The sequence below is a fragment of the Hyla sarda genome, chromosome 6, assembly GCF_029499605.1.
Source record: "Hyla sarda isolate aHylSar1 chromosome 6, aHylSar1.hap1, whole genome shotgun sequence".
In the NCBI taxonomy this organism is placed as follows: Eukaryota; Metazoa; Chordata; class Amphibia; order Anura; family Hylidae; genus Hyla; species Hyla sarda.
Genome location: NC_079194.1, coordinates 225019320 through 225596035, shown reverse-complemented (window position 1 = coordinate 225596035; position 576716 = coordinate 225019320). Strand labels below are relative to the sequence as shown.

The 576716-nt window shown below is 43.5% G+C and overlaps 3 protein-coding genes and 2 long non-coding RNA genes across 13 annotated transcripts; 2 read left to right on the top strand and 3 right to left on the bottom strand.

Annotated features, from left to right (window-relative positions):
- Positions 1-63362: 63362 nt before the first annotated feature.
- Positions 63363-90730, top strand: LOC130276776 (uncharacterized). The gene is made up of 3 exons (XR_008845238.1): positions 63363-63549; positions 86272-86453; positions 90453-90730. It is a non-coding gene; the product is annotated as an uncharacterized LOC130276776 (long non-coding RNA).
- LOC130276777 (uncharacterized) lies at positions 77437-88149 on the bottom strand. The gene is made up of 4 exons (XR_008845239.1): positions 88044-88149; positions 87567-87768; positions 77604-77750; positions 77437-77522 (listed from the first exon to the last, which is right to left on the bottom strand). It is a non-coding gene; the product is annotated as an uncharacterized LOC130276777 (long non-coding RNA).
- A 49786-nt stretch (positions 90731-140516) lies between the features above and the next one.
- EIF3M (eukaryotic translation initiation factor 3 subunit M) lies at positions 140517-166474 on the top strand. The gene is made up of 11 exons (XM_056526621.1): positions 140517-140645; positions 143877-144009; positions 144094-144232; positions 149493-149616; positions 149703-149797; positions 152701-152784; positions 153209-153308; positions 154757-154838; positions 164261-164404; positions 165762-165822; positions 166233-166474. The coding sequence occupies exons 1-11, from the start codon at positions 140604-140606 to the stop codon at positions 166351-166353; spliced, it is 1125 nt and encodes a 374-aa protein (XP_056382596.1). The 5' UTR covers positions 140517-140603; the 3' UTR covers positions 166354-166474.
- Positions 166475-169486: 3012 nt separating this feature from the next.
- CCDC73 (coiled-coil domain containing 73) lies at positions 169487-419920 on the bottom strand. 9 transcript variants are annotated; one of them, XM_056526613.1, is made up of 18 exons: positions 419598-419920; positions 402722-402879; positions 374052-374123; positions 373382-373453; positions 366959-366994; positions 356174-356248; positions 338050-338088; positions 256616-256751; positions 249886-249965; positions 226489-226617; positions 203015-203074; positions 199990-200094; positions 194145-194255; positions 187529-187657; positions 186469-186670; positions 180371-181717; positions 176766-176842; positions 169487-171204 (listed from the first exon to the last, which is right to left on the bottom strand). In XM_056526613.1, the coding sequence occupies exons 2-18, from the start codon at positions 402854-402856 to the stop codon at positions 170971-170973; spliced, it is 3039 nt and encodes a 1012-aa protein (XP_056382588.1). In that variant the 5' UTR covers positions 402857-402879; positions 419598-419920; the 3' UTR covers positions 169487-170970. The 9 variants fall into 9 exon arrangements, with proteins under 9 accessions (XP_056382588.1, XP_056382591.1, XP_056382590.1 ...); XM_056526611.1 differs by having other exon boundaries at positions 169494-171204; positions 180371-181753; positions 419598-419919; XM_056526612.1 differs by having other exon boundaries at positions 169499-171204; positions 180371-181753; positions 187529-187648; positions 419598-419917.
- A 64958-nt stretch (positions 419921-484878) lies between these two features.
- Positions 484879-557775, bottom strand: LOC130276772 (solute carrier family 13 member 1-like). Its single transcript, XM_056526610.1, is given in 18 exon segments — positions 484879-487823; positions 487940-488077; positions 489449-489610; positions 490756-490877; positions 492913-493013; positions 495137-495238; positions 498005-498103; positions 503149-503268; positions 505026-505174; positions 506750-506788; positions 507534-507579; positions 510489-510525; positions 516928-517103; positions 527292-527428; positions 534650-534778; positions 557202-557414; positions 557417-557494; positions 557497-557775. Coding segments are annotated over 18 exon segments (2022 nt in total). The 5' UTR covers positions 557530-557775; the 3' UTR covers positions 484879-487682.
- Between the last annotated feature and the right edge of the window lie 18941 nt (positions 557776-576716).

Genomic DNA, 576716 nt, shown 5'->3' with positions numbered 1-576716 from the left:
TGTTAAGTTACTTGATTGCAATAATAAAACGATACCAGTTTCCCACTTGTCATTTATCTCTTTATAACATTGGTGGATTGTGCCAGATATCTGGATTTTTTTTTCTTATCATGCACCAGTTTCTTTTGTAGATAACAGCTTTACCTGCACAGATGATTAACAGCTATATCCCTTCAGCTATACCAAGTGACACATCAATTCTACATTGACAAACTAAGCGCCGCTGAATCTCATTGGCGTGTTTGTTACATTTAGTGTTATTTGACTAAAGGTGACCTCAGCCTTCAACCCAGAGGTGTAACTTGTAGTTTCTGGGTCCTGATGCAACATCATGTGGTAGAGAGTCCCATAGTCTTACTGCTTTTACAGTAAAGAATCTCTGTCTGTGATAATGGTGAAACTTTCTTTCCTCTAGCCCTAGAGGATGCCCCCTTGTCATGGTTACCGGCCTAGGTATAAAAGATCACTAGAAAGATCTCTGTACTGTCCATTCAAATATTTGTACATTTGTGATCAAATCGCACCTAAGACGTATTTTCTCTAAACTAAATAATCCCAGACTTGAAGACCTGTCTTGCTCCTGTAATCCTTTGTAGATGTGATTTGGGGCCTCCTTAGGCCCCAGAGCCCTGGTGCAACTGCTACCATTGCACCCCCTATAGGTATGCCCCTGCTTTGAACATTTTAGGCTTCTTTTACACTGCCATTGTGACACGGCAGTGTGACATCCGTCGGAGAGCATGGGGAGAATAGTGGGAGGAAAATACATCATGCAACAATTTTTCCTCCCACTACTCCTGTCAAAAAACAACGGCGCCCGAAGGACCCCATAATAGCAAATGTGCTGCCGTTGGGACCAGTTGTTGTCCGTTGAGCCCTGTCATGAGAACGGCCATTCGAGGGGCCTTACAGTTATTTTTCCTGTACACCCACTGTTTTTTTTCCTGTACGCCCACCTACAACAAAGAAGAACATGTACCAAGATCCGGTTAACACTTTGCAAGTAGATAACACTTTCATTTCATTCTGCTTTAACATGGCAAAGATAAAAAAAATCAGCTAAAACACAATAGAACCTGAACTTCATATGTTATTCTGAGATCAGAAGGAGTGTGCACAAAGGGAGTAAGTCTCCCACTGCCCCCTACTTTAAACTTTGGCATATTGTCATCAACATCTGAAGACTGGAGAGTTGGATCCTGTTAGGCCCTCTCCTCCGAGGGATTTGAATCACTCTCCGCTTGTCTATATTGTACTTCCTCTGTAACCTTACAAGCAATGTACAACTGTAAAAACAGGCAGGAGACCAGCTATCTGTCAAGACTGTGAAGGAACTTAGCAAAGTAATAAATAGTGCCTATGACCTCCTGGTGGCCTTTACTAGAACCAAACTATGCACATACTCCATCCTACAGTGAACATTATTGGTCTGAGAATTCCAACATGTATTCGAAAGAAAAATGAACCCGGATTAATGAACACAGAGCTTATTATCCAGCACTCCATGGTGTGGGCCCAATAGCTGTTCTTCAAACCCGTCCTGTAGCGTTGATGCAAAAAATTTGGACCTCTTTTAATACAAAAAAGTTAATATGAGATTAGAAGTTAAGGTATGTGCAGACATAAATCATGGCACGGCTAGGGTGACTGGGGATGGGCGCTTATGGCACCATTGTCGGCTCTGGATGAATGATGTGTTTTATGTTGAAGGCCCATTATCAGCTGGGCTTCTTTTGATGTTCTTTTTTTTTTTGAGGACCAAGAGATAAAGGCAGGAGAAAAAAATGATAACGTTATGGGTGAGGAAAGAAAACAGCACCTTGCATGGTAAAAGTCAAGGATGAGAAAAGGATCCTGTCTTGTTTCATGCATATTCTGAGTTATTCAAAGTTTAGTAGAAGTTTTTAGAAGTCAATAAAGTGATGTTAGGGGGGGGGGGGGGAAGGGGCGTGGGCATGGAAACATTCTTGTCTTCAAAATAAAACAGGTTTAACAAGGGGTGCATAGGTGAAGCTCAACTACAATATATCATATAATTAAAAGTTATAGTAATAGTAGTATATGAATATACAGAGATTCCAAAAATATTCACCTCTTCCAACCTTTTACAGCAGTTACTAAAATAGGGCACATCTGTTTTGTTATTTGTGTCTGGTGATGATGATGTGTGTAACACTCACGTTTCAGAAGACAGGAACCCCGGTGGATGTGGATCCGCTGGACCTGTGTGGCAGAGGACTCGGACTGTACCAGGGAGCGGAGTCTAAGGTGCCGCTGGTTTTCACCAGAGCCCGCCGCACAGCGGGATGGACTTGCTGCGGCAGGCGGCACCCAGGTCCCTACCCCTGGCACGGCTCGACCACACAGGCGGCTGAGGAGATACGAGGCACAGGAGGCATGAGACAGCTCGTACTCAGGATAGCAGAAGGTCAGGGCAGGCGGCACAGTAGTGTAGTCAGGAACGTAGCAAATGGTCAGTAGGCAGGCGGCAAGGAGCAAGGTCAGGTCACGGAGCAAAGGATCAGATACACGGCAGGGAAATAACAGGAATACTTTCTCTCAGGCTCAAGGCAACAAAGATCCGGCAGGGAAGTGAGGAGGGTGGAGGAATTTATCAATGAGTCACAGGTGAATTACACTAATGAGTGCACTGGCTCTTTAAATCTTAAAGCTCTGGCACGCGTGTGCCCTAGGGGATGGGGACACACGCGCCAGGGCAGAGAGGCAGAGGCGGGGGCAGCAGAAGCACCAGGTGAGTGACAATCTGGGGCTCGCATGCTGGCGCGTCTTGCGATGTAAGTCCCAGCCCCGCCGCCAGCAGCAGGTAACGGGACCATGCGCTCATGACCAGCGTGTGCGGCCAGAGCGCATAACATAACAATGATCAGGATGTCCCCAGAGATCAGCTGAAATCTTCAGCGAACCTAGGAGCAACTGTTCACCTTTTCTGTAGTGCCATCACAGGGCAAATTAAGAATTACACATTTCCCATTAAAATGAGCGAGCTGTCCATAGAAAGCACAGACACGCTGAGTCCTCCGGGATGAAATTGCTCTTTGCAGTTGCCCTTTAATTTGGCTAATAGGGGAGGATCTTGAATGGATGACCCCAATTTATCACAGGAGTACTCCGGTGGAATTTTTTTTATTTTTTTTTTAATCAACTGATTCCAGAAATGAAACAGATTTGTAAATTACTTCTATTAAAAAATCTTAATCTTTCCAGTACTTATCAGCTGAGGTATGTTCCAGAGAAAGTTGAGTTGTTTTTACTTTTTGACCAGAGTGATCTCTGCTGACACCTCTGTCCGTGTCAGGAACTGTCCAGAGTAGGAACAAATCCTCATAGCAAACCTCTCCTGCTCTGGACATTTCCTGACATGGACAGAGGTGTCAGCAGAGAGCACTGTGGTCAGACAGAAAAAAACAGCTAAACTTCCTGTGGAGCATACAGAAGCTGATAAATACTGTAAGGATTAAGATTTTTTTTTATAGAAGTAATTTACAAATCTCAAATGTGCAGGAGAGCTTTAGAAAATAAGCGGCACTCACCACGTCCAAGCTAGCGACAACTTCTTTATTTCTTTAACGTGCAGTAAAACATACAGGTGCAGGGAGACAGGAACGCCGGAGAATCCGGCAGACTGGTCACAGCCCTATCGTATTTCTGCACTTCGTCAGATCATCTCGTCCACTGAGAGCTCACCAGGTAAGTACCTGTTAGGCTCCACCCATGGGCGGTCATTTCTGTGATACATATAAGTGCAAGTGCAAAAATACAAAACGTATAAAAACATTTAAAAACAGAAACTAGACAGGATTCACAATACTGTGGCAAAAACAGGGTTAAAGAAATATACTACAGGCTTGAACCAGCGACTTGCGTCTGTCAGAACTGTCTATGCTGTAAATTCTCTCAATCCCAAAGAATTTTAGTGATTTTGGGTCCCCTCCATGCATATTGATTACATGATCGATCACTCTTGGTGATCCCTTTCTTGACTTGACAGAATACAAATGTTCCCGAAATCTGTGGTGCATTGGCCTGGTAGTGCTACCGACGTAAAATCGGCCACAATCGCACACCAGGTCATACACCACAAATTTCGTCTTGCAACAGAAAAATTCCCTGCATTTAATCTCCACACCTCCAATTGTTATAACTTTATTACAAATCAAAGAGGGGCACCATTTGCACGCTCCACATTTATAATTACCCTTCGAGCTGCTAGATTTGAACAAATTCGGGTTATGTTTACTAGTGGAGAATTTACTTTTGTAAGAACGTCCCCCAAATTTTTCGCCCGTTTAAATGTGACTAGGGGCATTTCCTCACTAAAGTTGGATAGGACAGAGTCCCTTTGAATCAAGTACCAGTGCTTATGTACTTTTGGTAAAAGGGTAAAAGTACTTTTGGTACCTAGGATAAAGGGGAATTAATTTCTCTGCTGTCTTCTTGGAAAGAACTCTATTATCTACTGCTTTTATGAGTTAAGATTGAAGTTTGGAAGAGATTTTAGGAATAGGGTTAGAGGGAAGTTTTTCATAATTTTTAATGTCCCCTAATTGGCGTAACGATTCTTTAATATAATACTCCTCAGTCATTAAAACAATATTTCCCCCTTTATCAGCCTTCTTGAATACGACTCCCTTTAAAAGAGCGCAACCAAGAAAGCGCTTCTTGTTCATTTTTATTGAACTTTTACTAAGATATGTGTGATGTTAATTTTTTCCTTCTTTTTTTTTTTTTTTTGTGACCCACCAAATGTATTAAATGGTCGCAGGGTATTTGATTAGTTTTGAGGAGGATACACATTTTCTGAAATTTCACTCTTACATACACCAAAAAACTACGCTGTGTCTGGGCTGGTGTAGTTTAGAGACTTTCCAGTGGTTTTGCACCTTTTTTTTTGCACTTTTTTACAAAAAGTCTTTGTTGATAAATTCATTACCACTGCATAAAACTAACCTCAACAGCTGGTCTGTACACTTTTTTTTTTTTTTAAAGTGTAAATTGAAAAGGCGCCAAAAATAGCTTGAGGTGCAGCGCTGCGCCAAAATAGAGAAAAATCTACACACAAAAACAGCTCTAAAGACAATAATAAATGACCCTAAGCACACAGCCAAAACACAACAGGAATGGCTTAGGGACAAGTCCAGGAATGTCCTTGATAGTCCCAGCCAGAACCCTGACTTCAACCCAATTGAACATCTCTGGAAAGACCTGAAAATGGCTTCCACCGACTGTCCCCATGCAGCCATTGCACTATTTTCGTTTTTCCTTTTTCAATAAAGTAGCAAAGATTTTTCTCATTCTGTTTTTACTTTGTCATTATGGGGTTTATCACAACATATAAAAGTGTTAAAAATTGTGAAAGGGTCTGAAGACTTTACAAATGCATTATAAACCATTAACTTTTGTAAAATCCATATATCAACCTGCTGTGGCACATATACACACAATAACACACTGTATACACATTCAGGCTAGGTTTCCACTTAACTTACACTTAAAAAAACGCCAGAAAAACTGCCAAAGGTTTTTCTGGCGTTTTTGCCTTTGAGTGGAAATTGCATTTTTGGCCCCTTTGGTGTTTTTTTTCTAAATCTGTTGGCTACCAAAAAATAAAAAAGATGCAATAGGGATGGGAAAAAATATGTTCAACAAAATGTTTTTTTTTTTAATAGCAACATTTTAATAAATTTTTAACAAAGTGTGTGTGTTTTTCACTTTTTTTTCTCTATTTTTAAATTTTTTCTAGGTAGTACTACTACTCCCAGCATGGAACACACTGTTCCATGATGGGAGTAGAAGTACCTGTACTAATAGAAAGATCGCCCCGGGTGTCACTCCTGACACCCAATGCGATCGTCTATTGCAGAGATGCAGAGCAGCTCTATACAGCGCCCGCATCTCTGCTCTGTACTCCGGCCGGCCAGTGATGTGAATAGATATTTACATCACTCATTTATATTTTCCACCCAGAGGGGGGATTGGCTGGATGGTTGCAGCCAATCACAGCTCTCAGAGGGAATTATGAATAAGTATATGTATATATATATATACAGCAGTGCAGGGGACCATAGAAGAGCGGCCGCCCGCATCTAAAAATTATGCAGAAGGATCTCAACAGACCCAAGGCGATCTGTCAATTAGTACAGGTACTACTACTCCCATCATGCAACAGTGTGTTCCATGCTGGGAGTAGTAGTACTGCCTAAAAAATGTAAAAAAAAGTGAAAAACACACTCACACTACATTTTTATTATTGTTGGTACATTTTAGTGCTCTGCCCGCACACATAAATTGATCCCTGTTTAAAAATTAATAAAAATTTTGTGATAAATTTAGTTAAATACTATTTTTTCCATCACTACTTTATCTTTTTTATTATTATTTTTTAATGGTACCCTACTACATTTTTTTTAAAAAGGTATCTCCATCACTTTTTTTTGGATCGCTAAAGTCCAAAAAAGAATACAAAACGCTGGCAAAAACGCCAAAGTTAAACCCCACCTGGCGTTTTTCTTGGCGTTTTTTTACTCCCATAGTCTTCTATGGGAGGAAAACGCCAAGATTTTCCTTAAAAAACACCAAAGTCTCAACAAGAGGTCGTTTATGAAAAACTGCCAAGGAGCCAAAAATAGCAGAAAAACGCCAAAAGGATAAAAAATAAAAAAACACCAAACTGAAAAACGCCAAGTGGATATGGCATTTTGCAGTTGCCTATTGACTTGCAGCTAACATCTGGCCTCACAAAAAAAAGCCATGCGGCATATTGGGCTTTTTTATTGATTTTTACCAATCAAAAACCAAGTGGAAACCTAGCCTCACACACACAACATGTGCTACATGCACAAAGATATAGATAATACACGTCTGGGCATGCTGGAAGTTTTGCAACAGCTGGAGACACGCTAATTGGAAAACACTGCCTTGAGGCTAAGTCTCCACTTGTTTTTTTGCACTGCGTTTTTAGGGATTAAAAAAACGCCTGAAAAATCGCCAGTGCAAGTGACGTCATAATGCGTTTTTTCTTGAGTTTTTTCTGGCGTTTTTTCCGGCGTTTTTTTCATTTGTGTGGAAATTGCACCTTGGCGTTTTTTTTTTTTTGGTACCCAAAATTTCTTGGGTACCAAAAAAAAAAAAAGGATGCAGCAGTGATGGCAATTTTTTTATTAAACGCAATGTATATATTTTATAACCCAATTTTTATAATTTTTTAATAAAGTGTGTGTTTCACTTTTTATTTATTTATACATTTTTAACATTTTTTATATAGTACTACTACTCCCAGCATGGAACAGACTCTGCTCCATGCTGGGAGCTGTAGTACCTTTATTAATAGACAGATCGCAGCAAGTGTAACTTCTGACACCCGCTTCGGTATGTCTATTAATGCAGGTACTACAGGTCCCAGCATGAGGCAGAGTGTGCTCCATGTTGGGAGTAGTATTACCTGCAGTTATGGAAAGATCACAGCGGGTATCACTCCTGACACCCGCTGTGATGCTCCTGTATAATGTATAGAAGCGTCCGCTCTCCTATGGTCCCCTGCACGGCCGCATATATACACATATTCCTATTTCTCACAGAGAGCTGTGATTTGCTGGAACCATCTGGCCAATCACAGCTCTGTGGGAAGTATGAATAAGTGTAAATATACGTCAGGGCAGGGGACCATAGAAGAGCGGCCGCCGCATCTATATATTATACAGAAAGATTGCAGTGGGCAATCTGTCTATTTGTACAGGTAGTACTACTCCCATCATGGAACAGTGTTTCCATGCTGGGAGTAGTAGTACTAACCAAAAAAAATGTAAATAAATAAAGGAAAAAAGTGAAAAACACACACAATACATTTTTATAATTGTCGGCTACATTTTTATTTCCCTGCACACATAAATTGATCCCTGTTTAAAAAGTAATAGTTTTTTTTTTCAATAATATACATTTCGTTAGATACAATTTTTTCCTTCACTACTGTATATTTTTGAAGAAAAATTTTTAATGGTACCCTACGAAATTTTATTAAAAACAGCTATCTACATCACTTTTTTGGATCGCTAAAGTCCAAAAAAATATTAAAAACCGCCTGCAAAAACGCTAAAGTTAAAATCCACATAGCGTTTTCTCAGCGTTTTCTCACTCCCATAGACTTCTATTGGAGCAAAACGCCACGATTTTGACAAAAAACGCCGGTTTGAGGGAACTACAGCGTTTTTTTACAAAATGCCAAAGAGCGGAAAAAAACGCAGAAAAAGGTGAAAAAACGCCAAAAGGATTAAAAAAACGCCAAAGTGAAAAAACGCAAAGTGGAATTCGAAATTTGCGATTTCTCATTGACTTACAGCTAACATCTGGCCGCAGCGTTTTTTGACCAAAAAAACACCATGCGGCAGAATTGGCGTTTTTCTTTGCGTTTTGCTAAAAAAAAAAAAGACAAGTGGAAACTTAGCCTGATGGTTTTAGTCACCTTGCTGTGAAATATAAGATACAAAAATAAGGTCCCCTTGGCCTTTCTTCCACATCTATTACAATCATTTGTGATCTCCAGCTTACTTCTATTCTGTGCTAGTGGGCAGAAAACCCTTCCTCCAACATTTTTTTTCCAGTTCACTGGTAGAAAGCATGGGATATGATGCCTTATAGGCCGGCATTTATCATTGTAGGTGTAAGTGAAGCATGTTTCTACACCTTTTTTTTGTGTGCTGGTAATGTATAATAGAGCTGTTACGCCGAGCGCTCCGGGTCCCCGTTCCTCCCCGGAGCGCTCGCCTCATCTTCGTTGTTGCAGCGCCCCGGTCAGATCCACTGACCGGGTGCGCTGCGGTCCCGCCTTCAGCCGGGGTGCGATTCGCGATGCGGGTAGCGCCCGCTCGCGATGCGCACCCCGGTCCCCGTACCTGACTCGCTCTCCCTCGGTCCTGTCCCGGCGCGCGCAGCCCCGCTCCCTAGGGCGCGCGCGCGCCGGGTCTCTGCGATTTAAAGGGCCAGTGCACCAATGATGGTGCCTGGCCCAATCTTCCCAATTAGCTTAATTGGCTCCCACCTGTGCACTTCCCTATATCACCTCACTTCCCCTGCACTCCCTTGCCGGATCTTGTTGCCTTAGTGCCTAGTGAAAGCGTTCCCTAGTCTGTTCCTAGTCCGTGTTCCTGACCTCCTGCCGTTGCCCCTGACTACGATCCTTGCCGCCTGCCCCCGACCTTCTGCTACGTCCGACCTTGCTTCTGCCTACTCCATTGTACCGCGCCTATCTTCAGCATCTTCAGCAGCCAGAGAGGTAAGCCGTTGCTAGTGGATACGACCTGGTCACTACCGCCGCAGCAAGACCATCCCGCTTTGCGGCGGGCTCTGGTGAAAACCTGTAGTGGCTTAGAACCGGTCCACTAGCGCGGTCCTCGCCATCCCTCTCTGGCACAGGGGATCCACTACCTGCCAGCCGGCATCGTGACAGTAGATCCGGCCATGGATCCCGCTGAAGTTCCTCTGTCAGTGGTCGCTGACCTCACCACGGTGGCCGCCCAGCAAGCCCGACTGATCGCCCTTCTAACCCGTCAGCTGTCGGAAATGTCCACCATTTCGCACCAACTTCAGTCGCAACTTCTCCAGCAATCTTCTCCTCCGCCAGCTCCTGCACCTCCTCCGCAGCGAGTGGCCACTCCTAGCCTCTGCCTGTCCTTGCCGGACAAATTTGATGGGGACTCTAAGTATTGCCGTGGCTTTCTTTCGCAATGTTCCCAGCACTTGGAGATGATGTCGGACCAGTTTCCTACTGAGAGGTCTATGGTGGCTTTCGTAGTCAGCCTTCTGTCTGGAAAAGCCCTGTCATGGGCCGCACCGCTCTGGGACCGCAATGACCCCGTCACTGCCTCTGTACACTCCTTCTTCTCGGAAATTCGAAGTGTCTTTGAGGAACCTGCCCGAGCTTCTTCAGCCGAGATTGCCCTGCTGAACCTGGCCCAGGGTGTTTCTTCCGTTGGCGAGTACGCCATTCAGTTCCGTGCTCTTGCTTACGAGTTGTCCTGGAATAGTGAGGTTCTCTGCGCGACCTTTAAAAAAGGCCTATCCAGCAACATTAAAGATGTTCTGGCCGCACGAGAGACTCCTGCTGACCTACATGAACTCATTCATCTTGCCACTCGCATTGACATGCGTTCTTCCGGATGGCGTCTGGAGCTTCGCCTGGATATGGACTTTGTTCGCACGAAGCGTTTTTTCTCCCCGGCTCCTCTCTCCTCTGGTCCTCTGCAATCTGTTCCTGTGCTTCCCGCCGCGGAGGCTATGCAAGTTGACCGGTCTCGCTTGACACCTCAAGAGAGGACACGATGCCGTATGGAGAACCTCTGCCTGTACTGTGCTAGTACCGAACACTTCCTAAGGGATTGTCCTATCCGTCCTCCCCGCCTGGAAAGACGTACGCTGACTCCGCACAAAGGTGACACAGTTCTTGATGTCAACTCTGCTTCTCCACGCCTTACTGTGCCTGTGCGGATATCTGCCTCTACCTTCTCCTTCTCTACTATGCTCTTCTTGGATTCCGGATCTGCAGGAAAATTTTTTTTGGCCTCTCTCATCAACAGGTTCTACGTTCCTGTGACCAGTCTCGCCAGACCCCTCTACATCTATTGTTTTTACAATAAAAGATTGGACTGTCTCGTACGTTTCCACACAGAACCCCTCCTAATTTGCATCGGACCTCATCACGAAAAAATTGAGTTTTTCTTTCTCAGGTTCTTTGGCCCCAAGAAGAGGGGGAGACCCAAGGGGGGGGGTACTGTTACGCCGAGCGCTCCGGGTCCCCGTTCCTCCCCGGAGCGCTCGCCTCATCTTCGTTGTTGCAGCGCCCCGGTCAGATCCACTGACCGGGTGCGCTGCGGTCCCGCCTTCAGCCGGGGTGCGATTCGCGATGCGGGTAGCGCCCGCTCGCGATGCGCACCCCGGTCCCCGTACCTGACTCGCTCTCCCTCGGTCCTGTCCCGGCGCGCGCAGCCCCGCTCCCTAGGGCGCGCGCGCGCCGGGTCTCTGCGATTTAAAGGGCCAGTGCACCAATGATGGTGCCTGGCCCAATCTTCCCAATTAGCTTAATTGGCTCCCACCTGTGCACTTCCCTATATCACCTCACTTCCCCTGCACTCCCTTGCCGGATCTTGTTGCCTTAGTGCCTAGTGAAAGCGTTCCCTAGTCTGTTCCTAGTCCGTGTTCCTGACCTCCTGCCGTTGCCCCTGACTACGATCCTTGCCGCCTGCCCCCGACCTTCTGCTACGTCCGACCTTGCTTCTGCCTACTCCATTGTACCGCGCCTATCTTCAGCATCTTCAGCAGCCAGAGAGGTAAGCCGTTGCTAGTGGATACGACCTGGTCACTACCGCCGCAGCAAGACCATCCCGCTTTGCGGCGGGCTCTGGTGAAAACCTGTAGTGGCTTAGAACCGGTCCACTAGCGCGGTCCTCGCCATCCCTCTCTGGCACAGGGGATCCACTACCTGCCAGCCGGCATCGTGACAAGAGCAAAACATTTATTAAATGGAGCATTTGATAAATTTTGTGCAGGTCACATTTTCTGAAATTTCTCTCTTCACATTCACCAAAAAGCTAAGCTAAGTCTGGGCTGGTGTCGTTTTGGAGACTTTTCAGTAGCTTTGCACCTTTTGTGCGCCTTTTCACAAAAAAAGGCGCAGTTTATAAAACCCTTCCATATCATGTGTATTGCCAAAATCAGTGGATTGCAACTCAAAATCAGCAGAAATGTGTAAACCAAAAGGCCCAAATAAATCCTGCTTGCACTTTTTTGGAGCCTTTTCTAGACACTAATGACAATGACAAATGTTTTAAAGTAATTTAATGAATCCCATCCCTGTAACTGTATGGTGGTCAGTTTAGGGGTCTTCTGTACACCGTTCTGGGTCACTGCTATTGAACTGCCGGCCTTCCTAAATAAAGGTGGTGCTTGCATGTAGTGAAAAAATGGACAATGATTAGGAGAAAATCTGCTGCAGTCTACAAAAAGTATGATTTTGCAGACAATTGAACCAATGATCGCAAAGCTAAAGAATCCACACAAATATGAATCCATACGTCACTTTTGTGGAGCAGAACCTGTATCACAGATAAAGGCTGATCTATTTTTGATAGGAGTAACTTGATGGGATTATGCGCAATCTTCCCCAGGTACTACAGACTGGTAAACTTAATGGTACTTTGTGGGAAACCTATTTAAGGGGCTTATAAACAACTGCATACAGGAATACCTATGGGATAATAGTATTATAAGTGATAACCAGCATGGGTTTACTAAGGATAGAAGTTGTCACACCAACCTAATTTGGTTTTATGAAGAGATTAGTAGAAGCCTCTGTAACTGTGGATACAGTGTTTGGTCTTTGGACTTTGCAAAAGCATTACGCCTATGCCTGATGGGTAGATTAAAGGGGTTATCCATGATTAGAAAATTAGAGCTGATATTGTCCAAAAATGCACCTCACATGTCCTCAGGTTGTGTGTGATCTAACAACCTGGCTGTATTCACTTCAATAGAACTGAGCTGCAAATAAGCTGAGGGAGACAGTGTGGTCTAGCAGGACAGAGGGATAAGGGGGGGGGGGGGGCTGAGAGGTCTGGAGGAGGACAAAGAGATCTGAGGGGGGGGGGGGCTGAGGGTACTAATGGGGACAGAGGGCTCTGGAATGGAAAAATAAGTCTGAAGGAGAACAGGCTCTGGGGGGGGGGGGCTGAAGGGGTCTAGAGGAGGACTCAGAGGACTGAGGGGTCTGGAGGAGGACTTTGAAGTTGGGGGAGGGGGGGGGGAATTTGGCGTCTGGGGGACTTGAAGGACTTAGGGGTCTGAGGAGGAATGAGGGGTCTGGAGGAGGACTTAGAGGTTGGAGGGAAGGAGGGCTCTGGAGGAGGACTTAGGGGTCTGGGGAACTGAGGGGTCAAGATATGGATTTACGGGGTATGAGAAACTAAGGGATCTGGGGGGACTGCAGGGTCTGTGAGGGACCTAGGGTTCTGGGGGGAATGAGGGAACTGGCAGAGGACTTAGGTGTCTGGAGGGAAAGCGGGGTTTGGGGTGGACTGAGGGGTCTGGGGGACTAGGGGTCTGGGAGGACTGAGGACTCTGGAGGGGACAGGTAAGACTTAGGGGTCTGGGGGGACTGAGGTTCTTGGTGGGATCCAGGGGTCTGGAGCAGAACACAGGGGTCTGGGGAATAGAGAGGTCTCGAGGAGGACTACAACATCTGGGGGCACTCAGAGGTTTGGGGGGGACTGAGGGGTCTGAAGGGACTGAGGGATTTGGGGGGACTGAGGGGCCTGTAGAAGACTGAGGGGACTGGGGGAACTTAGGGGTTGGGGGGATAAGGTGTCTGAGGGGGACTCAGGTGTCTGGAGCAGAACACAGGGGTCTGGGGGATAGAGGTGTTTGGAGGAAGATTACAAGGTCTAGGGGACTGAGGGGTCTGGAGGAAGAAGTAAAGGTCTAGTGGGGACTGAGGGGTCTGAAGGAGGACTGAGGGGTCTGGGAGGGGCTAAGGGGTCTGGAGGAAAACTGAGGGGTCTGGGAGGGACTGAGGGGTCTAGAGGAGAACTTAGAGGGGTACTCCGGCAGAAAATGTTTTTTTATTTTTATTAAATCAACTGGTGCCAGAAAATTAAACAGTGTAAATTACTTCCATTAAAAAATCTTAATCCTTCCAGTACATATTAGCTGCTGAATACTACAGAGGAAATTATTTTCTTTTTGGAACACAGAGCTCTCTGCTAACATCATGACCACAGTGCTCTCTGCTGACATCTCTGTCCATTTTAGGAACTGTCCAGAGCAGCATATGTTTACTATGGGGATTTTCGCCTACTCTGGACAGTTCCTAAAATGGACAGAGATGTCAGCAGAGAGCACTGTGGCCATGATGTCAGCAGAGAGCTCTGTGTTCCAAAAAGAAAAGAATTTCCTCTGTAGTATTCAGCAGCTAATAAGTACTAGAAGGATCAGGATTTTTTAATAGAAGTCCTTTACTAATCTGTTTAACTTTCTGGCACCAGTTGATTTAAAAAAATAAAAGTTTTCCACCGGAGTACCCATTTAAAAGGGTACTCCACTGGAAAAAAAAATTTTTAAATCAGCTGGTGCCAGAAAGTTAAACAGATTTGTAAATTACTTCTATTACAAAATCTTAACCCTTCCAGTACTTATCAGCTGCTGTTAAGGAAGTTCTTTTCTTTTTGAATTTCCTTCCTGTCTGAACACAGTGCTCTCTGCTGACACCTCTGTCCATTTTAGTAACTGTCCAGAGCAGGATAGATTTTCTATGGGGATTTGCTACTACTCTGGACAGTTCCTAAATTTGACAGAGGTGTCAGCAGAGAGCACTGTCGTCAGACAGAAAGGAAATTCAAACAGAAAAGAACTTCCTGTGAATCATACAGCAGCTGATAGGTACTGGAATGGTTAAGATTTTTTAATAGAAGTAATTTACAAATCTATTTAACTTTCTGGCACCAGTTGATTTAAAAAAATGTTTTACAGTGGAGCACCCCTTTAAGGATCCGGGGGTACCGAGGAGGACAGTACAGTGGTGGAAATTAGCCAAACGGAGAAGAATCAGTGTGTGGCAGTATACAGGGGCATAGTGTTTGTCAGGGTTATATGTATTTAGAAGGCACAGTGTGTGGTAGTATTACATTCCTGGCAGGGTTATACTGATTATTGTCTTCATGTAGTAGATGAGGATCTGCTGAGAGAAGAGAAGCCAATGATGTCCAGGTATCAAACTCTGCAGGGAAGATGTAGCTAGAAGACTTGACTGCAGTCTGGACCAGATGAAGAAGAAATGAAAATAAAGTACAACAGAAAAGACATCACCTGTGAGTCAGTGATATCATTGTGTATTCTGCCTGACTGTCCCATCAGTGCTGTAGTAATTTGTAAGCTATGCAGGGATGATGGGTGTAACTGTACCCTAATCCGTGGCTCTACAGTTGTAGCAAAACTACAATTCCCATCATGCCTGAATCTCTTCAGGCATAATGAGAGTTGTAGCTTCTTCAAATGAGGTGATCTAAAGGGTCCCAGCAGTTGGACCCCTATCAAAAAAACGAGCTACTTATCTAAGATACCCAGGCCTATTTTTGGTCACAGTCCAGGCCTGATTGTAAGAATAATATAGTGAAAAGCTGTTTCAGGTAGAACACCCTCAAGGGAACCCCCCTCCCACTTGAAAAAAAAAAAAAAAGGTTCAATCTGCAGAGATGACAAGTAATTTTTACAATCTGTGAATCGGTGGAACAGTCTACATCAGTAACTGGTCACACCTAAAACAGTAAATGGTTTCAAAACAGGCTTAGACAAATTCGTAAAACAAAAGGTTGTGCAGGAATAGAAAGCCTGAACTGATTTCTTCCTAAAACAGCACCATGCCTGTCCTCAGGTTGTGTGTGGTATTACAACTTGGCTCTGTTCACTTCAATTGAACTAAGCTGCAATACATCACCCAACCCTGAGGAAAGATGTTGTGCTGTTTTGGGAGGAAATAAGCTCTAGTTTTCTATTCCTGGATAATAACCCCATTTAATGTGTTTGTAGTATAGAATTCTTGTCTATAATTGCCCACATCCCCACCCCTTCATCCACACATACCCTTCGTGTCATTCATCTTCTTCCCTCATTGGTTGAAATTGATAGACACATGCATTTTTTCATCCATACTAACTATAAACTTTAATAATATTGGAACTGCGAAGCCATACACAGGAAAGAATATTTTTACAACAGTGCAACATTTTGTTCAGTCTGGTATTGTTGTTCAGCACCATTCAAGTAAATAGCGCTGTACTGCAATACCATTCCCCTTTTTCTAATCCTCTGCAGTAAATTTCACCTTTTAAGGAATTTTCCTAGATGATTGGTAAATAAAAAGTAATTCACTTTGTAAATACTTTATGTTACTGTTTTAAATATTTAATGTTCATTTGTCAGTCTCCATGTGACCTAACAACTTAGTTCTAAGGGCTCATGAACATGGGTATATTGTGGTCTTGTAAAACTTCCAAGTTGTATGAAGCAGTACAAAGTACAATACCTATAGACTTCTATGTGTTAGGACCTGCGCTCCAGCCGCACACGCGGGTCGTGAGCGCATGGCCCCATCTCCTTCTCCGCACTCCCGCACTCCCTTTACCAGTTCCTTCAGTGTCTTCAGGCTCTCAGCTACGTCTGCCTTTACCTTCTAAGTATGATGTTGATTCCAAGTTATGCAAAGGCTTCGTTACACAGTGCTCCATGTGATAGTGGCCTTTGTCATTAGCCTACTGTCCAGAAAACCCTGGCCTGGGCTACACCCCTTTGGGACCGCGGTGATCCGGCATCCTCCAATTTGTTGCCCTTTTTGGCAGAATTTCGCAGTGTCTTTGAGGAACCCGCACATGCCTCTTCTGCTGAGACAGTTTTGCTGAACCTCTGTCAAGGGAATTCTTCCGTTGGTGACTACGCGGTTCCGTACGCTAGTCTCAGAACTAGCATGGAATGATGAGGCCTTGTGTGCCACTTTCAAAAAAGGACTGTCAAACAGGATTAAAGATACCCTGACAGCACGTGATCCTCCATCTTCTTTGACTGAACTTATCCACTTGGTCACACGTATTGATGTGCGTTTTGCTGAGAGGCAGGAAGAACTGCGCTTAGAGAGGGAACCTGTCCGAACACGAAGATATCCTCACCTTGCACCCGTGTTTCAATGTCCACCTCTACAGTTTCCTGCGCCTCTTACCGAAGAGGCTATGCAAGTGGATCGTTCTCGTCTTACACAACAGGAGAGGTAACGACGACAGAGTTAGAATTTGTGCTTGTATTGTGCTAGCCCGGAGCACTTCTTCAAGGACTGTACAGTTTGTCCACAGCGTCTGGGAAACGATCGCACCTAGGGTATGTGGGAGAGGTGTCCCTGGGTGTGAATACTACCTCTCCTCGCTTAACTATTTCTGTACAATTCTTCGCTTTAGCCAAGTCTTCCTTCAGCGCTACAGCATTTTTGGATTCAGGATCTGCAGGTGACATTATTGATGCTTCTTTGGTTCACAAGTATCATCATCTTCCTGTCACTCGCCTTGCCAAGCCCTTGTTCATCTCTTCTGTTAATGGACGAAATCTGGACTGTATGGTTCACTTCCGTATTGAATCTCTAGTCATGCAAGTGGGAGTATTGCATAAAGATAAGATTGAATTCTATATACTTCCACACTGTACTTCAGAGATTCTTCTTGGTCTTCCTTGGCTGCGACGCCATTCTCCGCAACTGGAGAAATTATTCGCTGGGGACAATCCTGTCAAAATTTTTGCCTCCAACCAGTTCAGCTTAAAGTTGTTACTCGTCTTCCTCTTTTACCTGGCCTGCTGCCACCTTACCAAAATTTTGCTGATGTAGCCTGCAAGAAGCAGGCTGAGTCTCTGCCTCCACATCGTCCTTATGACTGCCCTATAGATCTTCTGCCTGGTACTACTCCTCCCCGTGGAAGGATTTATCCTTTAACAGTTCCTGAGACCAAAGTCATGGCTGAGTATATCCAGGAGAAACTCAAAAAGGGATTTATCTGTAAGTCCTCTTCTCCCGCCGGAGCAGGTTTCTTCTTTGTGGGGAAGAAGGATGGCTCACTCCGTCCATGCATTGACTACCGGGGACTTAACAAAATCACAGTCAAGAATCGTTACCCACTACCTCTTATCTCTGAACTTTTTGACCGCCTTCGAGGTGCCAAGGTCTTCTCCAAATTGGACTTACGTGGAGCATATAACCTCATTCGTATTCGCAAGGGAAATGAATGGAAAACGGCCTTCAATACTCGTGATGGACATTTTGAGTATCTTGTAATGCCTTTTGGTCACTGCAATGCTCCAGCCGTTTTTCAAGAGTTTGTCAATGACATCTTTCGGAATCTTCTCTACACCTGTGTTGTCGTATACGTTGTGACATCCTGATCTTCTCTACCAACTTAGAGGAACATCGTACTCGTGTTCGTCTTGTTCTTCAGCATCTACAGAAGAATCATCTTTATGCCAAACTGGAGCAATGCCTATTCGAGAAGTCTAGTTTTCCATTTCTTGGCTACATTGTCTCTTATCAGGGCCTGCAGATGGATCCAGAAAAATTGTCTGCAGTATTGGATTGGCCTCGTCCTTCTGGCCTACGTTCTATTCAACGCTTTCTGGGATTTGCTTACTATTATCGTAAATTTATCCCACATTTTTCTTCCTTGGTTGCTCCCATAGCAGCTCTCACAAAAAAGACTTCTAATCCAAAGTCTTGGCCTCACGAGGCCGAATTGGCCTTCTCCCATTTGAAGTCTGCTTTTGCCTCTGCTCCCGTGCTTGCTAGACCTGACCCGGAGAGGCCCTTTGCTTTGGAGGTTGATGCCTCATCTGTTGGAGCCGATGCCGTTCTTACTCAGAGAAACGCCAAGGGCAAGACTGTAACTTGTGGGTTCTTTTCCAAGACCTTCTCTCCTGCTGAGAGGAATTACTCCATTGGAGATCGTGAACTCTACGCTATCAAGCTAGCTTTGGAGGAATGGTGACATTTATTGGAGGGATCATCTCATCCGGCCAGCATTTACTCCGACCATAAGAATCTTCTATACCTTCAGTCTGTTCAGCGTTTGAACCCCTGTCAGGCAAGGTGGTCTCTGTTCTTTTCTAGGTTCAACTTCTTTATTCACTTCCGTCCAGCAGAAAAAAACATCAGGGCTGATGCTCTCTCCAGGTCCTCTGATGTCAGAGGTTTGGAGTCCACGCCTAGGCATATTATTCCTCCTAATTGATTTTTTTCTGCCGCTCCTGCTGACATTCAGCAAGTTCCTCCTGGAAAATCCTTTGTGCCCGCCACATTGAGATGCAAGGTACTGAAGTGGGGTCATTCTTCCTTGACAGCAGTTCATCAAGGAATATGTAAGACTCTACTTCTAATCTCTCGGCACTACTGGTGACCTTGAACGTGATGTTTCTGATTTAGTCCGTTCTCATGTTATTTGTGCCTGTGACAAAACTCCTTGGCAGAGACCCGCTGGACTGTATGAACGCTATGGATTTTATCACCGATCTGCCACCATCTCGCAATAACACTGTCATTTGGGTTGTTGTAGATCGGTTTTCCTAGATGGCACATTTTATTCCACTACCTGGTGTTCCTTCTGCCCCACAGCTGGCAAAGTATTTCTTGCTGTATATCTTTCGTCTACATGGTCTTCCTCAGCATATTGTCTCGGATTGTGGAGTGCAGTTTGAAGTTTTGGCGAGCCCTTTATAACCGTCTGGACATCAATCTGGACTTCTTCTCAGCCTACCACCCTCAGTCCAACGGTCAGATGGAGAGGGGGGATCAAATTCTTGAGACTTACCTTCGTAATTTTGTTTCAGCTCGCCAAGACGACTGGGTCGACCTTCTTCCTTGGGCTGAATTATCATACAATCATAAGCATTCCGAGTCCACGAGGTCGTCTCCTTTCTTTGTTGTCTACGGACTCCATCTCCTTTCTCCTCTTCCTCTCCTAGTTCCTTCCGGTGTGCCTGCTGTTGATGGGTTGGTCCGTGACTTCTCCACCATCTGGCAACTAACCCGACAGTCATTATCTCTGGCTTCCACACGGATGAAGGCGCAGGCTAATAAGAGTAGAAGACTTCCTCCATCCTTCTCTCCTGGTGACATGGTGTGGCTTCAAGATCCCCTCCTACAAGCTTGGTCCTCGCTACCTTGGTCCCTTTCAAGTTCTGCTAAATTAATCCTGTCTCTTACAAACTCCGTCTGCCTGCTACGTTACGGATTCCAATTCCTTAAACCGGTTTTCTCAAAATAATCTTGCCCCCACACCAGTCTCCAGTTCTCCTGATGTCTTCAAGGTTAAAGAGATCCTTGCCACAAAAACCATGAGGGGTAAACAATTTGATCTGGTGGACTGGGAGGGTTACGGTCCTGAGGAGAGATCTTTGGAGCCTGAGGAGAATATTCTGAACTGTGACCTTCACAGGAGTTTTCTGAACCATAAAAGGAGGGGGAGACCAAAGGGAGGGGTACTGTTAGGACCTGCGCTCCGGCCGCTCACGCGGGTTGTGAGCGCATTGCCCTGTCTCCTTCTGCTGCTGGCAGGGCTGGGATTCGCATCGTGGGACACGCTCGCATGTGAATCCCAGCCTGTCACTCACCTCCTGTTTCTTCTGCCTCCTCCCCGGCCCCTGTTCCGGTGCATGTGTCCCCGCCCCCTAGGGTGCGCATGCCGGAGCTCTGAAATTTAAAGGGCCAGTATGACCTTTAATTAAGTAAACACCTGTGGCTCACTTAATAAATTTCTCCTCCTCCCACACTTCCCTGCCAGATCTTTGTTGCCCCAGTGCCTGAGAGAATGTGTATTGCCTTGCCATGTATCATACTATTTGCTCCGTGACCTGGCCTTTGCCGCCTGCCTACTGACCACTTGCTACATTCCTGCATATGCTACTGAGCCGCCAGCCCTGACCTTCTGCTATCTTGACCATGAGTTGCCGAATCCTACCTGGGCCTCGAATTCCTCAGCCTCCTGTGTGGTCGAACCGTGCCAGGAATAGCGACCTGGGTTTCGCCTGCCACAGCAACTCCATCCCGCTCTGGTGACAACCAGCAGCACCTTAGACTCCGCTCCCTGGTACGGTCTGTGTCATCTGCCACACAGGTGCAGCGGATTTACATCCTGTCTGCTGAAACGTGAGTGTTACACTATGGTTCTCTTCTTTAAACTGATTCTCATCCAATGCCAGAACAAGGCTCAAGTTCTGCAGGGATGCTTAAAAAAAGAAGTTCCTGAACATTTTTCACTGCAGGAACACTGTTCCCATTAGCCGGTGTCCTGCAGGACCAGCCCTTGTGTGGAAAACTTGAGTTCCAATTATTTTATCTCAGGACTTGACTCCTGTGCTATTCAGAATTGATCCTATCTCAACAGCCAATAAAACTTCACAAAATTAAAATGTTAAAAAAGAGAAATAAAACAATTTACAAAGTGACATCTTTTTATATAGACATACTATACATTGTTATTATGGTTTTAGCAATTAAAGTGGACCTGTCAGCAGGTTTTTAGGGTATAAAGTAAGGCCATAGCTGTATAGGGTTTTTGGTCCTAAATCTGTTAATTGATTCCTCTAGTTTTGAGATATCAGAGTTTAAAAAGCTATGCAAATTAGGCTTTAGAGCCCACTGGACATTCCCCTAGATTTCTAGAGTCCAGCACAGTTTGGCATTAGTAATTCTTCAAGCAATCTTGTAATGTGAATGTATCAAGCAGAGCAGGACCAGGGTAGATTTATATCCTCTGGAAGTAAACAATGAAGGCTCCTTTCGAAATAATGGAAATAGAAATCTTCAAAACAGTAAGACAATGGTGAGCTGCAGTCCTGCTGTAGTAAAGTACAATAAAGTGAGTTCCCACCTTAGAACAGAGTAAGAACATTAGACGGTTATTTGTGTCTCTCTCTATTATTTTGCCGTAAATCTTATAAATTCTGGAACTAATTACACAGAGGATATGTCTCAATTTGTTCTGCATTAATGCCACAGCCAGGGCTATAACCAGAGATGATTCTCAGCTCCATGAAGTTGATGAACTGAGACTAGAACAGGGCTAAATAACCATCTGGAATTTCAGTCTGAGGTTACAGGGAAGAGCCCCTGACCCCACGTTCAACTTTTCCAAGAGAAAAACTAGTACAGAATATACACGCTGCACCTGTGGGAATAAGATAGTCAAAACATGCTAATTGTTTTTATTATTATTATTATTAATATTATTATTATTGTTATTATTATTAAAAAGAAATTGTCATTATGAAAAACTGTTTGTATTTTGTAGTACTACTGAATAAGATGACTTTTTCAAATATACATTTATTAACCTCTTAAGGCCTGCGCCCGCTCCCACGATATAGCGCAGGGTCATGCGGTGTCCCCGCGTCATATCAGGTCAGTCCCAGCGGCTAACGGTAGCCAGGACCTGTGGCTAATACCGGACATCAACGATCAGGGTGACTTCCGGTATTAACACTTTAGACGCGCCGATCAAAGTTAAAATGTTAAAAAAATACATCCATGCAGCTCAGTCGGGCTGATCGGGACCACCGCAGGGAAACCGCGGTGTGCTGAGAACACACGAGGAGGGTCCCTACTTTCCTCCTTGGCATCCGATCCAGGCTTGAGCAATCGACCGTCGAAAATACTGACCAATGCAATGCTAGGGCATAGCATTGATCAGTGCCTGCAATCAATGTATTGCTTGTTATAATCCCCTATGGGGGCTATAACATTGCAAAAAGAAAGTGGGAAAAAAGTTAATAAAGATGATTTAACCCCTTCCCTAATAAAAGTTTGAATCCCCTTTTCCCATTAAAAAAACTGTAAAAAAATAAATAAATATAAACATATGTGGTATCACCACGTGTGTAAATGTCCGAACTATAAAAATATATTGTGAATTAAATGGCCCGGTCAATGGTGTACACATAAAAAAAATTCCAAAGTCCAAAACAGGGAATTTTTGGTCACTTTTTATACCATAAAATATTTTTATATAAAGCGATCAAAAAGTCAGATCAAAACAAAAATGGTACCAATAAAATCTTCAGATCATGCCCTCATACACTGCCGTATGCAGAAAAATAAAAAAGTTATAGGGGTGAGAAGAGGACATTTTTTTTAACGTTTTAACTTTCGTGCATGTAGTTATGATTTTTTCCAGAAGTAAGACAAAATCAAACTTCTATAAGTAGGGCTATATATTTTTTTTGTATGGACCTACAGAATAAAGAGAATGTGTCATTTTTACAGAATTAAAAAAAAAATTTTTTTCACACAATCATTTTTTTTTTTTTTTTTAGATTTTTGGGTAAAAGCAGTTTTAGTTTTTTTTTTACCAATGTGAATATGGCTATATTTTGTGTTAAAAAAAAAAAAAGCAGAAGAATCTCAGCATTTGAGCTTTGTCCCTGACTCAGACTGCTGTTTACTGCCATTTGCCTATCTCGTCCAAACTAAACAGCCACACCAATGGTCAGAAGCCTCATGATGTAGACATCTTCCTGCCTGTTTTCTTTTTTTCCATGACACCATCAGAACTGTCCCAATATATAGTATAGCCTCACCAAGGTCAAAACTTAATACAAACCCATTGGTTTTTCCGTTTATACCTGAGACCTTGCAACTATAATTAGTCGCATGACACCGGGAAGGAATAACGGTTTAATGGGCCCAATTTGGACATTTCCACTTAGGGGTGTTCTCACTTTTGTTGGCAAGCTTTAGACATTAATGTCCATTTGTTAAGTTATTTTGAGGATTAGAGAATATAGAAAAAAGGAGAGGACAGCGCCTCGTGTAATTCCGTGGGATCAAAGGGTCCCTAAGTAAATTAGAATGGTAATGTAGTCACCTTGGGTGAACCTTGGTTTCATGCGTATAACCCCTCCGTGTTGGGGTACAGATGTTCGATCAGGAGCTGCAGCCCACTGGTAAAGGCCGATGTCCTCGAGGGGTGTCGGCAAATAGGCAGGAGTAGAAATGGAGGGAAATAAAAATGGCAATGGCGCTGCTCGATCAGGTGAATTCACAAGGAGTTCAGATGTAAAGAGTATCAAAGTTTAATGACACAAAATACAGTAGGACAGAATATTTACAGAGTACAAGACATGTTTCTGGAGTAACTTCTCCCTTTTTCAATTGTGAGGAATAGCTGTCTGATGGGATAGTATCATGTACAGGTAAATGTACAGTTGAATTTGGCACCAAAGGGGGAGGTCAGAGTTTGCATGGGTGGTCATTTATGTGAATGCCATATGGTAAAATAGAGCTTTTACAGAAAATGTTATGGGGGTACCATGTACTGTGATTAAAAACATACGGGGGACAAATATTTAATAAAATGATTTGAAATAAGTATAGGTGAATTTTTTCATATTTATGTCATGTAGTTTTTTTTAACTCTGTTATGGAAGTCTCAAAACGAGCCTTGGTTCCGCTCCGGCTGGGGTGAGGTTTTGGTTGTCCGGGTGTGTGTACCGGAGAATCATTTCCATTCATAAAAAGAGCGACCAATGAGATTGCGGGACCAGACTTACATCATGAAGTGTATAGAACAATGTTCGGCATATGCCTGCCTTTCCATTCATAAGAAGAGCAACCAATGAGATCGCGGGACCGGACTGACGTAATAAAGTATGTAGAACAATGTTCTGCATATGCTAGTTGAGGGCGACCAATCCGGAAGCTTATAGAGCAAATGTATGGCCAATCAAATCTGTTCTCTATGGTGCAGTGGGACAAGCAGGGCTCTGTACACTGAGGACAAGCAGGGCTCTGTACACTGAGGACAAGCAGGGCTCTGTACACTGAGGACAAGCAGAGCTCGGTACACTGAGGACAAGCAGGGCTCTGTGCACTGAGGACAAGCAGGGCTCTGTACAGTGAGGACAAGCTGGGCTCTTTACACTGAGGACAAGCAGGGCCCTGTGCAGTGAGGACAAGCAGGGCTCTGTACACTGAGGGCAAGCAGGGCTCTGTGCACTAAGGACAAGCAGGGATTTGTACCATGAGGACAAGCAGGGATTTGTACCATGAGGACAAGCAGGACTCTATACACTGAGGACAAGCAGGGCTCGGTGCACTAAGGACAAGCAGGGCTCTGTACACTGAAGACAAGCAGGGCTCTGTCCACTGAGGACAAGCAGGCCTCTGTACAGTGAGGACAAGCAGGGCTCTGTGCACTGAGGACAAGCATGGCTCTGTACACTGAGGACAAGCAGGGCTCTGTGCACTGAGAACAAGCAGGGCTCTGTACCGTGAGGACAAGCAGGGCTATGTGCACTGAGGACAAGCAGGGCTTTGTACATTGAGGACAAGCAGGGCTCTGTGCACTGAGGACAAGCAGGTCTCTGTATACTGAGGACAAGCAAGGCTCTGTACACTGAGGACAAGCAGGGCTCTAGACACTGAGGACAAGCAGGGATCTGTACATTGAGGTCAAGCAGGGCTCTGTGCAGTGAAAACAAGCAGGGCTCTGTGCACTGAGGACAAGCAGGGCTCTGTACAGTGAGGAGAAGTAGGGCTCTGTACCTGAGGACAAGCAGGGCTCTGTACACTGAGGACAAGCAGGGCTCTGTGCACTAAGGACAAGCAGGGCTCTGTACACTGAGGGCAAGCAGGGCTCTGTGCACTAAGGACAAGCAGGGATTTGTACCATGAGGACAAGCAGGGATTTGTACCATGAGGACAAGCAGGACTCTATACACTGAGGACAAGCAGGGCTCGGTGCACTAAGGACAAGCAGGGCTCTGTACACTGAAGACAAGCAGGGCTCTGTCCACTGAGGACAAGCAGGCCTCTGTACAGTGAAAACAAGCAGGGCTCTGTGCACTGAGGACAAGCAGGGCTCTGTACAGTGAGGAGAAGTAGGGCTCTGTACCTGAGGACAAGCAGGGCTCTGTACACTGAGGACAAGCAGGGCTCTGTGCACTAAGGACAAGCAGGGCTCTGTACACTGAAGACAAGCAGGGCTCTGTACACTGAGGACAAGCAGGCCTCTGTACAGTGAGGACAAGCAGGGCTCTGTGCACTGAGGACAAGCATGGCTCTGTACACTGAGGACAAGCAGGGCTCTGTGCACTGAGAACAAGCAGGGCTCTGTACCGTGAGGACAAGCAGGGCTATGTGCACTGAGGACAAGCAGGGCTCTGTACCGTGAGGACAAGCAGGGCTATGTGCACTGAGGACAAGCAGGGCTTTGTACATTGAGGACAAGCAGGGCTCTGTGCACTGAGGACAAGCAGGTCTCTGTATACTGAGGACAAGCAAGGCTCTGTACACTGAGGACAAGCAGGGCTCTAGACACTGAGGACAAGCAGGGATCTGTACATTGAGGTCAAGCAGGGCTCTGTGCAGTGAAAACAAGCAGGGCTCTGTGCACTGAGGACAAGCAGGGCTCTGTACAGTGAGGAGAAGTAGGGCTCTGTACCTGAGGACAAGCAGGGCTCTGTACACTGAGGACAAGCAGGGCTCTGTGCACTGAGGACAAGCAGGACTCTGTACAGTGAGGACAGGCAGGGCTCTGTACAGTGAGGACAGGCAGGGCTCTGTACACTGAGGACAAGCAGGGCTCTGTGCAGTGAAAACAAGCAGGGCTCAGTACAGTGAGGCTCTGTGACACACTCCTGGCACACACAGCAGGAGGATTGACAAGCCAGGAGCCTGCACAGAGCCCTGCTTGTCCTGTTCATACTCCCTGTATTTGGTCTTCTCATAGAGACACACAGGCAATAGCTGCAGGAACAGCATTTTTCACCCAAAAATATACACATTTGTTACAATGTATATTACAAATACACATATAATGGTATTATCTACATTATGTAAAACATTTTTGCTAACAACAGGTACACTTCAAATACATAACATTGCATCAATATTAACCATTCATTTGAGAATGTGAATACAAAATTCATATCTAACAAAAGAATAAAAAATATAAACATTTTTATCATTCTGTGTGTGTGGAGGGCCCCCCCCTCCACACACACAATGCACAATGGGGGGGGGGGGGGGGGGGGGGAGTTCCACAACTTTTATGTTTTCTTTTTTGTTTAAATTTTGGAAGCTCCTTAACACCTGACTGGCAGCCAAGGAGAAGAGGACAGAAACTGCAGACAATTTGAATGATATAAATCTCCGGGATTTGTGGGGGGAAAGAAATGAGAAAGATCCAAATATACATCAGAAATCACCTACTGCGCTTTATGTGGTCCAAAGGAGAGAATGCCTAGTGATTAATGATAATGTTTTTAGAATAGCGAAATGCTATAATTCTACACAGATGGCAGTTTTCAGTGAGATACAAAATGCATTTTGTGATAAATAATATATAGAACTAAAGTTGAACATGACAAATGATATCAGTGGGATCTCACGTATGTACATATATCATCGCCTTAGATGTTAAATTCCAAGCTATAACTCATTTGTGAGGATACCTTCACATGTTTTTCAACATATCTTTCACTTATACCTTTTTTTATTGCTGCCCCAAAAAGTTTTTAGTTGGCTTGAAGAATATTTAGTATTGTTAACTTTTTTCTTTTGTATTTTAAAATGTATTACATTTAAATATGTAATAAATTATGTACATCTAATACTATGTATGCTAGAATACTTACGTAATTCCATAAAATGAGAAGTAACCACAGAATAACACTCTCATGCTTATTAGAAACATGACCTGTAAATAGTCTTCTATAGGTATGAGGTCATAGACCACCATAAGGATTTATTCAGCACCATATTCTCAGTACAGTGGTCCCTCAAGTTACAATATTAATTGGTTCCGGGACGACCATTGTATGTTGAAACCATTGTATGTTGAGACCAGAACTCTATGGAAACCTGGTAATTGGTTCTGAAGCCACCAAAATGTCATCTAAAAATAGTTAAAAAAAGGGAGAATTAAAGAAAAATAAGTAGATAACTAATACAGATAAAGCAAATCCTTATATATAAAAGTAAGAAAGATCTGCTGGGAGCTGTAATCACTGTCTATTTCAGTGTTTCCCAAGCAGGGAGCCTCCAGCTGTTGCAAAACTACAATTCTCAGCATGCCCGGACAGCCTTTGGCTGTCCGGGCATGCTGGGAGTTGTAGTTTTGCAGCAGCTGGGGGCACCCTGGTTGGGAAACACTAGTCTATGTAGAGGACAGGAGCTTCTTCAGGGTCTTGTACAGAACATGCAATGTCCTAAAAAAAAGTAACATGGAGTCGCCCTTACTTGGTGTCCAAAGGAGCAGCTAACCCTGGTACAGGTAAAGAGTACAGAACATGTAATACCTCCCTGTACTGTAGGGGGGCGCTACCAGACACCAGTCAGTGCATACGCTTCAGTAATACAGGGGTTTTACCAGTAAATTGACGATTCTGATTGGTCGGTTCTTCCGGCCATTGACACGTTTCACAGATCTGGACTGTCCGTAGCATTGTATGTTGAGTCTGGTTTCAACTTACAATGGTCCAGAAAAGACCATTGTATGTTGAAACTATTGTATGTTGAGGCCATTGTAGGTTGAGGGATCACTGTATTTGTTCTAAACATCATTATACACAGGCCTTCTAATTAAAACGGGACAGGCAGCCTGTCTATAGTAGCCTCCAGATACCAGGACTATGATTTTTAGGGAAAGAAAGATCAGGAAAAATTGGAAGTCAAGTGCCTGATTCTTTTGTCTGTGGAGAGATAGGTGCCCACTTGTGGTGTCTGGCAGTGGTTTACTCCCCTTTTTATATTGAGAACACATGTATGCTCGAGTGTATGGGGTTATAAGGAGAAATAGGTAATTGACCAACAGCTATTGAAGATATTATTATGATGATAAATATTTTTTATTCACTTTTTGTGGCATTGCTGGGGGGGAAGGTGACAACCAATCGGGTCATTTCTGTGCCATTGACATATTTTCTTTAGTTGTCAGGTCAGTACCACAATGCTACCCAATTTGTGAAGTTTTTGTTCTGTCTTGCTATTTTTAAAAAAACTGACAAAACATCTTTTTATTTATTGCTTTAAATCACCATATTCTCTCCCCTATAGCTTTATTATTTTTCCACCTATGGAACTGTATTGGGCTATGCACAATTTTTCTGCACTGTGATCTATAGTTTGAATCTGCATCGATTTGGTGTAGATCAGACTTCTTGATCACATTTTATAAAAAGTGATGTGACAAAAAAACTGCAATCCTGGAATTTAGAGGTTTAATTTTTTGTTTATGCTATTCGATGTATGGGATCTATAATGTCATATTTAATCGTTCGTACAATTTCACACGCTGCAATAACAACGTTTTTTATTACTTTTATATCTGAATATTTATATTTTACAGGTCAATGTTATACTTTTGCATTACGCTGATCCATTAGGCAACCTGTAGCAATAGATGCCAAGTGCCACAGAGGCCTAGTACAGACCTTATGTCGTCATGACAAGGGATCTGCGATCTGCTGCCATGACCCTCTCCATACAATCTTAAAGGGGTATTCCAGACCAAAACTTTTTTTTATATATCAACTGGCTCCGTAAAGTTAAACAGATTTGTAAATTACTTCTATTAAAAAATCTGAATCCTTCCAACAGTTATTAGCTTCTGAAGTTAAGTTGTTGTTTTCTGTCTAACTGCTCTCTGATGACTCACATCCCGGGAGATGTGCAGCTCCTATGGGGATATTCTCCCATCATGCACAGCTCCCGGGACGTGACATCATCATTGAGCAGTAAGACAGAAATCTTCAGAAGCTAATAACTATTGGAAGGATTAAGATTTTTAATAGAAGTAATTTACAAATCTGTTTAACTTTCCAGAGCCAGTTGATATATAAAAAAAAAGGTTTTGCCTGGAATACCCCTTTAATCCTGCCATATCATATATATATATATATATATATATATATATATATATATATATATATGTTACAGTTAAAACTAGTTTTTTCCCTAGTGAAAACTAGTTTTGACTAAATGCCTTTGTAAAAACTAGTATTGACTGCTTTCCGCCAGTGAAAACTAGTTTTGACTGAACGTCTATGTGAAAAATAGAATTGCTTGCTAGAATTGACTGCTCTTCCCCAGTGAAAACTAGTTTGACTGAACGCCTTTGTGAAAACTAGAATTGACAGTTAAAACCAGTTATTACTGAACTCCTTTGTTGAAACACCAGTTTTTATTAAACGCCTTCTTACAAACTACAATACTTACTGAACACCTTTGTACAAACTAGAATTTACTGCTAATCAAAAACTGAATGTCAATTGAAACTGGCTTAAAGTGGAGAAAACTAGTTTTACCAAAATGACTCAGTTCAAACTGTTTCCATAAAGGTCAAAGTTCATCTAGCTTACACTTGGCACTTGAGATCAAAGTTGATCTAGCTCACACGTGCAAAGTTTATCTAGCTCACACGTGGTGCTTGAGAATGATTCTTATTGGTTGTGTGACGTCCCCTGACTCGTGGTTGGTTGACCACACCGCCTCCGCATATACGTGTACCCCTCTGCTAAGCATGCTCATGCGGGTTGACCACGCTGCCTCCTCTAAGGATGCTGGTACGGGTCGACCACGTCGCCCTTGCATACCTGTGTACCCCTCCGCTAAGCACCAAAACAAAACTTTGATATGCTGTACATCTTGGCAATATAATAGTTTTTCTAACATAATTCTTAAAAAAAAATTCACATTTTATTAAAGAAAACTGTCTTTCAAAATCGCGTCAGTAGGGGTCTCTATACCTCCTGGGACACTGATGAGTCCCCCAGCAGCAGCAGCTTGTCCAGGAGTCATGGACAAGAGATGGCTGATGGACAAAGCTGCGGATAGGACTAGCGTTCTGCTTTGCTCACTCCCCGCCTGTCACTTTGTCTGAGGGAGCGAGCGTACATGAATTTACAGCATCAGTGCTAGAGCCTCTGAGAATCGCAGCACAAGACCAGGAGACGTCTCTAGATTAAAACATTTGGGGCCTGTTCCCCAAATAAAAAGACAAGTGCCCCAAATGTCAGCTGCTGAGTGAGTCCATATATCAGTGATAACCAAGCTGGAAGCCTCCAGGATGCAAAACTAAAACTCCCAGCATTCTCAGATAGCCAAAGGCTGTCCGGGCATGCTGGGAGTTGTAGTTTTGAAACACTGCCATACACTCAGCAATCTTGGTCTGCCTGCTCAGCTCCTCCCCCTTCTCCACCTCGCCCCCTGTTGTGCATGTGATCTCAGACGTACAAAGAGGGCTGCTGGGGTCAGAGGAAAGATTTGAGAGTGCAAGAGAACAGAAGGTTAGCAAGTTATAAAAGATAAGAGTATAAATACTGTGCCCTGGCCCCTGCCATTTTATACTACTCCACCCCAACACAGTGACATCACTGCTTATTTACTCTATACTGTAATGTCAATGTGTGCATTATCTTAGTACTGTGACATCATTGGGATTATCCCTGTAAGGTGACATCACTCATTACTGTGTATTGTCCATGTACTGTGTGTATTATCCCAGTACTGTGTGCATTATCCCTGTACTGTGGCATTACTGTGTATATTATTCCCATACTGTGACATCACTGTGTATCTTATCCCTGTACTGTGTGCATCATCCCTGTACTGTGACATCACTGTGTGTATTATTCCTGTACTGTGTGCATTATCCCTGTACTGTGACATTACTTTGTATATTATTCCCATACTGTGACATCACTGTGTATCTTATCCCTGTACTGTGTGCATCATCCCTGTACTGTGACATCACTGTGTGTATTATTCCTGTACTGTGTGCATTATCCCTGTACTGTGACATTACTTTGTATATTATTCCCGTACTGTGACATCACTGTGTATATTATGTAAGAAGAAAGAATCACAGCGCAGCACTCACCCTTCCAGTGGTTTATTTCAGATCCATAGACAATCCATAAAGTGATCCAGGTACAGTGGGGTTCGTGGGGAGGACAGGAAAGAGAGCTCCGAGGAGCCCTTGTGGCAACTTTTCGCAGCAAAAACCGCTTGGTCACGCCTTGGAAGGATAGGGGATAAGATGCCTGATCGTGGCATCGCCCCGTGTGACGTCACGCTCCACCCCTCAATGCAAGCCTATGGGAGGGGGCGTGACAACTGACTAAGCGCCGGAGTACCCCTTTAAACTACTTCAATGTATTTGTAGCCTACCACTTCTGCAGGAAGGCTGTTCCATGCATCCACTACTCTCTCAGTAAAGTAATACTTCCTGATATTACTGCAGAAACCTTTGCCCCTCTAATATAAAACTATGTCCTCTTGTGGAAGTTTTTCATCTTTTAAATATCCCCTCCTCCTTTACCGTGTTGATTCTCTTTATGTATTTAAAAGTTTCTATAATATCCCCTGTGTCTCTTCTTTCTTCCAGGCTATCTATACATGTTGAGGTCCTTTAATATTTCCCGGTAAGTTTAATCCTGAAATCCATGTACTAGTTTAGTAGCTCTTCTCTGAACTCTCTCTAGAGTATCTATATCCTTCTGGAGATACGGCCTCCAGTATTTCACACAATACTCCAAGTGAGGTCTCACCAGTGTTCTGTACAGCGGCATGAGCACTTCTCTCTTTCTACTGCTTATACCTCTCCCTATACATCCAAGCATTCTGCTAGCGTTTCCTACTGCTCTATTACATTGTCTTCCTACCTTTAAGTCTTCTGAAATAATTACTCCTAAATCCCTTTCCTCAGATACTGAGGTCAGGACTGTGTCAAATATTCTACATTCTGCCCGAGGGTTTTTACACCCCAGATGCATTACCTTGCACTTATCCACATAAAATGTCAGTTGCCAAAATGCTGACCATTCTTCTAGTTTGACTAAATCTTTTTCCATTTGGCAGATCCCTCCAGGAACATCTACTGTGTTACATATCTTTGTGTCATCAGCAAAAAGACATACCTTACCATCGAGACCTGAATAACAAATTCTTTACCTGTTCTAAAGCAGCGGTCAGCAAAAACACAGATGTTGCAGCAAAAACACAGTCTCCTGCAGTATCTCTCCAATGCACTTAGAATAGCAGCACTTTGAATATGCAGCTAAGGAATTAGGCCAGATAATAAGTATGTGCCTAGATATACACACACTCCCTCACAAGCTCCTCCCCCAACAACAAATGTAACACCTTAATGGGCTATGTTCAATAGAAAACACACAATAGCAAACACCGGCATAACAAATTCCTTACAGTGGGTTCAAAAGTTTGGGCACCCCAGGTAAAACTTTTTATTAATGTGCATAAAGAAGCAAAGGAAAGATGGAAACATCTCCAAAAGGCATCAAATTACAGATTAGACATTCTTCTAATATGTCAACAAAAGTTAGATTTTATTTCCATCATTTACACTTTCAAAATAACAAAAAAACAAAAAACTGGCGTCTGCAGAAGTTTGGGCACCCTGTAGAATTTATAGCATGCACTGCCCCCTTTGCAAAGCTGAGACTTGCCAGTGTCATGGATAGTGATGTCGCAAACATAACATTTTCGATTCGCGAACTTCCCCAAAAGTTCGCGAACCGGCGAACCGGGCGAACTTCAATGGGCAGGCGAATTTTAAAACCCACAGGGACTCTTTCTAGCCACAATAGTGATTTAAAAGTTGTTTCAAGGGGACTAACACCTGGACTGTGGCGTGCCGGAGTGGCAAAACTCCCATGGAAAATTACATAGTTGATGCAGAGTCTGGTTTTAATCCATAAAGGGCATCAATCACCTATTATTCCTAAATGGTTTGGAATAACATGATTTAGCCCCTTTTAGGTAGCACATAGAGCCCCCCTTTAGGCATCACATAGTTAGATTCCCCCCTTTAGACAGCACATAGATTCCCCCATAGTTAGGCAGCACATAGTTAGAGCCTCCCTTTAGGCAGCACATAGTTAGATTCCCCCATGTTAGGTAGCACCTAGTTAGAGCTCCCCTTTAGGCAGCACATAGTGGGATTTGAACCCAAGGCCCCAGCGCTGCAAGGCAGCAGTGCTAACCTCTGAGCCACCATGCTACCCTTAGCATACATCTAATAATAAGGCCAGAAAAATAAGGTATGTACACATGCCTGAAAAATTTGGTATTGTTGCAGCTGCTTCTGTAGCAGCGGCCATAAAAATTGCAGCACCATAACAATTACAACAGCAGAGGCCAGAAAAATTAGGCATGTACACATGGATGAAAAATTGTGTATTGTTGCAGCCGCAGCTGTAGCAGCAGCCAGAAAAATTGCAGCACCAGAAAAAGTCCAGCAGCAGAGGCCAGAAAAATTAGGCATGTACACCTGGCTGGAAAATTTGGTATTGTCGCAGCTGTAGCAGCGGCCATTAAAATTGCAGCACCATAACAAGTGCAGCAGCAGAGGCCAGAAAAATTAGGCATGTACACATGGATGAAAAATTGGGTATTGTCGCAGCCGCAGCTGTAGCAGCGGCCATAAAAATTGCAGCACCATAACAATAACATAGCACGTGGCATCCACGGACACATCGTCATCATCAACACCTTCAACGCTATCTGACACCTCAAGAAAGGAAGCAGCAGCGGGTACAACATCATCATCACACCGTACGTCCATGTGTGTAATGCTGCCTGACTGAGACATATCCCTGTTAACTACAACCTCTAGAAATAACGGTTGCGCATCACTCATGTCGTCAAACTGATGTGTAAATAACTCCTCTGACGGATCAAGTAAAGCTGCTGCGGTGCTAGTGTTGGTGGTGGTGGCAGGCGGGCAAGTGGTAGCATGAGAGGTGCCCGAAGCTAAGCTAGAGGAGGAGGACGGTGCGTCAAGGTTCTGAGTGGAAGCTGTAGTAGATTGGGTGCCTTGTGATAGCCAGTCAACTAAGTCCTCAGAACTTTGGGGGTTCAGGGTATGTGGCCTCTGAACAATGGCCATTCTAGGGCCAAAGGGAATCCCACCACCACGATGGTCCCTGCGGGATGGCCTTCCTCTGCCTGTAATTTTTTTGGTTAAATTTGCACAAGTGTCACACCTAATGTGATTTGCACTAGGGTGACACAATTTGCCCTGCAGGCAAAAAAAATGGCAACTGTGACGTGAACTGACAGTGACGACTGATTTTATTTAACAGCCAAAAAAGGTATTTTTTTTTTAATTTGCACAACTATCACACCTAATGTGATTTGCACTAGGGTGCCACAATTTGCCCTGCAGGCAAAAAAACTGGCAACTGGGACGTGAACTGACACTGACGACTGATTTTATTTAACAGCCAAAAAAGTATTTTTTTTTAATTTGCGCAACTGTCACACCTAATGTGATTTGCACTGGGGGGAAACAATTTGCCCTGCAGGAAAAAAAATGGCAACTATGACGTGAACTGACAGTGATGACTGATTTTATTTAACAGCCAAAAAAGTTTTTTTTTTTTTTAATTTGCACAACTGTCACGGCTAATGTGATTTGCACTAGGGTGACACAATTTGCCCTGCAGGCAAAAAAAAAAAACTGGCAACTGTGACGTGAACTGACAGTGACGACTGATTTTATTTAACAGCCAAAAAAGGTTTTTTTTTTTAATTTGCACAACTGTCACACCTAATGTGGTTTGCACTAGGGTGACACAATTTGCCCTGCAGGCAAAAAACTGGCAACTGTGAGTGAACTGACAGTGACGACTGATTTTATTTAACAGCCAAAAAAGATATTTTTTTATTTATTTGCACAACTGTCACACCTAATGTGATTTGCACTAGGGTGACACAATTTGCCCTGCAGGCAAAAAAACCACACCACCTAGCAGCAACCTAGCTATCGCTTTCCCTATACAGCAGGAGCAGTTTCTCTGAACCTCCACTTCCTAAGCCTGCAGCATGCTGAATGAGGCTAAAATGGCGTGCAAGAGGTAGGAGGGTCTGGAAGGGAGGGACTGCTGCTGATTGGCTGTAATGTGTCTGCTGACTCTGACTCACAGGGACAAAGTTTACTGCAATGTTAAAGTATAGGGGGCGGATCAAACTTCACATATGTTCGCCCGGCGATGTGAACGCGAACATGCTAAATTCGCAGGGAACTGTTTGCTGGCGAACAATTCGCGACATCTCTAGTCATGGATTGTTCTCAATCATCATCAGGAAAGGTGATGTCAATCTCAAAGGTTTTAAATGCCCAGACTCATCTGACCTTGCCCCAACAATCAGCACCATGGGTTCTTCTAAGCAGTTGACTAGAAATCTGAAACTGAAAATAGTTGATGCTCACAAAGCTGGAGAAGGTTATAAGAAGATAGCAAAATGTTTTCAGATGTCAATATCCTCTGTTCGGAATGTAATTACGAAATGGCAGTCATCAGAAACAGTGGAAGTTAAAGCAAGATCTGGAAGACCAAGAAAAATATCAGACCAGCTCGCAGGATTGTGAGAAAAACAATTCAAAACCCACGTTTGACTGCACAATCCCTCCAGAAAGATCTGACAGACACTGGAGTTGTGGTACACTATTCCACTATAAAGAGATACTTGTACAAATATGGTCTTCATGGAAGAGTCATCAGAAGAAAACCTCTTCTATGTCCTCACCACATAAATCAGCGCTTGAACTTTGCAAATGAACATATAGACAAGCCTGATGCATTTTGGAAACAAATGAGCAAAGGTACTTTTGGAGAAGAAGGGGAACAGAATTGAATGAAAAGAACCTCTGTCCAACTGTTAAGCATGGGGGTGGATCAATCATGCTTTGGGGTTGTATTGCAGCCAGTGGCACAGGGAACATCTCACGAGTAGAAGGAAAAATTGATTCTATAAAATGTCAGCAAATTTTGAACGCTAACTTGATGCCATCTGTGAAAAAGCTGAAGTTAAAGAGAGGATGGCTTCTACAAATGTATAAGGATCCTAAACACACCTCGAAATCCATGGGAGATTAAATCAAGAGACGTAAACTGAAGGTTTTGCCATGGCCTTCACAATCTCCTGACCTCAATATAATTGAAAATCTATGGATAGACCTTAAAAGAGCAGTGCGTGACAGACAGCCCAGAAATCTCAAAGAACTGGAAGACTTTTGTAAGGAAGAATGGACAAATATACCTCAAACAAGAATTGAAAGACTCTCGGCTGGCTACAAAAAGCGTTTATAAGCTGTGATACTTGCCAAAGGGGGCAGTACAAAATATTAACTCTGCAGGGGGCCCAAACTTTTGCAGACTCCATTTTTTTGCTTTCTGTTATTTTGAAAGTGTAAATGATGGAAATAATTTGTGGACACTGCAGACTATTTTTTTACAGGGTTTGCGGACAGCAAACAGAGGAATATTGCATATTTTGTTTTATTTGCAGGATTTGCGGACATTTGATATCAGACATATACATAAAGAAACATTGTATGTTCTTTTCCACAGGAATTATTAATATCCTCTTGTATATATTGAGTTCATATGCGTATATATAGTATATGGAGGTGGTCTTAATTGATCTATTAACATTGACCATTTGGTTAACGTGATTTGGACAAGCACACAGTGCCAACTATGTTGCATATTAACCTCCTTTATAAGGCTTATATTGTGGCAACCAAATGGGTATTGATATAATTGTGTGTTAAAAGGGTACTCCTTTAGCTTGCTGTCGGAGCTCCGCTTTCCAGCGTCCGGAAGTTATTGTTCCGAACTATGTGTGTGCGGGCTTCCATGTTCAGAGCCGCCCCCTCAACGAAAGTCTATGGGAAGGGGGTGTGACGTGTATGAGGACTTGAGAACCAAAATTGTGGAAAATCTGATCTCAAGGTCACAAATCCATCTCCAGAGATCCTCAGGAGAAGAAGCTAAGAAGGTAGAACCTGAGACCGCTTCTTAGCTTCTTCTCCTGCATATCGTTACGCTCGTGAGTCAGCGTGGAAAGCTGCTGCAGTCTTTCGGATTATACACCTTTGAGAGCATTGTGCCTTTCCAGCACAACTGTACTAAGTGAGCGAGTTTTTTTTTACAAATACTCCTTCACCTTTATTCCACATTGATTCCACACAGGAAACGCTCCGTGTTCTTTGATTTTATCTCCAGAGATCTAGATTTGCCTTTGTCCACAATGCACAACATTATCAAGAAATTTGCAACCCATGGCACTGTAGCTAATCTCCCTGGGTGTGGACGGAAGAGAAAAATTGATGAAAGGTGTCAACGCAGGATAAACCGGATGGTGGATAAGCAGCCCAAAACAAGTTCCAAAGTTGTCCTGCAGGCTAAGGGAGCATCAGTGTCAGTGCAAACTATCCATCGACATTTAAATGCAATGAAACACTATGGCAGGAGACCCAGGAGGACCCCACAGCTGTCACAGAGACTACATTTTGCCGAAATATACTTGAGTAAGCCAAAATCCTTCTGGGAAAACGTCTTGTGGACAGATGAGACCAAGATAGAGCTTTTCGGTAAAGTACATCATTCTACTGTTTACCGAAAATGGAATGAGGCCTACAAAGAAAAGAACACAGTACCTACAGTGATATGTGGTAGAGTTTCAATGATGTTTTGGAGTTGATCTGCTGCCTCTGGCACTGGGTGCCTTGAATGTGTGCAAGGCATCATGAAATCTGAGGATTACCAATGGATTTTGGATTGTACTGTACAGCCCAGTGTCAGAAAGCTGGGTTTGAGTCCGAGACATTGGGTCTTCCAGCAGGACAATAACCCCAAACATACGTCAAAAAGTACCCAGAAATGGATGGCAATAAAACTCTGGAGAGTTCTGAAGTGGACAACAATGAGTCCAGATCTAAGTCCCATTGAACACCTGTGGAGAGATCTTAAAGTTGCTGTTGGGAAAAGGTGCCCATCCAATAAGAGAGACCTGGAGCAGTTTGCAAAGGAAGAGTGGTCCAACATTCCGGTTGAGAGGTGTAAGAAGCTTATTGATGGTTATATGGTTATAGGAAGCGACTGATTTCAGTTAATTTTTCCAAAGGGTATGCAACCAAATATTAATTTAAGGGTGCCAATAATTGTGTTCAGCCCATTTTTGGAGTTTGGTGGGACATTATGTCCAATTTGCTTTTTTTCTCTCTTTTTTGGTTTAGTTCCAATACACACAAAGGGGAAAAAAACATGTGCATAGCAAAACATGTGTTACTGAAATCCATTTCTGTGAGATTTCATTTTCTAGAAAAATTTCGGAAGGTTAGGGTTGTCATCATTTTCTACAGCACCAGGTATTAATGCATTAATAAGGTGCATAAGTGTTACGCCGAGCGCTCCGGGTCCCCGCTCCTCCCCGGAGCGCTCGCAACATCCTCGCTACGGCAGCGCCCCGGTCAGATCCACTGACCGGGTGCGCTGCGATACCACCTCCAGCCGGGATGCGATTCGCGATGCGGGTGGCGCCCGCTCGCGATGCGCACCCCGGCTCCCGTACCTGACTCGCTCTCCGTCGATCCTGTCCCGGCGCGCGCGGCCCCGCTCCCTAGGGCGTGCGCGCGCTGGGTCTCTGCGATTTAAAGGGCCACTGCGCCACTGATTGGCGCAGTGGTTCTAATTAGTGTGTTCACCTGTGCACTCCCTATGTATACCTCACTTCCCCTGCACTCCCTCGCCGGATCTTGTTGCCATCGTGCCAGTGAAAGCGTTTCCTTGTGTGTTCCTAGCCTGTGTTCCAGACCTCCTGCCGTTGCCCCTGACTACGATCCTTGCTGCCTGCCCCGACCTTCTGCTACGTCCGACCTTGCTTTTGTCTACTCCCTTGTACCGCGCCTATCTTCAGCAGTCAGAGAGGTTGAGCCGTTGCTAGTGGATACGACCTGGTTGCTACCGCCGCAGCAAGACCATCCCGCTTTGCGGCGGGCTCTGGTGAACACCAGTAGTAACTTAGAACCGGTCCACTAGCACGGTCCACGCCAATCCCTCTCTGGCACAGAGGATCCACCTCCTGCCAGCCGGCATCGTGACAGTAGATCCGGCCATGGATCCCGCTGAAGTTCCTCTGCCAGTTGTCGCCGACCTCACCACGGTGGTCGCCCAGCAGTCACAACAGATAGCGCAACAAGGCCATCAGCTGTCTCAACTGACCGTGATGCTACAGCAGCTACTACCACAGCTTCAGCAATCATCTCCTCCGCCAGCTCCTGCACCTCCTCCGCAGCGAGTGGCCGCTTCAGGCCTACGACTATCCTTGCCGGATAAATTTGATGGGGACTCTAAGTTTTGCCGTGGCTTTCTTTCACAATGTTCCCTGCACTTGGAGATGATGTCGGACCAGTTTCCTACTGAAAGGTCTAAGGTGGCTTTCGTAGTCAGCCTTCTGTCTGGAAAAGCTCTGTCATGGGCCACACCGCTCTGGGACCGCAATGACCCCGTCACTGCCTCTGTACACTCCTTCTTCTCGGAAATTCGAAGTGTCTTTGAGGAACCTGCCCGAGCCTCTTCTGCTGAGACTGCCCTGCTGAACCTGGTCCAGGGTAATTCTTCCGTTGGCGAGTACGCCATACAATTCCGTACTCTTGCTTCCGAATTATCCTGGAATAATGAGGCCCTCTGCGCGACCTTTAAAAAAGGCCTATCCAGCAACATTAAAGATGTTCTGGCCGCACGAGAAATTCCTGATAACCTGCATGAACTCATTCATCTAGCCACTCGCATTGACATGCGTTTTTCCGAAAGGCGTCAGGAGCTCCGACAGGATATGGACTTTGTTCGCACGAGGCGTTTTTTCTCCCCGGCTCCTCTCTCCTCTGGTCCTCTGCAATCCGTTCCTGTGCCTCCCGCCGTGGAGGCTATGCAAGTTGACCGGTCTCGCTTGACACCACAAGAGAGGACACGACGCCGCATGGAGAATCTTTGCCTGTACTGTGCTGGTACCGAACACTTCCTGAAGGATTGTCCTATCCGTCCTCCCCGCCTGGAAAGACGTACGCTGACTCCGCACGAAGGTGAGACAGTTCTTGATGTCAACTCTGCTTCTCCACGCCTTACTGTGCCTGTGCGGATATCTGCCTCTACCTTCTCCTTCTCCACTAAGGCCTTCTTGGATTCCGGATCTGCAGGAAACTTTATTTTGGCCTCTCTCATCAACAGGTTCAACATCCCAGTGACCAGTCTCGCCAGACCCCTCTACATCAATTGCGTTAACAATGAAAGATTGGACTGTGCCGTGCGTTACCGCACGGAACCCCTTCTAATGTGCATCGGACCTCATCACGAAAAAATTGAGTTTTCGGTCCTCTCCAATTGCACTTCCGAAATTCTCCTTGGACTACCATGGCTTCAACGCCATTCCCCAACCCTTGATTGGTCCACAGGAGAGATCAAGAGCTGGGGTACCTCTTGTTTCAAAGACTGCCTTAAACCGGTTCCCAGTACTCCCTGCAGTGACCCTGTGGTTCCCCCTGTAACCGGTCTCCCTAAGGTCTATATGGACTATGCTGATGTATTTTGCAAAAAACAAGCTGAGACTTTACCTCCTCACAGGCCTTATGACTGTCCTATTGACCTCCTCCCGGGCACTACTCCACCCCGGGGCAGAATTTATCCTCTGTCCGCCCCAGAGACTCTTGCTATGTCTGAATACATCCAGGAAAATTTAAAAAAGGGGTTTATCCGCAAATCCTCCTCTCCTGCCGGAACTGGATTTTTCTTTGTGTCCAAGAAAGATGGCTCCCTACGTCCTTGCATTGACTACCGCGGACTTAATAAAATCACGGTAAAGAACCGCTACCCCCTACCTCTTATCTCTGAACTCTTTGATCGCCTCCAAGGTGCCCACATCTTTACCAAACTGGACTTAAGAGGTGCTTATAATCTCATCCGCATCAGGGAGGGGGACGAATGGAAAACTGCATTTAACACTAGAGATGGACACTTTGAGTATCTGGTCATGCCCTTTGGCCTGTGCAACGCCCCTGCCGTCTTCCAAGACTTTGTTAATGAAATTTTTCGTGATCTCTTATATTCCTGTGTTGTTGTGTATCTGGACGATATTCTGATTTTTTCTGCCAACTTAGAAGAACACCGCCAGCATGTCCGCATGGTTCTTCAGAGACTTCGAGACAATCAACTTTATGCCAAAATGGAGAAATGTCTGTTTGAATGTCAATCCCTTCCTTTCCTAGGATACTTGGTCTCTGGCCAGGGACTACAAATGGACCCAGATAAACTCTCTGCCGTCTTAGATTGGCCACGGCCCTCCGGACTCCGTGCTATCCAACGTTTTTTGGGGTTCGCCAATTATTACAGACAATTTATTCCACATTTTTCCACTATTGTGGCTCCTATCGTGGCTTTAACCAAGAAGAATGACAATCCTAAGTCCTGGTCTCCTCAAGCGGAAGACGCATTTAAACGGCTCAAGTCTGCCTTTTCTTCTGCTCCCGTGCTCTCCAGACCTGACCCATCTAAACCCTTCCTATTGGAGGTTGATGCCTCCTCAGTGGGAGCTGGAGCGGTCCTTCTACAAAAAAATTCTTCCGGGCATGCTGTTACTTGTGGTTTTTTTTCTAGGACCTTCTCTCCGGCGGAGAGGAACTACTCCATCGGGGATCGAGAGCTACTGGCCATTAAATTAGCACTTGAGGAATGGAGGCATCTGCTGGAGGGATCTAAATTTCCAGTTATTATTTACACCGATCACAAGAATCTCTCCTATCTCCAGTCTGCCCAAAGGCTGAATCCTCGCCAGGCCAGGTGGTCTCTGTTTTTTGCCCGTTTTAATTTTGAAATTCACTTTCGCCCTGCCGACAAGAACATTAGGGCCGATGCTCTCTCTCGTTCCTCGGATGCCTCGGAAGTAGAGCTCCCTCCGCAACACATCATTCCTCCTGACTGCCTGATCTCCTCTTCTCCAGCCTCCATCAGGCAAACTCCTTCAGGGAAGACCTTCGTCTCTCCACGCCAACGCCTCGGAATCCTCAAATGGGGTCACTCCTCCCACCTCGCAGGCCATGCGGGCATCAAAAAATCCTTGCAACTCATCTCTCGTTTCTATTGGTGGCTGACTCTGGAGACGGATGTTGTTGATTTTGTGCGGGCCTGCACTGTCTGTGCCCGGGATAAGACTCCTCGCCAGAAGCCTGCTGGTCTCCTTCATCCTTTGCCTATTCCCGAACAGCCTTGGTCTCTGATTGGTATGGACTTTATTACAGACTTACCCCCATCCCGTGGCAACACGGTTGTTTGGGTGGTCGTTGATCGATTTTCCAAGATGGCACATTTTATTCCTCTTCCTGGTCTTCCTTCAGCGCCTCAGTTGGCAAAACAATTTTTTGTACACATTTTTCGTCTTCACGGTTTGCCCACGCAGATCGTCTCGGATAGAGGCGTCCAATTCGTGTCAAAATTCTGGAGGGCTCTCTGTAAACAACTCAAGATTAAATTAAACTTTTCTTCTGCTTATCATCCTCAATCCAATGGGCAAGTAGAAAGAATTAACCAGGTCCTGGGTGACTATTTACGGCATTTTGTTTCCTCCCGCCAGGATGACTGGGCAGATCTTCTACCATGGGCCGAATTCTCGTACAACTTCAGAGTCTCTGAATCTTCTTCCAAATCCCCATTTTTCGTGGTGTACGGCCGTCACCCTCTTCCCCCCCTCCCTACTCCCTTGCCCTCTGGTTTGCCCGCTGTGGATGAAATAACTCGTGATCTTTCCACCATATGGAAAGAGACCCAAAATTCTCTCTTACAGGCTTCATCGCGCATGAAAAAGTTTGCCGATAAGAAAAGAAGAGCTCCCCCCATTTTTTCTCCCGGAGACAAGGTATGGCTCTCCGCTAAATAAGTCCGCTTCCGTGTCCCCAGCTACAAATTGGGACCACGCTATCTTGGTCCTTTCAAAATCTTGTGCCAAATTAATCCTGTCTCTTACAAACTTCTTCTTCCTCCTTCTCTTCGTATTCCTAATGCCTTTCATGTCTCTCTTCTTAAACCACTCATCATCAACCGTTTCTCTCCCAAACTTGTTTCTCCCACTCCTGTTTCCGGTTCTTCTGACATCTTTTCTGTAAAGGAGATACTGGCCTCCAAAAAGGTCAGAGGGAAAACTTTTTTTTTGGTTGACTGGGAGGGCTGTGGTCCTGAAGAGAGATCCTGGGAACCTGAGGACAATATCCTAGACAAAAGTCTGGTCCTCAGGTTCTCAGGCTCCAAGAAGAGGGGGAGACCCAAGGGGGGGGGTACTGTTACGCCGAGCGCTCCGGGTCCCCGCTCCTCCCCGGAGTGCTCGCAACATCCTCGCTACGGCAGCGCCCCGGTCAGATCCACTGACCGGGTGCGCTGCGATACCACCTCCAGCCGGGATGCGATTCGCGATGCGGGTGGCGCCCGCTTGCGATGCGCACCCCGGCTCCCGTACCTGACTCGCTCTCCGTCGATCCTGTCCCGGCGCGCGCGGCCCCGCTCCCTAGGGCGCGCGCGCGCCGGGTCTCTGCGATTTAAAGGGCCACTGCGCCACTGATTGGCGCAGTGGTTCTAATTAGTGTGTTCACCTGTGCACTCCCTATGTATACCTCACTTCCCCTGCACTCCCTCGCCGGATCTTGTTGCCATCGTGCCAGTGAAAGCGTTTCCTTGTGTGTTCCTAGCCTGTGTTCCAGACCTCCTGCCGTTGCCCCTGACTACGATCCTTGCTGCCTGCCCCGACCTTCTGCTACGTCCGACCTTGCTTTTGTCTACTCCCTTGTACCGCGCCTATCTTCAGCAGTCAGAGAGGTTGAGCCTTTCCTAGTGGATACGACCTGGTTGCTACCGCCGCAGCAAGACCATCCCGCTTTGCGGCGGGCTCTGGTGAACACCAGTAGTAACTTAGAACCGGTCCACTAGCACGGTCCACGCCAATCCCTCTCTGGCACAGAGGATCCACCTCCTGCCAGCCGGCATCGTGACAATAAGGTACATAAGGAAGTTATGAAAACATGACTTGTTCCCACCAGAGGAACTTTCCAGCTAAATATATAGCTAAATACTCATTTTAGGCCTATATGAGTAAAAGCACTGTTATGCCAAAAGCTTTGATAGGGGAGGGCTGGGTGGGGCTGCTGAGCTGCATGGTCGCACGCTAGAGGAGCTCCTCACTTCAGCCCACTAAAGTGACTTTTCCACAGCGAAATACCGGCTCTTTGTTACACCTGAACCTACCGTAACATCACTGAATATGCCCGTGAAAAGCGGAAAGCATATCAAGCACACTCTGCTGCAAAAATTGCCGAAAAAAAGTGAATATTCATACTTTCAAATATATAGTGAATATATTTGCAAATATGCGTTATTCGCGATAAAAATTTGAAATGTGAATATTCGCGCCCAAGACTATAGATGACTAGCAAGGGTCATATCAGGCACAAGGACACAGGGGGGGGGGCAGTTTAAGGTTGCGTCATTTCCATTTTTATGGGTGGTAAGGACCTGGGCAGAGATGTTATTACCACAAGTTTTGCAAATTTAACACACAAAGAAATGGAAAATAGGATAAGGGCAGTAAGGCTTTCTATTGGATTGTGGCTGTGTCAGAAAGTGGCTATAGGTAAATAAAAGCGCAACTGTCATGAAATGTTAGTGTAATAACCTGCACACAGCCTTTGTACTGTGTGCAGGTGTTGTGTACAGCAATTATTTTACCTCATATTTGCAGGCTTTCGTGACGCAAAAAAGTGCTTTTAATCAAAGCCACTGACAGTCGGATAGGCGTGGTGTGAGGTACGCGATGCCCTGCCGCCACCACGCCCACCCACACGCCCACTTTGTATCTCAGTGCTAGGATCACTGTGTGATTGGCACACAGGTCCCAGCGCATGCGCCCTTCAACTAATGTAACGTGCGTGATGCTGCGTGTCATCCAGCAATCGCTCGCTCCTCCAACGAGCGCTCACTCCCTGCACCTAGCCTTGTGCAGGCGCACTGAGGAGGACGACGGCGGCGGCAGCGAGCGCTTGCTGGATGACACACAGTGCCGCGCACGTTACAGTAGTTGAAGGGCACATGAGCTGGGACCTGTGTGTCAATCACACAGCGGTCCCAGCACTGAGATACAAAGTGGGCGTGTGGGTGGGCGTGGTGGCGGCAGGGCATCGTGTACCTCGCACCACGCCTATCTGACCGTCAGTGGCTTTGATTAAAAGCACTTTTTAGCTTCACGAAAGCCTGCAAATATGAGGTAAAATAATTGCTGTACACAACACCTGCACACAGTACAAAGGCTGTGTGCAGGTTATTACACTAAAATTTCATGACAGTTGCACTTTAACCTTCATCTACACCATGGACAGTAGCCCAGCATGTTTATGCTACAGTAATAATCATTTAGACTATAGCAATGTTAAACACTATGTGATGGAAAATGCAGTCGGAAGGTGATCATCAAGAGCTGACAGAATTTGGGCACCCTTATCAATGTAACACTTTGTTTTCTAAAGAGGACATCTGAGTTATGACTCAAAATAACAAAGTATAATAGTTTTCTGAGCCAAACACTAAAAGTTGGGGTCCCGCCTAAAAACGGTTTGACCACTCATGCTCACAAAAACTAGGTGGCAATTACAACTGACGCACACAGTTGATAGATCATTTTTGGACCATAGTTTTCATTTCTAATAGTTAATACTAGAAGTATTACCTAAAATATACTAAGGCCATTTATAGCTAAAACTAGAAATAAAAATAGCAAAAATAGATTAAAATTCTGTATGAGCTATTTAAGGACTTTCCTAGAAATGTCTCCAGTGACTCATTCCTATTTCATTAGTTCCCCGGCTGCTGGAGTCTGCCATCTGCTGGGGAGGCTACATTAGTATTTGTACTACTACCCCCATCATGGAACAGAGTCTGTTCCATGTTGGGAGTAGTAGTACAGGGGCTGAAGGATTGATCACACAAGGTCTCAATTATGACACCCGATGCGATCAGCAGTTATAAAGCAGGGGAGCGAGCGGCATGCTGTGCTACTCTGCGATGTATATACTGTTTAAACTTTCATTTTTATATCCCCCGCCGGGAGCCCTGTATGGCCGGCACCGAGGAGCCATTCAGGGCTCCCAGCAGGGTTTTTAAACTACTACTGTGTTAACCCTAAATGTATGCCCCTGTGCATATTTATAATAATTTATTGGCCCCAGTGTGCATACGTTTATTCCCCCCACCTTGTCTATATCCCCCGTGTCCATATGCCCCCCAGTGGTCTTATTCCCCATCTGCCTGCTGCTTCTCATCTTCTAGGAATAATGCAAGAAAAAGACAGACCAAAAAGGTTAGGGAGAAAAAAAATAAGTGTGTGATAACAAAAAATCAATAATGTACCACTGTAACACCCTCCCTATACGTATTAAACCCGTAAATGTGACTCAAAACTAAACATAGCAAAAAGAAAGCAAAAAAGCTCCAAAAAGAGTCACTTTAATGAAAAGGTAAAAACAAATTTTATTGGTATGCACTAAAATTAGATACACACAAAGAGGAAGACAATGCATCACAAAAAACGGCACCACCGGATATCCTGCAGGGGAGATGGTGGTAAGGGGATATTGCACATAAATCCGTAATCAAACAGTACATATAAATATAGATATAAGCACCATTATGAATAAAAGTAGTATATATACAAACAGTATAAGAAGTACAACACTGTTGGTCAATAAGGTGCTATATATTGCATAGTATAGACGATCTATACAACAGAAATAGAATATATAGTAGTGCAAATAATGCTGGCAAGATACCCACAACAGATATAGTGATCACTAAGAAAATGCAGGAACCGGGGTGCCGCCACTCCAACGCGCGTTTCGGCATGCTGACCTTCGGGCCCCCGGCGGGGGATTTAAAAATGAAAGTTTAAACAATATATACATCTCAGAGTAGCGCAGCATGCCGCTCGCTCCCCTACTTTATAACTACTGATTGCATCGGGTGTCAGAATTGAGACCCGGTGTGATCAATCCTTCAGCCCTTGTACCACTACCCCCAACATGGAACAGACTCTGTTCCATGATGGAGGTAGTAGTAGAAACACTAATGTAGCCTCCCCAGCAGATGGCAGACTCCAGCAGCAGAGGAACTACTACTCCCATCATGGAAACTAGCCTTTTCCATGATGAGAGTAGTAGTAATCCCTCAGCACTGCAGGAGTCTGCTCAGAAGTAAGTCAGTTGCTAAGGACGCTGCACAGCAAGGAACAGACATGCGCACAACAAGTAAGAGGATAGGTGCTGCGGAACCGTTCTGAACAGCTATTGGCTGATCATTAGCCAATGACTGCCACAACTGATGGCTCAGTAAAAAAAATATGTGCAAATGTGATTACCATATTCATGAGGGGCAGGGCAGAGCGGCAGCTGGGAGGAGGTGCAGCAGATAATGTCACAGCTAAGTAAGTGACGTGGCGCTCACAACAGGGCCGACATGAAGTAGGCTAGAGGAATCGCCAGTCACCAGAATCCCAAACTAAGAGGTCACAAAAGAAGAGCTACAAAGACAATAGACCATCTAAAATGTGCAGGTAAGCACAACTCCCTGCAAGGCACAATATACATGAAAACCCTCAGTAGTGGAGTAACCACTTATCATGTTTCGAACACACTGGCGTCTGTGTCTGTTGCGTCATAAGAAAAAATATATGTTTATGATGTCTGTTGGGTTTGCTAGACTGAACAATAGGTGTCCACTTTATGTAAATTCTTCCAAATGCTATTAAGGTACAAAAAATAAAATAAAAATGTCTCCACAAAGATTAGACCACACTAAATCTTTACTCAAAACTCTGAAAGTGTCTGAGAACTGGTGTCATCTGTTGTGTGAAGCCAACTTATAAAACTTTATTTATCTTCTCTTTATATGACAATGAAGCAATCTCTCCTGTTTATTTTTTTAATGGCTGCCAAAAAACAAAAAAAGTAGAAATAAATAAAGTCCAAGTCTTCAGGCAGATTTATATATCCAGGGTGTATTTAATTTATTTTATACATTACAAAGCTGCTCTAAGCATAGAGTTTATTGGCATAGATCGTCTACAATTATCGTTTATGTCCTTTTTAGTTTTGTTGTGCAAAATACTACGGGGCCAAATAATCTCGTTCTGTGCAAAAGCGGAAAACATTTCTTTTTATAAATATTGGGCTTCATGAAGATTTCAAACGCAACCTAAGGCCCCTTTCACACTACAAAATTACTCCGTTTTAAAGATCCGTATGAAATTCCGTCTGAAAATCAGCTGTAAAACGGCAGTTACAAAATCCTATTAGAAAATCCCATTATAGTCTATGGCATTTTTCTAATAGCCGTTTTAACTCGTTATAGCCCATTATTAATAACGCCCGTTATTTTGTGACGGACGATAGTAACAGGAGATTTTCTTTTAAAATTAGAAGGGGTGTGTGCGAGACAAGGGGTGTGTGCTCAAGAAGGGGTGTGTGCGAGACAAGCACTGAGCTCGCCCTCACTCACCAGTGATTCACTTCCTCCCTGAGTCTGCTGTGCTTTGCTGTATGTTGTCAATCCAATCACTACTCTGTAACACCATCTACTCTGTTTTTAGACAGGAGTCTGATAGACAGGACAGGAGAGAGCACAGTGGAGTGCTAGTCCCACCCTCACTTACTGGACTTTGTCCCTGCCTATGCTTCAGCTGGGACAAAGATAATGTTGCAGCCTGACAGGATTATGTTCTGGATGATATGGAGACAACTAGTGGACTTTTTTTCAAGCAAATTTCTAGTTCAAAACTAGGAGGATTTAACTAAGTATTATGGGCATTATTAGGGGGGATTTATCAGTGCTAATACCACATTTTCTTGTGTAAAACATTGCAACTTCTTGTCCAAAAATTTGCAACTTTTCAGCCCCTTTACACCAGGCTCACCACTTTTGGGAAAGTAGGTGGAGCTACACAGCAAGGGCATGGGTGGGACTAATGTGGCCCTCCACATTTACTATAATTTATACTAGAAATTGTTGTAAAGTAATGTGGCTCAGAGTGGGAAAAGTTGCAAATTTGTGTGCAAAAAGGTGACTTTTTGCATTTACTCCTCCTCCACCCCTCCCCAAAGCCATTCAAAGTCTACAGAGTCTAAGAAGCACTGAGAAGTGCTGAAACAAAATAGCACAGCTGAATACCTTTGTCCCTTTATTTTAGCACTAAGTGGGGGTCTTCGCACCTTGATCTCCACTGATCAAAACTTCTGTCAAAAGTGTTTTTTTATTTATTCTATAGCTACTCTTTGGGTAAAGCTTAGGGGTCTGAGGGGGAGGTGCATGACACTTCAGCATTTGCCCAGGGTGGAGGTACACACCAACATCCATAGTCTTAGTTATGCTATATATGTAAATCAGGGATACAAAAGTGAAATAAATCACACGTCAAAGTAATTCTAGAAAATCCCATTTTTTGTTTTGAACTAGGAGGAGCCAAAATGTATTGCCTTCAACAAGTTCTGCACATTTAAAGGACAGTATAAAATCCCTTCTGGCAGTATCCGTTCTTCCTTATAAATGTCTGGAATTTTACTATTTGCGATTAAAATTTTGTAAAAATTGGATCATTTCCAATATTAGTTACATGAAGTTAAGAAATATGGAAGTAGATGCATTGACAAAAAACAACAGTGGTACCACCAGCTTCATGGACATAAATTATCCCCGTCCTTCTACTATAGCAGTGGGATTGACCTCGAGGTTCAAGTTAAATGCATTCAGTTCAATTAAAACTGGGAAATGGAGATTTTCATCAGGAGAGTATTAGTTTTTTTGCCCTTAGCAGAAAGCAATAAATTAATAATAACTGTAGTGGTATGCACTAAATGCAGTGTCCGGCTAGAAGTATGTGCACACTATCTCTGGACCTTTTATCAATTTACCAATTAAGACATTTTTTAAGAGTGTTACAGATAATGAAATATGGAAGGCGGGCCCACCACAGAGATAGCTCACCTGCTTCATGGCAAAATATCAAATACAGATCTCATGTCGATTGCACAATATACTATTATAATAAAACAATGCAAAATAGTTAAAGCATACCTGTCATATCAAAGAAAAAAATATGTTACTGACTAGGTCATGCAGATTCTTTACATGTCTTTTTTATGTGTCTAGCTTCTGTATTCAGCTCACAAATCCCTCTGTTCTGCTGCTTACTCATTCTGACATCCACTGCTCAAGAAGGGGTGTGTGCGAGACAAGCACTGAGCTCGCCCTCACTCACCAGTGATTCACTTCCTCCCTGAGTCTGCTGTGCTTTGCTGTATGTTGTCAATCCAATCACTACTCTGTAACACCATCTACTCTGTTTTTAGACAGGAGTCTGATAGACAGGACAGGAGAGAGCACAGTGGAGTGCTAGTCCCACCCTCACTTACTGGACTTTGTCCCTGCCTATGCTTCAGCTGGGACAAAGATAATGCTGCAGCCTGACAGGATTATGTTCTGGATGATATGGAGACAACTAGTGGACTTTTTCATAAGCCATGTTTTCTATAAAAAGGAAATATCATTTTTTATGAAGTATATAATAAAGGTTAATGTGTTGCTAAGATGTACAACATATAAAAAGTTTTGGTTCTGACAGGGCCCATGTGGTGGCCCAGTGCAGGAGTTGTCATCCTGTACACCTGCCCGTCCTGTGTGGCGGCTACCCTTTAAGTGTTCCCCTGGGTCCACATCCCTCCTCAGGACTTTAAAGTGTTAAATGCTCTTATGTTATATGATGGTTAATCTTTTGAGGCGTTTTTCTCTTTAAATACTGTTGCTAAGACCACTGTTACCAAGGAAGGTGCAAGTAAACAGGTGACTTGTTGGTAACCTATGAAATTCCTCCAAATTGCTCTCATATATATCTGGGAGGAGTTGTCTAGTCAGTTCAGTTTTCTGCTGAGGTACAGTCAAGTGAAGACCTGAGAGTTGTCTGGTGTTCCTAAGGGAAGCAAAGGCCTGATCACGCAGCCATGCAGCTACTACCAGTAACCTCTGCAGGTAAAGGTCAAAGCCAGGCGGTAAGCACAAATACAGGGGACAAGTCTAGTCAAGATAGTCAGGTCTGTCAAGTCACTAAAGTCTGTGTGGGTTGCATAATTCCTTTCAAGTCCACTACAAGTCCCAGCGAGCCAAAAAGCTACCTAAAGTTCACTGAGCATCTCCTTGGGCCTGAACTGAGCTGTAAAGCCTCAGTAAAGTGCCATTGTTCCATAAACTTGCATCGGAGTGATTATTTACCCCGCGCCTGGCCCAGAAACAGGCGGCCATACCTCGGGTGGTTTAGAGGATAACCACACCCTGGTGTCACAAAAAAAGGGTCAATACCATCTGCACAGAGGGTTAATAACATCTGCCCTTACCAACACCCTCACCACACCCATTTATGGGGAATGTAATACAAATTGATTATAGGTGTAAGAAAATGTTAATGAGAAATGGAACCGAGAAACAGACACAACACCAATTTATGGCTTTTCTGAATTTCCTCCTATCAAGGAGTTATTGACTAATATTGGAACCGTTGGAGCTGTTTTTTAAGAACTTGTGCTGCCTATATCACTATTGACAGATTAAAATATGGACCCAATTGATCCAAGTCACTTTATAATTTGGTATGATGTATGCTGGATCTGATGATATTTGATGTTGTGGGCATAGTCTGGGGGGCAGATTTATCAAAACCTATCCAGAGGAAAAGTTATTGAGCTGCCCATAGCAACCAATCAGATTTCCTCTTTCATTTTTGAAGAGGCCTCAGAAAAATGAAAGAAACGATCTGATTGGTTGCTATGGGCAACTCAGCAACTTTTCCTCTGGACAGGTTTTTATAAATCTCCCCCATGGGTGTCCTGGGGTTAATACCTAAGAGTTTGTGATGGGTAAAGGGGTCCATTTAACTCATTCATTACTGTCCCATGCTCATCTGTCTCTCGCCTGTGTCTTCTGGACACGGGAAGCTGCGATAGATTGACGAAATACCCAAGTGTGGACTGGAGGTGCTCATAGTGTGACTGAATTATGAATGGCATTTCTACCTCACTGTGACTTATGGGCCCTATGATTTATATTTTTTCTTCTGTGTTATACATTCTTTACATGAAGAAACCTGTTCCCATTATGTGAATGTGTTGAGATGGTTGATGCAGTGTCCACTCATTGCACAGTGCATACGTCGGCATGCTTCTATCCGTTCCCATGACACTGATCACGCTTCCTGCTGATTGGCTAGAACACAGCTCCGACACAGTTCTGGTATACACAGAGGAGTATAAGTGCCTGCGCTGTTGGTATTACTTCACGCTGGAGATCGGCAAATTAAAGGGATACTCCCCTGGGAAATTTTTTTTTTTACTCAACTGGTGCCAGAAAGTTAAACATATTTGTAAATTACTTCTATTTAAAAATCTTAATCCTTCCAGTTCTTATCAGCTGCTATATGCTCCACAGGAAGTTCTTTTATTTTTTAATTTATTTTCTGTCTGACCACAGTGCTCTCTTCTGACAACCCTGTCCATGTCAGGAACTGTCCAGAGCAGGAGAGGTTTGCTATGGGGATTTCCTCCTGCTCTGGACAGTTCCTGACATGGACAGAGGTGTCAGCAGAGAGCACTGGGGTCAGACAGAAAATTCCTCTGTAGTATACAGCAGCTGATAAGTACTGGAAGGATTAAGATTTTTAAATAAAAATAATTTACAAATCTGTTTAACTTTCTGGCACCATTTGATAAAAAAAATATATATATTTTCCAGTGGAGTACCCATTTAGCGTGTAATCATTTATCAATTATGGACTGTTTATGCTTGATCATTTGAGATATGAGTTATGCATATTACATTTATTTCTTACATTATATTTGTATATTTTTGGATTAATTCTGTAATGTATATATAGTTATTAATGGCCAGTGATTTGTCACACTTGCACATTTGAGAAAGGCAGCATGAGGCTGTTAGAACTCTCCTGTAAACACTACTTAACATGGTATAAACTTCACTCCTGCTTTGCTGGAACTTCTGTGTGCTGTGTTTTTTTCTCTGATATTTGATGCAAAGGTCCCTTCCCAGAGCCTATATACCTACGTACACCACCATTTTGTTTGCTCTTTGTGGATTGATGTGCTACTTTTCTGGAAATATTCTGTCTGGAAATAACTCCAGGGGGGAGATTTATCAAAACCTGTGTTAAGGAGGAGTGGTGCAGTTGTCCATAGCAACCAATCTGATCGCTTGTTTCATTTTTCACAGGCCTCTTAAAAAATGAAAGAAGCAAATCTGATTGGTTGCTATGGGCAACTGCACCACTCTTGCTTTACACAGGTTTTATAAATCTGCCCCCTTGTCTTTTGTAAAAAGAGCGTTGAGGGCATTGTCTGTGACCTATGAAAAAGTCACTGTGCAAGGAGAAAATCAAAAGAATCAGGAAGACAGCACCAGAGATGTGTGTATCCCCCAGGTACTGTTCCACAAAAAATGGACTCTCACCTGGGAGAAGTGTGTATGAGCCTGTCACCCATACAATGGGATAATATTCGAGGAGGAGGATGCTCTGCTGGTTCTCTATAAAGATTTCTTATTTTCAGAGTTTAGACATATACAATATAAGAACTGCCTTCTGGATCTCCAGATAGAAGTGCTTTTTAACTGTCTTTATTAAAGTTCAATAGCATACAGAACAATAATAACATAACAAGGCACAATCTGATTAAGAAGAAACTCACCCCTGAAATGCGTTATTGTTTTGCATGCTTTTGAACTTCAATAAAGACATGTTAATTGGCACCACCTCTTCTTTATGGAGATCGATAGGGCAGTGCATGGAGAGGATTTCCTCTCCTTGAGAAGTGACCTGCCTTCCGAAAGGACTAACTGTGACCTGTTAGGCTAGGTTCACACTACGGAATTTCCACCTGCAATTCCGCTTTGAAATTGCAGGCAGAAATTCCACTTGCTAAAATGTATAGTGTAGTGAATGGTTTTCCTTTCAGGAATTCACACTTCGGAATTTGTGCAGCGGAATTTATGAACGGAAAATCAGCTTGGAAATTTCCGCCTGAAGAATGCCGTTGCTCATTCTTCAGGCGGAAATACTCGCGGAACACATTGCAGTCTATTGGAAATTTTCTGCCCGGAGATTCCGTAGTGTGAACCTAGCCTTATACTTGCCTATACATCAGCAGTAGATTTTGTGCCTCCTTGCACAACAGTACAAGTTGAGCCTAATACCTATCTAGTTATGCCCATACAAATAGTACTCAGACATGGAGCGCCTATCTATTTTCTACATAACCTGGTAAACTCAACTTATTTGTATCAAAAATATTAATATGGCTAAAGTTCACACGTTTCATGTTTTCTTGTACTATCCTGCAACTTTCGTTGATATTATTAAGGGAAAAGTATCACTAGAAATGAGTCAATATATTAATGTGTAAACTAGACCAGCATTTTCCCTGTTTTCAAATTTGATATGAACAATCCCAAACTTGATATTAACACAAGCAATAATGTATATAAATTGTATATTGTATAGAATTATATATGACCATTAATGTGTTTCTTGTTCCTTACGTGATGCTGAGCACTGGATTATTATCTTTTGGCTGATAAGTTTATTTTTATTATTTTTAGACATAACATAAATCTGCTGTGCTCTCAGCATTGTATACAATTGTGTCTAGAAGGAACCATTGTGTCTTAAATCCCAAGGTAAAGCTCCTTCTGATCAGATAATGATGGTTAAAGGGAGCTGAATACAACCCTATAATATGAAAATATGAAGAGAAACCTTACAATACAGCATGTAGGGCAATCCCTTTCTGTAAATACATTACATTACATATCTTGCTGAGTTTCCGCATATCATCCAGAGCTTTATTCAAAATTCTGCTAGTTGTTTAGATATATTTTATGGTATTGCAGACATATATTTCTACTAGTTTAGCTGAGCGCTCATAATTCAGAGGGAGACTGAACCACCTACCCAGGAGACAAAGCCACAGAGAAAGCTCTACACAGGCAGGAATGATGAAAGATTTCAGCTCTGAAGCCTGCTATATAATTAATGCAACTCTAGATTATAATATAGGGATCAGGGCAATATTAGTAATGCAATATATTAGAATATAAATTGTTAAATATTTAGGGACCTGTTGTCATTTGGTCATAGATAGGTCTAGATAAATGAGTAGGGTTGTGTCTGTAAAACAATTGTTCATCCGACAGTTGTTTGTTCTATGGTTGTTCAACCATCAATCTACTTTTATCTATTTATGGCCACCATAAATACATATGCAAACACTGCCCTCATATTTATCCAATCTACAGTCTTCTGTTTGTTTCTTAAAAGTCACTAAGCTTTTCTCCTATCCATTGTTATTAAGGCAATGAACATAATAAATAAGGAACCAAATTTTGGACCCTAAGGCATACCGCTACACAATTTATTAATGTAGAACTGTCTTAACATTGCCTGAGAAAAAATAAATCAAAATAAAATGTTAAAACTTGAATAGTTGAACACCCCTGTTATCATTTTGGTCCTTTAGGATTTTGACAATGAAATTAACTATTGTATTGGCAGTATAACCAAATAGAGAAATGTCACGGAATGTTTCCAATTGTCCAGTTTGTGACCAGATTTAGGCGCTTAACTGTGTATGAGGTTGCTGGGGCTAGGGGTTGCATGGGGTACCAACAATCCCCCCTGTACAAACAAGCCCCCTCCAGTGTATTTATAAACACAAACTGCTGCAAAACAAATCTGAAAGGAAACCTAGCTTGATCTCTGACCATATTCCCTGTGATGCATAGTTTAAACAGATTGTCCCATTAAGAAAAATAGGTCTAAACTGATGCATTATGTAAAATGAAACATATTTCCTATGTCCAGATATTACTAATAATGTCCTGTTTGAGAGATATAAGCGTACTTATCCCATTGTACCTGCATTCTTTTGATAACTGTTGCCCTTGGTTATAACCCACTGAGGTTAAACACTTCTCCTGAAGGGGATAACAGTTGGCCTCCACTGTGCATATAAGCAAGGGGGATTGTGGGAAAGGGTGTGTTCTGTTGCCTGGGGTGACAGTTGAAAGAGGAAGGAAGAAAGTGATCAGATCTATGTGGGAGAAGTACAGTACAGGGATGTAGGTTACTTCACTTAAAATAGCACGTTTGTCTTTCTTTACATATATGTATGTGATGTGTATCTGATTTTGCCAACTTTGCTTTGTGGGACAACCCCTTTAAGCATACTGCTAGAAATAGAAATGGGAGAATCATATGTCCAATTCTAACAGAGTATTTGGATATGGAAGATGGAATTTCGGTTGATGTTGAGAAGGACACAATTGAAGGAGTTAAATTCAAAAGGAAGTCAAACATTTTAGTGATTAAGGAAGGACCTTGTTCTTCCAGATAACATTCCACACCTATCCTTTCATGTTTCCAGCCAAGAAATTGTTTTCAAAATCTACTTTGGAATTGGCAAAAAAACACCAATTTTTTTTCTACTTTTGCATAGCTGCATTCTATCACCATGATCCAGACAATTTTATACATGACTTTATGGCTGACCGCTAAAATCTCATGCTTTTACTTTCAACAGGCTCTTATTTAATACGCCTGCAAGGACTTCTTATCTCAAGTAGAGAAACATTAAATGCAAGATGACCACCTGGACATAAACTTTTTCTCAAAAGTTTCTTTTATCCTGAAGTTTACACATTCTAGAGGACATTATTCAGTTTTCCCGCTATCTACAGTACAAATATGACAACGGAACAAGAAGTCTTATATGAGAGCGGAAAGATGTATGAATTCTTGTGACCTAAGAGGACATCACAACAGCTTACTGTTTTTACATGGCTGTAGTATCCCAGGACTGCAATGTGTGTATTTCTTAGTATAATTAATCAAAGCTAAGGAACTAACAAAAACAGAGTGGGTGCGGGATCATTTATATGTGACCAACAGAGTTCCCATGAAAGAAATTAGCTTCATGCTACAATGACACTTACTTATTTATTAATTGTTTTACTTAGTTAATTTTATTTATTTTTAACTTTTTTAATTTAAATTTGATTTTTTATCAGTTTAAACCAAAGGCTGTTTATCAGCTAATTACTTTTATTTGAATTAGTCTTTCACATTTTTACTAATTGGATATTAAAGTATTTTCATTATGATTTGCAAATGTTTATTGTTTAACTATAACAATTCAAAATATTTTTATTTATCTCATTAGAGAGAAACATTTCATCATAAAATACAGACATTACACAAATAGTTACAATCATAATTAATACATTACTTACATTTATATATGTACATAATGCATAAATTATCATTTACATTTCCTAGAACATATACAGTTCTTATACATTTACATTTTATACATATCCTAGAACAATTGTGTATAATCTACTACAAATAATAAAAATAACTATTACTTAGTTTTGTCCATTAATACACATGTATTAAAGTTTTACATTTTATTTATTTGTAAACCACAGCCAACATAAATTAAGAAATTAAAAATACAGAAAAATAGCACTGGTAATTTAAATGGTTACAGGTAAATATATTTGCTTTATTGATTTAATTTATTATCATTGTAAGACATAATTTTGCACTTAAAAAAATGGAATTACGATTTTAGAAATTCAGCCTCATAATATTGTGAATACAGTATATGACCCTTTTATCATTTAGTTCCCTTTTCAAAGAAAGGCTTTAATGACAATAAATAAAAAAATAAAACATTTAACAGTTTAATGTTTTCAGGCATCTTTTATTTAAAACATATGCATCTGTATAATTGCAGTAAATTTGCATCAATTTTTGCTAAATGAATGTGCTCTATGTAAGTCTATGAAAAAATGTTTATCTGAGCGCATAGTATATAAAAAAAACATGTATTTTATGCATTCGTAAAAATAAGTGTTATTTTTACGAATGCAAAAAATAAGTCCTATTTTTGGTGGATTTAGGCACAGATTTTTTAAAACAGCATTTTTGACACAATGGCTCAGATTTACTATTGTTGTAGCTTTCTTTCCATTTTTAGATTCTATCTGACTGGATTTTTGTCTCCAAACTTACTAATTTGGTGCATTTCTTGAGAAAACTGTGGTGCACTAATAAATAGTGGGGCATTTTACTTTAATCAGGTTTAAACCATTAACAGAAAAATATTATAGGTAGATTTCAATGTTGAATATGTGTTAAATTCCATGTGAAAATCAGATTTCCTATTGAAAATTCAGCAGAATTCTGGCATTATTTGTGCCAAAAAACCTGGCTTACATTACTTGCTTTATATTTATTATGGTGTTTGGACAATTTTTTGGCTATGTTCGCACAGTGTAAACCTAAAAGCAAAATGGGGGAGATTTATCAAATCATGTGCAGAGGAAAACTTGCTCAGTTGCCCATAGCAACCAATCAGATCGCTTCTTTCATTTTTAGTAAGGCCTGTCAAAGTGAAAGAAGCGATCTGATTGGTTGCTATTGGCAAATCAGCAACTTTTGCTCTGGACAGGTTTTGATAAATCTCCCCCAATACGGCCATAAAATAACTAAAATTCTACAGTTTTTTTTTTAAATAATAATGTGCACAATGAATGTCTATGGAAAAGTGCCTGTCACACAGTTTCAAAAAATGGCTGTAACTGAAATTAAGGCCTATTTTTAAACAGTGCAGCCGCCTTTATATAGATTTTCATTATGCACATTATTAGATTAAAAAATATGGTCCTATTTTATTCTTATTTTATGGGCATTTTTGCTTTTAATTTGAGGCTGGGTTCACATATATCAGTCGTCTGGCACAGTTTCCCTCCAGCATGCACCGAAGGGAAACTGAAGCTAGAACTGATCCCATTCATTTGAATGGGACAGTTCACAATCATCCAGCGTCTCAATTTTGACGCTGGATGGTTGGACTCGCCGGACGGCACCGGACAGGGTAATGCAACTTGCTGTGTTTTACTGTCCGCTATGCAGAAACATTGGACACCAGATGTCATACAACTGATGACAACTTGTCATCAGTTGTGGCATCAGTTGCATCTAGATTTACTCTGAATTCACCTATGCCGAATGCGGGACATATGAGCCTTACACTGTGTGAATATCCCCTTAGGCACTTTTGTGTGTCACTCAAAAGAGTATGCAGCCTAGTGAAAAGAGGGTGTGGCATATGTGCCAATAATTGCACCAAAATTGTGGTGTAACATTTTGGAGTAAAGTAAACCAATTAATAGTTAGCCATTAGACTAGACTAAGATGCTCTATATAAAAACAGCCTGAGCCACTGTGATACATCTGGTACATTTGGGGATTGTCTAGTCTAAGTTTTCACTGTATATGAATGAGTAAATCTGAGAGAATTAGTAAATCTGAGCTAGTCTAAACAAGTTATGAGGGTCATTCTCTTAATTATTTGTTATATTTTATAAAGGTCCTAAAAATGTATGGGTATTTAATGAAAAAATTAGGAAAGTACTCAGAAAAATATGATCATCCAATCAATATGTACTTACTATTTTCCAATATCACCCCAACATTAATCAGAGTTGATTTTTGAATGCTTGACATTTTCTTTTATTTAATGGCATTTTGGATTTAAAGAAACTTGTGTTCTAAAATCTACATCTAGTAAATCATTTACATGATTTATAAAATCAAACATCATGTATTATAGTCTTTATTTGTGGCCTTAAATATTTTATGATCCCAATGCTTCTTATTATAAAAAAAGAAATAAAAAATAATAATAGAATAATTAATCTGTATTAAAAAAAATCTCCTTTATTTTCAGTCTAAAGCCCTTATTCAGGTCTATGTGTCTCTTTGGTTACAGACTACAAACACATGCTTTGTAGTCTTACTCTGCAGTCATTCTTGTTTCCATCTGTCACTTTAAGCAATTAGAGGACAAACTGAAGGGAGTATCATTTAAGATTTGACTACTCCCTTTCTTTTTTTATATGTTGTAAAATTACACTATTTTGTATTTTTTGTATATTTATATCTTGTTTAAAATAGAAATGTTGGTGAATATATTTGTGGTTTCCTAATAACAATTAGAATGGAAATAAAGTAAATATTCCAAATATGATAATATAGTTTGGAAATACTAATCTGTGGCCCTAGTATGTGGTTACACTAAATTCTTCACTTAATAGTACAGTCTGACATGCTATATACTATGGAATTTGATTAAAAATTTGCCTTAAAGGAGTCTGCAATCATAGACAACGTATGCCCTATCTGCAGGATAGGGGATAAGTGTCTGATAAGCGGGGTGGGGGTGGATGGGTCTGAATGCTGGGACCCCCCGCGATCTCCTGTACAGGGCCCCGGCTCAACTTATCCCCTATCTGCAGGATAGGGGATGTGTCTGATCGTGGGGGTCCGAATGCTGAGACCCCCCACGATCTCCTGTACAGGGCCCTGGCTCTGTCGTGGCTCTCCCCATGCAGGAGGAGTGTCGGCCGCAGCATGGCACCGTGGCCAACATGCCCCTACATGTATCTATATGGGAGAGGTGGAGATGCTGCGTTCATGCATCTCCTCCTCTCCCATAGAGCTAAATGGAGAAGGCGTGTCTGTTGCCCACTTAGTGAGATCGCCGAAACAAGCATTAGCCGTGTAGAGCCGCTGCAATGCCGGATCACCGTGTGGGAGATCGCTGGGGTCGGACCACCCGTGATCAGACACTTATCCCCTATCCTGCGAATAAGGCATAAGTTGTATATGACTCCTTTAAAAAATTGACAGACAGATGGGTTTACTGAATGGATTTGTTCACTTAACAGGACGCTGATGCCATATTACAGTTGCACAGAAATCTGTTGCAGAAATGTTTTTCTTTTGTCCTTTATATCTTTCTTTCAATTTTTTTAACCCCTTAACAACAATGGACGTAGATGTATGTCATGGTGACGTGGTACTTAGCGCACCATGATGTACATTTACGCGCCGCCATGATCACAGTGCTCGCGTCATGCCCAGCAGGCCCCGGCTGCAATCAGCAGCCAGGGACCCGCCGGTAATGGCGAACATCCGCGATCGTGCGGATGTCCACCATTAACCCCTCAGATGCTGTGATCAATACAGATCGCGGCATCTGCAGCAGTGCGGTACTTTGAATGGATGATCGGTACTGCCGCGGCGATCCGGTCATCCAGCATGGCGGCCGGAGGTCCCCTCACCTGGCTCCGGCCGTTTCCTGGTGTCTTCTGCTTTGGTCTGAGATCGAGCAGACCAGAGCAGAAGATGACCGATAATACTGAGCAGTGCTGTGTCCTATACATAGCACTGAACAGTATTAGCAATCAACTGATTGCTATGAATAGTCCCCTATGGGGACATAAAAAGTGTTTAAATAAAAGTAAAACATTTTTTAAATAAACATGTAAAAAAAATGTGAAAAATCCCCTCCCCAATAAAGAAGTAAAATGTCAGTTTTTTCCATTTTACCCCCCAAAAAGCGTAAAAAAAAGATGAATACACATATTTAGTATTGCTGCGTGCGAAAAAGTCTGAACTATCAAAATATATTGTTAATTATCACGTATAGTGAACGCGTAAACATAAAAAAAATTTAAAAGTCCAAAATTGCAGCTTTTTTGTCACATTTTATTCCAAAAAAAATTCATTAAAAATTTATAAAAAAGTAAAACCTAAGCAAAAGTGGTAGTGATAAAAACTACAGATCATGGCACAAAAAATTAGCCCTCCTATCGCCCCATATACGGAAAAATGAGAAAGTTATAGGTGGTCAAAATAGGGCAATTTCAAACATACTAATTCTGTTAAAATAGTTTGAGATTTTTTTTAAGCAGTACAATTATAGAAAAGCATAAAACATGGGTATCCTTTTAATCGGATTGACCCACAAAATAAAGAAAACATGTCATTTTTACCGGAAAGTGTACAGTGTGAAAAAAAAACCTTCCAAAATTTGATATATTGCGGTTTTCTTTTCAATTTTCCCACATAAATAATGTTTGTTTGGTTGCGCTGTACATTTTATGGTAAAATAAGTGATGTAATTGCAAAGTACAATTGGTGACGCAAAAAACAAGCCCTCATATGGGTCTGTAGATGGAAATATAAGAGAGTTATGATTTTTAGAAGGCGAGGAGGAAAAAACGAAGATGCAAAAATAAAATTGGTCTGGTCCTTAAGGCCAAAATGGGCCTGGTCCTTAAGGGGTTAAGTACACTAATAAAGTCTGTACATTCACTCAATATATCAAATTGTTTCCAATATGCTACTCACACTACCCTCTACAAAGTCACTAACTCCTGGGTCAGTAGTGTGGTTTATCTTTCTAGTGTCTAAGAAGTCATAAGTTTTGTGTTAAGACATATAAGTTACAGCACCAGCATTGTATTTGGCTGCAGTTTTCTTGACCTGTCCCTCAGAATGATTATTGACATCCTCCTCTGACCCCTTTTATCAATAAGTTGTTTATGTTCAAAGAATGTTTTTCCTCGATCACACCAGTCTCCATACACCCTTGACACGGTTGGTGGTTTGTGAAATCACTGGATGGTCCCAATTTTATTGTGGATTCACATTGGAAATGATTTTGTGGTGCCCTTCCCAGTCTAATGTCTAATTTCCATAAAATTAAGCATCAATCTTGAATGGACAGGTGATCTGGATCATGTCATCACGTGAAAATATATTACATTCATATACATATAACATGCATTTTCTGTCACAGGGTTTGCAAGTGCTGTGTGTTTAAACACAACTGATGTACTGTTCTAAGAGTGGAATAGTTCACTACTATATCTCAGTAAATAAAGGTATGTCTGTCACACAGCTGTCACATTCAATGTTTCATGTTTGGGGAAAAGCTAAGTGGCAGAAATGGTATCCTGGTGTTTCAGACTGTGTAGGGCCTGGAGAGACAGTGCATGACTTATGGTGCCCATACACTTTAGACAAATGTTGGCCAAACTTATCAACTTTGGCAGGTTTGTCCAACTGTCTAATTTGTTTGGAGGCCTCTCAACTGATTCCCAACAGATGAGGGTCAGGTAAGTTGGATTTCAGCTTTGTTCTCAGAGAAATAAGTTGAAGTGAAATATGTGGCTGAGGCTTACCACAGACAACAAATTCATGTGTATGGGGAGGTCGGAGAAGATAACTTTTGACCAAAAGAATGATTATGGGCACCTTAAGAGTCTGGTACAACATAGTGTAACTTTAAGGTAATGTTGCTTAAATAAGAGTTCGAAGAACATTCGCTAAAATCTAAATTTGTAAGTAGAAGCCCATCTCACACCCCTATTCCTTATTTTATGCCGAGGAATGCCTTTGAGGTGTCTTTTATTACAATGAATTTTGCTTACGCATGAAATAAAAATTCAGGTACTAAGAAAATGTCTACTAGCTCCGGTAAAACATTAAGAATTGTATACACTCATAAGCAGTAGTGTTGAGCGGCATAGGCCATATTCGAATTCGCGATATTTCGCGAATATATGGACGAATATTCGTCATATATTCGCTAAATTTGCATATTCGTAATATTCACGTATTCAAAATGTATGAACTTTATATCAAGTATACCAGTGTTACTTGATAGAAGCAGCAGAAGGGAGGGATCAATATTCGCCCGGCGGTCTCACACACTAGTATTAGAGAGGGATCATCACTGTGATGTATACTGTAAAAAAAGCGAATATTCGTAATTTCGAATATATAGTGCTATATTCGCGAATATTCGCTAATATGCGATATTCGTGAATAAAATTCTAATCGCAAATATTCGCGAGCAACACTAAATAGTGTACTTGGTACCATAGTTTAGGTTTTTCTACCCTCTGAATTTATTTCTTGGGAGCAGCACATCACAGCAGAAAGATACTGCAGTATAGAGAGAATAAGCGACTACAGCTGACTATAGCTGCTTTCAGTGCACCTATATACTATGTGGTATATGTTTTTTTACTGAATTACTCTGCATAGAATAGCACAGTTTACTATGGTTTATTTTATACAACAAACAAAAAGTATGCTGCCATTAGAGCAGATCATCGAAAGATGACACAGGCAGATCTGTTACAAACCAGACATTAAAGCCAGACAGACCTCACTGACTTAAATGGGGCCATCAGGACTCTGGAATGGTGTCTAACATTTTACCGGGAAAATTAGCACAGCATGTTCAAATATTTTTGACTACTATTTTTGTACTATTTTTGAGAGAACCTGCACTACAGATGCCCAGTGTATCCTTTAAGCCCCTACTCTACCATTGTTAACTTCACTGTTGAATACCAACCGAATCCAGGAGTATTACTGCTTTCCTCATAGTGTGCCCTACATAAAATATATATATAGTCATGGCCATAAATGTTGGCACCCCTGAAATTTTTCTAGAATATTAAGTATTTCTCACAGAAAAGGATTGCAGTAACACATGTTTTGCTATACACATGTTTATTCCCTTTGTGTGTATTGGAACTAAACCAAAAAAGGGAGGAAAAAAAGCAAATTGGACATAATGTCACACCAAACTCGAAAAATGGTCTGGACAAAATTATTGGCACCCTTAACTTAATATTTGGTTGCACACCCTTTGTAAAAAATAACTGAAATCAGTTGCTTCCTTTAACCATCAATAAGCTTCTTACACCTCTCAGCCGGAATGTTGGACCACTCTTCCTTTGTGAACTGCTCCAGGTCTCGCTTATTGGAAGGCGCCTTTTCCCAACAGCAATTTTAAGATCTCTCCACAGGTGTTCAATGGGATTTAGATATAGACTCATTGCTGCCACTTCAGAACTCTCCAGTGCTTTGTTGCCATCCATTTCTGGGGGCTTTTTGATGTATGTTTGGGGCTGGAAGACATTGTCCTGCTGGAAGACCCAAGATCTCTGACACTGGGCTGTACAGTGCGACCCAAAATCCATTGGTAATCCTCAGATTTCATGATGCCCTGTTCACATTCAAGGCAGCCAGTGCCAGAGGCAGCAAAACAACCCCAAATCATCATTGAACCTCCACCATATTTCACTTTAGGTACTGTGTTCTTATCTTTGTAGGCCTCATTCCATTTTTGGTAAACAGTAGAATGATGTGCTTTACCAAAAAGCTCTATCTTGGTCTCATCTGTACGCAAGACATTTTCCAGAAGGATTTTGGCTTAATCAAATTAATTTTGGCAAAATGTAGTTTTGCTTTTTTATGTCTCTGTGTCAGCAGTGGGGTCCTCCTGGGTCTCCTTCCATAGCGTTTCATTTAAATATCGACACTGATGCTCCCTGAGCCTGCAGGACAGCTTGAATATCTTTGGAACTTGTTTGGGGCGGCTTATCCACCATCTGGACTATCCTGCCTTGACACCTTTCATGAATTTTTTTCTTCAGTCCACGACCGGGAGATTAGCTACAGTGCCATAGGTTGCAAACTTCTTGATAATGTTGTGCACTGTGGACAAAGGCAAATCTAGATCTCTGGAGATGGGCTTTCTTGAGATTGTTGATATTTTTCCACAGTTTTGGTTCTCAAGTCCTCACAATGCAAAGATTAAGTGAACTTCTCTCCTTTTTATCTGCTATCAGGTGTGATTTTTATATTGCCCACACCTGTTACTTGCCCTAGGTAAGTTTAAAGGAGCATCACATGCTTGAAACAATCTTATTTTTCAACAATTTTGAAAGGGTGCCAATATTTTGTCCAGACCATTTTTGGAGTTTGGTGACATTATGTCCAATTTGCTTTTTTTCCTCCCTTTTTTGATTTAGTTCCAATACACACAAAGAGAATAAACATGTGTATAGCAAAACATGTGTTACTGCAATCCTTTTCTGTGAGAAATACTTAACTTTCTAGAAAAACTTCAGGGGTGCCAACATTTACAGCCATGACTGTATATGTATGTATATATATATATATATATATATATATATATATAAAGCAAGGTGGCTCACGGGTTCAGTGGTTAGCATTATTGCACAGCAGCTTTAGGCTCCTGGGTATTTGTATGTTCCAGGAAAAAACTTTTTTTTTTTTTTATATCAACTGGCTCCAGAAAGTTAAACAGATTTGTAAATGACTTCTATAAAAAAAATCTTAATCCTTTCAATAATTATCAGCTGCTAAAGTTGAGTTGTTGTTTTCTGTCTGGCAACAGTGCTCTCTGCTGACATCTTTGCTTGTCTCGGAACTGCACAGAGTAGAAGAGGTTTGCTATGGGGATTTGCTTCTAAACTGGGCCGTTCCCGAGACACGTGTCATCAGAGAGCACTTAGACAGAAAAGAACAACTCAAATTCAGCAGCTCATAAGTACTGAAAGGATTAAGATTTTTTAATAGAAGTAATTAACTGTAACAGTAATCTGTTTAACTTTCTGGAGCCAGTTCATATATATAAAAAAAAAAAGTTTTTCCTGGATAACCCCTTTAAATACATAACAGAGATCAGACGGCTGGTTAATTTGCGCCTTGGGCGGCTCTCATGTGTTTAGTTGGAGGTTCCCTCCAAATATATGTCCCAATTCACACAATAAAGGAAACATGTATCTCTGAGATTGCGTTATATGTTTGTATTTTATCCAATCATTTCTGCACTTCATACAAAGTTTTCAAACAGGATACAAATATATATTCACCCGGTGCCAAAGTCTCTGGAAATCCTTAAGGAAACGGCGTCTTTAACTCTTATTTCCCCATCTGAGGTTTCTCGTTCCTGGATGTCCTTATTTGCCTTTCCTCTGGGTAAAGATGGAACACTCATACACCTGTGAGCTCCAGTAGTCTGGTGACGTTTCAGGAGAGTACGTTGCTTTTTAACCTGCAATTGAGAAAGGGGTAACATAACCCCGAAACGCGTCTTGCTTGTCTGTTCTTATATGTATGCACAAATAAATGTGAATACTTTACCATATCGGACTCTATCTGAAATTTGATCTCAGAAGGGCAGCCCTGCTGCAGAACATCTTTTTCCTTCTCCAGCAATGTTATCTCCTGCCGATCGCCACCCGAGGTGTTCGGACAAGTTCCTGCAGGCTGCTGCCCGAGATCTCCCGTCTTACCCCACACGGAGGGGTGACACGCCTTTTCCAAAAGTCCCCTATGTGAGCGCATATCACACGGGGGTAAAAGTGGGAATTATACCCACGGAATCACACGAGGCGCTGTCCTCTCCTTGTCTTCTCTCTCCTTTATTTTATGCTTCAGGAGAGTTACCTACCTTTCTCAAACCTGACGTCAGTGCACCCATCCACCATGTTGCATACACAATTGATCTCGCAAGATCTCATATCTGTAATTTAAAATCACATGATATTAATGTACTGTATCATGTTTAACTAATACATGATTGTTTTCGTGTGATTTTAAATTACAGATATGAGATCTCGCGAGATCAATTGTGTATGTGACATAGTGGATGGGTGCACTGACGTCAGGTTTAAGAAAGGTAGGTAACTCTCCTGAAACATCACCAGACTACTGGAGCTTACAGGTGAAAAGATGCCATTTTCTAAAAGATTTCCAAAGACTTTGGCACCGGGTGAATATTTGTTTGTATCCTGTTTGAAAACTTTGTATGAAGTTCAGCAATGATTGGATAAAAGACAAACATATAACACAATCTCAGTGATATGTTTTTTCTGCATAGATTTTCTCCCATGCATTAAAAACATGTTGATTAGAATTTAGCTTGACAATCTCTGTACAGTACTGCGGAATATGCTGGTGCTACAAAAATAAAGAAATGTTACTATTATTCTTTACAGGATTCCTGAGTCATTAACTGACATGTTAGTGACTCCATATTTGGGCCATAGTAATAGGCATTGACCTAACAAGTAGCATCTGAAACCAAAATGTGAGTCACGGTGATGATTTATTTTCTGTGTTAGATTTTTCTTTTCTCAATCTCTCAAACTTTTAATTCCTGAGGTGAAGGACACGGGAGTGGGGGAGTGCATTATTTTGCTTCTGGATTCAGTACTAAGAGTCCTATCAAGGCCAAGTAGAGAGTACAATGAGAATCAGCCAGATTCAGCTCATTCACCGGAGAGCTTTCATTCTTTACCAACACCTGCTAGACTTCAGCAAGCTTATATTTAAAGACAAATGTTTGGTCTGCAGAACTAAAACAAGAATTTAATTGTTCTCCGCTACGGTCACTCACTTAGATAAACAGAAGAACGCCTATCTCGGAATTCTGGGCAATTAATTGATATTTTATGAGAAGCGCCCTTCAAAGAAACAGCTTGTGCCCTACAATGTGATTATGTATATGCAGTATATATAACCCACAATTCAGGGTTCTTTTAACTCTGCACCTGTTGATATGGATGCCTCCTTGTATTCCAGATTATCACTCTTACATTATATCAGTCACAATCAGTTTTAAATAGGCACTGTCAGATCCAAAAACTTTGTATGTATTGTAATATGGTTGTTTAAATTTTTTTAATATTTTATATAGAAAACAGCTACTGAAAATCCCACCATTAGGGGTCCCCATACCTACTGGGAAACTAACCAGTTCTGCAGCAGCAGGCTTGTCCATGAGTCATAGACAAGAGATGACTCCTGGACAAGACTGCAAGAGCAGACACAACAATCACCTCCCACCATCGCAAGGAAGGGACACACTCCTTCCCCTGAGAGGATTTCTATCACCGTGAGTTAATGAAAAGAGGTGTTATTATAATAAGTATAGGTGTTATTTGATATACATGATCAGGATTAGGTACTGAGTAACATATAAATTCTTTTTTTGTGGGATCTGACAGGTACACTTTAATTTTTCCCTCTAAATTTTTATAATTTGTTTACATAAATTGTAAGCTCCCATGTAAAGATGTACTATCAGAGGTAATATATAGAAAAATGGGCTCTGTTGTGGCACTTTTATTCTCTACACACATTTCTTCTAGTATTCCCTACCTATTCAGCAGAGGTGCAGCCCTATAAAGAGTTCCCTTATGCTATAGAGACTATACCCTGTGTTTCCAAACCTTAAAGAGCAGCTTTCATGAAGTTTGTGGCATATAACCTAACAACAGTGTGTGTATTTTGTGTTTAATATGTATTCACCATTACTTTACCTTTTTTATTGCAGCTTTTATTACCCCAAAAAAACACTTTTCTGTGCAGTCACCAACAGTCCGATAGGCGTGGCCAGGGGTTCGCTATACCCGGCAGCCACCAAGTCTATCCTCTGAATGTCAGTGCTGGGACCGCTGTGTGATTGCGCGCCAAGTAAATTCTCGCTCGCTCTCCCAGCATCTCCGTGCGCCTGTGCGCTGCTAGAGGCGCTGACGTGAATTTTCAGAGCAAGTGCTCGCTCCCGATGTCTGCCGCCTCTGTGTGCCTGTGCACTGCCTTACAATACACACACTCTTGTTAGGTTATATGCCCCAAACTTCATGACAGTTGCGCTTTAAGGGTGTATTCACATGTACAATATCCTGTGCATATTTGATACACAGGATTTGAAGCTGCAGATTCTGGCACAGATTGTAAGTTAGCACCGTTACTGTTGTTTTTTAAACACAAGATCCATCACAATTTTTTTTTTATCTTAAAGGGATACCCTACCCCTAGACATCGTGTCCCCTATCCAAAGGATATCTTGGATAGGGGGTTAAGATGTCTAATCCTAACTGAGGTAAGATGAGGTACCGCATCTGGGGACCCCCGCGATCTCCGTGTTGCACCCGACATTCGTTTAGTGCGTCGGGTTCAGTGCCGGAGGCTTGTGACATCATGGCCGCGCCTGTGCGTGACATCACGACCATGCATCACGACAATGCAAGTCAATGGTAGGGGGCGTGACGGCCGTCACACCCTCTCCAATAAACTTGCATTAATGGGGTGAGCCTGTAACACATCACGAGCGAGGCATGACCGTGACGTCATGAGCCTCTGCCCCGCATCGCCAGTCAACTGGCACAGAGCGAAGTTCGCTCCTTGCGCCGGATGTCTGGGGTGTAGCAGCCAAGATCGTGGGAGTCCCCAGTGGCAGGATCCCCACGATCAGACATCTTATCCCCTATGCTTTGGATAGGGGATAAGATGTCTAGGGGTGGAGTATCCCTTTAATATATGTATATCTTGAATGGTCACATTTTAATTAAATTTAACAGTGAAAATTTCCCATTACTGATAGAAGTACCATGCTGTCGAGACAATAGAACAATGCAGCTGGTCTGTCATGATCTGACATGATGAACATTAAAGACAGTGTTGGGTTCTGTACATGAAAAGACTGTATAATCATGACATGATGAACTCATCTCCCTGCTAAAAGAGATGAAAAGCTGCAAAAAGTATTTTATAGAAAGTGGGGGGTGGAAGAAGTTCCCTGAAAGAGATTTATAGCATGTCTCTGACCAGACTTTTCATTATAACCTCTCTAGATTCTTCATGCTCCATCTTTCAACTTACTAGCCTATGGGAGTTTTGCACTATACCTTAAAGACCCGAGAGCCTGAAACTAACACTGTATATCTAAAACCAATGATGTTCCTTCCTGAAAACACAACAAGATTCTATTCAAGCAAAAGTCATTTTACTAAAATTGAGAGAAGTTCAATAATAATAGCCTTTACATAGCACCAACATATTATGTTCAGCTTATACCACTAGCAATAGGTATTGTCTCCATTTTTGGATCTCCAGGTGGTTTCAGTTTTTGACAGGGTCTTCATCTTCTCATAGAGTGTATCGTAGGTTGGGGTCTTCAGATTTGTCCTCCTAGGAGCAGCTTATGTGGATATGAGTTTAAAGGGTTTGTACATGCTACAAGTTGTGCAGAGTCATACTACTACACCAATAAAGGTGTGCCTAAAACTCCATATGTCTTGTGCCATTGTGGAGCTTCCTGCAAACAACATGTCATGATCTTGATAATTTTTTTTAATTTTCCTACTTCCTTCCCCCCTATCATAATAAACCACCCTGCCTTTATTTATTATTTTTTTAGTTTTCTACCTTGATATTGTGCTGTATATTCTGCTCAGCCTTAGTCAGCTCCACATGCTGGAAAGTGTTACCCAGCAGGACTGACATCATCTGAAGCCCTGCAGGGGAGAATTTCCACCCTTTCTGTGCTATGCTGCTCTGAACATACAGCCTAGAGAAGTTCAGTGTGTGATGGACTGTGATTGGCTGAGACCGCATACACCCCCCTCAGCGCTGAACTCTAACTGAACTCTACAGTGTGCTCAGATCTGCCCAGCAGCTGCAAACGAGACCAGAAATATCCAGCACAATGTTTACCACAATATTTAGCACTATGCACTAATGACTCACTGAGGCATCATGACTCTACAACAGTGTATCCCAACCAGGGTGTCTCCAGCTGTTGCAAAACTACAACTCCTAGCCTTTGGCTGTCTGGGCTTACTGGGAGTTGTAGTTTTGTAACAGCTGGAGGCACCCTGGTTGGGAAACTCTGCTCTACAGTCTAGCTCAGCTAGGAAAAGGGAGCTGAAATACATATTCAGCTCTTTACACTCTATACACTGTGCTGAGCTGCGGTCCTACCTGCATTTCCTGACTTTTGTTTCTGCCAGGCTGCTGCAGGAGACAATTTGCAAGCAAGACTGGAGGCAGGGCCAGAAGGAGGACCCCTGGTAGCCAAAATTTTTATCAGTTAATTTAACACATAAAGTTACAACATTTTATGAATAAGTATGGCATATTAGAAAAGAAATTCAAATAGGCTAATGTATAATATATTACATTTCATTAATGGTGACAGGTCAAAGAATTTAGGGTTACATTTATAAAATGCGTCCTCTTTTTGTCTTCTATTCTAAATTGCACGATTCGATGCATTGAATAGTAATTCCAAAAGGAAAACACTTTCCCAAAGGCTTAAAGCGAACCTGTCAGATCCCACAAAAAAAAAACAAAAAAAAAAACTATTATATGTTACTCAGTACCTCATCCTGATCATGTACATGTAATTGTTATGTCTCTATTACTCATATTTCATTAAAAAAAATAGCATATTATAGCTGCTCAATGTATTTTCCATCTTGTCAAAGGGAGGGGGTGTGTCCATCTCTTCCCTGCACTGTGATGACTCTTCCCCCTCCCTCACTCTGCCTACAGCTTTTGCAAAACAACAACTCCCAGCATGCCCAGATATCCTTTGACTGTCCAGGCATGCTCTGAGTTGTAGTTTTGCAACAGCTGGAGGCACATGTTTGGTAAAACTCTGTGTTACAGCAGTGTAGCTGCAAGCTGTGTTCCTCATGCCGCCTCGTCAATCAGCCATCTCGTGTCCATGACCCTTGGACACACTCATGCTGCTGTGGGACTCATCAGTGTCCCAGGAGGTATGGGGACCCCTAACGGTGGGATTTTCAAAGGCAGTATTCTTCAATAAAATTTGAATTTCTTTTAACCCCTTCATGACCCGGGGTTCTACCGTTTTTGCACTTTTGTTTTTTCCTCCTTACCTTTAAAAATTCATAACTCTTTCAATTTTGCACCTAAAAATCCATATGATTACTTAGTTTTTGTGCCACCAATTCGACTTTGTAATTACATCAGTAATTTTACCCAAAAATCTAGGGTAAAACAGAAAAAAAAAATCATTGTGCGACAAAATTGAAGAAAAAACACAATTTTATAACTTTTGGGGGCTTCCGTTTCTACACAGTAAATTTTTCGGTAAAAATTACACCTTCTCTATATTTTGAAGGTCCATATGATTAAAGTTATACCCTACTTATATAGGTTTGATTTTGTCGTACTTTTGGGAAAAATCATAACTACATGCAGGAAAATTTATATGTCTTAAATTGTCATCTTCTGACCCTTATAACTTTTTTATTTTTCCACTTATGGGGCAGTATGAGGGCTCATTTTTTGCGCTGTGATCTTTGTATTGATTGGAATTTTTGATCCCTTTTTATTCATTTTTTCATGATACAAAAAAGTGACCAAAACTATGCTATTTTTGGACTTTGGAATTTTTTTTTGCGTGTACACCATTGACCGTGCGGTCTAATGATATATTTTTATAATTCAGACATTTCCGCATACGGCGATACCACATATATTTATTTTTATTTGCACTGTTTTTTTGGTTTTTTTAAATGGGAAAAGCATAGAATTGATCAGTGTTTCTGCCGCTTGACTGCTCCTGCTTGGATCGCAGGCACAGAGCAGTCCTTCGGCGATCGGACATGGAGGAGGAAGGTAAGGCACCCTCCTTGTGTCCTCCAGCTGTTCGGGACGCCATGGCGAACAGCCCACTGAGCTAACTGGCACTGATTGGCTTTCACTTTAGACGCTGCGATCAACTTTGAACGCTGCATCTAAAGGGTTAATAGCGCACGGCACAGCTGCTACGTGCTATTAGCCAAGGGTCCTGGCCATTGCTAGGTGCCGGGCCCAACCCGCTATATAACGCCGTGGCCCTGCGTTATTGAAAGGGAGAGGACCCAGGACGTACCGGTACGTCCTGGGTCGGGAAGGGGTTAAAGAAGTATATTAGAAAAACTATTGTTTTGCCAAGATGTACACCATATAAAAAGTTTTTATATCTGACAGCTCCGATTTAAGTAAATGGAACAGAGCTAAAATGCCCAACACTGCTGATAAACATGAATGGCCTGCCCACCAAAATACCAAATAATCCTCCTGAAGGCCAAGGCTCTGACTCTCGGAATCATTTCTTCTTTATGCCAGCCCTTAGAAAATAGAGCTGTTATACAGCTGTGTGCATGAACCTTAAGGGGGGAAATTGCAGTTCTTCAACAAAGCGGGAATTCTCATATTCTGTTCTATGTAACATTACAATTAGGAGACCCTGGAAAAAATATTGCAGAATTTGTTAAATATGATCTCTATTCTTTTGGAGCAAACCTATACGTTTTCCCCATGGGCCTCTTGCTCTAATATTGTCCTCTGGATTGCATCCGTTAATGTGAATTGAGTGTCTCAGCGTAATATATTCTAAGGTCTCAAGTGCATTGTAAACTAAAAATAAAGAGTTGTACATTTGCTGACTTCAGCGCAGGGCTCACTCTGTCACTTTTCTGTGGTTACTTTGAGTTGTTCTGGATGCTGATGTGCTCCTTATGGCAACACGCTGGATGCCTCAGCTCCTCTGCTGGTTTTAATACTTGTCATAGCTAAGGAGCCACAGCTGTTTCTACTTAATAGGACAAGAAAAAGAAAAATTCAAGTGAATGAATTAAGGGCTTTTTGATACAAAACTAGGTAAAGAAAACAGAAGCGTTTAAATAGTTTTAGAAAAAATGTCAGCTCGGTAACCACAGCTCCACTGACTTATTGCCAGGAGATGACTTTAATTTGTAGCAGTTGCTCTTTGGCCTTAAAGACACATTGATTTACAAGAAAAGATGATGGTATTCTGGCGAGGGCTTGCTTTTATGACCAGGCACTTTTAGCAAAAATGAGAATACAGTGTGATGTAGTGTACCAAGCACAACAAAACACCCCTTATCATGCGGGAAGACTCATAGTGGGTGGGGAGTCTCTTCTTTGCACTTTCCTTTTAGACAAAATCAGTACATTCAATATGTATTCTGACAATTTTAGGACCAGAAAGCATAGTAGATTGGAAGTTGCTACTAATTCCTTGCCACACAGATGTCCTGAGTTAGAAGTGTCTAAGGACCTATAGGAGTAAAAGAGGATCCTTTGGTAGACCATGGCACAATAATAGGCCTGGCAGAGTACAACCCCTTTTGGACCTGATTTTAGCCAACCATTTGCTACCATAGCTGACCAAACAATCACCTATTACAATCTATTATTGATGTGTTCAATGATACATATAAGGTTTCTTATGCAAATAGAAGTGAACATTACACTTGTCTTGTATAGATGGAGAGTGGACTCTGAAAATCCTGTCCTTTATTGGGTCCAAGGAAACCAGGTCTGACACTGCTTAGAAAAATATTAGCTTGTATGCTCCACACATGAATTGTACAGTTAGGGTATGTTCACACTGTGTAATTCCCACAGAATTCCGTGAGCGTAATTACACACAATAAACATCAACATAAGTGTGAATGGGTCTTCCACAAGACCCATTCACACTGAAGAATTTAAATTGATCCACGTAAAGAAAAAACATGTTCATTCTTTGCGGGGAAGTCCATGAGCCCTGCATTGCCATCAATGGTGATGGCGCTGGTTCATGCAGTCCTACCACCAAAGTATTTTGGCGGCGGTCGCCAGATGGGCTCTCTGCTCACAGAATCCTCAGTGTGAACATATCCTTATACATGTATAGTGTGTTAAGTATACAAAGTATACAGGTAAGTATAAGTATGAAGTATATATATTATATTAAGATAGGCAGCTTGCATCACTGGCAATATTGGCTTAGACATAAGGGCAGAATTTGCAAAGTTAGAGTTCTTTTACTTTTCCTTTACATTTTCATTGGTTTCATCAAGATACTTTGTTATTTTCCCACCTAAAGTGTAGAGTTAAGCTCCTGGGCCTCAGTGTAAAGTCTATTATCCACACTTCATGTGCCATTATATATATAAGACAGCATTTTTATATAATAGATAAGCTTGCGGTTCTCTGCACCCTCTAAGGCTGGGTTCACATATGTCCGGCATAGGTTAACTCAGCCTATATCTCGACTCAACTAATGCCACAACTGATGACAAGTTGTCATCAGTTGTATGGCATCCGGCGTTCATTGTTTCTGGACAGCAGATAGGGGAATACAGCAAGCTGTGTTTCCTTGTCTGGTGGCCTCCGGCGTGTCCAACCATCCGGCGTCATAATTGAGACGTTGGATGATTGTGAACTGCCCCATTCAAATGAATGGGATCAGTTATAGCATCAGTTTCCCTCTGTTGCACGCCGGAGGGAAACTATGCCAGACGTCGGATATATGCAAACCCAGTCTAAGCTAGGCTTCCTATACTCAAAACAACACTTAGGCCTGTTTTACACATCTGTAGTTTAGCGATACTTTAACAATCTTCATTACAATTTTAAGACCCAGAGTTACCATGGTTCTACTGAAGCGCAATAGATTGCTAATAGGGTTCCAAGGTAATAGTCATTAGATCCATGTGAAGTCTGTGTGTTTTGGCTGTAATATTGACACTAAGGGGTGCATTTATCATTTAAACAGTTGTGAATTTTTTTTTTTACAAAAAAGTTGTGCAAGGTCCTTGTGCAAAAATATGTGACTTTTTGATTATCTTTACCACGCTCGCAAGTTGGCAAAGCTTTAGGTGGAAGGGTGGGGCTTTACTTGAAGGGGCAAGAAGGAGGCGCAAAGGGGGCGTGGGCTTGCTAGTCAAATCAGTTTAAGCTTGATAGCAAGCGTAAAATGTGTTTGAAATCTCCGGCAGCTATGAGCTCAGGGAGAGAGAGCACAGGCAGTCTGATACCCAGGGATTAATGTAGAGGCACACACCTCTACAAAAGTCCTGCGAGCTTGTGTGCTGGCAGGGCATTCATTTAGACATCTGAGGTGCTAGTCTTGATGAATGCACTAAATTGTGAAACTAGCTTAAATGGGCACTCTCATAAAAAATGTTTGCTAATGCACTCCTTATGGTAAATACAAAATATTTCTAATATACTTTGTTTAAAAAAATTATGTTTTATATGTGTTTAAAAAAGCTGCCGCTATGTGTATCCCTATTTGTCCAGAGCACATTTCCCCCTATCTCTTGCACAGACTATGGACTCCTGCTGGCCTGGCCTCCAAAATGTTGAGGGGGGGGGGGGGGGTGGCAGCCTTATCCAATCATAGTTCATCTCACACACTGAACTGCTATGGGCTGTGTGTATAGTATAAAATCACAGAAAAATCCTTTGGGAGCGGTCCCAAAAATTCTCGCCACCAAAGCACCTCCAACTGTAACAAAATTGTAAGAAAAATTTACAATGGTGAGAGGTTTTATTACAAATCACTCACACACTTGATACGCCTGTAATCCAATATACCATGTGGACCCTTGTCCGCTGCAATCCATTTCGACCAGCTCCAAACCGCCCCGAAGTGGAGAAAATAAAGCTAAAAATACAAAAATTGGAGAGTGGACAATTTACACTTAAAGTTTATACAGTGAATTTCCAATAGCTTATCCGCACTCACTTCAGGGGTCTATGCGTCCGTGACTCCCCTCAATTCCTGCTAGCCTTCAACCAATGTACTCGTTGCAGGGATTATTCCCCTTCCTCAGGGATATACTGTTCCTTAACTGTGGCCATCTTATATACCTCATTTTCACCTCCTTTTCACCTGGAAGCACATTCCCAATGGGAAACATTCCTCAATTACTTTACAAAATACAAAAACCTGCCTTTTACTCTCTTATATAAAAACATTCAAAGACACTCAATGACTTCATTAAACCATTCGGGACCAATGTGTTCAGCTTAAAAATATAAAAACGTTCTCTTCTGCATAGAGTGCGTAAACCTGCGTAAACCTTTTCTATTTGTTCTACGGGAATCACTCGGAGCAACCCTGGATCCGCATTATGGCGCATAGCAAAGTTCCGTGAAACGCAGTGTTTTAAATATTTATGTTTCATATTAAACCTATGTGAGTTTATGCGTTTTCTGAGTGTCTGTGAATTGGGTCCCGCACAGACACTCCAACACATAAACCACATAGTCACTTGCACAGTTTAAATGGGATTTAATAGGAACACTCTCACCTGTTGATACACTTACTATACTTTGCTTGCCATCTTCTATGTGTGAGCATGTACCACATCTCTTTTGATTACATTTATAAGAACCTTTTTGCTGTGTTTCTTCTTTTTAATCCTACTTAAAGGGGTATTCCTCCCCTAGACATCTTATCCCCTATCCAAAGGATAGGGGATAAGATGTCAGATCGCCGCGGTCCCGCTGCTGTGGAGCCCCGGGATTGCCGCTGCGGCACTGCGCTATCATTACTGCACAGAGCAACTTCGCTCTGCACGTAATGACGGGCAATACAGGGGCCGGAGCATCGTTACGTCACGGCTCCACCCCTCGTGACGTCACGGCCCGCCACCCCTCAATACAAGTCTATGGGAGGGGGCGTGGCGGTTGTCACGCCCCCTGCCATAGACTTGCATTAAGGGGACGGGCCGTGATGTCACGAGGGGCGGAGCCATGATGTAACGATGCTCTGGCCCCTGTATTGCCCGCTATTACGCACAGAACGAACTTGCTCTGTGCAGTAATGATAGCGCAGTGCCGCAGCGGCAATCCCGGGCTCCCCAGCAGCGGGACCGCGGCGATCTGACATCTTATCCCCTATCCTTTGGATAGGGGATAAGATGTCTAGGGGAGGAGTACCCCTTTAACCTTGGGTATGAAGGGGCTATCTCTTGTGCCACAGTTTTCGCTAAGTTCCCTAAAAAGGGTATTTAAAAATGTTTTTCTAAACAGGGCCCCTTAAATGATCACTGTAATTTACAACTACTTTTTTACTACAGTAAAGGGACGCTGAACATCAAAGTAACTATTCAAAAACAATTAGTTTTGGCAACCAGGGTCTTCTCTCTGGAAAAAAAACTAATTACCCCCTCTCCCTCTGCCCCCCCCCCCACCCTTGTTGTCAGTGGCATTCCATCTCTATCAACAGACAGCTCCAGTCTCCTACATACAGTGATTGCCGGGCCACAGCAAAGTTCAGGTATAAGCCTGAACACTGAACAGCGCGTTTAGTGGAGGAATAGTAGGGGCAATAGATGTTTGTATAGTGAGGTAAAAGGGGGCATTCATAGCATTAATTTGTTAATGTTCTTAGCAGTCTCCTAACTAAAGCCCTCCTTTCTGTCATACATATGAATCCATAACAGAGAAGAGGGCTTTAGCATCAATACTATCAAGGACTAGACATGTCTGGGGGGAAAGTAAGAAAATAGAAGTTCTCTATTTTGTAGTGCTGGCAAGCTTCACGCTTGCAGGACGCACACTCCTTGTTGAGGACTGCTGGAAGTTGTGCAGAGCAAACAGGGACCCTGAAACTAGCTTATTGGAGGAAAATATAAGCTAAAGGCTATACTAGCCTAAAGTATTTTTTTCCTCAAATGACAGGTGTGCATTAAGTTTACTTCCAGGTGCAACAAATCATATACTTTTATATATGTTCTTAGGATATGATATTATCAACACTTTGAGGCAGCGCTGCCTTTGACTGTGGTTTGAGACTTCCTGCAGCCTTATACTTTTATAAGGTCATGGGGCTGCTCATGATTTCTAATATTCTTATTTTCAAAGCAGCTGGTGACGTATCCCATATATAACCCTAATAATAATTTTTGCGTTTACAAACAATTGTCATTTATAGAGTATCGATAAACCAAGACAATGCCATAAACCTGGTTATTTATGAACGTGACTTACTTACGCTTCCCCTGCCCAGAGATAGCATTTGTCCAGATAATCAGTGAAAATAGAATGTTTGAGAAACTATTGTAAAACAAAGCAGATGGCTGAAACCCAAGTCCTATAAAAACAGAGATATTTCCTAAATTTTTTCCTGATAGCGTAATGAGTAATAATTCTTACGTTTGTGGTGCGGTTAACTGAAAGTTACACACAAATGAAAGTTCACAAATGACTGTTACCTTTTTCATGTTTTCGTCTAAGTCTATTTACACATATACAGTATTCCAATAATCTGGCACCAGTATTGGACAAGAGTGGCAAGGGCCCAGCAGCGGAATGGGGTCTGGGTGCCCATCCTACAAATACTGGACATGAAAATATTACCTTATCACTTTTAGGTCTCATGTACATAAATGTACCCTCTTATGATTAGATGGGCAGAATGGCAATGACAATGCAATAAGCATGTTGTAAACGTAAGTTATAGTGTGTTTACTATCTAAGGCCCTGCTAGTACTGTTATGTCAAGGTGTGCTAAGGGGTTGAACCATTAAAGGGGTACTCCGGTGGAAAACATTTTTTTTTTTTAGGTCTTTATAAGTCAACTGGTGCCAGAAAGTTAAACAGATTTGTAAATTACTTCTATTAAAAAAGTCTTTACCCTTCCTGTACTTTTTAGCGGCTATATGCTACCGAGGAAATTCTGTTCTTTTTTAATTTCTTTTTTGTCTTGTCCACAGTGCTCTCTGCTGACACCTGATGCCCATATCAGGAAATGTCCAGAGCAGCATAGGTTTGCTATGTTTTTTTTTCCTGCTTTGGACAGTTCCTGATATGGACATCAGGTGTCAGCAGAGAGCACTGTGGACAAGACATAAAAGAACTTGAAAAAGAACAGAATTTCCTCTGTAGCATACAGCTGCTAAAAAGTACAGGAAACATAAAGATTTTTTAATAGAAGTAATTTACAAATCTCACAGTGAGAGAAAGAAAATCGCACTCACCCGAATCTTCAGCAATCTAGTAGCTTTTATTGCATGTTAACGGCAGTGAACAAACAAACATTCATGGCGGGGAGCGAGAGTCAGCCGACCCTCCTGACGCGGGACACACCTGTAGGAGCGACTAGTTTCGCGTCACGTGATTGACGCTTCTTCCACCTCTGGTACGTCCCTCACAGGTAATGTCCATCTTTATATCCTTACAGGTGTAGGAAGCCATAGAAACCAAACAATCGTGTCATATCAACTATCACCATTAAAAACATTAGGATACAAAAAGGGATTAAAACCAATAAGAATAGTAGACTTCACAAAAATGCAGAATAGTCATTACGTTCATTTAAACCCATATTCCCGGTGGCATTTAGTTTCACTATCCAGAGTGCTTCTCTGCGTAACAGATAGTTGTCTTTATTCTCTCCGGGAGGGAGACTGGTAACCCTTTAAAGTCCGGCAAATTTTAGGCCCTCAGTCCTATTTCCATGGCATTCAGCCATATGTGAAATTAGTCGAGGAACTCTTTTGCCACTTTTAAGGGAATACCAGTGTTCCCTAATACGGGCACATAGTTTACGTTTAGTTTTGCCCACGTAGAAAAATCCACATGGGCAAATAATACAGTAAACTATGTGAGTGGATTGACATGTAATAAACTGGTTGACAAACACATTATTACCTCCAATGATAAAGTTTCGTTTTGCAAGATTGTATCAACAATATTTGCAATTACGGCAGGGAAAATTACCTTTAGGTTCTGTTTTGTTAATCCAGTTTTTATTAGTAGCCTTTTTGTTTTTTCTCTTTTTAATAAAATCACCTATGGTGGTAGATCTCCTGAAAGTTATAATCTGTTTTTCTTTTGCCTTGGGACCCAATTCATTATCTTGTGAAAAGAAGAACCAATTATCAACAATATTTTTCTTAATAACATTGTTGATAGGCGAATTTGCTAAAGAAAATACAATTCTATTGTCGTTGCTGTTAGCAACCGTGTTCACATTTCTCCTTTTCTTTGGAAATAGCAATTATTTTCGTGTTTTTTGTTCTGCTTTGTCTAGAACTATTTGGGGGTAACCCCTGTTTTTTAATCTGTCAAAAAGTTCTTTTGCCTGTTCTTCATATGTTATAGGGTCGCTGTTAATTCTTTTTAAACGTAACAACTGGCTATAGGGAATATTGTTTTTAATATGCAATGGATGAGAACTATTTTAGTGTAATATAGAGTTCTTAGCAATGGATTTCCTATAGCCAGTTTCATTTTCAATGGAAAGTTTGACATCGATAGAATTGTATTTTCTTTTGCGAATTCGCCTATCAACAATGTTATTAAGAAAAGTATTGTTGATAATTGGTTCTTCTTTTCGCAAGATAATGAATTGGGTCCCAAGGCAAAAGAAAAATAGATTATAACTTTCAGGAGATCTACCACCATAGGTGATTTTATTAAAAAGAGAAAAAACAAAAAGGCTACTAATAAAAACTGGATTAACAAAACAGAACCTAAAGGTAATTTTCCCTGCCGTAATTGCAAATATTGTCGATACAATCTTGCAACACGAAACTTTATCATTGGAGGTAATAATGTGTTTGTCAACCAGTTTATTACATGTCAATCCACTCACATAGTTTACTGTATTATTTGCCCATGTGGATTTTTCTACGTGGGCAAAACTAAACGTAAACTATGTGCCCGTATTAGGGAACACTGGTATTCCCTTAAAAGTGGCAAAGGAGTTCCTCGACTAATTTCACATATGGCTGAATGCCATGGAAATAGGACTGAGGGCCTAAAATTTGCCGGACTTTAAAGGGTTACCAGTCTTCCTCCCGGAGAGAATAAATATAACTATCTGTTACGCAGAGAAGCACTCTGGATAGTGAAACTAAATGCCACCGGGAATATGGGGTTAAATGAACGTAATGACTATTCTGCATTTTTGTGAAGTCTACTATTCTTATTGGTATTAATCCCTTTTTGTATCCTAATGTTTTTAATGGTGATAGTTGATATGACACGATTGTTTGGTTTCTATGGCTTCCTACACCTGTAAGGATATAAAGAGGGACATTACCTGTGAGGGACGTACCAGAGCCGGAAGAAGCGTCAATCACGTGACGCGAAACTAGTCGCTCCTACAGGTGTGTCCCGCGTCAGGAGGGTCGGCTGACTCTCGCTCCCCGCCATGAACGTTTGTTTGTTCACTGCCGTTAACATGCAATAAAAGCTACTACATTGCTGAAGATTCGGGTGAGTGCGATTTTCTTTCTCTCACTGTGATATTGCATATACCACTTGGATATTCCTAATCAGCACCCCCGACAACAGCATCTTTATATCTACAAGACCAGAGTTTGCCGCAGAGTGTGTATTACACCTTATGACTGTTTGTCTCTACATTACCTTCAGTGCATTGCCTGCCTATTGCTTCTTCACTATTGACTAATTTATAAATCTGTTTAACTTTCTGGCACTAGTTCATTAAAAAAAAAAGTTTTCCACCGCAGTACCCCTTTAATGTTGCAAATAATTTAGTTTTTTCCTCCTTTTAAGAGCCATTATGCTTACATTTTTCTGTTGAAAGAGCCATATCAGGGCTTGTTTTTTGTGGGAGCAGTTGTAATTTTTAATCACGTTTCATTTTACAATATAATATATCATGGAACCAATGTACTGTGGTAGACTACGGTGAACAAGATACCTGTAGAAAGAAATCTCTGTTAAAACTAGATACAAGGTGGGGACCACTCTAGCTTAGGGTCCAACAGGGGATTCTCCTGCTTCAGACTATGAAGTTGGTACTTCTCTGGTGAAATCTACAGTCTTTATGGACAATGATAAAAATATAAAATATGAATACCGAATTAGTAGATTACAAAGGGTATATGACTGATTGACACAACACTTTGAAGGAGTAGTTCGGCGCGCACTTTTCTTATTTTATCTTATTAACGCGCTGTTCAATGTTCAGGCTTATACCTGGAAAAAAGAAGAGAGAAAAAGCTAGTGGCCATGAATTATTGCATGAATTAACCCATGTGTCATTTCTGTTTTAAATGGTTTTAATTATATGTGTTTTCTTGGGTCTTTGTGATAATTTGTGTATAATAAACATTCATTATATATGATCATGTTGGATGGTGTGCAATAATTCATGGCCACTAGCTTTTTCTCTCTTCTTTTTTCTAGACATTTGCATTAGTGGTCCTTTTTTGCACCCAGTTATATTTATTGGCGGTGCCCGTTGTTTTTCTTTCTTGCATATACAGGCTTATACCTGAACTTTGCTGTGACCGGGCTGCAAAAATAAAGAAAACAAATGTTCTCTTGCCTGCCTATGTGCCCCCGGAGCTCCGGTACAGGTGTTTGGTCGCCGGGCTATTTGCTTCTTACTTCCTGTTAGCCTGGCACGTCACACCAAGCTTCAGCCTATCACCGGCCGCAGCGATGTCCCGCCTAGGCCGGTGATAGGATGAAGCTCCGTGTGACGTGCTGCGCTAACAGGAAGTAAGAAGCAAACAGCCCGGCGACCAAACACCTGTACCGGAGCTCCGGGGGCGCGTAGGCAGGCAAGAGAAAGTTTGTTTTCTTTCTTTTTTTTGCAGCCCGGTCACAGCAAAGTTCAGGTATAAGCCTGAACATTGAATAGCGCGTTAATAAGATAAAATAAGAAAAGTGCGCGCCGGACTACTCCTTTAAGAACTTTTTCTATCCAAATATATAAATCCTTTTTACAAGGGCGCAGAACCCCAGCACAAGGGACTTATAGGAAATAATTTTGAAACCGTCTTTCCATTTACATTTTAAACAAAAATACTGACACAAGTCAAATAATGCAAAATACTGTCAACATAAAAGGGAAAGTGCTTGCAAAAGAAAATATGGCCCTAATAAAAGAGTTGTATATTGTATCAGTGTAATAAACTTACCTTGCCCTGCTCCGGCACCGCCTTTGGTTCTCTCTCTGGTGGTCGGAGTCTATGCTTGTCGTCCTGGTCCTACGATGTCACTGTGTGACACTTCTGGCCTAGCCAATAAGTAGGGATGAGTGCCAGGTTAATCAGCCGTGGTGCCAGCGCTTACGCCTCCCAGTGGCTTGTACCTTAATCATATGATGAGGTTTCTTCCAGTCACCAGTGTTTCTGACTTCTGTATTTCTTGTGTTCATGACCTGTTCTGCTGTAATCTGACCTTTGCTTGTTTCCTGGCCCTTCTCATACCTGCTGAATTTGTACTTCACTTTCCTCCTGGTTTGATTTAGCTCGTCCTTCCTATTTTGATTAAGTACTGTGCTTCTCTAGGTCTATGTGGCTTGTCCCTGATTTACCCTTTTGTCAGCTGATTTTGTACCTTTTTGTCTGTGTTGTTGACCTGGCCTGTCATCCAAGGGACCGTCACCCAGTTGGAGGCCACTGTTTAGAGCAGACCGTCTATGTAGGTAGGGAAAGTGGTTGGGGCAAGATTAAGGGCTGGACTGATCCCAACCCCTGACATGACACATATTATAAAACTCCAGGAAATTCAAAGTGGAAAGCAGCAAAAGATGTTTATTGTTCCTAGTGTAAAATATGGTGCAAGTATAAAGAAAATAGTAAAGTAATCAATGGAAAACACATGGGTGCATTAAAGAATATTTAAAAGAGTTCTATTGTTTATTTTATATTTTTCTACTGAAACATATAAAAAGAGCACCAGAAAAAATCAATCAGGTTTCCTCATCATTTTTGATATGGGGTTATCGGTCAGATAAATGACCAAGGGAGATTGTGATCATTATCTCAACACTATTTCCTCATTTAGCCAATAAAAAATTGGCAAAGTGTGTTAAAGCTTTTTATCAATTCAGTCACAACTAGTCTGGATCTCAAATAGTCTGGACTGAAAAATCTTGGTGGAAATTTCCATCCTGAAAAATTTATATCTCACTGCTCTTCGAGAAGATTTAAGCTAAATTGATTAAAGGTAAAATATTATTTATCAGAAGTTAGGTCCAGGCCTCAAAGAATTCAGGTGTCATAAAAGCCTGAGAAGGTGGAACAAACTGATGGTTCATGGTTCCATAATTTTTTCCTCTACTTGATGTAAAAAAAACACATGCCAACAAATAAAGTTTATATTTAGTTTGTGGGGTTATTTTCTGTATAAAACCTAAGGTATACCCTAACATGCATTTTTACTAGACAGCACTAGGGGCCTTAAGGTGCCCAAACATTTTCAATAACTGGTGGCTGAAGGAACAAGAACAAAGGAACATTTGGCATGGCTGAATTATCTTTTTCTATTAGGAGAAAAGGGGTATGCCACAACCGGGGTCTGGAGGCCCCCATTCAAATTAGACAGTGTTCCAAACCCGCTGAAGGCAGCGGGTTCAGGACCTTTACTTTGTGATTTACAAACTGTCAACCTGTAACCATCATTATTCTTACCTTTAGGAGCAGTGATCAGTTCTGATTGGAACATCTACATTGTTGAGCGGCTGCTCTTTCTCATCCTGACTGATAAAGGAGGGGCCAGGCTGTAAATTCCACCTTGATCAGGCAGACACAACTCTTAAGACAGCACATTATCGGGACATTCTGTTACATCCAATTACAAATGAAAGACCACAACTATGGTATGTTCACATAGGCAAAAACTGCTCTGAAAGGTTATACCTCAAAATCATTATGCTGTGCGGCTTTGGTGCTAATTTTGATGTAGTTTTTGATATGGCTTTTCATGCATTTTTTCCAAGATCCTATTGATTTCAGGATAATCCTCCATGTGAAACTGTTCTAAAATGTGACATCACTTCTTTTTTCAGTGTAGGTCTTTTTCAGTGGATTTTTTCTTAAACTATGTGGTTTATTAAACATTCCTTATTGAAGTCAATGGGAGATAGAAACCATGTAGTTTTTAACACAGTTTTTGTCAATTTTTTTTGCCCTGTGAACATACTCTATGGGCCCATGCTCATAGTGGTAAACTGCTTGCAGCAGCCTCCCATTGGTTTCAATAAGATTATGCTACTCTGTTCATATGTCAGAAGTTCTGTAGTGGAACTTCCAACACAGATCCAGACTCTGCCGGAAGAATAAACATGATAATTCTTTAGTCAATGGGATGTGGATTTCCAATGCTTCTTTCTGCTGTAAAATTCCATAAGAAATAAACACTGATTCCAGCTGGCACTGATCTGCTTAAGAAAGTTCCTCAGTGTGCATGGGCCTGTAGGATGCAATAGTACAGGAATGGTTTAGTACAGGCTGACAGGTGTGTGACATGCTCATCCATACAAGCATATAGTTACATTTCCACACATATCACCTGCCTTGAGGACGATCAGAGGTTAAACATACATAAATGTCTATATTCGAGTAACTGCTGAAATAAAGAGCTGAGCAATAATTGTGCAACCACTCCTGTAAATTACGGTTCTTGTGTTGCAATAAACTAGAACTAACATTTTATGCACCAGACAAGAAAGCCCTTCTAATACCTTCTCTTAGTAAAACAGTGGGGGTCCCGCACACCCCTAACCTAAAACATTACTGCACAAATTGGAAACGTATGTGTAAGCCATGGTGGTCTCCAATGTTTCAACTCATAAAAGCTCTTTGACTTGGTGTCATCATTCAAAGCTTTTCATTTCATTAGCAGCAGCCGGAGCAGACACACACACAGACAAATCACTTCTCTTATAGAATATATATACATATCATGAAAGTGAAAAGTAGCCTATTTTTACCCCGTAAAACGCATGGCCCAGTAAACTCTGAACCTGCGGTGGCCTTTGTTTCTTGTGACCCAGGAGAGAGTGATTTATCCCCTTCTAACAATTCCAGACATGAGGAGGTGAAACATACTGTATGCGTCCAATTCAGCTCTTGAGTTGTGACACTTGCTGATCACGGTAACGATTTTCTTGTAGGCATTCTTCGTCTAGAGGTCTGTAGGACAATATTAGAGTTTCAGGGAATTTTCCATTTATTTTTAAGATTGACCTTTTATTTTTATTTTAAACATGGTTTTGACTTTTTTTTTTTTAGAATGATAGATATATGTAAGGAAATCCTGAAATATTTTTATCTTTACACTGGACATCCTGTCACTAATGTTTGTGCTGTGTACACTGTGGGCAAGAGCAGTTGCAGTAATATTACCATAGAGAGCAGTAGTATAATAGGTAATAATATAATAGGTAAGAGGTCACACTCACGCTCACCTGCCACAGCCACCACTGCACTAGGCATTTTTACTGGTACTCATCTTCTACTGGGGCCTTTATTGTCACCTTGCAGGTACTGGAATAAGCTGGACAGATGTACCTGTCGTTAATAAAAACTTTTTACATAATGTAGATAATACCATTATATGCATAATTGTACTATACATTAATCTAAAACTTTGTATATTTTTGGGTGAAAAATGCTTGTCCGTGCAGATATTGCCTGTTTGTCTCTGTGAGGAGTCCAAATACCGTAAGTGAGGGTAGGACAAGCCCTGTGCAGGCTCCTGAATTGTCAATCATCCTGCTGTGTGAGCCGGGGGGGGGGGGGGGGTCATAGAGCCTCAGTGCACAGAGCCCTGCTTGTCCTCAGTGTACAGAGCCCTGCTTGTCCTCAGTGTCCAGAGCCCTGCTTGTCCTCAGTGTACAGATCCCTGCTTGTCCTCAGTGCACAGAGCCCTGCTTGTCCTCACTGCACAAAGCATTGCTTGTCCTCAGTGTACAGAGCCCTGCTTGTCCTCAGTGTACAGAGACCTGCTTGTCCTCAGTGCACAGAGCCCTGCATGTCCTCAGTGTACAGAGCCCTGCTTGTCCTCACTGCGCAGAGCCCTGCTTGTCCTCAGTGTCCAGAGCCCTGCTCGTCCTCAGTGTCCAGAGCCCTGCTTGTCCTCAGTGCACAGAGCCCTGCTTGTCCTCAATGCACAGAGCCCTGACTGTCCTCAGTGCATAGAGTCCTGCTTGTCCTCAGTGCACAGAGCCCTGCTTATCCTCAGTGCAAAAAGCACTGCTTGTCCTTAGTGTACAGAGCCCTGCTTGTCCCTCAGTGTACAGAGCCCTGCTTGTCCCTCAGTGTACAGAGCCCTGCTTGTCCCTCAGTGTACAGAGCCCTGCTTGTCCCTCAGTGTACAGAGCCCTGCTTGTCCTCACTGCACAGAGCCCTGCTTGTCCTCACTGCACAAAGCCCTGCTTGTCCTCAGTGCACAGAACCCTGCTTGTCCTCAGTGTACAGAGTCCTGCTTGTCCTCAGTATACAGAGCCCTGCTTGTCCTCACCTCACAGAGCCCTGCTTGTCCTCACCTCACAGAGCCCTGCTTGTTCTCACTGCACAGAACCCTGCTTGTCCTCACTGCACAGAGCCCTGCTTGTCCTCAGTGTACAGAGCCCTGCTTGTCCTCAGTGTACAGAGCCCTGTTTGTCCTCACTGCACAGAGCCCTGCTTGTCCTCACTGCACAGAGCCCTGCTTGTCCTGAGTGCACAGAGCCCTGCTTGTCCTCACTGAACAGAGCCTTCCATGTCCTCACTGCACAGAGCCCTGCTTGTCCTCAGTGTACAGAGCCCTGCTTGTCCTCACTGCACAGAGCCCTGCTTGTCCTCAGTGCACAGAGCCCTGCTTGTTCTCAGTGTACAGAGCCTTGCTCATCCTCAGTCTACAGAGCCCTGCTTGTCCTCAGTGCACAGAGCCCTGATTGTCCTCAGTGCACAGAGCCCTGCTTGTCCATTAACACTTCCTGTATTTGGTCTCGTCACAAAGACACACATGCAATAGCTGCAGGGACAAAAATATACAACTTTTTTAAACAATGTCTATTACAAATACACATATAATATTTTCTACATTATATAAAAAGGTTTTTGTTAATGACAGGTACACTTTAAGAGGTGGTCTACTGTTCTGATTTCTCAGTATATGACACAGCTTATTTCCTGACCATATCTTTCTGATGCCTATCCTGACTTTGTGACCATTTACTCCAACAAGGGAACTCTTCCTTCCCTGTCCTACTCATCTTTTGCTTGTAAGTGAATGCCACCTGCCCAAGTCTCAGCATGTCTATCTACATTTGTCTTCTGCTTTGGTACTGTGCTTTAGATTTGTCTGTCATTGACTATTTAAGGCAATTCCAAGGGTAGCAACCTGAGGAATCACCCTAAAGAAGTCCAGATCCCTGTATAGAGGATAAAGTGAAAAAAATATATTTCGTACATATAAATTGGCTAAAATTTAGCCAATTGTTTGCATTTTAGAGACCATTTTTTATTATTTTGGTAGCCCCCCCCCCCCCAAAAAAAAAAAAAAAATCATCCAAAAATAAAAGAAAATCTGCTAATTCATAACCAAATTTTTTAAATTAAAAACCCACTTTTCCGGACATCTTACAGCTAACAAAACAGCCGATATTACTGTGTGCACATGGCCTGAACCAGGATTATTTTCTACAGGGCTACTGTTCAGGATTCAAATGATTATATATTATTCCCACTTCCTTCATCAATTACTAATGGTGAAGGGTTCACTTAGCAGTTTCATTATCCTCACTTAGAATCACTGAGAAGCTTTCTAGCTCATAAAGGAAGTCTCCATCTTAAGTGCTATCTTGATCCTCATTCATATTTTCTTTTAATAGATTTGCAAAGATGCTATCACCAGGTTCTCTATTCACTCAAGCATAAGTGAAAATTTTTGTCTCAACTTTGGATTAACACGACACTAATTTATGGCTGCAGCAACACAACCTTTTATCTGGCACCATATATCTCAGTGACAGCTGTGGCATTTCAATGAGAACAAAAAAAAAAAAGGCAACTCAGCACTGTTAATAGGATTCTTCAGCCCGATGGTTCATTTGTGGAAAGTGTTTGTTTTAATCAAGAAAATAGTTTGGCAAAGTGTTGTTTAATAAAGTGAAACAGAAGCAATATGTTATTTTGTTATTTTGTTCCCAGTTAAAGGAACACTCTGGACAAAGGTGATACTCTGTGTTCTGTTTAGTGACGGTTCTGAGAGGGCGGTGTACTATGCAGGGGTTTTAAATCCCTGTGTCATACTCCTCAGGCCCTGATCTAGGTATAACATATTGATCACTTAGATAAAACCAGGGGTCAAGTCCTGGGAAAAAAGTGCGGGAACTCCCAAGATTCCCACTTAAGGGCTGGTCCTGCAGGACTTTTGCTAATGGGAACAGTGTTACTGCTGTGGAAAAAGTGCAAGAACTCCATTCCCACGTGTTCCTGCTGGACTCGAGCCCTGGATACAACCCATTGCAAAGTACAGCCAAAGAAGAAAAAGCCTCTTGTCTGGCCAGACGTTTTCACTGCAGTAGCCACTACAGGGGGAATGTAGTATTACATGAAATGAGGTTATCTCTTATGAGATAACTTTATTTAAGGATGCAGGGCGTATGGGTACGCCCCAGTTCATGAGTCCTTAAGGACTCAGGGCGTACCTGTAAGCCCTAAGTATTTCCGGTCCCCGCCGATCGCCGAGCAGGGACCGGACTGGGATGCCTGCTGAAATCATTCTTAAGGATAGTATCGAGGTGCCACCTACTTCTATCTCCTGCCATTGGTCGGTTAGGACTGACCAACCAATGGCAGTTGGGGGCAGGGGGGTTAAAGTTGAAATCCCCGCTCTTCCCAGCCCTGGATGTCCGGGCAGAGCGGGGGGAAGATGGCGGCGGGTGCTGGAGCAGCGAGGGACCGGCGATTGCGGCGGGACCGGCGGCAGGCAGCGGCGGGATCGGTGGCAGTAAGGAGGGGGCGGCGGAGACAGCGGTGGAGGCAGCAGTGAAGATCAGTGGATAAGTGATCTTCACTGCTGCATTTTAGGAGTTACCAAACTACACCTCCCAGCATGCCCAGACTACCAAAGGCTGTCTGGGCAAGCTGGTAGTTGTAGTTTTGCAACATCTGGAGGGCAAAAGTTTGGAGACCACTATACAGTGGTGCCCAAGCTGTAGCCCTCCAGATGTTGCAGAACTACAACTCCAAGCATGCCCAGACTGCCCAGGCATGCTGGGAGTTTTTGTTCTGTAACATCTGGCCCTTCAGATGTTGCAGAACTACAACTCCCAGCATGACTGGACAGTGTCAGCATGCTGGGAGTTGTAGTTTTGCAATATCTGGAAGAGCACAGTTTGGACACCCCTATACAGTTGTGCCCAAACTGTAGTGCTCCAGATGTTTCAAAACTACAACTCCAAGCATGCCCAGACTGCCCAGGCATTCTAGGAGTTGTAGTTCGGCAAAATGTGGCCCTTCAGATGTTGCCGAACTACAACTCCCAGCATGCCTGGGCATTCTGGGCATGCTTGGAATTGTTGTTTTGCAACATCTGGACGGCTACAGTTTGGACACCACTACACAGTGGTCTCCAAACTGTTCTCCTCCAGTTGTTGCATAACTACAACTCCCAACATGCCCTTCGGCTGTCTGGGCATGCTGGGAGCTGTAGTTTTGCAACAACCGGAGGCACACTGGTTGGGAAACATTGTCTGTTTCGTAACTCAGTTTCCCCACTCGTTTGCCTCCAGCTGTTGCAAAACTATAGCTCCCAGCATGCACTGACAGACTGACAGCTGGAGGAACACAGCTGGAGAAACACTGAGTTAAGTAACAAACTCTCAGTGTTTTGCAACAAGTTTGCCTCCAGCTGTTGCATAACTACAACCCCCAGCATGCACGGACAGCCAAAGGGCATGCTGGGAGTGTTAGTAGTATGCCTCCAGTTGTTGCATAACTACAAGTCCCAGCATGCCCTTCAGCTGTCACTGCATGTTGAGAATTGTAGTTTTTGCAATAGCTGAAGGCACACTGGTTGCGGAACACAGTTTGTTACCTAACTCAGTGTTTCGCAACCAGCGTGCCTCCAGCTGTTGCAAACTACAACTCCCAGTATGCCATTTGGCTGTCCGTACATGCTGGGAGTTGTACTTTTGCAACAGCTGGAGGCACACTGGTTACGAAACTATGAGTTAAGTAACAAACTCTCAGTGTTTTGCAACCAGTGTGCCTCCAGCTGTTGCATAACTACAAACCCCAGCATGCACGGACAGCCAAAGGGCATGCAGGGTTCATTCACATGGGCGGGGGTTTACAGTAAGTTTCTCGCTGCACGTTTGAGATGCAGCAAATTTTCCGCTGCAGCTCAAACTCCCAGCGGGAAACTCACTGTGAACCCGCCTGTGTGAATGTACCCATAAAACACTACACCTACACAAAATAAGAAGTAAAACACTACATATACACATACCCCTACACATTTACCCCTCTCCCCACCAATAAAAAATGAGAAACGTCTGTTACGGCACGGTTTCTAAAATGGAGCCTCCAGCTGTTGCAAAACAACAACTCCCAGTATTGCTGGACAGCCATTGACTGTCCAGGCATGCTGGGAGTTTTGCAACAGCTGGAGGCACCATGTTTGGGAAACCCTTTGGTATCGGAGGAAGTGTAGTTCTAGCATACGGGTCCGTCCCTGTCAGGCCCAAGGCCTGATTATTAAAATCCTATATGTGTATTATAAGTTATGACTGTGTGTGATGGATTGTCCAGGACATGGGTGAGAGGTCATTCGGACGGTGTGTCCTTTTGTGTATTGCATTTTATTGGGGGCCTGGCTGTTTGTTTGTATCTCCTTTGAAGTCAGAGGCCATTTGAAGCAACAGAGATGCCCCCCTGGTGGGATCAGAGGGGAGGGGGGAATGGAGTCTCCCTCCAAAAAGGCAGATATATAATATTTAACAATGCTAGACTCAGGGTGTTCAATGCTGTTCAACAAGCTGACAAGACCATCCTAAGAACAGGACTCTCACTCTCATGAACTGATACCATCATCCTGTAAGAACTTCATCTTTTGTTTTCTGAACTTGTCTTGCAAAACTCTTTTATATATTTATGTAACTGTATGTCATTTGTTTCTGTATTTTTATATAGTCAGCACTGTGATACCTTTTATCAGATTAAATATTTAATTCATCAGCTCTGGTCTTTGATCTCTAAATATATGAGCTCACCTTTCTGAAGGAGGCTCTGGTAAAACACGTTTATCTAAGGGTTAATTTGGTGACTTGCTGGGACTTTTAGTGGATACACAGAGGTCTGGCGGCTTTAACCCTTGCACCATCACACTCTCTCTAGCGTCTTAACTGGACCGATAGGGTGTGATCGTGACAACTGGTGGCAGCGTCGGGATACATCTAGAGATTTTCAGTGCTTGCTGGATTTTACCTGTAAGGAAATCTTAGCACTAACAAAGAAATTGCATACATATTCTTGTGTGTAAATTCCAAAGACAGAGCTCAGTGCTGGTTTAAAAGACATACAAAAAGAGTGCAAGACAGTTCTGTCCTCCCCATCTCCTGTTTTACCTCCTCTGTCTCATCTCGGAAATATGGAGGCATATCGCAAGCAGTCCAAGCCTGCACTGGAGCTAATGTGCCAAGAAAAGGAGATCCCTACTGCAGGAAAGAACAAGGAACAACTTATTGCTGATCTTGTGGAGTATGATGCCCGTGCAGAAGAGCTGAGTGACATGAGACAAAGTCCTACAGCTGGAACTGCCATCCAAGGACAGTACTCCACATGAGGTCTTGGACTCTTATATGCGGACTGCCTTACAACACCTTGGGAATGTGGATGCCAATATGAAACTCCAACTGCTTCTCCAGTACCAAACTGCAGAGAGGCACAGATACGAGCTGCAGAGAGAGAGAGGCCACAGAAAGAGAGGCCCAGCGAAGGCATGAACTGGAGGTTCTGAGGCTGAGAGGGGATGCTTCATCCGCATGCAGTGATGTGCAGGATCATGGAGACCACAAACCTTGCTTGGAACATTTCCCCATGTTGGAGAAAGATGGTGATCTGGATGTGTTCCTGAGGGGATTTGAAAAGGTTTGCCGGCAGTTCCATCTACCTAAGGAAGAGTGGGGACGATATCTAACCCCACGGCTGCAAGTGAAAGCTCTGGATGTGTTTGCTTCGCTTTCCTCTGAGAGTGACCAGGACTATGAGGCAATAAAATCTGCCCTGCTAAAAAGTCCAGTGACTCCAGAGGCTTATCAGAAAAAGTTACGGACTTTGCAACAAAGTTCCACAGAAAGCTGCACTCAACATGCAGGTCAGCTAAGGACTGCATTCAGGCAATGGACTGGGGGCCTACAAGTCACTACCTATGAGGCCCTGGAGGACTTGATGGTCCTGGATCAGTTTCTCCAAACACGGAGCTTTGAAGCCAGAGAGTGAATATTGGACCGCAAGCCCAAGACAGCAACGGAAGCAGCAGAACTTGGAGATGACTTTGCCAACAACTGGGCACCAACAGCAAAGCGTGGATCTGCACAAGCCGGAGCAAGTACCTGGGGGGAGCCACACACCCACACAGCACCACCAGCAGCACCAAGCCAGCCAGAAAATTCTTGCCATCAGCACCAAAAGCAACAGGAGCCACATTGGGTCAGGGGGACACCCGCCGATGTTACAGATGCAACAATATTGGGCACCTGAGTGCCATTTGCCCCAACAAAAAGAATTCTCCACCAGTAGCTGGAGGACACACAGCCGTTCTTCTGGTGTCCGGAGCGGTGGAGAAAAGAGCGGATAACCTGCAGAGTGTAACTGTGGGTGACCGGGTGACAGTGGGTTTGCGAGATTCTGTAGCCTCCTTTACCTTGGTGCGGCCTGAAGTGGTGGATACAGAGGACATCATCCCTGGAAGAACCATGGCTTTAAAAGGAATTGGAGGTGTGCGGCCTGCTGTGCCCATGGCCCGTGTGTACCCGGATTGGGGTAAAGGCAAAGGTTTGAGGGAGGTGGGGGTCTCTGAGGACATAATAAATAATAATAATTTTATTTATATAGCGCCTACAGATTCCGAAGCGCTTACAATTATGGGGTACAAACAAAGACAATTATCAGACATAATATTACACAATAACTATTCAAACAAGAGGTGTGGGGATATGTTGAGGATATGTTGAGGCCAATTAAAGTATGTTATAGGCCTGTCTGAAGAGATGTGTTTTCAGGCCACGTTTGAAACTATGGATGTTGTTGTTGAGTCTGAGGGATTGAGGTATAGCATTCCAGAGAACCGGTGCAGCACAAGTGAAGTCTTGGAGACGGGAGTGAGAAGTTCGGATTATAGAAGATGTATAGTGTGAGATCATTAGCAGATCGGAGAGAACGTGTAGGATGGTAGACGGAGATGAGAGAGGAGATGTAGGGAGGTGCAGCATTGTGGAGAGCTTTGTATGTGAGACTGAGGATTTTGTACTGTATTCTGGACTGAATTGGTAACCAACGTAGTGACTGGCACAGGGAGGAGGCGTCGGTGTAGCGGCTGGAGAGGAAGATGAGTCTGGCTGCGGCATTAAGGATGGACTGAAGAGGAGAGAGTTTGGAGAAAGGAAGGCCTATTAGTAAAGAGTTACAGTAGTCGAGGCGGGAGTGAATCAAAGCAATAATGAGATTTTTTGCAGTTTCAGTAGTGAGAAACGGGCGGATTCTGGAAATGTTTTTGAGATGCAGGTGACAAGAACGTGAAAGGGACTGAATATGGGCAGTGAAAGACAGATCAGAGTCAAGTATAACTCCAAGAGAGCGAGCCTGCTGCCTGGGAGTTATGGTAGTCCCACATACCGAGATGGAAATGTCAGGGTTAGGTACAGTATCAGTTGATGGAGAAAAAACAAGAAGTTCTGTTTTCGAAAGATTTAGTTTCAGATATAAAGAGGACATGATGTCTGAGACAGCAGAGAGACAGTCACTGGTATTCTGTAGGAGTGCAGGGGTGATGTTGGAGGAAGAGGTATAGAGTTGGGTGTCATCAGCATAGAGGTGGTACTGGAAACCAAATCTACGGATTGTTTTTCCAATGGGGGATGTATAGAGTGAAAAGAGTAGAGGACCCAGGACCGATTCCTGAGGAACCCCAACAGCAAGGGGAAGAGGAGAAGAAGTAGAGCCAGAAAACGAGACGCTAAAGGAGCGGCCAGAGAGATAGGAGGAAAACCAGGCGAGAGCAGAGTCCTTGAGACCGATGGAGCGGAGACTACTGAGGAGGAGTTGGTGATCCACAGTGTCAAAAGCCGCAGAGAGGTCCAAGAGAATCAGTAAAGAGAAATTGCCATTTGATTTGGCCATCAGAAGATCGTTAGTGACTTTGGTTAGGGCCGTTTCTGTGGAGTGAAGGGAGCGGAAAGCAGACTGTAAGGGGTCAAGGAGAGAGTTCTCGGAGAGATAGCGGATAAGGCGGCAGTAGACCAAGTGTTCCAGGAGTTTGAAGCTAAAGGGGAGATTTGACACAGGTTGATAGTTGGCTGCACAGGACGGGTCCAGAGATGGTTTTTTCAATAGTGGGGTTATGATAGAGAGTGTTTGAAAGAGGAGGGAAAGACCCCAGAAGAGAGGGAGAGGTTAAAGATTTTAGTTAGGTGACAGCTGATAGCAGGAGAGAGAGACTGGATGAGGTGTGAAAGCATGGGGTCACTAGAGCAGGTAGTGGGGAATCCCTGTTAATGTTCTGCTGGGGAATGATTTGGATCGGATGCTCTGTCATTATGCTCCAGAGGACACTACCTGCACACCGGATGGGCTAGGAGAGAGCCCTGTTCATTCTGAGGTACTGTGCGAGACTTTTTGAGACACTGTGTACTGTGGTAACTGGGAGGGAGTGCAGGGGATTGATAATTGTTTACCTGTGACTAAACCAGTAATGTTTTCCAAAAGTGAAATGGGGTGTATTGTAAAATGTGGTGACAATGCATTGCCAATGCCAAAACCTAGTGGAGATGGGCTAGGGGGAGGGGTTGGTGTGCCCCTGGTGACATGTAAGGATGAGGGACCAGCAGTGAGTGATATGTCCCAATCCTGTGAGCCTAAGGAGGAGGAGGGAAGGAGTGATAGCCCTGTGTATGATGCCTGTATTGTATGTCTGGAACTGAGGGGGAGGAAGGTAAACTCCAGGGAGGCATACCAATGGTGGCAGTGGTAACGCGTCAGCAGCATGCCAGGGCTGCAGCTTTAAAAGGAAGGGAGGATGGTGATGCAAGGGACAAGCTGTGTGACTTGCAAGCCCCAGCAGAAGAAGGTGGAGATGCTAGTTCACCTGGGGGAAATGTGCTCCCTGATACCACGAGATGGGGGAAGGGAAATTAGCATTTCCGGGAAGATCTGCGCAGTGACCCTTCCCTTGAAGGGCTGAGACAACGTGCTGAGCATACAGATGTTGACACAGAGGGGCATCGGGTATATTGGGAAAATGATATCTTGTACTGGGAGTCCCTTTTCAAAGGCATGCTAGGGGCCCAGGAGAGAGAAAGGCAGTTAGTGGTTCCTAGGCAGTACAGGAAAGAGCTGCTGAGGATGGCCCATGAGACCCCCCTGGCAGGACATTTGGGAGTGGCCTATGCGGTCATAGAGAAGGAATGTCTAGCTGTGGTCTGGGCTTTGCAAAAATTACAGCCATACCTGTATGGCAGGGATTTTACTGTCATAACTGATCACAACCCTCTACATTGGTTGGACAGAGTGTCCGGTAACAATGGCAGCTTGAAACAAATGCTAAAAACATTTGTAGAATCAGAGGGCAGAGACTGGGAAAAGTATTTACCCCATCTGTTATTTCCTTACAGGGAGGTACCCCAAGAGTCTACAGGTTTCTCGCCCTTTGAGTTATTGTATGGTCACAAAGTGCGGGGGCCCCGAGATTTAGTTAGGGAAGAATGGGAAGGGGGGCTACCTGCCCCTGAGACTTCTGTGGTGGAGTATGCTCTGAGATTCAGGGACAGGATGCAGACATTGACTGGGCTGGCACATGACAACCTCACAGCAGCACAGTCCAGGCAGAAGTACTGGTATGATCACAATGCAAGGGACCGGGTCTATGAAGTGGGACAGAAGGTAATGGTTCTGAACCCCATCAGGCAGAATAAGTTGCAGGCTGCCTGGCACCACATATGTAGTCGCCCTTGATGAGAAAGGTCAGAGGCAGAGACAGTACCACATTAATATGGCATACTATGACCCTGAGAAGGTGGTACTCAGTGTATGCAGTGCACCAGAGGAAGGGCTGGGTAGTTATTCCCTACTAGACCTAGTGTAGGAAGCTAAGAGCCAGGGATCCCTTCAGGATGTAGAGATCAATCCACAGCTCTCAGAGGAAAGAAAAAGACAGCTAAATGAGGAAATAGGCCCCTTCAGTGCCATCTTTGCCTGGGAATGCAGGGCCTGTGGTGTCAAGAAGAGAAATAGATGGTTAAGGGAGACAGATCTATCAGCCTGGATAGGGAAGATCTCTCTGTCCCCATCTTAAGGGGGAGGTGTCAGGCCCAAGGCCTGATTATTAAAATCCTAGGACATGGGTGTGAGGTCATTCGGACGGTGTGTCCTTTTGTGTATTGAATTTTATTGGGGGCCTGGCTGTTTGTTTGTATCTCATTTGAAGTTAGAGGCCCTTTGAAGCAACAGAGATGCCCCCCTGGTGGGATCAGACGGGAGGGGGGAATGGAGTCTCCCTCCAAAAAGGCAGATATATAATATTTAACAATGCCAGACTCAGGGTGTTCAATGCTGTGCAACAAGCTGACAAGACCATCCTAAGAACAGGACTCTCACTCTCATGGACTGATAGTGTTGAGCGGCATAGGCCATATTCGAATTCGCGAATATTCGCGAATATATGGACGAATATTCGTCATATATTCGCGAATATTCGCATATTCGTTATATTTTCGTTTTATTTTCGCGTATGCGAAAATACGCGCATGCGAAAATTAGCATATGTGGAAATTTGCATATGCGAAAATTAGCATATGCTATTTTTCGCATATGCGAATTTACGCACGCCAGTCTCACACAGTAGTATTACAGCCTTCTTTACACCACACAAGCTGGAAGCAGAGAGGGGTGATCACTGTGATGTGTACTGTGAAGAAAAAAAAAAAAAAATTACGAATATTCGTAATTACGAATATATAGCGCTATATTCGCGAAATTCGCGAATTTGCGAATATGCGATATTCGCGAATAATATTCGAATTGCGAATATTCGCGAGCAACACTATGGACTGATACCATTATCCTGTAAGAACTTCATCTTTTGTTTTCTGAACTTGTCTTGCAAAACTCTTTTATATATTTTTGTAACTGTATGTCATTTGTTTCTGTATTTTTATATAGTCAGCACTGTGATACCTTTTATCAGATTAAATGTTTAATTAATCAGCTCTGGTCTTTGATCTCTAAATATATTAGCTCACCTTTCTAAAGGAGGCTCTGGTAAAACACGTTTATCTAAGGGTTAATTTGGTGACTTGCTGGGACTTGTAGTGGATACCCAGAGGTCTGGCGGCTTTAACCCTTGCACCATCACACTGTCTCTAGCGTCTTAGCTGGACCAATAGGGTGTGATCGTGACAGTCCCTATGCAAATCCCGAAAATTGTCCTCAAATGCACATGGCGCTCTCTCACTTCGGAGACCTGTCGTATTTCAATGCAACAGTTTAGGGCCACATATGGGGTATTTCCGTACTCGGCAGAAATTGCCTAATAAATTTTGGGTTGATTTTTCTCCTTTTACCCCTTACGAAAAGGTAAAATTGTGGTCTACTCCAGCATGTTATTGTAATTTTTTTGTATTTTTTACACTAACATGCTGGTGATGCCCCATACTTTTCATTTTCAAAAGGAAAAGGAAAAAAAAAAAGTCCTCCAAAATTTGTAACGCAATTTATTCTGAGTACAGAAATACCCCATATGTGGATGTAAAATGCTCTGCGGGCGCACAGCAGGGCTCAGGAGTGAGAGCACCATGTACATTTGAGGTGATTTGCACAGGGGGTGGATGATCGTTACAGCAGTTCTGACATAAAAGCAAAAAAAAAAAAAAACACCCACATGTGACCGCATTTTGAAAACTACACCCCTCATGGAACGTAACAAGGGTATAGTGAGCCTTAACACCCCACAGGTGTTTGAAGAATTTTCATTATAGTTGGACGTGAAAATTAAATTTTATTAATTTTTTTCACTAATACTGGTGTTATCCCAACTTTTTCATTTTCACAAGGGGTAATAGGAAAAAAGCCCCCCATAATCTGTAACCCCATTTGGAAATACCCCATGTGTGGATATAAAGTGCTCTGTGGGTGAACTACAATGCTCAGAAGAGAAGGAGCACCATTGGGCTTTTGGAGAGAGAATGTGTCTGGAATTGAAGGCCATGTGCGTTTACACAGCCCCCATGGTGCAAGAACAGTGGACCCCACCCCCCACATGTGACCCCATTTTGGAAACGACACCCCTCACATAATGTAACAAGGGGTGCAGTGAGCATTTACCCCCCATAAGTGTCTGACAGATTTTTGAACAGTGGTCCATGAAAATGAAAGAGTTAATTTTTCATTTGCACAGCCCACTGTTCCAAAGATCTGTCAAACACCAGTGGGGTGCAAATGCTCACTGCACCCCTTATTACATTTCGTGAGGGGTGTAGTTTCCAAAATGGAGTCACATGTGGGGGGTCCACTGTTCTGGCACCACGGGGTGCTTTGTAAACGCACATGCCCCCCCCCCCCCACATATGGGGTATTTCCATACTCAATAGAGACGGGGTTAAAAATTATGGGAGGCTTTTTCTTCTATTACACCCTGTGAAAATAAAAAATTTGGGGTAACACCAGCATTTTAGTGAAAAAAATATAAAATATTTCATTTTCACGTCCAACTTTAGTGGAAATTTATCAAACAGCTGTGGGGTGTTAAGGCTCACTGTACCCCTTGTTATATTCCTTGAGGGATGTTGTTTACCAAATAGAATGCCATGTGGAGTTTTTTCTTTGCTGTTCTGGCACCATAGGGGCTTCCTAAATGTGACATGCCCCCCAAAAACCATTTCAGAAAAGCTCACTCTTCAAAATCCCATTGTCGCTCCTTCCCTTCTGAGCCCTCTAGTGCACCCACAGACCACTTAACCTTCGCAGATTCGGTATTTCCTTACTCAAGAGAAATTGCGTTACAAATTTTAGGGTGAATTCTCCCCTTTTACCCCTTGTAAAAATTCAAAAACTGGGTCTACAAGCACATAGAGTGTAAAAAATTTTGATTTTGAGTTTTCTCCTTCACATATCTGCTATTCCTGTGAAACACCTAAAGGGTTAACAAACTTTCTGAATGTCATTTTGAATACTTTGAGGGGTGCAGTTTTTATAATGGGGTCATTTATGGGGTATTTCTATTATTAAGGCCCTTCAAATCCACTTCAAAACTGAACTGGTGCCTGAAAAATCCAGATTTTGAACATTTTGTGAAAATTGGAAAATTGCTGCTGAACTTTGAAGCCCTCTGATGTCTTCCAAAATAGTCAAAATAGTTCAGCGGCAATTTCTTCAACCAGAGAACTCTTGCTTAGCATTTATTCACGACAAGCCGTCTAAGCCATTGAGCTATAGGCTACTACTGCAAGACAAACTTACCTGAGAATCTTTTAGTACATGTAAGCTTGATGGCAATAAATTGACAGGTAGCATCATTCTTATTTTATCTATTAAATCTGTTTTTTATTTTTGCTACTACATGAATGAAAACAGGTAAGTACTTACACATTGGCCCTAATATACTATTGTAAACCAGACCAGTTTTGCAAGGTTGTGCGCCAGAATTTGGCGCATTGCGCTACACACTGGGTTCTGCGCATTGCACCACAAATTGGGTTCTGCACATTGCACCACAAATTGTGTTCTGTGCCAGAATTTGCACCCAAAAAATGAAAAACCCGACCAACTAACTATTTTACTTTTATTGTAAAGGGAGAAAAAGGGGCGTGTCCCCAATATGTCTGAAAAATCCCAACATATTTACTAAAGTTTCCACAGAAAATGTGGGGGATTTGAGCTCTGAAAAACCCCACAGCTCAGAGCATGTGTAAAAAAAGCAAATGTAGGGAAAAGCTCAAAATATAGGGAAACATTAGTAAATACCGTGGAAAAAATACCTGTCGAGATTCAAAACTCACAAAGAAAACTACACTCCACTCTTAGTAGATCAGGGCCATTGTAGTAGTTCTGGAGGGCAATGGTTCTCATTCAGGAGACCCAGATGTCACGTGGAGTTCTTCAATAAAGCCCCATTAACATTAGATAATCCACAGGGAATATCCACAAGAAACTCCAAGCAGATTCCGCCTTGCACTTCCATTGATTTCAATAGGTTTTGCAGTTAGTTCACACATTGGAATTTCTATGACAGAACTTATGACAAGTAACTAGATTCCAGCAGAAGATTAAACATGTTTAATCTTTCAGCAGAATCCACCAGAGAAGTCCGGCGCTTATGTTTGTGGCAAATTGCTGTGGACATAGGTGCCGATTCTGGATCATTTCTGCTGGCGCAGAAAGCTAGTACAGAGTTCCAGTCACAGGTCAAGTCTAAGGCCATGTTCACGTGTCAGAATTTTAGTGCGGAATTCTGCTTGGAATGTCCACATGGAAGTTCCACTGCAGCAGAGACCCGTTGAATTCAACAGGATTATGCTGCGCTGTGCACACGACAGAATTTCTATGGCAGATATTTCTTATCTAGGGATGAGCGAATCGAATCTGACTAATCCGAATTCGTTAAAACAGGATTAGATACATTCCTGGAACAAAATAGCATTAATGCTTATGAAGAAATATAAAATCCCATCCCTTCCCCAATATCGCGCCACACCCCTACCCTTCAATTCACTGGTTGAACTTGATGGACGTATGTCTTTTTTCAACCGTACTAACTATGTAACTATGTCACTATGTTACGAATTTCAGGAAGAATTTGATTTGCAACGAATGCAAATATCGCCGCGATTCGATCGCGCGAATCGCTGCATTGTTGCACAGAAAAGCATTTTTCCAGCAGCGATTCACCTCCCAGTCACATCAGCGTTCTATTACAGAGAGGGACAGAGAGCAGTGTGTTGCACAGAAAAGCTTGTTTACAGCAGTGATTCACCTCAAGCCCAAATCCAGCCTCAAAGCACTGATAGGGAAGGGAGTGAGAGAAAGTGTAATTTTGAGTGTAGTACACAGCGACTGTGTACTGCAGCACTTGTGTTTACTGCTGGTGTTGTACACAAATATTTTTTTAAGCGTACTGGAGCGCATTGTCATACCACATATGTACATCTAAGTGGTGTACTATTTTGTGCCTGTTAAAGTCCTAAGGGCCTAGATACTGTGAAAGGCCAGCCAAAAGTACACACCGGCTGGTGTTGTAAACAAATACTGTTTTAAGTATACTGGAGCACATTGTCCTCACCATATAAGTGCATACCACATATGTACATCTAAATGGTGTACTATGCTGTTTCTGTTAAAGTCTTAAGGGCCTAGATACTGTGAAAGGCCAGCCACAAGTACACACCTGCTTGTGTTGTAGACAAATATTGTTTTAAGCGTAGTGGAGCGCATTGTCTTCCCCTCATATACGCACTAAGCATGTCAGGCAGAGAAGTGCCAGGATGTGCACAGAGGAATGGCAAAGGCCTAAATTTATCAGGCAGAGGTCACAGCAGATTAGGGGCGAGTGGCAGCAGTAGTCGCAGTGAGAGGACTGATCTCCTGGTATCAGTCGTTTCTCGACCAGCAACCCATCTGCCATCATCGATTGGCTAACACAGTCATCCACTTCATCACAAGTGACATCTGACAACAGTCGGTGGGTTCCTCAGAAACAACCCTCAGTTGGCATGGCCCGGGAGCAGTCCCTGTCTCCCATTGCCTCTGTCCTATGCTGTTCCCTCCCCAACAGAAGTATCTTATGCTGTGGGTTCAGCTTCACTATTGGGTGAGGGCGATCTACTAGAGGACAGTCAGCAGCAACTGCCCAGCCAAGAAGTGGAGGAGACATCCGCAGTTTCCTCCACTAGGCGGGCAAGTAGTGATGAGGAGAGTGGCGTGGGAGGTGGTGTTGCGAGCATACAGGCTCCTGAAGCAGACACTGTTGAAGAACCTGAGGAGGACATCAGTGACGTGCAGACACAACTCGATGATGATGAAGCCGATCACACTTGGGAACCGTGAGCAGAAGGGGCTTCATCATCATCAGGAGAAGAGGGTTGCAGATTGTCCGTGAGGCAGCAGCTGAGCCAGCAAGGTGGTAGCATGGATGGCAGTCAGCGTGGTGGCAGAAGTGGAAATTCTGGAGCCAAACGTGCCCAGGGTAGACACTTGCTTCGCGGCAGCCTACCTTCCTAGGAGGTAGTGGAACAGGGATTCCTGGAGTCAGCGGCAGTAGCAGTTAATCAGTGCGGACTGTTGGTGGGAAAATCAGCTTCTCGGCGGTTTGGCAGTTTTTCATCAAGTATTAGGAGGATGTTAACCTGGCCACATGCAAGATGCGTCAGCAGAAGGTGAAGCATGGCCAGGGTCCCAAAGTTGGCACCACGGCCCTGCGTCAACAAATGCAGCATCACCATAAAGCGGCCTGGGAGAACCGTGACTCCGATGTGATGGTCCAGCCTGCTGCATCACCCAGTGGGACGCCGCTCCCTGTTTCAGCCAGCCAAGGCTTCAACACCTCAGCCGAAGGGAGCTGTGTGTCATACCCATCTTCTGTCGCTCCAGATGCTTCTGCTCCTCCTACATTGAGTCAGTCATTCCGCCAGCAATCCATCGGCGAAGCCATGTCCAAGAGACAACAGTATGCGCCCACTAATCCAACAGCTCAGAAGTAGTGTTGAGCGGCATAGGCCATATTCGAATTCGCGAATATTCGCGAATATATGGACGAATATTCGTCATATATTCGCGAATATTCGCATATTCGTTATATTCTCGTTTTATTTTCGCGTATGCGAAAATACGCGCATGCGAAAATTAGCATATGCGGAAATTCGCATATGCGAAAATTAGCATATGTTAATTTTCGCATATGCGAATTTTCGCACGCCAGTCTCACACAGTAGTATTATAGCCTTCTTCACACCACACAAGTCTTAACACCACACAAGCTGGAAGCAGAGAGGGGTGATCACTGTGATGTGTACTGTGAAAAAAAAAAAAAAAAAAAAAAAACGAATATTCGAATTGCGAATATTCGCGAGCAACACTACTCAGAAGCTGAATGTGCTCCTGTCCAAGTTGCTGGTGCTGTAGTCCCTCCCTTTTCAAGTGGTGGACTCTGCACCTTTCAGAGAACTGATGGCTTGTGCCGATCTGAGGTGGAGAGTCCCAAGCTGTCATTTCTTTGCGAAAAAGGCAGTACCAGCCCTGCACAATTTTGTGCAACAGAAGGTGGGCAAGTCCTTGAGCCTGTCGGTGTGTACCAAAGTGCACGGCAGACGTCTGGAGCTGTAACTATGGTCAGGGACAATACATGTCCTTTACGGCCCACTGGGTGAATGTGGTTCCTGCACAGCCACAACAGCAACTTGGACAAGTCACGCCGATTCCACCTCCACACTCTCATGCCGTTGGTCCTGTGGCAGTGTGCGTCTCCGCATCCTCATCCTCCACCGTGTTCTCAGCCTCCACTGCACAGACAAGTCTCAGTGCCCCTCCAGCATACCATGTGTGCAGGGCACGGCGAACGGAGTCACAGAGGGGAGGAACTGCTAAAAGTAATTCATGAAGAAATCATATCATGGCTTACTCCACGAAAACTGGAAATGGGAACCATGGTGACAGACAACGGGAAGAACATCTTGTCTGCACTGCGACAAGGTAGCCTGAGCCAATGCGCGCTGCATGGCACACGTGTTCAATCTGGTTGTGAAACGGTTCCTGAAGTGTTCCCCCATCTGCAAGACATCCTAACAATGGGAAGGAAACAACACGTGTTGGAAACGATGGCTGGTCAGGGCACTGGAGACGTGGCGCCTACATCTCACGGCCACATGAGCCCTGTGGGGCTGAACTGGAGGAGGAGGAGGGGGAAAGGCACAGTGGAGCACAGTTTAGGTTTCGCGAGATGGGCAGTTTTTCCAGTCATCTGACAGGAGAGGAGGAGCAGGAGCAGCTACAGGAGCTAGAGTGTTAGGAGGAAGGCGAGACAGAGGACCCAGACACACCGTGGCAGTATGCAGTGGAGATGGCATCAGGGAGTCCCTTGGAGTCACTTGCACAAATGGAACGATGCATGCTCAGTTGCTTGTGTAGTGACCGCAGAATTGTCAACATTCAGGATGACTTCTGGCTCTCCCCCTTATTGGACCCTTGCTACCAGCACAAAATGGGGGCTGTTTTACACCCACCTAGAGGGAGGACAAACTGACCTACTACAGAGACATCCTGCTTAGTCAGTTGGCAGATGTCTATCTGCACCTTCGTCCATCCTCTCACAGGTCTCCCTCTGCACTTACCTTCCACTGCCATGGCTGCTGGGGAGGGGTGGGGTGGCAGAAGCAGTACCAGGTCCATCAGCAGCAGCCTGAGTCTACAGTTGCTGATGAGTAGCTTTCTTCACCCGCATAGTGAAGCAACTCATCAGCAGCAGGTAGACCTGGAGCAGGACCTGAACTAGCAGGTGGTGACCATGCCAACACACCTTGAAGATCCACTGGACTTCTGGGCAGCCAAACTTGATTTGTGGCTGCAACTAGCAGAGTTTTCCCTTGAAAACTTGTCCTGCCCGGCCAGTAGTGTGCCTTCAGAGCGGGGTGTTCAGTGTGGCGGGGGCCCTAGTAACCCCAAGGAGAACTTGCCTGTCCACGAAAAATGTGGAGAGACTGATCTTTGTGAAGCATCAGAATAGATTGACCATGGTGCCACACCAACACTTCACAAACATGGATAGTGCTAAACATATTTAAGGTGCTGCTCACCAGTTACAGATATTCCTCCACATCAGACCACAAGTTAGTATTGAGGATATGCATTAGCTAGAACTTTTCTTAGGATAAAATATATGTATCCAAATTTTTTAAATCAAACAAAAAGGAAAGGTGTGCAAAAAACTCCATCTGCCACCTACACCACCAAATATTGATGTGATGCAAAGAGCTCTAAAAAGGTGGAAGGAAACAACGTATGGTCCATTGTAACCGGTGGGGGTAAAAACTTCCTCTGTAAGGCCCTACTCTCGCATTATTAATTCCCTTCTTGGCAAGTGTTATTCGCCCTAAACAGGAACCTCTCCCTATTTTCCTCTACAAACACTGCCATTTCCCAGGGTTTTTAGGCGGAAATAGAGAGAGTTTCCTGTGTGTGGCTGCCCTCTTTAAGATGAGTAACACTTGCCAAGAAGGAAATTAATAGGGTGAGAGTAGAGCCTTACAGGGAAAGTTTTTACCCCCACCTGCTACAATGGACAATACGTTGTTCCCTTCAACTTTTTCGAGGAAAGTGTTCCTCATCTTAAAAAGGGCGGCCCCACACAGGAACCAATCCCTATTTCCAGCTAAAAACCCTGGGAAATGGCAGTGTTTGTAGGGGGAAATAAGGAGATTTTTATGCTTACCGTAAAATCTCTTTCTCGGAGGATTCATTGAGGGACACAGACCTTGGGTATGTGCTGCTGTCACTAGAAGGCTTGACACTATGGTAACAAAAAGAGTCGGCCCGTCCCAGCAGGATATACCCTCCTACAGGCACCTGAGCTAATCAGTTTTAGTCCCAGAGCAGTAGGAGAGGACCGACAGGTAAGAAAAAAAACACGAACTGTCCGAGGGAGCCACAGAACAAAAATTCATTGAACACACCCTCGGACAGGTAACCAAACCAGGAACACCAGAAGAAAAAAAGGGTGGGTGCTGTGTCCCCCAATGGATCCTCCGAGAAAGATTTTACGGTAAGCATAAAAATCTCCTTTTCTCTATCGGCTCCGTTGGGGGACACAGACCTTGGGACGTACCAAAGCAGTCCCTTGGGTCGCTAAAAGAAACCCAGTCAGGTGGAAGGCTGGACCACTGCCGCCTGCAATACCTTACAGCCCAGACTAGCATCAGCAGATGCAAAGATATGAACCTGGTAGAATTATGTAAAAGTGTGCAAAGACGACCAGGTGGCCGCTTTACAAACTTGCGAGGCTGAAGCCCTGTTGCGGAGAGCCCAGGATGCCCCAACAGAACAAGTGGTAAGAGTTGAGACCCTGAAGGGTGGGGTCTTCCCCTTGCAGCGATAAGCTTCCGAAATAGCAGACCGGATGCACCGCGAAATGGTGTCCTTTGAAGCAGTCCGGAGCCATGAGAATGGTGGGAACAGCCTCCGCTGTGAGCTTCCTCAGGACCCTGGGAAGGAGAGGAAGAGGAGGGAAGAGATAGGGTAGGGCAAAGTCTGACAAAGGAATCACCAGGGCGTCTACGGCCAGACCCAAGGGATCCTGGGACTTCGCCACAAAGCAAGGAACTTTCTGGTTGTGGCGGGACGCAAATAAGTCCACGTCTGGAGTGCCCCAGAGGTGCAGACCCCTGCAAACACCTCCGGATGAAGAGACCACTCGCCGGGGTCGGCTGAGGATCGGATGAGAAAGTCCGCTTCCCAAAGAGAAAGTCTACTTTCCTTCTGAAAAAAAGCGATCCTTTGGGAAGGAAGCAAACTCGATCGACCAGACATTCCGGAAAAGCAATAGACGGCCTCCCACCTGAGAAAAAAATGCGGGTGGAGTCGTCCCTTCAGGCAGAGGTAGGTTTACAGGTGCCTGCCTTGGCCACGAAACGGCCGGAGCGGTTATCCAATTTCCAGGGGGGACGGGTCTGGAAAGAGGGCGTATTCTTGTCCCGCGAGGGCGCCGTTCTGGCCGCTCTACTAGAACCAAAACGTCCGAAAGGACTGAAAGGAGGTCAATTTCCGAAGGAAAGTAGCATTGCAAGACAAATTTTGAGGTAGCACGGAACTCTTACCACCCGTCGCCTCTGAGATCATTTCATCTAGGCACTTACCAAACAGTCAAGAACCTGTAAAAGGAAGGTCCATTAGAGAATTCTTAGGAGCGGCATCAGCGTCCCAGACCTTGAGCCACATAGAACGACGAAGGGCTACCAGGTAGCCTGTGGCAAAAGCCGCACATCGGGCCGACTGCATGGAAGCCGAGCACAGATAGTCTACAGCACTGGAGAGTTTGAGTGCTAAGTCAGTCAGTTCCTCCGTTGGGGATCTGGAAAGAATACCCTGGCGGAGTTGAGAAGCCCAGACTGAAAGGGCTTTTGAAGCAAGGAAGAGCCCGCTGCTTCAAAGACGAATTTTGCCAGAGTCTCTACCCTCTTGTCCGCCGGGTCTTTGAAGGAAGCTGCGTCTGCAAATGGCAGAGTAGTTGCTATTGACAGGCGGGAGTCCGATGGATCCACCGTTGGAGGAGAGGTCCACCGAGCAATAAGGTCCTTGGCGAAAGGAAACTGCATTTGAACCTTCTTAGTTTCTTGAAAATGCTTGTCAGGATGCTTCCAGGCAGAGGAGCGGCCCTTGGAAGAGGGGCACTTACAAGATGCAAGAGCAGAGAAGCGATACCTATGAGGGGAGCGCCTATGCTTGCTAGCGGACTCTGGAGATGAGTCGGATGAAATACCCATAGTATGCTTGTGGGAGCGCTTAGAATAAGGAGAGGGAGAGCGGGTCTCTCTAGAGGGCCGGTGTAAGGAGGACCTCTCCAAGGCAGTCACCACGGAATGGGAGACCTGAGCCAAGTCGGAAATAGACTGGGAGAGGGAAGAAACCCATTCCGGAGGGATAGCAGAGCCCACAGGGTCTGGAGAGAAATCCTGAGTAGAAAGACCAGGAGGGTTGGGGGGGTGCAGTGGTGCAGGCAGAACAAGTGGGTTCAGCAGAACCAGACATTTTATTGCAGCCCTTGCAGGTAGCCCCAGTTAGCTGTGTAGAGGGAGGGACAGTTCTGGGCTCGGACATAGCAAAATAAGGTAAAATGAAACAGTCAGCAGCAGCTGTGAGAAGAACTCCGGTCTGCAGCGGAGTAGAGAGACAGGAGAGGAGGAGCGAAGGACCAATGAGAAGAGTGGGGCCGGACTAGGCTAGGACGCCTCTCATTGGCTCTAGGAAAACAACTCTGCACCTCATAGGGCACTATTCCTGCCGCCATGAGTGGGCAGAGCTAAATACCGGCAGAACCCGCAGTTAAAAGAAGAAAATTGCCCGCATAATAATGGCGTTTGAACGCCTGAGGAACAGGGAGAATGGGGAAAGAGCCGCCGGCAGCGTGCGGCTGCTGACAGGATAAAGGAAGATCAGAGTTCCGGTCGCATCGAGCTAAGCAATGCGGCCGGAGCAAGGTGTCGGCGCTTGCTTGTGAGCTCGGGGAAGAGCTGTCAGCAGTGCGCGGCTGCCGAATAATGAAAGTAAACTGAGAGCTGCCAAGGTTCCGGTGCCTGTACACAAACAGGCGCTGAGGAAAGATTGACGCAGATGAAAGGTACAGTCCTACACTACTGATTTTAGAAAAAAACTTTCCCAATGTCCCAAAAGGAAGGGTAGGGGTTGCCTAGCAACAATAAAGAAGAGTGGGCTCAAAGTAGGGGTCTCCAGAGGATGAAAGTCCCTAAAACCTGAAAGAAAAAAAAAGGGGGGGGGGGGGAAATACTCACCTTAGTCAGAAAAACTTACCTAATGAAGTCTTCAGTCAGCTTTAGTCACCTGCATCATGCCGGGCTGTAACAGCGAGACGAGCAGGGAAGACGGGGGACCCGGACCCATGAGGTACAACCCCAGGCGCAGACTGTTGGCAAGAAGTGGTTAACAGTACAGCCACGATGTCTATGCCCCTTCTTCGCAAATGGGGAAACAGTGAACGCTGTGTTCCTGAGTCCCCACCTGAAAAAAGGAAAAGAAAAGGGAGAGAAAAACCTAAATAAACGCCCCTAATACCTAAAAAAATCAAATAATTGACCGGGTCTGGGAAACCCCAGACCAGCCTCTGCCTCCTATAGACACTAAGCTAAAACTGATTAGCTCAGGTGCCTGTAGGTGGGTATATCCTGCTGGGAGGGGCTGACTCTTTTTGTTACCATAGTGTCAAGCCTCCTAGTGACAACAGCCCATACCCAAGGTCTGTGTCCCCCGATTGAGAAAGGGTCCTGTGTGGGGCTGCCCTTTTTAGGGCGAGTTACACTTGCCAAGAAGGGAATTAATAATGCTAGAGTAGGGCCTTACAGGGGAAGTTTTTACCCCCACTGGTTACAATGGACCATACATTGTTCCCTTCCACCTTTTAGAGGTTGGTTTAAAAAAAAAAAAATTGTGTCCATATATTTTATCCGAAGCATATTATTAAAAGTTAAGTTTTACGTAATGCATATCCTCAATACTTGTGCACACTAACACTTTTACAAAAGAGACCATTTTCTTCTACCTGCCTGCCTCAGCTACAATTATGATCTTGCCACCCGCCTGATGCCACACATCTGATGCCAAGTTCTCCTTTTTTCACCCACCTTCGTCACTGGGCACTGGTATTGCCACCCACTGCACCACAAAGTCACCAGGTCACTTTCAGGACTCCTGATGCTGCTGCTGCCACCTCCAGGCTGTCTCATTCTGCCACCATATGTTCTCCTCGTGCTGATGCAACCTCCAGGCTGTCTCATTCTGCCACCATATGTTCTCCTCATGCTGATGCCAGCTCCAAGCTGTCTCATACTGCCACCATATGTTCTTTTCATGCTGCTGCCACCTCTAGGCTGTTTCATTCAGCCACTATATGTTCTCTTCATGCTGCCGCCACCTCCACGCTGTGTCATTCAGCCACTATATGCTGCGCCAACTCCAGGCTGTGTCATTCAGCCACTATATGGTCTCCTCATGCTGCCGCCACCTCCACACTTTGTCATTCAGCCACTATATGGTCTCCTCAAGCTTCCGCCACCTCCAGGCGGTGTCATTCAGACACTATGTGGTCTACTCCTGTTGCTGCCTACTCCAGGCTGTGTCATTCAGCAACTATATGTTCTCCTCATGCTGCTGCTGTCACGATTCAGCTGGCTGGAGGTGGATCCTCTGTGCCAGAGAGGGATTGGTGTGGACCGTGTCGGTGGACCGGTTCTAAGTTGCTACTGGTTTTCACCAGAGCCCGCCGCAAAGCGGGATGGTCTTGCAGCGGCGGTAGCAACCAGGTCGTATCCACCAACAACGATTCAACCTCTCTGACTGCTGAGATAAGCGCGGTCCAAGGGAGTAGACAAGAGCAAGGTCGGACGTAGCAGAAGGTCAGGGCAGGCAGCAAGGATCGTAGTCAGGGGCAATGGCAGGAGGTCTGGAACACAGGCTAGGAACACACAAGGAAACGCTTTCACTGGCACAATGGCAACAAGATCCGGCAAGGGAGTGCAGGGGAAGTGAGGTATAAATAGGGAAGTGCACAGGTGAAGGTACTGATTAAAACCCATGCGCCAATCAGTGGCGCAGCGGCCCTTTAAATCGCAAAGACCCGGCGCGCGCGCGCCCTAGGGAGCGGGGCCGCGCGCGCCGGGACAGCACAGACGGGGAACGAGTCTGGTAAGCGGGTCGGGATGCACATCGCGAGCGGGCGCGTCCCGCATCGTGAATCGCATCCCGCATCGCGAATCGCATCCCGGCTGAGAACATTATCGCAGCGCACCCGGTCAGCAGGTCTGACCGGGGCGCTGCGAATGGGAGAACGCTGTGAGCGCTCCGGGGAGGAGCGGGGACCCGGAGCGCTCAGCGTAACAGCTGCCATCTCCACGCTGTGTCATTCAGCCACTATATGGTCTCCTCATGCTGCCGCCACCTGCACGCTGTGTCATTCAGCCACTATATGGTCTCCTCATACTGATGCCACCTCCAGGCTCTGTCATTGTGCCACTCTGCGACAGTGATTCTAATAGCGGCGCCTCTGATCTGCATGTCATACTGAATAACAGCATTATTTCACTAACCCAGCACACACCCTATGCGTGTTACAGCAAGGCAAAGTGTTCTACGCCCCTATTGAGGCTCGCTGTAGGCCAGAAATAGGCGTTTTTAATGACGATTCACCGCAAATAAATTCGGACCGATACACATTTATTTTTGGTAAATTCAGCTAATCGGCCGAATTGAATTTTTTAAAAATTCGGTCATCTCTATGCTTATCCTTCAGCTAAGTCTCATCAACAAGCCGGGCAATGCCAAAGAGAGAACATATAGCATTGTGGCTCGGTGGTTAGCACTGTGGCGGCGCTGGCGTCTGTTCAAATCCCACCAAGGACACCATCTGCAACAAGTTTGTATCACCATGATCTCACCATGTTTGTGTAGGTTTCCTCCCACACTCCAAGAAGTTACTGATGAATTTAGATTGTGGGCCCCAATGGGGACAGGGAACCAATTTGAGTGTACAGTGCTATGTAATCTGTATGTGCTATATAAATTAAGAATTATTATACTGTATCAATAAAGGTAGACCTAGCCTCTGAGTTTAGCACATAAAACAAGGGAGAAACAAGTCCGAATATCAGTCAAACTACAAGTCTCAGGACAACCCCATCTTAACCCCTTAAGGACTGAGCCCTTTTTCACCTTAAGGACTCAGCCATTTTTTGCAATTCTGACCACTGTCACTTTAAACATTTATAACTCTGGAATGCTTTTAGTTATCAATCTGATTCAGAGATTGTTTTTTTGTGACATATTCTACTTTAACTTAGTGGTACAATTTTGTGGTAACTTGCATCCTTTCTTGGTGAAAAATCCCAAAATTTGATGAAAAAAATGAAAATTTTGCATTTTTCTAACTTTGAAGCTCTCTGCTTGTAAGGAAAATGGATATTCAAAATAAAAATTTTTTTATTCACATATACAATATGTCTACTTCATGTTTACATCATAAAATTGATGAGTTTTTACTTTTGGAAGACACCAGAGGGCTTCAAAGTTCCGCAGCAATTTTCCAATTTTTCACAAAATTTTGAAACTCGCTTTTTTTCAGGGACCAGTTCAGGTTTGAAGTGGATTTGAAGGGTCTTCATATTAGAAATACCCCATAAAAGACCCCATTATAAAAACTGCACCCCCCAAAGTATTCAAAATGACATTCAGTCAGCGTTTTAATCCTTTAGGTGTTTCACAGGAATAGCAGAAAAGTGAAGGAGAAAATTCACAATCTTCATTTTTTACACTCGCATGTTTTTGTAGACCCAATTTTTGAAGTTTTGCAAGTGGTAAAAAGGAGAAAATTTTTACTTGTATTTGAAACCCAATTTCTCTCGAGTAAGCACATACCTCATATGTCTATGTTAATTGTTTGGCGGGCGCAGTAGAGGGCTCAGAAGGGAAGGAGCGACAAATGGTTTTTGGGGGGCATGTCACATTTAGGAAGCCCCTATGGTGCCAGAACAGCAAAAAAAAAAACACATGGCATACCATTTTGGAAACTAGACCCCTCAGGGAACATAACAAGGGGTAAAGTAAACCTTAATACCCCACAGGTGATTCACAACTTTTGCATACGTAAAAAAAACAAAAAAGAAATTCCCTAAAATGCTTGGTTTCCCAAAAGTTTTACATTTTTAAAAAGGGTAATAGCAGAAAATACCCCCCAAAATTTGAAGCCCAATTTCTCCCGATTCAGAAAACACCCCATATGGGGGTGAAAAGTGCTCTGCTGGCGCACTACAGGTCTCAGAAGAGAAGGAGTCACATTTGGCTTTTTTGAAGGAAATTTTGCTCTGGGGGCATGCCGCATTTAGGAAGCCCCTATGGTGCCAGGACAGCAAAAAAAAAACACATGGCATACCATTTTGGAAACTAGACCCCTTGGGGAACGTAACAAGGAGTAAAGTGAACCTTAATACCCCACAGGGGTTTCACAACTTTTGCATATGTAAAAAAAAAAAAAAAATTTACCTAAAATGCTTGGTTTCCCAAAAAAATTTACATTTTTACAAAGGGTTAAAGCAGAAAATACCCCCAAAATTTGAAGCCCAATTTCTCCCGATTCAGAAAACGCCCCATATGGGGGTGAAAAGTGCTCTGCTGACGCACTACAGGTCTCAGAAGAGAAGGAGTCACATTTGGCTTTTTGAAAGCAAATTTTGCTCTGGGGGCATGCCGCATTTAGTAAGCCCCTATGGTGCCAGGGCCGCAAAAAAAAACACATGGCATACTATTTTGGAAACTAGACCCCTCGGGGAACGTAACAAGGGGTTAAGTGAACCTTAATACCCCACAGGTGTTTCACGACTTTTGCATATGTAAAAAAAATTATTATTTTTTACCTAAAATGCCTCTTTTCCCAAAAATTTTACATTTTTAAAAATGGTAAAAGCAGAAAATACCCCCCAAAATTTGTAACACAATTTCTCCCGAGTACGGCGATACCCCATATGTGACCCTAAACTGTTGCCTTGAAATACGACAGGGCTCCAAAGTGAGAGCGCCATGCGCATTTGAGGCCTAAATTAGGGACTTGCATAGGGGTGGATATAGGGGTATTCTACGCCAGTGATTCCCAAACAGGGTGCCTCCAGCTGTTGTATAACTCCCAGCATGCCTGGACAGTCAGTGGCTATCTGGCAATACTGGGAGTAGTTGTTTTGCAACAGCTGGAGGCTCCGTTTTGGTAACAGTGGCGTACCAGACGTTTTTAATTTTTATTGGGGAGGGGAGGGGGGCTGTGTAGGGGTATGTGTATATGTAGTGTTTTTTTCTTTTTATTTTGTGTTAGTGTAGTGTTTTTAGGGTACAGTCGCACGGGCGGGGGGTTCACAGTAGTTTCTCGCTGGCAGTTTGAGCTGCGACAGAAAATTTGCCGCAGCTCAAACTTGCAGCCGGATACTTACTGTAATCCTCCGCCCATGTGAGTGTACCCTGTACGTTCACATTGGGGGGGGGGGGGGAACATCCAGCTGTTGCAAAACTACAACTCCCAGCATGTACGGTCTATCAGTGCATGCTGGGAGTTGTAGTTTTGCAACAGCTGGAGGCACACTGGTTGTGAAACACAGAGTTTGGTAACAAACTCAGTGTTTTGCAACCAGTGTGCCTTCAGCTGTTGCAAAAGCTACAACCCCCAGCATGTACGGACAGCGGAAGGGGATGCTGGGTCTTGTAGTTATGCAACAGCTGGAGGCATACTACTTTGGCTGGGGATGCATGGGACTGTAGTTATGCAACAGCTGGAGACACACTGGTTTGCTACATAACTCAGTGTGCCTTCAGCTGTTGCAAAACTACAACTCCCAGCAGTCACCGACAGCCAACGGGCATGCTGGGAGTTGTAGTTATGCAACCAGCAGATGCACTACTACAACTCCCAGCATGCACTTTAGCTGTTGGTGCAAGCTGGGAGTTGTAGTTACACAACAGCTGAAGGTACACTTTTCCATAGAAAAAATGTGCCTCCAGCTGTTGCAAAACTACAAGTCCCAGCATGCCCATAAGGGCATGCTGGGAGTTGTGGTGGTCTGCCTCCTGCTGTTGCATAACTACAGCTCCCAGCATGCCCTTTTTGCATGCTGGGAGCTGTTGCTAAGCAACAGCAGGAGGCTGTCACTCACCTCCTGCTGCTGCTTGATCGCCGCACAGGTCAGTCCCGCCGCCGCCGCCGTCGTCGCTCCTGGGGCCCCGATCCCAACATTAACGCCGGGGATTGGGGTCCCCAGCACCAGGGGTGCACGTCCCGCACCCGCTCACGTCCTCCGGAAGAGGGGCGGAGCGGGTTGCGGGAGTGACACCCGCAGCAGGCGCCCTGATTGGTCGGCTGGTAATCCGGCCGACGAATCAGGGCGATCGTGAAGTGGCACCAGTGCCACCTCACCCCTGCAGGCTCTGGCTGTCCGGGGCCGTCGGAGACGGCCCCGAACAGCCTGTAATTCCGGGTCACCGGGTCACTGGAGACCCGACTGACCCGGAATCTGCCGCAGATCGCTGGACTGAATTGTCCAGCGATCTGCGGCCATCGCCGACATGGGGGGGCATAATGACCCCCCCTGGGCGATATGCCCCGATGCCTGCTGAACGATTTCAGCAGGCATCGGGCACCGGCTCCCCTCCGGCTAGCGGCGGGGGGCCGGGATTTGACAGGACGTACTCAAACGTCCTGAGTCCTTAAGGACTTGGAAAAGGGGCCGTTTGAGAACGTCCTGCATCCTTAAGGGGTTAAATTTGCAAAGTACTAATTACTTCTGTACTGTGAACAGTGACAATTTACCAATTGCTCCTTAACTACCAAGTTTATCTCAAGTACTGTATTTAAAATCTGATGTATTCAAAAGTGTTATTTTTCTGTGTTGAAACTGCATCTGCAGTAAAGTTCAAGTTGTTTTCTAGCTTTAGAGGTGCTATTCCTGAGGTCCTGGCTTTAGAGGTGTTATTTCCGAGGTCCTGGCTTTAGAGGTTATATTCCCAGGGTTTTTTTTTTATTATTACAGAAGACAGATTTTTGACGACAGGGTTTTGTGGGATTATACAGCAAAACACGGTTGCACCACTCATGCCACGTGTTACTACAACCCTCATCATTCACTATCATCTACATACACAACCCTACTTCTGACATCACAGAATTTAAATTTGCGCAACCTGAACATAAAAGCTAGTTATCCATCCGGCCACACCACATCTGTACAAGAAGTATTAAGCTAAATTCAAGATATCCAGTCGGGCTTTTGTAATATTGTCAGCAATACATGGACATAACATACCGTAAGTTCTTTCTCTGCCCAGATTCCTCTCTTCAGTTTTATTTATCCCCTGGCTTCATAAGGGTTAAATCTAATTTTGAAGTCCAGTCATCACAGCTATCCAGAAATACTGAGGCCCTTTGAAGCACTGAGCTAAGTGTATCCCATAAGTTACAGCAAAAAAGAAAGTTTATTATGATCAAATGAAAATGTTTAATGGGAATTGATAGAATCTTTCATGAAAGGGACTTTCCATGCAGCCAGCACATATCCGGATCCATTTAAGTGTAGTAACCTTCCTGTGGCCCTCATTACAGGCCTTCATATATACGGCTCAGTATAAATAACCAGGCCCCTTGTTATGGATGTAACATTTTTATAAGCGGTAATACATTTGTCTTCCTCAGATCATTTGGACAGCTCCATACTACAGACACTAAGCTGTCCATGTAGATCAGCGGTCTCCAAACTCCGGCCCTCCTGATGTTGCAAAACTAAAACTCCCAGCATGCCCAGACAGCCACCGGCTGTCCGGGCATGCTGGGAGTTGTAGTTCTGCAACATCTGGAGGGCCGCAGTTTGGAGACCACTTGTGTAAATGCTAGGAGTAATGGTGAACAGTCACCGGTCAGGTAGGGTAAGTGTATGAGTTGGATTTTGCTGTGGAAAATTTCTACAGCAAATCTGCAAAAAAATAAAAATAAAAAAAAAAATAAAAAATAAAACTGACAAAAACAAGATAAAATTGCACAAACTTTTGCAGATTTGCTGCTGGGGATTTCTTAATCAGGAATAAAATAAAGAAATAAATGATTCATTAAAAATTGACATACATCTGCAACAATAAATTACTTGAAAATTTCAGTGCAGATTTGGACTTCCCCATTGGTGTCATAAGAGAAAATCTGCAACAAATCCATGCGCTGTCAACAACAGGAATCGACACACTACAGATTTTTCAAAATCCAAGCTACAGGTCAATTTCTATGTGGACAAAATGTGCTCAAAACAGGTCAATTTGTCTGCTATTGTATCCCTCCAAACATGTTTCCACCACAAATCCACAGAAAAAAATGTACAAACAATTTTTGTTTTTCGGCCGTGTGAATATAGCCTCAGGATCCACTTCTTTCATGCACAATCATTTAAACTGTTACAAACTACGCAACTATTTATATTCAATATAAGGGGGGGAAGGGCACCTCCCTAGCTAGAACAGTCCAACTGCTATTGGGCTAGAGGGAACAATTGGAGGGGGGGGGGGGGGATTTAGATCCTTTTTGGTGTAGAAAAAATCACAGAAATATCTCTTGATACACGTTTATTTTTCACCTTTTAAAAAGTCGCAGGTTTGTCAACATTCTTTCACTTTGTCATAAACCTACACCAGCCCAGACCTGGCTTAAAAAACTGACTGGACAGAACTTTAAAAAAGTTGCAAATTTTTTTGCGCAACAGGCTTAGAAGTTGTAGAAAAGTCGTATAGGAGTAATCATACAAAGAGGGTTTTTTTTTACATGCGACAAATTGATTAAACTCATGTGATACTATGATAAATAGGATGCACATAAGCAAAACCAAAACAAAAATAAATGACTTCAAAACACACTTTCTAAAGACACACAATGATAAATGTCTCCCAATATATGTTAACTTTAAAGGGGTACTCCGGTGGGAAATTTTTTTTTTAAATCAACTGGTGCCAAAAAGTTAAACAGATTTGTAACTTACTTTCATTTAAAAATCTTAACCCTTCCAGTACTTATCAGCTGTTGTATACTACAGAAATACTACAAAGAAATTTGTGAAGTTCTTTCCAGTCTCCACAGTGCTCTCTGCTGACATCTCTGTCCGTGTCAGGAACTGTCCAGAGCAGGAGAGGTTTTCTATGGAGATTTGCTTCTAATATGGACAGTTCCTAACATGGACAGAGGTGTTAGCAGAGAGCACTGTGGTCAGACTGAATAGAACTACACAATTTTCTCTGGAGCATACAGCAGCTGATAAGTACTTGAAGGCTTCAGATTTTGAAATAGAAGTAATTTACAAATCTGTTTAACTTTCTGGTACCAGTTGATTTGAAAACATTTGTTTTCCACTTGTTTCCACCAGAGTTCCCCTTTAAGGCTATGTTTGTGTCGACGTTGCCCTGACAGCAGAGGTCCGGCATAACATGCCGGCGCTAGTATCGCTCGGAAATGCGCCATCTCATAGATGGTAGTGCATTTCCATGCAGAGTCCGCAGAAAGAATAGACATGTCTTTTCTTTTTGCAGATACTGGAATTTGAATGTGAACAGTGCAGCAGAATCCCTTTGAAATAAATGGGACTCTGCTGCTGCGGAATCTCCATATTGGAATTCCACAAGGAAATTCCATTGTGTGAACATAGCCTTAACCCCTTAAGGACTGAGCCCTTTTTTAAAGGGGTGTTCCAGGCAAAAACTTTTTTTTTTTATATATCAACTGGCTCCAGAAAGTTAAACAGATTTGTAAATTACCTCTATTAAAAAATCTTAATCCTTCCAATAGTTATTAGCTTCTGAAGTTTTCTGTCTAACTGCTCAACGATGATGTCATGTCCCGGGAGCTGTGCATGATGGGAGAATATCCCAATAGGAACTGCACAGCTCCCGGGACGTGAGTCATCAGAGAGCAGTTAGACAGAAAACAACAACTCAACTTCAGAAGCTAATAACTATTGGAAGGATTAAGATTTTTTAATAGAAGTAATTTACAAATCTGTTTAAGTTTCCGGAGCCAGTTGATATATAAAAAAAAGTTTTGGCCTGGAATACCCCTTTAAGGACCCCTTTTTTGCAATTCTGACCACTGTCACTTTATGCATTAATAACTCTGGGATGTTTTTACCATTTATTCTGATTCAGAGATTGTTTTTTCGTGACATATTCTACTTTAACATAGTGGTAAATTTTCATTGTTACTTGCATCCTTTCTTGGTGAAAAATGACAAAATTTCATGAAAATTTTGAACATTTAGCATTTTTCTAACTTTGAAGCTTTCTGCTTGTAAGGAAAATGGATTTTCCAAATAAATTTTATATTTACCGTATTTATCGGGATATACCACGCAACGGCCTATAACACGCACCCTCATTTTACCAAGGATATTTGGGTAAAAAAAGTTTTTTACCCAAATATCCATGGGAAAATGAGGGTGCGTGTGTGCGCGTTTATACCCCGATACACCCCCAGGAAAGGCAGCGGGAGAGAGGCCGTCGCTGCCCGCTTCTCTCCCCTGCCTTTCCTGGGGTCTAGAGCCCTGCTGCCGGCCCTTCTCTCCCCCTGGCTATCGGCGCCGCTGCCCGTTCTGTCCCCCTGACTATCGGTACCGGCGCCCCATTGCCGGCGCCGACAGCCAGGGGGAGAGAAGGGGCAGCGGCACCCATTGCCGGCGCCGCTGCCCCATTGCCTCCCCCCATCCAGTGCGCTGCGCCCCATCCAGTGCATAGCAACGACGCAGGGGACGCACGCCGGAGGCCTGAAGCAGCGCGGACCCAACCCCGGAAACAGGTAATTATGCCACCGGGGATGGGGGGAGGCAACGGGGCAGCGGCGCCGGCAATGGGTGCCGCTGCCACTTCTCTCCCCCTGGCTATCGGCGCCAGCAATGGGGCGCCGGTACCGATAGTCAGGGGGACAGAACGGGCAGCAGCGCCGATAGCCAGGGGGAGAGAAGGGCCGGCAGCAGGGCTCTAGACCCCAGGAAAGGCAGGGGGAGAGAAGCGGGCAGCGACGGCCTCTCTCCCCCTGCCTTTCCTGGGGGTGTATCAGCGTATAACACGCACATAGACTTTAGGCTAAAAATTTTAGCCTAAAAAGTGAGTGTTATACGCCGATAAATACAGTATTCACATATACAATATGTCTAATTTATATTGACATCAGAAAGTTGACATGTTTTAACTTTTTGAAAACATTAGAGGGCTTCAAAGTATAGCAGCAATTTTTTTAATTTTCACGGAAATTTCTAAATCTGAATTTTTCAGGGACCAGTTAAGTTTAACCCCTTAAGGACAATGGACGTACTCCTACGCCCCCGTTTCCGGGTCCTTAAGGACCGAGGACGTAGGAGTACGTCCTGTCCTTTCCCGGCCCCCTGCCGCTAGCCGGAGGGGAGCCGGTGCCCGATGCCTGCTGAAATCGTTCAGCAGGCATCGCGGCATATCGCCCAGGGGGGTCATTATGACCCCCCATGTCGGCGATGGCCGCAGATCGCTGGACAATTCAGTCCAGCGATCTGCGGCGATTCCGGGTCAATCGGGTCTCCAGTGACCCGGTGACCCGGAATTACTGGCTGATCGGGGCCGTCAGAGACGGCCCCGAACAGCCAGAGCCTGCAGGGGTGAGGTGGCACTGGTGCCACCTCACGATCGCCCTGATTCGTCGGCCGGATTACCGGCCGACCAATCAGGGCGCCTGCTGCGGGTGTCACTCCCGCACCCGCTCCGCCCCTCTTCCGGAGGACGTGAGCGGGTGCGGGACGTGCACCCCTGGTGCTGGGGACCCCGATCCCCGGCGTTAATGTTGGGATCGGGGCCCCAGGAGCGACGACGGCGGCGGCGGCGGGACTGACCTGTGCGGCGATCAAGCAGCAGCAGGAGGTGAGTGACAGCCTCCTGCTGTTGCTTAGCAACAGCTCCCAGCATGCAATATGGGCATGCTGGGAGCTGTAGTTATGCAACAGGATGAGGCAGACCACCACAACTCCCAGCATGCACTTATGGGCATGCTGGGACTTATGGTTTTGCAACAGCTGGAGGCACATTATTTCTATGGAAAAGTGTACCTTCAGCTGTTGTGTAACTACAACTCCCAGCTTGCACAAACAGCTTAAGTGCATGCTGGGAGTTGTAGTGGTGCATCTGCTGGTTGCATAACTACAACTCCCAGCATGCCCGTTGGCTGTCGGTGACTGCTGAGAGTTGTAGTTTTGCAACAGCTGAAGGCACACTGAGTTAAGTAGCAAACCAGTGTGTCTCCAGCTGTTGCATAACTACAATCCCCAGCATCCCCAGCCAAAGTAGTATGCCTCCGGCTGTTGCATAACTACAACACCCAGCATGCCCTTCCGCTGTCCGTACATGCTGGGGGTTGTAGCTTTTGCAACAGCTGAAGGCACACTGGTTGCAAAACACTGAGTTTGTTACCAAACTCGGTGTTTCACAACCAGTGTGCCTCCAGCTGTTGCAAAACTACAACTCCCAGCATGCACTGATAGACCGTACATGCTGGGAGTTGTAGTTTTGCAACAGCTGGATGTTCCACCCCCCCAATGTGAACGTACAGGGTACACTCACATGGGCGGAGGATTACAGTAAGTATCCGGCTGCAAGTTTGAGCTGCAGCAAATTTTCTGCTGCAGCTCAAGCTGCCAGCGAGAAACTACTGTGAACCCCCCACCCGTGCGACTGTACCCTAAAAACACTACACTACACTAACACACAATAAAATATAAAGTAAAAAACACTACATATACACATACCCCTACAATAAAAATGAAAAACGTCTGGTACGCCACCGTTTCCAAAACGGAGCCTCCAGCTGTTGCAAAACTACAACTCCCAGCATGCACTGATAGACCGTACATGCTGGGAGTTGTAGTTTTGCAACAGCTGGATGTTCCCCCCCCAATGTGAACGTACAGGGTACACTCACATGGGCGGAGGATTACAGTAAGTATCCGGCTGCAAGTTTGAGCTGAGGCAAATTTTCTGCCGCTGCTCAAATTGCTAGCGAGAAACTACTGTGAACCCCCCACCCGTGCGACTGTACCCTAAAAACACTACACTACACTAACACACAATAAAATATAAAGTAAAAAACACTACATATACACATACCCCTACACAGCCCCCCTCCCCTCCCCAATAAAAATGAAAAACGTCTGGTACGCCACTGTTTCCAAAACGGAGCCTCCAGCTGTTGCAAAACAACTACTCCCAGTATTGCCAGATAGCCACTGACTGTCCAGGCATGCTGGGACTTTAACAACAGCTGGAGGCACCCTATTTGGGAATCACTGGCGTAGAATACCCCTATGTCCACCCCTATGCAATCCCTAATTTAGGCCTCAAATGCGCATGGCGCTCTCACTTTGGAGCCCTGTCGTATTTCAAGGCAACAGTTGAGGGTCACATATGGGGTATCGCCGTACTCGGGAGAAATTGTGTTACAAATTATGGGGGGTATTTTCTGCTATTACCCTTTTTAAAAATCAAAAATTTTTGGGAAACCAACATTTTAGGTAAAAATTTTTTTTTTTTTTTTACATATGCAAAAGTTGTGAATCACCTGTGGGGTATTAAGGTTCACATTACCCCTTGTTATGTTCCCCGAGGGGTCTAGTTTCCAAAATGGTATGCCATGTGTTTTTTTTTTTGCTGTCCTGGCACCATAGGGGCTTCCTAAATGCGGCATGCCCCCAGAGCAAAATTTGCTTTCAAAAAGCCAAATGTGACTCCTTCTCTTCTGAGACCTGTAGTGCGCCAGCAGAGCACTTCTCACCCCCATATGGGGTGTTTTCTGAATCGGGAGAAATTGGGCTTCAAATTTTGGGGGGTATTTTCTGCTATTACCCTTTTTAAAAATGTAAAAATTTTGGGAAACCAAGCATTTTAGGTAAAAAATTTTTATTTTTTTTTAACATATGCAAAAGTCGTGAAACACCTGTAGGGTATTAAGGTTCACTTTACCCCTTTTTACGTTCCCCGAGGGGTCTGGTTTCCAAAATGGTATGCCATGTGGTTTTTTTTTGCGGTTCTGGCACCATAGGGGCTTCCTAAATGCGGCATGCCCCCAGAGCAAAATTTGCTTTCAAAAAGCCAAATGTGACTCCTTCTCTTCTGAGACCTGTAGTGCGCCAGCAGAGCACTTCTCACCCCCATATGGGGTGTTTTCTGAATCGGGAGAAATTGGGCTTCAAATTTTGGGGGGTATTTTCTGCTATTATCCTTTTTAAAAATGTAAAAATTTTGGGAAACCAAGCATTTTAGGTAAAATTTTTATTTTTTTTTAACATATGCAAAAGTCGTAAAACACCTGTAGGGTATTAAGGTTCACTTTACCCCTTTTTACGTTCCCCGAGGGGTTTGGTTTCCAAAATGGTATGCCATGTGTTTTTTTTTTGCGGTTCTGGCACCATAGGGGCTTCCTAAATGCGGCATGCCCCCAGAGCAAAATTTGCTTTCAAAAAGCCAAACGTGACTCCTTCTCTTCTGAGATCTGTAGTGCACCAGCAGAGCACTTTTCACCCCCATATGGGGTGTTTTCTGAATCGGGAGAAATTGGGCTTCAAATTTTGGGGGGTATTTTCTGCTATTATCCTTTTTAAAAATGTAACATTTTTGGGAAACCAAGCATTTTAGGTAAAACATTTTATTTATTTTTTTACATATGCAAAAGTCGTGAATCACTTGTGGGGTATTAAGGTTCACTTTACCCCTTGTTACGTTCCCTGAGGGGTCTAGTTTCCAAAATGGTATGCCATGTGTTTTTTTTTTGCTGTCCTGGCACCATAGGGGCTTCCTAAAGGTGACATGCCCCCCAAAAACCATTTGACGCTCCTTCCCTTCTGAGCCCTCTACTGCGCCCGCCGAACAATTAACATAGACATATGAGGTATGTGCTTACTCGAGAGAAATTGGGTTTCAAATACAAGTAAAAATTTTCTCCTTTTTAACCCTTGCAAAAATTCAAAAATTGGGTCTACAAGAACATACGAGTGTAAAAAAGGAAGATTGTGAATTTTCTCCTTCACTTTTCTGCTATTCCTGTGAAACACCTAAAGGGTTAATACACTTATTGAATGTCATTTTGAATACTTTGGGGGGTGTAGTTTTTATAATGGGGTCATTTATGGGGTATTTCTAATATGAAGACCCTTCAAATCCACTTCAAACCTGAACTGCTCCATGAAAAATAGCGAGTTTGAAAATTTTGTGAAAAATTTCCAAATTGCTGCTGAACTTTGAAGCCCTCTGGTGTCTTCCAAAAGTAAAAACTCATAAATTTTACGATGCAAACATAAAGTGGACATATTGTATATGTGAACCCAAAAAAAAAATATTTTGAATATCCATTTTCCTTACAAGCAGAGAGCTTCAAAGTTAGAAAAATGCAAAATTTTCATTTTTTTCATCAAATTTTGGGATTTTTCACCAAGAAAGGATGCAAGTTACCATAAAATTTTACCACTAAGTTAAAGTAGAATATGTCACGAAAAAACAATCTCGGAATCAGAATGATAACTAAAAGCATCCCAGAGTTATTAATGTTTAAAGTGACAGTGGTCAGAATTGCAAAAAACGCTCCGGTCCTTAAGGTATAAAATGGCCTGGTCCTTAAGGGGTTAAAGTGGATTTGAGGGGCCTTTCTGTGAGAAATACCCCATAAATGACCTCATTATAGAAACTACACCCCTCAAAGTATTCAAAATGACATTCAGAAAGTTTGTTAACCCTTTAGGTGTTTCACAAGAATAGCAGCAATGTGGAGGAGAAAAATCTAAATCTGCATTTTTTACACTAACATGTTCTTGTAGCCCCATTTTTTTTCATTTTTAAAAGAGGTAAATGGAGAAAATCCCCCCCAAATTTGTAGCCCAATTTATCTCAAATATGGAAATACCTCATATGTTGACATAAAGTGCTCTGCGGGCTCACAACATGGCTCAAGAGGGAAAGAGAAACTGTGGGATTTTTTTAAACAAATTTTGCCCCCATGGTGCCAGAACAGCAAAATAACCCCCACATGGCATACTATTTTGGAAACTAAACCCCTAAAGGAACGTAACAAGGCATATAGTGAGCCTTAACACTTCACAAGTGTTTGATGACTTTGCGTTGAAGTTGGACGTGAAAATGGAAAATTTGATTTTTAACACTAAAAGGATGGTGTTACCCTAAATTTATCTTTTCACAAGGGGTAATAGGTGAAAATCGACCCCAACATTTGAAGCCCAATTTATCCTGATTAAGAAAACGCCCCATATGTGGATGTTAAGTGCTCTGCTGGCGCACTACAATGCTTAGGAAAGAAGGAGCAAAATGTGGCTTTTTGAAAGAGAACTTTGCTGAAATGGTTTTTGGGGGGCATGTTGCATTTAGAAAGTCCCCAGGGTGCCAGCACAGCAAAAAAAACACCACATGGCATACTGTTTTGGAAACTACACCCCTCAAGGAATGTAACAAGGGGTATAGTGAGCCTTATCACCTCACAGGTATTTGACAACTTTGCGTTGAAGTTGGACGTGAAAATGGAAAATTTTATTTTTAACACTAAAAGGATGGTGTTCCTCCAATGTTTTCTTTTTCACAAGGGGTAATAGGAGAAAATGGACCCCAAAATTTTAAGCCCAATTTCTCCCGATAACAAAACGCCCCATATGTGGATGTTGAGTGCTCTGCTGGCGCACTACAGGTCTCAGAACAGAAGGAGCGCCATTGGACTTTTGGAGAGAGAATTTTGCTGAAATTGAAGTTGGGGGCTATGTACTTTTACAAACCTCCCATAGTGCCAGAACAGCAGAAATCTCCCACATGTGACACCATTTTGGAAACTACACCCCTCACAGAATTTAATAAGGGGTGCAGTGAGCATTTACACCCTACTGGAGTTTGACAGATCTTTGGAACAGTGGGCTGTGCAAAAGAAAAATAAAATTTTTCATTTTCACAGACCACTGTTCATAAAATCTGTCAGACACCTGTGGGGTGTACATGCTCACAGCACCCCTTATTAAATTCCTTGAGGTGTTTAGTTTCCAAAATGAGCTCACATGTGGGGGGGGTCCACTGTTCTGGCACCACGTACGCTTTGTAAACACACATGGCCTTCAATTCCAGACACATTCTCTCTCCAAAAGCCCTTCTCTTCTGAGCATTGTAGTTCGCCTGCAAAGCACTTTACATCCACATATGGTGCATTTCCATAGTCAGTAGAAATGGGGTTACAAACCTCTAGCTGTTGCAAAACTACAACTCCCAGCATGCCCTTTGGCTGTCTGTGCATGCTGGGGGTTGTAGTTATGCAACAGCTGGAGACACACTGGCAAAACACAAAGTTTGTTACTTAATTCAGTGTTTCCCAACCTGTGTGCCTCCAGCTGTTGCAAAAATACAACTCCCAGCATGCATGGTCTGTCAGTGCATGCCGGGAGTTATAGTTTTGCAACAGCTGGAGGCACACAGGTTGGGAAACACTGAGTTAGGAAACAGACAGTTTCCCAACCAGTGTGCCTCCAGTTGTTGCAAAACTACAGCTCCCAGTATGCCCAGACAGCCAAATGGCATGTTGGGAGTTGTAGTTATGCAACAACTGGAGGAGAACAGTTTGGAGACAACTGTGTAGTAGTGTTCAAACTGTAGCCTTCCAGATGTTGCAAAACTACAACTCCAAGCATGCTCAGACTGCCCAGGCATGCTGGGAAGTGTAGTCCGGCAACATCTGAAGGGCCAGATGTTGCCGAACTACAACTCCCAGCATGCCTGGGCATTCTTTGAGTTGTAGTTTTGCCACATTTGGAACGCTACAGTTTGGACACCACTGTTTCGTGGTCTCCAAACTGTGTTCTTCCAGATGTTGCAAAACTACAATTCCCAGCATGCTGAGACTGTCCAGGCATGCTGGGAGTTGTAGTTCAGCAACATTTGAAGGGCCAGATGTTACAGAACTACAACCGACGTAACTGACCAATGGCAGGGGATAGGAGGAGGTGGCACCACTGCCACCTCGCTCCTATCCATTAGGATGATCGGGGATGTCTCGGACATCTCCAATCATCCCTATTTTCTGGGCTATTGGTTCACAAGACACCCGATAAGCCTGGAATCGCCGCAAATCGCCGATCTGAATTGATCAGGTCTCCCCCAGGCTTTGTCACGGGATGCCTGCTGAATGATTTCAGCAGACATCCCGGTCCAGTCCCCAACCGGCTAGCGGCGGGGAACAAAATTCCCACGGGCATACCCATACCCCCTCAGTTCTTAAGGACTCTAAAACGGTGGCGTATGGGTATACCCTCAGTCCTTAAGGGGTTAAATTATGTTGTGTGAAGTTCTAACCTCTGGGACTATACACACCCCTCCATCTCAATTTAACCCCTTAAGGACCCAGCCAATTTTCAGTGTAGGACCCGGCCATTTTTTGCACATCTGACCACTTTCACTTTAAGCATTAATAACTCTGGAACGCTTTAACTTTTCATTCTGATTCCGAGATTGTTTTTTATGTCACATATTCTAATTTATGTTAGTGGTAAATTTTCACCGATACTTGAATAATTTCTTGGTGAAAAATTCCAGAATTTGATGAAAAAATGTAAAATTTTGCATTTTTCTAACTTTGAAGCTCTCTGTTTGAAAGGAAAACACACATTCCAAATAAATTATATTTTGATTCAGATATACAATAGGTCTACTTTATATTTTCATCATAAAGTTGACATGTTTTTACTTTTGGAAGACATCAGAGGGCTTCAAAGTTCAGCAGCAATCTTCCAATTTTTCACAAAATTTTCAAAATCGGAATTTTTCAGAAGCAGTTCAGTTTTGAAGTGGATTTGAAGGGCTTTCTTATAAAAAAAAAAATACCCCATAAATGACCCTATTATAAAAACTGCACCCCTCAAAGTATTCAAAATGACATTCAGAAAGTTTGTTAACCTTTTAGGTGTTTCACTGGAATAGCAGCAAAGTGAAGGAGAAAATTCTAAATCTTCATTTTTTACACTCGCATGTTCTTGTAGACCCAGTTTTTGGGGTAATAGGAGAAAAAGCCCCCCAAAATTTGTAACCCAATTTCTCTACAGTAAGGAAATACCTCATATGTGTATGTCAAGTGTTCGGCGGGCGATGTAGAGGGCTCAGAAGGGAGGGAGCGACATTGGGATTTTGGAGAGTGAATTTTGCTGAAATGGTTTTTGGGGGGCATGCCACATTTAGGAAGCCAGAACAGCAGAAAACCCCCACATGGCATACCATTTTGGAAACTACACCCCTCAAGGCACGTAACAAAGCCTTAACACCCCAGAGGTGTTTGACGACTTTTCGTTAAAGTCGGATGTGTAAATGAAAAAAAAATGTCACTAAAGTGCAGTTTTTTCCCCAAATTTACAATTTTTACAAAGGGTAATGGGAGAAAATGCCCCCAAAAATGTGTAACCCCATCTCTTCTGAGTATGGAAATACCCCATGTTAGGACGTAAAATGCTCTGTGGGCGAACTACAATGCTGAGAAGAGAAGGAGTCACATTTAGCTTTTGGAAAGCAAATTTTGCTGAAATGGTTTTTGGGGGCATGTCGCATTTAGGAAGCCCCTATGGTGACAGAACAGCAAAAAAAAAAAAAAAACACGGCATACTATTTTAAAAACTACATCCCTCAAGGAACGTAACAGTGAGCCTTAACACCTCACAGCTGTTTGACAACTTTTTGTTAAAGTTGGATGTGTAAATGAAGAAAAAAATTTTTTTCACTAAAATGCATTTTTCCCCCCAAATTTTACATTTTTACAAGGGGAAATAGGAGAAAATGACCCCAAAATTTGTAACCCCATTTCTTCTGAGTATGGAAATACCCAATGTGTGGACGTCAAGTGCTCTGCTGGCAAACTACAATGCTTAGAAGAGAAGGAGCGTCATTGAGCTTTTTGAAAGATAATTTGTTTGTAATGGAAGTCGGGGGCCATGTGTGTTTACAAAGTCCCCCGTGGTGCCAGAACAGTGGACCCCCCACATGTGACCCCATTTTGGAAACTACCCCACTAACAGAATTTAATAAGAGGTGAAGTGTGTATTTACACCCCACTGACGTTTGACAGATCTTTGGAACAGTGGGCTGTGCAAATGAAAAATTATATTTTTCATTTTCACGGATCACTGTTCCAAAAATCTGTCAGACACCTGTGGGGCGTAAATGCTCACTGGACCTCTTATTACATTCCATGAGGGGTGTAGTTTCCAAAATGGGGTCACATGTGGGGGGGTCCATTGTTCTGGCACTATGGGGGCTTTGTAAGGAAACGTGGCCTTCAATTCCGGACAGATTTTCTCTTCAAAATCCCAATGGCGCTCCTTCTCTTCTGAGCATTGTAGTTCGCCCGCAGAGCACTTTACATCCACTTATGGAGTATGTTCTTACTCAGAAGAAATGGGGTTACAAATTTTTGGGGGCTCTTTTCCTATTTTCCCTTGTGAAAATTAAAAATTTAGGGTAACACCAGCAACAACAAAAAAGTTGTTTTTTTTTCATTTTCCCATCTAACTTTAATGAAACCCTGTGGGTTGTTGAGGCTCACTATTCCCCTTGCTACGTTCCGTGAGGGGTGTAGTTTACAAAATGGGGTCACATGTGGGTATTTATTTTTTTGCGTTTATGTCAGAACCGCTGTAAAAGCAGCCACCCATGTGCAAATCCCCAATTTAGGCCTCAAATGTACATAGTGCACTCTCACTCTTTCGTTGGTACCCTGGAAGCAGGTAAACTCTCCATGTCAGAAGAGGGCCTTGATACATACGTTGGTACCTGTGCAGGAGGCAAACTCTCATTGCTCCGAGAGGGCCTAGGTACGGTCTTTGGTGCCCGCAATTTAGGCTTACTTGCTTGAACTTAAGCAGGACTTGACTCTCGACAATTTGTAGAAAATGAAGAACTTGGCTCTTTGCTGTACATAGAAGATGATGAACTTGACTCTTTGCTGTGCAGAGAAGATGATGAACTTGACTGTCGAAGCTCCTCCTCCTTGGGTGCGTTGGTGGAGGCTTTAGAAGCAGACCTTGTCGGCCTCAAGTTGAAGGGATCGGACTCCCAATCCGTTGATGGGAAATATTTGAAAGGAAGCTGTGTTGGGGCTGTTGATCTGGTGACCGCTGCAACCCATTCTCCACGAAGGCTCTGGACGGGGGGGTGTACTCCACAATTTCACCCACCTCCAAAGTGTAGAATTTTTTATGGAGATATGGCCTTTGCACTGCTCGCCGGTTTACGAGGATGGTCTGCCCAGTGTGGCAGTCAAGGAGTATCCCATAACCTCTGACCTTGTCGACCTTGGCCACAGTTGCTCTTCTTCTTTCTAATGGCTCCTCCCCTTCTCGGGGGTGATCCCATTTACGGATGTACAATGCCTCCATTTCTTTGGTATTTTCTTCATACCGCACTTTTTCTTCATAAGGCAAATGCACGTGCTTGGGAGCATAGAGTTCTTTGTATCGGGCCTTTAGCTTTTCCATCAATTCGGCCAGCTCGGCTTCTTGATGGGCCCTTTCCCTTTCTGCAATTGGGATTGGTGGGAGTGGCTTCCCAGATAAAGGTTGAAGTACTCTGTGCATGTATTCGATCAGCTCCGGCTCATCTCCGAACACCCATTGCGGTAATTTTGGTGAGCACGGTATGTGTATAGCAAAACATGTGTTACTGCAATCCTTTTCTGTGAGAAATACTTCATTTTCTATTATTGTAAATGATGGCATTGGAAACAAACTGAACATCAGCACTCGAATATTTCCAAAACACATCTTGTTCTCAGTAATGGTGGAGGTCTCAGAGCTCGGTCCCTCACCTACCACACTTTTATGACCTGTCCACCTGACAGGTCATATATCTAAAAACTACATAGTCAAGGGACCACCACACATACATAATGTACTTCTCGACATCAAATTCACTATTATGTATACCAGTGTTTCCCAACGAGGGTGCATACAGCTGTTGCAAAGCTACAACTGGAGGCACGCTCATTGGGAAAGACAGATGTACTCTTCCATTAACCCATGCCTATGCAAAGAAGCCCCGTTCTTCTAAAATACAATTTACAAAAATCATATCATTAGAGGAATTCCCAGCTCTCTTTTTTTTCATAGTGGCTCTAAATATTTTCCAATAATTGTGAGCGAGCGTGTGATTCATGGTTTGTATAAACACATCTGTAGCAGGGTAGCAGTACCAGCCTCAGGATGCCTGCTCCACTAAGTAATCATCACAGCTGCTGCTCTCCTGGCATACAACTCATTCACATTCCAGGGAGAATGTCTGACTTGTGAGTTACTTCTGAGCAAGAGGAACAGACGGAGGCGAATACATGGCTGAACAGCACAATGTTATCTGGTATCTCAGGAACACCGCTTTGTTTATTGCAACGTAGCAAAATCTGCTATTAATGGCTTATTGCAATTTACTACCACCAAGTGGCATTGCCCGTGACTTTTTCACTTTGTCAGCAGTCTCCAGCAGTGTCCGTGTAACATAGGTGCCAGGATAGGTCCACATTATTCCATTGAGCTGGATCCTATAAAAAAGTTTACTTGAGATATATATATATATATATATATATATATATATATATATATATATTTATTTATTTTTATTATTATTCTTTTTTTTAAACATGGGACCTTATATATAACGAATGCCACTAACTATATATGGGGAAAGAGAGAAAACTATGGGAGACAGAGATGTCGCTAATAGTGCCGTTATCCAAGGTATTAAAGGGATGCAGGGAACAGTGGGGTATGGGAACTGCTCACCTTATAGTGTTGCGCAAGCAGGCAAAACACTGCTTATCACTTGTAGGATTTTAATCCAATTACTGGGAGCAGTTTGCCATCGGAATCGTTAAGCAACGGTGCAGGAACATGCAGAGTAGGCGAGGATTAGGGTTTCCCACCAGGGATGCCCTTGTCCGTAAAAATCTGACTTCTGGCTTGGAGTGCTAACCCAGGCATGACAAGATGCAGGCTTTTTTTTTTTTTTTTTTTTTACACAAACAAGAAAACAAATGGATGCCGTGGACAACGCATTTCAAAGGGCTCCCCCTTCTTCATCAGGTCCAGGTCAGGTCCATGGACCTGATGAAGAAGGGGGAGCCCTTTGAAACGCGTTGTCCACTGCATCCATTTGTTTTCAAATTTGTGTGAAATAAAATTCACTAACAAGAAAGCCTGCATCTTGTCATGCCTGGGTTAGCACTCCAAGCCAGAAGTCAGATTTTTACGGACAAGGGCATCCCTGGCGGGAAAACCCTCATCCTCACCTACTCTGAATGCCACTAAATGGCATCTGTCATAGGTATATGGTGGATATATACATCAAGGACTTCACCGGTGAAAACTGCTAACACAATGTAATATAAGTAGTAAATGAATTTTTTTTTTTAAATAAGAACATAATAGAAGCGGTAACTGCATCACAGTTTTAAACCTAGCCATGCACCTCAGATAGGTATCCTTCTTGATCACCCCATACACAGTTGGCCCAGTAAAACTAGTGTGAATGGGGACTGGAGAAAGCTGCTGCCATAAATTTCTGGTGGTGGCATATCCCCCCAAGAACAAAAGAGTATTGAAACAAAAGTGCGAAGTCCTTCCTGTACAGAAAAACTGGGGTCATGTTGCAAGACTGTTTACAGTCCCATTTAGAGATGAGCGAACTTACAGTAAATTTGATTCGTCACGAACTTCTCAGCTCGGCAGTTGATGCCTTTTCCTGCATAAATTAGTTCAGCTTTCCGGTGCTCCCGTGGGCTAGAAAAGTGGATACAGTTCTAGGAGACTCTTTCCTAGGAATGTATCCACCTTTTCCAGCCCACCGGAGCACCGGAAAGCTGAACTAATTTATGCAGGAAAAGTCAGCAACCGCCGAGCTGAGAAGTTCGTGACGAATCGAATTTACTGTAAGTTCGCTCATCTCTAGTCCCATTGTTTTCAAAGGGATTCTGCATCATTCAAACTGCAGAATATTCTTGCAGAAACACAATATTTAGGACCTGCCAAAAGAATGAACATGTTGAGTCTTTTGGTGGAGTTCTGCCCAGACTACATTGTGCATAACTGCGTGGTCCTACTGCCGATGTATTTTGTTGGTACCCACTACAGACAAATTCTCTGCCAGGATTTAGTTCCTTGTCAGGAACTTCCAATGTATGAACTAAACAGCAGAATCCCACTGAAATCTATAGGGGACTGCAGCAAGAAATAATTTGCTGCCCGCACCCCACCTCCGGATATGCTGCTTCCTGGTTCTGGTGCTTTCCTCTTCCAGGTGCTGGGGTCAATACGTAATTTGCTGCTCAGCCTATCACAGGCTGCAGTGTGTCCTGCCTCAGCAAGTGATTGGCTGAGTGGCAAACTAATGTATTGGGTCCCAGAACCAGGAAGAGGCTGAGCCAAATCCATCAGGGTGCTGCTCAGCCAAACTGCTGATGACACAGTGATTGCCTGAGCGGCAAATGATGTATTGGTTTCCAGCACCCGGAAAAGAAAAGCACTAAAAACAGGGAGCAGTGTTCACCATACTGTATCAATAACATTATATATGAAAAGTTCTAACAATTCTCTGTGCGCTATTTTTGTTCACTTTTTCTTCAGACAAGAGGGTGTGTGATTTTTTAATTAGGGGGATTTTTTAAATAGCTTTAGTTTTTCAGGGCACTTGTATGAGTAATCATTCAATTTCTGGTACCGATCACTGCAATGCTCTTGCATTAAAGGGGTTATCCAGGAATAGAAAAACACAGCTAATTTCATTCAAAAACAGTTACAGGTCTGTCTCTGGATTGGGTGTGGTTTTACTTGGCTCTATTCACTTCAATGGAACTGAGCTGCAGAACCACACCCAACCTGGAGACAGAGGGTGAGCGTTTTTTTTAAAGAAAGTAGCTGTGTTTTTTCTATTCCTGGATAAATCTTTTAATCCGTTGTGTCAGTGATCTGCTATGGCAGACTGTAATAGCAGATCACTGATGGCAGCCATTGAGTATGTTTAAGGCTGTCATGACAAAAGATTGGCTCACAGTGAACTACTACAGGATTTATAACTGTTTAAAAGATTTGACAGCATCATCTAAATAGTAAAATAAGTGGCATTGAAGATTGCTTTTGCAGTCCCTAGTCATATTTCAAGCGCACCTGTCACATTGAACATGCAATTCAACCTATTGAATTTATCTCTGCTCATTCTGGGTTTAGGAGTCCAGTGGGTGGTTCTAATCAGTGATTGACAGATCTTTGCACAATTATACAAGGAAGACTGTTGATCACTGGTAAGACACCCAGTGGACTCATATGCCCGGATTTATATGAATAAAATACATGTTTTACTGAATCTTTTTGCACAAACATGTCTACGTAGAAAGGTCTGTCTGTGGCATGCGTATGGGGTAGTCAGAAGATTGCTACCTTTACTATATAACGTTGGTGTATACTATACTGTACTGGTATTTACTAGGTACACACTTATATACAGAAGTAGAGTACAGTCCTTATACAGTATATAGTGCCGTACATACACTGGATACAAAGGTCCAGCACACTCCACACCTATTATATATTATCCCCTTAAGGATGCAGAGCATCCAGGTACGCCCTCGTCCTCTGGTACTTAAATGAGCACTGTCAGATACAAAAACTTTTTATATGTTGTACATCTTGGCAAAATGTCAACCTTTCTAATATACCTCATAAGAATTTTTTCTTTTTATAAAAATCATGGCTTATAAAACCATGGCTTTGTCCAAGCTGAAGCACAGGCATGGACAAAGTCCAGTAAGTGAGGGTGGGCTAGCACTGATAGGACTGGAGAGAGCACAGAGGAGTCCTATAAGACAGGAGAGAGCACAGAGGAGTCCTATCAGACAGGAGAGAGCACAGAGGAGTCCTATCAGACAGGAGAGAGCACAGAGGAGTCCTATCAGACAGGAGAGAGCACAGAGGAGTCCTATCAGACAGGAGAGAGAACAAAGGAGTCCTATCAGACAGGAGAGATCACAGAGGAGTCCTATCAGACAGGAGAGATCACAGAGGAGTCCTATCAGACAGGAGAGAGCACAGAGGAGTCCTATCAGACAGGAGAGAGCACAGAGGAGTCCTATCAGACAGGAGAGAGCACAGAGGAGTCCTATCAGACAGGAGAGAGCACAGAGGAGTCCTATCAGACAGGAGAGAGCACAGAGGAGTACTATCAGACAGAAGAGAGCACAGAGGAGTGCTATCAGACAGGAGAGAGCACAGAGGAGTCCTATCAGACAGGAGAGAGCACAGGAGTCCTATCAGACAGGAGAGAGCACAGGAGTCCTATCAGACAGGAGAGAGCACAGAGGAGTCCTATCAGACAGGAGAGAGCACAGAGGAGTCCTATCAGACAGGAGAGAGCACAGAGGAGTCCTATCAGACAGGAGAGAGCACAGAGGAGTACTATCAGACAGGAGAGAGCACAGAGGAGTCCTATCAGACAGGAGAGAGCACAGGAGTCCTATCAGACAGGAGAGAGCACAGAGGAGTCCTATCAGACAGGAGAGAGCACAGAGGAGTGCTAGCCCACCCTCACTTACTGGACTTTGTCCATGCCTGTGCTTCAGCTTGGACAAAGGCATGATTATATAAGCCATGATTTCTATAAAGAGGAAATAAAATTTTCTGGGGGATGTTGCAGGCAGCAGAGCGTCTCCAGACTGTCACGTCTGTCACATGTGCTCAGTGTGAACCGGCTTTCATCTGTGAAGAGCACAGGGCAATTTGCCAATCTTGGTGTTCTCTGGCAAATGCCAAAAGTCCCTCACGGTGTTGGGCTGTAAGCACAACCCCGACCTGTGGACGTCGGGCCCTCATACCACCCTCATGGTGTCTGTTTCTGACCGTTTGAGTGGACAAATGCACATTTGTGGCCTGCTGGATGTCATTTTTTTAATGGTATACACTCTGCGGTAAAAGTGATGTTATATTTATTCTGTGGGTCAGTACGATTATGGCGATACCCATTTTATATCGCTTTCTATGTTCTTTTTCCTTTTCTGAGCAAAATTATTTTTCTGCCATTCATTTTCCAACAGCCGTAACTTTTTATTTTTCATCCAACACCATTGAGTAAGGGCTCATTTTTTGCGGGATGAGCTGTACTTTTTATTGGTATAATTTTTGTGTTACGTGCTACCTTTATAGTTTTATAGTACACGTCATTACGGATGTGGCAATACCAATCATGTATATGACTTGTGTTTTTGATCTTTTTTGGTGATAATACAGGGCTTTTTTGGGAAAGGGTCATTTTTTTATACTTCATACTTATATTGAAGAACTTTTTATTTTATTTTTTTACACTTTTTACAGGTTATACTATGGTGCAATACATTTGTACTGCAGCACAGTATGACCTGATGAGCTGCACACTGTACAGCCTCTGGCTGGATCTCACAGGCTTCCGTAGCAGGCATACATGAGGTCATGATCTGACCTCCTGCTGCCAAAGCAACCAACGGTGATCCGCGATCGCATCGCGGCGCCGCTGTTGGAGAACAGGGGGAGAGCGCTCCCCCTGTCAACACCATAGATGCCGTGATCAGGATTGATCACGGCATCTAGGGGGTTAATGCTGCTGGGACCGGCGCAATTGCGGCCCAGGCAGCTGTGGCGGGACTCCGGCTGTGATTAACCCGCGGCAGTGCAGGAGATCGCTATGACGTATTCATACGTCCAATTGCGCGAACGTGTCGGATGATTGGACGTATGAATACGTCCTATAGCGGGAAGGGATTAAAGGGGTATTCCAGGATCTTTTTTTATTTGATTATGCTACAGGGGCTGTATAGATAGTGTAGTTCATAATATAGTGTCTGTACCTGTGTGTGATGGTTTTCTCACTATTCTTCTGTGATTATCACCCCAATATTTATTTTTAACAGCATACAGCTTTACTTAAGTCTTGGGATTTCCCAGGTTGCAGTGCGTCGAGACCTGGCATGACTAGTCAGGTGATCAGAGGGAGTCTGTACTGTTTCAAGGGGTGTAGCGACCGCTGGGTGGGAGAGAGTTAATTTTGCAACAGCTGTGGGCACCCTGATTAGGAAACACAGGTGTATTGCATTGAAGGGATCACAGGTGTGTTTTAATGAGTGGGGTGGCTGATGTGCGGGAGGGAGAAAAGTGACCTCGTACTTACAAACTATGAAACTATGGGATGTGTAGTTTAGAGAACGAAATTAAACAGGAACTACCCAGTTCTGGCAGGTACATACTACTAAAATCACCTGAATAAACCATTTAAGGTCAAAATGTGCTGTGTCCCTAAGGGGTTTTATATATATATACACACACAGTGATCCCTCAACTTACAATGGCCTCAACATACAATAGTTTCAACATACATTTTCTGGACCATTGTAAGTTGAAACCAGACTCAACATACAATGACAATCTGGACAAAGACAGTCCAGATCTGTGAAACTTGTCAATGGCCGAGAGAACTGACCAATCAGAATGAGCAATTTACTGGTAAAACACCTGTATTACTGAAGCGTATGCACTGACTGGTGTCTGGTAGCGCCCCCTACAGTACAGAGAGGTATTTAATGTTCTGTACACTTTACCTGTACCAGGGTTACCTGCTCCTTTGGACACCAGCTAAGGGCGACTACATGTTAATTTTTTAGGACGCTGCGTGTACTGTACAGGACCCCGAAGAAGCTCCTGTCCTCTACATAGACCAGTGTTTCCCAAGCAGGGTGCCCCCAGCTGATGCAAAACTACAACTCCCAGCATGCCCAGACAGCCTTTGGCTGTCGGGGCATGCTGGGAGTTGTAGTTTTGCAACAGCTGGAGGCTCCCTGCTTGGGAAACACCGACATAGACAGTGATTACAGCTCCCAGCAGATCTTTCTTACTTTTATATGTAAGGACTTGCTTTATATATATTAGTTATCTACTTATTTTTCTTTAATTCTCACTTTTTCCTATTTTTGGATGACATTTTGGGGCTTTAGAACCAATTACCAGGTTTCCATAGAGTTCTGATCTCAACATACAATGGTCGTCCCAGAACCAATTAATATTGTAACTTGAGGGACCACTGTATATATATATATATATATATATATATATATATATATATATATATATATACATACACACACACAGCACAGTCTGTACCCTGTTTTGTGTTGCAGTGTCAAATCTCTATATGATGGGTATATACTGTGCAGTATATGGCACCGGGCGCTTCCCAAGCAACCCCACCTGCCAGCCCCGCCTTCAACCAAAACTTTTCAAGCCATTCAAACCAAAAATATGGCCGCGCTTCCCGAGGAGAATGACATCAACAGTGTGCTCCACTGCGCATGCTCGTTGTACACCGTCGGCCTCTTGGCGTCACACTTTCTAGTCCTGACCCGGAAGTGCTCGTCGGCTCTTCTCCCTTTTCCGGTGCTTAGGCGGCGTGCGATAGAAGGCCGTACAGCCATGAGCGTCCCGGCTTTTATTGATGTGTCCGAGGAGGATCAGGTGAGGAAACCCCTGGCTCCTAATGTTAGGGCTCTGAAGGGTGAGGCGGCAGGTGACACTGCTGTGCGGGCTCTAGTCTATACGGCAGTATCTAGGACTGTTACGGGCATATGCCATCACATAATACCGCAATTCAGTGTATGACCACAGTCCTAAAACATAGGATAGTGTTTCCAAACAGGGTGCCTCCAGCTGTTGCAAAACTACAACTCCCAGCGGCATGCTGGGAGTTTTATATAGATATACCTGGGCGTAATGCTGGGAGTTGTAATTTTGCAACAGCTGGAGGCCCCTTGGTTGGGAAACCCTACCATAGAGGTCAATACACAGCTAACCATAATGTTGCAGTGCTCAGCCTAACACTACTTTAAATTCAGTGATTGGGGAGGGGCTTAGTTCTTGCACCCACCCATCAGAACATCTGTCATGTCACTGGAATTTGTGTAACATCCAGATTGTGCTGCAGATCCCCCCCCCCCTGCCATATTGAAAATGGTGAAGTCCTTGGCGTTTCATGAGAATCCTGCCTGGATTTATCAATCTGTCTTAAACCGGAATGGTCTGATGTTGTCAATAAGAACCAATCAAAGCTCGGATTTCATATCCTCATGAGCTCTGCTGAAATGAAAGCAGAGTTGTGATTGGTTGTTACGGGCCAAACCAGACGGTGTGGATTTAAAAAAATCTTGGCCCGAGTTTTTAATATCTCCTGATAACTTAGGGGGCCCTGAGTCTTTTCACTTTATTAATGAAGCGCCTTGTTTTTGAGAAATTAGGGTTTTTCTGATATTTCATTATAATTTCTGTGATGTTACAGTGAGGGGCGTGATTTACATACAGGGTGTGCTGTACACTGGGGGGGCTTGTAGGAAGCTGTGGTAGAAGGATCTTGTGAGATGTACGTTCTCAATAAATCCAACAAGGGGGTGAGGGGGTTAACAATACATGGCTCTTTGTATACGTCAACTGGTGTCCAGCTATGTACAACAGTGGTCTTCACACTGTGGCCCTCCAGATGTTGCAAAACTACAACTCCCAGCATGCCCGGACAGCCGTTGGCTGTCCGGGCATGCTGGGAGTTGTAGTTTTGCAACAGCTGGAGGGCCACAGTTTGAAGATCGCTGACATACAACATACACAGCTCTGCTCTGGCAGTTCAACATATGCAGCTCTGCGAACAGATTATACTACTGCCTATTGACTTCAGTGGGCAGCAATTTAATCTGTATGGATTTTCCACAGCGGACAATCTGCGAGTGTAATTTTTCAGCTGTGGGCAACCTCAGTTATTGTGCATTCACACCACGTTTTATTACATACGGGGACCGGATCCTGCTCTGAAATGGGGAAACTGGGCGCTCCCGTATCCCAGCTGGACCCGGCCCCAATCTCAGTAGTTTGAATGAGGCGACCTGAGTCAGCTCACCGAAAACCGTGGTATGCTACGGTTTTAGGTCCGGTCACCAGATATTAGGGCTGGGCGGTATGGCCAAATATGTGTATCGCGGTATTTTTGTAACTTACGGCGGTTCCACGGTATATAACGGTATTCCCATCCCCCCCAAAAAAAAATTTTTATTAGCCCAGCGCTGCGCTGTCCCAATCGGGGTACTACTCGCGTCACCCGCAAGCACTGCCGGCGCTGACACTCTATACCAGTGGTCTTCAACCTCCAGATGTTGCAAAACTACAACTCCCAGCATGCCCGGACAGCCAAGGTAGTTGTAGTTTTGCAACATCTGGAGGTCCGCAGGTTGAAGACCACTGCTCTATACTGTATCCCTATGCCCGGGCTGCAAAAGGTAAACAAAAATAAACTTTAAAGCATGTTCCTACGTCGGCCTTACGCTCTTCCTGGGGACGTGAATGTCGGACAGCCGTCAGCCTATCACCGGCCGCAGCGATGTTCCGCCTCGGACGGTGATAGGTTGAGCCCACTGTCATGTAAGAAGCCGGCCGGTGATAGGCCACTGTCATGGAACATCGCTGCGGCCGGTGATAGGCTGACGGCTTTCTGACGATCCATTCCCTAGGAAGCAGGTCCGGACCGACGGGGAAGATGAGTTAGTTTACCTTTTGCAGCCTGGGGATAGGGATACAGTATAGAGCAGTGGTCTTCAACCTGCGGACCTCCAGATGTTGCAAAACTACAACTACCTTGGCTGTCTGGGCATGCTGGGAGTTGTAGTTTTGCAACATCTGGAGGTTCAAGACCACTGGTATAGTGTCAGTGCCAGACGACCACAACAAACAGGAGGACGAGGAGGGCAGCGCTTGCGGGTGACATATGTGAGTATTTACCCCGATGGGGACAGCGCAGCGCTAGGCTAATAATTCATTGGGGGGCAGAACAGCGCTCGCAGGCCACATATGATTAGCTCCCCGATGTGGGGACAGCGCAGCGCTGGGTTGACAATTCATTCCCAAGGGGGAGGGGCCAAACCGGTATTGCGGTATGGGTTAAAATTCATATTGTGCAGCACAAAAATTTCGGTATGAACCGGTATACCGCCCAGCCCTACCAGATACAGGCAACAATGAGCCGACCGGAATCACAATCTGACTCCGGTCAGCTCAATCAAATGAATTAGATGGGGCCAGGTCTGGCTTGTATACGGGAGCGCCCAGTTTTCCCATCTCCCAGCAGGATCCAGTCCCTGTATGTAATACACGTGGTGTGAACCCAGCCTTACAGTTAGTTACACGCAGACATACCCTTACAGCTTCCCATGAGATGCCAATGCAGAGCTGTATATGTTGTACACATCTGGGCACCTCTGTGAGTATATACAAAGAGCCATGTACTTTTACCCCAATCATCACCTACACTTGGAGAATCTCGGACATGACACAAGATCCTGCTGCCAGAGCCTCCTACACTCTCCTGTTTAGTGTCCCCTGTATGGAAATGAAGCCCCTCCATATAACATCGCACACAGTATTTTAATGAAGTGCTCGTCCCCCTTATGGATTCCCCGAAATATTGTAGGGGCAGAAAAAACTGATTTCTTGAGAATATGGGGGGGGGGGGGGGGGTTGTATTAGTAAATTGGAGACACTGCTAGACTTCCCTAAGGTAACGAGATATTTCACACTCGGTCTTATACACCATCTTTTCTACTGTGTAGAATATTGCAGTGTCAGCCACAGCCGCCTGCTCTGCCTCCAGGGCTGCTCTTTGGTGATAAGGTTTTGTGGTCTCCTTTAAATAAATATACATCTTCCTTCCAGGCTGCAGAGCTTCGTGCATATTTGAAATCTAAAGGTGCAGAAATCTCCGAGGAAAACTCCGAGGGGGGTCTACACATAGACTTGGCCCAAATCATTGAGGCTTGTGACGTCTGCCTAAAGGAGGATGATAAAGGTAGGATGACCATCGTCACATGGAAGGTGTTGGATGGTGGATATGCCTTCTTGTGTGTCATCTAAGGATGTTTCTCCTCCACAGATGTTGAGAGTGTTATGAACAGTGTCGTATCGCTGCTGCTGATATTGGAGCCAGAAAAGCAGGAATCTCTTATTGAAAGCCTATGTGAAAAACTTGTCAAATTTCGGGAAGGCGAACGTCCATCATTAAGGCTGCAACTGTGAGTAATCCCTTTCCTGTGTTGTCTACGGCAAAGGCTAGATGCAAATGCAGACTTCTCAAGGGTCACCTCATCCAAGGGGTTTACGCTAAATTGTTCATCCGCTGCTGGTCTTATATGAGCTGTCACAAGGGCAATGATCAATGTGAACCAGTTTGATCATTCTTGAATGTCCTTTCATTACATTTACTAATGAGGATTTAGCATCTGGTCATGGGAACCACACGTGTAGTGACCCCCATTCAAAGCATCATAGATCCCTGTCATACTTTCAGTTTGGGTCTCTACATCTGCGGTCAGGGCAGGATTTGACCATATAATGCTACGTTGCTTGGGCTAAATTCACACTTTGTTTGCAGTGTCTGCTTACTTAAAGGGTAGCTCCCACCATCATGATTTTTTTTTTCTGTCCCTGCCTATTGCCCTTCTATCCCTAACACCCTCCCTGCCTTTATTTTTTTTACTATTTTTAAAATGGCATTTAGTCTGCCTGGTAGTGTGCTCACTACCAGGCAGACTTCCCCAGCAGGCACCACGTCACTGATGCCTGCTGGGGGGGGACTTCCGCCCTTAGTTCTCCCAACAGGGTGCCTCCAGCTGTTTCACCACTACAACTCCCAGCATGCCCTGACATCTATTGGCTGTCAGGGCATGCTGGGAGTTGTAGTGGTAAAACAACTGGAGGCACCCAGGACAGGAGTTTCATGGGGGAAGGAGTTAGCCAGGAGCCGATGCGGGAGGGACGGATGCGGGAGAGACTCTTCCTGCCGCTCGGTAAGTAAACCCAAACAACCCCCATCTCCCCCCCCCCCCCCCCCCCCCCCGTACCTTGCAGCAGCGCCCCCCATCCTCCCCCGTACCTTGCAGCAGCGCCCCCCATCCCGCTCATACCTTGCAGCAGCGCCCCCCATCCCGCTCGTACCTTGCAGCAGCGCCCCCCCATCCCCCCGCACCTTGCAGCAGCGCCCCCCATCCCCCCGCACCTTGCAGCAGCGCCCCCCATCCCCCCGCACCTTGCAGCAGCGCCCCCCATCCCCCCGCACCTTGCAGCAGCGCCCCTCATCCCCCCCGTACCTTAGAGCAGAACTCCCCCGCACCTTGCTGTAGCAGCCAACCCCCCCGCGCCGCCCGCACCTTGCAGCAGGGCCGTCAGCCGATGCGGAGCCCTGGCTGTTACTGCGCCTGCGCAAAATTTCGACTGATGCCCTGCCGGAATCAGTCGGAATTTTGCTGTGACGTCACTCTGCACTGCATTCGGCCACTAGGAGGGCGCCCCCTAGTGGCCGAATTTCAAATTGCTTTTAAAATGTTTTAAAAGCATTTTTTTTAATAAAAGTATATTAGAGATATGTTGTAGTACTTGAGTACTACAACATATCAAAAATTATTTTTCATGACAGTGCCCATTTAAATGTAAAACACACTAGTTTTTGTTGTTGTTTTTTTCCCCAAGTTATTTTGGTGCATAGTGTCTCAGACATGTCTCAGACAGTGTGCACCAGTAAAATCCAACTAATCCAACATTGCCGAAAAAGGGGCGTAGTCTGTCAAAGGGGCGTGGTTTCACAACCCGACTTATTTACTATTGAATTCACATAAAATCCTGTGAATAAATGGCTGGAAATTTCCACCTAAAAATAGCTGGTCAGAAAATGTTCCCGACTTGTAAATCTGTGATCCCCATAGTAAATTGAGTGGAATCCTGCAAGTCTGAAACAACATTTCACACTAATAAAATCCCAACAATCTTGAGGCCCAAAAGGTTTAATGTGAGGAAGACAAGTCCTCCAGACATATACCTCTAGCGTAAACTGCAACCACAGTGTGGTTGGTATAAGGGTGAAAACAATCTGGGGGGCCAAAAAACTGCAGCCAGATGTTAACTGGGAATCCATAGAGAGATAAATACCAAACCCACATTGTAAAAGATAAGGATAAAAAGAGGCGCGCTCCTAGTGTGATATCGTCGGTGGGCAAGCAATCAAGCGCATGTTAAAGGGGTATTCCAGGCAAAAACTTTTTTTTATATATATATCAACTGGCTCCGGAAAGTTAAACAGATTTGTAAATTACTTCTATTAAAAAATCTTAATCCTTCCAATAGTTATTAGCTTCTGAAGTTTTCTGTCTAACTGCTCAATGATGATGTCACGTCCCAGGAGCTGTGCATGATGGGAGAATATCCCTTGCATGATGGGAAAATATCCCCATAGGAGCTGGACAGCTCCCGGGACGTGAGTCATCAGAGAGCAGTTAGACAGAAAACAGCAGCTCAACTTCAGAAGCTAAAAACTATTGGAAGGATTAAGATTTTTTAATAGAAGTAATTTACAAATCTGTTTAACTTTCCGGAGCCAGTTGATATATATAAAAAAGTTTTTTGCCTGGAATACCCCTTTAACCCCTTAAGGACGCAGGACGTAAATGTACGTCCTGGTGAGGTGGTACTTAACGCACCAGGACGTACATTTACGTCCTAAGCATAACCGCGGGCATCGGAGCGATGCCCGTGTCATGCGCGGCTGATCCCGGCTGCTGATCGCAGCCAGGGACCCGCCGGCAATGGCCGACGCCCGCGATCTCGCGGGCGTCCGCCATTAACCCCTTAGGTGCCGGGATCAATACAGATCCCGGCATCTGCGGCAGTTCGCGATTTAAATGAACGATCGGATCGGCCGCAGCGCTGCTGCGGGGATCCGATCATTCATAACGCCGCACGGAGGTCCCCTCACCTTCCTCCGTGCGGCTCCCGGCGTCTCCTGCTCTGGTCTGTGATCCTATACATAGAACAGATCAGTATTAGCAATCATGGTATTGCTATGAATAGTCCCCTATGGGGACTATTCAAGGGTAAAAAAAAATGTAAAAGTAAAAAAAAAGTGAAAAATCCCCTCCCCCAATAAAAAAGTAAAACGTCCGTTTTTCCTATTTTACCCCCAAAAAGCGTAAAAAACATTTTTTATAGACCTATTTGGTATCGCCGCGTGCGTAAATGTCCGAACTATTAAAATAAAATGTTAATGATCCCGTACGGTGAACGGCGTGAACGAAAAAAATTTTAAAAAAGTCCAAAATTCCTACTTTTTTAATACATTTTATTTAAAAAAAAATTATAAAAAATGTATTAAGTTTTTTATATGCAAATGTGGTATCAAAAAAAAGTACAGATCATGGCGCAAAAAATGAGCCCCCATACCGCCACTTATACGGAAAAATAAAAAAGTTAGAGGTCATCAAAATAAAGGGATTATAAACGTACTAATTTGGTTAAAAAGTTTGTGATTTTTTTTAAGCGCAACAATAATATAAAAGTATGTAATAATGGGTATCATTTTAATCGTATTGACCCTCAGAATAAAGAACACACGTCATTTTTACCATAAATTGTACGGCGTGAAAACAAAACCTTCCAAAATTAGCAAAATTGCGTTTTTCGTTTTAATTTCCCCACAAAAATAGTGTTTTTTGGTTGCGCCATACATTTTATGATATAATGAGTGATGTCATTACAAAGGACAACTGGTCGCGCAAAAAACAAGCCCTCATACTAGTCTGTGGATGAAAATATAAGAGTTATGATTTTTAGAAGGCGAGGAGGAAAAAATGAAAACGTAAAAATTTAATTGTCTGAGTCCTTAAGGCCAAAATGGGCTGAGTCCTTAAGGGGTTAATGCACCTTACCGTTGTGTGTTGCGCTGAGGGCACAACACCTTTGTAGGCTTATCAGATCGCTTGGCGCCGGTTGTGGTCCGGATGGTAGATAACCAGATTGGTGGTGCAAGGTGGCTACCCCTACGTCCTTTACCGTGATTGGCAGGTCCGGTGAATTGCAGAAGTAAAAGAGATAAAAAAAATCGGACGAGGACGGCGCCTTCCTTCGGAAAGATTCAAAATCAAAACTAGCCCAGGTTTGGATTAAAACCATAAAAAGGTAGTTTATTTGGTGCAACTTAAAAAAGTTTCAAACCCGGGCAGGGTTCGAAACTTTTTAAGTTGCACCAAATAAACTACCTTTTTATGGTTTTTATCCAAACCTGGGCTAGTTTTGATTTTGAATCTTTCCGAAGGAAGGCGCCGTCCTTGTCCGATTTTTTTTTTTTTTTTTTTTATCGCTTTTACTTCTGAAACCCACATTGTATGTTTTTACCATTGGCGTTTTTAGACTGTGGCAATTTCTTTTTAGCATGCAATGGCTTTTTTTTTTTCTTTTTCCCCTCCCTTCCTCCTATAGATCTCTACAGGTGGGGAAAAGGCCCCCCCCCCCCCCCCCCTCCAATTCTTCAGTAGTGAATTCAACATTTAAATGGACACTGTCAGATACAAAGACTTTTGATATGTTGTAGAGCATGTATAACCAATAGGTTTTACAATTGCTTTCATATGAAAAATTTCAGTATTAAATACTGAAAAAGCCAGTCAAACAACTGCCCCCCCCCCCGCCTGCTTAGACACATACTAGTCCTGCTGTGTCCATGCGTCATCACCTATGTCATGGACACACTTCCTTGATTGACAGCTGTGAGTGCAGGGCTCACAGCTGGAGGAAAAATCCTCCCACTGTCATCTTGTGTCCTGCTACAAGCTGGGAGTTGTAGTTTTTCTAATGCTAGGGGAGATGTGAGCAGACCCCTGAGGGAGGGGGCGGAAACCTGCACAGTGAGGCCACGCCCCCTCCCTTTGAGAGGAATTCAGACTAGTGAGCCAAATTTAAAAGTGTAATAAAAAAAAAATAAAGGGGCTATATACATAAAAATTAGATGTACATGGTCAGGATTAGGTACTGAGTGATATATAAAAAAATAATTTGTTGGATCTGACGGGTACACTTTAAAGTCATGTTCAAATAAAGGGAATACAACACCAAATCAAAAAACACCTATACTAATATGTCCTCTTTCTGAAAATAAAGACACAAAAACTTTGAGGAGAAAATAGGATGGGGGCATTTTTTAAAGCCTAGCATTCACACCCAGATGACTGTTTAGGGAAGTGCAGATAGTCAACCGAATGGTAAAATACCCAAATAAATCAAACAACAAAACAAATAATAGCTCCAGAGGCTTAATTGCAGAGAAAAAAACCCTTTCAATAGGACAGCATGCAGTGTTTTCTATTAAAATAAAGGTACAAATATCAGTGTATTTGATATTGATTGTATTGATGTATTTGAGTGTATTTGATATTGATGCATGTTTAGCCAGCAAATGCTGCATTATTGTATCTTTTGTCTTATTACAAACATTTCTTCGATTCATTGCAGACTAAGCAATCTTTTCCATGGCATGGATAAGAGCACCCCAGTCAGGTACACAGTGTACTGTGCCCTCATAAAGGTAGCCGCCACCTGTGGAGGTATAGTGTACATTCCTACAGATCTTGACCAGGTCAGTGCCCTCCTTATCTGATAACATACATGATAAAATCATTTGTCAGTGCTGCATATTTCTTACTGTATTTTATATACTTTCAGGTTCGGAAATGGATCACTGACTGGAATATCAGCACAGAAAAGAAGCATGTTATGCTAAGGCTTCTCTATGAGGCACTTGTAGACTGCAAGAAGAGGTACTTAGTGTACTATGTGGGCATATTTTGGGATGGTGGCAAGGAGGCAGCTGTTTTATACTCTGTTAAATTTCTTCCTCCACTAAAAGAGGATCGGGGTCTCTTTGTTAAAATTGTATAGTAGCATCGATAGACAGAGGTGTGTGGGGGGGGTTTACTGGGCCAGCTAATCTCATACATTATGGTGATTGGCTCCCCCTCCAGGAGGTATAGGGCTTGCTAACCAATCTGATGGTCTAGCTACTTCATCAGATGGGTGGGGACAACATTATACAGTGTGCAGTACTAAGATTGGGGCCATACATACATGGCTGGGGTATATATTTAGCTTTCATTAAACAGGATTTCTTTCATGCTAGCTGGAGCTGTATACATGCCCCAGCCATTCAGTATTGTCGCACACTTTATAAAACTGTTCCTGCTCATCTGCTGGAGTAGCAGCAATTTTTCACTTTTTCCTCCTTGCCTTTTAATATTGATAACACTTTGAATTTTCCATCTATGCACTGTACTTTATGGATAAATGTTATCTCCTGTAGGTCCATAAGTATGTGGAGCCCATCTTTTGCAGCCTGACAGGGAGAGAAGCATGTGTCCAAGTGCTTCTCTCTTGTTCTAGCGATCGGTGGGTGTCAGTCTGAACACCCAGACCCTGACCGATCAAAACTTTTGACATGTCTGTGTCACAAGGTTTTGAAAGTTTACCTAAACATGTTAGAAGTTGTGATCTCTAGAATGAATGGACAGCACCTTTTTGTTTCTGCTCAACTTAGACTTTCATTGCATCCATACACCACACTCTCTGCTTCAGATAAAAAAACAAGCAGAATCAAAAGGGAACCGTGCTCAGTTAAAGGCTTCTGTCCCTTCATTCTAGAGTTGGTGGGGGGTCTCGGCAACACAACCCCATTGATTACAACTTCTGAAATGTTCTTTACACGTCAGAAGTGATCTCAAAGTTTAGGCTTACTTAAAAGTGACAGTGACACTTTAAAGGAGAACTCCAGAGTATAAAAATTGTCGCCCATACTGCCTGCAGTAAAAAAAAAATAAAGATGTACATACCTTCCTCCGTTCCCCGGGGCCTCCGGTAACCGGCTCCGGTATCCGCCGTGATCCTCTTCCTGGTTACCGGTGGTCGGAGAGTCTTACTGCGCTCAGCCAATCACCAGCCGCAGTGAAGTCCCGACTCGGCCGGCCATAGGCTGAGCGGCAGTATGACGTTTTCAGCCCCGGCAGCAGGTGCCGGTGTAGTTAAGAATTTTGTGTCCTAAAGCGTTCTCATACTGACGCTCATCCTATCGCCGGCCAAGTCGAACTTCGCTGCGGCTGGTGATTGGCTGAGCGCAGTATGATTCTCCGACCACCGGCAACTAGGAAGTGGATCGCGGCGGAGACGGTTACCGGAGGCCCCGGGGGAGCGGAGGAAGGTATGTAAATCTTAATTTTTTTACTGGCGGCTGTATGGGTGACAATTTTTATACTCTGGAGTTCTCCTTTTAAGAGCCTTGGCAGATCTAGCATATACGTCAATGCCATCTGAACCAGTGCCCAGTGATTTAAATGTAAAATTACTTTTTGGGGGCTTCCGTTTAGTCAGCAGTCAGCTTTGATCGCTGCATCTGAAGGGTTAATACAGAGCATCACCGCGATCAGTGATGTCCTGTATTAGCCGCGGGTCCCGGCCATTGATGGCCGCCGGGACTGCCGCGATATGACGTAAATGTACGTCCTTCGTCGTTAAGGGGTTAAAGGGGTACTCTGGGGAACTAAACCTATAGCCCATCTTTTCCCTCTCACCAAGCTATGTATTCATCTAAATATAATTCATTAGCTATATAGAGCAGTTTTCCTCTTTCAGCTGTCACTTACATGCAGGGAGTGAGAGAAAGACGTCATTTTCAGATCCATGTTGTCTCCTCAGTGAGAGCTAGTCCCATCTCTTCAAGACAACACCACGTGTTTTCTGTCTGGTCTAGAGCTCTGGCTTCACTGTCACACCTCCCCTCCTCTCCCTGTGCTCAATGAAGATTCTCAGTCTCCTCAGCCCTGCTTTTTTCCTGCATAAATCTAATCCCTGACTGCTGCCATTCAGAGTATAGCATGATTTATTGCTGTGGGAAAGGATAGTTTAAAAGAAAAGACATGTAGTGTGTGAGGCTGGCTGTTTACAACACAGCATGCACACAGATAGTGAAAGTAAAAGCAGTTGCCTGGCAGCCATTACACAGAGCTGCACTGACTTCTGGGAGTTGTAATTTGTGCTGCACACAAGGAAAAAAATATTTAGGAGATATCAGGGGCCAAAAGAGCTGCCAAAACCACATGGATAACTACAGGAGACACAGAACAGGTATTGTGGTGGCTTTGGGGCATTTTTATTTTTCTTAACTTCCCCTGAGTACCTTGTTAAGAATATTAAAGAAATCTAGGAGACACATTTCCCGTAAAGTGTATGTATGCCTTACAGTTGTTCTTGTAATCCGTATGGGTTCCAGTATTTTCTAGCAGTTATCACCTATGCATTGTTAATTTTTTTGGTTGGAAGAGCAATTGTGATTAGTGGGTTGACTGAAGAATTAATATTGAAAAAATGAGGAGTCACTGTTTAAGACACCTTGAAGGGCCCAACATGTCAATCTACTTTACAGGTGGCTTAATTGTCTAAAGGATGCAAAAATGAACACTGGTCATCTAGTCCTCCTGCTGGTAAGTTGAATCCTGGGGATATGTGTATACCCAGTGTTCTGCCAGCAGGAGTTACATATGATTTGGATGTGGGAGTCTTTCTGTCACCTCTTGTTTCTTCTCTTTACTGTAATGATTTAGATTCCTTTATCACTGCATGTGTGTAACAGAGTATTGTATGCACATGATCACTGACATAAACCTTGTCTTTACAGTGAGGAAGCTGCTAAAGTGATGGTGGAGTTATTGGGAAGTTACACAGATGACAATGCATCTCAGGCCCGTGTGGATGCACACAAGTAATATATTAACCTAATTCTTTTCTAGGCTTTAGGATGGGTGCATTGCTAAGTACTGCATGGTCTTAATATTATGTGGTAGGTTGGCTATGTACAATTTGAAGCCCTAAAACTAAGGGGAAAAGTTCTTAGAATGGAAAGAAGGGTGGCAATTGAACTTTTGAAGACACTAACGTGGATTCTAAAATTGCCATGTAACAGTAATGAACATATCTCCCTTGGTTACCTGCCATGTTACAGATGTTCATGTACAGAAGGAAACTCAGGATACCATTCTGCTAGCTGCTGACTTGTGACCCAGGATTGCCTACTACCTCTTTAGTTATTAACTTGTTTATTATTTAACTTTTTTGAGGGAGGAAAGATGTAAGTGTACTGTAGTTATATGCTTTTCTAACATAGGACTTATTTTTGTCTGACTTAGATGCATCGTGAGAGCATTGAAGGATCCCAAGACCTTTTTGCTTGATCACCTTCTTGCTTTAAAACCAGTGAAGTTTTTGGAAGGCGAGCTCATTCATGATGTAAGTAGCAATATGTTTCCTTAATGTATAATTGTGGCTTATCCAGAAAATCAGTAAAGGGTGCATGCCTGTTTAAAACCTAGCTTTATTGTGTTCATACAAAAATATATGTAAAACTCCCACAAACGCCAAAAAGAGGGTATGATAGAGCTAACATGAAAGCAAATGCTGGAAGGGACAATTGTCTTACCATAGGGTTGTGGTCAAGTGTTCAGTGAAGTTGGTACAATACAAGGAAAAGAAAAAAAAGGGAGGCAGAATAACAAAAACCCTGCTAATCCCTGTGTGTGTGGGTGACAGAATCTTCAAGGGAGTAGGTAGGTAGAAAACACAGGGCGGGGTGATTGTGAACGGAGTGAGTCTAATATATGATGCAAAACAGCACAGCAATTGCTAATCTAGAAAAGGGTAATTATAACTAGGGGATAAGTGTCTGATCACGGGGGGTCCAAACGCTGAGACCCCCACGATCTCCTGTACAGGGCCTCAGCTCTGCTCCTGTAATGATGTTACCCACCCATCACGGAAGATGGTCAAAACATACCCACTCCATTCATCTCCATGGGAGAGACAGAGACACAAAGTTGTCTCCACCTCTCCCATAGAGATGAATGGGGGGGGACAGGTTTAGACCAGCTTTCGTGCTGGGTACAACATGCACATTAGCAGAGCCTGGGCCCAGTGTGGGAGGGAATACATTTTTCCCGCAGCATATCTCCTTTAAGTTCACTCACCAAATTCTATTTACTGCTTGACTGTCTGATTTACTACCGGCTCTGGGTGGCAGCAATGGGGATCCCTTTTGCGCGCACACACACACAATTTATTTAGAAGTCATTACATACAACCGTCCTCTACCAAGTACATGTTGAGACAGGAAGACTACTGGATGTTACTACTGTAGTGGATGTATCATCTGTAAATACAGACAGGAAAATCCTCTGTTAGCAATGTACCCTGGCTTTGAATTAAAAGATCCTTCAAAAGGGAAAAAGCAATCACTACAGGAATACTTGGCAGCCTATCTACTATCCTCACCATCAATATGTTCATGCAAACATTCATACACTGGGGTGCAGTGGTTATAGTCTCTAGAAAACTACCAATACTGCTCCCAGCATACATCAGTAACCCCCAGAAATCCACATGGCAACCAATCAGATCGCTTCTTTCATTCTTATCAAGGCCTCTGAGAATTGAAAAAGGCAATCTGATTGGTTGCTATGGGCAACTAGTCAACTTTACCTCTCCACAGGTTTTGATAAATCTCCCCCATTGATTTATAATTGTCTTATGTTTCACATCAATTCACTTAGTCTTGTACCATCTTCATTTTACATTATTTTATTCATGTCAGTGCATTAAAATATTAATGGTTAGTTATATATGTGTTGTCTTCACTTGTTTGTGAAAATATATTAATCAAAATCTTGTTGTTTTTTGTTCAGCTCCTGACTATATTTGTCAGTGCTAAGCTTTCTTCGTACGTCAAGTTTTACCAGAATAACAAAGACTTTATTGATTCACTGGGTAAGTGATTCCATGACCTGTGAAGTAATGGTAGATAAGGCTGAGTGCCTGGACTGCAAAGATCCAATTAAACTAGGGGAAAGTTTTAACAGATGCAGCTTATGTACAAAATTTTAGCATTTTTATAATATGTATTTTATAGAAGTACCTTAGTGCATTAAAGTAAATCTGTCATCCGTTTCACCTGCACTAACCTGGTACAGACAGGTAGTGTAGGTGACAATACTTGCCTGGTATGTAGCCATATAGCTAACCTGTATCTAGTCAAATAGACGTATAGTCCATTTAGTGCTGGGCGGTATACCGGTATGAACCTGATACCGTTTTTTTTCCTCCCACGGTATGGATTTTTGCCCATACCGCTATACCGGTCGGGCCCCTCCCCCACCCTCCGAGTCAATAAAAAAAACTAAACTTACCCGTAATGGGGGGTGGTCCGGGCCATCCATCCTTCCTGTAGTGTCCGGCGGCATTCCGGGTGGAGGGTGAACCGGTCCGGGCTGTCCTTCTCCAGGGGTCCTCTTCTCCACTCCGGGCAGGCTCTGGCCTAGTACGCTGCATAGACGCCGTGACGTCGGGTGCGTCGCTGCGCACAGGCGTCACTGCGCAGCGGTGTCTATGCAGCGTTACTAGGCCGGAGCCTGCCCAGAGTGGAGAAGAGGACCCCCGGAGAAGGACAGCCCGGACCGGTTCACCCTCCACCCAGAATGCCGCCGGACACTACAGGAAGGATGGATGGCCCGGACCACCCTCCCCGGACGGTCCCTGCAGCAACTGGGAAGGTGAGTCAGGGTTCTGGGATGGACAGGGGTCTGTAGAATATACTATACCTACAGTAGGCCCTCCAGCTGTTGCAAAACTACAACTCCCAGCATGCCCGGACAGCCAACGGCTGTCCGGGCATGCTGGGAGTAGTAGTTTTGCAACAGCTGGAGGCACCCCCAGTTGGGAAACACTGACCTATACTATACACTACTATATAGTCCAACATGCTGAGAGTTGTAGTCTTGCAACAACTGGAGGCTGTAGGGTTGTTTGTTACATCTATTTAAAAGGGTACTCCACTTGCCCCAGTGTTCAGATCATTTAGTTCCAAAAGCCCATTTAGTTCCGCTACGCCACCTCAATGCAAGTCTCAATGTAGAAAAATACTGTGATACTCATTTTTGGTCATATCGCCCAGCACTAAGTCCATTTGTAAAACATAGTATGGTTGAAAAAATACATACGTCCATCTAGTCCAACTAGGGAATTGAAGGGAAGGGTGTAAGGGAATAAAGGAAAGGGATGTAGTTTTATAATTCTGCATAAGCATTAATGTTATTTTGTTCTAGGAATGTATCTAACCCTGTTTTAAAGCTGTTAATTGTTCCTGCTGTGACCAGTTCCTGAGGTAGACCGTTCCATAAATTCACAGTCCTCACGGTAAAGAAGGCGTGTCGCCCCTTTAGACTAAACCTTTTCTTCTCCAGACGGAGGGAGTGCCCCCTCGTCCTTTGGGGGGGTTTAACCTGGAACAGTTTTTCTCCGTATTTTTTGTATGGGCCATTTATATACTTATATACGTTTATCATATCCCCCCTTAAACGTCTCTTCTCAAGACTAAACAATTGTAACTCCTTTTAATCGCTCCTCATAGCTAAGATGTTCCATGCCCCATATTAGTTTAGTCGCGCGTCTCTGCACCCTTTCCAACTCCGCAGTGTCCCTTTTATGAACAGGCGACCAAAACTGAACAGCATATTCCAGGTGAGGTCGTACCAATGCTTTATAAAGGGGGAGTATTATGTCCCTGTCCCTTGAGTCCATGCCTCTTTTGATACATGACAATATCCTGCTGGCTTTGGAAGCAGCAGGCTGACATTGCATGCTATTCTGTAGTCTGTGATCTACAAGTACACCCAGATCCTTCTCTACCAGTGACTCTGCCAGTTTAATCCCCCCTAAGACATACGATGCATGCAGGTTATTAGTACCCAGATGCATAACTTTACATTTATCCACATTGAACCTCATTTGCTAAGTGGATGCCCAGACACTTAGTCTATCCAAGTCATCTTGTAACTTATGCACATCCTCTATAGACTGTACCGTGCTACAAAGCTTGGTGTCATCTGCAAAGATAGAAACAGAGCTGTTAATACCATCCTCTATATCATTGATAAATAAATTAAACAACAGCGGGCCCAGTACTGAACCTTGGGGTACACCACTAATAACAAATTATTATTAGAGTACGAATTATTGACCACCACTCTCTGGGTACGATCCATGAGCCAGTGTTCAATCCAGTTACAAACTAAAGTTTCCAAGCCCAAGGACCTTAACTTACCTGTCAGACGTCTATGAGGGACAGTATCAAACGCTTTGGCAAAATCCAGAAACACTATATCCACAGCCATTCCTCTGTCAAGGCTTCTACTCACCTCTTCATAAAAGCAAATTAGATTGGTTTGACATCTTCTATCCTTAGTAAACCCATGCTGGCTATCACAATACCAGACACCAGAGAATCTCTAAATATCATGAACAGGGGTACAGATATTACTGAACTTACCTCTCTAAGAACTCTTGGGTGTAGTCCATCCGGCCCTGGACATTTGCTTACATTTACTTTACTCAACTTACCTTGTACCATCTCTACATTAAGCCAGTTCAATACATTATATGATGTGTTACCAGCACTGAATGGCCAATGTCAGCTCCTTTTTCTGACCCATCAGATTTGAATTTTTTGAAGGCTATTTTTTTGTTGTTTATTGCTTTTAACCTCATTTGTCAGCCATGTAGGATTTAGTTTTAATCGTTTATATTTGTTCCCCTTTGGTATATATTTAGCTGTATAGTTATTTAGAGTTGATTTAAAGATGTCCCATTTACCTTCTGTATCAGTATTTGAGAACACCTCCCCCCAGTCTATGTCCTGTAGTGCAGCTCTCAGCCCAGGGAAATTTGCCTTTTTAAAGTTATATGTTTTTGCCTTCCCCGTCTGTCTTTGTTTTCTACATTTTAAGTCAAAAGTAACTATATTGTGGTCGCTATTACCAAGGTTTTCCCGCACAGTTACATTACCAACCAGCTCTGCATTGTTGGAAATGATCAGATCCAACAAGGCATCACTTCTTGTTGGGTCCTCCACAAACTGGCCCATAAAATTATCCTGCAATAAATTTAGGAATTTTCTCCCCTTTGTAGTTTTAGCCAACCCCCGGCCCCAATCTATATCTGGATAGTTAAAATCTCCCATTATTACCACTGTACCTGCCCGGGCGGCCCTCTCTATTTGTTTATACAGCCGATCTTCTATCTCTTCAGTGATATTAGGGGGCCTTACATGCCAAAAAGCCTTCCTTTTTGACCCAGAGCTATAAATGCGCAAACTTGGAAAGGTTGAGTGTGCATGTTTAAGTAGGGCGCTCAATCCTCTTATCCCTCAAGAACATAAGTTTGAGGATCTTTAAGCCACACCTATACACATCCGATCACTGCTCTCCAGCTGTGGAAAAACTACAACTTCCAGGATGCATGATGGGAGTTGTAGTAATGGCCGAAGAGTCTCAAGATAAGGAGAATTGTATTAGATTTTTTTAAAGAAACCAGTAATCACTTTCATGCTGCCTGAACCACAAGTCATTGGGATAGTCCTTGGCAGTCCCGCATTTTATCTCCCCATACTCACACACGAAGAGAGAAATTAGTTAAGGCCATTGCGGCAGGGAGACACTACTGACTTGTAGTATAGGCAGCATGAAAGTATTGACAGCTTCCCTTTAAAGTGTCCTCCAATTATGATCTGACGTCAGGTATGGAAACTAAAGTGCTCACTGGGTGGTATGGAGAGAATTGTGGTTCCTGTTAAATTGCATTGACTGCAAACTATTGATATCCATAGACGATGGTGGGAACAGACAGGTGCCTCCACATTTTTTACTTCTTATGCAGCTTGGGTGATTAAGTGTCAAAAGACTTGTAAAGAAAACAGAAACTGTGGACTGGTGTATTGTACAACTTGGCGATCCTGTGTCACTGTTAATTTGTTTCATAGCATTCGCCTGTGTGATGGAATGTAATGTCAGCAGCTCTTTTATTTACAGACCAAGGAAGAAGGGAGTAGTCATTAACACTGGGACGCTCCCCCATCCATGTGTAATTGACTGTTTCAAAAGAGCACAGGTCCATCAGCTATTGTGCGCATTACAATTACATTTTCCATATTGAATCCCCCCCCCCCCTTTCCCCCGTCCATTCAGTCACTCCACTACCTTTCTGTGGAAAAGGGTCAGAGCCAATGCCAGACAAGGTAAATGATGCATTTCGGAATTAAAATGCTCTACAATTCTGACATGAGACTGGGAGCAACAATATACTGGCAATGATGGTCCGGTTATTCATGTAAGGGGAACTAGTTTATTTTATTTATTTTTTGTTCTTTTTACTTCTCTGCAAACAATGTATGTAAAAGCTTAGCAGGCTACTATATTCCTTACCTTTTAATAATGGTGTAAGCATAGTTAAACTATTAAATTGTGCCAGAAGTACATACTCTCTTGGTATATGTTTGTCTGATAGTAATCTGTAGGACTGTTACAGTGCATGTAGGAGAGAATCAACTTTTTATGTAGATAAATTGTAATATAAAAGGTTTAGCTATACTTTAAAGATACAAAAACCTTTTATATGTTGTGCATCTTGGCAAAACATTAACCTTTCTAATATACTTCATAAGAAAACTTTATTTCCTTTTTTTTAATTTTTTTTTATAGAAACCGTGGCTTATAAAATCATGGCTTATAACAAAATCATGGCTTTGTCCAAGCTGAAGCACAGGCAAGAAAAAAGTCCAGTAAGTGAGGGTGGGCTAGAACTTCTCTGTGCTCTCTCCTGTGTGAGAGGACTCCTCTGTGCTCTCTCCTGTCTGAGAGGACTCCTCTGTGCTCTCTCCTGTCTGAGAGGACTCCTCTGTGCTCTCTCCTGTCTGAGAGGACTCCTCTGTGCTCTCTCCTGTCTGAGAGGACTCCTCTGTGCTCTCTCCTGTATGAGAGGACTCCTCTGTGCTCTCTCCTGTCTGATAGGACTCCTCTGTGTTCTCTCCTGTCTGATAGGACTCCTCTGTGTTCTCTCCTGTCTGAGAGGACTCCTCTGTGCTCTCTCCTGTCTGAGAGGACTCCTCTGTGCTCTCTCCTGTCTGATAGGACTCCTCTGTGTTCTCTCCTGTCTGATAGGACTCCTCTGTGTTCTCTCCTGTCTGATAGGACTCCTCTGTGCTCTCTCCTGTCTGAGAGGACTCCTCTGTGCTCTCTCCTGTCTGAGAGGACTCCTCTGTGCTCTCTCCTGTATGAGAGGACTCCTCTGTGCTCTCTCCTGTCTGATAGGACTCCTCTGTGTTCTCTCCTGTCCGAGAGGACTCCTCTGTGCTCTCTCCTGTCCTATCAGTGCTAGCCCACCCTCACTTATGGGACTTTTGTTCATGCCTGTGATTCAGCTTGGACAAAGCCATGATTTTATAAGCCATGATTTCTATAAAAAGGAAATAACATTTTATTTTTAAGTATATTAGGTTGTTTTGCCAAGATGTACAACATATAAAAAGTTTTTGAATCTTTCAGTGCTCATTTAAATTATAAATAACCCTTTAGTGTCTTAAATATGTGGGGAATCTGTATTACTTTCATTAAAATATATTTACATATCTAAATAAAAATTTTATGTATATGTCCACGGCACAAATCAGTGTATAACAACCAAATTTCTGCTAAAGGTGAGCAGCAGCTCCACATGAGGATTCATTCTAGTGTAGTTCAAAGGGGCTAACCCTTGGTTTTGCCACATGGAATAAGAAGGATGACATTTTTGTACATGGCGTGTGTTTTATTAAAAAAAATTTTTGTAAAAAAAAAATCTTTTTGGAAATTTTCCATAGCATAGGGATTGGATTGCATTCGATTTAACATATAATGTGACATGGGAACGGACCCTAATGTTAGTTTCAGATGAGCAAAATTAAGACTGAAGTCTGGACCTGACCAGGGGTCTAACTCGCAGGATCATAGTGAGCTATTATGTTGTGAGTTTGGGTAAGGATAGAACTTGTGGCCATAATACGTGAAAATACATCCTTATTACGCTTGTCTGAAACTGGCCGCAGAGAGTGGTTTGCAACAAAGGTAGAAATCAAAATGTATATAAAAATAAAATAAAAACTACCACCTTGGTTCACAGCAGTTTCATTTTTTTTTTCAACCAATTGTACTTTGTAATGACATAACTCATTTTACATCTATGGTGAAACAACTATTTTTGTTTTCATTGGATTATTTGATCACTTTTTTTTCTGTTATATTTTTTTCTGGTATAGTAAGTGACCAAAAATCAACAATTCTGGATTTTGGTATGTTTTCTAAAGTGTAAACATGCAACAATACCACACATTTTATGTTTTTTGTTTTGCGTTATTTCATTTGAAAAATTGGTAAAGGGGGTGTTTTAATCTATTCATTTTATTTTATTTTTTGTCCCCATAGGGAACTATTTAATGCAATATTTCTTATTCATACACTGAACAATCCTATGGCATAAGCCCACATTGATCAGTGTAATCGGCGGTCAATTACCACAGGCTGCTGAGGCTGCCTGCAGTGTTGGAGCGTTGTTGGACGGGACAGAGCTAGTTAAGGCACTTCTGGCTGTCCTCTAAGTTGATTGGGACTCCGCAAATTTGGTCCCAGTCAGCTCCTTGCGCTAATTGCAATGGCTTTTTCCTTTTAGATGCCTTGACCAATTTTGGCTCACAAAAAAGGTTTTTCAATGTCTAGTAATAGTCGTAGGTCTTGGCTACTGATAGCTACTGGGACTCACCAGGTATGAGTGTGTGCTTTAAACAGGAGCAGGCAGAAGGTGTACATTTATGACCTTTGTCCTCAAGAGGCTAAATAGGCACTGTCAGATCCAAAAACATATGGTGATACTGATGAAAAGTAAAGACCTTTTGTAATATGGTTGTTTAAAATGTTTTGAATAACTAATCAAGAAAACTGATCCTGAAAAAGCCACCACTAGGGGTCCCCATACCTACTGGGACACTAACCAGTCCTGCAGCAGTGTCATGGACAAAGCTGCATGAGCAGAGACACCAATCACTTCCCACCATCACAAGCGACATGTCCCCTTCCCTTGAGAGGATTTCTAACACTGTGAGCTAATGAGGTATTTTTTATAATACATATGAGATAGAGGCATAAAAATTAGATATACAGTATGTGGTCAGAATTAGGTAACATATTTAAATTTTTTAATTTCTTTAGAATTTTGTCTTAAAGCAAATGGAGAACATTTTATATAAAATCTCTCACCTGCACAACTCTGCAAATTAAAATGAAATAGAAATAAAATGAAATAAAAATGTAAAATGAATAAAAACAAAAAGCAGCATGTTCAGCGCCCAAAAATAGGTTTTCCGTAAACATATATATAAGCTACATAGAAGCAGCACTACATTGAAAGCAGTGCTGGAGAACTGATGACATTGCAGAGCAGCGCAGCAGTTTCCATGCTAGCAGTGCATTACTGAGCATTGGATAAAGTTCATTGTTCTGGGAAGTTTATTTTAGATGGCATCTTGTGTGATTTGTTAGTTCTCTGGCAGGAATGTGCTGATTTTTTTGATTACTAATTAGAATTGAAGCATCACAATTTGTCATCCGCATCGCCCTCTCTTGTTCACCTAATGTGTCTGTGTAAGCTTCGGCCCTGTTTATACTTTACATAGCTAATCAGCCTTCATTTGTTAATTATGTTAATTTGTGCTAATTGATTCTTAGACTTTGGAGATGCTTGACCAGAGGCCTTTTGGTTGCTTAAATTCTTTCTGTCCCATAGGTTGTCTGCTCTCCTGCTGTAATTACTGTAATTAACACTTCATTAGTTTTGTAACATATGTAACACTATAAACCCTGTGAGTAATGCATCCCAATGCAGGGCATATCAACTAACACAAGCAAGTAGGTTTCAGGAAAGGAAAACAAATAGCAAGAAAGGTACAAAACAAGAATTTTCAATGCATTTTTAAGTACTTTGATCTGTCATATTGTATATAAATATATCCACTGATCTGCAGCTTGGGCATCACATCCAACTAAACATTGTAACTCTCTAGACTGGCACCCATCGTGTATACCGGTTCATACCGAATAGCGAAATTTTTGTGCTGCACGATATGAATTTTAACCCATACCGCAATACCATTTTGGCTCCTCCCCCTTGGGAATGAATGAATCAGCCCAGTGCTGCGCTGCCCCTACATCGGGAAACTAATCATATGTGACTTGCCAGCGCTGTTCTGCGCCCCCCCCCAATTATTAGCCCAGCGCTGTCCCCATCGGGGTAAATACTTGTCATCTGCAAGCGCTGCGCTCCTCTTCCTCCTGCTTGTTGCGGCCGCAGGCGCTGACACAGTATAAAGCAGTGGTCTACAACCTGCGGACCTCCAGATGTTGCAAAACTACAACTCTCAGCATGCCCGGACAGCCAACGGCTGTCCGGGCATGCTGGGAGTTGTAGTTTTGCAGCATCTGGTGGTCCGCAGGTTGAAGACCACTGCTCTATACTGTGCGGTATCCCTATGCCTGGGCTGCAAAAAATAAACAAAATAAACTTAAACTCACCCCCTGTTGGTCCGGTACCGGCCTCACCAGCTTCTTGGGGACGGGAACGTTGGACAGCCGTCAGCCTATCACCAGCCACAGCAATGTTCCGCCTCGGCTGGTGATAGGCTAAGTCCTCCTATCGGAACATACGTTTATTTTTTTTACCTTTTGCAGCCCGGGCATAGGGATACAGCACAGTATAGTGTGTCAGTGTCAGCGGCTGCAACGAACAGGAGGACAAGTAGGGCAGCGCTTGCGGGTGACGTGAGAATTTAGCCCGATGGGGGCAGCGCTGGGCTGATAATTAATTTTTTTGGGGGGGGGGGGGAGGAGGAGGAAATACAGTTATATACTGTGGAACCGCCAAAAATTACAAAAATACCATGATACACACATTTGGTCATACCGCCCAGTCCTACCATCGTGTATGGACCAAACTCAGCTGCCCAGCCTGCATCATACTCCCAAACATCCTGACCTAAATATACAGGGATGGCAGGTATATGCAGCTTAACTGGAGGTACTCTTTAAATGGGCACTGTCAGATTCAAGCACTCGGCCATGTGGTTTTCCCAGCTATATCTAGAGACCCTAACTGATCAAAACTTTAGACATGTCTCTGACACATCAAGTTTTTCCAAATCACAGATGAAGATGGATGTCAATGTGAATTATGTGAACAAAACAAGCCTCATATTATGATAAATATATAGAATAAATATACTATAAAAAACGATCCGTGTGTACAGAATTACGAAGTCTAATCCTTTATCTCTTCAGGTCTCTCACATGAGCAAAACATGGAAAAAATGCGTCTCCTTACGTTTATGGGAATGGCTGTGGAAAACAAGGAAATTTCCTTTGACACTATCCAGCAGGAGCTGCAACTTGGGGCGGATGATGTAGAAGCATTTGTAATCGATGGTAAGTTCCCTCTTTCTTTTTAATTTAGATTTTTGTATAGTCATATATGTCAAGTAAGGGACTGAGCTAACCTATAAGGGACTCTTCTGTCCTAGCTAGTAATCTATTGTGGAACTGTCCTGTCAGGATGTATGCAGATCAGCATAGAAATAGAAGTAAGGTTGGCTGGACATCTCCTTATTATGGGAGAATTGTGTTGAAGGGAGATTAGATACATAATACATTTGATGGGAGCATGCCACAATTTCTCTGTTCATACATTATCTGACAGTAAAGGCTGTATGATATTGGAGACAAAGGAGTTGCACTACAATCTGTTATGGAGCTGTCATACTTTTCGTGTGCATGAGCCCTACAGTGGCAGTTTTGGGTAGTTGCTGGCGATATTTACTGGGACGTGAGAAATTCACTAGGCTTGTCACATCTTCATGTCTTTTTGGCATGTACGGTAACTACTACAGTCACCCCTCGACCAACGATGGCCCCGACATAACAAAATTTCAACATGTGATGGCCTCTTAGAGGCCATCGCATGTTGAAGGCAGCATCAACATACGATGCTTTTGTATGTTGGGGCCATCGCATAAACTGCTATCCGGCAGTGCAGACTGCTTCAGCTGCCGCCGGATAGCCGTTTACGGTGCCCCGTGAGCTCCGGTGATGTCCCTTACCTGTCCTCGGGGCTCCGGCGCGTCCTCTTCAGGATCCCCTGCATCGTCGGCGCTCTCAATCCTCATCATCACGTCGCTGCGCACGCCGTCCCGTCATCCAATATCAGTGGCGACGTGATGGCGGCGACGGAGAGCGCGGATGCCGGGGAAGCAGAGGCCTTGCCAGAGCGGCGGGGACACCTCGGGGAGGCAACGACAGCGATGGACGGCGACATCCCGGGCAGCGGTGACTGTCCGGAGCGGCGGGGACACCTCGAGGACGCGGCGATGGACGGCGACATCCCGGGCAGCGGTGACGGTCCAAAGCGGTGGGGACACGTGAGTACAACTTCCTCTAACAGTGGTCTACAACCTGCGGACCTCCAGATGTTGCAAAACTACAAAACCCAGCATACCCGGACAGCCAACGGCTGTCCGGGCATGCTGGGTATTGTAGTTTTGCAACATCTGGAGGTCCGCAGGTTGTAGACCACTGTCCTATACTAAACATTGCACGGATCCCTCAACATGCAATGGTTTCAACAAACGATGGTCTGTTTGGAACGGATTACCATCGTATGTTGAGGGACCACTGTACTAGCAAGGATCCTTTTAAAAATATTTAGCTTATGAAAGGCCAATATATTGTTACTTTTTTTTTTTATTCTATTTTTTAACATTTGTCACCCTCATGTTTGTAATTGCAGCCGTGAAAACAAAGATGGTATACTGCAAAATTGACCAGACACAGAAGAAAGTTGTTGTGAGGTAAGGCAATCATTTCCTTGCCGCAATGTGCAATCTAGACCTTTTTTTTATTTTATTTATTTTTTTATTTTTAATTATTTCACATAATATATCTGTTTAATATTTGAGCCGTTTGCCATCATGTGCTTGTAGTTAAATGCTGCCTATTTATCATAATTTTATTAAAGCCCAGAGCTGAATGTGATTAGCTTATTTAATGAAAGTGTCCTATTTTCCAGCACATTTCACTTAATGACCGTGACAGTGGCCTGAATGCTAATAAGCTGCGCCGCTCTCTATAGTCGGCCTTGTAAAACGGGAATTGTACTTTGGAGCTGGCGGCTCAGAATAAAATGATTAATCTACAGCTTGAATAATTGCAAACGGATCTCGGCCAGATTGTAGAATTTATGTTTTTTATTTTTCTACAGTCACAGTACGCACAGAACCTTTGGGAAGCAGCAGTGGCAACAGTTGTACGATATTCTCAACTCCTGGAAGATTAACTTAAATAAAGTGAAGAACAGTCTCCACAGTATTTCTGATGCTTGAACACAAACGTGAGCAGCGTAACAGCTCTGGACTAAGACCTTTTCAGCTGTGCCTCATGTGGATGTTAAATCAAAGCGGGGTGTTATAAATTGGTCTTAAATAAAGCTGTTTCAGATCTGTACCCTTTTCTATATTGAAATGCAGCCAATGATGTTTTCATTGTGGTTTCTATTGTTTTATATCTACTGAACCTGGATGCAGCCTTCAGAATGAAAATATGAATTGTAAAAGAGAGACGTGACACTGTCGGAATTATTGCAGTCTGTCAGCGTCTGCCCCATTGTTTCACATTAACAATATTGTTGCATTCTGTTCTATGCCACCAATTGTGGATTTTTTTTTTTATCAACTGGTGTCAGAAAGTTAAACAGATTTGTAAATTACTTCTATTTAAAAATCTTAATCCTTCCAGTACTTATTAGCTGCTGAATACTACAGAGGAAATTATTTTCTTTTTTGTAACACAGAGCTCTCTGCTGACATCATGACCACAGTGCTCTCTGCTGACACCTCTGTCCATTTAAAGAACTGTCCAGAGTAGGAGAAAATCCTCATAGAAAACATATGCTGCTCTGGACAGTTCTAAAATGGACAGAGATGTCAGCAGAGAGCACTGTGTTCCAAAAAGAAAATAATTTTCTCTGTAGTATTCAACAGCTAATAAGTACTGGTAGGATTAAGATTTTTTTTAATAAGTAATTTACAAATCTGTTTAACTTTCCGGCACCAGTTAAGTTAAAAACATTTTATTTCCAGTTGAGTACCCCTTTAACACATCGGACACCTGCAATTGCCCTGTGGGAGGTCCGATGTGTGTCTGTGCACCCCTGCAGTACTTCAGATGCTGTGATCAGTATTGTTAAGGGTTAATGGTGGACATCAGCAATATCGCTGATAATATATAAAAAATAAATAAATAAAAAAAAATCCACCAGAGTACCCCTTTAATGGAAAAATAGGCATTGAATTCCTGCTATGTAATGTAGGTGATATTTTGGCTTAGGTATTTATCTAATTTTTTTTAAGGCAGTATCATAGATAAATGATGATAATCTTCTGTCTTTGTCAGGAAAGTTATTTTGTCTTTTCACACAGCTTTCCTGAAGTCCTGAATGTGTTTTTTCTCCTTCAGAAAAACAGCCACAAGTAAATCTGAACATTGTCTACTCCAGGCACTGTTCGTTCATATGCAATCCTAAATAAAAATATTTTGCTTTTCATATTTCTCTTTGAAATGTAGAATTTGAGAGATCAGATATTTCATATTATACTTCGTTTGGGAAATTACACATCACAACCAATACTGTGCTCCTGTTCTGCTTCTGAAATTCTCTTTGCGTGTAAAACCAATTTATAGTAATAGGAAGAAAATTGCAATATTTAAGGGATTATCTTAGTGCTGGGCGGTATGATCAAAAATGCATATCACGGTGTTTTTGGAAGTTATGGCGGTTCCACTGTATTTTACGGTATTCCACACTTGGGAACTAATCATGTGACCCACGGGGGCTGCTCCCTCTGTCCTCCTGTGAGCCGCTGGCACTTAAAATGAATGAGTTGCATGCCGCTGTGCTTATTCCGGTATATTCCATATTCCTGTGCCTGGGCTGCAAAATTAAACAAAATAAACTTTGACTCACCTTCCTACATTCACCTGTTGCTCCGGTTCACTGGCCGCAGCGATGTCCCGCCTCGGCCTGGGATAGGCTGAGCGCACTCATCTAAGGAGCCGGACCAGATGTCCTTTATTAATAATTTCAAGCGCCACGGCATGCAATTCTTTCATTTAAAACGCCAGCGGGTCACATATGATTAGTTCCCCGATGTGGGGGACAGCGCAGCGGCTGATAATTCATTGGGGGAGAAGCAGAGCAGCGCCTGCAGGTCATTTATGATTAGTTCCCCGATGTGGGGACAGCCGCTGCGGCTGATAATTCATTCATTTGAAGGGGGGGGAGAGGCCCGACCAGTATTGCGGTATAGGAAAAATTCATATAGTACAGAGAAAAAAAACTGTATTCGGTATATCGCCCAGCACCCAGTGCCCTATCAAAAAATTGGCGGGGATCTCAGCACTGAGACACTATAACCGATCAAAACTTTTGACATGTCTGTGTGATGTCAAAATAATTTTTTTTTTTTTTTTTTTTTAACACAGTAACTCATTAACCTCTTGAGAGGGACTGTTTTTCTGTTTTTGCACTTTCGTTTTTTTCCTCCTCTACCTTTTCAAAAAAAATCATAACCCTTTCAATTTTGCACCTACAGACTCATATGAGGGCTTTTTTTGCCACCAATTTTATCTTTTGTAAGGATGTTTAGAGGGCTACAGTTTGGAGATCACTGTGCAGTGGTCTCTAAACTGTGGCCCTCCAGATCTTGCAAAACTACAATTCCCAGCATGCCCACACAACAGTTTGCTGTCTGGGCATGCTGGGATTTGTAGTTTTGCAACATCTGGAGGGTCAGTCATTTGTCATCAGTCATTTGGCCCAAAAATCTTTGGCGAATCCAAAAAAAAAATCATTGTGCGACAAAATTGAAGAAAAACGCCATTTTGTAACTTGGGGCTTTTGTTTCTACACAGTGTATTTTTTCGGTAAAAATTACACCCCTTTTATTCTGTAGGTTTATATGATTAGAACGATACACTACTTTAGATAGGTTTGTCTTCTGGAAAAAATCATAACTACATGCACAAAAATTAATACGTTTAAAACTGTCTATCTGTCCTCCATAACCTTTTTATTTTCTGCATACGGGGATGTATTAGGGCTAATTTTTTTGATGATCTGAGGTTTTTATCTGTACCATTTTTGCGCTGATTGGACATTTTGATCGCTTTTTATTTATTTTTTATTGTATAAAAACTGACCAAAAATACGCTAGTTTGGCCTTTTGATTTTTTTTTACGTGTACGCCATTGACCGTGCGGTTTAATTAATATGTTTTATAGTTCCGACATTTACGCACATGGCGATACCATATGATTTATATTTTTATTTACACAGTTTATTTTTTTTTAAATGGGAAAAGGGGGGTGATTTCAACTTTTATGGAAGAGGTTAAATCATCTTTATTAACTTTTTTTTTTTTTGCAATGTTATAGCCCCCATAGGGGACAATATCATGCATTATGCTGATTGCCAGCACTAATCAATGCTATGCCATAGCATTGCATTGATCAGTGTTATCGGCGGTCGATTGCTCAAGCCTGGATCTCAGGCTTGGAGCGATCAGACGCTGAGGAGGAAGGTAGGGACCCTCCTCGAGTGTCCTCAGCTGATCGGCCCGACTGAGCTGCCAGGATGTATTTGTTTTTTTACATTTTAGATGTAGCGATAAACTGTGTGACCCCGTGTTATATCACAGGCGCAGGGCGTACAGGTTCGCCCTGTGTCCCCAAGAGGTTAAAGTGCATATATCCGTTGCAGGAAAGTGATTTGTTAACACTATTGCAGAAGAATTTTGACACCTGCCACGTTTTCTTAAGTGCAGCAAAAAGAACTGAAACTGCCTCATCAAACAAGGATCCAACATAAAATGACTTTAGTAAAGTGTCATACAGTAATAGACATGCTTACCAAGGATCTGTGCTTGTGTTGGTGGCAAATGGCTGTGTCCCTCATCACTCTGCTGGCTTGTTTTGGGGAACTGGCTACTTCTGGTTTCCTTGACCTCCCTCAGACTACAATCCCCAGTAATCACATCTGACAAGCCCCTCCATCACCATCTCACTGTTATTAACAAATATATATTTCTTTATTGGGACATTTAGGGAAGAAGAATGATGCGTGTTTACAGCATGCTGCCCCTGTGCTAAGCAATGCCACAGGCAGAGGATCAGACAGGGAATGAACAACAGGTACTATAACATCACTGTGCAATGGTCTCCTGTGGAATGAGGGGTTACACAACATTTCTGGGAAGGGGTGCTGTAGGAGGTAGGCAAGATGAGAGGACTGTGAGGGAAAACAATGCATTCTGGGAATTGTAGTACTGAGCAACTGCTTAACTAGAATAAGTTCTAGGATATCTTCCTATAACTAGTATCTACTGAAAAAATGAGCAAGTACACAAAAAAATACATATGTTTGCATATTTTTTTTCCTTTTTTTTTTTTTATTCAAACCAGTGGAACAAAGTACAGGATTATGGCATGTTGAAATACATTTTACGGTAGGCTCACATGGTATAAAATAGATGTTTAAATATACATGTATATTTTTTAGAATACAGCTCTATATAAAATGCATGGAATCAATATCACAGAAGTGCCATACACACTAAAGACGGCAGTAGACCCGACCCTCTGCAACAAATACATGACAGAGCACATGAGCATATCCGGAGGGGTAGTTGATAACCTTCAAGTGTACGGCCAACTTTAACTCCGGCAGCTGTTCCACACTTAGTTTTGGTATGAACAGAACTCAATAAGAACTTTTTTTTTTTTTGCTGCCATACTGCTTAATATGCAGAGCAAATTAAACAGAGTGGACCTGCTGAAACTACACTTTAATTACTTATCAGAAACTTTTGAGAAGTGGAGAACCAAGCATGAACAGATACATGTACAGACGTACCTAATGATTACAGTTTTAATGTGCTTTCCATTTATTCCCTGACTAGAGTGTCCTCATGCTTCCTTTTCCTTGACCCATTTAATGTGTTATTCAATAAGAACTTTTCAATTGCACTTATCTGACTCTGTATGCTACATATATCGTCGTCGTCGTCTTTGTTACTTCCAGTGACTTCCGTGTGTGTCGTGTGTGGCAGGTTGATAAGATGTGACTTTGTAGCATCAGTGACAACAGGACAAAAGTTTGGTTTTTCAAGCATATTTGACTACAAAAGAGAAGAATACAAAACAAGAAAAGATTGTTACTGTGGCAGACTAAGGCTCTTCTAACACCATATTTATGGTGCATATTTGCTGTATGCATTAAAGTAGACCTGTCAGATCCCACAATAGCCTGATGCTGCTGCAGGACTGGTTAATGTCCCAGTAGATGTGGTGACAACTAGTGGTGGGACTTTTAGGAGCAGTTTTCTATATTAAATATTCAAAATGTTTTAAATAACCACTTTACAAAAGGTCTTTATTTCTTATCAGTAAAAACATCTAAAAAGTTTTGGGGATCTGACTGCCCATTTAAGAAATCTGGTCCATACAATAAAAGGATCAATAGATCCTCATCAGCCAAGGGAGGCCTTTTGAATTATTTCTGTCCAATTTTCCACCAATTTGCTGGAGGGAACAGTGCAGACCTCTACTATTTTACAAAGCAGGGTTTGTGTTCTTTTTAACATGAGAAACTATATGACAGATGCCATAAAGAGGTTACTGTTAGAGAGTACCTCCACCAGTCATTGTAAAACACATTATGAGAAGAGCCTAACTGTGGTCATATCATTTGTCATTTTTGCAAAAATATTTACCAGAAAAAAATGTTATTTAACTGTACAAGAAAAGTATACCAATGTAAAATAATGCTGTTTTTATACATTGGTAAAGAAGGAAAAAGTCCAGCACAGGTGTCTTCCGATAAGAGCCTTTGTTCTTTATTTGAAGCCTGCAATATAAATAAAACAGATCGTGACGCGTTTCAGTCGTCCAACACAACCTTAGTCATACATGGCTTTTATCGGAAGACACCCATGGCCCATGCTGGACTTTTTCCTTCTTTACCTGCTTATTTACATGATGCTGGTAAAGGGGAACTCTGGTGTAAACAAGTAGAAAACAAATGTTTTCAAATCAACTGGTGCCTGAAAGATAAACAGATTTGTAAATTACGTCTATTAAAAAAATGTTTTATTCTTCCAGTGCTTGTAAGCTGCTGCTAGCCACAGTGCTCTGCAGAGAGCACTGTTGTCAAGCTGGAAAGAAATTTAAAAATGTATCTGTAGTATATCTGTAGTATACAGCAACTGATAAGTACAAGAAGGGTTAAGATTTTTAAATAGAAGTGATTTACAAATCTTAAATCAAGGAAGGGTGGAGCCAGCACTGTGTAAAATATACTTCTTTATTGTAATCCAAGTTAAAAGTCCATGGAAGGCAAGGAAAAAATGAGCACAAGGACAAAAGTACATGGTTTGAGCGACTCAGAAGTCCAACGCGTTTCAAGCCATTTGCCCCTTAGTCATGGCATTAGTAAGGGCCAAATGGCTTTCATTACCTCAAAAAATGCTTTCGATCAAAGCCACCGACGGTCAGATAGGCATGGCGCAAGGTACGTGATGCCCCGCCGACACGCCCACCCCCTGTATGTCAGTGCTGGGATCGCTGTGTGATTGACACACAGGTCCCAGCGCATGCGCCCTTCAGCTAATCTAATGTGCGTACCGTGCGCGCGTGTCATCCAGCTAGCACTGAGCAGGCGCACTGAGGAGAAAGACGGCGGTGGGAGCAAGCGCTCGCTGGGGGAGTGAGCGCTTGTTGGATGGCACGCACTTTAGATTAGCTAATGGGTGCATGCGCTGGGACCTGTGTGTCAATCACACAGCAGTCCCAGCCCTGACAAACGGGGTGGGTGGGGTATCGCGTACCTCGCACCGCGCCTATCTGACCATCAGTGGCTTTGATCAAAAGCATTTTTTGGGGTTATGAAAGCCTGCAAATATTAGGTAAAAACATTGCTATACCCACCACCTGCACACAGTACAAAGGCTGTGCGCAGGTTATTGCACCCTGATTTCATGACCGTTGCGCTTTAAGGGGTGAGCTGGTGTGGATTTCTCTATTCTATAATTGTGTTTATACATTTACAAAAGTTGCAGCACAAAAACCACAGCCTTTTGCTCTTTTACACTTAATTTTTGCATTGTCTGGCGGTTTACACCAAGGCATCTGACAAACATAAACTCTCATTAACCCCATCCCACTATAGAACATATGCATATGTCCTAGCACCCGACATGTTCCCACGCTGGGACGTATGCATACCTCCTAGCAATCTGCTGCACTGCCGTGGGCAGTGCAGGAGATCGGCGGTTGGACCCGGCAAAATTAACCCCATAGATGCTGTGATCAATCCTGATCGAGGGTCGCACAGAACATGAGCTTCTGTCTGCCTGCTATGGGAGCCTGTGTGATCCAGCCACAGGCTGGATTACACAGGCTGTACTGTGTGCAGCTGATCGGGTCATACTGGGCTGCAGTACCAATGTATTGCCTATATAAAATAAAAAGTTCTTCAATTAGAGTATGAAGTGTAAAAAAAATGCCCCTTTCCCAATAATAGCCATTTATTATCATCAAAAAAAGATCAAAAACACAAATCATATACATAATAAGTATTGCCACTTCCGTAATGACGTGTACTATAAAACTATAATGTAAATTATCTCCCACTGTGAATGCCGTAAAAAGAAAAAACGCAAAATTCGTCAATTTTGGTACAAATAGAGGAATAAAAAAGATCAAAAGGTAGCATGTATCGCAAAAATGATACCAATAAAAAGTACAGCTCGTCTCGCAAAAAAAAAAGCTGTTACTCAATGGCGTCGGAACAAAAAATAAAAAAAGTTACGGCTGTTGGAACATGAATGGCAGAAAAAGAATTTTGTTCAGAAAAAGAACATATAAAACTATATAAAATGGGTATAGCCATAATCGTACTGACCCACAGAATAAATATAACATCACTTTACCGCACAGTGTATACCATTAAAAAAAATTCAGTTTTTCACAATATTTTGGAGTTTTTCACAAAAAAATGCAAAACAAAAATGCACCACTTATATAAAGTACAATATGTCACGAAAAAACAATTTCAGAATCGCTCCACTCAGAAATAGTGTTCTAAGGTTATTACCATTTAAAGAGACCTAGTCAAGTTTAAAAAAATGAGCCTGATCATTAAGGTAAAAAAATGGGTCCATCCTTAAGGGGTTAAAAAAAAACATACTGCGCAGTATACATTTGCTCAATAATGCTTCATAGGTTTGTATTATTTTTAATCCAGCAAATAAACGTAAACCACCCAAATGGACAATCTTCTGCCCTCCATAAAAGAGATGGGGTATATGTACACAGTTGCCATACGTGTCTGGTGAGAAAAATACACTTTCTTACTCATACATTTTTTTCCCCTTTGGTGGCACTGTATTAACTGATGTGTGTTTCAATCATATTTATGTCTCCATTGTCAGAATGATGTCCATTTGTTAAAGGAAAAGTACATTTTATATAAATTTATATACCAATAAGAGTTAGATTAGATTTACCAGAAAAAAACTAAAACAAATTGAGAATCTTTATTTCTATAAGCACTAATAGTTGGAGATTAACATAAAATCACATTATTTGAGTGAGGACAGAGAACCTGGCTGCACATTGCTGCATTTAATGAACATGAGCCAACAAGGACACAAGCTGCAGATTATTACAAAAAAATCTGCACCAATGTATTGTGATTTGTGAGCACATTGAGTTTTTTTTGCTGCTTCAGATTTTACCCACTATTATAGGGTGAAATTATTATTTTTTTTTTTAAATCAACTGGTGCCAGAACGTTAACCCTCTTAAGGATTTAGCGTTTTTCCATTCTTGCACTTTCGTTTTTTCTTCCTTACCTTTTAAAAATCATAACCCTTTCAATTTTGTACCTAAAAATCCATATGATGGCTTATTTTTGGTGCCACCAATTCTACTTTATAATGATATCAGTGATTTTACCCAAAAATCTATGGCGAAACTAAAAAAAAATCATTGTGCGACAAAATTTAAGAAAAAAACACCATTTTGTTAATTTTGGGGGCTTCCATTTCTACACAGTACATTTTTCAGTAAAAATGACACCTTACCTTTATACTCTAGGTCCATCCATACGATTAAAATGATACCCTACTTATTTAGGTTTGATTTTGTCTCCCGGAAAAAAATCATCACTACGTGCATGAAAGGGAATACATTTAAAATAGTGACCCCTATAACTTTTTTATTTTTCCGCGTACGGGGCTGTATGAGGGCTAATTTTTTGCATCGTGATCTGAAGTTTTTGTCGGTATCATTTTTGTTTTGTTTGAATCGCTTTTTGAACATTTTTTATTCATTTTTAATGGTATAAAAAGTGACCAAAAATAGGCTATTTGGACTTTAAAATTTTATTACGCATACGCCATTGACCGTGCGGTTTAATTAGCGATATATTTTTATAGTTCGGACATTTACGCAAACGGCAATACCACATATGTTTATTTTTATTTACACAGTTTTTTTCACTTTTTGTTTGCAATGTTTTAGCCACCGTATGGGACTATAACATGCATTATACAGATTGCAGGCACTGATCAATGCATTGCCATAGCATAGCATTTATCAGTGTTATCACCACTTGACTGCTCCTGCCTGGATCTCAGGCACGGAGCATTCATTCGGCAATCGGACATGGAGGAGGCCGGTAAGGGACCCTCCTCATGCTTCCTAGCTGATCGGGACACCTCGGTGGTCCCGATCAACCCGACTGAGCTGCCGGGAAGCTTTCACTTTCACTTTAGACGCAGCAATCAACTATGATCGCCGCATCTAAAGAGTTAATGCCAGACATCTGCCTGAAGGGTGATGTCCGGCATTAGCCACGGGTCCTGGCTGCTGATAGCAGCCGGGACCATGCGGGTATGATGTCAGCTCAGCTCCTGAGCTCGCTTCATAACCCTGCCATGTCGAAGCGCCGTTTATAAACGGCGCTTTGCAGCATGGAGTTAAACAGATTTGTAAATTACTTCTATTTAAAGATCTTAACCCTTCCAGTACTTATCAGCTGCTGTATGCTCCACAGGAAGCTCTTTTCTTTTTTAATTTATTTACTGTCTGACCACTGTGCTCTCTGCTGACACCTCTGTCTGTCTTAGGAGATTTGCTCCTACTCTGGACAGTTCTTGACATGGACAGAGGTGTCCGCAGAGAGCACTGTGGTCAGACAGAAAAGAAAATAACTTCGTGGAGCATACAGCAACAGATAAGTACAGGAAGGGTTAATATTTTTAAATAGAAGTAATTTACAAATCTGTTTAATGTTCTGGCACCAGTTGAAAAAAATAGTTTTTCACCGGAGTACCCCTTTAAGTGCTCGGGCAATTCTGTGAGCAGGGCTTAAGTCAGCCTACAAAGTGTCTATATGGACCTGTAGGTACACATAGGAAAACATCTGGGTGTCACTTGTACTCTTATAAAAAAAAATTATTAAATAATTTTGTTGCATGTACATTTTTTTCAGAGAATTGTGATTGATTACATTGAAACCCAGTGATGCCCTTCTCTACTCAATACATTGTACAGTACTATGGTGGCCTAGTGATCGTACTTGAAAGTCTGAAGTTTCTAGCTGCTTGCAGAGATGTTCATAGTTGTAGGGTTAGATCAGGGGAAAGCAAACAGTGATGATTTGTAATTGACTTACTTTTTCAGAGGTGGTAGCCAGGATGGGAGCAGAGGAATGGTGTTCTGCATTCCATTCTGCACTGTGATCCTTGGGAACTGGAAGAAAAGTTGTGGACGACATGTCAGATATCTGCCTTAATTATTGAACCGGATGAATAATGATTTGAAAGGATATATGACAATAAACATTCCAGAATAAATCAAGGACTTTCAGTTGCACCAGCTGACATTTTTCCTTGTTTTTGACTAATCAGATTCAGGCCCCTTACACAAGGCAAAGTCATGTGCGCGGAAATAGTACAACTCACTCACAGTACAGCTCTGTGAGCTGCTGTACAGGATCTGTCGTGTGCCATATGAATTAAGCTATCCTTACGAAGAATCAATACTTCTAGGGGAGAAAACTCTCATAGGAAATAAAAATATGCATTATTTCATCCAGGAAATAAAAGGAAGCAATCCAAATTAACACACTCTTCGGCCCTCCATTAGGATATGGCATCTGACTAAGGCTTCTTTCACACTGCTGTTAGCACACGGCAGTGTGACGGTCCTCGGGGGATCCCAGAGAAATAGCGGGAGAAAAATTGCTGCGCCATTTTTTTTCTCCCCTAGTCCCGCTACAAAGTAACAATGCCCGGAGGACCCCCGTTATAGTAAATGAGATTCATTGGGACCCATTATTGCCCATTGTGCCCCTTCCTGATAAAAGCCATTAAAGGAGTACTCCGGCGCGCACTTTTTTTTATTTTATCCCGTCCTGCTGCAAAATAAAAGAAAACACACTTTCTCTTACCTGCCAACGAGCCCCCGGAGCTCCGGTACAGGCGTTCGGTCCCCGGGCTGTATTCTTCTTACTTCCTGTTAGCCCGGCACGTCACACGGAGCTTCAGCCTATCACTGGCTGAGGCGGGACATCGCTGCGGCCAGTCATAGGCTGAAGCTCCATGTGACGAGCCGGGCTAACAGGAAGTAAGAAGAATACAGCCCGGGGACCGAACACCTGTAACGGAGCTCCGGGGGCTCGTTGGCAGGTAAGAGAAAGTGTGTTTTCTTTTATTTTGCAGCCCGGACAGGATAAAATGAAAAAAGTGTGCACCGGTGTACTCCTTTAACCCCTTAAGGACCAAGGACGTACCGGTACGTCCTTGGTCCTGCTCTTCTGATATAACGCGGGGTTACACAGTAACCCCGCGTCATATCATGGCGGGCCCGGCGTCATAGTGAAGCCGGGACCCGCCTCTAATAGCGCGCAGCGCCGATCGCGGCGCCGCGCGCTATTAACCCTTTAGCCGCGCGCTCAAAGCTGAGCCGCGCGGCTAAAAGTGAAACCGAAAGTTGCCGGCTAGCTCAGTCGGGCTGTTCGGGATAGCCGCGGCTAATCGCGGCATCCCGAACAGCTGACAGGACAGCGGGAGGGCCCCTTCCTGCCTCCTCGCTGTCCGATCGCCGAATGACTGCTCAGTGCCTGAGATCCAGGCATGAGCAGTCATCCGGCAGAATCGTTGATCACTGGTTTCTTATGAGAAACCAGTGATCAGCATAGAAGATCAGTGTGTGCAGTGTTATAGGTCCCTATGGGACCTATAACACTGCAAAAAAAAAGTGAAAAAAAAAAGTGAATAAAGATCATTTAACTCCTCCCCTATTAAAAGTTTGAATCACCCCCCTTTTCCAATAAAAAAAAAAACACAGTGTAAATAAAAATAAAAATAAACATATGTGGTATCACCGCGTGCGGAAATGTCCGAATTATAAAAATATATCATTAATTAAACCGCTCGGTCAATGGCGTGCGCGCAAAAAAATTCCAAAGTCCAAAATAGTGCATTTTTGGTCACTTTTTATATCATTTAAAAATGAATAAAAAGTGATCAATAAGTCCTATCAATGCAAAAATGGTACCGTTAAAATCTTCAGATCACGGCGCAAAAAATGAGCCCTCATACCGCCCCATACACGGAAAAATAAAAAAGTTATAGGGGTCAGAAGATGACAATTTTAAACGTATTAATTTTCCTGCATGTAGTTATGATTTTTTCCAGAAGTCCGACAAAATCAAACCTATATAAGTAGGGTATCATTTTAATCGTATGGACCTACAGAGTACATATCAGGTGTCATTTTTACCGAAAAATGTACTACGTAGAAACGGAAGCCCCCAAAATTTACAAAACAGCGTTTTTTTTTCAATTTTGTCGCACAATGATTTTTTTTCCCGCTTCACCATAGATTTTTGGGCAAAATGACTGACGTCATTACAAAGTAGAATTGGTGGCGCAAAAAATAAGCCATCATATGGATTTTTATGTGTAAATTTGAAAGAGTTATGATTTTTTAAAGGCAAGGAGCAAAAAACGAAAATGCAAAAACGGAAAAACCTCCGGTCCTTAAGGGGTTAAAGGCTGATAAAAAAAAAAGAAAAGAAAAGCCTAACGGCCTTAACATGTCGCTTTAATTTTTTTGTCTCACTTATACAGTTTTAGCTGTGTGCAGAGTACCTTAAAATAAAATATAAAAAACAACACTTAAAAAGTGTTTAGAGGATTTTGTTTAAAAAAATAAAAAATACACGCTAAAAAGGTAGCCTACGAGATCTCTCTATTTTAATTCCCAGTGTGAGTAGGACTAGGTTTTCAGTCTTTAAATGAAAACAATGAGACTATGTTGACACATGTAGTACATGTTAGAATATGTGCAATGCATGCCCATTGTTTCAATGAAAACATGTACCACACATTTTTTGAGTGCACATGCTATAAACACTGGAAGTAGCACCACTTATTCCAAAAATATTTATTGGGAATCCGCAAGGTAGATGCAGGATGCCGATTAGCTCAATTTGAATGGGGCTATATGGTATCCCTGACCACAAATTAAAATTGCAATCCAAAGTTTGCTCTGAGAGTTTCGGACACATATTGCATGGAGTGTTTTTCCCCTACAAGAAAGATCCACCATGTGCACATACCCTTTATGGTCTAGATTTATCAGTGCTGTCTAATAGTGTAAACTTTAGCTAAACCGTCTAAGGACATGCTAAATTTATCATGGTGGCTCATGCTGTTTTAGAAATTTGGTGTTACTTTAGACTTGTCTTACTTTTTATACCAACTTTATGTTGGCTTAAAAATCCTACACCTAAATTTTAGTGCACCTTGACAAAGTACTGGAAAAGGGGTGGCTTTATTGTAAAGAACATAGCCAAAAATGCAACATAAAGTCACACCCCTTTAATGTGTTTGCTGCAAAGAGTGTCTAAAACATAAAATACATGATAATGGACAACACAATGTCATGTTGGATCTGTGGTATGTCCCCAACAGACACCCCTGATTTGTAATGGGGTTCTATTATAGTGTCTGTTATCTTACTGCAAGACTAGTGCTAATGCTGCACCATAAAATATGAAGAAATTGCTGACTAAACATAAAAAGTTTCTTTTCATTTTGGAGCTCCAGGGAGAACACCTTTGATGTATTCACATACAGTATTTTTGGCAAATTCCTTATTTTCTTCTGATGTGTGCAAAAAAATGTTTAATTCAAGTAACATAATTGCATATTTATTGGGCTTTTTTCTAGCATTTTTCTCCCACACATCCCACCAATCGTGATAACTCACCATGCTCTGCTCTGGAGTACACAGCCTGTTCTGACAGCTTAGAGAGATTATGATGAGTCCTATTGCTAAGTGAAATGTTTAGACTATCCCTCAAATCTGATCCTAGTAAATAAACTGACTTTGGCAGGTTGGATAGGTTAAGGCTTTTTCCATCAGGTATGTATTTTTCCTCCTTCGTTGCTGCAAGCTCTGTATACGATTTCTGTACTACTTGAGACATGCACCCAGCAGCTACATTATCATTTTCCTGAATGCAAACCTCGTCTACACCCATGTTCACTGGGTCACTAGTTTGACCAGTTGGCTGATCGTGGTCATCACTGTGCAATTCACCGTTTACATTTGTGTCACATTCAGTTTTTTCCTCCAGAATGCTGTCTTTTCCAGTGTCCCCTGAACAGCTTTCTCTCCCATTGGTATATATCTGCTCAACTATGAACTCATTTGGGTTCTCAGTACATTGTAATGACTGTACTGTGCAGTCTTCATATAGTTCCAAAGCTGACTTTAAATCTGAATTTCCCACTTGGCCTAGAGAACTATAAGAAGTAGTACAGTGAGCTTCTTGGTCAAAACATTTTCTCTTACTTTCTGCTCTGTCAATAGTGTTGACACTTGTATTAAGGGTAGTCCCTATATCCATGCAGTGCTTGGCTGCATCTTCAAAGTTTGAGTCAACTCTTTGATTTTTTTTGGAAAAGAGGGAATCTGTCCATATTCCAAGAGGATCCTCATCTGTCATCTTTATTGGTTCTGCCTGTCGAATTTGATCGTGTTGGCCAGATTTTATGCATATCTCTAATGAGTCCCTGTACAGAACAGGTAAGAGACAATTACTTTCGTCCCCAAGAGCACAATTCGGATTGTCTCCTGTCGGGGAGATATCTCCAGTTGCAGGCTGCTCATTTATTAACTCTTTTATACTTTGATTAAGTAATTGTGATTCTTTTGAGCATGTCTCATTTATAAAGACACCTCTGTCATTGTCTGGCCTGTCTGGCTTATCAATAACAATATAAATGTCTTCACTAGAATCATCTTCAGGTTTACAGTGGCTGGAGTCTGTCTGCTGACTTGCATCTTCATTGCAGACAGTTTGAGGTTTATTATTGTCTGGCAGCATGTTGATGGACTTTGCCATGACTTGTGTCTGTAACGCTGCACCGTCTTTGTCCATGCTCTTTTCATACTCATTAATAATATTCATACATGTCCTGTCACTAGGAATCTCCTCAGTACATTTGCCATCACAAGACTCTTTTGTACTTCGCTCAACAGTTGGATAGCTTTCTTTGTTCTCTGTGAGCAAGCTCTCATCATTCTGTTCTTCACAAAGATGTCCCTTATCTGCAATGTTATAAACATTTTGAAGGCTGTTTGCATCTGTGTTAAAACAAAAAGTAAAACTTCTTACATCAAAACGTTGAATATATTATTATCTATAAACAGCACAAAACATTTCTGTTTCAAAATTATCTAAGAATCTTAACTTAACGTTTATTGTTATTATTATTATCAATTGTGGTAAAACCATTGTAAAACTGCATGTAGTTCAGCATTGAGGTGGTGGCGGGGAGCTTGAGCTTAATATGCAGTTGAAAATAATGGTAGAGCAGGGAACTATCCACTCTGTACCATGTGATTCCCTAGGATGCTGACTTTATAGGCAGGAAGAGGCCTCAGCCACTTCACATGATACACACAGCATGCACACTGCATACACTATACACACAGCATGTACATTGCACACACTACACACACACAGAAAGCACACTCCTGATGGAGGCATATTTACTATTGCAAATGCGCCAGAATTCTGGAGCAATTTTCATGAACTGGCTTGCACAACAAGACTTACACCACATTTACTAGGTTTCAAAAAAGGAGCCATATTATAAAGGGAAAGTATCATGACGTGCATGTGACTCTGTGTTCAAAAATTTTGGTGTAAAGTATGCCAGCTGATTTGCCAAATTTATCAAGTAGTCTGAGCCACTGTGATAAATCTGGTGCATTTTTTAGACTGTCTAGCCTAAGTTTACGCTAAGTATTAGACACAATGGGAGAAATTTATCATTAGCAAATTTTTTGTACAACAGTAAACCTGCTGCGCAAGTGTGTGGTTTTTCTAGTTGCTACACAAAATTTATTATGTGGTGCTGGTTACTTCATAAATTTGTGCAATTGACAGGAAGCCCCTGGATAGTACAAAAAGGGTTAAAAGCTCACGCACATTCCTATATCAGCTGGTCACTAGAGTAAATTTGGACAACATTTTTCACAAAAATAATTATTGTGCAGTTGATAATTCAGTGCATCAACCAGTCCATCTGCTAACTATGCCCCCTGCAAGTGCACAACAGGAAAAATTAGGAAGCCAGTGCTGACAACATAAAATAAGTGCAAAAATAGACGATAGTTTCATCACAAGTCAATGCGCAATATAAAAAGACACTGTTCACACAATTTTGCAGGCACACTCTAGTTGATAAATTTCCCCCTATTAGGTCATCTCCCTAAGTGACCAACTCACTGATTATAGAAGTGACATTAAAGTGTTCTCCAACCAAAGAATATCACTGAATAAGACTAAAATGTAATGTTTATTATTTTTAGAATAAAACCAGAATACCATCAAAATATGCAAAACAAGGCCACCGATACATGTGACTCAGGTCATCCTCATTGCAGAGGGATTATTACCAACATTGGTGAAACCACCAGTGTTGGAATAAAAAATGGCAAACAATGTCACCTATAGCGCACCTAGGTAAAGGGATCAAAAAAATAATGTACCACAATTATTAAATGAATCATAATATGCGATTCTTCCTAAAAGGGAGGCGTGGAAGAGGGTGGGGAAATGGAAGGGGGTGGGGCCTAATGGGTGGGGGAGGGCCTGGTGTAGATGGCTCCTACCTACTTGTCCCTAATGTATATCCCTTACTCTATCCCTACACCCTAGGCAGAGTGAACGCCCTGATAAGGGGCGGCTCCGCACAGGAACCTAAACCTCCTCTAGCATACAATGTCCCTGATTATAGACAATTAAGATATGAGGCGCTCACTGTCTCACTAAAGGGATGCTGTCTAGCTAATAGGATAGGAGAAGGGATAGATAACCCTGCAAAAGCCTATTGCTTGATACACCCTGTACAAGGCCTATTGAGAAGAATACACTGATACATATATTCAGTTCCCACTTCTGACATATGGCCCACATTAGATGATCAGGGAACACAAGTGTATGTAGATGTTACTCACAGGTGATATTTTTGTTATACAATGCAACCAATATTGAGACATACTCCTGTTAGCTAGAGGAGGCTATGCATACGTGTGAAACACTAATAAAAGCCACCCACATAGGTAAAATAACTGAAAGAACCACTAGTGAAAATGAAAAAAACTAGTAGACATAAATTATCAGTCACTAAGTCACATAAGCATATTAACAAGATTTAGGATAAACAGCTTGTGACTTTTCTGATCCCAAAAAACGATCAGTGCCGCTATTCCCGACGCGTTTCTAGCCCCGGTTCGTCAGGGGACGATAGAGAGCTTCACTGATATCAAGAATTCTATGATAGAGTGATGGCTGATAATGCGAGACTGGCATGTGATGGAGCAGGGAAGACCATGATGGTTCAACGTCCGTGCTGCCTTTATATATGGCACGCAGGCACCACCGTAATAGCTTGTTTAACCAATTATATACCTTTGGGTACTATGTGCAGATCTGCTGGATGTTTGGCAAGTTCTTCTCAAAGCGCCGGCACTTCCTCTGCGGCTCCGATGGTATTGCGCTTACTTCTGCTCATTACGTCACGATGACGCTGGTAGTCAGGTGACGCAGGTCTGTTCACATGACCCGCCAAACCACCTGACTCCTGGTGACATTCGCCAAGCTACTCGCTTGGTGTTCTATTGAGAAGCGCTGCCCTGTGTTGTTGATCACGTGATCGCAACTTGCGATCACCTGACCAGGTCCTGTCCCGGAAGAGCTCGCAAACTAGTATCCCAGCGTGCGGTCACATGATATAATCATGTGACCGGACCAGATATGGAGGCCGGGATGAAGTAAATATAATTTGTTGCTATGGTGAATAAAGCATTCATATAGGGCGCAAAAAAATTTACATCCACACCCCCCAATTCACTATATAGAATATGTAGAGATAGCAAATTGGGACTTTCTGCTGAAAATCTTTTTCTGAACACTCATTGGATAATAACAAATCCAAAGGTAAGTATGACTGGTCTATTTATACCCAAAATAGATGAAAAGCCTAGCTCCATATATGCATATCTAGAAAAACCTATAAGATGATATGTTAAAGGCAACTATTGTCCTTCTACAAACTACCCTGTATCCCGATAATGCGATGACTTAAAGGATACTGGGATTAACCATCTTTTTTTGTAATAATGTACCATTAACATATTTTATTGCACTTTTCAAACACATTCACGTGTCAATAAGGTAGGACTGTGATGCCATTTTGAGGTTATTATATGTGAGGGGGACACGATAAGACCACCCTTACCCTCATAATCAAAAAAAGATATGTTCTGTTTGATGCAGGGAGCATAAATTCTAAATGAAACAGGTGAATGAAAGGACTTGATTTAATCCATATGGAGTAGACGATCTAAACCTATATATCCACTGGGTCTCTTTCTGTAATAGTCGTCAATCGGTGTCCTTTCCCCTAGTTGAGGGGCGGAACACTTCTAGAGAGATGCTTGGGACACCCCCATGGACTTCTAAAACATGTCTTGCCACCGGTGTATCCGTTTGTGAATCACATCGTTGATGTGTTCACATATACGGCGTCTAAATTCGCGTTTGGTTCTGTCAATGTAGTCTAATGAACAACTACATTGGCATAGTTATACAACCCACTTCGTGTGACAATTGACAAAGTCTCTGGTATGACTGGTCTGTTACTGAACTAATATTTATCTTGGTTCGGCGGATGTAGGGGCATGCTTTACAGCCACTACATCCAAAGTTACCCAAGACATGGGGTTGAAGCCAGGAATCCGCAGCCTTGGGACGGTTGTAGTAGCCGTAGACCAACCGATCTTGTAGGCTACGGCCCTTGCGATAGGTTATTAGAGGTCGCAACGTTGACCAGTGTCTGCAAAGAATGTCATATATGTCTGACTGGTGTTCATCATAAGTCCCTATAATTCGAGTAAAATCATGGCTGTTCTCACGGGTCTGAGGTGTTAGCAAAGATGTACGATTTTCATACCTTGCATGTCGGAATGCAGACCCTAAGACATCCATGGGATAACCTCATTGAAGAAATCTATTCTTTAATTTGCCAGCATCCTTGAAAAAGTTTTCTTCTGAGGAGCAATTGCATCAAAACCCTTAAATATTGGCCCTTAGGGATCCCTTTTTTCTGGCCTAATGGATGGAAACTGGACCAGTGAACTGGACCATCTTCCTCAGTGGGCCCCACATCATAATAAATGCTTTCTGTTCTCTATTTGCAATGTGTAACAAATTACAGTGCATTTGGGGTGTGGTTAGCAGATGCACTGTTTGGTGCACTGAATTTTTCACTAGTTTTTTTGGTTGCACAAATGTACTCCAGTGACCATTTGGCATAGGAATGTGTGTTAACCAAACACATGCCCAGCAGGATTTCACATTTTGAAAAAATCTGTTCTAACAGTAAATTCTCCAGTAAAAGTATAAAAGTATTTAGGTTGAGATAAATCATTTGGGATAAATCAATATAACTTTTCATTTGTACAGTTTTTCTGGTAGGGTTTCTGGGTCTTATTAAAAAAATTGTGCATGAGTAGATTTTGAAAAGGATGCATAAATGGGGAAGACACATATCAACAAACTTCCCGTATCCTACGTCACCGAGGGATTGCAGTACATGCATAATGTTTTGTGCAAAAAGTTTTTCCGCAGTTGATAAATGCAATGTGCACACTAAGTTACACCACCTCCAAGTGTAAAAATACAAAAATGAAAATATTAAAATTGTGCAAAATCAATGATAAATGCCCTTTTTAACATCGGAAATTGAAATAATCAGTATGTAAATAATATACACAGAGAAGAGACTGACCTTTATGTACAATGTCTATTTTGCTTCCATCTATCTTTTGTATTTCATTACTTCTCAGTGATAGACTAATATCATCAGAGCTGCCCACGTAAGCTGTTGTTGTATAAGCTGCTGGATCACTGGGGGTTCCATGTTTAGTCATGTTGTCTTCTATATTGCACATGACTATGTCCATGCTGTATATAGTCCGCTGCTCTTCAGCCTGTAATAGAAAATAAAGGAAAATTCAGTAAATGATCTACACAGAAGCACAATGTAGTGTAGTTTTTACTTTCATCTAGAGATATTCTTTAAAATACTTAAAGGGAAAACATCTGTGTCACATAGGGCAGGGATGAGAGCAGCCCTGAGCTCACCCACAGCCACACACTTTCCCTGCTTAATTGAGTAAGCAACAGATCGTGAACTGGGCGGCAGTCCTTGTTCTGAGTAAGTGCAATGGCATAACAAAGTCCAAACAAAACAATGCACAGATGTTAGGGAAGCAGATCAGGATACAAAGGGCTAACAGGCAAAATGCAAGAAACAACACAAAGGGGATAAACACACAGATAGAGAGTGGTCAAACAAGCCAGGTCCAAACCGAGATAGCAGCAAAGGTGCCAAATCAATAACCAGAGAATAGTAGTGTCACAAGCCGAAATCAGAATACACAGGTTTAAACAGGCAAGGATTATACAATAGCTAGTGCAAAATAACTGAACACAAGCAAGGACTGAGCAGACAAGTTGGTATTATTTATAAGCAACTGAGAAGGGCACAGACACTGAGACCAGATATAATTGACTCTTGGTTCAAGCCCACTAATAGGCTCGTGCCTCCTCACAGAAACGCATGTTTTAGCCAAACACAGTCAAAACCATATCCCCTTCATTACAATCTGCATCGAGTTTGTATGTTCTACCCATGTTTGGGTGGGTTTGGTAGGTGAATTTGGAATTTATATTGTCAGCCCCAATGGGGACAGGGACTGATGTAAGTAATGACATTCTGTCTACAGAACTGGGAAATATGTTGGTGCTACATAAACAAATATAATACAAAAGTAAAATAATTCTACCTGTATAATAGTTTCCGGTGTCTTCTGCAGGGATTCACTGTTGCATTTTTGCAGATTTAACTGCTTCATTAATTCCAGTTCTTTTTTGACTGTGTCACACTCTTTCTCCAAGTGTTCTTTCTGAAAAAACTAGCAAAGTTATGCCTAAAAACAAACAATACTTTCTTTTGCCACCTAAATACATCAAGTTATGCAATTTATTTCTAGAATGTTTATTTTAAGGAAACTGTTGGTTCAGCTGCAGTTATGTCTCTGGATATTCTAATATATAATAAGTTTTACTATTATTACATATTTTTTACTATGAATGTTTTGGAAGGTAAAATGTCCCCATTCATTATGGGAATCAATGGTAAAGTGGTATTTCAGTACAATATGAGTAAAGTATACTAGGGGCCACCTGTTCTATCGATCAGTTAGGTCCCCACTGGTCCCCCATTAATCTAACATTCATGTTAATGGATGGAATCTGTCAGCTGCATTTGCTGCCAAAAGCTGCAGACACCCTTGGATAGGTGTAAGGGTATAAAAGCAAACTCTGGAAGGGGGGGGGGGTTGGCAGAGTAGTTGTTTTCCAGGAATATCTGCTCTTGGACACAGCATGATTTGACCCAGGCTATCATCAATTTTGTGGGAGACCATGCCGCTGACTCAACTTCCCCATACCTTCAATGTGGGGCAATTAAATGCATTCTCTGAGGGGTATTGATCAAGAACGGTTCTAGGCTTAAAGCGTACCCGTCAGATCCAACAACATTTTTTTTTTAAAATATATCACTCAGTACCTAATTCTGACCATGTACATCTAATTATTTTTATGTGTCTAGCACCTTTATTAATTTTTTTATTACACTTTTAATTTAGCTCACTAGTTTAAATTCCTCTCAAAGGGAGGCGGCTTGGCCTCACTGTGCAGGTCTCCACCCCCTCCCTCAGTATGTTGCCTGCTCACATCTCCCCTAGCATTAGCAAAACTACAACTCCCAGCTTGTCCTCACTGTCAGTAGCAGGAAACAAGCTGACAGTGGGAGGATTTTTCCTCCAGCTGTGAGCCCTGAACCCACAGCTGTCAATCAAGGAAGTGTGTCCATGACATGACATGTTCAGTACAAATCAATAGCATCTAAAACTATCCTAAAAAAGCATCAATACCTATAGTTTCTATACACACAATATAATATCATCTGTAATAACGTTAAATAATAATAACATTTAATACTGAATATTATACAATACATTATACATAAAAACAACTAGAATATATCAATACAGGATCATAGATATGTACCTAAAATACGCAAGAAGCTCAAAAAAATTATCCCGGCGGGGTGGGATTTGCATCGCGGGACGCGCCCACATGCGAATCCCAGCCCATCACTCACCTGGTGCTTCTCCTGCCCCCGCCTCTGCCTAATTCCACCTGTGCCTCGAATCTCCTCAGCCGCCTGTGTGGTTGAGCCGTGTCAGGGGTAACGACCTGGGAGCCACCTGCCGCAGCAAGTCCATCCCGCATTGTGGCGGGCTCTGGTGAAAACCAGCAGCATCTTAGACTCTGCTCCCTGGTACGGTCCGAGTCATCTACCACACAGGACCAGTGGATCCACTATCATCTGTGTTCCAGTCTACTGAAACGTGAGTGTTACAACTGCGACTTTCTGTGCGACAATTTTAGTTGGGAAAAAACAGTCTAAATCCTTTGATAAATCTCTCCCTATGACTCCCTATGTTTAATGTTCCATCTATGCTTATTAATATGGGATCGCACCGTCTGAACGGTGCGACCCACGTATTGTAGATTACAACTACAGAATAGCAAATAAATCGCATTGTTGGTTTCACAGGTAAGATTACATTTAATATTTTAATTCTTCTTTGTCTGATGCTATAAAAAACTTGATGTCTTATTAATTAAAGTGCAGCAAAGGCACCGATTTTTTTTTTTACACGGAGCACAACTAAAACTAATCTGAATAGATTTATTTTCTTTTTTCAACCTACCACATTTCTAAGATTTTTTTGACACCTATAGGTAATATTAGGACTATGAGGTACCAAATCTTTTAATATAGGATCATTTAAAACTATAAACCAATTTTTTTGTAAGATTTTTTTAATATTCATTGCTTCATTTTTATAATTTGTTATGAAGTTAAATCTAAATTTATTTTTCTCCTCCATGATTCTTTGTTTTTTGTGATGACTAAATCCGATAGTTTAAATTTTTTTACTCTTTTATAGGCGTCAACCAAAATGGATTGAGGATACCCTTTTTCTACAAATCTATTCCTAAGAACAGCAGCCTGCGCATCAAAATCACAAACCAAAGTGCAATTTTTACGGATACGCAGGTACTGTCCATAGGGTACCCCCTTTAGCCAATTGAGGTAATGTGCACTGCTAAAATTCAGAAAACTATTGATTTCAACTTGTTTAAAAAATTTCTTAGTCGCTATCTGCCCTGTAGTGGTTTTAAAAATCTCCAAATCCAAAAATTGTATGGAACTAATTGAATAATGAATGCATTGTAAATTGAAGGCCCCATGAATTATGATTTAATTCTTCAACAAATTGTTCCGTCTGTGCTTCAGTACCACACCATATAAAAAAACAAATCATCTATGAACCGACAAAAAAAATACAAACTAATTCACTAAAAGACGGGGACTGCACCATGACCAGGGATTCAAATAGCCCCATAAACAAATTAGCGTAACATGGGGTGAAACGAGTCCCCATGGAGCAGCCCCTAGTCAGTCTGTATATTACCTCATTAAAATAAAAAATTGTGTCCAATAAAAAGCTGGATTGATCCTTACTTAGACTAGAGTCTTAATCAAAAAAGTCACGATTAACTGCAACACCTAGAGTGGTGTTAATGTTGGAATAGAGGGAGCACACATCCAATGTCAAAAATGAAAAAAAAAATGGGGTTAAATTAATATTACTAATTTCCTTATGAGTTGAGCGGAATCTCTTAAATATGATGGCAATTGTAATACATAAGGCTACAAAATAAGGTCAGAAAAATGGGAAAGATTGGCAGTCATAGATCCAATCCCTGAAATAATAGGGAGACCAGAGGGTTTTATTAAACTCTTATGTAGTTTGGGTAAATAATAAAAATTAGGTAAATTATAATTTTTTATTGATAAGAAGTTGTGCTCCCTCCTATCAAGTAGAGACATATCCACTGCCCTATTAATTAAACTGCAGCAAAATTCAAAGTATTCCATAGATGGATCATTCTTTAAAATCAAATACAGTAATAGTCAGTATCTGATAGAATACGTATTGCTTTACATATGTATGCAGTACAATCAAGTATGGCTACTCCACCCCCCTTTTCGGTGGGACAAACTACAGTTGAAGTGTTATTTTGTATAGTTTTTATTGCCCTTCTTTCTGACATTGTTAAATTATCAGACTTTTTGAAGGCAATGGATTTCTCACTAAGTATATTAAACTCCTTCATAACAACCTTGTAAAATGTGTCCAAATGGCGATTCATGTCCCGCTTCATCATAGGGTTGCCATTTGGACAATTTTTACACTGTTGTTATGAAGGAGTTTAATATACTTAGTGAGAAATCCATTGCCTTCAAAAAGTCTGATAATTTAGCAATGTCAGAAAGAAGGGCAATAAAAACTATACAAAATAACACTTCAACTGTAGTTTGTCCCATCTGTGGGAGATTTGCCAAGTTGCATGTGATTCCGGTTCCCTCTATCCTGGTCAGCGCCAAGTTTATTCCTGCAATTCTTTGACGCCTCAACCTATTGACATTTCATACACCAGGAAGGCTGCAGATGGGACATCATGCAGTTACATACACTTTCCATTGCTGTGTATGCAGGTACACAACCTGTAGCGGTAAGTGGCTGCTCCCCCCTCCCCGGCTCACCATTCATTAGTGATACTCCACTATGGAGCGCCTTTTTTCTCTAGGGTGTTAAGAAGTAAACAAAACTATACTCCTTGCATTAAATCTCCCACAGATGCCGTGACACCACGGGTGGTATATTGTCCATTTTCCACTCTTACTTTTCCACTCTTTAAACCTCCCTCCCGCATAACCGTCTGCCCCTCTCATCAAGCCCTCTCCCCTTTCTCTTCACTCCCACAGGACTTCATAGAGGTGCACACAGCCAAATTCTAAAAAACTTCTCTAATGCATTTATCCATGCTGAAGGTCCTCTACCTAGATGCCAAAATGACTTTTGATTGGATCTCCTGGTCAAAAATCAGTGCCTGCTCCATTGTCTATTCTCAATGGTATACATCAGGCATGCCCAGTATCTCCACTTCTCTATGTCCTGGTAATGGAACACTTGTTAGTCTCTTGTACAGCAGATCCTGCTCTTTGCTGTGTGGTTATTGGTGGTCAAGAATAGAAATGTAAATTTTTTGTGTAATTTTCCTCTCTCCAACTCTTTGCATTTTTACCATGGCCTGGCTGTGGGTGCTCTTAAGTCCTACGATGTCCTTTTGTCACAAGGGCTTAGGAGATGAGCTTTATACATTTTTCACAGGGGTACCATGTGCCAACCGCCCTTGAATATGCCTTATCTGTGTGCAATTTTTAATACTAGCAAACTACCCCCCTCATGAATAGTAGGCGTGTGTGGTTGTTCATAAGTATTTTGCACCTGTGCGACCTCCCCTCATAGCATTGTGGTTGACCTGCATCATAATGGGAATAGGTGCCTAGTCTGCCCTTGTATCAGTAACCTATAACCCGTAAGTGTGGACTTTTTTCTGTGATTTTTTTTTTGTGATTTATATCTTTTTTGTGTGTTTTTTCTATGATGTTAGTGTAGGGACTCGCAAGAGACTTAGAACCCTTGACGTGGGTTGCAAGCCAAAATATCAACTATATATCATATGAGGATATATATATATATATATATATATATATATATATATATGCATATATATTTTGGGATGTGGTCTGGCCTTGTGATGCTAGGGGAGCCCGGCGTGTCAGTGCGTTGTGGGGTGCACATAGAAGATGCTGGGCAACCCGCTTGATCGAATAGTATGGACGTCACTAATAGGTTGTAAGCTAGAATGTTGCACTACACGTTATCATGTTGCTGCCACCCTTGTATATGCATTATCTGTGTGCAATTTTTAATACTAGGCAGCTACCCCCCTTATGATTAGTAGGCATGTGTGGTTGTTCATCAGTATTTTGCACCTGTCCGACCTCCCCTTATACTGTATAGCATTGTGGCTGATCTGCATCATAATGGGAATAGGTGCCTAGTCTGCCCTTATATCAGTAACCTTTAACCAATAAGTGTGGCCTTGCTTTAATTTCTACTTAGTCATTCCATTGCAGTATTCTTGTCTTGTATGGGCAGGGAAGGAGTGCACACTATTCTCGCCCACTCCCCTATTCCTGCCTACTTATGTACAAGTCCATAACCACAGTGACAGTCCCTCCCTAGACAAGTGTGGAACGTAATTGTCAAAATAATAAAATACAAGAATACAGGCTCAGGTCAAGGAACAGTAGTTAACAGACAGACTAACAAAGCAAAACTAACACACTCACACAATAAGTCCAAGTCCACTATCCGCGTCAAAAGCCAGGAGTTTGTCAGAGTACAAAAATCGCTAATACCAGAGAGATGAGTCAGAGAGCGGAGCCAAAGGATCAAAATGCCAGCTATAACAGATACAGTAGAAAGCTAGCTAGGAGTAATAAACTGAGCTATATAGCAGGTAGCGATTGGAAGTAGACTGCCAGCATAAATAGGCCCAGACCAGGTGCTCACATCAAGGTCAGCTGACCAGTCAAACAGCAGGGCGTAGTCAAAGGCAAAACAAAACAGAGTGAGAGCTGTCAGAACCGTTTAACCTCACAGCTCCTGACAATTCTTTATTTAATATACTGCATTTAAGCACTTTATTCTGCATGTTTGTGTGTTCTCATTTATCATCGCTCACCTGGTCTTACTTTTTTAGATGTTTAATGTTTATTTCTCAATAAACTTTCCTTTGAATTTGAAAAAAAGCAAACATTTTCTGACCACCTTTTTATTTTTTTTTTGCATCCATGTGTCAAGGAGGTGGGGCCAAGAAGCTCAAGTAGCGTAGCCTGGCTTACCTCCATACTTGCCCTCACCTCCCAGAGCCCTCTTGATTGACATAGAAGGCTCCTTACATTAATCAAGGAGGGGCTGGGAGGTGAGGGCATGAACTAAAGATCACTGGCTTTGTTTAACCTGGTTCTGCTATTTTTGGAATCCTAGCCACCACAGCCAAGGCACTTGGAGACAGAGGCCTCAGTTCTACAGATAGGTGCACATCTCATCTCTACTAGACATTAATTTCATATCCTGTGAATATGCCATAAATATCTGAAATCGGAATAGCCTTTTAATTTGCTATTCCTAACTCTAGAACAACATGCTTAGGCTGTTTTAAGTACCGGGGCACATGCTCAACTACAGCTCTTTTTAAACTCCTTTTTTGCTTTGGTGTTGCATCTAGGGACATTGTGCCCCCTTTCCAGGGACCCCACCAATCTAGCATTTTTTTTTCATTATAATAATTATCTCCTGAAGCTTTGTATAAACAGAGAAAAAATACACGCTCAAAGGTTTCTACCTGTGCTTTCCACTCTGACAAAGCCTTCTGGTGCTCACTCTGAAGCGCCAGGAAGTTTTCCTCATTTTCTGTTGCCTTTGCCCTTTGAAGCTCATTATCTCTTTTAAGGGTCTGCAATAAAATTAATTATCCAAAAAATAATCAATACCACATTAATGAATTTTGATGTGTTTTATGTAGCTTGGACCTTTTGTTTCTAACATGCTAGAAGTGCCACACAGATCAGTGATAATGTGCCATCAACAATAATTTTCATAAATTAACAGAAAGGTACTTATAGTTTAGCTAACAGGAAACAGTGGGAGTTTAGAGAGAAGAAATAGTAATAAAAGGATATAAAAACACTTGCCATTACTCAGATTCACTGCATGAGTTTTAATGTGCGCCCAGCAAAAAATCTAATATAAGACATAGGCAAATATGAAATGTAATATAAAGAAATAGGTAATAAATGAAATTATTTTGGTGTACTTATTAATGGAATGCACAGCCTAATGGTTATATGAACTGTCTACATAATGAAACATCCATGTTCACATGTACTATTTACATTTACTTCCTAAAACATATGGCATGTGGAGACACTTTAGAAGTGTTTTCCGAGCAATGCACATCATGACTTTAACACTGCCAAAGACGAAGCTTTTATTTCTGCGTTTGCTCAACACTAGCATTGCTGTCATGTTGATAAATTGAGGTAATTCTGTATGAATCAACAGTAACAGTTCACACACAATTCAGGTTCTCCTGGAATTTGTAGTTTAATCATATTTTTTCCCGGCTGTAAGGATAAAAGGCTTTGCCTCCATGACAATGAACTGATTCCAACCTCTAACAAAACGTAAACACTACTTTAACAGACAATGACTGTCAATGTATGAAACAATGGATCAATTATATTTATGGGCCTAAGCTTTTATTTTTTGGATTCACATCAGAGTGACCAGTCAACTATGAAATTATAAAATGTAACAAAGTTACTAGCTATTTTGTCTTTTGACCAGAAATTACCAAGGACGTTTCTTGAGATAAAACAGTTTTGACAAAGTTTTCTTTATAAAAGACTGCATTAAAGTGTCTGATAAAACTCACTATTTAAAGGGCAACTAATCTTATTTTTTTCTTTTGCATGAATTATTAGTACATGTGAATATCTGACACATTGTAATATATCTTATGAGGAGAAAATGTAATCTTCCTTTACCTCTCTGAACAGTCAATATTACTGTTCAGACATCTAGCGATGCAGCATCATAGCATCATATTCTCCCCTATTTTTCCTAAGATCATATGGTAATTAGAGACATCAGCCTCAGTGTCCAATATGTGTATTAGGGGTCACCACTGCAAACTTCTTTTTTTTAACCCTTAGAGGATACGCAACATACGTGTACATTGCTGGACCTTGGTAGTTATCACACACCATGTCGCCCAACATGACAATTGGAACCAGTCAGCTGACGGGACCTCATGGATAATAATGGACATCAGCGATATTGCTGATGTCCACCATTAACCCTTAACAATACTGATCACAGCATCTGAAGTACTGCAGGGGTGCACAGACACACATCGGACCTCCCACAGGGCAATTGCAGGTGTCCGATGTGTTAAAGGGGTACTTAACTGGAAATAAAATGTTTTTAACTTAACTGGTGCCAGAAAGTTAAACATATTTGTAAATTACTTCTATTAAAAAAATCATAATCCTTCCAGTACTTATCAGCTGCTATATGCTCCATAGAAAGTTATTTTCTTTTTGAATTTCCTTTCTGTCTGAACACAGTGCTCTCTGCTGACACCTCTGTCCATTTCAGGAACTGTCCAGAGCAGGATAGGTTTTCTATGGGGATTAGCTCCTACTCTGGACAGTTCCAAAAATGGGCAGAGGGGTCAGCAGAGAGCACTGTGGTCAGGCAGAAAAGAAAATCAAAAAGAAAAGAACTTCCTGTGGATAACAGCAGCTGACAAGTACAGGAATGCTAAAAAAATTTTTTAATAGAAGTAATTTACAAATCTGTTTAACTTTCTGGCACCAGTAGATTAAATTTTTTTTTTCCAGTGGAGTACCCCTTTAAGATGGCCACTGGAGCTCCACCCACCTGTTCCTGATGACCGCTGCGTTCTTCTTCTCTGGTCTGCCTTTTAGCAGACCAGAGAAGTAGAACACAGATAATACTGATTAATGCTATTCCTATGCATAGCACCATTCAGTATTTGCAATCAAAAGATTTAAATAAAGCGTTCACTGTAGGGACCAAAAAAGTGAAAAAAAAAAAAAGTTTTAATAAAAGCGAATAAACCCATCTCCCAGTAGAAAATTGCATTTCTCTCTTTTGCCATTTAACCAAAGAATATATATATATATATATATATATATATATACAGTAGCCCCCCGACATGCGATGGCCCCGACATATGATAAAATCGACATACGATGGCCTCTCAGAGGCCATCGCATGTCGATGTCAGCATCGACATACGATGCTTTTATATGTCGGGGCCATCGCATTAACTGCTATCCAACAGCGCAAAATGCTTAAGCTGCTGTCGGATAGCAGTTTAAGCATCCCTGGCAGGCTCGCTTACCTATTCCCGCTGCTCCGGGTCCACTTCGCGATCCTCCGGTGTCTTGCGCATCTTCTCCAGGGTCCGGGCCTCGCTTTCCGGTGTCGTTATTACGTCACTACGCACACCGCGCCGGCGCAGCAGCGTAATAATGTCACCAGAAAGCGAGGTCCGGACCCTGCAGAAGATGAGGAAGAAGCCGGAGGATCGCGGAGAAGACACCGGAGCAGCGGGACAGCACCGAGAGCCCCTGGGACAGCATCGGGAGCGGTGAGGACCTGGTCCGGAGCGGCGGGGACAGGTGAGTACAGCTTCCTATACTTTACATTGCACGGATCCCTCAACATACGATGGATTCGACTAACGATGGGTCGTTTGGAACTAATTACCATCGTATGTTGAGGGAGCACTGTGTATATATATATATATATATATATATATATATATATATATATATATATATATAAATTCAACATATTTGGTATCACCTTGTAGGTAAATGTCCAAGCTATTAAAATAAAATGTTAATGGTCCATACGGTAAACGGTATAAATGTAAAACAAAGATCAAGGATCCTAAAATTGCTGCTTTTGGTCACATCGCATCCCAGAAAAAAATAAATGAGAAGTGTTCACAAAGTCACATATACGCAAAAGTTGTACCGATAAAAACTGTACAGAAATAAGCTCTCATACAGCCCCATATATTAAAAATGTTAAAGTTATAGGGGTCAGAACAGGGCAGTTTAAACATATTTATTATGTCCTAAGATTGAGTTTTTTAAAAGCAGTACAATTTTAGAAAAGTATGTAACTATGGTTATTTTTTAATTGCATTGACCCACAGAATAAAGAAAACATGCCAGTTTTACCGTAAAGTGTACAGCGTAAAAAGGAAACCCTCCAAAATTTGCAAAATTGCGCTTTTCTTATCAGTTTCCCCACACAAATAATATTTTTTAGGTTGCACCGTACATTTTATGGTAAAATAAAAGGTGTCATTACAAAATACCATTGGCCACACAAAAAACAAGCCCTTATATGAATCTGATGATGGAAAAATAAAAAAGTTAAGGCGAGGAGTAAAAAATGAAAATGCAAAAATGATACAGTCTGTGCCCTTAAGGTCAAATTGGGCTGTGTTCTTAAAGGGGTACTCTGCCCCTGGCATCTTATCCCCTATCCAAAGGATAGGGGATAAGATGTTAGATCGCCGCGGTCCCGCTCCTGGGGACCCCGGGGATCGCCGCTGCGGCACCCCGCTATCATTACTGCGCAGAGCGAGTTCGGGCGATACAGGGGCGATACAAGCGATACAGGGGCCGGAGCAGCGTGACGTCATGGCTCTGCCCCTCATGACATCACGGCCTGTCCCCTTAATGCAAGTCTATGGCAGGGGGCTTGAGGACTGCCACGCCCCCTCCCATGGACTTGTATTGACGGGGGCGGGCCATGACTTCACGAGGGGCAGAGCCGTGACATAACGATGCTCCGGCCCCTGTATTGCCTGTCATTACGTGCAGAGCGATCTCGCTCTGCACAGTAATGATAGCGGGGCGCTGCAACAGCGATCCCCGGGGTCCCCAGCAGCAGGACCCGGCGATCTGACATCTTATCCCCTATCCTTTGGATAGGGGATAAGATGTCTAGGGGCGGAGTACCCCTTTAAGGGGGTTAAAAAAAAAAAAGACTTTTTTTTGTTTTTTACATTGCTGTGTATTGCAATTTTCTGACCCCTATAACTTTATTTTTCCATCTAGGAAGCACCTTTTTTCAGCAGTGAGCTGTGATTTTTTTCTTTAATCTTTTTTTTTTTTTTCTTATTCCATGTTTTGTGCTGCCCACGAACATTCCACCCGGAGAAACTGTAGGTGAAAATTCCGTAGTGTGAATAGCTTTTATGAGTAACAGTGGGATAACTGTACCCATCAGGTATGGAGCTGTTCCAGCCCTTAAGCCTGCTTCCTACTTCCCCACAGATTCTATGTATGTCATATGTTGGAAAGGAGTTAACTTGCTGTGAATTTGGAACTGTATTCCATAAAAACCGAACTTACCACAGACATAAATGTACGTCCTGGTGCGGAGGTACTTCGCTCACCAGGACGTACATTTACATCCTATAAATGACAGTTAGCATTGGAGCGATGATAGCTGCCAGCGACCCGCCGGTAATGGCTGACATCTGCGATCACACGGATGTCTGCCATTAACCCCTCAGATTCTGTGATCAATACAGATCACGGCAGCTGTGGCAGTGCGGCTACAGTTTTGGCTGATCTGACCAGCTAACCCACGGGGATCAGACCAGCTAACATGGTGGATGGATGTTCCCTCACCTGCCTCTGCCGCCTTCCTGGCATCTTCTGCACTTATCTGCCAGCAGATTAGAGCAGGAGACCGCTGATAATACTGATCAGTGCTATGCCCTATGCATAGCACTGAACAGCATTAGCAATCAAGTGATTGCTATAAATAGTCCCCTATGGGGACATGAAAAGTGTAAAAAAAAAAAGAAGTTAAAAAAGTTTTTAAAAAAGTAAAAAAATTCGAAAAATCCCCTCCCCCAATAAAAATAAAAAAAATGTATGTTTTTCCCATTTTACTCCCAAAAAGTGTAAAAAAATAATTAATAAACACATTTGGTATCACCACGTGCGTAAATGTCCAAACTATTAAAATATAATATTAATGATCCCACACGGTGAACGGCATGAACTTAAAAAAAAAATCCAGGAGGAAAAAACGAAAGTGCAAAAATGGAAAAACCCCAGGTCATGAAGGGGTTAAGGTCTAAATGGGCTTGGTCCTTAAGAGGTTAAGGACTTTATAAGAGCAGAATATCATATCATAAAAATGATATGGTGTTAAAAGTAGGAAATACACTTTAAAAACTATCCTTAAAGGGGAACTCTGGTACTTTTCTTCTTTTCCCATATCCACAGGTTAGGAAATAAGTTTCTGATAACAATGACCAACCCCCCCCCCCCCCCCCCCAATCTCCTGCCCGGCACCCGGGAGTTCTGAAGATTTGCATTCAGAACACCGTCTATCCTGGTGCATGAAGCCGCAGTGGTCGACACGTCCCCTCCATGCACTGTCTATGGGAGAGCCGGAGATACACAAGCGCTAAACAGTGTTCTGAACACAAATCTTCAGGACTGGTTTTCCCCTTTAATACCAGGCATTGCATGGATGCAGACTGTCGTTCGTCTATATATTTGAAAGGTAATATTTTTATACATTTTGAAATGATGACCAAAAATGTAGTACGTTACCTTGTTATCTTCCATGAGTTCAGACAGCTGGTTTTCCAAGCTAATGTTGGTTTGAGTATGTCGTTGAACTAAAGTTTGCATGTTGCTCAATACTCTTATATCCAGCTAAGAAACAAGATTTTAGTAGAATTATTTGCATTGTACAAAACATTTGAAATAGGCAATGTAAATGTTTTCATAGTTAAATCCACACTTATTGCTAGTTGATTTCATACATAGAGCCGGGGTGCCATGCAGGAGATCTCGTCTGATCCCAGTGTTCAGACTTCCCGCGATCAGACACTTATCCCCTATCCATAGGGGATTAATTGCCCTACTCCACAGCACTCCTTTAAGCAGTCAACCGAACACACAGAAGTCATCAGGTTCAGTTGATTTTTGTCTAAGGTGTAGGGGCACCTCAAGACTGTAACTGAACTGCAGCCAGCTGTATAGTCTCAAACATGGTGCACACTAAATGCAAAATACTGTAAGACAAAGGCTGTCCTGTAGTTGGAAGCTGATTTAAAGGTAAACAAGGAGATTGCAGTTCTTGGAGCATGAGTTTAACAATTCTGCCAGATGGAGGAATAGCTAATAGCATTTTTTTTAACCCCTTAAGGACGCAGCCCTTTTTCACCTCAAGGACTGAGCCCTTTTTCGCAATTCTGACCACCGTCACTTTACGAATTAATAACGTGAAAACGCTTTTGCCAAATATTCTGATTCTGAAAAAATTCTGATTGTTTTTTCGTGACATATTCTACTTTATTTTGGTGGTAAATTTTCGCCGTTACTTGCATCCTTTTTTGGTGACAAATCCCCAAATTTCATGAAAATTTTGAAAATTTTGCATTTTTCTAATTTTGAAGCTCTCTACTTGTAAGGAAAATGGATATTCACAATAAATTTTATTTTTATTCACAAATACAATATGTCCACTTTATGTTGGCATCATAAAATGGACATATTTTTGCTTTTTGAAAAAATTAGAGGGCTTCAAAGTAGAGCAGCAATTTTCAAAAAATTCATGAAAATTGCTAAATAAGGGACAGATGTTACAGAACTACAACTCCCAGCATGCCTGGGAAGTCCAGGCATGCTGAGAGTTGTAGTTTGGCAACATCTGGAGGGCTACCTTTTGGGCACCACTGTAACAGTGGTCTCCAAACTGTCTGGGCATGCTGGGAGTTGCAGTTTGGCCTTCCTAGTGGTTGCCACAGTATAGATGACTTTACTTTCACTTTCAATTCCCCCCCCCCCCCCCACTGTAGTTTTTCTACCTGACCCAGGATCCAGCAGTCTCCAGCGACGATCGGGGATCTCCAGGCATCTTCTCCTGCAGGTACCGGCCTCCATCTTCTTCCCACGATCCCCTCGACATCCAGGGGTGGGCAGAACGGGGGGTTGCAATGGCAACCCACTGTCCTGCTCTGCCATTGGTCAGAATCAGTTCTGACCAATGGCAGGGGATAGGAGGAGATTGCAGCTCTGCGACCTCACTCCTAGCCCTCAAGATGATCGGGGCTGTCCCTGACAACTCCGGTCATCGCTATTTTCCGGGTGATTGGGTCACCAGAGAACCGATCAGCCCGGAATAGCAGAAAGTCGCATGTCTGAATTGACATGCGATTTTCTGCGATCGCTGACATGGGGAGGTCTCAGGACCCCCCCCCCCCCCCGGGCGATGTGGCGGGGTGCCTGCTGAATTATTTCAGCAGTCATTCCGGTCCGGTCCCGAACCAGCTAGCGGCAGGGGACCGGAATTCCCAGGGGTGTATGCATACGCCCCACGTCCTTAAGGACTCGGGATGCAGGGCGTATGCATATGCCCGGCGTCCTGAACAGGTTAAATCAACTGGTGCCAGAAGGATAAACAGATTTGTAAATTACTTCTATTAAAAAATCTTAATCCTTCCAGTCCGTATTATCTGCTGAGTACTAGAGAGGAAATTATTATCTTTTATGAACACAGTGCTCTCTGCTGAATCATGAACACAGTTCTCTCTGCTGACATCTCTGTCCATTTTAGGAACTGACCAAAGCAGCATATGTTTTTGCAATGGGGATTTTCTCCTACTCTAGACAGTTCTTAAAATGAACAGATGTCAGCAGAGAGCACTGTGCTCGTGATGTCAGCAGAGAGCTCTGTGTTCCAAAAAGAAAATAATTTCCTCTGTAGTATTCAGCAGCTAATAAGTACTGGAAGGATTAAGATTTTTTTAATAGAAGTAATTTACAAATCTGTTTAACTTTCTGGCACCAGTTGATTTAAAAAAAAAAAAAAAAAAAAAGTTTTCCACCGGAGTACCCCTTTAAGTTTCTATTGACTTAAGACCAAAGAGCTTCTAATAGTTCAAGAGGAGGAAGACAAGATTGGTGCCTATGCGAAAGCTATGGAAAAGAGTAAATACACCATCAATAAATATAAAGTGGCAAGACACCAACATATAGTTCATGAAGAAGACGAAAAACAAAAAGATTTCTGTTATGTTGTAAATTGTATTTTTTTTTATTATAGAATACAAAGCTGTCACCACGAAACTGCAACATGCCCATTGTAAGTCAATGGTCCTTACCGAGCACTCCTATTGTCTAGTGTTGAGCGGCATAAGCCATATTCAAATTTGCGATATTTTGCGAATATATGGACAAATATTCGTCATATATTCGCTAAATTCGCCTATGCGAAAATTCGCCTATGCGAAAATTCGCCTATGCGAGAATTAGCATACGTGAAAATTAGCATATAAAAATATATGCAAGAATTAGCATATGCAAATTTTCGCACATGCAAAAATTCGCACGCCAGTCTCGCACAGTAGTATTAGAGCCTTCTTACACCACACAAGCTGGAAGCAGAGAGGGATGATCACTGTGATGTGTACTGTGGGGAAAGAAAAAAAAAAAAACGAATATTCGTAATTACGAATATATAGTGCTATATTCGCGAACACAGCATTGCGAATATTCGCAAGCAACACTACTATTGTCTATTTTACAACGATGCAACAAGCATGCAACAAAATTTTTTTAAGGTTTTTACCTGCTTTCCTTTTTTCATACTGATATGTTCCTCCATGAGTTTTTTGTTTAATTCTTTTTCCTGTCAAAGAATAAATGGCAGATGTCAGTGTAAGCTTTAACCCTTTAAAGGGGTACTCCACTGGAAAACATTTTTTTAAATCAGCTGGTACCAGAAAGTTAAACATATTTGTAAATTACTTCTATTAAAAAATCTGAATCCTTCTAGTACTTATCAGCTGCTGTTATGAGCCACAGGAAGTTCTTTTCTTTTTGAATTTCCTTTCTGCCTGACCACAGGGCTCTCTGCTGACACCTCTGTCCATTTTAGGAACTGTCCATAGCAGGATAGGTTTCCTATGGGGATTTGCTCCTACTCTGGACAGTTCCTAAAATGGATGTCAGCAGATGGTCAGCAGATGGACAGTGGTCAGGTAGAAAATAATATAAAAAAGAAAAGAACTTCCTGTGGCTCATAACAGTTGCTGATAAGTACTGGAAGGATTAAGATTTTTTAATAGAAGTAATTAGAGATGAGCGAACTTTTGAAAAATTCGGTTGGGCCGATTTGCCAAATATTTTGAAATAAATCGGTTTGATTTAAATGTATTCGTTCGCGGTGAATTTATATTAAAAATGGCTATTTCTGGACTACAGAGAGCCTCAATAGGGGTGTAAAACACTTTGCTTTGTTCTAACTAGCTTTTGGAGTGTGCTGGGGTAGTGAAATAATACTGTTATTCAGAATGACATGCAGATTACAGGCATCACTTTTTGAATCACTGCAGCAGAGCGGCACAATGACGAGACCATATAGTGGTTGAATGACAGCGTGGAGGTGTTGGCAGCATGAGGAGACCATATAGTGGCTAAATGACACAGCGTGGAGGTGTTGCCAGCATGAGGAGACCATATAGTGGCTAAATGACACAGCGTGGAGGTGTTGGCAGCATGAGGAGACCATATAGTGGCTAAATGACACAGCGTGGAAGTGTTGGCAGCATGAGGAGACCATATAGTGGCTGAATGAAAAAACTTCAATGTAGCTGATGCAAGTGCTAGGCAGGAAAGGTACCAGGTTATGTAGCGCGATCCACCACTCAGGCAGCTTCTTATAATAAAAGGTTCAGTTTATTTAGCCAAGGTTTAGACCCTCTTAATCAGATGTACAGTCAGTGTATGGTCATGGTTAAACAGAGCAGGTTTTTAAATGTGACAAAAGGGCGCCAAAAGGCCCCTAGGCTCCGCCTCCTAGTGGGCGTGAGTTTTTTTTTACATAGACAAAATCAAAAAGAGTTAAAAGATACATTAAAATAACATAAAATCAGTGACTTCAACACTGTCAAATGCAATAAGTAGTGTATATGATTTGGAAAAGCAGATAGGTATTAGATAGTCCAAGCATACTGGGAACATCAGAATATGTCAGTCAGCGCTCCGCTGTCACTAGCGGAGCCGCCGGTAGTGTGCGCATGCGCCAACTAAAAAAGTCGATAGTGATGACGGATACCTATTGATGTAGTGTAGCGGCATGGCATGTGTGCCGTTGATATACTGGAATATCAAGGTGTGTGTGTCCGCATTCCGCTGTCACTGGCGAAGCTGCTGGCAGTGTGCGCATGCGCGAACTCAGAAAGTTAATAATGATGACGGGAACCTATTGGTATAATGTAGCGGCGCGACTTGCATGACGTGGATACATTATGGCAACTTGTAATTGGTGTGAGCGCTGCAGGGAGCATTACCACAATACTATCCAAGATGCCGGAATTTTAATACTACGGAGATAATAAGGAAAATGAGATTGGAATGAACTATAATAGAAATAGAAATGTGAGTATGAATGCCGATATGGGGCTGTATGTATATATAGTTGTCATTACAATTGTATAATACATAGAATGGTCAGCATATATATACAACCAGCAATAAAATTATCAGCATATATAGTTAGTAATACATTGTCGTCATATATAGTTGGCAATATAAATGTATACATAACAGTAGACATATATCTGGATAACTACTTATTTACATTTATGAAACAATTATAATAGTTGGTTTATAGACAGTGTCATATTAGCACTGTATTAATATAGTGGGCAAGGAACATACAGAAGTGATATACCAAAATATATACAATATCCATAGACATATATATATTGCCCTGAGGCGGCCATGTTCAATAAAACTATGAGCACTTAAAAATGATATTAAAATAAGGTGTAGCGACCATTGTAGTATGTATGATAATATAAATAAACATAATAAAATATGCATATTACTTGGTATAAAAAAGAAGAATAAATAAATTCCTATAAATAATAGAAATAAGCAGCAGTAACAGCCTGTAACAGGTGAAATAGATATAAGTATACGGGGTTCATATTGTAATGGGGAGTCAGGCAGAGAAACCATTTAACTGGAGAAGATACACAAATGTCATTATCTAATGATTTTTCCCCCCTGCGGATAAATATGAGTGTGTGTAGACACAAATTTTATCTTACAAAATGTGACGAAGGAATGTGTGGACGTGGTATAAAGCCATAATGTGGGTGTTAAAGGGTTAAAAGTGTGATGATGGCTTCTAACGGATGATGTCCATTACTTTGTTCAGTCCATTAGGTGTTAAAAAATTTAATTTATATATCCAAAATGACTCTCTTCGCTGAAGTTTTTCAAACCTATTATGTGTATCCTCTGGAATGTGTTCTAGAATAGTTAAGGAAAAAGCCGAAAATTCCTTATTGTGGTGTTGGGCTGCATGTCTGGAAATGCTGTGTTTAATGAATCCTTTATGTACATTAGATCTGTGTTTATTCATACGTAGTCGCAGCTGTTGAATAGTACGACCTACGTATTGTAGTTTGCAATCGCATTCCAATAGATAAATCACGTGAGTAGTGGAGCAATCCATCCTAGTTTTGATAGGAAAGGATCCCCCTGTAGAGCTGCAGAGGAAATCCTTTTTGCCGTTGGTAATATTTGTACAACATTTGCATGTGGTCTTGTAACATTTATAATTTCTTTTAGACGACTGGGTGCCAGTATGTTCTTCAGAGTCTGGGCACGCCGATAAGTAATTGAGGGTTGGTTGGGGATATTGTTTTTCAGGAGGGGGTCTTGTAATAAAATTTTCCAATGTTTGTTCAAAATATTGCAAATATTCTATAGAGGTTTTGCAACTTTTTCCAGATAGAGTAATATTGAAATTATTATTATTGAGATAGGTTGTAAAATCCACAAATTCCTCCTCTGTTCCTCTCCAAATGAATAAGAAATCGTCGATGTAACGTTTGTAAAATGTTATCTTATCCTTCCAAGGGTGGTTGGTGTAAATGAGGGATTCCTCGTATGTCCCCATATAGAGGTTAGCAAATGCTGGCGCAAAACGGATGCCCATGGCAGTCCCCTGGGTTTGTAAGTATAGTTTATCATTAAAGGTAAAGTAATTATGATGTAAAATATAGTGGATTCTATTGCAAATGAATTCTTTTTGAACTGATGGCATTAAAAGGTCTTGATGTAAGGTTTTCCTAATGACACTTATACCCTTATCATGTGGTATGTTGGAGTATAATGAAGAGACATCTAGTGTGGCCCATATGAAGTCAGATTCCCATGTGAAGTCCTGAAGTAATTCTATTAAGCTGGGCGTGTCCTTGAGATATGAATCCAGTTTTGCCACATATTTTTGAAAGATGATGTCAATGTACTGAGAGAGATTGCTGGAAATGGAGTTGATGCCTGCTATAATTGGGCGGCCTGGGGGGTTAACTGTACATTTGTGTATTTTGGGAAGGTGGTAAAAAATCGCGGTTTTTGGGTTTTTGATGGTGATGAAATCCTTCTCCTTTTTATTGAGAATTCCATCATCAAAGGCTTTTTTAACAAGGTTAGTACAGGTGACAGAGTATTCTACTGTTGGATCATGAGGTAGAGTGGTGTAGTACTTCTCATCTCCAAGGATCTTCATCGCTTCCTGTATATAGGCTTGTCTGCCTTGAACGACGATGCCTCCCCCTTTATCTGCGTTTCGGATTATAATATTAGGGTTTTTAGAAAGAGACTGCAGCGCTTCTTTTTCCTTCCGATTCAAGTTTGATTGAAAATGATCATATTTACTGAGATCTCTCAGGTTCGATGCAACAAGTTTGTAAAAAGTCTCAATGAAGGGACCCCTATGATGAACCGGATAAAAGGTAGATTTGGGTTTGAGGGGAGTAGTGATTGGTGATGGATTCAATCCGTGTTGGATATCAGATTCTTTGGGTTGATCTGGATATTGAGTGTTAGGCATGTTAAAGTGTCAAGTTAAAGTTAATTTTCTTGTAAATTTAATTAGATCAACATAAACATCAAACTCGTTGATTTTACCAGCTGGATAGTATGATAAACCTTTATTAAGGAGTTGTAATTCTATTCGATTAAGAATATGTGAGGATAAATTGAAAATGTGTTTATACTCAGTAGATATTAGTGTTGGTGAACCTTGTTTTTCTTTGATATTGGGATATGGGTTTCTTTTCTTCTGGCACCTCCCGCCCCTTTTTCCTCTTTTGTTTTTTCTCTTTCTTCTTCCAGAGTCTTCCGTTTCTGCGCCCTCCGGTTGTAGAAATTGGTGATGTAGGTGGTCATAGGATCTTTCTTTATGGGATAGGTTGGGGTCAGGGTTAGGGCCGTTGGTAATTCTAAAAAAAAGTGTGGAGTGAGTGGAGGAACGATTGTGGGGAGAACTGGGGATGAGAGGGGATGGGTTGTTCTCTGTAGTGGAAATAGCTGTAGAGTCTCGTTCGGACTGTTGAGTTTCACAGATGGTGATAAGGGATAGATCACTGGCTGGAATATGTTCAGATGAGTGCAGTTCTACTGGCAGTGTATCTAGGAAAAAAGTCGGTGGTAGAGATAGAGATGGACATATTTGAGCTTGTTCAAACAATCTATCTAACTCCTTTTTATTTAAAGATGTTTGGGGTGCCAATTGATGATTGTTGGGGGGTTTATGAATGCCAAGTGTTGTTGGCATCTGTGTTAGTATAGTTTGTTTGAGAACTGTAAGCTCTTGTAGAATAGTGGCTTGATCCGATAATCTTTTGGGTAACAATGGGAATTCAGATAGACCAATTTCTTTGTCAGGATTGTCACCTTTAGCCGGATGGATTTCCTCTGATGTTTCTTTGGGTTATCCGATTGGAAGTATTTCTAGTGGGAGCCTTGTGAAATCTACTATTGGTGAAGGCTCTGGTATTTTGTAGAACGGTGGGAGATGATTGATGATATTGTGCTGAGTTTGATGTTCTGTTCGGATGATTCCTAGAATATTTATTGTGGGATTGTGATGTTTGGTTTTTCTGTACCCTTCTATATGGTAGTTTTTCTCGTTTAGGTGTATCTTGTCCAGAGGAGTTGGTGGAATTGGAATTTTCCACCACCTCTTTATCCTTAAGCCAGTACTTGATGTTCCCGGTCCTATAATCTGATCTGTCGCGATTTAGTTTGTGGACTTTCTTGTCCAGGATTTCTTTCTCAATATTGAGAATCCTGAGGGTTAAAACCCGATCGAATTTGGCAAACTCACTGTGGTGTCTGTTAGCAAAGAGAAATTGAACTTTTTCGGCGATTTCATTGTTCAAAGACTGACAGACGGCTTCTCTTTTAGTGATGAGAAGTTGTATGGTATTTACAGCAAAGTCGTGCATCATAGTGTTTCAATGATCCACAAACTCCAAGTCCTCCTTGAATGCTGGTTCTGGACATAATCTGAGACCATGTGGTATGATGTTCTCAGTGATGTATATACGGAGGAAGCATAGGTCTATATGATGATGCATTTCTGTTTTGAGTGCTTTCTCTAATTCGAAGAACAGCTTAGGGAGGTCACAGGGTGGATCAGGATGATCTATAAGGTTAGTGTCAACCCTATCGGGTTCATTTACAGGAGTATTTAGTGCTGATAATTGGTCTATCAGGCGATCCCGTGCTGTTAAACGGTTAGCACAGTAATCCATATAGAGTGTGGTATATATATATGGAATAGAGAATAAAGGACTAAGTTGATCTGATTAGATGTATGGCAGGACCAAGAGTGACTGTAAAATTATCAACAATTCACACTATAATTTACCAATATGCGTAATTTGATTAATCAAGTGGTACCATATGATATAATACAATTTAAGATGTAATGCAGTTAAGTCCAGTTCAAACCAATATAGTGGTACTCTGCGATAAAAAGATATTGGGCAGAGTCAGTAGTGTGACATCGGTCTGTCAAGCAGTCTAATCCCAGTATCCTGCAGTACAATATGAACAGAAAATATCACCTGGGTGGTAGTAGGGGATTCAGAGAGTCCTGAGATCCATATAGAAGTAATCAATGCACTCTATGCCCAGTTTGTAGAGGTTCTCAAATTCTCAAGGTGAATATTCCTTGTTCCCTCCAAAAAACAGTGGAAGGGGGGGGGGGGGGGTGCAGGATTCTGTTCACCAATCGGGGTCCAAACAGCTTGGTCCGAATTAGACAGGATATATTCTATAGAGAAAAAGATAGAGCAGAGCTCCTCATAGGGCAATACGTTTTTTCAGGTGTATATGTATTTGGTGATGCTATAAACAAGTATATAGTCTTGCTCACCTTGTAATGTTGTGTATAATGACACAACAGCAATAAGCGCGTGGTTTTAATTGGTGGTGGAGCAGCTTCCTGGGACCGGCAGCAGGTTGGCCTGTCCGAGGTATCAGATGCAAGTGCTAGGCAGGAAAGGTACCAGGTATTATATCATATAAGGTATTATATCATATGGTACCACTTGATTAATCTAATTACGTATGTTGGTGAATTATAGTGTGAATTGTTCATAATTTTACAGTCACTCTTGGTCCTGCCATACATCTAATCAGATCAACTTAGTCCTTTATTCTCTATTCCATATATATATATATATATACCACACTCTATATGGATTATTGTGCTAATTGTTTAACAGCACGGGATCGCCTGATAGACCAATTATCAGCACTAAATACTGCTGTAAATGAATCCGATAGGGTTGACACTAACCTTATAGATCATCCTGATCCACCCTGTGACCTCCCTAAGCCGTTCTTCGAATTAGAGAAAGCACTCAAAACAGAAATGCATCATCATGTAGACCTACGCTTCCTCCGTATATACATCACTGAGAACATCATACCACGTGGTCTCAGATTACATCCAGAACCAGCGTTCAAGGAGGACTTGGAGTTTGTGGATCATTGGAACACTATGATGCACGACTTTGCTGTAAATACCATACAACTTCTCATCACCAAAAGAGAAGCCGTCTGTCAGTCTTTGAACAATGAAATCACCGAAAAAGTTCAATTTCTCTTGGCTAACAGACACCACAGTGAGTTTGCCAAACTCGATCGGGTTTTAACCTTTAGGACTCCCAATATTGAGAAAGAAATCCTGGACAAGAAAGTCCACAAACTAAATCACGACAGATCAGATTATAGGACCGGGAACATCAAGTACTGGCTTAAGGATAAAGAGGTGGTGGAAAATTCCAATTCCACCAACCCCTCTGGACAAGATACACCTAAACGAGAACAACTACAATATAGAAGGCTACAGAAAAACAAAAAATCACAATCCCACAATAAATATTCTAGGAATCATCCGAACAGAACATCAAACTCAGTACAATATCATCAATCATCTCCCACCGGTCTACAAAATACCAGAGCCTTCACCGATAGTAGATTCCACAAGGCTCCCACTAAAAATACTTCCAATCGTAACCTCACCACACCAGCCAGACAGAAGCCAAGGGTCCCTACACCCAAACCTATCAGGGACGAAAACCACCTAAGTGCATAACCCAAACAAACATCAGAGGAAATCCATCCGGCTAAAGGTGACAATCCTGACAAAGAAATTGGTCTCTCTGAATTCCCATTGTTATCCAAAAGATTATCGGATCAAGCCACTATTCTACAAGAGCGTACCGTTCTCAAACAAACCATACTAACACAGATGCCAGCTTGGCACACTTGGCATTCATAAAACCCCCAACAATCATCAATTGGCACCCCAAACATCTTTAAATAAAAAGGAGTTAGATAGATCGTTTGAACAAGCTCAAATATGTTCATCTCTATCTCTACCACTTTTTTCCCAGATACACTGCCAGTAGAACTGCACTCATGTGAACATATTCCAGCCAGTGATCTATCCCTTATCACCATCTGTGAAACTCAACAGTCCGAACTAGACTCTTCAGCTATTTCCACTACAGAGAACAACCCATCCCCTCTCATCCCAGTTCTCCCCACAATCGTTCCTCCACTCACTCCACACTTTTTTTTAGAATTACCAACGGCCCTAACTCCGACCCCCAACGTATCCCATAAAGAAAGATCCTATGACCACCTACATCACCAATTTCTACAACCCGAGGGCACAGAAACAGAAGACTCTGGAAGAAGAAAGAGAAAAACCAAAAGAGGAAAAAGGGGCGGGAGGTGCCAGAAGAAAAGAAACCCATATCCCAATATCAAAGAAAAACAAGGTTCATCAACACTAATATCTACTGAGTATAAACACATTTTCAATTTATCCTCACATATTCCTTAACAAAGGTTTATCATACTGTCCAGCTGGTAAAATCAACGAGTTTGATGTGTATGTTGATCTAAATACATTTACAAGAAAATTTACTTTAACTCGACACTTTAACATGCCTAACACTCAATATCCAGATCAACCCAAAGAATCCGATATCCAACACAGATTGAATCCATCACCCATCACTACTCCCCTCAAACCCAAATCTACCTTTTATCTGGTTCATCATAGGGGTCCCTTCATTGAGACTTTTTACGAACTTGTTGCATCGGACCTGAGAGATCTCAGTAAATTGGATCATTTTCAATCAAACTTGAATCGGAAGCAAAAAGAAGCACTGCAGTCTCTTTCTAAAAACCCTAATATTATAATCCAAAACGCAGATAAAGGGGGAGGCATCGTCGTTCAAGACAGACAAGCCTATATACAGGAAGCGATGAAGATCCTTGGAGATGAGAAGTACTACACCACTCTACCTCATGATCCAACAGTAGAATACTCTGTCACCTGTACTAACCTTGTTAAAAAAGCCTTTGATGATGGAATTCTCAATAAAAAGGGGAAGGATTTCATCACCATCAAAAACCGCGATCCTTTACCACCTTCTCAAAATACACAAATGTACAGTTAACCCCCCAGGCCGCCCAATTATAGCAGGCATCAACTCCATTTCCAGCAATCTCTCTCAGTACATTGACATCATCTTACAAAAATATGTGTCAAAACTGGATTCATATCTCAAGGACACACCCAGCTTAATAGAATTACTTCAGGACTTCACATGGGAATCTGACTTCATATGGGCCACACTAGATGTCTCTTCATTATACTCCAACATACCACATGATAAGGGTATAAGTGTCATTAGGAAAACCTTACATCAAGACCTTTTAATGCCATCAGTTCAAAAAGAATTCATTTGCAATAGTATCCACTATATTTTACATCATAATTACTTTTCCTTTAATGATCAAATATACTTACAAACCCAGGGGACTGCCATGGGCATCCGTTTTGCGCCAGCATTTGCTAACCTCTATATGGGGACATACGAGGAATCCCTCATTTACACCAACCACCCTTGGAAGGATAAGATAACATTTTACAAATGTTACATCGACGATTTGTTATTCATTTGGAGAGGAACAGAGGAGGAATTTGCGGATTTTACAACCTATCTCAACAATAATAATTTCAATATTACTCTATCTGGAAAAAGTTGCCAAACCGCTATAGAATATTTGGATTTGGAACTATCCAATCATAACAACAAAGTCATTACAAAACCTATTTAAAAAAAAGTAGACTGTAATAGTCTCCTCTCTTATAACAGCAGCCATTATAAAAAATGGAAGCTCAACATTCCATATGGCCAATTTTATAGAGTCCGTAGGAATTGCTCTGACATCTTGGATTATAAGGAACAGAGCAAAATCATAAAAAAGAGACTCTTGGAGAAGGGATACCCATCAAAGGTCATCAAAGCAGCATATCAACGAGCTCTAACAGGCCCTAGAATAATAGTGAAGAAGAAACCCATCACAGTGAATGATCATCCCATTGAAGCAAACCAAGACTTTTTTAAACATAACTTTATCACCACTTACAGCGCATCACATAACAGCATCCGCAATATTTTGAACAAACATTGGAAAATTTTATTACAAGACCCCCTCCTGAAAAACTATATCCCCAACCAACCCTCAATTACTTATCGGCGTGCCCAGAATCTGAAGAACATACTGGCACCCAGTCGTCTAAAAGAAGAATTTACCAACAAAATCAAAACTAACCATTTCACTACAGGAAATTATAAATGTTACAAGACTACATGCAAATGTTGTGCAAATATTACCAACGGCAAAAAGGATTTCCTCTGCAGCTCTACAGGGGGATCCTTTCCTATCAAAATTAGGATGGATTGCTCCACTACTCACGTGATTTATCTTTTGGAATGCGATTGCAAACTTCAATACGTAGGTCGCACTATTCAACAGCTGCGACTACGTATGAATAAACACAGATCTAATGTACATAAAGGATTCATTAAACACAGCATTTTCAGACATGCAGCCCAACACCACAATAAGGAATTTTTGGCTTTTTCCTTAACTATTCTAGAACACATTCTACAGGATACACAGAATAGGTTTGAAAAACTTCAGCGAAGAGAGTCATTTTGGATATATAAATTAAATTCTTTAACACCTAATGGACTGAACGAAGTAATGGACATCATCCGTTAGAAGCCATCATCACACTTTTAACCCTTCAACACCCACATTATGGCTTTATTCCACGTCCACACATTCCTTCGTCACATTTTGTAAGATAAAATTCGTGTCTACACACACTGATAATTTTCCGCAGGGGAAAAAAATCATTAGATAATGACATTTGTGTATCTTCTCTAGCCAAATGGTGTCTCTGCCTGACTCCCCATTACAATATGAACCTCGTATATTTATACCTATTTCACCTGTTACAGGCTGTTACTGCTGCTTATTGCTATTATTTATAGGAATTTATTCTTCTTTTTTATACCAAGTAATATACATATTTTATTATGTTTATTTATATTATCATACATACTACAATGGTCGCTACACCTTATTTTAATATCATTTTTAAGTGCTCATAGTTTTATTGAACATGGCCGCCTCAGGGCAATATATATATGTCTATGGATATTGTATATATTTTGGTATATCACTTCTGTATGTTCCTTGCCCACTATATTAACACAGTGCTAATATGACACTGTCTATAAACCAACTATTATAATTTTTTCATAAATGTAAATAAGTAGTTATCCAGATATATGTCTACTGTTATGTATACATTTATATTGCCAACTATATATGCCGATAAAGTACTACTAACTATATATGCTGATCATTTTATTGCTGGTTGTAAATATATGCTGACCATTCTGTGTAATATGCGATTGTAATGACAACTATATACACATACAGCCCCATATTGGCATTCATACACACATTTCTATTTTTATTAAAGCTCATTCCAATCTCATTTTCCTTATTATCTCCGTAGTATTAAAATTGCGGCATCTTGGATAGTATTGTGGTAATGCTCCCTGCAGCGCTCACACCAATTACAAGTTGCCATAATGTATCCACGACACGCAAGTTGCGCCGCTACATTATACCAATAGGTTCCCGTCATCATTATTAACTTTCTGAGTTCGCGCATGCGCACACTGCCAGCAGCTTCGCTAGTGACAGCGGAATGCCGACACACACACCTTGATATTCCAGTATATCAACGGCACACATGCCGTGCCGCTACACTACATCAATAGGTATCCGTCATCACTATCGACTTTTTTAGTTCGCGCATGCGCACACTACCGGCGGCTCCGCTAGTGACAGCGGAGTACCGACTGACATATTCTGATGTTCCCAGTATGCTTGGACTATCTAATACCTATCTGCTTTTCCAAATCATATACACTACTTATTGCTTTTGACAGTGCTGAAGTCACTGATTTTATGTTATTTTAATGTATCTTTTAACTCTGTTTGATTTTGTCTATGTAAAAAATCCTCACGCCCACTAGGAGGCGGAGCCTAGGGGCTTTTTGGTGCCCTTTTGTCACATATAAAAACTTGCTCTGTTTAACCATGACCATACACTGCCTGTACATCTGATGAAGAGGGTCTAAACCTTCGCAACGCGTTATGTTTTGGCTAAATAAATTGAACCTTTTATTAAAAGTAGCTGCCTGAGTGGTGGATCGCGCTACATAACCTGGTACCTTTCCTGCCTAGCACTTGCATCTGATACCTCGGACAGGCCAACCTGCTGCCGATCCCAGAAGGCTGCTCCACCACCAATTAAAACCACGCGCTTATTGCTGTTGTATCATTATACACAACGTTACAAGGTGAGCAAGACTATATACTTGTTTATAGCATCACCAAATACATATACACCTGAAAAAATGTATTGCCCTATGAGGAGATCTGCTCTATTTTTTCTCTCTAGAATATATCAATGTAGCTGAAGCATGAGAAGACCATATAATGACTGAGTTACACAGCGTGGAGTCATTGGCAGTATGAGGAGACCATATAGTGGCTGAATGACACAGCGTAAAGGTGTTGGCAGCATGAGGAGACCATATAGTGGCTGAATGACACAGCTTGGATGTGGCTGAAGCATGAGGAGACCATATAGTGTCAGCATGAGTAGACATTAGGGCTTCATAATACCTAAGATTAAAAGACAAAATTTGACATTTTAATTGAAGATTTATGTTAGCTAGTGCTACCATAAAAAAAATCTTTAGGCCCAGACCCAGGCCCAGCAGCATCAGTAAACCATATATTTGCTGAATGACATAGCCTGGAGTTGGCTGAACATCAGGAGACCATATGGGGGTACATTTATCAATGTTTGCTTATGTATTCCTTTTTTTTAGTTATTTTTTTTCTTACTTAATTTTTTTTGCTTATGTGCGACTTTTTTATCAACTGGTTTCAGCCTGTTGATAAATTTCTTTCACATAAGCACTTTTCTTTTTTTTTTTTAATTTGCTTTGGTAGTGGCTTTTTCTGCTCCATGTCTGAGCTGGAGTAAATTTAGTAGGTTTTTCATGTGATGCGACTTTTTTGCGACCGTCGCACTTGATAAATCTCTGACCACTGCACGTCAAAAATCACTTTTTACTTTGGTAAGCAAGTTTCTTTTTTTTTTTTTTTTTTTTGCTTAGGACACTGCACAATCAAAAAGTCGCACAAAAAATAGAGTAGTCGCACATGCAACTTTTTTACAACAATTTTAAGCAAAGAAAACATACTAAATGCTTTCATAAATGTCCCCCATAGTGTCTGAATGGCACAGCCTGGAGTTGGCAGAAGCATGAGGAGACCATTGAAATTAAAGATTTTTAAATTTAAGATTTTGAAATTTTAATTTCACTACTCTGCCTGAAATACTTATTGTGTATATGAGGGAAGTACTAGTCTAGAACAGCAGCAGAGGTGTACTATTTTCTGTCCTTTCACAGTATATAGACCTATGGCAGATTAACAGGTACAAAAAAGTACACTACTTAGATGTAGGTATGTGGTATGCACTTATGAGATAATTAACCAAACCCCAAGGCCGCAGCCTGGGGTGCAAACACCTCAAATTGCTCCCCCCTAAAACATAACTTTTAATAGTGTATATATTTAAAAAGTAACAAATCCAGAAGGTGATGATTAAAAATACAGTGTCACATGGGAAAATAATATTGGAGCAACATTACTCCAGTATTCAGGGCTCTGCAGAAGCCCAACATCCCAATTGTGACACTAATTAGAACACAAAATTGCCGCCTCTACATGTTTCGCCGTCACCACGGCGTTCTCAAGAGGCAATATGTGGCAACATCCATGCACTTATGAGGGCAGAAAAATGTGCTACAGTATGCTTAAAAATATTTATTTTTACCTGTGTCCCAGATTCCAAAATTCCTTTATAAACAGAGAATGTCAGAATATCACCTGACATTCAAAATAAGAAAATGATACATACGTTCTCTGGAGAAAAGGATCCTTCATTAGATGACAATATGAGTATTGTGTGTTCCAGTGACATTAGCTCATCGGAGGAACAGGAAAACATGATACAACTTAATTCTACAACTGAAGAACCAAAACAAACAATGAACGACTTAAAGCCTACTGGGACTGAGGAACTTCAAAATGGTAAATCTACCACCTGGGATAGTCAGTCAATTCCAACAGCTGATGATCAGTATCTACAGTTCTCTGTTTCTGCTAGTACTTGGCAATATTCCTTTTATTACTGGTATCAACTTTGCAATAATGCTGGTAGAGTAACTCAAGGATACCCACATGTTACCCACACAGTCAATATATGGAGACCATATAGTGTCTGAAGGGCACAGCCTGGAGTTGGCTGAAGCATGAGGAGACCATATAGTTGCTGAATGACACAACCTGGATCTGGAAGCAGAATGATCCAGCTAGTGCTTCCATAATATTTTTTTTAGGCCCAGACCCAGGCCCAGCAGCATCAGTAAACTATATATTGGCTGAATGACACAGCCTGGAGTTGGCTGAAGCATGAGTAGACCATTGAAATTAAGTGACAATAGGGCCTAGCAATCTCTAAGAATAAAATATGAATTTTGACATTTCCATTGAAGATGTATGGTACCTAGTGCTACCATAAACATATATAAGTAATGTCCTAGGCCCAGCAGCACCACTAAACCATGTAGTTGCTGAATGACACAGACTGGAGCTGGCTGAAGCATCAGTAATCCATATATTGGATGAATGGCACAGCCTGGAGGTGGCTGAAGCATGAGGAGACCATATAGTGGATGAATGACACAGTCTGGAGTTGGCTGAAGTATGAGAAGAGACCATATAGTGGCTGAATGAGACAGCCTGGAGCTGGCAGCAGCATCAGGAGTCCTGAAAGTGACCCAGTGACAGAGGGGTGCGGTGAGTGGCAATACCAGTACCCGGTGACGAAGGTGGGTGAAAAAATGAAGTGTTGGTATGGCACCATGGTCAATCTACTCTCATGCATCAGGCATTGGTGGATAGAAATTCTGGCTGATCCATGCCAAATTCATCTTCACAAAAGTCATTCTATCCACATTTTTCGTGGACAGACGAGTTCTCCTTGGGGTGACTATGGCCCCCTGCCGAACTAAACACCCGCTCTAAGGACACACTACTGGCTGGGCAGGATAGCTTTTCCAGGGCAAACTCTGCTAGTTGCAGCCACAAATCAAGTTTGGCTGTCCAGAAGTCCAGCGGATCTTCAAGGTGTGTTGGCATGGGCATGTCAAGGTATGCCACCACCTACTGGTTCAGGTCCTGCTCCAGGTGTACCTGGTGCTGATGAGTTGCTTCACTATGCAGGTGAAGTAAGCTACTCATCAGCGACTGTAGACTCAGGCTGCTGCTGATGGAGCTGGTACTACTCCTGCCACTCCACCCCTCCCCAGCAGCCATTGCAGTGGAAGGTGAGCGTATGGGGGCCCGATTCAGACATGCGAGAAGATTGACGATGGCGCCGATAGGCATCGGCCAACTGACTACATAGGATGCCTCTGTAGTAGGTCACTTTGTCCTCCCTCTCAGTAAAAAAGGCCCCTATTTTGTGGCAGTAGCGTGGGTCCAATAAGGTGGAGATCCAAAAGTCATCCCGCTGCCGAATGGTGACAATTTGGCTGTCAATATGCAAGCAAGTGAGCATGCATCGTGCCATTTGTGCAAGTGACTCGGAGGGTCTCCCTGCCTCCACCTGCACTGCATACTGCCATGGTGTGTCTGGGTCCTCTGTCTTGCCCTCCTCATAACCATCTAGCTTCTCTAGCTACTCCTACTTCTCCTCTCCTGTCAGATTACTAGAAAACCGCCCATTTGGTGAAACCTAAACTGTGCTCCACTATGCCCCTCCCCCTCCTCCTTCAGGAACTGCTTCACAACCAGATTGAACACGTGTGCCATGCAGGGCGCATGGCTCAGCCTTCCCAGTCGCAGCGCAGACAAGATGTTCTTCCCTTTGTCAGTCACCATGGTTCCCATTTCCAGTTTTTGTGGATAAAGCCATGCTCTGATTTCTTTACAAAGGACTTTTAGCAGTTCCTCCCCTGTGTGACTCCGTTTGCCAAGGCAAACCATGTGAAGAACAGCGTGACACCTCCGTGCCCTGCACACATGGTATGCTGAAGGGCCACTGTGACTTGTCTGGGCAGTGGAGGCTGAGGACATGGTGGAGGATGAGGAGGTGGAGTTGCACACTGTCACAGGACCAACGGCCTGAGAGAGTGGAGGAGGAAGCGTCGTGACCTGTCCAAGTTGGTGTTGTGGCTGTGCAGGAACCACATTCATCCAGTGAGCCGTAAAAGACATGTAGTGTCCCCGATTATAGTTACAGCTCCAGACATTGGCGCTGCCGTACACTTTAGTACACACCGAAAGGCTCAAGGACTACCTACACACCGAAAGGCTCAAGGACTACCTTTTCTTCCACAAAATTTTGCAGGGCTGTAACTGCCTTCTTCGAAAAGAAATGACAGCTTGGCACTCTCCACCTCGGCTTGGCACAAGCCATCAGTTCTCTGAAAGGTGCAGAGTCCACCACTTGAAAAGGGAGGGACTGCAACACCAGCAACTTGTACAGGAGCACCTTCAGCTTCTGCGCCATTGGATGAGTGGGCGCATATTGTTTTCTCTTGGACATGGCTTCGCCAATGGATTGTTGGCGTAATGGCTGACTAAAAGTAGGAGGAGCAGAAGCATCTGGAGCGACAGAAGGAGGGTATGATACACAGCTCCCTTCGGCTGAGGTGGTGGAGCATTGGCTGGCTGAAAGAGGGAGCGGCGTGCAACTGGGTGATGCAGCAGGCTGGACCACCACATCGGAGCCACGGTTCTCCCAGGCTGATTTATGCTGGGGAAGCATATGTTTATGCAGGGCCGTGGTGCAAACATTGGGACCCTGGCCACGCTTCACCTTCTTGCATGAACCTCCTCCGGATGCCTGATGAAAAACTGCCTCACCGCAGAGTAGCTGATTTTCCCACCAACAGTCCTCACTACTTGAATGCTACTGCCGCCGTCTTCCACTACCTCCCGGGTAAGTAGGCTGCCACGAAGCAGGTGGTCTCTGGCCACTTATGCCTCCATGCTGACTGGCAACCACGCTACCACCTTGCTGGCTCAGCTGCTGCCTCACGAGCAACCTGCAACTCTCTTCTCCTGATGATGAAGCCCCTTCTGCACCCGGCTCCCAATTGCGATCGGCTTAATCATCATCAACAAGTGTCTGCATGTCACTGATGTCCTCCTCAGGGTCCTCAACAGTGTCTGTTTCAGGACCCTGAACCCTGGTAACAACGCCTCCCACGTCACTCTCCTCATCACTACTTGCCCACCTAGCGGAAGAAGCGGCGGATGTCTCCTCCACTTGTTGGCTGGGCAGTAGCTGCTGACTGACCTCTATTAGATCGTCCTCAGTGAATAGTGGAGCTGAACCCACAGCATAAGACCCTTCTGTAGGGGAGGGAACAGCATTTTACAGAGGCAATGGGAGGACAGGGACTGCTCCCGGGCCATGCCAACTGAGGGTTGTACCTGGTAAGAAAAAAGAAAAGAGAAGGACCGCACCTCGTGTATTACCCAAGGTACCAGGAGGGGTAGAGGGTGGACTGTACCAGCCTTTCGGTTGGCCGCTCACCTAAAGGTAGAATTTCAGAGCTTATCACCCCTGGAAGGGGGTATAGTCAAAGCCTGTAGTGAACTGCAAAGCTCAAAGGGTCACAGGGAAGGAGGAACCGATTCTGTTCAGTAGAGTAGGTAAGGGAAGTAAAAAGACCAGTGCTTCAGGCGCTGTTCAGAGTTTCATTGGTTGAATGAATATTCAAATGCAGGTATCTCATTTAAAGTGCCATTAGGCGCTATGTTTATTTAGGAAGTCACCAATGACCCGTTTCGGAGGTAGAACCCTCCTTCCTCAGATTGGCATTGCCTCAACTGAGGGTTGTGTCTGAGAAACCCAACGACTGTTGACTGGGGGTATCAGATGTCACTTGTGATGAAGTGGATGACCGTGTTAACCAATCGATGACGGCAGATGTGTTGCTGGTTGAGACTCGACCGCTAGCTGATGCCTGGAGCTCTGGCCTCTCGCTGTGACTCCTGCTGCCACTACTTAAAAAAGTATATGAGTACAACACCAGCCGGTGAGTACTTTTGCCTGGACTTTCACAGTATCTGGCCCTTGACAGATTAATAGGTTTAAAATAGTACACTACTTAGAGGTAGGTATGCACTTATGAGGGCAGAAAAATGCACTACAGTACGCTTAATAAACGTATTGGAGTAAAGCACCAGCCGGTGATTTCTTTTGGCTGTCCTTTCACAGTGTGTAGGCCCTTGACAGATTAACAGGTGCAAAATAGTACACTACTTAGATGTCTGGATGTGGTATGCACTTATGAGGGCAGAAAAATGCTGTACAGTGCGCTTAAAAAAAAACTTATTTTAGTCAAATGCCAGCTGGTGATTACTTTTGCTTGGACTTTCACAGTATGTAGGCATTTGGCAGATTAACAGGTACAAAATAGTATACTACTTAGATGTAGGTATGTGGTATACACTTATAAGGGCAGCAAAATGCGCTACTGTAAGCTTCAAAAATTATTTGAGCAAAACACCAGCCAGTGATTACTTTTGGCTCTCCTTTCACAGTATGTAGACCCTTGACAGATTAACAGGCACAAGATAGTACACTAGATAGATGTAGGTATCTGGTATGCACTTATGAGAGCAGAAAAATGCGGTACAGTATATTTAATAAAACGTATTTTAGCAAAACACAAGCTGGTAATTACTTTTGCCTGGACTTTCACAGTATGTAGGCCCTTGACAGATTAACAGGTACAAAATAGTACACTACTTAGATATACGTATGTGGTATGCACTTATAAGGGCAGAAAAATGCGGAACAGTACGCTTAAAAAAAAAGGATTTTTGCACAACACCAGGAGAACACAACAGTGCTGCAGCACAAAAAAGCTGTTTACTAAACACAAAAAGTCAAAGACTATTAGGAATTGACTGTTGGGTATTATACCGTCTATAGACTAGTATAACCAGCAGATGATTGGTTGTGGAACAAAGACACAAAATTGCGCTGAAAAATTATTCCTGCCTCCTCTGCTGAGGTTTATGAAGTTGAGGCGGCTTGTTGAAATGTATGAGGCAACACACAGCTATCTGCCTCTCTCTGTAATACAATGCTGAAGAAAGTAACTGGGAGGTTTATGGCTGCAGTAAAAATCCTTTTCAGTGAAAAAAAAACACTACTCTCTGTCCACCAGTACACTGATGTGACCAGGATGTGAAACGCTGCTGGAATGAGCTTTTCTGGGTAACACACACAGAGCGATGTCCGTCCTGTTTGAATGCAGCGCAAAATGGCTGCCGTTTATATAGGGCTGTGTCATAGGGGTGACTGGCTGCATCCTGAATGTAATTCAGGGTCATCCCGCCTACTTCCCTTCCCTCCTTGCCTTCCCGCCTTCCCAGCATTCCTTGCCCCATGCACTGACATGTGGATCTGCCATTTTAGGAGCCTGGACCGCAGTAAATGGAGTTTAATGAAGCGATTTGTGCGATAGAATAGCGGTGATATTCGCATTAGTTGCAAATCGAATATTTCATGAAATTTGTAACGAATTCCGGTTCATCAGCTTCAATTCGCTCATCTCTAGAAGTAATTTACAAATCTGTTTAACTTTCTGGCACCAGTTGATTAAAAAAAAAAAATGTTTTCCAGGGGAATACCCCTTTAATGACACCACCTGTTTTTACCCTAAAGACCAGGCCCTATTTTTCAAATCTGACGTGTCTCTTTAAGTGGTAATAACTTTTAAATGCTTTTACTGAGTAATTTTGAGATTGTTTTTTAATGACTTTATTTTAGTGGTAAATTTTTGTTGATAAATGCAGCAAAATATTATAAAAAATGTAAAAATGTCTGCTGTTTTTTTTCCTCTTTTTTTGTATTGCCATGTTCTACCGGCCTTAACATTTTTTTTTGTTGTCTGACGCTATGATGTGAGGGACTTTTTTTTGCAAGAGGAGACGTACCTTGTGCTTAGATTCACACTTGAGGTGACTGAGGAGCAATCTGCAAGTCGGACCTATGTCTGCCATAATTTGGTTCCTGGTTTTATTTATCTGGCCAGGTAGGTTAGTTGATAGGACCCGCACCATTTGAGAAACCTTGGTGTGGTGTGCGGGCTCAAGCGTGTCCTTCATATAAGGATATACTGGCTAATGTCTCAATTTTACATCAGTTTTGAGGATTAGCTAATGTCATTGTTTACATTAACCACAGTTGTGAAACCACATTGTGATCCATAGGTGCAGGTCCTCCACTCCAACGCAGGTGCACAACTGCACTTGGGGTAGAGCACCTTGTATCACCTTAGATCACATCAATGTAAGTGTTTGTTTAAAGTCAGTCATGTTTAACGCATCCACATACACATTTATCTGGTGTCAAGATGCCATTGTGGTACTTGTGACCGTTTGCAGGCATCCTCCATTGTATGCAATTTTTGCTGGGGATCGTCCTTAGCAACGGTTTACAAGTGCAGGACCTCCGCCCCAGCAAAGGTGCACAACTGCACTTGGGGTTGAGTTTTCCTGCTATAACCATGTTCATGCAAATATAAGCTGTTATGTCTTTGCTTAGGGCTTATACTAATGCACCCTTTTATCTTGCTGGGTAGCATTAGGGTTTCACCTGTGAGGCCTGCTATAAATGAACCAACCAGGGTGGGGCTTGTAGCTTGTCTACTCCCTCCCATTGTATGTGTGCTTAGATTCACACTGGAGGTGACTGAGGAGCAATCTGCAAGTCGAACCTATGGCTGCCGTAATTTGGTTACTGGTTTTATTTATCTGGCCAGGTAGGTAAGTTGATAGGACCTGCACCGTTTGAGAAACCTTGGCGTGGTGTGCGGGCTCAAGTGTGTCCTTCATATAAGGATATACTGGATAATGTCTCAATTTTACATGAGTTTTGAGGGTTAGCTAATGTCATTGTTTACATTAACATTTACATTTGTGAAATCACATTGTGATCCATCGGTGCAGGTCCTCCACTCCAACGTAGGTGCACAACTGCACTTGGGGTAGAGCACCTTGTATCACCTTAGATCACATCAATGTAAGTGTTACATTAATAGTTGCCCAACAATTGTGCACACATAGATATTTTCCTAAGAAAAAACAAAACCTCACTTTCTTAAATATTTAGGTTTTAAGTTTAATAACATGTTTGATTGGCAAAGTTCACTAATGCTGTACAATAATAAAATTCATTCTCAAGATAAACTTGCCTAATATTTGTGTACACAGTGTAGATAAACCTAGCCATCTAGCTTGTCTACACCTTTTCTAATCTGAAGCAATATTTCTTTATCTTTTAACTTTGCTATAGCAAACCTTATACAATATTTTGCAGGATTGAGAGTCAAGGCAACTAACAGTTCTGCTAACTCTGCAAATGAACACATAACAAATTGGTATAGCTTTATGCTAAGTTATGGTTAGTTAAACCTTAAAGGTTCGAAAGCAAAATCAAGAATTGAGTAATGGATTTTTGTCAGGTACAATGTTGTCATGAAGACCGTAAGTGAATTGAAATCACCAAATGCATCTACTGTATATCTTATACAAAAAAGAAGGTTGCAACATCACTCTTGGTCAAAAAATTGAGGCTTTTAGCGCAATTTATGATCAAAACGTGTCCCCCGTCACCCACGGGTAAGTGGCCTCTTGTCAAATGGGACCTTAATATGCTTACTCCACTCACCTCTGCTGGGCATATTCATCTGACTGGGTGACATGCAGGATCCACTATAAATTTAAAAAACCTCCTGTGAAACAGGGAGGGGTGTACTGCTAGAGAGGGTGCCACCTTAATGTTTCCTGAATATTGTGTATATGTATGGGGACAACATATTAGATAACTTGAAGCCACTCAAAGTCTTTTAATAGCAATATATAATAATGTTCCTGCCTTGCCCACTGCATACTAAGCCTGGTACTTATAGTACTACTCCTGGTCCAGACATTTATGTTCTGAAGATTACACTTTTACCTTCCATACAACTTCTGGTCCAGACACCTGGCTACTCCAGATTATGTCCCTGCCTAGAATACTATTCCTGCCTTAATACTTGGAGTGTTTCTGTTTTTGACTATTCTACACCAGGACGTTGCATTGCTCTCTTCTGGCCCTAACTCGGCCTGCTCCAGACGACCCTGATTCTATCTCCTGGTACAACAACCTGGTCTGTTCCTGGTCCTGATCCTTGTATCTTCTACTTCTGTCATTGGCCTGATGTTGAGAGCTGATTCTAGTATCTCCTGACAACATCCCTGACCTGCTCCTTCACATCAGTCCAGGGATTGACCTTGGCCTCCTCCTAGATGCCTTTCTTAAAATCGCTTTGTTCCAACAATGGCCAACATCTGATACTATGACTAAGGTATTACTTCTGAAATATGTCAGATGTTAGTTTCCATGAACACTATTGAATGTTATTTTTATAATTCATGAATAAAAGGAAGATTTTTTGCACAGCAACACTTTGGGGCTGGACTTTTTTTTATTTCCTTCATCCAATGGCCAGTAGCTGGTTGCTTTTTTTTTTCCAACCTTGGACTTGCTCTGGACTTTGTTTCCTGTCTTTCATAGTTCAAGTTTCTGGTCTGTGCTGGATCTCGGAGTTTCAACCCTTATCAAGTTCTTTGATTCAGTATTGATACTGTAGGTGTGAATACACCCTATATAAAACTTCATGAGAAAACCCCTCATGATCCTAAAGGATCTGACTTTACAGCACATTTTTTTATAGGAGAAACTGATGAAATTTCAATGACAAGAAGAAAGGTTCCCAGAATTAACTCAAACAAAATTCAGGGACACAATCATTTTACTAGAAGAATTAAGGAACTGTCCTATAATAAGAGGAATCCAGATCTGAGAAAGTGAAGCCTTTCTCTGACTTGACTTGTCTGTATTTGTTAACATGTGCTTAAGAACATAGAAAATGTACTTGGCAAATACTTCTCTGGGAAAAGAGAAGATCATTTTTCCTTTTCTAGCATGAAAGGGCCGCTATAAACATTCAACAATTACCAGAACCATTTTACTGTGCAGACACCAAGGCAACATAAGCAGATACATTACCAGAAAGGATGCTATCAGTTTGTAACAAGAACTATTAGAAATATGTTTTTATTCCTCATCATACAGAATGCCTGGAATTTTATGAAAAACTACATAACATTTACTTTTATTCATACCGTCTGAAGTCTTTCTTTCAGTTCGTTCACATTCTGCTCTTTTTCAGAAAGTATGATGTTCTCTTCGTTTGCTCTTTGCTTATAGATTACTTTGTAGTTCAGTAAGTCAGAAGACAGTCTCTTTATTTCCTTTAAGAAAGACAATTTTATAGCAAGTAAACAATTCATATTCAACTAAACATCTCTAACTTCATTTCATAGAAATGAAAGAAAGCTTAAAGTGAAGCTTTAAAGCCCTGAATTCCCTGCTGGTAACTTGTTAAATAGTACAAGCTTGTTAAATAGTTATCAAGCTCATTTCCTCGTCCTCCTGAACTCATAATTTATTTTGAAAACTACTAAAAGTTCATCTTTAAAGACAGGATGGACTATCAGCTCACTCCCTTAAAGCTGCCCATAGAAGTATTTGGAGAAAGGAGGAGTTAGTTGCAGAGTAAGACAAAGGCAAAGAAAGACACAAAAGCTGCTGAAAGCTTTGGTGTTGTATTTCAGTACTGCTTTATAATATCCTCCATGCTGCTGCTGTTTGTGTGGGTGTGTTGTACTGATATAGCCCAATAACAAAACCAAACACAATAAACCCCTAGGCCGAAGAACAGGATCATTAACACCTAATCTGAAAATCCATCCCTAAAACTTCTAATCAGTACATATAAAACTAAGTTTCAGTGATCTACTAGATGGGATTTAAAACCCCGTGTTACAGAGTATACGGTTAAAGGGGTTATCCAGGTTTATACATTTTTCACTATCGTGCCCCTAATGCCAATTTATGTCTTTAGTGTTTTACTTGCCTAACAAGTGGGGTGATTGAACTCTTTTTTATGATTTCATGGTCCCCCTGGGTTCAGCATTCCATTGGACTCTGGATGACTGTTGTCTCGAGCCTTTACCGGGATCCTGTTTGGCTCGGGAAAACAGCTGATCACAGAGGGCTTGGCTTCTAGCCTCTGATGACGTGTGCGGTCAAGCTGTACATACTGCTCCACTGGCATTAAAAACATCCTCGGCAGTCACGTGATCTCAGCCGTCTGTAGCCAGCGGGGGATACATTGAACATCTGGCTTATCAGGAAAGACAAGAAGAAGACAAGCACCCTGTGATCAGCTGTTTTCTCGTGCCAAAACACGATCCTGGGAAATGGTTTGAGACAACAGTCATCAAGAGTCCAAAAGAATGCTGAACCCGGGGGTCAATCCACCCCACAGAAAAAAGTGTCAATCCACCCCACACATGTAAGGCAAGTGAAGCACTTAAAAAATAACTTGGCATCACGGGAACAATAGTGAAAAATAAAAACAACCTGGGTAACCCCTTAAAGAATACACATCCTGTCCTTTTTTATAAGGGAAAGACTCCCTTATGTCTTTTATGATATAAAAAACAAGCAAAAGGCGCCTTCTGTGTAAATCCTTCTAACAAAGGGAAAGTGTAAAGGTGAGCGAAACACTGACTCACCTGGATGGGTTGTGCAATTACCGACACAACATGTACAGAGGTAGACAAAGAGGCTGCAGCAACTTTCTCCACCACGCTCCAGGCGTGAGAAAAAGAATACCACTCCAAATTCCACCGAACAAGGAGGATCCAATGGGCGCTGCCTCACCACAGAGAGGGGATACAATACTGTTCAAGTAGGTTGCACAGTATTGTATCCCCTCTCCGTGGTGAGGCAGCACACATTGGATCCTCCTTGTTTGGTGGAGTTTGGAGTGGTATTTATGTATTTTATGAGCAGAGTCTGCAGAACTCTGATCTGGTAAGGATGTGTGCTAACTTTGATAGGGTTAAAGAAAGTGTGACCAGTATGATTTATAGGTATATAATGTTGCACGCAAGTATATCCTTAGAGTCACCCTAAAGGATTGCTCACTTGTTCACAAACCTAAACAGCCTATCACAAATCAAGCTATAACACGTGATATATATGAAAAAACATTGTGATGCTGTCATGTTAAAGCCCTTGTTAAGGCAGAATGGTGCTTTTCTAAGTAACTTGTAAATCTATTTTCCTTCTTCCCTCAGTAGAAGTGTATTAATATTACCTTTCCTAGGGGGTGTCAGTGTTATTTCAAATAGAACTTACATGTTGGGAGATACAACATTTGAACTTTTGTTGTTTATTCCAAATACAGTTTGAGACAACTTTAATAAGTCACATAAATTATGCTCCTGCTGCTCCAGTTGATTAACTGTCTGACTCGATATGGCTGTTGATAGACTGGATTGACAAATGTCTTGATCTTAGATAAAAGTAAGCAAAAACTAGTGTCTGCGAGGGTATGAATCAATAGTCTTGTTGGTTAACCATGTGCTAGACATCATAAGAGACTGTGGACCATTTGGTCCTTTAAGTTAATGCCCCAACTGTGGGTGACACTGGGTCTGTTGCCAATCTAGGGTAGTAAGTAATTTTACGATATGAGTAAATTCCAAAGATGGTGCAAATGCCCATAATGTTGTTGGCATACCCATCAAAAGTACCAGTACACCTGATCTTATGCTGTTGCTCACAGGGACATGATTGTGTTATTAGAGTCTTTCTATCACTGTTTGATTAAATGCAACAATAACACTGTTGCAACAAATGAAATGCAACAATAAATCTATTGTACAGAAAATGGCTCTCTTGTTGAGCGTCATTACAATGTACAATTGGTTGCCCAAGAAACAAGCCTTCATATAGGTCTCTGGATGGAAAAATAAAAGAGTTATGGCTCTAAAAAAGCGAGGAGGAAAAAACGAAAATGCAAACATTTAATTGGCTCAGTCCTTTAAGGCCAAAATGGGTTAAAAATGTATATGTATACGAAGATTTATGAAGTGAAATACTAACAGCACCATATTGCCAGAGAAAAAAGAAAAATATTCCATAGAAACCAGTGTGATTGCACCTATATGATATAAATGGTACACTGTGTGTGAATATTGGTGCCACATTTGATATTATAGTCAAATAAAGAACATAAAGTACAAGTCATAGTAGTACACAAGTACAGTATTGTGACTGCAGTTGATCAGCAACTTTAGCAATAAGGAGATTTATTATAACAAGACAACTAACTGCCCCCCCCTCCTCCTCCCCCGCATTGTCTCGCTCTGTAGAGCTTCCTCAAAGGTCTGGGCTAATGGCCCAAACCTGTGAAAACCGCAGTCGATAATCGTACAGCAAAACCATAGCAATTCATAGTAAAAAAAATGCATGCTTTTTTCTGATACTTACCCACCTGACCTTCAAATCATGATAAAAACATGAAAAAAAAAATCACTATGCAACATGTGGTAAAAACATGAAAACATGCACTGTGTGAATCCAGGTGGAACAGGAAATTTCTTAAGACATCCAATAATGATTTGCAGGTTGCTTAAAGATTAATACTATTTAAATAGGTAAACAGGCTTCCAGGCTTCAATGCCATACATCATATTAAGCAATTGCCTATTATCAATACAAACATGATAGATTTATTGTACTGCTGACAATATAGAATGTAGCGGATGACAAACTTTAAAAAACAAGTAATTGAAACGCTCCAAGCACTGGAGAAACTTTCATCTCTTTAAATAAGTTATAGAGTCTTTAGCCATAAATATTGTGCCCTTCTCTTGCTCACCCCTCTCGCTTCCCTACAGGGGTAGTCTGTTTTCTATCTCTCTCTCCTTGAGTGCTCTGACATCCACCCAGACAAACAGCAGAGGTTATGAATGCTGTTTGACGATAGTATCAAGAATTCAGCATAATGCCACAGTGGTAACCAAGCATTTAGTGTAGTAATAGTTTTATCTAGCCACAAAGTTTGGTCTGTTTAACTTTTCTCCACAAAACTGGAATTCCATCTTATCACAGACCTGGATTTTAGCTGCTCTGGACAAAATCAAATAACGATATAAAGAAAAATAAAGATAGTCCAATGGCTAAAGATTCATAAACACTGGATTCAGACTATACTTATAGAACATTACCTTTACACGTGAGTGTGTAAATAACAAGTACAAGAGTGATAAAAAAAAAGCCACAAAGGTTAACATAAATCCCAGTCTTTTAAGAGTAAGACACAAAGTTTCACAGAAAAAAGAAGTTTAATGGACGATATTCTTAAGTAAATGTACAGGATCCATATAAATATTAGGCTTGTGTATGTTTTACATGTAAAATCATTACTTATAAAGATATAAAATCCAAACACGCAATATGAATGAAAGGAATTGTCGAAACAACTTTAACTCCTTGCTATTGTAGGCAGTTTTGTCCCCCTAAGACTACAGCGATTTTTCATTCTTGTTTTTTTCATTTCCTCCATGCATTTTATTAGCCAATTTTCTACCTACAGGGCCACATATGGGCTTGTTTTATTGCGGGACCACTTTTACTTTGGGATGACAACACTCGTTTAACAAAACAAAAAATAAATTGCAAAGCCAAAGAAAAAATTCTGAGGCACAAATTAAAAACCTTTAGAGTTAAAATGATCTCTATTCTGTAGGTCTATATGATTACAACGATTTATATGGGTTTTGCTTTATTTTACTACTTAATAAAACTTTTTATAAGAAAATAAGTATGCCTTAAATTGCCATTTTCTGACTCCTATAACTTTAGTATTTTTATGAGAACAGGGCTGGCTGTGTGTGTGCTCATTTTTAGGGCTGTGATCTGTAGTTTTTATAGTTTTTATTGGTATTGGTTACAACTTTTTGTTTAGATGGGACTTTTTGATGACTTTAATAATTTTTTTTCTCATATATTAAGTGACCAAAAACCAGCTATTCTGGTGGTTTTTTTTTATTTTTCCGCCATTTACCATGCCCCCAATCTCCAGATACCGCTATTTATTACATTTAAATGCCATGAATGCCTTTGATTGTGGCATCTAAAGGGTTAATGCCTCGGTGTAATTGCTGATGTCCGGCATAAGCAGTGAGTTCCGGTTGCTGATATCATCTGTTACTCACCAGGAATGCGGCAGTGCTTCATACACCTGCATTGCTCCTTTCCTTGCTAGGCATGTGTTGCTACTCTTTCCTTGCTAGGCATGTGTTATACAATGAAGAAACTTTCAAGCAAAAGCCAGCTCACCCCTGGTCCGGATATTGAGCACGGAAAAGTGCGGACTTGCACTGAAGCACAATGAAAGAATGGAACGGAATCCAGCTCAAATGTAGATCAAATATGCGCAGCTTTATTTCGACATCACGCCCAAAGCAACAGGTACAAGTCGGAAATGACGCGTTTCGGCCAGGTGCTGGCCTTAGTCACCTTAGTCAACTGGCCGAAACGCATCATTTCCGACTTGTACCTGTTGCTTTGGGCGTGATGTCGAAATAAAGCTGCGCATATTTGATCTGCATTTGAGCTGGATTCCGTTCCATTTTTTCAATGTGTTGTACAATGAATACCTCCTGCTTATCCAAGCTGTAACTGCGACTGTGCAGTTACGAGCACAGATAGTACAGCGTGATGGGAGTCCAGCTCCTGTACAGTATACAGCCTTGCACTATGCCAGGATGAAAACTCTCACCCTCCGCCTTCTAGATTTGCCAACAAAAATAGTAATTTACCATCTAGCTTGCTGAATGCTCAAAATGGGAAAGTTTGAGGGCTTGGTACTGGAGAAACATAACAATGTAGTTGGTGTCAGTAAGCCCTGGCTAGACTCCTCATGTGACTGGGCTATCAATATGGAATTTACACTGTTCCAGATATTTAGAAAATGTATTGGAGGATAATTTATCCTATTTATTTATAGGTATTTTTGGTTTAAAGGGTACCTCTCATCAAATAAACTTTTGATATATTTTAGATTAATGAATGTTGAATAACTTTCCAATAGCATGTTAATGAAAAATATGCTTCTTTCTATTGTATTTTTCCCGATCAGTCCTGTCAGCAAGCATTTCTGACTCATGCTGGAGTCCTAAACACTCAGAGCTGCCAGCCTGCTTTGTTCACAGCCCGTTTGGCTGTGAACAAAGCAGGCTGGCAGCTCTGAGTGTTCTCCTTTGTGAACAAAGCAGACTGGCAGCTCGTAGTGTTTAGGACTCCAGCATGAGTCTGAAATGCTTGCTGCCAGGACTGGTAGGGAGACCCCTAGTGGTCATTTCTTCAAAGTGGAAAATTGAATACAAAGAAGCATATTTTTTAATAACATGCAATTGTAAAGTTATTCTGCATACATTAATCTATAATATATCAAAAGTTTTTTTGATGAGAGGTACCCTTTAAAGTGTAGAAAACAAAGGCATGTTGGGAGGGCAAGAACATATGATTTTTAAAAGGCAAATTTCCCTGTGCTAAGAGCTGAACTTCAGGACATAGACTGGGATGAGTTTTTGTCAAATACTGATACAGATGATAAATGGGAGATTTTTTAAATCTACACTGAATAACTATACTGCTTAATTTATTTCCTTGGGAACAAGTATAAACATTTAAAACTAAATCCCACATGGCTGAAAACTATTGTTAAAAGAGAAATAAACAACAAAAAAATAGCGTTTAACCCCTTAACGACAAGGGGTTTTTCCGTTTTTGAACTTTCGTTTTTTCCTCCTCACCTTTTAAAAATCATAACCCTTTCAATTTTGCACCTAAAAATCCATATGATGGCTTATGTTTTGCGCCACCATTCTACTTTGCAGTGACATCAATCATTTTACCCTAAAATCTACGTCGAAACGGGAAAAAAAATCATTGTGCGATGAAATTGAAGAAAAAACGCCATTTTGGAAATTTTGGGGGCTTCCATTTCTACGCAGTACATTTTTCGGTAAAAATGACACCTTATATTTATTCTGTAGGTCCATAAGATTAAAATGATACCCTACTTATATAGGTTTGATTTTGTCGTACTTCTGTAAAAAATCATAACTACATGCAGGAAAATGTATACGTTTAAAATTGTCATCTTCTGACCCCTATAACTTTTTTATTTTACCGCTCATGGGGCGGTATGATGGCTCATTTTTTGCGCTGTGATCTGAGGTTTTTAGCAGTACCATTTTTGTATTGATCAGACTTTTTGATCGCTTTTTATAAATTTTTTCATGATATAAAAAGTGACCAAAAAAACATTATTTCGAACTTTGGAATTTTTTTGCGCGTACGCCATTGACCGTGCGGTTTAATTATTGATATATTTTTATAGTTCGGACATTTATGCACATAGCAATACCACATATGTTTATATTTATTTTTATTTACATGATTGTTTTTTTTATGGGAAAAGGGGGGTGATTCAAACTTTTATTAGAAAAAGGGTTAAATGACATTTATTAACTTTTTTTCACACTTTTTTTTTGCAGTGTTATAGCTCCCATAGGGGGCTATAACATTGCACACACTGATCTTATACCCTGTTCACTGTAAAGCCATAGCTTTTCATTGATCAGTGTTATCAGCGGTCGATTGCTCAAGCCTGCATCTCAGGCTTGGAACTATCAATCGCCAAAGGGACACGCCGGAGGAAGGTAAGAGGACCTACGCTCGCGTCCCAGCTGATCGGTACACCGCATTTTCACTGCGGTGGTCCCTATCAGCCCCAGTGAGCAGCCGGGCAGCTTTCACTTTCGTTTTAGACGCGACGTTCAACTTTGAACACCGCGTCTAACGGGTTAATAGCGCGCTGCACAGTGATTGCTGCCGCACGCTATTAGCCCCGGGTCCAGGCTTCAGATACATGCCGGGACCGACCCGATATGACGCAGGGTCACCGCATGACCCCGCGTTATATCGCAGGAGCCAGCCAAGGATGTAAATATGCATCCTTGGTCGTTAAGGGGTTAAAAAATACAAATCACGGGGCTTAGCTTTAGCCTTTAAAAATTACAAAGAGCTTAATAAAAAGGAAAGAAAACAGAGGCGCAAGTAAACTAATAAGGGGCATTAACCCCTTAAGGAACAAGCCCATCTTCACCTTAAGGACCAGAGCGTTTTTTGCACATCTGACCACTGTCACTTTAAGCATTAATAACTCTGGGACACTTTCACTTTTCAGTCTGATTCTGAGTTTGTTTTTTCGTGACATATTCTACTTTATGTTAATGGTAAATTTTCGTCGATACTTGCATAATTTCTTGGTGAGAAATTAAAATTTTTTATGAAAAAATAGAAAATCTTGCATTTTTCTAACTTTGAAACTCTCTGCTTGTAAGGAAATTAGACATTCCAAATAAATGATACATTGATTCACATATACAATATGTCTACTTTATGTTTGCATCATTAAGTTGACATGTTTTTACTTTTGGAAGACAACAGAGGGCTTCAAAGTTCAGCAGCAATTTTCAAATTTTTCACAACATTTTCTAAATCAGAATTTTTCAGGGACCAGTTCAGTTTTGAAGTGGATTTTAAGGGCCTTCATATTAGAGATACCCCATAAATGACCCCATTATAAAAACTGCACCCCTCAAAGTATTCAAAATTACATTCAGAAAGTTTGTTAACCCTTTAGGTGTTTCACAGGAATAGCAGCAAAGTGAAGGAAAACATTCAAAATCTTAATTTTTTACACTTGCATGTTCTTGTAGACCCAGTTTTTTTATTTTTATAAGTGGTAATAGAAGAAAAAGCCCCCAAAATTTGTAACCCAATTTCTCTCGAGTAAGGAAATACCTTATATGTGTATGTGAAGTGTTCGGCGAGCGCAGTAGAGGGCTCAGAAGGGAAGGAGCGACAACAGGATTTTGAAAGCAAATTTTGCTGAAATGGTTTTTGGGGGGCATGTCGCATTTAGGAATCCCCTATTGTGCCAGAACAGCAAAAAACAAACAAACAAAAAAAAAAAACACATGGCATACTATTTTGGAAACTACACCCCTCAAGGCACGTAACAAGGGGTCCATTGAGCCTTATCACCCCACTGGTGTTGACGACTTTGTGTTAATGTCAGATGTGTAAAAAAAAAAATTCGCAAAAATGCATTTTTTCACCCAAATTTTACATTTTTACAAGGGGTATTAGTTGAAAATGTCCACCAAAATGTGTAACCCCATTTCTTCTGAGTATGGAAATACCCCATGTGTGGACGTAAAGTGCACTGCGGGTGAACTACAATGCTCACAAGAGAAGGAGCGCCATTGAGATTTCGGAGAGAGAATTTGGTTGGAATTGAAGTTTGGGGCCATGTGCATTTACAAAGCCCCCCGTGGTGCCAGAACAGTGCACCCCCCACATGTGACCCCCATTTTAGAAACGACACCCCACTGGTGTTTGACAGATCTTTGGAACAGTGGGCTGTGCAAATGAAAAATTACATTTTTCATTTTCACGGACCACTGTTCCAAAAATCTGTCAGACACCTGTGGGGCGTAAATGCTCACTGTACCCCTTATTACATTCCGTGAGGGGTGCAGTTTGCAAAATAAGTTCACATGTGTGGGGTCCATTGTTCTGGCACCATGGGGGCTTTTTAAACACATGTGGCCTTCAATTCCGGACAAATTTTCTCTCCAAAAGGCCAATGGCGCTGCTTCTCTTCTGAGCATTGTAGTTTGCCCGCAGAGCACTTTACATCCACACATGGGGTATGTTCTTATTCAGAAGAAATGGGGTTACAATTTTTTTCCCTATTTTCCCTTGTGAAAATGAAAAATTTAGGGTACCACCAGCATTTTATTGGAAAAAAAATGTTTGCTTCATTTTCCCATCCAATTTTAACGAAAATTTGTCAAACACCTGTGGGGTGTTAAGGCTTACTATACCCCTACATTCTGTGAGGGGTGTAGTTTCCTTAATGGGGTCACACGTGGGTATTTATTTTTTTACGTTTATGTCAGAACAGCAGTAAAATTTGATATTTTTTACTTTTACATCTTGTGAAAATAAAAAGTATGGGGCAACACCACATGTTAGTGTAACATTTTTTACACTAACAGGCTGGTGTAGACCCCAATTTTTCCTTTTCATAAGGGGTAAAAGGAGAAAAAGTCCCCGAAAATTTGTAGTGCAATTGCTCCCGAATACGGAAATACCCCATATGTGTCCCTAAACTTGAAATACGACAGGGCTCCGAAGTGAGAGAGCGCCATGCGCTATTGAGGACTAAATTAAAGCTTGCATAGGGGTGGACATAGGGGTATTCTACGCCAGTGATTCCCAAACAGGGTGCCTCCAGCTGTTGCAAAACTCTCAGCATGCCTGGACAGTCAGTGGCTGGCCAAAAATGCTGGGAGTTGTTGTTTTGCAACAGCTAGAGGCTCCGTTTTGCAAACACTGCCGTTCAATACGTTTTTCATTTTTATTGGGGTGTGGGGGACAGTGTAAGGGGGTGTATATGTAGTGTTTTACCCTTTATTATGTGTTAGTGTAGTGTAGTGTTTTTAGGGTATATTTGCACTGGTGGGGGGTTACGGTGAGTTTCCCGCTAGGAGTTTACACTGTGGCAGCTCAAACTTGAAGCAGGAAACTCACTGTAAACCTGCCCGTGTGAATGTACCCTCTACATTTACATGGAGGGGGGGGCAAACCTCCAGCTGTTGTAAAACTACTCCATGCATGCTGGGAGTTGTACTTGCAACAGCGGGAGGCACACTGATTGGAAAACCTTCAGTTAGGTTCTGTTACCTAACTCAGTATTTTCCAACCAGTGTGCCTCCAGCTGTTGCAAAACTACAACTCCCAGCATGTTCTGATCACCGAAGGGCATGCTGGGAGATGTAGTTATGCAAAAGTTGGAGATACGCAACTACAACTCCCAGAATGCAGAGACAGCTGTTTGGGCATGCTGGGAGTTGTAGTTTTGCAAGATCTGAAGGGCATCAGTTTAGAGACGACTGCACAGTGATCTCCAAACTGTGGCCCTCCAGATGTTGCAAAACTACAAATCCCAGCATGCCCAGACAGCAAACAGCTGTCTGGGCATGCTGGGAGTTGTAGTTTTGCTACATGTGGAGGGCTACAGTTTAGAGACCACTGTACAGTGGCCTCGAACTGTAGCCCTCCAGATGTTGTTAGGCAACTCACCGGCTTCTGTAGTCTGCACCAGGGAGCTAGCCACATGTCATCGCCGCTCGCTGCTGCCACTGTCACGATGCCGGCTGGCAGGTAGTGGATCCTCTGTGCCAGAGAGGGATTGGCGTGGACCGTGCTAGTGGACCGGTTCTAAGCCACTACTGGTTTTCACCAGAGCCCGCCGCAAAGCGGGATGGTCTTGCTGCGGCGGTAGTGACCAGGTCGTATCCACTAGCAACGGCTCACCTCTCTGGCTGCTGAAGATAGGCGCGGTACAAGGGAGTAGGCAAAAGCAAGGTCGGACGTAGCAGAAGGTCGGGGCAGGCAGCAAGGATCGTAGTCAGGGGCAACGGCAGAAGGTCTGGAAACACAGGCAAGGAACACACAAGGAACGCTTTCACTGGCACTAAGGCAACAAGATCCGGCAAGGGAGTGCAGGGGAAGTGAGGTGATATAGGGAAGTGCACAGGTGGGAGCCAATTAAGCTAATTGGGAAGATTGGGCCAGGCACCAACATTGGTGCACTGGCCCTTTAAATTGCAGAGACCCGGCGCGCGCGCGCCCTAGGGAGCGGGGCCGCGCGCGCCGGGACAGGACCGACGGAGAGCGAGTCGGGTACGGGGACCGGGGTGCGCATCGCGAGCGGGCGCCACCCGCATCGCGAATCGCATCCCGGCTGGAGGCGGTACCGCAGCGCACCCGGTCAGTGGATCTGACCGGGGCGCTGCAGCAACGAGGATGAGGCGAGCGCTCCGGGGAGGAACGGGGACCCGGAGCGCTCGGCGTAACAGCCACCGATCGCCACCCGCTGCCAGCGCCGATTTTAAGTGACCTCCGGCGCCAGTCACCGATGGTTCCCCTGCTCTGTCCGGACTACAGAGGGTGGGCAGAGCGGCGGAACCGAACTTTAACCCACCCGCCCCCGATCTGCTATTGGTCGGTCGCTTCTGACCCACCAATAGCAGAGATAGGAGGGGTGGCACCACTGCCACCTAACTCCTATACCTTCAGGGGGACCGGGGGTGTCTTGGATCCCCCCGATCCCCCTTATTTTCTGGGTCACTGGGTCACCAGAGACCCAATGACCCGGAAGCGCCGCAAATCGACGGTGTGAATTCACTGGCGATTTGCGGTCTAAGGACCCCCCTGGGCATTGGTATGCCATTGGTCCTTAAGTACCAGTGAGCAAGGGCGTACCCATACGCCTGTGGTCCTTAAGGGGTTAAACATCTTAGCTATGAGGAAAGATTTAAAGGGGTACTCTGGTCCTAATACATCTTATCCCCTATCCAAAGGAAAGGGGATAAGATGTATGATCGTGGGGGTCCTGCCATTGGGGACCCTCGCAATCTGTCATTCCGCACCCACCTTTGTGAGCTCTCCGCAGTGCTGGAGGCTCCGAATGCGATGACCACGGGGCCAGAGTATCGTGATGTCTGCCCCCGTGCATAGCCCCCCCCCTGATAGGATAGGATAGGTGGAAAAAAAGAGACCATCATTTCCAGGCGCTGCTAGCTCAAACATCAGAGTCACAGAGTCTCTTGTCAAAGATCCACACATGGATAACTTTTATTGTAATAAAACAAAATAAAATAGATGACGCATTTTGAGGGTATACCCCTCTTCCTCAGATCAGCATAACAATACAGTGATTAACAACATTATTATTATTTATTATTATTGTAATAAAACAAAATAAAATTGATGACGCATTTCGAGGGTATCCCCCTCATCCTCAGATCAGCATAACAATACAGTGATTAACAACATGTTTAAATACAGTGTGAACTGATGCCAAACAGGGTGTAGGAGTGACCCAGTGGTCAATGGTCATGTCAGACACAACATACAAGCAGTATACAGTACAAAAGGAATGGTGGAACACATGTAAAATCAATATTGGATGTTAAGGAACAGTAGAGGATGTGTATTTAAGTCGTAGGCAACAAGGATCGCTGGAATTTTATTCCATTTTATGCGCTTGTGCAGCACTGTAGATCGCCAGAACGCGTCCCACTATGAAGCTGGGGTTGCTATAGAGGCGTTTCTAGGAGCCGCGGTCACGTGACATGGCCGGGCCAGTGGGAGGACGGAAAGTGCGTACAGACTTTCAGAGCAGTGGAATGAAAGCGTGGGCATCAGGCAATGGACCTCGAAACTCGTCATCTATTTTATTTTGTTTTATTACAATAAAAGTGATCTATACGTGGATCTTTGACAAGAAACTCTGTGACTCTGATGTTTAAGCTAGCAGCGCCTTTAATTGATGGTCTCTTTTTTTCCACATACTCTGCATACTACTAGAGGACAGCTCCCGCTGACCCCTGAAGTCCTTCCGGCTGAGCAGCAAGTTACATCACTATACCTCCTCATTGATGTGATATGCGCTATTTTTTGTGCTTCAAGGTGAGCAGCCACCTATAAGGGGCTTGATTTCTTTATAGCCACCTTACCATTGGGTAATACATGAGGCGCCGTACGCGGTCTTTTTTTTATTTCTACATTACCACAGGATAGGATAGGGGATAAGATGTATTAGGGCCTGAGTTCCCCTTTAAGGGGAGACATTTAAGGGGAGATATGGGAAAAAACTCTTCCAGGTAAAACCCCCTGAAAAGACAATGGGACACTCCCTCATTCTGGAGAAAAAAAGGTTTAGGGCAGGGTCACTTGGGGAGCATCTGCAGCGTATTTCAGGCTACGGATGCACCAAAGGCAGTCACAGTGGGACTGCAGAGCGAGCTCCCAGCTGCGGCCAGGAAGTTCTGCATGTCCACTCATAGCGGCAGATTTCTTAAGCGGGAAATCTGCCACTAGGAGCAGACACACAGAGGTGCCCAACCGCAGCTGGGAGCTCGCTCTGCAGTCCCTCTGAGACTGCTGTTGGCGCATCTGCAGCTTTTAATACGCTGTGATGCACCCTGTGTGACCCTGCCTTCAGGGGCGACAAGCTGTCTTTACAATGAAAAATGTCAATTTATTTAACCTCTTAAGGACCCAGGGCTTATGGATACGCCCTTACACCCTGGGCCTTAAGGACCCAGGGCGTATCCATACGCCCTGGCGTTTTCCGGTCCCTGCCGCGCGCCGGGCAGAGATCGAAACTGGAAGCCTGCTGAAATGCTTCAGCAGGCATCCAGGGCAAACGCCGAGGGGGGCCACGTCTGCCCCCCATGTCGGCGATCGCCGCAAATCGCGAGGGAAATCACCCCTGCGATCTGCGGCAATACCGGGCTGATCGGGTCTCTGGGACCCGACCACCCGGTAATTTTGCATGATCCCGGTTGTCACAGACAGCTAAAGTATAGGAGCCAGGTAGCAAGCCTGCCACCTCCTCCTATCCCCTGCGATCCGTCGGTTAGCTAACCGACCAATCGCGGGGGGGGGGGCGATTACTTCCTCCCGCCCTGCCCGGCCCCTGGAAGTCCGGAGAGGACGGGAGGAAGACTGGAGGACGCGACGGGGGAGTGCTGGGGCCCGGCCCCGGTACTTACTTCGTCCCTGAAGACCCGGATCCCGGCGATGAAGACGGCGGCGGCGGCAACAGTTGAGTTCCTCTTCAGCCGCGGTCGGGCCCTTTACAGCAATGCACGTCGCCATAAAGCGACATGCATTGCTGTAATGGGACCCTGTATAACTCAACTCCCAGCATGCCCAGACAGCCCATTGGCGTCTGGGCATGCTGGGAGTTGCAGTTTTGCAACATCTGGAGGTCCATAGTTTGGAGACCACTGTGCCCGTCCAGATGTTGCACAACTACACATCCTCAGCATGCCCTTACTGTCCAGGCATGCTGGAAGTTGTAGTTCTGTAACATCTGGCCCTTCAGATGTTGCAGAACTACAACTCCCAGCATGCCTGGACAATTTTGGCATACTGGGAGTTGTAGTTTTGCAACATCTGGAAGGGCACATTTTGGGAACCACTGTATTAGTGGTCTGCAAACTGTAATCCTCCAGGTGTTGCAAAACTACAACTCCAACATGCTGGGAGTTGTAGTTCGGCAACATCTGGCTCTAAAGATGTTGCCGAACTACTAATTCCAACATGCCTGAGAATGTTTGGGAGTAGTGGTTTTGCAACAACTGGAGGCGCACTGGTTGGGAAACATTGTCTGTTTCCTAACTCAGTGTTTCCCAACCCGTGTGCCTCCAGTTGTTGCAAAACTATAACTACCAGCATGCACTGATAGACTGTGCATGCTGGGAGTTGTAGTTTTGCAACAGCTGGAGGTTCCCCCCCCCCCCCTGTGAATGTACAGGGTACATTCACATGGGCAGGGGGCTTACAGTGAGTATCAGGCTGCAAGTTTGCGATGCAGCAAATTTTGCACGGCAGCTCAAACTCGCAGCGGGAAACTCGCTGTAATCCCCTGCCTGTGTGACTGTACCCTAAAAACACTACACTAACACAAAATAAAATAAAAAGTAAAAAACACTACATATACACATACCCCTACACAGCCCCCCTCCCCTCCCCAATAAAAATGAAAAACGTCTGGTACGCCACTGTTTCCAAAATGGAGCCTCCAGCTGTTGCAAAACAACAGCTCCCAGTATTGCTGGACAGCCGTGGGACTGTCCAAGCATGCTGGGAGTTTTGCAACAGCTGGAGGCACCCTGTTTGGGAATCACTGACATAGAATACCCCTATGTCCACCCCTATGCAAATCCCTAATTCAGGCCTCAAATGCGCATGGTGCTCTCACTTTGGAGCCCTGTCGTATTTCAAGGCAACAGTTTAGGCCACATATGGGGTATTGCCGTACTCGGGAGAAATTGCCTAACAAATTTTGGGGGTCTTTTTCTCCTTTCACCCCTTATGAAAAGGTGAAGTTGGGGTCTACACCAGCATGTTAGTATAAAAAAAGAAATTGTTTACACTAACATGCTGGTGTTGCCCTATACTTTTCATTTTGACAAGAGGTAAAAAGGAAAAAAAGCCCCCCAAAATTTGTAAGGCAATTTCTCCCGACTACGGAGATACCCCATATGTGGACGCAAAGTGCTCTGGGGGAGCACGACAAGGCCCAGAAGGGAGAGTGCACCATGTACATTTGAGGTGATTTGTACAGCGGTTTTGACAAACGCAAAAAAAAAAAAAAAAAAAACACATGTGACCCCATTTCGGAAACTAAACCCCTCACGGAATGTAATGAGGGGTGTAGTGAGAATTTACAGACCTTTGGAACAGTGGGCTGTGCAAATTAAAAATTTTGTACAGCCCACTGTTACAAAGATCTGACAGACACCAGTGGGGGTAAATGCTCACTGTACCCCTTGTTGCGTTCCTCAAGGGGTCTAGATTCCAAAATGGTATGCCATGTGGGGGTTATTTTGCTGTCCTGGCACCATAGGGGCTTCCTAAATGCGACATGCCCCCGAGCAAAATTTGCTCTCAAAATACCAAATATGACTCCTTCTCTTCTGAGCATTGTAGTTCGCCTGTAGTGCATTTCTGGTCAACTTATGGGGTACCTCCATACTCAGAAGAGATGGGGTTGCAAATTTTGGGGGGTATTTTCTGCTATTAACCCTTGCAAAAATGTGAAATTTGGGGGGAAACACACATTTTTGTGAAATAGTTTTTTTTTTTTTTTTACATATGCAAAAGTCGTGAAACACCTGTGGGGTATTAAGGCTCACTTTATTCCCTGTTATGTTCCTCAAGGGGTCTTGTTTCCAAAATGGTATGGCATGTGGTGTTTTTTTTTGCTGTTCTGGCACCATAGGGGCTTCCTAAATACAACATGCCCAACCAAAAACCATTTCAGAAAAACGTACTCTCAAAAATCCCCTTGTCGCTCCTTCGCTTCTGAGCCCTCTACTGCGCCCGCCGAACACTTTACATAGACATATGAGGTATGTGCTTACTGAGAAATTGGGCTACAAATATAAGTATAAATTTTCTCCTTTTACCCCTTGTAAAAATTCAAAAATTGGGTCTACAAGAACATGCGAGTGTAAAAAATGAAGATTGTGAATTTTCTCCTTCACTTTGCTGCTATTCCTGTGAAACACCTAAAGGGTTAAAACGCTGACTGAATGTCATTTTGAATACTTTGGGGGTGCAGTTTTTATAATGGGGTCATTTGTGGGGTATTTCTAAGATGAAGACCCTTCAAATCCACTTCAAACCTGAACTGGTCCCTGAAAAATAGTGAGTTTGGAAATTTTGTGAAAAATTGGAAAATTGCTGCTGAACTTTGAAGCCCTCTGGTGTCTTCCAAAAGTAAAAACTCGTCAATTTTATGATGCAAACATAAAGTGGACATATTGTATATGTGAATAAAAAAAAAAATATTTTGAATATCCATTTTCCTTACAAGCAGAGAACTTTAAAGTTAGAAAAATGCAAAATTTTCAAATTTTTCATAAAATTTTGGGATTTTTCACCAAGAAAGGATGCAAGTTACCAAAAATTTTTACCACTATGTTAAAGTAGAATATGTCACGAAAAAACAATCTTGGAATCAGAATGATAACTAAAAGCATTCCAGAGTTATTAATGTTTAAAGTGACAGTGGTCATATGTTCAAAAAATGTCCGGGTCCTAAGGTGTAAAATGGCTGGGTCCATACTTAATCCTTTAAGAACTAAAATTTTTTCTTCGTTTTTGTACTTTTGTTTTTTCCTCCTCCCCTTCTAAAAATCATAAGGCTTTCAATTGAGCACCTACAGATTCATGTAAGGGCTTGTTTTTTGCATCCCCAATTGTTTATGTTATGACATCACTTATTTCATAACATAATCTGTGGCGAAACAAAAAAAAATTATTTGTGGGATGAAATTAAAAAAACGCCATTTTGCTAATTTGGGGGGCTTCCGTTGCCACGCAATTGCATTTTCGTTAAAAATGACACCTTTTCTTTATTCTTTAGGTGCATATGGTTACAAGGATACCCAATTTGTAGGTTTTATTTTATTTAACTACTTAAACAAATCCTAAATACATGCACCAAAATTTGTATGTTTAAAATTATCATTTTCTGACCCCTATAACTTTTTAATTGTTCCCGCATACGGGGCTATTCGAGGGCTAATTTTTTGCGCTGTGGTCTGTAGTTTTATCGGTACCATTTTTGTTTTGATGGGACTTTTTTATTAATATTTTTATGGTATATGAAGTGACCAAAAATGCACAATTTTGGACTTGGGTATTTTTTTACGTGTGCGCCATCAACCGTGCGGTTTAACTAACCTTATATTTTAATAGTTCGGACATTTATGCACGTGGTGGTACCACATACAATTATTTTTATTTTTTATTATATTATTTTATTTAAAAAATGGGAAAAGGGGGGGGATTTTAACTTTTAATAGGGAAGGGGTTAATTAACTTTTATTAACTTTTTTTACACTTTTTTTTAGCTACAACATGCAATCTTCTGATTGCATATACTGATCAATGCTATGCATAGCATAGCATTGATCAGTGTTCTCGGAGCACTGCTGCTCTAGCCTGATCGGACGATGAGGAGGCAGGTGAGGACCCTCCTGTCATCCAGTAAGCTGATCGGGAGATCGCGATTATGTCTCGATAGTCCCGATCAGCTATGCTGAGCTGCCGGGATACTTTTGGTTTTGTTTTAGACGCCGCAATCATCTTTGATCGTGGCGTTTAAAGGGTTAATGCCGTGCCTGGCATTAGCCGTGGGTCCCGGCTGCCCATAGCAACCGGGACCCACCGGGTTTAACTCGTCCTCCACTGGTGAGAACAGTTTAAACTCCATTAGCGGGACCAAGGCGTACAGGTATGCCCTGAGTCCTCAAGGATTTGGGAACGGGGGCATACGTGTACGCCCTGCGTCCCCAAGGTGTTAAGGAACTGGTCATATCAAAACATCTTCAAAACAGGCTTAGATACATTCTTAGAACAAAATAAAATTAATGCATAGGCAGAATTATAGAATCAAAGTTTTGTCAATTGGAACTTTAGGGACCACAAGTTTGTGTCACTAAGGATGATGTATTGAGGGACATAATCTGTCAGTATTCCTTAATGTATCCTGATTGGGGGTACCTTTGGTTACATTGTGGCATGCTTTTTTTTCTATCTTTTTGATCACTGCAGGGGAGGCAACACCCTGACCCAGGTGCGTCCGACCATCCCTGTCACTAGCTGCTTTTGTGAGCCCAATCTGCAGTGCAGAGCGTATGATTACAAAAACAGCTAGTGACAGGGATGGTCGGACCCCTGTGGAGGATAGAGCTCTCGTGGGGGACTTATCCAGCTCCTCTTCCTCCTCTGCTGATCTGCAGCTTTCCCTGCACGGGTAGTTTTGGCGCTGGAGTCAACCTAGCTAGAAAACACTGATCTATATATCTATCTATCTATGTCAGTGTTTCCCAACCAGGTGCCCCCATCTGTTGAAAACCTGCAACTCCCAGCATGCTGGGAGTTGTATTTTCTATTATAATTTTTTTGCAACCAGGGTTGCCCAACCAGGGTGCCTCCAGCTGTTAGAAAACTACAACTTCCAGCATCCCATGCCAATGTGGCAATTGGTATCTCTGATTATAATACTGGAACCACTTTCTACCGCACTGGGTGACACCAACCCTAGCAACGCCACTGTATAGGGCAAATGTGTGTTTGATGACAGGTTCTAAGTATACTCTTAAAAGTTTAGTTACACTTTATTTTCTGGAGTTGTAGTTTTGTAATACACAACGTACAGTGTTTTTCAGCAAATCTGCAGCAGCTCTAAAGAAAAATTAAAGACGTAAACTTAACCTTAGGTGGTATTAATTAGAGAAAAATTTGATTTGTCCGAAAAAAATCGGTTTGGTCTGAATTTATTTGCGGTGAATATCTGTTGAATACGGCTATTTCTGGGCTGCAGAGAGCCTCAATAAGGGTGTAGAACACTTTGCCTTGTCGTGACATGCATAGGGAGTGTGCTGTGTTAGTGAAATAATACTGTTATTCAGTATGACATGCAGATTACAGGCATCGCTATTAGAATCACTGCCGCAGAGCATCTGGATGTGGCAGCAGGGTTGGGAGACCATATGGCGTAAAAATTGAAGAGATCAAAGAGATTTTTGAAGTTTTTTGGGGACCCATTCTGGTGAGCATTGAGCTGGCGGTCCGCCGCGAGGTAAGCTACCACCTGTCCCAGCCTCTGCCTCTCAGTGCCCCCCCCCCCCCCCAACTGTCTTACTCTGTGTGGAACTGCAAATGTTTCATTTAATTTAATTGAATTCTTGTGGTAATTCCACATGTAATATATGACAACGACCATGGTGCCTCAGTCTTGAAAAGATTACATAGATTTTTTTAAATTTAAATAGAAGATTTTGAATAGATTCACAAGTTTAATGTGCCAGCAGCATGAGGCGATCACATGACGGCACAATGACAGAGCCTGGTAATTGGAATGAGCAGACTTTAAATCCTTTTTTGAGGGCCCATTGGAAGGCAAGCAGCCGCAGCTTCAATAGTGTATAATTGCTGCTGTGTAAACTATGGCAAAGCTCCTAGTTTTATCTTAAAATCGAGCTGGCAGTCTGCCGCGAGGCCAACTACCGCCTGTCCCAGCCCCTGCCTCTCAGCGCATCCTCATGCTGTGAGTGTCCACTTGAAAAGGGAGTGACTGCAGTACCAGCAACTTGGACAGGAGCACATTCAGCTTCTGTGCTATTGGATAAGTGGGCACATAAAGCTAGAAGTGGCTGCAGTGGAAAAGCTTGTACTTGTACATTAAAATCGAGCTGGCGGTGCTCCGCGAGGCGAGCTACCACCTGTTCCAGCCTCTGCCTCTCAGCACCCTCCTGATTGAAAGTACGATTGTTTCATTTAATCAGTTATGGTTCATTGTTATCGCTCCAACCTGTTTCATTGGATTCTTGTGGTAATTCCACAGGTAATATATGACAACGACAAAAGGACCTACCAATTGAAAAGATTGAAGAGATTTTTTTAAATTTTAATTGAAGATTTATATAGATTAACACTTTAAAAGTTTAATTTAATGTGCCAACAGCATGAGGAGACCATATGGTGGAACAATGACACAGCCTGGAGGTGGCAGCATCATGCGGAGACCATAATGTGGCAGAATGACACAGCCTGGAGGTGGCAACAGCCTGTCGAGACCATGGGGTCTCAGAATTGAAAACATTAAAGATATTTTGTAAAATTGAAATTGAAGATTTTATATAGATTAAAGTTTTATAAATGTTATTTAATTTGCCAACAGCATGAGGAAACCATATGGTGGCACAATGACAGAGCCTAGAGTTGGCAGCAGCATTAGGAGACCATAACGTGGCAGAATCACCCAGCCTGGAGGTGGACACAGCCTGACCAGACCACAGTGCCTAACAATTGAAAAGATTAAAGATTAAAATTGAAAATAGATTAAGATAAAGTTTCATTAATGAGGAGACCACATGGCCACGGTGTGTCTGGGTCCTCTGTCTCGTCTTCTTCATCACCCTGTAGTTCCACAGCCTTCTTCTGCTCCTCCTCTCCTGTCAGATGACTATAAAAACCACCCATTTCTTAAAACCTTGCCTGTGCTCCACTGCCCCCCTCCTCCTCCAGTTCATCCCCCACAGGGCTCATGTGGCCCTGAGATGTAGGCACCACATCTCCAGTGCCCTGACTGGCCATGGTTTCCAACACGTCTTGTAGGATATGAAACAGTGGAATGACGTTGTTCATCCCGTAATCCCGGCTAATGATTAACTGACTAATAATGTGCCTTGCTCAAAGGGCCTGAGCAAACGGCAGGTGTCACGTACGAGCTGCCACTGGATGACATTGAAGTTACACAGGGGAGTCCCCTATCCACTTGGATCATTGTATAGTCGGTCCGACATATGGAGGGTAGAATTCCAACGTGTGGAAACGTCGCACATCAGACTATGTTGGGGATGCCGTTCTGAGGCTGCAGCTCAAGGAGGGTGTGCTTTGCAGTGTATGAGTGGCTGAAGTGCATGCAAAGTTTTCTTCCCATTGTTAGGATGTCTTGCAAATGGGGGGAACACTTCAGGAATCGCTTGAAAACCAGATTGAACACGTGTGCCATGCAGGGCGCATGGCTCAGGCTTCCTTGACGGAGTGCAGACAAGATGTTCTTCCCATTGTTAGTCACCATGGTTCCCATTTCCAGTTTTTGTGGGGTAAGCCATGATTCTTGATGAATAACTTTTAGCAGTTCCTCCACTGTGTGACTCCATTCGCCATGGCAAACCATGTGAAGAACAGCGTGACACTGCCGTGCCCTGCACACATGGTATGCTGGAGGGGTACTGAGACTTGTCCGTGCAGTGGAGGCTGAGGAAGACGGTGGAGGATGAGGAGGTGGAGTTGCACACTGTTGCAGGACCAACGGCCTGAAAGCGTGGAGGTGGAAACGGCATGACCTGTCCAAGTTGCTGTTGGGGCTGTGCAGGAACCACATTCACCCAGTGGGCCGTAAAGGACATGTATTGTCCCTGACCGTAGTTACAGCTCCACACGTCGGCGCTGCCGTGCACTTTGGTACACTTTGGTAGAGTGGGGTAGTGGGTGTTAATACCACTACCCGGTGATGAAGGTGGGTGAAAGAAGGAGAACTTGGCATCAGATGTGTAGCTTCAAGCGGGTGTCAGGATCAGAATAGTAGTTGAGGCAGGTAGGCAGAAGAAAACAGTCTCTTTTGACAAAGTGTTGGTGTGCACAAGTAAGCATTGAGGATATGTATTAGCTTTAACTTAACTTTTAACTTAAGATAAAATATATGGACCCCAATTTTTTTTTAAATCTAACAAAAGGAAAGGTGTGCAAAAAACACCATGTGCCACTTACACCACCAAGTATTGATGAGATGCAAAGACCTCTAACAGGTGGAAGGGAACAACGTATGGTCCATTGTAACAGGTGGGGGTAAAAACCTCCCCTGTAAGGCTCTACTCTCGCCCTATTAATTCCCTTTTTGGCAAGTGTTGCTTCTATTGTAAATAATAGCTATATTTTATTTATCACATTAGTGCACTGCTCACTTTGTCATTCCTATGTAAAAGTCATGTAGTCTTCAGGAAATCCTTGTTGAGAAACACTGCACTACTTCCTCATAATGACTCATTATGGTGGAATTTGTTCACATGATTCTAAATCATTACTTTCTTGGAAGTTATCATTCTTTCCATTTCTGCTGCATACAGAATTAGAATATTTTTTACACATAAAACTTATTATGTAAGGCCCTGTTTACAGCTCACAGCTGCATTGATATGTCCCATGTTCTCAGTCATAAGAGCTAAACAACAAAAAGGAGGGACACTAATGGACCCCAATGACCTTAAAAGGTTCTATTAATTTTCCGTCATGGTGTATGACATTCTACTAGGCAACATAATGCTGCAGGTATTCATGTCAATGTTTTACTGTTATGACTGATCAGTGTATGACTATGGGCAACTTATATTTAATCATGACACTTTCAGAAAGTTCACCTCTTTTAGATGTTCTATCTCTTCGTTTTTTTTGTTTATTTCAGTGTAGTTCTTTTTATTGTTTAGAATTGCAGTCTGGACTGAAAAGAAAATAAATAAATAAGAAACACAAAACACTACCATAACTAAATAACTAATAAATAAGCAGTACAGTGACCCCCCGACCTACGATGGCCCCGACATATGATGAAATCGACATACCATGGCCTCTCAGAGGCCATCGCATGTCGATGTCAGCATCGACATATGATGCTTTTTTTATGTCGGGGCAATCGCATTAAGTGCTATCCGGCAGCGCCAAATGCTTAAGCTGCTGCCGGATAGCAGCTTAATGTTCCCCGTGTGGTGCGGTAAGTATTACTTACCCCTCCACGATGCTCCGGGGTGCCCTCCGGGTCCAGCGCTGGTCTTCCAGCGTCTTCTCGGCCCTCTCCGATGACGTCAATACGCTGCTGTGCACGCCATCCAATAGGAATGGCGTACGCAGCGGCGTAATGACGTCGCTACGCAGGCCCAGTAAGGCCTTGCGGAAGACAGAAGAGGACCGGAGAAGACAGAAGAGGACCGGAGAAGACAGAAGAGGACCGGAGAAGACAGCGGAGAGCCCAGCTGAGGCCCGGGATCACCATCGGGAGCGGTGGGGACACCATCGCGAGCAGCGGGGACAGGTGAGTACAGCTTCCTATACTTTACATTGCACGGATCCCTCAACATACGATGGATTCGACAAACGATGGCTCCTTTGGAACGAATTACCATCGTATGTTGAGGGACCACTGTATATGGCACAAGACCATTGGGTCCTGTGACTGGCTGCAGCAATGATGTGGGTACATGGAAACACATGTGCAGACATGTAACCAAAACCTGGTGAGGAAGACCTGACAAGGACCTAAACCAAACAAGGAATAGATGAAACAATGTTGAATAACCGTCACTTGTTTAATGCTGCCTAAACCATGAACAGCATAAAATAGGTGCAGTGAGCAGAATCCTAGTCCTTATGTTGAATGCTGGTAATTTTCACCAGCCATTCCAATATCTTAAGCTTTGCTTGCATCCTGTACCAGTGAGACAGAGCTCTATTATTATTATTTTTGGAAAGTCCTTCACTTCAGAGATAAGGGGTTAAAATACATATCATAATACACACACAAGTACAATGAACATGAAGCAGTAACTATATACTGTGACATAACCGGGATAGACAGGTTCCTAATAAAGGTCAAGTGCATCTGACTATCCTGATCTGTGTTTTGGGGGACTGTCATGTATTAACATCTGCCATACTGGTTTTTGCTATGAATGTTGTGAATAGCTAGGTATGGTAGTTTGTAGATTTTAACAGCTGTGCTTTGATGTAAACAGGGAATTGATTTCCTAGACATTCGGTAAGCACAGTTAGCATTTCAAGGTCTACAGAAATAAAGGATTTTTAATGCATTCTCTTAACATCTCAAGGAGATGGCCTCAATCTGTGCAGCACCTAGATACCACAGGTGGCCTTGGGTAGTAGTGACCTCTGACAACAGTTATGACCCTCTGTGCTGGGGGATGATTGGTTGCTAGGGTCATGGTGGGAAAATTCCCACCACCACGAAAGACACTGCGCACAGTAGATATGATTAGGCTATCCATCTATAACATTTATAGAATTATTTAGTATTACAAACACAACAAATAAAAACTTAATCTAAATATACAAAAATAAAGCACAAACAAAATTTGAATTATGCCCCTTGTACATGTCTCTTATGCATGTATGTACATTTTATAATTTTTATTTACATTAATGTAATATTGTAAGTTGTGCTTAGGTGTTGTTTTTACTTTCAATAAAAAGACGGCTATATGACTGATCTATTAAGAAGATTTGTGTACTATCACATATAAGGTGAAGCAACAGCTAAAAGATAATAGTAGGGAACCAATGCAATACATTGGATGTTTGTACTTAATACTTCCATGCTTAAGGCCAGCCCTCCTGGTTCCCAGTTTAGTCAGTTTTTTTGTAACAGCGCCACTTGATGGATTTGACCTTTGTAGCTCCATAATGGATTTGCAGTTAATGGCCTATTTGCATCCTCATCCTTTCAACTGTCCGAAAAACTGACACGCATTTGAGATTACTTAAGTTGTTTTTGTTGCTTGCATCTTGGTGGCTCAGTGTTTGTAGCAGTGGCGGACTCAGAGTCTAATCTAGGGAGGGGCACTATCAGGCTATATTTGCACAGGGGAATGTCCACACGGAAAATCTCAGCACTTGGAATAGTTTCAGGAAGGACCTTCCCGGGGGTTGGTTGTGCAATTGGCCAGTTGCCCCCCTACTGGATCCGCCCCTGATTCATAGTATAGAGCATTGCATAGCAGGATCACTGTCCTTTTTTTTATTTTTTATTAAAAAAAACATGTGAACACCTGATCCTTATGAAGATCTTACATATCTCAGTGAAATTTCCCGTTTTTTGCTCTCTACGGGGGAGATTTTTCAAAACCTGTGTAAAGGAAAAGTTACTGAGTTGCCCATAGCAACCAATCAGATCACTTCTTATATTTTTAACAAGGCCTCTGCAAAATGAAAGAAGCGATCTCATTGGTTGCTATGGGTAACTAGGCAACTTTTCCTCTGCACAGGTTTTGATAAATCTCCCCCTATAATCTTATTCTCAATGGCATCCAGTTTTTTCAGGATATTTTCCTCCAGGTCCTTAAACTACTTGTGTTCCTCAAATACTTTGAGGTTAGCTTTATTGGCCTCCAGCTCTAGCTGTAAACTACAAAGTTCAACTGTTTCCTTCTCCACAATTTATGTAATAAGTATTTTAGAGCAGTCCAACAGAGCCGCATCCCACTTTGCTTCAAAGTGGGGTGAATAAACCTTTATAAGGCTAGGTTTCCACTTGTTTTTTTACAAAAATGCCAATAAAAATGCCCATTCTGCCGCATGGCGTTTTTTGTGTGAAAAAACGCTGCGGCCAGATGTTAGCTGCAAGTCAATAGTAAACTGCAAAATGCCAAATCCACTTGGTGGAAATCCTTTTGCAGTTTTTGGGCTCCTTGGCAGTTTTAAAAAACCACCTCTTTTTGATGCTTTGGCATTTTTTTGGGAAAATCTTGGCGTTTTTCTTCCATAGAAGTCTATCGGAGTGAAAAAACGCCAAGAAAAATGCCGTGGATTTTAACTTTGGCGTTTTTTCAGGCGATTTTTATTCTCTTTTGGACTTCCAAAAAAGTGATGGAGATACCTTTTTTTTAATTAAAATTAAGTAGAGTACCATTAAAAAATTATAATAAGAAAGATACAGTAGTGATGGAAAAAATTGTATTTAACAAAATTTATCTTTTTTATAACAAAATTTTAATACATTTTTAAACAGGGATCAATTTATGTGGGCGGGTAGGGCACTAAAAATGTAGCCGACAATAATAAAAATGTAGTGTGTGTGTGTGTTTTTAACTTTTAATTTTTTTAAATTTTTTTAGGTAGTACTACTACTCCCAGCATGGAACACACTGTTCCATGATAGGAGTAGTAGTTACCTGTACTAATTGAAAGATCGCCGGGGTCTGTTGCGATCCTTCTGTATAATGTATAGATGTGGCCGCTTTTCTATGGTCCCTTACACTGACGTATATAATATACACATATTCATATTTTCCGCAGAGAGCTGTGATTGGTCAGATGGTTCCAGCCAATCACAACTCTGTGGGAAATAGGAATATGTATGTATATATACATCAGTGCAGGGGACCATAGAAGAGCGGCTGCCCGCATCTATACATCATACAGGGCGATCACAGCGGGTGTCAGGAGTTACAATAGCTGCGATCTGTCTATTAATGCGTGTACTACTGCTCCCATCTGCTGTTATCTATCCCTAACTGCAGGTACTACTGCTCCCAACTCTGCTCCATGCTGGGAGCAGTAGTACCTGCATTAATAGACAAATCGCAGCGAGTGTAACTCCTGACACCCGCTGTGATCGTCCTGTATAATGTATAGATGCGGGCGGCCGCTCTTCTATGGTCCCCTGCACTGACGTATATATACACATATTCCTATTTCCCACAGAGTTGTGATTGGCTGGAACCATCTGACCAATCACAGCTCTCTACGGAAAATATGAATATGTGTATACCGTATATATGTCAGTGCAGGGGACCATAGAAGAGCGGCTGCATCTATACATTATACAGAAGGATCGCAACGGACCCTGTCGATCTTTCAATTAGTACAGGTAACTACTACTCCTATCATGGAACAGTGTGTTCCATGCTGGAAGTAGTAGTACTACCTAAAAAATTTAAAAAAATTTAAAAAGTAAAAAACACATGAGTAAGGGGGCGTTCCCCCGAAACGTCGCGTCAGACCTTGATGGCTCCCGACTAGTGATTTCTATCTCTGCTGTGACGGTTGTATGCCGAACTGTTACATCTACCTGCTGCAAGCTTTGAATATACAGTCTTGAATTTTATGAAGATGCTAAATGAAGAAAAAATAATTACTAAACATTGAGTGTCTAAAATCTTATATCTAAAGTGATTGCTGCACTGCTCATGGTCTTACTTGTAAGGATTTATGTCTGTGTGTTGAGTTATTTTGAGGGGGCACAACATTAAACAATGTTATACAGACTGTGCACTCACTACTTTACATTGTAGCAGAGTGTCATTTCTTTAGTGTTGTCACATGAAAAGATATAATAACATATTTATAAAAATGTGAGGGTTCTACTCACCTATGTGAAAAATTGTATATGTATTTTTTCTAATACACTTTACTTTGCTGGGTATGTCCACATGGACACTCTTTGTGTAGTATATGTCTGTATGCACTAGACATATTTTTACTTATCTGGACTGTATCCCAATTTTGTAGAACATTAGGATAACCAACTGGTGGATTGCAAGAAAATATGCCAAACACTCTATTACAAGGTTATAAAGAAGAGGCAACAGGGGGCACCCATTACAGGTACCATTCCAAATAAGAAAGTGGGAGGAGATAGAGCACTTTACCTGCATTAACAAGTATGTGTAGAGGTCCTGAAAAACACCCCTAAAACATGATGCTGCTACTGCCATGTTCCACTGCTGGAATGGTACTGGGCAGGTGATGAGCAGTGCCTGGTTTTCTCCAGACATGATGCTTAAAATTGAGTCCAAAAAGTTCAGTTCAGTTTCAACAGACCAGAGAATCTTGTTTCTCACAGTCTCAGTGCTTTGTATGCTTTTTTGCAAACTCTATAAGCATTTCTTTCCACCTCATGGCTTCGGGTTTTGTCTTTCCAAATCAAAAATTCCCCCAAAAATTTCCATATTCTCATTATGGGATACTGAATGCAGATTGATTTTTTAGTGCATGGTTTCAACATAACAAAATGTGAAAAAAGTGAAAGGGTCTAAAGAATTTCCAAATTTATTGTAAGACAACTTTTTCAACTGATCCCAGGTAACCAAGTATTTCTGATCTATCAGTTTTCTTAGAGCCTGCTGCGTCTAAAGCAGAAAGGAGTGCTTGTGCTTAGCTTCCAATGTAGTGAGTTTAGAGGCTAGGGAAGCTATATCCACATACCTCATTTTCTTGAGACTAGAGGCATAGGTGATAAGCAGTCCTCTCAGAATACACTTAAATGGGAACGCTTTCTCGTCATCGGTTGGGGTCTAAACACTCAGATGCTGACCAATACATTTTTCTCTAGACAGGTACACTTTAAGAGCCTCCTATTTAGTAGGTTGGCAGAACGGGTCATCACAGTGATTTTCTTAAAACTCAATAAATGCCTGATCTGTGAAGCAGGGTACATCAAACAGTAAATTATCAGTAAGTTTCTGTGAACGCTTCTCCTTAGAAACCTCCCACATTAACAAATAAACTCCCTTTTTTGAACAATCCAAACAGTAGGAACAGACAGCTGGCACTGCATAGCATGTAATTCAAAATCCAAAAGGACTCAGGAACAACAGGGAGGGGGTCTAGTCAGAAAAGGGAGAGCAAATAAAATATCCACAGAAAGATAAGCAGAGTAGCACTCACCCAAGTATGTAAAACTATCTTTGTTTAACCATCAGAATACAAAAATGTGGAGGACCGTGCTGTTCAGCAATGCCATGGGAGAGTTGATTCCATCAGACTGACTTTCTGCTATCTCAGTGTTAAAAATAGGGAGGGGGGTGAAATACACATCAACTTAAAGAGTGGACCGCCTCCTATTGTGTGTGTAAAACAGTTGGACCTATCATAACTTTACTAGTAGCAGCTAAATGGTAGAAATTTTTAATAAAGACTATTTACAAAGTTGATTCATTTTGCATTCAAGAAACAATACAAAAAATGTTCAAACACATTTGGCACATGTACAGCATAAAAATGTGGCATAGTTTTAATAGATAGATCTGGTGGATAAATGTATGCTACATTTAGAAAGCATCTGCCCATAAATTTTTGCTGGTTTTCTTCATGTCCAATAGATTTTAATATGGGCCAATAGATACATTTTTTTTCATCTGTGTTTATTGGAAAAAATGCACAAAAACTTGTGCCAGGCACAGGGACACGAGCAATAAATATGTGACCCTAAACAACAGAAAGGCATTGAAGGTAAAGTACTGGCAGTAAAGTGTTTGTAGATTCAATTATGGAATTTGTTGAGCCATTAATTAGGCTGAATAAAATCCATGATGAACTGACTTCATACAACTTAATACAGTTTTACTATATAGGATTTACCAGTTTGCTCCAGCTTTTCATGAACCTCTTTTATCATTCCAAACTGCTGTGTCACATTCCCAATACATCTTTTACATTCACTGAGTTGTTTAATGTGATCTTCCTTTGCTAATATGTGTAACTGTAGTTTCTGCTCCTGTATGGAAAATATAATGTACAGGGGATGAGTGGAAATCAATAATAATTTTCTCCATATATCATATCCAACTTTTATTAATTAGAGCCATTGTTATATATATATATATATATATATATATATATATATATCTCTTAATTTAATCAACTTTTTCTATTAAGAATTTTTTTTTTAATGTACATACAGGAAAATATACTGAACAAAATACACAAGCAAGCTTATCCAAGCATCACCTCTTACAATACTACACTCTTCGTTTTTTTATGTCTCAGATCTCATTTAATTACTCTTGACCTGATGCTTGTTAAACACCATCACACTTTTCTATTAAATATCTATTAAATAAAATATATTTAAATTTTGTTCAATGTCTAGTTTTTGAGGTCTGAAAAGAACTATGAAGGCATAAAGATCAGCAGTAAAAAGTGACTATAATCAAAAGGAATGGGTAACATAACATAGGAAGAGAAGAATGTGCAATGCTCATTTTTCATGTTTTATAAGGTATGAAATTAAACACAGTGCAATAAAGGGAATATCACCATAAGCAAAGAAACAACAGCTATTTTAAAATTACCTCCAACTCTCGCACTGAATGTACTGTGAGAAGGTTTTCATTGACATTCTTTAATTACATAATAAAATTGGCAATATAATACTTAGGGCAATTACAACATCTAGAAAATGAGCTTGTCCTGGCAGTAATGTTGTCCTGGTTGTACTTATTTCAAGGTGTCTCTTAAGAAAGTTCCAATTCATAATAAACACTATTCATCTCATGGACAGATAAAACTAAATTGGTGCAAGGCATCAAACAACAGGAGTGTTAAAAATAAAATAAACAAGTATCCAAAAGGGTGTAGCAGAACAGAAAAACAAAGTATTTTAGGGAAAGAATACTCTTTCTGCAATGTAGAGCCAGCACGCAAAACTTACCCTTTAAAGGGGTACTCCGCTGCTCATCGTGACATCATGAGGGGGCTATGACATCACGAGCTCCCGGCGCCGGCTCCAGCATTTGGAACAGTTTGTTCAAAATGCTGAGCAGCGGAGTACCCCTTTAAGGAGTTTCAAGAAGGCTCAGAAAGAACAAAAAAACTTATTTTTTTGATAGCATGATTTATTGTTAGGGCCCTTTTATACGGATCATTTATTAGCCAAACAGACCAATATTGACTTGTGTAATAGGGCATCAGTGATCTGCAAATGAATGAGCATATGTTTGTTTGTCGGCTGATCATTAAAAAATCATCGGATGTCTCTCCATGTGATAGGGGACAACCCACAGCTGAGTGCAGTAAAGGGACTGTAAAAGGATCAATTAATTCCCATCGCACTGTAAACAAGTGCCAATCTATCAGATTCTTAGGCACTCATGTACTGTACAGCATTAGACCATGTTACCAGGCCTTAAGACATCACTTCAATGCAGAAAACATAATCTTTTAATTACTTACTCCCAATATAGTCTTCTACATCTGCTTGTGGGGCAGAACTTAGTTTTTCAGGATATGAGGGTGTAATATTTCACCTTGGAGAGACTGTCAATATAGTGTAGAAGATCCTACAGACTAGGAAATGTTCCGGGAAAAAAAATATTTAAACTAGAACTCCTCCAGAATAAAAACAGTTTGCTCTCTATGGGAGAGATTTATCAAAACCTTTGCAGAGGAAGAGTTGCCCTGTTGCCCATAGCAACCAATCAGATTACTTCTTTCATTTTTAACAAGGCCTCTGCAAAATGAAAGAAGCAATCTAATTGGTTGCTATGGGCAATTGGGCAACTTTTCCTCTGGACAGGTTTTGAATATCTCCCCCTATGACCTTATATTGGAGGTAGCTATCCTGTAATTCAGTGCTCAAACTTTTAAAGCGTCTTGAAATATAATCACAGATTATCAGCCAAACCAAAAGGAGCAACCTGTGGAGCAATCTTGTTCTTGCCCTTCATCAGTAGAGAGAATTATGCTGGTTCACTGTATAAGAGGCCATGAATGCTGCCTTGTGATGTATCTCCTTGGGAAAAACTGCTAAACTGGTGCATAGAGACTTATAGGCCATGTAATGGTCCGATATACAAAGTAGCTCTCCTCCTCTGTGGTGCCAACTAATGGAGGATGTATAAACCAAGTCCAGCTCACCTCTCCAAGTACGATGCACGGACCTGTGCCCGGCTAGGCACACAGCAGTACTTGAAAGTAGACTATGGTCCAGCAATAGGTGAGAAAGGCAGCTTTATTGAAGATCACATCACACACATTAAAACGACTATACCATTTGGTTTGGAGTGCATGCGCTGTTCCTCAGTGACCTTTCTCACATATTTCTGGGCCAACTAATGGAGGTAGCTTCTATGTAAGTCAATGCATAACCATGGATGAATAAAACAGAAATTGGAAAAGGCTCACTTAAATTCTGTATACCTATAACCGAGCAATCCATTTGACAATTAAACCCACAATGTCCCAAAAGTGAATGAATATATGTAGAAGAGTACGGTGCTCAAGGTTAAACAGAATCATGGTCTCAATAAGCATATGATAAAAAAAATGTATTAAAAAATGTATTATCTACATTTTTATCAGAATAATAAATGTATCATATTCTTAATTTACAATATCCTTAATAAAGTAGATATGCATTAATGGGAATGCTACCTACAATAGTATGCACCAAAAGACAAGCTCTTTTATTTCTGAAAGAAAGCTACTTTGTAGCATTACATGGCTTATAAAACTTGCTACACGAGCTTGAATCTGAAATCTGAATAACAGGGATTGTGAGTTATTAGCCCGGGAAGCGGGCGGCATTGCGCTCCTCAGCCAACCCGGAGATCCATCCATTTCTTTGGTTAGAAGTTTATGCAGAGAAATAGACGGATCTCTTGGCCAGCCAGGGGTGGAGAGAGATCAACTACTTTTGACATGTCTGATTGACATGCTGAAAGTAATTTTTTTTTAAATGTAAGGCTTTAACTTTAAACTTTAAAAGATTTTTGTAGCAAACAGTCCAATGCATAGCAGCACACATCAGAACCAGCTCTCACCTCTTAGTTGAAACTAGACACCTCAGCATGGACGGAACCCAGAGTGGGACTGGACGAACACAGAAATCAAAAGAAGGCCCAGCTGGAGGGTCTTGGTAAAACTTGACTTTTATTAGAAAAGCATAAAAACAGTAATCCACCAACAGCAGGTACTGAACGCCTAGTACCTTCTGTCGGTGGAATATTGTTTTCAAATTTTGAGTAGAGATGAGCGAACTTTTCAAAAATTCGGTTCAGCCGATTTGCCGAATTTTTGCGAAAAGTTTGTTTTGGGCCGAATAAATTTGTGGCGAAACTGTTTTAAAAACGGCTATTTCTGGCCTACAGGGAGCCCCAATAGGGGTGTAGAACACTTTGCCTTGCTGTAACATGCATAGGGAGTGTGCTAGGTTAGTGAAATCATACTGTTATTCACTTTGGCATGCAGATTACAGGCATTGCCATTAGAATCACCGCTGCAGAGCATCTATGTGGGGAGACCATAAAGTGTAAAGATTGAAGAGGATAAAGAGATCTTTTATGTAATATTTAATGTAATGGCGAGCATCAAGCTGGCGGTCCTCCGCCAGGCGAGATACCACCTGTTCCAACCCCTGCCTCTCAGTGCCCCCCTGATTATGAAAGTACGAATGTTTCATTCAATCAGTTATGGTTCATTGCTATTGCTCCAACATGTTTCATTGGATATTTGTGATAATTCCGCGTGCGTAAATATCCGAACTATTAAAATAAAATGTAAATGATCCCGTACGGTCGGTGAACGGCGTGAACGGGCGTGAACGTAAAAAAAGGCCAAAATAGCTGCTTTTTTTAATAACATTTTATTCCCAAAAAAATGAATAAAACATTTTATAAAAGTTTTGTATAAGCAAATATGGTATTAATAAAAAGTACAGATCACGGCGCAAAAAATGAGCCCTCATACCACCGCTTATACGGAAAAATGAAAACGTTATAGGTCTTCAAAATAGGGGGATTTTAAACGTACTAATTTGGTTAAAAAGTTTGCGATTTCTTTTAAGCGCAACAGTAATAGAAAAATGGAAAATCATGGGTATCATTTTAATCGTATTGACCCAGAGAATAAAAAACACATTTCATTTTTACCATAAATTGTACGGCGTGAAAACAAAACCTTCCAAAATTAGCAAAATTGCGGTTTTCTTTTTAATTTCCCCACACAAATAGTATTTTTTTGGTTGCGCCATACATTTTATGGTAAAGTGAGTGATGGCATTACAACGGACAACTGGTCGCGCAAAAAACAAGCCCTCATACTAGTCTGTGGATGAAAATATAAAAGAGTTATGATTTTTTGAAGGGGAGGAGGAAAAAACGAAAACGTAAAAATAAATATGTCTTAGTCCTTAAGGTCCAAATGGGCTGAGTCCTTAAGGGGTTAAAGGGATATTCCAGGCCAAAACTTTTTTTTTTATATATCAACTGGCTCCAGAAAGTTAAACAGATTTGTAAATTACTTCTATTAAAAAATCTTAATCCTTCCAATAGTTATTAGCTTCTGAAGTTGAGTTGTTGTTTTCTGTCTAACTGCTTTCTGATGACTCACTTCCCGGGAGCTGTGCAGTTCCTATGGGGATATTCTCCCATCATGCACAGCTCCCGGGACGTGACATCATCATTGAGCAATTAGACAGATATATATAAAAAAAGGTTTTGCCTGTAATACCCCTTTAAATCTCTATTGAAGCTAGATTAAAAAATGTAAGGCCCAAGCCCAGAAGCATCATTAAGCCAAGTAGTTCCTGAAAGACACAGGAGCAGTCAGGCGCAGGCATAAGCAGTACACCCAAGGGTTTCATAACCCCTTACATTGAAAGATCAATGTTGAAATCTCAATTAAGCATTTGTTTTAGCTAGTGCTACCATACCATATATTGAGTTAATATCCCAGTCCCAGCAGCCTCAGAAAATGATATATTGGCTGAATGACACAGCCTGGAGGTGGGGAAAGCATAAGGAGCCCATATAGTGACTGAATAGTACAGCCTGAAGGTGGCTGAAGCATGAGGAGATCATATAGTGGCTGAATGACACAGCGTGGAGGTGTTGGAAGCATGAGGAGACCATATAGTGGCTGAATGGCACAGCCAGGAGTTGGCAGCAGCATGAGTAGACACTAGGCCTTCACAATCCCTAAGATTAAAAGATGAATTCAGAAATTTGAACTGAAGATTTTGGATAGCTAGCGCTACCTACCATAACAACATTTTTAATCCCAGGCCCAGCAGCAGTATCATTAAACCATATATTGCCTGAATGACACAGCCTGGAGTTGGCTGAAGCATGAGTAAACACCAGGGCTTCACAATCCCCAAGAAAAAACACAAGAATTTTTAAAATTTAAAATGAAGATTTTGGATAGCTGGTGCTACCTACCATAACAAAATTTTAATTTCCTGACCCAGGCCCAGCAGCAGTATCAGTAAACCATATATTGCCTGAATGACACAGCCTAGAGTTGGCTGAAGCATGAGTACACACCAGGGCTTCACAATCCCCAAGAAAAAACACAAGAATTTTTGAAATGTAAAATGAAGATATTTTGGATAGCTAGTGCTACCTACCATAACAACATTTTTATTCCCAGACCCAGGCCCAGCAGCAGTATGAGTAAACCATATATTGCCTGAATGACACAGCCTGGAGTTGGCTGAAGCATGAGTACACACGAGGGCTTCACAATCCCCCCCAAAAAAACACAAGAATTTTTGAAATTTAAATGAAGATTTAGGATAGCTAGTGCTACCTACCATAGCAAAATGTTTATTCCCAGACCCAGGCCCAGCAGCGGCATCAGTAAACCATATATTGCCTGAATGACACAGCCTGGAGTTGGCTGAAGCATGAGGAGACCATTGAAATGTGTGATTTTTTTTATTTAAATTTAAGAATTTGAAATTTAATTTAATGATTTTGAAATTTAACTGGTTCCACAAGGTAGCACCCTTGATCTTTTTTCCTGAGCCAAAATGAAAGACGTCAAGTCTATTCTTCATCCTCAACCTGAGTTTAATCTTTCTAAAGTAGAATTCCAGGCAATGAAGGCTCTCGAAAAAAGAGATGACATAGTGGTAATTAGAGCAGACAAAAGGGTCAGTTTAGTCATTCAGGAGAAAACAGAATATATTAAAGAAGCAGTAAGGCAGTTAGCCGACAGACTTACATATGCCACTTTAACCACCGATCCAACCCACAAAATAATGAAAAATCTAAGGTCACTTCTGCATAAATATGTAGAAAAAGGGGCTATTTCTAGGAAAACAGCGGAATCTCTTATACCTGAATGTCCTAAACCCTCTAGGTGGTACCATCTTCCGAAAGTGCGCAAGTCACTGAGCCAGCCCCCAGGCAGACCCATCATGGCAGGGATTGGCTCAGTGACCAAGCATTTATCCCAATATTTAGATTGGCTACTGAATCCCCTTTTCACATCTATTCCTTCATACATAAAGGATATGAGCCATTTGCTTAAACTCATAGGGGATATTCAATGGGAAGAAAATTACAAGTTATGCTCTATTGACGTAGTCAGCCTGTACACCCGTATCCCGCACGATGAGGGTGTACAGGCTGTAGATGAATTATTGCAATCAACAGATATACCGGCAGTAGTAGGAGAATTTATAAGAGATGGTCTTAATTTTGTTCTAAACCTATGGGGACCCAGGTCTCCTGTACCTATGCAAATGTATTTTTAGCTTCATTTGAGAAAAAACAGATCTACACTTCTATGAACTCCTACAAACAATACATCAAAACATACGCCAGGTATGTAGATGATATATTAGTCATATGGTCAGGGACCGAGCAGCAGTTTACAGATTTTGTACAGTTTTGGAATAATATAAATACAGTAAACATGAACTTCACACATCTTTATGGTGGTGACACTCTCGAATTTTTAGACATCAGACTATTAATCAAAAACAATACACTCATTTCAGAAGGTTATAGAAAATCAGTAGCTAGGAACACTCTGCTCCATTATCACAGCTCACATAAACATACAGTCAAAAAAGGTATACCCTACAGACAATTTATCGGATTGAAACACAATAACACTGTCACGATTCGGCTTACGGGTTGTGGATCCGCTGTGTCAGCGAGGGATTGGCGTGGACCGTGCTAGTGGACCGGTTCTAAGAGGCTACTGGTTTACACCAGAGCCCGCCGCAAAGCGGGATGGTCTTGCTGCGGCAGTAGCAACCAGGTCGTATCCACTAGCAACGGCTCAACCTCGCTGACTGCTGAGAAGGCGTGGGACAGAAGGACTAGGCAGAGGCAAGGTCAGACGTAGCAGAAGGTCGGGGGCAGGCGGCAAGGTTCGTAGTCAGGATGGATAGCAGAAGTTCAGGTACACAGGCTTTGGACACACTAAACGCTTTCACTGGCACAAGGCAACAAGATCCGGCAAGGGAGTGCATGGGAGGAGATCAGATATAGCCAGGGAGCAGGTGGAAGCCAATTAAGCTAATTGGGCCAGGCACCAATCATTGGTGCACTGGCCCTTTAAGTCTCAGAAAGCTGGCGCGCGCGCGCCCTAGAGAGCGGAGCCGCGCGCGCCAGCACATGACAGCAGGGGACCGGGACGGGTAAGTGACCTGGGATGCGATTCGCGAGCGGGCGCGTCCCGCTGTGCGAATCGCATCCCCGACGGCCATGACAGTGCAGCGCTCCCGGTCAGCGGGACTGACCGGGGAGCTGCAGGGAGAAAGACGCCGTGAGCGCTCCGGGGAGGAGCGGGGACCCGGAGCGCTAGGCGTAACAGTACCCCCCCCCTTTAGGTCTCCCCTTTTTTTTGTCCGGTGACTGCCTCCCCTGGGATGAGGACACCGGGAAAGAATGGATGGTTTCCTCAACGGCAGGCAGTACAGCAGGAGTTGGAATGGGGAGGGAGGGCAGAGGGTGAAGCTTGGCACGGGGCAGGGAGACACAAGGACGGGAGCCATGAGGAGGCACAGAGGCTTGCCTGACGGGACTGGGAGGGGGGGAGAGGCACTTCCTGTGGCAGGCAGAGTCCCAGTACTTGATCTCCCCGGTGGTCCAATCAAGGGTGGGCGAATGAAGCCGGAGCCATGGCAGACCGAGGAGGACCTCAGAGGTACAGCCGGGGAGAACGAAGAGCTCAATCCTCTCGAGGTGGGGTCCAATAGACATGAGGAGGGGTTCTGTGCGGTAACGCACGGTGCAGTCCAATCTGGCTCCGTTGACCGCGGAAATGTAGAGCGGCTTGACGAGACGGGTCACCGGGATGCTGAATTTATTCACAAAGGACTCCAATATAAAATTTCCAGAGGCACCAGAGTCCAAGCAGGCCACGGCTGAGAGGGAGGAGTTGGCTGAAGGAGAGATCCGCACGGGCACCGTGAGACGTGGAGAAGCAGACTTAGAGCCAAGAGACGCCGCACCCACGTGAGCTGGGTGCGTGCGTGCGTTTCCCAGGCGTGGAGGACGGATAGGGCAATCCACCAAGAAATGCTCGGTACTGGCACAGTACAGACAGAGATTTTCTTCTCTACGGCGATTCCTCTCTTCCTGGGTCAGGCGAGACCGATCCACTTGCATGGCCTCCTCGGCGGGAGGCCCAGGCGTAGACTGCAAAGGATGCTGTGGGAGAGGTGCCCAGAGATCTAAGTCTTTTTCCTGGCGGAGCTCTTGGTGTCGCTCAGAAAAACGCATGTCAATGCGGGTAGCCAAATGGATGAGTTCTTGGAGGTTGGCAGGAATCTCTCGTGCGGCCAGCACATCCTTGATGCGACTGGATAGGCCTTTTTTAAAGGTCGCGCAGAGAGCCTCGTTATTCCATGATAACTCGGAAGCAAGAGTACGAAATTGGATGGCGTACTCGCCCACTGAAGAATTACCCTGGACCAGGTTCAACAGGGCAGTCTCGGCAGAAGAAGCTCGGGCTGGCTCCTCGAAGACACTCCGGACTTCAGCGAAGAAGGACTGGACTGTGGCTGTGGCAGGATCATTGCGGTCCCAGAGCGGTGTGGCCCAAGACAAGGCCTTTCCTGAAAGAAGGCTCACTACGAACGCCACCTTAGACCGTTCCGTAGGAAACAAGTCCGATAACATCTCCATATGCAGGGAACACTGAGACAAAAATCCACGGCAGAGTTTAGAGTCCCCATCAAATTTGTCCGGCAGGGACAAGCGGAGGTTAGGAGCGGCCACTCGCTGCGGAGGAGGTGCAGGAGCTGGCGGAGGAGATGGTTGCTGCTGTAGCAGAGGCAGAAGTTGCTGTAACATGGCGGTCAACTGCGACAGCTGCTGTCCTTGTTGGGCAATCTGCTGCGATTGCTGAGCGACCACCGTGGGAAGATCAGCGAGACTTGGCAGCGGCACCTCAGCGGGATCCATGGCCGGATCTACTGTCACGATTCGGCTAACGGGTTGTGGATCCGCTGTGTCAGCGAGGGATTGGCGTGGACCGTGCTAGTGGACCGGTTCTAAGAGGCTACTGGTTTACACCAGAGCCCGCCGCAAAGCGGGATGGTCTTGCTGCGGCAGTAGCAACCAGGTCGTATCCACTAGCAACGGCTCAACCTCGCTGACTGCTGAGAAGGCGTGGGACAGAAGGACTAGGCAGAGGCAAGGTCAGACGTAGCAGAAGGTCGGGGGCAGGCGGCAAGGTTCGTAGTCAGGATGGATAGCAGAAGTTCAGGTACACAGGCTTTGGACACACTAAATGCTTTCACTGGCACAAGGCAACAAGATCCGGCAAGGGAGTGCATGGGAGGAGATCAGATATAGCCAGGGAGCAGGTGGAAGCCAATTAAGCTAATTGGGCCAGGCACCAATCATTGGTGCACTGGCCCTTTAAGTCTCAGAGAGCTGGCGCGCGCGCGCCCTAGAGAGCGGAGCCGCGCGCGCCAGCACATGACAGCAGGGGACCGGGACGGGTAAGTGACCTGGGATGCGATTCGCGAGCGGGCGCGTCCCGCTGTGCGAATCGCATCCCCGACGGCCATGACAGTGCAGCGCTCCCGGTCAGCGGGACTGACCGGGGAGCTGCAGGGAGAAAGACGCCGTGAGCGCTCCGGGGAGGAGCGGGGACCCGGAGCGCTAGGCGTAACAAACACTATGGAAGAATCTTACCACAAACAAGCAGACGATCTGGAAATGAGGTTAAAACAGAGAGCGTATCCAACGACACTCATAAAAAAGAGCAGAGAGAGAGCAAATAACCTAAAAAGACAGGATCTTCTAGATAAAAAATCAATTTTAAAAAAAGAAAAAAGATTCCCATTCGTCTTCGATAACACGCCAATGAATCAAGCCATAGAAACAGCTATCCGACGGAATTGGTATGTTATTGAAGCCGACGAAGATATAAAGGAGATTGCAGTCAGAAAACCTATGATTACATACAGAAAGAATAGAACGATAGTAGACAGCATAAAAAATAAAGATCAAAGGAAACAGAAAAAAACTTGGTGGGTGATTTTCTGCCACAAGGCAATTAATGCTGCAAAAACTGCAGTTTCTGCAGCTATAATTTGGCAGCAAAAAAATCTAAGAATAGGAGCTATTTTGCATTCAGTAATTGATTTTACGTTCTGTTCTGTCCATGCGGCTTTTTCTACCTGCCAGCATTCATTCATTTCTTTGCTGCATATGAACATTGTGAACCTGTTGAACTACTACTAGCCAGAGCCCCTCCTACACTATAGAAGCAAGAACCAACTACACGCCCTAGTCCATGTACCTCCAGCAGTTGTGAAGCCGCAGTGCCGAATGGACATTCTCTGTGCTTACTGTTAAAGATCAAATATGTGTGACTTGTCTTTCCATAAGCAGCAAAGAAAGAGGGATAACTGATGACAGCAAGGACTTATATAACCTTGCAGACTGTTGATTGGCTAAGCATTATTATTTTCCTCCTGTCACAAATAACATCCATTATTCGTAACGGGCTATAATTGGTGAAAACGGATAATTAAAAAATCCCATAGACATGAATGGGATTTTTTAACGGCCATTTTTAAGGGATGTAGCCTATCAGCAGCCAGTCACCCCTATGATGTCACAGCCCTATATATTCGGCAGCCATTTTGCAGCTCGTCATATCATTCATTACACTGCATACAGATAGGACGGACATTGCTGTGTGTGTGTTACACAGAAAAGCTCATTCCAGCAGCGTTTCACATCCTAGTCACATCAGCGTTCTGTTGGACAGAGAGCAGTGTTTTTTTCACTGAAAAGGATATTTACTGCAGCCATAAACATCCCAGTTACTTTCTTCAGCATTGTATTACAGAGAGGCTGTAATTGTATTACAGAGATAGCTGTGTGTTGTCTCAACAACATCTCAACTTCATAAACCTTAGCAGAGGAGGCAGGAATAATTTTTCAGCGCAATTCTGTGTCTTTGTTCCACAACAAATCATCTACTGGTTATACTAGTCTTTAGATGGTATAATACCCAGCAGTCATTCCTTATTGTCTTTGACTATTTATGTTTAGTACACAGCTTTTTGTGCTGCAGCACTATTGTGTTCTGCTGGTGTTGTGCAAAAATCCTTTTTTTAAGCGTGCTGTACCGCATTTTTCTGCCCTCATAAGTGCATACCACATACCTACATCTAAGTGGTGTACTATTTTGTACATGTTAATCTGTCAAGGGCCTACCTACTGTGAAAGGACAGCCAAAAGTAATCATCGGCTGGTGTTTTACTCAAATAATTTTTGAAGCATACAGTAGCCCATTTTTCTGCCCTCATAAGTGCATACCAAACACCTACATCTAAGTAGTGTACTATTTTGTACCTGTTAATCTGTCAAAGGCCTACATACTGTGAAAGGACAGCCAAAAGTAATCACCGGCTGGTGTTTTACTCCAATGCGTTTATTAAGCGTACTGTAGTGCATTTTTCTGCTCTCATAAGTGCATACCACATACCTACATATAAGTAGTGTACCATTTTGTACCTGTTAATCTGTCAAAGGCCTACATACTGTGAAAGGACAGCCAAAAATAATCACCGGCTGGTGTTTTACTCCAATACATTTATTAAGCATACTGTAGTGCATTTTTCTGCCCTCATAAGTGCATACCACATACCTACATCTAAGTAGTGTACTATTTTAAACCTGTTAATCTGACAAGGGCCTAGATACTGTGAAAGTCCAGGCAAAAGTACTCACCGGCTGGTGTTTTTACTCAGATACTTTTTTTAAGTGTACTGTAGCGCATTTTTCTGCCCTCATAAGTGCATACCACATATCTACCTTTAAGTAGTGTACTATTTTAAACCTGTTAATCTGTCAAGGGCCTACCTACTGTGAAAGGACAGCCAAAAGTAATCACCGGCTGGTGTTTTACTCCAATACGTTTATTAAGCGTAGTGTAGCACATTTTTCTGCCCTCATAAGTGCATACCACATACCTACATCTAAGTAGTGTACTATTTTGCACCTGTTAATCTGTCAAGGGCCTATATACTGTTAAAGGACAGCCAATAGTACACACCTGCTGCTGTTCTAGACAAATACTGTTTTAAGCCTAGTGAAGCGTATTGTACTCCCCTCATATACACAATAAGTATGTCAGGCAGAGTAGTGAAACTTGAATTTCAAAATCTTTAATTTCAATTAAAAAATCTTAAATTTAAAAATCTTGGTCTCCTCATGCTTCGGCCAACTCCTGGCTGTGGCATTAAGACACTATTGTCACGATGCCGGCTGGCAGGTAGTGGATCCTCTGTGCCAGAGAGGGATTGGCGTGGACCGTGCTAGTGGACCGGTTCTAAGCCACTACTGGTTTTCACCAGAGCCCGCCGCAAAGCGGGATGGTCTTGCTGCGGCGGTAGTGACCAGGTCGTATCCACTAGCAACGGCTCACCTCTCTGGCTGCTGAAGATAGGCGCGGTACAAGGGAGTAGGCAAAAGCAAGGTCGGACGTAGCAGAAGGTCGGGGCAGGCAGCAAGGATCGTAGTCAGGGGCAACGGCAGAAGGTCTGGAAACACAGGCAAGGAACACACAAGGAACGCTTTCACTGGCACTAAGGCAACAAGATCCGGCAAGGGAGTGCAGGGGAAGTGAGGTGATATAGGGAAGTGCACAGGTGAACACACTGATTGGAACCACTGCGCCAATCAGCGGCGCAGTGGCCCTTTAAATCGCAGAGACCCGGCGCGCGCGCGCCCTAGGGAGCGGGGCCGCGCGCGCCGGGACAGAACAGACGGAGAGCGAGTCAGGTAGGGGAGCCGGGGTGCGCATCGCGAGCGGGCGCTACCCGCATCGCGAATCGCATCCCGGCTGGCAGCGGAATCGCAGCGCCCCGGGTCAGAGGACGTGACCGGAGCGCTGCCGCGGGGAGAGTGAAGCAAGCGCTCCGGGGAGGAGCGGGGACCCGGAGCGCTCGGCGTAACAGTACCCCCCCCCTTGGGTCTCCCCCTCTTCTTAGAGCCTGAGAACCTGAGGAGCAGACTTTTGTCTAGGATGTTGTCCTCAGGTTCCCAGGATCTCTCTTCAGGACCACAACCCTCCCAGTCCACTAAAAAAAAATTTTTCCCTCTGACCTTTTTGGCAGCTAAAATTTCTTTGACCGAGAAGATGTCCGAGGAGCCGGACACAGGAGTGGGAGGAACAGATTTGGGAGAAAAACGGTTGAGGATGAGTGGTTTGAGAAGAGAGACGTGAAAGGCATTAGGGATACGAAGAGAGGGAGGAAGAAGAAGTTTATAAGAGACAGGATTAATTTGACACAAAATTTTGAAAGGACCAAGATAGCGTGGTCCCAACTTGTAGCTAGGGACACGGAAGCGGACATATTTAGCGGAGAGCCATACCTTGTCTCCAGGGGAAAAAACGGGGGGAGCTCTTCTTTTCTTATCCGCGAACTTCTTCATGCGTGATGAAGCCTGTAAGAGAGAATTTTGGGTCTCTCTCCATATGATGGAAAGGTCACGAGAAATTTCATCCACAGCGGGCAGACCAGAGGGCAAGGGAGTAGGGAGGGGGGGAAGAGGGTGACGGCCGTACACCACGAAAAATGGGGATTTGGAGGAAGACTCAGAGACCCTGAAGTTATACGAGAATTCGGCCCATGGGAGGAGATCTGCCCAGTCATCCTGGCGGGAGGAAACAAAATGTCGCAAATAATCACCCAAGATCTGGTTAATCCTTTCTACTTGTCCATTGGACTGGGGATGATATGCAGAAGAAAAATTTAATTTAATCTTGAGTTGTTTACAGAGAGCCCTCCAGAATTTAGACACGAATTGGACGCCTCTATCCGAGACAATCTGCGTAGGCAACCCGTGAAGACGAAAAATGTGTACAAAAAATTGTTTAGCCAACTGAGGCGCAGAAGGAAGACCAGGAAGAGGGATGAAATGTGCCATTTTGGAGAATCGATCAACGACCACCCAAATAACAGTGTTGCCACGGGAAGGGGGTAAATCAGTAATAAAATCCATACCAATCAGAGACCAAGGCTGTTCGGGGACAGGCAGAGGATGAAGAAAACCAGCGGGCTTCTGGCGAGGAGTCTTATCCCGGGCACAGATAGTGCAGGCTCGCACAAAGTCCACAACATCCGTCTCCAGAGTCGGCCACCAATAGAAGCGGGAGATGAGTTGCACAGATTTCTTGATACCCGCATGACCTGCGAGATGGGAGGAGTGACCCCATTTGAGGATTCCGAGGCGTTGGCGAGGAGAAACAAAGGTCTTTCCTGGAGGAGTCTGCCTGATGGAGGCAGGAGAAGTGGAGATCAGGCAGTCAGGTGGAATGATGTGTTGCGGAGAGAGTTCAACTTCTGAGGCATCCGAGGAACGAGAGAGAGCATCGGCCCTAATGTTCTTATCGGCAGGACGAAAGTGAATCTCAAAATTAAATCGGGCAAAGAACAGAGACCACCGGGCCTGGCGAGGATTCAGCCGTTGGGCAGACTGGAGGTAGGAGAGGTTCTTGTGGTCGGTGTAGATAATAACAGGAGAACTTGATCCCTCCAGCAGATGCCTCCATTCCTCAAGTGCTAATTTAATGGCTAGAAGCTCTCGATCCCCGATGGAGTATTTCCTCTCCGCTGGAGAGAAGGTCCTAGAGAAAAAACCACAAGTGACAGCATGCCCGGAAGAATTTTTTTGTAGAAGAACAGCTCCAGCTCCCACTGAGGAGGCATCAACCTCCAATAGGAAGGGTTTGGAAGGGTCAGGTCTGGAGAGGACGGGAGCCGAAGAAAAGGCAGACTTGAGTCGTTTAAAGGCGTCTTCTGCTTGAGGGGGCCAGGACTTGGGATCAGCATTTTTTTTGGTTAAAGCCACGATAGGAGCCACAATGGTAGAAAAATGTGGAATAAATTGCCTGTAATAATTGGCGAACCCCAAAAAGCGTTGGATAGCACGGAGTCCGGAGGGGCGTGGCCAATCTAAGACGGCAGAGAGTTTGTCTGGATCCATCTGTAGTCCCTGGCCAGAGACCAAATATCCTAGAAAAGGAAGAGATTGGCATTCAAACAGACATTTCTCAATTTTGGCATAGAGTTGGTTGTCACGAAGTCTCTGAAGAACCATACGGACATGCTGGCGGTGTTCTTCTAGATTGGCAGAAAAAATTAGGATATCGTCCAGATATACAACAACACAGGAGTATAACAGATCACGAAAAATTTCATTGACAAAGTCTTGGAAGACGGCAGGGGCGTTGCACAGTCCAAAGGGCATGACTAGATACTCAAAGTGTCCATCTCTGGTGTTAAATGCCGTTTTCCACTCGTCCCCCTCTCTGATGCGGATGAGGTTATAGGCGCCTCTTAAGTCCAATTTAGTGAAGATGTGGGCACCTTGGAGGCGATCAAAGAGTTCAGAGATGAGGGGTAAGGGGTAGCGGTTCTTAACCGTGATTTTATTAAGACCGCGGTAGTCAATGCATGGACGTAGGGAGCCATCTTTTTTGGACACAAAGAAAAATCCGGCTCCGGCAGGAGAGGAGGATTTACGGATAAAGCCCTTTTTTAGATTCTCCTGGACGTATTCGGACATGGCAAGAGTCTCTGGGGCAGAGAGAGGATAAATTCTGCCCCGGGGTGGAGTAGTGCCCGGGAGGAGGTCGATAGGGCAATCATAAGGCCTGTGAGGAGGTAGAGTCTCAGCTTGTTTTTTGCAGAAAACATCCGCGAAGTCCATATAGGCCTTAGGGAGACCGGTTACTGGAGGAACCACAGAGTTACGGCAAGGGTTACTGGGAACCGGTTTTAGACAGTTCTTGGAACAAGAGGACCCCCAACTCTTGATCTCCCCAGTGGACCAATCCAGGGTAGGGGAATGAAGTTGAAGCCAGGGAAGTCCAAGGAGAATTTCCGAGGTGCAATTGGGGAGGACCAAAAGTTCAATCCTCTCATGATGAGATCCGATGCTCATAAGAAGGGGCTCCGTGCGGAAACGTATGGTACAGTCCAATCTTTCATTATTTACACAATTGATGTAGAGGGGTCTGGCGAGACTGGTCACCGGGATGTTGAACCTGTTGACGAGAGAGGCCAAAATAAAATTTCCTGCAGATCCAGAGTCCAAGAAGGCCACTGTAGAGAAGGAGAAGGCAGAGGCAGACATCCGCACAGGCACAGTAAGACGTGGAGAAGCAGAGTAGACATCAAGGACTGTCTCATCTTTGTGCGGAGTCAGCGTACGTCTTTCCAGGCGGGGAGGACGGATAGGACAATCTCTCAGGAAGTGTTCGGTACTAGCACAGTACAGGCAGAGGTTCTCCATACGGCGTCGTGTCCTCTCTTGAGGTGTCAGGCGAGACCGGTCGACCTGCTTAGCCTCCACGGCGGGAGGCACAGGAACAGATTGCAGGGGACCAGAGGAGAGAGGAGCTGAGGAGAAGAAACGCCTCGTGCGAACAGAGTCCATATCTTGGCGGAGTTCCTGACGCCTTTCGGAAAAACGCATGTCAATGCGAGTGGCTAGGTGAATAAGTTCATGTAGATTAGCAGGAATTTCTCGTGCGGCCAGAACATCTTTAATGTTGCTGGATAGGCCTTTTTTGAAGGTCGCGCAGAGGGCCTCATTATTCCAGGACAATTCTGAAGCAAGAGTACGGAATTGTACGGCATACTCGCCAACGGAAGAATTACCCTGGACCAGGTTCAACAGGGCAGTCTCAGCAGAAGAGGCTCGGGCAGGTTCCTCAAAGACACTTCGGATTTCCGAGAAGAAGGAGTGTACAGAGGCAGTGACGGGGTCATTGCGGTCCCAGAGCGGTGTGGCCCATGACAGGGCTTTTCCGGACAGAAGGCTGACTACGAAAGCCACCTTAGACCTTTCAGTGGGAAACAGGTCCGACATCATCTCCAGATGCAGGGAACATTGGGAAAGAAAGCCACGGCAAAACTTAGAGTCCCCATCAAATTTATCCGGCAAGGATAAGCGTATCCCAGGAGCGGCCACTCGCTGCGGAGGAGGTGCAGGAGCTGGCGGAGGAGATGACTGCTGAAGCTGTGGTAGTAACTGTTGTAGCATAACGGTCAGTTGAGACAGCTGTTGGCCTTGTTGCGCTATCTGTTGTGACTGCTGGGCGACCACCGTGGTGAGGTCAGCGACAACTGGCAGAGGAACTTCAGCGGGATCCATGGCCGGATCTACTGTCACGATGCCGGCTGGCAGGTAGTGGATCCTCTGTGCCAGAGAGGGATTGGCGTGGACCGTGCTAGTGGACCGGTTCTAAGCCACTACTGGTTTTCACCAGAGCCCGCCGCAAAGCGGGATGGTCTTGCTGCGGCGGTAGTGACCAGGTCGTATCCACTAGCAACGGCTCACCTCTCTGGCTGCTGAAGATAGGCGCGGTACAAGGGAGTAGGCAAAAGCAAGGTCGGACGTAGCAGAAGGTCGGGGCAGGCAGCAAGGATCGTAGTCAGGGGCAACGGCAGAAGGTCTGGAAACACAGGCAAGGAACACACAAGGAACGCTTTCACTGGCACTAAGGCAACAAGATCCGGCAAGGGAGTGCAGGGGAAGTGAGGTGATATAGGGAAGTGCACAGGTGAACACACTGATTGGAACCACTGCGCCAATCAGCGGCGCAGTGGCCCTTTAAATCGCAGAGACCCGGCGCGCGCGCGCCCTAGGGAGCGGGGCCGCGCGCGCCGGGACAGAACAGACGGAGAGCGAGTCAGGTAGGGGAGCCGGGGTGCGCATCGCGAGCGGGCGCTACCCGCATCGCGAATCGCATCCCGGCTGGCAGCGGAATCGCAGCGCCCCGGGTCAGAGGACGTGACCGGAGCGCTGCCGCGGGGAGAGTGAAGCGAGCGCTCCGGGGAGGAGCGGGGACCCGGAGCGCTCGGCGTAACAACTATATGGTCTCCTGATGCTTCATCCAACTCCAGGCTGTGTCATTCATCCAATATATGGTTTACTGATGCTGCTGGGCCTTTGTCTGGGCCTAAATTTTTTTACTGGTAGCACTAGCTACCCTAAATCCTCAATTTAAATTTCAAAATTCCTCTTTTAGTCTTAGGGATTGTGAAGCCCTAGTGTCTACTCATGCTGCTGCCAACTCCAGGCTGTGCCATTGTGACACTATATGGTCTCCTGATACTTCAGCTATCCCCAGGCTGTGTCATTCAGCCAATATATGGTTTACAGATGCTGCTGGGCCTGGGTCTCAACATTTTTTATGGTAGAACTTGCCACCCTAAAAATCTTAAATTTCAATGGTCTCCTCATGCTTCGGCCAACTCCAGACTGTGCCATTAAGACACTATATGGTCTCCTCATGCTTCAGCCAACTCCAGGCTGTGTCATTCAGCCAATATATGGTTTACTGATGCTGCTGGGCCTAAAAAAAAATTATGGTAGCACTAGCTACCCTAAATCCTCAATTTAAATTTCAAAATGTATCTTTTAATCTTAGGGATTGTGAAGCCCTAGTGACTACTCATGCTGCTGCCAACTCCAGGCTGTGCCATTGTGACACTATATGGTGTCCTGATGTTTCAGCTATCTCCAGGCTGTGTCATTCAGCCAATATATGGTTTACAGATGCTGCTGGGCCTGGGTCTCAAAATGTTTTATGGTAGCACTAGCTACCCTAATTCTTCAATTTAAATTTTAAAATTAATCTTTTAATCTTAGGTATTGTGAAGCCCTAGTGTCTCTTCAGGCTGTGCCATTCAGACACTATATGGTCTCCAGCGTTGGGCGCGAATATGCGCATTTCAAATTTTTATTGCGACTATTGCAAATTCGCAAATTTGCGAATATATTCGCTATATATTCGAAATTGCGAATATTGGCTTTTTCCCCGCATATGCGCATATTCGCATTTGTGATTATTTGCATATTTCTTCTTTTCACTTGTGGACCAATTAGAATGATGCAAATACACTTGTCAGAGGTTATCAACAACATCCCTAGCAACCAATAGTAAAATTGCCCACCCCCTCACTGGTGTCAAATACGTGATTATGCGAATATTCACATATGCGAATATTTGCATATGTGAATGTGCAAATATAACGAATATTCGAAATTCGCGAATAAAGGACGAATATTCGTCTATATATTCACTAAGTATTGCAAATTTGAATATGGGCAATGCCGTTAATCACTAATGGTCTCCTGATGCTTCAGCCAACTCCAGGCTTTGTCATTTAGCCAATATATGGTTTACTGATGCTGCTGGGCCTGGGTCTGGGCCTAAATTTTTTTTTATTGTAACACTAGCTACTAGAGATGAGCGAATCAAAGCTGATGAACTCGAATCCGTTTCAAATTTCAGGAAATATTTGATTAGCAATGAATGCGAATGTCATCGCGATTCTATTGCGCAAATCGCTTCATAAAACTCCATTTTACAGTGTTCCAGACTCCAGGGCATCTATAATGACGGATCCACATGTCAGTACATGGGGCAAAGGACCCTGGGAAGGCGGGAAGGCAAGGCGGGAAGGGAAGTAGGCAGTATGACCCTGAATCACATGCAGGATGCAGCCTATCAGCAGCCAGTCACCCCTGTGATGTCACAGCCCTATACAATCGGAAGCCATATTGCAGCCAGCCACTTCATTCATTACACTGCAGATAGGACAGACAGCCTGTGTGTGTTACAGTAGAAAATGCGCATTCCAGCAGCGTTTAACATCCTCCTAGTCACATCAGTGTTCTCGCGGACGGAGAGCATTGTTTTTTTTTCACTGAAAAGGATTTTTACTGCATCTGCAGGCATTAACCTCCCAGTCACTTTCTTCAGCACAGTATTACAGAAAGGGGCAAATAGCTGCGTGTTGTTCAACAAGCTGCATCAACTTCATAAACCTTAGCAGAGGAGGCAGGAATAATTTTTCAGCGCAATTAGGTGTCTTTGTTCCACCAAAAATCCTCTACTGGTTATACTAGTCTGTAGATGGTATAATAACCAGCAGTCCATTCCTAATAGTCTGTGACTGAGTGCGATTTTGTGTTTAGTACACAGCTTTTTTTTTTAGCTGCAGCACTGTTGTGTACTACTGGTGTTTTACAAAAATATATATTTTTTAAGGGTACTATAGTGCATACCACATATGTACATCTAAGTAGTGTACTATTTTGTACCTGTTAATCTGTCAAGGGCATACATACTGTGAAAGGACAGCCAAAAGTAATCACCGGCTGGTGTTTTAAAAAAATGACTGAGCTTTTAGGCACATTGTAGCTCATTCTTCTGCCCTCATAAGTGCATACCGCATACGTATATCTCAGTAGTGTACTCTTTTGTACCTGTTAATCTGTAAAATGCCTACATACTGTGAAAGTCCAGGCAAAAGTACTCATCAGCTGGTGTTGTACTCAGATACTGTTTTAAGAGTGCTGTAGAGCCTTTTTCTGCCTTCATCAGTGCATAAATAAATTACAAAGTTTTTAGGCTCATTGTAGCACATTTTTCTGCCCTCATAAGTGCATACCACATACCTACATCTAAGTAGTGTACTATTTTGTACTTGTTAATCTTTCAAAGGCCTAGATACTGTGAAAGGACAGCCAATAGTACACACCTGATACTGTTCTAGACAAATACTGTTGTAAGCCTAGTGAAGCGTATTGTACTCCCCTCTTATACACAATAAGTATGTCAGGCAGAGTAGTGCCAGGACATGCACAGAGGAGTGGCAGAGGCCTAAATTCATCAGGTGCAGGCAGAGGTCGCAGCAGAGTAGGGGTGTGTGGTAGCAGGCGTCGCAGCGATAGGTCTGAGCTCTCGGTGTCAGCTAGCAGTCGTGTCGTGACCAGCAACCCAGCAGCCTTGATAGATCGGTTCACTCGGTCATCCACTTCCCCCCAAGTGATGTTCACTCGGTCATTCAGTCATCCCCATTGACATCCGACACCCCCAGTCAACAGTCGGTTGGTTCCTCAGACTCAATCCTCAGTTGGCATGGCCCTCATGCTGCTGCTGCCACCTCCAGGCTCTCTCATTCTGCTGCTCTATGGTCTCCTCATGCTAATGCTACCACCTCCAGGCTCTGTCATTGTGCCGCCATATGGTCTCCTCATGCTGATGCTGCCACCTCCAGGCTCTCTAATTCTGCTGCTCCATGGTCTTCTCATGCAGATGCTGCCACCACCAGGGTCTCTCATTGTGCTGCTCTATGGTCTCCTCATGCTGATGCTACTGCCTTCACGTTCTGTCATTGTGCCACCATATGGTCTCCTCATGCTGATGCTACCACCTCCAGGCACTGTCATTTTGCCTCCATATGGTCTCCTCATGCTGATGCTGCCACCTCCAGGCTCTCTAATTGCGCTGCTCTATGGTCTCCTCATGCTGATGCTACCGCCTAGGGGCTCTCTCATTGTGCTGCCATGGATACTGCAAAACATAATTAAGATGCTGGTCCCCAGTTTCAGAAATTCCTTGCATTAGGGTAACTTTAAGGACTACTGATGCCCCCTCCAGGCTGTGCCATTCAGCCACTATATGGTATCCTCATTCTTCAGCCAACTCCAGGCTGTGCCATTCAGACACTATAGGGTCTCCCTATACTGCCACAAACTCCAGTCAGTCATTCAGCCACTATATGGTCTCCTCATTCTTCATCCAACTCCAGGCTGTGCCATTCAGCCACTATATGGTCTCCTCCTACTAATGCCACCTTCAGGCTCTGTCATTGTGCTGCCATGTGACTCCTTGTTAGATTTGGTCCTTTGTACCCTTTGTGTCCGGGACACTAAAACTTGGGAGTTAAAAGTTCAATTTCAAAATCCTCAATTTCGATTTAAAAATCTTAAATTTCTATTTAAAATTCTTAAATTTCAATAGTCTCCTCATGCTTTTGCCAACTCCAGGCTGTGCCATTCATACACTATATGGTCTCCTCATGCTTCAGCCACCTCCAGGCTGTGTCATTCAGTCACTATATGGTCTCCATATATTTACTCTGTATTGTAGGAAACATGTGGGTATCCTTGAGTTACTCTCCCAGCATTATTGCCACATTGATACCAGACCAGAAATAAAAGGAATATTGCCAAGGACTAACAGAAACACGGAACTGTGGATACTGGCCTCCGGCTGTTGAAATTGACTGACTATCCCAGGTGGTAAATTTACCATTTTGAAGTTCCTCAGTTCCAGTAGGCTTTAAAGGTATACTCCAGTGAAAAACTTTTTTTTTAAATCAACTGGTGCCAGAAAGTTAAAAAGATTTGTAAATTACTTTTATTAAAAAAATCTTAATCCTTCTAGTACTTATTAGCTGCTAAATACTACAGAGGAAATTATTATCTTTTTGGAACACAGAGCTCTCTGCTGACAACATGACCACAGTGCTCTCTGCTGACACCTCTGTCCATTTTAGGAACTGTCCAAAGCAGCATATGTTTGCTATGGGGATTTTCTTCTACACTGGACAGTTCTTAAAATGGAGATGTCAGCAGAGAGCACTATGGTCATGATGTCAGCAGAGAGCTCTGTGTTCCAAAAAGAAAATAATTTCCTCTGTAGTATTCCGCAGCTAATAAGTACTTGAAGGATTAAGATTTTTTAATAGAAGCAATTTACAAATCTGTTTAACTTTCTGGCACCAGTTGATTTTAAAAAAAAGTTTCCACCGGAGTACCCCTTTAAGTCGTTCATTCTTTGTTGTGGTTCTTCAGTTGTACAATTAAGTTGTATAATGTTTTCCTGTTCCTCCGTGCTAATGTCACACAATACTCATATTGTCATCTAATGAAGGATCCTTTTCTTCAGAGAACGTATGTATAATTTTATTATTTTGAATGTCAGGTGGTATTCTGACAATTTCTGATTATAAAGGAATTTTGGAATCTGGGACACAGGTAAAAATAAGTATTTTTAAGCGTACTGTAGCACATTTTTCTGCCCTCAAAATTGCATACCACATACCTACATCTAAGTAGCTGTCACGATTCGGCTGGCTGGAGGTGGATCCTCTGTGCCAGAGAGGGATTGGCGTGGACCGTGTCGGTGGAACGGTTCTAAGTTGCTACTGGTATTCACCAGAGCCCGCCGCAAAGCGGGATGGTCTTGCAGCGGCGGTAGCAACCAGGTCGTATCCACCGGCAACGGCTCAACCTCTCTGACTGCTGAGATAAGCGCGGTACAAGGGAGTAGACAAGAGCAAGGTCGGACGTAGCAGAAGGTCAGGGCAGGCAGCAAGGATCGTAGTCAGGGGCAACGGCAGGAGGTCTGGAACACAGGCTAGGAACACACAAGGAAACGCTTTCACTGGCACAATGGCAACAAGATCCGGCGAGGGAGTGCAGGGGAAGTGAGGTATAAGTAGGGAGTGCACAGGTGAGGATACTGATTAGGCCTGCTGCGCCAATCAGTGGCGCAGTGGCCCTTTAAATCGCAGAGACCCGGCGCGCGCGCGCCCTAAGGAGCGGGGCCGCGCGCGCCGGGACAACACAGACGGGGAACGGGTCAGGTACGGGAGCCGGGATGCGCATCGCGAGCGGGCGCGTCCCGCGTCGCGAATCGCATCCCGGCTGGGAGTAATATCACAGCGCACCCGGTCAGCAGGTCTGACCGGGGCGCTGCGAATGAGAGGATGCTGCGAGCGCTCCGGGGAGGAGCGGGGACCCGGAGCGCTCGGCGTAACAGTAGTGTACTATTTTGTACTTATTAATCTGTCAAGGGTCTATATACTGTGAAAGGACAGCCAATAGTATACACCTGTTGCTGTTCTAGACAAATACTGTTTTAAGCGAAGTGAAGCGTATTATACTCCCCTCATATACGCAATAAGTATGTCAGGCAGAGAAGTGAAATTTCAATTACAAAATCCATCATTTCAATTTCAAAATCATAAATTTCAATGGTTTTGTCATGTTGCTGCCAACTCCAGGCTGTGCCATTCAGCCACTATATGGTCTCCTCATGCTTCGGCCACCTCCAGGCTGTACCATTCAGACACTATATGGGCTCCTTATGCTTTTCCACCTCCAGGCTGTGTCATTCAGCCAATATATTGTTTTCTGATGCTGCTGGGACTGTCTTGGATATTACTTACAATTTTTTTTTTATGGTAGCACTAGCAAACATACATGCTCAATAGAGATTTCAACATTGATCTTTTAATGTTAGGGGTTGTGAAGCCCTCTTATATACACATCCTGCTGCCTGATCCAGGCTGTGTGTTTCAGGAACTACTTGGCTTACTGATGCTGCTGGGCTTGGGCCTTACATTCTTTCATGATAGCAGGAGATAACATACCTCTTCAATAAAGCTTTCAACATTGATCTTTCCATATTAGGGGTTATGAAACCCTATTGAGTACTCCTGCTGCTTGCTCTTGACTGTGTCTTTCAGGAACTACTTGGCTTACTTATGCTGCTGGGCTTGGTCCTTAAATGTTTGGATGTTAGCACTAGCTTACATCTATGCTTAATTGAGATTTCAACAATGATGTTTCAATGTAAGGTGTTATGAAACCCTCTTGTGTACTGCTGATGCCTTCTCCTGACGGTGTGTTTCAGGAACTACTTGGCTTATTGATGCTACTGGGCTTGGGCCTTACATTTTTGGATGTTAGCACTAGCTTACATACATGCTTAATTGAAATTTCAACATTGATCTTTCAATCTTAGGGGTTATGAAACCCTCTTGTGTACTCCTGCTGCTGACTGATCCTGTCTGTGTCATTCAGCAACTACATGGTTTAGTGATGCTGCTGGGCCTAGGGCATTACTTATATATGTTTATGGTAGCGCTAGGTACCATACATCTTCAATGGAAATTTCAAAATTCATCTTTTATTCTTAGAGATTGTGAGGCCCTATTGTCTCCTCATCTGCCGCCAACTCCAGGCTGTGCCATTCAGACACTATATGGTCTCCAGTGGCGTACTAAGGGGGGGGGAAGGGGGCGCGGGGGGCGGCCCGCCCCGGGTGCACCTCACAAAGGGGGTGCCAGGGGCCGACTGACCCACCACCGCCACTACTACTGAGGATCCGGGACACTCGTCCCAGATCCCCAGCAGACAGTGGTGCCTTCTCCTGTATGCGCGATACACGCACATACAGGAGGAGGCGTCCCCTCTGTGTGAGCCGCATCTGCAGCTACACAGAGGAAATGTGACCTCCGCCCCCATGCAGCACGCAGTACAGGCGCCGGTGACGTCACTCATCGGCACCTGTACTGTGGAGGGGAGAAGACGCGGGCCCTGCAGCTGAGGAGATCGCTGCGTGGGATATCAGGTGAGCATCCTTTATTTTTCTCAACTCTGCATACACCTATGGGGGGGGGGAGGGTTACTCTACATATACCTATGGGGGAGGGGGGGTTACTTTACATATATACCTATAGGGGAGGAAGGGGGGGTACTCTACATATACCTATGGGGAGGGGGGGTTACTTTACATATATACCTATAGGGGAGGAGGGGGGTTACTCTACATATACCTATGGGGGAGGGGGGGTTACTTTACATATATACCTATAGGGGAGGAGGGGGGGTTACTCTACATATATACCTATAGGGGAGGAGGGGGGGTTACTTTACATATACCTATGGGGGAGGGGGGGTGTTACTCTCCATATATACCTATAGGGGAGGAGGGGGGGTTACTCTACATATACCTAAGGGGAGGGGGTTTCTCTACATATACCTATGGGGAAGGGGAGGGGGTTACTCTACATATACCTATAGGGAAGGGGGGGTTACTCTCTACATATACCTATGGGGAAGGGGAGGGGGGGTTACTCTATATATACATATGGGGAAGGGGAGGGGGGTTACTCTACATATACCTATGGGGGAGGAGGGGGGGGGTTACTCTACATATATCTATGGGGGGAAAGGGGGAGGTTACTCTACATATACCTATGGGGGAGGGGGGTTACTCTACATATATACCTATAGGGGAGGAGGGGGGGTTACTCTACATATACCTATGGGGGAGGGGGGGTTACTCTACATATACCTAAGGGGAGGGGGTGTTACTCTACATATACTTATGGGGAAGGGGAGGGGGGTTACTCTACATATACCTATGGGGAAGAGGGGGGGGGGTGTAGCTGCATATACATATGGGAAAGAGGGGGGTGTAACTGCATATACCTATGGGAAAGGGGGGGTGTATCTGCATATACCTATGGGAAAGGGGGGGTGTAACTGCATATACCTATGGGAAAGGGGGGGGGTGTAACTGCATATACCTATGGGGAAAAGTGGGGGATGTAACTGCATATACCTATGGGAAAGGGGGGGTGTAACTGCATATACCTCTGGGAAAGAGGGGGGGTGTAGCTGCATATACATATGGGAAAGAGGGGGGTGTAACTGCATATACCTATGGGAAAGGGGGGGTGTAACTGCATATACCTATGGGAAAGAGGGGGGGTGTAACTGCATATACCTATGGGAAAGAGGGGGGGTGTAACTGCATATACCTATGGGAAAGGGGGGGGTGTAACTGCATATACGTATGGGAAAGAGGGGGTGCAACTGCATATACCTATGGGAAAGAGGAGGGGTGTAACTGCATATACCTATGGGAAAGGGGGGTGTAACTGCATATACCTATGGGAAAGGGTGGGGTGTAACTGCATATACCTATGGGAAAGAGGGGGGATGTAACTGCATATACCTATGGGAATGAGGGGGGGGGGTGTGACTGCATATACCTATGGGAAAGAGGGGGTGGGGTGTAACTGCATATACCTATGGGAAAGGGGGGGGGCGGTAACTCTGCCTATACCTGTGGGGAAAGGGGAGGAAAGGGGGGGTAACTCTGCCTATACCAATGGGCAAGAGGGGGGTAACTCTGCCTATACCAATGGGGAAGAGGGGGGGGGAATCTGCCTATACCTATGGGAAAAAAGGGGTTTAACTCTGCCTATACCTTTGTGAAACTGGGGGAGGTGGTTTTTAACTCTGCCTATACCTACAGGGAAAGGGGGTGGGGGGACTCTGTTGCCTATACCTAAGGAGAAAGGGGGGTTAACTCTGTTCCTATACCTATTGGGAAGGGGGTTTAACTCTGCTGCCTATACCTACAGGGAAGGGGGGCTACCTAACTTTATACCTGGATGCCTAACTACTTACCTACATACCTAGCTACCTAACTATGTACATACCAGGCCTTCATACATGGCTGCCTAACTAGCCCCCTATCTACCTAACTTGTCACCTACCTACATATCTGGCTTCCTGATCTACCTACCTAGTTACCTATTTACCTGGCTACCTACCTACCTGCCTGTTTACTGTGCAGGACACCAAGGAGGGCATTATTGCAGTTTGTGGGCCTATAGATGGAAAGATTGTGTAGACGAGTACACTGGAAAAATGCAGAGTCTGACATGTTTTTCCTGCAGATGTTAAGAGATCAACATGGCGGTCTTATCCAGATGGAGAAGAAAAGGAAAGAGGACGCCGCTGATCAGAAAAGATGTAATTGTGAGTCCCAAAATGTAACTGCAATCACTTATATGGTGTACAGATCCTGTTTACAGCTGATATCTACCGCCATATGGTCCTGTATATAATCACTTATACAGATCCCTTATAGCATACTGGTCTGTGTATAGTCGTTTTATTCAGTACAGTATGGCGGTATTATCCAGTTATTGTGTGGTGGTATATATTTGCTCCTTGTATACCAGTATTATTGGTCATGGAAATTTACCCATGTTAAAGTGTTTCTTATATATATAAATTGTAGTTTATTGTGTGTGGGATTTAGGTGGAATAGGAGTGTGGCAGAATATTGATGAGCTGCAGAGCCTAGTAGGGGCCCTTGCTTTTTTTTGGTCTGTGGGCCCTGAGTGTTGTCAGTCCGCTCCTGGGAGGGGGTGTAATTAAGGGGGGGGAGGAGGGGGTAAATAAAGGGGGGGAGGCAGGGTGTAAATAAAGGGGTGGGTGGGAGGGGGGTGTAATTAAGGGGGGGGGTGCGGGTGAGGGGGGGGTGCCAAACAAAGGGTCCGCCCCGGGTGCCAAATGCTCTAGGTATGCCCCTGATGTTCTCCTCATGCTTCAGCCAACTCCAGGCTGTGCCATTCAGCCACTATATGGTCTCCTCCTACTGATGCCACCTCCAGGCTCTGTCATTGTGCTGCCATGTGACATGTGACTCCTTGTTAGATTTGGTCCCTTGTACCAACACGCCGGGGCCGGGACACTAAAACTTGGGAGTTATAAGTTCAATTTCAAAATCCTTCATTTAAATTTCAAATTCTTTAAATTTGAATTTCAAAATCATACATTTCAATGGTCTCCTCATGCTTCTGCCAACTCCAGGCTGTGTCATTGAGCCAATATATGGTTTACTGATGCTGTTGGGCCTGGGTCTGGGCCTAAAAAATGTTATGGTAGCACTAGCTACCCTAACTCTTCAGTTTAAATTTCAAACTTCATCTGTTTTTTCTTTGGGATTGTGAAGCCCTGGTGTCTACTCATGCTGCTGCCAACTCCAGGCTTTGCCATTCAGACACCATATGGTTTACTGATGCTGCTGGGCCTGGGTCTGGGAATAAAAATGTTGTTATGGTAGCACTAGCTACCCAAAATCTTCGGTTTAAATTTCAGAATTCATTTTTTTAATCTTAGGGATTGTAAAGGCCTAGTGTCTACTCATGCTGTTGCCAACTCCTGGCTGTGCCATTCAGACAATATATGGTCTCCTGATGCTTCAGCCAACTCCAGGCTGTGTCATTCAGGCAATATATGGTTTACTGATGCTGCTGGGCCTGGGTCTGGGAATGAAAATATTGTTATCGTAGCACTAGCTACCCAAAATCTTCAGTTTAAATTTCAGAATTCATTTTATAATCTTAGGGATTGTGAAGGCCTAGTGTCTACTCATGCTGCTACCAACTCCTGGCTACGCCATTCAGCCACTATATGGTCTCCTCATGCTGCCAACACCTCCACACTGTGTCATTCAGCCACTATATGGTCTCCTCATGCTTCAGCCTCATCCAAGCTGTGTGATTCAGCCACAATGTGGTCTCCTCCTGCTGCCAACACCTCCACGCTGTGTCATTCAGCCACTATATGGTCTCCTCATGCTGCCAACACCTCCACGCTGTGTCATTCAGCCACTATATGGTCTCCTCATACTGATAACACCTCCAGGCTCTGTCATTGTGCCGCTCTGCGGCAGTGATTCTGAAAGCGACGCTGGTAATCTGCCTGTCATTCTGAATAACAGTATTATTTCACTACCCCAGCACACTCCATATGTGTGTTAGAACACAGCAAAGTGTTCTACACCCCTATTGAGCTTCTTTGTAGGCCAGAAATATCCGTTTTTAATATAGATTCACCACGAATAAATTCGCAACAAATTTTAAATCGAAACAAATTCGGCGAAACAGATTCGGCGAATCGGCCGAATCCAATTTTTCAAAAGTTCACTCATCTCTACGATCTGCCCTAAATCTTCAATTTATGTTTCAAAATGTGTTTTTTTTTATCTTGGGTTTTGTGAAGCCCTAGTGTCTCCTCCTGCTGCTGCCAACTCCAGGCTGTGCCATTCAGACACTATATGGTCTCCTGATGCTTCAGCTAACTCCAGGCTGTGTCATTCAGCCAATATATGGTTTACTGATGCTGCTGGGCCTGGGTCTAAAAAATGTTTTATGGTAGCACTAGCTACCCTAATTCTTCAATTTAAATTTCAAAATTCGTCTTTTAATCTTAGATTTTGTGAAGCTCTAGTGTCTTCTCATGCTGCTGCCAACTCCTGGCTGTGCCATTCAGACACTATATGGTCTCCTCATGCTTCAGCCAACTCCTGGCTGTGTCATTCAGCCAATATATGGTTTACTGATGCTGCTGGGTCTGGGCCTAAAAATGTTTTATGGTAGCACAAGCTACCCAAAATCTTCAATTTAAATTTCAAAATTTGTCTTTTAATCTTAAGTATTGTGAAACCCTAGTGTCTCCTCATGCTGCTGCCAACTCCAGGCTGTGCCATTCAGACATTATATGGTCTCCTCATGTTTCAGCCACATCCAAGCTGTGTCATTCAGCCACTATATGGTCTCTTCGTGCTGTCAACACCTCCACGCTGTGTCATTCAGCCACTATATGGTCTCCTCATGCTGCCAACCCCTCCAGGCTGTGCCATTCAGACACTATGTGGTCTCCTCATGCTTCTGCCACATCCAAGCTGTGTCATTCAGCCACTATATGGTCTCCTCATGCTTCAGCCACATCCAAGCTATGTCATTCAGCCACTATATGGTCTTATCATGCTGCCAACACCTCCACTCTGTGTTATTTAGCCACTGTATGGTCTCCTCATGCTTCCAACGTGTGTTTTGCTTGTATTTAATATTTTTGCTTCCTCCTAGGCTAGTATCCTTATCACTCAGTGGCGTGCACGCTAGCTAGGAGCCTATTAACTAGAGAGTCTGTGTATCACCCAGTCATTCTGTTTAATCCGCTGTAATGGACAGAGTGGAAGCACCCAACCCAGCTAGATCTGGGTTCCAGGTTCAATTCTGTGTGTAAAGTGTACCCCTCAGAGTTCTGACCTGAGGCTACCAAAGTTGATCCTGCTGTAGCTAAGCCATCTAAAAAGCATTTTATACCTCCTTGTGTGATCAAATGGACAAAAAAGTGCAATCTATCCTAAACAGACTTATTCTGTTAAGAGAACTTATTCTTTAAGAGAAGAGAATATCTATTGGCAAGTCATTTTAAACTGTGGAGGACGTGTCTGCCACAACAGTCTCTCATGTCATCTCCATTGTTTACAGGGTATCTGTGACTTTTGGCTTAACTTCTTGAATTTTTTCTGGTATGTATTTTGACATCTCCTGGTTTTGATGCGGATAGTGGACATTGACTTATTCTGTGTGAGTGTGTTAGTTTTGCTTCTGTTAGTCTGTCTGCTCCCTACTGCACCCTGACCTGCGTCTGTATTATTGTAGTTTATTATTTTGACAGTGACTCCCATCTAGTGATGTCGCAAACATAACATTTTCGGTTCGCGAACCGCGAATGCGAACTTCCGCAAATGTTCGCGAACCGGGCAAACTGCCATTGACTTCAATGGGCAGGCGAATTTTAAAACCCACAGGGACTCTTTCTGGCCACAATAGTGATTTAAAATTTTTTCAAGGGGACTAATACCTGGACTGTGGCGTGCCGGAGTGGGATCCATGGCAAAACTCCCATGGAAAATTACATAGTTGATGCAGAGTCTGGTTTTAATCCATAAAGGGAATAAATCACCTATTATTTCTAAATGGTTTGGAATAATGTGCTTTAGCCCCGTTTAGGCAGCACATAGAGCCCCCCTTTAGGCATCATATAGTTAGATTCCCCCCTTTAGACAGCACATAGATTCCCCCATATTAGGCACCACATAGTTAGAGCCTAACCTCTGAGCCACCATGCTACCCTTAGCATACATCTAATATCCACGGTTGCTAAACTGGACAGAGATGTGAGGAGAGAGTACCAGAAAAATTAGACATGTACACATGCCTGAAAAATTTGGTATTGTTGCAGCCGCTTCTGTAGCACCGGCCAGAAAAATTGCAGCACCATAACAAGTGCAGCAGCAGAGGCCAGAAAAATTAGGCATGTACACATGGATGAAAAATTTGGTATTGTCGCAGCTGTAGCAGCGGCCATAGAAATTGCAGCACCATAACAAGTGCAGCAGCAGAGGCCAGAAAATTAGGCATGTACACATGGATGAAAAATTGGGTATTGTCGCAGCCGCAGTTGTAGCAGCGGCCAGAAAGATTGCAGCACCATAACAAGTGCAGCAGCAGAGGCCAGAAAAATTAGGCATGTACACCTGGCTGGAAAATGTGGTAGTGTTGCAGCTGCTGCTGTAGCAGCGGCCAGAAAAACTTCTGTTTGTTTCGCCAGGCAGAAAGTGCCCTAAAACATTACGGCTTGAACCCTAGTTGGTGGCGGATAAGTCACGCAAGTCATCCGGCATTCAGAGTTCAAATACAGCAGCGTGTGGACCATTTTTAGCACAAGGCAGCTCATCTGATCAGGCCTTGTTCAGTCAAATGTATCGCCCAGTGTCAGTCCCTTCAGGATCCATCCCTTATTCATCTTAAGAAAGGTGAGGTAATCCAGACTTTTTTGACCAAGGCGATTCCTCTTCTCAGTGACAATACCTCCTGCTGCACTGAAGGTCCTTTCTGACAGGACACTTAATGCAGGACAGGCCAGAAGTTTGAGCGCAAATTGGGATAGCTCAGGCCACAGGTCAAGCCGGCACACCCAGTAGTCAAGGGGTTCATAGCTCCTCAGAGTGTCGATATCTGCGGTTAAGGCCAGGTAGTCTGCTACCTGTCGGTCAAGTCGTTCTCTGATGGTGGACCCTGAAGGGCTGTGGCGATGCGTAGGACTTAAAAAGCTCCGCATGTCCTCCATCAACAGCATGTCTGTACAGCATCCTGTCCTTGCCGGCGTGTTCGTGGGAGGAGGAGGAGGAGTACTTTCACCTCTTCCCCTGTTAGATCCCTGTTGTGCTGTGACATGACCCTTATACGCTGTGTACAGCATACTTCTTAATTTATTTTGGACCTGCTGAATCCTTTCCGCCTTGCTGTAATGTGGTAACATGTCAGGCACTTTATGTTTATATCGGGGGTCTAGTAGCGTGGGCACCCAGTACAGGTTCCCAGTTCTCCTTCATCCTTTTTATACGAGGGTCACTCAACAGGCACGGCAGCATGAAAGACCCCATTTGCACAAGGACGGATGCCGAGCTATTCATGTCCCGTTCCTCGTCCTCAGTGATGTCAGGGAAGGTATAATCTTCTTCCCCCCAGCCACGTACAACACCACGGGAACCAGATAGGTGACAAGGAGCACCCTGGGATGCCTGCTGTGGTTGGTCTTCCTCCTCCTCTTTAAAGCCACATTCATCCTCTGACTCCTCTTCCTCACAATCCTCTTCCAGCATTGCCGCAGGTCCAGCAAGCAATGCTGATAAGGCTGTTTCTGGTGGTGATGGTGTCCACAACTCTTCCTCTTCCCGCTCATCTACTGCCTGATCCAGCACTCTTCGCAGGACACGCTCCAGGAAGAAAACAAATGGTATGATGTCACTAATGGTGCCTTCGGTGCGACTGACCAGGTTTGTCACCTCCTCAAAAGGACGCATGAGCCTACAGGCATTGCGCATGAGCCTCCAGTAAAGTGGCAAAAAAATTCCCAGCTCCGCAGATGATTTCCTAGCACCCCGGTCATGCAAATATTTGTTGATGGCTTTTTCTTGTCAGAGCAGGCGGTCAAACATTAGGAGTGTTGAATTCCAATGTGTCGGTCTGTCGCAAATCAAGCGCCTCACTGGCATGTTGTTTCGCCGCTGGATATCTGACAAGTGCGCCATGGCCATGTAGGAACGCCTGAAATGGCCACACACCTTCCTAGACTGCTTCAGGACATCCTGTAAGCCTGGGTACTTGAGCACAAAGCGTTGTACAATCAGATTACACACATGTGCCATGCACGGCACATGTGTCAACTTGCCCAACCTCAATGCCGCCAACAAATTTGTTCCATTGTCACAAACCTCCTTGCCGATCTCCAGTTGGTGCGGAGTCAGCCACTGGTCCACCTGTGCGTTCAGGGCCGACAGGAGCGCTGGTGCGGTGTGACTCTCCGCTTTGAGGCAAGTCAACCCCAAGATGGCGTAACACTGCCGTATCCGGGATGTGGAATAGCACCTGGGGAGCTGGGGGGGGGGGGGTGCCGGTGATGTGGAGCAAGACGCAGCAGTGGAAGAGGACTCGGCCGAGGATGTTATGGAAGAGGATGGAGTAGGAGGAGTAGAGGAGGTGGCAGCAGGCCTGCCTGCAAGTCGTGGCGGTGTCACCAACTCCTCTGCAGAGCCACACATTCCATGCTTGGCAGCCATCACCAGGTTTACCCAATGAGCAGTGTAGGTGATATACCTGCCCTGACCATGCTTTGCAGACCAGGTATCAGTGGTCAGATGGACCCTTGCCCCTACACTGTGTGCCAGACATGCCATAATTTCCTTTTGCACAATGGAGTAAAGGTTGGGGATTGGCTTTTGTGCAAAAAAAATTCGGCCGGGTACCTTCCACTGCGGTGTCCCAATGGCTACAAATTTTTTAAAGGCCTCAGACTCCACCATCTTGTATGGTAAAAGCTGGCGGGCTAGCAGTTCCGACAAGCCAGCTGACAGATGCCAGGCTAGGGGATGAATTTGAGACATTGTCTTCTTGCGCTCAAACATCTCCTTGACAGACACCTGACTGTGGGCAGATGAGCAGGAACTGCTCAAGGCGAGAGACGGAGAGGCAGATGGTTGAGAGGGGGCAAGGAGGGCAGCAGTGGTTGACCTGGCTAAAGATGCTGGACCAGGAGGAGGATGGCGGCTTTGACTTTGTGTGCTACTTGTACTGACGTGTTGATCCCATAGGCGTTTGTGATGGGACATCATGTGCCTTCGCAAAGCAGTTGTGCCTAGGTGGGTGTTGGACTTCCCATGACTCAGTTTCTTCTGGCACAGGTTGCCAATGGCCTCGCTGTTGTCAGAGGCAGACACACAAAAAAAATGCCACACTGCTGAGCTCTGCGATGACGGCATTCTGGTGGTGGCAACAGTATGCGTTGATTGGCGTCCCGTCTGGCTGACCCGGGTGCCGATGCATGCTGTCTGACTGTGCCACCAGCTCCTTGCGACGACCTCCCCCTGCTTCCAACTCGTCTCCTCCTCCTCTCTGTCTCCCCATCTGAACTTTCCCCCTCTTCTTCTCTTCTAGCGGGCACCCACGTGGCATCAACGGACACATCGTCATCATCAACACCTTCACCGCTATTTGACACCTCAAGAAAGGAAGCAGCAGCGGGTACAACATCATCATCACACCGTACGTCCATGTGTGTAATGCTGCCTGACTGAGACTGTTAACTACATCCTCTGGCAATAATGGTTGTGCATCACTCATGTCTTCAAACTGATGTGTAAATAACTCCTCTGACGGATCAAGTAAAGCTGCTGTGGTGCTAGTGTTGGTGGTGGCGGCAGGCGGGCAAGTGGTAGCATGAGAGGTGCCCGAAGCTAAGCTAGAGGAGGAGGACGGTGCGTCAAGGTTCCGAGTGGAAGCTGTAGTAGATTGGGTGTCTTGTGATAGCCAGTCAACTAAGTCCTCAGAACTTTGGGGGTTCAGGGTACGTGGCCTCTGAACACTGGCCATTCTAGGGCCAAAGGGAATCCCAGCACCACGACGGCCCCTGCGGGGTGGCCTTCCTCTGCCTGTCAATTTTTTGGTAAAATTTGGTAAAGTGTCACACCAAATGTGATTTGCACTATGGTGACACAATTTGCCCTGCAGACAAAACAACTGGCAACTGTGACGTGAACTGACAGTGACGACTGATTTTATTTAACAGCCAAAAAAGGTATTTTTTTTTATTTGCACAACTGTCACACCTAATGTGATTTGCACTAGGGTGACACAATTTGCCCTGCAGGCAATAAAAAACTGGCAACTGTGATGTGAACTGACAGTGACAACTGATTTTATTTAACAGACAAAAAAGGTATTTTTTTTTTATTTGCACAACTGTCACACCTAATGTGATTTGCACTAGGGTGACACAATTTGCCCTGCAGACAAAACAACTGGCAACTGTTACATGAACTGACAGTGACGACTGATTTTATTTAACAGCCAAAAAAGGTATTTTTTTTTTAATTTGCACAACTGTCACACCTAATGTGATTTGCACTAGGGTGACACAATTTGCCCTGCAGGCAAAAAAAACTGGCAACTGTGACGTGAACTGACAGTGACGACTGATTTTATTTAACAGCCAAAAAAGGTTTTTTTATTTTTATTTGCACAACTATCACACCTAATGTGATTTGCACTAGGGTGACACAATTTGCCCTGCAGGCAAAACAACTGGCAACTGTGACGTGAACTGACAGTGACAACTGATTTTATTTAACAGCCAAAAAAGTTTTTTTTTATTTTATTTGCACAACTGTCACACCTAATGTGATTTGCACTAGGATGACACAATTTGCCCTGCAGGCAGAAAAAAACTGGCAACTGTGACGTGAACTGACAGTGATGACTGATTCTATTTAACAGCCAAAAAAGGTATTTTTTTTATTTGCACAACTGTCACACCTAATGTGATTTGCACTAGGGTGACACAATTTGCCCTGCAGGCAAAACAACTGGCAACTGTGACATGAACTGACAGTGACGACTGATTTAATTTAACAGCCAAAAAAGGTATTTTTTATTTTTATTTGCACAACTGTCTCACCTAATGTGATTTGCACTAGGGTGACACAATTTGCCCTGCAGGCAAAAAAAAAACTGGCAACTGTGACGTGAACTGACAGTGACGACTGATTTTATTTAACAGCCAAAAAAGGTATTTTTTTTTAATTTTATTTGCACAACTGTCACACCTAATGTGATTTGCACTAGTGTGACAATGAGCAAAAAAGCTTGCCAGCGGAGTTCCCCTTTTAAGCAGTGGTCCCTAATCAGGGTGCCTCCAGCTGTTGCAAAATACACGGACTGATATATTTCAGCCCTTTGAATACTGTAGTAGTTAGTTGCTTTAAAGAAAAAAAGCTTGCCAGCGGAGTTCCCCTTTTATGCAGTGGTCCCCAACCAGGGTGCCTCCAGCTGTTGTAAAACACACGGACTGATATATTTCAGCCCTTTGAATACTGTAGTAGTTAGTTTCTTAAGGAACTTAAGTTTTATACTGGAGTACCCCTTTTAACCAGCGGTTCCCTCCCAACCAGGGTGCCTCCAGCTGTTGCAAGACACACGGACTGATATCTTTCAGCCCTTTGAATACTGTAGTAGTTAGTTGCTTGAAGGAACTTAAGTTTGATTCTGGAGTACCCCTTTTAACCAGCGGTTACCTCCCAACCAGGACTGATATCTTTCAGACCTAAAAAGGGCTTTTTTGGGTGCTGTCCTTAAAGCAGATGTTACACTAGAGCTTTAGAAGTAAACTGGACCCTGAATACACCACCTAACAGCAACCTAGCTATTGCTTTCCCTATACAGCAGGAGCAGCTTCTCTGACCCTCCACTTCCTAAGCCTGCAGCATGCTGAATGAGGCTAAAATGGCATCCGTGCAAGAGGTAGGAGGGTCTGGAAGGGAGGGACTGCTGCTGATTGGCTGTAATGTGTCTGCTGACTCTGACTCACAGGGTCAAAGTTTACTGCAATGTTAAAGTATAGGGGCGGATCGAACTTCACATATGTTCACCCGGCGATGCGAACGCGAACATGCTAAATTCACCGGGAACTGTTCGCCGGCGAACAATTCGCAACATCTCTACTCCCATCACTTGTCTAGGCAGGGACTGTCAGCTAGGGCGGGTATGTAAGTAGGTAGGGATAGGGGAAGTGGGCAAGAATAGTGTGCACTCCTTCCATACATGACACAAATATTTCTTCCCACAAACAGCAGACAATCATATCACCTGTAGTATATGAATTATAGTACACCACCAAACACCGCCCAATAATATTAGTGACACATTAACAGATATGAAAATGTTTCCACATAATAAACCTTGGTAGTATCTCCTGGAAACTCAATCCTTACATTCAATATATTAATTTATAAAAGTCTTCATTGTGCTAATGGGCACCAAACTACAAACTGCTTTAACTAGAGCTACAGAGAATCCTATTAGAAAATTCTAAGCTAAGGGCCCTCCCATAGGAACGATTAGCTATCTGGAAGAGTGGACAATAACTAAAAAACTTTTCTCTATCTGGAAGACCTAGCAAATCTTCATGTTACAGATTCAGGCTGCCACTGTATAATGCTTCATGTATGTGGTGCTGCAGGGGACGTGAACATCCGTTTATGGATCTCTCCATATTACCCCTGATTGCTAGGGGTACTTTAATGATAATGCCACACAGTTATAATAATAACCTCACTGACAAGATGCCTTTTCTTGCAATTAAGCTGTAGGTGTATGATAACATATAGTATTTTAAAATGTTAAAGGCCTACATCCTTGTCTGACATCAAAGGGGTTGTCCAGAGAAAACTATGCTTTCCCCTATCTACAGAATAGGGGATAAGTAGCTGATGGTGGGTGGTCTGACCGTTGGTTCCCCTCATGATCTCTGGAACGGGATCTTGCCTCTTAACAATGGCAGCAATGACAAAAAATTACATACAAAGTACATCACACAATATAAGAAAAAGTCCAAAATGGTTCTTGTACTTTTCTTGTCACCCTGTTTCATTCTCCCTAAATCTGTCTCTATTTCTATAAAACTTAAAAAATTCTTAGTCTCCTAACATATCCAAAATGGTAATTGCAAGTAAATAGTCTTGTACCAGACATAATACACACACACTATAAACTTGAAGTGGGGATTTAAGATGCGCAACATTCTGAAATTATTAACACATAAGATATGTTTATGTTATATTGGGTGTTGATGTTTAACTTTCTTTCAGGTCAAAGGACAAGTTATTCAATTTGGCCATATTCTGTGTGAAACCAGTCTAGCGTTAAAGATGATTTTCTGCCAAAATGTCAGGGTACTTAAAGCTAAATCAGACATTTGTTTCTGAGCCGGTTAATTAAAATCCCCGTTTGTATTAGTCTGACAATATTATCCTTTTTCTTTCTAGCCGAGCAGAAGATGTTTTGCAGCTTTTATTCAATCAAGCTTGGCAGCATGTCCAATGTGAAGCTTTAGATATCCGTCATTACTGCTAAAGACCAGATTTCACAGGGAGTTCTGTTTTCATTCAATTATTTTCCTTGCCTGACTTTGAAATTATACTAATAAATTGTGGAAGCAGCAGGGAAATAATTGATAGATCTCAGTCATTGATGAGACAAAATTTCATAATTTGAACTATTCTGCAAATACATGTACTGTTACGCCTAGCGCTCCGGGTCCCCGCTCCTCCCCGGAGCGCTCACGGCGTCTCTCTCCCTGCAGCGCCCCGGTCAGTCCCGCTGACCGGGAGCGCTGCACTGACATGGCCGTCGGGGATGCGATTCGCACAGCGGGACGCGCCCGCTCGCGAGTCGCATCCCAGGTCACTTACCCGTCCCGGTCCTCTGCTGTCATGTGCTGGCGCGCGCGGCTCCGCTCTCTAGGGCGCGCGCGCGCCAGCTCTCTGAGACTTAAAGGGCCAGTGCACCAATGATTGGTGCCTGGCCCAATTAGCTTAATTAGCTTCCATCTGCTCCCAGACTATATCTGATCACCTCCCCTGCACTCCCTTGCCGGATCTTGTTGCCTTGTGCCAGTGAAAGCGTTTAGTGTGTCCAAAGCCTGTGTTACCTGAACCCTTGCTATCCATCTTGACTACGAACCTTGCCGCCTGCCCCCGACCTTCTGCTACGTCTGACCTTGCCTCTGCCTAGTCCTTCTGTCCCACGCCTTCTCAGCAGTCAGCGAGGTTGAGCCGTTGCTAGTGGATACGACCTGGTTGCTACTGCCGCAGCAAGACCATCCCGCTTTGCGGCGGGCTCTGGTGAAAACCAGTAGCCTCTTAGAACCGGTCCACCAGCACGGTCCACGCCAATCCCTCGCTGACACAGTGGATCCACAACCTGTGAGCCGAATCGTGACAGTAGATCCGGCCATGGATCCCGCTGAGGTGCCGCTGCCAAGTCACGCTGACCTTCCCACGGTGGTCGCTCAGCAATCGCAGCAGATTGCCCAACAAGGACAGCAGCTGTCGCAGTTGACCGCCATGTTACAGCAACTTCTGCCTCTGCTACAGCAGCAACCATCTCCTCCGCCAGCTCCTGCACCTCCTCCGCAGCGAGTGGCCGCTCCTAGCCTCCGCTTGTCCCTGCCGGACAAATTTGATGGGGACCCTAAACTCTGCCGTGGATTTTTGTCTCAGTGTTCCCTGCATATGGAGATGTTGTCGGACTTGTTTCCTACAGAACGGTCTAAGGTGGCGTTCGTAGTAAGCCTTCTTTCAGGAAAGGCCTTGTCTTGGGCCACACCGCTTTGGGACCGCAATGATCCTGCCACAGCCACAGTCCAGTCCTTCTTCGCTGAAGTCCGGAGTGTCTTCGAGGAGCCAGCCCGAGCTTCTTCTGCCGAGACTGCCCTGCTGAACCTGGTCCAGGGTAATTCTTCAGTGGGCGAGTACGCCATCCAATTTCGTACTCTTGCTTCCGAGTTATCATGGAATAACGAGGCTCTCTGCGCGACCTTTAAAAAAGGCCTATCCAGTCGCATCAAGGATGTGCTGGCCGCACGAGAGATTCCTGCCAACCTGCAAGAACTCATCCATTTGGCTACCCGCATTGACATGCGTTTTTCTGAGCGACACCAAGAGCTCCGCCAGGAAAAAGACTTAGATCTCTGGGCACCTCTCCCACAGTATCCGTCGCAATCTACGCCTGGGCCTCCCGCCGAGGAGGCCATGCAAGTGGATCGGTCTCGCCTGACCCAGGAAGAGAGGAATCGCCGTAGGGAAGAAAATCTTTGTCTGTACTGTGCCAGTACCGAGCATTTCTTGGTGGATTGCCCTATTCGTCCTCCACGTCTGGGAAACGCACGCACGCACCCAGCTCATGTGGGTGTGGCGTCTCTTGGTTCTAAGTCTGCTTCTCCACGTCTCACGGTGCCCGTGCGGATTTCTCCTTCAGCCAACTCCTCCCTCTCAGCCGTGGCCTGCTTGGACTCTGGTGCCTCTGGGAATTTTATTCTGGATTCTTTGGTGAATAAATTCCGCATCCCGGTGACCCGTCTCGTCAAGCCGCTCTACATTTCCGCGGTCAACAGAGTCAGATTGGATTGCACCGTACGTTACCGCACAGAACCCCTCCTGATGTATATTGGACCCCATCACGAAGTGATCGAGTTCTTCGTCCTTCCCAACTGTACCTCTGAGGTCCTCCTCGGTCTGCCATGGCTCCGGCTTCATTCTCCCACCCTTGACTGGACCACCGGGGAGATCAAGAACTGGGACTCTGCCTGCCATAGGAAGTGCCTCTCCCCCCCTCCCAGTCCCGTCAGGCAAGCCTCAGTGCCTCCTCATGGCCCCCGTCCTTGTGTCACCCTGCCCCGTGCCAAGCTTCACCCTCTGCCCTCCCTCCCCATTCCCACTCCTGCTGTACTCCCTGCCTTTGAGGAAACCCTCCATTCACTCCCGGTGTCCTCGTCCCAGGTAAAGCACTTCTCGGACAAAAAAAGGGGGAGACCTAAGGGGGGGGGTACTGTTACGCCTAGCGCTCCGGGTCCCCGCTCCTCCCCGGAGCGCTCACGGCGTCTCTCTCCCTGCAGCGCCCCGGTCAGTCCCGCTGACCGGGAGCGCTGCACTGACATGGCCGTCGGGGATGCGATTCGCACAGCGGGACGCGCCCGCTCGCGAGTCGCATCCCAGGTCACTTACCCGTCCCGGTCCTCTGCTGTCATGTGCTGGCGCGCGCGGCTCCGCTCTCTAGGGCGCGCGCGCGCCAGCTCTCTGAGACTTAAAGGGCCAGTGCACCAATGATTGGTGCCTGGCCCAATTAGCTTAATTAGCTTCCATCTGCTCCCAGACTATATCTGATCACCTCCCCTGCACTCCCTTGCCGGATCTTGTTGCCTTGTGCCAGTGAAAGCGTTTAGTGTGTCCAAAGCCTGTGTTACCTGAACCCTTGCTATCCATCTTGACTACGAACCTTGCCGCCTGCCCCCGACCTTCTGCTACGTCTGACCTTGCCTCTGCCTAGTCCTTCTGTCCCACGCCTTCTCAGCAGTCAGCGAGGTTGAGCCGTTGCTAGTGGATACGACCTGGTTGCTACTGCCGCAGCAAGACCATCCCGCTTTGCGGCGGGCTCTGGTGAAAACCAGTAGCCTCTTAGAACCGGTCCACCAGCACGGTCCACGCCAATCCCTCGCTGACACAGTGGATCCACAACCTGTGAGCCGAATCGTGACATGTACATTATAGCCCATCACATTAAAACAAAAAAAAATGTTTGTGAATTGGCAGCTTGCAATACTTAATTTGAATTTGTTCACTGAAAATATGTTCAATAACATTTCTGACCTTGAGATCCCTCTGTAAAATCTAATTTGAGTAAGGCTTTAAGCAGGAGCAGTAAATTTTGCACCAAGGAGTTTTGATCTTGTAGTGTAAGATAGGGAATGGCCTTTTTGTTCTCACAGGATAGAATCCAATCCCTTACTTAATTTGAATTATTGACTGGATCCAAAAACAATGAACAGTATAGAGTCTAAACTAAATTTGAATTATTGACTGGATCCAAAAACAATGAACAGTATAGAGTCTAAACTAGTCTATGTAGACTTTTCAGTGCTATGCTATTTCCGTGATTTCCATTCACTTCTAGATATAGCTTGTTAAACAGCTTGCCTGCCTGTTTCTTCAATCCCAATTGCCTGCTGTATTCTGATTTTCTGAAAGTGTATTAGCATCCATTGCTAATATGTAAATGTCAGCAGTGTGCCAAATGGAAGCTGGACACAGCATACCAAGTATCCCTGCCTCCGTCCCCACTGCACTTATATGCCCGTTGAGGTGGGCGTGCATTTAGGAGCAGAGGGAATGAAGGCAGGGATGCTGGGTATCCCAGGTCCTGCCTCCACTGAGCAAAGAATGTCATTTACATATTAGCAACAGAGGTCAATACACCCTGTATTTCCTAAACGGCGGTTATATATAATTTTATTCTGGTTCATCCGCACTAAGGGGGGAATTTATCAAGCTGTTTAGACAGTTTTTTGCCCAGGAAAAGTCGCCGGCCTGTCCCATGTGACTTTTCCTGAAACATTTCATTTAGACTGTTTAATATTTCTAACCGTGAAGTCATCTAATTTAGATCACTTTTCGCAGAAAAGTCGCACATGATAAATTAGTGACCACTGCACAAAGTCACACTGACCAGATTTTAAAGAAATTACAGGGCAATTCAACCCTGCACTTTTAATACAATTGTCACATGGCCCGCCACTGCTCTGCTACATTTACCCAGAGCAGTTCAGCTGGCATTCAACGTCCGTGCACCAATTGATATACTTGAGTATATCGGGTGAACCAGCTGTCAGTTTTCCTTTAAACCATTTTTGTATTTTGTCAGTTGCATGGCATAATCAGTTCAACATGGGTCTCTATGTATGAGGTACAAAATTGTGATGTGAAATATTAGGATTTCACAAAGAGTGCATTTAGCGTGATCAATCTTATCATTCCTGAATTGGTGTATTAGCCTCTCCCTTTTTTTTTTTTTTTTACTCCTCTTTTACTAATCAGATAAGACCACCCAATGCAAAGATCAGTAATTGAGACTTCGTAATTTAGTAGGTTGATAAATTTTGCTCTTAGATCATCTTCTTCATGTCAGGGTGCATATTTGTTATCAATTTATGTCCTCCCCTGGATTAAACATTTTTTGTGAGTTCTCAACAAGCTGTTATTTTACATTTTTATGGACTTCTAAGTATCGTCAGCTGGTAAACATCATACAGAAATCAATTTGAATGAAATACTACTGAGCTTTTTCTGGATAGGCTACAAATTTGCAGAGAACAGGTACAAAAACATATTTTACAAAAAAAAATTATAATCTGTATATAGTGCATATCATGCCCTGGGTTCCACTTATAGCAGTCTTCTCCAAAATCAGTGCCTAATTTGCTTTGGAAAGTAAATACCATCTGATTTACTAAAATGTAGTGCTGAACTTCTCAGACAGATTCCACCTGAAAATTGAAATTTTCCACCTGAAAATTGAAATTTTCCACCTGAAAATTGAAACATGTTAGTCAGTACCACCTACTGTATATTTATTATAAAAATACCTCTTTTTATTAGCTCACAGTGTTAGAAATCCTCTCAGATGAATGGAGTGTGCCCATCCCTTGCTGTGGAGGGAGGTAATTGGTGTGTCTGCTTATGCAGCCTAGTCCATGAGCCATCCCTTGTCCATGACTCATGGACAAGCTGATGCTGCTGCAGGACTGGTTAGTGTCTTAGTAGGTATGGGGACCCCTAGGGGTGTTATTTTCATGGGCATTTTTCTTTATTAACCCCTTAAGGACTCAGGGTTTTTCCGTCTTTGCACTTTCCATGTTTTCCTCCTTATATTTAAAAATCATAATTCTTTCAATTTTGCATCTAAATATCCATATGATGGCTTATTTTTTGCACCACCAATTCTACTTTGTAATGACATCAGTCATTTTACCCAAAAAATCTATGGCGAAACGAAAAACAAAAATTTGTGTGACAAAATTGAAGCTAAAACTCCATTTTGTAAATTTGGGGGCTTCTATTTCTACGTAGTACATTTTACGGTAAAAATTACACATTCTCTTTATTCTGTAGGTCAATACAATTAAAATGATACCCTACTTATATAGGTTTGATTTTGTAGTACTTCTGGAAAAAATCATAACTACATGCAAGAAAATGTATACATTTAAAATTGTCATCTTCTGATCCCTATAACTTTTTTTATTTTTCTTCGTACGGGGAGGGTACTATTTTTGTATTTATTGGACTTTTTGATCGCATTTTATAAATTTTTCATGATATAAAAAGTGACCAAAATACGCTATTTTGGACTTTGGGATTTTTTTGCGCATTATGCCATTAAACGTGCGTTTTTTATTAACGATATACTTCTATAATTCAGACATTTCCGCACGGGGGCATACCACATATGTTTATTTTTATTTACAATGGTTTTTTTTTAAATGGGAAAAAGGGAGTGATCAATACAGATCACGGCATCTGCGGCATTGTGGTACTTTGATTGGATGATCAAATCGCCCGCAGCACTGCCACAGTGATCCGATCATCTGTAATGGCGGCCGGAGGTCCCCTCACTTGGCTCCGGCCGTCTCCAAGGGTCTTCTGCTCTGGTCTGAGATCGAGCAGACCAGAGCAGAAGATCACCGATAATACTGAGCAATGCTGTGTCCTGTGCATAGCACTGCACAGTATTAGCAATCAAAGGATTGCTATAGATAGTTGAAAAATGTAAAAATAAAAAGTTTAAAAAAAGTGAAAAATCCCCTCCCCCAATTAAAATGAAAATTGTCCGTTTTTCGCATTTTATCCCCAAAAAGCGTACATTTAACCCCTTCCCGACCTATGACATACCTGTACGTCATGGGTGGCAAGGTGTTCCCAACCCATGACATACAGGTACGTCATGGACATTACTGCCGCTACTCGCGGCATCCCGCAGCGCCCGGAAAGATGGTGGCTATCACTGATAGCCAGCCATCTTACCGTGCGACCACGGGGGTTTCATCCCCCACCACCACCAGCGATCGCTGCTATCAGCTGGTCAAATCTGACTAGCTGATAGCAGCGTTTCGCTATGAAAATACTTAGCAGCGCGGTGTGTGAGTTCCGATCACGGGGATCGGGACACACACCGCTCTGCTAAGTGTCCCTGACCCGTCCCCCGGCGTCACTTACCCGTCCGAGCGGTGTCCCGAGCGGTCCCGGCGTCCTCCGTGCGATCCCGGCGTCCTCCGTGCGGTCCCGGCTGCGCTGCGTCCCGGAGGTGAGTTTCCGGCAGCAGTGCGGCATCTTCATTGGCAGCAGTGAGATCACCGTAAAGCGATCTCACTGCTGCCTCTGAGAGTTTCAAAACTGCAACTCCCAGCATGCCCAGACAGCCTTTGGCTTTCTGGGCATGCTGGGAGTTGTAGTTTTGCAACATCTGGAGGTCCACAGTTTGGAGACCACTGTATAATGGTCTCCAATCTGTGCTCTTCCAGATGTTGTAAAACTACAAATCTCAGCATGCTCAGTCTGTCCAGGCATGCTGGGAGTTGTAGTTCTCTAACATCTGGAAGAGCACAGATTGGAGACCATTATACAGTGGTCTCCAAACTGTGGACCTCCAGATGTTGCAAAACTACAACTCCCAGCATGCCCAGACTGCCCAAGCATGCTGGAAGTTGTAGTTCGGCAACATCTGATCCTTCAGATATTGCCGAACTACAACTTCCAGCATGCCTTGGCAGTCTGGGCATGCTGGGAGTTGTAGTTTTGCAACAACTGGAGGCACACTAGTTGGGAAACATTGTCCGTTTCCTACCTCAGTGCCTTCAGTTGTTGCAATTGTTGCAAAACTATAACTCCCAGCATGCACTAACAGACCATGCATGCTGGGAGTTGTAGTTTTGCAACAGCTGGAGGCACACTGGTTTGGAAACACTAAGTTTGGTTGCAAAACACTTGAAAGTTTATTAACTTAGTGTTTCCAAACCAGTGTTCCTCCAGCTGTTGCAAAACTACAACTCCCAGCATGCACGGACAGCCAAAGGGCATGCTCGGAGTTTGCAACAGCTGGATGTTTGCCCCCTCCCCCCAATGTGAATGTACAGGGTACACTCACATGGGCGGAGGTTTACAGTGAGTGCTGCAAGTTTGAGATGGCGCAAATTTTGCGCTGCAGCTCAAACTTCCAGCGGCAAACTTGCTGTGAACCTCTGCCCATGTGACTGTACCCTAAAAACACTACACTACACTGACACTAACCTAAAATAAAAAGTAAAAAACACTACATATACACATACCCCTACACAGCCCCCCTCCCCCCAAAAAATGAAAAACGTCTGGTACGCTACTGTTTCCAAAACGGAGCCTCCAGCTGTTGCAAAATAATAACTCCCAGTATTGCCGGACAGCCATTGACTGTCCAGGCATGCTGGGAGTTTTGCAACAGCTGGAGGCACCCTGTTTGGGAATCACTGGCGTAGAATACCTCTATGTCCACCCCTATGCAAATCCCTAATTCAGGCCTCAAATGCGCATGGCGCTCTCTCACTTTGGAGCCCTGTCGTATTTCAGGGCAACAGTTTTGGGACACATATGGGGTATCGCCGTACTCGGGAGAAATTGCCTTACAAATTTTGGGGGGCTTTTTCTTCTTTAACCCCTTATGAAAAGGTGAAGTTGGGGTCTACACCAGCATGTTAGTGTAAAAAAAAAAATTTTTTACACTGACATGCTGGTGTTGCCCTATACTTTTCATTTTTACAAGAGGTAAAAGGGAAAAAAGACCCTCTAAATTTGTAACGCAATTTCTCCTGAGTACGGAGATACCCCATATGTGGGCGCAAAGTGCTCTGGGGGCGCACAACAAGGCCCAGAAGGGAGAGATTTCACCATGTACATTTGAGGCGATTTGCACAGGGGTGGCTGATTGTTACAGCAGTTCTGACAAACGCAAAAACAAATATCCACATGTGACCCCATTTTGGAAACTACACCCCTCACGGAATGTAATAAGGGGTGCAGTGAGAATTTACACCCCACTGGTGTATAACAGATTTTTGGAACAGTGGTCTGTGAAAATGAAAAATAAAATTTTTGATTTGCACAGTCCACTGTTTCAAATATCTGTCAAACGCCAGTGGGGTGTAAATGCTCACTGCACCCCTTATTAAATTCCATGAGGGGTATAGTTTCCAAAATGGGGTCACATGTTGGGGGGGGTCCACTGTTCTGGCACCATAGGGGTTTCCTAAATGGGACATGCCCCCCCAAAAACCCTTTCAGAAAAACTCACTCTCCAAAATCCCCTTGTCGCTCCTTCCCTTCTGAGCCCTCTACTGCGCCCGCCGAACACTTTACATACGCATATGAGGTATTTCCTTACTCAAGAGAAATTGGGTTACCAATTTTAGGGTGATTTCTCTCCTTTTACCCCTTGTAAAAAATCAAAAATTGGGTCTACAAGAAAATGCGAGTGTAAAAAATGAAGATTTAGAATTTTCTCCTTCACTTTGCTGCTATTCCTGTGAAACACCTAAAGGGTTAAAACACTTACTGAATGTCATTTTGAATACTTTGGGGGGTGCAGTTTTTATAATGGGGTCATTTATGGGGTATTTCTAATATGAAGATCCTTAAAATCCACTTCCAACCTGAACTGGGCCCTGAAAAATTACGATTTTGAAAATCTTGAGAAAAATTGGAAAATTGCTGCGGAACTTTGAAGCCCTCTGGTGTCTTCCAAAAGTAAAAACTTGTCAATTTTTTAATGCAAACACAAAGTAGACATATTGTATATGTGAATCAATATGTAATTTATTTGGAATATCCATTTTCCTTTCAAGCAGAGACTTTCAAAGTTAGAAAAATGCTAAATTTTCTAAATTTTCATGAAATTTTTAGATTTTTTACCAAGAAAGGATACAAATATCAGTGAAATTTTACCGATAACATAAAGTAGAATATGTCACGAAAAAACATTCTCGGAATCAGAATGATAAGTAAAAGCATTCCAGAGTTATTAATGTTTAAAGTGACAGTGGTCAGATTTTCAAAAAATGCCCAGGTCATGAAGGTGAAAATGGGCTGGGTCATGAAGGGGTTAAAAAAAATAAAGATATTTGGTATCACCGCGTGCGTAAATGTCCAAACTATCAAAATATAATGTTAATGATCCCGTGCGGTGAATGGCGTAAACGTAAAAATAAATGAAAAAAGTCCACAAATGCTGCTTTTTTGTCACATTTTATTAAAAAATTTTAATAAAAAATGATCTAAAAGTTTTATATATGCAAATGTAGTATCTAAAAAAAAGTACAGATAATGGTGCAAAAAAATGAGCCCTCATACCACCCTATATACAGAAAAATGAAAAAGTTATAGGTGGTCAAAATAGGGCGAATTTAGATTGCTGATTTTGTACAAAAAGTTTTAGATTTTTTTTTTTTAGCGGTACAAATATATAAAAGTATCTAGCCATGGGTATCATTTTAATCGTATTGACCCACAGAATAAAGAACACATGTCATTTTTACTGTAAATTATACAGTGTGAAAACGAACTCCTCCAAAATGTGCAAAATTTATGTTTTCATTTAAATTTCCTCCCTAAAATTTTTTTTGGGGGGGTTTGCCATGCATTTTATGATAAGATTAGAGGTTTCATTACAAAGTACAATTGGTCACGCAAAAAACAAGCCCATATATGGGTCTGTAGATGGAAATATAAAAGAGTTATGGATTTTAGAAGGCGAGTAGGAAAAAACGAAGACGCAAAAATAAAATTGGCCTGGTCCTTAAGTGAAAATGGGCTTGGTCATTAACCCCTTAAGGACTCAGGGTGTTTCCATTTTTGCAGTTTTGTTTTTTCCTTTAACTTTTTTTTCACTTTTTTTTTTTTTCAATGCTATAGCCCCATAGGGGCACACACTGATCTTTTACATTGATCTTTGTTATCTCATAAGATAATATTGACCGATGATTCTGCCGCTTGACTGCTCATGCCTGGATCTCAGGTACTGAGCAGTTATTCAGCGACTGGCGACACAGGAAGCAGGTAAGGACCCTCCTTGTGTCAATTTTACAGCAGCGGACCCAAACAGCCCAGTGAGCTAAGCGCCAGTACTTTACTTTCACTTTAGACGCATTGATCAACTTTGAACGCTGCATCTAAATGGTTAATAGAGCGATAGCCGCTCGCTATCAGCCACACCTTGGCCCCGCGTTATAGAAAGGGAGCGCCCCGCATCCTTAAGGGGTTAAATATTCAAAGATTTTAAGTTCACATTTTAGTTCATGTTAAAAAAGAGGTCTTTAACCTCTTAAGGATGCAGGGCATACCTGTACGCCCTGCGCCCGTTCCCGGTATATAATGCAGGGTCACACCGTCATAGCTGGTCGGTCCCAGTGGCTAATAAAAGCCTGGACCCTGGGCTAATAGCATCTGGCACTGCATGCTATTAACCCTTTAGATGCGGCGTTCAAAGTTCATCGCTGCATCTAAAATGAAGGTAAAAGCTTCCCGTCAGCTCAGTCGGGCTGATCGGTACCATCACGGAGGGTGCCTTACCTGCCTCTGTCACGTCCAATCAGCGACTGATTGCTCCAAGCCTGAGACCCAGGCTTGAGCAATGGACCACCGATAACACTGATCATCACCATGTTAATGCATGGGGCTGATCTGTGTATAAGATTGGTATATGCAGTGCTATAGTCACTAGAGGGGGCTATAACACTGCAAAAAAAAGTTAAGAAAGACCATTTAACTCCTTTCCAAATAAAAGTAAGAATCATCCCCCTTTTCCCATTTAAGAAAAACTGTGTAAATAAAAATAAACATATGTGGTATTGTCTCGTGCGGAAATGTCCAAACTATAAAATATATCGTTAATTAAACCGAACGGTCAATGGCGTACGTGCAATACAATTCCAAAGTCCAAAATTGCGTATTTTTGGTCACATTTTATATCATGAACAAATGAATAAAAAGCGATCAAAATGTCTGATCAATACAAAATGGTACAGATAAAAACTTCAGATCATGGCATAAAAAAAGAGCCCTCATACCGCCCCGTACGCGGAAAAATAAAAAAGGTATAGGAGTAAGAAAATTACAATTTTAAACGTAAAAATTTTCCTGCATGTAGTTAGGATTTTTTTCAGAAGTAATACAAAATCAAACCTTTATAAGAAGGGTATCATTTTAACCGTATGGACCTACAGAATAAAGATAAGGTGTCATTTTTACCAAAGAATGCACTGTGTAGAAATGGAAGCCCCCATAATTTACAAAATTGCATTTTTTCTTCAATTTTGTCGCACAATGAATTTTTTTCTGTTTTGCTGTGGATTTTTGGGTCACTGCAAAGTAGAATTGGTGGCACTAAAAGACAAGCCATAATATGGAATTTTATGTGCAAAATTGAAAGCGTTATGATTTTTAGAAGGTGATGAGGAAAAAAGGAAAATGCAAAAACGGAAAAACCCTGCATCCTCAAGGGGTTAATTTTTATCAGTAGCAACATATAAAACATTTTTGGATCTGACAGTGCCCATTTAAGTATGGTGGTAGCTTAATGTAGCAAAGTACAGATATCTTCTTATTGAATAATGAAGACCTTATCCAGAGTGCACCTCACATTTGGCTGAAGGTTCACCTTCCAAAAATGCAATAGGAGGCATATTTTATTGTCTGAGTGTATCAAGTTCTTTTTACCCCCATTTGCCTGGGTGTACGTCATTTAAACGTCCCTCACATTTATCAAATTTTTGCATGTTCTTCATAAATAGCAAAGTAGTGTGATGACTGGTTCTTCCAGAACCTGTAGGGTTAATTATTTCTAGCCCTGTTATTTATTTTGATTGCTGGGACTACTCCTCTGTGCTCCTGGGTGTGGTTAAGCTTGCTGAACCAATTAGAATCCTCTTGTTAGCAGCACAGGGATATGTAAGGAAGTATTTCTCAGTCATGCCTTGCCTGTGAAAGTTCTTTTAACTGCAACAACTATTTCTGTACTCATACTGTCTGATCTGGTTCTGTGACTTTTTGGCTTGGCTTTTGACCACTCTTTGGCTCTCTGTTATTGTACTCCATTGCCTCCTGGCTTTGACTCGGCTCGTTGACAATTCAGTGTGTTTTTCTGTTAGTTTTGTGTGCCTCCAGCAGTTCCCGACCGGTCAGTTTTTGTAGTTTATTGTTTTGACCTGAGACTGTCCCTCACTTATTTAGGAAGAGACCAGCACCGTGGTTGTGGACCCGCTGCCTAGGGCGGGTACGTAAGTAGGCAGGGACAGAGGGAGCGGTCGAGATCAGGGCTGCACTCTAACAAAAACTTAAATGCCCAGGGCGGGAAAAGGGGTTAAATAAACCAAGAAAAACCTCCAAACCCCAGTCACCAAGGTGACGGGGTAAAAAACCCTTATTGAAAATTCCCTCCCTAACTGTAAATATAAAACTTCACTTTTATTTCACTATTATTAAAAAAGTCCCCTGTAGTGAATAAAATTAGCAGGCTATTCCCTCAACTAGTGTAACTTCTCCTATCTGGAGTTCACAGTAATATGTACTTGACAGTGGCTGCAGACCACTGTCGATTGGGGAAAGTGCTGCAAATAAAATGTAATCAATCTGTCTCCCCTACATGTTTCGTGGTATGACCCACGTCCTCAGGGGTTAAGAGACAAATGGCCACGTGTATATGCAAGTGCTTCCTTTTATAACGTCCTCTGGACACCCCCCATACCTTAGAGCCAATCATGATCACACATGAACTTACCTGTTCCTATGCCACCTATCACTTGACCGTTTATTGCAGGTCACTGGGGTTAAAGGATAACTTCCGGCGCTTGTTAATGACATTCATGGGTCGCCGCACTTACCCGTATTTTCCTTTTGTTTACATGTTCCGTTACGTAGATCGCGCATGCGCCCTATCTCCGGGCTCACTGTTCAATGCGCGATTAGCGCTGTGAGGACTCGCGCATGCGCGCGGACTTAGACCCATGTCCGTAACTCAGAATGTCAATGCGCATCTGCACGGACTTGGAATCTGGCTGATAGAACGTTATCTACCCAGTAATGGTGACATATATAGATCACAAGGATCTCTTAATCTATATATTAGGATTAAGGTATTAGATGAAGGAGATTTATAGGGATCTATAATAGACAACCCATATAATCATTTGGCTGTACACTCTAATCTCTATAGTTGTATATCTAACAAGTGTATTAACAATTAATTCCCACTATTGATGAAGTGGTGGTATAGTTTAACCCTAGATGGCTTATAATTAATTATTTATTTATTTATTTATTTATTAATCTATACACTTACACTAAAAACAAACTATTTAGTTGTCTTCTATCTTTTTAGGGGTTAGTTATATGTCTATCCATATATACACGTTTTATGCCAAAACCAATGAAAGAATGGGGGAACGCATTAGTTATATATCGATCAAAAAAATATAATAGATATGATAGTTGAATTTGCCCAGAATAATACCATTGCCAACTATAAATGAAAGAATTATTAGAATTGTACCATTTCTACTCATAAAAATGCCGCGAAGGAGAAGCCTTCATTAAGGCCATAGGGACTACGTGTTCCCAGTCTGTAGATCCATCTGGATTCTTCTTGTAGCAATATTTTATCTATATTGCCTCTACGTGAGCCCAGTTGTTTCTGACAAATACCCCAAAATTCGATCTCAAATACATTCTGACCATGAACTGCCCTCATGTGTCTAGCAAGTGGCGTATCACTGTTTTTACGTATAGTACTCAGGTGTTTGGAGATTCTCCTCCTAAATTCTTGTGTTGTCTTACCGACATATAGTTTGTGACAATTACAGCGAGCTGCATAAATGATGTTTTTACTTGAACAGTTAATAAATTGTCTAATCTGATATTGACGTCCATCAAGTGGATTAGAGAACTCTTGAGTCTTGGGTAAGTATTTGCAGAAACTACAATGGCCACATGGAAAAGATCCTGTAACCCCCATCCGAGGTCTATTATGGGTCTCCTCCAATGAGGGTAAATGACTCCGGACTAAAATGTCCTTAATATTGGATCCTCTCCTAAAGGTTACTTGTGGTCTAACCCCTACAACTCCTCTTAGATCTGGATCTGAATATAGAATCGGCCAGAATCTGCGTAAGATATTGAAAATCCTAGTACTGTATGCATCATATGTACCAATACATCTGATTTTATGTTCTGTAGCTACTCTATTTGAGGTTAATAGTTGTCTCCTATCACTGTTGTTTGCTCTCCTGTGTGCCTTCTTGACATGGGCTAAAGGGTAACCCCTTGCTCTAAACCTCCTGGATAACTCTCCAGATTCCGCCTCAAAGGTCTCTTGAGTAGAGCAGTTACGCTTCGCCCTTAGGAACTGCCCTACAGGGATGCTTCTTCTCAGAGTGACAGGGTGCCAGCTTTGCCAGTGTAAGAAATTATTCGTCGATGTAGGTTTGCGAAAAACCTTTGTTTGAATCGTGTTAGTCTCATCAATCATAATAGTAAGATCTAAAAAATTAATTAATTAGTCTACCCCCAAACTCTGAAGTGAAGTGCATACCAATATCATTGTGATTAAGAGCTTCTAAGAAGGATGTGAATAAGGTGCACCTTCTTAGAAGCTCTTAATCACAATGATATTGGTATGCACTTCACTTCAGAGTTTGGGGGTAGACTAATTAATTAATTTTTTAGATCTTACTATTATGATTGATGAGACTAACACGATTCAAACAAAGGTTTTTCGCAAACCTACATCGACGAATAATTTCTTACACTGGCAAAGCTGGCACCCTGTCACTCTGAGAAGAAGCATCCCTGTAGGGCAGTTCCTAAGGGCGAAGCGTAACTGCTCTACTCAAGAGACCTTTGAGGCGGAATCTGGAGAGTTATCCAGGAGGTTTAGAGCAAGGGGTTACCCTTTAGCCCATGTCAAGAAGGCACACAGGAGAGCAAACAACAGTGATAGGAGACAACTATTAACCTCAAATAGAGTAGCTACAGAACATAAAATCAGATGTATTGGTACATATGATGCATACAGTACTAGGATTTTCAATATCTTACGCAGATTCTGGCCGATTCTATATTCAGATCCAGATCTAAGAGGAGTTGTAGGGGTTAGACCACAAGTAACCTTTAGGAGAGGATCCAATATTAAGGACATTTTAGTCCGGAGTCATTTACCCTCATTGGAGGAGACCCATAATAGACCTCGGATGGGGGTTACAGGATCTTTTCCATGTGGCCATTGTAGTTTCTGCAAATACTTACCCAAGACTCAAGAGTTCTCTAATCCACTTGATGGACGTCAATATCAGATTAGACAATTTATTAACTGTTCAAGTAAAAACATCATTTATGCAGCTCGCTGTAATTGTCACAAACTCTATGTCGGTAAGACAACACAAGAATTTAGGAGGAGAATCTCCAAACACCTGAGTACTATATGTAAAAACAGTGATACGCCACTTGCTAGACACATGAGGGCAGTTCATGGTCAGAATGTATTTGAGATCGAATTTTGGGGTATTTGTCAGAAACAACTGGGCTCACGTAGAGGCAATATAGATAAAATATTGCTACAAGAAGAATCCAGGTGGATCTACAGACTGGGAACACGTAGTCCCTATGGCCTTAATGAAGGCTTCTCCTTCGCGGCATTTTTATGAGTAGAAATGGTACAATTCTAATAATTCTTTCATTTATAGTTGGCAATGGTATTATTCTGGGCAAATTCAACTATCATATCTATTATATTTTTTTGATCGATATATAACTAATGCGTTCCCCCATTCTTTCATTGGTTTTGGCATAAAACGTGTATATATGGATAGACATATAACTAACCCCTAAAAAGATAGAAGACAACTAAATAGTTTGTTTTTAGTGTAAGTGTATAGATTAATAAATAAATAAATAAATAATTAATTATAAGCCATCTAGGGTTAAACTATACCACCACTTCATCAATAGTGGGAATTAATTGTTAATACACTTGTTAGATATACAACTATAGAGATTAGAGTGTACAGCCAAATGATTATATGGGTTGTCTATTATAGATCCCTATAAGTCTCCTTCATCTAATACCTTAATCCTAATATATAGATTAAGAGATCCTTGTGATCTATATATGTCACCATTACTGGGTAGATAACGTTCTATCAGCCAGATTCCAAGTCCGTGCAGATGCGCATTGACATTCTGAGTTACGGACATGGGTCTAAGTCCGCGCGCATGCGCGAGTCCTCACAGCGCTGATCGCGCATTGAACAGTGAGCCCGGAGATAGGGCGCATGCGCGATCTACGTAACGGAACATGTAAACAAAAGGAAAATACGGGTAAGTGCGGCGACCCATGAATGTCATTAACAAGCGCCGGAAGTTATCCTTTAACCCCAGTGACCTGCAATAAACGGTCAAGTGATAGGTGGCATAGGAACAGGTAAGTTCATGTGTGATCATGATTGGCTCTAAGGTATGGGGGGTGTCCAGAGGACGTTATAAAAGGAAGCACTTGCATATACACGTGGCCATTTGTCTCTTAACCCCTGAGGACGTGGGTCATACCACGAAACATGTAGGGGAGACAGATTGATTACATTTTATTTGCAGCACTTTCCCCAATCGACAGTGGTCTGCAGCCACTGTCAAGTACATATTACTGTGAACTCCAGATAGGAGAAGTTACACTAGTTGAGGGAATAGCCTGCTAATTTTATTCACTACAGGGGACTTTTTTAATAATAGTGAAATAAAAGTGAAGTTTTATATTTACAGTTAGGGAGGGAATTTTCAATAAGGGTTTTTTACCCCGTCACCTTGGTGACTGGGGTTTGGAGGTTTTTCAGGGCTGCACTCTATCCCATGCCCAACGTGACATTTTCACAGGCCTAAACTACTGCATCTGTTTTTGTTAGTCAAGGACCCCATGACATCTCTGGTTGGTCAGATGCAGGACCTAACTCAGTTGGTCCAGGACTTAGCTGAAAAGGTTCAGCAGCAAGAATCCTCTCAGTCCCAGTCTAGAATAAACCAGGACTTGAATGAGAGGTTGCAGGAGCAGGTGATTTAGAGACTGTTGTCCAAAATCCAGGAGCTTGAATCATGACATGCTACTGTGGAATCTCAGGTTAATCTTCCCAAGCGTTTTTGAGGGAACCGGAAAGAATTAAAAACCTTTTGTGCTAGTTGTAAGCTTTACTTTTGGTTAAGACCCCATTCATCTGGTACTGAGGCCCAAAGAGTTGGTATTATGTCCCTTCTGCAAGGGGGTCCCCAAGAGTGGGTATTTTCTCTTGATCCTGATGCCCCTGAGTTGTCCTCTGTTGACTCACTGTTTGCAGGATTGAATCTTTTATATGCAGAACCCGACTGAGCAGCGTATGCTGAGTCTCAGCTGTGTACATTAAAACAGGGACGTAGATCTGTTGAGGAATATTGAACATATTTTAGAAAGTGGTGTGTGGCTTCGAAATGGAACACCCCAGCTTTGATTTGCCAGTTCAGACTGGGGCTGTCTGACATCCTGAAGGATATGCTGGTGACCTACCCCTCTCTTGACACCTTAGACCAAGCTATGACCTTAGCGGTCCATTTGGATTGACGTTTGCGTGAACGCAGATGAGAATGCACATGACATTCTGCCGCTAAGAGCAGACATGCTGTGATGTGCAGGTCACAGGGCGCATGCACAGTATATACGCACACATCACGGCTGCTTTCGGCCTAGGGAGCACATAATTCCTTAGATATTAAGCTCAGAAATTCTTATGCAGCAGAATTCCATTGCTGTCAATGGGATTCTGCTGCACAGTGCATACTACAGAATTTTGCTGCTACTGAACTTCCGCTGATAAAAGAATGATCCTGCTCAGAAAGAATGATTTGATCTCTGAATTTTTGCATCCAGAGATTCTACAGTTTGAACCCAGCCTAAATAATTTGCATGTCCCTGCAATACTTAAAGTTTTCATTTTTAAGAAATTAAAAAAGATTTCTAACATTCCGTTTTCACTTTGTCATCATGGGGTATTGAGTGCAGAACGATGGAGGAAATTAGATTTTTTTAAACTGCAGCACAGGGCCTCAACATAACAAAATGAGAATAAAGTGTGATAAAAAGTAGGGGATAAGATATTTTTTACCGGACAGCTTCTTTAAAATCTAATATTGTATAGGTCCCTCCCGTGCTGCCACAGCAAGTCTGACCCAATGGGACTCCACAAGGCCTCTGAAAGTGTCATGTAGTACCTAGTACCAAGATGTTAGCAGCAGATCCTTTAAAGGGGAACTCCGGGAGAAAAAAAATGTTTTCAAATCAACTGGTGCAAGAAAGTTTAACAGATTTGTAAATCACTTCTATTTAACCCCTTCCCGACCCATGACATACATGTACGTCATGGACAGGAAGGTTTTCTCCATCTGTGAGGAACATGTACGTCGTGTACATACCGGCCGCCACTGACAGACAGTACCGTGTTCACGGTAGAAGTTATAGTAATGATGAGGAGAGGTTTGGCAGGGGGTTATGGGGGTGATGAGGACACAGAGGATAAGAGGGGGTGTATATGTATATATGATGTATATGCATGTGTGGCAGTATTATATTCAGTGGATACAGTGTGGAGCAGTATTCAGGGTACAGTGTATGGCAGTATTATATTTAGTGGGTACAGTGTATAGCAGTATTATATTCAGTGGATACAGTGTGAGGCAGTATTCAGGGTACAGTGTTTTGCAGTATTATATTTAGTGGGTACAGTGTGTGGCAGTATTATATTTAGTGGGTACAGTGTATAGCAGTATTATATTCAGGGTACAGTGTGTGGCAGGATTAAATTTAGTGAGTACAGTGTATAGCAGTATTATATTCAGTGGATACAGTGTGGGGCAGTATTCAGGGTTCAGTGTTTTGCAGTATTATATTTAGTGGGTACAGTGTGTGGCAGTATTATATTTAGTGGGTACAGTGTATAGCAGTATTATATTCAGGGTGCAGTGTTACAGTATTATATTCAGGGTACAGTGTGTGGCAGGATTATATTTAGTAGGTACAGTGTGGGGCAGTATTATATTCTGGGTACAGTGTGTGGCAGGATTATATTTAGTGGGTACAGTGTATAGCAGTATTATATTCAGGGTACAGTGTGTGCCAGGATTATATTTAGTGGGTACAGTGTATAGCCGTATTATATTCAGGGTACAGTGTGTGGCAGGATTATTTTTAGTGGGTACAGTGTGTAGCAGTATTATATTTAGTGGGTACAGTGTATAGCAGTATTACATTCAGGGTACAGTGTGTGGTAGGATTATTTTTTGTGGGTACAGTGTATTGCAGTATTATATTTTGGGGATACAGTTTATAGCAGTATTATATTCAGGGTACAGTGTGTGGCAGTATTTTATTCAGGGTACAGTGTGTGGCAGTATTTTATTCAGGGTACAGTTTATGGCAGTATTATATTCAGGGTACAGTGTGGGGCAGGATTATATTCAGGGTACAGTGTGGGGCAGAATTATATTTAGTGGGTACAGTGTGTGGCAGTATTATATTCAGGGTACAGTGTGTGGCAGGATTATATTTAGTGGGTACAGTGTGGGGCAGTATTTTATTTAGGGTACAGTGTGGGGCTGTATTTTATTTAGGGGACACTTTCTGGCAAGGTTAGAATGATTACTGTCTTCATGCAGAGGATGAGGATCTACTGACAAAGTGAGGAGCCAATGATGTCTGGATGTCAGACTCTGCAGAAAAGATGGAGCTGGAGGAAGACCTGGTCTCTGGACCAGATGAAGAAGAAAAGATAACAGAGAAGATATCACTCAAGTCAGAAGACGTCAATCAGGTCACTGATATCATTGTGTATTCTCCTGACTGTCCCATCAGAGCTGTAGTCACTTGTAAGTTCTGCAGTGATGATGGATAAAACTGTGTCCAATCTGTGTCTCTCCAGCTGTTATAAAACTACAACTCCCATTGCCAGAGGCTCAGACATGATGGGAGTTTTAGCTTTCCAACAGCTGGAGAACCACTTCAACCGAGGTGATCGGTAGGGGTCTCAGCAGTCAGACCCCCACCAAAAAAATGGCCCTGGGGGGGGGGGTAGGGAGCCCCGAGGTAATTTTTTGCATTGCATCGGTGCCCTGTGGTTTCTAGCTACACATATGGGGGCAACTATTAACAGAGGGGCCTACCCAAACTATATGGAGCCCCCTATATAGTTTGGGTAGGCCCCTCTGTTAATAATTGCTTCCATATAGTTTGGGTAGGCCCCTCTGTTAAAGGAGTAGTCTGGTGAAAAATAACTTATTCACTATCCAAGGATATGTGATAAGTTATTGATCGCAGGGTGCTGCAAGTGCTGGGACCCCCCTTGCGGGGCCCTGGCAGTTTGCTGGAAGCTAACATCTGTACCCCGCAGGAAGCCGCGGCCAGCACACCCCCTCCATGTATCTCTATGGGGTACATGGAGGGGCATGTCGACCGGCGCTCCGTGCGGGGTTAAGCATGCCCCCCTTCCAGCCGTGCAGGAGATAGCGGGGGGCCCAATGCTCGGACCTCCGCTATCTATAACTTATCCCCTATCCTTGGATTAGTTATTTTTTACCAGACAACTCCTTTAATAGCACAGTGTTATATAACACCGCACTCTGCTCCAATCTAATTAGAAATATATAATTAGAAAATAAAATAATATTGTGGGCAGGCCACGGGGGAATTAAACTGTACAAGCTGTGCGAAAGCATCTCTGGGTACACTCATAAATTTAGAGTGTACGAAGGGAAAGACAGCATTATTGCACACCCCCGAATGACTCCCCTCCCCCCCACCCCTGTCTTGGAGTAAGTGGGAAAATTGTCATGGTGTACCCACTTTTAGACAAAGGGTATCACCTTTACAGGGACAATTTTTATTCAAGCCTGCCTCTCTTTCAGTGCCTTGCTGCCAGCGCTACTGTAGCTTGTTGCACTGTTTGCAAGAACCAGCGAGGCCTCCCCAAAAACACATATTGCTCAACCACTGCCAAGAGGCGAGAGGAGGGCACTTTGCAGCAATTACCTCTTGCTGCTAAAATATAAAGACAAAAGAGATGTCCTTATATTGACATCCATCCATGGCAGCGGCTCCACCACTGTCCCTGTACGAGGCACAAGTTCCACCGTCTCCAAGCCAGATTGCATTCTGGATTATAACAAATACATGGGAGGGGTAGACTTATCCGATAAAGTCCTCAAACCATACAGTGCCATGAGAAAAACAAAGGCCTGGTACAAAAAGCTTGTGGTGCACATTGTACAGATGGCACTGTACAATGCATAGGTGCTATCACATAATGCAGGTGGGACAGGGAGATTTCTTGAGTTTCAAGAAATTGTTATTAAGGCCCTCATTTTTGGACACAGAGAGGATGAGCTCCCAAGTACCTCATCAGCGGAGTACAACCATAGTGTACCTGGCCAACATTTTCCCATGTTATCCCCTCTAGCGGAAAAAAGGGAAGGACCCAGAAGAGATGTAGAGTCTGCTACAAAAAAGGCATCAGAAAGGACACCACTTTTCACTGTGCCCCGATAACCCTGGCCTGTGCATAAAAGATTGTTTCAAAGAGTTCCACAAATCCCTAAATCACTAAATGTATCTTTTATTAACCCTACTATCACCTTTTTTTTCACCATTCTCTGCTGTTTCTATACGTCCCCACATCTAAAATCCAACCTCAATTTGGCAACCATAACCCATTCCATAATCATTTTAATTTTACCCCTAAAGCATTCAGTATGCTGCAAATTTTTTCATTGTACCCCAAAACCATTCCAGCAAATTGTTCGGTACAGTATGCCACAAATGTATTCATTGTTCCTCAAAACCATTCCAGCAAAATCTATGTAAGCTAAGCACAACGTATTTGGCACTTAAATGGCATATCTCTGACACAATCACAATTTTCCTTTGCACAAACCCTAAGAGCATTAGCTTTTGGAAAATCTCTGTTGGACCCTTTTATGAATTCCATGAAGGGTGTAGATTTTAAAATGGGGTCACGTCCCTGTGGTTTCCACAATTTTTACACCTCTAAGCCTCTGCAATAAAAGCACAATGCAATATATGTGACCAAAGCAGACCTGAACTTGGGCTTGTTGATATCTCTCTCCTGAGCCCTGCCGTCTGCTCAGTCAGAAGATAACATGCCACAAATGGGGTACTGGCGTGTTCAGGAGAAGTTGAGTAACAAAGTTGGGGGTGCTATTATTCCTGCGTTCCTTGTGGAAATGAGCCAACTTATACTAAATGTGCAATTTGTGCATAAAAATATTTTCACGGCCTAATGTTAAAAACTATCCTCAATCACCTGAGGTCAAAATGCTTACTACACCCCTAAATGAAATGAAAAAATGCTCACTACACCCCTTCTCTGAGGGGTGTAGTTTCCAAAATGGGGTCACTTGTGGGATTTTTCCACTGTACTGGTACCACAGTGGGCATGCAGCTGGTATGAGAAAACACATTCTACAAAATCCGAATCCAAAATGCCAAAAGGCGCTGCATTCCTTTTTTTCCCTGCTATGTGCCCAAATAGCGGTTTATGACCACATATGGGGTACCGCCACATTCAGGAGAAGTTGGGTAATAAGATTTGCGGTGCTATTATTTCCGTGCTCCTTGTGAAAATGACCAACTTGTGCTAAATGTACAATTTGTGCATAAAAATTATAAATTTTATTTTCACAGCCTAATGTTAAAAACTATCCTCAATCACCTGTGGGGTCAAAATGCTCACTACTCCCCTAATTTAATTCTCTGAGGGGTGTAGTTTCCAAAATGGGGTCACTTGTGGGGGTTTTCCCCTGTACTGGTACCGCGGTGGGCACTGCAAATGCAGATGGTGTGAGAAAACACATTCTGCAAAATCTGCATCCAAAATGCCAAATGGCTCTGCTTTCCTTTTGTGCCCTGCTGGGTGCCCAAAAAGCAATTTATGGCCACATATGGGGTATCGCCACGTTCAGGAGAAGTTGAGTAATAAAATTTCGGGTGCTATTATTCCTGTGTTCCTTGTGAAAATGAGCCAACTTGTGCTAAATGTGCAATTTGTGCATAAAAATGAAAAATTTTATTTTCAAATTTTATTTTCATGTTAAAAATGATCTTCAATCACATGTGGGGTCAAAATGCTCACTACTCCCTAAATGAATACTTTGAGGGGTGTAGTTTTTCCACTGTACTGCTACCACGGTGGGCACTGCAAAATATCCTAAGAAAAAGGAGGTGTCAAAATCCACTATGTGCTGCATCATGTCTTAGGCCTGTGTGTGAGTCAGGGAGCACACTAGAATGACATATGAGATATTTATAAAATCTTTAGAATTCGGGTAATACATATACATTTGAGGTTTTTTTTTTTTTTTTTTTTTTTTGTTAATACCTTCCATGTCACTGAAAAAAATTGTTGAAACAAGACAAATGCAAAAGAAAATTTGAAATTTGAAAATGTTCCTTCACTTTGCTTTATGCTTGTAAACCACCTAAAGGGTTAAAAAATAACTTTGTAAGTATCATTCTGAATATTTTGAAGGGTGCAGTTTTTAAAATGGGGTGATTTTTTTTTTTTTTTTGGCATACAGGCCTTAGCATACAGGCCCCTCAAATCCACTTCATGATTGAAGTGGCCACTAAAAGAATGTTATTTTGAAATTTCCATGAAAATGTGAAAAATCCTTCTAATGCCCTAAAAAAGTAAAACATGTATAACAAATGATGCTAGCATAAAGAAGACATATTGTAGATGTGAACTAAAAACTTAATGTATTTGGCATAACTATTTCTCTTACAAGCAGATAATTTTCAATCTGGAAAAATGCAAGTTTTTCAAATTTTTCACAATATTTGAGTTTTTCACAAAAAACGCTGCTTTTATCAACAAAATTTTACTACTTATATAAAGTACAATAAGTCATGAAAAAACTATCTCAAAATTGCATTGCTCAGTAAAAGCATTCTAAAGTTATTACCACATAAAGAGACGTCAGATTTGAAAAAACGGGCTGGGTCATAAAGGCCAAAACTAGCCAGGTCATGAAGGGGTAAGCCTTCTAGTACTTATCAGCTGCTGCATACTACAGATATACTACAGAGAAATTTGTGAAGTTCTTTCCAGCCTAACAACAGTGCTCTCTGTTGACACCTCTGTCTGCTGTCCAGAGGAGGAGAGGTTTTCTACGGGGATATTACTCTAATCTGGACAGTTCCTGACACAGACAGAGGTGTAAGCAGAGAGCACTGTTTTCAGACAGAAAAGAAATTCATAAATTTCTCAATTTTTATACAGCAGATTATAAGTACTGGAAGGATCAAGATCTTTAATAGAAGTAATTTGCAAATCTGATAACCAATGTAAGAGAATGTGGCTGTGCACCTTCCTATATTGCACCTCTTGAACCACGTGTGTAGCGGCGTGTCCTTTGTGCAGTCCTGGCTGATGATATAGCTACTGGGTATCGTGCTCGACGCTAAGAACAGTTCAATGTATCGTGATCTATGAATAGCATGAAAAGAGCAGAGCACTGACTGTATTTGTAGCAGATTCCTTTATTCCGTCATGTAGAAACTTGACATGCAGGGGAGCGGGGAGACTGGGAGCACTTCAGGTGACGGGCCGTATCGCGCGCATGCGCTTCTTCAGACCTGGTTCATCATGTCCAGGGGTGTGCTTTTAAAACCAGGGCCGGGTGTAGTTATGGAAACCACACAGCGTCCCCGGAACAAACAGTTAAGTGAGGAAGTTAGGAGAGGGATGGACAAGGGGATGGAACAGGGAGGGATAAGTTAACAACAATACATCTTATACGCAAGGTAAATTAAAAGCATACTAAAAAAAGGCCATAAGCGAATAGGATCAGCACAATACAAAGAGGTTACAGGAATATACTCATGTCATTATGGTCATTTAACCACATGACGCCCATTGCTGCCGTGCACATGATCCAGCGCGACTCTTTGATCATTAATGTTTTGTGCCTGTCCTGTTTTTCTGTGCTTTGTTCTACTCTTTCTAATGCTGAGAAATGGATGGCTTTAGGGTTCCCTTGATGTCTATCGTGCATATGGGTAATGAACCGCATGGATCCACGTTTTGTTACAAGGGAACGAATGTGTTCCCTTATTCTGTGAAATAGGGGTCTTTTGGTCTTACCTATGTAGTAGTGACCGCATGTACATTTCAGGCAGTATACTACATAGGTAGATCTGCACGTTACGAAAGGGTTAACTTTCACTGTATACCCTCCTAATAGTATTTCTTTTGCTCGGGCATTATACTGGCAAAAGGAGCATGACCCACATTTAAAATTTCCAATGGGTCTTGTATCAGTGAGCCAGTTACTAGAGGTTGATTTAGATACTCTATTGCGAGTCGACTTCATGAAATCAGAGATGGTCCTGTTTTTTTTTTGTATGTAATAACAGGTTTTTGTTCTGCTATTGTTTTTAGGTCCTCATCTCTTTGGATCATATACCAATTGTTGTATATGGCTTGCTTAATATGACTATTCAAGGGTGAGTTTTGGAATGCAAAAAAGGATCTTTGTTGATGAGTGATGGATTTTTTTTATTATCAAACAATGTATGTCTAGGGACTGTATGGATGCGTTCTCTGGCTTGTGCGATGACATGTGAGGGATAACCTCTCTGTAAAAAGCGTGTGCCTAGTTCGTCCAATTGCTGGTCAAGGATAGTAGGATCATTGTTAATGCGTTTTAGTCTTATCATTTGACAAAAGGGAATGCTGTTTTTCAACTGTTTTGAATGTGATGACAGAGTGCAGTAGTGCATTTCTGGATGTGTTTTTGCGGTAGCCTGTGGTGATAATAGTATTATCGTGAATAGTAACTAATACATCCAGAAATTCTAGAGAATTACCTCCAAATTGAGCTGTAAATAACATATTAGCATTGTTACTTATATTTAAATACTCAATGAATTGTGTAAATTCTGTGGGAGTTCCATCCCACACTATGAAAATATCATCTACAAAATGAAGTAAGTTTAATGTTTTTTTTTTACAAAGGGATTATTGTGTGAAAAGATATAGTTATGTTCGAAAATACATTAAAAAAAATGTTGGCATAAGCACATGAGATGGGAGTCCCCATGGCTGAACCAAGTGTCTGTATGTACCATTGAGAATTGTACTGAAAAATGTTGTTGGTGAGGACCAATTGGAGGGAGTCTGTAACAAACTGTATGAATGTGTCTGATTTGTTTGTGCTATGGAGGAACTCTGAGACAGCCTGCACACTAGCATTGTGTGGAATGCGGGTGTACAGGCTCTCCACGTCCACCGAACAGAGTGAGTATCCGTCCTGCCAGGCAAAACCGTCAAATGCTTTTATAAGGTCCCCGATGTCACGCAGGAACGTGGGTATTTGGTATAGGAGTGGGGAGAGTAACCAATCCAGAAAACTGGATAGGTACTCAGTAGGTGCTCCGATGCCCGCAATTATGGGGTGTCCTGGTGGGGGGGATAGGGTTTTTATGGATTTTGGGGACAAGGTACCATCTTGGAGCTTCTCATATGTTTCATTTTGGTTTAATAATTTTTCTGCTTCTCCCTCATAATCTTTGGTTCTCCAAACTACAACTGAACCCCCCTTGTCAGATTTTGATACTGTGAGGTCTTTTCTCCTTGCCAACTCTTGTAAGGCTAATTTTTCCTCTTTAGGAAGGTTGGAGGGAGGTTGGGGGTAAACCAACGCTTTAACCTCCCTACATACTGCTTTGCAGAAGAGGTCAATTGACCCTCCTGGTTGGGTAGGGGGGATAAAGGTTGACCCCTTTGTAAAAAACATTAAACTCCTACTTCGTTTTGTAGACGATATTTTCATAGTGTGGGATGGAACTCCCACAGAATTTACACAATTCATTGAGTATTTAAATATAAGTAACAATGTTAATATGTTATTTACAGCTCAATTTGGAGGTAATTCTCTAGAATTTCTGGATGTATTAGTTACTATTCACGATAATACTATTATCACCACAGGCTACCGCAAAAACACATCCAGAAATGCACTACTGCACCATCAGTCATCACATCCAAAACAGTTGAAAAACAGCATTCCCTTTGGTCAAATGATAAGACTAAAATGCTTTCCCTTCTATCCTTGACCAGCAATTGGACGAACTAGGCACACACTTTTTACAGAGAGGTTATCCCTCACATGTCATCGCACAAGCCAGAGAATGCATCCATACAGTCCCTAGACATACATTGTTTGATAATAAAAAAAGATCCATCACTCATCAACAAAGATCCTTTTTTGCATTCAAGAACTCACCCTTGAATAGTCATATTAACCCCTTAAGGATCAGGCTATTTTACACCTTAAGGACCAGAGCGTTTTTTGCAATTCTGACCACTGTCACTTTAAACATTAATAACTCTGGAATGCTTTTAGTTATCATTCTGATTCAGAGATTGTTTTTTTGTGACATATTCTACTTTAACTTAGTGGTAAAATTTTATGGTAACTTGCATCCTTTCTTGGTGAAAAATCCCAAATTTGATGAAAAAAATGAAAATATTGCATTTTTCAAACTTTGAAGCTCTCTGCTTGTAAGGAAAATGGATATTCAAAATAAAACATTTTTGGGTTCACATATACAATATGTCTACTTTATGTTTGCATCATAAAATTTATGAGTTTTTACTTTTGGGAGACACCAGAGGGCTTCAAAGTTAAGCAGCAATTTGGAAATTTTTCACAAAATTTTCAAACTCGCTATTTTTCATGGACCAATTCAGGTTTGAAGTGGATTTGAAGGGTCTTCATATTAGAAATACCCCATAAATGACCCCATTATAAAAACTACACCCCCCCCAAAGTATTCAAAATGACATTCAATAAGTGTATTAACCCTTTAGGTGTTTCACAGGAATAGCAGAAAAGTGAAGGAGAAAATTCACAATCTTCATTTTTTACACTCGCATGTTCTTGTAGACCCAATTTTTGCAAGGGGTAAAAAGGAGAACATTTTTACTTGTATTTGAAACCCAATTTCTCTCGAGTAAGCACATACCTCATATGTCTATGTTAATTGTTCGGCGGGCGCAGTAGAGGGCTCAGAAGGGAAGGAGCGACAAATGGTTTTTGGGGGGCATGTCACCTTTAGGAAGCCCCTATGGTGCCAGGACAGCAAAAAAAAAACCCACATGGCATACCATTTTGGAAACTAGACCCCTCGGGGAACGTAACAAGGGGTAAAGTGAACCTTAATACCCCACAGGTGATTCACGACTTTTGCATATGTAAAAAAAAAAATGTTTTACCTTAAATGCTTGGTTTCCCAAAAATGTTCCATTTTTAAAAAGGATAATAGCAGAAAATACCCCCCACAATTTGAAGCCCAATTTCTCCCGATTCAGAAAACACCCCATATGGGGGTGAAAAGTGCTCTGCTGGCGCACTACAGGTCTCAGAAGAGAAGGAGTCACATTTGGCTTTTTGAAAGCAAATTTTGCTCTGGGGGCATGCCGCATTTAGGAAGCCCCTATGGTGCCAGAACAGCAAAAAAAAAACACATGGCATACCATTTTGGAAACTAGACCCCTCGTGGAACGTAATAAGGGGTAATGTGAACCTTAATACCCTACAGGTGTTTCACGACTTTTGCATATGTAAAAAAAAACATTTTTTTTACCTAAAATGCTTGGTTTCCCAACATTTTTACATTTTTTAAAAGGGTAATAGCAGAAAATACCCCCCAAAATTTGAAGCTCAATTTCTCCCGATTCAGAAAACACCCCATATGGGGGTGAGAAGTGCTCTGTTGGCGCACTACAGGTCTCAGAAGAGGAGGAGTCACATTTGGCTTTTTGAAAGCAAATTTTGCTCTGGGGGCATGCCGCATTTAGGAAGCCCCTATGGTGCCAGGACAGCAAAAAAAAAAAAACACATGGCATACTATTTTGGAAACTAGACCCCTCGGGGAACGTAACAAGGGGTAATGTGAACCTTAATACCCCACAGGTGATTCACAACTTTTGCATATGTAAAAAAAAATTAAAAATTTTTACCAAAAATGTTGGTTTCCCAAAAATTTTAGATTTTTAAAAAGGGTAATAGCAGAAAATACCCCCCATAATTTGTAACACAATTTCTCCCGAGTACGGCGATACCCCATATGTGGCCCTAAACTGTTGCCTTGAAATACGACAGGGCTCCAAAGTGAGAGCGCCATGCGCATTTGAGGCCTAAATTAGGGACTTGCATAGGGGTGGACATAGGGGTATTCTACGCCAGTGATTCCCAAACAGGGTGCCTCCAGCTGTTGTAAAAGTCCCAGCATGCCTGGACAGTCAGTGGCTGTCTGGTAATACTGGGAGTAGTTGTTTTGCAACAGCTGGAGGCTCCGTTTTGGAAACAGTAGCGTACCAGACGTTTTTCATTTTTATTGGGGAGGGGGGCTGTGTAGGGGAATGTGTATATGTAGTGTTTTTTACTTTTTATTTTATTTTGTGGTAGTGTAGTGTTTTTAGGGTACAGTCGCACGGGCGGGGGGTTCACAGTAGTTTCTCGCTGGCAGTTTGAGCAGCGGCAGAAAATTTGCCGCAGCTCAAACTTGCAGCCGGATACTTACTGTAATCCTCCGCCCATGTGAGTGTACCTGTACATTCACATTGGGGGGGGAACATCCAGCTGTTGCAAAACTACAACTCCCAGCATGTACGGTCTATCAGTGCATGCTGGGAGTTGTAGTTTTGCAACAGCTGGAGGCACACTGGTTGTGAAACACCGAGTTTGGCAACAAACTCAGTGTTTTGCAACCAGTGTGCCTTCAGCTGTTGCAAAAGCTACAACCCCCAGCATGTACGGACAGCGGAAGGGCATGCTGGGTGTTGTAGTTATGCAACAGCGGGAGGCATACTACTTTGGCTGGGGATGCTGGGGATTGTAGTTATGCAACAGCTGGAGACACACTGGTTTGCTACTTAACTCAGTGTGCCTTCAGCTGTTGCAAAACTACAACTTTCAGCAGTCACCGACAGCCAACGGGCATGCTGGGAGTTGTAGTTATGCAACCAGCAGATGCACCACTACAACTCCCAGCATGCACTTTAGCTGTTTGTGCAAGCTGGGAGTTGTAGTTACACAACAGCTGAAGGTACACTTTTCCATAGAAAGAATGTGCCTCCAGCTGTTGCAAAACCATAAGTCCCAGCATGCCCATAAGGGAATGCTGGGAGTTGTGGTGGTCTGCCTCCTCCTGTTGCATAACTACAGCTCCCAGCATGCCCTTTTTGCATGCTGGGAGCTGTTGCTAAGCAACAGCAGGAGGCTGTCACTCACCTCCTGCTGCTGCTTGATCGACGCTGCAGGTCAGTCCCGCCGCCGCCGCCGTCGCTCCTGGGGCCCCGATCCCAACATTAACGCCGGGGATCGGGGTCCCCAGCACCAGGGGTGCACGTCCCGCACCCGCTCACGTCCTCTGGAAGAGGGGCGGAGCGGGTGCGGGAGTGACACCCGCAGCAGGCGCCCTGATTGGTCGGCCGGGAATCTGGCCGACGAATCAGGGCGAACGTGAGGTGGCACCAGTGCCACCTCACCCCTGCAGGCTCTGGCTGTTCGGGGCCCCGAACGGCCCCGATCAGCCAGTAATTCCGGGTCACCGGGTCACTGGAGACCCGATTGACCCGGAATCGCCGCAGATCGCTGGACTGAATTGTCCAGCGATCTGCGGCCATCGCCGACATGGGGGGGAATAATGACCCCCCTGGGCGATATGCCGCGATGCCTGCTGAACGATTTCAGCAGGCATCGGGCACCAGCTCCCCTCCGGCTAGCGGCGGGGGGCCGGGAATGGACAGGGCGTACTCCTACGTCCTAGGTCCTTAAGGACTCGGAAACGGGGGCGTAGGAGTACATCCATTGTCCTTAAGGGGTTAAGCAAGCCATATACAACAATTGGTATATGATCCAAAGAGATGAGGACCTAAAAACAATAGCAGAACAAAAACCTGTTATTACATACAAAAAAAAAACAGGACCATCTCTGATTTCATGAAGTCGACTCGCAATAGAGTATCTAAATCAACCTCTAGTAACTGGCTCACTGATACAAGACCCATTGGAAATTTTAAATGTGGGTCATGCTTCTTTTGCCAGTATAATGCCCGAGCAAAAGAAATACTATTAGGAGGGTATACAGTGAAAGTTAACCAGTTCATAACGTGCAGATCTACCTATGTAGTATACTGCCTGAAATGTACATGCAGTCACTACTACATAGGTAAGACCAAAAGACCCCTATTTCACAGAATAAGGGAACACATTTGTTCCCTGGTAACAAAACGTGGATCCATGCGGTTCATTACCCATATGCTCGATAGCCATCAAGGGAACCCTAAAGCCATCCATTTCTCAGCATTAGAAAGAGTAGAACAAATCAGTAGAACAGAAAAACAGGACAGGCACAAAACATTAATGATCAAAGAGTCGCGATGGATCATGCGCACGGACGCAATGGGCGTCATGTGGTTAAATGACCATAATGACATGAGTATATTCCTGTAACCTCTTTGTATTGTGCTGATCCTATTCGCTAATGGCCTTTTTTAGTATGCTTTTAATTTACCTTGTGTATAAGATGTATTGTTGTTACCTTATCCCTCCCTGTCCCCTCCCCTTGTCCATCCCTCTCCTAACTTCCTCACTTACCTGTTTGTTCCGGGGACGCTGTGTGGTTTCCATAACTACACCCGGCCCTGGTTTTAAAAGCACACCCCTGGACGTGATAAACCAGGTCTGAAGAAGCGCATGCGCGCGATACGGCCCTTCACCTGAAGTGCTCCCAGTCTCCCCGCTCCCCTGCATGTCAAGTTTTTACATGACGGAATAAAGGAATCTGCTACAAATACGGTCAGTGCACCGCTCTTTTCTTGCTATCCATAGATCATAATTTACAAATCTGTTTAACTTTGAGGCACCAGTGATTTGAAAACATTTGTTTTCTACTTGATTCCACCGTAGTTCCCCTTTAACCCCTTAAGGACCAGGCCCATTTTGGCCTTAAGGACCAGACCAATTTTATTTTTGCATTTTAGTTTTTTCCTCCTCGCCTTCTAAAAATGATAACTCTCTTATATTTCCATCCACAGACCCATATGAGGGCTTGTTTTTTGCATCATCAATTGTACTTTGTAATTACATCATTTATTTTACCAGAAAATGTACGGCGCAACCAAACATTTATTATTTATGTGGGAAAATTGAAAAGAAAACTGCAATGCAGCAAATTTTGGAAGGTTTTGCTTTCACGCCGTACACTTTCTGGTAAAAATTACATGTTTTCTTTATTCTGTGGGTCAATACAATTAAAATGATACCCATGATATATGCTTTTCTATAATTGTACCGCTTAAAAAAAATCTCAAACCATTTTAACTAAATTAGTATGTTTGAAATTGCCCTATTTTGACCACATATAACTTTCTAATTTTCCGGATATGGGGCGATATGAGGACTCATTTTTTGCGCCATGATCTGTAGTTTTTATCAGTACCACTATTGCTTAGGTTTTACTTTTTATAAATTTTTTATTCATTTTTTTTAATGAAATGTGACAAAAATGCAGCAATTTTTGACTTTAATTTTTTTACGTTTACGCCGTTCACCGTACGGGATAATTAACAATATATTTTAATAGTTCAGACTTTCATGCATGCGGCGATACCAAATATGTGTATTAATTTTTTTTACGCTTTTTTAGGGGTAAAATGGGAAAAATGTACATTTTAATTTTTTATTGGGGGAGGGGATTTTTCAAATTTTTTTACTTTTTATTTTATTTTTATTTTTTTTACACTTTTTATGTCCCCATAGGGGACTATTCATAGCAATCCTTTGATTACTAATACTGAGCAGTGTCAGTATTATTGGTCATCTTCTGCTCTGGTCTGCTCGATCGCAGACCAGAGTAGAAGACCCCAGGAGACGGCCGGAGCCAGGTGAGGGGACCTCCTGCCGCCATGCTTGATGATCGGATCCCCGCGGCAGCGCTGCGGGCGATCCGATCATCCATTCAAAGTACCGCACTGCTGCAGATTCCGTGATCTGTATTGATCACGGCATCTGAGGGGTTAATGGCGGACATCCGCGCGATCGCGGATGTCCGCCATTACCGGCAGGTCCCTGGCTACTGATAGCAGCCGGTACCTGCCGGGCATGAAGCGAGCACTGCTCCGATGCTCGCGATCATGGCGGAGCGTAAATGTACATCATGGTGCGCTAAGTACCACGTCACCATGACGTACATTTATGTCCACTGTCGTTAAGGGGTTAAGTCTTGTTTTGGCTTCAGGCACCCAGGGATTGGACATGTTTTTCTAGTACATCCCACAGATGCTCAATCCATTGTTATGTAGGGTATTTGGAGGTCAAGTCAATGCAAAGAATACGTTGTCAAGGTCCTCAAACTATTCCTTAACAATTTTTGCAGTGTGACAGGTACATTATTGTGCTGAAAGAGGTCACTGCCATTAGGTAATACCACTACAATAAGATAGTGTGTTTAAAGGGGTATTCCAGGATTTTTTTTTATTTGACTATGCTGCAGGGGCTGTAAAGTTAGTGTGACGGTTTTCTCACAATTCTTATGTGATTTTCACCCCACTATTTACTTTTAACAGCATACAAAATGACTGTTGTCTCAGATTTTTCCCAGCTTGCAATGCGGCCAAGACCAGACTCACTAGTCAGTTGATGACAGGGAGACTGTCTGCTTCAATGGGTGGAGGCATCAATCTGCAACTAATGCAACAGCTGGTGGCACCCTGATTGAATACCACAGGTCTTTTGATGGATGCAGCTCATTTATGTTTCAATGGGTGGGGTGGCTGATGTGTGGGAGGGTGGAAAATGGAATTGTGGGATTTGTAGTCAAAAAAGAAAAGTCAAAGAGGAAATACAAGTACACAAAAAGCTAGCCATAGTGTTATGGTAATCTCACAACATAGCCATTTAGCCCCAGGACAAGCGCAGATGCTTTCCAAGCATGTCCATTACTGCCTGCCAGGTACATACTAAATTCATCTTATGGTGGATAACCCCTTTAACCCCTTAAGGACCCAGCCATTTTACACCTTAGGACCCGGATATTTTTTGCACATTTGACCACTGTCACTTTAAACATTAATAACTCTGGAATGCTTTTAGTTATCATTCTGATTCAGAGATTGTTTTTTCGTGACATATTCTACTTTAACTTAGTGGTAAAAATTTTTGGTAACTTGCATCCTTTCTTGGTGAAAAATCCCAAAATTTGATGAAAAATTTGAAAATTTTTCTAACTTTGAAGCTCTCTGCTTGTAATGAAAATGGATATTCCAAATATTATTATTTTTTATTCACATAAACAATATGTCTACTTTATATTTGCATCATAAAATTGACGAGTTTTTACTTTTGGAAGACATCAGAGGGCTTCAAAGTTCAGCAGCAATTTTCCAATTTTTCACAAAATTTCCAAAATCACAATTTTTCAGGGACCAGTTCAGGTTTGAAGTGAATTTGAAGTGTCTTCATCATAGAAATACCCCACAAATGACCCCATTATAAAAACTGCACCCCCCAAAGTATTCAAAATCACATTCAGTCAGCATTTTAACCCTTTAGGTGTTTCACAGGAATAGCAGCAAAGTGAAGGAGAAAATTCACAATCTTCATTTTTTTACACTCGCATGTTCTTGTAGACCCAATTTTTTAATTTTTACAAGGAGTAAAAGGAGAAAATGTATACTTATATTTGTAGCCCAATTTCTCTCGAGTAAGCACATACCTCATATGTGTATGTAAAGTGTTCGGCGGGCGCAGTAGAGGGCTCAGAAGGGAAGGAGCGACAAGGGGATTTTGGAGCATACGTTTTTCTGAAATGGTTTTTGGGGGGCATGTTGCATTTAGGAAGCCCCTATGGTGCCAGAACAGGAAAATAAACCCCACATGGCATACCATTTTGGAAACTATACCCCTTGAGGAACGTAACAAGGAATAAAGTGAGCCTTAATACCCCACAGGTGTTTCACGACTTTTGCATATGTAAAAAAAATTTAAAAAAATTTCAATAAAATGTGTGTTTTCCCCCAAATTTCACATTTTTGCAAGGATTAATAGCAGAAAATACCCCCCAAAATTTGTAACCCCATCTCTTCTGAGTATGGAGGTACCCCATAAGTTGACCTGAAGCGCACTACGGGCGAACTACAATGCTCAGAAGAGGAGTCATATTTGGCTTTTTGAGAGCAAATTTTGCTCGGGGGGCATGTCGCATTTGGGAAGCCCCTATGGTGCCAGAACAGCAAAATAACCCCCATATGGCATACCATTTTGGAAACTAGACCCCTTGAGGAACGTAACAAGGGGTACAGTGAGCATTTACCCCCCACTGGTGTCTGTCATATCTTTGGAACAGTGGGCTGTAAAAAATTTTTAATTTGTGCAGCCCACTGTTCCAAAGATCTGTCAGACACCAGTGGGGTGTAAATTCTCACTGCACCCCTCATTAAATTCCGTGAGGGGTGTAGTTTCCGAAATGGGGTCACATGTGGGTTTTTTTTTTTTGCGTTTGTCAAAACCGCTGTAACAATCAGCCACCCCTGTGCAAATCACCTCAAATGTACATAGTGCACTCTCCCTTCTGGGCCTTGTTGTGCGCCTCCAGAGCACTTTGCGCCCACATATGGGGTATCTCCGTAGTCGGGAGAAATTGCATTTCAAATTTTGGGGGGCTTTTTTCCCTTTTACCTCTTGTCAAAATGAAAAGTATAGGGCAACACCAGCATGTTAGTGTAAAAAAATTATTTTTTTACACTAACATGCTGGTGTAGACCCCAACTTCACCTTTTCATAAGGGGTGAAAGGAGAAAAAGCCCCCCAAAATTTGTAAGGCAATTTCTCCCGAGTACGGCAATACCCCATATGTGGCCCTAAACTGTTGCCTTGAAATACGACAGGACTCCAAAGTGAGAGCGCCATGCGCATTTGAGGCCTGAATTAGGGATTTGCATAGGGGTGGACATAGGGGTATTCTACGCCAGTGATTCCCAAACAGGGTGCCTCCAGCTGTAGCAAAACTCCCAGCATGCTTGGACAGTCGACGGCTGTCCGGCAATACTGGGAGTTGTTGTTTTGCAACAACTGGAGGCTCCATTTTGAAAACAGTGGCGTACCAGATGTTTTTCATTTTTATTGGGGAGGGGAGGGGGGCTGTGTAGGGGTATGTGTATATGTAGTGTTTTTTACTTTTTATTTTATTTTGTGTTAGTGTGGTGTAGTGTTTTTAGGGTACAGTCACACGGGCAGGGGGGGTTCCAGCGAGTTTGAGCTGCCGCGCAAAATTTGCTGCATCACAAACTTGCAGCCCGATACTCACTGTAAGCCCCTGCCCATGTGAATGTACCCTGTACATTCACAGGGGGGGGGGACCTCCAGCTGTTGCAAAACTACAACTCCCAGCATGCACAGTCTATCAGTGCATGCTGGTAGTTATAGTTTTGCAACAGCTGGAGGCACACGGGTTGGGAAACACTGAGTTAGGAAACAGACAATGTTTCCCAACCAGGAAACCAAAGTTTTATAGCAGATCTTTGCTCACGGTATAATACTTCCCCCACTGGCTTGCCTTGTTCACAAAGCACATCCTGATACCATCTTTTCCCCAGGTAAGAAGTATGCACACACATCAGGCAGACCCTTTGTACTTGTGGACAGCAGGCTGTAATGCCCTTTATGTTCTGGTGCCTTTTTCGCATAGCCAGCAATAACTTTTTTTTAACAATCTGTGCTAAATTAACCCTTCTGTGGAATGGACCAGATGAGCTAACCTATACTTCCAGCATACATCAAAGCCCTGTCATGGGTTCCAATTATCCTTCCTTACAACCCTTGTAAATGATGACCACTATATACTGAAAAAGTCAAAGGATTAGAGCCATGTTAGCCAGTTAAAAAAAAGTTATTGGTCTCAGAGACAGACATATCTTGCAGATTTGATGCCTTTAAATTAATATACAATTTGTGTGTTTCTTCCCCAAAGAAGTACCCTAAATTTGTTTGAATGCTCACTATGTGATATTATTTGTTTTATTTTTGTTATCTATGTAATGGAAAATAGCAGCAAGATTGTTATTTTGCTTGTCTCTTAACCCCTTAAGGACTCAGCCCATTTTGGCCTTAAGGACTCAGACAATTTAATTTTTACGTTTTCATTTTTTCCTCCTCGCCTTCTAAAAATCATAACTCTTTTATATTTTCATCCACAGACTAGTATGAGGGCTTGTTTTTTGCGCGACCAGTTGTCCTTTGTAATGACATCACTCATTATATCATAAAATGTATGGCGCAACCAAAAAACACTATTTTTGTGGGGAAATTAAAACAAAAAACGCAATTTTGCTAATTTTGGAAGGTTTTGTTTTCACGCCGTACAATTTCTGGTAAAAATGACGTGTGTTCTTTATTCTGAGGGTCAATACGATTAAAATGATACCCATTATTATATACTTTTATATTATTGTTGCGCTTAAAAAAATCACAAACTTTTTAACCAAATTAGTACGTTTATAATCCCTTTATTTTGATGACCTATAACTTTTTTATTTTTCCGTATAAGCGGCGGTATGGGGGCTCATTTTTTGCGCCATGATCTGTACTTTTTTTTGATACCACATTTGTATATAAAAAACTTTTAATACATTTTTTATAATTTTTTTTTTAATAAAATGTATTAAAAAAGTAGGAATTTTGGACTTTTTTTATTTTTTTTTCGTTCACGCCGTTCACCGTACGGGATCATTAACATTTTATTTTAATAGTTCGGACATTTACGCACGCGGTGATACCAAATATGTCTATAAAAAATGTTTTTTACGCTTTTTGGGGGTAAAATAGGAAAAAACGGACGTTTTACTTTTTTATTGGGGGAGGGGATTTTTCACTTTTTTTTTACTTTTACTTTTACATTTTTTTACATTTTTTTTTACACTTGAATAGTCCCCATATGGGACTATTCATAGCAATACCATGATTGCTAATACTGATCTGTTCTATGTATAGGACATAGAACAGATCAGTATTATCGGTCATCTCCTGCTCTGGTCTGCTCGATCACAGACCAGAGCAGGAGACGCCGGGAGCCGCACGGAGGAAGGTGAGGGGACCTCCGTGCGGCGTTATGAATGATCGGATCCCCGCAGCAGCGCTGCGGGCGATCCGATCGTTCATTTTAATCGCGAACTCCCGCAGATGCCGGGATCTGTATTGATCCCGGCACCTGAGGGGTTAATGGCGGACGCCCGCGAGATCGCGGGCGTCGGCCATTGCCGGCGGGTCCCTGGCTGCGATCAGCAGCCGGGATCAGCCGCGCATGACACGGGCATCGCTCCGATGCCCGCGGTTATGCTTAGGACGTAAATGTACGTCCTGGTGCGTTAAGTACCACCTCACCAGGACGTACATTTACGTCCTGCGTCCTTAAGGGGTTAAACAAAAAACTATGTATACTGGAAATACCCCATAAGACCTGCTGTTTTGGAGATGCCATAACCCAGTCATCTCCATAGAGCCATATTTACAGCCCATTATGACCTAGGGACTCAGACTGAACACATCCCTATAGGGTAAACCATAGAAAGATACAAATGCTGAGCACTGTTCTATTACTCACATATTTCCATGAAGTGGTCTCTCTGGTATTTGGTGTAATCACTGCTTGGGTGGATAAAATCCGCCGTTGCTCTGCGTTCCGATTAAAGTAAGACACAATCCACACTTTCAATGAAAGGAAAAAATGTGCTGCAACTCAGTTGTAGTTATATTTATGAAAAAGATATATCTTTATTCCATAAGTCAGGTAAAAAAAAATGTTACAAAAAAATAATGTATATACATATAAAAAAATAAATATATATGTATATAGATATATGTATATGTATAATGCACAAGGTGTTTTGTATATATATTTTTTTTTGGAATGGTATTTATAGATGTCTTGTGAATGGTAATATGGGTCCCTCTCCCTTGATCACATATTTAGTAAACCTGTGTAGTAAGTCCGTTTGAGGTGGTCCAGCTGTCAAGGATGCCTTAAGGTGAGGCCTTAAACTGTAAGTGACTACCGCTGTGCTATTTTGCTGAGTGTCGACATAACCAGACAATGTTGGCATAAATCTCCTTTTCTGCACTGACTCCCAAGGAGTTCTGCTCTTTATTAGAAAATCAAATTAGTTTTTACAATTAAAGGGTAACTCTCATTAAAAAAATTATTTTTTTTATTGCACTCCTTATGGTAAATAAAAAATATTTCTCATATACTTTGTTTAAAAAAAATGAAATTTTCTATGTTTTATTTGTGCTTAAAAAAGCTCAAGAGCACATTTTCCCCCATCTTATACACAGACTTAGGACCAAGGTCCAAACACAGAAAGAGCAGCCTGGAGTGCTGAGGGGGGTGTGTCCAGAATCATCCAATCATAGCTCCTCTCACACTTAACTGCCATATGCTGTTGGTTGGACACACACCCCTCAGCACTCCAGGCTGCACTTACTGTGTTTGGACCTCGGTCCTAAGTCTGTGAATAAGATTGGGGAAAATGTGCTCTTGAGCTTTTTTAAGCACAAATAAAACTTAGAAAACTTTTAAGCACAAATAAAACATAGAAAACTTAATTTTTTTTAAACAAAGTATATTAGAAATATTTTTTATTTACCATAAGGAGTGCAATAGCAAAAATTTGTTTTAATGAGAGTGCCCATTTAACAAAAAGGGGAGGGTAAAAACTACCGCATCAAATCATCATTTTATATGCTGATTGGTCATTTGAGCATGGCGTAGCATAGATCACTTATGTTGCAACTTCTCTATCTTGAGATTTTTACATCCTTCCACAAAAGCCCAATGTTTAGACTTCAACTCCTAACTTCTTGTATCTTCAGGCTCCATCCCAAGGTTTTCATCTTAATTACAGGCAAAGAGCAAGCTGAAATGTTTTGAATAAAGGAAAACAAAGTTCTTCTGCAATATTTTAGTAATAGCATATAGCATTTAGCAAAGGCATATGAGTATAGATATAGCAACACATATCAGAATATTATAGACCCAACACAGCGAAGTGCATTATGGTCATGAAATGGCTGTGAGGACCTTAAGATCCCTTTGCTTCTTGTTGTGATGTTTCCCCCCTGCTATATATTTTTGCTACGTTTTTTATACATGGAATAAAGATATACCTTTTTCATGGATATAACTACAGCTGAGTTGCCACACTCATGTTTTCCTTCCATTGAAAGTGTGGACATCCCAATAGAGTGATTTCACATCTGCCAAAGTGTTTCATGCAGATCTGTCACAAATATGTTGTAGATTCACTGTGGATTTTACCCCTATACCTAGAAAGTGGTAAAATTTATCATGAATTCACATGTGCGAGCATGTTGCAAGTGCAAATTTGCTAGCTGTTCTGAACCATGACGATTCAATCAAAGGTAGAAAATTGATGCTGCCCCCTCAACAATGCTGCCCTTGGCAAAGGTCCTCAGCTTCCTAATAGCAAAAACAGCTCTGAATCTACCCATCACAATTTGGTCCTTGTTAAAGTTGCCCAGATCCTAAAGTTTGACCATTTTTTCCTGTGTCCAACACATCTACTTGACGGACTGATAGCTTTTTGCCCACTTTATTCCACCCATTGACAGCTCACATTATCATGTTATTCATTTTGTCAGTCAGTGGCTTCAATATTTTGGCTGATTTAAAATGAATAACATATTTATAAAAAGGACAAGTTTTCTCAGATTCCTGTTGCATGGGCAAAGCACCTGTGTGTTAAGTCAGTCCTGCCACTGATTTATATACACAGAGGTTAAATTCTTTTTCAACCATTAGAAAAGTACACAGTAACTAGCAGGGACATAGAGAGCTCTGTGTTTGTAACAAACCCTGTTTAAAAACAATCAATGCACGGCCGAGTGGAGCCAAGATGGAGGCAACAACACCAAGTTAGGAGTACTGGTAAATCTGGGGTACGGCATGCCTCTCAATAGGACTTTTTTGCATTCATTGAATTTTGGACAGTAAAACAACAGAAAAGTACTGCAAGTACGTACTGTAAGTAAGGCTATGTTTACACTGCATTTTCAATATATCTGCACAAAAAGGCTCAAACATAACGTTAAAGGGGTTGTGCGCTGCCCTGCAGTTCGGAGCTTCGCTCACAGCGTCCGGAAGTTCATTACTCCAAACGCTGTGTGCGTTTGGAGTTTGGAGCTTGCCATAGACTTTCGTTGAGGGGGCGGGCGAGACGTCACGAGGGGGCGGGCGAGACGTCACGAAGGGGCCGGGCGTGATGTCACACCCGGCGGGCGCGAACACGGAAGCCTGCATACAGCGTTTGGAGTAATGAACTTCCGGATGCTGTGAGCGGAGCTCCGAACTGCAGGGCAGCGTACAACCCCTTTAACAGAATCTAAAATAAACACATACTTTTTGTTTTGGAATTACTTACCATTTCATGTACTTTCTTCTGAAAGTTGTATTTTGCAATCTATTGGATAGGTGTAGAAAAAAAACACACATATTGGTCAAATCCCAATTCTAAGAAAAAAAATAAGCAAGGCAAAATAACCCATTCAAGTAACGAAGAGTCAGAAAAACTTTTTAATTGGTCCAATTACAGTACATAAAATATCTTTCTTTCACCAATATTTAGCATTTGTGGAATTTGACTGCTTTTTTTTTTATTTTATTTTTTTATCATCTTAAGGACCTGGACAATTTTTGTTTTTGCACTTTCATTTTTTCCTCCTCCCCTTCTAAAAATCATAAAGCTTTCAATTTTGTACCTACAGACCCATATGAGGGGTTGTTTTTTGCATCACCAATCATACTTTGTAATGACGTCACTTATTTTACAACATAATCTGCAGCAAAACTAAAAAAAAAACTTGTGTGGTGAAATGAAAAAAGAAAACAAACGCCATTTTGTAACTTTTGGGGACTTTCATTCCACGCAATGCACTTTTTGGCAAAAATAACTTATCTTTATTCTGTAGGTCCATACGGTTACAAGGATACCAAATTTATCTAGGTTTTATTTTATTTTACTACTTAAAAAAATTATAACTACATGCACCAAAATTAGTATGTTTAAAATTGTCATCTTCTGACCCCTATCATCTTTTTATTTTTCTGCACACGGGCTATATGAGGGCTTATTTTTTGTGCTGTAGTCTGTAGTTTTTATCAGTACCATTTTTGTTTTGATTGGGACTTTTTGATTGCATTTTATAAAAATGTTTATGGTATATGAAAGTGACCAAAAATGCTCAATTTTGGATTTGGTATTTTTTTTTTTTACGTGTAAGCCATCGACGGTGCGGTTTAACTAACCTTATATTTTAATAGTTTGGACATTTATGCACATGGCGATACCACATATGTTTATGTTTATTTTTGACTATATTATTTTATTTTAAAAAATTGGAAAAGGGGGTAATTCAAACCTTTATTCGTGGGGGAGCTTATTCACATTTATTAACTTTTTTTTTTACACATTTTACTTTTTATTTAGTCCCCATAGGAGGCTATAAAATGCAATCTTGCGATTGCATACACGGTTCAATGCTGAGCTTTAGCTATGTATTAATCAGTGTTATTGATGCACTGCTGCTCCAGCCTACCATGGCAGACCACTGATCGGATGGCAAGGAGGCAGGTAAGGGCCCTCCCGCTGGTCTCTCAGCTGTTTGGGACATCAAGGGCTTGTTTTTTGCACCACCAATTTTACTTTGTAATGACAACAATAATTTCACAACAAAATCTACGGTGAAACAAGACAAAAATTATTTGTGGGGCTAAATTGAAAAGAAACTAACTAACAGCATTTTGTAACTATTAGGGGCTTCCAATTCTATGCAGAGCACTTTATTGTAAAAAAAAAAAAAAAAAAGAAAAAGACACCTTCAGGGATATTTATCAAAAACTGTGCAGAGGAAAAGTTGACCAGTTGACCATAACAACCAATCCGATTGCTTCTTTCATTTTTAAAGAGGTCTGTGAAAAATTAAAGAAGCAATCTGATTGGTTGCTATGGGCAACTGGTCAACTTCTCCTTAGCACTCGTCTTGATGTATCTCCTCACTTATCTTTATTCTGTAGATCCATACAATTAAAATGATACCCAACTTACATAGGTTTGATATGGCTTTACTTCTGTTAAACAATTATAACTTTATGCACGAAAATTAGTAGGTTTAAAATTTCCTGTTCTGACCCATATAACTTTATTTTTATTTTTATGTATACAGGGATGTGTGAGGGCTCAATTTTTGCACCAGAATCTTTAGTTTTTATCGGTACCATTTCTGTTTACATGGGACTTTTTGATCGTTTTGTTATAAAAAAAAATTTAGGGCATAGAAAGTGACCAAAAATACACAATTGTGAACTTTGGTATTTTTTTACATAAACCCCATTGACCATAAGGTTTAATTAATGTTATTTTTTTTATAGTTTGGACATTTACGCATTCGGCGATACTACATATGTTTATATATTTTTTATATGGAATTTGGGAAAAGGGGGTGATTTCAACTTTTAATATGGAAGGGGTTAATTTTTTAGACTTTTATTAAACTTTTTTTTTTTTTTTTTTTACATTTTATTAGTCCCCTTTGGGGAGCTTTTAGGAGGAATCATTAGATTCCTCATACTGATCTGTGTGCTCTGCACACGATTGATAAAGCCTGGTCCAGCCAAGCTTTATCAATCTCAGAGCCGGGACCAGCACCGAAGGGGAGGTAAGCCCTCCGGCTACCTCAGAAGTGGATCACGCTGCTGGGAGGCGATCCACCCCACTAGATCACCAGGGAGTGTTTAAAGGTCCTTTTAGGCACCACTGTCAGCTTTGATAGCGGCGAACTAAAGGGTTAATAGCCGCCCGCGGCAATCACCGCATGTCGGCTATCAACAGCTGCCTCAAGCTACAAGAATCAGCTGGGGCTGGCCAGTATGGTGCGGGCTCGAGGCGGGAACCCACGCCATACACAGTTAGTGGCACAAGAACATGTATACACATCCTTGGCCATTAACCAGTTAATTGCGGCATCTAAAAAGTTAAAGGGTTACTCCACTCCCCAGCGTCCGGAACATTGAGTTCCTGAATGCTGTGTGCAGGCTTCCGTGTTCACGCCTGCCCCCTAGTGACGTCACGCCCCGTCATGTGACGTCACATCCCACCCCTTCAAAGCATGTCTTCCCATAGACTTTCATTGAGGGGGCAGGCCGTGACATCACTAGGGGGCGGGCGTGAACACGGAACCCCGCACATAGCGTTCAGGAACTCAATGTGAACATTGAGTTCCTGAATGCTAGGGAGCGGAGTAACCCTTTAATGCCAGGCCCAGTTCACTGCCCCCATCATGAAAAACCACCCTCTGCCTTTATTTTTTTTTTTTCTACCTTGATATTGCTCTGTATTTTCAAAATGTATACTAACAACCTGTTAGTTTTTTAAATTATGCTGAGAAGCAAGTAGATCAAAATATAAATGGTGGCTGTGTGGCTATGTTTCTCTATTTTTGTTGCACATTTGTAATCTCTCCTTTCTTCCATGGCAAGCACTACACCCATTCGGCCCAGTCGTTTTTAATTAGCAGGAGACTGCATAAGGGTTTCCTCCTAACATTCTCCCAGCCCTTTGGTAGGAAGCACATGGGAGGTGTTCACACTGGTGTGGTGCTCTGTGGTGGCCATTGTTTCTGTGATGCTTTGTCTGTGGGGTGGTGTGGCCCAGGGCCAGGGGCTTGGTCGGCCACTGGGTCATTGCCCTGGTGGGCTTGGTGTCTCGGAGGCAGTGGTCACCGCGAGACGCTATGCCAGTGTCAGGTTAGGGACCCACTCTGACTAGGTGGCCTTGACGTGGTGAGTGGGCTTGCATTTTTTGATTCAAAATGTATACTGACAACCTGTTGGTTTTTTAAATTATGCTGAGATGCAAGTAGATCAAAATGCAAATGGTGGATGTGCAGCTATGTTTCTCTATTTTTGTTGCGCTCTGTATTTTCTGCTCAGTCTCAGTCAGATTCAGTTAGCCAGCAGGCATGACATCATCTGAAGCCATACAAGGGAGAACTTCCTTCCTCACTCTGCTTCACACAGCCCAGAGCTATTCAGTGTGTGAGATGAGGTGTGATCATATCCGGTCCTCATATGCTGTCCTCATATCCCGTCCTAATGTCCCATCCTCATATCCTGTCCTCAGGTGGGACTGATTTGTAATGAAGATATTGAAAGCTGAAAATAGAAGGGGACATGGCTTTGTGGGACTAGGCGTAATTTGCAAGCCAGACCGATGCGCAAAAAGGTAGAGAATAAAAGGGTGTGGCTTAAACAGTGGGTGTGTCTTTGTGAGATGGGGTGTGGCATGCAAGCCGGGCTGACACATTCACCAGGAGATACAGAGCGGAGCTTGTGGAGTAAGGTAATGGAAGTCCCAAATACTTGCATGGGACTTGAAACAAAAACCCCTCTTTTATATAAGGGTATAGGTAAGGGTTAATTTAAATATCATATATTTTTATTTGACATATAAGTAATATGTGTACCAGGTATTATTGAAATATCCCAAAGTTATGTGGGAACATACATTTCCCATATATTTGCATGGAATTTTAAACAGAAAACCCGACCCTCACAAATGGGAGTAGTTAAGGGTTAAATTAACTATCCTATATTTTAAATGGACATATAAGTAACATGTGACCAAGTATTATCGAAATATCTCTAGCCGTTTGGAAGTTATGCAGTAATCTATATTTCCCATAGACTTGTATGGGACTTTAAACCAAAAACCATGACCCTAGCAAATGGGGTGAGGATGGGTTAAATTACCTATCCTATGTTTGTTGTTGACATATAAGTAACATGAGGAACGAGAGTAGTTTGGATCCGGCACTGCAGAACTAGAGTATAGTACAGGAGTGTGGGCTAGTGTCCGTGCAGGTGAGGCGTGGGTGTGGACAGCGAGGTGCAACTCAATGTAAGGAGCGTAATCATCAAAGAAAGAGTCAAGAAGAGATTGCACTCACCATCCACAGGCTTGATTCGCTGAAATACAGGCACATATAGCAGAGGCAGGGGCACAACGAGACAAGCTGTTTTACGCTATTATGCTCTTCTTTACACACCGGCTTGAAGAAGCGCATACTAGAGCGAAACAACTTGTCCCGTTGTGCCCCTGCCTCCGCTATATGTGCCTGTATTTCAGCGAATAAAGCCTGTGGATGGTGAGTGCAATCTCTTCTTGACTCTTTCTTTGATATAAGTAACATGTGTGCTAATTGTCATGTTAATATATTTAGCCGTTTGGACGTGATGCTGGAACATACACACACATACACACATTGAGTTTTATATATAATAGACTAGCTGAGTACCCGGTCTATATATATATATATTGCCGTTTCTTCCTTCCTAATCCTTGTTGTGGAGGAAAATCCACAGCGGAAGCTTTTGACTTCATATCCCGTCTTCATATATTGTTGTCATATCCCAACCCCATATCCCGTGCTCATACCCCGACCTCCTATCCTGACCTCCTATCCCGACCTCCTATCCAGTCCTCCTATCTTGACCTTCTATCCCTACCACCTATCCCTACCACCTATCCAGTCCTCATATCCCATCCTCCTATCTCGACCTCCTATCCCAACCTCCTATCCCGAACTCCTATCTGGACCTCCTATCCTGACCACATATCCCATTCTCCTATCCCATTCGCCTATCCCATCCTCCTATCCCGACCTCCTATCCCGACCTCCTATCTTGACCTTCTATCCCGACCACATATCCCATTCTCCTATCCCCTTCTCCTATCCCATCCTCCTATCACGACCTCCTATCCCGACCTCCTATGCCGACCTCCTATCCCGACCTCCTATCCCAACCACATATCCCATTCTCTTATCCCATTCTCCTATCCCGACCTCCTATCCTGACCTCCTTTCCCGACCTGCTATCCCGACCTCCTATCCCGACCTCCTATCTCGACCTCCTATCCCAACCACATATCCCATTCTCCTATTCCAACCTCCCATCCTGTCCTCATATCCCGACCTGTAATATGTATACCAGGTATTGAAATATCTCCAGCCGTTTGGAAGTTATGCAGTAACATATATTTCCCATAGACTTGTATGGGACTTTAAACAAAAACCCCGACCCTGGCAAATAAGGGTGAGTAAGGGTTAAATTACCTATCCTATGTTTGTTGTTAACATATAAGTAACATGTATGCCAAGTTTCATGTTAATATCTTTAGCCGTTTGGACGTGATTGTGAAACATACATACACACACACACACACACATACATTGAGTTTTATATATATAGATAAGGTGTGCAATAGCAAAAAATCATTTTAATGAGAGTGTCCATTTAAGTACCAGGACACAAGGGCATACCCATACGCCCTGCGTCCTAAACGGGTTAACAAGGTAGTTTAAAAAGTGTTCACAACACATCATTTTGGTTCAATTTGCTACAGAATTCTGCCTTGGATAAGTATTCAATGTTTTCCAAAGTGACTGAGAACTACACAGCAACTGTGTCGAAGGCCATTTTGAATTATTTGTCCATTCACTTAAAATAACATCAGTAATAACTGATAATGTCAAAGCAATTATTTTTTTTTTCCCCCAGCAGGCTGTATAATAACAAATGTCTTTTCCAAAATCATAGGATCTTGAAAAATAATGTTATACTTTTCCCTGATGCATTTGATCAAGTTGAAAAGAAACCTAGTGTACATTTTCTTTCTGGATATTTATTATTCTCATTTAAGAATGGGTCAACTATTTACAAGCACAACATTATATTTTACTGTGGCAGGTATCATTGTTTCATTTACAGGTCAGAATATCATTTAGTATAAAATGTCATTCACTTAAAGGCTGGTCTTTATTTTCTCATCTGTCTTGTGTATCAGGAGCAGTGGACCATGACATGCACTATTCATCACTTCTGCTCTGGCATGAACTGAACAAGGCAAAACAAATCCTTAAAGGATCTCAAAAATAAGGTCAGCCTTGTGAAGGCAAATACTTAGCTTCCAAAATGCAACTAGCATTAAAAAATGATTAAGCATGCTTTGGGTGACAGAGAAAACAATCTATTTGTAAAGAATTTTAAAGGGGTTATCCAGGAAAAAAACTTTTTTTTATATATCAACTGGCTCCAGAAAGTTAAACAGATTTGTAAATAACTCCTATTAAAAAATCTTAATCCTTTCAGTACTTATGAGCTTCTGAAGTTAAGGTTGTTCTTTTCTGTCTAAGTGCTCTCTGATGACACGTGTCTCGGGAACCACCCAGTTTAGAAGAGGTTTGCTATGGGGAGTTGCTGAGACACGTGTCATCAGAGAGCACTTAGACAGAAAAGAACAACCTTAACTTCAGAAGCTCATAAGTACTGAAAGGATTAAGATTTTTTAATAGGAGTAATTTACAAATCTGTTTAACTTTCTGGAGCCAGTTGATAAATAAAAAAAAGTTTTTTCCTGGATAACCCCTTTAATAAGAATTGAATGCATTGCATACCTTTAACAGCCTTTAATATGATTAAAATATCTGTGCCCTAAATACTCCCGTGGAAAACTTTTTTTTTGTAAATCAACTGTTACCAGAGAGTTAAACAGATTTGTAAATTACTTCTATGAAAAAATCTTAATCCTTCCAATACATTTTATGGGCTATATACTACAGAGGAAATGCTTTTCTTTTTGGATTTCTCTGATGTCACGACCACAGTGCTCTCTGCTGACCTCTGCTGTCCATTTTAAGAACTGTCCAGAGCAGCATATGTTTGCTATGGGGATTTTCTCCTGCTTTGGATAGTTCCAAAAATGAACAGCAGAGGTCAGCAGAGAGCACTGTGGCCGTGACATCAGAGAAATCCTAAAAGAAAAGCATTTCTTCTGTAGTATATAGCCCCTAAAAAGTACTGGAAGAATTAAGATTTTTTAAAAGAAGTCATTTACACATCTGTTTAACTTTTTGGCACCAGTTGATATATAAAAAAAAAAAAGTTTATCACGGGAGCACCCCTTTAAACTGTATTGTCCAAAGGAAAATTATGATAACTCAGCCGAGTACCTAACTTGTCATAGCTGTCAATTCTATTGAAATTAATCCTATCCTTCAACCTTGTTCTTTTGCATTGATGAGTCTATATTACATAAATTCTGCAATGTAACTGCTCTACTTAGGGGCTCACTACATCTTCCAGGCTCCTCCTCTGTTTGGACCTCAAACGCTGCTCTTCACTTGCAAGAAGCAAAGGAGCAGTGTATGAATGACAGTCCAGAGTATGTGAATTGGGAACATTGTAACATGCTTCCCTTTGAAAAAGTCTTATCCAGCTATAATGTACATGTGAGCAAAACAGGTTCAAAGCAAAAGAGTAAGGTTGCATTCACACCATGTTTTTGCAATACAGTTTCCGTATACGTTTTCAATGTGAAAACTGTATGCATTGACTCTCCGTATGCCAAAAGATGCATACGGTTGTGTCCGTTTTGCACTCTGTACGGTTTTGTCAGTTTTTTTTCCCGTACCCAAAACCGTAAGTCTACCACGTTTTTTGGTCCGTGTGAAAAACTGTATTAAACCGTAAACGTTTTTTTTTTTTTAACATGGGAGTCAATGGGAACCGTACAGAACCATATGTGCATACAGTTCCATTCCGTTTTTACCATACGGTTTTTGACTTTGCACAGTTTTTTTTCTTGGAATTTCAATCAAACAAGTGAAACTTTATTCAAAATGGAGTGAAAAGTTAAAAACGTATACGTTTTTTTCTTACAAAACGGATGCAACCGGACATCATTTTGCAAACCATATACGGTTTTTAACTGTATATGGGTTGAAATTTGTACAGACGTTTTGATACAGTTTAGTCAGGTTTTGAGGAATCCGTTTTTCATCAAAAACCTGATAAGGAAGGGGACTGTATTGCAAAAACGTGGTGTGAATGCACAATAAGGGGGAGGGGGTAACGGGATTAGCTAACCTTAATGTATGTCATCTTTGTTATCTTATAAATTACAAAATCTCGTAAAACCTACATATGCAAAGGTTTTTTTTTGTATTTTGCATTTTTATAGTGTTTTTGGGGTCAGTGGTGTGCATCATTTTCTTCATAGGCTTCTCTGTCTAACTTAACTAGCTCCAGGAAAAAAGCATATACAAAATGTCACAAAAAAGTTACCAAAACCATAATAAAATGTTGTAAAGACTTCCTTCATGTCTTCATAACATATACTCCGAATTATTATTTTATTTTATTTTTTTAAAGGTAAAATAAAAAAATATGCAATTATGCAATTTTTACAACATTCTAAGTGCGGTCAAACTACCATGCTATCTTGATTCTTTAGGTCGGCTTGATTACAACCCAATTTGTATAGTTGCATAGTCCATCATGTTTTACTAATTTTTAAATTGCCATTTTCTAGCCCCTATACCATCTGTAGATTTTATTGGTACCATTTTGGTATTTATCAGACTTTTTGATCACTAGTTATTCAATTTATTTGAGGCATGCTTTGGTAAAAACATGCAATTCTGGGGTTTGGTTATTTTTTTGCCATTTACTGTAGGGATAAATAATGTTACACTTTTATTGTACAGACAATTACGCAACAGACAATACCAAAAATGTTGATTTTGTTAACATTTGTTTAAATTATGTTTATTATGTTCACATATTTTTTATCTAAAATTTTTTTGAAAAGGGGGCTGATTTAACCCCTTATAGATGCAGGGCATAACTATACCCAGTACAGAATCACGTGCTCTTCTGTACTCCTGCCCATCCCGTGTGGCAGATGTTGCTTCAATATCCGTCTTGGGCCCACTCTCCTCAGATCTCTCTATAATCTACAGTATTATGCAATGTTATATAAGGGTTAATGTATTTGTATTTTCTATGCACTTGTTACCTTAAGAAACCTGTTGACAGGGACCTTGCTGTTAGGGGAGTATGCACAGGTGAACCATGCCAATGGGATCTTTCTAAATTCCTCCCATATATAGTGAGGTCAGAGTTTAATTCTCTCTTAGACTCTTGCTGAGGTACAGTTTGGGGAAAAGTGCAGTCTGTCTGTGAGGGAATTATGAAGGAGGCCTGAGGCCTAGTCCAGGGATAGGATTAGGAATACTTCTTTTTATGTGCCCGGGCCGGCTCCCGTGTATGGCTGCAGGCGGGGGCCGGCCAGAGCATATAAAAACTAATACTGTGTACTAAAAACCAGGGGGCCTCCAGCTGTTGTGAAACTACAACTCCCAGCATGCCCGGACCGGCAAAGTCTGTCCGGGCATGCTGGGAGTTGTAGTTTCACAACAGCTGGAGGCCCCCTGGTTTTTAGTACACAATATTAGTTTTTATATGCTCTGGCCGGCCCCCGCCTGCAGCCATACACGGGAGCCGGCCCGGGCACATAAAAAGAAGTATTCCTATCCCGGACATCCCTGTGTCCCGAAAAATCTTTTCGGGACATAAGGATGTCCGGCGGTCACTCACCATTCCCCGGCGTCCGCCTGCGATACTCCCGCGATCCTCCTCCGGTCCTTCGCTTCTCCACCTCTATGGTCGTACGCACGGGACATCACTGACGTCCCGTGCGTAAAACCATAGAGACGCAGGAGGACCGCAGGATCGTCGCGGGAGAACGCGCGCTGGCCGGAGCCTGGTAAGTGAACGTGTCATCTTCTTCAGTGTTCCGGTCACCGCTCCCCCGGTCCCGTCACCTACTGCGATGGTCCATAGGCCATAGCAGTAGATGTGACCCCGGGCCGGAGGAGCGGTGACCGGAACACTGTGGGGGCAGCAGTACAGACATCCAGCCTCCAGCCATACACTGTATATGGCTGGAAGCTGTATGTCTGTGGGGTGGGGGAACTGCTGACCTAATGTGGGGGGGAGCTGCCTACAAATGTGGGGGGAGCTGCCTAATATTGTGGGGGGGGGAGCTGCCTAATATTGTGGGGGGGGGAGCTGCCTAATATTGTGGGGGGGGGAGCTGCCTAATATTGTTGGGGGGAGCTGCCTGATATTGTGGGGGGGGGGGGGAGCTGCCTAATATTGTGGGGGTGGGGAGCTGCTGTCACGATGCCGGCTGGCAGGAGGTGGATCCTCTGTGCCAGGGAGGGATTGGCGTGGACCGTGCTAGTGGACCGGTTCTAAGTCACTACTGGTGTTCACCAGAGCCCGCCGCAAAGCGGGATGGTCTTGCTGCGGCGGTAGTGACCAGGTCGTATCCACTAGCAACGGCTCAACCTCTCTGACTGCTGAAGATAGGCACGGTACAAGGGAGTAGACAGAAGCAAGGTCGGACGTAGCAGAAGGTCGGGGCAGGCAGCAAGGATCGTAGTCAATAAGGTAATAGCAGGAGGTCAAGTACACAGTATGGACAACACAGTAACGCTTTCACTAGGCTCTAAGGCAACAAGATCCGGCAGGGGAGTGCAGGGGCAGAGATCAGATATAGTCTGGGAGCAGGTGGAAGCCAATTAAGCTAATTGGGCCAGGCACCAATCATTGGTGCACTGGCCCTTTAAGTCTCAGGGAGCTGGCGCGCGCGCGCCCTAGAGAGCGGAGCCGCGCGCGCCAGCACATGACAGCAGGGGACGGGAACGGGTAAGTGACCTGGGATGCGATTCGCGAGCGGGCACGTCCCGCTGTGCGAATCGCATCCCTGACGGCCATGACAGTGCAGCGCTCCCGGTCAGCGGGACCGACCGGGGCGCTGCGGAGAGAGAGACGCTGTAAGCGCTCCGGGGAGGAGCGGGGACCCGGAGCGCTAGGCGTAACAGCTGCCTTATATTGTTGGGGGGAGCTGCCTGATATTGTGGGGGGGGGGAGCTGCCTAATATTGTGGGGGAGCTGCCTAATATTGTGGGGGGAGCTGCCTAATATTGTTGGGGGGAGCTGCCTAATATTGTTGGGGGGAGCTGCCTGATATTGTGGGGGGGAGCTGCCTGATATTGTGGGGGGGAGCTGCCTACAAATGTGGGGGGAGCTGCCTAATATTGTGGGGGAACTGCCTACTATTGTGGGGAACCTGCCTACTATTGTGAGGGAACTGCTGACCTAATGTGGGGGGGAGCTGCCTACATATGTGGGGGGAGCTGCCTAATATTGTTGGGGGGAGCTGCCTACTATTGTGGGGGAAATGCTGACCTAATGTGGGGGAGCTGCCTACTATTGTGAGGAACCTGCCTACTATTGTGGGGGAACTGCTGACCTTATGTGGGGGGGGGAGCTGCCTAATATTGTTGGGGGGAGCTGCCTAATATTGTGTGGGAACTGCCTACTATTGTTGGGGGGAGCTGCCTACTATTGTGGGGAACCTGCCTACTATTGTGGGGGAAATGCTGACCTAATTTGGGAACCTGCCTACTGTTGTGGGGGAGCTGCCTACTATTGTGGGGGAGCTGCCAACTATTGTGGGGGAGCTGCCTACTATTGTGGGGGAGCTGCCTACTATTGTGGGGGGGAGCTGCCTACTATTGTGGGGGAGCTGCCTACTATTGTGGGGGAGCTGCCTACTATTGTGGGGGATCTGCCTACTATTGTGGGGGAGCTGCCTACTATTGTGGGGGAGCTGCCTACTATTGTGGGGGAGCTGCCTACTAATGTGGGGGAACTCACGACCTAATGTGGGGGAGCTGGCAATCTAATGTGGGGGAATCTAATCTAATGAGCGGAGCGCTGCATTTTACCAGAAGACGGGGAGAAGTCATTTTCGGTATCGGTTTCGGCCGGACATTTTTTTTTAATTTCGGTTTCGTTTCGGTTCTGAAATTTCCATTTTGGTGCACCTCTATTAATTACACATTACCCCGTCTGGCACCCCATGAATAGGATACGGGTGTGTGCCTTATGCAAGAACCCCCCCTCCCCAGTCTGAACTGTGTCCAAATTGCAGCAAAAACGCACGTCTGTGCGACAAAAATTGTGCCAGTTTTGTACAGGGACTTTACGAAGAGGTGCTTGTGATATAGAGGGGGAGGAGAAAATTTTATTGTCTGCCATTGTGAAAGTACCAAGTCTATGGTTATCACCCTCCGTCATATGTGCAAGTAGTGTGTGGGACTTGTGCTGCATAACAAGTACAGTGCTGTCCTACCCAGAAGGGGTTAACCGGCTCCCGCGATTCCCGATCTAACCAGTGGCTGCAGCTCCGCCCCCACCAGTTTCTGGCGGCAACGCCTCTCCAGCACAGCAAGGAGGAACCAAAAGGATTGTCATGTGTTGCACAGGGGAAGAAGTCTCTTCTGACTGGACCCAAGCACGAAGTTCCATGGTTGCCGCCGTCTTGAAAGTTCCTGGCTGCTGCATTCATCCCCAGTGCTGTCCTGCAGCATCGCATCACTGTTCATCAGTACAGTATTGCACAGAGTCTCCGGTATCCAGGTATGCCACTATTACCCTTGTTCTGTCCGCAACTGCCATTATCAAGTATCTTGCTACCGGGTGCCTGCAAAAAAAAGGGGGAGTGTCTGCTATTAACACCCCCACAGTTCCGGTGCAAACTCCAAGCTGCTGCCGCACATCTTCATCTTTCTTAAAGCGACAGCGCACCCTATTATTTTCAGATGTCTGAACCAAGTACAACCAACAACCCAGGTGTTCGAGCAACCCCAAAAATATTCATGGGGAATCCCATACTCCCTACTTACAGCGGAGACCCCTTCACCCTGAGGGACTTCAAGGAAAGAATTCAGAGCTTGTTTGTCTTTTACTCTTTTCCTCCTAATCAACAGGAGCAACTGTTAATGGGACAGCTCCATGGACCAGCTCTAGACGAGATCCGCACCTGGCTGGCATCCAAAAATGCGACTGTCGAGCAGATTTTTGAAGGATTGTACCAGGTATTTGAATCCCATTCCCCATCAGAGGTACGTCTCCGACTGTATGAAAGGTGACAAAAGCGTATGCTGTGGCCTTACAGAATGCCCTAGAGACTGTCCAGAAGTTAGATGGTATAACTCCCAAACAGAGCAATAAAGTGTTAATGGACAGATTTATTGATGAGGCTCACAACAAATGGGATAAAGCCCAACTGAAAATGTTAGTACAAAATCCAGACATGTCCTTTCCTGCCTTAAAAAGGATGGCCATGCAAGTAATTGAGTCCGGGACTGAATTAGAGGATGTTTGTGCTCCCCTTACACCCGCTCAGGAGCCCTCAGGCACGATGGTCAGGCCTATACAATCCCGTTCAACTGTCCCGGCCCCAGTCCAAACAACCCTGTCAGTCACTATGGCTTCAGACTTACAGAGTCTTAAACAAGACATTGAGCAACTAGAGAGTGTTAAACAAGACATTGAGCAACTGACTAAAGCTGTCAAGGAGCTCGCCCCCCGGCCTGCTCCACTCTCCCATGAGCAATCCCTGCCTAGAAAACCCCCCTCTGCTCTTGCCCCACGTAATCCCAGTTACTTGCTCCTCCACCCGCAAGGTATTCTGGGAGTAACAGACCCTTCTGTACTAACTGTAACAAGTCCGGCCACTGGAAAATGCAGTGCTGGGGTTTAAACGGAATTCACCCTAAGGTCAAGGACCGACCCTCAGGAGAACAGACAGCAGGCCAACTAAACTGGACGCTCTTGAAGAGCGATGGGCTCCGAGGTTAGCCAACTACAGCTTCACTATCAAGTATAGAAGCGTCAAGTCAAATGTCAATGCCTGAGGTCAAGGATTGACCCTCAGGAAAACAGACAGCAGGCCCAACTCCAGAACGACCTAAGCCAGGACTCTCACTTTATGTTGCCTCCTGAAGAATGAAGAATGATGCTAATTATAGTTCTTTCAAGTTGGAACTTCTCACCCTGGTATGGGCTGTGACTGAGAAATTCAAAGAGTATTTGGTAGCCATGCCATTTACAATTTATACCGATAACAATCCCTTGACACACTTGAACACCGCTAAACTGGGTGCTCTTGAAGAGCGATGGGCTTCGAGGTTAGCCAACTACAGCTCCACTATCAAGTATAAAAGCAGAAAGTCAAATGTCAATGCCGATGTGCTGTCCCGGATGACCCCAGGTGAAGAGCCACCACAAGAAGACGAGTGGGAGGATGTGGAGATGCCTCCGTTTTACCAGTGGTTTGTCCATCTAAATGTTGTCACTACCCTTGTCGAGGGTAAACCAAGGCCAGAGAAGGTTAAAGAGGATCTCTATACTTGGAAGACTCTGCAAGACGAAAGTCGCGTCATTGGAGACATGATGGATTATCTCCTGGCGAAAAAGGTACCGACCCGTCTGCGTCGGGCCCATTGTGACTATGAGTTGAAGCGACTGTGGCATCAGAGGAAACGACTGTTTGTGCAAGGACTGTTGTATCGTAATTCTTTGGATCTGGTCGCCGGTGAATTTACTACATCAGATTCTGGTTCCCAGAAGAGATACAGCGATGGTTCTCAATGCCTACCATGACCAGTCTGGACACTTCAGAGTCCATAAGACAAAAGCCAAAGTTCGGAGAAGATTCTACTGGATTGAGATGCGTAGTGATGTTGAGAAATGGTGCTCTGTCTGCAATGTTAAAAAAAATGGACGTAAGGACGCAAGAGCGCCCCTCCATCCCATTCATAGCAACAGACCCAACCAGTTGGTCGTACTAGACCACGTAAAACTGGCTCCTACCTGATCCGGGTACACCTACGCTCTCACCATGGTCGACCACTTCTCCAAGTGGGTTATCATTGTTCCAGTCAAAGATCTTACGGCCAAAACGGCCGCACAAATGTTCTACTCCAAGTGGGTGCCCAGAGTCTGTCTTAACTGACCGTGGACTGGCCTTCGAGGCTCAACTATTCCAAGAACTCTGTCAATTCCATGATTGTAAGAAGCTCAGGACTACCGCCTACCAATCCCCAAGGAAATGGGCTATGTGAGAGGATCAATCTAATGTTCATCCACATGCTGCGAGCAGCCTCTGTGTCACATCATGAAGAGTGGCCTCAACTGCTACCTGAATTGATAGAAATCTACAACAACACAGTCCACTGTTCCACTGGGTATACACCCATCTACCTGATGATGGGGAGGCATGGACAGCTGCCTAAGGACTGGACCTTCAGGCTACAAGCTGCAGCTGACAACTCTCCCTTGTCAGCCCATGAATAGGTATCTGATCATCAAAGGCAAAATCACAGAGGCAACAGGCAAGCCCAACAGAGGCAACAGGATGACTTGACTACAATCGCCATGCAGCGGCCAAACCCTTACTTGTTGGTGACAAAGTCTGGTTAAACAAGTTTCCTAGAGCAGACAAGTTGGACTCCATCTGGGAGACAGAACCTTTACATGATAATGGCTATTCCCTGCCCTGAGTCAGATGTCTACGCAGTGCAAAAGCCTGATCATGAACCACAGGTCATCCACAGGAGCTGTCTCAAACTCTGTCTGAAGGAGGACCTGCCAGTGCTTGTACAACCACCGCCTCATCCACGTGTGACGCCTGTTCGTGAATACGTTCCCGGTGAAGGGATACATTCTTCTATGGACATCCCCATGTTTTCGCCAACCCAGCCGACGTACATCTGTCTACCTCCGGCTCCTGTCTTGTCTCCTTTGGCTCCAGTCTATGCACCTGCTCCATGAGTTCCAGAGGTGGTCCCTGCTCAAAAAGTTTCCTGTTCAACCAGAAGAAACCCCTGGTGCACTTCCGGGTCTACCTCAGGATCCTGTTCCTCAAGAGGTGGTGCTGTGGAGATCTCAGCGGTCTACTCAGGGACAATTACCTGCTAGGTATTGAGAATAAATAAGTACATATTATTAGTCAGTACTAAAATGTATATTGTTACAATAGGATTGTATAGCCTTGAGAAAAGTATATATGCTAGCCAATTTCATGTAAAGTCAGAAAAGTAAACTGTATAAAAATCAAAAATTTATATAATGCATATTGTGTACAGATAGTGAGTTAATATACAGTACTAAAACTGTCTCAAGTCAGGACTGTTATCTCATAGTCAGTATTGTTATATTACAGTCCATACCAATACCAAAACATGTAGTGTCAGTACTAATTATTTTTCCTGTCCACTGTGCACAGGGTTCTCTGAGTGGCCACAGAGAGCACCTGGTAAGTCTAAATAGCACCTTAAGTGGAAGTTATTGTTGTCAGCATCTCAGTATACAAAAAATTTCTATGTTTCAGGGAAAAGTAGCAAAAAGCCGTTGGGCCCCGTAGCACAGGCATCTGGGTAGAGGGCCTCCGGCAGCCCGATCCGAAATATGTCATGTCATTCATGTCATACAAAAAAGGAAAATAGTGTGTCTATGGTTTCTGATATGTATATATGTATTGTCAGAAAAAAAATATTGATAATCTTTTCATGTCATTAACAGTAATATAGGGGTAATGTGTTGGTACAAGGTACAAATGACCCATTACAACAAACCGTTGCAACAACCGTTACTTCCTTCTTGACCTTTTTTTTACATTACATTGGAGTATGTAAGGACATTCATAAAAATACCACACGAACTCTTCCAACTGTTTATCACCCTGAGGACATTCCAACCAATGCCCCAGGTTTTCATTAATGCCCCAGGAACTATTTTGTTTGTTCTAACCAAGGTGATTAGGCCATTTCATTTACATCTGCCCTCCAGGATGTTACGTCGAGGATGGTTTTTCTCTAGAGGGGGAAGTTTGTGGTTACCCAGTACAGAATCATGTGTTCTTCTGCACTCCTACCCATCCTGTGTGGCAGATGTTGCTTCAATGTCCATCTTGGACCCACTCTCCTCAGAACTCTCTATCATCTAAAGTATTACGCAATGTTATATAAGGGTTAATGTATTTGAATTTTTTATGCACTTTTTACCTTAAGAAACCTGTTGTCAGGGACCTTGTTGTTGGGGGAGTATGCAAAGGTGAACTATGTAACTTATCCGGCCAATGGGATCTCTCTAAATTCCTCCCATATATAGTGAGGTCAGAGTTCAGTTCTCTCTCTTAGTCTCTTGCTGAGGTACAGTTTGGTGAAAAGTGCAGTCTGTCTGTGAGGGTATTCTGAAGGAGGCCTGATTCCTAGTTCAGCAACCACCATCTACTACCAGTTAACCCCACTACCCAGGTGAAAGTCAAAGCCTTGCAGTAAGCACTAAGTCCGGGGAATTTAATACAAGTCAAGTCCAACAAGTTAGTCAAGCTCAAGTCACTTAAGTCTAACGTGGGCTGCATTCAAGTCAAATCAGTCATATACAGCACAATCAAGTATAAGTCCCAGCAAGCCGATACGCTTCCCAAAGTTCACCCTGCATCTCCTTAACGCTAAAATGAGCTGTAACAGATTGTACCATCTTTCCAACCTCAGTAAAGCAAACGAGTTATACGTAACCTTGCATCGGAGTGATTATTTGCCCCATGCCTGGTACAGGAGAAGCTGGTCTACCTAGGGTGGTGTATAGGTCAACCATGCCATGGCATCTCAAAATTGTTCATTACACATTACCCCGTCCGACACCACACCTGTATATTCATAAAATTTAATGCTGTAATACACCCATGAGGGAGTGTAAAGCTTACTATTTTTATTGATACACTTCACCTGCAATGTCTTTATATCTTCTCTTAAACTACTGTTCTCCCTTTCCTTTGATTCTGCAGCGAGCTGGAATCGACCCTTTAACAAAAAAAAGTGCACTACGTAAAATGCAGTCAACATAACTGAGTAACATACTGAAAATAGATATGATTACAGTAGAATCTCCCAATAGCGGACACTCACGGGGAATAAAAAAGTGTTCACTATTGAGAGATGTCCCCTATGGGGGAAAAAGGCTCAAAAACCTTTCTAAATGTCTGAATACTGTACAGTATCCCCCCCAGAGTGTAATAACCTATAAAACATGATAAAAAGCAATATTACAGTACAATCTCCCAGTGATGTTTAATCACCCCTTATCCCCCATTATTTCATCCCCCTTTATACCCTGTGCCACCATATGCCTTGTGCCAAATTACCCCCCTTACCCCCTGTGCAACATCATTTCTCCTTGATTCCCCGCCCATGCGATTTCATTCCCCCTTTATTACCCTCTGTGTAAATCCATCAACCCCCCCCCTTTTTGAAGTGGCAAAGGGGGATAAAGGGGGCAATGAAAGAGCACAGGGGGAATCAAGAGGAAATTATGTAAAAAGGGGGGGTGATTTGACACAGGGGGAATAAAGTGGCACGGGGAGATCCGGGAAGGAGGGGGGTGAATGATGTGGCCGGCAGATGTAAAGAAGCATGAGACCACTGAGGTCTTCTGGGGCTGCTGCAGCGGGGGCCTGGATCCCCTGGGAGTCTGGGCCCCTACTGGGGTATTGGCTGTACCCACTGAACACATAAAAGTTTGCCTCATCCCTGAACAAAATCTTCTGTGTAAACTGAGGGTCCTGTTCCAATTTTTCTTTTGCCCATTCTGCAGCACCTGAAACTACGGATACTGGAAGCCTGTGCTAGCATTTCTCCTGCGGTGTTGCTATCAGTGTGTGAAGAGTGGGAAAAGAGTTAAGTTAAGTTAAAACCAAGCCCATCATTGTTTTTCTTGTGAAATTCCCAATAAGTTTGATGTGTCACATGACCCTCTTCCTATTGAAAAAACAAAAGTTGCATTCAAAATGTCCGACTTCAAAATGGCCGCCATGGTCACCACCCATCTTGAAAAGTTTCTCCCCTCACATATACTAATGTGCCACAAACAGGAAGTTAATATAACCAACCATTCCCATTTTATTAAGGTGTATCCATATAAATGGCCCACCCTGTAGATAAATGGGGATTAGATGCCCGTGCAACAAACTGTACATAGGTCGAACAAAAAGATGTTTAACCCAAAAAATTGGGGAGCATATTTATAATATGAATTGTAAATATGATTTTCATCCCCTTTCTCATCATTATTACATGTAGAAGCATAATGCACATCTACAATTTCTCCCAGTGAAAAATATATTTACCTGATTGGTGAGGAGGCACTTTTATTTCCCAAAGGGAGGTCACTGGGTATTTGACTTAGACACCATGGTACCAAAAAGTCTTAACATAGACATGGAACTGTTTGCCTTTCTGGTTAATTCATTTGGATGTGTTTGCCTCAGTACTGTAATCTTAATTGTCTCTTTTTATTGGAATAGTCATATGCACTTTTTAACCCCTTAATGACCGGGCCATTTTTCATTTTTGCACTTTCGTTTTTTCCTCCTCACCTTCTAAAAATCATAGCGCTTTCAATTTTCCACCTACAGACCCATATGAGGGCTTGTTTTTTGCCTCACCCATTTTACATTGTAATGACATCAATCATTTCATCACAAAATCTATGGCAAAACCAGAAAAAAAATATTTGTGAAGCCAAATTTAAAAAAAATGGCATTTTGAAATTTTTTAGGGCTTCCGATTCTACGCAGTGCAATTTTCAGTAAAAATGGCACCTTATCTTTATTCTGTAGGTGCATACGGTTACAAGGATACCTAATTTATATAGGTTTTATTTTATTTTACTACCTAAAAAAATTATAACTACATGCACCAAAATAACTAGATTTAAAATTGTAATCTTCTGACCCATATAACTTTTTTATTTTTCCATATACGGGAATGTTTGAGGGCTTATTTTTTGCGCCGTGATCTGAAATTTTTATCTGTACCATTTTTGTTTTTTTGGGACTTTTTGATCGCTTTTTATACATTTTTTTAGGGTATACAAAGTGACCAAAAATGGGCAATTTTGGACTTTGGTATTTTTTACGTAAACGCCATTGACTGTGCAGTTTAATTAACATTATATTTTTATAGTTCGGACATTTGTGCATGCGGCGATACCACACATGTTTATTTTTATTTTGTTTACATATTTTTTATATGTAAATTGGGAAAAGGGGGGTGATTCAAACTTTTTTTTTTTTTTTTACACTTTATTAGTCTCCTTAGGGGACTTTTAGGAGGAATCATTAGATTCCTCATACAGATTAATATAGTACCAATACCATAGAACTACATTGATCTGTGTGCTCTGCGCTTGATTGATAAAGTTTAGTTCAGCCAGGCTCTATCAATTACAGATAGCAGCCAGCACAGGAAGAGAGGTAACCTCTTCGCTGCTGTGGGGGCAATCCACCCCACTGGACCACCAGGTAGTCTTTTAAGGTCCATAAGACACCGCTGTCAGCTTTGACAACGGTGGTCTAAAGGGTTATTAGCTGGCTGCAGCGATCGCCGCATGTCAACTATTAACGGCGGCTCCCAGCTACAGGAAACAGCTGGGGGCCGTCCGTTATTGCGCTGGCTCGAGTCAGGAGCCCGCGTCATACACCACTTGCTGTCTCAGGATGAGCCGGCTCATCCTTAGATGCCAACCGGTTAAACTATTACAATACATAAATGGTGTTATTTTGAAAAAATTGGACTAGGTCCATTTTTGCTGAAATTTTGCAGCTTCCACATTTTTGCATTCTAGTGTCATTTAGTACACCATTTCCACATGTGCATAAGTGATGAAGTAGCACTGTATGTGTTTCCTGTAGATTTTTACAGCGGGTAAAATAAGTAGGGAACACATCTCCATATTTTTCATTAAATATATTTTCAATGGGATTTAAGTCAGGGATTGGCTGGAACATTCTAGCAGTTTTATTTTCTTCCTTTGAAACCATTTGAGAGGTTCCTTGGCTGTGTGTTTGAATTATTATGCTGCTGAAATGTCCGCTCTCGTTTCATCATCATCCTGGTAGATGGCAGCAGATTTTTGTCAAGCATATCTCAGTAAATTAACCTATTCTTCCTTACTGTAATTATCTAGAGTTTGCCAGTACCATTTGCTGAAAAGCAGCCAAACACCATGATGTTCCCACTGTTGGTTAGTAGTTATGAGCAACAGGGGCCATATTTAAATTTACGATATTTCACGAATATGTGGATATTCGCTATGTTCGTTCACTTTTTTTTCCATGCGAAAATCATAATGAAATTCGTATAGTGCGCATGCGCGATTATGTGGTGATGATGCGATGTAAGGGCAGATGTTATTACCCTAGGGGAAGATGGCCTTAACCCCACTAGGTATGGCCTGTGGCTTGTACCCAGGCTTCTGGACTTCATAGACATCTAGGAAAGGAATTGCTGTTACTATTTAGGGCTCCAATTTGTCTGTTCTCTGGAATTTTCTTAATCAGACTTTGTCGCCCACCTGCAGTGGCTTAGCTGTGGCATGACAGTTATAGTCGTCCTGTTGCCTTTGTCGGGCCTCATCCATTTTTTTTACTGAAAATCTCTTTGGCCTCTTGAATCAGCCTTTGGTGATCAGAAACCCACTAAAGGGATGCTTGAGGAGAATTGTTGATTGGGGCTTGCAACCCGAACGTCCGATCTTTAGGCAGTTGCCCATGTCGTCCCATCATCAAGTAGAAAGGGATATATCCGGTGGAACAGTGCATGGTATTGTTGTAAATCTCCAGCAGCTGAGGTAGTAACTGGGGCCATTCTTCTTGTCATGACACAGAGGCTGCTCACAGCATATGGATGAAGACTTGATTGATCCGCTTACAGAGCCTGTTCCCTACAGGATGATAGGCGGTGGTTCTGAGTTTCTTGCAGTCATAGAATTGACAGAGTTCTTGAAATAGTTGGGCCTCAAAGGCTGTTCCACAGTCAGTTAAGACAGACTCAGGAAACCCAAGGGTTTGCACCCACTTAGAGTAGAACATACTTGATAGTGAACTTGTAATTAGCTAATCTTGAAGCCCATCACTGTTCAAGGGCACCCAATTAGGCAGTGTTCAAGTGGGCCAGTGGGTTATTATCCGTGTAGACAGTAAATGGTGTGGCAGCCAAATAATCCTTGAATTTTTCTGTCATGACCCATACTATCCAATATAAAAGAACTGTAATTCTAATCGTTCTTCTCTGATCCTAGCAGATTACGACTGGCGTAGGCAATCACTCTCTCTTTTCCATCCTGAACTTGGGACAGGACGGCACCCAGACCTTCAATCAGTATATAGCCAGAATGGCTGACTGTAGCCTGGATACGCCAAGATGGGTGGCTGCATCAGCAGACGTTTGAGAGCTTGGAATGCTGTCTCATGCTCTTCGGCCCAATCAATAGATAGTCTTCCATTGTAATTCTCCTTCGCCGTTCCCCGTAGAAGAGCTGTAAGGGGTTCTGCAATTTGGGATGAAATGGCGGTTGTAGCCGGCAAATCCCAGAAAGCTCCTGACATCCTTCACAGTGTGCGGTGTAGGACAGTTCTTGACAGCATCCACCTTTTCTGGATTTGGCTGGACTCCCTCTGCGCTGACAACGTGGCCGAGGTAGGGGACATGAGGTTTGAGCAAGTGGCCTTTCGATGGTTTGATCTTCAGCCCATGACATGTTTGATCAGGACTTGAAAGATGTCTGAGGTGTTCCTGGTAAGACTTGGAGTACACAATGACATTGTCCAGGTATAACAAGACACTTTGGAAATTCAGATGTCCCAGGCACCTTTCCATCAGACACTGGAACGTAGCAGGGGCATTGCACAGCCCAAACCGCATACTTTTGAATTCAAACAACCCCATTGGTGTCACAAAGGCAGTCTTCTCCCGAACCTCCGAGGCCATGGATATTTACCAGTACCCGCTGGTTAAGTCCAGGCTGGAGAAGTAAGCAGCAGACCAAAGGCCGTAAAGGGACTCCTCAATTCTTGGCAGAGGATAAGCGTCTTTATGTGTGAAATTTTTCAGTTTCCTGTAGTCGACACCAAAGCGGATAGTTCCATCTTTCTTCTTGACTAGGACGAGGGGTGCTGTCCAGGGACTCTGACTCTCTTGAATGACGTCCGCCTCCTTCATGTAGGCTAGCATCTTCTTGATAGTCTGATACATGCCAGGTGTGACCGGACAGTGCGGCCTCTCTTTGATAGGCATGCTGTAGCCTGTAAGGTTACGTTGCTGAATCATTGAAGTTTTTCCGAAGACTGTGGGGTGTTTACTGAAAGCTTCTTGATACCTCTTGGCGACATTGACGACTCCATTGACCTGGTCCCATGGGGTAGTAGCATCCCCAACCTGGAGTTGTGCCCACCAGGGCTTTGGGGGATTAGTACTGGATTCACCGGTGACTTGAGCCACATGTTGTTGGGCCACTAAACGTTCAGTCATGATGTCTTTCGACTGAGCCACTGGAGTGCACTTGGGTAAAACAGTAGCAGAATCAGACAGGTTCACTAACAGTACTGGAACTCTTCCGTTTGAGACGATGACAAGACTTCTTGCAGCTCGGACCAATGGATGATCTTCTAGCTGCATGTGTTCCAGTAGGGCCTGATAATCCCGGTTCTTGACTCTGGGATGTGCATGGCACCACGCACCAGATGGTGGTTTCAGTGTTGAACTCGTACCCTGCAGATCTCCCCTTGCTTGTTGGCAAACTTCTGTTCAGCTTGTAGAACTTTCAGGTGGTGCTGCACAGCCTGCTGGTCTGAAGGGGGCATATGGGGAAGAGAGGCATACAAGGCATCTAGGATCTCAGTAAAACAATTTCTCATAATGTTCATCCCCAATATCAATTCAGCAGACCCCTTATCTGTCACATTAGTTACAATCACTACCTGCCCTGTAAGTACATGTTCACCCAATTGAATGGTTGGTTCCCAGTATCCATGTCTGGGGACTGGTTGCCCATTGCCCGCACCTACTCTGAAATTAACATCATCAGGCTCACACAATAGAGTAGCATTCCAATGCTGATAAAAAAAACACATTTAGATAGGGTAGACACTTGTGACCCTGTATCTATTAACGCCTCTATAGGTGCACCTTCTACAATATTTGTTACAAGGGTGCAGGAGGCGACATAAAGTGAGAGTCCTGATTAAGGTCATTCGAGGGTTGGACCTGATGACTGTTTTCCTGAGGGCCGGTCCTCGACCTCAGGGTGAATCCGTTTCAATCCCAGCACTGCATTTTCCAATGGCCGGGCTTGTTACAATAGGTGCAAAAAGGTCTCTGAGTCCCAGAATACCTATTGGGCGGAGGATTACGGTAACTGGGATTGGGGGAGCAGGGACAGGTTTTCTAGGTAAAGTTCTCGGTCAGGTGGAGCAAGCCGGGCGGCAATTTCCTTTACAACTTTAGTCAATTGCTCAATGTCCTGCATAACACTCTGTAGATACAAGACAGTGGTGACTGGCAAAGTAGGTTGCACTGGGGCGGGAGCAGGGGACGGTGATGTATATAGGCTTGGCCATTGCCCCTAGTGGTTCTTGAGCAGGTGTAAGGGGAGTACAAACTTCCTCTAAATAAATGACATGGATAGCCAGTCTTTTAAAAACAGGAAATGACATGTTGGGATTTTGGACTGTTAACATTCTCAACTGGGCCTTGTCCCACTTATTATGGGCTCCATCAATAAATCTGTCCATTAACACTTTGTTGCCCTGCTCGGGAGTTACACCATCTAATTTCTGAACAGTCTTTAGGGCATTCTGTAGGGCTACAGCATATGCTCTCAAGGTCTCATCTGGCTTCTGTCGCTTTTCACATAGCCGGAGACGTACCTCTGATGGAGAATGTGACTCAAATACCTGGTACAGTCCTTCAAAAATCTGCTCCACAGTTGCCTTCTCAGATGCTGGTCAGGTGCAGACTTCCTCTTTTGCTGGTCCCTGGAGTTGTCCCGTGAGCAGTTACACCTGTTGGTTAGGAGGCAATGAGTGAAAGAAAAACAAGCTCTGGATCCTCTCTTTGAAATCACTCAGGGTGAAATGGTCGCCATTGTAGGGAGGAAGGACAGGATTGCCCATGAATACCGGTGCTGTCGCTGGAACACCACAGTTGTTGATGCTTGCAGGAGCCAAGACACTAGCTGCTGGACCAGGTGGCGAGCTTGCCACTGGAGAGGGAGGGGCGCTGACGCCCGGTTGATCTGTGGTCCTGGGTTCAGACATCTTGTGGAATTTTGAGTGCGCTGTTGCTTTAAGAAAAATTAGGTGCATTCCCCTTTAAGAGAGCTGATGAAGTGCTGCAGCAGCTCTGGTTTGGATGATGGGGTAACAACAGCAGACGCTGTTTTGCAGTTACCCGGTGACAAAAGACTTAACAACCAGACTTGCGGACAACACCGGGATACTGGTAACAGACTGTGGCACCAGAGATTCTATCTTGATGATCGGTGATGCTTGCAGAACTTGCAGTGCAGCACTAACTTGTTGAGCAACAGCTGGGGATAAGCGCAGCAGCCGGAACTTCCAAGATAGCTGTGCCCAGGGAACTTCCTGTTTGGGTCCGGTCAGGAAAATCTTCCCCTGTGCAACACAGGGTGGTCCTTTTGGTTCCTCCTTGCTGGATTGAAGAGGCGTCACCACTGGGGACTGGAGTGGGTGGAGCTGCGACCGCTTGCGCATGCGGGAATCGTTGGACCAGATTTACTCTTTCAGATACAAACTTTACACAGGGCTGCACGACTTTTATACGGTTCACAATGGCAGACAGTAAACGTCTATTCACCTCCCCCTCTATTTCACCAGCGCCTCGCAACATACAAGTTACACTGAGGAAGTCCTGTACACTTTCTGGCGCAATATCTGTCACACACTTGTGCCTTTTTCTCGGCAATGCTGGACACAGTTCCGATTGTGTAGTACTTTTTGCATAAGGCGCACACCCGTATCCTGTTCTTAGGATGCCAAAAGTTGAGGTGAGGTTGCAATGTAAGGGCAGATGTTATTACCCTAGGGACAGATGGCATTAACCCCTTGTGTTTGTGATGCCAGGGCGTTGCTATCCTCTACACCACCCAAGGCATGGTCACTGGGCTAGGCGCGGGGCAAATAATCACTGATGCAAAGTTACGGAACAACAGCAGCTTTGCTGAGGCAGACAGATGGAATAGTCTTTACAGCTCAGTTAGGCCCAAGGAGATGTCCTGTGACTTAAAGAGACTTGCAGGCTCGCTGGGACTTGTAGTGGACTTGGACTGAATTGTGCAGACCCACGCTGACTTTAGCAGACTTGACTATGACTGACTAGACTTCACCCCTGTGACTGCTTACCAGGCTTTGAAGTTCATTGAAGGGGCACTTGGTTGGTGGAAGCGTGGCTGCTTGGTTAGGCCTTGGGTCTCTTCAGGACACCAGACACTCTCAGGTCTTGACTGAACCTCAGCAAACTCTAGACTCAGAACTGGTTAAGCTAGCTCCTCCCTTGTATGTATGGGAGCAATTTGGAGGGGTCCTTTAGGTCACCACACAAGTCACCTGGTCACTGACACCTTCCCTGGTTACATGTCTTAACAGGACCTAAAGGCATATACATCTAAAGCAAATACATTAACCATTTGTTTGTACAATAAGATAACTAGAGTCCTGAGGAGTGTGGGGCCAGGGGACTAGGACTGAGTCCACTTGAAAATGACCTTAGATTGTACAAAAGGGCCACTTCTGTACTGGGCCACCACAATTATATCTTTCAACTAACTAACACTATACCCTACACTAGAACCTAACTATCAATTCAGTATATAATTTGATATAGCACAGCACAGCGCAGACAGTGTTCAATCTCCTCTCACAGCCACATGAAACTGCAAAAAAACGCTGCTGGGAAGAATCATATATTGAAGGGGTGGGCAACTTTCCTATTGGTTTCTAGGGATGTTGCTAACCTCTGACAACTGTATTTGCATCCTTCTCATTGGCCCACAAGCTAAAAGAAGGGAGGGATCAGTGTCTTCTGAAAGTGCCAATATTTGTGAATATTCGCATATACAAAATATTCGCACTCCACACCGACTCACACAGTAAATAATATTGGAGACTTCTTTGGACCACGAGCTGGAAGCAGGGAAGGATGATCACTCTTTTTTTACACAGTACACATCATTGTGATGTGTACTGTGAAAAAAAACAAAAAAAGAATATTCGTCATTCCGAATATATAGCACTATATTCTAAATATTTGCGAAATTGCGAAGTGCCTATATTCATGGTAAAAATTTGCATTTTGAATATTCACTATTGGTTAGGTGTTTTTAGAGTGATGTGCAGTACCATTTCTCCTCCAAATATAGTTTGTATTATGGCATCCAAATAAACTGTGGCTCATGTTCCCTTTCCAGCAAAGCCTCACGAAGCCACCTTTATCTCCCATTATAGGCTAAATACTAGGAAGTCTGAGTACTTGTCCTTTGGATAAACTATAGTGAGTTCTGCCATTCTCCTTTTTTGCTTGATCCCCATCTGGGCTGCTGGAAGGATGTATGGGAATCATTAAAGATTTATTAAAGTCTGATCTGCTGGTACCCCCCTTAATCTCCAGGCCGGCATCACAGCGTTCTGAACATTTATGTTCAGAACGCTCGGTGCGGACGGCCCTGGTTATGACGTCACGCCCCCTCCACTAATGTCTATGGGAGGGGGCGTGACAGCTGTGGTCACTCGTCACACACCTATCCCCCACTCCTATAGACATGAATGAAGAGGACATATCGTGACCTCACGACCATGGCCGCCCGAACCAAGCGTTCTGAACATGAATGTTCAGAATGCCAAGGTGCCGGCCTGGAGATTGCTAGGGTCCCAGCAGCCAGACTCCCCGTGATCAGACATCTTATCCCCTATGCTTTGGATAGGGGATAAGATGACCCGGGCGGAGTACCCCAATGATAATTAGTTTTCCCTTAGTCCTACCAGCAGCACACTCATTTCCCACCCTAGTTATAGCTTAGTTGTCTTGTTATAACACATTGGGTTGGGGTGATCTTCCTCTTTACAGAGGGTCCTTAATTGTTTGATTTAATCTAATTACTACTTAGGCTGATTAAAATTCTACCATCCGACCAAACCAGGGGGAGGGGGGGGGGGGGGATTACCCCATCTCTGCTGCTGTTAGGGCTAAAAGGAAAACAATTTTTTGTTAGAAATAATTCCTGCAAATCTTGTTATGTCAGCCTGCTCTAAAAGTGTTTTTAGCATTTTAACCCCATTGACTTCTACTACTTTTCTACTGTCATGGCTATGCCCCCTCGTGACGTCACACCCCGTCCCCTCAATGTAAGTCTATGGGAGGGGGGCATTGTGGCCTTCACCCCTTTAAAAGAAAGTCTTGAATCACACAGCCAATGGATCACATGCTTTTCAAAAGGATAAACACAACTGGAGAAACACTGCAAAAAACATAAAATAAAACATACTGGGCCTAATTTATCAGAACTGTGTAAAACAAAAACTGTCCATTTCAGGTATCAGGACTGAGAACCAAAGCAATCTAAACTTTTTACATGTGTACATGTATAACATGTCAAAAGTTTATACAAATGACAGTAACACTTTAAATTCTATACTATTTAGCAATTTCCTTAAAACTTACTTTTTCCTCTTCAATCAAGCACATTTTTGCCTGCAACTATAATGTAAAATAAGAAATGTGAGAATAATAATCTCAAAGCATTGATATATTACTAGTTTACATTCTGTACCACAGAAACAAGTTGTAAAATGAACATCATTTTTGTCAATTTAGCCAATATAAAGCCAACAGAAGGAAGGACCAGATTCTGTGAAGTAGCACATCATTATACAGCAAAGCTGAGAAGACTGCTTCTGAGGATTGGCTTGTCAACAAGAAAATAGTATTTGTTTTCACTGCTCAAGGACTCCTTGATACAATTAATTCTGCAACAGAACTTACCAGATACAACATTTACAGTTGTAAGAGAGGAAGGAAAATCCCCAGAATCCAACAATATAGCGGGACATGTGCAGGGAAAAAAGAAATGCAAGCAGTTTTTTTTTCTTCACTCAAATACTGTAAAAAAGCGGGACACCAGACGGAAACCTGATGGACTCCATTTAAAGTCAATGGTCAGTGCCTGTTGTACAATGGATGGTTCAGTTCTGTTTTGTGTTGCAGAATGCAATCTGTGTCGAAGCTCCATGAACAGAACTCCAGCACAAATGTGAATTTACTGGGGCTATATTTACAGGTATGAGAGGCGAAAGGTAAGTGGTAGTAATGTGGAGTTTTGGGGAGCATACAACATTTAGAGGCAAGGGGTTTTGAGAGTTGCAGACAGATACCTGAGCTACCTAGCACCCTTCCCACAATTAGGGTGCATGCACACCACGTTTTCACTGTACGGGTGCCGGATCCAGCTGGGGGAGGGGAAAACTGTGCGCTCCCGTACCCCAGCCGGACCGGCGCTGAAATCCATTTACTTTAACCTCTTAAGGACCCAGGACTTCCGGGGACGTCCCCGCACCCTGGGCTTTAAGGACCCAGGACGTCCCCGTACGTCCTGGCGTTTTCCGGTCCCTGCCTGGCGCCGGGCAGAGATCGGAAGTGGATGCCTGCTGAAATGCTTCAGCAGGCATCCAGGGCAAACGTCGAGGGGGGCTGCAAATTGGGAGGGAAATCGCCCTTGCGATCTGCGGCGATACCGGGCTGATTGGGTCTCTGGGAACCGACCACCCGGTAATTTTGCATGATCCAGGTTGTCACAGACAGCCAGGACCATGCTCTCCTGGAAGTCCGGAGAGGACGGGAGGAAGACCGGAGGATGCGGCGGGGGACGGGGGAGTGCTGGGGCCCGGCCCCGGTACTTACCTCGTCCCTGAAGACCCGGATCCCGGCGATGAAGACGGAGGCGGCGACAGGCGAGTTCCTCTTCAGCCGTGGTCGGGCCCTTTACAGCAATGCACGTCGCCGTAAGGCGACATGCATTGCTGTATTGGGACCCTGTATACTACAACTCCCAGCATGCCCAGACAGCCCTTGGCGTCTAAGCATGCTGGGAGTTGCAGTTTTGCAACATCTGGAGGTCCACAGTTTGGAGACCACTGTGCCCTTCCAGATGTTGCAAAACTACACATCCTCAGCATTCCCTTACTGTCCAGGCATGCTGGGAGTTGTAGTTCTGTAACATCTGGCCCTTCAGATGTTGCAGAACTACAACTCCCAGCATGCCTGGACAGTTTTGGCATACTGGGAGTTGTATTTTGCAACATCTGGGGCACAGATTGGAAACCACTGTATTAGCGGTCTGCAAACTGTAGTCCTCCAGATGTTGCAAAACTACAACTCCAAGCATGCTGGGAGTTGTAGTTCGGCAACATCTGGCTCTAAAGATGTTGCTGAACTACTACTTCCAGCATGCCTGAGAATGTTTGGGAGTTGTGGTTTTGCAACAACTGGAGGCACACTGGTTGGGAAACATTGTCTGTTTCCTAACTCAGTGTTTCCCAACCCGTGTGCCTCCAGCTGTTGCAAAACTATAACTACCAGCATGCACTGATAGACTGTACAGGGTACATTCACATGGGCAGGGGGCTTACAGTGAGTATCAGGCTGCAAGTTTGCGATGCAGCAAGTTTTGGCGGCAGCTCAAATTCGCAGCGGGAAACTCGCTTTAATCCCCTGCCCGTGTGACTGTACCCTAAAAACACTACACTACACTAACACAAAATAAAATAAAAAGTAAAAAAAACACTACATATACACATACCCCTACACAGCCCCCCTCCCCAATAAAAATGAAAAACGTCTGGTACACCACTCTTTCAAAAATGGAGCCTCCAGCTGTTGCAAAACAACAACTCCCAGTATTGCCGGACAGCCGTTGACTGTCCAAGTATGCTGGGAGTTTTGCAACAGCTGGAGGCACCCTGTTTGGGAATCACTGGCGTAGAATACCCCTATGTCCACCCCTATGCAAATCCCTAATTTAGGCCTCAAAGGCACATGGCGCTCTCACTTCGGAGCCCTGTCGTATTTCAAGGCAACAGTTTAGGGGCACATTTGGGGTATCGCCGTACTCGGGAGAAATTGCCTAACAACTTTTGGGGGTCTTTTTCTCCTTTCACCCCTTATGAAAAGGTGAAGTTGGGGTCTACAACAGCATGTTAGTGTAAAAAAATAAATTTTTTACACCAACATGCTGGTGTTGCCCTATACTTTTCATTTTGACAAGAGGTAAAAGGGAAAAAAGCCCCCCAAAATTTGTAATGCAATTTCTCCCGACTACGGAGATACCCCATATGTGGGCGCAAAGTGCTCTGGGGGCGCACAATAAGGCCCAGAAGGGAGAGTGCACCATGTACATTTGAGGTGATTTGCACAGGGGTGGCTGATTGTTACAGCGGTTTTGACAAACGCAAAAAAAAAAACCCACATGTGACCCCATTTCGGAAACTAGAATTTACACCCCACTGGTGCTCCTTTGTTGCTCCTTCGCTTCTGAGCCCTCTAGTGCACCCGCCGAACACTTGACATACACATATGAGGTATTTCCTTACTCGAGAGAAATTGGGTTACAAATTTTGAGAGGATTTTTTTCCTTTTACCCCTTGTAAAAATTCAAAAACTGGATCTACAAGAACATGCGAGTGTAAAAAATGAAGATTTTGAATTTTCTCCTTCACTTTGTTGCTATTCCTGTGAAACACCTAAAGGGTTAACACACTTACTGAATGTCATTTGAATACTTTGAGGGGTGCAGTTTTTATAATGGGGTCATTTATGGGGTATTTCTAACCAGAAGACCCTTCAAATCCCTGAAAAATTCCGATTTTGAAAATTTTGCGAAAAATTGGAAAATTGCTGCTGAACTTTGAAGCCCTCTGATGTTTTCCAAAAGTAAAAACATGTCAACTTTATGATGCAAACATAAAGTAGACATATTGTATATGTGAATCAATATATAATTTATTTGGAATATCCATATTCCTTATAAGCAGAGAGCTTCAAAGTTAGAAAAATGCTAAATTTTCTAATTTTTCATGAAATTTTCAAATTTTTCACCAAGAAATGATGCAAGTATCGACGAAAATTTACCACTAACATAAAGTAGAATATGTCACGAAAAAACAATCTCGGAATCAAATTTATAAGTAAAAGCATTCCAGAGTTAATAATGCTTAAAGTGACAGTGGTCAGATTTGCAAAAAATGCTCCCGTCCTTAGGGTCATAATGAGTTCCGTCCCCAAGGGGTTAAACAACACAATGTAACTCCAAGTCAATCACACTTCTGTGAAATCACACTGTCCACTCAGGAAGCAACACTGATTGATAATCAATTTCACATGCTGTTGTGAAAATGGAACAGACAATAGGTGGAAATTATAGGCAATTAGCAAGACATCCCCAATAAAAGAATGGTTCTGCAGGTGGTGACCACAGACCACTTCTCAGTTCCTATGCTTCCTGGCTGATGTTTTGGTCACTTTTGAATGCTGGCAGTGCTTTCACTCTAGTGGTAGCATGAGACAGAGTCTACAACCCACACAAGTGGCTCAGGTAGTGCAGCTCATCCAGGATGGCATATCAGTGCGAGTTGTGGCAAGAAGGTTTGCTATGTCTGTCAGCGTAGTGTCCACAGTATGGAAGCGCTACCAGAAGACAGGCCAGTACATGATGTGGAGATGTGGAGGAGGCCGTATGAGGGCAACAACCCAGCAGCAGCACCGCTACCTCTGCTTTTGTGCAAGGAGGAGCAGGAGGAGCACCGCCAGAGCCCTGCAAAATGACCTCCAGCAGGCCACAAATGTGCATGTGTCCACTCAAAGGGTCATAAACAGACTCCATGAGGGTGGAATGAGGGCCCGACGTCCACAGGTGGGGGTTGTGCTTATAAGTTCAACACCGGGCATGATGTTTGGCATTTGCCAGAAAACACCAAAATTGGCAAATTTGCCACTGGCACCCTGTGCTCTTCACAGATGAAAGCAGGTTCACACTGAGCACATGTGACAGACGTGACAGAGTCTGGAGACGCCGAGGAGAACGTTCTGCTGCCTTCAACATCCTCCAGCATGACCGGTTTGGCGGTGGGTCAGTAATAGTTTGGGGTGGCATTCCTTTGGGGGGGGGGGGCGCACAGCCCTCCATGTGATTGCCAGAGGTAGCCTGACAGCCATTATGTACCGAGATTAGATCCTCAGACCCCTTGTGCTGGTGCGGTTGGCCCTGGGTTCCTCCTAATGCAAGACAATGCTAGACCTCATGTGGCTGGAGTGTGTCAGCAGTTCCTGCAAGAGGAAGGCATTGATGCTATGGACTGGCCCGCCCGTTCCCCAGACCTGAATCCGATTAAGCGCATCTGGGATATCATGTCTCGCTCCATCCACCAACGCCACGTTGCACCACAGACTGTCCAGGAGTTGGCAGATGCTTTAGTACAGGTCTGGGAGGACATCCCTCAGGAGACTATCCACCATCTCATCAGGAGCATGCCCAGGCATTGTAGGGAGGTCACACGGGCACCTGGAGGCTACACACACACAACTGAGCCTCATTTTGACTTGTTTTAAGGACATTACATCAAAGTTGGATCAGCCTGTAGTGTGGTTTTCCACTTTGATTTTGAGTGTAACTATATATCCAGACCTCCATGGGTTGATAAATTTGATTTCCATTGATAATTTTTGTGCGATTTTGTTGTCAGAAAATTAAACCGTGTAAAGACGAAAGTATTTGATATGATTAGTTCATTCATTCAGATCTAGGATGTGTTATCTTAGTGTTCCCTTTATTTTTTTGAGCAGTGTATATCCTTCAATTTAATTTTTGCATTTTCGCCTTCTAAAAATCTGAACTCTTTTATATTTCCATCCACAGGCTTGTTTTTTGAGAGAGCAATTGTCCTTTGTAATGAAATCATTCATTTTACTATAAAATTCATGGCGCAACCAAAAGTTTTTTATTTGAGTGAGGAAATTTTAAAGAAAACTGCAATTTTGCAAATTTTGGAAGGTTTCATTTTCACGCTGTACACTTTACGGTAAAAAATACATGTTTTCTTTATTCTTTGGGTCAGTACGTTTAAAATGATACCATGGCTACACACTTTTCTATTATGGTAAAAAAAAACTAAGAAGAAACGAAATAAGTATGTTTAAAATCACTCTATTTTGATCACCTATAACTCTTTAATCGCTTTTTATAAAAAAAAATTGGAATGTGATGTGACAAAAAAAGCAGCAATTTTTTACTATTTTTTAAACTTTTGCACCATTAATCGTACGTAATAATTTACATGATATTTTGGACATTTAAGCACCCGGCGAACCAAATATGTTTATTAAGGGTTTTTTTTTACACTTTTTGGGATAAAATGGGAAAAATTTTAATTTTTTATGGGGGAGGGTCTTTTTAAAAAGTTTACTTTTTTTTTTTAACCTTTTTTGTACACTTCAATACATTGCTAATACTGTTCAGTGCTATGAATAGGCATAGAACTGATCAGTATTATCAGCAATCTTCTTCTCTGGTCTGTTTGATGTCAGACCAGAGAAGAAGACCATGGGATGACGGCCGGAGCAGGTAAGGGGACCTCCACGCCATCTTGGATGATCAGATGCCCATGGCCATGCCGTGGGCAATCCGATCATCCATTCCAGTTTTTTTCACAGCTGAATAGACAGGGGTGTGTCTTTCCAAATCCTGTCCAATCCATTGACTCCTATCAAGGTGTAGAAAAATCTCTGAGATGATCAAAAGAAATGGGAGGAGCCAGTGCTAAATTTCAAGCATCATAGCAAGGGATCTGAATACTAAATTTTAGTTTTTACTTTTTAATAAATTTACTAAAATGTCTAAAAATCTATTTACTTTATTATTATGGGGCCTTGAGTACATAATTGGGGAAACTTGATTTATTTATATATTTATTTATTTGCACAAGGTCACGACATAACAAAATGTAAAAAGGCGATCTTAAAACTTCCTAATTGCAATGTATATGGCTCCTTTAAATCGTAATAAGAAAAGCACAACAAACATCAATGTTTTAGTACCTGTTTCTTTAAAGCAGCCAAAGAATCATTGTGCTTCTTCTCCACAATTTCTTCCTGATTTGAAATGGCCTCCTAATGAAAGAAAATAAATGCTGTTTGTGTATGGCAGTAATCATGAACAAGTTGCTCTCCAACTGTTGCAAAACTACAACTTGCACTATGTTTTTACAACAGGTGATTGAAGAGTCCATGCAAACTCTCGAGAGATAAGAGAACATGGGTATAGGGAACAAGAAGGAAGCTGTGCAACAACCTAGCCTTGTACAATGACATGAAGCATAGAAGAGATTGCAGCCAGTGTTTGCTTTTTTGGTCCCACTCATCTCCCCCTCCCCCCTTACTTCTCGCTTTTTACATATTATTTGTATTTCTACAATCAGATATGTATTTTTAATATGTAAGTATAATTCTCTCCTTGATGTCTTTTAATAAAATCAGTTTTGTTATTCTAGAAAAATGCCTTTTAGGCTAGGGTCACACGTGCCGTATTTTGCTGCATATTTTCTGCAGCTGATCTTGCTACCCATTGACTTCCTGGGCAGGAAAAATACACAGCAGCAAATACGCAAAAAAATACGGCAAGTGTGACCCTACCCTTGAAGATAATCCCAATTTATAAATCTGATATCAACAATGTCAGTAAAACACTAGTAAATCAAAGACAACATACACATTTCCACATTAGTTCCTGTTTCTCCATTAAAATTTTGTTAACTTGCTCTTCATATTGGATTTTGGCCAGCTGTCAGAAAGATAAGACACAAAAAATAAGACACAAATAATATGCAGGCATGAACACTTTTTTTTTTTGCAAAATGCGAAGAAAAACGGCAATTCTGCCGCATGGTGGTCAGATGTTAACTGTAAGTCAATGAAAAATTGCAAATTTCGAATTCCACTTTGCGTTTTTTCACTTTGGCGTTTTTTTAATCCTTTTGGCGTTTTTTCACTTTTTCTGCATTTTTCCGCTCTTTGGCGTTTTGAAAAAAACACTGTAGTTCCCTCAAACCAGCGTTTTTTGTCAAAATCGGGGCGTTTTGCTCCAATAGAAGTCTATGGGAGTGAGAAAACGCCAAGAAAAACGCTATGTGGATTTTAACTTTGGCGTTTTTGCAGGCGGTTTTTAATCTTTTTTGGACTTTAGCGATCCAAAAAAGTGATGTAGATAGCTGTTTTTAATAAAATTTCATAGGGTACCATTAAAAAAATGTTTCCAAAAATATACAGTAGTGTAGGAAAAAATTGTATCTAACGAAATGTATATTATTGAAAAAAAAAACTATTACTTTTTAAACAGGGATCAATTTATGTGTGCAGGGAAATAAAAATGTAGCCGACAATTATAAAAATGTATTGTGTGTGTTTTTCACTTTTTTGCTTTAATTTTTACATTTTTTTTAGTTAGTACTACTACTCCCAGCATGGAACACACTGTTCCATGATGGGAGTAGTACTACCTGTACAAATAGACAGATCGCCCGCTGCGATCTTTCTGTATAATATATAGATGCGGCGGCCGCTCTTTTATGGTCCCCTGCCCTGACGTATATTTACACTTATTCATACTTCCCACAGAGCTGTGATTGGCCAGATGGTTCCAGCCAATCACAGCTCTCTGTGAGAAATAGGAACATGTGTATATATACGGCCGTGCAGGGGACCACAGGAGAGCGGCCGCTTCTAAACATTATACAGGAGCATCACAGCGGGTGTCAGGAGTGATACCCGCTGTGATCTTTCCATAACTGCAGGTAATACTACTCCCAACATGGAGCACACTCTGCCTCATGCTGGGACCTGTAGTACCTGCATTAATAGACAGACCGAAGCGGGTGTCAGAAGTTACACTTGCTGCGATCTGTCTATTAATACAGGTACTACAGCTCCCAGCATAGAGCAGAGTGTGCTCCATGTTGAGAGAAGTAGTACCTGCTTAAGGACACATCACAGTGGATGTCACTACTGACACCCGCTGTGATCGTCCTGTCTATAGCAGAGATGGAGCGACTGTATACATCGCTCACATCCCTGCTCTGCACTATACTCCAGGCCGGCCACTCATTCATTCATCTTTTCCTCAGAGCTGTGATTGGCTGAAACCATCCTGCCAATCACAGCTCTGGGTGGGAAATATGAATTTCTGTTGACATCAGTGGCCGGAGTATAGTGCAGAGAGGCGAGCGATTTATAGACCGGCTCGCTTCTCTGCTATATTATGGACGATATATGTCTATAGTACAGGTACTATCACTCCCAGCATGGAACAGTCTGTTCCATGCTGGGAGTAGTAGTACTACATAAAAAATTTTAAACATTTATTTAAAAAAAAAAGTGAAACACACACTTTATTAAAAAATTATAAAAATTGGGTTATAAAATATATACATTGCGTTTAATAAAAAAATTTCCATCACTGCTGCATCCTTTTATTTTTTTGGTACCCAAGAAATTTTGGGTACCAAAAAAAAAACGCCAAGGTACAATTTTTACACAAATGAAAAAAACGCAGGAAAAAACGCAAGAAAAAACGCATGATGACGTCACTTGCACTGGCGTTTTTTCAGGCATTTTTTTAATCCCTAAAAACGCAGTGCAAAAAACCAAGTGGAGACTTAGCCTTAAACTACTTTGTATTTTTGCTTTACTAAAACCAACAATTTTATCACATAGTTCTGTCACATGTCTATTCATAAAAGCTCACAAAAAATTCTAATTAACATTCCAGATGACTCTAAATATATGGAGTCTTTAAAGGGGCATTGAAGGAATTTTTTTTATTTGACAACTCTACAGGCGCTGTAAAGTTAGTGTAGTTCCTATCTCACAATTCTTCTGTGATTATCACCCCAATATTCATTTTTAACAGCATACAAAATTACTCATGTATCGGGATTTTCAAGGTTGCAGTGCTTCGGTTGCAGTGCACCACTAGTCAGGTGATCAGAGGGAGCCTCTCCTGCTTCAATTTTGAAACAGCTGTAGGCCCCCTGATTAGAAAACACTGTGTTGCAATGGGTGGGGTGGCTGATGTGTGAGGAAGGAAAGTGACATGAAACTTTCGAGCATGGAACTGTGGGACGTGTAGTTTAGAGAACAAAATCCAACAGGAAATACCCAATACTGGCAGGTAAGTACTAAAATCACCTTATGGTGGATAACCCCTTTAAAGGGGTACTCTGCCCCTAGACATTTTATCCCCTATCCAAAGAATAGGGGATAAGATGTCTGATCGCGGGGGTCCCACTGCTGTGAACCCCCGCAATCTCTCCTTCACTCCATGCTTGATGACCTGCGATTCAGGGAGCGGAGTATCGTGACATCACGGACCTGCCCCCCAATAAAAGTCTATGGGAGTGGGTGTGATGGCCACATGTCTAGGGGTGGAGTAGCCCTTTAAATCATAGCTCAAGTTAGGCTAAAAAATAAAATTGTCACAGTGGCAAGACAACTTACTTATGGCCCAGATTTACTATTGTAGGTTTTTTCCCTATTTGGAGTTTATCCCGCTGGGTTTTATTTTCAGCAGATTCACTAATTTGGTGAATGTCACTGGAAAACTACTAATTAGGACCAGATACTTTTTTTTTCTAATCTGTTTCCTGTTTTTATGTGAGCAGCCATATTGCCTGAGCAATGAGGGGAAAAAATGTTTGTACTCCACTGGAGTACCCCTTTAATTGTAATGCTGTACAGATCACTTTCCAGCAGTTTCTATCATTACAGACAGAACAGAAAGTTAGTTTTGGGCTTAGTGGTGAAGTTAAAAACTTCATGATTTTATGATTATTTTAAAATATAGATAGTAAAGAGAATAATTTGAAAAAACATTGCCAAAAAATTTAAAGAGCATGTTGAACATAAAACGATGATTTAGACAATAGGTCATTTTCTGTTGACAGAGCATATTTGCTACATACAGTCATGGCCATAAATGTTGGCACCCCTGACATTTTTCAAGAAAATGAAGTATTTCTCACAGAATAAGATAATGTTTTTTGCTATACACATGTTTATTCCCTTTGTGTGTATTGGAACTAAACCAAAAAAGGGAGGGAAAAAAGCAAATTGAACAGAATGGCCCAGATTTATCAAGCTGTGTGAGAGAAAAAGTGGAGAGATTTTCCCACAGCAACCAATCACAGCTCAGCTAACTAGCTCTGGTAAAGTGAAAGCTGAGCTATGATTGGTTCTTGTGGGAAAATCACTCTATTTTTTCTCTCACACAGTTTGATAAATCTGGGCCAATGGCCCTTATTTATTAAGAGTGGAGTGGAGGTCTCTTTGTGGGTTTTAATTCCCTACTATTTATTTTCCACAGTATTTACTAAGGTTTCCCTACATTTTCCACTTTCCCTACACTTTGCTTTTTTTTACACATGCTCTGATCTGTCTGGTTTTCCTCAGCTTAAATCCACCACATTTTATGTGGAAACCTTAGTATACATGTTGGGTTTTTGTAAAAATGTCAAGAACACGCCCCTTTTCAGAGACCACGCACCTCTTTCTGGTGGCCACGCCCCCTTTTTGTAGTTTTCTTAGCAAAATGGAGAGTTAGACGGGGTTTTTTCAATTCTGGCGCACATTCTGGCGCAAACTCTGGCGCAGACAGAATTTCTGGCGCACTGCGACAGAATCTGGCGCACAATAGTAAATGAGGGCCAATGTCACACCAAACTCCAAAAATGGGCTGAACACAAATATTGGCACCCTTAACTTAATATTTGGTTGCACACCCTTTAGAAAAAAATAACTGAAATCAGTCGCTTCCTATAACCATCAATAAGCTTCTTAGACCTCTCAGCCGGAATGTTGGACCACTCTTCATTTGCAAACTGGTCCAGGTCTCTCTTATTGGAAGGCGCCTTTTCCCAACAGCAATTTTAAGATCTCTCCACAGGTGTTCAATGGGATTTAGATCTGGACTCATTGCTGCAACTTCAGAACTCTCCAGTGCTTTGTTGTCATCCATTTCTGGTGCTTTTTGACGTAAGTTTGGGGTCATTGTCCTGCTGTAAGACCAAAGGTCTAGGACGCAAACCCAGCTTTCTGACACTGGACTGTACAGTGCGACCCAAAAACCGTTGGTAATCCTCAGATTTCATGATGCCTTGCATACATTCAAGGCACCCAGTGCCAGAGGCAGCAAAACAACCCCAAACCATCATTAAATCTCCACCATATTTCACTTTAGGTACTGCTCTTTCCTTTGTAGGCCTAATTCCATTTTCGGTAAACAATAGAATGATGCGCTTTACCAAAAAGTTCTATCTTGGCCTCATCTGTCCATAAGACGTCTTCCCAGAAGGATTTTGGCTTACTCAAGTTCATTTTGGCAAAATGTAGTCTTGCTTTTTTATGTCTCTGTGTCAGCAGTGGGGTCCACCTGGGTCTCCTGCCATAGCGTTTAATTTCATTTAAATGTTGACGGATAGTTCGCGCTGACACTGATGCTCCCTGAGCCTGCAGAACAGCTTGAATATCTTTGGAACTTGTTTGGGGCTGCTTATCCACCATCCGGACTAGCCTGCGTTGACACCTTTCATCAATTTTTCTCTTCCGTTCATGCCCAGGGAGATTAGCTACAGTGACATAGGTTGCAAACTTCTTGATAATGTTGCGTACTGTGGACAAAGGCAAATCTAGATCTCTAGAGATAGACTTGTAACCTTGAGATTGTTGATATTTTTTCCACAATTTTGGTTCTCAAGTCCTCAGACAGTTCTCTTCTCCTCTTTCTGTTGTCCATGCTTAGTGTGGCACACAGACACTCAATGCAAAGACGAAGTGAACTTATCTCCGTTTTATATGCTTTCAGGTGGGATTTTTATATTGTCGATACCGGTTACTTGCCCAAGGTGAGTTTAAAGGAGCATCATATGCTTGAAACAATCTTATTTTTATACAATTTTGAAAGGGTGCCTATAATTTTGTCCAGCCCATTTTTGGAGTTTTTTGTGACATTATGTCCAATTTGCTTTTTTTCCTCCATTTTTTGGTTTAGTTCCAATACACACAAAGGGAATAAACATGTGTATAGCAAAACATGTGTTACTGCAATCCTTTATTGTGAGAAATACTTATTTTTCTCTGAAAAATTTCAGGGGTGCCAACATACACGGCCATGACTGTATTTGTTACGTCTCAATAATGCAGTCTGCTAAAATTTTGGCACATGAAACCATTTGATAAAATGGTGGTCATTGTAAACGTAATAGTTCCTGAAATGTGGTATTTTCATAAAAAAAATACATGGAAATAGCGCAGTGTATGATTTTCTATAGTGCTAAAGTATTCCAATCTTGTAAAGTGATGCCATATTGTAAGTATATCCTATCACATTATGATAAGTGGGAGTCTGACTTCTGGGATCCCCACTGATCACTCAGTCCCTTTAAGGGGCTATTTACACATACAGTATCCTGTGCAGATTTGATGCGCAGGATTTGATGCATAGGATTTAAAGCTGTATTCAGTCATTTAGTTTACATTGAAATCTGCAGCATAAAATCCTGCACATGAAATCTTCACAGGATACTGTACGTGTGAACAGCCTCTAAGTCTTTTCGTGTATAGATGAACTCCTGGCCAAACAGCAGTGCAGGAAACTGCAGCTGGATGCATTCAATCTAATGCTGTTGTGCTGGAGTTTCCCACTCAATCAGTCCTTTGTTCCCTGATTCTAAAGTCTGGTGGTGGTCCTAGAAGTTGAATCCCCACTATTCATGAAGTGATTGCATATACCAACGATATACTATCACTTTATGAAATAGGAATATCCCTTCAAACCAACACATAATAAATATTGGTATATTGTTCTTGATAAAAAAAAAAAAGAAGCCAAAACACGTATCAAGGAGTATTAAACACCTTAGGGTATGCTCACACATGCTGTATTTTGCTTTGTATTTGCTGCTGCGTATTTTCCTACCCATTGAAGTCAATGACTAGAAAAATCAGCTGCAGGAAATATACAGCAAAATATGGCACGTGGGACCCTACCGTTAAAGGGGTACTACCGTGCTGACAACTTATCCCCTATCTAAAGGGGATAAGTTGCCTGATCGCACGGGGTCCCGCCGCTGGGGACCCTTGCGATCTTGCATGCAGCACCCCGCTCTCATCAGGCCCTGGAGCGAACATCGCTCCGGGTCTGATGACTGCTGATCACGGGGCCAGAGTATCGTGACGTCACGGCTCCGCTCCATGTGACGTCACGCTTCGCCCCCTCATTGTAAGTCTATGGCAGCGGGCGAGACTGCTGTCTCGCCCCTGCCGTAGACTTGCATTGAGGGGGCGGAGCATGATGTCACACGGGGCGGAGCTGGGACGTCACGATCACCGGCCCCGTCATCAGACCCGGGGCGGATGTTCGCTCCGGGGCCTGATGAGAGCGGGGTGCTGCATGCAAGATCGCAGGGGGATAAGATAGATAGGGGATAAGTTGTCAGCACGGTAGTACCCCTTTAAAGAGAATATTTCACTATGTCTTACCCTACATAATGAGTGGAGACACAGTAGAGGTTAATATCATGTGTCCTTCCATCATTAGATATCTGCTGGTAGATCTGAAAATGTGGAGAAAACAACTTTTATAAATGTCACACACAGTATGTAAATGAGGCTCAAGTAGTCAGTTGGGTATGCGGCATTCTGAAGTAGTCACAGCTCCCTGGGCTGTACTCACACCTATTTAGGCTCTAATAATGCCCATATGGGCATGATTGAGCGGCTCAGTCAGGGCCTGATGTCAGTGCTCACATCTAGGCTGACAATAATTGATGTCATGTCATGGCGTAATAACAGCCCCGGGTGTTGTGACTAGAGATGAGCGAATTTACAGTAAATTCGATTCGTCACGAACTTCTCGGCTCAGCAGTTGATTACTTATCCTGCGTAAATGAGTTCAGCTTTCAGGTGCTCCGGTGGGCTGGAAAAGGTGGATAAAGGTGGAGACTCTTTCCTAGGAATGTATCCACCTTTTCCAGCCCACGGGAGCACCTGAAAGCTGAACTCCTTTACGCAGGATAAGCCATCAACTGCCAAGCCGAGAAGTTCGCGACGAATCGAATTTACTGTAAGTTTGCTCATCTCTAGTTGTGACTACTTCAGGATGCCTGGTGACTACTTGAGCCTCATTTACATACTAGGTGTGACATTTATAAAAGCTGTTTTCTCCACATTAACAGATGTGCCAGCAGACATCCATGCAGGGTAGGACACAGGATGTTAACCTCTATTATGTGTTGCCACTCGTTATATAGGGTAAAACATTTGAGCGATCAGTTAAACTTTGACACCTTTTATTTTACCATAAAATGTATGGTACGATCCCCAAAAATGGGGGGGGAGGGGGGATGAAAGGAAAACTGCATTTTTGCTACTTATGGGGGTACTGTTTTTACATAGTTCCCCTTCCCGTAAAAAATGACAATATGATTAACTCCTTTTGCGCACAGCGCTGTACATTTGCTGCATGCAGAAGCCAGAGATTCACCAATAATGGTGGAAATCTGTGATCATGCTGATGTCACCATTAACCCTATAGATGCCATGATCAATGCCCATCATGTAATCTAAAGTGAAAATGGAGGTTCCAATGCATTCGGGTGGGCTCACTTGACCCACACTGTGCAATTGTGGGGGATCTGATGAGCACAAATGGCAACCAGAGGTCTCTCACCTTCCTTTGACGAGCATTATGGCTGATTATCTTACAGCCTAGAGACCCAGGCTGTACAAGAAGATCGCCAATAGTACTGATCAGTACTATGATATTACATAGTACTAAACAGTACATAGCAATCATAGAAGTCTAATGACTGCTATAATAATTTCCCAACTTTTGGGGGGGGGGGTCCATTTTTACGCAGTGTTCTTAATGGTAAAATTGACATGTTTTTTTATTTTAGGGGTCAACCCGATTAAACCAACACCAATGTATACATATTTTTTTATTATTGTACTACTTTTAAAAACAGACAAAATAAGTATGTTATACATTGTTCTATTCTGACCCCTATTACTTTTTCCATGTTTTTTGTATATGGGGCTGAATGAGGGCTAATTTTTTGCTGTATTTTAGCCTTAGCCTAAGGCTAAGTTTCTACTTGGAAAAACGCCAAGAAAAACGCCAATTCTGCCGCATGGCGTTTTTTCGTCCAAAAAACGCTGTGGCCAGATGTTAGCTGTAAATCAATGAGAAATTCCAAAATTCTTATTCCACTTGGCGTTTTTCACTTTGGCGTTTTTTTTAATCCTTTTGGCGTTTTTTCACTCTTTTGGCGTTTATCAGCTCCTTGGCGTTTTTCCAAAATCGCAGCATGTTGAGCCACTGGCTATTTTTTTGTCAGAATTGTGGCGTTTTTCTTCCATAGAAGTCTATGGGGGTGAAAAAAAACCCAAGAAAAACGATATGTGGGTTTTAACTTTGGCGTTTTTGCAGGCAATTTTTATTCTTTTTTGGACTTTAGCGATCCAAAAAAGTGATGGAGATACCTTTTTTAATAAAATTTCATAAGGTACCATAAAAAAAAATTAAATAAAAAAGATACAGTAATGAAGGAAAAAAATGTATCCAACTGTATATATCAAAATTTTTATTAATTTTTAAAACAAGGATCAACTTATGTGAGCGGGTGGGGACCTAAAAATGTAGCCGACCATAATAAAAATGTAGTGTGTGTGTTTTTCACTTTGTTTCTTTATTTTTAAAATTTTTTAGGTAGTACTACTACTCCCTGCATGGAACACACTGTTCCATGATGGGAGTAGTAGTAGTACCTGTACAAATATACAAATAGACAGATCGCCCGTTGAGATCCTCCTGTATAATGTATAGATGCGGCCGGCCGCTCTTCTATGGTCCCTTGCACTGCCGTATATATACACATATTCATATTTCCCGCAGAGAGCTGTGATTGGCCAGATGGTTCCAGCCAATTACAGCTCTCTGTGGGAAATAGGAAAATGTGTATATATATAGGTCAGTGCAGGGGACCATAGAAGAGCAGCCGCCCGCATCTATATATTATACAGGAGGATCACAGTGGGTGTCAGGAGTGATATCCACTGTGATCTTTCCTTAACTGCAGGTACTACTACTCCCAACATGGAGCACACTCTGCTCCATGCTGGGAGCTATAGTACCTGCATTAATAGACAGATCGCAACAGGTTTCAGAAATTACACTCACTGCGATCTGTCTATTAATGCAGGTACTACAGCTCCCAGCATGGAGCAGAGTGTGCTCCGTGTTGGGAGTAGTAGTACCTGCAGGTAAGAACAGATCACAGTATCACTACTGACACCCGATGCAAACGTCCTGTCTATTGCAGAGATGCAGAGCAGCTTTCTCCTGCGCTCCGCATCTCTGCACTATACTCCGGCCAGTGATGTGAATAGAACATCACTCATTCATATTTTCCTCTGAGAGCTGTGATTGGCTGCAACCATCCGGTCAATCACTGGCCGGAGTACAGAGCAGAGATGCGAGCGCTGTATAGAACCGCTCCACCTCTCTGCTATATTATGGAGGATGGCATCGGGTGTCACGACTGACACCCGGGGCGATATGTCTATTAGTACAGGTACTACTACTCCCATCATGGAACAGTCTGTTCCATGCTGGGAGTAGTAGTCGTACCTAAAAAATAGTGAAAAAAAGTGAGACACACACTTTATTAAAAATCAGTAAAAATTTTGTTATAAAAAATATAAATTTCGTTAAATACATATTTTTTCCATCACTACTGCATCCTTTTTTTTTTTTGTTTGGTACCCAACAGATTTTGGTTACCAAAAAAAATGCCAAGATGCAATTTCCACACAAATGAAAAAACACCAGCAAAAACGGCAGAAAAAAAGCCCAACGCAGGAAATTGCACTGGCGTTTTTTTTAAACCCAAAAAAACGCAGGACAAAAAAACAAGTAGAAACTTAGCCTAAGGGACACTGCATGATCTGTGGGTAGAGGAGGAATATTGAAAAAACATTTTGTGCCTTTTTGTCTATTTTGTAATGCAGTGTATTAAAAAGGGGCACATACCATTTGCACCACATTTTAAAATTAGTTACACACAGGTTTTACCGTGTTTCCGCCATGCTTGGTTTTACCTTGTTTCTGCCATGTTTGGCACTTTTTATATATGGCCAAGTTTAAAAGGGGACAGTGTTTAAATGCTCCAAACAGCCGCTACAAATTTGCACCTTTTAGGCACAGATTTTGAATATTCCAAATAAATTATATATTGATTCACATATTCAATATGTCTATTTTATGTTTGCATTATAAAGTTGACATGTTTTTACTTTTGGAAGACATCAGAGGGCTTCAAAGTATAGCAGCAATTTTCGTATTTTTCACAAAATTTTCAAAATCAAAATTTTTCAGGGACAAGTTCAGTTTTGAAGTGGATTTGAAGGGTCTTCTTATTAGAAATACCCCATAAATTACCCCATTATAAAAACTGCACCCCTCAAAGTATTCAACATGACATTCTAAAGGTTTGTTAACCCTTTAGGTGTTTCACAGGAATAGCAGCAAATTGAAGGAGAAAATGCAAAATCTTCATTTTTTTACACTGGCATGTTCTTGTAGACCCAGTTTTTGAATTTTTACAAGGGGTAAAAGGAGAGGGATCTTCTTAAAATGTGTAACCCAATTTCTCTCGAGTAAGGAAATACCTCATATGTGTATGCCAAGTGCTCTGTGGGTGCAGTAGAGGGCTCAGAAGGGAAGGAGTGACAGTGGGATTTTGGAGAATGTGTTTTTATGAAATGGTTTTTGGGGGGCATGTCGCATTTAGGAAGCCCCTATGGTGCCAGAACAGCAAATAATCCCCCACATGGCATACCATTTTGGAAACTGCACCCCTCAAGGAACATAACAAGGGGTACGGTGAGCCTTAACACCCCACAGGTGTTACACGACTTTTCGTTAAAGTTGGATGTGTAAATGATTAATTTTTTTTACTAAAATGCTAGTTTTCCCCCAAATTTTAAATTTTTACAAGGGGTAATAGGAGAAAATGCCCCCCAAAATTTGTAACTCCATCTCTTCTGAGTTTGGAAACACCCCATGCGTGGACGTCAAGTGCTCTGCTGGGGCACTACAATGCTCAGAAGAGAAGGAGTCACATTTGGCTTTTGGAAAGCAAATTTTGCTGAAATGTTTTTTTGGGGGAGGCATGTCGCATTTAGGAAGCCCCTATGGTGCCAGAATAGCAAAAAAAAAAAACATAAGGCATACACTTTTGGAAACTACACCCCTCAAGGAACGTAACAAGGGGTACAGTGAGCCTTAACACCCCACAGGTGTTTCACTACTTTTCGTTAAAGTTGGATGTGTAAATTATTTTTAATTTTTTTTCCCTAAATGCTAGTTTTCCCACAAATTTTACATTTTTACAAGGGGTAATAGGAGAAAATGCCCCCCAAAATTTGTAACCCCATCTCTTCTGAGAATGGAAACACCCCATATGTGGACGTCAAGTGCACTGCGGGCGCACTACAATGCTCAGAAGAGAAGAAGTCACATTTGGCTTTTGCAAAGCAAATTTTTCTGAAAAGGTTTTTGGGGGCATGTCACATTTAGGAAACCCCTATGGTGCCAGGACAGCAAAAAAAATAAATAAAAAACATGGCATACCATTTTGGAAACTACACCCCTCAAGGAACATAACAATGGGTACAGTGAGCCTTAACACCCCACAGGTGTTTGACAACTTTGGATGTGTAAATGGTTATTTTTTTTCACTAAAATGATGGTTTTCCCCCAAATTTTACATTTTTACAAGGGGTAATAGGAGAATTGCCCCCTCAAAATGTGTAACCCCATCTCTTCTGAATATAGAAACACCCCATGTGTGGATGTCAAGTGCTCTTCTGGCGTACTACAATTCTCAGAAGAGGAGTCGTCACATTTGGTTTTTGGAAAGCAAATTTTGCTGAAATGGTTTTTGGGGGGCATGTCACATTTAGGAAGCCCCTATGGTGCCAGGACAGCAAAAGAACCCCTACATGGCATACTATTTTGGAAACTACACCCCTCAAGGAATGTAACAAGGGGTACAGTGAGCCTTAATACCCCACAGGTGTTTGACGACTTTTCGTTAAAGTTGGATGTATAAATTATTATTTTTTCTTTCAACTAAAATGCTGGTTTCCCCCAAATTTTACATTTTTACAAGGGTTAATAGGAGAAAATGCCCCCAGAATTTGTAATCCCATCTCTTCTGAGTATGGAAATACCCCATGTGTGGTCGTCAAGTGCACTGCGGGCGCACTAAAATGCTCAGAAGAGGAGTCACATTTGCAAATTTTGCTGAAATGGGGGGGGGGGGGGGGATATCGCATTTAGGAAGCCCTATTGTGCCAGAACAGCAAAAAGAAAAAAAAACATGATATACTATTTTGGAAACTACACCCCTCAAGGAATGCAACAAGGGGTACAGTGAGCCTTAATACCCCACAGGTGTTTGATAAATGTTCATTAAGTGTGATGTGAAAAGGAAAAATTTTTCATTTTCACAAATGGTAACAGGAGAAAATGTCACTGTAAATTTGTAAGTACATTTCTTTGGAGGACATACCTCATGTCTGGACGTTAGGAGCTCTGAGGGTGCACACCGAGCTCTGAGGGTGCTCACCGGTCTCTGAGGTGCAAGAGCGCATTCAGGGGCCTTGAGCTTCTGCATTGCTGCCTATGGAGCCAGAACAGTGGGACCCCCCCCCCCCCTCAAGGGGCATTACATGGGGTACCCTAAATAACTAAAATGGGGTACAGTGGGATGCAAAATCCTAAAAAAGGTTATGTTCCTAGAATGATGACCCAGAGCATAGCCAAACTAAAAGATATGCCCACCCCAAACCCCATGCTCTGAATCATCATTCTGGGAATGTGATGTGTGTGGCCGTCCCTAACCTGTTGCCTCAAATGCACACCCCGCTCAGGTGGAGAGAGAGCTTGGAGCATTTGAGGAAACATAAAAAGTCCCCGATGATAGTGACTCAGTGACCCATGACCCATTTTTTTTTAAAAATACTCCCAGAGGTCTTATCAGGTTTTTTTTTTTTTTTTTCATGAAAAAGTTTTTTGGGCAATTTAGTGGCTTTATTGGGTTAAAACTTGGAATGTACTCAGGACTTGGTACATTGGGGTCAAATTATGAAAAATTAAAATGAAAGTACTCCATGGAATGTAGTACTCCATGGAAGTGTGATACTCCCTGAAGCAATCCTTAATGCAGAGGCCCGGATGATCGGGGCAAGTGTCACACTGAGTGGTGGTGTCCTTCCGTATCCCCCTCCTGTGACACACTCTGCATCTTTTCTGGGATTGTCCCTTCTTTCCAGTGTGGGGGACCTCACCTGAAAAGTGTTGGCCTGGGACGATGCTGGCACCTATAACTTCAGTTCCTTGGGAAGTCCGGGCTGCTTTTTCCCGGTCAGCAAAGATCAGGACCTTTAGGACTTCTTCTTGGAACTGAAGGTATGTCACTGTGTTGTCAGCGTACTGGGACAGTACAAAAGAGTTGTACATGGCAACCTGTACCATGTAGACCGCAACTTTCTTGTACCATACCCGTGTTTTCGGCATGGCCATTTATGGCTTGAGGACTTGATCAGAAAGATCAACTCCCCCCATATACCGATTGTAGTCCAGAATACAATTGAGGACCGGTGTTGTGGTACCTTGCACAGGGACAGGTGATCTGCCGTTACCATGAATTGTGGTCAGCATAAGGACATGGGTAAGGGCACGGGACTTACCCTTTCATGGGTAAGGGCACAAGACTCACCCTTGGGAATAGGTGTCTGGATCAAATTTAGAGGGAGGCCTCTCTGGTTTTTCTGGTCCCACAAGCGGACATGGATCTGGCGGCAAGGGATGTGAACAGAGGAATGCTGGTATAAAAGTTGTCCACGTACACATGGTAACCCTTATCCAGAAATGGGTGCACAAGGTCCCAAATGATTTTCGTGCTAACACCCAGAGTGGGGGAACATTCTCGTCCCTCATATACTCCAAACTTGTAAGTGTACCCGGAGGTACTCTCACAATGTTTGTAGAACTTCACGCCATACCGCGCCTGCTCCGAGGGAATATACTGGTGGAATATGAGTCTCCCCTTAAAACTGACAAGACACTCATCTACAGAGAGCTCCCTGAGAGGTACATAGGCCTCCAAAAATTTGGCCCCAAAGTGATCGATGACATGCCTCACTTTGTAAAGGCGGTCATAAGTGGGATTACTTCAGGGTGGACATGCCTCATTATCTGCATAATGGAGGCATTTTTGAATGGCCTCGAACCGCTACCGTGACATGACCATACTGTAAAGCGGGGTCTGGTAGAAGATGTCCCTGTTCCAGTACTGTCTGACACTGGGCTTTTTGACCAGGCCCATATGCAGCACGAGGCCCCAAAATGTCCTCATTTCTGCTGCATCAATGGTGTACCATTCATTGGACCTGGCCAAAAAAAGAATCAGTGTGGTGGGCGATGAACTGCTGGGCATACAGATTTGTCTGTTCCACCTTCAGATTGACAAAACTGTCACTGAAAAAATAACTGAAATAGTCAATTTTATTGAATCCAGAATTGTCAATCCAGATTCCAGAGTCGCCAACAAACTCCGGAACCCGTGGCTGATAAGCCTCTGGGGGTCTCCATACAGGTTCACTGGAAGGGGGCTCCAGTAAACTGGTCTGGGGGGTAGGACTCCTATTACGAGCGGCATTGTCGCTCGTACTAGTGCCGGCCACTGGGCCACTATCATGGAGGGTGCGTGGCCTCGCCTGGCGGCATCTCCGCCGCCATACAGGGGACTCATCATCAGTACTAGATGATGAGGAGGATGAGGAAGAACACAGGAATGTAGGATATTCATCATCCTCACTGACAGATTCGGAGTCGGAGGCAAGAAAAGCGTATGCCTCCGTTGCCGAAAATGCCTGGTGAGCCATCGCCTTTTTTTCTACGGTGGCGGGGGGGGGGGGGGGGGGGGGGGGGGGCGGGGTGGAGACGGTGTGTGTGTGGGGGGGAGTGTGTAGTGTGTGTTTGGTGTAACTTTATCTATAACGGTGTGTGATTAAAAATCCCACTCCATTATATAAGGGGGGGGGGGGAGCGCTGCAGCCAAAAACAAATGTGGGCAAATCGCAGTGCGATTCCTACCTGTCCCTGTGATGAAGTCTGTCCCTGCTCTAATGTGGCCTTTTCTCTCCTGAGGGGCTCCGATCATGGCAGAGGGGGGGTCCCTGGCTTCCTCTTGCAGTTCTCCCCGCTGAATGGCCAATAGCAGCGATTCTGGGGGGTTGACAAAATCGCCACCTCCCCATTGATACAGGAGGTAATTAGGGGTGTATTCTACACCCCTGATCACCATGTATCTTCTGGTCAGCGAGTCACACGTGACCCGCATCACCGGAATCGCGGCAAATCACGGGTGTGAATTCACCTGCGATTTGCCATGATTGCCGACATGGGGGGTCTGATGACCCCCCTGGGCATTTGCGCGGGGTGCCTGCCGATCGATATCAGCAGTCACCCCGGTCCCCACCCGGTGCGCGGCGGGGACCAAAATTCCCACGGACGTACATGTACGTCATGGGTCTATAACTACTAGGGTCCCATGACGTACTGGTACGACATGGGTCCTGAACAGGTTAAAGGGGTACTCCGCTTGAAAACATTTATTTTTTATCAACTGGTGCCAGAAAGTTAAACAGATCTGTAAATTACTTCTATTTAAAAATCCTATCCCTTCTTTTTAAATATATTTTCTGTCTGACCACAGTGCTCTCTGCTGACACCTCTATCCATTTTAGGAACTGTCCAGAGTAGGAGCAAATCCCCATAGCAAACCTATCCTGCTCTGGACAGTTCCTGACATGGACAGAGGTGTCAGCAGAGAGCACTTGTGGTCAGACAGAAAGGAAATTCAAAAAGAAAAGAACTTCCTCTGTAGTATATAGCAGCTGATAAGTAGTGGAAGGATTAAGATTTTTTAATAGAAGTAATTTACAAATCTCTTTAACTTTTTGGCACCAGTTAATTTAAAAGAAATTTTTTCCAGTGGAGTACCCCTTTAAGAATTAGCTAAAAAAAAAAAAAATGATCTCCCCTCCCCCTGTGTGTGTATTGTAAGCTCTGGAAGTAGTAGGCCAGAGCCATAGACTCTCAGTTTAGTTCAATTGTCACCATAACCCCTAGCTTACTGTATACCCATGATTGGGATTCTTCAGTTGAACCACCATGTTTTCTATACTTGTCTTTTTGTTCCAGTAACTGCCAAGCATCTGTGCTTCCTGCAAGTAAAATTATTATGTCATCATTAAAAAGACTGTGTCCATTCATTTATTGATGCTCTGTCTCCTCCAGTGAGGTGGTGGCTGTCAGGCCCCTTGTTATACAATTAAAAGCCCAGAGGTGTAAGTTGCACTCCTCCTGCAGCTGGCACAGAAATCAATGTGCTACATAATGCAATGACATGTGCTTCCAATAGTGGAAAAATGTGATCTTTATGGTGACAGCCATAACGCCCCCTCCCACAGACTTGCATTAAGGGGGCAGTATGTGACATCATGAGGGGGTGGGGCTATGACATCACGAGCTCCCGGCGCTGGCTCCAGCATTCGGAACAGTTTGTTCCAAACGCTGAGCAGCAGATTACCCCTGTAACTGTCTGGCTAGAATAAGAGGTCTTTAACCCTTTTCTATTCATAGCGGGTCGGCCGGGACCCTTGGCTAGTAGCGCGCAGCACTGATCGCGGTGCTGCGTGCTATTAACCCTTTAGATGCGGCGTTCAAAGTTGATCGCCTCGTCTCAGTGGGTTGTTCGGGACCGCCGTGGCAAAATCATCCTGAACAGCTGGAGCACACAAGGAGGGCCCTGATTGCCAAATGACTGCTCCGTGCCTGAGATCCAGGCATGAGCAGTCAAGCGGCAGAATAATTGATCAATGTTATCCTATGTGATAACTATGATCAATGTAAAAGATCAGTGTGTGCAGTGTTATAGTCCGGCTATAACGTTTCAAAAAAAAGTTAATAAAGATCATTTAACCCCTTCCCTAATAAAAGTTTGAATCACCCCCCTTTTCCAATAAAAAAAAATAAAATGTGTAAATAAAAATAACATATGTGGTATCACCGCGTGTGGAAATGTCTAAATTATAAAAAAAACATATCGTTAATTAAACCGCACAGTCAATGGCGTACGCGCAAAAAAATTCAAAAGTCCAAAATTGCGTATTTTTGCTCACTTTTTATATCATGAAAAAATGAATAAAAAGCTATAAAAAAGTCCGATCAATACAAAAATGGTACAGTTAAAGACTTCAGATCACGGCGCCAAAAATGAGCCCTCATACCGCCTGTACGCGGAAAAATTTAAAAGTTATAGGGATCAGAAAATGACAATTTTAAACATATAAATATTAGAGCAAGTAAGACAAAATCACACCTATATAAGTAGTGTATAATTTTAATCGTATGGACCTACAGAATAAAGAGAAGGTGTCATTTTTACTGAAAAATGTACTGTGTAGAAAAGGAAGCCCCCAAAATTTACAAAATGGCATGATTTTTTTCCGTTTCGCCATAGATTTTTGGGTAAAATGACTGATGTCATTACAAAGTAGAATTGGTGGTGAACAAAATAAGCCATCAAATGGATTTTTAGGTGCAAAATTGAAAGAATTATGATTTTTTAAAGGTAAAGAGGAAAAAAACGCGGCGTCTAAAACGAAACTAAAAGAATTCCGGCAGCTCAGCGGAGCTGATCAGGATTATCAGCTTACCGGACGATGGGAGGGTCCTCACCTGCCTCTCCGTTGTCTGATCGGTGATCTACTGCTCCATGCTTGCGCAGCAGGCAGGAGAAGCAGAGCGCCGGTTAAACTGAACAGTACCTTGCAATGGCAGAGCCCTGATCAGTATATGCAATCAGCATATGCAATCAAAAAACAATTTTTTTTATAAAAGTTCATTAACCCCTTAAGGACTCAGGGTTTTTCCGTTTTTGCACTTTCGTTTTTTCCTCCTTACCTTTTAAAAATCATAACCCTTTCAATTTTCCACCTAAAAAACCATATTATGGCTTATTTTTTGCATCGCCAATTCTACTATGCAGTGACATTAGTCATTTTACCCAAAAATGCACGGCGAAACAGAAAAAAAAATCATTGTGCGACAAAATCAACGAAAAATTGCCATTTTGTAACTTTTGGGGGCTTCCGTTTCTACGCAGTGCATATTTCGGTAAAATTACACCTTATCATTATTCTGTAGGTCCATACGGTTAAAATGATACCCTACTTATATAGGTTTGATTTTGTCGCACTTCTGGAAAAAACCATAACTACATGCAGGAAAATTTATACGTTTAAAAATGTCATCTTCTGACCCCTATAACTTTTTTATTTTTCCACGCACAGGGCGGTATGAGGACTCATTTTTTGCGCCATGATCTGAAGTTTTTATCGGTATGATTTTTGTTTTGATCAGACTTTTTGATAATTTTTTATAGATTTTTTAATGGTATAAAAAGTGACCAAAAATGCGCTTTTTTTGACTTTGGAATTTTTTTGCACGTACGCCATTGACCGTACAGTTTAATTGATGATATATTTTTATAGTTCGGACATTTACGCACGCGGCGATACCACATATGTTTATTTTATTTTTTTTACACTGTTTTATTTTTTTTATGGGAAAAGGGGGGTGATTCAAACTTTTATTAGGGAAGGGGTTAAATGACCTTTATTGACACTTTTTTTTACATTTTTTTTGCAGTGTTATAGGTCCCATAGGGACCTATAACACTGCACACACTGATCTTTTACACAGATCACAGGCGTGTATTAACACGCCTGTGATCAGTGTTATCGGCGCTTGACTGCTCCTGCCTGGATCTCAGGCACGGAGCAGTCATTTGCCGATCGGACACCGAGGAGGCAGGTAAGGGCCCTCCCGGTGTCCTGTCAGCTGTTCGGGACGCCGCGATTTCACCGCGGCGGTCCCGAACAGCCCTGAGCAGCCGGGTCACTTTCACTTACGCTTTAGAAGCGGCGGTCAGCTGATTCTTGTAGCTGGGGGCAAGCGTTAATAGCCGGCATGCGGCGATAGCCGGGGCCGGCTATTAACCCTTTAGATCGTCGCTGTCAAAGCTGACAACGGCGTCTAAAGGTGCCTGTATCCAGTCCCTGGTGGTCCAGTGGGGTGGATTGCTCCCCCGCAGCGCGATCGCGGGGGAGCGATCCACTACTGAGGTAGCCTGAGGGCTTACCTCTCCTCCTGTGTCGGCTCCGGCTCTCTGAATGATACAGCCTGGCAGGACCAGGCTTTATCAATCGAGCACAGAGCACACAGATGAATGGGATTGTATGTAATCCTATTCATCTGTATGAGGAATCAAATGATTCCTCCTAAAAGTCCCCTAAGGGGACTAAAAGTATAAAAGAAAAAAGGTAAAAAAAAACCTTCCTTAACCCCTTCCTTATTAAAAGTTTAAATCACCCCCCTTTTCCCAAATTCCATATAAATAATATATAAACATAATAAAAAAAACATATGTGGTATCGCCGCGCGCGTAAATGTCCAAACTATAAAAATATATCATTATTTAAACCGCACGGTCAATGGCGTACGTGGAAAAAAATTCAAAAGTCCAAAATAGCGTATTTTTGGTCACTTTTTATATCATGAAAAAGTGAATAAAAAGCGATCAAAAAGTCCGATCAATACAAAAATGTTACCGATAAACACTTCAGATCACGTCGCAAAAAATGAGCCCTCATACCGCCCCATATGCAGAAAAATAAAAAAGTTATAGGGGTCAGAAAATGATTTTAAACATGTACATTTTCCTGCATGTAGTTATGATTTTTTCCAGAAGTACAACAAAATCAAACCTATATAAGTAGGGTATCATTTTAATCGTATGGACCTACAGAATAAAGAGAAGGTGTCATATTTACCGAAAAATGTACTGCGTAGAAACGGAAGCCCCCAAAAATTACAAAATGGCATTTTTTCTTACATTTTGTCGCACAATGATTTTTTTTTTCCGTTTTGCCGTAGATTTTTGGGTAATATGACTGATCTCACTGCAAAGTAGAATTGGTGGCGCAAAAAATAAGCCCTCATATGGATTTTTAGGTGCAAAATTGAAAGGATTATGATTTTTAAAAGGTGAGGAGGAAAAAATGAAAGTGCAAAAACGAAAAAACCCGTGATCCTTAAGGGATTAAGAATAAAAATAATCACATGTGGTACCGCCACGTGTGTAAATGTCCGAACTATTAAAATATTAGGTTAGCTAAACCACATGGTTGATGGCATATGCCAATTTTAAACATACTAATTTTGGTGCATATAGTTTATAATTTTTTAAAGTATTAAAATAAAATAAAACCTAAATAAATTGGGTATCCTTGTAACCGTATGAACCTATAGAATAAAGATAATGTATCATTTTTACCAAATATTGCACAGTGTAGAAACGGGAGCCCCCCAAAATTACAAGATGGCGTTTTTTTATTTTTTTTATTTCACCCCACAAATTTTTTATTTTTTTTTCAGCCTCAGGTTACATTATAAAATAAGTGATGTCATTGCAATGTACAATTGGTGACACAAAAAACAAGCCTTTATATGGTTCTGCAGGTGCAAAATTGAAAGCGTTATGATTTTTAGAAAGGAAGGAGGAAAAAGCGAAAATGCAAAAACGAAAATTTGTCCCTAAGAGGTTAAGGCTCATGTCTGCAGAAATAATTTCACAGATTTTATTCAATATAAATAAATAGTTGTACATAGAAAAAATAAACAGCATAAAATCTGCAGCATATACATAATGTGTGAATATAGTTTTAGGGTCTATTCACATGTACAGTATTTTGAGCAGATTTGATGCGCAGGATTTCAAGCTGTGTTCAGTCATTCAGTTTACATTGAAATCTGCAGCAGAAAATCCAGCGCATCAAATCTGTGCAGAATACTGTACATGTGAATAGACCATTAAGAAACAAATTATAGCACAAGTATTTGGATAAAATATTGAGGCTGATTTGTGGGATATAAAATAAGCAGAACTCCAAATAGGAGGTGTACGTAAACAATTTTTTTATGGTAGCATCTGAAAAATAAGGTTATCTAATCCCAGGTAACCGAGAAAAAAAACAATTAAATGCAGATATTTTTTCATTACTAACATGTAAACATTACATCAAAAGGCACCCTGGCTTACTCCCACATGGATGACAAAATACAATCATCTTGTTTTGCTCTTCTCAACAATTTTGAAGTGGAGAATGAGTTCAATTAATTTAAAAACAATAAAAACAAATTATATTATTAAAAAGTTATTAGAATAAATGCTTTTCTTTACGCCCATTAGTATGGCTTATTTTGGCCATCAGGATGCATATTTTACTATTTACACCTTACGCATTCAGAGAAAGACATACGGTACCTTTCTATTAAATTCTGCTATATTTATTTCTCCCTGAGTTCTTTAAACATCTTCATCGGTTTTAGACCAAGCCAGTTTTAACCCTTCCTGACTAGACACATTTTAGTGTTTTCTTAGTATATAAATCTTTGATTTCAAAGTTTTTTTTCCATTCAGTTATTCAAATAATTTTTGCATATTTTTTCTGTGATAGATATGGGTTCATTTTTATATTAGTAAATTTATACATGTACTTATAAATTAATTAAAATACATATAATATGTATGTTTTTTTATATTAACCACTTAAAGGGGTATTCCGCTGGAAAAACTTTTTTATTTCATTTTTTAAATCAACTGGTTAGAGATGAGCGAAGTTACAGTGATTCGATTTGTCACAAACTTCTCGGCTCGGCAGTTGCTGACTTTAGCCTGTGCATAAATTAGTTCAGCTTTCAGGTGCTCCGGTGGGCTGGAAAAGGTGGATACAGTCCTAGGAGAGAGTCTCCAGCCCACCGGAGCACCTGAAAGCTGAACTAATTTATGCAGGCTAAAGTCAACAAACGCAGAGCCGCGAGGTTCGTGACGAATTGAATCACTGTAACTTCGCTCATCTCTTCAACTGGTGCCAGAAAGTTAAACTGATTTGTGAATTACTTCTATTTAAAAATCTTAACACCCTTCATGACCCAGCAAATTTAGATTTCTGGCTCATGTTTTTTTCCTCCTTACATTTTAAGACCCATAACTTTTTGGTTTTTCGACTGATAAAGTTGTATTAAAGATAATTTTCCGCATGACGAGTTGGACTTTCCAATGATTCACTTTTTTATTTATCATACAATGTATTGCAAAGCCAGAAAAAAATTATACGCAGGGAAAAATTGAAAAAAATATGGAATTCCCCTTTTTTTTAGGGCAATACTTTTTTTTGGAGATCAAAATACGGTAACTCTGACACTCTATATGCTTTTTGCGCCATGATCTGTAGTTTTTAATGGTACCAGTGTAGTCTGTACAGTATTTTGTGTAGTTCTGTTTTTTATGATCACTTTTTATTAAATTTTTTGGGAATGTAATGTAACCAAAAATCAGCAATTATGGCATTTGTGTTTTTTTTTTTTTTTTGCATTTAAGCCGTTCACGGTGCAGGATCAGAAATATAATTATTTTATAGTTAGGACAATTACCCATGCACCTATACCAAATATGTGTATTTTTTTTCTTTTTTGTACAGTGTTTTATTTAAAAAATGGGAAAAGGGGGGTGATTAGAATTTTTATTAGGGGAGTGAATTTTTTTATAATTTTAATTTTTTTAAAACTTTTTTTTTAAAGTTTTTCGTTTTTTGCACTTTCGTTTTTTCCTCCTCACTTTTTTAAAAATCATAACCCTTTCAATTTTGCACCTAAAAATCCATATGATGGCTTATTTTTTGCACCACCAATTCTACTTTGCAGTGACATCAGCCATTTTACCCAAAAATCTACAGTGAAATGGAAAAAAAATCATTGTGCGACGAAATTGAAGAAAAAAACGCCATTTTGTAAATTTTGGGGGCTTCCGTTTCTATCCAGTAAATTTTTCAGTAAAAATGACACCTGATCTTTGTTCTCTAGGTCCATACAATTAAAATGATACCCTACTTATATCGGTTTGATTTTGTCGTACTTCTAGAAAAAATCATAACTACATGCACGGAAATTTATACGTTTAAAATTGTCATTTTTTGACCCCTATAACTATTTTATTTTTCTGCGTATTGGGCGGTATGAGGGATCATTTTTGTACCGTTATCTGACGTTTTTAGCGGTATGATTTTTGTATTGATCTGACTTTTTGATCGCTTTTTATTCATTTTTTCATGATATAAAAAGCAACCGTAATATATTTTTATAGTTTGGACATTTACGCACGCGGTGATACCTCATATGTTTATATTTATTTTTATTTACATGGTGTTTTTTTTTATGGGATAAGGGGGGGTGATTTGAACTTTTATTAAGGAAAGGGTTAAATCACATTTATTAACTTTTATTTTACCCTTTTTTTTGCAGTGTTATAGCTCCCATAAGGGGCTATAACATTGCATACACTGATTGCCAGCACTATTCACTGCAAAGCCATAGCTTTGCAGTGATCAGTGTTATCGGCGGTCGATTGCTCAAGCCTGCATCTCAGGCTTGGAGCAATCAATCGCCGAAGGGACACGCCGGAGGAAGGTAAGAGGACCTCCGCTCATGTTCCAGCTGATCGGGACACCGCATTTTCACTGCGGTGGTCCCGATAAGCCCCACTGAGCAGCCAGGCAGCTTCCCCTTTCGTTTTAGACGCGGCTTTCAACTTTGAACGCCACGTCTAAAGGGTTAATAGCGCGCGGCACCGTGATCGCTGCCGCATGCTATTAGCCCCGGGTCCCGGCTTCAGTTACATGCCGGGACCAACCCGATGTGACGCGTGACCCCGCGTTATGTCGCGGGAGCCGGCCAAGGACGTAGATATACGTCCTTGGTCGTTAAGGGGTTAAACACATTTTTTGACCACCCCCCCTAGGGGCCTATCATAAGTCATCATCAGATGGCTTACATAGATCAATGTAATGCTATTGCATTACATTGATCAATGAAATCTGTGCTCAATTACTAAGGGCTGCCTAAGTGAGTCCTAAGCAATCACAGAGTTAGGGAAGACACCGAGGAACAGGTAAGACCTCGTGCTTCCCTAGCAACCCATAGCCCCCCTGCGATTACATTGCGGGGGGGCTATGAGACCACTGGACACCAGGGAATAGCGGAATTTAGTGTCATTACTGATAGCAGCAACCTCTTGATATCGCTACGTTGTAGCGAAACATGTTGAGGGGGGCAGAGTGGAGTTTTTAACAATCATAGCACTACTTTAATTTAAAATCTGTTTAACTTTCAGGCACCAGTTGCCTTGAAAACATTTGTTTTCTACTTGTTTCCAACAGAGTTACCCTTTAAGTGAAGTCTGAAATCCTTTAGGCTAAGTTTCCACTTGGTTTTTTTCCTGGCAGTTTTTGGAAAACTGCCACTGCAGTTTTTGTGCCAAAGCCAGAAGTGTATTCAAAAGGAATAGGTCATATATAGGAAGGACTTTCACTTCTCCTACCCTATGGATCCACTTCTGTCTTTGGCTCAAAAACTGCAGTGGCAGTTTTCCAAAAACTGCCAGGAAAAAAACCAAGTGGAAACTTAGCCTAAAGCAAATGTTTTCTCCACTTGTTGCAAAACTACAACTCACATCAAGCATAACAGTCACAGCCTTAAAGGGGTACTCTGCTCTTAGACATCTTATCCCCTATCCAAAGGATAGGGGATAAGATGTCAGATCGCCATGGTCCCGCTGCTGGTGAGCACCGGGATCACCGCTGTGGCACAGCGCTATCATTACTGCACAGAGCGAATTTGCTCTGAACGTAATGACGGGCAATACAGGGGCCGGAGCATCGTTACATCACGGCTCTGCCCCTCGTGATGTCACGGCCTTTAATAACACCGCTCTAAATCCACATTGCAAAGGGTGCAGAATTATACAGAAGATTATTGTTCTCATCTACATTGATCTCATAATGGAGAAAATAAAGATTTTTTTACCCAAATCTCACTTTGTGAAATTTGAAAAGAACCATTTTAGTGATTCAATATATGCTTCAGAAAGTTTTCATAAGGTAAAATAGTTTGTAAGCTATCAAAGTGCATTACATAAAATGTGTTGCAAAGCAAAAAACAAGACCTTTAAGATGTTCATTTTTATTACTTGCCTTAGGACTACAAGCACTTAAGTGTTTTTATAGAAACACTACCATAACAATAAAAGATGAGTAATTTGATGGTTTATTTACCATTTCTAACCTTTACAAATTGTCAAGCCTTCTTCTTCCAAATCTTTGCTTCAGGCTGTAGTTTTACAAGCTGGACAGAGAACTGTTCAGGCCTCTTAGCTGATGACCCAGAAGTGATTTAGGAACAGACTACAGATGGCTTATGTACAAAATGTCTTAAATGCTGATTGGCACTTTTTAAGTTTTTATCTTTTAACCTAATCTGCCTCCCACAAAATAAACCAGGTTTTCATAATACTCAATCATGCATTTTTTTCACTTTTTTAAGTCTTTGCTATATTCCCTGCAATAAAAATAAGTATTTGCAGTGGCATAGAAAGTTGACTTGTTCACTGTAATCCTGATAGTGTTTTTTGATTGAAGTTTTATAAAGGCACTTGCATAAAGTTTGATAAACAGAAATCAGACTTGATCGCAAATATCGAGGAGCAAATAAAGACAATTATGGCCACACGTAGAACAAATCTACTGTGGAAAATTTACACGTATTTGTGAACACTGCACTATGTTGTAAGTCCCATAGACTGTGAATAGAGCAGTGGTCAAGCATGTGCACTACTGCTCAATACATAGTTACATAGTTAGTATGGTTGAAAAAAGACATACGTCCATCAAGTCCAACCAGGGAATTGAAGGGAAGGGTGTAAGGGGATAAGGGGAAGGGATGTTGTTTTATAATTCTGCATAAGCATTAATGTTATTTTGTTCCAGGAATGTATCTATCCCTGTTTTAAAGCTATTAATTGTTCCTGCTGTGACCAGTTCCTGAGGTATTCAAGAAAGAAAGGGAGGGGGGCTCAGCTAGAAAAATATAAATAAACCTGGGTGCTTAACCAACATTATATGAAACCAACACTACAACAAATCCAGAAATAATGTACAAATGGAAGCACACCAAAGATATTCAATTAATGCAAAATATAACAATCTTTATTAGGAGCACATGATTGACATAGCAAAAAAACAATAATGACAGACACAATTTTTTTTTATTAAAAACACTTAAAAAGGCCCATATCGGGCCACACCACACAGATGAGACATGGTGTATGTCTCATCCGGACCAGGGCTAAAGAAGTATGGCTCTCCTACCAAAAATAGAATAATTGCAGTACACTATGCCCCCGTCTGACCTATATCACACAAGCTCACCATAAAGTGACATGTGCAAGATACACAAGATAAACCTATATACAGAGGTGTCCCAGTGAACATCAGAAAATGACATACGGAATCTCTAGAAATAAAGTGCCAAGCAGTCAATAAATGTGAACAAATAAACTAGAGATGCCAGCAAGAAGATGAATAAATAAGGTCAGATAGGAGGCAAGGCCTGCACAAGGTGGGAGCAAATATCACCCATACGCCCGGGTCCGAAGAACCTCCACGCGTTCCATCACTGAGTGACTTCCTCAGGAGCCACACTCCTGAGGAAGTCACTCAGTGACGGAACGTGTGGAGGTTCTTCGGACCCGGGCGTATGGGTGATATTTGCTCCCACCTTGTGCAGGCCTTGCCTCCTATCTGACCTTATTTATTCATCTTCTTGCTGGCATCTCTAGTTTATTTGTTCACATTTATTGACTGCTTGGCACTTTATTTCTAGAGATTCCGTATGTCATTTTCTGATGTTCACTGGGACACCTCTGTATATAGGTTTATCTTGTGTATCTTGCACATGTCACTTTATGGTGAGCTTGTGTGATATAGGTCAGACGGGGGCATAGTGTACTGCAATTATTCTATTTTTGGTAGGAGAGCCATACTTCTTTAGCCCTGGTCCGGATGAGACATACACCATGTCTCATCTGTGTGGTGTGGCCCGATATGGGCCTTTTTAAGTGTTTTTAATAAAAAAAAAAAATTGTGTCTGTCATTATTGTTTTTTTGCTATGTCAATCATGTGCTCCTAATAAAGATTGTTATATTTTGCATTAATTGAATATCTTTGGTGTGCTTCCATTTGTACATTATTTCTGGGTTTGTTGTACAGTTCCTGAGGTAGACTGTTCCATAAAATCACAGTTCTTATGGTAAGGAAGGCGTCACCCCTTTAGACTAAACCTTTTCTTCTCCAGACGGAGGTAGTGCCCCCTCGTCCTTTTGGGGGGGGGGGGGGTTTAACCTGGAACAGTTTTTCTCCATATTTTTTGTATGGGCCATTTATATACTTATATACGTTTATCATATCCCCCCTTTAACGTCTCTTCTCAAGACTAAACAATTGTAACTCCTTTAATCGTTCCTCATAGCTAAAATGTTCCATGCCCCATACACCCGGGGACAACTATCATCTATTTTCATAAACAGTGGGGGTCCCAGAGGTCAGGCCCCCAGAAATCAGTTTGTTATTCCCTATCCTGTTGCTAAGAAATACCTTTTAACCTTAGGATAGCCTCTTTGTTTTACTGGGATCAGTCAGCCTGCAACAGCTGATTGGTGCCGGCGCCACCTCCCGAAGCACAGTCGAAATGAAAAGTGACTACTGCTACGCTCAGTTAGTGAGGCTGTAATCACGCCATCTCCAACATGATTGACAGCATGGGCATCAGTGACATCATTTCTCTGTTCCTTCTTATGACTGAAATTTTGCGCTGCCCAGAAGCTGATTTATGTTCAAGGATAATGCTGTTCGGGGCCTGTGTGAGATTTCAGTCAGCAGAGGGAGCAGAGTGGTGATGCCAGTGGTGGCTGGGCTGTGAATCACACTTAAGTAGGCATAAATACAGCTCAGAGCCATTTTGACTACCTGAGGATGCCCCACACCCCCAGGACTACTTGGGGCTCATTTCCGTACAGCACAGGACAGCTTTCAAAGTCAATGTTGGTACTTTACAGGACGCATTGGAGGACATCCAAAGGTGGCAAGAAAACAGCTTTTAACCTATATAACATGTTGCCAAAAGTTATATATGGTAAAATCTGCTGACAGGTTCCCTTTAAGATATGAGGCATATCTGAATGTTTTTAAAATGGAAAAATGGAATTAATAAAAAAAAAAAAAAAGGTGTAATCTGTTACCCGACCCATTCGTAGTTCCTCTACAGCTTCCAGTAAATGTGCTTTAAATTCATACAGATGAATAGGAAGGAGTGTTTCTGAAGATCCCTTTAAGGTATAGGAAGAATTCTTCATGTCTATTTCACCTTCATCCATTATTTAAAAAAATAAAATAAAGCCTGAAAAAAGCAAAATGGAATTCATCTAATTGTCATCACATTGCAATAAAAGTGTTTTTCTAGCTGGTTACTGTCCATACTCCTGCTCTGGCTGACCCATAGTGATACATGGTAAAGTGATATACTTGGACAATAAAAGGTGATTTCAGGGGTTTTTAAAAGTTGAACCTATCTAGTCCCCAAGGCTTATTATTTGACTACTGTAAACTGCAATGTGGCATTTAGTGGCCAATCAACCCCACATGATGTCACATCAGCATGGACACAATTTGTGTATTTCAGATTTTCTTACTGATTTACAGTACACTGGACACTGCATTTTTAAACTAAAAAGCATAAAAATACTGATGAAAGGTAATATTTTTCCAGAGAACACTTTGGCCCAGACTAACAAATATTGTCCGGTTTTCATAATGACATCAAATTAGGTATTTGGGTTCTTATCCCACTACGTTTATTATCTACAGTATGTACTTGCAGCTTAGTGTATATGGGTGGTTTTCCTTGCGCACATTGGTGTGCCATTTTGCGCCAACTTGCACTAAAGTGAAAACAGAACACTTTAATATATCCTCACATGATTATTTTTCTGTAAATTTTGTGCTGTAGATTTTATCATTGACTTAGGCACCAGTCACATAATGGACACACTATCCAAGAAATACCAATGCAGGAGCCTCCCATTATTTTCAATAGGATTCTGTTGCACCGTCAACATTTTTGCAGTTAAATATTTTGCCACTGAATGTAATTCCTTTGTCGGAATCTGTTCAGAAATGCATTGCCATAAAATGGAAATGTGCATATGTGAGCTGTCCTAGTGCCTGTTAGTATCAGCGTCTGCTGCTGCATAGAGAATATCGAGAAATAGAGACATCACATGTCTGAGCTGTCCTAGCGTCGATTGATATTGGCGGCTGCTGATATCTAGAAATTGCGGACGGATATTAGGTAGTGTGAATGAGCCCATAACATAAAAAATTTGCAACAGAAAATCCACAGTATAAAATCTAGAGAACAAAATCTGCTGCGGTAAATAAGCAGCAAAATATGCACTTATGAACATACCCTATAGTATTGACGGCGAACCTATGGCACGCGTGCCACAGGTGGCACGCTGAGCCCCCTCTGTGGGCATGCGGCCATAGTTCACCATGCAACCCGTGCAGACCTGCGACCGCTCATCCCCTCAGCTCTCCGAAGGTTTCCGAAGGCAGAGCAGAGGACGCAGGTCTGCATGGGAGAAATAAGCCACGCCACCACATTTCGCCCTCCTGGAGGACGCAGGTCTGCACGGGAGATAGAAGCCACGCCCCAAGCTGCACCCCCCCCCCCCCCCATGTCCCCCTCCCGGAGGACGCAGTTCTGCAAGGCAGAAAGAAGGCAGAGCATGGGAGAGAGGACGTATGTCCCCCTTCACACATAGAAATCTCCCTTGCCTAATGATTTCTATGTGTGAAGGGGGACATACTGCACTGGCTGGGGATAAGGGGGGGGGGGGAAATCACAGACTGGGGATGATTTCCATGTGTGAAGGGGTACATACTGCACTGGCTGGGGATAAGGGGGGGGGACATCACAGACTGGGGATGATTTCCATGTGTGAAGGGGGACATACTGCATGGGCTGTGGATAAGGGGGGGACCTCACAGACTGGGGATGATTTCTATGTGTGAAGGGGGACATACTGTACGGGCTGTGGATAAGGGGGGACATCACAGACTGGGGATGATTTCTATGTGTGAAGGGGGACATACTGCACAGGCTAGGGATAAGGGGGGAGGGACATCACAGACTGGGGATGATTTCTATGTGTGAAGTGGTACATACTGCACTGGCTGGGGATAAGGGGGGCATCATAGACTGGGGATGATTTCTATGTGTGAAGGGGGACATACTGCATGGGCTGTGGATAAGGGGGGGACCTCACAGACTGGGGATGATTTCTATGTGTGAAGGGGGACATACTGCATGGGCTGTGGATAAGGGGGGCATCATAGACTGGGGATGATTTCTATGTGTGAAGGGGGACATACTGCATGGGCTGTGGATAAGGGGGGGACCTCACAGACTGGGGATGATTTCTATGTGTGAAGGGGGACATACTGTACGGGCTGTGGATAAGGGGGGGACCTCACAGACTGGGGATGATTTCTATGTGTGAAGGGGGACATACTGTACGGGCTGTGGATAAGGGGGGACATCACAGACTGGGGATGATTTCTATGTGTGAAGGGGGACATACTGCACGGGCTGGGGATAAGGGGGGAGGGACATCACAGACTGGGGATGATTTCTATGTGTGAAGTGGTACATACTGCACTGGCTGGGGATAAGGGGGGGAACATCACAGACTGGGGATGATTTCTATGTGTGAAGGAGGACATACTGCACGGGCTGTGGATAAGGGGGGACCTCACAGACTGGGGATGATTTCTATGTGTGAAGGGGGACATACTGCACGGGCTGGGGATAAGGGGGGAGGGACATCACAGACTGGGGATGATTTCTATGTGTGAAGTGGTACATACTGCACTGGCTGGGGATAAGGGGGGGAACATCACAGACTGGGGAGGATTTCTATGTGTGAAGGGGGACATACTGTACGGGCTGTGGATAAGGGGGGACCTCACAGACTGGGGATGATTTCTATGTGTGAAGGGGGACATACTGCACGGGCTGGGGATAAGGGGGGGACCTCACAGACTGGGGATGATTTCTATGTGTGAAGGAGGACATACTGGACGGGCTGTGGATAAGGGGGGACCTCACAGACTGGGGATGATTTCTTTGTGTGAAGTGGTACATACTGCACAGGCTAGGGATAAGGGGGGAGGGACATCACAGACTGTGGATGATTTCTATGTGTGAAGGAGGACATACTGCACTGGCTGGGGATAAGGGGGGAGGGACATCACAGACTGTGGATGATTTCTATGTGTGAAGGAGGACATACTGCACTGGCTGGGGATAAGGGGGGTAACATCACAGACTGTGGATGATTTCTATGTGTGAAGGAGGACATACTGCACGGGCTGGGGATAAGGGGGGGGGCATCACAGACTGTGGATGATTTCTATGTGTGAAGGGGGACATACTGCACTGGCTGGGGATAAGGGGGGGAACATCACAGACTGTGGATGATTTCTATGTGTGAAGGGGGACATACTGCATGGGCTGGGGATAATGGGGGGGGCATCACAGACTGGGGAGGATTTCTATGTGTGAAGGGGGACATACTGCACAGGCTGGGTGTTACGCCTAGCGCTCCGGGTCCCCGCTCCTCCCCGGAGCGCTCACGGCGTCTTTCTCCCTGCAGCTTCCCGGTCAGTCCCGCTGACCGGGAGCGCTGCTCTGTCTCGGCCGTTGGGGATGCGATTCGCACAGCGGGACGCGCCCGCTCGCGAATCGCATCCCAGGTCACTTACCCGTTCCCGTCTCCTGCGGTCATGTGCTGGCGCGCGCGGCTCCGCTCTCTAGGGCGCGCGCGCGCCAGCTCCCTGAGACTTAAAGGGCCAGTGCACCAATGATTGGTGCCTGGCCCAATTAGCTTAATTGGCTCCCACCTGGTCCCTGACTATATCTAACCTCCTCCCTTGCACTTCCTTGCCGGATCTTGTTGCCATCGTGCCTTGTGAAAGCGTTTTGTGTGTTTAAAAGCCAGTGTACCAGAACTCCTGCTATCTCCCCTGACTACGAATCTTGCCGCCTGCCCCCGACCTTCTGCTTCGTCCGACCTTGCTTCTGCCTACTCCCTTGTACCTTGCCTATCTTCAGCAGCCAGAGAGGTGAGCCGTTGCTAGTGGATACGACCTGGTCACTACCGCCGCAGCAAGACCATCCCGCTTTGCGGCGGGCTCTGGTGAAAACCTGTAGTGGCTTAGAACCGGTCCACTAGCGCGGTCCTCGCCATCCCTCTCTGGCACAGAGGATCCACTACCTGCCAGCCGGCATCGTGACAGTAGATCCGGCCATGGATCCCGCTGAAGTTCCTCTGCCAGCTGCCGCCGACCTCCCTACATTGGTCGCCCGACAAGAGCACCAGCTGTCGTACTTGACCACCATGACACAGCAACTCCAGTCGCAGCTACAGCAGCTCCAGTCACAGCAACAGCAGCAACAGTCACAGCTACAGCAAGTTCAGTCTCAGCTTCAGCAGCAACAACCATCTCCTCCGCCAGCTCCTGCACCCCTTCCGCAGCGAGTGGCCACTCCTAGCCTCCGCCTGTCTTTGCCGGACAAATTTAATGGGGACTCTAAGTTTTGCCGTGGCTTCCTTTCGCAATGTTCTCTGCACTTGGAGATGATGTCGGACCAGTTTCCTACTGAAAGGTCTAAGGTGGCTTTCGTAGTCAGCCTTCTGTCTGGAAAAGCCCTGTCATGGGCCACACCGCTCTGGGACCGCAATGACCCCGTCACTGCCTCTGTACACTCCTTCTTCTCGGAAATTCGAAGTGTCTTTGAGGAACCTGCCCGAGCCTCTTCTGCTGAGACTGCCCTGCTGAACCTGGTCCAGGGTAATTCCTCCGTTGGCGAGTACGCCATACAATTCCGTACTCTTGCTTCTGAACTATCCTGGAATAATGAGGCTCTCTGCGCGACCTTTAAAAAAGGCCTATCCAGCAACATTAAAGATGTTCTGGCCGCACGAGAGACTCCTGCTAGCCTTCATGAACTCATTCATCTAGCCACTCGCATTGACATGCGTTTTTCTGAGAGGCATCAAGAGCTCCGCCAGGAAAAAGACTTAGATCTCTGGACACCTCTCCCACAGTCTCCACTGCAATCTGCGCCTAGGCCTCCCGCCGAGGAGGCCATGCAAGTGGATCGGTCTCGCCTGACCCTGGAAGAGAGGAATCGCCGTAAGGAGGAGAATCTTTGTCTGTACTGTGCCAGTACTGAACATTTTTTGGTGGATTGCCCAATCCGTCCTCCACGCCTGGGAAACGCACGCTCGCACTCAGCTCTCGTGGGTGTGGCGTCTCTTGATGCTAAGTCGGCTTCTCCACGTCTCACGGTGCCTGTTCGGATCTCTACTTCAGCCAGCTCTCCCCTCTCAGCCGTGGCCTGCCTGGACTCTGGAGCTTCTGGGAATTTTATTCGGGAGTCCTTAGTGAATAAATTCCGCATTCCGGTGACCCGTCTTGTCAAGCCACTCCACATTTCCGCGGTCAACGGAGCCAGGTTGGATTGCACCGTGCGTTACCGCACGGAGCCCCTCCTAATGTGCATCGGACCTCATCACGAGGAAATTAAATTTTTTGTCCTTCCTAATTGCACTTCCGAAATTCTCCTTGGACTACCCTGGCTTCAACACCATTCCCCAACCCTGGATTGGTCCACTGGGGAGATCAAGAGTTGGGGTCCCTCTTGTTCCAAGGACTGCCTTCAACCGGTTCCCAGTAATCCCTGCCGTGACCCTGTGGTTCCTCCTGTATCCGCTCCCCCTAAGGTCATTAAGGACTCTGCCTGCCACAGGAAATGCCTCTCCCCCCCTCCCAGTCCCATCAGGCAAACCTCTGTATCCCCTCATGACCCTCGTCCTGGTGTCACACTGCCCCGTGCCAGGTCTCGCCCTCTGCCATCCCTCCCCATTCCTACTCCTGCTGTACTGCCTGCCATTGAGGAAACCATACATTCCTTCCCGGTGTCCTCATCCCAGGGGAGGCAGTCACCGGACAAAAAAAAGGGGAGACCTAAGGGGGGGGGGTACTGTTACGCCTAGCGCTCCGGGTCCTCGCTCCTCCCCGGAGCGCTCACGGCGTCTTTCTCCCTGCAGCTTCCCGGTCAGTCCCGCTGACCGGGAGCGCTGCTCTGTCTCGGCCGTTGGGGATGCGATTCGCACAGCGGGACGCGCCCGCTCGCGAATCGCATCCCAGGTCACTTACCCGTTCCCGTCTCCTGCGGTCATGTGCTGGCGCGCGCGGCTCCGCTCTCTAGGGCGCGCGCGCGCCAGCTCCCTGAGACTTAAAGGGCCAGTGCACCAATGATTGGTGCCTGGCCCAATTAGCTTAATTGGCTCCCACCTGGTCCCTGACTATATCTAACCTCCTCCCTTGCACTTCCTTGCCGGATCTTGTTGCCATCGTGCCTTGTGAAAGCGTTTTGTGTGTTTAAAAGCCAGTGTACCAGAACTCCTGCTATCTCCCCTGACTACGAATCTTGCCGCCTGCCCCCGACCTTCTGCTTCGTCCGACCTTGCTTCTGCCTACTCCCTTGTACCTTGCCTATCTTCAGCAGCCAGAGAGGTGAGCCGTTGCTAGTGGATACGACCTGGTCACTACCGCCGCAGCAAGACCATCCCGCTTTGCGGCGGGCTCTGGTGAAAACCTGTAGTGGCTTAGAACCGGTCCACTAGCGCGGTCCTCGCCATCCCTCTCTGGCACAGAGGATCCACTACCTGCCAGCCGGCATCGTGACACTGGGGATAAGGGGGGGGGACATCACAGACTGGGGATGATTTATATGTGTGAAGGAGGACATACTGCACAGGCTGGGGATAAGGGGGGGACATCACAGACTGGGGATGATTTCTATGTGTGAAGGAGGACATACTGCACAGGCTGGGGATAAGGGGGGGGGGACATCACAGACTGGGGATGATTTCTATGTGTGAAGGAGGACATACTGCACTGGCTGGGGATAAGGGGGGGGGGACATCACAGACTGGAGATGATTTCTATGTGTGAAGGAGGACATACTGCACTGGCTGGGGATAAGGGGGGACATCATAGACTGGGGATGATTTCTTTGTGTGAAGGGGGACATACTGCACTGGCTGGGGATAATGGGGGGGGGCATCACAGACTGTGGATGATTTCTATGTGTGAAGGGGGACATACTGCATGGGCTGGGGATAATGGGGGGGGGCATCACAGACTGGGGAGGATTTCTATGTGTGAAGGGGGACATACTGCACAGGCTGGGGATAAGGGGGGGGGACATCACAGACTGGGGATGATTTCTATGTGTGAAGGAGGACATACTGCACAGGCTGGGGATAAGGGGGGGGGACATCACAGACTGGGGATGATTTCTATGTGTGAAGGAGGACATACTGCACTGGCTGGGGATAAGGGGGGGGGGACATCACAGACTGGAGATGATTTCTATGTGTGAAGGAGGACATACTGCACAGGCTAGGGATAAGGGGGAGGGACATCACAGACTGTGGATGATTTCTATTTGAGGGCACTTTGAGGGAAAAAAAAGTTGGCGTGCATTACGGTTTGGGCACTTGGGCTCAAAAAGGTTCGCCATCACTGCCCTATAGTGCAAAAATCATGTCCCAGGCTCTGAATGAAAAGCCATTATAACAAAATCAGGAAAGTTACAAATTGCAAAACCACACCCCCTTTTAAAGATTTTAAGTTGAATTGTTGCAGTAGTTACAAGATAAAAAAAAAGGTCTGCACATACTTAATAAGCAAACCACACTTCTAGAAACTAACCAACAATAAAAGTTATCTCCTGTACACAGAATAAACTACAGGAGGCAGACATCTTTTTTAGGGGAGCCTAAAAAGAATATACCTAAATACCCCTTTAACAACAAACAATAAACTGTGTTATAGGGCTGTGTTATAGGGCTTGGCCGATCATTAAGGGATAAACAGGTACAGTTACACAAGGCATCTTATCATAACATGCATGTTTTAGGCTAGGTTTCTATCAGAAAAAAACACCAGAAAAACAGACACAAGCAGGAGTCCCTGCTTCTAGCGGGGCTGACCTATGCCTGCACAGTGATGCTGAGCAGAAGATATACATTGTATATCTATTACCCAGCAAGAGTTTACAGTAAAAACAGCAATGTGCATACATTGCAAGTTTACAGTAAAGCTTTGTAAGGCCTTGCTGAGCACTATGTGCCAGTGCAGCAAGGAAAGAGTTAACTTGCACCGCTAAGTGGTGCTGGTTAACTCTGTGGGGTGTACAGTAAAACCAGTCATCTATATAAAGCAGGATATATTGTAATCAGTAGTCAGACGTCCACTTACCACCCTAGCTTTAGCTTTTTTCTGGTCCAGTGTAGCTCTGCCCCTAAAGAGGACATCATTAGATCCCAAAGCCAGGGTGGTTAGTATGGCTCTGTTCTCACTATGCATTTTGCATTATGTGAACAGACTCTTTCTGGCAGTGTCTAAACAGAGAGCCTCCAAGTGTTGCTCATTTGAATGAAGGGGCTTGTAGTTTATCAACAGCTAGAGACTCCCTGGTTAGAAACATATTGATTTATGTACTAACCCATTTTTTGTGTTTTTCTTTTCTTTTCAGATCTGTGTATCCTGTGGACTACTGTGGGTATTGGGGTAATAATGGGGGGTTAACGTTTTTAGGGCTAATGCTAAGCCCTTGCTTAGTAATGGTCTATGAAAGAGCTTCCACTACATTATTGAAAAGTAAAGTTAAAAAAACACGACATAATAAAAATAATGAGGGGCATTTACTAATCTTTTACTATGTAGTCTGGTTTTTACCCTGTTTTTTTCTACTTCATTTTTGACTATGTGCGACAAATTTACTAAATTGTTGCACGGCATTAATAAATTTGGCACACATAGGCAAAAGTGGGAAATTTACTTAATGTAGTAGAAAAAATAGTCTGTTCCTTTTTCCTGCTGTCTGAATAGGTTTGGCTGCTGGTTTCCTTCTGGATCTTTTGTTTTTGAGTTTTTTTTTAGCTTTTTCACCACATCTAAATAATTCAATAACTACAGTGGTCCCTCAAGTTACAATATTAATTGGTTCCAGGAAAACCATTGTAAGTTGAAACCATTGTATGTTGAGGCCATAACTCTATGGAAACGTGGTAATTGGTTCTAAAGGCACCAAAATGTCATCCAAAATAGGAAAAAGTGACAAAGAAAAATAAGTAGATGACTAATATAGATAAAGCAAATCCTTACATATAAAAGTAATAAAGATCTGCTGGGAGCTGTAAATTACTGTCTATGTCAGTGTTTCCCAAGCAGGGAGCCTCCAGCTGTTGCAAAACTATAACTCCCAGCATGCCTGGACAGAAAGGCTGTCCGGGCATGCTGGGAGTTGTAGTTTTGCAAAAGATGGGGCCACCCTGCTTGGGAAACACTGGTCTATGTAGAGGACAGGAGCTTCTTCAGGGGTCCTGTACAGTACAGGCAATGTCCCAAACAAGTAATGGAGTCGCCCTCACCTGGTGTCCAAAAGAGCAGCTAACCCTGATACAGGTAAAGTGTACAGAACATGTAATACCAGACACCAGTCAGTGCATACACTTCAGTAATACAGGGGTTTTACCAGTGAATGCCCATTTTGATTGGTTGGTTCTTCCAGCCATTGACACGTTTTACAGATCTGGACTGTCTGTAGCATTGTATGTTGAGTCTGGTTTCAACTTACGATGGTCCAGAAAAGACCATTGTATGTTGAAACTATTGTATGTTGAGGCCATTGTAAGTTGAGGGATCACTGTAAATTGTAGTCATGGCTCAGAAGTGGTAAACGGTGTTTAGTGTGTGTGTTTATTACATTTTTTTTAACACAGTTTTTTTCTCCCTAAATGTAATTACACTTTTTTTTTTTTTGGTTACTTCTTCTACAGATCTGTGTATCCTGTGGACTCCTTCGGATTCGGTGGACTACTTCGATGACCAGCGTTTTTCTTTGCTTGATGTTAATAAAATGGTTAACGAGGGCTTGTGGGGGAGTGTTTTTTGTAATAAATTTTTTTTTAAAACCTGTTGTGTTTTATTTTACTTTACTAGACAGGCTTAGTAGTGGAAGCTGTCTTATAGACTGAGTCCATTACTAAGCCGGGCTTAGCGTTAGCCACAAAAACAGCTAGCGCTAACCCCCAATTATTACCCCGGTACCCAACACCACAGGGGTGCCGGGATGAGCCGGTACCAACAGGCCCGGAGCGTCAAAAATGGCGCTCCTGGGCCTAGGCGGTAACAGGCTGGCGTTATTTAGGTTGGGGAGGGCCAGTAACAATGGTCCTCGCCCACCCTGGGAACGTCAGGCTGTTACTGTTTGGTTGGTATTTGGTTGAGAATAAAAATAGGGGGACCCTATGCGTTTTTTTAATATATTTAATTATTTATTTAAAAAAAAAACGCATAGGGTCCCCTTTATTTTCATTCTCAGCCAATTACCAACCAAACAGTAACAGCCTGACGTTCCCAGGGTGGGCGAGGACCATTGTTACTGGCCCTCCCCAGCCTAAATAACGCCAGCCTGTTACCGCTTAGGCCCAGGAGCGCCATTTTTGACGCTCCAGGCCTGTTGGTACTGGCTCTTCCCGGCACCCCTGTGGCGTTGGGTACCGGGGTAATAATAGGGGGTTAGCGCTAGCTGTTTTTGTGGCTAGCGCTAAGCCCAGGTTAGTAATGGACTCTGTCTATAAGACAGCTTCCACTACTAAGCCTGTCTAGTAAAGTAAGAAAAAAACACAACAGGTTTTAAAAAATTTTTATTACAAAAAACACTCCCCCACAAGCCCTCGTTAACCATTTTATTAAAATCAAACAAAGAAAAACGCTGGTCATCGAAGTAGTCCACCGAATCCGAAGGAGTCCACAGGATACACGGATCTGAAATGAGAAGAAAACAAAAAAAATGGGTTAGTACATTTATTATCACCTGCTCACACATCTCCCGCCCCGCACGACTACAACTGCCAGCATGCCCTTATAGTAAGGACATGCTGGCAGTTGTAGTTGTGTGGTGCAGGAGATGTGTGGGCAAGTGACAAGCTTGTCCCCTGCCCCCAGCTGCAGGACTACAACTCCCAGCATGCCCTTACAGTAAGGTGGGGCGGAGGCCGGGCACAGTGTTTCCCAACCTGGGACTTGTAGTTTTGCAACATCTGGAGGCACCCTGGTTGGGAAACACTGTTTTAGGCCAGTGTTTCCCAACCAGGGTGCCTCCAGATGTTGCAAAACTACAAGCCCCAGCATGCCTGGACAGTCAAAGGCTGTCTAGGCATGCTGGGAGTTGTAGTTTTGCAACATCTGGAGGCAACCTGTCTGGGAAACACTGGCCTAAAACTGTTTCCCAACCAGGGTGCCTCCAGATGTTGCAAAACTACAAGTCCCAGCATGCCTGGACAGTCAAAGGCTGTCTAGGCATGCTGGGAGTTGTAGTTTTGCAACATCTGGAGGCAACCTGGCTGGGAAACACTGGCCTAAAACTGTTTCCCAACCAGGGTGCCTCCAGATGTTGCAAAACTACAAGTCCCAGCATGCCTGGACAGTCAAAGGCTGTCTAGGCATGCTGGGAGTTGTAGTTTTGCAACATCTGGAGGCAACCTGGCTGGGAAACACTGGCCTAAAACAGTGTTTCCCAACCAGGGTGCCTCCAGATGTTGCAAAACTACAAGTCCCAGCATGCCTGGACAGTCAAAGGCTGTCTAGGCATGCTGGGAGTTGTAGTTTTGCAACATCTGGAGGCAACCTGGCTGGGAAACACTGGCCTAAAACAGTGTTTTCCAACCAGGGTGCCTCCAGATGTTGCAAAACTACAAGCCCCAGCATGCCTGGACAGTCAAAGGCTGTCCAGGCATGCTGGGAGTTGTAGTCTTGCAACATCTGGAGGCACCCTGGTTGGGAAACACTGGCCTAAAACAGTGTTTCCCAACCAGGGTGCCTCCAGATGTTGCAAGACTACAACTCCCAGCATGCCTAGACAGCCTTTGGCTGTCCAGGCATGCTGGGAGTTGTAGTCTTGCAACATCTGGAGGCACCCTGGTTGGGAAACACTGTTTTAGGCCAGTGTTTCCCAACTGTTTTAGGCCAGTGTTTCCCAACCAGGGTGCCTCCAGCTGTTGCTAAACTACAACTCCCAGCATGCCAGGACAGCCAAAGGCTGTTCAGGCATGCTGGGAGTTGTAGTCTTGCAACAACTGGAGGCACCCTGGTTGGGAAGCCTGCGCAACTTACCGGCTTCCGTAGGATCCAGCACTGCACGACACTGCCGCGCGACGATCTCCGACAGCGATCGTCGCTGGAGCCTCGGAAGGGTAAGTGAACTTCTTCGCCGGTCCCCTTCAGCTGTTTAGTTTTGCAACAGCTGGAGGACTACAGTTTACAGACCACAAACCAGTGGTCTGCAAACTGTGGCCCTCCAGCTGTTGCAAAACTACAACTCCCAGCATGCCTGGACAGCCAATGGCTGTCTAGGCATGCTGGGAGTTGTAGTCTTGCAACATCTGGAGGCACCCTGGTTGGGAAACACTGTTTTAGGCCAGTGTTTCCCAACAAGGGTGCCTCCAGCTGTTGCAAAACTACAACTCCCAGCATGCCCGGACAGCCAAAGGGTGTCCAGGCATGCTGGGAGTTGTAGTCTTGCAACATTTGGAGGCACCCTGGTTGGGAAGCTTGCGCAACTTACCGGCTTCCATAGGATCCAGCGCTGCACGATACTGCCGCGCGACACTGCCGCGCGACAGTGCCGCGCGACGATCTCCGTCAGCGATCGTCGCTGGAGCCTCGGAAGGGTAAGTGAACTTCTTCGCCGGTCCCCTTCAGCTGTTTAGTTTTGCAACAGCTGGAGGACTACAGTTTACAGACCACACACCACTGGTCTGCAAACTGCGGCCCTCCAGCTGTTGCAAAACTACAACACCCAGCATGCCCTGACAGCCAAAGCCTATGGCTCTCAGGGCAGGAGCCCGGGCTGACATTACAGTGCAGCCGCCCGGGCTCCTCATACGGTCTCCCCGCTACCCCCCTTGTCTCCCGCCCGGGCTCCTCATACGGCCTCCCCGCTACCCCCCCCCCCCCCTTGTCTCCCGCCCGCGCCGCTCAGCTCCCGCTGCTACAAGACTACAACTCCCAGCGTGTCCTCACTGTAAGGCCATGCTGGGACTTGTAGTCTTGCAACAGCAGACAGATGGGAGTTGTGTGGTGCTGGCAGGTGAGAGGGGGGGGATGTAAATCACTGCAGTGTCCCGGTAGCGCAGTGAGGGTAGCGGGGAGAAAGTATGTCGGAGCCCGGGCGGCAGTAGCTTTTCCTGCTCCATGTTGGAGCTGGAGTAAATTTAGTCAATTTTTATGGCCGTTGCGACAGTTTATTGCGCAACTGCGACTGTCTCAGTTAATAAATTCCTGACCACTGCAAGTAAAAACTGAAAACTTGCGTAAATTAAGCGGGAATTTTTTTTTTGACTTTCTAACTCTTGCTAGGGAAAGTCGCACAATTTATAGGGTAGGCGCAATTGCGACAATTTTGCGCCAAAAATAGTCAGAAAAAAATGACTAAACCCCTTAGTAAATGCCCCCCAATATGTTATTACAAAAAAGCTTCCCCACAGGCCTACATGGCCCTAGCCATTTTATCGGGGGGAAAAAAGCAGGTAATCTAAGTAGTCCACCGAATCTGATGTATTCCATAGGATACAGAGGTCTGAAATGACAACAAAAGAAAAGCACAAAAAATTAGTTAGTACATAAATCAGTGTGTTCCCAAACAGAGAGCCTCCAGTTGTTGGTGGTTGTAGTTTTGCATCACCTGGAGGCTCCCAGTTTAGGAAGACACTGCCATAAAGAGTCTGTTTGCATTATGCAAAACGCATAATGAGAATAGAGCCATTTTCACCACCCTGGCTCCGGGCTGTAGCTTCGCCTCTTATAATGTAGTTAGCTACTTAAGACCAGGAAGAAGCTAAAACCAGGGTGATAAGTGAATGTCTGGCTACTGTATACAGTATATCCAGCTATCTATAGATAGCTAGATATACTGTATACCCAATAAAGAGTTAACCGGCACTGCTCAGCTGCACAAATTAACTCTTTCCTTGTTGACCTAACCACTATGTGCCAGCCCAGCAAGGGCTAACCATAAATCAGAGGTGTATACACATTGGAAGGAATTTACCAACGATTTAGACGCATGTCGCATTTGTGGACTTTTTTGTGACTTTTTACAGCACCGCAGATTTGTGAGAAATCACTGTTTACAGTGAAATATCCAAATGTGGATGCAGTGGTCAGGAATTTATCATTGCGACTTTCCGTGGGAAAGTCACAAAAAGTCGCAAACCACACTAAAAAGTCGCAAGTCCATGCCAAGTCAAACCTGGCTTACTAAACTGCCTGTGGAGAACACTTTTGAAAAACCTCCACTCCCCGGCCACCCGCCCGCATGTACCACCCGCCTGCTAGCTATTTCAGGACTACAACTCCAAGCATGCCCTTACAGTGAGGACATGCTGGGTGTTGTAGTTGCAGAAAAAGCCAAAATATAGACTAAAATATAACCTTTATTGGATTAATTTAAAACCATGCCCACACTGGGCTAACAACACCAAAAAAAGTGCTCAAACTGTGACAAATACCACAAAACCAGATATAATACAACTGATGTATTATAAATTTGCTTCTAACTAATGTTTTCCCTATCCCCTTGGCTCAGGGTGGGATTGGTCAGGGACAACAGGCAGGGCGGGGTAGGGAACCTGATACACCCTACAATACCCCTGTTCTAGTTCCCTGTCCTGTCCCTGCTTAAGTTGTCAGGAGACTATTGGAAGCTTGATGCAGTGAGCACGCCATGGTTACAAATGATGGTCTGATAGAGGATGCGACTGCATCCTCTATCAGACCATCATTTCTAACCATGGCGTGCTCACTGCATCAAGCTTCCGATAGTCTCCTGACGACTTAAGCAAGGAAACGCGTTGAGACATGAATTATCTTTCAATCTGACAGATATGTATCACTTCTTAACTAACACCTATATGTATCTATAGTTTGAACTAGTATAACTCCTGTTTGTGCCTAATTATTTGGCACAATCATAAAATCCTACTAATGGTAGATTAATTATCCTTTACTTGGGTATGGTCTGTGGATATATCTAATATACTCATGAGGAATAAATACTGCATATTTGATACCTGCTTGGATACTGGGATATGAACATAATCATATTTGTAATTTTCTGTAACTCAACTATATCCAATTGTTATCTATAGACATATTTAAGTCATACTCTGACAATAAGGGATATACTGGTAAATAATCATATCATTATCCCATATTTTCTAAATTGCTGAACTCCAACCATAGTATATTTTAATATCTGAAGATATATATAGGGTATTGTCCCCCAAGTGAGTCAGTGATACCATTAGTAAGTAAGTAAGTTCATTTAGGGACACCTAGTAAGATCAGACTAGGTTCCAGAGCGGGGCCGTCCTTATCAGGACGTAAACTCCGCCTAGGACAGGGAAATAGAACAGGGGTATTGTAGGGTGTATCAGGTTCCCTACCCCGCCCTGCCTGTTGTCCCTGACCAATCCCACCCTGAGCCAAGGGGATAGGGAAAACATTAGTTAGAAGCAAATTTATAATATATCAGTTGTATTATATCTGGTTTTGTGGTATTTGTCACAGTTTGAGCACCCTTTTTTTTGGTGTTGTTAGCTCAGTGTGGGCATGGTTTTAAAGTAATCCAATAAAGGTTATATTTTAGTCTATATTTTGGCTTTTTCTGATTTGGTGATAGACTAGCAGCATCTAGAATTGAATTTTTGTGTTGTAGTTGCAACAGCTAGCTGGCGGGTGAGGTGGTAGATGCAGGCGGGTGGCCGGGTAGCGGAGCCGGACAACTCACAAAAATATGAAACTTCCGCGGGAAGTTAGGGTGAGCTGGTCCGGGCCATCCATGCTGCAGGGAACGTCCAGTGGGGATGGTTAGTCGTTGCGGGCTGTCCATCTTCACCAGGGGGGCCTCTTCTCCGCACTTCGGGCCCGGAGTAGTGACGTTGTCTTGACGACGGCGCACAGGGACGTCCCATGAACGTCCCTGTGTGTCGTCGTCAAGGCAATGTCACTTTTCCGGGGCCGAGCCCGAAGCACGGAGAAGAGGCCCCCTGGTGAAAATGGACAGCCCGCAACGACTAACCATCCCCACTGGACGGTCCCTGCAGCATAGATGGCCCGGACCAGCTCACCCTAACTTCCCGCGGGGAGGTAAGTACAAAACAAAGGGGGGGGGGGGGGCTGGATGATGACTAAGGCCGCAGTGGTCTTCAACCTGCGGACCTCCAGAGGTTTCAAAACTACAGCACTCAGCTTGCTACATTTTGCTACAGTTTTGCAACATCTGGAGGTCCGCAGGTTGAAGACCACTGATGAAGGGATTGACAGGCGGAGAGTTTACTCGAGTATAAGCCGAGGGGGGCGTTTTCAGCACGAAAAATCATGCTGAAAAACTCGGCTAATACTCGAGTATATACGGTATGTCTCCCCCACAGTTGGTCTCTGAAGTTCTAGGTTCTGCTGCAGTTCTCTGCTAGCTTTTGCCTCTGGTTGCTCCCCCCTACTGTCCCTGTGGGAGGGACACCTGCTGTGTCCAGAGGAGCTCCTGGAGGGGGCCGGAGGAGGTGGAAATCGCGTATCTTTTTAGATTTTTTGCTTTATTGGGTATGTTCACACTGAGAAATTGTTGAGGAATCATTTTGGTCAGAAAATTCTTAAAATCTGCTATCTTCTGCTTGGAGAGGAACTGGAATGGAGTTGGTGCAGAATTTATATTGGAATCTGACAAAGAATGTTTAAGAGGATATCTGGAGAAGGGTCAGAATTACAAACACCAATGGACTGGCTCTCAATTCTCCATGTTTTGTCTCAATCTGCCTCTGCCTCAGAGATAACACTGAGTCTACAGACAGCAGCATCTCTACAGCCCAACACAGGATCAGCAGTTTAAGCACACACAGCCAAAACAGTCACCTTCACAGGTCCTCCTCAGGAAGGTACTACAGGTGCAGGGCTTCTTCTTTCTTCACGCACTACTACCAGACTGGACACAGTACCACAGAACAATGGGGGAGAATTATCAAAACCTGTGTAGAGGGAGAGTGGTGCAGCTGCCAATAGCAAATCAGAGGCCTTGTCAAAAATGAAAGAACTTATTGGTTGCTATGGGCAACTGGTCACTTTTTCCTCTGCACAGGTTTTAGTAAATCTCCCTCAATGTTTATATTTACAGCGTTCCTGCTTTTCTCCAAACAACCAATCAGCAGCAGCTACTTTCAAAAATCTGCCTAGCAACTGCATCTCTGAAACAAACCTGCCCAGCAACTGTAGGTTACACCACCTGTGGAAAAACAAGAGGGGGGAGAGCAAGAACAAGATCTGGACTGAACCAAGTTCAGTATTAGCACATACATAAAACTTACGGTATGAGAAATATGCCATGTGTGCCATACACTAAAATAATATATGTGTAGACAAAAAGAGACAGTACAGCTGCTGAGAGACAATAGTTTCCAATAAAGAGGACCAGGGAAGCCATTACTACATGCAGGAATAGCAGCCTTTAAAAGCAGTCATTATAAGTGAAACAGTAACCATTACAAACAAAACCATGTACATATATGTATATAAATGTCTCTGGGCTCTCAGAACTAGTTGTAACAGAGCTAAGGTAATGGCCCAGGGAGGGATGGAAGTGGATATTCTGGTTATTGATGGCTTAGGTAGCTATAAGGGTCACTGTGGTCTCAGTTATGTCCGATCTATATTACTATAGCAGCTGACTACTGCTGAATGGAGAAATAAAGGAAGGTTACTATCACTTTACTGTTTAAGGGTCTATTCACAAGCTGTCATAAGAACATTTAGTTTACATTGGAATCTGCAGCATAAACCCCCTGCACATCAAATCCTGTGCATAAAATCTGCGCAGGAAACTGTACGTGTATACTCCTCGCCGTACTGCCAATTGCAGGTATCACATCATGCGTCCTACGACACACAATGTTATACCAGTATCAGCATTACAAATGTGACTGCTATCCCCCTGTGCAACTTCATCACCCCCTGTGCCACTTTATCGCCCCTTTCATCACCCCCTGTGCCACTTTATGGCCCCTTTCATCACCCCCTAGGCCACTTTATCTTCCCCATCATCAACCCTTGTGCTATTTCATCATCCCCTGTGCAACTTTGTTCTCTCCTTGATCACTCCCTGTTCCATTTTATTCCCCTATCCCTTGATCCCCCCCCCCCAAGTGTCACTTCATTCCCCCCTTTCTTGATGCCCTCACCTGGCCTGCAGTAGTTATGCAACAGCTGGAGGCACATTTTTTCTATGAAAATAGCAATTGCATAACTGCAGCCCCCAGCATGCACAAACTACCAAAGGGCATGCTGGGAGTTGCAGTAGTGTGCCTCCAGCTGTTGCATAACTACAAGTCCCAGCATGCACTTCGGCTGTAAGTGCATGCTGAGAGTTGTAGTTTTGCAACAGCTGAAGGCACGCTGGTTGCTAAACACTGAGTTTGTTACCTAACTCAGTGTTTCACAACCAGTGTGCCTCCAGCTGTTGCAAACTACAACTCCCAGCATCCACTGATAGACTGTACATGCTGGGAGTTGTAGTTTTGCAACAGCTGGAGGCCCACTGGTTGCGAAACACTGAGTTAAGTAACAAATTCTTAGTGTTTTGCAATGTGCCTCCAGTTGTTGCATAACTAGAACTCTCAGCATGTACAGTCTATCAGTGCATGCTGGGAGTTGTAGTTTGCAACAGCTGAAGGTTTGCCCCCCATGTGAATGTACAGGGTACATTCACACGGGCGGGGGTTTACAGCGAGCTTTTTGCTGCAAGTTTGAGATGTTGCAAATTTTCCGTCGCAGCTCAAACTCCCTAAAAACACTACACTACACTACACCTACACAAAATAAAAAGTAAAACACTACATATACACACCCTTACACAGTCCCCCCCCCCCCCCCCCCAATAAAAATAAAGGACATCTTGTACGGCACTGTTTCCAAAACGGAGCCTCCAACTGTTGAAAAACAACTCCTAGTATTGCCGGACAGCCACTGACTGTCAAGGCATGCTGGGAGTTTTGCAACAGCTGAAGACACCTTGTTTGGGAAACACTGGCATAGGATATTTTTGTGGCAGATTCAAATCCCTAATTTAGGCCTCAAATGCGCATGGCGCTCTCTCACTTTGGAGCCCTGTCGTATTTCAAGGAAACAGTTTAGGGCCACATATGGGGTATTTCCGTACTTGGGAAAAATTGCGTTACCAATTATGTGGGGCTTTTTCTCCTTTTACCCCTTATGAAAAGGTAAAGTTGTTGTCTACACCAGCATGTTAGTGTAAAAATTTTTTTATTTTTTACACTGACATGCTGGTGTTGCCTTATACTTTTAATTTTCATAAGCGGTAAAAGGAAAAAAAGACCCCCAAAATTCGTAACATTATTTCCCCATATGTGGATGCAAAGTGCTCTATGGCGAACTACATAGCTCAGAAGTGAGAGCGCACCATGTACAATTGAGGTCTAAATTGGTGATTTGCACAGGGGTGGCTGATTTTACAGTGTTTCTGACATAAACGCAAAACAATATTTGTGAAAATAATTTTAAAAAAAAATCACTAAAATGCTGGTGTTACCCTACATTGTTGATTTTCACAAGGGAAAATAGGAAAAAAAGCCCCAAAAATTTGTAGCCCCATTTCTTCTGAGTATGGAAATATCCCATATGTGGATGTAAAGTGCTCTGCAGGCAAACTACAACGCTCAGAAATCGAAGGTCATTTGTGTTTACAAAGCCCCCATGGTGCCAGAACAGTGAACCCCCAGAATGTTATAGGGGGTGTAGTGAGCATTTACGCCCAACAGGTGTTTGACAGATTTTTGGAACAGTGGTCCGTGAAAATGAAAAATAAAATTTTAAATTTGCACAGCCCACTGTTCCAAACATCTGTCAAACGCCAGTGTTGTGTAAATGCTCACTGCACCCCTTGTTACATTCTGTGAGGGGTGTAGTTTCCTAAATGGGGTCACATGTGGGAGGGGTCCACTGTTCTAGCACCACAGGGGGCTTTTTATTCCAACCAAATTCTCTCTTTAAAAGCTCAAAAGGCGCCAGCAGAGCACTTTACATCCACATATGGGGTATTTTCATACTCTGAAGAAAAGGGGTTACAAATTTTAGGAGGCTTTTTCTCCTATTACCCCTTGTGAAAATGTGGGGTAACACCAGCATTTTAGTGGAAAAAAAATAATTTTCATTTTCACGTCCAAATTTGTCAAACACCTGTGGGGTGTTAAGGCTCACTGTACTCCTTGTTACATTCTTTGAGGGGTGTAGTTTCCAAAATAATATTCCATGTGTTTTTTTTCTTTTGTTTTGCTTTTTGCTGTCCTGGCACCATAGGGGCTTCCTAAATGTGACATTCCCCCCAAAAACCATTTTAGCAAAATTTGCTTTCCAAAAGCCAAATGTGACTTCTTCTCTAGTGAGCATTGTAGTGCGCCCACAGTGCACTTGACGTCCACACATGGGATATTTCCATACTCAGAAGAGATGGGGTTACAAATTTTGGGGGGCATTTTCTCCTATTACCCCTTGTAAAAATGTAAAATTTGTGGGAAACCCCCACTTTAGTGCTGTTCTGGCATCATAGGGGCTTCCTAAATGTGACATGCCCCCCCCCCCCCCCAAAACCATTTCAGAAAAATTCACTCTCCAAAATCCCATTGTCGCTCCTTCCCTTCTGAGCTCTCTAGTGTGCCCACAGAGCCCTTTACGTTCATATATGAGGTATTTCCTTACTCGAAAGAAATTGGGTTACACATTTTGGGGGGCTTTTACCTCTTGAAAAATTCAAAACTGGGTCTACAAGAACTTGCTAGTGTAAAAAAATTGAGATTTTGAATTTTCTCCTTCACTTTGCTGCTATTCCTGTGAAACACCTAAAGGGTTAACAGACTTTCTGAATGTAATTTTGAATACTTTGAGGGGTGTAGTTTTTATAATGGGGTCATTTATGGGGTATTTCTAATATGAAGGCCCCTCAAATCCACTTCAAACCTGAACTGGTCCATGAAAAATTCCAATTTTGAAAAAAAAATTAAAATTGGAAAATTGCTTCTGAACTTTAAAAGCCCTCTGATGTCTTACAAAAGTAAAAACATGTCAACACATGATGCAAACATAAAGTAGACATATTGTATATGTGAATCAATATATCATTTATTTGGTATGTCTATTTTCCTTACAAGCAGAGAGCTTCAAAGTTAGAAAAATGCAACATGTTCACATTTTCATGAAATTTTGGAATTTTTCACCAAGAAATGATGCAAATATGGACAGAAATTTACCACTATGTTAAAGTAGAATATGTCACGAAAAACCAATCTTGGAATCAAATTCATAAGTAAAAGCGTTCCAGAGTTATTAACCCCTTAAGGACACATGACGTACTGGAACGTCACGTGTCCGCTCCCGATCTATAACGCGTGGCCACGGGACCCGTGGCTCATAGCGCGCGGCATTGATCATGGTGCCGCGCGCTATTAACCCTTTAGACGCAGCATTCAAAGTTGAACGCCGCGTCTAAAGTGAAAGTGAAAGCATGCCGGTTAGCTCAGGGAGCTGTTCGGGATAGCCGCGGTGAAATCACGGCATCCTGAACAGCTTACAGGACAGCAGGAGGGTCCCTACCTGCCTGCTCGCTGTCCGATCGCCGAATGACTGCTCAGTGCCTGAGATCCAGGCATGAGCAGTTAAGTGGCAGAATCATCGATCACTGGTTTCCTATGAGAAACCAGTGATCAATGATAAAGATCAGTGTGTGCAGTGTTATAGGTCCCTATGGGAGCTATAACACTGCAAAAAAAAGTGAAAAAAAAAGTGAATGAAGATCATTTAACCCCTCCCCAATTAAAAGTTTGAATCACCCCCTTTTCCCATAAAAAAAAACAGAGTGCAAATTAAAATAAACATATATGGTATGGCCGCGTGCGGAAATGTCCGAATTATAAAAATATATTGGTAATTAAACCGCACGGTCAATGGCCTACGTGCAAAAAAAATTCCAAAATAGTTCATTTTTGGTCACTTTTTATATCATGAAAAAATGAATAAAAAGCGATCAATAAGTCCTATCAATGCAAAAATGGTACCGTCAAAAACGTCAGATCAAAGCGCAAAAAATGAACCCTCATACCGCCCCATGACAAGATGACAATTTTAAACTTATTAATTTTCCTGCATGAAGTTATGATTTTTTCCAGAAGTACGACAAAATCAAACCTATATAAGTAGGGTATCATTTTAATCGTATGGACCTACAGAATACATATCAGGTGTCATTTTTACCGAAAAATTTACTACGTAGAAACGGAAGCCCCCAAAAGTTACAAAACAGCGTGTGTTTTTTTCAATTTTGTCTCACAATGATTTTTTTTTCCGTTTCACCATAGATTTTTGGACAAAATGACTGATGTCATTACAAAGTAGAATTGGTGGTGCAAAAAATAAGCAATCATATGGATTTTTAGGTGCAAAATTGAAAGAGTTATGATTTTTTAAAGGCAAGGAGCAAACAACGAAAATGCAAAAACGGAAAAAAACCCGGTCCTTAAGGGGTTAATGCTTAAAATGACAGTGGTCAGATGTGCAAAAAATGCTCTGGTCCTTAAGGTGAAAATGGACTCGGTCCTTAAGGGGTTAAGCTGTGGGGTTTTCCAGAACTGAAATCCACCACGTTTTCTGTGGAAACCTTTGTAAATATGACCTGTCGTCAGTCACACACCCTTTCCCTGGCGGTCACGCCCCTTTTTGGGTTTTCTAAATAAAATGGACAGTTTGTAAATTCTGGAACAGACACAATTTGTGGCGCAATGTTTACAACAGTAAATCAGATCAATTGTGCGAAAATTCTGCTTCTATTATGAAATCATGCTATAATTCTACTGTCTGCTGCTATTATGACATTATGTGATAATTCTACTGTCTGCTGCTATTATGAAATCATGTGATAATTCTACTGTCTGCTGCTATTATGAAATCATGTGATAATTCTACTGTCTGCTGCTATTATGAAATCATGTGATAATTCTACTGTCTGCTGCTATTATGACATTATGTGATAATTCTACTGTCTGCTGCTATTATGAAATCATGTGATAATTCTACTGTCTGCTGCTATTATGACATCATGTGATAATTCTACTGTCTGCTGCTATTATGACATTATGTGATAATTCTACTGTCTGCTGCTATTATGACATTATGTGATAATTCTACTGTCTGCTGCTATTATGACATCATGTGATAATTCTACTGTCTGCTGCTATTATGACATTATGTGATAATTCTACTGTCTGCTGCTATTATGACATTATGTGATAATTCTACTGTCTGCGGCTATTATGACATTATGTGATAATTCTACTGTCTGCTGCTATTATGACATTATGTGATAATTCTACTGTCTGCTGCTATTATGACATTATGTGATAATTCTACTGTCTGCTGCTATTATGAAATCATGTGATAATTCTACTGTCTGCTGCTATTATGACATGATGTGATAATTCTACTGTCTGCTGCTATTATGACATCATGTGATAATTCTACTGTCTGCTGCTATTATGAAATCATGTGATAATTCTACTGTCTGCTGCTATTATGAAATCATGTGATAATTCTACTGTCTGCTGCTATTATGACATTATGTGATAATTCTACTGTCTGCTGCTATTATGACATTATGTGATAATTCTACTGTCTGCTGCTATTATGACATTATGTGATAATTCTACTGTCTGCTGCTATTATGAAATCATGTGATAATTCTACTGTCTGCTGCTATTATGACATTATGTGATAATTCTACTGTCTGCTGCTATTATGACATTATGTGATAATTCTACTGTCTGCTGCTATTATGACATTATGTGATAATTCTACTGTCTGTGGCTATTATGACATTATGTGATAATTCTACTGTCTGCTGCTATTATGACATCATGTGATAATTCTACTGTCTGCTGCTATTATGACATTATGTGATAATTCTACTGTCTGCGGGTATTATGACATTATGTGATAATTCTACTGTCTGCTGCTATTATGACATCATGTGATAATTCTACTGTCTGCTGCTATTATGACATTATGTGATAATTCTACTGTCTGCTGCTATTATGACATTATGTGATAATTCTACTGTCTGCTGCTATTATGACATTATGTGATAATTCTACTGTCTGCTGCTATTATGACATTATGTGATAATTCTACTGTCTGCGGCTATTATGACATTATGTGATAATTCTACTGTCTGCGGCTATTATGACATTATGTGATAATTCTACTGTCTGCGGGTATTATGACATTATGTGATAATTCTACTGTCTGCTGCTATTATGACATTATGTGATAATTCTACTGTCTGCGGCTATTATGACATTATGTGATAATTCTACTGTCTGCGGGTATTGTAGCAGCAGGCAATAGAATTATAGCATAATAGCAGCAGACAGAATATTTTGACTTGCAGGAGGACATAGTGATGAGTAGAACAGCCCTGTGATCGATTGGTTGTGTCTGCATTGTCTTTCATTTTTGTGGACCTACACAGGGAGGAGGGAGTAATCGCGCATTGGTGGCTTTTGCATAGTAGCAGTTAAAGCTAGGATCCACATTTGTGATAAGTAAACAAATGCCCCAATACTGTCTTGTCTCTGGTCAACCCCCTCCCTTTCCCTTGATCAGTTGTCATGGCAGCCATGGGGCTACTATGATATTACTCCTATAACATGAGAATGACAGTACTGTCAGAATGACAGCTGACTGCAATAAATTGGTAATGCAATGTACTGTATATGCCATCACACATTAAGGATCCCTAGGAGGACTACAAAATTAATATACACTGCTCAAAAAAATAATACTTAAACAACACAATGTAACTCCAAGTCAATCACACTTCTGTGAAATCACACTGTCCACTCAGGAAGCAACACTGATTGATAATCAATTTCACATGCTGTTGTGCAAATGGAACAGACAACAGGTGGAAATTATAGGCAATTAGCAAGACAACCCCAATAAAGGATTGGTTCTGCAGGTGGTGACCACAGACCACTTCTCAGTTCCTATGCTTCCTGGCTGATGTTTTGGTCACTTTTGAATGTTGGCAGTGCTTTCACTCTAGTGGCAGCATGAGACGGAGTCTACAACCCACACAAGTGGCTCAGGTAGTGCAGCTGATCCAGGATGGCACCTCAATGCGAGCTGTGGCAAGAAGGTTTTCTGTGTCTGTCAGCGTAGTGTCCAGAGCATGAAGGCGCTACCAGGAGACATGCCAGTACATCAGGAGACATGGAGTAGGCCATAGGAGGACAACAACCCAGCAGCAGGACTGCTACCTTTGCCTTTGTGCAAGGAGGAGCAGGAGGATCACTGCCAGAGCCCAGCAAAATGACCTCCAGCAGGCCACAAATGTGCATGTGTCTGCTCAAACGGTTAGAAACAGACTCCATGTGGGTGGTATGAGGGCCCGACGTCCACAGGTGTGGGTTGTGCTTACAGCCCAACACCGTGTAGGACGTTTGGCATTTGCCAGAGAACACCAATATTAGCAAATTCGCCACTGGCACCCTGTGCTCTTCACAGAAGAAAGCTAGTTCACACTGAGTACATGTGACAGACGTGACAGTCTAGAAACGCCATGGTGAATGTTCTGCTGCCTGCAACATCCTCCAGTATGACCAGTTTGGGTCAGTAATGGTGTGTGGTGGCATTTCTTTGGGGGGGGCACACAGCCCTCCATGTGCATTTCTGAGGTAGCCTGACTGCCATTAGGTACTGAGAGGAGATCCTCAAACCCCTTGTGAGACCATATGCTGGTGCGGTTGACCCTGGGCTCCTCCTAATACAAGACAATGTTAGACCTCATGTGGCTAGAGTGTGTCAGCAGTTCCTGCAAGAGGAAGGCATTGATTCTATGGACTGGCCCGCCCGTTCCCCAGATCTGAACCTGATTGAGCACATCTGGGACATCATGTCTCGCTCCATCCACCAACGCCACATTGCACCACAGACTGTCCAGGAGTCGGCGGATGCTTTAGTCCAGGTCTGGGAAGACATCCCTCAGGAGACCATCCACCACCTCATCAGGATCATGCCCAGGCATTGTAGGGAGGTCAGACAGGTACGTGTGATTTTCCACTTTGATTTTGAGTATGACTCCATATCCAGACCTCCATGGGTTGATAAATTTGATTTCCATTGATAATTTTTGTGTGATTTTGTTGTCAGCACATTCAACTATGTAAAGACGAAAGTATTTCATACGATTAGTTCATTCATTCAGATCTAGGATGTGTAATCTTAGTGTTTCCTTTATTATTTTGAGCAGTGTAAATGGCTTGCATACCTAATTCTGTTTTCAGACATTGAATGGGGTGTCTGGCCAAATGCTTAAACACAGGGTAATATGTAAAACACCCCAATAGGTCGCCATCTTTTAACCTGTTCAGGACATAGGGCGTATGGATACTCCCTGCATCCCGAGTCCTTAAGGACCGAGGGCGTATCCATAAGCCCGTGGGAATTCCGTCCCCCACCGCTAGCCGGTTGGGGACCGGAGCCGGATGCCTGCTGAAATCGTTCAGCAGGCATCCCGGCATATCGCCCAGGGGGGTCATTATGTCCCCCCATGTCGGCGATCGCCGCAGATCGCTGGACAATTCAGTCCAGCGATCTGCAGCGATTCCGGGTCAATCGGGTCTCCAGTGACCCGGTAACCCGGAATTACTGGCTGTTCGGGGCCGTCTCTGACGGCCCCGAACAGCCAGAGCCTGCAGGGGTGAGGTGGCACTGGTGCCACCTCACGATCGCCCTGATTCGTCGGCCGGATTACCGGCCGACCAATCAGGGCGCCTGCTGCGGGTGTCACTCCCGCACCCGCTCCGCCCCTCTTCTGGAGGACGTGAGCGGGTGCGGGACGTGCACCCTGGGTGCTGGGGACCCCGATCCCCGGTGCCCCTGTTGGGATCGGGGCCCCAGGAGCAGCTGCGGCAGCGGGACTGACCTGCAGCGGCTGGATCATTGGAGGTGAGTGACAGCCTCCTGCTGTTGCTTAGCAACAGCTCCCAGCATGCAAAAAGGGCATGCTGGGAGCTGTAGTTATGCAACAGCAGGAGGCAGACCACCACAACTCCCAGCATGCCCTTATGGGCATGCTGGGACTTGTAGTTTTGCAACAGCTGGAGGCACATTCTTTCTATGGAAAAGTGTACCTTCAGCTGTTGTGTAACTACAACTCCCAGCTTGCACAATCAGCTAAAGTGCATGCTGGGAGTTGTAGTGGTGCATCTGGTGGTTGCATAACTACAACTCCCAGCATGCCCGTTGGCTGTCGGTGACTGCTGAGAGTTGTAGTTTTGCAACAGCTGAAGGCACACTGGTTGTGAAACTCTGAGTTTTTTTTAACCTAACTCAGTGTTTCACGACCGGTGTGCCTCCAGCTGTTGCAAACTACAACTCTCAGCAGTCACCGTACACCATGCACCGTACATGCTGGGAGTTGTAGTTTTGCAACAGCTGGAGGCACACTGGTTGTGAAACACTGAGTTAGGTCACAAACTCAGTGATACATAACCAGTGTGCCTACAGTTGTTACAAAACTGCAACTCTCAGCAGTCACCGACAGCCAACGGGCATGCTGGGAGTTGTAGTTATGCAACAGCTGGATGTCCCCCCCAATGTGAATGTACAGGGTACACTCACATGGGCGGAGGATTACAGTAAGTATCTGGCTGCAAATTTGAGCTGCCGCAAACTTTCTGCTGCAGCTCAAATTGCCAGCGAGAAACTACTGTGAACCCCCGCCCGTGCGACTGTACCCTAAAAACACTACACTACACTAACACAAAAAATAAAATAAAAAGTAAAAAACACTACATATACACATACCCCTACACAGCCCCCCTCCCCTCCCCAATAAAAATGAAAAACGTCTGGTACGCCACTGTTTCCAGAACGGAGCCTCCAGCTGTTGCAAAACAACTCCCAGTATTGTCGGACAGCCGTTGACTGTCCAGGCATGCTGGGAGTTTTGCAACAGCTGGAGGCACGCTGTTTGGGAATCACTGGCGTAGAATACCCCTATGTCCACCCCTATGCAATCCCTAATTTAGGCCTCAAATGCGCATGGTGCTCTCACTTTGGAGCCCTGTTGTATTTCAAGGCAACAGTTTAGGGTCACATATGGGGTATCGCCGTACTCGGGAGAAATTGTGTTACAAATTTTGGGGGGTATTTTCTGCTTTTACCCTTTTTAAAAATGTAAAATTTTTGGGAAAACAAGCATTTTAGGTAAAAAAAATTTTTTTTTTTTTACATATGCAAAAGTCGTGAAACACCTGTGGGGTATAAAGGTTCACTTAACCCCTTGTTACGTTCCCCGAGGGGTCTAGTTTCCAAAATGGTATGCCATGTGGTTTTTTTTTTGCGGTTCTGGCACCATAGGGGCTTCATAAATGCGGCATGCCCCCAGAGAAAAATTTGCGTTCAAAAAGCCAAATGTGGCTCCTTCTCTTCCGAGACCTGTAGTGCGCCAGCAGAACACTTTTCACCCCCATATGGTGTTTTCTGAATCGGGAGAAATTGGGCTTCAAATTTTTAGGGGTATTTTCTGCTATTACCCTTTTTAAAAATAAATTTTTTTTGGGAAAACAAGCATTTTAGGTAAATTTTTTTTTTTTTTTTTACATTTGCAAAAGTCGTGAAACACCTGTGGGGTATTAAGGTTCACTTTATCCCATGTTACATTCCCCGAGGGGTCTAGTTTCCAAAATGGTATGCCATGTGTTTTTTTTTTTGCTGTTCTGGCACCATAAGGGCTTCCTAAAGGTAACATGCCCCCCAAAAACCATTTCAGAAAAACGTACTCTCCAAAATCCCCTTGTTGCTCCTTCCCTTCTGAGCCCTCTACTGCGCCCGCCGAACACTTTACATAGACATATGAGGTATGTGCTTACTTGAGAGAAATTGGGCTACAAAAACAAGTAAAAATTTTGTCCTTTTACCCCTTGTAAAAATTCAAAAATTGGGTCTACAAGAACATGTGAGTGTAAAAAATTAAGATTGTGAATTTTCTCCTTCACTTTGCTGCTATTTGTGTGAAACACCTAAAGGGTTAAAACGCTGACTGAATGTCATTTTGAATACTTTGGGGGGTGCAGTTTTTATAATGGGGTCATTTGTGGGGTATTTCTAATATGAAGACCCTTCAAATCCATTTCAAACCTGAACTGGAAAAATACCGAGTTTGAAAATTTTGTGAAAAATCGGAAAATTGCTGCTGACCGTTGAAGCCCTCTGGTGTCTTCCAAAAGTAAAAACACGTCAATTTTATGATGCAAACATAAAGTAGACATATTGTATATGTGAACCAAAAAAAAATGTATTCGTAATATCCATTTTCCTTACAAGCAGAGAGCTTCAAAGTTAGAAAAATGCTAAATTTTCAAATTTTTCATCAAATTTACGGATTTTTCACCAAGAAAGGATGCAAGTATCGACAAAAATTTACCACTATGTTAAAGTAGAATATGTCACGAAAAAACAATCTCGGAATCAGAATGATAACTAAAAGCATTCCAGAGTTATTAATGTTTAAAGTGACAGTGGTCAGATGTGCAAAAAACGCTCCGGTCCTTAAGGCCAAAATGGGCTCTGTCCTGAAGGGGTTAAAGCCGGGGGGGGGGGGGAGTGGAAATTGGGTTCATACTGGGTCTGTAAAGACTACTGCAAAATCCACATGTGGTACATACTTTGTGTTGTGTTATATTACCAGATCCTTTTTTTTTCTTTTCTTTTTTTTTAACATTTACCGGTAATAAAAAAAAAAAGAATGCCACACCTGCTACAGCTTGCTTTTACATTACAGGAGGCAAAAACCTACAAAATGTGAACAGGAATGTATTCATCTCTATTCATTTTTATCTGACTTCTGCAAAAAAAATCTGGAAGTATAAGAGTGAACCCTGCCTCTACCATAGTGTACCCATTATGTAAGTCATGCTTATAATGGGTAGTTAAAGCCAAATATATATATATATGTATATATATATCCATCAAAAATATGGAATCATAACCACACATCCACCATTTGTATTTTGATCTACTTGCTTCTCAGCATAATTTCAAAAACTAATAGGTTGTTAGTATACATTTTGATCAAAAAGTACAAGCCCACTCGCCACGCCAAGGCCACCTAGTCAGAGTGGGTCCCTAACTGACACTGGCGTAGCGGGCGGCGACCACTGCCTCCAAGTGACCCAGTGGCCAGGCAGCCCCACTGCTTCCCGACCAAGCCCCTGGCTCTGGGCCACACCACCCCACAGACACAGAAACAATGGCTGCCACAGAGCACCACACCAGTGTGAAACCTACCATATGCTCCCTGCCAGAGGGTTATGAGAATGTTTGGAGGAACCCCTTATGCAGTCTCCTGCTAATAAAGTAAAATGTCGAGTGCATGGTGTGCACCTATCTAGAGCGGCTAGGACGAGTCAAAAAAATTGGCCAAATTTAAAGACATGCACCAATGTTTTCACAAATGATTAATGTAAAAAGCATGAGAAAAGTGTTTAAAATGGCTATTTTGGTGCATCAAATTTAGCATTCTACATGCACCTTATTTATAACTGCATACTGGTTTCCCCCACCTCTATTGAGAAATATGTCTTATTGAGTCGATCAATACGACATCTTCCATGTTGCAAGGATTTTTTTTGTTCTTTTTTTTAAATGAACTCCACAATCGTGCATGGTGAAGGATACCATCTTTATTCTGCATGCTTTAATTTGGTAAATTCTTTATTTTCTATAGAGTAATGAACCATAACATTTCAATAACCTCTGAAATTTGTATGTATGATATAGAAAATTGCTCATCCAGAACCACCTCCGGGTCTCTTAATCTTTAGTAGAAACAAATATAATAATTATTCCTTCTTTATAAAGAAAGCATATACATTTATACACATCTTATGCAAATATTGCTAACAAGTGAAACCATTATTACAGATATTTCTCATTGCATTTTTCTACAATAGAGCCCTGTGCGGGACAGTTTGAATTTCTGTCCACTCCCGCCTGCTCCCTCAGGGTGTTTTCTCCACTCCCGCACGCTGCTGCAATATCTTTGTCCAATCCTGCCCACTCCGGCTAACATTGTACATTGCTATACACATGGGGATATGCATGCATCGTATGTCTTAGGGGGGATTAAACTGGCAGAGTCACTGGTAGAGAAGGATCTGGGTGTACTTGTAGATCACAGACTACAGAATAGCATGCAATGTCAGGCTGCTGCTTCCAAAGCCAGCAGGATATTGTCATGTATCAAAAGAGGCATGGACTCAAGGGACAGGGACATAATACTCCCCCTTTATAAAGCATTGGTACGGCCTCACCTGGAATATGCTGTTCAGTTTTGGTCGCCTGTTCATAAAAGGGACACTGCAGAGTTGGAAAGGGTGCAGAGACGTGCGACTAAACTAATATGGGGCATGGAACATCTTAGCTATGAGGAGCGATTAAAGGAGTTACAATTGTTTAGTCTTGAGAAGAGACGTTTAAGGGGGGGATATGATAAACGTATATAAGTATATAAATGGCCCATACAAACAATATGGAGAAAAACTGTTCCAGGTTAACCCCCCCCCCCCCCCCCCAAAAGGACGAGGGGGCACTCCCTCCGTCTGGAGAAGAAAAGGTTTAGTCTAAAGGGGTGACACGCCTTCTTTACCGTGAGGACTGTGAATTTATGGAACGGTCTACCCCAGGAACTGGTCACAGCAGGAACAATTAACAGCTTTAAAACAGGGTTAGATACATTCCTGAAACAAAATAACATTAATGCTTATGCAGAATTATAAAACTACATCCCTTTCCCTTACACCCTTCCCTTCAATTCCCTGGTTGGACTTGATGGACGTATGTCTTTTTTCAACCATACTATGTGCAGAGCATTGCACCCTAGTGTCTGTAGTACAGAAACTAGGGTGCAATGCTCTGCACATATCCCCATATGTATAGCAGTGTGTGACTGTATGTGCAGAGCATTGCACCCTAGTGTCTGTAGTACAGAAACTATGGTACAATGCTCTGTACATACCCCCATGTGTATAGCAGGGGTGTAGTAGGGCTGAAAGGGGGGAACAGGGGGGACAAAGGGCTGAATGGGGGGAACAAGGGTGAAGACAGGAGTGACAGAGGGCTGAGTGGGGAGGACGATACAGAGGTGATGACAGGAGTGACAGAGGGGAGGTGGTGACTGGGCGACCTGAAGCTGAGCTGTGGTTCCGTAGCAGCATCCCCTTCCTGGCACGTGCGAGCGTGGATCCTCTTCCCAGTCTGCACCTCACTCACGGCGGCGCAGGGGGAGGGGGCGGCTGTGTTCTACGCACACTCAATGCATACACCGACTTTGCTCCCCCCCCCTGCGGTGCTGTGAATCACAGGCATGCAGGCCAGGGCAGGAAATTAAAAAATATATATATATATATTCCTTGGGTGCGGTAGTGTGGGATTGTGCGGGATTTGTGGGTCCCGCAGGCATAGCGCCTGACCGCTCGCTACCGCCCACAGCAGCCTCCTGACCGCCCACATGTTTTGGGGCAGGTCTTGCTGTATCCCAATCCCAATGCAGGGCTCTATTTTACAGTGCTGAATAGTAAACCCAATCTTCAGAAGAATGCTGCATTAAAGTTTTTTTTATATATTAGGGAATTATGAGTTTATGAAGAGGGGTTCCTTCTTCTGGATCATCATGTCCAGAAGGAAGCACAGCTCCAAAGAATGTCACTTGCTCTGGAGGACCCATCCTGCATTGCACAGACAGCGTAACAGCCAACCAGATAGATTTTTTTATCTGGGGAAAAGACCCAGCAAACAGCGGGCAAACAAACGCTGATTGCTGGGATTGTGTGGCATTACAAACAATTGTTAGTCGACTGCACCTCTACACCTCCGTGTAAACGCAATATGCAGCCAACAGTGATGTGAGTGAAGGGCCATACAATTAATGTAGCGAGTATTTGTGCCGCCCTGCCTGCACAAAAGTTGAGCTATATAAAAGACTTAAAGGAGTAGTCCAGTGGTGACTCAGTGGTGAGCAACTTATCCCCTATCCTAAAGATAGGGGATAAGTTTCAGATCGCGGGGGATCCGACCGCTGGGGCCCCCTGCGATCTCCTGTACGGAGCCCCGACAGCCCGCGGGAAGGGGGCGTGTCGACCTCCGCATGAGGCGGCGGCCGACACGCCCCCTCAATACAACTCTATGGCAGAGCCGAAGCGCTGCCTTCGGCAATCTCCGGCTCTGCCATTGAGATGTATTGAGGGGGTCGACACCCGCTATCTGGGCCGAGAGCCGGGGCCCCGTACAGAGAGATCGCAAGGGGGCCCAGCGGTCGGACCCACCGCGATCTCAAACTTATCCCCTATCTTTAGGATAGGGGATAAGTTTTTCACCACTGGACTACCCCTTTAAGTGCCGATCTAGATTGGTGCGCAAATTGGGCAGCCATCTGTCATCATACTGACTCAACCCCTTAACGACGCAGGACGTATATTTACGTCCTGCGCCGGCTCCCGCGATATGAAGCGGGGTCGCGCTTCTAAAGCGAAAGTGAAAGTATCCCGGCTAGTCAGTCGGGCTGTTCGGGACCTCCGCGGTGAAATCGCGGCATTCCGAACAGCTTACAGGACACCCTTACCTGCCTCCTCGGTGTCCGATCGACGAATGACTGCTCCGTGCCTGAGATCCAGGCAGGAGCAGTCAAGCGCCGATAACACTGATCACAGGCGTGTTAATACACGCCAGTGCTCAGCATAGGAGATCAGTGTGTGCAGTGTTATAGGTCCCTATGGGACCTATAACACTGCAAAAAATAAGTTAAAAAAAAAGTGTTAATAAAGGTAATTTAACCCCTTCCCTAATAAAAGTTTGAATCACCCCCCTTTTCCCATAAAAAAAATAAAGCAGTGTAAATAAAAAAATAAATAAACATATGTGGTATCGCCGCGTGTGTAAAATAAGCCATAATATGGATTTTTAGGTGGAAAATTGAGAGGGTTATGATTTTTAAAAGGTAAGGAGGAAAAAACGAAAGTGCAAAAACGGAAAAACCCTTAGTCCTTAAGGGGTTAAAGAGGTACTCCGGGGAACTAAATCCATAGCCCATTCTTTCCCTCTCACCAACCTATGCATTTGTCTAAATATAATTCATTAGCTATATACAACAGTTTTCCTCTTTCAGCTGTTACTTACATGCAGGAAGTGTGAGAAAAATTCATTTTTTAGATCCACATTGTCTCCTCAGTGAGAGCAGCCCCTCCCATCAAGACAATACCACCTGATCTATGTCTGATTTCTGATTAGGCTAGAGCTCTGGCTGTACAGCCACACCTCCCCCTCCCCTCCCTGTGTGAGGAGCTTGTGAGAGAAAACATTTTTAGTCACAACTGAGCACATAGCGGCAGTTTTTCTCTTGAATATGCTGCCATTCAGAACACACAAATATTTATAGCAGGAGGAGGTATAGAAGAAAAGACATGTACAGTGGCCCAGATTTATCAAACTGTGAAAAAGTGGAGAGATTCCCTCATATGCAGCCAATCACAGCTCAGCTTTCACTTTACCTCAGCTTGTTAGCTGGTTGCTGTGGGAAAATCCCTCCACTTTTTCTCTCACATTCATTTTTAAATGATATAAAAAGTGACCAAAAATGCACTATTTTGGACTTTGGAATTTTTTTGCGCGTACGCCATTGACCGAGCGGTTTAATTAACAATATATTTTTATAATTCGGACATTTCCGCACGCGGTGATGCCATATATGTTTATTTTTATTTACACTGTGTTTTTTTTTTATGGGAAAAGGGGGGTGATTCAAACTTTTAATAGGGGAAGGTTAAATGATATTCATTCACTTTTTTTTTTCACTTTTTTTTTCCAGTGTTATAGCTCCCATAGGGACCTATGCACTGCACACACTGATTTTTATCATTGATCACTGGTTTCTCATAAGGAAACCAGTGATAGATGATTCTGCCGCTTGACTGCTCATGCCTGGATCTCAGGCACTGAGCAGTCATTCGGCGATCGGACAGCGAGGAGGCAGGTAGGGGTCCTCCCGCTGTCCTGTAAGCTGTTTGCGATGCCGCGATTTCGCCGCGGCTATCCCGTACAGCCCACTAAGTTAACCGGCATATTTTACTTTTGCTTTTAGCCGCGCGGCTCAGCTCAGGGTTAATAGCGCGCGGCGCCGCGATCGGTGCTGCGCGCTATTAGCGGCGGGACCCGGCTTCACTATGACGTCGGGCCCGCCGTGATATGATGGGGGGTTACCGTGTAACCCCGCGTTATATCACGGGAGCAGGACCAAGGACGTACCGGTACATCCTTGGTCCCCTTAAGGGGTTAAAGGAGTACTCCGGTGGAAAACTTTTTTTTTTTTTTTTTAAATCAACTGGTACCAGAAAGTTAAGCAGATTTGTAAATTACTTCTATTAAAAAATCTTAATCCTTCTAGTACTTATTAGCTGCTGAATACTACAAAGGAAATTATTTTCTTTTTGGAACACAGAGCTCTCTGCTGACATCAGGACCACAGTGCTCTCTGCTGACATCTCTGTCCATTTTAAGAACTGTCCAGAGTAGAAGAAAATCCCCATAGCAAACATATGCTGCTCTGGACAGTTCTTAAAATGGACAGAGATGTCAGCAGAGAGCACTGTGGTCATGAGATCAGCAGAGTGCTTTGTGATCCAAAAAGAAAAGAATTTCCTCTGTAGTATTCAGCAGCTAATTAGTACTAGAAGAATTAAGATTTTTTAATAGAAATAATTTGCAAATATGTTTAACTTTCTGGCACCAGTTGATTTAAAAAAGAAAAAAAAAAAAGTTTCCACCGGAGTACCCCTTTAAGCACGTGTATGCATTAGGCTTGGATGTGGTACTGTATCTATGTAAAAACTGTATTTATGGGGTATGGCTAGTGTGCCAATACACAAATAACTTTATAAAATAATATAAAATAATTTTTTTACTAAGTAAAACATGATACTCTTATGTAATCTTTTCTTCATATCTATTTTTATTTCTGTACATAAATGTGGGGACAGACATCTTGTCTTTTACTTGTATTTAACCCCTTTGCAACCCATGATGGTTCTAGTCCTACATTGTGCCCTTAGCAGTGTATGTAGCTGGATCCTGATACGATAATGGCTGGAGGTGGAGAAGTGGATCCACTGGACCTGTGTGGATAATGGCATGGGAGCGGAGTCTAAGGTTCCACTGGTATTTACCAGAGTCCGCTGCAAAGCAGGATGGACTTGCTGCGGCAGGCGGCACCCAGGTCGCAACCCCTGATATGACTCGTCCACACAGACTGCCGAGGTGCAATGTGGCGCAGGAAGGATGAGACAACTCGTAGTCAGAACAGGCAAGAGGTCAGGGCTGGCAGCACTGTAGTAAGCTCAGGTCACATACCAGGAGGTCAGAAGACAGGCGGCACAGAAGCAAGGTCAGGATACGTAGCAATGGGGTCAGATACACGGCAAGGCAAGACAAAAGTGAACGCTTTCTCTAAGGCAATGATGGCACAAAGATCTGGCAAGGCAAAAGAGGAAGTGCTGACACTTATAATTTAACTAATTAGCAACAACGAATTAAGGGCGTACTGGCCCTTAAAACTTCTGAGAGCTGGTGTGAGCGCCCTAAGAAGTAGCCACGCTCTTGCCAGCAAACAGGGAGGGAGCAGGAGTGTAGAAAGATAAGTCACGGGCCGTTGGATGCCTGCAACCACATCCTGATATGTGGACAGCGGCGCCGCACGCACCGGGTAACAGAACAGGGGTGCGCTCACGGCCAGCATTTTCGGGGGGAACCGGTTGAGGACCAACTGCTTAAGGAAGGAGACATGGAAGGAGTTTGGAATGCAAAGACAAGGGGGCAGATGGAGCTTGCATGAAACTGGGTTAATTTGGCGTAAGACTTTAAAAGGACTGAGTTTATAAGAGGGTTTCTTAAGACGAACATATTTTGCAGATAGCCAAACCTTGTCCCCAGGAGAAAAAAATGGAGGTGACCTCCTTTTCTTGCTTCCTACTTTATACGGGAGGAGGCGAGAGCTAAAGAGCGCCAAGTTTCCTGCCAAATGGCTTGGAAGTCCCAAACCAGTACATCAACAGCTGGTACTCCAGAAGAGGTAGATAGAGGAAGAGGAGGACGAGATGACCGCAGATAATAAAGAACAGAGAGGTTCTTGTAGACTCGGACTCTCGATGGTTGTAGGAGAACTCCGCCCATGGTAACAGATTGGACAAGTTGTCCTGCCAGGCAGAAACAAAATGGTGAAGATACTCTCCAAGAACTTGGTTCACCCGCTCTACCTGGCCGTTGGTTTGTGGGTGATATGCCATTGAAAAGTCCAATCTGACCTTGAGGGGGAACAGAGCGACCGCCAAAATTTGGAGATGAACTGAACCCCTCTGTCAGAGACGATGTGGAGAGGTAGACTATGCAGGCGGAAAATATGTTTGAAGAATTGATCCGCCAACTGAGGAGCCGAGGAAAGTCCAGGCAGTGGAATAAAATGAGCCATCTAAGGGTGCATGCACACTACGTTTCTTAAGATATGGGACCGTATAAGGCTGGGGAGAGGGGGGCGGAGAGTCGGGGGTGGGGCAACCGCACGCTGCCGTATGCGGTCCCGTATCTAATGTATTTCAATGAGCGATCGGAGTGAAACACTGCCTCCGGTTGGCTCCGTTTTGCCCCGTATACGGTTTCCAGACCGGACCTAAAAACGCTGTTGACTACGTTCGTAGGTCCGGTCGGGAAACCGTATACGGGCCAAAACGGAGCCGACCGGAGGCAGCACTTCACTCCGGTCGCTCATTGAAATACATTAGATACGGGACCGCATACGGCAGCGTGCAGTTGCCCCGTCCCCGACTCTCCGCCCCCCTCTCCCCAGCCGTATACGGTCCCGTATCTTAAGAAACGTAGTGTGCATGCACCCTTAGAGAAACGATTAACGACCACCCTAATGACTGTGCAATTGGAGGAGGACGGCAGATCAGTGATGAAATCCATGGCTATGTGGGTCCAAGGACACTCAGGGATGGGCAGAGGCTGGAAAAGACCCACCGGCTTGTTACAAAGTGTTTTGTCATGGGCACAGATAGCGCAGGAACAAAGTCAGCAACATCACGCTCCAGGTTCTGCCACCAGTAATGACGGGAGATGAGCAAAATAGACTTTCGTATTCCTGGGTGGCTGGCCAGAAAAGAGGAGTGTCCCCAGTTCAACACCTTAGCTCTAAGGCGAGTTGGCACAAAAGTCTTTCCTGGGGGAACTTGCTGAAAATTGATCGGAGCTGCCGAAATCAGTCGATCAGGAGCCACAAAATGACGAGGTATAGAATCCAGGCCCACCACATCGGAGGCTCTTGAGAGAGCATCGGCTCTGTCGTTTTTGTGAGCTGAAAATGAAAGAGGAAATTAAACCGGGAAAAGAAAAGTGACCACCTGGCCTTCCGGGGGTTCAGATGTTGTGCGGACTGTAAATAGAGAAGATTTTTATGGTCCGTATAGATATAGTTAGGATGAGCTGACCCTTGTAACAGTTGACACCATTCTTTCAGGGTGAGCTTAATAGCCAAGAGCTCTCGAACTCCAATGGTATAATTCCTTTCAGCAGGAGAAAATGTTTTCGAGAAGAATCCGCAAGTCATCATTTTGCCCTTGCAGGATTTCTGGTTTAAGACAGCACCGGCCCCTACAGAAGAGGCATCCACCTTGAGGAAGAAAAGCTTGTCAGGGTCAGGTCTCGTCAGGACGGGTGCGGTGGCAAATTCCGACTTCAAGCTAGAAAATGCTTCTTCAGCTGCAGATGGCCAGAACTTGGGGTTAGCACCCTTCTTGGTAAGAGCTACAATTGAAGCTACCAAGGTTGAGAAGTGCGGAACGAACTGACGATAGTAGTTGGCAAAGCCAAGGAAGCGTTGTATAGACTGTAGGCCCGAAGGTCGTGGCCAGTTTAGAACTGAAGACAGCTTGTCAGGATCCATCCAGAGACCTTGGTTGGAAACAATAAAGCCGAGGAATGGCAGGCTGGTTTTCTCAAAGAGGTATTTCTCAAACTTTCCATAGAGGCGGTTGTTCTGAAGGCGTCACAGGACCTGTCGCATAAGTGTGATGAACCTCTAAGTTGGGCGAGAAGATCAAGATGCCGTCCAAGTAGACCACAACGCAAGTGTAAAGGAGGTCCCGAAAGATATCACTAGCAAATTCCTAAAAAAAAAATAGCCTGGCATTACAGCGGCCAAAAGGCATCACAAGGTACCCGTAATGCCCATCACGAGTATTAAAAGTCGTCTTCCACTCATCTCCTTCCCAGATTCTAATGAGGTTGTATGCCCCTTGCAAGTCCAGCTTGGTAAAAATCTTGGCCCCCCGTAGGCGTTCAAATAGTTCTGAGATCAGCGAAAGGGGGTACCGGTTCTTGATGGTGATCTTATTCAGTCCCTGGTAATCTATGCAAGGACGAAGAGACCCATCTTTTTTCTCCATGAAGAAGAAACCGGCCCCAGCTGGAGAGGAGGATTTACGAATGAAGCCCCTCTGAAGGTTTTCACAGATGTATTCGGACATGGCCTGCTTCTCAGGAGCTGACAAAGGTTAAATTCTTCCCTGAGGATGAAGTGCCCAGGAGAAGATCTATAGGACAATCGTAGAGTCGAAGAGGTGGAAGACTCTCCGCTTGCTTCTGCGAAGTCTTGGTAAGGAGGAGGTAGAGCCAGAAACGATGGAAGAGAAATAGGACGCTTCAACAACAGTGACGCCAGCCAGCGGTTCAAACAATTCTGTCCCAAGCGTGAGACCTCTCCAGAATGCCAATCGAGCACCAGGGCGTAATGTTGCAGCCAAGGCAGGCCGAGTAGTACAGTGAGGAAGCACAAAGAACTTGATCCACTGCTTGTGCATAACAGCCACTTGCATCTTAAGTTGTTCAGTGAGATATTTCACAAAGGAATTTAGGCACTCCCCATTGATTGTGGACATGTGAAGAGGCTTGACGAGCTGAGTCGCCAGGAGATGATATTTATGAACCAGAGAGGCATCAATAAAGTTCCCTGCGGAACTTTATTGATGCCTCTCTGGTTCATAAATATCTTTTTCATAAATATCTGGTACATAAAGCGAGGAACGAGGACCCAGAAGAAGTGAAGAGCTGGACCGGCATGTTCAAGAGAGGAGAGGGAATATTCACACCTAGAGACGCCTCTCCCATGTGCCCTAGGTGCGTGCATTTCCCGGACGCTGTGGCCGAAGAGGGCAGTTATTGCGAAAATGCTCCAGACTGGCACAGTACAGGCACAGATTCTCTTCTCGTCGGTGCGACCTCTCTTGAGGTGTCATGTGAGCACGGACCACCTGCATAGGCTCTTCGGCAGAAGGCAACGAAGTTGGCAGAGGCAAGTGATGGAACCCCGGAGCCAAATGAGGAAAACGAAGAGAACGAGCAGGTTCACGTTCCTGGTGGAGTTCTTCCTGCCTCCCGGCAAAATGTACATCGATGTGAGTAGCCAGCAAAATTGGCTCATTCAAGGAAGATGGTAGGTGCCGTGTAGCCAGGGCATCTTTTACTCTGCTGGATAGACCCTTCTTGAAGGAGGCACACAAGGCTGCATCATTCCAATCCAACTCAGAAGCAAGGGTACGGAATTGGACCGCATAGAGGAGAGGAATTGGACTACAGAGGAGTCCACATGGCAGAGATTCAAGAGTGCAGATTCAGCCGACGATACCTGTGCTGGCTCCTTGAAGACACTGCGTGGTGTCACGGACATCTTGCTGTTTTTTGCATTCATGAAGCAGGCATATCTGCTACTCAGCCAGTGACTGTGTAGATTTTAAAGGGCCCGGCGGCTAGGTAAGTAAGCACAGGGTCAATGTGCTGGTTATCGGATGGTGCTAGCTGCATGCCCCCTCTCTGACCCGGCATCTAAGCACAGGACCTGGACATTTAGATTAGTTCAGGATAAGTAATGTAATGTATGTATACAGGGACTCTACCAGCAGAATAGTGAGTACAGCTCTGGAGTATAATACAGGATATAACTCAGGATCAGTACAGGATAAGAATATAATGTTTGTACACAGTGACCAGTAGTGTTGAGCGGCATAGGCCATATTCGAATTCGCGATATTTTGCAAATATATGGACGAATATTCGTCATATATTCGCTAAATTCGCATATTCGTAATACTCGCGTTTTATTTTTGCATATGCGAAAATTCACGTATGCGAAAACTAGCATATGCAAAAATTAGCATATACAAAAATTAGCCTATGCGAAAATTCGCATATGTGAAAATTAGCATATGCAAATTTTCGCACATGCGAAAATTCGCACGCCAGTCTCACACAGTAGTATTAGAGCCTTCTTACACCACACAAGCTGGAAGCAGAGAGGGGTGATCACTGTGATGTGTACTGTGGAAAAAAAAACAAAAAACGAATATTCATAATTGAGAATATATAGTGCTATATTCGCGAATATTCGCAAATTCACGAATATGCGATATTCGCGAATAAAATTTGCATTGCAAATATTCGCGAGCAACACTAGTGACCAGCAGAATAGAGAGTACAACTCTGTAGTATACCAGATGTTGTTCCTGATCCTCAGTTACAGCCTTTAATTAATATAGGATGTTACTCAGGAATAATATCAGGTTTAGTCCAGAGCTGCACTCATTGTTCTGCTAGTGGGGTTTCTGTGTACTATTACATTACTTACCATTTAAATGAGTGTATATACTGTATACAGTGACTCCACACCAGCAGAGTAGAGTAGTGACTGCAAGATCTGCAGCCCTAGGAGTATTATGCAGGAAGAATTCGCCAGGCTCCTAACTTCTTTTTTTTCCTGGCTGCTCCGCACTACAGGTCCCTTGGCCAGAATCATTACTCTCCTGCTGAGCTTCGCCCACTCCTGTCACATGACCCTCCTCACAGGTCCTTGAACCGCAATCTCTTCTGTCCAGCTGAGCTCCGCCCCCACACATGGACAGGTCACATGATTGTGCCATCATTACAGATCCTACACCTCCAGCATCTAGCAGATACAGAGCAGGTCCCAGTCGGGCAGTCACTGCCATTGTGTTGTGTCTGGAGAGCTCTACTCCTTAGTGACTGCCTGAACAGGACTTGCCAGATGCGAACTGGGTGGAGAATTGGAAATGTTGATGCATTAAAAAATGAAATTAATAAAAAAACACAATTCCTAAAAAGCATGTTTAAAGGAGATCTATCATGAGGAAAAACTTTCCTTTGGATAGGGGGTCAATTTTAAATTGCGAGGGGATCTGACCGCTGGGACTCCCCGCGATCTCTTGTACGGGCCCCGCTCTCTCTAGGAACGGCATGTCACAAAACCCACATAGAGCAGCAGTCAACATGTCCCCTCCACTTGTCTCTATGGGAGAAATGAAGATAGCAGAACAGCTCTCCAATAGATATATACGGAGGGGGCATATTGGCCGCCGCATCATACAGGGCCCCCACGATCTAAAACTTTTCCCCATGATATATCTCCTTTTAACATAAAAAAATTGATTTAATCAATAGGTAGTTTTAACTATAACACATTCCCATAATCAGTAATAAAAATCCCCATTTCTACTCAAAAGACTGTTAAGTGTATGGACACTGAAAAGTCAACTAAAAAGTTTTGTACATACACAGTTTGACATAAGGGATGACCTTTTGAAATGTTTTCTGTAAGATTGTATTGCACAATAGAGATCATGACACAGAATACAATAATTACACTTGCATTTTACTTTTTCATTATTGAGGGTGTTTCACTTAACCTATAGCCACAACCCCATGTACACTTCATGCTTAGATTAAGTGGGAGGTCTTCATTCACAAAGATCCTTTTATGTAAGCCAAGCTTTCTCCATTTAACCTATCCAACTATCAATCATGGTGTGGGACAAATGAGCCTGCTCACTTCTCCAGTATCACAAATGACACAGTGACCCGGGGCCAACATCTTTATTTGCTTCTCCAGTGATTCACTCAGCAGATATTAAGCAATTTTATAATCCATGAAAGGCAAAATTAAAGGACACCATCCATAAAACAGAATAATTCCGATCAGCTACAAAGTGATGTCTGTATTATCTTATAAATTATATGACCATACTGTGCAGTAATGTAATGAAGGAAAGATCGTAATAATCAAATGCCCTGGGCAACTACTAATATGCATTTAATCACATGGCATGAGGTAATTTGTCACTGCAGTTCAGTGCATGGGCATCTTGAGTAGATATAACCAAGATCGCATTAATGATAACAATATTAAACATAGTTGTATATGTATTTATATATTCATTATATGTGTAGATAAAAATATGGGTAGATAAATGTGTGTGGATAAATAAATAGAGGGATGGAAAGATAGATAGATAGGTGTAATAACTTAAAGGGGTTATCCACCATAGGGTGACTTAAGTACTTACCTGCCATACAGTAATGGACATCTGAGGCACACCTACGCTCCCTTCCATGCTATGCTGTGCTGCCTGCAGCCCTGGGGAGAATAATCTCCCCCCCACCAAGCAATTGCTCCACCCATTGAAGCAAGAACAGGCTCCCTTTCAACACCTGATTAGGGATGTAATGTCTTGATCTGCCCCGAAACCTGGGAAAAGCTGAGACAATAGTAATTTTGAATGCTGCTAAAAATAAACATCGGGGCAAAGATGGCATAAGAATTGCAAGACCAGCAATCAAACCAGGTACAGACAATATATTATGAAATACACTAACTTTCAGGGGGCAGGACCAGGTCTGATCACTCCAAAAACATGTAGCAAAATTTGCTAAAAAATTTAATTAAAAAAATTCTGGGTATTATAGAAAGGAGTCAGAACTAGAGATCAGTAAATCATTTTAGCCCAAACCAATTTTGCTTTGAATGTTCCCCAAAATCTGGACTGGAATTGGGATTTGTTAAGAGAAAATCATGTACAGAAGCAGAGACTCCTGTCTAAAGCAGGAGTCTCTTCTCCAGCAGACTCATGCAGACTGTGTGAATGTACAGTTCACATTCACTGAGCACCTTGCTCTGTGAATGTAAGAAGTGGTGATTAGTGATGCGAAAGTTCGCGAACCGGGCGAACCGCCATTGACTTCAATGGGCAAGCGAATTTTAAAACCCACAGGGACCCTTTCTGGCCACAATAGTGATTTAAAAGTTGTTTCAAGGGGACTAATACCTGGATTGTGGCGTGCCGTAGTGGGATCCATGGCAAAACTCCCATGGAAAATTACATAGTTGATGCAGAGTCTGGTTTTAATCCATAAAGGGCATAAATCATCTATTATTCCTAAATGGTTTGGAATAACGTGCTTTAGCCCCCTTTAGGCAGCACATAGATCCCCCCTTTAGGCATCACATAGTTAGATTCCCCCCTTTAGACAGCACATAGATTCCCCCATATTAGGCAGCACATAGTTAGAGCCTCCCTTTAGGCAGCACATAGTTAGATTCCCCCTTTAGGCAGCACATAGTTAGAGCTCCCCTTTAGGCAGCACATAAGATTCCCCATATTAGGCAGCACATAGTTAGAGCCCCCCTTGAGGCAGCACATAGTGGGATTTGAACAAGGCCCCAGCACTGCAAGGCAGGAGTGCTAACCTCTGAGCCACCATGCTACCCTTAGCATACATCTAATATCCACGGTTGCAAAAATGGACAGAGATGTCAGCAGAGAGTACCTGAAAAATTAGGCATGTACACATGGATGAAAAATTGGGTATTGTCGCAGCCGCAGCTGTAGCAGCAGCCAGAAAAATTGCAGCACCATAACAAGTGCAGCAGCAGAGGCCAGAAAAATTAGGCATGTACACCTGGCAGGAAAATTTGGTATTGTCGCAGCTGTAGCAGTGGCCATAAAAATTGCAGCACCATAACAAGTGCAGCAGCAGAGGCCATAAAAATTAGGCATGTATACCTGGCTGAAAAACTTGGTATTGTCGCAGCCGCCTGAAAAATTTCTGTTTGTTTCGCCAGGCAGAAAGTGCCCTAAAACATTGCGGCTTGAACCCTAGTTGGTGGCGGATAAGTCACGCAAGTCATCCGGCATTCAGAGTTCAAATACAGCAGCGTGTGGACCATTTTTAAGCCAAGGCAGCTCATCTGATCAGGCCTTGTTCAGTCAAATGTATCGCCCAGTGTCAGTCCCTTCGGGATCCATCCCTCATTCATCTTAAGAAAGGTGAGGTAATCCAGACTTTTTTGACCAAGGCGACTCCTCTTCTCAGTGACAATACCTCCTGAAGGTCCTTTCTGACAGGACACTTGAAGCGGGACAGGCCAGAAGTTCGAGTGCAAATTGGGATAGCTCAGGCCACAGGTCAAGCCGGCACACCCAGTAGTCAAGGGGTTCATCGCTCCTCAGAGTGTCGATATCTGCGGTTAAGGCCAGGTAGTCTGCTACCTGTCGGTCAAGTCGTTCTCCGAGGGTGGACCCCGAAGGGCTGTGGCGATGCGTAGGACTTAAAAAGCTCTGCATGTCCTCCATCAACAGCATGTCTGTACAGCTTCCTGTACTTGCCGGTGTGTTTGTGGGAGGAGGAGGAGGATTACTTTCACCTCTTCCCCTGTTAGATCCCTGTTGTGCTGTGACATGACCCTTATACGCTGTGTACAGCATACTTCTTAATTTATTTTGGACCAGCTGAATCCTTTCCGCCTTGCTGTAATGCGGTAACATGTCAGGCACTTTATGTTTACACCGGGGGTCTAGTAGCGTGGACACCCAGTACAGGTCGTTCTCCTTCATCCTTTTTATACAAGGGTCCTTCAACAGGCACAACAGCATGAAAGACCCCATTTGCACAAGGACGGATGCTGAACTACTCATGTACAATTCCTCGTCCTCAGTGATGTCAGGGAAGGTATAATCTTCTTCCCCCCAGCCACGTACAACACCACGGGAACCAGACAGGTGACAAGGAGCACCCTGGGATGCCTGCTGTGGTTGGTCTTCCTCCTCCTCTTCAAAGCCACATTCCTCCTTCTGACTCCTCTTCCTCACAATCCTCTTCCAGCGTTGCCGTAGGCCCAGCAAGCGATGCTGATAAGGCTGTTTCTGGTGGTGATGGTGTCCACAACTCTATCTCTTCACGCTCATCTACTGCCTGATCCAGCACTCTTCGCAGGGCACGCTCCAGGAAGAAAACAAACGGTATGATGTCAATGATGGTGCCTTCAGTGCGACTGACCAGGTTTGTCACCTCCTCAAAAGGACGCATGAGCCTACAGGCATTGCGCATGAGCCTCTAGTAACGTGGCAAAAAATTCCCAGCTCCGCAGATGATGTCGTAGCACCCCAGTCATACAAATATTCGTTGACGGCTTTTTCTTGTTGGAGCAGGCGGTCGAACATTAGGAGTGTTGGCCTGTCGCAAATCAAGCGCCTCACTGGCATGTTGTTTCGCCGCTGGATATCTAACAAGTGCGCCATGGCCGTGTGGGAATGCCTTAAATGGCCACACACCTTCCTGTATGCCTGGGTACTTAAGCACAAAGCGTTGTACAATCAGATTACACACATGTGCCATGCACGGCACATGTGTCAACTTGCCCAACCTCAATGCCGCCAACAAATTTGTTCCATTGTCAGAAACCACCTTGCCAATCTCCAGTTGGTGCGGAGTCAGCCACTGGTCCACCTGTGCGTTCAGGGCCGTTCAGGAGCGTTGATGCGGTGTGACTCTCCGCTTTGAGGCAAGTCAACCCCAAGATGGCGTGACACTGCCGTATCCGGGATGTGGAATAGCACCTGGGGAGCTGGGGGGGGGGGGTGCCGGTGATGTGGAGCAAGACGCAGCAGTGGAAGAGGACTCGGCCGAGGATGTTATGGAAGAGGATGGAGTAGGAGGAGTAGAGGAGGTGGCAGCAGGTCTGCCTGCAAGTTGTGGCAGTGTCACCAACTCCTCTGCAGAGCCACGCATTCCATGCTTGGCAGCCGTCACCAGGTTTACCCAATGAGCAGTGTAGGTGATATACCTGCCCTGACCATGCTTTGCAGACCAGGTATCAGTGGTCAGATGGACCCTTGCCCCTACACTGTGTGCCAGACATGCCATAATTTCCTTTTGCACAATGGAGTAAAGGTTGGGGATTGCCATTTGTGCAAAAATGTTTTCGTCCAGGTACCTTCCACTGCGGTGTCCCAATGGCTACAAATTTTTTAAAGGCCTCAGACTCCACCAGCTTGTATGGTAAAAGCTGGCGGGCTAGCAGTTCCGACAAGCCAGCTGTCAGACGCCGGGCTAGGGATGACTTTGAGAAATTGTCTTCTTGCACTCAAATATCTCCTTGACAAACACCTGACTGTGGGCAGATGAGCAGGAACTGCTCAAGGCGAGAGATGGAGAGGTGGATGGTTGAGAGGGGGCAAGGAGGGCAGCAGTGGTTGACCTGGCTGAAGATGCTGGACCAGGAGGAGGATGGCGGCTTTGACTTTGTGTGCTGCTTGTACTGACGTGTTGATCCCATAGGCGTTTGTGATGTGACATCATGTGCCTTCGCAAAGCAGTTGTGCCTAGGTGGGTGTTGGACTTCCTACGGCTCAGTTTCTTCTGGCACAGGTTGCCAATGGCCTCGCTGTTGTCAGAGGCAGACACACAAAAAAAATGCCACACTGCTGAGCTCTGCGATGATGGCATTCTGGTGGTGGCAACAGCATGCGTTGATTGGCGTCCCGTCTGGCTGACCCCGGGTGCCGATGCATGCTGTCTGACTGTGCCACTGGCTCCTTGCGATGACCTCCCCCTGCTTCCAACTCGTCTCCTCATCCTCTCTGTCTCCCCATCTGAACTTTCCCCCTCTTCTTCTCTTCTAGCGAGCACCCACGTGGCATCCACGGACACATCGTCATCATCAACACCTTCACCGCTATCTGAAACCTCAAGAAACGAAGCAGCAGCGGGTACAACATCATCATCACACTGTACGTCCATGTGTGTAATGCTGCCTGACTGAGACATATCCCTGTTAACTACATCCTCTGCCAATAATGGTTGTGCATCACTCATGTCTTCAAACTGATGTGTAAATAACTCCTCTGACGGATCAAGTAAAGCTGCTGTGGTGCTAGTGTTGGTGGTGGCAGCAGGCGGGCAAGTGGCAGCATGAGAGGTGCCCGAAGCTAAGCTAGAGGAGGAGAAGGACGGTGCGTCAATGTTCCGAGCGGAAGCTTTAGTAGTAGATTGGGTGTCTTGTGATAGCCAGTCAATTAAGTCCTCAGAACTTTGGGGGTTCAGGGTACGTGGCCTCTGAACACTGGCCATTCTAGGGCCAAAGGGAATCCCAGCACCACGACGGCCCCTGTGGGGTGGCCTTCCTCTGCCTGTCATTTTTTTGGTTAAATTTGCACAAGTGTCACACGTAATGTGATTTGCACTAGGGTGACACAATTTGCCCTGCAGGCAAGAAAAATGGCAACTGTGACGTGAACTAACAGTGACGGCTGATTTTATTTAACAGCCAAAAAGGTATTTTTTTTTTAATTTGTACAACTGTCACACCTAATGTGATTTGCACTAGGGTGACACAATTTGCCCAGCAGGCAGGAAAAATGGCAACTGTGACGTAAACTAACAGTGACGACTGATTTTATTTAACAGCCAAAAAAGGTATTTTTTTTTTATTTGCACAACTGTCACACCTAATGTGATTTGCACTAGTGTAACAATGAGCAAAAAAACTTGCCAGCGGAGTTCCCCTTTTATGCAGTGGTCCCCAACCAGGATGCCTCCAGCTGTTGCAAGACTAACGGACTGATATCTTTCAGCCCTTTGAATACTGTAGTAGTTAGTTGCTTTAAAGAAAAAAAGCTTGCCAGCGGAGTTCCCCTTTTAAGCAGTGGTCCCCAACCAGGGTGCCTACAGCTGTTGCCAAACACACGGACTGATATCTTTCAGCCCTTTGAATACTGTAGTAGTTAGTTGCTTGAAGGAACTTAAGTTTGATTCTGGAGTACCGCTTTTAACTAGCGGTTCCCTCCCAACCAGGGTGCCTCCAGCTGTTGCAAGACTAACGGACTGATATCTTTCAGCCCTTTGAATACTGTAGTAGATAGTTGCTTGAAGGAACTTAAGTTTGATTATGGAGTACCCCTTTTAATCAGCGGTTCCCTCCCAACCAGGACTGATATCTTTCAGCCCTAAAAAGGACTGTTACACTAGTGCTTTTGGAGTAAACTGGACCCTGAATACACCACCTAGCAGCAACCTAGCTATCGCTTTCCCTATACAGCAGGAGCGGCTTCTCTAACCCTCCACTTCCTAAGCCTGCAGCATGGTGAATGAGGCTAAAATGGAGTCCGTGCAAGAGGTAGGAGGGTCTGGAAGGGAGGGACTGATGCTGATTGGCTGTAATGTGTCTGCTGACTCACAGGGTCAAAGTTTACTTCAATGTTAAAGTATAGGGGGTGGATCGAACTTCACATATGTTCGCCCGGCGATGCGAACGCGAACATGCGAAATTCACTGGGAACTGTTCGTCGGCGAACAATTCGCGACATCTCTAGTGGTGATGCATACAAAATATGCCTTTGTGCTCAGTACACAGGGACAGGAATATCATAGGGGCCCACAAAGAAGCAAAGGGTCCTCATGGGATGCACCTCCATTTTCCCTGTCCTTTGTGGTTCTTGTTATGGTCTACCCTCTGGTTAACCTTTTTTGAGCTTTTTCTCCTCAGGTCTCTAGTTTGGGTTGCTGGGCAGAAGATTCTAAAATGATTTGTTGGTATCTAGGAAGATTTGGCCTCTGGAAAGTTTTCTGTGTTTATTTATGTTTACTATTGGGTATTGATTCTGGAATGGGAAAGATGGCTGTATATATGGGAGCATGTTTGGATGGTGGATCAGAATCTTCGTGTCAAGCCTCAAATAATTTGTCCCCCGCCACCAATCCCTATTCTATTGTCATGGGCCTTTTGTTGGAGGGGTTGTCATGCTGGGTGGACATTTCTAAGTTCCTTAGATAAAAATGTGGGTGTTTATTTTCATGTATTTGAATAATTGAATAATCTGTTATTTATTAATGTTATCTCTTTACCCTTAATAAAAGGCCCATGGCCATCTTTTCCACAAAGCAATTGTTGTCTTATTTATTTTATTATTTATGTTCTGGGGAATATGGAGGCATTCATTGCCATGAGTTTCAAAAGATTGGCTTGTCTCTTGAAGGAACTCACAAGGCATTATAGCTTGCAGTCTATGGGGCTGCATAGTCCCAGAGCTTAAAGGAGATATCTACTGGAATGTTTTATCATTCCATCGTGCCTGGGCTGCAAAAATTAAAATAGCAAACTGTAACTCACCTTCCATTGCTCCCCCGATGTGCCTATATGGCTCTTCTGTCTTCTGGGCCCAGTTCTCTTCCACATCTTGGAGCCTGACACGTCACACTGTGATCAGCTTATCGTCAGCTGCAGCGATGTCCCACCTCGGCCGGTGATACACTGAGCAGAGTGTCATGTAAGGAGCCTGGGCCCCCTACCTTCTCCCTGCTGCCTGGTCAAATGTTGCATGCTGCTTCAGCTGGATGCTTACTTGGAAACACTTAGAACATCCAGGTATTTGGGCTCTGGTCCATACTGTGAGGGGAATTGCCCGTCCTACATATCTATGGCTTATTGCAAAAGGGCTGTCTTTTCCACCAACACATTTTATGGCTCCTGGGCAGACAAACACTGTGTAATAGTATAGGGGTGGCATGGGGGGACACAGGGCAACCTCACAACTTACAGAACAATATCTGCTGCTAATGTGCCAAATACCACAGGACGCCTTCAAAGGTCTTGTGGATCCTATAGCTTGGTGAGCCAGAGGTCATGTTTGGCAGCACCAGGGGCAAACACAATATTAAAGTGTTGTTGACATTAAAAAAAAAAAAAAAAAACCTCATGACTTGTCATGTAGACAAGTCACACGTTTTGTTCAGTTGTTTTGTCTAGGTCGTGAGAGAACTAGAACAAGCAAGAAGTACTCAGCTAAACATATGGGTTACCTAAAGAAGATGGGCTCCATAGACTTCCATCTCCTGCAGTGAGCAGAGAGTGGCGCTTAGTTGTGCGCTTCACCCTACTTGTTTTAGTGATTACTGGAGGTTTCAGCACCCAGACCCCAGCTGATCAAGTTTTTTTTTTCTTCAATGACAGTAACACTTTAATGGTTTTAATGTTATGGCTTATCATAAGTTAAGTTATAAAATGAAAAATAAAATTACCAACTAACTCTATAGCTCATATTAGGATAAGAAAAATGTGATTCTTCTGTCTTTCATATTTTATTGCTAAATATTTTCCACTATTATTTAAAGGGGTACTCCACACCTAGACATCTTATCCTCTATCCAAAGGATAGGGGATAAGATGTCTGATCGCAGGGGTCCCGCCACTGGGGACCCCTGGGATCTTGGCTGCGGCACCCCGCTATCACCACTGCAGAGAGCAAACTCGCTCTGTGCGTAATGACAGACATTACAGGGGCCGGAGCATCGTGACGTCACGGCCCCACCCCTCGTGACATCACGACCCGCCCCTTAATGGGAGGGGGTGAGATGCCAACCACGCCCCCTCCCATAGACTTGCATTGAGGGGGTGGGGCGTGACGTCACGCTGCACACTCTGAGTCTCCAGTGCTGCTGAGAACTTGCAAGGGTGGGTGCTGAATGACAGATTGCGGGGGTCCCCACTGGCAGGACCCCGCGATCAGACATCTTATCCCCTATACTTTGGATAGGGGATAAGATGTATTAGGGCCGGAGTACCCCTTTAACTGATGTAAATGTAGAATCATTATAGCAGTGCAGCTGATACACAGTCATCATTCAGATCACACATAATAAGAAACTGAAAGCTTTTTCCAATTTACTATCAGCATTTTGTTGGCAGTCATTGCTTGACAGATCATTTTAGCACTGATATAAAAAATATGTGAAGCTAAAGAAATATTTTTCAGTATTTGCTCACTTTTTTTTAAAATCAGATGTCATTAAAACATTTAGGTTACAGAAACCACACAAACAAAGCAACCAAGTATGAAAACAATCCATACAGAATTTGGCTCCAGGGCATTTGGTTGGCCTTTTTCTGGTAAAACTATTAAAGTAAATAGATGTTATGAGTAAAGGAAGGGGACTAGAATGGGAGTAGTAAAGAGCAGAACAAAATAATGATTTGTAGAAATTTGAAGAGGAGTCAGATTTAGAGTGTTGAGGTTGGCCTAAGTCCTACCTCTACATTGGCTTTGTGTCATCTCATTGATGCCAAGTAGTGAAAAAGTTTGGTTGGAAGACACCTTGTAGTGGTAATATACATATGATCACTAAAGTTATGTTTAAATCTTCATAACAGTTTTTTCATATTTGATTGAATAAATACCCAAGTGAACAGTGCCAAATGCACTTGTACTTACAGGTGTATATGGGTGCAGCCATTATTTTTAGCCTGGGTTTTCTAGCTAGGATTAAGGGCCCTGTTTACATCTGCATTGAAGGTTATTGTCAGAGATTTTGTCATTTAGTCCATGATATTTGACATAAAAAATAGAATTGCATGCAGCAAGGCCAAGGGATCCCATTAGAAGTTAATAGTTGTTCAGTAGAGGGACTCTTTTACTGAACAAGGCTACCTATAACCTAAATCCTGACAAAAGGTTTAAGGATTTATTTAATACCTGTTTTTTTTTTACAGACTTAAAACATTTCTAAAATTTGTCCCTTCTTAAAGGGGTTATCCACCATAAGGTGATTTTAGTGCGTACCTGGCAGACTGTAATGGACATGCTTAGGAAGGATCTGCGCTTGTCTTGGGGCTAAATGGCTATGTCATGAGGTTACCATAACACTGTGGCTAGCTTTTTGTGAACTAGTATTTCCTGTTTGACTTTTCTTTTTTTGACTACAAATTCCACAATTCCATTTTCCTCCCTCCCACACATCAGCCACCCCACCCATTGAAACATAAATAAGCTGCATCCATTCAAAAGACCTGTGGTTTTCAATCAGGGTGCCTACAGCTGTTGCATTAGTTGCAGATTGATCTCTCTCCCACCAAGCGATCCCTCCACCCATTGAAGCAGACAGGCTCCCTGTCATCAGCTGACTAGTGAGTCAGGTCTCTGCCGCATTGCAAGCTGGGAAAAATCTGAGACAACAGTCATTTTGCATGCTGATAAAAATAAAATTGGAGTGAAAATCACAGAAGAATTGTGAGAAAACTGTCACACACAGGTACAGACACTATATTATGAACTACAATAACTTTACAGCCCCTGTAGCATAGTCAAATAAAAAAAAATCCTGGAATACCCCTTTAAAGCACATGACAACCAGAAAACAGAGTCAATGAGATGGTCTCAGTCAGCTTCTCCCTGCCCCACCAGTCTTGATTACTAAATCTCTTTTTCTTTAATTACAGGAAGAGATCTATCAAGTATGGTAGTGTGGAAAGAAACCATCAGGAATCCACCCATGACGTTCATGCAGCATGTGATGACAGGTTCCTTTAAGTTGGATGTGACTATAAGTGGATGCAGTGGAGATGCATAGAGCCAAGTGTAAATTTTTTCCACAGAGCAGCAAACATTGAGGAGTATTTTTAAACACAGTGTTCTGAACACAAATCTTTAGAACACCAGGGCACCAAGCAGGAGATTGTGGATATCTCCTGTCGATGGGGTTAAAAATAAAATACCAGAGTTAATCTTTAGGCCTTATAGACACACAACTACTTGATTTGTTAAGAAAGAATGAACTGTACTCTGGTTGTAATATTGGTGATCAGGACAAGGCCAGAGCTCCTCACATTTTTTGTGAGCTTGGCTCAGAGGTACTTGGAAGCAATGTCGTTTGCTTTCATGATTATATTGCTATAGCAGAAGGATCAAGTGACAGACTGTCACTCCTGCCTGACTAAGTTCTCAATCACTTGACTACCCAATTCTGCCTTCAGCCATGAGACCAGTGCCACAGTTTTCCGATACCAGAAATACCACAGAAATGGAGCTTAGACAAAACAGATAAAGATGATGAAATGCACCAGTAACATTGATCCAGATTTTGGACCATGCATGTATGGTGAACCTCATTTATTAACACAGTCTGAATTAAAAGATCTGGTGAGGGATTTAGGTTTGTCATAAGTAAAAACTGAAGTACTGGGTTCAAGACTGCAAGCATGGTGTTTGCTTTCAAAAGGAAAAAAAATGTATTTCAAATCAGGCAAGATGTTTTAACAGAACATTTTGTACAGGCTGCCAACCTTGTTTTCTGTACTGACATTGACAGTTTATTCACATGTTTGAATGAGTATGACCCACAGGAATGGCCAGGGCCGGTTTTAGGCTTATCGTGGCCCTGGGCAAAATCAAAAGTGGGGCCCCAAAAGTCGTAATAGTGCACTAAACAGATTTGTCATCCCATCAAAACAAAAATGGTACCGATAAAAACTACAAATCACAGACCCTCATACATGCCCATATACAGAAAAATAAAAGTTTTGGGGATCAGAATAGTACAATTTTATATTTTTGTATAGTCCCCCATATTAGGTTGGCAGCATAGTTCCCCCACATTAAGTTGGCAGCATAGTTCCCCCACATTAAGTTGGCAGCATAGTTCCCCCACATTAGGTTGGCAGTATAGTTCCTCCACATTAGGTTGTAGTTCCCGCACATTAGGTAGGCAGTATGTTCCCCCACATTAGGTTGTAGTTCCCCCACATTAGGTAGGCAGTATGTTCCCCCACATTAGGTTGTAGCTCCCCCACATTATGTAGGCGGTATGTTCCCCCACATTAGGTTGTAGTTCCCCCACATTAGGTAGGCAGTATGTTCCCCCACATTAGGTTGTAGTTCCACCACAGTAGGTAGGCAGTATAGTTCCCCCATATTAGGTTGTAGTTCCCCCACAGTAGGCTGGCAGTATAGTTCCCCCACATTAGGTTGTAGTTCCCCCACATTAGGTTGTAAGTATAGTTCGCCCCTCATTAGGCTGGCAGTATAGTTCTCCCACATTAGGTTGTAGTTCCCCCACATTAGGCTGGCAGTATAGTTCCCCCACATTAGGTTGGCAGTATAGGACCCCCCACATTAGGCTGGTAGTAAAGTTCTCCCACATTAGGTTGTAGTTCCTCCACATTAGATTGGCAGCACAGTTCCCCCACATTAGGCTGGCAGTATAGGTCCCCCCACATAATGTTGGCAGTATAGTTCCCCCACATTAGGCTGGCAGTATAGTTCTCCCACATTAGGTTGTAGTTCCCCCACATTATGTAGGCAGTATGTTCCCCCACATTAGGTTGTAGTTCCCCCACATTAGGTAGGCAGTATGTTCCCCCACATTAGGTTGTAGTTCCAACACAGTAGGTAGGCAGTATAGTTCCCCCACATTAGATTGTAGTTCCCCCACAGTAGGCTGGCAGTATAGTTCCCCCACATTAGGTTGTAGTTCCCCCACATTAGGCTGGCAGTATAGTTCCCCCACATTAGGTTGGCAGTATAGTTCCCCCACATTAGGCTGGCAGTATAGTTCTCCCACATTAGGTTGTAGTTCCCCCATATTAGGCTGGCAGTATAGTTCCCCCACATTAGGTTGGCAGTATAGGTCCCCCCCACATTAGGCTGGCAGTATAGTTCTCCCACATTAGATTGTAGTTCCTCCACATTAGATTGGCAGCACAGTTCCCCCACATTAGGCTGGCAGTATAGGTCCCCCCACATAAGGTTGGCAGTATAGTTCCCCCACATTAGGTTGGAAGTATAGTTTCCCCACATAAGGTTGGCAGTATAGTTTCCCCCGCATAAGGTAGGCAGTGGCCCCCACAGACATACAGCCTTCAGCCATATAGAGTGTATAGCTGGAGGCTGAATGTCTGTGTACTGCCCCACTTCAGTGCTCGGTCCACCGCTCCTCCGGTAAGGGGTCACAATCTACTGCTATGGTTTATAGGCCAAAGCAGTAGGTCCCAGGACCAGAGGAGCGGTGGTTGGAGCACCGAAGATGACGTGCCGCTGGTAACTTACCATGCCGGCCAGCGTATGTCCTCCTCCTCGATGCTCTGATGCTCCGCTCCTCCGTTCCTACGGGTGCATACATGGGATTTCAGTGACGTCCCTGTGTGCGCTACCTCCTGGCGGCCCCTGCATTTTTAAAGTTAACGCGGGGCCTCAGAGAGGTAACCTGGACATCCTTGTGTCCAAAAAGATCTTTCAGGACACAGGGATGTCCCGAATGTGACAGGGGGCCCCCTGCAGGCTGCTCAGTGGCGGATCCCCCACCCCCCAGATCCACCACTGAGCTGGTTACCCCTGGGGGATTGGGGCCCTGGGCAATTGCCCGGTTTGCCCCGCCTTTACGTCGGCCCTGGGAATGGCATCTCTTTATTGATTCATCAGTGTTAAGCCTCACGGTTGTCTTGTTACACAATGCAATGTCCACCCTTCAATACCTGTTGGCTATGGTGCACACACTAAAGAAACATACAAACACATGAAACTGTTGTACACCAAGTACATCTGCAACATCTGTGGAGATCTAAAATTAGTGGCTCTTCTTCTTGGAATGCAGCTCGGTTTGAAGATCTGTTAGTGGGGCTAGAGAATATTGAAGGGTGACATAAAAAATTTGCTTGGCAGCTACAAAGCACCAAACTACATTAGGCTGTCAAATGTGAAACTATGAAGTGTATCATGTCATTCACACTTGGACTTCTTCCCCACAAATATTGGTGCAGTCAGTGACAAAAATGGTGAAAGGTTTCATCAGGACATTGCCACAATGGAAAAACGGTGTCAGGGCAACTGGAATCCATCAAGGCTGGCTGACTATTGTTAGAGACTATAGAGACAAAAGAGGAAAAAAGGCACACGCGCCCCCTAGTGTAATACTGTATTTATATATGGCAGTGGTAGTAAAAAACACACTTACCAAGTAGCGTTGCGCTCTGGGCACAACACCATGCAGTGTGTAAAACAATGGGTAGCTGTCAGCAGCCCCTATCCTCCGGTCAAGTCCTCGACCACACGTCCAATATCAGCCAGAAAACAATAGAAAGATCGATCTCCAGCAGGCGCTATAACAGCATGAATTAAGGATGAAATGTTCAAAGATCATATAGCAATTTATTTAGGCACACAAAGCAACGCGTTTCCTGCCTGTAACGGGCACTTCATCATGCACATTTGCCTGATGAAGTGCCCGCTATGGGAAGGAAACGCGTTGCTTTGTGTGCCTAAATAAATTGCTATATGATCTTTGAACATTTCATCCTTAATTCATGCTGTTAAAGCGCCTGCTGGAGATCCATATTTCTATTGTTTTCTGGCTGCTATTGTTGGACACTGAAATGAGATGGACCTAACATGGAGTACAAACCAAAATCAGAAGCCAAACCCTTTTAGCCCCATTAAACTTATGCAGAATCAGAGAAACTTTATGCGACTAAACAAGTTATAGTCAATAAAACTTAAGTTCATATTTCTCAAAACTCTTATGTGATACAGTGAATCTGAATCTGGAGGAAACCCTGGAACTTGGACTAAGGGGAGGAGACTGTGTGGGAATGTCTGGTACTAAGGTGCACAAACATATTTGCTAAATAAATATAACAGATGGGTGCAATCTGTAATAGAAACTTCAGATATGTACCAAACATGCATGAGGCCCAAAAACTTGTTTCCAGAATAGGCAAACTAACAATTCCAGAAGTTGTAAAGAATATTCTATTTCAAAATCTTTACCACACAATTAGGCCATTTAGGACTAAAGCTTTAGTCATTATCTTTGTTGGATCTTTTTGGTACATACAGTACATTGTCTGTAATATTTATATCTCACTGTATGGAAAACATTGCAATCCACACCATCAAGGGAGTTACAGGAAATGCACAGTATGTATATTCCATTTCTCTGGGGACCCTTATCAAAATCTTGATAAACTGTACCCAGAAAAATAAAACATTCCCTGATAAAATGTTAGCTTTACATAAAAAGCAGATGGATGTTTCCTGTAGCTGGTAATTACAGTATTGTCATAGATTCATATATTACTCTAACAATGAACATGTAACATTGGGAGCAATAAACTACTATACATGGTACAGGGCAGCTAAAGAAGTCCCCAGTAAATATAAAAGTATTTCAGTTTTCCATCACAGGGTTAAAATTATATTCCAAAACCTTAAAGGGGTACTCCACTGGAAAACATTTTTTTTTAAATCAACTGGTGCCAAAAATTGATACATGATGAATGAAAGATAAACCGTACTTCAATTGTATGATTAATTCTTAGAAAAAATGTATTAAACACATACATTTATAATTTAAAAGGGATATTCCTCCTTTCACAGGGTCCTTGTGAGGTTGTGTTCATAAAACAGATTATATAATCACACCACTGTGAAAAAATGCAAAAATAAGGGACTTTCAGTAGTCTGACATTTATTAGTTCAGAACGGTATTAGGTAAGTCCATGCATTAGGTGGAAATATTTCTACTGAGGAAAGGATCATTGATATAGTTAAGTATCCTGAAACACATCTAGAATACTATATAACGCATCCTTAACCCCTTAAGGACCGGGGGTTTTTCCGTTTTTGCATTTTCGTTTTTTGCTCCTTGCATTTAAAAAATCATAACTCTTTCAATTTTGCACCTAAAAATCCATATGATGGCTTATTATTTGCGCCACCAATTCTACTTTGTAATGACGTCAGTCATTTTGCCCAAAAATCTACGGTGAAACGGAAAAAAAAATCATTGTGCGACAAAATTGAAAAAAACCCGCAGTTTTGTAACTTTTGGGGGCTTCCGTTTCTACGTAGTACATTTTTCGGTAAAAATGACACCTTATCTTTATTCTGTAGGTCCATACCATTAAAATGACACCCTACTTATATAGGTTTGATTTTGTCGGACTTCTGGAAAAAATCATAACTACATGCAGGAAAATTTATACGTTTAAAATTGTCATCTTCTGACCCCTATAACTTTTTTATTTTTCCGTGTATGGGGCGGTATGAGGGCTCATTTTTTGCGCCGTGATCTGAAGTTTTAACGGTACCATTTTTGCATTGATAGGACTTATTGATCGCTTTTTATTCATTTTTATATTATATAAAAAGTGACCAAAAATACACTATTTTGGACTTTGGAATTTTTTTGCGCGCACACCATTGACCGAGCGGTTTAATTAATGATATATTTTTATAATTCGGACATTTCCGCACGCGGTGATACCACATATGTTTATTTTTATTTTTATTTACACTGTGTTTTTTTTTATTGGAAAAGGGGGGTGATTCAAACTTTTAATAGGGGAGGAGTTAAATGATCTTTATTCACTTTTTTTTTCACTTTTTTTTTGCAGTGTTATAGCTCCCATAGGGACCAATAACACTGCACACACTGATCTTCTATGCTGATCACTGGTTTCTCATAAGAAACCAGTGATCAACAATTCTGCCGCATGACTGCTCATGCCTGGATCTCAGGCACTGAGCAGTCACTCGGCGATCGGACAGCGAGGAGGCAGGTAGGGGCCCTCCCGCTGTCCTGTCAGCTGTTCGGGATGTCGCGATTAGCCGCGGCTATCCCGAACTGCCCGACTGAGCTAGCCGGCCACTTTCGGTTTCACTTTTAGCCGATCGGCGCTGCGCGCTATTAGAGGCGGGTCCCGGCTTCACTATGACACCGGGCCCGCCGCGATATGACGCGGGGTTACTGTGTAACCCCGCGTTATATCAGGAGAGCAGGACCAAGGGCGTACCTGTACGCCCTTGGTCCTTAAGAGGTTAAAGGGGTATTCCAGGCCAAAACTTTTTTATATATCAACTGGCTCCGGAAAGTTTAACAGATTTGTAAATTAAAATCTTAATCCTTCCAATAGTTATTAGCTTCTGAAGTTGAGTTGTTGTTTTCTGTCTAACTGCTCTCTGATGACTCACGTCCCGGGAGCTGTGCAGTTCCTATGGGGATATTCTCCCATCATGCACAGCTCCCAGGACGTGACATCATCATTGAGCAGTTAGACAGAAAACTTCAGAAGCTAATAACTATTGGAAGGATTAAGATTACCGATGGATAGTGCGGAGACGCTGAACATTTTGAGTCCTACCTTGCCCGGATGCACTGTGCCGTTCGCCCGTTATAGCAGTTTTTCTGTATATTTAAATTGGCTGCTCATTAGCTCTCATCCCGGCCGATACTGCGCATGTGCGGGATTTCCTACTATACCCGGAAGCGGTCTTCAGCGCTGCTTAATTATATTACTAATAAATGGTAGGCATGAACCATTTTATTCCAGCGCTGCTCTGGACTAATGAAGCAGCGGTAAAGACCGCTTCCGGGTATAGTAGGAAATCCCACACATGCGCAGTATTGGCCGGGATGAGAAGGAGAGTGTAAGACATTATATGAATATTCATTAGCCGGGCAGTGCTGTGGGCCGGGCGGCGGTTTGTCACAGTGCCAGATGAAGGCAGTAACCCCGCCCGTGCTAGTTAGCAGCTAATTATAATATACAGAAAAACTGCTATAATGGACGAACGGTGCAGCGCATCCCGGCAAGGTAGGACTCAAAATGTTCAGCGTCTCCCGCACTATCCATTGGTACCTGTGGATAGTGCTGGAGAAAATATATGACAGTTTTCCTTTAACACACCACTGCTATCTGAAAAATCCATCTGTGCAAACTGAGAATCCGGTATCTACAAGTTTCACAGCCGTACCATTTAACTGCTGCAGTCTCCAATTTTATTACAAGATGGAGCCTCATATAATGCTATTCTTTCTTTAATATATAGCCCAAAGCATCAAGGTAACATATAGCAATAAAGGTGAAGAAAACTTTAGCGTAACCAAACATCAGGTAGTACAGCAACAGACAATCAGCATGGATCCTGGTGCATAAAGCCATACAGCTCCAACTGAAATTCCTCTTTCTTGCTGCTCACAGCCAGAGATAAGTCCTGTTATTGTTGCTCTCATATTTCTCTCATATTTGGTATATATTTGTGTATATCCATACATACATATATATCTACTTATTGCTCATTATATATATATTGCATTATTATTGTTAGTATTACATCATTCCTTCCCTTTCTATAAGTGTATCTTCCAATACACTCTTATATTCCTATGATATTGCTCTTATCCCGCTTTCCTATTATAATACCCTTTTCGGCTTAGTGCGGTCTTCATATTTTCAAGTTACTCCCCATCCTTAGTAAGGTTATAGAGTGTGACTGTTCACTTATCTTCTAATTTAGTATTCCCTTGTTCAGCTTCACTCCTACATACCGCTTCCTCGGTACCCTCTCGCACACTCTCGTTCTGTTGATGTTTCCCCTCATATCTGCGGCAATCTCTTTCGCTGCCGCAGCCATCTTCCCGCGCATGCGCATTGAATAGTATCTCGCATCCTCACACGTATTGCGAGATTTGCTACAGTAACTGGTTATCAGTTACCTAGCCCGCCGTTTCTCTCCTCAGTCGTAGCGGTGTTCAACAGAGCAACAGAGCCAATCAAACGGACCAAAAACATCTTCTACCAGGAATAAGCCTGATTCTTATGTAGTCTTATCCAGTCCCTCCTCCTCTGACTCTGACTTCTCAGAGGAAGGACATGATTCTCTTAATGAGGATATATCAGAGAGTGATGATAATGCTTCTTCTCTACCTGACACCAATGATGATGCCCTGTTAGACAGCACAGGAGCTCCATACTTTGACCCTGGGCAAATTAAACATCCCAGATCTGGGGATTGGATGCCACATCCTAATGTAGCAAAATGTGTGCAAACATGGTTTAAGAAACCTTTAGATAAAAAGGCCAGAAACAAACTAAGAGCTGAATGCCCATGGCCTTCACTACCAGTTATCATGACTGAGACCCCCGATATTGATCAGACTCTGGTCAAATATCTAGCCAAATCGGGGAAGAATCGTAGAAAAGGTTTAGACCGATCTATCAAGTCTTGTCAAGACAAACTCATAGATATACTCGGTCCAAAAAAATTGACCTATCAGAGGAGACCCTTATATCCAACACACCCATTGACATTCAAGTCTTGCGTGGCTGGATAAAAGGAGAGCTTTGGCAATGCCAACGATGCACTTGGAGCTGAGCGTAGATGCTCTATTCTACTACGGTTAGATCCTCAACTAACCCATCTTGCAAATACAGGACCTGCCCCCTCTAATGAGGGATCATTATTTGGAGACTCCTTCATAAAGGAGATTAATAAGTACATGGGCTTGTTTTTGTCACTAGATAATGCCCAAAATACTCTTAAGAAAGTATTCCATAATAATAAGGTTTTCCCCAAGGCTGGGAGAGGTAGGGGTCGCTTTCCCAGCCGCAATAGCCAAGACAGACTCAAGTATAGAGGCCCCTCTCAACCTAGATCTTCCCAGCCTACTGGATCTTATAATACTACCCCCTTCTTCCCTTATGGAGGGAGACCATGGAGATCTAGAGGCTTAAGAAGATATCAGAAAACCAGACCTTCTTCAGGTAATTGCTGCTCTTCCACCTTCTTTCCCACTTCCTCTAGGAGGAAGATAAACTCATTTTTTCCAGACTTGGTCTATGATCACTTCGGATTCCTGGATTCTTGATACTGTAAGAGGTTATAGAATAGAATTCATTTCAACCCCTGTTCAGTTTCGCCTTCCTCATCCCATAACTTTTTCAGAAACAGATCAGACTTTAATAGACTCAGAAATTCAGGAACTTCAATAAAAAAATGCCATTATCCTGGTTAACTATAGTCCAGAAGGGTTTCTTAGCAATCTGTTTCTTGTCAAAAAGAAGGACGGAGGTTTCAGACCAGTGATCAATCTCAGATCTCTAAACAACTTTGTCAGATACCACCATTTCAAAATGGAGGGTATTCATCTTCTCAGAGACCTCCTTCTTCACAGGGATTGGCTGGCTGGTCAAAATAGACCTCAAAGATGCCTATCTTACAGTCCCAATTCACACATCTTCACAACATTACCTTCAATTTCCATGGAAAGATCAGATATGGCAGATCACATGCCTTCCCTTCGGCCTAGCATCAGCCGCTTGGTGTTTCACCAAACTGATGAAGCCTGTAATTTCCATATTGAGGAGCTGGGGTGTCCGACTAATAATCTATTTAGACGATATCCTCATTATGGCTCAATTTCTTTCACTCATACATCTTCACTCACAATGGACTCAATCACTTCTTTCAGACCTGGGTTTTATCAAAAACCTAAAAAAATCTATACTGACGCCTTCAGGGGAGGTAGAGTTTCTGGCATTCATGGTCAACACCAATCTACACATTTTAAGCCTTCCACTAAGGAGATTGAAAACAATTTGTTGAGAAATTCGTTCAGTCCTAAACAAAAATCTTATTTGATTGAGAAACATTGCTTGCATAGTGGGCCTCTTCTCAGCTTCCTCACCTGGAATATGCTGTTCAGTTTTGGTCGCCTGTTCATAAAAGGGACACTGCGGAGCTGGAAAGGGTGCAGAGACGTGCGACTAAACTAATATGGTGCATGGAACATCTTAGCTATGAGGAGCGATTAAAGGAGTTACAATTGTTTAGTCTTGAGAAGAGACGTTTAAGGGGGGATATGATAAACGTATATAAGTATATTAATGGCCCATACAAAAAATATGGAGAAAAACTGTTCCAGGTTAAACCCCCCCAAAGGACGAGGGGGCACTCCCTCCGTCTGGAGAAGAAAAGGTTTAGTCTAAAGGGGCGACACGCCTTCTTTACCATAAGGACTGTGAATTTATGGAACAGTCTACCTCAGGAACTGCTCACAGCAGGAACAATTAACAGCTTTAAAACAGGGTTAGATACATTCCTGGAACAAAATAACATTAATGCTTATGCAGAATTATAAAACTACATCCCTTCCCCTTATCCCCTTACACCCTTCCCTTCAATACCCTGGTTGGACTTGATGGACGTATGTCTTTTTTCAACCATACTATGTAAACTATGATCCTGATTCGGAAATGATCCTGATTCGAAGGTGGAGGAAAAAGATTCTCAGGTGGCACTCTCCCATGTAGTAGAATTATAATCACTTTTATAATAAACTGATGCCGGACAACTAAATAATAAACATAAAACGGTTTTAATCTGCCTGAAAGATAACACAATGTACTGGACAACACGTTTTGAGGGGCAGGACCCCCTCTTCGTCAGGTCCTTTGATTGGTGCACAGTCAATGATGTAATTTATGCATAAAAAACCTGCGAAAGGATAAATACATATAATAAAATAAGAGAGAGAATTATTTGTCAAACAATATACAAATAGATCGAAAATTACATCAAGAGAACTGATAAATACTATACAAATCGGTAGCTGGAAACGCTACTGTCACGATCACACCCTATCGGTCCAGCCAAGATGCTAGATAGAGTGTCATGGTGCAAGGGTAAAAGCCACCAGACCTCTGGGCATAGGCGTGCGCACGGGGTGTGCCGGGTGTGCACAGGCACACCCTAATCACCGCAGCCGCGGCCCGCTGCTGCAGGTCTTTTTTTTTTTTTTTTTCCCTCACTACTAAACCCCAGCCCCACCGGACATCCCCGACATCACCAGCCGGAGGACGGGGGATAGATTGGCCAGAGCCGCAAATTAAAAAAAAATGCATTTTTAAACATCCGGTGTGCCCTGAAAGACTTTCAGGGCACACCGGATGTTTAAAAATGCATTTTTTTTTTATTTGCGGCTCAGGCCGCTCTATCCCCCGTCCTCCGGCCGCTCTATCCCCCCTTCCTCTGGGCCGCTCTATCACCTTCCTCCGGGCCGTTCTATCCCCTTCCTCTGGGCCGCTCTATCCCCTTCCTCTGGGCTGCTCTATCCCCTTCCTCCGGGCCGCTCTATCCCCCCTTCCTCCGGGCCGCTCTATCCCCCCTTCCTCCGGCCGCTCTATCCCCTTCCTCCGGGCCGCTCCTCCCCCTTCCCCAGCCGCGCACACTGCTGCGCTAACTGCAGACGCAGGGGCTGCCCCGCAGCTGCGCACGTCTGCTTACACCTCCTGGGATGATCCTGGCCGCAACTCCTGGCACCGAGTGTCCATTGCAGATGGGAGTGGACGTGCCCGGCCTCTGACCCCAACATGGCTGCCGCAGGTAAGAAAAGTGCACAGACCGAGGACGGGAGGGGGGTGGGATGTGTGTATTATTTATGTATGGTGTGTGTTATGTATGTATGATGTATTTATGTATGATGTGTGTGTATATATAATGGATTTGTGTATGTATTATGTATGGTGTGCATATGTATGTATTATGCATGTATTATATATGTATGATGTTTGTATTTATGCATTATGTATGTATAATATATATATATATATATATATAATGCATAAATACAAACATCATACATATATAATACATACATAATACATACATATGCACACCATACATAATACATACACAAATCCATTATATATACACACACATCATACATAAATACATCATACATACACACATCATACATACAGAACATACAGTACATACATACCATATATATGTTATGTATGTACTGTATGTTATGTATGTATGATGTATTTATGTATGATGTCTATGTATATATAATGGATTTGTGTATGTATTATGTATGGTGTGCATATGTATGTATGATGTATGCATGTATTATATATTGTCACGATTCGGCTTACGGGTTGTGGATCCGCTGTGTCAGCGAGGGATTGGCGTGGACCGTGCTAGTGGACCGGTTCTAAGAGGCTACTGGTTTTCACCAGAGCCCGCCGCAAAGCGGGATGGTCTTGCTGCGGCAGTAGCAACCAGGTCGTATCCACTAGCAACGGCTCAACCTCGCTGACTGCTGAGAAGGCGTGGGACAGAAGGACTAGGCAGAGGCAAGGTCAGACGTAGCAGAAGGTCGGGGGCAGGCGGCAAGGTTCGTAGTCAGGATGGATAGTGTCACGATTCGGCTTACGGGTTGTGGATCCGCTGTGTCAGCGAGGGATTGGCGTGGACCGTGCTAGTGGACCGTTTCTAAGAGGCTACTGGTTTTCACCAGAGCCCGCCGCAAAGCGGGATGGTCTTGCTGCGGCAGTAGCAACCAGGTCGTATCCACTAGCAACGGCTCAACCTCGCTGACTGCTGAGAAGGCGTGGGACAGAAGGACTAGGCAGAGGCAAGGTCAGACGTAGCAGAAGGTCGGGGGCAGGCGGCAAGGTTCGTAGTCAGGATGGATAGCAGAAGTTCAGGTACACAGGCTTTGGACACACTAAACGCTTTCACTGGCACAAGGCAACAAGATCCGGCAAGGGAGTGTAAGGGAGTGCAAGGGAGGAGATCAGATATAGCCAGGGAGCAGATGGAAGCCAATTAAGCTAATTGGGCCAGGCACCAATCATTGGTGCACTGGCCCTTTAAGTCTCAGAGAGCTGGCGCGCGCGACAGCAGGGGACCGGGACGGGTAAGTGACCTGGGATGCGATTCGCGAGCGGGCGCGTCCCGCTGTGCGAATCGCATCCCCGACAGCCATGACAGTGCAGCGCTCCCGGTCAGCGGGACTGACCGGGGCGCTGCAGGGAGAAAGACGCCGTGAGCGCTCCGGGGAGGAGCGGGGACCCGGAGCGCTAGGCGTAACAGATAGCAGAAGTTCAGGTAACACAGGCTTTGGACACACTAAACGCTTTCACTGGCACAAGGCAACAAGATCCGGCAAGGGAGTGCAGGGGCAGTGAGCAGATATAGTCTGGGAGCAGGTGGGAGCCAATTAAGCTAATTGGGCCAGGCACCAATCATTGGTGCACTGGCCCTTTAAGTCTCAGAGAGCTGGCGCGCGCGCGCCCTAGAGAGCGGAGCCGCGCACGCCAGCACATGACAGCAGGGGACCGGGACGGGTAAGTGACCTGGGATGCGACTCGCGAGCGGGCGCGTCCCGCTGTGCGAATCGCATCCCCGACGGCCATGACAGTGCAGCGCTCCCGGTCAGCGGGACTGACCGGGGCGCTGCAGGGAGAGAGACGCCGTGAGCGCTCCGGGGAGGAGCGGGGACCCGGAGCACTAGGCGTAACAGTACCCCCCCCCCCCCCTTAGGTCTCCCCTTTTTTTTGTCCGGTAACTGCCTCCCCTGGGATGAGGACACCGGGAAAGAATGGAGGGTTTCCTCAACGGCAGGCAGTACAGCAGGAGTTGGAATGGGGAGGGAGGGCAGAGGGTGAAGCTTGGCACGGGGCAGGGTGACACAAGGACGGGAGCCATGAGGAGGCACAGAGGCTTGCCTGACTGGACTGGGAGGGGGGGAGAGGCACTTCCTATGGCAGGCAGAGTCCCAGTTCTTGATCTCCCCGGTGGTCCAATCAAGGGTGGGGGAATGAAGCCGGAGCCATGGCAGACCGAGGAGGACCTCAGAGGTACAGTTGGGTAGGACGAAGAGCTCAATCACTTCGCGATGGGGTCCGATACACATCAGGAGGGGTTCTGTGCGGTAACGCACGGTGCAATCCAGTCTGACTCCATTGACCGCGGAAATGTAGAGCGGCTTAACGAGACGGGTCACCGGGATGCGGAATTTATTCACAAACGACTCCAAAATAAAATTCCCAGAGGCACCAGAGTCCAAGCAGGCCACGGCTGAGAGGGAGGAGTTGGCTGAAGGAGAAATCTGCACGGGCACCGTGAGACGTGGAGAAGCAGACTTAGAACCAAGAGACGCCACACCCACGTGAGCTGGGTGCGTGCGTGCGTTTCCCAGACGTGGAGGACGGATAGGGCAATCCACCAAGAAATGCTCGGTACTGGCACAGTACAGACAGAGATTTTCTTCCCTACGGCGATTCCTCTCTTCCTGGGTCAGGCGAGACCGATCCACTTGCATGGCCTCCTCGGCGGGAGGCCCAGGCGTAGACTGCAAAGGATGCTGTGGGAGAGGTGCCCAGAGATCTAAGTCTTTTTCCTGGCGGAGCTCTTGGTGTCGCTCAGAAAAACGCATGTCAATGCGGGTAGCCAAATGGATGAGTTCTTGGAGGTTGGCAGGAATCTCTCGTGCGGCCAGCACATCCTTGATGCGACTGGATAGGCCTTTTTTAAAGGTCGCGCAGAGAGCCTCGTTATTCCATGATAACTCGGAAGCAAGAGTACGAAATTGGATGGCGTACTCGCCCACTGAAGAATTACCCTGGACCAGGTTCAACAGGGCAGTCTCGGCAGAAGAAGCTCGGGCTGGCTCCTCGAAGACACTCCGGACTTCAGTGAAGAAGGCCTGGACTGTGGCTGTGGCAGGATCATTGCGGTCCCAGAGCGGTGTGGCCCAAGACAAGGCCTTTCCTGAAAGAAGGCTTACTACGAACGCCACCTTAGACCGTTCTGTAGGAAACAAGTCCGACAACATCTCCATATGCAGGGAACACTGAGACAAAAATCCACGGCAGAGTTTAGAGTCCCCATCAAATTTGTCCGGCAGGGACAAGCGGAGGCTAGGAGCGGCCACTCGCTGCGGAGGAGGTGCAGGAGCTGGCGGAGGAGATGGTTGCTGCTGTAGCAGAGGCAGAAGTTGCTGTAACATGGCGGTCAACTGCGACAGCTGCTGTCCTTGTTGGGCAATCTGCTGCGATTGCTGAGCGACCACCGTGGGAAGGTCAGCGAGACTTGGCAGCGGCACCTCAGCGGGATCCATGGCCGGATCTACTGTCACGATTCGGCTTACGGGTTGTGGATCCGCTGTGTCAGCGAGGGATTGGCGTGGACCGTGCTAGTGGACCGGTTCTAAGAGGCTACTGGTTTTCACCAGAGCCCGCCGCAAAGCGGGATGGTCTTGCTGCGGCAGTAGCAACCAGGTCGTATCCACTAGCAACGGCTCAACCTCGCTGACTGCTGAGAAGGCGTGGGACAGAAGGACTAGGCAGAGGCAAGGTCAGACGTAGCAGAAGGTCGGGGGCAGGCGGCAAGGTTCGTAGTCAGGATGGATAGCAGAAGTTCAGGTAACACAGGCTTTGGACACACTAAACGCTTTCACTGGCACAAGGCAACAAGATCCGGCAAGGGAGTGCAGGGGCAGTGAGCAGATATAGTCTGGGAGCAGGTGGGAGCCAATTAAGCTAATTGGGCCAGGCACCAATCATTGGTGCACTGGCCCTTTAAGTCTCAGAGAGCTGGCGCGCGCGCGCCCTAGAGAGCGGAGCCGCGCGCGCCAGCACATGACAGCAGGGGACCGGGACGGGTAAGTGACCTGGGATGCGACTCGCGAGCGGGCGCGTCCCGCTGTGCGAATCGCATCCCCGACGGCCATGACAGTGCAGCGCTCCCGGTCAGCGGGACTGACCGGGGCGCTGCAGGGAGAGAGACGCCGTGAGCGCTCCGGGGAGGAGCGGGGACCCGGAGCGCTAGGCGTAACATATATGTATGATGTTTGTATGCATATAGTATGTATTTATGCATTATGTATGTATGTGTGTGTGTATATATATATATATATATATATATATATATATATGTGTAGGTTATGCATGTATGATGTGTGTATGTATGATGTATGTATATATGTATTATGAATCAGAACAAAAGAAAAAAGAAAGTTTCCTCCAGCTCTTCCAAGGATAACGGCGCATGTAGTATTAAACCATCAAACCTTTAATCTGTAAACATTAAAAATAGAAAAAGGTGACATCATAAAAGAAAAGTGAAACTCCAGTGCGTTTTGGGCTACATATAGCCATGATTAAGAGCGACATTTTGCTCAAAACGTGTTGGAGTTTCATTTCTCTTTAATGATTGATGTCACCTTTTTCTATTTTTAATGCATACAGATTAAAGGTTTGATGTTTTAATACTACAAGCACCTTGAAAGAGGCAACTTTCTTTTTTCCTTTGTTCTGATACACGGGACCCGGCCTGTTCTCTGCAGTCCGTGCTCTTCTACTATACTATAAACTATACTTCTGGCCCACTCTCTGCAGTCCGTGCTCTTCTACCAGCAAATATACTAAAAACTACTACAGCACTGACCCGGGAGCTGAAATAAACATTTTTTTATTTTATATTATGTATGTATTATGTATGTACGCAATCCCCCACACAGCACCCATAGCACCCCTCAAACACACAGCACCCCTCAAACACACAGCACCCCTCAAACACACAGCACCCCTCAAACACACAGCACCCCTCAAACACTCACACACAGCACCTCACACACACACACAGCACCCCCCCCACACTCACACACAGCACCCCCCCCCCCACACTCACACACAGCACCCCCTCCACACACACACACAGCACCCCCCCCACACACACACTCACACACAGCACCCCCCCCCACACACACTCACACACACACACACACAGCACCCCCAGTGCAACATAATGGGAGTTGTAGTTTTGGTCACCATATATTGGATCAGGGCATGCTGGGAATTATAGTTGGTAACTGCAAATCCCAGCATTGCATTCTTTAAAGGAATGCAATGCTGGGAGGTGCAGTTATCAACTACAATTCCCAGCATGCCCTGATACAATCTATGATGACCAAAACTACAACTCCACACATCTATATAGGAGTACAATTTAGATTATGGTGTAACATCCTGGGAGTCCTAGTTTTGGATCAGCTGCAGACCCAAAACTACAACGTGCATGCTGCTCTAAGCTTGCTGGGTGCCGCATCACTTTTTCAACCAATCTGGTGCAAAAAAAAATTATATTTGGAATATCCCCCCCTCTGTGCCCCCATCTTATAGTAAAAGCGTTCTTCTGTTTGAAAAGTAAAGAAAAACATGAGTTTTACCATTCAACTTACAATTTTTTTTTCAAATCTACATCAAATGCCTCCCTATAAACACCAGCAACATACACACAAGTGGGAGGTCTAGTCAGGGCTGGTGCATGGATTTCTGACACTCTAGGCAAAACCTAATTTTGACAACCCTTTGGCTCCGCCCATTGAACCCCTTGGCAAATATAAGATCAGGGGTAGAATTAGTCCCGTAAGCCTCATGGTAAATTCTAGACTTGTCCTCCTCCCTACAATTATAACTATACTGCACCTAATGTGGAGAACTATACTGCACCTAATGTGGGGGAACTGTACTGTACCTAATGTGGGGGAACTGTACTGCACCTAATGTGGGGGAACTATACTGCACCTAATGTGGGGGAACTGTACTGCACCTAATGTGGGGGAACTATATTGCACCTAATGTTGGGAACTATACTGCACCTAATGTGGGGGAACTATATTGCACCTAATGTGGGGGAACTGTACTGCACCTAATGTGGGGGAACTATACTGCACCAAATGTGGGGGAACTATACTGCACCAAATGTGGGGGAACTATACTGCACCTAATGTGGGGAACTATACTGCACCTAATGTGGGGGAACTGTACTGCACCTAATGTGGGGCACTATACTGCACCTAATGTGGGGGAACTGTACTGCACCTAATGTGGGGAACTATACTGCACCTAATGTGGGGGAACTATACTGCACCTAATGTGGGGGAACTATACTGAACCTAATGTGGGGGAACTATACTTCACCTAATGTGGGGGAACTGTACTGCACCTAATGTGGGGGAACTGTACTGCACCTAATGTGGGGGAACTTTATTGCACCTAATGTGGGGAACTATACTGTACCTAATGTGGGGGAACTATATTGCACCTAATGTGGGGGAACTGTACTGCACCTAATGTGGGGGACTATACTGCACCTAATGTGGGGGAACTATACTACACCTAATGTGGGGGAACTGTACTGCACCTAATGTGGGGGAACTATATTGTACCTGTGGGGGAACTGTACTGCACCTAATGTGGAGGAACTGTACTACTAACCTAATGTGGGGGAACTATACTGCCAACCTAATGTGGGGGAACTATACTGCCAACCTAATGTGGGGGAACTGTACTACACCTAATGTGGGGGAACTGTACTGCACCTAATGTGGGGGAACTGTACTGCACCTAATGTGGGGGAACTATACTGCCAACCTAATGTGGGGGAACTGTACTACTAACCTAATGTGGGGGAACTATACTGCCAACCTAATGTGGAGGAAATATATTTCCATCCTAATGTGGGAGATTTATACTGCCAACCTAATGTGGGGGAACTATACTGCCAACCTAATGTGGGGTAACTATACAAAAATATAAAATTGCACTATTTTGATCCCTATAGCACTTTTATTTTTCTGTATATGGGGATGTGAGGGTCATTTTTAGCGCTGTGATTTGTAGTTGTTATCGGTACCATTTTTTTTTTTTTTGCTTTTTAGATATTTTTTATGGTATTTGAAGTGACCAAAGATGTGCTAATCTGATTAGTGCACTATTACGACTTTTGGGACCCCACTTCTGATTTTGCCCATGGCCATGTTAAGCCTAAAACCGGCCCTGGATCCAATCCTCCTACACTATGCAAGCAAGAGTGTGTGTGTGTATAGATATATATATATATATATATATACATACATAAACACACACACACACATGCATGCGCGGAGTGAGTTTGTGCTTTAGGGTGCACACCCTAATGCAATAGGCTGCGCACGCCTATGCCTCTGGGTATCCACCACTAGTCCCAGCAAGACACCAAATTAACCCTTTGATAAACATGTTTCACCAGAGCTTCCTTCAGAAAGGTGAGCTCCTATATTTAGAGATCAAAAACCAGAGCTGATTAATTAAACAGTTAATCTGAAAAAAGGTATCACAGTGCTATGTATAAAATAAACAAATGACATACAGGTACAAAAATATATCAAAGAGTTCAGCAAGACAAGTTCAAAAAGAAAAGTCCTTACAGCATAATGATACAGCAGTCCTTGTGAGTGAGAGTCCAGCTGTATCTTAGGATGTCTTCAACTTTTGCCACAGGCTTCAACAAAGGTTTGTCTAGCATCTCAGTTTTATAGTGGCTTTTTAGGAGGGAAAACTACACCTCCCCTCTGATCCCACCAGGTGGGGGCAACTCTCTTCTGGGTCCCTTATCTCAGTTTTGTTTTTATGATGGGACCAGAGGCTTTTGACTTCAAAAGAAGTATACCACCAACAGCCTCCCCCCTCCCCAATAAAACTGGAATACACAAAACACAGTGTGCATGAACCCTCACCCATGTCTTTAATTATACACAAATACAAGTATAATACACATGTATGATTCCATAATCAGGCCTTGGGCCTGAAAGCTACTCATTTCAAAAAGTCACTGTTCCGCTCCAAAGCGGTAACTCTATTAGCATGACACATTCCCTTTAAAGGACATCTGCAGCAAAATACAACTTATCCCCTATCCGCTGGGACCCCCCGGCAATCTCCTACAAGGGGCCATGGCTCTGCCGCGGCTCTCCCATGCAGGAGGTGTGCAGGCCGCAGCGTGACATCACGACCGACACGCCCCCTCCATGTATCTCTATGGGAGAGGTGGGGAGGCAGCGTTCGTGCCTCCCCTCCTCTCCCATGGAACTGTATGGGGAGGGGACGTAGAGGGGGCGTACCGTTGACCTCAGATAGGTCGATGCTATCAGCATTAGCTGATCACAGAGCGGCAATGCGGGGCCCTGTTTGGGAGATCACAGGGGGTCCCAGCATTCGGACCCCCCGCGATCAGACACTTATGAAAAGATGTCCTTTACTTCAAATATGGTTGCATATTATATTCATTTTCCTACAATGGATTTCAGAGGACACAGTGTAGGAATTTGGGTGATCCCCTCATACATATCCATTTGTTGCCACCTCCTGCAAGAGGCACCCGGTTAGACCAGAAGGTTGTAGGGTTATACCGTAGTAGATCTTGTAAGGGGTGTGAATATATAAAAGTCACTAAATATCTTGAGAGCCCCAAAGATGGGTACAGATATATTAGTTGAGATTTTGCGAATTGCAAGACATGTAATGTGATCTATGCATACCAATGCCCCTGCCCATTGACATACGTAGGTAAAACAAAGAGAGAACTACAGCGTCGCATATAAGAGCACATTGGTGACATTAACCACCAGCGAGATAAACCTCTCTCTAATCATGAGAATGTGCGCAATTACCTACTTTGCTTGGCATTTTACTACCAATGTTTATATTCCCTGATGATCCTGTGATAATCTGACAGGTGAAACATGCTGGAATTGGGAATTGTGGTTTCCATTGGAGGTTTTATTTCACTTGTGTGATTCATAATTTTTGTTTGACTTATGGTGTGTAGGTTCATGGAGCTCTGTGGTGTGTATTAGACCAATATCTTTAATTCTGCCACCTATTTGTTGTTTTATCCTTCACTTAGGATAAAGCAGGGTCCGGCACCATGGTTGAGGCCACCCTACTAAAGAAGTGGGTCCCTCAAAAGGCAGGGACAGAGGGACAGGCACCATAGACCTAGTGAGCACAATATTCCTGCATCGTCCATAGTCCATTTTCGGTGATTTCTTGTGGTAGCATTATAGTCAGAGAGCAAAGTGTCTAGCAGGGTTGTATTCAGGGGGTATAGTGGATGGCAGTGTAATATTTAGGGGCACAGAATGTGACATGGTTATATTCAGAGAGTACAGTATCTGACAGGGTTATATTTAGTGGGCACAGTGTGTGGCGGGGATATATTCAGAGGGCACAGTGTGTGGCAGGGTTATATTCAAAGGGTACAGTGTGTAGCAGGGTTATATTCAGAGGGTACAGTGTGTGACAGTTTTATAGTAAGGGGGAACAGTGTGTGGAATTGATATACTGATTATTGTCCTAATATAGAGGATGAGGATCTGATGACAAAGTGAGAAGCCAATCATCTTTTGGCATCAAACTCTGCAGAGGGAAAATGTAGCTGGAAGAAGTCATGGCAGTCTGGACTAGATGGAGAAGAAAAGGAAAGACAACAGAGAAGACATTACCTGTGAGTAACTGAATCAGTGCTGTACTCACTTACCACTGCTTAGAACATACTTAGAGCTGTAGTTTCTCATGGGAAAAGCTTATTTTGCACTTTAGTGTTGTTTGGCATGTGGTATACTTGATTATTATTATTTATGTGATGTGCTACACCACAAGCGTCCATCTTGCCAAGTAGGAAATCTGTTGTTAAAAGTTTGAATCCCACCTAAAAGCAACAATGCTAAACCCTTATCCACTATGCTGCCATGTTTAGGATCCTCATTTCATGTTCAGAGTGTAGAGAGATTACAAAGAGCATCTCATGTTCTGGAGGACCTACTCCCTTTCATCTCAGAGATAAGGGGGCTACATTGTGATCATTGCATGTGGGCAAAACCACTCCTGCATGCTTTGATTCTTGGCTCCATGATGTTGCTACAATTGTGGGCTGTTGGTCACTGCATTCAGGTGTGTTTTTGCCCACATTTCATGGTTACGATGCCATCTACATACATTAAAGCAAAGTTTTCAGCAGGGCTTATTGTTAAGGGATCCTTCTAGCAAGCAAGACTTTTCCAATGCAGAGAACTTTTCTATAAGCTGATCAGACATGTCAGGTTCCGATATTCATTGCATACAAAGTAAGTGAAATTGTTGTTGGTCATATACAAGAGTTTTATGTGGCAAAACTGTTTTAAAGATAACATGGTGGAAAGATTGTAGAGGTAGAAAATAACATTATAAACTCAATAATTCTTGGCCATTAAACTGACTTTTTTTTTTTTTAGATCTTTATTTGCATTGTTCCTTTCCTTGTAATGATTATTATTAATAAAAAAGTAATATGACAAATATTAAAAGTTCAGCTTTATTAACAAGCCCTAGCGTCACTTATTTGTGCTTTGGTTAAAGATATAGTTGATGTTTCAACTTTTACTTGGAATTTGTTACTTAAATCTCTCTACTGCCCTCTAGTGAAAAATCCACAAATTGCAATTTGTGAAGATCTGTAATTTTTTATTTGTCAAAATTAGAATTTTCTGAAGTTGCTGCCTTTTTGTACTTTTGCGGTTAAGTGGTTGCTATGGATACATGCATATATCATCACATATTCACCTTTAATCACCTTAACTAAACAGTCCAGATCCAGATGCCAGTCAATATCCAAGTCACCGTTGACAAGTGTCTTACTTAGGTTCTAGTACCGTCTCATCTTAAATACTAGATAGAAAATGCATGTACTTTTTAAATGATAATAGCTAAAAGGAAAAAGATTCTTCACTGCAGGATGTAACCCGCTTTGTGTCTTTTTCTAGAAAAACCTTCTTCACACTTGGAACCCTCCCCAACTTCTTGTCCATTTTGCTTCTGTTATACAATTGGAATTCAAATAGATATTTACCACAAAAAGTATAGTACTTTGAAAGTGTAAACAAGTTGAAATCTGTTGGATGCATAAGTATTCACCCCCCCCCCCCCCGAGCCAAGCTCAGCCAAGCTATAGCTGCAAGTCTTCTGGGGTATGTCTCTACAAGCGTTGCCCATCTAGAGATGGAAATGTTTTTCTATTCTTTTGGCAAAAAGGCTGAAGCTCAGTTAGATATAGACAGTCTGTGAATAGCATTTTTCAATTATTGCTATAGATTCTCAATTGGAATGCAGGTCTAGCTGTGACTGTGCTATTTTAGGACATTAACACGCTTTGATCTAAATCATTCCATTGTAGCTTTGGCTGTATGTTTAGGGTCTTTGGGGGAGGTTTGTCTAAACATGTATAGAGGAAGAATGGTTCAGGTTGCCCATAGAAAAATCTCTGGGAAATGAAAGAAGCAATCTGATTGATTGCTATGGGCAACAGTAACACTTTTCTGATCTCATTTTCTGATGGATTTTATGATGCTTCATGAATATTTTTTGATAACCTAACCCTGCTTCTCTTGTTTTCATGCTGCTGTTTGTTCAGCAAACTCTGAGGCTGTCAAAGAACAGGTGTATTTGATACAAGAAATTGCAGATAAGTAGACTCTATTTACTAGTTATCCCGTTGCAGGCGCCAACTAGGCTGATCTGTAAGCAGATCTGGTACCTGGGGCCCAAGCGTCTGAGAGAATATCTCTAGTCGATTGAGAAAACTCTGAATCTGTTCCTGTTGACCCAAAATGAACCAAGCTATTAGTGTCAAGAGATTCGATGAAACAAGAGGATGAAGATTCCCGAGGGGATCTTGGAGGATTAATGGATGAGATGGCAGAATTCGAGGGAAATCAATCAACATTCCCAATATTTGGGGAAACCAAGATTGTGTCGGCCATAAGGGAGTTATCAACACCATTGTTGATTTCTGAGATTTGACAAGAAGGAGAATCCTCGAAATCAGAGAAAATGGAGGAAACGCATAAAGAGTTTCCAAGGGCCAGAGATGAAGAAGGGCATCTAATGTCTCCGCTTCTGGATCGGGTCTCCAACTGAAGGATCGGGTTGTCTGACGATTTAAGCGGGAAGCAAATAGGTCTAAATGAAGAGGACCCCTAAGGGAGAATATTGGGATCCAATTTCCAATTGCTGGAATCTATTAGGAAGCATGAGTTCCAATCCGCTATGGTATTGGATAGACCTGGAATATATTCTGCTTTCAAGCTGAAATGCCAGAAGTCTTTTGCGATATTCCTAGAAGTTCCGATTTCGTACCGCCCAAATGATTGATGTATTGCACGGCTAATATGTTGTCCATTCTCAAAAGAATGCAACAATGTGATCCGTCTCTCGGAAAACTCTTGGAGGGCAAAAAATCTTGCAAGGAGTTCTAAACAGTTTATATGAAGGAGAGACTTTTTATTAAACCATTTTTCTCCTCTTGAAGAGGAGCCGCATCTGGCTCCACAACCTAGGAGTCTGGCACCCGATTCTATGATCAAATCCTGAATTGAGTTGAAAATAGTCTTCCCGTTCCAGGATTGAATGTGTTCTAACCAACAGAGAAGTTCCTCTCTGGTGTCGAAAGTTAGGTTTATTTAATCTGAATAACCTAAACCTTCTCTTAGATGTTGAGCCTTGAGTCTCTGAAAAGCCCTGTAATGTAAAGGGGCTGGAAATATCGCCTGAATGGATGAAGAGAGAAAACCTACTACTCGAGCAATGGCCCTCAGAGAAACCATGTTTCCATTCAATATGATTCGTATTTCTCTGCGAATTGACTCCAATCTTCTTGAAGGAAGATTGAGAATCTGTGTTGACCATAAAACCCAGAAACTCCAATTCTCTGGAGGGGGATAAAACTGATTTTTCTGTATTGATGATGATGAAACCCAGATTGGATAATAGAGACATTGGGGGAAATTTATCAAAACCTGTGCAGAGGAAAAGTTTCCCAGTTGCCCAAAGCAACCAATCAGATTGCTTCTTTTATTTTGCAGAGGCCTTGTTAAAAATGAAAGAAGCAATCTGATTGGTTGCTATGGGAAACTGGGCAACTTTTTATCTGCACAGGTTTTGATAAATCTTTCCCATTGTCCACTGAATGTGAATCAGAGATAGATTGTGTGCCATAATAAGGATGTCGTTGAGATAAATTATCAGATGAAGACCTTGAGCTCTTAATAATGCCACCACTGGTTTAAGCAGTTTTGTAAAACACCATGGGGCTGATGAAAGACCAAATGGTAGGCTGACAAATTGCCATTTCTGACCCTTCCATAAAAATTGGAGGTAAGGCTGAGAAAGTTGGTACATGGGCACCGTGATATAGGCATCTTTTAGATCTATTTTGCTTACCAATCGATTCGTAGCAGAAGATCCTTTAACCTCTTAAGGACGCAGGGCGTACCTGTACGCCTTGCACCCGATCCCAGAGTTTAAAACGGGTCACGCCGTGACCCTGCATCACACCGGGTCGGTCCCGGCTACTAATGATAGCCGGGGCCCTGGGCTAATAGCACGTGGCACAGATTGTTGTGCCGCGCTCTATTAACCCTTCAGAATGAAGAATGTCCAAAATGAAAGTAAAAGCTTCCCGGCAGCTCAGTGGGGCTGATCGGGACTATCGCGATAAAATTGCGATGTCCCGATCAGCTAGGACGCAAGTGGAGGTCCCGTCACCTGTCTCCGTCGTGTCCAATCGGCGTTTGATTGCTCCAAGCCTGAGCTACAGGCTTGAGCAATCAACCCCCTATTATGCTGATCAATGCAAAGCTATGGCTTTGCAGGGATCAGGGTAAAAGATCAGTATGTGCAGTGTTATATCCCCCTATGGGAGCTATAACACTGCAAAAAAAAGTGAAAAAAAAGTTAATAACGGTCATAAAAAAAAACTGTAAATAAAAATAAACATATGTGGTATTGCCGAGTGCGTAAATGTCCAAACTATAAAAATATATTGTTAATTAAACCGCACGGCCAATGGCGTACGCGCAAAAAAATTCCATATTTTTGGTCACTTTGTATATCTGTTAATAGCAAGCATTGCTAGTTTCAGACTGTGTGTCCCTCTGCAAAAATAAAAATGGGGCCTGCAGGTCGCATGACAAATGATCCCCATGTTGAATTATGCAGCATTTCAGTTTAAGGCCATAACACAAGTATATTGTAGGGTCAACAACTAAGATATATAGGGGGAGATTTCTCAAAACCTGTTCAGAGGAAAGGGGGAGCAGTTTGCCATAGCAAACAATCAGATTGCTTCTTTCAGAGGCATTTTCAAAAATAGAAAAAAAAACAATCTGATTGTTTTCTATAGGTAACTGCTCCACTTTCCCTCTGCACAGGTTTTGATAAATTTCCCACCTGAATACTTTCTATGTTTAAAGCGCAACTGTCACATCGGCTCAGTGAATTGTCAGCACAGCCGATCACTGGTATACAGCAGCCATACCTTTGTTTTGGCAATCTGTGTCTCTTATGCTGCAAAAACAACTTTTATTCACAGTGGCCAATGGTCAGAGAGGCATGGACAGGCATCTGGAATGCCCTGGGGCCACCAAAATAGAATGATTGTAGATGTTCTCTTCTACATCTAGCCTTGGCAAATAAGACAATGTCTCCTGATGACTGCAGATTATACCAAAACATCTGTGGCCCCTCACTTCTGGAGTCAACCCTCAAACTCTAAAGTAACAAAACACCTATCCTTTATATTGCTGCTCCCCCATTACCATACCTACAGCATACCTAGGGGATAGCGTCGGTGGAATCCAACCACTGGAACCCCCACTAATCTTGAGAACAGGGGGCCCTGTCCCCTAGGTGATTGGAGCAGAAAAACATGATCCCTGGACACTGCATTTAAGCCAGCACTCAGCAATGTTCATAAGATGAACGAACGTGGCCCAGGCATTGCCGCGCTGTTCTGCGGCTAATGTGATAGCGTCGACCTCACTGATGACCAGTTTTTCTATGGGAGAGGCGGGGAGGCACGAACGCTGCATCCCCGCCTCTCCCATAGAACTACATGGAGGAGGCATGTCGGCCGCGGAGTCATGCCGCTGCCAGCACGCCTCCTACACAGCCGTGGCCCTGTGCAGGAGATCACGGGGGGGTCCCAGCGTTCGGACCCCCTGCGTTCAAACGATTTTCCCCTATTCTGTGGATTTAGGCTGTAGATGTCCTTTATGTGCTTAGAAATAGTCAGGCAAACACACGGTTGTGTAACAAAGGTGTCACCTGTGTTTGGATGGTGAACAAGGAAGGTGTGAGAGCTGCTTGTGCTTATTGGTGGATCAAATTATTCTTTCTACTGGTGGTCTGTCTGGGCCATCTGAATCCTGTTCACCTCTTGTGTGTACCCTCACATAACCACTGCCCCCAATACCTCCTAACAGCTTGGCCAGAACAGCCTAGACAGCAAGCAAATTGTCAAAATGACCATCCTGCTTACCTCAGTCCAATGATGCCCCCCTCAAAGTCTGTCAACTGGGCAAAATGTTTGCATAGAGCTGAATAGATGTCCTGTACAATCATCATAGTGACAGACCTGGAGACTTCTGTCAGAAGCACTGTGGATTTATACATAAGTGCATGAGAAAGGTATATTGGAAGGAATATATATTTTTATGTCCGGACATAACATTAAAACTACATGTAAATTGACTTTTTTATGTTATATAGAACATAAGATTGAGACACAAAACTGATTTTTTATCTCTCAAAAGGAGTTCCAAAAAAATTTGTTAGCATAACTTGGTTATCAGTAGGGATGTCCCGATATTAGTATCGGGGACGATATTTGGCATTTGCATGGTATCGGGGACTCGTTTAATATCCTCGATACCATGTCCGATACCTGCTGCTGTGCGGCCCCGATCCACTGTCCCGTTCTCCCGATCGCATCATGGCGTCCTATGGAGGAGCATGTGACACACGTCACTCCTCCTCCCCTGCGCCCAGCGTAATGCTACAGAGGAAAAAGAGTGATGTGTATGTCACACGCTCCTCCATAGGACACCATGTTGCGATCGGGACAGTGGAGCGGCAACACCAGAGGACAGCCGCAGGTGAGTGCTGTCTATAAGGGGTGGGGCTGCTGTCTATAAGGGGGGCACTGCTGTCTATAAGGGGGGGGGCCTGCTTTCTATAAGAGGGGGGTCTGCTGTCTACAAGGGGGGCCTGTTGTCTACAAGGGGGACAAGAGGGGGTGCTGTCTACAAGGGGAGGGGGTGCTGTCTACAAGAGGGGGGGTGCTGTCTACAAGGGGGGGCTGCGGTCTACAGGGGGGCTGCTGCTAATGGCTGTCCAGGCATTCTGGAGGTTGTAGTTTTGCAACACCTGGAGGCACCCTGGTTATGAAACACTGACAGTCATTCATTTGAATCCTGGTATGTAATACTTCAAATCCCCTATAGGGGTTGCTGCAGGAGAGCTTTTTAACTAGTCACATTCTTTATCTGGCAAGATCTGTGTTGATCAGATGATCACTGTGATAAGGTTGTGGGTGTACAGACAAGCTCTTTAAAAAGGGTGTTACCCTAAGATTATAATCCAAAGAATTACAAAAAAGGGGTCACCTTTTTCTCCAAAAAAATTGAGTGGCAGTCAAGTACCCACTAAATAGCAGGGTAAGACAGCAGGACATGCCAATAAACACCCGTCAATCATATACTTCTCACCTAACCTGTGGATATGTTCTAAGTTGTATTTTAGGTTAACCCCTTTTTGGCATTTTTTCTTTATCAGACATGTAGCAATGAAAAACAATTTTAAAAAAAACGTGAAGCCAATACAATCATTGCATTTTATTCAAAATTTTTATTATTAAACACTTGGAGTCTCTGATTAGTCTCTCCATGTTAATAAGATACATAATTTATAGTACAAAACCTCCCAAAACAGAACATGAGCTTTGTGCAATTGACCTGTGATACTGCAAGTATTTTATTCTACTGTGCAAATAAAAAAAGCATTGTCCAGCACATGCCAAAGGAACGTACAATGGTTCGGGGCATACGGCTGCGGTTCACAGACAGCGATTAATGCCATTTCAACAAGAGCATAGGAAAGCTTTATTATCAGGGAACTGCTTCAAGTGTGTCATGCTCCTGCCCCATAGAGGGGTATTGTTACTCCCAGTAGTTATTCTCTTCATACGTCATTACTATAGTGTTAACCTCTCCCCATTACACATAAATAGAGATACCTGCTATCAGTGAGTCCTGCACTGTACAGCTCATAGGTACCAAAAGAAGGAAAACTAGTTCATTAGCAAAATCTAAAGTTTTTTTTTTTTTTTTTAATCTCTCCCTTTTCTGACATATTCTATAGCACCAAAGGTAACAGCTCTGTAAAGAGTGAAGATTAAGTTCACTTCAGCCAGTCTATTTTTCCCAGTACAGTAAAACATTAAGCAGTTTTGACTGTCACAAAGGTTTTGCAGACTATTTTACTTATAGTGTATTCTGCTAGAGTGAGTAATACATCGGTAATAACCATCACTGTGTATATGCACACACATATGCTATGGCTCCATGTTAGCTTGTGCAACATTTGACCTAACTCCACTCCAAGGCATTATCCTGTGTGATAATGGGGGTGTAGTCACTGGGACTCCCGCAATCTCCTGCCCAGCACCCCGGAAATTCACATGCATGGTCTCCGCTCCATGCCGGATTACTGTCGACCACAGCCCCAGCTGTGGCCAACATGCCCCCTCCAAATATTTAAATGAGAGAGATGGCGATACATGAACGCTGTATCGCAGTTTCTTCCATAGTCATAAATGGAGGAGGTGTGACAACCACGGTCTCTCCCAAGACTGGCACAGTCAGCGTTCCAAACATTAATGTTCAGAAGGCCAGGGTGTAGATGGAAGGGTCCCAGCAGTCAGACCCCCAGCAATTAAGCATCTTATCCCTTATCCTTTGGAAAGGGGATAAGATGTCTAGGACAGGAGTATACCTTTAAGGTGTAGCAAACATTTTATTCAACTTTTGGCATGTCATAGGTGGGGGTATGGTGCCTCAGACACCAGCAAATTAGTAGAAAAAGGGATAGAAGCGCTTAGCAGAGCACTTCGTCCCTCTGTTTCTCCTTAACTTTCCTCCGAAAGACAAGCACATGGAATACGGACACCAAGACAGTCTATGTATCTCTAGGAGACGGTCAAGACCGAATTACTTGAAACTAGACAACCAAGAAAGCCAAGAGAAAACAAAGGGATAAAACTCTCAGGCAAGCACTTCCGCCCTTTCGTTTTAGAAAACAGTGGGGGGTCTTATGACATGTCAGAAGCTAAATAAAAGCTTAGGAATACATTAAAGGGAATCTGTTAGTAGTTCTGAGCCTTTATAATTGATGATAGCCATATATAGAGGATGAGGTAAGGAGTGTAAGGATAACTTGTGTTGAGAAAAACACTGGTTGATGCCCCAGTAAAGTGAGGACAGTTCTCGGTAATGCGAGCTTCCCTTACTCCCTCCCCTTAGCTATGACTGACAGCTTTAGCAGTCTTCCGATTGGACATTAGTGCTGTTACTGAGCTGAGAAGAAAGATCGTGGATTAGAAATCTCTGGACACTTAACCCAAAGAGCTTCTTAATCACTTGCTTAAGCAGCGTCCAGAATATCACACAATGTTCTTCTCTTGCAGGACCACAACACTAGGTTTCATTACAGTCCTCATTCAATCCATTGTATAAGGCAATATTGAGGGCTTGGTACTTATGACAGATTCTCTTCAGACTGTCAAAATTCATGACCATGAAAATCTAGTCATAATAGTGCCTGATACTATAGATGAGCATAAATATATCTGCAAAAAGGATCTGCAGACCCCCAATGTACTGTATAACTGGGGTATGTTTGTTGATCCAAGATACATATGGCTATAAGGGTTTTGTAGGAACTACCAAATGCAAACAGGAGAGAAGGTGACATTTTAATTTAGCTATAGTGCCCTCCCTCCAAAGTGTATGTCACTGAAACAGGAAATAAAATGCTCACACATTATGTAAGATAGTAAATTGTAAAGAAATGACTAGTGAGATTCATCAAGGCAAAAGAATTGAGCTACTTGGCTAAGGATAAGATTTCTTATATAAGTAGTCCTAACCTGTGTCAAAGCTACAATTGCGTCTGCCATTGAATGCTGGAAGATGTAGTACTGCAATTGGGCAGAGTGGGATTTATTTCAGTAAGGCAAACCTCGGAGCTAAGGACAGCTCCATCATTGGTTATAAGATGCAAATGGTCAGCACATATGTATTTTTGGAATCGTGATGCTGATCTTTAGGCTGTATCACAAGGTTTGAAATAACAGCAAATATGCCTTTCATGAATGATAAAATGGTCATTATTATTCTGGTGATGCTTTATAAACCTTTGTCCAATCCTTCTTTAATGCTTTACTGTGCTCGCTACACGACAGGCAACCTGCGATCTCCATGTCTTTAGCCCATTTCCACTATTTCTAAACTAGTAGATAATACTGAGGCTAAAAACATTCAGAGAACACAGATTGCTTATATTCATGCCTAGAAGTCAATCAGAATCTGCCTTCTTCACATGAGAAAAGTAGATGTAGAAGTCCATCAAGGCGTTGCAACTGCTGATGTGTTGTGAGATGCCCAATTCGGGAAAGTGTTCAGGTCAAACATGGGAACTCCCCAAGTGTAAAGTCCAAACCACAAGGCTACCATGCTGATCAGGTTTGTGCCCAGTCCCGCTTTCATCTGTAGATCAAGGAATAAGAAAAAGAATACACACAAATAGATTAGAATTTTCTTTTTAATTCTCATAACATTTCACATTTTATTCACAAAGGGACAACTGCCATGTATGTACCCACCATATCTCGCACAGTCAGGTGACCATATGAAAACACAATGGCATTTGGAGGATTGGCAACAGGCAAAAGGAAAGCACAGGAGGCACTTATTGTTGCTGGGATGATAACCAGAAGTGGATTAACTCCTATTCCTTCAGCCTGTCACAAAGAGACAAAAACAAAAAAAAAATCAGAAGCTGCCTTCTTCACACTTTCTCAGTTATATTTAAATCATATTTACATACATATTGTATATTAATTTGGTATAAATCACATTCTTTTGACATGCATTTTCTGGTATACTACTAGGAGTTGTCCTTTAATGCTGCAGGATCGCCAACATAATGATAGAAGAGAACAGAAGAACTATAGCTATATAGCTATAGATAAAGAGAGAGAGGAAAAATAGAGAGAGAGATCCTGACCTGAAGGCTGAATGGTGACAAACCAATAGCTACAAGCAATTGGCAAAATAAAGAGGTGCCACTTTTTTCACATAGGCACGTATAGGGAATAGAAGAAGCTAGCACTCCTCTGTGCTCTCTCCTGTCTGATAGTACTCCTCTGTGCTCTCTCCTGTCTGATAGGACTCCTCTGTGCTCTCTCCTGTCTGATAGGACTCCTCTGTGCTCTCTCCTGTCTGATAGTACTCCTCTGTGCTCTCTCCTGTCTGATAGGACTCCTCTGTGTTCTCTCCTGTCTGATAGCACTCCTCTGTGCTCCCTCCTGTCTGATAGAACTCCTCTGTGCTCTCTCCTGTCTGATAGTTATCCTCTGTGCTCTCTCCTGTCTGATAGCACTCCTCTGTGCTCTCTCCTGTCTGATAGCACTCCTCTGTGCTCTCTCCTGACTGATAGTACTCCTCTATGCTCTCTCCTGTCTGATAGGACTCCTCTGTTCTCTCTCCTGTCTGATAGGACTCCTCTGTGCTCTCTCCTGACTGATAGAACTCCTCTGTGCTCTCTCCTGACTGATAGTACTCCTCTATGCTCTCTCCTGTCTGATAGGACTCCTCTGTTCTCTCTCCTGTCTGATAGGACTCCTCTGTGCTCTCTCCAGTCTGATAGTACTCCTCTGTTCTCTCTCCTGTCTGATAGAACTCCTCTGTGCACTTCCCTGTCTGATAGTACTCCTCTGTGCGCTCTCCTGTCCTATCAGACAGGAGAGAGCACAGAGGAGTACTAGCCCACCCTCACTTACTTACTTTATAAGCCATGATTTCTATCAAAAGAAAATAACATTTTCTTCTGAAGTATAATTGAAAGTTATTAGAAAAAATAATATTTGGCCAAGATGTACAACATATAAAAAGTTGAGGAATAGCACAGTTTCCATTTAAATCTATAGGTTGTCTGTGTAATGCATGGATATGTCTGGACCTTTAGAGCAAAATTAAACATTATAAGTGCTCTCCATTGTGGCTAAAAGGTGAGAGCCCTAAATGGGCCCTTTAAGCATGCAGAAAGTGTTTTTTTTTATATTAAATAATAGTATATCATTCTAATGATGATTCCTAATGGATGTTCTTACCAGTGAAGACAAGATTGGCTGAAATATTGTGATGGTGGCCGGGTTACTTGCCACCTCTGTCACAGAAGTCACCATCAGGCAAACAATCAATACAATCACCCAGACTGGCAAGCTGCTCAATGGTTCCATCTTCTGCCCAACCCACACCGACAGACCAGACACCTATGAAAGGAAGCGGTCACTAGCATCAGGTACACAACAGATCGAATCATGTAAACTACATTTCAATTGTGAATCTATTACCAATGTTATAATGGGGACATAAAGTGAACCAAAAAATTTTTGGGGAAGAAAAAATGGAAGTCCAGCAGTTTATGCAATTTATTTACATGATGCACACAATACAACAAAGATGCATGATGGTGACGCTTTTCGGCTGGTCATGCCTGGCCTTACTCTGAGTAAGGCCAGGCATGACCGGCCGAAACACGTCACCACCATGCATCTTTGTTGTACTGTGTGCATCATGTAAATAAATTGCATGAACTGCTCTGGAATACCATGCTGAACTTAAATTTTTTCTTCCATTGTATTTCTGGTGAGGTCTACATCTGTCCATGCTGCGGTGGGTCATATTGGGTGAGCTGACCACCACGCTCGGCTAGTTTAAAAAAAAATTATAATAATAATTATCTGCTTAAATACTGCAAAAAATAAATAAATAAATAAAAAAACTGCAGTTTTCTCTATCATTAATAAACAGCAAGAAAATATAAACTGAAACTAGACTGTCTAAGGATGTAGCAAATATATCACTGTGGCTCATGCATTTTAACATATATGCTGCAGCCCTTAGAATTGGCAAACTTTTATGGCTTTAAAATAAATATCTTTGACACAATTTTGAGGCATTCTGGCACAACGTTTCAAATGTTAAACAGCTCTTGTTGAGAGAGGTCCAAAGTATGTTTAAAAGCACATTATAAAGATGCGCTAGTATGTGGGGCACAATTTATGGCAGTCAAGGAAAATACAGATATAAATCTGCCCCATTATTCCTGGAGAGAAAACAAAGGCTTAGACTAGGACCGTGCGGACATTGCCGTCCCCATAGACAGCAATGTCTGAGGAGAGAATTCTGCCTAAAGAATGAACAAGACCATTTTTTTGGCATCAGAATTTCAGTGGAGGAAAGTCTGCCACTGAAATTCCGTAGCATGCCCTGTGCAGCAGAATTCCATTGGGGGCAATGGGAATCGGCCGCACCTGAATTTCCGACCAAAATTCCTAAGTGGAGTTCTGGTTGAAAATTCTGTAGTGTGAACCTAGCCTTACAGATCCCTTTTGTTCATCTATAAATGACTTACTTCACATCCTTTAGCCAGAGCAAAGCCGCCACCAACCAAGACAACGATATGCCAAGGTATACATTCTTCAAACTCCTTCCATGTGATCATTGGTGTGGATTCTGCTGCCACTCTAGGCTTTTCTATAATGGCAAAAATGGAACATTGTAATAGCAAACAAAACTGCATAAAAGTTTTAAAAGAAAAAAAAAAAATCTATTATGTTAAGTGGATGTCAGCCATATTAGGAGGTCTCACCTCTATAAGCCAGATTGAAAAAAGAAGAAAAAAGATATTGTATTGTCTACGTTTATTTAAAATGCCCCAAATAAAGCCTCCGATGCAGATGTGAATCTAGTCTTATTTATGTTATATGCAGTTTAATAAATATGGTGCTGGACTTAATTGTTACAACTACTACTATACTGCATACAAGCAAGCGGAAAGTACTGTATTTTTCGTCATATAAGATGCTCCGGCATATAAGACGCACCTAATTTTATAGGATAAAAATCTAAAAAATAAAGATTCTGAACCAAATACATTGTAAAGTATAGGACAGTGATCTTCAACCTGCGGACCTTCAGATGTTGCCGTTGGCTGTCCGGGCATGTTGGGAGTAGTAGTTTTGCAACATCTGGAGATCCGCAGGTTGAAGACCACTGGTAGAGGAAGTTGTACTCACCTGTCCCTGCCGCTCCGGACCCGTCACCGCTCGCCACCACTGCCCTGGATGTCGCCCTCCATCGCTGTTGCCGCGTCCCCGGGGTGTCCCCGTCGCTCCGGAACATCTCTGCTGCCCGGTATCCTCGCTCTCCGTCGCCGCCATGACGTCGATACGCACGCCGCTCCTATTGGATGGCGGGAAGGCGTGCGCAACGACGTGATGACGACGAAGGAGAGCGCCGGCCATGCAGGGGATCCCGGCACGGAGCAGACACCGAGGAGGCAGGTAAGGTCCCTCCCGGTGTCCTGTAAGCTGTTCGGGACGCCGCGATTTAACCGCAGCAGTCCCGAACAGCCCAACTGAACAGCCTGGTTAGTGTTATTTTCGCTTCAGACGCGGCGGTCAGCTTTGATTGCCGCATCTGAAGGGTTAATACAGGGCATCACCGCGATCAGTGATGTCCTGTATTAGCCCCGGGTCCCGGCCGTTGATGGCCGCAGGGACCGACGCGATAGGTGTGTATTCGCCGTATAAGACGCACCAACTTTCCCCCCCCCCGTTTTGGGGAAGAAAAAGTGCATTTTATACGGCAAAAAATATGGTATGTGCATAATCCGAGGTTCAACAAGATGCTGTGGCTTGAACCGCATCTGGAGCATTTTCTGGCACACATTTTTGCATCTTTTCGGATGTGGTGTAAGAGTGTTTAAAAAGTGTCTCAAGCTCATGATAAATTTGGCGCAAGTCGTTCGTTTTTTTGTTTATGCAGGTTATGCAACAATTCTGGTATATTTGCTATAGTAGATCTGCCCATCTATGCAGTGATTTGTTGTATTTTTAATATCACACTCTGTGAAATCACTCACATAAAGTCATTTTGTGAGCCAATAAAAAGGGTAACATTTTAGAAAGCGTACATTGCAGTAATAGAGGGATATTTTGTTGCCTTTATGGCAAACTGTAACTGTCAATTGATCAGTCAGACCCCCCTCCCCCCACAGATCAGCAAGTAATGGAATATTCTAGCGATATGCTGTCACTTGTAAAATCATCGAAATAGCCCTTTAACAGCTAAGTTCTAAAGCACTTTCAATAGCTGTCGGCTAACCCCCTTTCACCTGATTCTGCCATACACATGGCTCAACTGAGCGTGACTGTTTTCAATAAGGGGGGGGGAGTGACCAGTTGTCAGACAAAAGAATCAGGGCAAGGAAACTCGACATGCCTAATTCTTCTTTCCCAAACATCATCTGTTGGGAGAGAGCCCTGCATACATATATTTAGCCAACTATTCTTTAATGTGTATGAGGGTCTTTACTGTGTTAAAGTCCCCATTTACACGGCTCCTGCAATACACTACTCTCCAATAACAGAAATCCAGCAGGATGTTGGAGCTACATCTGTATACATTGCTCTATATAACATAAAATTCTGCTTATGTGCAAGCCGACAGATTGGTATACAGTGCAATGAATCACACAGGTTATAGGATCTATAAAAAAGAAACATACCCTTTGATCTGCAGCACCACCAGCTCGGCCTTCTTCCAGGTATAATAAATAATAAGAAGCCAAAGAGAATAGCTGAGGTAGCATCAGATTTGTAACCTTTCCTGTTCATGGAAAGAAAATATAACATACTGTATATAACAAAGCCTATAAAATAGTTAAAAAATACTGCTGCAAGGTACGGGGGGCGCTGCTGCAAGGTACGGGGGGCGCCGGGGGGGTGTTTGGGTGTTACTCACCGAGCTGCAGGAATAGGCTCCCCCGCACCCGTCCCTCCCGCATCGGCTCCCAGCTCACTCCTTCCCCCATGAAGCTCCTGTCCTGGGTGCCTCCAGTTGTTTTACCACTACAACTCCCAGCATGCCCTGACAGCCAATAGATGTCAGGTCATGCTGGGAGTTGTAGTGGTGAAACAGCTGGAGGCACCCTGTTAGGAGAACTAAGGGCGGAAGTTGTCCCCCCCAGCAGGCATCAGTGACGTGGTGCCTGCTGGGGAAGTCTGCCTGGTAGTGAGCACACTACCAGGCAGACTAAATGCCATTTTTAAAATAGTAAAAACATGATGGTGGGAGCTACCCTTTAAAGCATTATTATTATTATTTAAAAAACAGTTTTGATTAATTGGGGTCTTGGTGCTGAGACCTCCACCACTCGCTAAATATAGCTAGGAGAAGCTCACAGCTGTGTGCTTCACTTGCAACTTAAAGGGGTTATCCAGGAATCGAGAAACAGAGCTAATTTCTTTCAAAAACCTCTCCATTTCTGTCTCCATGTTGGGTGTGCTATTAGAACTTGGCTCCATTCACTTCAATGAACTACACACAACCTACACACAGAACTACACACAACCTGGAGACAGACAGGAAGAGTTTTTTGAAAAGAAAATTGCTCAGTTTTTCGATTCCTGGATAACCCCTTTATTCCAACTCCTTGCAGGAGATTGGTTCCATAGACTTATAATGAAGCCAGTGTCGTGCAATAAGTCAGATCAATGGCGAGCTAGGGAGTGAAGCACACAGCCACGCGTTTCTTCCAGCTATGTCTAGCGATTGGTGGGAGTCTCTGTACTGAGATTCTAATTGACCAAATTTATTTGACATGTCTGTGTATGACAAGTCAAAAGTCTTTTTAAATGACAGTAACACTTTAAATATGCACAGTTTCAACAAACTTTACATTGGTCAAAGCAAATATAAGATATATCTATATATAATATATAATATATCTTGTTATATATTTTATTAGACCAAAATGCTTCTTTCTCCTCTTATCAGGCTTCTTCCATCTTTGCTAAACTGTCATCCACTCCATTTAGTGTTTACACCATGTAGATCATTCAGTGATCAAATTACAAGAAATATGTATGGGAGGAGGGAGATGGGAGAGGTGAGCCCGGGAAAACACACAAGTTGCAGAGAGATAGAGACAGCAAAGAGATAGCTCTGTAAGTATGTTAGAGATCCCAACCCAAACCTTTATACAGTTAATACTGTTCACTGCTGCTTTTCCATGCCTTCCAGGCTGCAGCTGCAGTTTGGGCTGTGCAACGAGATGTAGAAGTGCGGTCTCTCATCCTCTGTGTGTATAGTGTATGACACCATACATGTTAGGTTCCCCCACCAGCTTTGGGAGAATTGAAAATTACAGAGGAAGCCTGAAGATCAGAAATCAGCTAAAGAAATGGTATATCAGAATTATATAATGGCCAGTAATAGTGCTGCAACACAAGGCAACCTATCCTGAAAATTAACCTGACATAACAGGTACGCTTTTAGATAGGAATACCTAATTTATAAAGACTTTTTTTATCATTTATAAACCAGGCTCACATGATAAGATGCAGACAGTTAGAACAGCAGACCAGTTTGAATTTTCAAGTAAAAATTATTGGAAAACTTAGAAGACAGAAATTTTTAATGTGAGTAGATTGAACAGGTAAAAAATTCTTTAAGGCATTTTTCAATGCAAAACAATAAAACTTTTAATAAAGCAGTACTTAGATATAGGCTATACAAAACAGACCAGAGTCAGCTGAAAATACTAATGTTGGTGGAATCAGCTAATAAGATTGTGTGTATGGGGGCCTAGACTACTATAGGTTATCTGTTCTCCAGATAGTTCATAGTCGGAAATGTTGAACTGGCAAAGGCCACCTTAAAAGATGCAGCAATTAAATGACGTGAAAGAATAAAAATACATATAATTATATCCACCTAGCACAACTCACAGTCCAAACAGTGAATCCCAACCTGGGATAAATCCAGGGTCCCTTGTGAACCAGGACAAGGCCATTAACAGGAAGATTATGAGTGTCACCACCTCCTGGTAACTGCAAAATAAAAATGTTAAACTATTTATTACAGGGAATAAAAGGATAAGTTGTACCTGATAAATATGATGGTGCTATAAAAAGTGTAGTAAAACGATACAATGCTATACAGTGGGGCAAAGAAGTATTTAGTCAGCCACCAATTATGCAAGTTCTCCCACTTAAAAAGATGAAAGGCCTGTAATTTTAATCATAGGTACACCTCAACTATGAGAACTATAAGACTATGAGAAATAAAAATCCATAAAATCCCATTTGTCTGATTTTTACAGAATTTATTTGCAAATTATGGTGAAAAATAAGTATTTGGTCACCTGAAAACAAGCAAGATTTCTGGCTCTCACAGACCTGTAACAACGTCTTTAAGAGTCTGCTCTGTCCTCCACTCGTTACCTGTATTAATGGCATCTGTTTGAACTTGTTATCAGTATAAAAGACAACTATCCACAACCTCAAACAGTGACACTCCAAACTCCACTATGGCCAAGACCAAAAAGCTGTCGAAGGACACCAGAAACAAAATTGTAGAGCTGCACCAGGCTGGGAAGACTGAATCTGCAATAGGCAAGCAGCTTGGTGTGAACAACTGAGGGAGCAATTATTAGAAAATGGAAGAAGACATACAAGACCACTCATAATCACAAGACACAAGATCTCACCCCCGTAGTGTCAAAATGATCACAGTGTCCCCCTGTTTAAGCCAGTACATGTCTGGGCCCATCTGCAGTTTGCTAGCAAGCGTTTGGATGATCCAGAAGAGGATTGGGAGAATGTCATATGGTCAGATGAAACCAAAGTAGAACTTTTTGGTAAAAACTCAACTTGTTGTGTTTGGGGGAGAAAGAATGCTGAGTTGCATCCAAACAACACCATACCCACTGTGAAGCATGGGGGTGGAAACATCATGCTTTGGGGCTGTTTTTCTTCTAAGGGACCAGGACGACTGATCGTTGTAAAGGAAAGAATGAATGGGCCCATGTATTGTGAGATTTTGAGTGAAAACCTCCTTCCATCAGCAAGGGCACTGAAGATGAAATGTGGCTGGATCTTTCAGCATGACAATGATCCCAAACACACCGCGCAAGGAGTGGCTTCGTAAGAAGCATTTCAAGGTCCTGGAGTGGCCTAGTCAGTCTCCAGATCCCAACCCCATAGAAAACCTTTGGAGGAAGTTGAAAGTCTGTGTTGCCAAGCGACAGCCCTATAACATCACTGCTCTAGAGGAGATCTGCATTGAGAAATGGGCCTAAATACCAGCAACAGTGGCCCTCGTTTTGTCGGGTTGTGCCAGATTCTGTCGCATTGCGCCAGATTCTGTCGCATTGCGCCAGAAATTCTGACTGTGCCAGATGTTGCGCCAGAATTGAAAAAACCCTGACTAACTTTCCATTTTGCTAAGAAAACCCGAAAAAAGGGGTGTGGCCTCTGACATTTTCACAAAAAACAACATATTTACTAAGGTTTCCACATAAAATGTGGTGGATTTGAGTTGAGGAAAACCAGACAGATCAGAGCATGTGTAAAAAAAAGCAAAGTGTAGGGAAAGTGGAAAATGTAGGGAAACCTTAGTAAATACCTTGAAAAAGAAATTGTAGGGAATTAAAACCCACAAAGAAACCTACACTCCACTCTTAGTAAATGAGGGCCAGTGTGTGCAAACTTTGTGAAGACTTACAGAAAACGTTTGACCTCTGTCATTGCCAACAAAGGGTATATAACAAAGTAGTGAGATGAACTTTTGTTACTTATTTTACACAATCTTTTGCAAATATATATATTTTTTTTAAATCAAATCAGACAATGTGATTTTATGGATGTTTTTTTCTCATTCTGTCTCTCATAGTTGAGGTATACCTATGATGAAAATTACAGGCCTCTCTCATCTTTTTAAGTTGGGGAACTTGCACAATTGGAGGCTGACTTAATTATTTTTTGCCCCACTGTATATAGCAGCAGTAATCAAAGCTTTCCAAGGGTCCTATAAAACGGCCATAAAATTTACACAATATGAAGGGAGCCATTCTGAAAGTTATCTCATCAATTATTTACAACACAATCTGCATCCTATTAAATCATTTCCATGCCAGGCCATGTTAAAGGGGATTTCCAGAACATTTATACAAATGGCATATCATTGGGAAAGGCCATCAATGTGAGACCTTTGGGGGTCTGACTCTCGGTACTACCAAGATCAACTGACAACTGCATTTGACACCTTTCTATCATTTACCAAGCACATTGCTGTTCATATGGTAAAGCGGCTCCTTTCTATCAGCTAATTGGCAAGGTGTTGACCCCCACAGAGTCTATCCAGGCCATCAATATTAGAGTTTTAAAAACCACTTCAAAGAGGACCTGCAGCCTCTTAAAAAAAAAACTACACTGGCATCATCCATATGGAGCTTCCTGTTCCCCACTGACAACTAAGCAAACTAAAAAGGACCGATAGCTGTTTTCCAGGTGGACATTCCGCACATTTTCGGTCATGTGAATATGGCTTAAGTAGGTCCTGCTGCGATGGCTCCTCTCAAAAGAAGAAGCACCAAGCAATGACCATTGGGGGACTAGATGTAGTTGGAAAAAGATCAATGTGGGACCGGGGTAACTAAGTATGAGTTATTCTTCCTTTTTATTGCGCCCCCAACATAATGTAAGAAAACTTATGATACTGGAATACCCTTTAAATTTGCACAGAATTTTGGGCCTAACACAACATAGTATTAACAGCCAGAAAAACCCACATAAGGAAAGGAATATTTTGAATACCTCAGGGGGCCCAGTTTTTCATATTCTTGTCTCAAAATATTTCTTGAATCCTCATCGGTTGGAGACTTGGATTTTCGCCAACACTGCATTTCTTTAAGGCTGCAACATAAATGTGGGGTAGACTGAATACAATTATTTCTGCTCAGGGATATGTAAATCTCTGTTCACACTCTGTTTATCCTGCCATGTTGTTTTCCTGGCTTTATTGAGGATCGAACAGGGCAGAAATGACCTTGATGACCTGTTTCTTATACTATTGACCTTTCATGGGTCCGTCAGGTTTCTGTTCACTGGATGTAAAAAACATAGTATTCCATATTATTCTGACCCTTAAAACACATCGGAAATCTCAGGAAAAAAAGGTCACCAAGAGCGCACAGAGCCCCGAACTATTATAAGCCTGACTTGACAATTTTGTTATTACAATATAAAGTTACCGCAGATTTTTTAAACATAAGAATTAAATGTAAAGGAGTATTTCTGGGCAATTTTTTTTTTTGTCTGTCATTTAGTTCAGCTCCGTTATGATAGAACTGTGATAAGTTAAACTAGCTTAGCTGCAATACCAACATGTCATCTAAAGTTCACCTGCTGCCTCAAAGTCTCCGGCTGCCATTGTGTATGCCCCATTCCCTATGCTTTACACTGCAGCTTGTTCTCATTGAGGGAGTTTATGTATTGTTTCACCCTGTTTTATTGCTGTTCTTTGGCGCTGTGATTTTTTTTTCTTTTTAAAGAGTACCTGCCACCAAGAAAAAGAGGGATTGTGTTCTTCCTTGTCTGTTCCTCTGTTCATCCTGAGTTACCCTCACTTTCTTTTTTTAACTTCGCCCATTATTTCTTGAGTTATACCTTTATAAAGTCTGCTCACTGCCTGTGAGCTTTTTCTGCTGCAGGGGCTCACTCCCGCCTGCATGATTGACAGGCAGGGAGCGAGAGATATGCAGAGCCGCGCTCATGTCCCACCCCACCAGCACTTCCAGAGTTCGGACTTGTGCCAGTCTGGCACAAGTCCGAGGGCTATGCAGGGCCTGCTGAACGCTACAGAACAGAGACCCCTAGTGGCCAATTTTTCAAAAGTAAAAAAAAATGATGGAAAGATTGATTTTTTTAAAGATATATATATATGGCAAATAGGCATAACATTACATAAGGAATAACATATCAAAAGTTTTACTTGATGACAGGTACTCTTTAAGGAACATACCTAGTTGTGATTTTAGTTTATATCATAAGTGGTCAGGAATTTATGATGTGCGACTCTTCAGTTTGTCGAATCTTAGCGCAACTGCTAACTTAGGTGCATATCTAGACCAGCCCTGGCTTACAAAACTGGTTGTGGACAGCACTATCATCATTATTATGTTGCACATTTTGTTGCACGGGTTAAAAAGTCACAAAAAAGTTGCAGAGGGGACACCATACAAAGTGGAAGTTACTAAGTGTGAAGTAAGAAATGTGATCAGCACCATATTTATCACATGGCCTGCACCACGGAATAAATTTGGTGATGGTACACATTTTCCACCACACAAATGAATGGTGTGAAAACACATGCACCTACACCACTCTCTTAATCAATTTCCCCCACTGACTGCACAGGTTGAAAGTCATTTCCCTTCTACAATACCTTTGTCTGTTTCCAGGACACTTGGGAATTTTTGCACAAAACGCTAGATTTCCTGGTTTCACAGTTTAGTGATCTGTAAACCTCTTTAAAGTAAAAGTAATGAAACACACAAGATGTCATGTTATCTGTACACCACTGTCACCTGTAGAACTAGAAATTCCACAATGCCTTGTCATAGGTGTGCGCTTTGATAAAGCACTAGTAACTCCTATGCGGGTCTTTAACCCCTTAAGGACCGGAGGTTTTTCCGTTTTTGCATTTTCGTTTTTTGCTCCTTGCCTTTAAAAAATCATAACTCTTTCAAATTTACACCTAAAAATCCATATGATGGCTTATTTTTTGCGCCACCAATTCTACTTTGTAATGACGTCAGTAATTTTGCCCAAAAATCTATGGTGAAGCGGGAAAAAAAATCAATGTGCGACAAAATTGAAAAAAATACGCTGTTTTGTAACTTTTGGGGGCTTCCGTTTCTACGTAGTACATTTTTCGGTAAAAATGACACCTGATATGTATTCTGTAGGTCCATACGATTAAAATGATACCCTACTTATATAGGTTTGATTTTGTCAGACTTCTGGAAAAAATCATAACTACATGCAGGAAAATTAATACGTTTAAAATTGTCATCTTCTGACCCCTATAACTTTTTTATTTTTCCGTGTATGGGGCGGTATGAGGGCTCATTTTTTGTGCCGTGATCTGAAGTTTTTAACGGTACCATTTTTGTATTGATAGGACTTATTGATCATTCTTATTCTAAATGATATAAAAAGTGACCAAAAATGCACTATTTTGGACTTTGGAATTTTTTTGCGCGCACGCCATTGACCGAGCGGTTTAATTAATTATATATTTTTATAATTCGGACATTTCCGCACGCGGTGATACCACATATGTTTATTTTTATTTTTATTTACACTGTGTTTTTTTTTTTATTGGAAAAGGGGGGTGATTCAAACTTTTAATAGGGGAGGAGTTAAATGATCTTTATTCACTTTTTTTTTGCAGTGTTATAGGTCCCATAGGGACCTATAACACTGCACACACTGATCTTCTATGTTGATCACTGGTTTCTCATAAGAAACCAGTGATCGACGATTCTGCCGCATGACTGCTCACGCCTGGATCTCAGGCACTGAGCAGTCATTCGGCGATCGGACAGCAAGGAGGCAGGAAGGGGCCCTCCCGCTGTCCTGTCAGCTGTTCGGGATGCCGCGATTAGCCGCGGCTATCCCGAACAGCTCGACTGAGCTAGTCGGGAACTTTCACTTTCACTTTTAGCCGCGCGGCTCAGCTCTGAGCGCGCGGCTAAAGGGTTAATAGCGCGCGGCGCCGCGATCGGCGCTGCGCGCTATTAGAGGCGGGTCCCGGCTTCACTATGACGCCGGGCCCGCCATGATATGACGCGGGGTTACTGTGTAACCCCGCGTTATATCAGAAGAGCAGGACCAAGGACGTACCGGTACGTCCTTGGTCCTTAAGGGGTTAAACATTACATATAGTAGCGCCAGCAGAACCATAGTGGGGGACGTTTGTTGTGTTCAGTTATTGCATTTTTTCCCAGTTTAGTTATTTGGCCCTCAGTTATGTTGATGGTTCAAGGGCTGCCAGTGCAAGACCGTTTTCAGTGGCATGACTGATTCATCTGGTTTTCAGGCAGTGCCAATAAGCCTATTTCACCCTTAATACCAGAAGATGGCATGAAGTCTCCAAAATGACAAAATTAGGAGTACCCATTGTATCTCTTTAACTGCTCACTTTAAAAGAATTACCGTAATAAATATAAAATGTGAGGCCATAAACGAAATGGTTCCACATGCAAATCTCAATCCCTGGTTTCCCTATATAGTTATTTGTAAGAACTGTGGCTGTAAACAAGAATCTTAAAGAATATGGATTTATAGACTAGACTACCCCTAATATGTTATATAGCAATACATTACAATGGATTGTCAAAAACTAAAACTATGACATAACTTTAAAGGGGTATTCCAGGAATTATTTTTATTTGACTATGCTACAGAGGCTGTAAAGTTAGTGTAGTTCATAATATAGTGTCTGTACCTGTGTGTGACAGTTTTCTCACAATTCTTCTGTGATTTTAACCCCAATATTTATTTTTAACAGCATACAAAATGACTGTTGTCTCAGATTTTTCCCAGCTTGCAATGCGGCCGAGACCTGACCTCACTAGTCAGCTGATGACAGGAAGCCTGTCTGCTTCAATGGGTGGAGCGATCGCTTGGTGGGAGAGAGATCAATCTGCAACTAATGCAACAGCTGTAGGCACCCTGATTGAAAACCACAGGTCTTTTGAATGGATGCAGCTCCTTTATGTTTCAATGGGTGGAGTGGCTGATGTGGGGGAGGGAGGAAAATGGAATTATGGGATTTGTAGGCAAAGAAGAAAACTCCAACAGGAAATACCAGTTCACAAAAAGCTAGCCACAGTGTTATAGTAATCTCACAACATAGCCATTTAGCCCCAAGACAAGCGCAGATCCTTCCTAAACATGTCCATTACTGTCTGCCAGGTATGTATTAAAATCACCTTATGGGTGATAACCCCTTTAAGTATAGGAAACTCCTGGCAGAAACTGAAATTCTATTCTATTGTATTTAACATAAGTTCATTGGACACCCAAAATATGTGCAGTCTGAATAGCTGTTTCTTAGCACCAGATACCAACAACAGATGTTAGCTGGTAGCAACCATACATGTGCTCATTGCTGGAGCTGATGGCCAATACCCCAACCCTAGCATAAATGTAGTATATGGTGGTGTTCAGTATACAATGCTCAGCTATGCTTAGTACATTTTTACATCCCATTAATTCACTTGGTATTACATAGAACATAAAATTATATTAAAAAGTCTTAAGAAGAAAAAATATATTTTTTTTTTATTGTGGTCTATGGATGCATGAACAGGCAATTGCTGGTATCAGTCTTCAGGTCAGTCACCAAAAACTAATTTTTTGTACACATATATAAAAACCTTGTGCAGGAAGAGAACAATGGTGACTATAGCTGAAAGATATTCGCTTACAGTTTTTTAAAGAGGAAGAGCCTGCCTACCAGAACTTAAAGGAATCACCTAGAAGACCCAGTGCGATCCAAACTTTTGACATGTCGTAATTTTTTTTCCCCCCCCTCAAATGACAGTAACAACATAAGGTTGTCTTTACACTAAGTCATCGTACTAGGCAGAGATGACAAACTATAGTATGGATATACAAAACCTTTACATCAGCAGAGGATTCATTCTGTTTAGAAAAAGAAGTTCAGCATTACAAGTTATTTTCCCTACAAAAAGTCTGGTATAATGGGGTCCGTAAGGGTGTTTGTCATTTTGACAGAAAATACTGTATGCAGCACTATTTATTCAAATTTAACAAAAACTGTGGGAGACAGAACATAACTCCCAATTTCTAACATAGATGGAATTTGATTTTGTTCCGTATTTGCACTGAATACATTTACCAATACATTAGGGTGTCTTAGTATTTACCTAAAACCCAGAAAAAGCCAATTTATCCACATCCAGGAAAATATTAAGATGATGAAGGCAATAGGGAAAGAGAAAGCAATCCACGATCCGAAATTTACAAACTGACATTCGGGGTATCGCCTGCAGACAAATACAAAGAATTATTCCAACAGAGTTGAAAGCCTAAATGAAGAAAATGTGTATGTTCTAAACTAGCATAGTGACCCCAATACTGACATTTCATTTTGCATACTTATGTATGCAATTCACTAGAATCCTTAAAGGTTAACTTAACCATAGCTTTGAAACTTAAAAGGACTGTTCAGTTTTAAAAATTCACTTTTTGGCCCCCAAAATAACCTTAAAATGTCTAGAAGGAATATTTGTGATCAGTAGTTATCTTGGCGGGAAACTGGCATTGAAGGTGTACTCCAAGGGGCTAAATCCATAAGCAATCCTTTCTCTCTCATCCACCTATTTAATTGTCTAAATAGGATTCATTAGCTATATAGAGCAGTTTCCCCTCTTACATGCACTAAGTGAGGGAATGACATCATTCAGCCATCCACTGTGTCTCTGTCCAAATCCCTCTCTGAAAGCAGCCCCCACCCTCCTGAGAGCCACTGCACTGAGGAGTCATGCTCCCTTTAGTGCTGAGAACTGGGAGGTGTCTGCAGCCTCAGCCAAATCAGACCCCGAACCTCTCTTCTGCTCAGAGCAGGAGGGTGGGGGCTGCTCTAAGAAAGTGAGCTGGCAGAACAGAGCTGCAATGATTGCTGGGAGATGTATGCAAGGGTAGGGAAGGATGGCCACCGGAGCCATGCATATCAGGCAGGATGTTTACATGAAACATATCCAGGTAGTGTGGCAGCTTTGGAGCTTTTTTCATGTTATATATATATATATATTTATATGTGTGTGTATGTATGTTTACAAAGTTTTTTGGGTGTACTCAATATGTGGTTTGTCCCAGAATTCCAGTGCAATGTAGACCCCTAATGGTTACATCCAAATGTGCAAAAATGCTTAAAATAATAAGAATTTTAGGCTAAATCTTTTATCATCCCCTCCCCCATTTCCTTTACACATACAATTCCCCTATTCACAGTCCTTGAGAACCAGCACTATTTTATTCATTATATATATACACACACACACACACATATACACACACATACATTTATTTCTCTGGAGTACCCATTTAAGTGTTAAAGATTCCTGCATTGCCACCACCGATAAGATGAAGCATTACAACAGTGTTTCCCAATCAAGGAGCTTTCAACTGCGGCAAAACTACAACCCCCAGCATGTCTGGACAGCCCCCAACCTGAGGCTCTCCAGCCTTTGGCTGTCAAGGCATGAAGGGAGTTGTAGTTCTGCAACATTGACAGGCTGAGTCGGATGCTTACAGTAGCCATTCTCCACTATATAAATGAGGTAGGTTCAAGATAAAGGAATTCCATCTAATAACAAAAACAGTAGCATAACCAGCTATTACAGAATGGATTTTCTAAACCAGGCCAACTTCAAAAGCAACTACCTGCTGCGAGATAATGTCAGGGAAAATCTATATTCAGTCGTGACATTTTTCCTCAAATGGAAAAGCTATTTTTCTGTGACTGCAGACTACCACTTTTAAGAATGGCAACGTGGGTGGGGGAGACAACAATCCAAGTCGCTCCTTATACTCTGCTCATGCTTGTAAATAGACCTCAGCACAATATATGTGCACATTGGCGTCACAGTGGCGTCACTCACCATAGCCTCCTGCCTGCAAAGGAGGAGCAAAGGCTAAACAGAAGGAAGTAGTTTTGTTTCATTCTCACCAGTGCATACGACTTGTACTACAGACACAACTATTATTGTGTATATGCAGTAATATGAGAATTATTACTTACGTTTCAAACTGTTCAATAAATATGAGGTTAGTGGAGGTGCCTGTAAGTGTGGCCATTCCTCCAATGGTGGAAGAATAGGCTATTCCCAGGGAAAAGGCTTTGCACATCATGTGGTCACGTTTAGTCCTGTAAAATCGCCCAGACTTGGTCTGCAAAAACACCAGACAAAAATGCGTTAAATATCTAAAAGGCCCCTCTCTCACTTTGTTATAACTGCAGTAAGTCTTTCTTTCTGTACCTGTCTACATATTGTAAATCGTAAGGAAGAAACTCTGCAAAGCACATTTTTTGCAAAAACAACTGTTTTACAATAGTTATAATATCTGAATGCCATGCATCCGCACTTAATTAATAATAATAAATAATAATAATAATAATAACGTACAACTTCCAGCTGTTCATATTGGACTGTGGTATGATCCTCTAATCTCTCAGCTATGACCAGAAGTTTATCAGATGTCACAAGAGGTTGGCACGTCTGTCTTCAGTATTGGCATCCCTGAGATCAGTCCTCTTAGTGTAACATTTTAGGAATTGTTACAAAGGGTTTAAAGGGGTACTCCCACCCTAGACATCTTATCCCCTATCCAAAGGATAGGGGATAAGATGTCTGATCTCGGGGGTCCCGCCGCTGGGGACCCCCGGAGCATTGCATGCGGCACCCACCTGTTTTTTGTCCGGAAGCGCTGGAGGGTCTGAGTCGCGACTACGGGAACGGAAGTCCGTGACGTCAAGACTCCGCCCCCGTGTGACGTCACGCCCGTCCCCTCAATGCAAGTCTATGACGTCACACGGGGGCGGAGTCTTGACGTCACGGACTTCCATTCCCGTAGTCGCGACTCAGACCCTCCAGCGCTTCCGGACAAAAAACAGGTGGGTGCCGCATGCAATACTGCAGGGTTCCCCAGCGGCGGGACCCTCGAGATCAGACATCTTATCTCCTATCCTTTGGATAGGGGATAAGATGTCTAGGGTGGGAGTACCCCTTTAATACTAGGTGGTGTAAATTTCCTGACAGTAAATAGCATGATGGAATATATGCCTATGGAAATACAGAGCAGACACACAACACTCCCATAACTAATAAATGACTACACATCCTCTTACCTCAGAAATATTGGTGGAGGGTGTTCGATTTTTGCCTGGTGAATAGTGTAAACATAAAACAACAACAACAACAAAAAAGAGGCAAAATTGCAGTTTTTTTCCACCTCTTCTCAAAAATATATTGTTATATATGCTATAATATGTTAAATGCACCCTAAAACGATGCAAAAAAAACATGCCACAAGAAACACGGTTTTTTAAGGGGCTGTTAAAGATTAGAGATTAGAGATTTCTTTTAGAAACAGAGCCACACCTGTTCACAGGATTGCGTATGTTAGGCCAGGTTTACACTGTGGAATTTCTGGATGGAATTTCCACCGGAGATCGCGCTAGGACTGGCCGGACTGCATTGCCATCCCTATGCACGGCAATGCATTTCTGAGCCGACCTGCCAAAAGATCTGTTCAGAAATGCGTTGCCATCTATGGGCACGGCAACGCAGTACATGCGGTCCAAGCGCCGCCAGCGAGATCTCCGGCTTAAACTCCATCTGTACATTCCGCAGTGTGCACCTAGCCTTATTAGGTGTGGCATGGATAATGGAAGAAATAAGCTATGTTTTTCTAATTGTGTACAACCCCTTTGAGGCCTTGTAATGTATATACAGGACACCTTACCTGTTTTGAATATCTCTGACTTTCAAATGCTGCCTCCTCCTATAGAAAAACAAACATATCTATTTTATTTATTGTTTAAAATCAGACACAAATTTCTAAGATGACTAAGGGTATGTTCATACTACGGTATCTCCATATAGTGTCCGCCTCCAAAATCCTTCAGCAGCAGGACCGTGCGACCCTGCACCATCACCATTGACAGCAATGCAGTGCGCGCTTAATTCCGCAAAAAGAATGAACACGTTCATTCTTTCGGCGGATGAATTTCACCAGCGGAGTTCCCCGCTGCTGAAATTCTGCAGCGTGAAGGGGTCCGCGAAAGACCCATTCACACCAATGCAAAGGTTCACACCACAGAATTCCAGAGCATGGGAACATGCCCTATCCCTTGGAATGGCTGAAGAAAAGATCATTTCCATATAAAATAATTCCAAAACAAGTATTTAATAAAACACACATGTCGAGATAGTGGACAGGTCCACTTAGCTGATATTTTTTCAGCCATTCGTGTCACGATACTAAAAAGCAGCAAACTGTGTATATTATAAGTAATCTAAATTATGAAAAAAATAGCAATACCTGATGATATCAGATGCAAAAATACAAATGATACACCGAGGGAAATGAATCAATAAGACGAGACATGGGGCTTTATTCTAAAAACGAAATCTATTTTGATGAGAAAAATGAACAACAATACGGTCACTTATCCTCCGATGAGGTCACGGCACCTCCCTGAGGAGAACAGGAGAAATAAATAAGATGTTGCACTCATCCAACAAACCTCATTTTCTTCCGTGTTTGCGATTCCATTATCCAAAATATTATTGCTGAAAGAAAAGAAAAAAAAATGAATTCAAATGTCAATATCATTTTCCAAGCGGATGCTCAAGTGTCTTCCCGATCCCCCTTATCAGTACAGAATTATAGCTGAAGAAATTACAGAGAATGAACTGTTCTGCTTCAACTGTATCTGGATATTTCATGCAAATAAAAGTGGCAAAAGCATAAAGTGAAAGATCTATAGCAAGTATAAATTCTGTAAAAAAACAAACACTCTAGTTACTTGTTAGGTATGAGCATTATAAAGCATTAAGCCTCATGCACTAGCAGAGACTTGCATTTCCATAATATGGGATATGACAAAATGATAGAAAAAAAGAAAGGAATCCAGAACTGGAGGTACAATAATGCTCCAAAAACTAGTATGGATGCGCTAGAGCAGATTTTCACCTTTATTGGACCCATCAGGCTATACAAGTTATTACTTATCTGACATGATAATGTGATGGTACCTGGGTCCACGGCTGGGCCCTGAGGCATCCTGGAGGCACAGGTTGTTCTTGTGCCTGCAAGTGCATGGTAGTTTTTGCACGAGAAGCCATTAGACCATTTTCTGGCCTATTGCTACTGTGGCCCCAGGAAATGCTCTTTTGCTACAGATAGTTAGCTAGGACATAATTCCACAAGACAGCCTGCTAAAGGCCCCAAGTTGTGAAGGCCAAGAGAGTACTCATTCCGCCCTGCTTTGAAAGAGGGAGACTGTCACACATGCCTACAGCTAATATGGATGATGCCCTGAGGGGGCAGGTAAGGACAGCAGTACTGGTTTCTTTTCAAAGATTTTTATTAAAGTTTTGAATAAATTGGATATATAAATAAAGTCACAAAAAAAGAAAACAAAGCAGTACTGTTTTAGCAATGTCCAAGTGTGTGCTCCCTGTCTGGGAAGATCTTAATCCTGTTTCCTATATATGTTGAAAAATTTAGCAGTTAAAAGGACTTCGAAAACCACAGCCTGTGTCCGTTGTCCATTGTGGCGACCTTCTTAGTAGAGACATCCACCGCCTCTCCTGCCCACACTATACAGTGCATTTGGAAAGTTTAAAGACCATTAAACTGATCTAAATATTTTGTTATAATACAGCTTTGTGCCAAAATAAAAAATAAAAACCCTATCATTCTTTCCTCAATACTACTTAGTGAGAATGTGACAACAGAATGTATAATGTAAACACTAATGTATTGGAAAGGAAACATTTTAAATCTTGCATTGACAAGTATTCAGTCCCGTTACTCAGTACTTAGTTGAAGACCCTTTGGCAGCAATTACAGCCCCCAGTCTTCTGGGGTATGATGCCAAAAGGTTTGCACACCTGAATTTAGGGATTTTCTGTCCTTCTCTGCAGATACTCTCAATTTCTGTCAGGTTGGATTTGGACAGATGGTGTAAGCCATATTTTAAGGTTTCTCCAGAGATGCTTGATTGGTTTCAAGTCAGGGCTCTGGCTGGGCCACTCAAGGACATTTACAAAGTTCTCTAAGCCACTCCTGCATGGTCTTGGCTGTGTGCTTATGGTTGTTTTGTTGGAATGTGAAGCTTTGGCCCAGGCTGAGATCTCAGGCACTCTGGATCAAGTTTTCATTAAGAACATGTCTGTACTTTGCTCCATTCAGTTTTCCCTCAACCCTGGCCAGTCTTACTGTCCCAGCTGCTGAAAAACAACCCCACAGAATAAAGCTGCCACCATGATGCTTCACTAGGGATGGTATTATCCAGGTGATAACCACTGCCTGGTTCCAACAGAGCAGAGAATTATTTCTCACATTCTGAGAGTCCTTTAGGCCTCGTTTACATTGCCGTCGGACTCCGCTATTCGGAGTTTCGTCTGCAAGCTCTATTTTTTTCCGATAAAATCCTGTAAAATTACCGGGTCACCGACGGACCCCATGCAAGTGAATGGGGGCCAGTGGGACCCAGGAGTAGCCGTTTGTATCCAACCCGTTTCAGGGTACGATCGTTAAAAAAAACACAAAGAGCCGATCGGCCCTTAACGATTCAGATGCAAACGGCCTTGTGAACCTCGTGTGTCTTTAACTGAAAAGAGGATTCTTTCTGACCACTCTGCCATAAAGCCCAGAGTGGTGGAGTGTTGAAGTGATGGTTGACTTTTTGGAAGTTTCTCCCATCTGCACACTGGATCGTTGGAGCCCAAGCTAAGCCACAGTGACCATTGGTTTCTCAGTCACCTCTCTTAGCAAGGCACTTTTCCCCCTACTTAGTTTGGTTGGGCAGCAAGCTCAAGGAAAAGTCCTGGTTGATGCAAACTTCTATATTATAAGAATTATGCAGTTATGAGCTCTATAGGCAGTTTTTTCTCCCCTCGTGGCTTGGTTTATGCTCTGATATGCATTGCCAGCTGTGAGACCTTATATATACAGGGCTGTCTTTCCAAATCTTGTCTATTCCAATCAATTTACCGCAGGTGACTCCAATCAAGGTGCAAAAAACATCTCAAGGATGGTCAAGAGAAATGAGAAGGCCCTAGAGCTAAAATATCAAGCATCATAGAAAAGGGTCTGAATGCTTATGTCCATACAAAAATATTGTTTTTCCTTTTTAATAAATTAGCAAAATGTTCTAAAATTCAGTTTTCACTTTGTCATTATGGGATATTGAGTGTAGAATGATAGGGTAAAACTTTATTTTTTTATTTTATTTTTTTACCACTAGGCTGCAACATAATAAAACATAAAAAAGTCAAAGGGTCTGACAACTATCCCAATGCATTGTACAAGCTTGTAAGTTCAGGTACACACAGGTTGTCCTGGTCCTTGTTTAGGAAATTAAAATGTATTTATTCTCACGCCCATCATTATAATTTCCTAACATATTTATAAGACATTTCAAAAGATACCTCCAGGTGGAGTCTTTTTCAGTATAAAATATTAGTCTTACCTTTCAGGAAAAGATGATAGAACTATTTTTGTAGTGTCTAAACAGGAAACAAAACCAAACAAGAATTCATGAAAAGGATAATGATTATTCTTTTTTAAAATAAAATATAACCAATGCTTTTTAAATCAGGAGAGCTGGGGATGGAGTCCAAGAATATTTCTCAGGGTTACACCCCTGCTTATAAATGCAAATTAAGAATATACAGAGAAGAGCAATTAAAATGGCACCTAATAATTCGGAAGGTATGATAATCCAGCAGTCATTTTATGTTCAGTAAATCAGAATATTTGATTAACTTGCACCTACTAAGTCCCACTGATGCTGGATTAAAGGAATTTTACTTATTGCAGCATTTAAATGGCAACTTTTAAAGAGGTACTCCAGGGAAAATATTTTTTTTCATATCAACTGGCTCTAGAAAGTTAAAACAGATTTGTAAATTACTTTTATTTAAAAAAAAATTATATTTGTATTTCTTTTCAGTCTGACCACAGTGCTCTCTGCTGACACCTCTGTCCATGTCAGGAACTGTCCAAAGCAGGAGCAATCCTATCCTGCTCTGGACAGTTCCTGACACAGACAAAAGAGAGCACTGTGGTCAGACAGAAAAGAACAACTCAAATGTAGTATATAGCAGCTGATAAGTGCTGGAAGGATTAAGATTTTTTTTAGGAAGTAATTTACTAACTTGTTTAACTTTCTGGCACCAGTTGATTTAAATATTTTTTTTCATTTTTCGTTTTTGTTTTTTCCTCCTCGCCTTCTAAAACTCTTTTATATTTCCATCTACAGACCCATATTATGGCTTGATTCTTGCATGACTACCGTATTTATCGGCGTATAACACGCACTTTTTAGGCAAAAATTTTTAGCCTAAAGTCTGTGTGCGTGTTATACGCCGATACACCCCCAGGAAAGGCAGGGGGAGAGAGGCCGTCGCTGCCCGCTTCTCTCCCCCTGCCTTTCCTGAGGTCTAGAGCGCTGCTGTCGGCCCTTCTCACCCCCTGGTTATCGGCGCCGCTGCCCGTTCTGTCCCCCTGACTATCGGTGCCGGCGCCGATAGCCAGGGGGAGAGAAGCGGCGCCGACAGCCAGGGGGAGAGAAGGGGCAGCGGCAACCATTGCCGGCGCCGCTGCCCCGTTGCCTCCCTCCATCCCCGGTGGCATAATTACCTGAGTCGGGTCCGCGCTGCTGCAGGCCTCCGGCGTGCGTCCCAGGCGTCGTTGCTATGCGCTGAATGGCGCGGCGCATGACGTCAGTGCGCCGCGCCGTGCATAGCAACGACGCTGGGGACGCACGACGGAGGCCTGCAGCAGCGCGGACCCGACTCAGGTAATTATGCCACCGGGGATGGGGGGAGGCAACGGGGCAGCAGCGCCGGCAATGGGTGCCGCTGCCCCTTCTCTCCCCCTGGCTGTCGGCGCCGCTTCTCTCCCCCTGGCTATCGGTGCCGGCACCGATAGTCAGGGGGACAGAACGGGCAGCGGCGCCGATAACCAGGGGGTGGGAAGGACCGACAGCAGCGCTCTAGACCCCAGGAAAGGCAGGGGGAGAGAAGCGGGCAGCGACGGCCTCTCTCCCCCTGCCTTTCCTGGGGGTATATCGGGGTATACACGCGCACACACGCACCCTCATTTTACCATGGATATTTGGGTAAAAAACTTTTTTTACCCAAATATCCTTGGTAAAATGAGGGTGCGTGTTATAGGCCGGTGCGTGGTATACCCCGATAAATACGGTAATTGTACTTTGTAATGAAACCTTTCATTTTGCCAAAAAATGTACGGCAAACCAAAAGAATTATTTTTTTAGGGAGGAAATTTAACCCCTTAAGGACCGAGGGTTTTTCCGTTTTTGCATTTCAGTTTTTTCCTCCTTGCCTTTAAAAAATCATAACTCTTTCAATTTTGCACCTAAAAATCCATATGATGGCTTATTTTTTGTGCCACCAATTCTACTTTGTAGTGACGTCAGTCATTTTACCCAAAAATCTACGGCAAAACGGAAAAAAAAATCATTGTGAGACAAAATTGAAAAAAACCCTGCTGTTTTGTAATTTTGGGGGCTTCCATTTCTACGTAGTACATTTTTTGGTAAAAATTACACCATATCTTTATTCTGTAGGTCCATACGATTAAAATTATACCCTACTTATATAGGTTTGATTTTTTCGTACTTCTGGAAAAAATCATAATTACATGCAGGAAAATTAATACGTTTAAAATTGTCATCTTCTGACTCCTATAACTTTTTTATTTTTGTGCATATGGTGCGGTATGAGGGCTCATTTTGCGCGCGGTGATCTGAAGTTTTTAGCGATACCATTTTTGCATTGATAGGACTTATTGATCGAAAATGCACTATTTTGGACTTTGGAATTTTTTTGCGTGTACATCATTGACCGTGCGGTTTAATTAACGATATATTTTTATAATTCGGACATTTCCGCACGCAGCGATACCATATATGTTTATTTTTATTTACACTGTGGTTTTTTTTATGGGAAAAGGGGGGTGATTCAAACTTTTAATAGGGAAGGGGTTAAATGATCTTTATTCACTTTTTTTTCCCACTTTTTTTTTGCAGTGTTATAGCTCCCATAGGGACCTATAACACTGCACACACTGATCTTTATCATTGATCACTGGTTTCTCATAGGAAACCAGTGATTGATGATTCTGCCGCTTGACTGCTCATGCCTGGATCTCAGGCGCTGAGCAGTCATTCGGCGATCAGACAGCAAGGAGGCAGGTAGGGACCCTCCTGCTGTCCTGTAAGCTGTTCGGGATGCCGCGATTTCGCCGCGGCTATCCCGAACAGCCCACTGAGCTAACCGGCATACTTTCACTTTAGACGCGGCGTTCAACTTTGAACGCCGCGTCTAAAGGGTTAATAGCGCGCGGCACCGCGATCAATGCAGCGCGCTATTAGCCACGTGTCCCAGCCGATGTTAGAGGCCGGGCCTGACCCGCTATAACGCGGGGACACGCCGTGGCCCCGTGTTCTAGATCGGGAGCGGACACATGACGTTACAGTACGTCATGTGTCCTTAAGGAGTTAAATTTTGCACACTTTGGAGGGTTTCACTTTCACACTGTACACTTTACGATAAAAATGAACATGTGTTCTTTTTTCTCTGGGTCAATACGATTAAAATGACACTCATGGCTAGATATTGTTCTATTTTTTGTACCGCTTAAAAAAATCTTAAACTTTTTGTACAAAATCAGTAATATAAAATCGTCCTATTTTGACCATCTATAACTTTTTACATTTTCCGTATATGGGGTGGTATGAGGGCTCCTTTTTTTGCACTGTCATCTGTACTTTTTATTGATGCATATATAAAACTTTTAGATCACTTTTTATTTAAAAAAAAAGTTTATAAGAGGTGACAAAAAAAGCAGCATTTTTGGACTTTTTTTTTTATTTTTTACGTTTACGCCGTTCACCACATGGGATCATTAACATTATATTTTGATAGTTTGGTCATTTACGCACGTGCAGATACCAAATATGTTTATAAAAAAAAAATTAAGCAGGGATATGGAAATCCTATCGCCCGACGCCCGGGACAAGTAGTTTTGGGCGCCGGGCAGGTGAATTTTTTTTATAGATTTAGACCTGTATCGGGCAAGCAGGGACAGACAGACTTCTCCCTTATTTTTCTTTAATGCCGGTGTGAGGCGCAGGAGCCGATGCTAGTCTGCACCTCACACCGATGCTCAGAGTGTATGGAGGGGGCAGTGGCGGCCCCCAGATGATTTCAGTAGCCGGGGGCCGCTGCTCAGAGCCACCCCAGCCGGTGTCACACGTCTGCAGGAGATGATTAAGCCACACCCCCTCCCGGAGGACGGAGAGCGCAGCTCTGCATAACACAGGAAGACAGGGGGAGAATGAGGACGTCCACAGCTCCTCCCTCCCCCACACACAGCCTCTCCCTTCCCCCTGCTCTGTCTACACAGGACCTCATTTATCATGGGGAGGTTTCAAGTATTCACAGGGGAAAATACAGAACGGGGAGAGGACGTGTGTGAGGAGACTGCACTGCACGGGCTGGGGATTTCACCTCTCACCGGCTCAGGCGAGGAGGCCGAGCATGCAGGCGGCGGGAAGGGTGGTTGTATATGTATGTAATGTATAATTGGGGGGGGGGGATCAGCAGCGGGTGTATGTATGATGTGTGCATGTATGTTGTGTGCATATGTATGATGTACGTGTATATATGAAGTGTGCTTATGTCTGGTGTGTCATGTGTATATATGAAGTGTATATGTGTATGGTGTCCATGTATGTGTGATGTGTGTATGATGTGGGGTGGGCAGCGGCAGGTGTATGTATAATGTGTGCATATGTATGGTGTATGTGTCATGTGTATATATGATGTGTGTATGTAATGTATGATATAGGGGGCAGTGGCAGGTGTATGTATGATGTGTGCATATGTATGGTGTATATTTATGGTGTGAGTGTATGTGTATATATGATGTGTATGGTATATGTGTGATGTGTGTATGTAATGTATGATGTGGGTGGGTGTATGTATAATGTCTCTGTATGATGTATGTATGTAATGTATGATATAGGGGGCGGCGGCGGGTGTATGTATTATGTATGTATATACTGTATAATATAGGGGGCAGTGACCCGGTGTATGTATATGTGTATGTATGATATGTGTATGCATGTATGTTTTGTTCAGGGGCGGACTGACAAGTGCTGCCGCCAGTTGTGCTATCTAATATTATTTATTTTTAGTGGTTTCTGGCCACCCGCACTAAATTGCACCCCCAGAATCCCACCCTTCATACTCACCCGTCGACCAAGAGCCCCACGGATGCACGCAAACACGCCCCAACCAAAACTACAACTCCCAGCATGTTGCACCGTAACCTAAACTGTAGAGCTATAAAGTGTAACATGCTGGGAGTTGTAGTTTTGGTTCGGGTCAGCTGCAGAGCCATAGGCTGCATCAGGGCATGCTGGGTGTTGTAGTTACTAACTGTAATTCCCAGTATTCCTTGACACAGACTATGGCTCTGCAGCTGACGCTAAACCAAAACTACAACTCCCAGCATGTTGCACCGTAACCTAAACTGTAGAACTATAAAGTAACATGCTGGGAGTTGTAGTGTTGGTTCGGGTCAGCTGCAGAGCCATAGGCTGTATCAGGGCATGCTGGGTGTTGTAGTTACTAACTGCAATTCCCAGTATTCCTTGACACAGCCTATGGCTCTGCAGCTGACACAAACCAAAACTACAAATCCCAGCATGTTACACAATAACCTTAACTGTACTACTATACAGTGCAACATGCTGCAACACCCACACAGCCACAGGCTGTATCAGGGCATGCTGGGTGTTGTAGTTATCTAGAAACTAAATGCAACTTCCAGCATTTTTTGACACATAATTAGAGTAAATAAAAGGCAGCACATAAACTGGAGAAGCAGAACCCCCCAGTAACACAGCGCTGTTTACTGTTATCCAATCAAAAGACTCCATATATAAGTCCCTATGAAGACTGAAAAATAGTGATTAAAATATTTTAAGAAGTGCGTATATATGTGAATAAGTCCCTTTCCTAATAAAAGTTCCGATAAAAACGAAAGATCATGTCACACAAGATTACCCTCATCCCTGTATATGGAAAAATTGGAGTTATAGGGGTCAGATGTGGGGGGGGGGGGGGCTTGCCTCGGGTGTAAAAGGAGCTAGCTACAGCTATCCCGCCGCTAATAGCCTGGCATGCTGTGATCACCGTGGCCGTTATTAAACAATTAGATCACTGCTGTCTAAGTTGACAGCAGTTTCTAAAGGATCTTATAACCATCCCTGGTGGTCTAGTGGGGGGTACTATTTTGGTTGAAATTATTTCATCTACCAGGACAAGTGGATTTTCTTGAGGGACAAGTAGATTGTGTTCTGCTTTAGTCCCTTGGACAAGTAGTTTTTTTTTTAATTTCCACACCCCTGATTAAGCTTTTTAAGGGAAAAATGGGAAAAAATGGGACAATTTTCGTTTTTATTGGGGAGGGGATTTTTTTTCACTTTTTATGTCCCCATAGGTGACTATCCATAGCAATCAGTTGATTGCTAATACTGTTCAGTGCTATGCATATGGCATAGCACTGATCAGTATTATTGGCCATCTTCTGCTCTGGTCTGCTCGATCTCAGACCAGAGCTGCGGGTAATCCGATCATCTATTTTAACATGTGCAATGCTGCAGATGCCGTGATCTGTATTGATCACGGCATCTGAGAGCAGCCGGGACCTGCAGTGTATGACACGAGCACCGCTTTGATGCTCGCGGTCAGACACAGAACGTAAATGTACGTCCTGGTGCGTTAATTACCTCCGCACCAGGATGTACATTTAAGTCCGTGGTCGTTAAAGGGTTAAGTTACTTCCATACAAAAGGGATTGTTTATACATACCTTCATTATTTGGTGGAGGGCTTGGACTAGTATTGGTTAAGGCTTTCTCCTCAGGTGCAGCACTGTTCAGCTGACATAGCACAGCGTCAACAATTGGCATCACCATGGCAGCTGTAGATGTATTACTCAACCACATGGACAACAGGGAGGTGCAGCCCATAAATCCCAGTAAAAGCCTAAGGTGCAAACAAGAAATGATTACTTATAAGGAGAGAAAACACTGATTCAATACGATTAAAGGGGTTGTCTGGAATTAGAAAAAGGGTCTGCTTTTTTACCCCAGAAAAAGCACCACTCCTGTCTATGGACCCAGTTTGGTTTTGCACTCATTGCCATTCATGAAATTCTAACAGACAACTCAATAAATAGTTATGTATTATCTTCCTTCTAGTCACCCATGCTACACCAATGCAATCTTTATTGACGCGTAACACATCGGAGATACAAACAGGGGTTACCAACTCTGCAAAAATTCTGGACATATGCAATATCTAGCTCTTTGTAAGAAGTTTCATTCCACTAGAATTCTTTGTTTAACATGGGAATTGACAGGACAGCTTTTTACTGCAGTGAAACCTGCGGCGCTGTGTTCTGACATTAAGCAGTAAGCTACAGCTATGTGGTAAGAGGTTCCTTTTCCTGCACTTGAGTGATGAAATAGCCTGCAGGTCTACAGCAAATGCTAGTCACTGCATCCCCTGTCTGGAGTCAGGAGCCTTGTACAATGTACATAACATGAATATTTCATGCTGCATACATGGTGGGGTAGAACCAACTGTATATGCATAGGCTATATACACTATATCAATAGCCAGATGGCTCCCATCATTTCATATACAGTGTTAATTACCATCTAAATGTGCAGTCAAATTACAGTATCTGTCTTGGTAATATGGAAGTCTACTCTTTATGTAGGTAAGACAGAACAAGGGCTGATATAGTTTCACATTGCTAAAACAGACTTAAGTAAATTGACTTAGCTCTGTCCAAGACCTCCTCCTCCTTTTTTAATTATTTTTAGATTAAAAGGGTACTCCAGTCCTAAGACATCTTATCCCCAATCCAAAGGAAAGGAGATAAGATGCCTGATCGTGGGGGTCCTGTCGCTGGGGACCCCCACAATCTTTCATGCCGCACCCCGCTATCATAAGCCTACGGAGCGAACATCGCTCAGGGTCTCACGATCACATGGCCAGAGTATTGTGACGTCATGGCTCTGCCCCCCGTGTGACTTCACGCCGCACCCTCAAAGAGAGCCTATGGGAGGGGGTGTGACCGTGGCGGGACCCCGACGATCAGGCATCTTATCCCTATCCTTTGGATAAGGGATAAGATGTCTTAGGGCCAGAGTACCCCTTTAAAGGGGTAGAGATAGGTGATAAGATGTCTGATCGCGGGGGTCCCGTCGCCCCCTCCCATAGACTTGCATTGTGGGGGTGGGGCGTGACATCACACAAGGGCGGAGTTGTGACGTCACGATACTCCGGCCCCGTAGTCGTGACCCGGCAGACTCTGAGGCTGCAGCGCTGCGTTCAGCTCCCACGGGTGGGTGCTGCATGCGACATTGCAGCTGTCCCCAGCGGCGGGACCCCCGCGATTCTTATCCCCTATCCTTTGGATAGGGGATAAGATGTCTTAGGGCCAGAGTACCCCTTTAAAATACAAGAAAAAGGGAGAGAAGGAGCGCTCCATAGTGTAATATTGCCAGTAGTGACAAACGCCAAATGTGAACGAGCGCTTACCATAAAATGTTGTGCAACGGCCAGCACAACATGGAGGAAAGTATATATCAATAGCCCACTGCTGCCATTCCACAAGTGACCAGAAATAATCACAATCCACCTCCAAAAATGGAACTTCAGGCGCTGAGGAGCCAGATTAGTAGTATAAGCAAATAGCTTTATTCCCAGCATGCAACTCGTTTCGCGCATCTGCTTGAAACGCGTTGCATGCTGGGAATAAAGCTATTTGCTTACACTACTATCTGGTCCCTCAGCGCCTGAAGTTCCATTTTTGGAGGTGGATTGTGGTTATTCCTTTAAAATACAGTCTGGCCTTTCATTTCTAAAAGAACTATGAGAAAATTCACCATTTCATTATAGCTTACAGATCCAATGACTGTAGGGTTTTTTCCATTAATTTTAAAAGCATACGCAAGATCCCACAAACAAAAATAAGTAAATAATATAATATGTTACTTAGTACCTGACCCTGATCATGTACATCTAAATTGTATGCCTCTTTCACCTATATTTATTATAAAAATATTTATTTTCATTAGCTCAGTGTCAGAAATCCTCTCAGGGGAAAGGGGCATGCCCTCCCTTGTGGTGGGAGGGGATTGGGGTGTCTGCTCATGCTCCATTGGTGTCTGTGTCCATCACTCATGAACAAGCCTGATGCTGCTGGTGGTTATTGTCCAAGTAGATATATTGACCCCAAGTCGTGGGATTTTCAGGAGCCATCTTCTTAATTTTTTCTATTTTTTTTTAAACAAGTATATTACAAAAGGTCTTTAATTTTCATCAGTAACAACATATTTAACGTTTTTGGAACTAAGAGTGCCCAATTAAGAAATTCCCTACAAGCTGGGACTGGGGGGAAATATATAAACAAACTTTATTCACTCCTAAATTTGCTACTGCTCCAGCGGCCCCATCCACGTAATGCTGAAATGACATCACATGTCTCAGTGGTTACTTGAGCAAGACATATTCCATATAAAATAAAATAAAAGGGGGGGGGGGGGGAGAGGGGAATAAACAACAGTAAGGGTGCACAGCTAAATGGAGGTAACAGCCGTTTCACACGTCATAGTGCTTCATCAGGCCTGAGGGGCTAAGACATGTGAAACGGCTGTTGCTATTCAAGGCAAGTGCCGCTAATTTATTTCCATATGGAATATGTCTTGCCCAGGAGTTATGTACAGCAGAGCACCACTTGACATTTTGAAAGATTTCACCCGCATCGGGATGCAAGACTTCTTGCATTTTGCATTGACCTAGTGAATATTTGTGGTAGCTGTTCCATACTTGGCCTTCTACCAAATTGTATTACTCAGTGGTTACTTGACATACATGCAGAAGAGGCTGCTGAGGCCAGCAATTGGCAGCATAATATACACAAAGCCATTGCAGTACTTCAGCTAAGGGGCCCCAAAGTGGAAGCAAATTTGTGGCAGACTGTAGTAATCTGCGGGCACGTGCGCAGTTTACTTTCAGACATAGCGGCTGCTCTCTGCCTAGCTCAGGGAGCAGAGGAACAGCTGCGGTGTCAGAATAATCTGCGCATCCGCCCATAGTTTACTACAGTTGCACAGACCCTGTATGTCTGCTTGTAGCAGCGGATTGCCATACTATGGTAGAAACTATTAAACTGTGTGCAAGCAGCTAGCAGTAAGCACCACATCTGGAACATAACATCATTCTGTAACATGGTGTTGGCCAATCTGACGTCTTTTGCTGGTAAACACCCACGTGAGGCCCCTTCTCATTTCTATTCAGAAAAGGCCATATGGATCTGCAATAAAATGCAGAAAGTCACAGAACTCCGTGCATGGATTTTATAAGCTTTTCATTTGCCTCTCTCCTGAGAAATCATTAAATGCCCATTTCAGGAAAGTGCTGTAGATCATCAAAAGCAAGGAGCTTTTTTTTTATTGTCGGTACAATGCTGTATTGGCTCCGCAAAAGAAAGGAAATCTATATTTCTCTTTAGATTCTGTGGATGCCAGCAACACTGAGTTTCCGCTTCATCCTCTTTAAAATACCTGACCCCATCAGCTGAAATTTAAAGGAGAACTGTGTAATTTTTTTTTAAATGACTTTTATTTTGAAGTAGGTGCCAGTATAACATTACTAGGAGCCAAAAATAAATGTTGCATTAGGGGACAGTTTTCTTAACCGATACGATGTCTTCTCCATCCGCTAGATAGGGATTATACTCATATTTCTTTAAGCCGAATCGATGAATTTCTTCTTAGTCATCATGCCCTTTCCTGGAGTCCTCAGGCTGCCATTGGTAGCATTATTTGGTCTGAGCATGCCCCCATCTTTCTGTCCTTTTATCTTCTGGACCTGCCATTTAGACCTTAGTTGTGGCATCTGAATGATATGGTGTGTGTGACAGATCTTAAAGAGACTATCAGTTTTTTTCTAACGACTCATCCCTTTGACCCCGCTCCCCTCGCTACACAATGAAAAGCTTGAAGTGCATACTCCAGGGCATTCGCAGTAGGTATGGCTACCGTTTAAAAAGGAAATGGGAATTAAAAAGGTGTTTAAACTGCTCTAGAAGAATCCACTCATAAACAGTCTATCTCCATCTGTCCTTGCTGAACTAACGGCATCCAGAGACAATCTTAGAGCTCTATTAGACCTCAAATATCGGAGACTGAGGGATCAATGTAGGATGTTTTCTACAGGAGGTTTCCTTTCCACATGGCAACAGGAGATATGGGCAGAAATGATCTCCGTTTATGCAGCATCATATATTTTCCTCTGTATTGGAACAGTGGAACCTGAGGTGAAAGCTATGTTACATGACTGGTGATAAACTATGCCCCTTCTGAGATAAAGCGAAACTTACCATACTGTTAGAGGTGTACGCACTGCCAATACTCCCCTTTTATCTACACTGCCTGGGTCTATTGCTTCTCAAAAAAAGGGGTATTTTACATTCTTGTTTAGCGGTTGCCCATAAAGTTATTCCTCCCCACTGGCGTACCACCCACACGCCTACATTGTCAAAGTGTCAGCAAGAGACGGCTGATGGCTCTCTTATCCTGCAAGACGGAGGAACTGTTAGCAAATGTTTTGGGGAGTCAGTTTTTACAGGGAGTCCGATATTCCTGACTCCCTCTATGACCTTTTTCCTCCCCATTTTTTTCTCCCTCCTCCCACTCTGTTCTCTCTCCTCTTTTCTCTTCTCTTTTTTTTCCCCTTCCCTTCTCATTCTTTTGACTCTCTGCACCTCTCTATGTTCCTGGGTTAGTTCCTTTTTACTTTTGGTTTGTTGGTTACGCCACACAACCTATGAGGTACTGCAGTAGGTTTGTTTAGATCTGTTGAGTGGTCTTTTGCTCTCCTGCAACCCTTCTTCCACTATACTCATAGGGGGAGATTTATCAAAACCTGTGCAGAGGAAAACGTGCCCAGTTGTCCATAGCAACCAATCAGCTTGCTGCTTTCATTTTTATAAAGGCCTGTGAAAAATGAAAGAAGCGATCTGATTGGTTGCTATGGGCAACTGGGCAAGTTTTCTTCTGCACAGGTTTTGATAAATCTCCCCCATTGTCCTTACCAAGCTGCTATGGGGGTTCTTAGTTTTCATTTGCACTCTGTATACTTTGTCTGTTTCCTATCCATGTTTGTTTTACTATCTGTGAAAATGGGTAAATAAACATTGATTGAGCAATATATTAGTGATACAGATACAGGAATGGTTGATGTCGTAGAGGATGGCTATAGCCTGGGAAAGCTGGTTGAGATATGGGAAATACAGAAATAGTTAGGTCAATGGTGAGACTTTGTTAGCTATGGACTTTTGGTAAGTCCTGGTATCACGCCTGGATTTTTAGGGGATAAAAGGCAGGTTTGGTAGTGGGTCCTTTTATCCCCTTCCTTAGCCACTCCAGGTTTTCAGACTAACCCATATCAGCACAGGTGCTGAAGACAGCTCATCACTGGTTTTCAAACTAGGTAATTGTCAGTCTGCACCACTGATGAGACTTTGGAGGTTTGAAGCCTCAAAAAGGAGACTTTGTGACCTGTGTGAGTAACAAATTTGATACTGTTTTGTAAGGGGTACTCCTGTGGAAAACTTTTTTTTTTTTAAATCAACTGGTGCCAGAAAGTTAAACAGATTTGTAAATCACTTCTATTTAAAAATCTTAATCCCTCCAGTACATTTTAGGGGCTGTATACTAAAGAGAAATCCAAAAAAGAAATGCATTTCCTCTGATGTCATGACCACAGTGCTCTCTGCTGACCTCTGCTGTCCATTTTAGGAACTGTCCAGAGCAGGAGAAAATCCCCATAGCAAACATATGCTGCTCTGGACAGTTCCTAAAATGGACAGCAGAGGTCAGCAGAGAGCACTGGGGTCATGACATCAGAGGAAATGCATTTCTTTTTTGAATTTCTCTTTAGTATACAGTCTCTAAAAAGTACTGGAAGGATTAATATTTTTTAATAGAAGTGATTTACAAATCTGTTTAACTTTCTGGCACCAGTTGATAAAAAAAAAAAAAAAAGTTTTCCACGGGAGTACCCCTTTAATAGCTGGTAGTAAACCACCTATAAAGATAGGTAAGAGATCTGTATTGTTAGGGCAGGACAAGCAGGAATTATTTTTGTGTTTATACCCGAGTGTGAAGGCTGTTGTTGTTTTGTTACTGAACAGAACATTACAAGACCTGTTTAAACATTACTTTCTTGTCCCTGCCTCTGCCTGCTATTTTGCTACTATATTACTTGGTTCTATGCTATGCTAATATCTTAGAATATAGATACTGTATAATATATATTTATATATGTCACAGTTTTTGCAGGTCTTGATTCCTTTAAAGTGGTACTCCAGTGGAATTTTTTTTTTTTTAATCAACTGGTGCCAGAAAGTTAAACAGATTTGTAAATTACTTCTATTAAAAAATCTTAATCCGTTCAATAGTTATTAGCTACTGAATACTACAGAGGAAATGCTTTTCTTTTTGGAACACAGCGCTCTCTGTTGACATCTCTGTCCATTTTAGGAACTGTCCAGAGCAGCATATGTTTGCTATGGGGATTTTCTCCTACTCTGGACAGAGATGTCAGCAGAGAGCACTGTGGTCATGATGTCAGCAGAGAGCACTGTGTTCCAAAAAGAAAAGCATTTCCTCTGTAGTATTCAGAAGCTAATAAGTACTGGAAGGATTAAGATTTTTTAATAGAAATAATTTACAAACCTGTTTAACTTTCTGGCACCAGTTGATTAAAAAAAAAAATAAAAAAAAAAAAAAAGGTTTCCACTGGAGTACCCCTTTAAAATAAGCACAAAGTGAGTCAGTTATTTGGTAATGTTATTGCACCTGTGCAACCAGATAGTAATGTGCAACAAAGTTGCTGGATGTGAAAACATAGAATAAAAGTTAAAAGGCAAACATTCACTTTAAAGCCAATATGCTCAGCAGAGGAGGTGATATAATGCTAATCAGGCAGTAAAGAGTTATCAGATTTCTGTTACATTAGTGGTTAGAGCCAGAGGGTGCAATAGGGGATTTCACAAAATGATAACCATCTCCTTTCCGTGACAGATGCCAATGACTGCTTTATCAGAAAAAATAAAATAAGAATAATAATAGAAAGTGATTTACACTCACATCATGATATGTTGATATGGTCAGGGTATACCCTGGGGCAGATCTCTGCCCATAGGCCCCATGAATATTGACATCTGTTGGGATGGTATATGGAGTAGTAAAGAACAGCAGACTGGCAAAAACACACACTAAAGTACATGTTTCTATAGTACTGCTATGACTACTCAGGGGCATTTGCAAGTGGTATATATTGGAGAATGCTCCCTACGTATACCCAAAATCCCCTAGTTGATTGTGAGCCCTCACTGACAGGGCCCTCCCTCAAAACAGTAAATGACCAATATAATGTTCACTGTTCTTGCCTTCTTATTATAGGTCTTTTAACCTCTTATTATATGTACAAAGCTCTGGAACTATGTGCACTCCAAGAAAAGAAAATAAGATGAAATGTAAACAGAGCCTTACAATCAAAGCTACTTTATTCTCAATTATCTTTGAAAGGAGAGGAAAACTACACTTCTAGAATAAGAAAAGTTTCACATTAGCTTTAAAAACAAAACAAAAAAAGTGTATGAGACTTGAAGGGCTGCTCCAGATATGCAATGCAGAGAAATCTGCTAGAAACCCACTGATACCCCTGATGTCATTTCAACTTCCATGACACTAGAGAAATTAATCATTTTCCATGTTTTGCTACTAAAGGGGGTTTGGATCATCTAATTTGTTAAAAAGGGCAGTTTGGGTCAAAAAATAAAATGGCTATTACTCACCTTCCTGGTCCTCCACTGTCCCGATGCTTATTGGGTCCCTGCTAATCTCCACTTAGGCTGTGTTCACATGGGGGAATGTCAGCACAGAGAATATCATAGACTAAAATGCATCTCCGTGAAGAGTTTAAATTTCCATTCCCGATGTTTCCGGCGCTGTAATTCTGCTATGTGAACAGCGTAGCAGAATCCCATTAAAATCAATGTGACTCTGCTGCTGCGGAATCACCGTGCAGAATTCTAATGTGGAATTCTGCACCGAAATTCCATCGTGTGAACAAAGCCTTACTTGTCCCCTTTTAACACAGAAAAAATGCTGACTTAGGGTCACTGCTAAGGCCAGAAGACATTTTCTGTGTGTTGGGAAAGGAAGTGAATCAGTGGTCAACCAGTAAGTATCATAATGGGAGAGAGGGGTGTCCCTTTTAAAAATAAAATAATTCCACCAGACAACCGCTGAAAGCAGCAGTAATGCGCACACATGATTTTCAGAGCAACACGATCCCAGCAATCAGCCAAATAATCATCCTGTGTAAAAGGCCCTTAAAAAGGTGGAATTCCCCTTAATCTCCTTAACAATGTCTGTATTTGTAAGACATGGCAGCCTAAACAGGTTTGCAATTGGCTTTACTTAGCAAACTTGCATGGTTCTGTAGAGATCTTATCTTTCCCCCCTTGTTGTTTGCTGGGTGCCTGGAATCAGATCACCGCTCAGCCCATTCGTCATGTCTGACACCTCCAAGCATAGTCCATTAACTTAGATGCTGTCAGACGCAGAAGCAAATGACCTGCCTCTGACCCAGCAATGGCGGAAAAGTGAGTGGACGGCAGCAGCAGAAAGAAATAATCAGAGGAGCTGAAGGGTCATGTCCTGTCATTAGTTCTATGCTGCCCAAACCACGGGCAGCATAAATCTAGTTTAAGCATTGTGAGCCCAGAATACTTTGATTTACTTTGAGACACTTAGGGCATTTCAGAGCAATCATAGTTTAAAATGCCACAGGGACCCGGGTAACTAGTCCTCCGGGCAGGTCCAAGCAACTGCTCTCCCCCAGCCGGCTTAAGTAATGGCTTAGCAGTGTTTTGGGAGAGCTGTGTCACTCAAGCTGGCAGGGAGCAGCCACTGACCGCACTCGAGGACTAGATACCCAGGTCCCGGCAGCAAAAAAAGGAAAGCAGGTTCCCTATTCTTCATGCTTGATGACGGGTACTGATTAAGCACCCTACACACAGAACCCAACTGGGTCCATTGTCAATTTGCTAAGAATCCCGCTCATTTCTCAGCCCATTTCTTGGACCTTGACCATGATGTAAAATTTAGAGTTTACACTGCATTTTTCCCTTATGTTTAGCATGTATTTTGAAAAAACTACCAATGTATGCTAAATGCTTAACCCCTAATATAAAACACAATAAAAAAGGAATAGCTAATAGCAATATCTATCCCCTTAGGCTATAACTGCATCTGTTTAAAGGATGCATTATGAGAAGCTAACAAGGTATCTGCTGTAAAATGGATTAGTCTATGGATGATGGATGCCACCTGCCAATGCCACTGTTTAATGTATACATTGGAGCTTTCCCTGGCATAAACGTTAAATGGAGGCAATAAAATGCAGCAAAGCGCCAGCCTTATACATTACATGAGTCAAATTATTTGCATAATATACTCTTGCACTAACAAAATAAACATCTGACGCCTAAAACATGAGCTTTGTATTTCTGCTTAACGCATTAGCATGAAATACTATTATATCTGGTACTCCACCATGGGGAGCACAGTCCCTGTGTGAGAGGTTAAAGGGGTATTCCAGGAAAAAACTTTTTTTTATATATATATATATATATATATATATATCAACTGGCTCCAGAAAGTTAAACATATTTGTAAATTGCTTCTATTAAAAAATCTTAATCCTTTCAGTACTTATGAGCTTCTGAAGTTAAGGTTGTTCTTTTCTGTCTAAATCCTCTCTGATGACACCTGTCTTGGGAAACGCCCAGTTTAGAAGCAAATCCCCATAGCAAATCTCTTCTAAACTGGGCGTTTCCCGAGACAGGCGTCATCAGAGAGGATTTAGACAGAAAAGAACAACCTTAACTTCAGAAGCTCATAAGTACTGAAAGGATTAAGATTTTTTAATAGAAGTAATTTACAAATCTGGTTAACTTTCTGGAGCCAGTTGATATATATATATATAAAAAAAAGTTTTTTCCTGGAATACCCCTTTAATTGTCAGCTAAATGTTGACATGCCAGAGCAAGCCGCATACTACAGGAAAATGACAGAGCATTACCAGCCAGGTTGGCTTCCCACAGACAGGACCATCCACAGTGCTATTCTCTTGTGTAAATTCCACTTCTGGATTGAGGATGCCAGACAGACCACACCAAACAGCAGCAAGTGAATGTCTTTGAAGTATTCAGATGCCACCTGCAAAAAAAAGCCAAAACAAAAAGGTTAGTTCTCAATAGTGTCCACCTCTGGATACAATTTTTGTATAGATCCAACATTCTGTGGCAATTTCTTTTTAGTGAAACCTTTATGGATAGCAACTAGAAGTCAGACTGCCTGTATAGATACAGAGGGAAATTAGGAGGGCTTTTCCATACTCCAGACGGAGATTCTATCTGTTATGGGTGCCAGCGAATCTAGCCAGTGCTAGAAACACCCTGAGTGTAGGTTTCTTTGTGGGTTTCAATTCCCTACAATTTATTTTCCACAGTATTTACTAAGGTTTCCCTACATTTTCCTTTTTTTACACCTGCTCTGATCTGTAGGGTTTTCCTCAGCTGAAATCCACCACATTTTCTGTGGAAACGTTAGTAAATATGTACCGTATTTTTCGCCCTATAGGACGCACCGGCATATAAGACGCACCCAATTTTAAAGGTGCAAAATCTAGAAAAAAAATAAAGATTCTGAACCCAACAGTGATCTTCAACCTGCGGACCTCCAGATGTTGCAAAACTACAACACCCAACATGCCCGGACAGCCGTTGGCTGTCCGGGCATGCTGGGAGTTGTAGTTTTGCAACATCTGGAGGTCCGCAGGTTGAAGACCACTGGTATAGGAGGTAATACTCACGTGTCCCCGCCGCTCCGGACCCGTCACCGCTTGTCACCGCTGCCCTGGATGTCGCTCCATCGCTGTCGCCGCGTCCCCGTGGTGTCCCCGACGCTTCGGACGTCTTCTTCCCCGGGATCCACGCTCTCCGTCGCCGTCATCACGTCGCTACGCAAGCCGCTCCTATTGGATGACGGGAAGGCTTGCACGACGACGTGATGACGTCGAAGGAAAGCGCCGGCCATGCAGGGGATCCCGGCATGGAGCAGACACCGACGAGGCAGGTAAGGCCCCTCCCGGTGTCCTGTAAGCTGTTCGGGACGCCGCGATTTCACCGCGGCGGTCCCGAACAGCCCGACTGAGCAGCTGGGTTAGTGTCACTTTCGCTTCAGACGCAGCGGTCAGCTTTGATCGCCGCATCTGAAGGGTTAATACAGGGCATCACCGCAATTGATATCCGCGTTGATATCCGCAGGGACCGCCGCGAGAGGTGTGATAGGGAAGAAAAAGTGCATCTTATATGGCGAAAAATACGGTAGTTTTTTTTTTTTTTTTTACGTCAGGAACATGCCCCTTTTCAGCAACCACACCCCCTTTTCAGGACAGCCACACCCTTTTTTGGGTTCTCTTAGTAAAATGGAGAGGTATTCAGGTTTTTTCAATTCTGGCGCAAACAGAATTTCTGGCGCAATGCGTTTGCAATAGTAAATGAGGGCCATTGTCTCTGTAGACAGCAATGCATTTCAGAGCAGACTCCGCCAAAAGAATGAACATACCAAGAGTCTGGGATCCGGAATTTCCGCAGCGGTCCCCCCAGAGAATCTGTAGTGTGAATAGTACAGCAGAATCCCATTGAAAACAATAAGAGGCTACTACACAGTAATTTCTGAGCAGAATTCCACTTGGGAAATGCGTATTGTGAACTTAACCCCTTAAGGACCACAGGTTTTTTCATTTTTGCACTTTCGTATTTACACCTCACCTTTTAAAAATCAGAACGCTTAGAATTTTGCCCCTACAGACCCATATGAGGGCTTGTTTTTTGTGCTACCAACTGTATTTTGTAATGATATGATTTCGCCGCCAAATTTACGGCGAAACCAAAATAAAAATATATGTGGGGCAAAATTGGGAAAAAAAAAAACCTTTTGTAAATGTTGGAGCTTCCAATTCTACACAGTGCTTTTTTCAGTAAAATTTACACCATGGCCGACATTTATCATTGTCTTTAGACAGTTTTTTGTGTCTAGAAAAGGCGCAACAAAGGAGCAAGCAGGGTTTATTTGCGCCTTTTGGTTTACACATTTCTGCGGATTTTGAGTTGCAATCCACTGATTTTGGCAATACACATGATATGGAAGGGTTTTATGAACTGCGCTTTTTTGTGTGAAAAGGAGCACAAAAGGCGCAAAGCAACTGAAAAGTCTCTAAAACTACACCAGTCCAGACTTACCGTATATACTCGAGTATAAGCCGACCCGAATATAAGGCAATTCCCCTAATTTTACCCCAAAAACCCAGGAAAAGTTATTGACTCGACCATAAGCCTAGGGTGGAAAATACATCATCCCCCCCTGTCATCATCCCCCCCTGTCAATCCCTTCATCAGTGGTCTTCAACCTGCAGACCTCCAGATGTTGCAAAACTACAACTCCCAGCATGCCCGGACAGCCATTGCCTGTCCAGGCATGCTGGGAGTTGTAGTTTTGAAACCTCTGGAGGTCCGCAGGTTGAAGACCACTGCGGCATTCGTCATCATCCATGCCGCCCCCCCCCCCCCCTTTTGTTTTGTACTCACCTCCCCTGAGCTGGTCAGAGCCATCTATGCTGCAGGGACCGTCCGGTGGGGATGGTTAGTCATTGCGGGCTGTCCATTTTCACCGGGGGGGCCTCTTCTCCGCGCTTCAGCCCCAGAGTAGTGACGTTGCCTTGACGACGACGCGCAGGGACGTTGCGCATGAAATTCCCTGTGCGTCGTTGTCAAGGCAACGTCACTACTCCGGGGCCAAGGCCAAAGCACGGAGAAGAGGCCCCCCGGTGAAAATGTACAGCCTGCAACGACTAACCATCCCCACCGGACGGTCCCTGCAGCATAGATGGCCCGGACCAGCACACCCTAACCTCCCGCCGAGGGGAGGTGAGTATAAAACAAAGGAGGGGGGGGGGGGCGGCTGGATGATGACGAAGGCCGCAGTGGTTTTCAACCAGCGGACCTCCAGAGGTTTCAAAACTACAACACCCAGCATAGAGCATGCTGGGAGTTGTAGTTTTGCAACATCTGGAGGTCCGCAGGTTGAAGACCACTGATGAGTATAAGCCGAGGGGGGCGTTTTCAACACGAAACAGAGACAGGAGACAGACAGAGGAAGGTGAGGGGACCTCTGTCCTCCATTATGGATGATCAGATCCCCGCGGCAGCGATGCGGGCAATCCGATCATCCATTTTAGTGACTGCACTGCCGCAGATGTTGTGATCTGAATTGATCACGGTGTCTGAGGGGTTAATGGCACACATCAGCGCGGTCGCTGATGTGCGCCATTACCGGCGGGTGTCTGGCTGCTTATAGACGCTGGGACCTGCAGCACATGACACGAGCACCACTCCGGTGCTTGCGGTCATGTACTGTATGTAAATGTACGTCCTGATGCGTTAAGTACCAGGGCACCAGAACGTACCTTTAAGTCCTATGTCGTTAAGGGATAAAAATTGTCTTATCATCTTATGCACCTCCAGCCATTTGAGACCAAGTTGTTGGTTGTTGTTTAAAATTTATACTTGGAGGTGTGTAAACTCCATATGTAATGCGCCTTGAACATTTTCCAGGCAGCATTAAGGTTGCACCTGTGAGGCCATGCACCTATATCAGCCAACTAGGTGGGGCTTGTAGCCTCTCTCCCCCCTTCCATTATATGTGTGCTCAGTCACACTGGAGGCAACTGGGAGCAGGCTGCATGTCGGCCTAATGCTGCTGTAATTGCCCACTGGCCCCTGGTTTTTGCTTATCACGCACAGGTAGGATTAGCGATAGGTCCCGTGCCATTTGAGAAACCTTGGCGTTGGTGTGCGGGCTCTGATATGTCCTTCATATAAGGATATACTGGCCAATGTCTCAATTTTAACATCAGTGTTGAGGGATAGCCAATGTCATTGTATACATCTACCACAGTAGTGCACCTAAATCTCTGTATCATCTTATGACCCCCATAACTTTTGTATTTTTCCATATACGGGATGGTATGAGAGCTAATTTTTTGAGCCGTGGTCTGAAGTTTTTATCGGTACCATTTTTGTTTTGATGGGACTTTTTGAACGCTTTTTATACATTTTTTAGGGTATAAAAAGTGTCCAAAATATGCAATTTAGGAGTTTGGGTTTTCTTTTACGTATACAACATTGACCGTGTGGTTTAATTAACACTATATTTTTATAGTATGGACATGTACACACGCGGCGATAACACATATATTTTCATTTACATTTATTTTATTTTTTTAACCCCTTAAGGACGCAGGACGTAAATGTACGTCCTGGTGCGGTGGTACTTAACGCACCAGGACGTACATTTACGTCCTAAGCATAACCGCGGGCATCGGAGCGATGCCCGTGTCATGCACGGCTGATCCCGGCTGCTGATCGCAGCCAGGGACCCGCCGGCAATGGCCGACGCCCGCGATCTCGCGGGCGTCCGCCATTAACCCCTCAGGTGCCGAGATCAATACAGATCCCGGCATCTGCGGCAGTGCGCGATTTGAATGAATGATCGGATCGCCCGCAGCGCTGCTGCGGGGATCCGATCATTCATAACGCCGCAGGGAGGTCACCTCTCCTTCCTCCGTGCGGCTCCCGGTGTCTCCTGCTCTGGTCTGTGATCGAGCAGACCAGAGCAGAAGATGACCGAAAACACTGATCTGTTCTATGTCCTATACATAGAACAGATCAGTATTAGCAATCATGGTATTGCTATGAATAGTCCCCTATGGGGACTATTCAAGTGTAAAAAAAAATGTAAAAAAATGTAAAAGTAAAAGTAAAAAAAAAGTGAAAAATCCCCTCCCCCAATAAAAAAGTTCCTATTTTACCCCCAAAAAGCGTAATTTTTTTTTATGGACATATTTGGTATCGCCCCATGCGTAAATGTCCGAACTATTAAAATAAAATGTTAATGATCCCGTACGGTTAATGGCGTGAACGAAAAAAAATAAAAAAGTCCAAAATTCCTACTTTTTTAATACATTTTATTTAAAAAAAAATAATAAAAAATGTATTAAGTTCTTTATATGCAAATGTGGTATAAAAAAAAAGTACAGATCATGGCGCAAAAAATGAGCCCCCATACCGCCGCTTATACGGAAAAATAAAAAAGTTAGGGGTCATCAAAATAAAGGGATTATAAACGTACTAATTTGGTTAAAAAGTTTGATTTTTTTTAAGCGCAACAATAATATAAAAGTATGTAATAATGGGTATCATTTTAATCTCATTGACCCTCAGAATAAAGAACACACGTCATTTTTACCATAAATTGTACGGCGTGAAAACGAAACATTCCAAAATTAGCAAAATTGCGTTTTTCGTTTTAATTTCCCCACAAAAAATTGTGTTTTTTGGTTGTGCCATACATTTTATGATATAATGAGTTATGTCATTACAAAGGACAACTGGTCACGCAAAAAACAAGCCCTCATACTAGTCTGTGGATGAAAATATAAAAGAGTTAGGATTTTTAGAAGGCGAGGAGGAAAAAATGAAAACGTAAAAATTCCTTAAGGTCCGCACTATGAATGGTTTTTACCACCTGCTCACAGATGACTTGCTGTCCCCCTCATCCACTGTTTCCTTCCCTTCTCCTTATACATTGTAAGCCCTTGCGGGCAGGGTCCTGCCAGGCTTTATCAATGCGAGAGCCGGGACCTTCACGGAAGGAGAGGTAAGCTCTCGGGCTACCTCCACAGTGGATCACCCCCTCCCCCCTGCTGGGGGAGGGCAATCCACCCCACTGGACCACCAGGGAGTGTTTACAGGGTTCTTTAGACACTGATGTCAACTTTGCCGCATGTCGGCTTTTAACGCAGGCCCTCAGCTACAAGAATCAGCTGTGAGGGCCTGGCGGAGCCTGAGTCATACCCGGTTAACGGCACATGGACGAGTATACATGTCCATGGTCGTTAACCAGTTAAACTTTTTTGGGGGGCCACTGGGTATGGAGCGGGCTCGAGTCAGGAACCCGGGCGTCGGGCAATAAAATTTCAACATCCCTGAAATTCAGTTGAATAAACTGAATAAGGCCATATCTACACACAGCAGATTAGCGCTGCAAATTTTATACCGTAAATGCACAGGAATGCAATATAGTACTATACGAGTGGGCAAGGCTTTTAAAACCCCACCCATACATACCATAACATTTCCACACAGAAATCAGATCACAATGTCGATTTTAGGATCTGCAGCTTGCTCGTATTGCTGCAGAACAGCATTGATTTTCATTTAGAACCATGTAACAAACAGAAAAATTCATCATGTGTGAACATAACCTAATCTGTGAAATGTTCTTTCTTTTTTTAGAGAGAAGAATATTGATGGCCTATCTTTAGAATAGGTCAACAATAGTAGATCCATGAGTGCCATCAAAATGGGACAAGGCTGCAATACACTGCATAGACATTACTGCATGAGTGACAGGAATACGGGACCAGGGGAACAAAGTGGCTGCTGCACATGCATAGGATTTTTTTGGGTCCCACGGATGATCACCATATTGTTTGTGCTGCCCATTAAATTTTACATGTTACCCCAGTTAGAGGCTATATGCCCAGTAGAGGTGAGTAGAGTGTGTTAGGGTCCCATCCGAAGTAAAGCCACCTCTGCATGGTGGATGGGGGACACATTTCGATCAAAATGTCAGCTAAAAGTCAAAATTTTTTGACCAAGAGTGCTGCTTCAACCTTCATGTGTCTACACAGCGAGATGTAATGCCAATCGTTTTCATATAAATGGCAGCAAACAGCCAATGAACAAGTGTTTGCTAGTACATCAGCTGATCGCTGGTCCTTTTACGCAGGGCGATTATCAGGAACCAGGGTTCCTAGGAACACTCAATTGCCAGATAATCGGCCATTTTTATATTTATCAGGGTAAGGGTGCGTTCACACTGAGTAATTCAAGAGGAATTTACTCGAGTAATTCCTCTTGAATTCTCCGCTCCAAACTAATGCACATCCCCTCTGCCCATTGACTTTAATGTTTTTTCTACTGTCCTGTTCACGCTGCGGAAATTCTGCTAGCAAAATTCTGACGCTGAATTCCGTTCCGCTTAAAGAAAGAACATGTTCATTCTTCAAGCGGAATCCAAAAGCAGAATCCAATAGAAGTCAATGTTTAAAAAAAAATTCCGCCCGGCATCGTTTTCGCGCGGAATTTGCACGGAAATGGCTGAAAGACCCTTCACTTCTTTCTCCACCATTTCCGCGCGCAAAGTCCGCGCGAATAGAAAATTCTTTTTTCCGCACGTAAATTTTTCAGCGTGAATTCCTCTTGATTTGCTCAGTGTGAACGCATCCTAAGAATCTCATAAGGAATTACTCACCTCACTTGATTTCATAATACCAAACAGTGGAAACAGAAATGCAGGAACCAGCGCTGCAGCACCCAGAGGAATGGCCTCCGAAATCCAGAATGTGGCTGTGATCAGTAATACGTAAGCACATGCTGCCTCCTGAAAAATAAAAAATAAAACACTGTTTAACAGGTTTACAGTTTAACTCAGAATTCTGCACAGCATAAGTACAGATCAGGGAACATTTAAAATCAAAAGTTGTGTAGTTCCCTATAGCAGTGGTCTCCAACCTGCGGACCTCCAGATGTTGCAACTCAGTTTAACTCAGAATTTAACTCAGTTTAACTCAGAATTCTGCACAGTATAAGTACAGATCAGGGAACATTTAAAATTTAACTCAGTTTAACTCAGAATTCTGCACAGCATAAGTACAGATCAGGGAACATTTAAAATTTAACTCAGTTTAACTCAGTTTAACTCAGAATTCTGCACAGATGTTGCAACTCAGTTTAACTCAGAATTTAACTCTGTTTAACTCAGTTTAACTCAGAATTTAACTCTGTTTAACTCAGTTTAACTCAGTTTAACTCAGAATTCTGCACAGCATAAGTACAGATCAGGGAACATTTAAAATTTAACTCAGTTTAACTCAGAATTCTGCACAGCATAAGTACAGATCAGGGAACATTTAAAATCAAAAGTTGTGTAGTTCCCTATAGCAGTGGTCTCCAACCTGCGGACCTCCAGATGTTGCAACTCAGTTTAACTCAGAATTTAACTCAGAATTCTGCACAGCATAAGTACAGATCAGGGAACATTTAAAATCAAAAGTTGTGTAGTTCCCTATAGCAGTGGTCTCCAACCTGCGGACCTCCAGATGTTGCAAAGCTACAACTCCCAGCATGCCCGGACAGCCAACGGCTGTCCGGGCATGCTGGGAGTTGTAGTTTTGCAACATCTGGAGGTCCACAGGTTGGAGACCACTGCCCTATAGCAATCAGATGGTCTCTTTCATTTTTAAAAAGAGAGGCTGAAAAATAAGGACTTGAACCTGATTGGCTGCCAAGGGACTATTTTGTGTTAGCGATCAATGATGAGCGATTGTTATTTTTGACAGTAAATGGGCTGAGCTGCAATACCAAACACTGCCTTTAGGCAAGTGTGGCACTGTTTTGGGAGTATACAGAAAACAAAAAAACACAAGAGTGCCTTTTCTAGTTTTAGACCACCCTTTAACTTTCTGTGACGAACATGAGAATGTGACCATTTCAGGCAGTATGTACACATTGGCCCAGATTTATCAAACTGTGTGAGAGAAAAAATGGATGGATATTCCCACAGCAACCAATCACAGCTCAGCTAACGATCTGAGGTAAAGTGAAAGCTGAGCTGTGATTGGTTGCTGTGGGAAAATCCCTCCAGTTCCTCTCACACAGTTTGATAAATCTGGGCCTATATATAAGCTGCAGTGAAGTCTGAATGTTGAAGTGGTCGAACACGTGTGATGCTGCGCTATTCAAACGCTAGGAGCTTTATTACACAGTCCGACCCCCTGCCTGACATGAGCGCTGATCTCCTAAAGGAGTGCTCATTTATCAATGGCTCATGAAATATGCCCTCACGGAGCAAACAGGATACTTCCATATTGTTTGAATGGAAAAGAAGCGCACAAGCGCAACTGCCACTCCATGCCAACCCTCCTCCCTTGGCACCATCATGTCTATCAATTGAGTTCATTACTTTTCCTTATATTTTTCCTTATATTATAACATCTAAGAGGCTGGCACCAGGTAGCAGATATCATAGCCCATTGGTCTTGGGAGGACACATGACGTGTAAATATGCTCGATGCTTGTGAATAGAGATGAGCGAACTTACAGTAAATTCGATTTGTCACGAACTTCTCGGCTCGGCAGTTGATGACTTATCCTGCGTAAATTAGTTCAGCCTTCAGGTGCTCCGGTGGGCTGAAAAAGGTGGATACATTCCTAGGAAAGAGTCACCTAGGACTGTATCCACCTTTTCCAGCCCACGGGAGCACCTGAAAGCTGAACTAATTTAGGCAGGAAAAGTCATCAACTGCCGAGCAGAGAAGTTCGTGACGAATCGAATTTACTGTAACTTCGCTCATCTCTACTTGTGAAGTAAAGGATATTGTAGAGGTTAGGCCTGTAAGATGGAAGACCATATAGCAGTGACAGAAAAGCGGGGAAGCCAGATATGGACCTATAATGTGCACCTATAGTTACATAATCAAGGCCAACCTAAAAAATAATAATTTCTGATCCCAAATATAGCAGTCAGTAATAATCCCTGGATCATTACTGATCCAGGGAAATCTAGAAATCTAGTGCACCAAGAAGTGAACGAACACTGGCCCAATAGTGAAAACAAACCCTGCATTCTTGGCCTTTGATCCATCATTTCATCTACTCTTGGCAAATTGCTAGTCTGCTGTGTATTTCTTGACTTCTTGATCCTTTGTTGTTACGATCTCCTCCCCCCCAACATCAATGTTATCATCATCATCATCTCACATTAATTGCCCTTCCTATTGTCAATCCTGGTTTTTATTTTTTTATTTTGTTTGACTAAGGCTCTGCTCACATCATCATTGTGGCTTTCATCTAGGGTCTTCTACCCTGTGCCAGATCTGTCGCATAGAGGACAGTTTCCGTACCTGATGAAGCCCACTGACTGAGAAGACCGTCATTTCAACTAAGAGGTGAAAACGCCATTTTGTAACTTTTGGGGGCTTCGGTTTCTACGCAGTAAATTTTTTGGTAAAAATGACACCTTCTCTTTATTCTGTAGGTCCATACCATAAAAATGATACCCTACTTATATAGGTTTGATTTTGTCGTACTTCTGGAAAAAATCATAACTACATGCAGGAAAATGTATACGTTTAAAATTGTCATCGTCTGACCCCTATAACTTTTTTATTATGAAGTTTTTAGCAGTACCATTTTTGTATTGGTTGAACTTTTTGATCGCTTTTTACTTATTTTTTCATGATATAAAAAGTGACCAAAATATGCTATTTTGGACTTTGGGATTGTTTGCGCGTACGCCATTGACAGTGCAGTTTAATTAACGATATATTTTCATAATTCGGATAATTCCGCGCGTGGCGATATCACATGTTTTTATTTTTTAAATGGGAAAGGAGGGAGGGTGATTCAAACTTATTAGGGAAGGGGTTAAAGGGGTATTCTAGGCCAAAACTTTTTTTTATATATCAACTGGCTCGGGAAAGTTAAACAGATTTGCAAATTACTTCTATTAAAAAATCTTAATCCTTCCAATAGTTATTAGCTTCTGAATTTGAATTGTTGTTTGCTGTCTAACTGCTCTCTGATGACTCACGTCCCGGGAGCTGTGCATGATGGGAGAATATCCCCATAGGAACTGCACAGCTCCCGGGACGTGACATCATCATTGAGCAGTTAGACAGAAAACTTCAGAAGCTAATAACTATTGGAAGGATTAAGATTTTTTTATAGAAGTAATTTACAAATCTGTTTAACTTTCCGGAGCCAGTTGATATGTATAAAAAAAGGTTTTGCCTGGAATACCCCTTTAACTGATCTTTATTCCCTTTTTTCCCCACTTTTTTTTGCAGTGTTATAGCTCCCATAGGGGCCTATAACACTGCACACACTGATCTTTTACATTATCAAAGCGGCACCGCGATCAGTGCCGCGCACTATTAGCCATGGGTTCTGGCCCGCTATGACGCGGGGCCACGGCGTGGCCCCGCGTTATAGAAAGGGAATAGGCAGAGGGCGTACAGGTAAAAGGGGTACTCCACTGAAAAACATTTTTTTTAAATCAACTGGTGACAGAAGGTTAAACACATTTGTAAATTAATATGGAAGAAATAATAAATGGGGCTCAAGGGTCAAAGATATCTAGTTTAATTAATAAGTATTTATTAATATAAAATGTAAAAAAAGAACCAAATAGGGATGTACAGGGCCCTTGTACCTCCCTAATTAATTACATAACAATAAAATATAATAATCCCAATATAAAAACTAATAACAACTATAAAATTGATATGCAATTTGAGCCTGTAATATTAGTATAAAGATATAAAGATCTCCTGATCTTGAGGAACAGCACAGTATAAATGTTCATTCAAAAAACACTTGTTTCCGGAGATCTTCAATATAGAAAATATAGTAAAATGTATCCGCTTGCAAGTAATCAATTGATGCGGTAGTGCTGTATCCGTCCAAATCTTGGCAACTAATTACACCAACACAGTGATACAATGTGGCACTTTGTGAACAGTGGACAGTCATTCAAAATCACTCTTTAAGCATTTCTGCGTATGACATACATCAAAGAAGCCAGTTGGTAGTACATTGCATATAATGCTCACCACTCCGAAATGTCACGGATCTCCCTTCAGTATGGTCCTGGGGGCCGGCTGTCAAGCGTCGTATGGCCGGTGCCTTGCCTCTATCAGGGATCGTGCTGCTGGAGTCTCGGCCAACTCCTAAGATCGCAGCACTCGGTGGTGGGCACCGTTTGGGGGACTGCAGCGCTGTCAAGCGGAGTCCCTTGGTCTGGCCAACTTGAAATGATGGTGGTCTATAGACCTCAAGTCCTTATTGCAGATGGTCCAATTGGCTTCTCACTGGTAATTTTTATATGCGATAAGCAGAGTGAATAACCCGGCGGCGTTCCTCGTGCAAAGTTCGCGCGCTCGGGAGATGGTTCACTGTGATGAATGCCTTGGATCTGGCGAATGATTGCTTATTCTCTCAGAAGAGTGTTCTTTAATAACAGGCTCAATATCGCAATGTCTGAATTGCTGGACGCGTTTCAAAACCTTCCTCGGTTTTTTCTTCCGCTGAAGAAAAAACCGAGGAAGGTTTTGAAACGCGTCCAGCAATTCAGACATTGCGATATTGAGCCTGTTATTAAAGAACACTCTTCTGAGAGAATAAGCAATCATTCGCCAGATCCAAGGCATTCATCACAGTGAACCATCTCCCGAGCGCGCGAACTTTGCACGAGGAACGCCGCCGGGTTATTCACTCTGCTTATCGCATATAAAAATTACCAGTGAGAAGCCAATTGGACCATCTGCAATAAGGACTTGAGGTCTATAGACCACCATCATTTCAAGTTGGCCAGACCAAGGGACTCCGCTTGACAGCGCTGCAGTCCCCCAAACGGTGCCCACCACCGAGTGCTGCGATCTTAGGAGTTGGCCGAGACTCCAGCAGCACGATCCCTGATAGAGGCAAGGCACCGGCCATACGACGCTTGACAGCCGGCCCCCAGGACCATACTGAAGGGAGATCCGTGACATTTCGGAGTGGTGAGCATTATATGCAATGTACTACCAACTGGCTTCTTTGATGTATGTCATACGCAGAAATGCTTAAAGAGTGATTTTGAATGACTGTCCACTGTTCACAAAGTGCCACATTGTATCACTGTGTTGGTGTAATTAGTTGCCAAGATTTGGACGGATACAGCACTACCGCATCAATTGATTACTTGCAAGCGGATACATTTTACTATATTTTCTATATTGAAGATCTCCGGAAACAAGTGTTTTTTGAATGAACATTTATACTGTGCTGTTCCTCAAGATCAGGAGATCTTTATATCTTTATACTAATATTACAGGCTCAAATTGCATATCAATTTTATAGTTGTTATTAGTTTTTATATTGGGATTATTATATTTTATTGTTATGTAATTAATTAGGGAGGTACAAGGGCCCTGTACATCCCTATTTGGTTCTTTTTTTACATTTTATATTAATAAATACTTATTAATTAAACTAGATATCTTTGACCCTTGAGCCCCATTTATTATTTCTTCCATATTGATCCTATTTTTATACACCGTGGGTATAGGTGTATGTTGGGTTGCTCGGGTCCTCGGTGATTGTCAGATAGACAGGAGCCTCTCCATTTTGTTTATAATACATTTGTAAATTACTTCTATAAAAAATATTAATCCCTCTAGTACTGTAAGCTTCACAGGAAGTTCTTTTCTTTTTGAATTACCTTTCTGTCTGACCACAGTACTCTCTGCTGACACCTCTGTCTATGTCAGGAACTGTCCAGAGCAGGATAGGTTTGCTATGGGGATTTTCACCTGCTCCGGACAGTTCCTGACATGGACAGATGTGTCAGCAGAGAGCACTGTGGTCAGACAGAAAGGAAATTCAAAAAGAAAAGAACTTCCTTTGTAGTATACAGCAGCTAATAAGTACTGGATGGATTAATATTTTTAAATATAAGTAATTTACAAATCTGTTTAACTTTTTGGTACCAGTTGATTTAAAAGACAATGTTTTTCCAGTGGAGTACATGTTAAAAAGTGATAAACCTTGCAAAAAAAAAAGCCTCCAAAGCATATGTAAACATAGCTATAAGTCACAGTCTATGAATTCACAAGTTAAAGGCAATCGGTTATCAGTGTCACCTGCACTAACCTGTTGGTACAGGCTGGTAGTGCAGGTGACACTGATGATATTGATACTTAACTATCCCTGATTCATTGGCCCGTTTGCCCGTTATTCTCCTCGTTAGGGCAAGAAGCTTGGTGCACAGTGGCACTCCAGGAGTATACTGATGTCAAGCCCCTGCTCGGGCCACATAAAGAAGCAACATCGGTGATGTCTACAAACACCTTGAGGGCTACCCATGCATCAAGCCTAACGCCCAAATAAGCAGCATTACGGCCAAACGGGACCATGAATCAAGGATAGGTAAGTATTGTTTTTGTAACCCGCACTGTCAGCCTGTGCCAAAAGGTTAGTGCAGGTGACAGTGAGGACAGATTCCCTTTAAAGAGAATCTGTCACCTCACACAATGTCTGTTTAAGTAGGTTCTCGCATTATCAATGAAAAACTATTCTGGGGCATCTTTACTTAGAACTCCGTTCCTATATTATTCCTCTGTAAAGTGTATGAATAGATTGACAACTGAATGATATTATTTATTCTTACTTTGATCTAAAAGATGTCCTGTTAAGTCTTTCAGAGAAGCTGTTCTCTGATGGGTTTCTTGTCCTCCTTTCTTACCTCTCCAAATGCCAATTTATGACCATATAAAAGTTAACCTTTGATCTGGTCAAAAATCATCTAAGGGTCTTTTTACGCAGGCAGATAGTCTATTTGTATTTGCATTGAACAGCTATGTACAAGTCTGCGGTAGCCCTTGGGGGGTGTATGGTAGTGGTGGTATGGTATAGATATAGAAGGGGTTAATGTTAACCCTAGAAGAGTTTGTGACGCCAGGCTGAGGGCTGGTATGCTGAATCAGTGTTCCGGCCTATCGCCGCACTTCCCAGTAACGATAGGTGCATAAAATAACTGAAGGTCCACAAGGAGATTTGAACTTGAACAACGTTTACTGAAGTGCTTGCAATATTCACGGTACAGTCAGAGTCTTGTACAAACAGTCCTTTGGTTACTTAGCGACTGGCAGTAGTTGCGGACCCTGAGCTAGACAATAAGTCTCTTAATTTAGGAAGAGATTTTCAGATCCGTCCGGATTTAGGGGGGTATTAGGTCCGGAGATGCTGCAGAGTGTTTGGGAGATGATGGACTCTATAATTATAATTGTTCAGCCGTTGCCACAAGGCTCGGGCCTAACTCACTGCGATTACTGCTGTACAGGTCTTGCTTGCTTGACAGCGCACGAGGTAAGAAAGAGAAACATGGCCGCCGCTCCCTTATATGGGCAGGGGGCGTGGCGAATCTGATTGGTCCGAACGTCTGCCATTCACCTTACATGTTGTGATGGGATTGCTTACGTCACAGGATCTATATACATTATAAAACCAAAACGAGGCTAGAGATACCAAAGTGAGGCCTGGAACGCATCCAGAGTGAGGCTTGGAACGCATCACATGACTCGAAGGCCCTGCGACACCATGGAAACAAGTAATTAACCATTTATTTACATTTATACTATACTATTTATATTATCTATGCATAAATTACTAATTATACTTAAAGATAGAGGCAACCAGGGGTAGACTAGATTACAGGGATCCCTACGTCCTAGGGACTCTGGCTATGGGTACCCATAAATAGATAAGTACCGTATGAAATGCGGTACTGGGACACCACAAGTCTATCACGTATTTAAAAGGACAGTGAACAGCCACCTGAACGATCACTGGATTGTTTAAACAGCTTTTCACTTTTATCATTATTATTCATTAAATTTTTTAGTGATGCACTATCCTAGCAATCAGTCCAAGAATGTACATCTTCTCATTGATTGGCTTATCACTATGACTTAGGGCAATAATCATCCTGTTTGGCTGATAATCACCCCATGTAAAAGATGCTTTAGAAGTTGGCTGAGGAGGAAAGAGAAAGGCTTATAAAAAGACACCCATGAGACAGTAGCTTCTCTTAAATTAACATAATAATAATAATACTAGGATACTAAACAGACTGTGAGCCAAAAAGTAAACTATGGAAAAATGTTTTTTGTATCCTTAGAGGTACAAAGCAGGTATTCAATAGGCTTTAACATTCTCTTTGTCAATAGGCTGTGTCTCTCCATATTCTGATACAGATCAGCGACCACAGTGTAAGCGTAAGGACCTATGAAAAATTTAAATGTCAACCCCTTACTTATCAGTTTAATTATTTGCAGAGTTAAATGAAAGATGCTCCAGATATGATACAACAGACATAACAAGTCTTCTTCTCCAAGTCAGCTGTCTACTTATATTTGTTTTCACGATTAGACTGTAGACAATAAAGGAAGAGAAACAAGACAAGGCTCCTTTCACACTGCCGTAATGACACAGCAGTGTGACCACCCGACAGGAAAGTCGGGGAGAATAGTGGGAGAAAAAATACTGCTTGCGCCGTCTTTTTCTCCCGCTATTCCCATCAAAAAACAACGGTTCCCGACGGACCCCATAATAGTAAATGGGAGCCGCCGGGACCAGTTGTTGCCCAGTAACAAGAACGGCTGTTCAAGGCACACACACAAAAAAAAAAAGTTTAATGGCCATTCTTTACGGGCGGAAAGGCAGTGTGAAAGGGGCCTAAATAGTCTTTGAACTTTGGAACTGCTACAAGTAGTGATTGGTGTAACCTGAAATGCGTAAGCTACGCTTGTGCTGTTTGTTTTTCATTGTGTTGCCCATAAAAGATCAATTTTACCTGCAGTGTTGGATCATTAAATTGTTTACAGTCAAGAAACCAAACAAGTGGCTACTTCCCCAAATTAAGCTGCACCTTCCAGACATACAAGTAGTGTTCACTTTAGTTTTACTGATTGAAAAACTACAGTGAATTTTAAAAGGAAAATTGTCAGTAAAGTCCCCCCGCACTAACCAGAGGTACTGGCTGGTAGTGCGGGGGACGCTGATCAATTTGCTTCCTACCATGCACGGATCCGTCCAGCTGTTCTCCCGTTATCATTTTTCTAGATATGCAAATATTTGCCATACAGTATGTAGTTACCTTTTGTGAAACTATAAATCCCAGCATGTCCACACAGCATTTTTCTGTTTGGGCATGCCTTACTAGTGCTCCCTGCTGTCACCAGGCGGCAGTAATGTAGGTAAATGGAGTTGCGCTGCAACACACAAATAGCCAAGACTCAGCTCTCGGGCTGTGGCCACTTACGGGCCCATCAAAATCACCACCAGGCCCATGATGCTCTTAATCTGATCCTGGTTAAGGTGCAAAAAAAGACACTTACTAAGAAAAAAAAAAATTGAAGAGATAGCTATAAATCAGAGAACAGAACTCTTCATAGTAGTCTGAGTCACAGGGAAAGACTGTTTATATCTATGGAAAAAAATGCTTGCTAGACTTACTTGTCAGAGCGAATGAATGATTCATTCAGTGAAATGAAGCACTATCTGTAAGTCTTAACTGAGTAATATGTAACCACCAGCGAGCAAACTTCCTGACAGTCACACCACTGCTTTCTAATATTTTCCGCATGCTAATTTTAACACTGCTCTACTCTAAGGCCTACACTATATAGTACTGGGATGAACGCAGGCATTTTAGCTGCAACTATGAATACCCGGGTCATAGAGGCAAGAACAGAGCCTTCATTGTGTGCTTTAGGACACATCTCTATAGCATATAAGGTTTCTGCATGGACAAGATGACTGTAAATGTGTATACGTGCCAGGACGAAATAAGCCTTACACATTGCATCAGATTAGGAGCGCTTCACAAGGCTCTTATTTTACAAGGGTGTAAAATAAGTATAAAAAAATGAATTTTTCTTTTTTTTTCTTAGAATGCTGCTTTATTTTCTACAATCAAATACAGATTTTTTTTATAAAAGACGCAAAGTCTAGGTTATGAATAACTTACAGGTAAAAAAAAAAAAAAAAGAAGCAGCAGCCTAAAACAATTCAATAAGGTGGTTTTTATTTTGGGCAAACTATGTTTTAGAAGTGTACTCTGAAGTTAAAGGGGTTGTGCGCTGCCCTTCCTTTCGGAGCTCCGCACGCAGCATCCGGAAGTTCATTACTCCGAACGCTGTGTGCGGGCTTCCGTGTTCGCGGCCGCCGGGCGTGACATCACGCCCGGCCCCCTCGTGATGTCACGCCCGCCCCCTCAACGAAAGTCTATGGGAAGGGGGCGCGACCGCTGTCATGCCCCCTTCCCATAGACTTTGGTAGATGGGGCGGGCGTGACGTCACGAGGGGGCCGGGTGTGACGTCACGCCCGGCGGCCGCGAACACGGAAGCCCGCACACAGCGTTCGGAGTAATGAACTTCCGGATGCTGCGTGCGGAGCTCCAAAAGGAAGGGCAGCGCACAACCCCTTTAAGCTGATAAAAACTACGCAGACAGCTGTAATCTTTTGGGAAACTTGTAAGCAAGAATTTAATTCCCCTACAGCGCCACCACAGGGGAAATTATACATGACATAGTTCCCAATTAAATTAATGGGAAGGCCATGTAAATTATGTACTTGCCGAGTCCTTCAAGGGGAAAGGTGTTCTTACGAACAGTACTTACTAATACTAGGGGTGCATTCACGCTACCGAATGTCCAACCAGAAATACTCAGGGTGGACATTTTATTGCACAGACTGATTCTGTGGGTGCTAGGACAAGTACAGTCAGTCACCATTTACAACAATGCATATCCAAGCGGGTCAGCCAAAAGAATTAACATGTTCATTCTTTCGGCGGAGTCCGGAATTTTAATTTCTGTGGCAGGTGGCGGAATCTCACTAAACAATGGGAGGCCTCAGAACTGCAATTTCCGAGTTAAATTTCTCAGCGTAATTATGCTTAAAAATTCCTTAGTGTGAATGCACCCTAACAGTGTTATAAATGTTAATATTAGATTTGACACAGAAAAATGTCCACAGCATATCTGCCAACAATCCACAAGAAAACTCCAAACCAAAATCATGCAGATTTTTCAGTGGAAAAAAAAAAAAAAGACAGAAAAAAATGATACCCACATTTTCAGATTTCCCAGAACATGTAAAAATACAATGGTTTGGAACTGTATTGCGGATCTTAATGTCCCCACTAAAGATAGTGGCACAAATAAAATCTACCTAATTTCTGCCACGTCAAACAACTTCTATATTGTTTACGACCAATGGAATCAGTCTACATAGAATCCTTAAAATGTACAGCAAGTATTGGTCTCATATAAAGAATATTGATGTCCGAAGAGGGTCCCCAATTTAAACCCCCAAAGCAGAGAGCGACAAGAAAGAACAGCTCCTGGTGAATATGGAGCGACTATAAAATACAAGTCACGCAAGCTAACAAAAAATGTGGTCTCGAAAACCTCAAATTCTGTATCATGAGCCATTCAATTTGATTCATTCAGTGGTTTTCAATCTTACACCACAAGCTAGTAAAAGTCTGCATGATTGTTATGTGAGATTTAAAGGGGTCTACACTTGTAAATCATTTGTGGTGTTTTGGTCAATATTTTTAGAATAAAGTCAAACTGAAGGTTTGGGGACTCTGCTGCATCGGAATTTTCGAGTGAAATTTCAAAGCAGAATTCCGCTCAGAAATTCTGTAGTATGAACCCAGCCTAAGGCTATGTTTACATGGCAGAATTTCTGTGTAGAATTCTGCCTAGAAATTTTGCTCGGAAATTCTGCAAAGTTTACTGCACATTGAGATAAATAGGGATTCCTCTGTCCCATTCACATGGTAGAATTTCCCTCGAGGAAAAATATAACAAGTGTAAATTTTGCAGGCTCAGTGGGTCTTTATATGGGACTTTATACACTGCTCAAAAAAATAAAGAGAACACTAAGAGAACACATCCTAGATCTGAATGAATGAACTAATCGTATGAAATACTTTCATATGGAGTCACACTCAAAATCAAAGTGGAAAACCACACTACAGGCTGATCCAACTTTGATGTAATGTCCTTAAAACAAGTCAAAATGAGGCTCAGTAGTGTGTGTGGTCTCCATGTGCCCGTATGACCTCCCTACAATGGCTGGGCATGCTCCTGATGAGGTGGCAGATTGTCTCCTGAGGGATGTCCTCCCAGACCTGGACTAAAGCATCTGCCAACTCCTGGACAGTCTGTGGTGGATGGAGAGAGACATGATGTCCCAGATGTGCTCTATCGAATTCAGGTCTGGGGAATGGGCGGCCAGTCCATAGCATCAATGCCTTCTTCTTGCAGGAACTGCTGACACACTCCAGCCACAGGAGGTCTAGCATTGTCTTGCATTAGGAGGAACCCAGGGCCAACCGCACCAGCATATGGTCTCACAAGGGATCTGAGGATCTCATCTCGGTACCTAATGGCAGTCAGGCTACCTCTGGCAAGCACATGGAAGGCTGTGCAGCCCCCCAAAGAAATGCCACCCCACACCATTACTAGCCCACTGCCAAACCGGTCATGATGGAGGATGTTGCAGGCAGCAGAGCAGAACGTTATCCACAGCATCTCCAGACTCTGTCACATGTGCTTAGTGTGAACCAGCTTTCATCTGTGAAGAGCACAGGGCGCCAGTGTCAAATTTGCCAATCTTGGTGTTCTCTGGAAAATGCCAAACATCCTGCACAGTGTTGGGTCGTAAGCACAACCCCCACCAGGCCCTCATAGAGTCTGTTTCTGACCAGGTCAGAGGTCATTTTGCAGGGCTCTGGCAGTGCTTACCCTCCACCTCCTTGCACAAAGGCAGAGGTGGCGGTCCTGCTGCTGGGGTGTTGGCCTCCTCCACATCTCCTGATACACTGGCCTGTCTCCTGGTAGCGCCTCCATGCTCTGGACACTATGCTGACAGACACAGCAAACCTTTTTGCCACAGCTCGCATTGATGTGCCATCCTGAATGAGCTGTACTACCTGAGCCACTTGTGTGGGTTGTAGACTCCGTGTCATGCTACCACTAGAGTGAAAGCATCGCCAGCATTCAAAAGTGACCAAAACATCTGCAAGGAAGCATAGGAACTGAGAAGTTTTCTGTGGTCACCACCTACAGAACCACTCCTTTATTGGGGGCGTCTTGCTAATTGCCTATAATTTCCACCTGTTGTCTGTTCCATTTGCACAACAGCATGTGAGATTGATTGTCAATCAGTGTTGCTTCCTGAGTGGACAGTGTGATTTTATTTTTATTTTTTGAGCAGTGTATTTCGGCAGAATTCTGTGTTTTGAACACACAGAAATTCTCCTGAAATTCTGCTCAAATTCTCCTCAAATCCCTCAAAACTGCAAACATTTTGCAGCAAGCTTTGCAGTAGGGATCGACCGATTATCGGTTTGGCAGATATAATCGGCCGATATTCACGATTCTCTAAGTTATCCGTATCGGCAATTACCTTGCCGATAATGTGGGCGCTTTAAATCAATGAACTGCCGCGGCGTTTGCGGGGCCAGAGACCACCGCCGCCCGATTCTTTCCCCTGCCTGTCCTGGGGTCCTGAGTCCAACCGCCACCACTGCCAGAGACCGCCGCCCGCTTCTCTCCCCCTGCCTGTATTGGGGTCCTGAGTCCAACTGCCGCCGCTGCCCCATTGCCTCCCCCATCCCCGGATTTATAAGTACCTGTTCCCGGGGTCCGCGCTTCTTCTGGCTCCTGCGGCGTCCTGCACTGTTGCTGTGCGCTGCACAATGACGAGTGACGTCCTCAACGCGACATCACCGTCAGTGGCCCGGCGCACAGTGACAGCTCAGGACGCCGCAGGAGCCAGAAGTAGAGCGGACCCCGGGAACAGGTAATTATAAAACCAGGGATGGGGGAGGCAAAGGGGCAGCATCATGTGACTCAATGATTGGTATTAAAGTATTGGGAGGAAAAACGCCAATACTTAATACACTTTTTCTGGCGTTTTTCCTTCCATGTTGGTATTACATTTCATAGCTCTCTATTGATTCCCAGCTAACATCTGGCTGCAGAGATTTTGGTCCAAAAAAATTTAAACCAGCGAGAATGCTGTTTTGAGGGGAATATTTTGACAAAAACGCCAAATGTAATCCCAGTCTAACGGCATATTTAAACTGATTCAGGTAGAATCCACATGCAGTACAAGACAAATATATAAAATTAAGAGATTTTAAAATCCACCTCTTGGTATTCTGTTATAGCTTGATCATAGATTGATTACAAATTTTTTATATAAAATTAAATTCAATAAAGTTACGTTGTGGATTTTGCTGCAGATTTGGAGTAACTATTGGAGGTACAGCTTCTCTGAAAAATTTGCAAGAAAATCCTTAGCAGAAAGCAAAGCAGTGTATTTTGCTCTGTATCTGCTGCTATGTATTTTTCTACCCATTGAGGTCAACGGGTAGGAAAATCATGTGCAGAAAATATGCAGCAATATACGCTACAAGAGATTGTACCCTAAGGGTCCGTTCACACGGGCCAATTACCTGTGGAATTTCCGCAGCAGATTTGTTGTGGAAAATCCACAGCAGATTTTGCTACCGTTGACCGTCGGAAAGTCTGCAAATATACCTCTGCTATGGATTTACTGCTGATCCACAGGTAACTCGCCCGTGTGAACGGACCCTAAGGGTACGTTCACATGTGCATATTTTCTGCTGCAGATCTGCTTCAGCAGATTTTGCTTCCCACTGAAGTCAATAGGCAGCAAAATTTGCAGCAAAAATACGTATGTGTAAACACAACTTTAGGCTAAGTCAGAATCTCCAGGCGGTCATTACATACACAGCAGACACTTGGGCTATGTTCACACAGTTGACTCCATGTGGAATTTCCACCACGGGCGGACAATTCACACATTTGCATATTCCGGCAGGCTAGGACCGCTCGGAAATGTGCCGTCTCATAGACGGCAATGCATTTCTGAGCAGGATCCGCAGAAAGAATAGACTTGTCTATTTTTTTCTTCAGACACCAGAATCGGGAATGCCACAGCAGAAACATCTCCCGCGGAAATTCCTCTGTGTGCCCAGTGCAGCAGAATCCTATTCAAATTAATAGGACTCTGCTGCAGTAGAATTTCCGAGTGGAATATTCTTGCGGATTTCTGCTTGGAAATTCCGCTGTGTGAACATAGCCTTACTGATTCAATCAGTGCTAGAACGCTGGGACATGCGCCGTGATCGCTAACAGCAACGCATATCCAAGCGTATTCAGTGGAGTCTGGAAATCTACAACGTAAATTCAGCAGGGGGTGTGATGCAGCAGAATCCCACTGAAAACAGTGGGAGGTGCTGCACCGTAATTTCAGAGCCGAATTTCTCTGCTCAAAAACTTTGCAGTGTGAACTTGGCCTCAAAGTCCGGCTCCGCTGCTATATACCGTATTTTTCGCCGTATAAGACGCACTTTTTCTTCCCCAAAACGGGGGGGGGGGGGAAAGTTGGTGCGTCTTATACGGCAAATAAACATTAAAACAACGGCCGGGACCCGCGGCTAATACAGGACATCACCGATCGCGGTGATGCCCTGTATTAACCCTTCAGACGCGGTGATCAAAGCTGACCGCTGCGTCTGAAGCGAAAGTGAAACTAACCCGGATGCTCAGTCGGGCTGTTCAGGACCGCCGCAGTGAAATCGCGGCGTCCCGAACAGCTTACATGAAACCGGGAGGGACCTTACCTGCCTCCTCAGTGTCTGCTCCATGCCAGGATCCCCTGCATGGCCGGCGCTCTCCTTCGTCGCCATCACGTCGTCGCGCACGCCGTCCCGTCATCCGATAGGAGCAGCGTGCGTAGCGGCGTGCATAGCGGCGTGCGTAGAGACGTGATGGCGGCGACGGAGAGCGAGGATACCAGGCAGCAGAGACGTTCCTGGAGCAACGGGGACACACCGGGGACGCGGCGACAGCGATGGAGGGCGACATCCAGGGCAGCGGTGACGAGCGATGACGGGGTCCGGAGCGGCGGGGACACGTGAGTACTACCTCCAGGTCTTAAACCTGCGGACCTCAAGATGTTGCAAAACTACAACTCCCAGCATGCCCGGACAGCCAACGGCTGTCCGGGCATGCTGGGAGTTGTAGTTTTGCAACATCTGAAGGTCCGCAGGTTGAAGATCGCTGTCCTATACTTTACATTGTATTTGGTTCAGAATGTTTATTTTCTAGATTTTTATGCTTTCAAATTGGGTGCGTCTTATATGACGAAAAATACGGTAATCAAAAATTTCACAGGACCATAAAGGTGAAGTCACTCAGATTGGTAACTGAGCTACACCACTATGTGACTAACAGCCTGTAAATATATGCATCTTTAGCAAATCATTAATAAAATCAATGTAGGGTGGAGCCACAATGGCACAGATTTGTCTTCACTTACAAAAACATGTTACATAGGAGGGGACTTTTGTTGTGCTGTAAAATATCAGAAGTGTTCTGCAATTTACCACATCCCTTTAGGCTAAGTTACCACTTGGTTTTTTTTCCCTGCGTTTTTTAGTGTGAAAAAAAAACGCCAGTTAAAAACTCCAGAAAAAACACCAGTGCAATTTCTTGCATCTGATGTTTTCTGGCGTTTTTGCATTTGAGTGGAAATAGCATTTTTGTCCCCTTTGGCGTTTTTTTTTTTTTAAACTTGTTGGGTACCAAAAAAATTGGGTGCAGTAGTGATGGAAACAAAAATGTATTTACCGAAATTAGCAGAGATGCGGAGCGGCTCTATACAGCGCTCGCATCTCTGCACTATACTCCGACCGGCCAGTGATGTGAATAGAAATTCACATCACTCGTTCATATTTTACGCCCAGAGTGGGGATTGGCTGGATGGTGGCAGCCAATCACCACTCAACGGGAAATATGAGTGGTGAGTGGCCGGACGGAGTACAGAGCAGAGATGCGCGCGCAGGAGAAGGCCGCTCCATATCTCAGGAATGAAGGATGATCACAGCAGGTGTCAGTAGTGATACCCGCTGTGATCTTTTCTTAAAGGGGTATTCCAGGCCAAAACTTTTTTTTATATATATATCAACTGGCTCCGGAAAGTTAAACGGATTTGTAAATTACTTCTATAAAAAAAATCTTAATCCTTCCAATAGTTATTAGCTTCTGAAGTTGAGTTGTTGTTTTCTGTCTAACTGCTCTCTGATGACTCACGTCCCGGGAGCTGTGCAGTTCCTATGGGGATATTCTCCCATCATGCACAGCTCCCGGGACGTGACATCATCATTGAGAAGTTAGACAGAAAACTTCAGAAGCTAATAACTATTGGAAGGATTAGGATTTTTTAATAGAAGTAATTTACAAATCTGTTTAACTTTCCGGAGCCAGTTGATATATATATAAAAAAAGGTATTGCCTGGAATACCTCTTTAACTGCAGATACTACTGCTCCCAAAATGGAGGACACTTTGCTCCATGCTGGGAGCTGTAGTACCTGCATTAATAGACAGATCGCAGCGAGTGTCACTCCTGACACCCGCTGCGATCCTCCTGTATAATGTATAGATGTGGCTGCTCTTCTATGGTCCCCTGCACTGATGTATATATACATCTATTTATATTTCCTACAGAGAGTTGTGATTGGCCAGATGGTTCCAGCCAATCACAGTTCTCTGCGTGAAATATGAATTGGTGTATATATATACGGCAGTGCAGGGGACCAGAGAAGAGCGGACGAATCTATACATTATACAGGAGGATCGCAACGGGTGTCAGAAGTGACACAGGCGATCTGTCAATTAGTACAGGTACTACTCCCATTATGGAACAGTGTATTCCATGCTGGGAGTAGTAGTACTACCTAAAAATGCAAAAAAAAAAAAATTGAGAACACACACACTACATTTTTATTATTGTTGGCTACATTTGTACTGCCCTACCCGCACACGTTAATTGATCCCTGTTTAAAAATAAAAATGTAGTTATAATAAAGATAAATTTCATTAAATACAATTTTTTACATCACTACCGTTTTTTTTTTTTTTTTATATTTTCCTTTTAATGGTACCCTACGAAATTGTATTAAAAAAGGTATCTCCATCACTGTTTTGGATCGCTAAAGACCAAAAAAGAATAAAAACCGCCTGCAAAAAGCCAAAGTTAAAACCCACGTTGTTTTTCTTGGCATTTCAGCGAAAAATACGCTATAGGCTCAACATGTTGTGACTTTGCAAAACTGCCAAGGAGCTGAAAAACGCCAAAAAAAGAGTGGAAAAAAAACGCCAAAAGGATTTAAAAAACGCCAAACTGAAAAACGCAAGGTGGACAAAGAATTTTGCGATTTCTGATTGATTTACAGCTAACATCTGGCTGCAGCATTTTTTGGCCAAAAAAAAAACGCCATGCGGCAGAATTGGCATTTTTCGCCCCCCTCTACAGCTCTACACAATTGGGGGGGGGGATTTATCAAACTGTTTGGACGGGTGTTTTTGTTTATTTTGGTCACATTTGTCTAGTGTAGCAATTTTTGCAAGACAAACAAAATAGATTAAAATTCAAATTCTTCTATTTCAGTTGATTATTTAGTCAGGAAAGTGCAGTGGTAACAAAGTTGCAAATTCCAAGCACAAGCGGGGACATTTATCAAAACCTTTGTAGAGGAAGAGTGGTGCAGTTGCCCATAGCAACCAGATTGTTTCATTCATTTTCACAGGCCTCTTTAGGGTAGGGTCACACGTAACGGATCCGCAGCATGAACTTGAGTGAACTCGCAGTGTACTCAGACATCGCGGAGTGACAATGTCCGAGTACACTGCGCATGCGCGTGGCGACTCACAGGCCCATGTGTGGCTGCTCGGAGTGGCAGATTGCACACGAGCAGGTCAGGGGGCCAGGGTGTGGTAACAGCTGGAGGCACACTATGGGTCGGGTCACCAGCGGATCCGCAGCGTAAAATACACTGTGGATCCGTTACGTGTGACCCTACCCTTGCTAATAAAAGAAGCAATCTGATTGGTTGCTATGGGCAACTGCTCCACTTTCATCTGCCCAGGTTTTGACAAATGTCCCTCAATGGGCTTTCAAAAGTCGCAAACCAAAGTAAGCCCGGACCACAAAAAAGCTGTGACCGGCCCAGATTTTATTTGTGTTAAAATTATCAAAAAGGCCGTGCACCAAAATGATAACTTTGGTGCAGAGGGCCAAAAACACCCCCAATTATGTTAAGGAAAAGTGTCAGGCTAATCTATCAAGATGATTGAATTTCTCAGGAGAACATCCCAGAAAGGCAGTTTGGTTTGTTTGCACTTTTGTAGGTCACAAAGTATCATACAACATAAAAAATAACCATGTGACACAATCCAAAAACAAACTCCATTAAACTTTAATACAAACCTTTTTCATGTACATTTCCATAAAAACCTATACATTACTATGTTTTCAGTAAAAAAAAACTACAGTAATCATAAAATGCAGACCAAGTGGCATCAGTTGACATGTCTGGAGGAATCTACATGCAGTTGCACATTTAACCTGCATTTACACGTTGCCCAGTCAAATAGAGAGACCTTGTAATACCTGGCACCAAAGCACTCTGAGCTCCCCACTGTAGCTTCTAAAGGGGAACCCTTTTATGATGTTCATATACCCTTATGTTGTTCTCATGAATAACACACTTTTCATTTGGACTACAGTTTGTGCTCTAATAATGGGCTATGACGGGTTAAAACGGATAATGTAAAAATCCCATAGACTACAATGGGATTTTGTAATGGCCGATTTTCAGGGTTTTCATAACGAAACATAATGGATCTTTAATAACGGATGAACAGTGTGAAAGGGGCCTTAAAGGGGTTGTCCAGGGAATAAAATTTTTTTATATATCAACTGGCTTCAGAAAGTTAAACAGATTTGTAAATTACTTCTATTAAAAAATCTTAATCCTTTCAGTACTTAAGAGCTTCTGAAGTTGAGTTGTTCTTTTCTGTCTAAGTGCTCTCTGATGACATGTGTCTCGGGAACAGCCCAGTTTAGAAGAAAATCCCCATAGCAAACCTCTTCAAAACTGGGCAGTTCCCGAGACAAGTGTCATCAGAGAGCACTTAGACAGAAAAGAACAACTCAACTTCAGAAGCTCATAAATACCGAAAGGATTAAGATTTTTTAATAGAAGTAATTTAAAAATCTGTTTAACTTTCTGGAGCCAGTTGACATTTATATATATATATATAAAAAAAAAAAGTTTTTTCCTGGATAACCCCTTTAAGGTTAGTCTTTTGCAGTTGTAATAAGTTTATCAACTGCACCTTTTGCAAACAGATTTTTTGCACAAACACCACAAAAAAGTCACAAAAATACACCAGCCCGGACATGGCTCAGCTTTTTGGTCTGTATAGAGTGAAATTTCAGAAAATGTGTACCTGTACATAACTTACCAAATCCCTTGCGACTATTTAATAAATTTGGTGCACCTACACATTACCAGCATACAAAATATAAAATAAAAATAAATTTTAAAAAAAAGTGTACAAAAATGCTTCACCTAAAATGATAAATGTCCCCCCTAATACCATCTTTACAAGAGCCCCCCTTCATTGCCTGTGTCAGTAAACTCTGTCTTGGTCTCTAGTCAACCATATCTGAACACTGCCTAACTTTTTCCCCACTTCTCGAAAGTAACTTGGCACTGTACAGCAGCAGGCACTGCAGATTGGCACTACGCTGGGCACTATCCGGGAAACATAAGCCTTGATACCAAATCTCCCCCAATTCTACATCCCAGGCCTGAAAGAAAGAACACAGTTGAGAAAGAGACTATTGTAACATGAAGATCCATTGGTCTAGATCAGTGGTCTTCAACCTGCGGACCTCCAGATGTTGTAAAACTACAACTCCCAGCATGCCCGGACAGCCGTTGGCTGTCCGGGCATGCTGGGAGTTGTAGTTTTGCAACATCTGGAGGTCCGCAGGTTGAAGACCACTGGCCTAGATATACAAGGGGTGGAATAAATCATTGTAGGGGTAGGTGAAGCATTTTTGTCCACCTTTGTGTGCTGTAATGTGTAAGTGCACCAAATGTATTAAATTGTCGCAGGGCACACATTCCGTACATAAAAAAAAAACTAAGCTATGGCTGGTGTATTTTTGAAACTTTTTTGTGGTCTTTTTTTTTTTATAAATTCACTACCACTTCAAAAGACTCAGGCTGGGTTCACACTGCAGAATTTCTGGGCAGAATTTCTGCCGGAGATCAAGCCGGCGGCATTAGGACCGCACAGACTACATTGCTGTCTCCATAGATGGCAATGCATTTCTGAGCAGATCTCCCAAAAGATCTACCCAGAAGTGCATTGCAGTCTATGGTGGCAGCAATGCAGTCTGCTCGGTCCTAGTGCCGCCGGCTCGATCTCCGGCAGAAATTCTGCCCAGAAATTCTGCAGTGTGAACCCAGCCTTACCGTTACAGCAGGTCCCTATATATATATATATATATATATATATATATATATATATATATATATGTATATCTTAACTGGCTCCAGAAAGTTTGTAAAACAGATTTGTAAATTACTTTGATTAAAAAATCTTAATCCTTTCAGTACTTATGAGCTTCTGAAGTTAAGGTTGTTCTTTTCTGTCTAAGTGTTCTCTGATGACACGTGTCTCGGGAACTGCCCAGTTTAGAAGAGGTTTGCTATGGGGATTTGCATCTAAACTGGACACGGAGCACTAAGACAGAAGAGAACAACCTTAACTTCAGAAGCTCATAAGTACTGAAAGGATTAAGATTTTTTTTAATAGAAGTCATTTACAAATCTGTTTAACTTTCTGGAGCCAGTTGATTATATATATATATATATATATATATATATATATATATATATATATATAAATAAAGAAAAAGTTTTTCCCTGGAAGACCCCTTTAAAAAAAAAAGTGTAAACCAAAAAGTCGCAAAAAATAGCCCAAGGCGCCACATATCCACACAAAAACAGCTCCAAACACAACAATCCCTCACAACCATCTATTCATCACTGTTTACAAATTGTTACATTTCTATATAAAAACTAATAAACACAACAAAGAAACACAAAAACCCTATTGGTAAAATATTATCCCTCCCCCTTCGGCTCTCCGGGCATGCTGGGAGTTGTAGTTTTGCAACAGCACTGTTTTAATAGAAGATTTCAATACTAATAGGCTCAGTAGGGACAGATATTATTTTTATAATTTTTTTAACCCCCAGTATCCCAGCACCCATTCTAGCAGCATCTTTACCTTGGTCTGTGCTACCAGTGGCAGGGGCAGGAGCAGGAGAGGCAGCACAAAAGTGATGACGATATCCCTCTGCTGCCAGAGCTGCTGCAATAAAGACATTGCCATGTGAAGGCACACCAAGCCCGGGATCCAGACGGGCAAGGGATGCTGCAGAGGAGGCAGGGCCGGGGCATGCATGCATCCAGGGGGGGGGACAGCAGAGGCCGGGGACTGGTCACAGGATGAGCCTCCCTGGCTGCTGCAGCCTCTCTCACCTCAGCATGTCTGGGCTCCGCACATCTAACACAACGGGGGGAAAGAATGAGCCAGGCTGCAGACCCTCCCCCATCAATGGGCAGGCATAAAGCACTGAGGAGAGGGAGGCTGTCTCCTGTCTGTCACCGGTAATGGAGGCCTGAATGTGACCAGTGCCACGTCACTGCCAGCGCCCCCCAGCAGCCGGTGGGGGATCACCCTATAGGCCTGGGGAACCCTCCCTCCTTCCCTGAGAGGGGAGCTGTGGTGAAATGCTGCATTGTGGTAGTCACTCAGCTCTCTGCCTTGTTATGTATTCAGCCTGGATTGTGTCTGTCTACAGCATGACTTCAGGGGAAGTGTGAGCAATAAAGCGGATGTTCAGGCTCCTGCCCACACTGTCTAGAGCGGTGGTCTTCAACCGGCGGACCTCCAGATGTTGCAAAACTACAACTCCCAGCATGCCCGGACAGCCAACGGCTGTCCGGGCATGCTGGGAGTTGTAGTTTTGCAACATATGGAGGTCCGCAGGTTGAAGACCACTCTCCGGGCATGCTGGGAGTTGTAGTTTTGCAACATCTGGAGGTCCGCAGGTTGAAGACCACTGTCCGGGCATGCTGGGAGTTGTAGTTTTGCAACATCTGGAGGTCCGCAGGTTGAAGACCACTCTCCGGGCATGCTGGGAGTTGTAGTTTTGCAACATCTGGAGGTCCGCAGGCTGAAGACCACTGTCCGGGCATGCTGGGAGTTGTAGTTTTGCAACATCTGGAGGTCCGCAGGTTGAAGACCACTGTCCGGGCATGCTGGGAGTTGTAGTTTTGCAACATCTGGAGGTCCGCAGGTTGAAGACCACTGTCCGGGCATGCTGGGAGTTGTAGTTTTGCAACATCTGGAGGTCCGCAGGTTGAAGACCACTGTCCGGGCATGCTGGGAGTTGTAGTTTTGCAACATCTGGAGGTCCGCAGGTTGAAGACCACTGTCCGGGCATGCTGGGAGTTGTAGTTTTGCAACATCTGGAGGTCCGCAGGTTGAAGACCACTGTCCGGGCATGCTGGGAGTTGTAGTTTTGCAACATCTGGAGGTCCGCAGGTTGAAGACCACTCTCCGGGCATGCTGGGAGTTGTAGTTTTGCAACATCTGGAGGTCCGCAGGTTGAAGACCACTCTCCGGGCATGCTGGGAGTTGTAGTTTTGCAACATCTGGAGGTCCGCAGGTTGAAGACCACTGTCCGGGCATGCTGGGAGTTGTAGTTTTGCAACATCTGGAGGTCCGCAGGTTGAAGACCACTCTCCGGGCATGCTGGGAGTTGTAGTTTTGCAACATCTGGAGGTCCGCAGGTTGAAAGCCACTGTCAGGGCATGCTGGGAGTTGTAGTTTTGCAACATCTGGAGGTCCGCAGGCTGAAGACCACTGTCCGGGCATGCTGGGAGTTGTAGTTTTGCAACATCTGGAGGTCCGCAGGTTGAAGACCACTGTCCGGGCATGCTGGGAGTTGTAGTTTTGCAACATCTGGAGGTCCGCAGGTTGAAGACCACTCTCCGGGCATGCTGGGAGTTGTAGTTTTGCAACATCTGGAAGTCCGCAGGTTGAAGACCACTGGTCTAGAGAGTCTTAAAGGAGTACTCCGGCGCGCACTTTTATCCCGTCCGGGCTGCAAAATAAAAGAAAACACACTTTCTCTTACCAGCCAACGAGCCCCCGGAGCTCCGGTACACTAAGGTACAGGTGTTCGGTCCCCGGGCTGTATTCTTCTTACTTCCTGTTAGCCCGACACGTCACACGGAGCTTCAGCCTATCACCGGCCGAGGCGGGACATCGCTGCGGCCGGTGATAGGTTGAAGCTCCGTGTGACGTGCCGGGCTAACAGGAAGTAAGAAGAATACAGCCCGGGGACCGAACACCTGTACCGGAGCTTCGGGGGCTCGTTGGCAGGTAAGGCTGGGTTCACACCACGTTTTTCAAATATGGTAACCATATACGGTTTTCCGCAAAAAAACGTATACGACCATATCCGAAACCGTATGCATAGAGAATGCATTGTAAACCGCATTCCAAATGTTGTGTACGGTTGCATCCGTTTTGCCTCGGATACGGTTTTGCCGATTTTTCAACCGTAGGCAAAAACGCTGTCGACCACGTTTTTGCCTCCGGTTGGAAAACCGTATGCGAACCGTATGCGGTTCTTTTAACATTGCTGTCTATGAGAACCGTACACAGAATTTCAGAATACGGTTGTATACGGTTTTTCTAATCCGTTTTTGGAGTTGACACATGCGCAGATTGGAATTTCAATAGAACAATAGTAACTTTATTAAATTGCTGGAAAACTGATTCCAACAAAATAGCAAAACCACGCGCAAAAACTGATGCAAACGGATAGAACCGTACGGGGAAAAACCGTATACGTTTTAATTTGGAGTCATACGGTTGTATAAGGTTGCATACGGTTTTTGCCATACGTTTTTTAGCGGAAAACCGTATACGGTAATCGTATTTGAAAAACGTGGTGTGAACCCAGCCTAAGAGAAAGTGTGTTTTCTTTTATTTTGCAGCCCGGACGGGATAAAAGGAAAAAAGTGCGCGCCGGAGTACTCCTTTAAAGGGTACTCCGGTGAAAACCTTTTTTCTTTTAAATCAACTGGTGGCAGAAAGTTAGACATATTTGTAAATTACTTCTATTAAAAAATCTTAATCCTTCCTGTACTTATTAGCTGCTGAATACTACAGAGGAAATTCTTTTTTTTTGGAATGCTCTCTGATTACATCACGAGCACAGTTCTCTCTGCTGACGTTATAATAATAATAATAATAACACTTTATTTATTGTTCTCCTTAGTGGGATTTGCCCAGCACTGCAAGGCAGCAGTGCTAACCAGAGATGTCAATAGAGAACGCTGTGCTTGTGATGTCATGAGTGTTCCAAAAAGAAAGGAATTTCCTCTGTAGCATTCAGCAGCTAATAAGTACTGGAAGGATTAAGATTTTTTAATAGAAGTCATTTACAAATCTGTTTAACTTTCTGCCACCAGTTGATTTAAAAGAAAAAAGGTTTTCACCGGAGTACCCCTTTAAAGGGAATATGTCAACATGAAAAGCCCTAAAACTACTAAGGTCGAAACACACTGGGGGACATTCATCAAAGCATTTAGTAGTTATTATTTTTTTTGCCTAAAATTGTAGCAAAATTGTCGCACGTGCGCCTACGCTCTTTTTTCTGCGACTTTTTGCTTGTTCAGTGTCCTAAGCAAAAAATAAAAATCTTGCTTACCAAAGCAAAAAGTGATTTTTGACTTGCAGTGGTCAGAGATTTATCAAGTGCGAAAGTCGCAAAAAAGTCGCATTGCATGAAAAAACCTACTAAATTTACTCCGGTTCAGACATGGAGCAGAAAAAGCCACTACCAAAGCAAAAAAAGAAAAAGAAAAATTGCTTATGTGAAAGAAATTTATAACAGCTGAAAGCAGTTGATAAATAAGTCACACATAAGCAAAAAAAATTGTAAGAAAAAATTAACTAAAAAAAGGAATACATAAGAAAACATTGATAAATGTCCCCCTACTATGTTTTGGCCCCTGTTAATCGTATCCCGTCGAAAGCAGCAGACCCCATTCAATTCTATGGCCGAAAGGAGTCACCTAGTCACTCCTGTCGGGACGTGTACGCTATTTCAAAAGCGCAACAGCCCCTGTCATGAATGTGCTTAAAATAGCGCAAATGTCTCGATCGGAGTCACTAGGGGTGACTTTGTTCGACAGCGGAATTGAATGGGGTGCGCTGCTCCCATTGACAGTATACGTCAGCATCCCATTTTCGGCCGAAGGATACGATTAAATGGGGCTAAAACCTAGTGTGTTCCGACCCTAAGGTGTGTGAAAAGATGGGTATTGTTTCCTTTCCGGAGATTCCTGACTTGGCAAACATTCCCAGTCATGTTCTAAGACTCCTAATTGTAGTGAAACACTGACTGTAACGGAAAGCTACCTTTAAAAGGTGGCGTGAAAGAGCTACTTTTGCATTTTCTTTTCCAATATGTCCAAACATCCAGGTTTAAATATGTATTTCTTAGGCTTGCTTCACATTATGTTCCTGCCCCCATCAATCATATCAATCAGCACCACAACAAAAACGGGATGCCGAGGTCTGTTAACAGGAACAGCGGGTATTGAAAGAGCTTTATAGATTGTTCAAACATTACAAGTCCTACAATAAATTACAATCACACAAAGACAGTACAATACACAGCAAAGGTTCCTGAAGAACCTGCGGCAGTCCCAGATGTACATGTTCTCCCTATTGATGACGAGGCGGTTCCTGACAAGCCAAATAGTGTCCTTGAAACAGTTCATAAGGCGCCATGCCTACTGGATGGCCTCCACGTCTTGAGTCCCAGGTAAAGCACCAGATGGTACGATAGGCAGTTCCTGGGTACAGAGTCTCTGAGTTCGGTTCCAGGGCATCCAACAAACCCTGTTCAAAGGGGCACTGCCAAAAGACATGCAAAGATGTTTCCTCCATGTAGGGGCACCAGGGGGCAGTACCCGGTTCTGCACAGGTCACGGGCATGCATGAACGACCTAAGATACAGTCCTCCCTTAATGGCCATCCACAACAAGTCCTTATGTCCATTGGTTAGCCACGCAGAAGCCACGTTGGCCCAAACAGTCATGGCCCGGGGAGCCCCAGAATGAGCTCCAACAAGTCCTTATATCCATTGGTTAGCCACGCAGAAGCCACGTTGGCCCAAACAGTCATGGCCCGGGGAGCCCCAGAATGAGCTCCAACAAGTCCTTATATCCATTGGTTAGCCACGCAGAAGCCACGTTGGCCCAAACAGTCTCTGCCGTGGCCCCGGGGAGCCCCAGAATGAGCTCCAATAAGTCCTTAGCTCGGATGAGCTCGTAGATAGTATTTGGCTTCCACAGGTCAGGCTTCAGTCCCTCCAGCTGGTGCTCCCTTACAAAGTGGACAACATCCCCATAGAACCAGGGAGTGTTGCAGTTGTAAGGGATGGAGCTGTCCTACTTGTCCCAGCCATGCACCCGACGGAGGGGCAAAAGAAACTAGCAAGACATTGTTACGCCTAGCGCTCCGGGTCCCCGCTCCTCCCCGGAGCGCTCACGGCGTCTCTCTCCCCGCAGCGCCCCGGTCAGTCCCGCTGACCGGGAGCGCTGCACTGTCATGGCCGTCGGGGATGCGGTTCGCACAGCGGGACGCGCCCGCTCGCGAATCGCATCCCAGGTCACTTACCCGTCCCGGTCCCCTGCTGTCATCTGCTGGCGCGCGCGGCTCCGCTCTCTAGGGCGCGCGCGCGCCAGCTCTCTGCGACTTAAAGGGCCAGCGCACCAATGATTGGTGCCTGGCCCAATTAGCTTAATTGGCTCCCATCTGCTCCCTGCCTTTATCTGACCTCCTCCCATGCACTCCCTTGCCGGATCTTGTTGCCTTGTGCCAGTGAAAGCGTTTAGTGTGTCCAAAGCCTGTGTACCTGAACTTCTGCTACCCATCCTGACTACGAACCTTGCCGCCTGCCCCCGACCTTCTGCTACGTCTGACCTTGCTTCTGCCTACTCCCTTGTACCGCGCCTATCTTCAGCAGCCAGAGAGGTGAGCCGTTGCTAGTGGATACGACCTGGTCACTACCGCCGCAGCAAGACCATCCCGCTTTGCGGCGGGCTCTGGTGAAAACCAGTAGTGGCTTAGAACCGGTCCACTAGCACGGTCCACGCCAATCCCTCTCTGGCACAGAGGATCCACTACCTGCAAGCCGAATCGTGACAGTGGTCACTACCGCCGCAGCAAGACCATCCCGCTTTGCGGCGGGCTCTGGTGAAAACCAGTAGTGGCTTAGAACCGGTCCACTAGCACGGTCCACGCCAATCCCTCTCTGGCACAGAGGATCCACTACCTGCAAGCCGAATCGTGACAGTAGATCCGGCCATGGATCCCGCTGAGGTGCCGCTGCCAAGTCTCGCTGATCTTCCCACGGTGGTCGCTCAGCAATCGCAGCAGATTGCCCAACAAGGACAGCAGCTGTCGCAGTTGACCGCCATGTTACAGCAAATTCTGCCTCTGCTACAGCAGCAACCATCTCCTCCGCCAGCTCCTGCACCTCCTCCGCAGCGAGTGGCCGCTCCTAACCTCCGCTTGTCCCTGCCGGACAAATTTGATGGGGACTCCAGACTCTGCCGTGGATTTTTGTCTCAGTGTTCCCTGCATATGGAGATGTTGTCAGACTTGTTTCCTACAGAACGGTCTAAGGTGGCGTTCGTAGTAAGTCTTCTTTCAGGAAAGGCCTTGTCTTGGGCCACACCGCTCTGGGACCGCAATGATCCTGCCACAGCCACAGTCCAGTCCTTCTTTGCTGAAGTCCGAAGTGTCTTTGAGGAACCTGCCCGAGCCTCTTCTGCTGAGACTGCCTTGCTGAACCTGGTCCAGGGTAATTCTTCCGTTGGCGAGTACGCCATACAATTCCGTACTTTTGCTTCTGAACTATCCTGGAATAATGAGGCTCTCTGCGCGACCTTTAAAAAAGGCCTATCCAGTCGCATCAAGGATGTGCTGGCCGCACAAGAGATTCCTGCCAACCTCCAAGAACTCATCCATTTGGCTACCCGCATTGACATGCGTTTTTCTGAGCGACACCAAGAGCTCCGCCAGGAGAAAGACTTAGATCACTGGGCACCTCTCCCACAGCATCCTTTGCAGTCTTCGCCTGGGCCTCCCGCCGAGGAGGCCATGCAAGTGGATCGGTCTCGCCTGACCCAGGAAGAGAGGAATCGCCGTAGAGAAGAAAATCTCTGTCTGTACTGTGCCAGTACTGAGCATTTCTTGGTGGATTGCCCTATCCGTCCTCCACGCCTGGGAAACGCACGCACGCACCCAGCTCACGTGGGTGTGGCATCTTTTGCTTCTAAGTCTTCTTCTCCACGTCTCACGGTGCCCGTGCGGATTTCCCCTACAGCCAACTCCTCCATCTCAGCCGTGGCCTGCTTGGACTCTGGTGCCTCCGGGAATTTTATGTTGGAGTCCTTTGTTAATAAATTCAGCATCCCGGTGACCCGTCTCGCCAAACCGCTCTACATTTCCGCGGTCAACGGAGCCAGATTGGACTGCACCGTGCGTTACCGCACAGAACCCCTCCTGATGTCTATCGGACCCCACCACGAAAGGATTGAGTTCTTCATCCTCCCCAGTTGTACCTCTGAGGTCCTCCTCGGTCTGCCATGGCTCCGGCTTCATTCCCCCACCCTTGATTGGACCACCGGGGAGATAAAGAACTGGGACTCTGCCTGCCATAGGAAGTGCCTCTCCCCCCCTCCCAGTCCCGTCAGGCAAACCTCTGTGCCTCCTCATGGCCCCCGTCCTGGTGTCACACTGCCCCGTGCCAGGCTTCGCCCTCTGCCCTCCCTCCCCATTCCCACTCCTGCTGTACTGCCTGCCGTTGAGGAAACCCTCCATTTTTTCCCGGTGTCCTCATCCCAGGGGAGGCAGTTGCCGGTCAAAGAAAAGGGGAGACCTAAGGGGGGGGGGTACTGTTACGCCTAGCGCTCCGGGTCCCCGCTCCTCCCCGGAGCGCTCACGGCGTCTCTCTCCCCGCAGCGCCCCGGTCAGTCCCGCTGACCGGGAGCGCTGCACTGTCATGGCCGTCGGGGATGCGGTTCGCACAGCGGGACGCGCCCGCTCGCGAATCGCATCCCAGGTCACTTACCCGTCCCGGTCCCCTGCTGTCATCTGCTGGCGCGCGCGGCTCCGCTCTCTAGGGCGCGCGCGCGCCAGCTCTCTGCGACTTAAAGGGCCAGCGCACCAATGATTGGTGCCTGGCCCAATTAGCTTAATTGGCTCCCATCTGCTCCCTGCCTTTATCTGACCTCCTCCCATGCACTCCCTTGCCGGATCTTGTTGCCTTGTGCCAGTGAAAGCGTTTAGTGTGTCCAAAGCCTGTGTACCTGAACTTCTGCTACCCATCCTGACTACGAACCTTGCCGCCTGCCCCCGACCTTCTGCTACGTCTGACCTTGCTTCTGCCTACTCCCTTGTACCGCGCCTATCTTCAGCAGCCAGAGAGGTGAGCCGTTGCTAGTGGATACGACCTGGTCACTACCGCCGCAGCAAGACCATCCCGCTTTGCGGCGGGCTCTGGTGAAAACCAGTAGTGGCTTAGAACCGGTCCACTAGCACGGTCCACGCCAATCCCTCTCTGGCACAGAGGATCCACTACCTGCAAGCCGAATCGTGACAGACATGGACCTGCCCGCTGAGCCAGTCTTTTCCACCAGAGTCCACTGCACGCTTACACATGCAAAGGAAGCCCACAGCAGAGTAGGGATATCAGGAACTCCCTTCCCACCCTTGCAGGGCTCCTTGTACATCCCAGTCCGCTTGACTATGTCCATTTTACCCCAGATGAAGCAAAACACAGTCCATTTGATGGCCTTGCAAACAGTAAAATGGGGAGGCCAGGCCTGTGCAGTGTACTGTAGCACAGGCAAAACTTCACTCCGCAGGACCAGTGTTTTGCCCTCCATCTCCTTGTACACCTCCAACACGTCTGGACAGATACATAGAGCTTGGCTGGGATACCATCACTGCCCAGGGTCCTGCCGGGCTTAAAGGGTTACTCCCCTGGAAAACTTTTTTTTTTTTAAATCAACTGGTGCCAGAAAGTTATACAGATTTGTAAATTACTCCTATTTAAAAATCTTAATCTTTCTAGTACTTATCAGCTTCTATTTGCTCCACAGGAAGTTATCTTTTTGAATTTCCTTTTCAGTCTTACCACAGTGCTCTCTGCTGACACCTCTGTGCATTTTAGGAACTGTCTGGAGCAGGAGAGGTTTGCTATGGGGATTTGCTCCTACTCTGGACAGTTCCTAAAATGAACAGCGATGTCAGAAGAGAGCACTGTGGTCAGACAGAAAGGAAATTCAAAAAGAAAAGAACTTCCTGTGGAGCAAATAGAAGCTGATAAGTACTAGAAGGATTAACCCCTTAAGGACCGGGGTTTTTTCCGTTTTTGCATTTTCGTTTTTTGCTCCTTGCCTTTAAAAAATCATAACTCTTAAAATTTTGCACCTAAAAATCCATATGATGGCTTATTTTTTGCGCCACCAATTCTACTTTGTAATGACATCAGTCATTTTGCCCAAAAATCTACGGTGAAATGAAAAAAAAAATCATTGTGCGACAAAATTGAAAAAAAAAAAACGCCGTTTTGTAAATTTTGGGGGCTTCCGTTTCTAAGTAGTACATTATTTGGTAAAAATGACACCTTATCTTTATTCTGTAGGTCCATACGATTAAAATGATACCCTACTTATATAGGTTTGATTTTGTCGTACTTCTGGAAAAAATCATAACTACATGCAGGAAAATTAATACGTTTAAAATTGTCATCTTCTGACCCCTATAACTTTTTTATTTTTCCGTGTATGAGGCGGTGTGAGGGCTCATTTTTTGCGCCGTGATCTGACGTTTTTAACGGTACCATTTTTGCATTGATAGGACTTATTGGACTATTTTGGACTTTGGAATTTTTTTGCGCGCACGCTATTGACCGAGCGGTTTAATTAATGATATATTTTTATAATTCGGACATTTCCACACGCGGTGATATCATATATGTTTATTTTTATTTACACTGTGTTTTTTTTTTTATTGGAAAAGGGGGGTGATTCAAACTTTTAATAGGGGAGTTAAATGATCTTTATTCACTTTTTTTCACTTTTTTTTGCAGTGTTATAGGTCCCATAGGGACCTATAACACTGCACACACTGATCTCCTATGCTGAGAAACCAGTGATCAACGATTCTGCCGCATGACTGCTCATGCCTGGATCTCAGGCACTGAGCAGTCATTCGGCGATCGGACAGCGAGGAGGCAGGTAGGGGCCCTCCCGCTGTCCTGTCAGCTGTTCGGGATGCCGCGATTAGCCGCGGCTATCCCGAACAGCCCGACTGAGCTAGCCGGCCACTTTCACTTTTAGCGATCGGCGCTGCGCGCTATTAGAGGCGGGTCCCGGCTTCACTATGACGCCAGGCCCGCCGTAATATGACACGGGGTTACTGTGTAACCCTGCGTTATATCGGGAGAGCAGGACCAAGGACGTACCGGTACGTCCTTGGTCCTTAAGGGGTTAAGGATTTTTAAATAGAAGTATTTTACAAATCTGTTAAATTTCTAGCACCAGTTGATTTAAAAAAAAAAATGTTTTCCAGGGGAGTACCCCTTTAAAGGATTTAGCGTCAGAGAGCAGCTCCTCTACCATCAAGGGATCGTCCATGGCCACAGCACCTGTAAGATCAACAACATTAGTTATACCTGACCTGACAGGAACCTCTCTGCGGCTTCGGGGTCAGATGACTTTGGGGCATAGAGGTTGCGGTAGAAGTCTGTGGCGACCCCCATCACCTCCTCCTTGCCCTTTCATATGTGTCCAGTCTCATCTCTCAGTTCTGTCAGGGGCGTGTGGCCGGTATGGAGCTTCCTGAAAAAGAAAGAGTTACATTTCTCACCCTTTCCAGGTTCTCCACCTTGGAACAAAAGATGATTCGCTTGGATTCCTCCGCAAAGTGCATTTTCAAGCTCTTTTTTTTGTCTCCTCCAGCTCCTCCCTGACGTCCCAGCTGAACCGGAGCAGGTCTTGCAGTGATCGCAACCCTCTCTGCAGCCTCCTGAAGTCCCACTTCACCTCCATAATAGCACCATCCTCAGTGACCTCCCTTCCCTGACCATCCCTCAAGCATCCAATGTACGACACTCCTTGTTGAGCTCAAGCAATAGGGGCCAACAACTTACCAGTACCTTCACCACATTCAAAATATCTCTGCTTAGTAAAGAACGGTTTATGTTCTGCAGCATCCTCCAAGTACCGAGTATAAGCACCCTGTGCCCACAACCAGACATCCTTCGCCACAAGAGAAGGAGCCAAAACATACTAACGCTCAGCTCCCACAACCACTTGCTGCTACTCCCCCCCCCTCTCTCTCTCTGTTAAAAGATTGTGTATACTAATATCCCTTATAAATAGGCCATGAAGGTGTCACGATTCGGCTTACAGGTAGTGGATCCTCTGTGTCAGCGAGGGATTGGCGTGGACCGTGCTGGTGGACCGGTTCTAAGAGGCTACTGGTGTTCACCAGAGCCCGCCGCAAAGCGGGATGGTCTTGCTGCGGCAGTAGCAACCAGGTCGTATCCACTAGCAACGGCTCAACCTCGCTGACTGCTGAGAAGGCGTGGGACAGAAGGACTAGGCAGAGGCAAGGTCAGACGTAGCAGAAGGTCGGGGGCAGGCGGCAAGGTTCGTAGTCAAGATGGATAGCAAGGGTTTAGGTAACACAGGCTTGGACAACACTAAACGCTTTCACTGGCACAAGGCAACAAGATCCGGCAAGGGAGTGCAGGGGCAGTGAGCAGATATAGTCTGGGAGCAGGTGGAAGCCAATTAAGCTAATTGGGCCAGACACCAATTATTGGTGCACTGGCCCTTTAAGTCTCAGAGAGCTGGCGCGCGCGCGCCCTAGAGAGCGGAGCCGCGCGCGCCAGCACATGACAGCAGGGGACCGGGACGGGTAAGTGACCTGGGATGCGATTCGCGAGCGGGACTGACCGGGGCGCTGCAGGGAGAGAGACGCCGTGAGCGCTCCGGGGAGGAGCGGGGACCCGGAGCGGTAGGCGTAACAGTACCCCCCCCCCCTTAGGTCTCCCCTTTACTTTGTCCGGTAACTGCCTCCCCTGGGATGAGGACACCGGGAAAGAATGGAGGGTTTCCTCAACGGCAGGCAGTACAGCAGGAGTGGGAATGGGGAGGGAGGGCAGAGGGTGAAGCCTGGCACGGGGCAGTGTGTCACCAGGACGGGGGCCATGAGGAGGCACTGAGGCTTGCCTGACGGGACTGGGAGGGGGGGAGAGGCACTTCCTATGGCAGGCAGAGTCCCAGTTCTTGATCTCCCCGGTGGTCCAATCAAGGGTGGGAGAATGAAGCCGGAGCCATGGCAGACCGAGGAGGACCTCAGAGGTACAGTTGGGAAGGACGAATAACTCAATCCTTTCGTGGTGGGGTCCAATCCACATCAGGAGGGGTTCTGTGCGGTAACGCACGGTGCAATCCAATCTGACTCCGTTGACCGCGGAAATGTAGAGCGGCTTGACGAGACGGGTCACCGGGATGCGGAATTTATTTACAAAAGACTCCAAAATAAAATTCCCAGAGGCACCAGAGTCCAAGCAGGCCACGGCTGAGAGGGAGGAGTTGGCTGAAGGAGAAATCCGCACGGGCACCGTGAGACGTGGAGAAGCAGACTTAGAACCAAGAGACGCCACACCCACGAGAGCTGGGTGCGTGCGTGCGTTTCCCAGACGTGGAGGACGGATAGGGCAATCCACCAAGAAATGCTCGGTACTGGCACAGTACAGACAAAGATTTTCTTCCCTACGGCGATTCCTCTCTTCCTGGGTCAGGCGAGACAGATCCACTTGCATGGCCTCCTCGGCGGGAGGCCCAGGCGTAGACTGCAAAGGATGCTGTGGGAGAGGTGCCCAGAGATCTAAGTCTTTTTCCTGGCGGAGCTCCTGATGTCTCTCAGAAAAACGCATGTCAATGCGGGTGGCCAAATGGAAAAGTTCTTGCAGGTTGGCAGGAATCTCTCGTGCGGCCAGCACATCCTTGATGCGACTGGATAGGCCTTTTTTAAAGGTCGCGCAGAGAGCCTCGTTATTCCATGATAATTCGGAAGCAAGAGTACGAAATTGGATGGCATACTCGCCCACTGAAGAATTACCCTGGACCAGGTTCAGCAGGGCAGTCTCGGCAGAAGAAGCTCGGGCTGGCTCCTCGAAGACACTACGGACCTCAGCGAAGAAGGACTGGACTGTGGCTGTGGCAGGATCATTGCGGTCCCAGAGGGGTGTGGCCCAAGACAAGGCCTTTCCTGAAAGAAGGCTCACTACGAACGCCACCTTAGACCGTTCTGTAGGAAACAAGTCCGACAACATCTCCATATGCAGGGAACACTTGTTACGCCTAGCGCTCCGGGTCCCCGCTCCTCCCCGGAGCGCTCACGGCGTCTCTCTCCCCGCAGCGCCCCGGTCAGTCCCGCTGACCGGGAGCGCCGCACTGTCATGGCCGTCGGGGATGCGATTCGCACAGCGGGACGCGCCCGCTCGCGAGTCGCATCCCAGGTCACTTACCCGTCCCGGTCCCCTGCTGTCATGTGCTGGCGCGCGCGGCTCCGCTCTCTAGAGCGCGTGCGCGCCAGCTCTCTGAGACTTAAAGGGCCAGTGCACCAATGATTGGTGCCTGGCCCAATTAGCTTAATTGGCTCCCACCTGCTCCCAGACTATATCTGCTCACTGCCCCTGCACTCCCTTGCCGGATCTTGTTGCCTTAGTGCCTAGAGAAAGCGTTTACTGTGTTTGTCCATACTGTGTACTTGACCTCCTGCTATTGCCATATTGACTACGATTCTTGCTGCCTGCCCCGACCTTCTGCTACGTCCGACCTTGCTCTTGTCTACTCCCTTGTACCGCGCCTATCTTCAGCAGTCAGAGAGGTTGAGCCGTTGCTAGTGGATACGACCTGGTTGCTACCGCCGCTGCAAGACCATCCCGCTTTGCGGCGGGCTCTGGTGAAAACCAGTAGCAGCTTAGAACCGGTCCACTAGCACGGTCCACGCCTATCCCTCTCTGGCACAGAGGATCCACCTCCAGCCTGCCGAATCGTGATAGTAGATCCGGCCATGGATCCCGCTGAGGTTCCCCTGCCAGTTGTCTCTGACCTCACTACGCTGGTCGCCCAGCAAGCTCGACAGATCGCCCAACAAGATCACCAGCTGTCGTACTTGACCACCATGACACAGCAACTTCAGTCGCAGCTACAGCAGCTTCAGTCACAGCTACAGCAATTTCAGTCACAGCTACAGCAGCAACAACCATCTCCTCCGCCGGCTCCTGCACCTCTTCCGCAGCGAGTGGCCGCTCCTAGCCTCCGCTTGTCCCTGCCGGACAAATTTGATGGGGACTCTAAGTTTTGCCGTGGCTTTCTTTCGCAATGTTCCCTGCACTTGGAGATGATGTCGGACCAGTTTCCTACTGAAAGGTCTAAGGTGGCTTTCGTAGTCAGCCTTCTGTCTGGGAAAGCTCTGTCATGGGCCACACCGCTCTGGGACCGCAATGACCCCGTCACTGCCTCTGTACACTCCTTCTTCTCGGAAATTCGAAGTGTCTTTGAGGAACCTGCCCGAGCTTCTTCTGCCGAGACTGCCCTGCTGAACCTGGCCCAGGGTAATTCTTCAGTGGGCGAGTACGCCATCCAATTTCGTACTCTTGCTTCCGAATTATCATGGAATAACGAGGCTCTCTGCGCGACCTTTAAAAAAGGCCTATCCAGTCGCATCAAGGATGTGCTGGCCGCACGAGAGATTCCTGCCAACCTGCAAGAACTTATCCATTTGGCCACCCGCATTGACATGCGTTTTTCTGAGAGACGTCAAGAGCTCCGCCAGGAAAAAGACTTAGATCTCTGGGCACCTCTCCCACAGTCTCCGTTGCAATCTACGCCTGGGCCTCCCGCCGAGGAGGCCATGCAAGTGGATCGGTCTCGCCTGACCCAGGAAGAGAGGAATCGCCGTAGGGAAGAAAATCTTTGTCTGTACTGTGCCAGTACCGAACATTTCTTGGTGGATTGCCCTATTCGTCCTCCACGTCTGGGAAACGCACGCTCGCACCCAGCTCTCGTGGGTGTGGCGTCTCTTGATTCTAAGTCGGCTTCTCCACGTCTCACGGTGCCCGTGCGGATTTCTCCTTCAGCCAACTCCTCCCTCTCAGCCGTGGCCTGCTTGGACTCTGGTGCCTCTGGGAATTTTATTCTGGAGTCTTTGGTGAATAAATTCCGCATCCCGGTGACCCGTCTCGTCAAGCCGCTCTACATTTCCGCGGTCAACGGAGTCAGGTTGGATTGCACCGTGCGTTACCGCACAGAACCCCTCCTGATGTGTATTGGACCCCACCACGAAAGGATTGAGTTATTCGTCCTTCCCAACTGTACCTCTGAGGTCCTTCTCGGCCTGCCATGGCTCCGGCTTCATTCTCCCACCCTTGATTGGACCACCGGGGAGATCAAGAACTGGGACTCTGCCTGCCATAGGAAGTGCCTCTCCCCCCCTCCCAGTCCCATCAGGCAAGCCTCAGTGCCTCCTCATGGCCCCCGTCCTGGTGTCACACTGCCCTGTGCCAGGCTTCGCCCTCTGCCCTCCCTCCCCATTCCCACTCCTGCTGTACTACCTGCCGTTGAGGAAACCCTCCATTCTTTCCCGGTGTCCTCATCCCAGGGGAGGCAGTTACCGGAAAAAGAAAAGGGGAGACCTAAGGGGGGGGGGTACTGCACTGTCATGGCCGTCGGGGATGCGATTCGCACAGCGGGATGCGCCCGCTCGCGAGTCGCATCCCAGGTCACTTACCCGTCCCGGTCCCCTGCTGTCATGTGCTGGCGCGCGCGGCTCCGCTCTCTAGGGCGCGCGCGCGCCAGCTCTCTGAGACTTAAAGGGCCAGTGCACCAATGATTGGTGCCTGGCCCAATTAGCTTAATTGGCTCCCACCTGCTCCCAGACTATATCTGCTCACTGCCCCTGCACTCCCTTGCCGGATCTTGTTGCCTTAGTGCCTAGAGAAAGCGTTTACTGTGTTTGTCCATACTGTGTACTTGACCTCCTGCTATTGCCATATTGACTACGATTCTTGCTGCCTGCCCCGACCTTCTGCTACGTCCGACCTTGCTCTTGTCTACTCCCTTGTACCGCGCCTATCTTCAGCAGTCAGAGAGGTTGAGCCATTGCTAGTGGATACGACCTGGTTGCTACCGCCGCTGCAAGACCATCCCGCTTTGCGGCGGGCTCTGGTGAAAACCAGTAGCAGCTTAGAACCTGTCCACTAGCACGGTCCACGCCTATCCCTCTCTGGCACAGAGGATCCACCTCCAGCCTGCCGAATCGTGACAACACTGAGACAAAAATCCACGGCAGAGTCTGGAGTCCCCATCAAATTTGTCCGGCAGGGACAAGCGGAGGCTAGGAGCGGCCACTCGCTGCGGAGGAGGTGCAGGAGCTGGCGGAGGAGATGGTTGCTGCTGTAGCAGAGGCAGAAGTTGCTGTAACGTGGCGGTCAACTGCGACAGCTGCTGTCCTTGTTGGGCAATTTGCTGCGATTGCTGAGTGACCACCGTGGTAAGGTCAGCGAGACTTGGCAGCGGCACCTCAGCGGGATCCATGGCCGGATCTACTGTCACGATTCGGCTTACAGGTAGTGGATCCTCTGTGTCAGCGAGGGATTGGCGTGGACCGTGCTGGTGGACCGGTTCTAAGAGGCTACTGGTGTTCACCAGAGCCCGCCGCAAAGCGGGATGGTCTTGCTGCGGCAGTAGCAACCAGGTCGTATCCACTAGCAACGGCTCAACCTCGCTGCCTGCTGAGAAGGCGTGGGACAGAAGGACTAGGCAGAGGCAAGGTCAGACGTAGCAGAAGGTCGGGGGCAGGCGGCAAGGTTCGTAGTCAAGATGGATAGCAAGGGTTCAGGTAACACAGGCTTGGACAACACTAAACGCTTTCACTGGCACAAGGCAACAAGATCCGGCAAGGGAGTGCAGGGGCAGTGAGCAGATATAGTCTGGGAGCAGGTGGAAGCCAATTAAGCTAATTGGGCCAGACACCAATCATTGGTGCACTGGCCCTTTAAGTCTCAGAGAGCTGGCGCGCGCGCGCCCTAGAGAGCGGAGCCGCGCGCGCCAGCACATGACAGCAGGTCCAGCAGGGACCGGGACGGGTAAGTGACCTGGGATGCGATTCGCGAGCGGGCGCGTCCCGCTGTGCGAATCGCATCCCCGACGGCCATGACAGTGCAGCGCTCTCGGTCAGCGGGACTGACCGGGGCGCTGCAGGGAGAGAGACACCGTGAGCGCTCCGGGGAGGAGCGGGGACCCGGAGCGCTAGGCGTAACAGAAGGAATGCCTCAAGAGAGTCCCAAACCACGGAGACCGAAGCCGAACCATCATTAAGGGCAATATAGTCTCCAAGTTCCACAAATACAATTTCTGCTGTAGTAAGCAATTGTAGCCAAAATGGGTTCAGTCTACACAGCGGGCGCACCCCACCAGCGTCCCCAGCCAGATCAAGCTTCAATCGGATAGGGGAATGATCAGAGAGACCTCTAGCTAAGTATTCGATTTCCCTGACCAAGCCAGCCATAGCAACACCCCCAACTGCCATATCAATTCTGGAAAGAGTCCCATGAGCGGCGGAGTAACAGGAATATTGCTTAGCCATAGGATTGGCGCCACAGATCAAACAAATCAACCCCACACCACAGTTTAGCAAGCCCAGTGGGCTTAGAGGGAGTAGGGGTCTTGAGTCCCCAAAACCTGTCTGAGAAGGCATCTAGAACCTGATTAAAATCTCCACAAATAAGCAGAGCAGCCACAGAAAATCCAGAAAGTATAGCTAGAATATGGTGAACCACAACACTACTATATGGGGAGGGAAGGAGATACAATCCCACAATAATGAGCATTCGGTGAGACACTTCACATAGAAGGTAAATGAATCGACCCTCTGGATCAACACTAGAAGAGACAGTCTGAAACGGAATGGATTTGTGGACCAGTATACTAACACCTCTAGCATGAGAGGAGAAAGTAGAGTGAAAAGAGTGTCCAACCCAAGCTCTATAGAGAACCGCAGTAGTGTCTGCCATCAAATGGGTTTCAGTAAGGCAAAGTATAGCCGGATGGAAGTGACTCATTGAATTAAACACTGCATAACGTTTAGACACATCTCCCAGCCCCCTAACATTCCACCCCATGAAATTAAAAACCGCCATCATGGATGGAGAACCATAAAACAACAACATGGCTACCACATTCTCGGAGGAGGCCAGTCAACACACTCACAGGAAGCATAGACAAGCAACTTACAGGAACGGAGGAAGAGACGGAAAACAGAACAAACACCCAGAAACAAAAAACGCGCAGCCACACACCAAGGAGCGCTAACAAACTCGCACCAGTCATAACTCACACACACACACCGCGGCATGCGGTACCAGAAGGCGTCAATATGTTCACACCAGTCAGCAACACACTCCAGAACATACAGGGACAGCCATCCCCTAATACAGAATGGAGATAGAAAAGTACAGACCAGAGTGGAAACATACAGGAAGAATGCAATCAACCAGCCAAACATAAACGAATGAGCAGTAGAAACACTCCTGCAATAAAACATAAGAGCGCACATCCCTCAATAGAACAGTTTGAAAATCCTCACAAAACAACCACCAGCAAATCCCCCCCAGAGAGAAATAAGTATGTAATAGTACTGAGGAGAAGAAATGTGTTCCATTTTAGCAAAGAAATGCAAAAACATGGTAGACACATTAGCATAGCAACTTTAGAAAAGAACAGTCTATAAAATAATAAGCATCACAATTGCTGAAGAACAGTTCAGTTCAGGACAGGACCCAAAGAGTCCCTATGTGCCCTCTGGCATAACTGCGATACATGAACATCCAACCAGCGGACGGCTGCATCCACCGCCTCAAAGAAGTGGGTATTGCCCATAGCCACCACACAGAGTTTAGCCAGATACAACATAGAGTATTGGACCTCCAAGGACCACAACCATCTCTTGACATCCAGAATCGAGGCACTCTTCTTCTGACCCTCCGCCGAGAAGTCACGGAAGAAAGAAATAACATGACCATCCACAGTAATCAGCTGCTTCTCTCTGGCCAGACGAAGGACCAAGTCCCGATCCCTATAATGACGGAGTTTCGCCAGCATAGACCGGGCAACCGGTTCGATTGCAAAGAGAAAGGTCAGGTTGTCAGCACCAAAAACATCTTTTAGCCAGGTCTCCATATATTCCGTGGCAAACCGACCCTCAAATTTTTCTTGGAGTCCCACAATGTGCACATTGTTTGTGCGCAGCCTGTTTTCCAGGTCATCAGCTCTAGCTTTTAGTAAAGCAATGTCCTGACCGTGTCTAGTAGAGTCTCGCACCAGGGGAACAACCGCATCCTCCACATGACTAATCCTGTCCTCCACAGCAGAGGTGCGATCCGTCACTTTTTGTAAGTCATGGCAGATGAGAGAGATTTGACCATGGTTATCTGTCCTGTCTGTTATTGATATCTGGATTTTATCCTGCATGGTTTACTACCTTGTCGGGTTTTAGTATTCTTGCATTGCATATATTTAGTGTTCCTTGTTTAGACCTGTGTTCAGATTCTATTCTGTT

What these genes read in the sequence shown, in the direction of transcription:
- EIF3M (XM_056526621.1), top strand. Translation starts at nt 140,604, where the DNA reads ATGAGCGTCCCGGCTTTTATTGATGTGTCCGAGGAGGATCAG. An exon ending in ATGTGTCCGAGGAGGATCAG is followed by an intron (nt 140,646 to 143,876) that starts GTGAGGAAACCC and finishes TCTTCCTTCCAG; the next exon opens with GCTGCAGAGCTTCGTGCATA. An exon ending in CTTGTAGACTGCAAGAAGAG is followed by an intron (nt 149,798 to 152,700) that starts GTACTTAGTGTA and finishes TTGTCTTTACAG; the next exon opens with TGAGGAAGCTGCTAAAGTGA.
- CCDC73 (XM_056526611.1), bottom strand. Translation starts at nt 402,856, where the DNA reads ATGGATGAAGGTGAAATAGACATGAAGAATTCTTCCTATACCTTAAAG. An exon ending in AGGAACTACGAATGGGTCGG is followed by an intron (nt 374,124 to 402,721) that starts GTAACAGATTAC and finishes TCTTTCTGACAG; the next exon opens with CTGGCCAAAATCCAATATGA. An exon ending in AGATAGAACATCTAAAAGAG is followed by an intron (nt 226,618 to 249,885) that starts GTGAACTTTCTG and finishes TCTTTCTTAAAG; the next exon opens with GAAATAAAGAGACTGTCTTC.